General features: G+C 50.1%; 10 protein-coding genes and 2 non-coding genes across 29 annotated transcripts; 5 read left to right on the top strand and 7 right to left on the bottom strand.

Annotated features, from left to right (window-relative positions):
- Positions 1 to 14,837: 14,837 nt before the first annotated feature.
- Positions 14,838 to 19,609, bottom strand: RMI2 (RecQ mediated genome instability 2). The gene is made up of 2 exons (XM_036824258.1): positions 19,292 to 19,609; positions 14,838 to 16,082 (listed from the first exon to the last, which is right to left on the bottom strand). The coding sequence occupies exons 1-2, from the start codon at positions 19,590 to 19,592 to the stop codon at positions 15,934 to 15,936; spliced, it is 450 nt and encodes a 149-aa protein (XP_036680153.1). The 5' UTR covers positions 19,593 to 19,609; the 3' UTR covers positions 14,838 to 15,933.
- Positions 19,610 to 69,927: 50,318 nt separating this feature from the next.
- Positions 69,928 to 70,218, top strand: PRM3 (protamine 3). The gene has a single exon (XM_036826769.1). It carries the CDS (start codon positions 69,928 to 69,930, stop codon positions 70,216 to 70,218), a length of 291 nt encoding a protein of 96 aa, XP_036682664.1.
- A 12,777-nt stretch (positions 70,219 to 82,995) lies between these two features.
- Positions 82,996 to 84,791, top strand: SOCS1 (suppressor of cytokine signaling 1). The gene is made up of 2 exons (XM_036826004.1): positions 82,996 to 83,118; positions 83,695 to 84,791. The coding sequence occupies exon 2, from the start codon at positions 83,745 to 83,747 to the stop codon at positions 84,390 to 84,392; it is 648 nt and encodes a 215-aa protein (XP_036681899.1). The 5' UTR covers positions 82,996 to 83,118; positions 83,695 to 83,744; the 3' UTR covers positions 84,393 to 84,791.
- Positions 84,792 to 127,583: 42,792 nt separating this feature from the next.
- On the bottom strand, positions 127,584 to 340,831 carry CLEC16A (C-type lectin domain containing 16A). 10 transcript variants are annotated; one of them, XM_036825132.1, is made up of 26 exons: positions 340,585 to 340,831; positions 328,511 to 328,639; positions 324,178 to 324,311; positions 314,701 to 314,849; positions 311,826 to 311,931; positions 310,448 to 310,453; positions 309,941 to 310,064; positions 307,088 to 307,262; positions 305,220 to 305,273; positions 302,002 to 302,115; positions 286,059 to 286,290; positions 271,220 to 271,349; positions 267,275 to 267,375; positions 254,089 to 254,211; positions 250,350 to 250,459; positions 249,526 to 249,570; positions 246,841 to 246,891; positions 243,633 to 243,761; positions 235,215 to 235,335; positions 187,404 to 187,555; positions 185,081 to 185,285; positions 183,208 to 183,372; positions 144,798 to 144,959; positions 138,293 to 138,412; positions 137,830 to 137,892; positions 134,431 to 134,562 (listed from the first exon to the last, which is right to left on the bottom strand). In XM_036825132.1, the coding sequence occupies exons 1-25, from the start codon at positions 340,662 to 340,664 to the stop codon at positions 137,870 to 137,872; spliced, it is 2,940 nt and encodes a 979-aa protein (XP_036681027.1). In that variant the 5' UTR covers positions 340,665 to 340,831; the 3' UTR covers positions 134,431 to 134,562; positions 137,830 to 137,869. The 10 variants fall into 10 exon arrangements, 9 of the variants coding, with proteins under 9 accessions (XP_036681019.1, XP_036681020.1, XP_036681022.1 ...); XR_005016419.1 differs by having other exon boundaries at positions 134,502 to 134,562; positions 138,293 to 138,416; positions 340,585 to 340,830; XM_036825127.1 differs by lacking the exon at positions 137,830 to 137,892 and having other exon boundaries at positions 130,851 to 134,562; positions 340,585 to 340,830.
- A 2,048-nt stretch (positions 340,832 to 342,879) lies between these two features.
- Positions 342,880 to 359,146, top strand: DEXI (Dexi homolog). Of its 2 annotated transcripts, XR_005016415.1 has the most exons (3): positions 343,683 to 343,825; positions 355,361 to 355,913; positions 358,021 to 359,146. XR_005016415.1 is itself a non-coding variant. In XM_036825087.1 (2 exons), the coding sequence occupies exon 1, from the start codon at positions 343,392 to 343,394 to the stop codon at positions 343,677 to 343,679; it is 288 nt and encodes a 95-aa protein (XP_036680982.1). In that variant the 5' UTR covers positions 342,880 to 343,391; the 3' UTR covers positions 343,680 to 343,825; positions 355,361 to 356,006. The 2 variants fall into 2 exon arrangements, 1 of the variants encoding a protein (XP_036680982.1); XM_036825087.1 differs by lacking the exon at positions 358,021 to 359,146 and having other exon boundaries at positions 342,880 to 343,825; positions 355,361 to 356,006.
- A 104-nt stretch (positions 359,147 to 359,250) lies between these two features.
- LOC118880893 (MHC class II transactivator-like) lies at positions 359,251 to 400,882 on the bottom strand. The gene is made up of 20 exons (XM_036825086.1): positions 400,688 to 400,882; positions 382,703 to 382,849; positions 382,368 to 382,463; positions 379,912 to 379,974; positions 379,652 to 379,732; positions 377,321 to 377,365; positions 376,086 to 376,226; positions 375,543 to 375,686; positions 374,220 to 374,384; positions 373,598 to 373,666; positions 370,939 to 372,589; positions 369,880 to 370,038; positions 369,126 to 369,197; positions 366,222 to 366,302; positions 365,557 to 365,649; positions 364,214 to 364,300; positions 361,717 to 361,800; positions 361,456 to 361,539; positions 360,521 to 360,627; positions 359,251 to 359,959 (listed from the first exon to the last, which is right to left on the bottom strand). The coding sequence occupies exons 1-19, from the start codon at positions 400,737 to 400,739 to the stop codon at positions 360,552 to 360,554; spliced, it is 3,390 nt and encodes a 1,129-aa protein (XP_036680981.1). The 5' UTR covers positions 400,740 to 400,882; the 3' UTR covers positions 359,251 to 359,959; positions 360,521 to 360,551.
- On the bottom strand, positions 386,002 to 386,074 carry TRNAG-UCC. The gene has a single exon. It is a non-coding gene; the product is annotated as a tRNA-Gly (tRNA).
- A 7,450-nt stretch (positions 400,883 to 408,332) lies between the features above and the next one.
- On the bottom strand, positions 408,333 to 409,995 carry LOC118881642 (MHC class II transactivator-like). The gene is made up of 2 exons (XM_036826768.1): positions 409,713 to 409,995; positions 408,333 to 408,406 (listed from the first exon to the last, which is right to left on the bottom strand). Exons 1-2 carry the CDS (start codon positions 409,993 to 409,995, stop codon positions 408,333 to 408,335), a joined length of 357 nt encoding a protein of 118 aa, XP_036682663.1.
- Positions 409,996 to 420,121: 10,126 nt separating this feature from the next.
- Positions 420,122 to 420,193, bottom strand: TRNAV-UAC. Its single transcript has one exon. It is a non-coding gene; the product is annotated as a tRNA-Val (tRNA).
- Positions 420,194 to 449,614: 29,421 nt separating this feature from the next.
- TVP23A (trans-golgi network vesicle protein 23 homolog A) lies at positions 449,615 to 481,994 on the top strand. 4 transcript variants are annotated; one of them, XR_005016593.1, is made up of 9 exons: positions 449,615 to 449,768; positions 450,006 to 450,085; positions 477,291 to 477,435; positions 478,524 to 478,613; positions 478,847 to 478,975; positions 479,997 to 480,125; positions 481,174 to 481,233; positions 481,534 to 481,591; positions 481,907 to 481,979. XR_005016593.1 is itself a non-coding variant. In XM_036826912.1 (8 exons), the coding sequence occupies exons 1-7, from the start codon at positions 449,760 to 449,762 to the stop codon at positions 481,231 to 481,233; spliced, it is 642 nt and encodes a 213-aa protein (XP_036682807.1). In that variant the 5' UTR covers positions 449,615 to 449,759; the 3' UTR covers positions 481,907 to 481,986. The 4 variants fall into 4 exon arrangements, 3 of the variants coding, with proteins under 3 accessions (XP_036682807.1, XP_036682806.1, XP_036682808.1); XM_036826912.1 differs by lacking the exon at positions 481,534 to 481,591 and having other exon boundaries at positions 481,907 to 481,986; XM_036826911.1 differs by lacking the exon at positions 481,907 to 481,979 and having other exon boundaries at positions 481,534 to 481,875.
- NUBP1 (nucleotide binding protein 1) lies at positions 475,291 to 500,594 on the bottom strand. Of its 5 annotated transcripts, none has more exons than XM_036826908.1 (11): positions 500,544 to 500,594; positions 500,361 to 500,465; positions 498,552 to 498,685; positions 492,558 to 492,626; positions 490,311 to 490,343; positions 489,297 to 489,387; positions 488,488 to 488,642; positions 486,581 to 486,691; positions 486,230 to 486,332; positions 483,053 to 483,136; positions 475,295 to 475,712 (listed from the first exon to the last, which is right to left on the bottom strand). In XM_036826908.1, exons 1-11 carry the CDS (start codon positions 500,560 to 500,562, stop codon positions 475,669 to 475,671), a joined length of 948 nt encoding a protein of 315 aa, XP_036682803.1. In that variant the 5' UTR covers positions 500,563 to 500,594; the 3' UTR covers positions 475,295 to 475,668. The 5 variants fall into 5 exon arrangements, with proteins under 5 accessions (XP_036682805.1, XP_036682803.1, XP_036682801.1 ...); XM_036826906.1 differs by lacking the exon at positions 475,295 to 475,712 and adding an exon at positions 482,033 to 482,316; XM_036826907.1 differs by lacking the exon at positions 475,295 to 475,712 and adding an exon at positions 482,043 to 482,316 and having other exon boundaries at positions 486,230 to 486,329.
- Positions 500,595 to 521,298: 20,704 nt separating this feature from the next.
- Positions 521,299 to 559,795, top strand: TEKT5 (tektin 5). Its single transcript, XM_036826962.1, has 7 exons — positions 521,299 to 521,952; positions 524,786 to 524,869; positions 525,840 to 525,910; positions 531,690 to 531,833; positions 535,671 to 535,893; positions 555,214 to 555,368; positions 559,378 to 559,795. The coding sequence occupies exons 1-7, from the start codon at positions 521,377 to 521,379 to the stop codon at positions 559,592 to 559,594; spliced, it is 1,470 nt and encodes a 489-aa protein (XP_036682857.1). The 5' UTR covers positions 521,299 to 521,376; the 3' UTR covers positions 559,595 to 559,795.
- Positions 559,796 to 565,097: the final 5,302 nt, after the last annotated feature.

Genomic DNA, 565,097 nt, shown 5'->3' with positions numbered 1-565,097 from the left:
GTAATAAAAGACAGATTAACAACAGAAAAATGAATAGAAGTTTATTAATATGCCTACCTCATGTAAACATGGGAGATACTCAGGGGAAAAATGAGTTAACACCCAAGGTGACCTAAGCCACCAGCTTAAATGCTATCCTCAGTTAAAGACAAAAGAAAGATGTGGAGAAGTCAGTTGTGGGGAGGTTACCAGGAAAAGCATAGTTAACAAGGGTAAGAGAGGGAGGCACCCTTACAAATAGAGATTTCCTTTAAAAATGTAAATTTCCCTTACAAACGGGTAACTTCTGCTCTGTTTTTAAAGCTTCTCATGTATCTGCTATTTCTCAAAATAATCAGCTCAAAATAATCCTATGTCAAAGAAACATATTTTGGGGTGGCATATTCTGTTACCCTTCAGTACTTTTGGATGGAACGGTTAAAAACTGAGAAATGGGTTTTTTTAATGAGGAATACCAAATACTATACTATCTGTTCCCTAACTTCCAAGTAAATGTTTCTGTTTCCTACGAGCCAGGCACAGCTCTGAGATTCCTGCAGTTTCATTAGGTGTTAGGAGTCCCTTTTTCCAAAAACTAGAAACAATCAACTGCCCATTGACTGATGAATAGATAAATAAAATATGGTCTCTCCATGCAATGGAATATAATTCAATCATAAAAAGGAATGAAGCACTGACACATGCTATAACATTGATGGGCCATGAAAACATTATGCTAAGTGAAAGAAGTGTGAAAATTAAAACAGAAACCTCATTTAAAATGGAGTCAGGAGGCCTGAAGGGGGAGTTCTCATGCCCCACTACTGGATGTCAATTCCAGACCCCAATAGGAAGAGATGTACCTTGCATCTCCACAGTACTACTTTACTACCCCAGCAGGAGGAAGGAAGATTTTCTCCTCACCCAGCAACTGCCCAGCCAATGAGAGACTGTCACAATTCAGCGAGTGAAAAGCCACTACACTTCAAACTCCCAGTTTCCTCCGATGGACTCTTTGTTTATAACAGCCCCCCCCAACTCTCCTTTCTCCTCTATACAAGAACCTGCCTCTCTTTTGTTCTCTATACTTGCCTGTGGTTCGCCATGGATTGCATGTCCTGAATTGCAATTCTTTGCTGTTCCCTAATAAACCTATTTTACTGGTAAAATAATTGGCTGTTTTATTGTTTTAGGTCAACAGAAGCCAGACACAAAATGCCACATGTTATATGATTCCGTATACAGGATATGTCCAGAACAGATAAACCCAAAGGGACAGAAAGTAGATTCATGGTTGTCAGGGCATGAGGGGGATGGGAGGACTGTGGGGAGATGATGGGTATAGAGTTTCTTTCAGGGGTGATGGAAATGTTCTGGAATTAGTGGTGATGGTCGCACAACCTTATGAATACACTAAAAACCACTGAACTGTACACTTTAAAGGGGTGAATTGTATATTAGGTGAATTATACCTCGATTCTTTAAGAAAGACTAGTAGGAGAAGGAAAGTGCTGCAAATGGTATATTGGTTTCATAATAAAACAAGGGATTTTCAAAAAAAAAAAAAAAAAAGGAAGGAAGGAAGGAAAAGAAAGAAAAGAAAAAGAAATCTTTCAGTTTCTGCAGACTTCTTTCGTCCCCCCATCCACCCACCCAGAGAATCTTTTGTGTGCTCCCACCCAATCAGATAAAAGGCCTTTGTTTGCCTTTGAATTTGGAGCCCAGCAGGTAAAATAGAAATGGGCCCCAAGTAAAGAGAGAGGAGTCCCGCAGCCCCCCTTAGATCTGAGTCTCCCATACTCCATGACTCACTTTACCCAGTAACAGCCTTCCCTTCCTGTTTACCATCTGCAAGAAAGAATAAAATGGTACTCGTTTTTCCTTTTTCGCCAATAATTTACATATGCCAAACTTTGCAAACAATGGTTTCCTTAGCAACCTCTGACCCAGTCTCTTCAGATACAAATTGCTCTCCAGGTGAACTGTCCTTTTCCAGCCAATCTAAGTTTATTTTGAAATCTCACTTAAGACTGAAAAGTTGAGGTTTTCACAAAGGTTGGCCATGGGCAAAGCATTAGCAGGAATGCCCAGGGCTGAGGGCCAAAGGCCAAGGAAACAAGGAGTAAGTGCTTTTACCATGTTTTAGTTTATCCTTCCATGCCCATGGTTAGTAAGGTCTGGCAGTGATGGATTTGCTTTCGAAGTTCATCAATTTGGTCTGTTTTCTCCAGTAGCAGTAAAAAAAAAAAAAAAAAAGATGCATAATCCAAAATCACAGATAGGACAAATTAGGAAAAAAAAAGTGGTTTTGGAAAATGTTGACTTGGGGAGTGACAATTGTAACACATCATTGTCTGGTTTTACTTTGAACCCTGTGACAGATGATCAGACCAGGTGTCCACGCTCAGGGACCTTCTGTTCTAGAGAAAAGACGCTGCCTGGAACCCTGCCCCCTCTTTGTCACTGCATGTCACACTCAGCCCACCTCTCAGCTCTGCTCATCTCACCAGCCTTCCCCAACCAACAGTCTAGAAAAGAGGCGTGTCCACTCACCCAAAGGGTAGGGTGACCAAATTCACCCGAGTACTGTGGACCAGCTGCCTGTCTTGTGCTCTCTCTAGACCAGGGCTGGCTTCACAGGTGAGCAAAGTATACAACCAGGGCCCTGTGCTCAGAAGGACGCCCACACTTTCCTACATGCTCTGTGTCACCATCTTGAATCTTAATTTTTTTTTTTTTTTGGCTGCACCGTGCGGCATGCAGGATCCTAGTTCCCCAACCAGGGATTGAACCCATGCCCTCTGCAGTGGAAGTGTGGAGTCTTAACCACTGGACCGCCAGGGAAGTCCCTTGAATCTTAATTTTTGAATGAGGGGCCCTGCATTTTCATTTTATACTGGGCCCACCAAATTACGTAGCAGGTCCTGCTTCAGAGCTGTTTAACGCAGGTCCTCAGGTGACTGGAACAGGTCACACTGTCCATAAAACAAGGGGCTGGCCAGCCACGGGACCCCTCCCAACAGGGAGACCCATCCCTGGCTCTAGAATCACTGTCTCAGAGCCACTTCCTAATGGAGCCTTAAACAGCTTGGTAACCGACCCCGAGACTATTTTCAGATTGGCAGCCCACCGCTGCAAGAGCAGGTCTGTTTCATGTAGCTGTGGCATTAATAGTAACAAGAGGGGCCAGTGCCAAAGGACTAGGACCTGTTGTACGTGTTCTGTGCTAAAAATTCCTGGGAGGCACAGGACCAAGTCTGTCCTTACGGTGTTACTCTAAGTGGCATGTCCTGAGCGCAACAAGACCTGACCATCCTCTTCATCTGTGTTGGAGCACCTCCCAGGGGTGTACAAAGGCGGTTTGCAGGATGGCTGGCAGCACCCAGCGGTTGGCCAGCTGTGCCTCAGTGGCCCCGGTGGATCAAACCCACAACCCAGCCCAGTCACCCTGGGCTCCAAGCCGTTCCCAGCTGCGTGCCGGGATCTGAAAGGCCCTTCCTTTCCCGAGAAGCCTCTTCTGGAAGGAAGTGAAGACAAAGAGAGGAAACCGCAAACCCTTGTAACTCTAATAGCAGCGTCACCTTTTGGTCCACGGCCCCCTCCTAGAGACACGCTAGGCGGGGGTGGGGTGGAGGGATGGGGGAGGAGGGCGCTGCATGTGCTGCATTTCATCCTGAAACCACCCTGGGGAGGGGAGGGTGTCATTCTCCCATCTTATAAGCAACGCCATAGTGGCTGTGAGAGATGAAGCCCAGGCACTGGGAGAGGCCAGCAAAGCCGGGACAGGGACATGCTGGGTCTCTCTGACCTGGGGGCCTGAGGTGGGCCATTTGTTTCTACAGCACCTGGACCAGAGGAGCGGTGGTGTCAGCCAGGGCTGAGTTTCACTCTGCTGACGGAGGCTCCCCTCTTAAGGACACTGGTGGGACAGGGCCCAGCCAGACCATCTGTCCCTGGGAACATTCTCTTACAGAGAAACCCAGCACGGAAGCGACCGTGGGACCATCAACTTCTGCATCTCTGAAAAGAACTTCGTAAAAGAATGGAAGGAGCCAAGCACTGCGCTTACAATCGAAGGCTCAGGGGCTTCTCAGCTCAGAGAGGACTGTTGGCAGTTTCCTTTTCCTGTCTGGGTCCCAAATTCTGCCTCCAGATTTCTCAGTTCCAAAGGCTAACTTTAAAGCCAGAATGAACCCCTACTCTCTCCTATGCCTGACACCTATCCCTTGGCCCTCGCCAGGAAGGCTGGTGACCCACCAGGTCTTTGCTCCCCTAGACCACGCTGGCAGTAGCTGCAGGACTCTCAGACGCAGGCATGAGCTCTCTGCCCCCTTTATCACCGTAATGACCACCCTGGGAGCCTATTAGCCCCCCTTAAACCTTCTGGGAACACTTAAGGCCTGAGCACTGCAAAAAGGATTAAGGCAACCGAGAAGAGGCATGTTTTTCCAATTAGTTATAAACCACCCATGTTGGAACTTTTGCAAAACTGGCCACTTGCTTACGCATTATCCAAGATTCCTCATTCTTTCTCTCTGCATTAATAAGTTCACAAGGTTTTCAAGCAGACTTGGTACTAAAGGCCCATAACCATGGACTAAACATGGAATAAACCATGGCAAAATGCCTACACCAGAATCCCAATGCCAAAAGTCCCATCTTCCGTGAGCCGTGCAACGAGGGAGGAGATGGAAATTAACCTCTACCTACAAAGCGTTCCCCACTCGGGCTATTAACACAGTCCAATGCGTGCAATTACCTTTATTTTGGATTTGGATATACATTTTACTATGCACATACGTTTTTAAAAAGATTTTCCCTGCTGACATTTCTACCCCCTGTCAAGTCTGGTCCAGCCTGCCAAGAAGGGGAGACCAAGGTCCCAAGCCATGAGCTCATTCTCCTTAAAGAGCCGTGTAAGAAAGGCAGCGAATGTGGGGAAAGCAGGGGAAACGCCATTCTCACGTCTACAAAGACAAAGTAGGTCTCACAATGGACAGGGCAGCTCTGGCAGCAGAAAGAGAACAGCAGGAATGCCAGAGCATCAGTGCCAGATACAGGCCACCTGGTGAGCTAACAAGGTCATTCTGATTCCCATTTTGCAGATGAGGAAACAGGCTCGAAGAGGCTGTGTGTCCCAGGCCACACACACTTTGAGTGGTGGTGGAGCTGGGCTCTGAAACCATGTTGTCTGTCTCTAGAACCTGCTTGACCCCTTACGCTGTTGCATCCAGCGGGTCCTTGTGATGGACAGAATTCTAAGATGCCCCCTCCCAAGAGTCCCACCCTTGGTGTGTACACATCTTCTCCCCAGTCATTCAATCCAACACTAATCTAGCTGTGGCTGTGAAGGGAATTTAGAGATGTAATGAAAGTCCCAAATCAGCTGACCTTGAGACAGATGGGCCTGACCTTATCGTATGAGCCCCTTAAACTGGGGCCGAGAGGACAAATGAAATCAGATTGGAAGCACGAGAAGAATGTGACACTGTTTGGGGCTTGAAGATGGAGAGGGATACATGGCAAGGAATGAGGATGGCCCAGAAGCTAAGAGCAGTCCCCAACTTACAGCCAGCAAGGGAAGGGGACCTCAGTCCTGCAAATGCAACAGTGCCGCATCAGAGAAGCTGCTGAGTTTGGGCCGATTTGTTAGGAGGCACTACAGTCCCTGACCAATGGTCTGGAGCACCAGTCCCGGCTGTCACACCTTCCAAAGGCTCTGCGTGCTCAATGCCTCTCCAGGCCTCCGAGGCCTCACGCTGCCCCTTCAGGCTCCCACAGGCCCTTAGAGCACCATTCTTTTCTGCAGGAACCAGGTAAGTGCAGTGAGAAGAGGACTGCTCTTGGAATTAGAAAATTCTGAGCAAGTCTTGAGCCTCTCAGGGCCTCACCTGCTTAAACTGCTGACCTCAGGGTGAGCCAGACAGCTCTACACCTGTGCCGCCCAAGACTACCTATAGCCATTAGCCACAAATGGCTGTTTAAATTCAAATTCATGAAAATTAACTAGAATTAAAAATTCAGGGGCTTCCCTGGTGGCACAGTGGTTGAGAGTCTGCCTGCCAATGCAGGGGACACGGGTTCAAGCCCTGGTCTGGGAAGATCCCACATGCCACGGAGCAACTAGGCCCGTGAGCCACAACTACTGAGCCTGCGCGTCTGGAGCCTGTGCTCCGCAACAAGGGAGGCCGCGATAGTGAGAGGCCCGCGCACCACGATGAAGAGTGGCCCCCGCTTGCCGCAACTAGAGAAAGCCCTAGCACATAAACAAAGACCCAACATAGCAATCACTCAATCAATCAATCAATAAATCTTTAAAAAAAAAATTCAGTTTGGTGAGTTGGCTTGCCAGATAAAATACAGGCCTCCCAGTTAAATTTGAATTTCAGATAAATAGATCATTTTTTAGTATAACCAAGTCCCAAATATTGCATGGGACATACTTATACTAAAAGAAGTTTTCGTTTCTCAAATTCAAATTTAATTGGGCAGCCTTATATTTTTTTTACGAATTCATTTTTCAGAACAGTTTTAGATCTACAGAAAAATCATGACAACAGCAGAGTTCCCATGTACCTCACACCCAGTACCCATTACTACTGTCTTACATTCGTATGGTACATTTGTTGCAATTAATGGACCAATGTTAATATGTTATTATTAATGAAAGTGCATACTCTATTCAGATCTTAGTTTTTTCCTAGTGTCCTTTTTCTGTTCCACGATCCCATGTTACTTTGAGTCATCACGCCTCCTTAGGCGCCCCCAGATTTAAACAGCCACATGTGGCAGTGCTCAGTGTGGGTCCAGAGCAGTCCAGCTTGCCCTGGCCATGACAGTTTCTCAAGCTTTCCTTATTTTGATGACCTTGACAGTTCTGCAGAATGTTTTGTAGAATGTCCCTCAACTGGGATTTGTCTGATGTTTTTCTCACGAGTAGACCGGGGGGTATGGGTTTGGGGGAGGAAGATCACAGAGGTTAAGTGCTGTTCTCATCACATCAGACCGAGGGCACATGCCTTCTTCCTTTCCTTTTTTTTTTGGCCACGCAGCACAGCAGGCGGGATCTTAGTTCCTCAACCAGGGATTGAACCCATGCCTCTTGCAGTGGAAGTGCGGAGTCCTAACCACTGGAGCACCAGGGAATTCCCAAAGGGCACGTGCTTTCAACATGACTTACCACAGCTGATGTTGACCTTGATCACCTGGTTGAGGTGTGTTTGTCAGGTTTCCTCCACTGTGTTTACCCTTATCCTCCCCCGCTCCCCCGACGGTGTCCTCTCTGGAATGGTGTTACCACACACCACCCGTGCTTAAGGAGTGGGAGGAATCCTGTATTTTTATTTACTAAATTTGTCCACCCTATCAGTGGTACCCGCCACATGCAAGTGCTCAGTGGCTACCTGAGGCCAGTGGCTACCATAGTGGACAGCATAAGTCAAAGCACACGGGCTGTCCAAACATGGGTTGTTCACGTACCAGCCCCCACTACCGTTCCCTTAACATTTTCCTGTAAATGGGGTCACTTTAAAAAAAAGGAGGGCTTCCCTGGTGGCGCAGTGGTTGAGAGTCTGCCTGCCAATGCAGGGGACACGGGTTCGAGCCCTGGTCTGGGAAGATCCCACATGCCGCGGAGCGACTAGGCCCGTGAGCCACAATTGCTGAGCCTGCGCAGCTGGAGCCTGTGCTCCTCAACAAGAGAGGCCGCGACAGTGAGAGGCCCGCGCACCGCGATGAAGAGTGGCCCCCGCTCGCCACAACTAGAGAAAGCCCTCGCACAGAAACGAAGACCCAACACAGCCAAAAATAAATAAATAAATAAATAAAATTAAAGAAAAAAAAAAAAAGGAAACCGAATATCACTACCTTACGACATCATTAGCGGCAGCCCAGCACCGAGGATGCCCCAGGACGTCCAAGAGTGCCTGTAGGTGGTCCGGCCCAGTTCCTTCCTGTTGGCTTTTTCCATCCTCTGTTTCTCCTCCTCCTCAGGGAAGCTGGGGGGTGAGTGGCCCCCTTGGTCCTGGTCCTATGGGCTCCTGAGTTCTTCATTTGTCCTTCCTCTGGTCAAAGCCCATTTCCTCTGGACACAGGATCCCCAACCGAGGAGGCAAAGGGCTCAGCAGCCAACCAGTGCAGGGGCGGCTCTGACTTCCGCCAGGTGCCTCCAAGCCAAGAAGCTGTAGATCTGCAGCTGCTACACCTGGTTGATTATAAGACTTGCCTGGAGAGCTTTCTAATGCTTATATTTTCCTGAGCCCCACCCATGTGGATTCAAATTAAAGATGTGGGCAGACCAGTATTCCTAGCAGCACTATTTACAATACAGTAGCCAAGACATGGAACCAACCTAAATGTTCATACACAGATGAATGGAGAAAGAAGATGTGGTGTATATATATACAATGGAAAAACACTCAACCATAAAAAGGAATGAAAGGACTTCCCTGGTGGCGCAGTGGTTAAGAATCCTCCTGCCAATGCAGGGGACGTGGGTTCGAGCCCTGGTCCGGGAAGATCCCACATGCTGCGGAGCAACTAAGCCTGTGAGCCACAATTACTGAGCCTGGCTCTAGAGCCCACGAGCCACAACTACTGAAGCCCTCGCGCCTAGAGCCCGTGCTCCACAACAAGAGAAGCCACTGCAATGAGAAGCCCACGCACTGCAACGAAGAGTAGGCCCCGCTCGCCGCAACTAGAGAAAGCCTGCGTGCAGCAACAAAGACCCAACGCAGCCAAAAATAAATAAAAATTTTAAAAAAAAGAATGAAATAATTCCATTTGCAGCAACATGGATGGACCTAGAGATTATCATACTAAATGAAGTAAGTCAGAAAGAGAAAGACAAATACCATATGATATCACTTATATGCGGAATCTAAAATATGACACAAATGAACTTATCCACAAAACGGAAATAGACTCACAGGCGTAGAGGATAAACTTGTGGTTACCAAGGGGAGGGCGGGGTGGGGGAGGGATGGATTGGGAGTTTGGGATTAGCAGGTGCAAACTATTATATATAGGCTGGATAAACAACAAGGTCCTACTGTATAGCACAGGGAACTATATTCAATATCCTGTGATAAACCTAACGGAAAAGAATATGAAAAAGAATACATACGTATAACTGCAGAAATTAACACGACATTGTAAATCAACTATACTTCAATTAAATAGATAAATAAAGATGTGGGTAGAGAAGAGGTTAAAAGCAGCCCAATGGGGCTGATAATCAGCCACATTAGACAGCCCTGAGGCTGCCGTGCAGGAGGCCCAGGCTGGGCGGTTCTCTGGGAAAGTCTGCAACCACAGGCAGCGCAGTTGTACCCTGAAGACCCCAGGGCAGGGCCTGAGTCTGACTGACGTTTTAAAACAGGCCCTACCTGTTTGATGAGAAGTTCTGGTTCTGCTCTTTCCTCAGCGGACACAGAATTAGGTGCTAACAGACCCTCCGGAGAAACTCCTCTCCTCGTCCTTCTTGCCCAGGTGGAAGGGAAGCTCACGTAGTATTTTGTTATTTTCAGGTGCTAGAGCCTCATTGCTTCTTCTTTCTCCTTCTTTATCTTTCTTGCCCATAACACATCTCTGGTCCCCTTGGATCAGGGACAGAGCTAGACTGCATCCCCTCTGGGTTGCCACCCATTGTATTTGGGGAGATTAACTTGTTTCTTGGGATCCACAGGTTCACAGATGGAGAGGAACTGCTCTCAGGCTGAATTACGTCCAGACCCTCCCCCCACCAGACATAGATAATTTAGATAATGAGATTTGGCTGAGATGTGGGACTGAGCTGTGCTGTAAATGGGATGAGATCGTCGGGGACCTTGGGACCAGGTGAATGTATTTTGCATTTGGGATGGACGTGCATCTTTGGGGGGCAGAGGCCAGGCTGGGTAGGCTGAATGCCCTGCCCCAAAGGTGTCCATGTCCTAATCCCCGGAACCTGTAAATACGTTACCTTTCACAGCAAGGGGGACTTTGTAGATGTGATTGGAGATGGGGAGATTGCCCTGGTGAGCCTAATCTAATCACAGGAGTCCTTAAAAGTAGGGAAATTTCTTGGGCGGTAAGAAGGAGAGATGAGGCGGAGTGGGAGGGCAGAGAGACAACCACATGTCTTTTGTTCATGTGACTTTTCATGTCACCGAGCCTGGAACTTCTCAGGAAGTGCTTGGTGACAGAAAGACCAGTGAAGTGAACAATTTTTGAGCACTTGCTAAGACTGGATTCTATAACAGCCATGTAGACAAGTTACTTCACCTCTCTGACCCCAAATCATCCCTTTTCTACAGATGACAGAAGTAAGGCTCAGAGAGGTGAAGTGACTCACCCAAGGTCACCCAGTTAATGAACAGCAGGGCTGAGATTCAAAAGTGGGACCATCGGAACCCATCTGGTTGCCAAACTCTACCCACCCCATTAGGGCTTGGCGATAATGGGTGAAACTCCCGGGGTGGACAGCCTCGAAACTTCTCGTGGCCCCATTTGTTCCTTTGCTTCCTTCTGTGGCTTTTCATTCTGGTCACTGGCTGTCAGCCCGTTTCTGATGGAACGGGGCAGCTCTGCCCGGGACAGACCAGCAGAGGGTGCTAGCACCCAAGAGTAAAGACCTAACGTTTCCAGAGGGTCTGAGGAGTTTCTCAGAATGAAGGCCCTGGCCGCTTCCCGCATGGCGAGGGACACCAACTGGCCTGAGACCCATCTCTGCCATAGCCTGCTGGCCAGATGTCCTTGGGCAAAGGGCTCCACTTCCTTGGTGGCAGTTTTCCCAGAGGAGAGGGAAAGCACCTCCCAGGGGCACTGACACAGAATGAAGTAACACAGGGGAAAGCTCCTAGCCCAGTCTCTGGCTTGAAACCCTTGGTTGAATTTGCATTCTTTATCAAGAGATGTTCCATGATTCTCATAGGACTATAATTTCAGATTCTGCCCAAACCACATGAATCTTTTATTTTGACTCAGCTGTCTCTCTCCTTTTCCTTTTATGTTTTTTACCAAGTCTTCCCTATTTGTACTTCAGAGGGCTCTCAAACATTCTGGCATGCGCCCTCAGGCCAATTATAAACTACCAAAGAAGCTTGATTCAAAAGGCCCTCTTAGACGGCCTGTCAGGGGGCTCCTTGCATTTGGAAACTCTGGAGTGCTGAGTGTAAATTCAAGAACATGGTGCCTTTCCATGTGTGTTTCCTCTGCCTTCCTACCTAAAAACCAGCCATTCACGGAACATTTACTGACTGCCGTGTGTGCTATGCATGTACGGGGACAGATAAGTAAGATACGGTCACATCACCAGAGGCCCCTCCGACAGGGACAGAGATACTAACAGACATTTCAGAACAATTTATGTGCCTGTCTACGAACCGCACTGGGAAGGGGCATCTAATCCAGTTCCCATGACCCTACCAGGTACCGTCCACTTCACAGACTGACCTCCAAGCCCAAGGTCAGATAGGCAAGGGTAGGACCAGGACTGCTCAGGTGTGGCTAAGCCTCTCTCTCCCTCATCCTCAGCAGGCAGGGGCCCCTGAAAGTCATCCTTTGCACAGGCTCCACGATGTCTGCTAAATGTAGGTCACCATGGCCGAGGATGTGTGTTTTCCCCTCATCCTGACACACAGGCGGCTGCTCAGTGAATCTGGACCATGGCCTGAGGTTTAGTAACACCAGCCTAGCCCATTTGGTGGCCCAACAGATTTCGGGGCTGCGCAGTCGCAGCTGGATCCCTGGGGTTTGAAGATGATTCTGTCCGCGGTGTGTTCTCCAGGTTCCTTGCCTCCTCACCGTTAAATCACACTCAACAGGCCAGGAGACAAAACACTCGACTTTTTCATGTGGTCATCGCTTCTCCTTCCTGCTTCACCTGATGCATAAGAATTTTGCGGTAAAACTTCAGCTTTACAAGAATATGCAACAGAAAGAATTAGGGAACTCAGTGATCCAAAACTAGCTAAATGAGGTTTTTTGTTTTTTTTTTTCTTATAATGTAAAGCAGTTCCAAGAAAAGTGAAGTCACAGCCCAGGGTGCTTATTTTCAGTTCTTAGAAAAGAGCCAATTTCAAAAGGGAAGCTTTGCAGCCGGAGCACACAGCCTGCCCTTGTCTGGCGAGGGGAGCTTGCTGATAAACCAGCTTTGATTTGGCATCAGAAAACTAAAACCCCCGCCCGAGATGCATTTTCATTTGCGACGTCAAGGAGGAAACGCTAGCCGAAACAGTGAGAGTTCTTAATATTCAGGGAAACCGCGGCAGCTCAGCTAACAGCTAACATGCTGAGATGGCACACCGCCAGCTCGGGGCCACCGGGAGCCGTCGGCAGTCTGTGCGGACTGTCGGAAAAACATGGGCCACCCTCGCTTTCCCACCTCCCACACTCCTGAGGTTGTTCACTGACCAGGCGACGGTATCGGCCCAGTCAGCGATCTTCGATCAGGCATTTGTTACCAGAAGTTAGGAGAGGACGAAGTGGGCAGGATATGGTTCTTAGCAGCCCGGGTCAGTCTTCTAGCAGAAGAGCAGGCATCACATAAGGGAACCTCAGGAGGGTCGACTTCGGTTTTAAGGTCTTCGAGAGGCTACCACACACCCAGCTCAGGGGCTACTATTGGGAAACCCATACTAGTTTTGGAATAAAGTGTTGACCTGAGAATCCTATAATAGAGACGCCATGGACTACATCAAAATTAAATGTCAATGTAATCAAAAGCAACTGGTCAACTGTCCCAGCCAGAAGGAGCCTAAGGAGACAAGATGACTCCATGTCATAGGGTGTCCTGGATGGGATCCTGGAACAGAAAAAGGACATTAGGAAAAACACTAAGGGAATCTGAATAAAGGATAGAGTTTGGTTAATAACATCTCAGTGCTGGTTCACTAATTGTAACCAATGTGTCATATTCATGTAAGATGTTAATAATAAGGGAAACAGGGTGCAGGTGTATGGGAACTCTTTGTATTGTCTTTGCAATTTTTCTGTGGATCTAAAGCTATTCTAAAAGTATATAGGGAATTCCCTGGCAGTCCAGTGGTTAGGACTCCACACTTTCACTGCCGAGGGCCTAGGTTCAATCCCTGGTCGGGGAACTAAGATCCCGCAAGCCGTGTGGCGTGGCCAAAAACAAGAAAAAAATAATAATAATAAAAATAAATAAAAATATATAAATTTTTTAAGCGGCAACTGATGGATGTGAGTAGGAACTTACTGCTCTTCCCAGCAACAATCATTTGGGGCCTACCGTGTGCCAGACACATATAAAAGTGATTTACACACACCTTCACAACAGTGCTGTGAGCTCGGTATAATCTACATTTTATAAGGAAACTAAAGCACAGAGAAGGTAGGTAACTTGCTCACAGTCACACAGCAAGTTTAACGACAAATGAAGGGCTTGGGGGCTTCCCTGGTGGCGCAGTGGTTAAGAATCTGCCTGCCAATGCAGGGGACATGGGTTCGAGCCCTGGTCGGGAAGATCCCACATGCTGCGGAGCAACTAAGCCCGTGCACCACAACTACTGAGCCTGTGCTCTAGAGCCCACGAGCCACAACTACTGAGCCTGTGTGCCACAATTACTGAGCCCGTGCGCCTAGAGCCCGTGCTCCGCAACAAGAAGCCACTGCAATGAGAAGTCTGTGCACTGCAATGAAGGGTAGCCCCCGCTCGCTGCAACTAGAGAAAGCTCACATGCAGCAACAAAGAACCAATGCAGCCAAAAATAAATTTATTATAAAAACAAACAAAAAAACAGTGCGCACTTTCCAATTTCCCCACCTTTAAAAGAAAATGCTAGAGTTTAAAATTATAGCACATCCAAAACACTGACAACATCAAATGCTGGTGAGGCTGTAGAACAAGAACTCCATACACTGCTGATGGGAAAGCAAAATGGTGCAGCCGCGTTGGAAGACAGTGCTACAGATTGAATATGTCCCCTCCAAAGTGCTATAGACTGAATATGTATTCTCCCTAACCCAAATTCACATGTTGAAACCTAGCCCCCAGTGTAATGGTATAGAGGTGGGGCCTTTGGGAGGTGAACGGGATCAGTGCCCTTACAGGAGACCCCAGGGAGCAACCTTGCCCCCTGCTACCATGTGAGGACACAGTGAGAGGACAGCCACCTGTGAAACAGGAAGCAGCACCTTGAACCACCTTGACTTTGGCCTCCAGAACTTTGAAAAGTAAATTTCTGATGTTTCTAAGCCCCAAGTCTATGGTGTTTTGTGATAGCAGTCTGAGACAGACAGTCTGGCAGTTTCTTACAAGGCTAGACATAGGCTGACCATGTAACCAACAATCGTGCTCCCAGGCATTTACCCTGGTATGTTGAAAACCTATGTCCACACAAAATCTGCACACGAATGTTTACAACAGTCCTATTAATAACTGCCAAAAACTGGAATCAAGCAGATGTCCTTCAATAAGTGAATGGATAAACAAACTATGGTACGTCCATCCAGTGGAGGATTAGGATAAAAAGAAATGAGCTATCAAGTTACGAAACTACATGGAGGAACCTTAAATGCATATTGCTAACTGAAAGAAGCTGGTCTGAAAAGGCTATAGACTGTGTGATTCCAACTACATAACATTCTGGAAAAGGCAAACTTTGGAGACAGTAGAAAAAATCAGTGGTTGCCAGCGGTTACGGCTGAGGGAAGGATGATTAGGTGGAGCACAGAGGACTTTTAGGGCAACAAAACTATTCTGTATGATACTGTAATAGTGGATACATGATATTATGCCTATTGTACATCACAAAGCATGACCCCTAAGTCAACAATGGACTTTACTTAATAATAACGTATCAATGCTGGCTTATTGATTTTAACTAAGGTACCACACCAGTGCAAGATGTTAATAACAGGGGAAACTGAGGGAGGGCATGTAAAGGTCATCTCTGTAGGTTCTGCTCTTCTTTTTTTTTTTCCTAGAAATCTAAGCCGCCTAAAAAATAAAATCTATTTAAAAAAATACGGCATAGAAAACAATTTACTAGTGGTAGAGATACATAATCCAGCAAAACTCCATAGCAATGAGGAACATAACCTGACCCCCTTGATATTTACAGTCTAAGGCAAAGCGAAGGCTGTGTAAGAAGTGAAGAGCAGCCACCCAACACTGAACGCAATCACAGCAAAAGGACATTCCCTACCAGAAACAACGTAAAGACTCCAGGAGGCTGTCCCCTCGCGGTGTCTCACCCAAAGTTGCGAGGCAGAAGTTTAGTTCATGCCTGGAAGTTGTTCTTAGTCTTGATTTTTAGTTTCAACAAGGAATTCTGAAAGTGTTTCAACAGCCCTAAGTGAAGGAAGAAGGGCAGACATCGTCGTCCACATCTGCAGGGAATGGACCTTACACATTTAGGGCTGAGTGGTGTCTGAAGCAGAAAGAGGGCTGTGTCTGAGAGGCCCCAGTGCCTGCAGTTAGAAAATGCCGTTTGACTTGCAAACTGGATACGGAAGCTGTTGATGGAGAAGACTGCGGAGCCATGAGGTCATTCCTTTTTTATGCAGCCTCTTTTCCTGCCCATAACCACACACTTTACTCTCTGCGGACAATGAGTGAGGTTCAAATTCTGCCTCGTAAAGTAGGGTTGCAGTGGTAATGGAAAAAGTATCATCACTTGTAAAACTTGGAAAATGCAACATGAGATTTCTGTGTGCTTTAGAGAGAGAGAATTAACACACATAAAGAAAAAAAAAAAAAGGAGAGAAAAAGAGAAAGAACAAAACATCTGCTTTTCATCAGCAAACAGTCAAAGCAAGGGGCAGCAGGGGCTGAGTTCACTGGAGTGTCCCAACATTTAGAAATCCTACATCCAGACTCCTCGGAGCAAAGCTCTCTGATAAACTTTTGAGAAATACATATTGAGTGATGTCCATGAAATCCATACGGTATAAGAACCTAAGTTGTTTCTGAATTTCGGTTGTTTTTATCGACAGTTCCAACATCCTCTAAGGAATATTCCTGTGTAAATCTTCCACTTCCAGCTCCCACATGCTTTCATGGAGGGGATTATCAGAAAGGTCTGTCATCTTCACAGCCTGCAGGCATGGCTCAGGCTTGCAGGCCTGAACCACTCCCATCACCATCACATACTTTCCTAGAAGAGAAAAGCCCAGTGGTAAAGTTCACATTGATAGAGAAGATAAAACAAAACAGACACCTTAAGTCCTTGAGAGGGCTTAAATTTATCAGCGAGGCAAACTGGAGACCAAAAAAAAAGCAGAGAGTAGATACCAAAGTGCCAAGGCAGCTAGTGGTCAAAATACGTATATTACCAGCAAATTCCACATTTAACCTGGAGAATGACATTTGTTTCTTCTTTGGTTTCTGGTTTTAAAATGCTAAAACAGGGACTCCCCTGGTGGCGCAGTGGATAGGACTCCGCCTTCCAATGCAGGGAACCCAGGTTCAATCCCTGGTCAGGGAACTAGATCCCACATGCATACCACAACTAAGAGTTCACGTGCCCCAACTAAGGAGCCGGTGAGCCGCAACTAAGACCCCACACAACCAAATAAATAAAGAAATAAATATTTTTAAAAATAAAATAAAATGCTAAAACAAAATCACAGCACAGTGCATAAAGCTATCACGCCCAAGGAGTGGAAGAGTCGCTCACATCAGAGGATGAGTTGTAATTAGACAGACTGCTCGAAGGCGGGGCCTGAAAACCCGAGCTTTTCTCTTCTCCCTGTTCCTTGCTCCATGCCAGAGTCTGTGACTGGTCTCTGTGCCCAGGACTGGTCCCCCTTCTGCAAAGACAACCCCTGACAGCCCCAAAGCAAATCCAATTTTCCCTTCATGTTGCCAAAAGAGCTGGGCAGGTGGTAGCACCCCCGCATGCCACCGTTATTCCAACTGCCTGGGACCAATCCCTGCCACCAGCTGGGCATACGCAAGCAAATCAACAAGAGGTCAGGCTGCCATCACAATGATCTAATGACATATTAACCACGACTCTATTCCCATTCCCTTGGGGAAGTGGCTCTCCTTGAAAGCAAAAATGGCCAGTCTTAACCACACAAAACTCAACTGTGTAAAAAACCCCAAACACAGCAGGAAGAGCAGGCACGTTGCCAGCCCCCACTGCGTGCCCCTGCGAGGCCGCTTCAATCACACTGCTTCCAGCATCAGGACTGGGTTTGTACTCGGGCCTGGGGCTCTGACTGAAGGAAGCCAGGCAAGCTGACACCTTACCCTCTGGTCTTCAGCTCCTGGCACGACGTACTTAGGTTTCCCTGAACCCATCCCTACATTCTACCTGAGCAAGTAACGTGGGGTTCCTCAGCAACGGAGGCTCGTTCTAAAAATACACTTGCCATACCCTCTGAATGGGCCTAAAAAGCTGGTGGAGATGGAGCCCTCAGAAAATGACTGAAGACCCTGGAAAGGAAGAACAAGCCCACAGAGTCCCAACAGGCGAGGTAAACACGGAATCCACATACTCAAAACCTACATACACCAAGGCGTATAACAACTATACGGGTGAACTCAAAGGCCTGAGCTCTTTCCTCCCAAGAACAGACCACCTGGTTACTAGTCTGGTTCATTCTACCCACACCCTCTCCCCCAGCCAGAGTCTCTCTCCACTGTCTCTCCTTCTCCCTCCCCACCACGCCCCTCCCTTCTATCAGGCCTTCACCCCGACCATACAGGCCTGGATCAGTTGTCCCTCTTCTGCGCCCACGGCACCCTGTGCTTAAGCTCAAGCCTATGACATCACTTTGTATTTCAGTGGCCTGCTTACTCTTCAGGCTCCCTACCTGAAGCCCGTGTCAGACTTGTCGATCAAGCCCTGGTATTAATTAGCAAGAGGAAATGGTATGGCCCAGGCACACGGGCCAGTAGGTAAGTCAGATGGGTTCACCAATGCACAATGCCCACTCAGGTACCTACTGGTGCCAACCTTATGCCAGGGCTGGGGCCAGACATGGGAGACAGCCCCAGCTTGCCTTCAAAGAGCATTGCCTGGGGACCAGCACACCAAACAGCTCGTGCTACATGCTACGCCAAGGGTGGCAAACTTTTTCTGTAAAGGGCCAGATACTAAATATTTCAGGCTTTGAGGCCATAGCGTCTCTGTCGCAACTATTCAGATCTGTATCTGTAATGGGAAAACAGCCCTAGACAATACCTAAATGACGGTGCTCCAATAAAACTTTCCTTATGGACACGGATATTTGAATTTCATATATTGATACTTTTCCCATGTCATGAAATCTTCTTCTGTTTTTTTTTTAACCATTTGAAAACATAAAAAACATTTTTAGCTCATGGGGCATGCAAAAAGAGGTGGCAGCCTGTAGTTTGCCGATCTTGAGCTAGACTAACATTGCAATGGAGGGCAGACAGAGAGGGAGGCTGAAGGATGGAGCCAGGGTGGAGTGAGAAGAAGCGTGCAGGAGCACGGCCTAGTAAAAAAACAATGGTCACTATGACCTAGGAGCTGTGTTAAGGACATTTTTTAAATGTATTGAATCCACACAACAGGCAGGAATTATTGGTCCCTTTGGTAAGAGGTCCAGAAAGGTTAAGAAAAGTGCTCCTGGGAGCTCAGCCAGAAAGGGCCAGGGCCAGAAAAGTTCAACCTAAGGCTGAGAATAGTTGTCAGAAAGACACAGAGCCCGCCATGCTGTAGTCTGGCCCAGTGGTTCTCAAAGTGTGGCCTCCAGGCCACCAGCACCAGCAGCACCTGGGAGCTGGTTAGAAATGCAAATTCTCAGCCCCGCCCAGACCAACAGACTCAAACTCTGGGGGTGGTGCCCAGCCGTCAGTTTTAACAAGCCCTCAGGGTGAGTCTGATGCATGCTCAAATTTGCGCACCACTGGTTTAAAAGGAAACAGTGGTGAACTACAGCCTAAGACAGTCCCTCGAAGGAGGGGTACACCAGGGCTCCCCATTCCTGGGAACTGGGGAGAGCTTCCCAAAGGAAGGTACATTTGAGTAGAGTCGTTAGGGATGAACCAAGTTCCCCACTATGATATTTTCCAAAACTTGATAGGGAGAAAAAAAAAATCACCCGTGGGGAAGGGACTCTGTTAACAAACACAGATGCTGGGGGTCCCTCCCCCGGAGACTCCAGCTGGGAGGGCTGGTGGAGCCCTCGGAAACTGTATTTTTTGAATGGGCTGCAGATGATGCTTATCATCAGAACTGCTTGGGTGGCGCTTGGCTGGGGAGGGGAGGGAAGAAAGGGTATCGAGGCGGGGGACCAGCACCGCAAACACCGGGAGGTGGGACGGCCAGGCCCCGCCCTCGAGCGGTACAAACCCAGGGTCAGCCGCGGGGTCGAATCCGGCCGTTACCTGGGACGAGGCAGGGCCGCCCGCGCGGCACCCGCTCCAGGCCGCAAACCGAGAAGGCCCCGCTCGGGTCCCGCAGCCGCGCCTCGCCGCCGCCCGCCGCCAGCACCGTGCCCTGCATCCACACGGCCGTCAGCTCCAGCGGCCCGCGGCCCGCCGCCGCCCGCGACAGCCGCCACTCGCCCGGGCCGCCCTCCGCGTCGCGCCGCAGCTGCTCCGCCAGAACCTTGAACGGCGGCGACCGCGGCAGCCTCACGGAAGTGGGGCACCCGCCGGGGAACGAGGCCGTGGGCGCCGCCGCCATTCTGCCCCGCCGCCGCTTTCCCGCCAACCTTGATGAGCCGCGAGACCCGGTCCGCAGCCACCAATCAGGGGCGCGCTGGCGGAGCCGGCCAGTGGTCGGCGTCGGGAGGCGGGGCCGCCGGACCCAGCGGCCCCACTCCCACCCCAGGAGTGCGCAGGCGTACGTAAAGTAAATAACCAACCCGCAAGCTAGGAACGGATGAATTAAAAGAGAAAAAATAAACGAAGGAGGGAGGTACAGAACTCCCTGTTTCCAGGCACCTCAAAATTTGGCGTGCACGCAAATCATCTGGAGAATGTGAGTATTCATCTTTACATCGCCTTGCCTAGTACGGTTCTCTGAGGCTAACAAATAACGTGCAAATTCTGAAATGGATTGTAGCAACGGTGAGCCTATGTTTATTGGGAGTTATCAAGAATCGAGTCGAGAGATAAGGTTGGAAAGAGGGACAGGGACAGCTAGTAAAATTGCCCTTTTATTACTATTTTTATTTATTATATTTTAATAACAAAATAATTTAAAAGTTAATAAGATATATTACTATATTTTTCACAAAAGGAATGAACGTTCATTGTAGAAAATTTAGAAAAGGAAATCTAGAATAAGAAAAGAATTGTAAAAATCACTCAGAGATATCTACCCACTGTTGGTGTATTAGCATTCAGGTTTTAAAATACATACATGTGTATATATATTTTTATACACAAATATTGTTTTGTATATTACTTTCACTTAATAATAAACATCTTTCCATATCAACAAATATCCCTCTGCTTCCTCTTGAATGACTGCGTTAAGATTCTGTTTGTCTCATCACCTACCTAACCAATATCCTAGAGGTGGACATTAGGCTATTTCCAGTTTTTCACTTTGTAAGTCGCTACTGTGAACCTATCTAGAGCTAAATCTTTGTGCATGTTTCAGATAAATTTCTAGAAATGGAATTGCTCCCTAAAAATTGCATGTCCCCCATCAGTCAAATCCACAAATCCTAAACCAAGCAATCCTGTAAGTCAAGACCAGTTGTCAGAAGACTTTGTCCTCCTGGGGCCTCCCGCAATACCAGGCTTACAGAGGGTATTCACCAAGAGCTCGATTTTTATAAAGCGGCTAAGAAATACTGAGCCAGGTTCTGACCTAAGAGCTTTGCAGGGAGTATCCCATGTACCTACACCCTGTAAGTACTGTTCTACAAAGGGGGAAACGGAGGCTCACAGAAGCTAGGTGGCTTGCCCACAGCCTCTCTGGCAGTAGCCTCCGTGGGATCCTGGCCTCTATACCTCAACCCTAAGTTGTAGAGTAACCAGGCTCCTAACTTGAGAAGGAAGCAGAGATTTTAACCAAGAGAGAATCCCACCCGCTTCAAGCCTGGTGAGTCCCCACTGGCCTTCCCCAAGGCACCTGAAGGCCAGAAAAGTGATGGGGAAGGGAGTTGAAGTAAAGGCCTGGGAATTTCCCACCATTCTCTTGGCCTTCAAATTTGTGTGTGTGTGTGCACGGACACACACACACACACACACACACACCCCTCAAGCTCCATGCGTGTTGCTGGCAGAGTGATCTTTCCACAACACAAGTCTGAACATATCAGTGCCCAGTGCCCAGTTTATAACCTCCTATGGTGTCATCCCTCCACCTGGAATATGAGCATCCCTCCAGGCAGAGCAAAATGTACAAGGAGGGCCCAGAAAGGAGAGAGAGCAGGAAGCATTGAGCAAACTGCCAGGATTTCAGAACGGCTGGGACACAGAGTGCAAACAGAGGAGTGGGGATATAGGAGGCTGTACCTACATAACCTCACTTCTTACCCCCATTTTACAGATGATGAAACTGAGGTTCAGGCTAATGACAAGGCTGAGGCCACACGGCTAGCGAGGGGTGGAGCCAGGACTCAACCCAAGTCCATCTGACCCCAAACTTCATGCTCCTTGAACCACACCTGCCATCTCACTGTCCACACTATCGCCCATCTCCCCATCAAAGATGTCTCAGTACCTTTGCTCATGCTGTTCTCTGCGCAACATGCCTTCCCCCAGTCTCTCCCAGCTAACTCAGTCACCACGTGCCTGCCACCACCAAGACCACTTCTCTTCAGGGAGCCATTCTTGAGCCCACAACTGGAGTCAACCCCTCCCTTCCAGACCAGGCTGCTGACACCCCTAATCCAGGGTTTCTCGGCCTCAGCCCCACTGCCGTTTGGGGCTGGGTAATCCTGTGTTGAGGGGGCGTCCTGTGTGCCTTGTGGGATGTCGGGCAGCATCCCTGACCTCCACCCACTAGATGCCAGTAGTACTCTCCTCAAGGTGGCAATCAAAAGTGGCTTCAGACATGGCCAATGTCCCCTGGAGGGTGCAATCACCGCCTGCTGAGAGCCACTGCACGCATCTACAGACTCACTGCATTCTGTCTTGAACCGTAAATACTTGAGTCTGAGTCCATCTCACCAGCAGATCAGGGGTCCAAACTCTGATGCCAACAGCGGCCAGGCAGGTAACGCTGGTGGAGCAGTGACACGCTGGCCTTCGCAGGCCCCAATGAAGGGGCCAATCACACTCAGCTAATGGTTGCCACGTGAGAATGTGGGTCCAGTGTTGCCAGATCTGATTTTTAAAGACATTTTAATGTATAACCTCCACATTTTAAAAAAGTGTTGGCAGTGTACTAAATTCTAAAACAAACAAAGGCTTTGTGTCCCTGAAAGCACCCTGTGGGTAACCCTGGCCCACGGGCAGCCAGTCTGCAAGAGTGGTCCCTAGAATTCGAGCTTTTGTCCCGGCACCTGAGCAGCTTGTGTGTTCACTGATGGGAAGCCTCCTGGTACCTTCTGTGAAATATCCAGGGGGTTGAGTATTTCACCAGCTCTAAGAGTTGCAAAATTGGTGTCTTAAATTATTGTCATGAGCAGACAACTGGGGTCTGTCAACAGACGCTGGGTGAGCCTTCCCTCCGTGAAGGACTATCTCCCTCCCCACGTGCCACACCCAGGCCTGAAGCAACACTTGTGCAGGGCCTTCCTGGGCCCCAGCTTCCCAGTGAGATCAAAGACTCCTGCAAGGGGGTTTCCTGCCACCTGAGGACAAAGGTAAGGCAAGGGGAATTTTGGGCCTTGGCCTCACACTCAACCTACACATTCACCAGTTCCTGGGCAGATCAGGCCAAAAACGCTTCTGATTGCCAGGAACAAAACCAAACCCTAGTGCCCAAGGAAAAGAGTTTGTTCTGGAAGATTATCCACGCATTAACATCTACAAAATGGCAAAACTGTCATTAGCCAAGCGCTTACTGTGTACTAAACACCATGCCAGGTGCCTCATGTGCAGAGTCTGTGACTCCTCAGAACAACCTTAAAATGTAAGTGCTTTTCTTTTCTTTTTTTTTTTTAACTTTTTATTTTATATTGGAATATAGTTGATTAACAATGTTATAGTTTCAGGTGTACAGCAAAGTGATTCAGTTATACATGTATCCTTTTTTTTTTTTTACATCTTTATTGGAGTATAATTGCTTTACAATGGTGTGTTAGTTTGTGCTGTATAACAAAGTGAATCAGCTATACATATACATATATCCCCATATCTCCTCCCTCTTGTGTCTCCCTCCCACCCTCCCTATCCCACCCCTCTAGGTGGTCACAAAGCACCGAGCTGATCTCCCTGTGCTATGCAGCAGCTTCCCACTAGCCGTCCCATGTATCTATTCTTTTTCAAATTCTTTCCCCATTTAGGTTGTTACATAATATTGAGCAGAGTTCCCTGTGCTGTACAGTAGGTCCTTGTTGGTTATCCATTTTATTTTATTTTATTATTTATTTATTTTATTTATTTATTTTGGCTGCGTTGGGTCTTCGTTGCCGTAAGCAGGCTTTCTCTAGTTGCGGTGAGCGGGGGCTACTCTTCGTTGCAGTGCATGGGCTTCTCATTGCGGTGGCTTCTCTTGTTGCAGAACACAGGCTCTAGGTGTGTGGGCTTCAGTAGTTGCAGCACACGGGCTCAGTAATTGCGGCACGCGGGCCCTAGAGTGTGCGGCCTTCAGTTGTTGCGGCGCACGGGCTCTAGGGCTCACAGGCTTCAATAGTTGTGGCTCACGGGCTTAAATATAGCAGTGTGTACATGTCAATCCCAAACTCCCTAACTATCCCTTCCCCCCACCCTTCCCCCCCCAGATAATCATAAGTTCGTTCTCTAAGTCGGTGAGTCTGTTTCTGTTTTGTAAGTTCATTTGTACCATTTCTTTTTAGATTCTGCTTATGAGCGATATCATACAATATTTCCCTTACTCTCTCTGACTTACTTCACTCAGTATGACAATCTCTAGGTCTGCCCATGTTGCTACAAATGGCATTATTTCATTCTTTTTAATGGCTGAGTGATATTCCATTGTATATATGTGCCACATCTTCTTTACTAAGTGCTTTTCTTAAGCCCATTTTATAGATGGGGAAACTGAGGCTTGGACAGGTGATGTGACCTGCCCAAAACCACACAGCTGGTAAGAGGTAGGGCCAGGGATTCCAATCCTCATCTGGAACAAAGCGTCCCTCTCCCATGTCTTTCAATAATCAGGACTCCAGATAAGGTGGGGTCTTACCCACTATCCTGGGTCATCACCAGGGTGAATTCCCTGGGGAAATTTTTTTAAGTATAGGTTCTATCAAAAAGACATATCTTGGGGACTTCCCTGGTGGTCCAGTGGTAAAGAATCTGCCTTCCAATACAGGGGATGCAGGTTCAATCCCTGGTCGGGGAACTAAGATTCCCATATGCTGTGGGGCAACTAAGCCTGCGTGCCACAACTACTGAGCTTGGGTGCCTCAACTAGAGAGCCCGCATGCCGCAAACTACAGAGCTCATGCGCCCTGGAGCCCACATGCTGCAACTAAGACCTGACTCAGGCAAAAAATAAAGAAAGAAAATGAAAAAAAATAAAGATATATCTTGAACTTTAGTTAACAAAATACACGGGGATAAGTGGGTGTATAGATGTCTGCAACTTGCTCTGAAGGTCAGCAAAATGTAAGATAGATTGAGGGGTGGACAGAGGGGAGGACAGGAGACTAGATACATGATATGGCGAGTAAATTTCATTGTAGAATCTAAGTGGTGGATGCAATGGGGGTCCACTGCACAATTCTTTCAATAATACAGTGATGGGGGATAATTCTAGGTTCCAGGGCCTCACCACAGCCTTCCTACATCAGAATCTCGGGGAGTGAGAACCTAGAATGATTCTGAGGCCCAGCCAACACCCAGCCCCCACCCAGTGACCAGCATGCTTCCTATTCCTTCATCACAGAATATCACCAGACGGTCTCAGGACCGTCTCTGGTCGCTTCTTGGTCTCTGGCACCCCTTTTTCATGACTCCACGCCAGAGCATGAGGTCCTCCTTTCCACAGGCCCCAGCCATAGAAGCCGCAGTGCAGGCTAGCTCTGGGCTGGGCTCAGAGGAGATCAGGAGGAAGAGGTGGAGTTTCATGCCTTAGTGCATGATGGCCGGTACTCCTGGGCCCTGCGAAGCAATGGTGATGTCTGCTCTCCACTGCACACTCAAGGTGGCCAGCCGCTTTCCAGCTTCCTGGAGGAGCCCCGAAGCACAACCCACATTTTGAAAGTAAGAACCATCCTTCCAGGCTAATAATAAAAGCAACTGCTTCTGCCACGACCACTACAGGCCAGGCACGGTGCCAGCTGCTATATCTAAATCAGCTCATTTCATCCACAAACCCCTGCCGGGGACCTACCTCCACCCCAACTTTACAGAGGAGGAAACTGAGGCTCAAGAAGGCACTAAGCCTAAAGCAATCAAACCCATGTGGTACTGACAGGAGAGACATAGATCAAAGGAATGGAATTGAGGGTCCAGACATAAACTCATATACCTAGGACCAGCTGCTTTTTGACAAGGGTCGACCAGATCATTCAGTGAGGAAAAAAGTCTGTTCAGTAAATGTGCTGGAACAACATGCAAAAGATGGAAGTTAGACCCCTACCTCATACCATACACAACATGGATCAAAGACCTACATATAAGAGCTAAAACTATAAGACTCTTAGAAGAAAACATAGGGATAGATTTTCATGACCTTGGATATGGTGATAGATTCTTGGAAATGGTACCAAAAGCACAAGCAACAAAAGAAAAAAAACAAACTGGACTTCATCAAAATTAAAAATGTTTGCACATCAAAGTACATTATAAAGACACATCAAAGGACATTATAAAGAAAGAAAAGACAATCTACAGAATGGGAGAAAATATTTACAAATCGTATATCTGATGAAAGTCCAGTATCCAGAATATATTCAAGAACACGTGCAACTCAGTAACAAAAAGACAACTCGATTTAAAAATGGGCAAAGGACTTGAATTTTCTCCAAAGAAGATATACAAATGGCCAATAGGCACACGAATAGATGCTCAATGTCATTAGTCATCAGAGAAATGTAAAAAAAGCACTAAGCTAGAATTTGAGCCTGGATCTGTCTGACTCCAGAGCCCTAAGCTTCCTGGGTCTGCTCTCTTACCGCCCCCCAACATGAGCCCACACCCTCTGAGGGCCTCTACGGGCCAGCCCAGGGAGCTGAAGCAGAGTCAGATCACCTGGCCACGGCGGCAGTGGGTGGGGCTGGCAATGGTGGGGCTGGGAGATGAGTTGGTCTTGGTGAAGTCTGAAAACCTGATTGCCAACATCCCTCAAACAAACAGTCCTGGTCTGTCTGGAGTTGCTGCTGGACCCCAAAACAATGTCTGGGACATAGTAGTTGTTCAATACATATTTGTTGAATGAATGAATGCTGGTCCAGCTGGAACAGCCCCACAGGGGTGTCCTACCTGGGGAAAGAGGGCTGGGCCTTTGTACTCCACATAGGCCCGTCATTGGAGTGGTATGTATGACTTTGGGTCATTTCCAGAGAGGGACTCAGGTGGGTGCCATCAGCCAGCCACCAACTTTCTCAGTAGCCGAGGAGTGAGCGCCTCAGTCCAGAAGGTGGATCCAGGCACACACCACAGTCACCACTGCAACGGGCAATTTGTCCTCTCCCTCCTGGCTGCTCAGTTCAGCTCAGCTACATTCAGTTCCCACTGACATGCATTCATTCATTCACCAGGCATATAACGCATTTACTATATAGCAGGCACTGTGCTGACCTCTGGAGTTATAAAGACCTACAAGGCAGACCCAGCCCCTGCCCCAAAGGAGCAACATTCAAGTTGAGGGACAGACACAGGAACAGACACCACAAGGTCACCTCTCTGCCTTCATCTCCTCTCTCTTTCTCTCCGTTTCCTCCACTCCAACCCCACTTGCCTCCCTGCTGTGCCTCAAATACGCCAGGCACCCTCCTGCCTCAGGACCTTTGCACATACTGAGTCTTTGAAATCCACAGTGTATTGACACTGACAGCCCATCTCAACTCACATTAGCCACAGTTCAAGTGCTCAGTCATCTCATGTGGCTAGTGGCTGCTGTGCTAGACAGTGCAGCTCTGAGTAGTAGAAGGCAGGGCGGTCTCAGCTGCTGGCCACAGGGCCCTGGGCATGACTTGACCCACGTTTTCCTTGACTTTTCAATAAATCACAGACCACTGAGAAGCAGATCTGCTCTGTCTCTGGCAGATCCATCAATGCCCTGAAGTCTATTTGCAACCCTGCCATGTTCCTGTCATTAATTCCTTCATTAAGAAAGTTAGCTTTTATTGACACTTACTGTGTGCCTGGCACTGTTACGAGCCTTTGCATACTTAACTCATTTAAGCCTCTTGATGACTGTATTTGGTAGACACAATCATTATGCCCATTTTATAGATAAAGATATTGAGGTTCACCTCCTACATTGTTGGTGGGAATGTAAATTGGTGCGGCCACTATGGAAAACAATATGGAGGTTCCTCAAAAAACTAAAAACAGAGTTGTCATATGATCCAGCAATCCCACTCCTGGGCATATATCTGAACGAAACTATAATTCAAAAAGATACATGCACCCCTATGTTCAATGCAGTACTATTTACAATAGCCAAGACATGGAAGCAACCTAAATGTCCATCAACAGATGAATGGATAAAGAAGATGTTGTATATATATATGTGTGTGTGTGTGTGTATATATATGTGTGTGTGTATATATATGTATATGTGTGTGTGTGTGTATATATATATATATATAATATATATATATAATGGAATATTACTCAGCCATAAAAAATGAAATAATGCCATTTGTAGCAACAATGGATGGACCTACAGATTACCATACTAAGTGAAGTAAGAAAAAGACAAATACCATATGATATCATTTATATGTGGAATCTTAAAAAATGACACAAATGAACTTACCTCAGAAACAGAAACAGACTCATAGACATAGAGAACAGACTTGTGGTTGCCAAGGGGCAGGGGGGAGGGGTGGATTAGGAGTTGGGGACTAGCAGATGCAAACTATGATATAGGGAATGGATCAACAGCCAGGTCCTGCTGTACAGCACAGGGAACTATATGCAATATCCTGTGATAGACCGAATAGAAAAGAATATTAAAAAGAATATATATATATATATATATATAAAAAACTGAATCACTTTGCTGTACACCAGAAACTAGCACACATTGTGAATTTACTACACTTCAGAAAAATAAATTAGGGGCTTCCCTGGTGGCGCAGTGGTTAAGAATCTGCCTGCCAATGCAGGGGACATGGGTTCGAGTCCTGGTCCAGGAAGATCCCACTTGCCGCGGACCAACTAAGCCCGTGCGCCACAACTACTGAGCCTGCACTCTAGAGCCCGCGTGTCACAACTACTGAAGCCAGCGTGCCTAGAGCCCGTGCTCCGCAACAAGAGAAGCCACCGCAATGAGAAGCCCATGCACCGCAACGAAGAGTAGCCCCCGCTCACCGCAACTAGAGAAAGCCTGCTTACGGCAACGAAGACCCAACGCAGCCAAAAATAAATAAATAAATAAATATATTTTTAATTTTTTATTTTTTTAATAAATTTATTTATTTATTTATTTATTTATGGCTGTGTTGGGTCTTCGTTTCTGTGCGAGGGCTTTCTCTAGTTGCGGCGAGCGCGGGCCACTCTTCATCGCGGTGCGCGGGCCTTTCACTGTCGCGGCCTCTCTTGTTGCAGAGCACAGGCTCCAGACGCGCAGGCTCAGTAGTTGTGGCTCACGGGCCCAGTTGCTCCGCGGCATGTGGGATCTTCCCAGACCAGGGCTCGAACCCATGTCCCCTGCATTGGCAGGCAGATTCTCAACCACTGCGCCACCAGGGAAGCCCAATAAATATATTTTTTAAAAAAAATTTAAAAAAAAATAAATTGAGCTTCAGCGAGGTCAAGACGCATGCTCAAGTCACACAGTTCTATAAGAGGAAGCGCTATATGTGAAAACCTGGAAGGCTGGCTGCAGAGCCTGTGCTCACACCTGTTACACTGCTCTCACTCACTCATTCACTCATTTATCAAACACTGGGCCCTGGAATCAAGGTGGGGTTACACTGGGCTGGCACATCAGGAGCCCTGGGGCCAGGTCCTTCTCTGCCGCAGGCTGGCTGGGTGGCCTTGGGCAAGACTCCATCCCTCTCTGAGTTTCAGTTTCCCCTTCTGTGGATTTAAGGAGCTACGTCATCCTAACTCACAGCTCTCCTGCAGATAGGACCTCTGTCTGCAGCCAGACTTGAAAATGAATTCCCCAGGAATTCAACATCTGGCCCTAGAAGGGAAATCTTCTGGTCCCAAGGAAATCCTCACATCTCAGCTCTCATGCCAACATTGGCTGGTAACCCCCCCACTGAAGGTGAAAAGTTGGCCAAAAACATGGATGACCACACACCCCCAAAAGAGCTAGAACATTTACTCTATGCCTTATGTACGTCATTGCATTTCATCCTCACAATAACCTGATGAGGCAGCAGTGTTATTACGCCCATTTTACAGATGTTAGAGACTGAGGCCCCGTGTGGTTTAACTTACCCAGGGTCAAACGTAGAAGAATCACACACACTCACCTTACAACCCAGCGTTCCCACTCCTGAGATTCTAGCCTAGAGAAATGAAAACTTAGGTTCGCACAAAAACACGGATGTTTATGGCAGTCTATTCATGATTGCCCCAAACTGTAGACAACCGAGATGTCATTCAACAGGTGAATGGGGAAGCAAGCTGCAGTACATCCACACCACAAAACACCACTCAGCCATAACCAGGAATGGACAACTAAGACACACAGCAACTTGGACGAATTCAAATCCATTGCACTGGGCAAAGGAAGCCAGACTTAAAAGTTCACATACTGTAGGATTCCATTTATACGACGTTCTTGAATGGCTAAAACTATAGGGACAGAAAACAGATGAGTGGTTGCCAGGGGCTGGGGGAGGTGGAGGGGGCTGACTAGAAAGGGGCATGAGGGGGGAGCTTTCGGGGTGCTAGAATGATTTTGTGTGCTGGCTGTGGTGGTAGTTACATCACACAGTGTCTACCTGTGTTAAAATTCAAAGAACTGTACACACACACATACACACCCAAAGCAGAATCCTAGCCCCAGGATGGGCAACTCCATGAAATTGACAGCAGGTTGCCTGTTGTCACTGGCTGTGGCCCAGCTGGAAAACACCATTTCTTCTTCAAGGGACTCAGCGTAGGAGACCCAGGAAAGTCCGGCATTATGCAAATTAATGCTTAAAAGTACTGAAGGAGTGGGGAGAGTGATTGCTAATGGGTACAGTGTCTCATTTTGGGCTGCTGAAAATGTTTTGGAACTAGATAAAGGTGGTGGTTGTACACCATTGTGAATGTGCTAAATACCATTGAATTGTTCACTTTAAAATGGTTAATTTTATGCTATGCGAATTTCATCTTTATTTTTTAAGAAGTTTCAAACAAGAAAAAAGTATCTAGGGATAACTGTGCCCTAAATCTACCCCAAGGAAGCCAGGCCTCAGAGAGGAGAAGTAATTTACCCAAGGCCACACAGCCAGTAGGAGGCTGACCCTGAGTCAGTCTGCCTCCAAAGCTTGAGTCCTTTCCCTGGGCAGATGTGATAGAATGGGTTAAATATTACCCCCAAAAGGGAGTGGTTATTACCTAGAAGCTCTAGCCGACCTTTTCTCCTTTGTCAAGGACAACCTCTGATCAGTATACGTGTGGCTTCAAAGAACATATTTTTCAAACCAAAACCAGGGACACAAAGCCTAGTCCAGGTTTCCTTCCTCCCTGAATGGTGTGACCTGATTTACATGAAAAGTCTCCCAGGGCTGTAAACAAGAAACCTGGGCCAATATATTGTACTGTAAGGAACCCCTTTCCCAAAAGGATCACAATTCTGTGAAAGTAGAACTATTCTAGAAAATCAAGGCTGAGCACCACTGTGCACATTTGCACAGAAAAAAAACCTTCTGAGCAAGACAGGGAATGGGAATGCCTTATTCTGTGGGGTAGGAAGGGAAAGTAGGGGACATGTGATGTTAAAATGGCCCTCCAGGGGCAGCAGGTGCCTTTTTCTGCTGGGTTTCAGGCAGTCTTAGGCTGGGAGGCAAAGGGGTGGACATGACTGCCCGCAGAAGCCTCAAAGCAGTTTCTCCAAACCGGAATGCCCCAAGTGCCAGAAAGAGTTGTTTCCCAACTGTCTTGAGACTGAGGTTTTCGAGGAGGGGTATGATCCTCATTACAGGGTCACTGAGGCAGACAGCAGAGTCAAACCTCAGCCTTGCAAAACAGCAACACTCTTGAGTGAACCCAGCTGGGAACAAAGGAAGTATGAGTCAACCCCAAAAGTTTCTTTTAAAAAGGCTGTATTAGGGTGCCACAGCCGCTGGGCTGGGAGACAGAGTTTGCATGAGCCTGGGGCTGGGGCTCTGGGGGCCAAGCCCTCAGCCATCCTCAGGGACCTGTGGGCAGAGAGCCAGCTGCAGAGAGCTGGCTGGACTGGGCAGTGCCAGTCCAGGAGCTCGCAGGACAGCCCTTCCTTCCAGGGAGCCCTTGGACGAGGGGAGAACTCCGGCTGTGCGCAAGCATTACCTCTGAGCCACACCTCCCTGTCAGGGAGCTCTGATGAGGCCCCACTTTACAGACAGAAAGACTGAGTCTGATCTCTTTACTCATTTCTCCACTTCAGGTATGCACCTGGGACTTCCCTGGCGGTCCGGTGGTTAAGACTCTGAGCTTCCACTGCAGGGGGCATGGGTTCGATTCCTGGTCAGGGAACTAAGATCCCACATGCCGCCAGCCGCAGCCAAACAAAGACAAACGAACAAATAAAAAACAAGTATTCACCAAATGCCTGCTATATGCCAGGCAGAGGGATGCAGGAGTAAACAAAACAGACGAGGACTCCGAGTTTATGAAATTTATAGCTTCGCGAAGGGTGAGGAGATAGAGGCCGTGTATGTGTATGGGTGATGTGTACGCAGGGGCCTGATCAGGCACAGACTCACATTTTGTTCTAAATGCAACAGGGATTCTCTGGAGGGTTGAGAGAGAGAGGGAAAAAGAGGTGTGCTCTGATTGCCATTGTTCGCAGATGCTGTCGGGGCAGAGGCGCAGGGAGATCAGCCAGGAGGCCTGCAGGAACTGGAGATGCCGAGGCTTGGGCAGGAGGTACGAGGAGATGAGGGGAAGTGGCTGGTTTCAGCCCAACCCCTGGTGGCCCGATAAGGGGTGACAAAGAGAGGAGTCAAGGATGATGGCCTGGTTTGGAGCTTCAGCAACTGGGTGACTGAGACAAGGACGATATGAGCAAGTCACCCAGCCAGGAACTGACTCTGCCCTTCCCCCTGTGACCCCCATCACCCGCTCCCCCCCCACACCCCGAAAAGCCTAGAGTGCTCACAGCGGCATTCAAGGACCGCTGTGCGCCGACCTTCTGGCTTCTCCATCCTCATCCCCACCTCACGCTGCCCCACAAGGCGCTCTTCCCACTCTCTCCCCCGACACGCCACGCTCACGCTCGGTCCCACCCCCTCACCTTTGCTTTCTCCCTTCCTCCAGCCGCTGCCTCCTGCCTGAGGGCTCTCCCTCCTCCTGGGACTGAGTGGAAGCCCCACCCCCTTCTACGGAGGCCTCTGAAGGGCTATCTGGGGCAGCAGCTCTAAAGCCAGTCCCTACTCGATTAGAATTCCCGCTTCACCACCTCCCAGCAGGGGATCCTGAGCAAGTTCCTAAATGGGGTTCAGTTTCTTCATCTGCGAAATGGGTTGAAGATAAAAGTACCCACCACATGTGGGTAGGTGCAGGATTAACAAAGGACCACTCACTCATCCGGCCACTCCAACATAACGCCGGTTAGCCAGTGTTTTATTTCCAGGTGGGACAGAAGTGGCGGGGGAAGCAGCTGCTCTTTGATACGTCCGTGCTCAGGCCTCTGTGCTCACTCAGGGCAGCACGTATGGGTGTATGAAGAGGCTGGCGCCCACGAGGACTGTCCCGTTCGTGGCTGAGTCTCCAAGGTCTCACCGATGGATGCATGAATGACTGCATGTTCCCCTGCACGGAGGACTTACTACCCCTCTTTTACAGGAGGGGAAACTGAAGCCCAGGGCCATATGGCTGGATGTGCTGAGAGTGGATTTCTTCACCAGTCATTCACTCTGGCCAGTTGGACCCGGGTGACCCCTGAGAAGGGGTCCCAAGATGCACCCACATTTCCTGAGGCAGCTGTGCCCTGGCCAGCCTAGGTAATGTGTGACTTTCCTCGGGCTCTTACAGTTGGCTTCATGCCACAGATGCCACAGCCGGCGAGCCTGCAGCTGGCAGTGGGGACAGATGTCCTGCCCTCATTTACATCCCCTCCACCCACTGCAGCCAGAGGAGTGAGAATAGGAAGCCACAGATCAGACCAAGCCGAGGTCTTGGTGCTCACCGCCGCTGCTGTACGATGTCTGCTGGAAACCAGACCAAGAGGTTTACAGGAATTGGGGCCTCTGAGCAGCACTGAATGCGAAAGCAAAACTCTCTCTCACACACACACACACACAGGCACATACATGTGTATGCACATGCACATGTGCACACACACCCCTCATACAGGTACATGCAGAGACGGTCATAGGCAGGCAAGTGCAAGGCACACACACTCCTGTCCCTACAAACCACCACCCATCCAAGTGGTCAGCTCTCACCAGCCCCACCCACCAGGAAGCCCCCTCCAGCAATCATTGCTGCTCAGAAGTGGGGGAGACCTGGGCTGGGGTCCTGGCTCTCTCTCTCTGCTGGCTTGGTGCCTTCCACAAAGGATTTACCCTCTCTGGACCTCAGTCTCCCTGGTTACTAAAGTTGAGATAATTATAATCATAACAAGAACCCTTGTCCTTGAGAGGGGTTGCATGGCCAGCCAAGCAGGCAGTAGGTGCTCAGTAAAAGCTCATTAAAGGAACAAGAACGACATTTGTGGCAGACGAGGGCTGGCCATGTTTACAAGAGGAGCCCTGTGAATGCTCCCAGTGACTGCAGGAGGCCAGAGGGCTCTCATCTCACAGAAGAGGAAACTGAGGCCCTGAGGGTCGTGGTGTCTTGTCCAAGTCACCAAGGTCAGCAGCGGAGCCCAATCTACTGACCCCAGCCTCGCCTGTCTGCATGGGAGACAGGTCTAGGCACAAACCCACCGGGGCCCACCCAGTGCTGTCCCAGGGGAGGCTCCCCGGCCCGCCACACTCCCCACAGGTCCTGAAGGGGTCCCTGGGCAGCTGGCGTCAGGGGCCAGTGAGCAGGGGACCTGGCAGCTGCACGGTGGAAGCTGAGGTGAGGATAGAGAGGCCCAGAGAGGGAAGGGGACTTGCCCAGGGTTACCCAGCATATCAGTTTCCTAGGGCTGCTGTAACGAATGAACTTGATGGCTTAAAACAATAGAAATTTATTCGCTCACAGTTCTGGAGGCCAGAAGTCTCAAATCAAGGTGGCTGCATGATTCCAGTCTCTGCCTCCATCTTCTTATGGCCCCCGCCCACCCCATTCCCCGCTCCCCACCCCCATGTCTGTGTGTCTCAAACCTCCCTCTGCCTTTCTCTTATAGGGACACCTGGTGATGGATTTAGGGCCCACCCTACATCCAGGAGGGTCTCATCTCCAGGTCCTTAATTACATTTGCAAAGACCTTCCCCGCTCCCCAAATAAGTTCATATTCACAGGTTCTGGGGTTTAGGACACAGACCTATCTCTTTGGGGGACACTGTTTAACCCACTACACCCAGTAAGCCAGGGTTAGTACCAGGCAGAGCCCTCCCCACAGCCCAGCCCTGATCTGGGCTATGGTTACCAAGACCACAGGTGGGACAAGGGACAGATTCTGGAGCCTTCGAGCCTGGCTTGGAATCCTGACCTTACCTCTTACTTGCTGTGAGACCTCAGGCAAGTAACTTACCCTCTCTGTCCCTCCGTTTCTTCACCTGTAAAATGAGGATAAGCTAGTCCATTATCCTTCTCGTAATGGAAATTAAGTGAGTTGATAAACATAAAACCTCAGAGCAGTGCCTGCCTGGAACCTAGAGAGCTCTCAATAAATGTTTGATAACTAAATACATAAAACCGTGTCTGGCACACTGTGAATGCTCAGTAAATGCTAACTTTCATCTGAGGGCGCCTGGTAAAAAGGATTCCCTACCAATCATCTCCTGGTTCCCCTCCTTACTCCCCTGCCCCCTGGAGAGAGACAGAGAGGGTCACAATAGTCCTATTTGTCAGATGGGACCACTGAGCCCTGGTGGTAGGGGGGCAGCCCAAATCTGGCATCCTGGCCCCACTGAGGGTACCACGTGCTGGCTCCCAGACTAGGTCTGACCCCTGACAACATCTTCAAAACAAAAGGAGAAAAGCAGAACAAGTTAGCAGGTGTTTCCTAGAGCTAAAGCTAACCACAGGGACAGTACGACAAAGACTAGTGGTTCCCAGAGGGTGATCCCCGGGCCAGCGTCACCTGGGGACTTGTTAGGAATGCACGTTCTCACTGATGCCTGAAGTTGGGGACCACTGGCCTAGGGGTGCAAAGCACAGGTGGAGAGCTGGCCCCCGTGGGCTAGAGTCATGTATCTGCCACCTAAGAGCTCTGTGACCTCAGGCACATCCCTTCATGTCCCGCAGCATCCACTTCCCAGATGGAAACGACGTGTCTGGCTCCTGGGGCTGCACCTCAGTGAGTTCAGACCTGGCGCCGTGCAAGCGCTGATCACTGTAATTATTCCCTAGGACTAGCTTGCATTTGTGTATGCTATTTGTGTACACTAGCCTCCTTGTGTGCGTGCGTGTGTGCACGTGTGTGTGTGTATGCACATATGCACAGTGAACATTTTTCCTTTCAGGAAGGGATGAAAATGGTAGATATTAGTTGGTTTCTTGAAAACTCCATACTTCGTACATTTTTTTAAAAATTAATTAATTTATTTATTTTTGGCTGCGTTGGGTCTTCGTTGCTGCGCACGGGCTTTCTCTAGTTGCAGTGAGCAGGGGCTACTCTTCGTTGCGGTGCACGGCCTTCTTATTGCAGTGGCTTCTCTTGTTGCAGAGCACGGGCTCTAGGTGCATGGGCTTCAGTAGTTGTGGCATGTGGGCTCAGTAGTTGTGGCTCAAGGGTTTAGTTGCTCCGCGGCATGTGGGATCTTCCTGGACCAGGGCTCGAACCCGTGTCCCCTGCATTGGCAGGTGGATTCTTAACCACTGTGCCACCAGGGAAGTCTTAGAATTTTAATATTAAAATATTTGCACATTTCATTCTCACAAACGTCCCCACGAGGTCGCTTTTAACAGGCAAGAAAATCAGGGCACAGAGAAGTTAGGTAGCGGCCCACGGTCATACAGCAGGTCAGCGTGGAGCGATTCTGACCTCACACACCGGTTCCAGAGCCCACACTCGGCACCCCTCAGCTCCGTGGCCCTGGGGGACCAGAGACTCAGTGGGGAAATGAAGGAATAGAGAGAGGCAGTGGGGTCTGGAGGAGCCGGGCAGGACACAGCGAGAGCGGCCAAGGGTAGGGGTAGGTGGGCTGGGCAGAAAGCCCTGGGGGTCTCCGGCAGCAAGGGGTGGGGGTGGACAGCGGGAGAGTGGGCCCCGCTGCAGAATCACCCCTGCCTGGGCCTCACTGAGCAAAGCAGGGCTTGTCTGGGCCCTTCCGGAAGGCAGTTATCAGCCGCCTTGAGCCGTGCACTCCCCTCACAGCAGTAATCCCACTTCTTGGAAACCCTCCTAAGGAAATTCTCCCCTTCCTCCTCCTGGGGCTAAGCTACTAAGAGGGTGGCTTTGTCTCTCAGCCCGGGGACCACACACATTTCCTGAGAAAGGCGAGGCTGCTGGGTGTAAGGCGCTCCCCTCCCCCCAGCACCTGGTGGGAAGGGTGGATGGGAAGGGTAATGCGGTGGGGTATGGAAGGCGGAGGGCTGAGGGGCCCTGTGGGTGGCCAAGGCCAGGCCGGGGTTCCTTAACCTTTCTGAGTTCCTCTTGAGACCATTTTTGGGCTGAATTTTTTTCTGAATGCTATTTAATGCAGTTTAATTCCCTGTCCATGTGGCACCCAAAATCGATCGTGTGTGTGTGCGTGTGTGTGTGTGTGTGTGTGTGTGTGGTTTTTTTCATCGAGGTATATACAACCTACATACAGCAAAGTGTACAGCTTTGTGAATTTTTACACCTACGTACACATTTGTAAACCGAGACCCAGATCAAGATTTGAGCCCTGGCTACTCCAAGCGTGGTCCTTAGACCAGCGGCATCCACCTCTCCAGGGAGCTCTTGGAAGTGCAGAACTGCAGGCCCCACCAGCATCTCGTGGGTCAGAGTCTGCTTCCACTGAACAAGACCCCAGGGGATCAATCAGGTCCTGGGTCTGGAAGCAGGCTCAGCCGTGCCTGGACCTCACTCTCCCACCAGGCCTTACTCTCTCATGACTGCTCAGAGAGCCTTTCCAACTGAGGGAAGGGAGTCACACAGCAGGTGACTAACGGGTCCAGGGCACCAGGTGCCCCGACCAGTCCTCTCGCCCTGGACATTGCTACTTTGCGTCTCTACTTACCCATCTGCAAATAGGCATAAAGAGCTCTTCCCAACCACCTCCCACAGCCGTGGGAACCCTTGTAACACTGGGGGCTTGTGCCCCACCGGGCACTTTCTCAGGCATGTCTGTGCACCGCCTCACTTAAGCCAACAAGCTTAGAAGGCAGGAACTATTATTAATATCAACACCATATCGATACAAATATATCATCTCAATAACGGGCCATTTTACAGGGCAGAAAACCAAGGCTTGTGGAGGTTAGACAACTTTCCCGAGATCACTACAAAGCAGTGCAGCCAAGATTTGAACCCATTCTGTCTGAATCCAGAGCCCTAACTGATTTTAACCTGAGTCTCTCACACAGTGAGCAACATGGGATGTCCCTCCAGCAAGCTAGTTTAAGAAAGAAAGCTTCGGGCTTCCCTGGTGGCGCAGTGGTTGAGAATCTGCCTGCCGATGCAGGGGATGCGGGTTCGAGCCCTGGTCTGGGAGGATCCCACATGCTGCGGAGCGGCTAGGCCCGTGAGCCACAACTGCTGAGCCTGCGCGTCTGGAGCCTGTGCTCCGCAACAAGAGAGGCCGCGATAGTGAGAGGCCTGCGCACGGCGATGAAGAGTGGCCCCCGCTTGCCACAACTGGAGAAAGCCCTCGCACAGAAACGAAGACCCAACACAGCCAAGAATGAATAAATAAATAAATAAATAATAATTTAAAAAAAAAAAAAAAAAAAGAAAGAAAGCTTCTTTCTTCTCTTTCTTCCTTTGGGAAAAAACAAAAACAAACCGAAAAACCCAGCCACAAGAATAATGCATGCACATGATGTAAACAAAAATTCAAAGCATCCAAAGGCTTTGCAGGAGATGTAAACAAAAATTCAAAGCATCCAAAGGCTTTGCAGGAGAAAGTCGGCTTCCCTCCCACGCCATCCCCCGCCTCCCATTGCCCTCCCTGGAGGCAATCCCTGTGATCAGTTTCTTGTACCCCTTTTCAAAGATGCTCTGCGTGGACAGTACATGGAAATACATACTGTGTTTTCTCACTTATATTGTACAAATGGGGGCATACTCTATATCCAGACCTGCTCCTTGCTTTTACTGCCTTGCACTTCGTCTTCCTATCAGCCCATAAAACCTGGGTTATGGTATGGCTGTGCTGTAATTCACCTCGCTGCCTCCAGATTGCCCGGCACACGGGTCGTCTCCAGTCTTTTATGACCACAGCATTGCTGTGGCCAGGCCCCTTGCACTCCCATTCTTTCGAGCTCCAATGAGCATTTCTGTAAGATGTCAGCCAGAGGTGGAACGCCCAGCCCTGGGTGTGTGTGGTTTCAGGTTTGGCAGATACAAGGGGCATTTCTTATCTGCCAGCCTTGGACCGGGCTCAAGATGCCTGGAGCCTCTGGTGCCCAGATCCTGGGTGGGGGCTTATGGGAGGGGCCCAGGGTAGGGAAGGTCAGTGCTTTCCAAGAAACCAAAAATGGAACCAGGGAAAGGTGTTAGCAGCTCCTTGGGAGAGAGGGACCTGGCTATGCAGCTACTTCTCCAGAGATAAGGGTCTGGAGCTTCCCTTTCCCTGAACGTCTTGGGGGACAGCCCTGCCACACACCCACCCCACTCACATCCTTCGAGGCCTCTCAGACCTGAGCTTTGCCTTGGACCAGGGCCTGGAAGGCAGCAGAAGATTTTCTGTGTGTTCACTTCATCGACAGTCATACGGCAGCGACGCGCCAGGCTGCGTTGGTGCTAACCTCCCTGGGCCAGGCAGAGCCCCTCTTTTATTTCTTTTTTAATTTTTTTAATTTTTTTAAAATTTTTATTTATTATTTATTTATTATGTTTATTTTTGGCTGTGTTGGGTCTTCGTTTCTGTGTGAGGGCTTTCTCCAGTTGCGGCGAGTGGGGGCCACTCTTCATCACGGTGCGCGGGCCTCTCACTATCGCGGCCTCTCTTGTTGCGGAGCAGAGGCTCCAGACGCTCAGGCTCAGTAGTTGTGAGCCCCTCTTTTAGTTTCACAGCTATTTGTTGGGTGCTAGCTAGGCGCCAGTGTTTATTTCAAGTTCCAGTGACTGTGTAGACATTAGTTCACTTAATCCTTGAAAATATACCGTGAGGTAGGTATGGTTATTATGCCCATTTTGCAGATGAGAAAACAGAGGCCTGACAGGGTAAGAACCACATCGAGGTGACACAGCTAGTGAGGAGCAGAGCCCATGTCCTCACCATTAAGCTGCGGGAAGTGGCTCTCACGGGTGGGTGAGCTCTAGCAGCCCCTGGGGGGCTTGTTAAAACATGTTGTGCTGCCCCCACTCCCCCAAGTTCCTGACTCCGTAGGTATGAGTTGGTCATCAAGGCCCTCAGACCAGGGATTCCTCACGAAAGGTCTCATGTGCACCCACCCCCACCCCACGGCCTCTGGCCTGGGCTTCACCAGTGACCCCAACCCCAAATAAGGAGCCACTCAGGACACACCCACCAGAAGGTGCAAAATGAAAAAGAGACCGGGCGTGGTGAGGGAGGGCGGAGCCACTGCTTGCTGCTGGGGTGAAGTTGGTACAACACTGCAGACATCTGTTTGGCAGCATTGACTGAGGCTGGACGCAACCCCGCAATCCCACCTCTGAGTCTTCGCGAGACTCAGAGAAATGCAGCTGCGTGTTCACCAAAAGACAGACGAGAGTGCTCGGATCGGCGCTATTCATAACAGCCCAGTTGGGGACGTAGAACTTATCGATAATAGAGCAGATAAATAAACTGTGGTCTATTCATACAACAGAATATTATACAGCGATGAGGATGAACTAATGTAACCACACACATCAACAGAGTGAGGAACACAGACCTAGCGTTCAGACAAAGAAGCCAGACACAAAAGAGGACGCGCTGCAGGCCTGCATTTACGAGGAACAGGGGAGGGACTCTGGTGACAGAGTCTGATGGCCAGGGACCTGTTGGGGGAGGGGCATCAGCTGTGCAGGGTGGGTGGGAGCTGCCGGGAGCTGCCCGTCCTCTGTCTCAGTCTGGTGGCCACCACACGAACGTGCACACGGGCGTGCGCACATGTAACATTCCATCAAAGTTCTGGGAACTCTGCTATTTACGTTTTCCCACAATAATTTATTTTACAATACAATAAAATTTATTTTAATTGTAGTAAAATACACATAAAACTTACCACCTTAACCATTTTTAAGCGTCCAGTAGTGGTAAGTAGGTTCATATTGTTGATAGCCAATCTCCGGATCTCCTTCCCCCTCACGAAACGGAAACTCTACACCTAGGAAGCAACCACGCCCCATCTCTCCACTCCCTCCGGCCCCTGGCAACCACCATTGCACTGTGTCTCTGTGTTATAACTACTCTAGGGGCACATACAAGTGGAATCATACAATAGCTGTCCTTTTGTGACTGGCTTCTTTCACTGAGCATAGTGGCCGTAAGGTTCATCCATGCTGTAAGATGTCAGAATTTCCTTCCTTTTTAAAGCTGAGTAATATTCCATTGTATGGATACACCACATTTTGTTTATCCATTCCCCCGTGATGGACACTTGGGTTGTTTCCACCTTTTGGCCATTGTGAACAATGCTGCTATGAACGTGTGTGCAAATGCACAATTTTGTTTTACCATTTCACACCCACAAATGACGAGGCATGGAGGCTGGCAGGACAGAGGTTCTAAGGCAGAGTTCTGGAGTCAGACTGGGTTGGAGACCCAGCCCAGGCACTGTCAAACTGTGTGACCTTGGGTCAGACACTTTCCCTCTCTGAGCTTCCATCCTTATGTCCTCATCTGTACGGGGTGAATAATGGAGAGCACTGAGCATATCAGCTACTGTTACTATTCTCACCATCATCACCCCCCCCAACACACACACACACAGCCTCTGCACTCAGCTCCCAGACCCCAGAAAGGGTTTTGATCTCCCTAGATCAGTCATTCTCACAGAGTGGGTCAGGGGCCAGGAGAACCCCCCGAGGAGTGCCAAAACAATTGAAAATCCAAAGGCTGCCTTCTTTTCCTGAAGGCCAGGACCTACCTGTTTTTCAGTAGGGGCGGGGGCCGTGGAGATGTGGAGGGAGGCTTCTTACTAGGAACGGAGTGAGTTATGGAGGGTCATTAAAAATGGGACAGTTTTAACTTTACTTTATTGCCCTCCAATCCTTTGTTACCACCAAGCTGATTTCTCTTCAGTTACAAGCTGCTCATGGTTGTGTCCTGTGTCCCCAGGGCCCAGGGGTCCTCGAGCCCCTGAGATCTCGGCATCGTGCAGTTTCTGGGCAGAGGGTCCTAGCGCTCGGCAGCTGGGCCCCCTCACGCACACAGCTGTCTTAAACCAGAGGGTTTAGTCCTCGCATGTGGAGGTGTATTAAGATCCACATTCCCAGCCCCATCTCTCTACAGCATGGGATGCGGGGCTAGTGTGGACCCCCAGAACCTGCATTTTAATAAAACTGCAGGAGAGGCCACAGTCCACGCTTGGAACTACCCGGCGCCCACCTCGTCCTGGCCTCCTCTGCCTCTGGGGGCCCGTGGGTACCAGGCCCTCTATGCTCACCTGCCCCAGCAGTATGGTTCTGGGCCAGGGCGAGAAGATTTTCTCTTCTAGAAAGTTTTAAAATAACAGCTCTATTGAGATACAACCCACAAACCATACACTTCACCCATTTAAAGTGGTTTTTAGTGCATTCACAGAGTTGTGCAACCATCACCACAATCAATTCCAGAACGTTCTCATCATCCCAAAAAGACACCCTGTACCCATTCACGGTCCCTCCCCATGTCCCCTCCCGCCAGCCCTAGGCAACCACTAGTCTGCTTTCTGCCTCTACGGATTCATATTTAAACATTTCCTATAAATGGAATCACACAAAATGTGGTCTTTTGTGTCTGGCTTCCTTCAAATAGCATGTTCTCAAGGTTGATCTGCGGTGTAGCATGTGTCAGCACTTCATTATTTTTTTTTTACATCTTTTTTTTTTTTTTTCCAAAATGTGTAATTTTTAAGTGACTTAACAACTTTGCTCTTTTTTGTTTGTTTTTAATTTTTATTTATTTATTTATTTATGGCTGTGTTGGGTCTTCGTTTCTGTGCGAGGGCTTTCTCTAGTTGTGGCAAGCGGGGGCCCCTCTTCATCGCGGTGCGCGGGCCTCTCACTATCGCAGCCTCTCTTGTTGCGGAGCACAGGCTCCAGATGCGCAGGCTCAGTAATTGTGGCTCACGGGCCCAGCTGCTCTGCGGCATGTGGGATCTTCCCAGACCAGGGCTCGAACCCATGTCCCCTGCATTGGCAGGCAGACTCTCAACCACTGTGCCACCAGGGAAGCCCTTTTTTTTTACATCTTTATTGGCGTATAATTGCTTTACAATGTTGTGTCAGACTTCACTCATTTTTGATGTTATTTTATTTATTTTTTATACAGCAGGTTCTTATTAGTTATCCATTTTATACATATTAGTGTATAGATGTCAATCGCAATCTCCCAATTCATCCCACCCCCTACCCCCCGCCACATCCAGATCTAGAGTCTGTCATACAGAGTGAAGGAAGTCAGAAAGAGAAAAACAAATATCGTATATTAACGCATATATGTGGAACCTAGAAACATGGTACTGATGAACTGGTTTGCAGGGCAGAAATAGAGGCACAGATAAAGAGATTTCATTCATTTTTATCGCCAAATGATATTCTGTCATACACCCAGGAGCTTTTTTTTTTTTTTTTGATTGATTGATGACTGATTTTTTTTGGGGGGGTCTTCTTTGCTGTGTGCGGGCTTTCTTTAGTTGCAGCGAGCGGGGGCTACACTTTGTTGTGGTGCGTGGGCTTCTTATTGCTGTGGCTTCTTGTTGCGGAGCTCGGGCTCTAGGTGTGCAGGCTTCAGTAGTTGCAGCACGTGGGCTCAGTAGTTGTGGCTCATGGGCTCTAGAGCACAGGCTCAGTAGTTGTGGCGCATGGGCTTAGTTGCTCCGCGGCATGTGGGATCTTCCCGGACCAGGGATGGAACCTGTGTCCCCTGCATTGGCAGGCGGATTCTTAACCACTGTGCCACCAGGGAAGTCCCCACCCAGGAGCTTTTAAAACATACTGATGTGGCCGCCCCACCCCAGACTGATACAATTAGTTGGAGGGGAGGGGACAGGACAGGATTTGTAAAGCTCCCTGGACAGACCAGGAGAATCCCTGCTGTCACTCCTTCAAAACTCCAAACCGTAAAAAAAAAAAGATAAAATCTTGCCACCTGTGATGAGGTGGATGGACCTTGAGGGTATTATGCTAAGTGAAATAAGTCAGACAGAGAGAGACAAATACCGCATGATTTCACTCATATGTGGAATAGAAAAAACAACAACAACAGAAACGCACACACAAAATAAATGAACAAATCAAACAAGAACAAACAATTCAATTCAGAGAACAGAGTGGTGGTTACCAGGGGGGTGGGCGGGGGAGCGAAATGGGTAAAGAGGATCAACTGGGATGGATAGAAACTAAATGTTTGGTGTTGAGCACACTATAGTGTATCCAAATTAGAAATATAATGTTGTACACATGAAACATATGTTATAAACCAATGTTACCACAATAAAAAACAAATTAAAAAAAAAAGTTTCCAGGGCAGGTCTTATGAGCACCGTTTCACAGACTAGGAAATCGGGGCTCAGAGAGGGGATTGTGTCACCAGCCCAGGGTCCTGCAGACAGAACTGCTGAAGTGGATCTGACTTCCTCCCTCCACTTGTTCAACATTAATGAGGTGCCAGCTGTATGCCTGGCACCATGAGATTCAAATGATCCAATGACTGAGACATTCCTTCATGTTATTTAGTTATTTAGCCTGGCCTCTGTTTAACCATGAGTAGAATGAATGGAATGAGGATGGGAAGGCAGAGCGACTGCAAGGGCAGGTGACGGGTTCATCAGTGTTTTAAATCAAGTGGTGCTTCTCAGTCCTTGGGGAGTGCCCACCCCATGGAGAATCTGATGGACACAATGGGAAATGCTTTTATGGTGACCACATTTTTGCCTATAATTATAGGGGATTCTCCATCCTTTGAAGCCCACCGGTAAGAACGTGACCATACACTGAACACATTCGTCTCTGAGCATCTGTGATTCGCCAGGCGCTGGGGCTGCAGCCATGAGCTGGCCACGTCCTTGCTCTCAAGGGGACTGAGATCTGGCACAGGGCGGCAAACAAATAAGGAGGCGGGAGCGTCCAGGTGTGTGGACGACAGAGAATGAGAGCAGGCTGGGGAAGGCTCCCTGTGCCTGGGAGGGCAGGGCAGACCTGTGACATTCTGCTGAGATCTGATGACAAGAAGGGCATGCCAGGCAGAGGGAACAGCCCAGCAAAGGCCCTGAGGTGGGAACAGGATTGGAATTCCGGGAACTGAAAGGGGGCCATACGTAATGGGTAAGAAGGTGGGTAGGGGCCAGGGTTAGAGAGGTGCACAGGGCAGGGGGAGAGGTCCCAGCTATTCAGTGGACAAATGTCTGTGTCTGGCTCTTTTCTAGGCAAGAGGACGGGGCAGTGAACAGGCCAGACTTGGCCGAGTCCTCTTGGAGCTGGGGGTGGACAGAGCCAGCGCTTTTACAAAACACATCTCAACAGCCGGGAGGGTGAGGGCCGGGGCACGGTGTCTAGGCAGGCAGGAGCAGAGGCCTGAGGCTGGGCAAACAAAGGCCCATTTGCAGGCAAAGTGTCACAGGAGCGACTTGCACAGACCTGAAGCTGGAATAGTGGTTGTTTCCCAAGCGGAGAATGAGACTAAAGGTGGTTTCAACAAAGTCCCGAGTGAAGGGGTCCCAGCTGCAGTCAAACCCACTGGCGTTTGCTAAGAGTTCTAAACTGGGCAAAACCGGAGCGCCCAAATGTTTTCTCTGAGCCGGAACATTTTATATATGGAAATAAATGTAGACATTCTTTTGAGCACCCACAATGTGCCTGGCACTGGGCTGTAGGCTGATATAACTACTATTCATATCCTGGTTGTTATTTTCAGACACTTCCTGAGTCCTTTGAGCATTTACCTGCATCTCCCATGGAGTGGGTTGAACAGTGCCTCTAAAAAGATATGTCCCTGTCCTAACCCCCAAAACCTGTGAAGATGACCTTATTTGGAAATAGGTTCTTTGCAGATGTAATTAAAATAAGGCTCTCAAGTTTGGGATTGACTGCTGTATTCAAAAAGGATAACCAACAAGGACCTACTATATAGCACAGGGAACTCTGCTCAATGTTATGTGGCAGCCTGGATGGGAGGGGAGTTTGGGGGAGAATGGATACATGTATATGTATGGCTGAGTCCCTTCGCTGTGCACTTGAAACTATCACAACATTGTTAATTGGCTATACTCCAATATAAAATAAACAGTTTTAAAAAAAACATAAAATAAGGCTCTCAAGATGAGCTAATCCTGGACCAGGGTGAGCCCTAACTCCAGAGACAAGAAGGCCATGTGAAGATGCAGGCAGAGCTTGGAGTGACATATCTACAATCCGAGGAACACCAAAGCTTTCTGGTGGCCTCCAGAAGCGGGGAAAGAGGCCCGGGGATTCTCCCCCAGAGCCTCCAGGAGAAACCAGCCCTGCGGACACCTTGGTTTCAGACTTCTGGCCTCCAGAACTGTGGGAGAAGACATTTCTGTAGTTTGAAGCCACCCAGTCTGTGGTCACTTGTTACAGCAGCCCGAGGAAACTAACACAACATATATAATTTATTACGGGGTTCACATACACAGGGGTTTGTGCTGATCTTTTACATTGATATAGGAACGGAGGCCAAAAACTTTGGGGGAGGGCTTCCCTGGTGGCGCAGTGGTTGAGAATCTGCCTGCCAATGCAGGGGACACGGGTTTGAACCCTGGTCTGGGAAGATCCCACATGCCGCGGAGCAACTAGGCCCGTGAGCCACAACTACTGAACCTGCGCGTCTGGAGCTTGTGCTCCGCAACAAGAGAGGCCGCGACAGTGAGAGGCGCACCGTGATGAAGAGTGGCCCCCGCTCGCCGCAACTAGAGAAAGCCCTCGCACAGAAACGAAGACCCAACACAGCCAAAAATAAATAAATAAATAAATAAATAAATAAAAATTAAAAAAAAAAAAACTTTGGGGGACCCCCTCGCTTAGCCTGCCTGATTTCGAATCTCCCCCTCACTCTGTAACCTTGGACAAGTTCTTGGGTTTCTCTGGCTTCAGTTGCCTCATCTGTCCGAAGAGATTAACCAATGGGTTAAATGAAATTCTGATATGAGGCTCAGGCAGTGTGGACATGTAGTGGATCTCCATCACCAGCTGCTGGGAGTTCTGTTGTCAGGGCTGCTGCCTTAGAGTCAGTGGTGGCTTCCGCTTCGGCAAGCCCTGTCTGGCCCCACGATCCCCCTCCCTTCAGGAAAGGGGCAGAAGGAGTAGGTTTCGGGGTGATGGGGTAAAGCCTCCAGGTGGGATTCCGCAGAGGGAACATTGTTCCCTGGAAAATTCTGGGCCAGGTTTTCAGTCCAGCAATGGAGGCCTCCCAAGAAGAGGTCAGGGGGGTGATTTATGATCTGAGAAAGCCCAAGCAGGGTGACCTCTCTGCTGGGCTCAGAAGGCACAGTCCCTGTGGCCAGGATACTTCTGGGGGCCCACTGAAATGTTCTCAGTGCTTTTAACATAGGAGGGAAAAACAGATGTGGTAATAATGAATATGTAATAATGACTCCAGCCTAGATTATAGTCACTTCATACAATGTGGTCATAAAATACAGCTTTATTTTTCCTTTTTTATGCAGGAGGTATTCATGGAAGCATCCCTGGACAAATGACCCCGGAGAGGGATGGAAGCTGAGGGACAAGAGGGCTTGGCCGGCCCAAGTAAGAAGTTTCAGAACCCAGACCAGCAAGGGAGCAGAGAGGCCTGATCTGGAAAGCGGTGCCGGCCATGCCCACACTCCCTGCCCTACTGGTCATCAGGCCACCATTGCGGGAGGGCCGCTGCTCCTGGAACAGCAAACCAAGTGCTCGCTGACCAGGTGCTGTGCCCAGGCTACATGGGGAAAATAATATTTAATCCTTCCCATGACCCTGTGCGGGAGGACTGTTACTCCCATTGGGCAGATGGAGAAACTGAGGCCAAGAGAGTCCCTGCACATACCGCAGGCCCTTAATAAATGTCTGCTGAGTGTGAACTGGATGCACAGAAGGTCCTGCGCCCAAACTAGCACCACTGGTAAGGGTAGAGCTGGGATTTGAACCCAAGCATCCCTGCTCCAGACCCTCAGCTATAACCACCACCTTCTACTGCCTTCCGGTGCACATGCCAGCCCTGCTCTGGTGGTATTTCTAATCCTGTAAGGTTGATCTTACCAGCCCTGTTTCCAGGTGAGGAAACAGAGGCTCAGAGGGCCGAACACGCCTGTCCAATTTCCACTTGACTCCGTAAGTGGCTTCCTTCCCCTCCCTCTGCAGTGTCCTTTGGTCCAAAAGCCGGGGAGGGGCAAGTGGCAGTCCCCATTCAGGCGGCAGAGCGTTGGTGTTTACCTGGCGCCCTACCCGACCGGAGCAGGCTGACCCTTGCCCATTATCCCAGCAGGAAAACAAGGGAGGGGCTCCTGCCAGCCCTGGGGACAGGGGCAGGGCTGGCTGCTGCCCACCCCTGTTGTCCTGATAGCCAAAGGGCCACCATCTGAATTTCAGGGGCAGGTCTCCCCGGGCTGCGGGGCAAGAGAGAAGGGTCTGGGCAGGGGAGGCTCCCCCAGGGGAATGAAAAGAACCTCAGCCCCGAGTTCCCCCAGTTGGCTCTCTCCTTGTGGATAAGTCAGTTCATCCCTCTGATCCACCTGTAAAATGGGGCCTTCCAAGAGGGGCTTCAGGGATGAGAGAGCCAGTGCGGGCCAGCCTCGGCTTCCTCATCTTTAAACTGGGGATAAGGACACCGACCCCGAGGGCTTCTCCTGGAGCGCAGACGTGGGAGGTGCCCAGCACAGCTGCCCTCATCGGATGATGCGTGTAGGCTCCTGCATTTTTTTTTTAAAATTAATTAATTAATTAATTAATTTTTGGCTGCGTTGGGTCTTCGTTGCTGCGAGCAGGCTTTTTCTAGTTGTGGCGAGCGGGGGCTACTCTTCTTTGTGGTGCGCAGGCTTCTCATTGCGGTGGCTTCTCTTGTTGCGGAGCACAGGCTCTAGGCACACGGGCTCAGAAGTTGTGGCAAGCGGGATCAGTAGTTGTGGCTCGCGGGCTCCGTAGTTGTGGCTCGCGGGCTCCAGAGCGCAGGCTCGGTAGTTGTGGCGCATGGGCTTAGTTGCTCCACGGCATGTGGGATCTTCCCGGACCAGGGCTCGAACCCATGTCCCCTGCATTGGCAGGCGGATTCTTAACCACTGACCCACCAGGGAAGCCCAGACTCCTGCGTTTTAACAGATGTCCTTGAGGTTCTGGCCCAAAGGATCTGGGGACAGCTATAAATAGTTCTCAAAGCACCTTTTTCTCTGGTCTTATTAGCTTTTCGTTGTTGTTGTTTTTTAAACCACAAAACTACCACCATATGTGCTGGATCATGTCACCCAGGACAAGGCACCTGTGCTGAAGGGCCCATCATCTCCCTTCCTTTAATCCAACCTTCGGGGAAAAACAGGGGTAACAGTTTGGTGTTATACAAATTTCACACTTTTCTCTCTTCTTAGACAAACATATTTGGATATAATTTGGGTTCCCTTCTTCTAGGTTTTTTTTTTTTTGGCCACGCTTGTGGGATTTTAGTTCCCCTTCCAGGAATCAAACCCGGGACCTCAGCAGCGATCACACGGAGTCCTAACTGCTGGACCGCCAAGGAATTCCCTAGTTTTTTTTTAAATTGAGGTATAGTTGATGCACCGTATTATATAAGTTACAGATATACAACATAGTGATTCACAATTTTTAAAAGTTATACTCCATTTATAGTTGTTATAGATTATTGGCTATATTCCCCGTGTTGTACAGCATGTCCTTGTAGCTTATTTATACATAATAGTTTGTACCTCTTACTCCCCTACCCCGATGTTGCCCCTCCCCCCTTTCCTCTCCCCACTGGTAACCACTAGTTTGCTATCTACATCTGTGAGTCTGCTTCTTTTTTGTCGTATTCACTAGTTTGTTGTATTTTTTAGATTGTACATGTAAGTGATATCATGGAGTATTTGTCTTTCTCTGTCTGACTTATTTCACTTAGCATAATGCCCTCCAAGTCCGTCCTTGTTGCTGTAAACGGAAAAATTTCATTCTTTTTTATGGCTGATATTTTAAAAAATTTATTTAAAAAAACAGGGGCTCATAACCGTTCATGTTTTCTGCATTCTTCTTTTGACAGCCCCTAGTGTCGACACACAGAGCACAGAGCAGGGGGCTTTGGGGAAACGGAGGCCCGCCTGGAGGGAGTCCCAGCGGAGGCACTGCAGCCTCGGAGGCGAGGCGATCTGGGGACCAGGCGGCCCAGCAGGGGTACCTGGGCTCCCTGCAGTCCTCCCCGGGGAGCTGCTCACGTGCCGCCTCCCCTGCCCCGGGGGGGTGAGGGCCCACGACCAGCTGCACAGCCCGGCCAACCGCAGACCAGGCGGGAAAGTGAAAATAAACGCTGGCTGGCATCCGAGTTTCTGTTTCCTGTCACACAAATGCCTTATCGTCCCCTGGGCCATGTGTGCAGTGGGGTCACCTGGGCTGCTTTTGATTTTCTTAAGGAATAACATTTACATAACGTGTGTATGAACTATATCAAAAAAATTGTCGGTGCCCAGCTCGACAGTTTTATATATTCGCCACTCAAATCAAAATCAAGGTCATTCCCAGCCTCCCAGCGGGTTTCTTTATACCCTTTCCCACCCACCCCCCAGCAGAGGTAACCACTGCTCTGCCTTCTAGAAATATCAGTTAGCTGTGCCTGTTTCTGAACTGTGTACAAAGCAAGCAGTCACACGGTATGAGTCTTTCTTTTCTGGTTTCTTTCACCCAGCGCGACATGGGTGAGGGTCATGTGTGATGTCGCATGATGGGCAGTCTGCTCCGTTTCATTGCTGAGACGCGTCCTACTGCACGGATATACCTCAGTTTGTTTATCCAATCTCCTGTTGATGGATATTTGGGATGTTTCCAGTCTGGGGCTGTCAGGAACAAAGTTGCTGTGGACGTTCGTGTACAAGACTTTGCGTGGACACGGGCTTTCTCTCCTCTTGGGTACATACCTAGGAAAGGGGCTGCTGGGTCACAAGGCAGGCGTATGTTTAACTTTATAAGAGCCGCCGAATGGTCTTCCCTGCTGGCTGCTCAGAGCTGTTTCTAGACCTCAGAGGCCCCGCTCCGCATCACAGCAAACCTGCAAAATGACCCATGACCCACATTAAACATCTTTTCTTTTTTTTTTGGAGTAAAAATAGTTTTTTTCGGGGGCTTTTCTAATTTTGCTTTTTTAAATAATTTGGCCTGAGTAACTCATTTGCTCGGTTGGGTCTGCTGGAGTTTCTCAGCAATCACGTTTGGGCAGTCTGACAAGGGAGATAACCGAACACCCAAATTGTTTTTCATTTAGCGTTAAGGTTTTTATGAATAATACATTTAGAACCCACGGATGTCCTTCCCTTTCTCATCGGGTTTGTGAACTCCTTTGCACCCCTCAAAACCCCACTCAAAGGTCCACACCTCCATGAAGGCTTCTGGTTATAGGCAATGGCAGCCTCTCCTCCCCCACCCCACCCCAAGTGCAAAGCCTGATGTGTGACCCCGATGGCACACTCCCTTGGAGGACAGCACTGGGCACTATGACAGTTAGTGCACCGAGGGGCGTGTATCTGGAGTCCAGGGAGTGCCTCACGCCTTCCTGGATGCCTGGCACATGTTTGTTGATCTGATTTTTCCAGAATTCTCTGTATGTCAGGTGCCCTTACCCAGAACTGCAGGGTCCGGTGGCAGAGGAGCTCGTACCACCTTGAACATGTATGTAAAATACTAAGTGCTGGCTGGGCAAAGACCATGTTTTCTTCCGATTCCCTGAGAAGCCGTCTGTGACCCCCAAAGGATTGAGGGGGAGAATCTTTGATGGCCCTGGAAGGAGTGTTCCCTGGGAGAGGGCACTGGTGACTTGTAACCATGGGGAACGAAGGAAGGGACAGAGAGGGTTCATTCAATGAGCATTTAGAACACACCATCGCCCCTGCACTGGGCCCTGGGGATGTGGCAGGAACAAGACAGACAAGGTCTAGGGGTAGACAGTGAGCAAAGAAAGATGACTTTAGATGTGAAAGATGTGACAAAGAGGAGGAGGAGGAGGAACGTCAGACAGGGAGGTCAGGGAGGGCCCCTCTGAAGAGCCGAAGACCTGTATGACAAGAAGCAGCCAGCCAGGCAAAGCCACGTGCCGGAGTGTCCCAGACTGGGGGACAGCCAGGGCAACGGTCCTAAGGCTGGAACACCCTGCTGTGTTGGAAGGCTAGCCAGGTGGCCCTCGGGATCCCGGGTGTCTGCAGCACGCAGAGCGGCGGAGGTGAAGATGGGTGTGTGCAGGGGAGGGGAGTGGGTTTGTCTCAGGCCAGCTCTGGGGGCCCACGGGACTTGGGGCTGCGGGGATTCCAGGCATGGTGACAGCCTGGTGCCTCTAAGTACAATCAGGACGACCCAAGTACACCTTTGGGTGGGTGGCAGATTAGACAAGGGACAAGTGACTTGTCCAAGGTCCCTTGGCGCCCTGTGCCATGCTCCCTCACTGCACCCCAGCCTGCTGGTCCTCTAGCACGTCCTGACTCCCCAAACTCTCTCCCTCCTCAGGGCTGTTCCACTGCCCCGAACACCCTTCCCTGCGCTCCTCCCAGCCAACGCCTACCTGCCCTGTCGGGTCTCAGCTTAAAGACCATTTATCAGAGACGCCACCCAGACTGCACCCCCAACTTAAACTAGGTCCTCCCTTCAATCTCCCTCTTACAAGCTTGACCTTTTCCTTTGTGGCGTTTAACACAACTGGCAATTTACTTTATGTGTGTATTTGTGTAAGTCTTTGTTTAGCGAGGGTCTCCCCACCTGAGAGGCCCTGGGAGGCTCATGGTCTCTGCCATCTCGCCCCACAGCACAGTGCTGGCCCACGCTTACTACAGGAGGGAAAGGGCTGGATTCTAAGTCCAGCCCCCTCCGAGCCTCTTCCCCCTCTCCAGCTTCCTCTACACAGGGGACCCGAGTCCCCTTCCCCAACCTCTCCCACGTCCCCAAGATGTAAAAGCCCAGGTTATCCCCGATCCCTCTAATTACAATGCCGCCCTGGGAGCCCACCCACCCCAGGGCCTGCAGGGATGACAAAGCCTCCCCCCAGCCCCAGCCGGCCAGAGGAGCAGGTCCCTTGGCCAGACAGGAGAGGGACCCACCAAGGGAGCCAAACCCCTGGCCCTCTAGCACTGCCCCTTCCCCGACTCCTCATGGAACACATCTGCACTTGTGGGGTTTTCCCCAGGTTTGCTTATTACTAAATTAATTTTAAAAGGAATACACCAAATGCAACATGGAATTCTGATTTAGATCCTCGAACAGAAAGAGGACATTAGTGGAAAAACTTGAAATCTGAATAAAGGTGGTAGCATCTTAATAGTGATGTACCAATGCTGTGTTTCTAGTTTTCATTAATGTAATGTGACAATGTAAGATGTGAACAATGGGGGAAACCGGGTGAGATGGTTTATGGGAACTCTCTGTACTAACCTCGCAAGTTTTCTGTAAATCTACAATTATTCAAACAGAAGAGGTTTGGTTTCAAAAAATAAATTAAAGGAAAAAAAAAAGAAGAGCAAGCCACCCATCAGATTGGTAAAAAAAAGGTAAAACCAGACAATGCCAAACGTCCGTGAGGACTTGGACAAAGAACAGGAGTGTGTGTGTGTGTGTGTGTGTGTGTGTGTGTATGTGTGTGTGTGTGAAGTGAGACAAGCACCCTGCAAAGCCAGGTAGCACCTGGGGTCAAGTTCAAAACGGGTCTCTCCTGCAGCCCCACAGTCTTCTACTGCAGGGGCTCTCAGAGTGTGGTACTCAGACCAGCAGTATCAGCATCACCTGGAAACTTACTAGAAATGCAGGCCCTCTAGAGATGATCATACCAAGTGAAGTGAGTCAGAAAGAGAAAGACTAATACCATATGATGTCACTTATATGTGGAATCTAAAATATGACACAAATGAACCTATCTACGAAACAGAAACAGACTCACACACATAGAGAACAGACTTGTGGCTGCTAAGGGGGAGGGGTGGGGGAGGGAAGGATTGGGAGTTGGGGATTAGCAGATGCAAACTATTATATATAGGATGGATAAACAACAAGGTCCTACTATATGGCACAGGGAACTATATTCAATATCCTGTAATAAACCATAATGGAAAAGAATATGAAAAAGAACACATATATATGTACAACTGAATCACTTTGCTGTACAGCAGAAATTAACACAACACTGTAAATCAACTATACTATAATAAAATAAGTTAAAAAAAAAAAAAAGAAAGCAATGCACGTCCGCAGGCTCCACCCCAGACAAACTGAAAAAATGGAAAACAAAACCCAAAACAAGTCAAACCCCTGGGCTGGGTGGCAGCAATGGGTGTTTTCACAAGCCCTCCAGGTGACTCTGACGCGTGCAGAAATTTGAGAACTACTAGTCTACCAATGTATTCTAGAGTAATCCTTGAGCATGGTCACAGAGAGAACTGGAATCAGCCTAAGTGTCCATCACGAGGAAATGAAGACATTAGGGAAAAGGCGGAGTGCAACAGTGCAAATGAGGCTCAGCCCCACTGATCTCTCCCTTGCGTGTCCACAGGGGTGAGTCTCACACACAAAACCCCACAAACAAAGCAAGTCACAAGATACATGCAAAGGTTTCAGCGCCCAAAAGTGTTCTGATTGGGAACATACATGTATGGATATAAAGATGGGCCCAGGAATGATAAACACCAATATTCTGGGAGAGAGAGGGAAAGGGAATGAGGTGGGGAAGGAAGGAGTGGAAGGGGGGATTCAGATCGGCCTAAAGCGTTTTAAGGTTTAAGCCAGGGACTGGGGAGAAGAGACTTTGCAGGCCTGAGAAGCTTCGCTAACATAATCTTAATGAGTACATGCTCTTTAAAAATGATTCATCGAGACACACACAAAGTTAAAAGTGAGGGCCCCTCATTTCAACCCCACAGCTACTCTGAATATTTGGTGAATACACCTGCAAAATTGGGTCTCTGCATTCTTTAAAAAATAATGGGGGCTTTCCTGCTGGCGCAGTTGAGAATCTGCCTGCCATTGCAGGGGACATGGGTTCGAGTCCTGGTCCAGGAAGATCCCACATGCCGCGGAGCAACTAAGCCCGTGTGCCACAACTACTGAGCCTGCGCTCTAGAAACCGTGAGCCACAAATACTGAGGCCTGCGCGCCTAGAGCCCATGCTCCACAACAAAAGAAGCCACCGCCATGGGAGGCCCGCGCAACGCAACGGGGAGTAGCCCCCACTCGCCGCAACTGGAGAAGGCCCGTGCACAGCAACGAAGACTCAAAGCAGCCAAAAATAAAATTAATAAAAAAAAAAAGAATGTAGTATGCTGGAAAAGACAAAACTATGGAGACAGTAAAGAGATCAGTGGTTGCCGGGGTAGGGGAGAGGAGGAAGGGATGAACAGTTGGAACACAGAGAATTTTTAGGCCCGTGAAACTGTTCTGTACGATACCATCACTGGAGACACATGTCATTATACATTTGTCAAAACCCTAATATAAGCCATAAACTTTAGCTAATAATAATGTATCAATATTGGTTCATCAGTTATAACAAATGCACCACAGCAAAGCAAGCTGTTAATAATAACGGGGAAAGTGGGGAGGGGGCTGCCGGGAGGGGTTGGAGAGGGGGTATATGAGAACTCCCTGTACTTGCCGCTCAATTATCTGTAAACCTAAAACCGCTCTTAAAAAAAAAAAGCAATTCATTTAAAGAAATAAATTTACCCCCAAAATGAATGTTTTCTTTGATGATGGATGTTTGAATGTTTTGTAAAATGCAAAGCAGCTCTCAGTAACACGTGGACCTCACCCTCCAGGTGAGTATTCTCAGAGCAGGTAGCCTTGCAAGGGACCTGCTGTAAGTTTCTGGCCAGCCTCTGGTGAGGGGCACTGAGATTGGCTCCAACGCTGGCCAGCAGGGCTGCAACGAACTGTGACCTAGTCTCTGCTCACGGCTCATCACCGTGGGCCGCACTTTCCAACGCAGGAGCCTCGAGCCCTGCGTGGCAGATGAACACCTGAAACGTGGCTTGTCTGAACTGAGAAGTGCCGTGAGGGGGGAACCTACCCAGACTTCCCGGACTTGGCACAAAGAGAAGGTAAAGCATGTCATCATTTCTAAATTGACGGCAGCCGTCCCTCCTCCTGCCAGCACTGACACAGCCGCCCTTTCCCTCCGCCCCGGCATCCCTTCTCCACGTGGCTCCCAGGACTCCGTACACTCTCCCAACTCCCTCAGACCCGGCTGCTCCTCAGCTCCCCAGCTTCCTAACACTGGGGGGCCCCAGGCCTAGTGCTTGGGACTGTCTGCGTCTCCATCTCCACTCACCCCCTTGGTGCTCGTAGTGGGCCCCCAGAGATGTCCCCATCCTAATCCCCGAACCCGTGAACATGTTACCTTACATGGCAAAAGGATTTTGCAAGTATGATTAAATTAAGCATCTTGAGATGGGGCGATTAGCCTGGATTGTCCAGGTGAGACTAATGCAATCACAAGCAACTAGAAAAGGGAAAGAAGGAGGGAGGAGAAGAGGCAGAATCGGAGATGTCTGAAGATGGAGGGAAGAAAACACCGTGAGCCAAAGAACATGGGCGGCCAGAGGCTGAGAGAGGCAAGGGAATGGATTCTCCCCTGGAGCCTCCAGAAAGGACTGCAGCCCTGTGGACACCTTGATTTTAGCCCCATAAGACCAACTTTGGAATTCTGACTTGCAGAACAGTAAGGTAATAAATTTGTGTTGCTTTACGCTGCAAGTTTGTAGTATCAATACTATGTCACAGCAGCAACAGGAAACCGAGACAGTGATATGATCCAGTCTCATAATTTAAATGCAGACAATGCCCAAATGTATCACCTCCAGCGCCGACGTCAGGCTCAGATACTGAACTGCCCACTCAGCACCGCCTCTTAGATGTCTGAATTCTGGACCTTTTCCCACAAGCCGTCTCTGCTCCCAGCCTCCTACATCTCAGCTGATGGCAACTCCATCCTTGCAGGTGCTCATGCCAAAAGCCTCAGCTTTGGAGACTCCTTGACTCTTCTTTCTCTCTTGCTCCCCTCATTCAGGCTGCTAGTAAGCCCTGCTGGCTCCATCTACAAAACTGAGCCAGAATCTGACCACTCCTCGCCAGGCCCGCCACTAACACCCTGGTCTGAGCCACGATTGCCTCTCCTCTGCAGGATGGACACAGCCTCCGAACTGGACCCTCTGCCTCCACCCCTGTCCCCCACGTCCTTCCCAACACAGCAGCAGGGGGGCCCTTGAGTCAGAGAATGTCATACCTGGGGTCCCCATCTCCTTCAGAGTAAAGGCCAAATCCTTAGCATGGCCGACAAAGCCATTCATACTGTGCTACTCCCCCCCACCTCTATGACCTCGTCTCCCCCAACCCCTCGCCTCTGCTGCGGCCACACCGGCCTCCTTACTGTTCCTTGAACACAGCAGATACATTCCCACCCAGGAGCCTTTGCACTGGCTGTTCCCTCCGCCTGAGTACACTTCCCAGATATCCACGTCACCGACTCCCTCACTGCCTTCAGGATTTGCTCAAATGTCACCTTATCAACAAGGCCCAGGACTTCCCTGGTGGCGCAGTGGTTAAGAATCCACCTGCCAACACAGGGCACATGGGTTTGAGCCCTGGTCCGGGAAGATCCCATGTGCCACAGAGCAACTAAGCCCGTGCGCCACAACTACCGAGCCTGCACTCTAGAGCCTGTGGGCCACAACTACTGAGCCTGTATGCCACAACTATTGAGCCCGCGTGCCTAGAGCCCATGCTCCGCAACAAGAGAAGCCACCGCAATGAGAAGCCCACGCACCGCAGCGAAGAGTAGCTCGCCGCAGCTAGAGAAAGCCTGTGTGCAGCAACGAAGACCCAACGCAGCCAAAAATCAATATAAATAAATAAATAAATTTATATTAAAAAAAAAGTAATAAAAAACAAGGCCTGCCCTGATCACCCTGAATTGCCACTCATCCCAACCACCCGCAGCAAGCCCAGCCATCCTCATCCTGCTCTACTTTCTCTGTTTTCCTTTCAACATACTATATGATTATTTATCATACTGACTGCTCTGTTGCCTGCACTAGAATATAAACTCCATGAGGGCAGGGATCTTTGTTTTGTTTACTGTGCTTAGAACAGTGCTCAGCACAAAAGGCATTCAGCTGAATAAATTTATAAAAGGAAAGGTATCGGGGTAAAGGTGAACAATTCTAAAACCACTATACCTGCATACTGGAGTTGAACATAAGAAAATGGACGGTGGATGGTAGGAGCCAGGTCTCCCACTGTTGGGGTAAGAAGTTAACAGCTAAGCAAGGGGAGGAGGCTGGAGGCTGGAATGATCCATGTGGTGGTGGATTAGAGTTAGAGACATCAGGATGGACTTACGTTTAAAAGTGATACAGATGGCTACACATACAAGTATTTATAGATCTGTATACGTACACAGGTTAGTATATACATTACATTCCCCAGAGAGCCTCGAAGAAACAACACCCCATAGCAACGAGCACACCTAGCATCCAGACGTTGGTTTCTAACACCATTCTCCAATAAGAGGAACTAGGGCTCCTTGGAGAAATGGTTGATTCTAGGTTTAAAGCAGGAAATACACAAGATGGGCCTGGGGTATCTAACAGGGCCAGAAAGTAAGGAGGTACTCAAAAACTCACAATGACGGGCCATGTCAAAGGGACACAGGGGCCAACGGAAGAGCTCCTAAAGGCCAAAGTGGGAACAATTTGAGCAATACAAAAAAGTAGTATTGGATTATAACCCACAGTGTGAAATATCCATGAGTCTATACTGATGTAAATATATGACTGAAGAAATAAATGAGGGAGCACAGGCAGATTTCCAGTGCAGAAGAATTTCAAATAATTTATGTATATACTCTGCCCTCAAGGAGGTGGGGCATAACTTCCCAGCCCTTACATGTGGGATGCACAGTGACGCACCTCCAAATACTGTATTCAGTAAAGTAGAGAAACCTGACACACAGTGCCTCAGTCAGGTGATCAAGGTCAACTTCAACCGTTGTCTGTCAGCTCAAGAGCATGTGCCCTTGTTAGGAGGTGAGGAGGATGACCCTTTCCCTCTGTGGTCTTCCTCCTCCAAACACATAATCGCCAGTCGAATCATGAGAAAACATCAGACAAATCCTAATGGACATGCTGCAAAATACCTGACTAGCGCTCCTCAAAACTGTCACAATCGTCAAAGACAAGTCAGAGAAACCAGCACAGTCCAGAGGAACTGAAGGAGACCCGATGATTAAATGGGATCCTGGAACAGAAAAAGGATATTAAGGAAAAACTAAGGGAATCTGAATAAGGCATAGACTTCAGTTAATAATAATGTATCAAAATCGGTTTATTAATTGTGACAAACACACTATCCCTAATAAGATGTTAATAATAAGGAAAATTGGATGTGATACCCTGAACTAGATCCTGGAACAAAAATGGGCGTTAGTGGAAAAACTGGTGAAATCCAAATAGAGTCTGGAGTTGGTTAATAGTAACGTTCCGGCGTTGGTTTCTTAGTTGTGACAAATGTGCCATGGTGATATAAGATGTTAACAATGGGGGAAACTGGGTGAGAAGTAAATGGGAACTCTCTGTAACTAACTTTTCAACTTTTCCCAAAAGAAAAGGGTATTAAAGGAAAAAAAAATAACCTGTATTAAAGGAAAAAAAATAACCTGACAACTAAACGGGATCACGGCACATGGCAGTTGCTCAGGTAACAAGGTAACGTGTATTATGAGATTCCATTATTTTTTTTCACATGATGGAAATAACTTATCCAGTATTCAGCAATGCGATGGCCCTTAGACAGGTAAAAAATTCCAAACAATAAAAAAGTGAATAAAGTAGAAAGTGAAACCTTCCATGATTCCACTCCCCACTGCTAAGTCAATATATTATATTCTGGACTTTTCCCTAAGCTTATGTAAACACTTATTTAACAGTTTGATAACACTGTGGACTTCCTTTCGTATCAGGGCACATCACTTTACTGTTCCTTTTTTGTTTTTTAATTTTTATTTTATATTGGAGTAGAGTTGGGTAACAATGTCGTGTTAGTTTCAGGTGTACAGCAAAGTGGTTCAGTTATACATATACATGTATCTATTCTTGTTCAAATTCTTTTCCCATTTAGGTTATTACAGAATATTGAGCAGAGTTTCCTGTGCTATACAGTAGGTCCTTGTTGATTGTCTATTTTAAATATAGCAGTGTGTACATGTCAATCCCAGACTCCCAATCTATCCCACCCCCCTTCCCCTTGGTAACCATAAATTTGTTCTCTAAGTCTGTGCATCTGTTTCTGTTTTTTAAATAAATTCATTTGTAGCTTTTTTTTTTTCAGATTCCACATATAAGTGATATCACATGATATTTGATATTTGTCTTTCTCTGCCTGACTTACTTCACTTAGTATGATAATCTCCAGGTCCATCCATGTTGCTGCAAATGGCATTATTTCATATATACAATGGAATATTACTCGGCCATTAAAAAGAATGAAATATAGTGTTCTCCTGAACAGCTGCAATATGGATTTAACAATGGACCATTTCCTTAAGGTCAATAGTAAGGTATTGCCAATTTTCTTCCCACAAACAGTGCTCTAGTGGGCACCCTCCTATACACACCTTCATGCCCACATGTGGGAAGTCCTGAAGGACAGACCCTTGGCTGCAGAATGGTGGGCGCAGCGGTACATTTAAAACATTGTCTTCCTACTGCTGATCGTCCTCTCGTTACCCTGAGAATGAACTGCCTGGCTCTGTCCTTCTCAAAGGCAGAGGGGAGCACGTGGCCCTTACCCCCCCCTTCATCTCTTTGGTGACATCTCCCCTTGATCCAGGCAGCCGCAGGTGGCCATTGTGACTTCATGGATGTGGCTGGGCGGGGGGGGACACAGGACACACCATGTGATTGACCAACTGGGACCTCAGAGGACAGAATCGGACGTCCTTCTGAGATTCAGGTTGTGTTTGAGATGACAGGAGTCTTGGGGATTTCTCAGCAGAGCTAGGGCAGCGGGCAGGGAGAGGGTGTGTGACATTTCAAAAGTCGTAATCTTGGGCTTCCCTGGTGGCGCAGTGGTTGAGAATCTGCCTGCCAATGCAGGGGACACAGGTTCGAGGCCTGGTCTGGGAGGATCCCACATGCCACGGAGCAACTGGGCCCGTGAGCCACAGCTGCTGAGCCTGCGCGTCTGGAGCCTGTGCCCCGCAACAAGAGAGGCCGTGACAGTGAAAGGCCAGCGCACCGCGATGAAGAGTGGCCCTCGCTTGCCACAACTGGAGAAAGACCTCGCATAGAAACGAAGACCGAACACAGCAAAAAAAAAAATAATAATAATAATAATAAAGTAAATAAATAAATAAATAAGTCAGGAGCTCTTTAAAAAAAAAAAAAAGTCGTAATCTGAAACCATGATTTTATATTTGGAAAATGACAATAAAAGAACTTTACCACACAAAGCATCCATTTATTTGTTCAGTTCTTCAACAAATATTTGGATTTCTTTTATGTACTGATTACTCAGTGCTAGGATGGTTTCCGTGAACAAAATTAAGTTCCTGATCACACAGAACTTATATTCTCCTTGGAGACAAATAATAAACGCAATAAGTATGAGTTAGAAGCAAGTGCTGCATTATTTAGGGTAACAGGCGGCTGCTAGAACCCAAAATCCCAACATTTCTGGTGGCCCCCGCAGTCCTCCGACTCCAGAGCAGGCCAAACATCCCATCCCAGAACTCCGAGGGCTTCCTCTTTCCAGGACGCCTCACCTATTTCTGTGATGATTTGACTCATACCCGTCTCCTCCACTAAACCGTAAGGCCGAGAACTGCTTCCTCCTCTGCAGCCACAGGGGCCTCCTTTCAGTTCCAAACTTTTTCCTGTCCCCCTGCCGAGTCCTCAAACCAATGGGCTACTCCCGCCAGCCAAGTCTCAGCTCACACGTCCCTTCCGCCGAGCAGAGTCCCTGAGTGACCACGTGGAACAGAGCCACTCGCTCCCTCCCCACCTGGGAGACCCACACGGACAGATGTTGGCACGGCTGGCTCCTTCTTCTCACTCAGCTCTCAGCTCAAATGTTGCCTCCTCAAGAAGGCCTGTCCTCGGCATCCTAAAGTAAACCTCCAGTCAGCTGCTGTCATATCAACTGATTCTACGCACACTTGTAATAAAATTCAAAGCCTTTTGTTCATTTGTTTGTTCACTTGAATAATGCCGTCTGTCCCAACTAGAATGTAAGCTTCTTGGGGGCAAGAACTCTGACCTCTCTTGCTCACGCTGTAATCCCACCGCCTAGAAGAGTGCCTGGCACAGAGTAGATGCTCAATAAAAACCTGAGTGAGGGAGGGATCTGGCCTGGATGTCTCAAATTCCTCATCAGCAAAACAGGGTAAATTCCCATCTCTGTCATCTCATGGGGTTCCTCCGGGATCATGCAGGTTATCTTCAGAAAGTACTAAGTGTTACAAGATCGGGGGTGATAATTTTAAGTCAGTCTAGACATGAGTCAATAATTGAGAATTTACTGCTGACCTCCTATGTGCCAAGTGCAACACGATTGTAACTTACTGGACTTCAGCTTCAAATTCGTGGTTTTCCCACCTTGTTGTGGGTTGCAGGGTGGGGTCCTGGAAGTTTCTGGCTGCATCCCCTCTGGGTACTAACTATCCACTGGCCCCGTTCTCCTTCCTAAGAACCACAACTTTATCCTCAGGGGCAGGGTGCTCTCACGGTAAGGCAAGTGATCAGAAGAAGTTGCTGTCTGGGAAAGCTCTTTATAGAGTTATAACTCCTTTGTCCCCCGCCCCCTTTCTTCTTCTTCATTTATTCCTGCACAGTGGATATAGCTGAATTTCCAGCAGGGTTGAGGTTAGCCCTTAACGTGCCTTTGTTCAAATTAGGAAAGACTTCCACTGTGAGCAGTCTAATTAGAAGAAGACAGCTCCCATGGGCAGAAGCATGCTTATGGGTGCTGGGTCTGGCCTGCACCATTCAATCCCCTGGCTGAGAGCTTTGAGCAGTATACGAACTGCGAACTGCACAAACAACCGTCCATGGCAGCCCTGATTTTGGACTCCGAGGCAACCTTGAGGATGGAAAGTACTTGCCTAGGGCAGAGGCGAAAGATAAAAGAAGTCTGGGCCCTTGTTAAGGGTGGAGTCCTTATACCAGCCCTGGAAGGCCTTCCTCCTGACTTTTTTCCCTTTTGTTTTGTTTTTTTTTTTTAATTATCTCAATAATTTATTTTGAAATAACTTCGAATTAGAGAAAAGTTGCAGGAACCATACAAAGAACTTCCCTTCATCCAGACTGTCAACTGTTAACATTCTGTTCCATTTACTCCACTCCCCCTCCCTTCCTCCCTCCCTCCCTCCCTCTCCCTCTTTCTCTATGTAGATACGCACCCCTTGTTACTGTTCTTTTTCTGAATCACCTGAGAGCAGTTGGCAAACACGATACCCATTATCCCCAAATACTCCAGCGTGTAGATCCCCCAAACAAGACACTCTAATGACCATCCAAATCACCTCTGACTTCTTCAATGAAACAAAACTTCTACGCCAAAGTCACTTATTTTGGTTTCCTGTTATAATTAATGAAATCTAATTCTAACTGCTGCCCTCTTTATCCCTCAAGTTCATGGGGATGTGGGAAAGGTTAGTCGAAGCTGAGAGTGGTCTGGCCCTGTCTTGACCCCCTCCGCCACAGTCTCTGCTCCTCCCCCTGGGCCTCCTTTTGATTCCTTACACCTTTCAAGCACCTTTCAGCCTCAGAACTTTTTTTTTTTCAATTGAGGTAAAATTCACATCATGTTAAAATCCAGCATTCTAAAGTGAAAATTCAGTGGCATTGAGTACAATCACAACGTTGGGTAACCATCGCTACTCTCTGGGTCCCAAGCATGTTCATCACCCCAAAAGGAGACCCTGCCCCGCTGAGCAGCCGTTCCCATGCCAGCCACTTCTAGGCAACCACCCACCCATCTCTGTGTCTCTGGCTCTCCCTCTCTGGACATTTCACGTGAGTGGAATCACACACACGTGCTGCCTCTGAGCTTCGCAACAGCTGTTCCCTCTTCCCAGATGCTTTTCCTACCTCCCATTCTGACTCATCCTCCTTAGGAGGCTTTCCTAGGGCCTCTCCTGAGGTCAAGCCCCCCTCAACATGCATTCTCATAAAAACCTGAAGTTCCTCTCCTCGGCACTTTTCACAATTATAATTACTCTGTGTGGTCATTTCATTCACGTTTCCTGTAGTTAGACTGTAAGGTTTATTAGGCAGGAACACGTCTGCCTTGTTTATCACTGCGTGCCAGGGCCTCGGCAGAATCTGGCATATAGCAGGTGTTCAGTGATGTGAAGGAGCGAGTGAGTGTCCTTACAGGGAGGTCACCTCGTCTCCCCTCTGCTGATGACCTGGAGGCCCACACGCATCACGGCCCCGCCCTCCTTCAGCGAGGGCCTCCCACATGCCCATATATGGACATGATGCAGGCCGGCCCTGGCCCTGGTCTGTGAGGTCCAGGCCTCTGTGACCTCACAATGACCAGGGCCCTCCCCGCGCCTATAAGAGGCCCGGGGGCCAGCCCCTGGCTCACAGCCCACAACGTTCCACCTGCTCACAGGTTGGCTGGCTCAACCAAGGCGGTATCCCCTGCTCTGAGCATCCAGGCCGAATCCATCCATCACCATGGCCAGAAACACATGTTGCCGCAGCCCGAGCCGGAGCAGACGCCGCCGCCCGAGACAAAGATGTCGCAGCCAGAGGAGGCGGTGCTGCCGGAGGCGCAGGAGAGGTGAGGGGGTCCGCTCCGTGGGCGGGGGCCGGGGAGCTGGGGTGGAGCTGGGGGTTCAGCCCGTGCTGAAGTCTGCTCTCGCCCCCTCGCTCTCCGCAGTGTGCTGCCGCCGCTACACCACGGTAAGGTGTGCAAGACAGTAAGCGCCCAGTAGCAAGACCACCCCGCTCCTGCCTGAACCACTACCAGCCTTCAAGACCCTCTTGCCACATCTCGAACATGCCACCGTTCCGATGAAATGAACAGGAGCCTGCCAGCGAACAATGCCGCCTGTCAATAAACGTTGAAGGAAAAACGCCACTCTTGTCTCTTTGCTTTGATGGACTCAGCGGCGAGGAGGGCTTGGGGACACTGGGAAGAGGGGACGCGAGGGATGGTTGTCGCGCGGGATCTTGTTTCAAACTCTTGACTACTCCCAAGTCACAACCCAAATCTGCCTCCCCAGCCACCCCTTTACAGGCCCCACGGCCGTGCTGGTTTCTGAACGCACGCTCCCCAGCTCTGTGCTCAGTGGCTTTCTGCTGGCAGCCTGAAATGGGCCACAAACTGGCAAATGCTACCAATCAAAGACTGGCTTGCCACCCCTACCCCCCCACCCCCGAGAGCCAGTAAACATCTCCCAGCTCGAGCTCGAGTCACCAGCCATCACTACATCCCACCAATTCCCCAAGGTGCCAGATGCCGAAATTCCCATTTTTTAAAAAGATGCCTCCGTTTGGGTGCAGTGAGAGTAACTTGTCCAGACAGTGGTTGAGCTAAGCTTTCATTTAATCCTCGGGTACAATATCATCCCTGGCTGAGGAAACAAGGTAACTTGGTCCACTAACCATAGGATACACTGAGATATGTGAAGGTGGTTCACAAAACACTTCCGTCCCCCGGCCTCAAAGGGAACTGTCAGATCTTTTAACACAAGAGCCTGGGTCACGATCTCATTGCAGAGCAAAGCCCAGGGCATTTCATCAGTGACCAGAACCCTGACCCAGTTGCCTTGACAGGGCCACAGAAACGTCGCGGCCATGACTTCCATTCATAGGGCACCGTGGAGCACAGGTACTGGGCATTCGCCACTTCCAGGCCTCACACCCAACCTGCAAGGCAGGTATTGACGGCCTTGTCTTTGCAGGTGAGGCCACTGAGCTGGGAGATGAACTCGTTTCCACGACCCAGCTACCAGATTGGTTCCATAGCCAGTCAGAAGATGCTGGCAGGATGGCTGAACATGGATCCCCGGGCAGGCTTTTACAAATAGATCAAGCTCCAGCCATGGAGGTCTGGGGGTAAGGCCTGGGCATTCGTATTTTGAGCAAGTGCCCTGGGGGAGCCTGAGGGCACTAATATAAGAGGCCTCTGTATTAGTTTCCTATCATCATTGTAATAAATTACCACAAACATCATAGCTTAAAACACAAATTTATTATCTCACATGGGCCTTATGGCACTAAAAGCAAGGCGCGAGCAGGTTCTGAAGGCTCTCGGGAAGCATCACCTTTCTCCTTGTCTTCCAGCTCCTAGAGGCCTCCGGCTTTCCTGGGCTCAGGGCACCCCCCTCCGCTGTCAAAGCCAGTGGCGTAGCATCTTCAAATCTCTTCCTGTGACCCTCCTGTCTCCCTCTCCCATCTTTTTTTTTTTTTTTTTAAGGGGTTAATTTTTTTAAATTAATTAATTAATTAATTTTTAGCTGTGTTGGGTCTTCGTTTCTGTGCGAGGGCTTTCTCTCGTTGCGGCGAGTGGGGGCCACTCTTCATCGCGGTGCGTGGGCCTTTCACTGTCGCGGCCTCTCTTGTTGTGGGGCACAAGCTCCAGACGCGCAGGCTCAGTAGTCAGTAGTTGTGGCGCACGGGCTTAGTTGCTCCGCGGCATGTGGGATCCTCCCAGACCAGGGCTCGAACCCGTGTCCCCTGCATTGGCAGGCAGATTCTCAACCACCGCACCACCAGGGAAGCCCCCTCTCCCGTCTTATAAGGACCCACGTGATTACACTCAACCCACACTGAATCTTCCATCTCCTTAAGTCACTCACATCCAGAAAGTCCCTTCTGCATGTCAGGTGACAGTCACAGGTTCAGGGCTTAGGGCACGGACATCTTTGGGAGGAGGCATTAATGTGTCTACCACATCCTCCCTGCAGTTGCTATGACTCCGATTCTGGATTTTAATGGGTCACCAAAGTACAGTGAGAGGGGACTTCCCTGGTGGTGCAGTGGTTGGGAATCTGCCTGCCAATGCAGGGGACACGGGTTCGATCCCTGGTCCGGGAAGATCCCACATGCCGGAGCAACTAAGCTCGTGGGCCACAGCTACTGAGCCTACATGCCACAACTACTGAAGCCCGTGCACCTAGAGCCCGTGCTCCGCAACAAGAGAGGCCATCACAATGAGAAGCCTGCACACTGCAATGAAGAGTAGCCCCCGCTCGGCGCAACTAGAGAAAGCCCGCGCACAGCAATGAAGACCCAACGCAGCCAAAAATAAATAAATTTCAAAAATATAAAAATAAATAAAATAAAATATTAAAAAAAAAAAAAAGTACAGTGAGAGGTGCAGGAGGAGGCCAGAGGTGGAGGGAAGACGACACATTTGGAGGAGGGAAGAGTGTCCCCGGGGCGGGGGAGGGGGCGGAGGGCCAAGGGCATGGAGTCTGAAGCCTAGCCTTGCCTCTTATTTGCAGGGACCATGAGCAAGTCACTTAACCTCTTCGTGCCTCAGTTAATGAGTAAATGTACGGAATTTCCGGCATAGAGTAAGCACAAGATAACTCTGTGGACAGATAAGCCCCACCCCGACCCCCTGAGAGACCCCGGCACAGCTGCAAAGGCACAGCTGCAAAGGCGGTGAGGAAGCTTCCGGAAGGACTACGTGTGGATTCGCACCAGTTGGAGGGGGTGGGGAATGAGGGCTTGGATTTGGACAAGAAGGCTGGCGCTCTTCTTGTGAGAGTCCCCCCGTTACGAGGCACAGGGACACGTTTTACGGGCGGGGTGAGGGGTGGCTGCCACGCTCTGTGCTGCTTTCACAGAAGGGGCCAAGGTGGGGGGACTTACACACAGCGGGGCTCCTTATACACAAGGCCCCAGAGAGCTGCCGACAGACCCGACCAACACCGTTAACAGTAAGAGCAGGAGGGCAGGCCTCAGCCTCCTCCCCCCACCCCCAAGGCCAGCTGCAGCCTCAGCGCCAGCCCCAGCCGCCCCGCACGATGGTCCGATGCCGCCTGAGGAGTCCCAGTCCGCAGCAGGGCTCCGGGCAGCAGGGCGAAAGCGAGCGCCTGCACCAGGTGCAGGAGCTGAGGCCGGAGGATGTCCTGATCTACGCGGGAGGACCCACAGAGGCCCTATCGTGACAGACAGGAGCCACAGGCGGGCGGCTTGTGCAGTGCTGGGACCCCACCCTGTCTGAAAGCCCCCCAAGCCCATCCCCACCCAGATTCCCCAGATGGTCCCGTAACTAGAACTTTTTCCAAAAGGCTGCAGAAGGATCGGGAGGAGGAGAAGATGCATAAGGCAGCTCCAAGCCTCCCTGGGCCCACCAGAAAGAGTCACCTGCCAGGAAGCACCTCGCGAGACTACAGCAAGGTCCCCCTCGGATGCCCAAGCCCTGAGTTTGCAAGGAGCCCACAAGATCTTGAGTAAAATGAGCAAAAGTCATCTGCCAAATAAAGCTTGAGATAAGAAACTTGCTGGCCTGTCAGGGTCTCCCTTATGCAAAGGGCACAAACAAGGCTTCTATTCACCACGGGGTCAGGGGAGGAGGAGGGGGCCAGGGCAGGGGGCTCATCCCTGAGTACTGGGCTGGTGTGTTACCCTGTGACACTGGGCGTGTCCTCTCACCCGGAGCCATCATGGTGCCCAAGGCCACACTACTCCCCCTTTGACCTTTCCATTTCCTTGTCAACTCCCAGCCCATGTGAAGAACCTGAAGGGGTGTTGGACAGCTGGGGAAAGTGTGACTTGTGACGAGATGGGAAGCAGGTCTAGCATGCTCCAGCAAGAACAAGGCCAGCGTGGGGGGAACGAAAGGCAAAGGGCAGAACCTGGGTGAGGCCTTGTGGGCCGCTAGGATTCTGAGATGGGACCCTCATTATCACAACAGGGCCATGGAGGCTCCCGGGCAGAGTCCATTCCTGCCTCTACCTAGCTTCTGGGGGCTCCTCGTAATCCTTGGCGTTCCTCTGCTGTGGCCGCATCCCCAGTCTCTGCTTCCTGTGTGAAATCTCTCTGCCTCCCTCTTAGAGGGACGCTTGTGGTTGCACTCCGCATCTACCCAGATAATCCAGGATCACTTCCCTATCATCTCCCCGTCTCACTCGAGGCTGGGGAAGTTGGCAGTCAGAGTGGAGGGGTGCGGGGAGGGGTGCAGAGGGTCACTGGCCTTCCAGGGACACTGGCAATGTCTGGCTTCTTGACCTGCATACTTAAAACTTGTGCACTATACTTCTATAAAACTAAAGAAAACCCTACTCACTCTCTCCTGTTTTCCAAAATCACCCTTTAAAGGCAGCGGCTCGTAAGCTTTTGGGGTCACCAGCCTCTAGCTACACATGCCCATCCAGCACAGTTTCAGCCCGGGACGGGGTTACGTCTCCTTGGTCATTTCTGAGCACTAGGAATCTGTTTTCTGACATATAATACAGACATTGTCCCAGATTCTCAGTGGCTGTGGTAGGCTGAGAGGAAAGAAACTAATGTACCCCGTGAGGGAGGTATGATTATTACATTTTACAAAGGGAGAGCAGGCTCAGAGAGGCTGAGTGACCAGCCCAGAGTCCCACAGCTAGTCAGGGGAGGAGCCAGGACTCAGGGTCGGGCCTGGTCCCCTCTAGTCCAGCCTCGTGGTCACTAAGGCCTCCGAGGGGATTTCATCACATACTGTCAACAGCTCTCTTGGGCTGGATACTTCCGGGATGTGGGGGGAGTCTGCGTGCTCTCCTGCTTCTGGAAATTCTATCCCCAACCCTCAGCCCAGCTAAAAAGGGGACTTTTGCCAGGGCAATCAACGCCAGATAGAGGAGGCAACACGGCAGGGAGAGGCTGCACGGGCGTGGGCCTGGCACTTTGCCTCGGTCCTGCCCCGTATGTGGCAGGGGCTCAGTGGGACAGCTGGTGGCCTAGGTTTGAGTCGGGTGTCGGCTCAGACTCAGGTATCCCAGGGTGGGAGGCTCTGGGGGGCCCCTTTGTGATGTCAGCGCTCTGCTTACCACCCTCGACGGCCCCTCCATACCCCACCAGTGGCCTTTCCTCCCAGTCCAGAGAGGCAGCCAAAGTGGGCGATGGGTTCCCACTGTGCCAAGCTCGGCACAGGCCACGGCCGGGGCCACGAATCCTCCATGAAGAAGCTCGTGGCCTGCGTGAGTCAGGATAACTTCTCCTTGTCGTCCGAGGGTGAGGAGGAGGAGGAGGAGGGAGAGGCAGAGGGAGAGGAAGAGGAGCTCCCGGTGCAGGGCAAGCTGCTGCTGATGGAGCCTGAGTGGCAGGAGGAAGGCGCCAAAGACGACTCTGTGGCCCAGAAGAGGTGCCGGTCGCTCTTCCAGAGAGAAGAACTTTCAGAAAAGAGTAAATAAAGAGTCTCCAAGGAATCCTCCTCCTCCTGTCTGCTCTCCCCCCACCGCCACCCCCCGACCCCGTGACCGTGGCACCGCGCGCGTGTGTGCGTGTGTGTGTGTGTGTGTGTGTGCGCGTGTGTGTAGGGAGGCTAAAGAACAGGAGTCACTGACCCCTGTCCTTAACTCCAGCCAAAAGCCCTCACAAGGTCCACTCCCCGTGACTTCTCAGCTGCCGTCCCATGCTGCAGGGGGTGGAGAATGTGGTAGCCTGGGCTAGAAAGTCACCGCAGCCAGTCCCGTCTCCGGGGAAGATTCCTCTCCGAGTCTGAGCAGGTGCAGGCTGAGAGCACCCGATGGCACAGTATCATCTCCCTCTGCAAACCCCCATTTTGCTGCTCTAACCATAAACGGTCTTAACGAGCATGGACTTGGGAGCTCAGCAGACCTGCTTCCAATTCCTTCGCGCTCGCTGTGTGACACTGAACAAGTCGCTGTCTGTCTCTGAACCTCAGCCTGCCCTCCCTGCCTAAGGGTGACATTAATAGCTACCCACAGGTCAGCGGGTCGGGAGAATTGACTGAAACACTGGGTGGGACCAGGCCTGGCACGCAGTGAGTGTTTCACCTAGACGGGCACTGCTGTTGGAGCCACAGTGGTTCCATCTGACTCGCGGGCCCCGGTTTTGGGGGCTGAGCAGGTTGGAGGGGTCTGAGTCCTTCTCAACCACTGATTCTTCTGCCATCCCTACACTCAAGGTGACCATCTGTACCCTCATGAGAGGCTCACTTCTGCCTTGTTCAAGGGTTCCAGCTGTGGGTGGCAGAGCCAATGCCCTCATTAGAGCAATGGGCAAAGGAAGCCCAGAGAAGGAGCCAGACACAGACCTAAGACCCAGACCCTGGGTCCACTCACTCCGGCCTTCTTCAAGAAGCATCACAATGTGTCTGCTGCCCCTCCTGTCCCTGGCTCCCTTAACCTTTTTCTTTCCAATAGAAATAACAAATGTGACCTCCACCCTCTTCCCTCAATAGCCCCCAAGCACCCGCCATCGGAGCCCGAGAAGGATCCTGATCAGGGCTGCTGGGAGGGGTGGGGAGGCAGTATTTCCAGGGACGTCTCTATTTCTTTGGGGGCTGGGTGAGGGGTAAGGAGAGGCCTTGGGCTACTCACAGAGGAGGCCACCACTGAGGCCTGCAGATGGCACAGGGCACCTGAGGCTTGAAGAAGGTGACCACCCACCCCCGTCCTGACCAAGCAAGTCGGTCAGCAGCTTTGTCCTTTTGCCCAAGGCCTACAGATCCACCCGCCCATTCATCTGCCCAGCAAACATTTGTTGGGCCCCTACTGTATGCCAGGCACTGTGCCAGTCATACAGTATGGGCCCTGGGATCAATAAACACAGTCTCTGTTCCACTACACACTCGAGGCTGGGGAAATTGGCAGTCAGAGTGGAGGGGTGCGGGGAGTGGTGGAGAGGGTCCAGAGACCCAGACACAGTCTTCACCGTGGGGCCCCCAACCAGCCCTACTGAGACCACACCAGGCAGGGCCGTTAGAACAGAGCCGCACGTGCCTCCTTAATCCCCTCGGAGGCCTTAGTGACCACGAGGCTGGACTAGAGGGGACCAGGCCCGACTCTGAGTCCTGGCTCCACCCCTGACTAGCTGTGGGACTCTGGGCTGGTCACTCAGCCTCTCTGAGCCTGCTCTCCCTTTGTAAAATGTAATAATCGTACCTACCTCACGGGGTACATTAGTTTCTCAGGGCTGCTGTAACAAATGATCACAAACCTGGTGGCTTAAAACAAAAGAATTGTATCCTTTCACTTCTAGAGGCCAGAAGTCTGAAATCAAGGAGTTCTCTGGGCCACAGTCCCCCGGAGGCCCCAAGGGAGAATCCTCCCTCCCTTGTCGAGCTCACGGTGGCTTGTGGCTGCACAACTCTAATCTTGGCCTCTGACTTCCCATGGTCTCTTCTCCCTGAACCTTCTCTTCTGTCTCTTAAAAGGAACCTTGCCATTAGATTTAGGGCCCACCTGGATAATCCAGGATGCTCTAAATATCCTTACTTACATCTGCAAAGAGGCTTTTTCCAAATATGGTCACACTGACAGGTTTCAGGGGTTAGGATGTGGACACATCTTTTGGAGGGGCCACCGTTCAGCCCACTATGAAGGGTCACTAAAGCCGCCTAGAAGGAGTGGGGCCCGGACGGAGCCCAGCCGTGTAGGAAGTGCTCTGTAAACGAGGGTGGTTTTCACCGTGAGTGCTGTGACATGTTTATTAAGAAATAAACTACAATAAGAGCAGATGATAGCAAAGTTGTGCACGAGCTACAGAGAGGGGTAAGTAGACATGGGCTGGGGGCCTGCCAGTGGGAGGGGAGATGGAGATGGAGATGGAGGGAGTTTCCTGAGGGGAGGGGCAGTCTGAGAGTGGCCAAGAGCGAAGACCAAGGGCTTTGGCCAAGGCGTGTGGAGGGGTGGGTGGCTGTGGAGAGAACACCCGAGACTAGGGAGCTCCCACCGGGCCCCGTGTGCACACACAGGTGGGCTTTCTTCCACAGGAGGTCTGAGCAGGGATGCAGGGCCCTCATTAGCAGGGAAGGGAGCTGAGTCGGCAGGCAGGAATCGAGGGAGGAAAACAGTTTTCAAGGGCCTCCTGTGGCTTGACAGGCATCTCAGGCTCACAAGAATACCAGGAAGGAAGGGATGACATTCCTTTGTCAGATAAGGAAATCGGGCCTTGAAAACCAAAAGGAACTACCCGAGATTGGACATCAGAACAAATTGGGCTTTGAACCTGACTCTGAATCTCCTGGCTTTAAATCTTGCTGGGAAGGTGGGCTTGCCAGGCAGGCCCCAGGACCACCGTCAGTCCATGTGGTTATTCTTGTCATCTACCCAGTAAGTCATCCAGTCATTCACCCATCCAGTTCATTCATGGATGTATGATAAATGGATGGGATAAATGGATGGCTTTGCAAGTCAAAAGGACCTTAATGATTGTCTCAGTTCTATCCATGCCCCATATTCAAATACACATGAGCATCCAAAACCCAAAGGAGACGGTTAAGTGACTTTAGGAAGCACTCAGCTATTAAAGGCCCCCTTTCCCATTCCTATCCCTTAGGATGAAAGCACAACTAAGATGGCACCCCATGGCTTTGTTTCTGTGTCAGTTTCACCCAGATGAGAAACGCCATCATGCGTGGAATGCTAGAAGGAAGAAGTCAAACTTTTTGCAGGAACATGTTACTACAGTGATTTCTATGCAACACTGATTAAAGCTTGTACACTGGATGACTTATCCTTGAGTCGACATTTTGATTTCATTAAACGTGTCACGTGTTTGGGGGCCTGGTTTAGAAGCACAAAGCAGGGAAGAGGCTGGGCAGGGAGGAGGGACATGCCTTGTGATGGGATCTCATGAAAGTATAAGGAACAAATCCTCACACAGGGGCACAAATGAATGGGAGGTGGAGACATCAAGAAGACTTTGGAGTAGATGGGCAACACTCTGCTTGGGCAGAGCCCTCCTTTGTCCTATATGCTCCCATGTTCGTGCACACAGATGCACATACACACACTCACACACGGGATGCCCACGGGCCCACACACTGTTCATGTGACCCACATGCAGTAGGCAGCCCAGGACCGTGGCAGGAGAGAGGCAGGAGGAGGGGTTAGGTATGTGCGTTCTGCAGTCCAGAGCATCCTGAGTTTGAATCCTGGCTCATTCTGTTTCCCTCCTGCGTGGCCTTGGGCTGGTGATCAACCTCTGAGCCTCACTTGTTTCAACAAACTTTACTAAGGCACCAAGTGTTTTCAGGGGCTGGGCTAGGTTCTGGGAAAACAGAGGACACACAAGGCCCTGTCCACAGAAAGAACACAAACGTGTAAGCACAAGATTTGCTGGTCACAATAAGCAGTATCAAAGGAGCAAGGTCTGGATGTAACGCAGAGCAACTCTGGTGCAGCAGGGGTGGGGACAGAGGTCAAGGAAGGCCCAGTGGAGGAGACCTGGGCCTGGAGGGCCCAGGAGGAGGGGAGCACATTCCAGGCCAAGGGAACAGCATGTGCAAAGCCCCAAGGAAGGAAAGAGCTTGAGGTGTTCCAAAGACTGGCGTGGCTGGCACAGATGTGCAGGTGGCCGCCAGGGGGTGGCAGCACCAGGTGGGGGCCAGGCCACGCAGGATTTGCAGGGCCGTGGGGAGCTTGGACATTTTATTTGGTGTGATAAGTCACGGGAGGGTCTTAATCAGGCGAGAGACAGGGTCTAGTGTCTTTGCTGGGTGGAGACTGAATGGTAGGGGACAGAAGGGACAAGGGGAAGAGCTGTGGGAGGTCATGGCCAGGAGGGAGGGAGCAGGGCCTGGACCAAGGGCGGCACAGGAGGCCTTCCTCTTGGAGGGCAGGTCTGAGATCCGAGATTCATGCTTCCTTCCCCCCAAACCTCCTGGTTCCCTGTTTAAAAACAAAAGGCCACAAAATGTCATGATAGTCATTGACACCTCAGTGCTAAAGAGTTTGGGAAGTGCTTCTAGAGAGCAGTTTTAAGGGAGGAGGTGGAGACAGAGGGTCAGAGGATAAGGTCAGGGACTTTGAGCCCCACTCACCAAAGGACTTCCCTATTCCCTGGACAGTGTCCTTTCATGATACAATCACTGAAGGCAGGAGCTTACTGTAGAGACATCAACTCTGCAATAGAGGAAGTGAGCTGGGAAGCAGACAGACTGGGTCACGTGTGTGGTTTATGGCCCCATCTTAACCCCACATTTCCCTGAAACCAACACTCAGAAAAAAGTGGTACTAATACACAGACATCCAGTCACATATACAAAGAAATTGCCATTCAAACCCACTCAGATGCAGAGCCCGAGGTTCACGTGCAGACTCCCAGATACACACACCCCCATACACACACGCAGGCTCTCACCTGTCTCCCCTCCCACACACCGAAACACACACAAGCAAGCACATGCGGGCACACAGCTACCCTCCCGCAGTCAGACACACGATGACAAGAGCACAAAAATCAAACCACAGATTCATTCTTTCACTTGCTTGGTTTGGGGTGGGGCGGTAGTAGTTTGGGGGCAGGCCTGCTGAAAACCCAAATTCAGGAAACAGAGAGAAACAGATGCTAAATTCAGCCACCTAGAGGTCCTGCACATTCCCCCCCCACCACCCCGTGTTGGGATGTTGGGGTGAAGTGAGGTCTGAGAAATAGACACAGCCCCGCCTGTGGTGGGACTGCTCGCTCAGCTGCCCGGGCACCATTAAGCGGACCCAACAGTCCTGGGGGTGGCGGGAGGAGCAGCCAGGGAAGAGGGTACAGAGCCTGCGTTGAGATGCCCATTTGAGGTATGATTCAGGAGGAAAAAGACCTCAAACTCTGTAGATTCAGCTCCCCTATTCCCTCGCTGGGTGACCCTGGGGCTGTCTCTTAACCTCTCTGAGCCTTATTTTGCACCTCAGGCTTTGTCAAGAGGTCCAAGGCGCCATACTGTTCTTGATCGCTGCATCCCCTCTACTTAGCACATATTAGGAGCTCAGCAAAATATTTGCTGAATAAATGAAAGAATGTGCAGGCATTAAAGCAACAGTGAGGGGCTTCCCTCGTGGCGCAGTGGTTAAGAATCCGCCTGCCAGTGCAGGCGACATGGGTTCGAGCCCTGGTCCGGGAAGATCCCACATGCCGTGGAGCAACTAAGCCCTGGCACCACAACTACTGAGCCCGCGTGTCACAACTACTGAAGCCCATGTGCCTAGAGCCTGTGCTCCACAACAAGAGAAGCCACTGCAATGAGAAGCCCACGCACCACAACAAAGAGTAGCCCCCGCTCGCCACAACTAGAGAAAGCCCGCACGCAGTAACGAAGACCCAACGCAGCCAAAAATAAACAAATAAATAAATTTATTTAAAAAAAAAAAAAAAAAGCAACAGTGAGATGCCACTTTTGAACCCAGTGAATGGGCAAAACCAGAAAAGTTTTGATAATAACAAGTACTGGGAGAACCCAGCGAAGCAGATACAGTTGAATGCAGTTGCCAAGGGGTCAAATGTGCACGCACATGTTGGCAGGCGAACGGGGCAGTGTCTATGAACATTTACAGTGTGCAAAGCATTTCTCTCATGTGTGCCAGGGCCACATGGCTTGCAAGAGCAAAAAACTGCAAACAACCCACAGGATGGCTAAATGAACACGCAGGTTCACTGAGGACTATCGTGTAGGTTTTAAAAGAATGGGGTTGATCTCTATGCTATCTACTCAGATTGCCAGGATATGCTATCAGGTGAAAAGGGCTAGATGGAGAAAGATATACCATTGATGGAGGGGAAAAATTCTACACAAAGCAACACTGTACTTCTATGGGGGAAAATGCAGGTATGTAAGTGCTTAGAAAAAGATCTGGAAGGACATAGACTAAGCTGGTGCCTGGGGATATGTCTGGGGAGGGGAAATACTTTATTTTCTACTAGGAAATGAAAATCAGGGAGAAAAGGCATGAGCATCAGTGAAGTATCTAATAAGCGCTCAGCAAAGCTCTGTTGACTCTGAAAAGAGATAGCACAGGAATGCTGAATGTAAACTCTGCATCTGCAAACTGGTCCAGGCGAGGTGACCCAGAAGGCTCTCCTCAGTGGGACTCACCACCCCAGGGCAGGGAGAGGCCAAGGCTAGCCACCCACTGCCTTCCCCCAGCCAAGCCTCTGCCTATAAACCATCAGGGTGGCACCAGGGCCTCTCCTGCTTCCTTGAGCCTCGTCTCCTGCCACCTGCCACTCGGGTCCTCTAATTTTGGCCTCCAGGCCCTTGCTGACACCCTGCTCTGCCAGGAGTCCTCTCCCTTCTCCTCCCTGGGCTGAGTCTCACTCGCTCTTTAAAATTCGGGTCAAGGGTCGCCTCCTCCCAGAGGCTGCTCATCCCTGCCGGCTTGGCCAGGGGCCTCCCTCTTCTCCAGCCAGCAGGCACCGGGCTTCCCACGCGCCGGCGCGGGCCACCATCAAGTCTCCTGCTGGTCAGTGTGCCCTGAAGCAACAGGCCTTAAGCGAAAGAACTGGGGCGCGATCAGCCCCTCCAACGGTGTGGCGGCCGCAGAGCTGAGGAGCCCTCCTGCCCCCGCCCCCAGTGTCCCCAGCCTGTGACGGTCAGCCCTCGTGTCTAGTTGCCCAGCTTCTGCAAATTCTTGTTTCCCCTCTGTGTCAACTGCCAAAGGTAACCACCATTGTTCTTGTCATCAGCTGCTGACACCTACTTTGCCACTTATGGGATGGGGTAGGGTGGGAACCAGATCGGCCTATTAGAATAATGCCCCAAAATAGGCTCCGAGCAAGATCCTGGGAGATTTACTGATGAAAAGGCACTGGGCCTGCCAGGCTTGGGCTTTCTGACAGCTCTATCGGCCACTGCATTAAGGGAACTTGCCTGAAGCCACAGGGAGGGTGGGAGGGAGGGTGGTGGTGGGGTGGGGAGCTGGGACCAGGACCTGGTGTGCCACAACCAGGGCTCTCAGAAATCCTCTTTCCCACCCCTCCTTTTTCTGAGTTATTAACACAGTACCAGCAACTGCTTTCTGAAAGCCGGTTAATACTGGATACTTCACATAATCTCTGACCTAATCTCTCCTTTTTCACCTGTTACACGGGGATAATAGGCCTGCTGGAATGTTCCCACCAAGTCTTCCCAGGACCTTGGAAGACCAGCCACCAGCTCAGGCCATCACTCCTCCTCTGCCGGACGAGAGCCTTCTCCTTGGGCTCGAGCGTCCCCTCCCCTCCACGGAAACACACCACCTTTCCTGCCGTCGGGACCAGCCGGGACTAGGTTCTACCCCATGTAATGCAGCAACCTCTCTGCACAGAGGCCAAGCCCCAGGTCTCTCCAAAACACTTTCACCAAGTTCCATCAGCTCCCCTTTTCTCATCTGGTAAATGGCGACATAATTTCCACCTCACAGAACCATGGGGGAGAGTAAATAAGACAACATACCAAGACACTGCCACCTGGCCCACAGCAGGCTCAGCAAATGGTGACTCCTCTTCCAGGGAGGGAGGGGTGACCCCAGAACTCAGGTCTTGGACTCCTCAAGCAGTGTTCTCTACCACAAAGCATGAATGTCCTGGCTTTCCCTTAGGACTGTCTTTGTACCAATTTTGGGGGCTAGTGTGGTAACATCCAGGGAGGGGGAGGTCAGGGACAGTTGTGAGGTGTGTCCCAAGGCCCCCACTGTAGGTCTCTGTGGCTAATACCCCAGCTGTCCAGAATTTCAGCAGCCAGAGGGTTTTTTCCACACCCAATCCTGTAGTGTCTCCTGGGCCTGAAGGAATGTCTCCTGCAGTCAGGGTGAAATCCAAACCCCTCCCACGTTCCAACAAAGCCCTGCCCCATCAACTGGACCCCTGTCAACCTCTATAACTCACCCCTGCACTCACCCTCTGGCTCTCTACACCAACTACACGTCTCCTTTCTGACCCTCAATTATGCCAATCACTCCCACCACAGGGCCTTTGCACTGGCTGTTCTCACTACCTGGAATCCTCATCACCCCACTTTTAGAAAGGCCTCAACTCCAGCCTCCAAGAGGCTTTCCCTGACTGCCTTATCTCACGCCTGCCCCCACTCCACAAACACCTTGTTGTTCCCTTTTTCCCTCTTTATTTTCCCATAGCACTTACCATGATCTGAAATACTCATGTGAATTCACTGTCTCCCCTATGTCTGCTTGAAGACCCTTGAGTTCCCAGTGCCTGGCAGACAGTAGGCACTCAATAAATACCTACTGAATAAATACTGAAAGAGTGAAATAAATGTCATTACCCCTACCTTGCAGATGAGGAAATCGAGCCACAGAGAAGCTAAGAAGCTGGTCCCAGGCCATGTGTTCATTAAGTGACAGACTGAAACCAGAATCCATGCTCTAAGCCAGCAGTCCCCACCCTTTTTGGCACCAGGGACCGGGTTCATGGAAGACAATTTTTCCACAGACGGGGGTGGGGGTGGTGATGGAGCAGGCAGTAATGCGAGCGATGGGGGGGATGGATCAGGCAGTAATGCGAGCAATGGGGAGCCGCAGATGAAGCGACGAAGCTTCGAAGCTTCGCTCGCTTGCCCGCCGCCCACCTCCTGCTGTGCAGCCCGGTTCGTAACAGGCCGTCCATGGCCTGGGGGTTGGGGACCCCTGCTCTAAGCCCCACAGCTCGAGGCTCCCCAGAGGCACAGACTCCCATGGGAATCATGGCTGTAAAGAAAGGCTGATGAGCGCCGGGGCAGAGGACAGTTTCAAGATTACGCGACCTGACCAGGGGCTGCTTTTCCCAGCAGGACTTTGCCAAAGCTAGAAAGAGAAACTGAAAAACTGAGCTCCGAGGGCCAAGATCTTGACTCCCCCCAGCTGCTGGCTAAGCCCCTCACTTCTGGGGCAGCCAGGGCTGCTGAGGGTGGGGGTGGGGGGAGGAGAACCAGCCAACAGGTCTGGCTGTGACCCAGCAAGCTGTGGACATAGGGCTGACCCAACTGCCCTGTTGACAAGAAGTCACTTGTGCTAAGCACTTTCTCTGTACCTGGCCCTTTGCTTTGGGCTTTGCTTCCATGCTGCTCTGTGAGGCACAAAACCTCCAAAGCTCATTTTGCAGCTGGGGCAAATGAGGCCCAGAGAGGGCAAGTTGCTTGCCTATGGTCTCCACAGCTGTGGAGTCTGAGCTCCTCAGGGCTCCCACGTGGCCTAGCTTCCTGCGACTCTACTGCCGGTCCTCCAGGGAGAACAGCCCAGGACACAAATGCTTGTCAATCAGTGTATTTCTTTTTCCCTTTTGTATCTGGATTCGGTTTCGTTTTGAACTCAGGACTTCAGAAAATGAAACCAAAGCTGTAGTAACTGTCACTACTGGTGGTGAGGAGAGCCCATGTGTGCTTGGCAACTTGTGCCTGCCTCACTATGGCTTGCACAACCAGGATCTGCTCAGGGTAGAGGATGAGGCCCACTGTACAGGCAAGGAAACCAAGACTCAGAACGGCCCAAAGCCACAAAGTGGGAGACAGAGGCTTGGCTGGCAAGACCCGGGGCCTCCACAAGCTTATAAAGAGGAAAGTCGGCAGAACGGTCCTCACTTCTCCCCAGGCAGGCTCAGGTTGCAAATGAATCTGATTTCTTTGGCATCTACTGTTTTTCCAGAAGACAGACCGGGATTCGAGATCACCAGGAATCTGGTTAGGGTGTGGGGGTGGGGGGAGAAGGTGGAGAGGGAGTTTACAGCACAGTAGACAAGCGCTAAAGCTTTGGGGTCTGACACCCTGGGTATGAAGCTCCGCCCTGCCCCTTCTGAGTTGTGTGCCCCTGGGCAAGTGACTCCCCCCCCCTCAGTTTCCCTATCTGTAAAATGGGCAGATTGGATTGTTGTGTCAATCCAATGGTCTAAGGACTGTAAAGCATTTATCACCCAGTCAGTTTAGGCCAATACACCACAGGTATCAGTAAATGAAATGGAGGGGGCTCCAGGGGGATGGGTGGGCATGTGGCAGCAAGTAGGGGGCCGAGAGGAGGAGGCCCCGGTGCCCGGGAAAAAGAGGTTGCTCTCCCAAGTGGCCATCCGGTCTATCAATGGGGGGTGGGGGGGCATATGGGCCATCAGCTATTTATAAATCTCCCTCTGCCCAGAGGCCTGCCGAGGAGACATGCTGGCAGGAAGACAAGTCATGCAGGAGCCAGCCCAGCCTGGCTGCCTTCTCTGAGCCTGGACCACCCGCCTCCAGCTCAAGTGAGAAGGAGGTGCTATGCCTCCCCACTGCCAGCACCCAGGGGCCTGGTTTACCTCCTACTCCACCCATGCCTTCTATGGCCTGCTTTCCTTGGGCCAGAACTTCTGAAATGAAGCCACGTGTCTGCAGGCTCCATTTTGCTGTCACAGCCACTGACAGCCGCTGATAAACAATAGCAGCAACAGCAAACACCTACTGAACGCTTATTATACACCAGGGACTGGTCTAAGCATTTGACCCATAATCACTCATTTAATCCCCACGCTAGGAGGGAGATATTATTACCTCCTTCATAGATGAAGAAACCAGGCAAGGGAGTTAACTGCATGTTCAAGGTCACAAGGACAGAGAGTTGCAAAATTGGAGTTGGAAACCAGATAGATTGGGTCCAAAGTCCAATACTTTATATTGTCACCTACCACAGGGCAGCCCCCCGCGGGTGCTCCAGAATGACCACAGCACCTGACCACTGACACATGCATGGCTCTGCATCTTCTCACTCCCTTGCACACAAGTGCATGAGCACTCTCTCTCTCTCTAACACACACACACACACACACACACACCCCAAGACAACCACATCAATGACCAACACCAGCTGTTGCCAACACGAATTAACGCAGACAATGGGGTCCTAAGCAAGGCTGGTTCTGGGCCACCCCTTTGAAACACGGGGGTCCTGGGATCTACCTAGGGCCAGGGAAGGAAATCGCCAGGAAGGCGGGCAGGAGGACCTGGCTCCAGCCAGGGCTCCGAGCAGAGGAGCTAGCTGGGCTGCAGCCTGAGAGCTGCCGGTAGAGGGCAGTGTGTGCCAGCGTGAGGCCAGTCCCTGCCAAGCCTGGCGTCTTCCCCGGGACCCCTCCCAGACTGTGAGACAGGCTACCCACCAGCCCCCAAGCTCATTTGTTCTTTCTTTCATTCAAAAATACATGTACCAGCCAGGCACCTACTCCGTGCCTTTCCACGACAGAGAGCATCACACACAAATGTACAAATCGTAGCTGGTACCCCATCATTCCAAGGCGGAGGTGTGAGTGTGGGGAGGGGGCAGATGGGAGCAGTGCGGGGGAATCTGTAAAGTAGAAGTCCGGGGGAGAGGAGGCGCTGGCCAGGAAAACTCAAAGTAGGTTTTTGGAATTATCACATCTGAAAATGAACTATCTTTTCACTGGGCTCCCAAGTGCATTTAGGGGTGTCCAGATGCGCCTTCCTCTCCCCAAAATAAAAGCGAGGAGGGCGTGCCTCGTTTGGAGCTCCCCCTCTGCCAACCACTGGGCCTCAGTTTCTCCAGCTGTCGTGCAATAGGGAGGGCTGGCCAAGGCCGCCGGTACCTTGCCGGTCCTCAACCGGTTTCCGAGGAACTGGGCTCGCAGCCGAGGCACCCCTCCCGCACCGCCAAAGGGTTCCTCCGAAGCCTGTGGTCAGGCCGCCGCTTCCTGGGAAGCCCACGCCAAGAGCAGGGACAGCGACAGGCAGGGAAGGGCGCGGAGGCGGCCATCCAGAGGCTCCGAGACTACGCGGCAGGGCAGTGGAGGGAGCAGGCCCGAGGGGTCCGAGGTTGGACCCCAGGGTCGGGTGGAGGTGTCTGGCTCCGGAGTAGAGGACACAGCTCTACCAGAGATGGGTGCTGAGACACCTGGAGGGGAAGAGGGGTGTGTCACGGTTAGTCCAGAGTACCCTAAAGGGCTTGCCTGCACAAATCTGCGACCGAAGGTACGTGGGGGCAAAGTAGGGCCGCCAGTTCCGAAGGGGGCGTCTGAGAAGTGCCCAGGAGGTTGAGAGGTGGTGCTAGAGACCTTGACGGGGTGGGGGGGCGTCCTAGGACAGATGCGAGGCTAGGTCAGGGCGGGGGGCTTCCCCGGGTAGGGCTCCCTGATTCGTGGAAAAGGTCGAGCCGGCCTGGCCTCCGCGGCGCGCAGAAAAAGAAACCGAAAGTGGCGCGGAAGGGCGGGCCTGTAAGGGGGTGGGGTCTGTAGGGGGAGGAGCCTTCGACCGACCACGCCCCCAAGCCAGTTTAAAAGACTGGTGCAGGGGCGGGCGCGCAGCAGACAGAGCTGCGGCCGTGGCAGCTGCACGGCTCCTGGCCCTGGAGCATGCGCGAGAGCAGCCCCGGAGACCCTAGCCGCCCCGCTTGCGGCGCCCCGCGCCCCGCCGCCAGGTGAGCGGGGCACTGGGCTAGGAAGCGGGAGGGAGAGGGGAGGAAAGCACAGGACAGCCGGGTGTCTGGGCGGCCTCGGGGGCTGCGTGGTGGGGTCGCGGCCGCCACGCTCCTGGCCCCCTCTGGCCCCACCCTGGCGGACCCCGCGCGTGGGGTTCCCGCAGCGCAGCTTTTCTCCTGCCTTTCCCCAATTCGCCCGGACAAGGCGCCAATTCCCGGCCTGGCCAGGAGGCGGCGGTCGCGGGGCGGTGAGCCGAGGGCCGGTTGGCCGGAATCGGGGCAGGCTTCTCCCCGGCACCTCTCCACGCCCCCTTCTTGTACCCAAACTCGGAGCGACTCGGGGGCTGCACTCCGCTCCACCGAGCTCCCACCCGCCTTGAAGTGCTCCGCGAGCGGGGAAGCCCATTTTCTAGATGAGCCCACTGAGGCTCAAAGGGCCGCGCGGACTTGGTCTTGAGCCCTCGGCCCTTTAGGAGCGGCTCACCCCAGGGCCCCACCCCTCCCAAGTTGCCTCGCGGGCCCTCACCTGCCCAGCCCCACCCAGACTCCCTGCTCACAGCCTGTCTCCCTCATCAGCGCACCCCCGGACGCTATGGCCCACCCCTCCGGCCGGCCCCGCGTGTAGGATGGTAGCACACAACCAGGTGGCAGCCGACAATGCAATCTCCACGGCAGCAGAGCCCCGACGGCGGCCAGAGCCTTCCTCCTCCTCCTCCTCTTCTTCCTCCTCCTCGCCCGCTGCCCCGGCGCGCCCGCGGCCCTGCCCGGCTGCCCCGGCTCCGACCCCGGGCGACACGCACTTCCGCACGTTCCGCTCGCACGCCGAGTACCGGCGCATCACCCGGGCCAGCGCGCTCCTGGACGCCTGCGGCTTCTACTGGGGACCCCTGAGCGTGCACGGGGCGCACGAGCGGCTGCGCGCCGAGCCCGTGGGCACCTTTTTGGTGCGCGACAGCCGCCAGCGGAACTGCTTTTTCGCCCTCAGCGTGAAGATGGCCTCGGGCCCCACGAGCATCCGCGTGCACTTCCAGGCCGGCCGCTTCCACCTGGACGGCAGCCGCGAGAGCTTCGACTGCCTCTTCGAGCTGCTGGAGCACTACGTGGCGGCGCCGCCCCGCATGCTGGGGGCCCCGCTGCGCCAGCGCCGTGTGCGGCCGCTTCAGGAGCTGTGCCGCCAGCGCATTGTGGCCACCGTGGGCCGCGAGAACCTGGCGCGCATCCCCCTCAACCCCGTCCTCCGGGACTACTTGAGCTCCTTCCCCTTCCAGATCTGACCGGCCGCGCACGCAGCATTAACTGGGGCGCCTTATTATTTTCTATTATTATTATTTCCCTGGAACCACGTGGGTGCCCTCCCCGCCTGGGTTGGAGGGAGAGGGTGTAGGGGGCGAGGCGCCTTCTGCCCTGGGTTGGAGACAAGGCCGCAGACCCCTCCCCACCTCTTGTGGGGGTGCCCCCTCCCGGTGCTCCCTCTGGGTCCCCCTGGTTGTCGTAGCAGCTTAACTTAATTGTATCTGGGGCCAGGACCTGAACTCGTACCTCCTACCTCTTCATGTTTACATATACCCAGTATCTTTGCACAAACCAGGGGTTGGGGGAGGGTCTCTGGCTTTATTTTTCTGCTGTGCAGAATCCTATTTTATATTTTTTACCACCAGTTTAGGTAATAAACTTTATTATGAAAGTTTTTTTTTTTTTAAGAAAAAAGGTTTCTAGAGCGTGTGCTTTGGGCAAAGGTTCTCCATGGTTCTGAGTGGGTCCAGGTTCCTAAGACTGACCCGTGTGGCCGAAGAGGGTGTATGGCCCGTGTTCTGTGGCTGGGAACCCTGCATGGCTCCACCCTCAGCTCTCAGGGGTAGACGAACCGTTGGTCTAGTTTTGGTATTGTGTGTAAAATGGCAGCTCATGTTTGAGCACTTAATGTGTGCCAGGCCCTGTTCTGTGCTTTACATGCTTAAATTTACTTAATCTATAAAGACAACCCTATGAAGCAAGGCTCTTATCCCCATTTTACAGAAGAGAAAACTGAGGCGGGGTAAATTTGCCTGTGGCCATTCTTATGTCAGAGAAGATACTGGGGCCTTTTTTGGCTGTCCTCCCAGAAATCTGTTTGAATGGATGACAGAGAGGAAACTTCTTTCATTCTATAACCACAACTTTTTCCAGGAAGAGGGTGGGGGTGGGGGCTTGTTGAGTTTTTGGAAGGAGGCGTGGCACATTCTGAAACTCAGCATATAGGAAGGCATATTTTATATGGGATGGGGATACAGGGTTGGGTCTGAACTTCCTTCTTCCCGCCCTGTTCTGTCTTGTGTACTTTTTGGTGAACACACAACTTGGAGCCAGAAAGATGCTCTGTGGTCTGTGGTGTCAGAAGGGCCCTGTTGGCAGCTTTGGGCAATTCCCTTTACCTCTCGGGGCCTCAGCGACTACCTCTAAAATGGGCTTGCTGGAAGAGGTGCTTTGCTGTAACCCTCAGCAGTAGGCAGTGATGCAAAGGGGACGGAGGCGGTGATGTTTTCTGGAGCTTGGGCCGGCCAGCATCACCAGAGAGTGCCCAGGAAACGGGTTTTATGGCTACGCCTTGTATCTGTGGCCAGTCTGCTGGCCACTCACGGCTGTGTTGCTGCACCCAGTGAATCGAGTCATTTTCAGGTTTAGGGTTAAACGGCTTTACAGACACATTTTTAGAGGTCAGAATGGCCCTCTGCAGCCTTGGACATGCTTATAATGGAGTGTCGGAGTGTCCTAATATTTAATAATACCTTTCAGACTTGAAAGTGCAGCATAAAATTAACTTCATAGTTGGAGAGCTGGAGCGGCCCAGGCTTGTCTTAGGGATTAAATAGGTTCCAGACCTCAAGGTTAAGAATGACCAGGAGAGATTTTGTATCTCAGAGAGCTTTGGCAATTTCATCCTTTAATGAAGTGGGGTGGGAGGAAAGGAGGTGATGTCTGTGTGCCTCCAAGGAATCACTGCTTTTTCTTCTTTGAACCATCTCCCTGACCTTTGTTCTCTACTGTGTGGACCAACTCCTGTCCTTGTTCTGACTTTCCTGTCTCCTACCCAGCTTGGGCAGTGCCGAGAGAAACCCAAGAAAGCAGTGCTTGCGCGTACGGCAAACACTTATGAGCGCTTACTGTATGCTGGGCCCTGTGCTACCTTGTTTAAGCCGCACAACCAGCCTGTGAGTTAGCAACCTCTCCCCCATTTTACAGATGGGAAAACTGAGGCTCAGAGAGGCAAAGTAGGGCATACAGCAAGTGGTGGAGCCAGATTTTCAAACTTAGTACTGCTTCAGAGGCTGGGTACCACTAGGCAACACAGCCTCCCACAAGGGCCTAATGGTTGCAATAATAATAACAGTAGCAGCTGCTAACATTTATATATAGCGTCACTGGGCAGGTACCATTCCGAGCACCTAGTTACCTATGTTAAGCATTCAACCTTCACCCGAGCCTTAGGATTTAGGTACTATTAACATGCCCATTTTGCAGATGAGGAAACAGGTCCTCATCTAAAGAGGGACGAATCGCAGTTAGTTTACAATATTTCCAGGGTTTTTTCCTCCTTTCAAAAAAAGCTTAAATATCACATCTTCATTATACAAACTCATACACAAACCCATTCCCCTTAGCAAAACAGCTAAGACTAAAGCTCCTCTAATCACACTTCCCAGAGCTGGCCCCTTCTCTTTGTGAGTCATTTTTAAAAAAGCTATACCGGACTTCCCTGGTGGTGCAGTGGTTAAGAATCTGCCTGCCAATGCAGGGGACATGGGTTCAAGCCCTGGTCCAGGAAGACTCCACATGCCACAGAGCAACTAAGCCCATGCACCACAACTACTGAGCCTGCACTCTAGAGCCCGCAAGCCACAACTACTGAGCCTGCATGCCACAACTACTGAAGCCCGTGCGCCTAGAGCCCATGCTCCCCAACAAGAGAAGCCACCACAATAAGAAGCCCGCGCACTGCAACGAAGAGTAGCCCCCGCTCGCTGCAACTAGAGAAAGCCCGCGTGCAGCAACGAAGACCCAATGCAGCCAAAAAAAAAAAAAAAGCTATATTAACACACATACTGTGACCTAAAGTGAACTAGAAGCCCCCCAGGAGCTGCACTCCAGGCCCTGAGTGACAGATCTCCGGCATACACCAGTGCAGACACACTGCAGAGCAGGAGGGCGGGGAGGGGGGCAGCGCAGGCTGTGTGGCTTCCCCGTGGTGCAGGTTCTCTCAAACCTCAGCTTCATGATTCAGCAGTGCTGACGTCAATTTACAAGAATAAAAAGTGAGAGGAGGGTTGGTGTGTGTGTGGAACTGGGCTGGGGGCCCAGGAGCGGCTGAGCTGGGCAGTGGAGGGCAAACAGGATGGAAAAGGGGCAGCTCTTTAGAACGGTGGGGACTGCGTGCGGGTGTGGGAACAACCTCTGACCTGCATCAAAGCCATTCCAGAGCTGGGGACGCTGCTCCCCATTTTAGAGATGAGGAAACGGGGGCTCAGAGAAGTATAGTCACTTACTCAGGGTCACACAGCTCAACAGTGATAACCAAGACTTGCACCAGGTCCACCCCACTCTCAAGGCAATTGGTTTCCTCAAGAGTGGAGGAGGCAAGAGGGAGGAACCCTGTGAAGATGCATATTCCCAGGCCTCACCTCAGCCTGCCTGATCCTCCCAACTTTATGAGTGGAACTGTTACTGTCCCCCAGTCAGGAAGTGGAGAGCTGAGCCTCTTCCTGAGGTGATGCACATAAGGCATTTAGCCCAGAGCCTGGCAGTATGTCTCTGAATGATGTGGTATCCAATAAATGATAATGAGGTTCATATAACAAAGATTCACTGAGCACCAGCTATGTTCCAGGCATTACTCTAAGCCCAAAGGATACAGGAATGGACAAAATTGAGGGAGTCCAGTCCCTGCTCTCGTGGAGTTCACATTCAGGGCCTCAGACAGTAACTAAATATGAAACTAAAGGCACGAGAACAAACCAAGGAGTGACAGTACTCAGATGGAAACTCGACAAGGTGGTTGGACAGTGGGTGGGGCTATTTTAGAAAGAAGGTCAGGAAGGCTCCTCTAAGGTGACACTGAAATTGTGCCTGGAATGACAGGTCAGCGCCAGCCTGGGAGGCAGGCATTCTGGGCAGAGGGAACAGCAAGTGCAAAGGCCGTCAGCTGGGAGCAAGTTCAGCCCGTTCCAGTCGCTGGCTGAGCTGGAGGGGAGATGATGGAGTGAAGGCCAGCGGCAGGACATGAGGTGGAATGGGCGGACAGTGGGCGGAGCCACTAGTGAGGACTGTGTATGTGAAGTGTGATGGGGAGCCTGGGCATGACCTGATCTCATCTGTGCTGGGACCAGGTCCTCTGACTCCTAGGTAGAGGTGCACCAAGGCAGGGGGGCTTGGGGAGAAGGTCTTAGGCTTCTTGCCTTGTTATGTGTGTATTTGGGGATTGGGGTGGGGGGTGTCATTCTTGGTCAGACCCCTCAACACCTCAGCTTAAGCCAATCAGGCCACAAAGAGGCAGGGACAGCCACAGGACCTACCTGGTCCAATGCTGAGACCAAGTATGGGCCAGGCCTGGTGTGGCCAGCCCTGGGGCTGGCATCAGTCAGAAACCCCATTTATTATCAGACCCCAAGCCTAGGTCTGAACAAAGCCCCAGGGCATAGACCCCCAGACTCCAGTGAGGGGCTTCTTGGAGCAGTGCTCACCTATGCAGGGCGGAGCTGGCCTCAACTTTGGGGAAGGACACACAGGACCTGAAAGGAGGTGGATTGGGCCTGACACAGGGTGGGTGCGGCCACCTGGAGGCTTGCTTTGCATCCCCCTCACCTGGTGTCTACTCCCATCATCCAGAGACTCCCCAGGGCGAGGCTTCTAGGGAATAACATGGGCCTGGCCTGATTCTAGGGGGTCTCAAGGTCCCTTACAGAGAGGAGTGCAGTCTTCAATAAAGCAAATTCACAGCGGGACAACAGTGCCCAAGGTGGGCGCTCAACTGCCCCTCCCACCTGGTCCTGGCCCTCAGACAGCCCACAGGGGAAACAGGTTCCACGATCTACACGGGTTGTTTGGCCCCAGTACAACCGCCTACCCTCCCTCCCACCCGCCCCAAAACCACACACTCCATGTGAGGTCGGGCATCTCCAAGCCCCATCTCCAGTGGCTCCCCGCCGCGCTCAGAAGGCCCACCTCCCACGAGGACCCATGAGGCGGCAGGGTATCCCTGCCCGCGCGTCTGGCCTCAGCACTCACCTCACTCCCTCCGGCCACCGGGCCTTTGCACATGCTGTTCCCGCGCCTCCAGCAGTTTCAAGGTGAAGGGCTCATACAGGTACAAGTGCCGTAGCCCAAGGGCTCCGCACGGGTCCGGAGCTCCCAGGCCGCCACGTGCCGCGTGCTGATGACGTCACCACGCCGCCCTCCCCTGCTGCTGCCCCGGATCCCACCGGACGCGAACTCGTTATCTGTCGGCGGCGGGCCTCGGCAATGCTCGGCTCTGTTCGGCCGCGCTCGGCTCCCCAAGGCCTCTCCGAGCCGCCGCGGGATACCTGGCCCCTCTGGCCTCCGCGTGGTCCTAACGCCGCCCTGTGCGTTCTGCCCACTTGGAAGACCCCACGCCCCCCAACCCCCACCCCGCCACCCGCCCAGAGAGGACGGTCGGGTCAAGGGCGTAATAGCGGGCCCTCCCCGCCCCCTCTAGTCTTAAGAAACCAAAAAGCGCTTCCACCGCATCCCAGTCCGCACGGAACCCTGCTGCCCCAACTCACACAGCCCTTAGATCCCGAACCCCATTTTCCTCACCTGGAAATGAGATTAGTCACTGTACCCACCCGATGGACGAAATTAAGTAAGAGGGTGCCTGTAAGGTGCTTAACACGTGATAGGTATCCAATAATTGGGACTGGCCTCTCTGCTTCTTGATTGTTGCATTGCTGCTATTTTAAAATAATGCCCATTACTGAGCACCTAATGGGTGCTCATACTTCACCTAGGTTGCATCATAGGAGATGGGCTCAGAAAGGTGAAGGAATTGCCCCCCTAATGCGTAAATGGCAAAGCCAGAGTTCGACTCCAGGCGCTTGATGCCCAAGGTCATCATCTTACCCACTACAGTGCTCAAGCGTTCATGCGTTAATGTGCTTCTGACACTTAGGACCACCCTGGAAGTTGTTCAGAGCCATAGAACCAGCTGGGGCTCAGAGCACCTCACTCGCCTGCCCTTTTCCCCCAGCACAGGCTGGGAAGCCAGGCGAGACAGTGGGCTGGTAACTTACCTGCAAGGCTGCATCAGAATTCAGCCTAGGAGAATGGCCAGGGCTGCTTGATCAGAAGGGACCCTGGGGGAGTGGCTCTGGGGCAGCCCTGGTAGCTGGTGGGGGGGGGGGCATGAATGCAAATGAGGACGGGCAAGGACAGAGCCGGGAAGGTGATGTTCAGGGCTGGCCCCACCTGGGGACCTGCAGGGGCCTGTGTGATGACATACTCCCTTCCGTACCTCTCACACCTGGTGCAGCGGGAGGGGTATCCAGAGGCAGGAATGGAGAGGAGGGGGCAAGGCCTGGGTAAGTCCACCTTGGAGGGCCCCTCCCCACCAACATTTCACTGTGGGAGACAGCACAGAGGGGCAGAAAGAGCTGGGACCCAGGCCCTGGGTTTGAGTCCTGACTGTTAACAGTGTGACTGTAGTGGTGGCCTTATCTATAAAACAAGAATTAGACTCAATTAGACCCACTCTGCCTCTCTGCCTTGCTTGAGAAGGGTCATGAGGATCAAATGATTTACTATAAGTGGAAATAAAATGGATCACCACCGAAATATAGGAACTGTAATAATTATTACTATCTTGCATCACACGGGCTGCACAGATGTATTTGAATCAGCACAGCCATGAAGCCAGACAGACCTGGTTTCACTCCCAACTTGCCATTTGCTACGAACAGCAGTGGCTACCAGCTCATCCATGTCAAATGCTCACTAGACAGTAGGCATTGGTCTATGTATTGATAATTCATGCATTGTATCTCATTTAACCCTCACAAGAACCATATGAAACAGGTACTATTATGGTTATTATACTCATTTTGCTGATGAGGAAACTGAGGCACAGAGAGGTTAAATAAAGTGCCCAGGGTCACACAGCAGCTAGGTGGCAGAACCTAGAGGGTTCCAACACAGGCAGCCCAATTTTACAGCCATTCCCTCATTTTAAGCTTTAAACTGAGGTTTCCAAACCGTCAGATGCTGGAGATACACTTTTATGATTTTTGCCAGTTCTATTCAAGTTCCAGCTGTGATGTTATTCAATTATATTCTCCAAATCAAGTTACTTGGTTTCCTTAAGTAAGTTTTATTCAAAGGGAAACATAGAATTACTATACATGGAAAGCCAGAATCACCTGCCACAAAGAGGTAACCCTTAAAAAAATGCAGTGAAATTCAAACAATGTTAGTAAGTTCCAGCTAGAGATTGGTGTCTTGCTCTGCTCTGAGAGAAGGTCTGCTTTGTGTTTGGTTGAGAGGGAGGGAGGCAGGGAGAGAGAGAGAGACAGGGAGGCACGTGTCAAGTGTCAGAAAGGTGTTTAACACATAGTAGCAGCCATATGAGACTGTCTCCTTGTCTTAAGGGGAAAATATGAAATCTCTGTTTCACGGCAGCTCAATCCTTTATCAAAATGTCCCTGGGTCCCACCAAAAACCATCATCCAGGGACCCTTCAGGGCACCCATCCCATACCTGGAAACACTGCCCAACGTGGCTGCCAGCTGTGTGTCGTGGGCACTGACTCTGAGCCTCAGTTTCCTCACCTGTGAAATGGGGTAAGCATCTGGATCTCACAGGGTACGGGGGATTAAAAGGAAGTAATTTTAAGCACACAGTATGTATTCAATAAGAGACATGATGTTGGCAGGGCAGGGTGGGCCCTATATCGGGGGCCCTGCCCCCCCCAACCCCGTCTCCAGCTTGGGACACTGAAAATGAAAGCCCAGTGTGGCCAGCCTGGGGCTCTTCTGTGCTGTTTATCTGATCTTTTGCCAAGTCCCCTCTGTACTAACCTGGTGACAGGAAGGGCCACCGTTTCTGGAAGGTGGGTCAAAGTGAAACTACCTCAGGTCCAGGCAGGAGGGGTCCTGGCGGGCTCCCCCAGCCAAGTGGGCAGGGCGTGGGAGTGGGGCAAGGAATGCAGGCTTGAGCCTTAAAGTGGCCTCCCCTTCACTGGATTGGAGATGGGGAAACTGAGGACCAGAGATGTGGGCTCAGGCCCCTTTGCAGGCACTAGAGGCAGTTGGGTGTGATCATCTAAATTACCAATTTGATCACCTCACACCCCTGGTCACATACACCCCTTCACTCCCACTGCAAATGAGTATTGCTGTTGGCTCCCTTTTATCTAGCCCTTTCTAAAGAGGTACCATTATTGTCTCATTTCACAGACAAGGCAACCTAGCCCAGGAGAGGTTGAGTTCCTTGTCTATGATGTCACAGCTGATAAAAGTAGTAGAAGCAGTATTTGAACCAAGCTAGATGACCCCAGAGCATTCTAGCGGCTCCCAACTGCTAGATACTAAAATATGACCACTTTCCCATGGGATCTGAGGGCCTTCACTGCCTGGTCCCACCGTACATGTCTAGTCCCTCACCGTTCCCTTCACATTCCTCATCTGCTTGCATCATCCCCAATTTCTCATCATTCCTTTGGCCTTTTGAGCAACCCAGGGAAAGTCTTTAATGTTTCTCATGCTTGCTCGTCACTTGGCAAACTCCTACTCAACTTTCAAAGCCCAGCTCAGCCATCTCCTCCCCCAGGAAAAAAAGGGCAAGTGAGTCAGAGAAAGAGATGGAGACAGGCAGAGAGAGGGAGCAAGAGGCAGAGATGGGGAGGTGGGGAGTGGGGAGAGGAGAGGAGGGGAGAGAAGAGGAAAGATAAGAAGGGAAAATAGGAAGGAAAGAGAAAATAGAGAGAGGGCCTAGGAATGAGAGAAAGGACTTGTGGATGGATGGGTGAGTAAATGAATGAGTGCATGAATGAATAATAAGTGAATGAGTGGGTGAAGGAATAAATAATCCAAATCATGTACAAAATAAAGGGCAAGTGAATAAAGAGGAAGCATTGGCGGCCGGGCCGGGTGGCAGGCTGTTACCCCCAGCGGCCCCTGCTCCTACCCTCATGGCTGTGGATGGGGCCGGGCAGGACCTCTCTGGGCTCCAGGCCTGGTCCATGTCCTGAAGTGGTGGCTGTGTCCTTGACATTTGACAAAGCCTTGCCTGCAACACCCTCCCCTCCCAACCAAGAACCTTGGGCACCTACTCCGCTCCAGCCCCAGAAAACTGAAAGTAAAAGCCATCCTGAGCTTTGCCCAGCCTTCGTGTCCCTCAGTGGTTTCTTAGAAATCAGCTGCCTGGGCTACCAGCTGCAGCCTGGACTTCCTCCCTCACCCAAGGGCCCCCTCCCCTGGTGGGTGCCATGCTCCCAGAAGAGATGGGACCAAAGGCCTGTGCTGGAGTTGGGGGGACCACTCCAGAAAGCTTGGGAGTCATGCATTCATCCCACAAATGTTTATTCATGCTTCATGTGTGCCGGGTACAAGGGAACAGATGAATCTGAGCCATTCAGAGAGTTAGGAGAAAAAGGACTTACATAGGGTCTCCGTATCACCTGATCCAGGCTCCAGATGGCTGGAGGGTTGGTGGGGGGGCACCAAGAAAAGAATAGCTAATTAGCTTAAGACTCATGGGGAGGAGGGGGGGAGATGCGGAGTCAGGTGAGGCTCCAATTCACCTGGGCAGCCAAGGTGGGGAAGGGCATCTCAGGCAGAGGGAACAGCATATGCAAAGTGACCTATGTTATCTCCCATAATCCGTATAACTGCCACTGAAGTAGGCATGTTTCTCTGGCTTTTGCAGGCGAAGAAACTAAGGCTCAGAGAAGTGTGGTGATTTATTTGCCCAAGACCTCACGTCTAGAGTGGAGATCCGAACGCAGCCCATGTGCCTAGCCTCTCTTAACTGAGTCCCAAGTAGTATCCCAGATCCTTACCATGGCTGTCTCACTGGAGCATGCCCTCTGCCCCAGGCCCTGGACTCCTGCGCACCTCACTTAAATCCTCAGCACCACTCTGTAGAGAGACATGGTTAGGAGAAAAAATAAGGCTCAGAGAGGTAAAGTGACTTGCCTAGGTCACACAGCCTGCTGGGGCAGAGCAGGGATTCACATCCAGGTTTGTGGAATTCCAAAGTGCCCCCTCCTTCCTCTACATGAGGCATCTGGGCCCTCACAGAACACAGACCTGACCTGACAGTCTCTTTCCCCACATTGGGAAGAGGTGGAGGGGGAAGCAAGTACAAAGGCTCAGTGGCTGGAGAGCAGCATCCACACAGGGTGTGTTGTGAGCTAGAGCTTTGCTCTCAGCGAACTGCCCCACATCATTCTGTAAGGTCCTGAAGGGGCTGTCGGTCACAGTGCTCTGGCCACAGGTGGATGTGGACCAGACTCGGCCAGAGTTCCCCATGCCCCAGTTCAGGGAAGGCACGTGACCTAAGCTTGACCAGTCAGAGACGCTCCTGGGACTTTTTTGCTGGAACAGGAACTCGTTCCTCTAAACTGAGGCCTGCTGGCAGCCATTGTGCCCACTGGGTCAAAAGAGTGGAAGAGAAGGAGCACAAGACAGAGCCTTGATGCATTGTGGGAGCCCCTACATCCAGCCATGCCTGAAATCCACCTCTGGACTTACCTGTTACACACGTTTCCTTTTTTGCTTATGTTTGTCTGAGTTATGTTTCTGCCATTTGCAACCCAAAGGTAATCAGAGTTTGAAGAGCAGCAAGGGGTCAGGTTTGGCTAGAACGAAGGGTAAGCAGGTGAAATGGAGCCACTCATCCTAAGAAGAGGCCAAACAACTCTCCGACTGAAAGAAGCGAGACTAGTTTTGCCAGGAGCTGGGGCCCACAATGCTCCCCTCTCTCGCTGATATCTGCCCTCAAAGAAAGCTGGAATGCAGACATTTTCACACCTCCTGATTCATGGTTGCTCTTAATAACTTCTATTTGTGCTGGAAAAAAAAATTCCACATTAAAAAAATTTTCCTTCCCTTTTTTTAAAAAACAGACTTTATTTTTAGAACAGTTTTAGATTCACATCAAAATTGAGTGGAAAGCACAGAGTTTCCATATCCTTACTGTCCCCCCCCGGCCTCCCCCCACCACTATCAACATCCCGCATCAGTTCACATTATGTTTTTTTTGTTTTATAAATTTATTTATTTTATTTATTTATTTTTCGCTGCGTTGGGTCTTCGTTGCTGTGTGCGGGCTTTCTCTAGTTGCGGCAAGCGGGGGCTACTCTTCGTTGCAGTGTGTGGGCTTCTCATTGCGGCGGCTTCTCTTGTTGCGGAGCACGGGCTCTAGGCACACGGGCTTCAGTAGTTGTGGCACGCGGGCTCAGTATTTGTGGCTTGTGGGCTCTAGAGCGCAGGCTCAGTAGTTGTGGCGCACGGGCTTAGTTGCTCCGCAGCATGTGGGATCTTCCCGAACCAGGGCTCGAACGCCGTGTCCCCTGCGTTGGCAGGTGGATTCTTAACCACTGCGCCACCAGGGAAGCCCCCACATTATGTTTGAATCTCCACATTTATTTTAAATTTGTAAAAGCATCTACCAATAATGTTAGTATGAAATACATTCTATATTTTCTTGATTTCCACAGATACATATATTTTTTCTTTTTTTTAAAAAAAAGACACCATTCTTTATGACTCATATGGTAACCCACTTTTTCCACTGAGCATTTCGTGAGCAGCCTTCCAGGTCATTGGTTGAGAAGGTAAGGATGTTGGTACCCGTTTCATCAGTAAGGAAGCCGAGGTCCAGCGGGAGCCGGGAAGGGACACATGTTGACCTTGTGAGGCACATTTCATTGGACGCTCTCAACTGTCCACTGAGGTTTTGTTTCTTCTTCAGGGATGGAAAAACTGCTGTGCAGAGAGGGAAAGTCACTCTTGTTGGAGGGAGGGGAGTCCCCAAATCCCTGCGCGGGGGGAGGGGGAGGGGCTGCTGGTCAACAGGGCTACACCAGCAGGGGCTCTAGGCGCCCTGTCCTGAGGGGAGGGAGGCTGGTCCTCTGAGGAGCCCTCTGATGTGTCCCTGAGGGACAGCCTTGCTTCATGCCTGCCTCAGCCATGCTGCTACTAAACTTTCCAGGATGCGTCCGGTGCAGAAAAGATTTGTGCCTCTGGCTAATTCTCATACTCAGGCTGGTACTGAGTACCTGTCGCACACCGGACACCGCTGGGGGCGCCATGCACATGGTCTCAGTTAGTCCTTCTTACCACCCTGCAGGGTAGGACTGTTAGCATCCCCATTTCTCAGATGAGGAGACTGAGGCCCAGAGAAGTGAAATGACTTGCCAAAGGCCACACAGCTAATATGTGGTAAAACCAAAATTGGACCTCAGTGAGGTCTGAATCCAGACAGAAGCATCAACATCCTGGTCGGGTCTCTGACTTTGTAAATTGTTAACCACACACAGACACACACACACACACACACACACACACACACGTGCACACGCACCCCAACTGGCCAAGAGGTCTTGAGTGGTGTGCTACAGAGCTCTGGCCGCAGCTACATCCTTCCTTCCATCTTCCCAGTTTCCTTCATGAGAATCCAGACAACCTGCTTATTGCAAAGACCGTGAACCCCCTGGGCAACAGAGTCAGGATCCCAAACGAGCCCTGCATTAAGACATTGAGTGGACACCAGGGTGACATTTAAGACATTGATATAAAGTCCTACCCTGGGATTAGAAAAAGCAATCACCCCAATACTGGTTGACTTCTGTCCCTAATACCACGGTTGAATGTAAGCTCAAGACGACCTGTGAGCCAGCTGCAGTGTGCACAAGTTGGCAGTAGGACCTTCCCAGCAAGGGTGCTTGGGATGACAAGTGACACGTAGTGACAGTGACAGTGTTGGCTTAGGCACCTGTGTACACAAATGTTGAGCCCTCACCTCATGCCTGCACAGGGCACATGCTCAGGAATCAGGGGTGACATCGAGCGTCGGTGACAATGAAGAATGCTTACACCCCTCCTGGGCACATGCTGCATGATCAATAAACATGGATTTGACAAGGAGAGGATTGGGGAGAGAATGGGTAACATTTAGCGTCAGGAATATCATTGGTGTTATGTCATTAGATAGGAGATATCAAGTATTACCATATGACATAAGGGCTATTCTTGATTTAGCACTAATTACATACAGGCATGGTGCTAAGCACTTCACACTATCTCGTTTAATTCTTGAAACAGTCTTGCGGTGGATCCTGTTAAGCTGAATCACATGAAATTGCTGCTTTTGTAGGTCAAAAACGCAAGAGTATTGGCAATACGGTTCAACCTCACAGCATCTTCATTTCTACAGATTGAGTGAACCCCACTGGCAGGGCCCGAGGTGCCTGCCTGCTCGGAGGACTCTGGTTTTGTCCTTGGTTCCTCCTCTTCACCCCCGCTCTCATTCTGGCGACGCGTGCCCCCACCCCCCGCCCTGTTGCGGCCAGGTCTATATTTACAGCCTGGGTTTCTGTGAAGTGGGGACTCGAGGAAGTGACTTATTCCAGAGTCATCACAGCCACCCAGAGATAATGACATCCAAGAACCTTCAGTTTCTGACTGTCCCCCTCTCCCCCGCCAGTATGGGACTTCCCCCCCGCCCCCTCTGGATTTCCAAGGCTCAAACCAGCCAGACAGAAACAGAAATTGTATGTCTGCCTACCAAGTGTCCCCAGTCTGGTGGGCAGATGAAATGGAGCAGAATATCTGTGTCCATTTTCCTACCAGTAACACCGAGGAAAATCTGTGCCCAACCTGGTTGTCAACTGCCCCCGTTAGGGGCAGAGAGGAGAGAGGGTGGGTTTCTGGACATCCGGGGCCCCAACCTGGTCCAGCTGAGCCCAAGCACCCCAGAGGCCATTGGAAGGACCTTCTGGACCAGCCCTGCCCCGCCACTCCTGGGGCTGGTGCTGACCTGACAGCCAAACCGTAGGGGTGCTGGGCCCGGAGGGGTGGAGTATTTCCAGGTAGTCAGACTGAGATAGAGAGTGGCAGCTGTGGGGGCAGCGGAGGAGGAAGGGAACAGCCTGGTCCCCTCCGTGCACAGCCCGCCCGCCAGGCACAGCCGGTCTTCGGGGAAGTCGCGGAGTCGGAGTTCCAGGAAGCGATAATGCTTGTTGAAACCTCTTTCTTGTGGCCTGGTCTCGTCACATGGCTTGGTGGGGACCAACGTCAAGCAGGGCCACAGGTCTGGGCCAGCTCGCACCCTGGCAGCTGCTGCCACCCTGTGCTCTTCCCCAGAGGCTGAAGGGGAGGAGGGGTTGGGCAGGAAGGCAGGCATGCGTGGCTCCCACCTCCACACGCCTGTCCCAGGCTGAAAGCAAATGACCCCTGGGCCAAAGGGTTTCGTGAAAGCGTGTAGTAGGTGCTGAGGAGATAGAAATTCTTTTTTCCTTTCCCGTGAAGCCAGGGAACGTGTTTTTCTTCATTCCAGAGCAGGGCTCTCCACCTCGGCGCTACTGACTTTTCTGTTGTGGGGATGGTCCTTTGTATTGTAGGTGTTTAGCAGCATCTCTGGCCTCTACCCACTAGACACCGGTAGTACCCACACCCACTCCACAGTGGTGACAATAAAAATGTCTCCAGACATAGCCAACTGTTCCCAGCCAACAGATATTCTGCTCCATCTGTTTTTGAGGGACAAAACCCTGATCCAGATTCAGCGCCTGGCACATAGTAGCTGCTCGGAAATTAGTAGGTCCTCATCCCTGATGGCAGAGCATGTCTGGTTCATTTTTTTAAAAAATATTTATTTATTTATTTGGTTGCACTTGGTCTTAGTTGTGGCAGGTGGACTCCTTAGTTGCAGCTTGCAGGCTCCTTAATTGTGGCTCGCTGGCTCCTTAGGTGCGGCACATGGGCTCCTTAGTTGTGGCGTGTGAACTCTTAGTTGCAGCATTCATGTGGGATCTAGTTCCCTGACCAGGGATCGAACCCGGGCCCCCTAAATTGGGAGCACAGAGTCTTAACCACTGCGCCACCAGGGAAGTCCCTGGTTCATTTTTATACCCCAACACCTGGCATCATGGAGGTGCAAAGGGATAATTTGGGAGGCTGTTAGCCCTCCAATCTCTATCAGCCACTAATAAACATACCATCTAAATAAAAACTGTGCTGAAGGCCTTGAACTTGAGGACAGGAGGCTGAATTGAGGGTGGGGTCAGGCCTGACACGAGAGGTAAAGGGAAAGGCCATGTGCCAGTCAGCGAGACGCCCTTTTTCCCCATCCCCCTGTATGGTCCCTGGAAGCTGGCAGCCCTGCTTTCCCCCAGGCAGGAGACTGGGGGATGCTTTTTGGAGAAACTGACATGCCTAGGAGAGGACACTTCAGATGCTGACTCTGGGATTCTACTGTGACAGCCGGATCCTGCCCAGTCGCCTGGATAAGACTCACCTGTCCACATGCCCTGCCCACAGGCAGGGAGCTTCTGATGATCTGTTTTCAGTTTCCTGCTCTTCAATATGAACTCATAGCCGAGGATCACTGGACACTGGAGGCAGGCTTGTACAATGAAAGACAGAGATCAAAATCAGCCGAAGAGAAGAACTCCTGGAAAACAGGGCCAATGCAGGGAGGAGGAAAAATCAAGACAACAAAAGCCCCCATAGGAATAAGAGATGTTGCATCTATAAAACAAGAACAAGAGGCTGCGTAAAGGAACATTCAGTGACCAAGAAAGAACTAGAGAGGTGAGAACAGAAAGAAAAACTTCAGTATTAGCATTGCAAGAGGAGATTGGAAAATCTCCCAGAAAGACAAAGAGATTGAAAATACGACATAAAAGATAAAGAAATGAGGGTATCATCCTACAAGATACAATATCTGACTCATAAGTGTTAAAGAGAGAACAGAGAAAATGGAGGGAAAAAATTTTCTAAAACTGAAGGACTTGAGCTTCCACATTGGAGAAGCTTATCAATAACTGCATTAGTTTTCTATATCCATGTACAAATCACCCCAGCTCTTGGCGCTATGGTAGGAAAAATTCTAAGATAGTCCCCATCGTTTCCCGCCACCCTGTCTAATCCCCAGGACGTGTATATAATGGATTTTGCCCCTGTGATTAGGTTATAGCATAAGGTTGGTTTTACAAAAGCCCTTCAAAATCGGAGCATTTTCTCTGGCTGGTGCCAGAAGAGGAAGTCAGAGATTTGAAGCACAGGAAAGATGTGATGCAGTGTTGCTGGAGTGGAGGAGGAGGGGCCATGTGTGGATGAAATGTGGGTCACCTCTAGAGTTAAGAGCAGCCCTTGGCTGATACTCAGCAAGGAAACGGGGACCTCAGACCTACAACCACAGGAACTGAATTTTGCCAAAAATCAAGAATGAGCTTGGAAGCAAATTTTTTCCCTGGAGCCTCCAGATGGGAACTGGAACCCCAGCTGACCCCTTGATTTTGGCCCCGTAAGACCCTGAGCAGCAAACTGCACCATGCTGTGCCAAACTTCTGACCTGAGAAAACTGTGAGATAATAAATTTGTGGTTTTTGAAGCCACTAAGTTTGCGATAATTTGTTATACAGAAAAGAAAGAAAGAGAGAGGGAGAGAGAGAGAAAGAAAGAAAGAAAGAACGAAAGAAAGAGAGAGAGAGAGAGGGAGGGAGGGAGGAAGGAAGGAAGGAAGGAAGGGAAGGAAGGAAGGAAGGAAGGGAGGAAAGGAAGGGGGGAAGGGAGGAAGGAAGGAGGAAGGAAGGAAGGAAGGAAAGGAAGGAAGGAAGGAAGGAAGGAAGGAAGGAAGGAAGGAAGGAAGGAAAGGAAGGAAGGGAAGGAAGGAAGGAAGGAAGGAAAGGAAGGAAGGAACGAACGAACGAAGAAAGAAAAGCAAAAAAGGGAAAACCCATAGACCTGCTTAAAGGAACAGATATTTATCTCACACTGCACTGTTTCTGTGGGTCAGGAATCAGGGAGAGATTCAGCTGGATGGTTGTGGCACAGGGTCTCCCATGAGGTTGCAGTCAAGGTGTCAGCTGGGGCTGGAGGACCCGCTTCAATGGGGGCTCACTCACACAGCTGTAGGCAGGAGGCCTCAGTTCCTCACTGCAAAGGCCTCGCTGTGGGGCTGCTTGAGTGCCCTCACAACATGGAAGCTGGCTTCCCCCAGAGCAAGTGAGCCAAGAGGGGGTAACATAGAAGCCACATGCATTTTATGACCTGGCTTTGGGAGTCACATTATTATCATCATTGTCATCAACCCAGATCTATTGCTTCCTAGCCAAGTGACCCAGGGAAGGTTCCTTAACCACTTTGAGCCTCAGTTTCCCCATCTGTGAAATGGGGAGATACTCTCCACCAGAAGGATAAGAACAGAGCTGAGATGAAATAAAAATAATACCCCTTGAAGGACCCTGCATGCAGCTGTTGGGTCTGAGGAATCTTATTTTGTCTCCATCTCCCACTCTTCTATCCAAGTCCAAATAATCCCTGGGATCTTAGGCCCAAGCAAGAGGGGCTGAGACCCAGGGCTCAGGGAAGGTTTGGGGCCTGAATTGATCACGGAACAGTCCCCACTCTGAGCCCTGAGCTGTGAGGGACACTGTCCTCTCTAGAGCTGGTCCAGCCCCTTGGGGCTTCCTCCTGTCATCTGTTTGCTGCTCAGAAATGTCTTTGTCCACTTGGGTGGCCCCTGGTGACTCCTGATTCTGCTCCAAGCCTCCATGGCTCTGCCTGTCACATGCCACCATTAGAGGACACACAAGATTTTGCACAGGTGCCAACAGGAACGGCACTGTTGGAGTCCCGCCCTGTATCAGGCTCCATCTGACAGATTCAAGAGCAGAGACAGGAATGAGGATGAGAGTGACCGGAGATAGGTACTGGGAGTGAATCCAGTCCTGAAGTTCAAGGCCTGGGTTCTGCCAGCTCCAAGTTAGAGCCCTGCCACGGCTCCTTCTGTTGTATGACCAGAGCACGTTTTCTTCCCTGAGCTCACGTATCCCAGCTAGAAAATCAGAGTAACACTGGCATTTACCTCTTAGGGCATGCATTTGTTCATTCACTCAACAAATATGTATTGAGCACCTACTATGTGCCAGGCATTCTCCCTGGTTCTGGGTTCTCAGCAGTGACAAAAACAGACCAAGTTCCCTGCCCTCCAGGACTTTACAGTCTAGCAGGTGGAGAGACAGACCATAACCATGAAGCACACTAAGGAGTATGTGAGAGGGAGATAAGTGCCCTGGAGTAAAATAAAGCAGGTGGGGGCTAGGAGATGCCAGGGATGGGTTGCTAGTCTATTTGGATGGTCAGGGAAGCCTCTCTGAGAAGCAGAAAACTAAAAGAGGTAAGTCAGCTACCCATTTGGATGTGGAAAGAGCATTCTAGGCAGAAGCAAGAGCAGATGCAAAGGCCCTGAGGCAGCATGTTCAAGGAAAGGGGTAAGTGTAGCTGGTACAGCGTGAGTGAGGGGGTGAAGAGTAGATGAGGTCAGAGAGGTGGGGGGTGGTATCTGATCAGGTAGGGACTTGTGGATTCTTGAAAGGGTTTTGGTTTTTACTCAGAGTGAGATGGGAGCATAGAAGGGTTCTGAGCCCAGGAGCTGCTAGGAGGATTCAATGAGCCATGTATGTAAAGCACTCAGTAGTGTGCCTGGCACATAGTAGGCGCTCCATAATTGCTGGTTGTTATTATTACTGTTGTTATTATTGTTTAGGTACTAGGAAGCAAACTGGAAACTATAAAAAGCTATAAGGATGCAAATCTTCATTGCCCGACAGAACTTCTAAGATGTTTTCAAATGCTATCATTAAGCATTAACCATGCAAAAGGTAGGTTTCATTTCATTTTCTGGAAGAGCAACCTAAGGCTCAGAGAGGTTAGGAGACTTGCCTGACTGCACAGTGAAAAATGGCAGAGCCCAACTCACCAGAACCCAGGTCTTCTGAATCCAGCTGATGCCCACTGGTTCGGCCGTTGCGGCTGAGGGTCCTTGGTGCAGTGGGCAGGTGGTGGTCCCTGTGCAAAACACAAGGCAGAAGCTTGGGGGCTGCATTTGGGACTGTCCAGCATCATCAAAGGGAAAAGCCTAGAGCCTCCAGCTCTGACCTGGCCCATCAGGCAGAGCAAGTTCCCAGAGACCAAAAGAGTCCCCAGGGCATCATTGAGGATGCCTTTGGTCCAAGTAACAGGAAGCCTGATGTAAAGTGGCTTAAAGAAGCTGGAAATGTAATATGTTGTTCAGCAGGAAGTCCAGAGGTAGGGTAGGTTTCTGGACTGGTGGATTCAGAAGCCCCACCAGGCCTCCGCAGAGCCAGGTTCTTTCATTTCTCTGCTCTGGCATCTCGGCCTTGGTTTCACCTGAGGCTGGTCCTTGGATGGCAGATGCAAATACAGGCGTCCCATCCAGAAGGAAAATAGAAGCCATCTCTCTCCAGGACTCCCCCTTAGGAGCAAGGAAACCTTTCCCAGAAAACCCCAGCAGGCTTTCCTCCTGTTTCATTGCCCAGAATTGGGTTACCTGCCCATTGTTGAAGCGATCACTGACCAGGGACTAGAACTTCCTTAACTGATATGGAATGAGTGTTGGAGAGTGGGTCAAACTGAGCTTTTAAAATAAAGCCCCAGTCTTCCCTCCCTCCCTGTATCCATGCCCTTGACAATATGACTTTGCTGCTCCTCTCATTAAGAAATCTATGTCGGGACTTCCCTGGTGGCGCAGTGGTTGAGAATCCGCCTGCCAATGCAGGGGACACGGTTCGAGCCCTGGTCCGGGAGGATCCCACATGCCGCGGAGCAACTAAGCCCGTGCGCCACAACTACTGAGCCTGTGCTCTAGAGCCTGCGTGCTGCAACTACTGAGCCCACATGTCACAACTACTGAAGCCCACGAGCCTAGAGCCTGTTCTCCACAACAAGAGAAGCCACCGCAATGAGAAGCCCGCACACCACAACGAAGAGTAGCCCCCGCTCACCGCAACCAGAGAAAGCCTGCACGCAGCAACGAAGACCCAACGCAGCCAAAAATAAATTAATTAATTAATTAAAAAAAAAAAAAAAAAGAAGTCTATGTCTCTATCCTAGAACCTGGGCTGCTTTAGCCAACAGACAGTGATGAAGGTGATGAAAGTATGTCCTGCTTCCTAGCCTGGGCCTCAAGATGCCTTTTGGCTTCTACTTGTTCTCTTGGGATTCTGCATCCACCATGAGAACAAGCCCAGGCTGGTCTGCTGGATGATGAGAGGCCACACAGAGCAGAGAAGAACCATCCTAGCTGAGTCCACTCAAGACCAGCTAGCCCCAGCTGACCCACCAGCTGACTATGGATGCAAGAGTGTACCAGCCAAGATCAGCCGAGCCCTGCCCAGACCAGAAGAACCACCCAGCCAACCCACAGACTATGAGCAATAGTAAATGCTGATCATTTTAAACCACTCATTCTGGGGGGGTGGTGGTTATGCAGCAATAGATAACTGATACAGGGAACTGACCACCTTATGCAGTTAACTACTCACTGGAGGCTAGTCCTTTCAGAGGCGCAGGAAATGTCATTCATTGATTGACTACATCTTCCTGCCCACTCTGAGGCAGGCAACTCAAAGACTGATAAGGCCTGGCCCCTGCCTCAGGAAGTCCCCAGTCTGGATGGGAAATGAATTTGTCAGCTGAAGCTTATAGACCTCCCATAGTTCCCCACTGCCTGGGGAGCAGGATCTGACAGGCTGTGTGACCTGTTCCTGCAGGCCAGCCTCATTCCTGACCCCCTACCCACCCCCCCACCTCGCCTGTCCCCAAGCCCCACACCCTCTGCCCCTGGACCTTTGCACACACTGATTTCTCCCTCTGGACTGCTCTGGCCCACCTTCTATGATCTATGAACACTACTCTCCTTTGTGACTCAGCTCAGGTGTCCCATCTTCCAGGAGCCTTCCCAGAACCACTTCCCACCCAAGTCAAGAGTCCCCTTGGGGCTCCCACAGTCCCCTGGGCTCCCTCTAGCTCTGCCTTCATCACTCTGCGTTGTGACTCTTTGTCCTTCAGTCCAGCTGCCTCACTTCACAGATATGGAAACTGAGGTCCAGAAAGGAGAAGTGGCTCGCCCAAGGCAGAGCCAAGCGAAGCCCCACCCAGGGCTGTCTCGGCTGCCCCACCTGCAGTTTTGCTGCTTTCCTTTCCTCAAGTCCCGTGGGGGGCGGGACATGGCAGTCAGGGGGCTGGGGGGACTACCTGCGCTCCTGCCATGCGCCAGGTCCTGTGCTAGGGTGGGATTCCTGGGAAGGTCTCCTGGCAGCCTCCATCCTCCCAACGGCCCTGCGAGGTAGGCGTGGCATAAGCAGCGTCCCCCTCTCCAGGTGGGGACAGGAGGCTCAGAGGGAAGAGGCTTGCCAAGGTCACACGGCCGGGAAGGGACAGGGCAGGGACTCGAACCCAGACCTCACCACACTCCGCATCTGGCCTCCTCTCGGGCTTTCAGGCTGAGCTGAGGCCACTCATGGTGGGAGGGGGTTATGGAGAGAAGGCTGGGGCGGGCAGGGGGGAGCACGGGATGTCGGGGAACCACCGAGGCAGGAAGAGGCAGAGCAGAAAGTGAAAGGGGCTAGAGGCCGAGAATAGTTGCGGGTGACAGAAGCAGGGGACTACAGATGCTGCCAGAAAGAGAAACCAGGCTGCGCCCCAGGGAGGGGGTGGCGCCCACTCCCCAGCCCCGACCTGGCTGGCGGGCCTGGGTGGATGCCCCAAAAGGTGGGAGAGGAATTGGGGGTGAAGGGGCTGTCTGGGGGAGGAGAGGATTTCATAGCTGGCTTTACGCAGACCTCCACCTATTTCAATGAGCTTGGAGGTTGTGGGGACCAATAAAACCCATCAAGACAAAACAGCCTGTGAACCGCCAGCCTTTGCTGCAAAGAGAAACCAGTTTATCAGTGTCTCCACCATCGACTACCACTGTCTCCAGCGGCAGTTCAGTGCAGTGGTTAAGCACCTGGGTTCAATCCTAGCTCTGCCACTGGCTGGCTATGTGACCTTGGGCAAGTCACTTCACCTCTCTGGGCCTCTGCTGACATTGCCTACTTCGTGGGGGTGTCCTGAGGATTAATTGACTGCGTATGTGTAAAGCACACGGAACAGGTCAGAGAAAGTGCTCAACAAACATCTCAGCTTGTATTCTCCACCATCTACATCTATAGTTAACAACACACACACACACACACACACACACACACACACACAGTCCCTCCAGAATGTAAATGGTGCAATAGCAGGGATTTGGTTTTGTTCACCACTGTGTCTCCAGTGCCTGGAGCAGTGCCTGGCATACAGCAGGTGCTCAAAAAATGTGTGTGGAAAGAAGGAGGGAGGGAGGTATTTCCAGGGGTGGGGCTTCCATCCTGTTTCTCTGTATTTTATCTTTTATCATGTCCCCATGCACCACTTGGATTGAAAAAAAATATTTTCAGGGAGATCCAAGAGGAGAGGTGGCTTGCAAGCTGTGATGGCTTTCAGCTCAAGATGGATCCCTCCCTGCTGGGAGCCCCAGAGACTAGCCTCTCCAGGGCCCGGCAGGGGTGGCAGCCGTGGGGCCAGCAGGCAGTGAGAGAGGCAACAGGAAACTCATCAGGACAGGCTGTTCCCAGCCTACCGAGAACCGCAGGCGAGAGGACCCGCTGTTCAGGGCTGAGATCTGCACGTCCCCCCTGCCACCCCCCACTCCCCCCTGCCCCAGGGGAAGTGTCACCAGTGTCCAGGGTGGGGACCTCTGCCCTGGCCTGGGGTTCTTGTGGCTCCTCTGATCTCTACGAGGAACTCGGGGCAGCTTGCTTTCCAGGAACCCTTCCTGCAACAATGGGTGATGGCTCACAGCCAAGGTCTGGGAGGCTGTGTGACCCCGGACGAATCGCTCACCTCTCTGGGCCTTCGCTTCCTCACCTGCCAAATGGAGAAAGTAGGGCACCACATTCAGGAGCATGGTGAGGATCAAGAGTGAAGTTCAATTGTTTTGCTTTACCATCAGTTAAATTACTTCATCAAAAATTGTAATAAATACACATAACATAAAAGTCATCATTTTAAAGTGTGCAGTTTAGTGGCATTTAGTACATTCCCAAAGCTATACACCCATCACCTCCATTTAGTTCCAGAACATTTTCATCAGCCCCAAATAAAACCCCGTACCCATTAGCATTCATTCAACACACCCCCCTGCTTCCAGCCCCTGGCAACCACTAACCTACTTTCCTCCTCTGTGGATTTGCCTATTCTGGACGTTTCATACGAAAAGAATCATACAGTATGTGGCCTTTTGTGTCTGGCTTCTTTCACCTAGCATGATGATTCCCAGGTTCATCCATGTTGTAGCAGGTATCCGTACTTCTTTCCTATAATTCCTAGAATCCATCGATTATTTTTTAAAAATGATTTTCAAAAGTGTTTATTGGGGTAAAACACACAATCATAGTGTGTGCTCATACAAAGTGTCCAACTTGATATATTTTGACATAGGTGGATGCCTGTGGAACTACCACCTGACTTAAGATACAGGACATTTCTGGTCCCCAAGAAGGTTCCCTCAGACCACCCTGACCCTCCTCCCCGCAGAGGTAGTCACTGGTTCTGGTTTCTGTCACCGTTGATGAATTTTGCCTTCAGATAAGTGGAATTATACGGTGTGTGAGGTTTTACATCGGTCTTCTTTCACTCAACACTGTGTCCGTGACCTCCATCCACGCTGTTACGTTAGGTGGGAGTTTGTTCTTTTTCTTCACCAAGCAGTATTCCGTCCGATGACTGCATCACACTGTTTATCCATTGTCCTGCTGGGGGATACGTGGGTTGTCTCCAGGGACGTTCCCTGAGCGACGCTGCTGCTGTGAACATCTGTGCATCTGCCTGTGGGGGAGGGCCCCTGGGGTCTCGGGGTTAACCCCCAGGAGTGGGATTGCTAGGGCCCGGGGGCTGTGCAGGTTGCCAGTTTTCTGGGGGGGGTGGTTAGTGACTTCCATTCCCCCCCCGACAGTGGGCCTGAGAGTGCCTGGGGGTCTGCATCCCCTGCAGCACTCGGTGTGGTCAGCCTTGCTGATTTTAGTCCTTTGGTTAGGGGCTGTCATCACTCCTTTAGATTCAATACATACAATGATGAGAGAAAATGACAGGATAAAATTCTGCACGTACACTGAAGCAAACAGACAACTGTTTCCAGAGTGAGATTTGAAACCGAGGCGTTGGCAATAACAGCAGTTAACGCCTTCCATGGTTCCCACACCCGGGCCCCGGGCCCAGCACTTTCTAAGCAGCAACCCCTGGAATCCTCGCAACCAACCTATGAGGCCCGGGTATTATCCCCATCTCACTGATGTGCAAACTGAAGCACAGGAGGGGTTATGTGGGCCACCGAGGTTACACAGTCAGCAAGAGGCAGCTTAGTCTCAAGTCGAAGAACCCCAGTCCCCAGGCCCCCCGACTCTGCCCTGAGACTAGGGCATGGCACGTGTGGTTTGGGGGTGTCTCAAAGAGCTCCTCTGGAGCTTGACTTCAGAAGGATGGAGTGCCCGACCCTCACCTCACAGCCCCACTCACACCCTCCACACGGCCCCACACGCCACACACACTCACACACACACACCCTGGCACAAGTACATTCACACCCACCCATACACCACACACATACACATCTGACACACCACACACACTCACACACACCCTGGCACAAGTACATTCACACCCACCCACACACCACACACATACACATCTGACACTGCACACTCCACACACTCACAAAAGACACACACACTATGCACTCTTACACAAATACCACACCACACACGCTCACACACTCTTACACACACACACACGAATACCCTCACACACACCACACACCCTGACACACATATTCACGTACCATCACACATGTCACATACCCATACACACCACATATACCCTCACGTGCACACACACACACACACACACACACACACAGGCTTTAGAGAGCCGAGCCTTGTCTGGGACATCTGCATACAAAAGGCGGGTGGCAGGTGACAGGACATTGCTGCAAAGCCAAGCCGACCCCCCTTCCCAGACCCTCCTGTCCTCAAATCTGACCTGGGTCCTCTGGGAACAATCCGCTGGGGCAGCACAGGCAACTTCCTGACAGCCCCCCAGGCCTGCAGGGCTCACTGACCCCAGGCCAGGCTCTGGGCCAGGAGATTTCCCTGGGTTGTTTCTCTTGACCCTCACGTGAGTCTGTGAGGTGGGATGTTATCCCCCTTTTCAGAGGAGGAAGCCAAGGCCCAGAGCAGGAAGTCACCTGGGCGGCTGTCTCCTGCCCGGGGTGGCATTTAGAGACAGGTGTCAGGCATTGGCCTGCTTGCTCTCGGAGCCTTTCCTGCTCACCTCTGTGTGGCGAGAACTGACACTCCCAGGCTGCCTTGGCCCTGGTTTCAGCTGGGTTCCGCCAGCAGGAGACTGGAGGGTGGAGGAGGGGAGAAGCAGGGGGTGGGGATCTCCCTCTGCATCAGGTGGCATCTTTGGCAGCAGCGGGGACTTCTCTGTGGCACCAGCTCCCGTGGGAAAGTCCTTCCCCTGAGCAGTTCCACAGCCATTCCTCCGCCCACGGGGGGCCCGGCTCCTGGGCTCTGGAAAACCGTCTCCCCGCCTCCCTCCCCATCTTGCGAGTGCTCAGGGCGCCATCCTGTTGGTGCTCATCATACCCTGATCTACCCCATCATTCAGGTCACCATTTTCCTTTACTAGAAACACCCGGTGTGGTTTCTGTTTTCCTGACATATGTCAGGGCGGGGATTTAAAGCCAGAACACCTGACTCCTGAGGCGGCCGGTTTCACCATCAGGCAGCACTGCTTCTTAGTGGAGCCTTCCTTGGAAGTGGGCCTCCTGTGTAAGCTGCTCTCACCTCCCTGTGGTCTGAGCTGAGCTGCAATACCACCCACCACCAGTAGGGGAGAAATCACCCAGGGATGGGGACTCCCACCTACTCCCCAGCAGAGTGCTTAGACAGAATCCCCCGTTTAGAGAGCTTTCCTCCCACTAAAGGAAGTAATATCTTCATTTGTTTGTTAATCAAAGGGGTTACTAAGTGCTAGAAAGAACCTCTGACCCGTCAAGATTCTCAATGAACAGAATTCCTGGCAATAATAGAGAGCTTACACAGTCTTCCCTGACTAAACCACATTGGCAGAGAGAGTAAACACACAATTTCCATGGGGTTATTGCCAAAAATAGCTCCCAGAGGTCCCAGGCCTGGAACTTCTAATCTAACCCAGTGTGTTCTTCAGGTCTAGAAATTCCATATGGTTAAGACGGCAAGTTTGGTACAGTGACTTGCTTCTCTCCTTCAGCAGACAGCCCTGTGACCACATAAGAGGGTGGGTCTGGAGTCAGAAAGACCCAGGTTAGCATCTCAGCTCTTTGAGTCATCTGCTGTGAGGTTTTAGGCAAGTTGCCAAACCTCTCTGAGCTTCAGTCTCCCAATTTGTAAAATGAGGATGATAATACCTGCCCTGAAGGATTGTTAGGAAGATGAAATGAGCTAAGGTGTGTGTTAAGTGCTTGGCACAAATAAAAAATGCCCATACAGCTTCCCTGGTGGCGCAGTGGTTGAGAGTCTGCCTGCCAGTGCAGGGGACACGGGTTCGAGCCCTGGTCTGGGAAGATCCCACATGCCGCGGAGCGACTAGGCCCGTGAGCCACAGCTACCGAGCCTGCGCGTCTGGAGCCTGTGCTCCGCAACAAGAGAGGCCGCCACAGTGAGGCCCGCGCACTGCGATGAAGAGCGGCCCCCGCTCACCGCAACTGGAGAAAGCCCACGCACAGAAACAAAGACCCAACACAGCCAAAAATAAATAAATAAATAAATTAAAAAAAAAAAAAGATTCATTTTAATAACACTTAAAACAAAAATGCCCATACCCTTTATTCCAATTTTCCATGGTCTATTTCTGCTCCATGAAGTCTAAGGCTTCAGCTGGGGGCACTCAATGTCTGGAGGCTTCTTGTTCACTCTCATGAGTGGTATCTTTGCTAGTATGACTCAAAGGCCGGGTATCACCGGGACTGTTGATTCATGTGCCAATATGTGGCCTCTTCATGTATCTTGGGCCTCCTTACAGCTTGGCAGCCTCACACGGTGGTTCAGGGCTCCAAGAGCAAGTGTTCCAGCAAACAAGGTGGGAACTGCATGGCCTTTTATGACCCAGCCTTGGATGTCCCATAGCATCGCTTCTGCAATGCTCTCTTGGTTCAGTTCATCACAGCCCACTCTGATTTAGGGGAGGAGCTATGGACCCCATCTCTCGATCCAAGAAATATCAAAAATTTTATGACTACATTTTCAAAGCACCACACCCTTTGACTTAGCCATTCCATCCCTGAGTATTAATCCTCCAGATATACTGGAAATAATTCCTGTACAAAGACAGTCATTGCAGCCCTGACTGTAACAGCAAAAAATCAGGAACAACCGCAACAGAGACCTCAGTACAGGACTGGGTAAATATTGGGTTGGCCAAAAAGCTCGTTCGGGAAAACCCGAATAAATAAATAAATAAATCACGGGGCAATAAATCATGGGACACCCACGTGCAATACCATGCATTTAAAAAGATGAAGTCACTCTATGTGTATTGATATGGAACTATTCTGAAGACCACTGCTCGGTGAAAAAAAGGAAGGTGCACGACAATATGTGTGGTAGGCAGCCTCCAGGTGAACCACAATAATTCTTGCCTCCTACTATTCATGCCCTTGTGTGGTCCTCTCCCACATTAACCAGGGCTGACCTGTGTAATTAATAGGGTATGGCAGAAATGTGTGTCTTTCGAGCCTAGGTCATAAAAGAGAATGCAGCTTCCACCTTGTCCCCTTTGGACCACTCGCCCTGGGGGAAGCCAGCTGCCATGTTGTGAGGACACTCAAGTATCCATATGGTGGGAACTGAGGCCTCCTGCCAACAGCCACATGACTGATCCATCTTGGAAGTAGGTCCTTCAGTCCTCGTCGAGCCCTCATATAATTGCAGCCGCAGCCGACAACTTGACTGCAACCTCATGTGAGACTCTGAGCCAGAACTTCCCAGCTGAGTTGCTCCCAAATTCCTGACCCTCAGAAACTGTGAGGTAATAAAGATTTATTGATATTTTAAGCTGCTAAATACGGGAGTAACTTGTTATGCAGCAATAGATAACTAATACAGTATGTACAGTATACGAGGATTGGGGTGAATGCATTAACTATCTCACCAATGAAACTTAAGGAACTTGCATCAGAGAGGGTGGCTGAGGGACAGAGGGGTGGCGATGGGAACCTTTTGGTCCATTTGGCATTTTGAACCATCTTTTCAAAAAGATCACCTGAATGGCAAATAAGTAAATAAAAACGTAGGCAGCCCTCAGAGAGTAGCAGCTATGATTATTCATTCCATGGATATTTCTCAAGCTGCCAGAAGCCCCCCTTGAGCATGCGTGGCTGAATCTACAACATGGGTTTATGAAGAATACAAAGGCCGGGGATTGAGAGTCACACAGGAGTCCCACCATGTACTAGCTGTGTGCCTTGGGGTAGGTTGCTTAACCTCTCTGAGCTTCAGTTTCCTTATCTTAAAAATGGGGATCATCAGTACAATGACAGGGGCCTAATGTTCAGCCAAAGACCAGGCATGGGGCAAACACTTAATAGATTTGGTTGTTATTGATAATAAGCTTCCAGGATCCTGACCTGGGCCAGGAGACTGGAGAACCCACTGAGTCCCTTGCCCCCAGCTCTGGAGGCAGGCTAGGGTAGGTGGCCTACAGGGGACAGCCAAGCCAGCCTTCCAGGGTAGACCAGAGGGAGAGAGAGACCCCACTCCAGGATCACCTGCCCACCCAGCCCCCCATCCTCCCTGTGCATGTTCTGGCCTTCCCCCAGGACTCACAGCTGGGAGGGGCAGGGCAGAGGCCCACCAATCACAAGGCATCACTTGGAGGAGTGGGAGGGTCTAGGGGTGCAGGGAGGGGCTGAGGGGTCCTGAGGTCAGGGTGCCCTGGGCTTCAGTCCACCCAGAGCTGGGCTCTCTCCCTGTCCTGTGCTGGGAAGGGCATTTGGATGTCTGGTACCCACATGCCACATGACTCTACAGGGTGCCGGCGCAGGGGGCGGGGAAGGGCCCTGGGGAATTCCTACGTGGGAAACCGGAGCATCAGCTTGGTCGAGCAGAAAGGTGTCAGGAAGCTGGCTGAGGCTGTGTGTCACTGTGTGAGCCCGGTGAGTCCCGAGGCACAGCCACCCCACCTGCTGATGGGTACGTCCTCTGGGCCCAGTGGCGTCTGTGGGCTGCCTGGGATCAAGGCAGAGATGGGAGGAGGGGTCCGCATATCCGTCCTGATCTGAGGATGACAGGGAGGCTGAGTCCCTTTGGGGCAAGAGCCTGGGAGGCACTGCCTGCCCTGGCCCCGGGGAGGGGGAGGGCGGGGGCCCGACTGGGTTGCTTTGTTCATGACTCACGCTTTCTGGGACCAGCCCTGTCCCCTGGGAGGCACTTTCCAGGAAGGCTCCCTTTGGCCCCCTCTGCCCTGTGCAGATGTCCGGGGCTCATCTGTGCCCACCCATCCAGGCCAGGAAAAGGCTCGTCAGCCCTCCGCTGGGAGGGGAGCCTCACTGGGTTGGGGCACCTTTCTTCTGGATGGTGAACTGCCCAGTGCACTTCTGGCAACGTGACCAATACAGCAACTTGTCCACAAGGAAACCTGCACCCCTGCCCTGCCTCCAGACCAGTGTGCCCTGTCTCGGGACGGCCGCCCTCGTAGCCTGGACTCGACGTCTCCCCTCCTCTCAGCCCCCATATCTGATCAGCGACTGTCCTCAGTGTGGGTTCCCTGGAAGCAGACCCGAGGTGAGGGTCCAGCTGTGTTCCCAGGAAAGACATGGGTGGGGGGAAGCTCGGCAAGGGGGCGGACCCCACGGGGGCCTCATGTTGGAGCAGTGAGGGTCACCCCACGGGGGACCTGATCAGGCCAGCGAGGTGGAGATTTTTTACCTCCACGTCCCGTGACTGTTCGGGGCAAACCCCTTGTGGGAGTGGATGCCCAGGCTGTTCGGCTCTCTTGGGTGCAGGCAAAGCTGGTGCTGGCAGTGAATGGTGGTCTGACAGAAGGGCAGGTGCTGAGTGCTGCCGAGCAAGTTCCTTGAGAGGAGGCAGGAGGCGGTGAAGGGCTGGGGGATGTGGACGGGGCACCCACAGCGTCTGCGGCTGCTGCTGAATGCTCCTGATTTGACTCCTGTTTCTGGAAAATGTTTGCTTCTCTTCATCCCCACAGCTACCTTCATGTCTCGTGGGGATGCCCAGGGGCCTCCTGATGGGAGTCCCGGCCTCCCTCCGGCCCTGCTGTCCACACAGAGCTGGTGGATAACCCCCTCCTCTCAGGTGGTCCCCAGCCCTCGGAGGTTGCAAACTCAGCTGCCTCTAGGTGCAGGGAAGTGACATAAATGAATGAACCAAGAGTGGCCTGTACCAGCTCACCGCCCTCCCCAGATACCCCGTTTGATGGAGACCAAGGATGAGAAATGCACCTCATGTCTAAGAAGACGATAAAACAAGTGCCATGATAGATCGGGGGGTGGAGACATGGGGAGCAGAGGGCCCAGGCTGCCCAACGGGGGAGCCCCTGCTTGACTTCAACTAACCGGTCCCACAGGGCCGAGGGACCAGCATGTGTGAAGGAGGCAGGGGGGTCACAAGGATTGAGAGATGCAGACAGGGAAGGCAGGTGGGGTAGGAGCATGGAGAGGGGTGGGCGGGGAGCCCCACGCAGGGGTCCTCCACCTGGCCTTGCAGGCCCAGGCCTGGACCTCGTCCTGACAGCAGGCAAAGCAGGATGGCAAGTGGAACAGTGGAAGAGTGGGGTCCAGGAGACCAGGCTGTTGCCACGAGCAGTCCAGGTGAGAGAGGGGGTGCCTGGACCAGAGTGGTGGCCACAGGGATGGAGAGGGGTGGACACACATGGCCAGGAGGCCTTGCTGAAGGGCTGGGTGTGGGATGGGGAATAGCCACCGCTAAATCTCGGGTAGGAGGCTTAGAGCCAAGACCGCCCATCCCAGAATGCCCTTCCCATCGCTTCCAGGAACCCCCAGGGTGCTCAGGCAAGGAGGACTCCTGGTGGATCTGAGAGGCGTTCCAGAGTCCCAGAGCTCCCTGGGGTGGGTGGGAGGGAGTCAGGCTTGGTCCAGTCTGAGGTCAGGCATGTCCCACACAGGTTCTGCGGTGCAGCAGGTGGGGAAGAGGAAGAGGTAAAAGGTCCAGAAAGCCCTTCAATATCCATGAAGGAATGGAGTCCGTAACAGCTCCCAGTGTCCACATCCAGGCCCTACCCTGGGTTTGCTCATTCCCCTGCAAGGTGGTGCAAGCTGGGGAGGGGGTCCCCCATTGTTCAGGTAAGGCTCAGAGAAAGGGGGGGCATGCCCAAGACCACCCCTGGTCTAGCTTCCCCCGAGCAGCAGAGTGAGTTTTCTAAAACACAGATCTGATCAGCACACCTCCAGTTAAAGCAGTCATTTGGTCCCCACTGCCTGCAAGCTAGCGTCCACGCTTCCTCTTGTCCTGGCATTCGGGGCTGTCTTGGATCTGATCCCTGACATCTCCTACCTCATCCTCCACCTTGAACCCCACATTCCAAACCCAGATGAGCCGTCACCCCTAACACTCCCTATATGTCCCTGAAGCCTGACCTTGACGCTGGTCAGCTGTTCCTGCACGCGAATGCACTTCCTGTCCTTTCAGAAACACTGACTCCTCCTTCAAGTTGACTCCAGTGGTGCCCTGTCCCCCCAGGGGCCTCCACGGTTCTTAGTGACAAACAACAGAATCCCACGGTGGCTCATTTAAACAGAAGAAGAACATACTGAACAGATATTGGGGTGCTCACCGAATGCCTAGGAGGGCAGGCAGCCCACATGAAGAAGGCAGCAGAAGGTAAGAGACAAGACCCCAACTCCAATGCTGCCACAGAGCCAGCCTGGCGATGCCCACATTCCTTCACAGCTGCCCCAGGAACTCCATGTTGCCCAGGCTCCCTCCAGAAAGACTTTCCAGATCCTTCCTTCGCATGGCCAGCTCTTAGTGCTAACTCCAGAGCAGGTGCCTCTGATTGGCTGAGCCCAGGTCACATGGTTGCAGCAAGGGATGATGGGAAAGTGGGTGTGGCTTATTTGTGCTCCTCCGATGGGAGGCGGCTCTGTCCTGCCCCAAGGCCCATGGTACGCAGGACAGCGAGATTCCTAATGTGGGAAGGGGGATCAGAGGGTGGAGGGCTCTAAGGTGACCAAAGTTTCAGTGTCTTCCCGACCCCCAGCATTCTGGCAAAGGCACAGTGCAATATCCTGTCACTCCTTCCTTGACACCTCCCTCCACCTCCCCCCACGTCCAATCCTTCATCAGACCTGTAGGCTGTCTCCCTGCCTTCTCTATGCCAGCTCCTCAAGGAGCCCCCAGGTCAGGGGAGGAGACGGGAGCTAAAGGGGCCATGACAGCCCAGCGTGACACATGCGGTGATGGAGGGACATGCAGTGTCGGGGGAGCCCAGAGGAGGCAACTGTTCCTGCTGGGGGTATCTGGGAAGGCTACCTGGAGGTGGCAATGCTGTCTTAAAGGATGTATAGGAGTTAGAGAAGCAATGGTGGAGGAAATGCCATCCCAGGAAGAGACGACAGATTGAGCAAAGCTACGGAGGCTCAAGAGGGACCTCGGAGGAGTTCTGGCAGCCCCCGGGGTATGCATGAGGCAGGGGTGCTGAGAGATGAGGCCACACAGAGTGGAGGGGCCTGATGATGGGCCATCTGTGGGGCCCGGCTTTGAACGAGGACTTGATGCCAGGGTGGAGGAGTGAAATGGTCAGATGTGAGCTTGAGAAGGACCCCTTAGACAGCCTGACTGGTGCGGGGTCGGGGGGCAGCCAGGGGTATGGCGAGAATCCTGGCTAGCCAGGTTTGGGCTGGCCCGCTAGGCTGGTGAGGCAGCAGAAACCAGAAGACGGATTCAGAGGCCCAGTAGGCTTCTGGTGGCAACCAGAGGTTTGCCACGGTGCTGGGAGGTGTCCAGGTGAGTGGGAGGGGAAGAGACCTGGGCAAGTTCCTGGACCACCCTGGGGTCCTCAGTTTCCTCATTTGTAAATAGAGGGGATTGGCTGTGGCCGTCTCTGGGACAGGGACCAACAGCCAATGAGGCCACCTCTGCTTCCTGCTCTCCTCCTTCCCACGAGCGGAGGACGCAGTGATGAGATGTGGAAGCTGCCACCCGGCTCTCCAGGAAGGCTGGGCCAGGTGGGCTGGCCACGTGATTAATCCGCCCAGGTCTGAGCTGAAGACGTTTTCCCAGCAGGGCAGCAGCCCAGCACACAGCTCCGGCTCCTGCATTAAGAGCTGCACCAGGAGAGAAAGGGATCTTAGCCATTTACACCCTCCCCCTCCCGGGGGGGGGGCCCCACTGGGGCCAGGTTTCTCGGGACAATCGATGCCATCATTCCGGGAAGCCTGCTCCAGGAGAGGCCCTGATTACCCCCCATTTGCATAGCCACAGTAACAGGAAACAGGACTCACATTGCCTCATCAGCAGGGGCTGGGCCCCGGCAAAGCCAGCTCAGGGCTCAGCTGGGATGACCTGGCCTGGGCTGCCCACCCCAGCTCCCCGCTCCCCAGACAGCTGGCAGAAGCCCCAGCTGAGTGCCCTGTCCAGCAGTCAGACAAGCGGCCAGACACGTGGCCAGATAGGCACACCTGGATGTCAGACATACAGACTCCAAGCAGGCCAGCTGTGCCATCAGCAGTGACAGCTGGGTGCTCCTCTGGGGTCAAAGTGCACCATGCTATTGCTGAGCCACTCTGTTTCCCAGAAGTGACGGGTAGACTTTCTTCCAGCAGGAAGTATGCCTGCCTGCTTCCTGACCCCCTCCGCATCCCTTCCCAATTCCCCCAGCTCCTTTCCCGAAAGCAAACTGGGCTTTGAGCTGGAAGCCGATTTCTCAGATGCCCCTCAGCAGGCGCTGGGCGGGGCTCAGTGACTCCAGGTGCTGAGCCAGACTCAGAAGCCAGGAGTTCAGGGACCATGCCGGGGCTTATCCTCATCGGAGCCAGGTAGCCTTGGAGCCCTGGATGGCCCCCACCCCGGGGCCTTAATCTCCCCATCTGTACAATGGGGATATACATGCCTACCTCTCATGGTTGGCAAAGAGGAGAACTGAGGGAGGGCACCACAGACACGTGAGTTACTGCAAGTCTAGAGCTCACATCTGCCCTAGGCTGCTATGCTTTGGGCCTCTTTACGGCAGCTATTGAACAAGAAACCAGATTCTAACATTTTCTGAAGATGTAGCATGGCGAAGGAAGGTTAACCCCCTCTGAGACACCCTGCAGACACAGCCCGACCCAGGTTTGGATCCTGGCTCTGCCACTTGCTGGCTGTGTGACCCAGGGAGAGTTACTTAGTTTCCTTGAGGCTCAGCTTCTGCATCTATAAAATGGGAATAAACAGTGGTACCCGCCCCTTAGGATGGTGGTGAGAACTGCATGAGATGAGGCATGAAAAGGGCCTGGTGGGAGGAGAAGTGCAATTCCAGGTGGCCATGAGCCCACCAAGCTCCACTCTGTAGAAGCCCCCATGGGAGGGGCTGAGATTACAAAAATGAACCCTACATGGCTGCGTCCATGGCTCTCAGAGAGGTCAGGGTTGAGGGGAGGGGGCTGGAAGCACCAAGTCTCATGAGGAATCCAGAGAAGGGCTAAGTGGGGATATCCAGGGAGGCTTCCTGGAGGAGGGGATAGCTGAGCTGGCCTCAAAGACTGACGGGTTTGACAATGAGGATGGAGGAAGGGATAGCCCAGGCAGAGGAGTCAGCCCGGGCACCAATGTGCCTCCCCCAAGCCCCTCCCACCCCACCCACAGGGCCCCTGAGCCTCCCCACCTGGACACTGCCACTCTCTCCCTTGCTCTGGGGTCCTCAGATGCCCATTAAAGGGGATGTCCCCTTTCCCAAGACATGGGAGCTCTTGTCACAGATGAGGCAGAACAGCTTGGTGGCACCATGCCTGGTGGGCTGGGCCCCATCCTTCCCTGTGGGACCCCTCTCTCCCTCTTTAAGGGTCACTACTGCCAGCATTGTAACATACAACTGTTTTCTGCTTGTTTTTCTATGCAAACACTTTCTAAATGAACGAAAACAGAGTTGTAGTTTTCAAACTCTTGCAACTTGCTTTCTCCTTTAATGAAAGACCACGGGCATTTTCTCAGAGGAAACAAATTTTCCAAATCATCGTTTTAATGTGGAGAGTCCATGGTATGGACAGACTGTAATGAACTTAACCAGGTCTGTAATTTCAGCAAACATTTCTGGAGGCAGCTGAGATGTGGGGGCCAAAAGAACAAGGGCCCAGAATCCTTTGGTTCTGTGTTTTGATCCTGGCTCCACCTCCCAGAGCTGTGCGACTCTGGACAAGTTACTCAGCCTCTCTGGTTGTTCTTGGCTTCTTGGAAGATGGGGAAAGAGCAGCCTCTGCTCATGCCTTATGGTGGGACTTCTGGAGACCCTGTGTAGGGGGTACTTAATTAAGCACAGTGCCCTGTAGCCACAGGATGCCCCATCCACGGGGTAAGGGGTGTTGGTGTTGGTGGTGGTGGTGGTGGTACCTGAGCCGGGCCTGAGTTCACAATCTGGAGGGTGAAGGGTTCCCTTGTGACCACATTTCGAAGCAGAAGGAGAAACTGCTTCAGGGCTGCTTCCTCCCCTCCCCACCCCCTTTCACAGAAAGCATCTGCATCTCTTCGAGGTTGGCCAGACGCCAATTCCCAGAACCATCTGGGGCTGGTTGGCCCACAGGCCAATTACCTGGATGCCCCTCTGCCCAGAGGGTCACCGAGTTCTAGAAAGGCCTCCCCACCGTCCCTGCCCACAGAGGAAACCGGACTCAAGTCTGCCTGAAGCACCATCATCACCAACCCCTTCCTTTGGGTTGGCATTCCCCTCTGCCTTGGTCCCCTTTTCTTAGGCAAATTAATGCCCCAGGGAGGCTCCTAGACTGCTTCAGTGAGGGTCACCCCTGGGGTTGGGGACAGCGGGATGGAGGCACAAGCACCCCAACTCCCCAAGGGGCCCCAGAGGAAGGGCCAGAAAGCCCCAGCCTAAGACTCCAACTGCTCAAATCCCCAGCACCAAATTCCCCTGCGGGGATCGCCAGGGGGAGCCTCCCATCCCCTGAGTCAACACCCAGGCCTCCTTATTCCTGCCCCTCCTCCCCAAGCGCTCCCGAGGGTCTCCCCCCTCCCATCCCCCTCTCCAGGCTGCTAGGCCACCCTGACCCTCAGTTTTCTGCAAAATGGGGCTATCGAGACCACTAGATGAAGGACACCCGGGACTGTCGTTTCTACGGCTGAAAATCAGTGGCCCGTCGGCTGTGTCGTGGGGCTCCATCATTTCCACCCCTCCCCCCCCGCCCCCCCCACCCCACCCCCACCCCCCCGGTAGGTAAGAGAACTGGATGAAGAAATGAGCGGCAGCCCTTGGCCCCGTGCCTGGCCCCATAAACCTTTCATTGCCATTACTATTATTTCCTGCAGTGGGCAGGGCTGCCTGAGAGGTGTGACCTCAGCTCCCAGCGGCTCATCCCAGAGCAGAGCCCGGCAGGCAGACCACGCGGTCCCACCCCAGGGACCTCCAAGCTCCGCAGCCATGGGAGGGGGTCCCCTACTCCAGGGAGGGGCCAGCCCCTGACTTGCTGGGACACTCTTTGCTGAGTCTGGATTTTCACCCCTCCCCACCCCACAAAAGCCCTGATTCAGTGTCTGTCTGGCCTGGGGTTGGGGGCGTGGGGGTCAGTTGAGTTGCAGGCCTGGAGGCCTGGCCTGCAGGAAAGGTGACTCGGGGGATTCCCGCTAAGGCCCCTGGCATGCTACCACAGGGGAGTGATTAACTGGGGTGTCACGGGTGTGCGCCCTGCGCCGTGGGGAGCCATCATCCGACCTCTGGCCAGGCTCTGACTCAGGGCGGGCATCTCCTCCCCTCCCCGGGGCTAAGATCCCCTCTCGGCAGGCAAGTACCAAACTTTTCATTCATTGATTCATTTCTCTCATCTGCCCATTCATTGCATCAGATCGATCAGGGTGGCTCATTTGGGTGACTCATCTTCATTCATTAGTAATAAGCCCAGCCATCCTTCTGCGGGCCTGGCCTCCTGGCAGCTGCCTGGCCAAGTGCGTTATCTTTTACAATCCTCCCAGGGCCCCGGAGGAGGGCTGTTATTACCCCCATTACACAGAGGGGAAAACTGAGGCACATGAAAACTCAGCACCATTGTGTGGAGTCAGATTTGAATCCAGGCCTGCCACCATCTCTAGGAAAAAATGTCACTGTCCCTCTCAAGCCGTGCCTCCGCCACTGGGTTGGGGACCCCTCCTCTGTTCTCCTGTACCAGCCCCAGGGCACCCCACACAGCTCGAGTCGTCTGCCTCGCTCTGGGACTGTGAGGGCAGGGACCTGGTTGACCCGTTGGGTTTCTGCTCCGATCACGGGCATCTTCACACTCAGCTCTTGGAGATTCACAAGCTCCCGCATCCTGCATTCAGCCCCTGCGGGAGGCCCACACCTGCCTCCAGTTCTCTGAGGACTTCTAGAGGCTTCAGTGCCTGTGGTCTCCCCACTGCACCTGGGCTCTCTCTGTCCTCACTTCGTGTACCCAGGGGAGACACTCAGCCCCTCCCGCACCCCGGAATTCCTCAACACGAACCCCAGGCTCCCACGAGGCGCTGGTGAGAAGCGTGGTTTCCCAGGTTTGGGAGTGTAGACAGGCAGGGGGTTTGGGGCAGGGGATGGCAGAGCTGCTGACTGCTTGGCGGGTAAAGACCGCCCAGGTGAGGCTCCTCCAGCCAGGTGGGATTCCTCTGGTGGTTTCTAAGGTTCACTGTGAGTTCATCTTCAGCGGGAGGATCTCGAGCCTGCGTGTGCCTGTGCGGGCGGGCGTCCCACCTGCCTCAAGATGGGACGCTTCCCCAGAGGCCTGTTGAGGCTGCTCTGGCTGCCGCTGCAGGGGGCTTGCCAGCGGGAGACAGGTTTTCATAGGATGCTTTGGTTTGAGACTGTAGTGACCCAGGGCAGCATCAGTCTGGAGCCCAGACCCACCTGCCCCACACCCACCCTCCCAGTCTCAGACTTTGAAATTCTCACCAGATGCTTCAGTCCCCTTGTCTTCGGCTGCATCCCTGGGTGGGTGGGCAGAGTGCAGCCCCCTTTCTTGGAGGGGCGGCCTCACAGGGTCCTGCGTCATGCTGGTTCTCCATCCCTGGCCCCCTCCAGGCTCCGTTCCAAGGTCCCGTCTGCCGGCCCCAGGTGGGCAGGAAGTTCCAGCGTCCACCTTAGGTCATGTCCAGCCTACCTTGAATTCCCTCTTTATTGCTGGCCCCTGGGATTTGCTTTTCTTTCTTCTCAGCCTATCAATATGTATTTTAAAATTTGTTCTATTTATTACATTTTATCCCCCTGAAAACTCCACCGGGGATTCCCATGGGCTCATGATGAAGTCCAGACTCCTTGAAGCAGCCCCGCCAGCCTACACATGATTTCATTTAATTTGCACAATCCCAGGAAGAAAGTATTACTGTCTCCGTGAATCAGATGAGAAAACCGAGGCACAGGGAGGGGAGAAAGAGGCCTGCCTGGTGCAGGGGTGGAGGGGGAAGGGGACCTCGGAGTCGGAGCCTCCTGCTTTTCCCACCTCCTGGGTGCCAACAGGAGGGCGGATTCACAGGAACCCTGCCCGAGGCACCCTGACTGCTCCCTCCCTCCCCTGGAAGGGGACGCGTGACAGGGCCCGCCTGGCAACGGGCACCGGTGCCAGCAGGTAAACGCTGGGTGAGGCCCTTCCTTCTAGGAACAGGCTGCCTGAAGGTTTCCTTCAAAGGTGTCCTGCCCATCATGACCATCCCCACGGTGAGCCATTCTGTGCCGGGGCCGTACGGGCAGAGGGCACTGGCCATCCTCGTTTTGCTGGTGACCATTCGCTCGGTCAGGGGGTGAGAGCCTAGGCTGAAGCTGGACGTGTGGCCGAGTGAGACCTCACCCTGGCTGCATTCAGCCACTTGTTTCTCGACAGATCCAGGCCGAGACCTGAGCTAGGCGGACACACAAACCCTCGAGCCTCTAGCTGGATTCCGGAATTCTTAGGACCTGGGCGCGTGGGAACTTCTGGAGTTTCTGCAGCCCCTTCACAGGTTGAGGGCACCGGGGTGGGCACAGTCTCAGGCCCTCCCTCAGCTTGTGTGTGTGTCGCAGCCACGTCAACCTAGACACCACCCACATTCAGCTGTGCCCCCTCCATCCTCTCGGGGTTTACACAGCCCCACACCCATCCTCCTGGGCTGAGCCAGAGCTGGTCTCCCTTTTTTCACCTGGTAACAACAAATCTGATCTCTGTTTCTATGAGTTCATTTGTTTGTTTAGATTCCACATATAAATGGGATAGGCCGGTATTTGTCTTTCTCTGACTTATTTTATTTAGCATAATGCTCTCAAGGTCCATCCATGCTGTCTCATGTTGTGGCAGGATTTCCTTCTTTTTTTGTGGCTGAATAACATTCTATTGTGAACATATACACATCTTCTTTATCCATTCATCCACTGACAAGACACTTAGGCTGTTTCCGTGTCTTGACTATTGTGACGAATGCTGCAAGGGACCGCGGGCGTGCAGAAATCCCTTTGACACAGCACTTTCATTTCCTTTGGATATATACCCAGGAGTGGAACTGCTGGATCGTATGGTAGTCCTAGTTTTAATTTTTTTTGAGGAACCTCCATACTGTTCTCCACAGTGGCTGCACAAATTTACATTCCCACCAACAGTGCACAAGGGTTCCCTTTTCTCCACACCCTCTCCAGCATTTGTTATCTTTTTGATGACGGCCATTCTAACAGGTGTGAGGTGATATCTCACTATGGTTAACAAATTTATTTTAAAAGCTAATTTTAATCAAAAAGGACATTTCACAATATCACCACAAGAGAAACACCAGTCCAACTTGCCATAAGTAGCGGGTAACTGTAAACAAGTACAATGAAAATAAAACAATTCTGGCTCCAGAGGTTGCCTGTTGAAGATTGGGGGCGGCAGGAGCGGGGGTTCTTTCTTTTGCAAAAAGGGGAAATCAGGAAATGTTCAAAAGGCTGTTAAAGATAGACAAGCACCCAATGGAGGTTTTCTCTTTGCCTCCACCTGAAGGACCAGAAGGGAATAAGAAAAGGGGAATCACTTTCTCTCCTGGGATCTGAGGTTATTTGAGACCCCCAAGGCATCTCTCTTACTTGGGGGGACCCAGTGGGGACATCAAGAGCCACTTGGGGGAACTTGAGGGTATGGGGTGTGGTTTTAGAGGGTCCCTGGAGGCTGCGGTGGAGGGGGGTATGCTCTGTGGTTGGTAACACTGTCCCTAGCCTCCCAGGCTGCCCCCCTCTCTCCAGCCCCCCCTGGGTGCAGTGTGGGGAGGGGACCTGGGTTCGAATCCTGCACTTACTACCTGAGTGAGTCTGCCTCTCCCCACCTCAGCTGCCCCCTCTGGGAAGCAGGGCCGATCCTCCCTGACCCAGGGAAAGGGAAAGCCCTGTAGGAGAGGCAGGGCATCAGTGCAGACGTGGGCAAGGTACAGTGACCCCAGCAAGGGCAGGGCCTGCGTGCAAAGCCTGCCAACAGGGCCCAGGCCATGACTGGGGCTTCCCCACTGGGCTGGGGTCAAGGTCAGGGCACTCAAGCAGGCCTATCAGCATGGAAATCAATCCCAGCTCTGTCCCCCAGGTCTGTGACTTTGGGCAAGTCTTGTAATCTGTCTGTGCCTCAGTTTGGAAAATGGGGAGATCATGGTACCCACCTCACAAGGTTATTGAGAGGATTAAATGAGATGGAGTGTAACAATATGCTTAGCACAGGGCCTGATACAGAGGCGACGCTTTGCAAAGGCCAGTGAAGACGGTAACGAGGATGAGGATTTTGACGACGAAGAAGATGAGGATGAAGAAGATGATGATGAAGATTATAATGAAGACAGTGATGAAGAGGATGCTGAGGATGAGGATGAAGGTGATGATAGTGATGATGATGAAGACAAAGAAGATGATGAAGATGATGAGGATGAAGGTGAGGATGAAGATGAAGAAGGTGAGGATGAGGAGAAAGAAGAAGATAATAAAGGTGATGAGAATGAAGAAGATGATGCTGAGGATGAGGATAAAGATGACGAGGATGATGATACATGTTTGTGGAGTTAACGCAGGGCAGGGAAATGTGGGTTCAACCTTCAGAACATGCTTCCACACGTGTTTCTCACGTTTACCTTCTCACAATTTAGAAGCATCCAAGGTGGATCTGTGAGCCTGGAGGGTCTCAGACCCTTGGCTGGACCCTGTGGTGGGCTGTTCATGGGGCTGCCTCCCCAGAGGCTGGGCGCTCCCTAAGGGCAGAGGTGGTTCCTTGCAGCTCCCTGCCCAGCCTGGGACAATCCTGCCCAGAGGCATCTTCCGGCAGCCACTCCCTGGAGTCAGAAGCCAGGGTAACCAGTTCATTCACCATCCACGGCACCTCAAGGAGAAAGGGTCATTGTGTGGGTGCCGCTGGGGGCCACCCACTCGCCACCCCTCCTCTCGGAAAACTGCAGATTTGCCCACTGGTACTTTGGGAAGAAGGTGTCTGAACTTCCATCTTCCAGGAGGGGAAACTGAGGCTCAGAGATGGGAAGTTGCTTGCTCTTGGTCACAAAGAAAGTTGGTTGTGGAGTCAGGGGTGGAGCCTGGGTCTGTCTGGTCCCAAGGTCTATGGGTGTGTGTATGCACGTGCACGTGTGTGTACCTGTGCACATTTACACGTGAGCGTGTGTACACGTAGCCCTAGGGGCAAAGCTACAGGGCCTCGTCAGATTGGTGAGCTGGATTTTTGGCAACTGCCTCCATTCTTACCCTGATCCAGAATTTTCTCCAAACAGCAGTCTGGGTGACCCTGTTAAAACCTAGGTCATGACATCGTCCTCCTCTCCTCACAGTCCTCCCAGGGCTCCCCATCTCCCTCAGAGAAAAGTCCAAGGGCCCCCAGTGGCCTCCCAGGACCCCCAGTCCATCCCATTACCCCTACTCATCTCAGGTCTCACCCTCCTTGAGTCCTCCCCAGCCACATCAGCGCTCACAGTTCCTCCAATGTGCCCCAGGGCCTTTGCACTGGCTGTTCCCTCTGGCTGGGATACTCTAACCCCAGATGTCTGTCCCTTCCTCACTTCCTTCCATCTTTGTTCACATGTCCTTTCTCAGCACAACCTTCCCTGATCTCCTAGATTAAGTTGCAGCAGCCCCTTTCTTCTTCTCACCAGCTGGCCTGAGACCCCTACCTCACCTCTATTTGTATCTTCTCATGCACTCAGTACTTTCTAGTCACTACGGAATTTCTGTACTTATTTTATTGCTGGCCTCCCCCTCCTGGGAGGTCTGCTCCAGAGGCACGGAGTTCTGTCTGACTTGTCCACTGCTGCCTCCCCAGTGCCTGGTACACAGTAGGTGCTCAACCAATGTTTGTTGAATAAATGTTCAAACGATGGGGAAAGTGAAACCTTTCCTCCTTGCCCACCGGGGCCTCCCAGAGAGGGGCCAGAGGAAGGTGGGGCTTTGAGTCACCTCTTCTCAGTAACAGATGCCACCAAGGCCAGGCAGAGGGTGCAGTTTCCAAGGTATTTGGCAGTGGCTGCCCCAAAAGGGCTGTTCCTGTCCAGGTGGATTGGCAGGAAAGCCAAGTCAATAAAGTGCAGGAGATAAGCAGGTTCAAGAGAAGATGCGGAGACAGGGCAGGATCCGAGCAGTTCCTGTGAATTCGCTGGAGTTGGCGAGGGGCCTGCTTGGCCCAGCCCCTCGCACGTGGGGGGGCGGTTCCTGGCTTTGCTCTCTGAGAGGCGAGAAATGTGACTGGAAGCCTAACAGACTCCGGCTCGAGGCTCCACCACTCCTGAGCTGGGTGACCTTGGGTCTCGGGTTCCTCATTTGTAAAATGGGGATAATAATTGTGCCGGTCGGGTAGGGTTGCTGAGGTACATGAGATCAGGCATGTACCTCGCTTAGCTGTGCTTGGCCTGAAGGAAGTGTCCGTTAAGCAGGAGTTGTTGCTATTCGAGCCCCTGCAATACCACTTAGCAGCTGTGCAACCTTGGGTAAATCACTTGGCCTCTCTGGGCTGGGTCTCAGTTCCTCCTCTGTAAAAGAGCATAATGCTGACCTCATAGGCTGTTCGGAAGCTTCTTGGCATCTTATAGCGGCTAAAAATGTGGTGGCTAGTTGGGGCCAGGAAGCTGGGTGGGTGGAGGACTCATCTGCCTGATGCCTGGGAATATCAGACCAAAGTCAACCACAGCTGGGATGGACTCGGGGCAAGTGGAGGGAGGCGAGCGACTGGCCTCGGAAAGTGGAGGATGGAGAGGAGAAATCCCAGGAGGCTTTGCAGAGGAGGTGAGCTTTGCGCTGGGCTGTAAGAATGGGGAGGATTTAAAAATTGGCAACACTCAGGCAGAGGAAGCTGTGGTGAAATGGCACATGGCTGGTGGGAGTGTTGATGGGCCGACCTTTTCTGAAAGCCACTTGGCAGTTTACAGCCAGAGCCTTAAAGTGATTTATGTTTCTATGACCTATGCTCGGAACCTCTTCTAGGGATTGATAATATAAAACACGGACAAAGGTTTATGTGTAAAGGTGTTCATTGCAGGGTAATTTAAAATAATGAAAGTGGAAGCAACTTTAAGGTCCACCCCTGGGCAACAGCTAACCCGAGGGACACATCCCCCCACATTTTATACTCTTTGGAAATGGAGCTTCCAGTAACACGGGAAATGCTGATGCCAGGGGGCTAAGTGTCAGAAGCAGGACATGAAATCACACCCACTGTATTATGTCAATTGCTAAAATGTATAGAAAAAAGACTGAAAGGAAATCTGCCAGCGTGCCGACAGGGGCTGTCCCTTCATGGCGGGATTGTGGAAAATACTATTTTTCTATGCTTTGCCAAATTGTCACCAGGGTCCTGCAATCCTTTGGCAATCAGTGGAAGCAACAGAGTAAAAGAGAAGCAAACACATCAAAGAAGAAAGGAGTGGAGAGAGGAGGTGACAGCTGGCTGTTTGGGGGACACTGAGCTCTCTCCCTTGTGGCCAGTCCAGCAAACCTGTCGGTCTTACCTCCTAAATATGTCTCGGGCCACCCACTTCCCTAGTGACCCCTCTGCACTGCGATGGGCCTCTCCTGACCATCCTTCACCTGCAGGCCCAGCGATCTCTTGCAACACGCATCAGATTACATCACTTTTTGGCTTTAAAACCCCCACTGCATCCACTGCTCTCAGCATCGAGGCTAAAGCTCCTCGAACAGCTTCAGGGGCCTCGAGTGGCCGCCCAGGCAGGTGCCTTGGGCCGAGGCTGACGTCCGGATGCCCTCCTGCCTTTCTTTCCATCTTATTCACCATCATCTATGTATGCAGAGCCCAGCTTGGCACAGAAGCCGCTGCAAATCAGGGGCCTCGGCATGGATACGCAGATTGAATGAACTAGGGAGGTGGTTTCAGGTGGCCGTGACATTCAGGTGTTGAGCCTGGTGTGTCCAGGTGGGCACCTGCTACTCTGCTGGGGGGAAACCAGGCTGGGTCGGATGGCTGTGGCCCAGGAGGAGGACTGGCGGGGCCAGAGGAGGCTGAGCTGGGGGGTGTGGAGCGGAGGTTCTGGCGGGGGGTTTGTGGGGAGGCCTTGCACGGCCCCATCTGCACTCTAGTAAGTTCCCAGGAAGCCCCGCCTGTTCCTGGTTTCGTGATTCAAGCCTATCTTCCTTTGGAGAAAAGCACTTCAGATGTTGAGGGTTTTTTTCCCACTGCCCTCAAGGGCCGTGAGGAGGCAGGACAGCAGGGGGAGGGGTTACCAGCCGGCTGGGAAGTGGTCATCCTGTGGGGGACGCAAGGTCACTCGCAGGCAGGACGCCGCCCGCCCGCCCTCACCTGCCTTTCCACTTTCTAGGTACCGTCAGAGGAGGCTCGGCCAGGCCTGCCGGGCACCTCCCCCAGGGCAGAGTCCCAGGGAAACACTGGGCCACTTCCAGTTGGAGGGCACACGTGGCCTGGGGGCTCCTCAGCCTGCCTTACAGACAAAGAACCGGAGACTAGGAGAGGCAGTGACTGGCCCAAGGCCACTGAACAGGCCACAGGCCATTCGCAGGAAGGGGGTGGTGGAAGCTGCCACTGAGGGTCTCACACCAAGAGCCCAGGGCCCCCAGGCCGCCTGCCCTGAGTCGAGCACTAAGCCTGCGCGGCTCTCCCCATCCGAGCCGCCCACGGGGCAGCCTGTCCCCATCCCTGCTTTGCAGACAGGAAACCCAAGCACGCGGGGGTGACCTGGCTCCAGACTGCCTCCTGAAGAGAGGCCGGCGTTTCCCTAAGAGCCGGGAGGCCCTCCGTGCCGCGCTGTGCAAGGGTCTCCCACCGGACACCGTCTCGGCTCTCACTGACCAGGTCTGGGGCGGCACGTGGTTCGAGACGGTGGACAAGTGTTCCAGATGATTCCGACAGCCATTCACGTCCCAGAACTGCTGCTTGCCTCCTTCCTGTAAACAGCCTGGGATGCCTGGCCCGGCAGCCGGGGGCAGCACAAAGCGCGGGCCGGGCTGCACTCCAGGGCCCCGTGGGAAGGTTGCAGAGCCCTGCTGGGCCTCCGTTTCCTCACCTGTGGGAAGGCAGGGCTGTGCTGCAGGAGAGCGCATGCTCGGCTCCTTGCTCCCGCTCCCCTGACCTGTCACCACCCCCTCCCCGCACCAACCCCAGGCCTGGCCCTCAGCTGACCCAGGGAGGCTCTCAGGCGCTCTGGAGGGAGCCCTGGGGAGGGAGGGAGCCGAACCCCCAACAGCTGCCGTCCCTGGTTCTACCCGTCCTGAGGCCGGTCTTCCACCTTCTCCCTGGGCATCCTTCCAGCGAGTGCCTTTTTCTAGATCAAAGTCGTCATGACACGAGTGTCCGTGTGCCTGCGAGGCTGCAGGCCGGTCCCGGCCCGGCGCCGGTCACCCAGCAGGCCCCCCCGTGCAGAGCGGGGTCCAACCTCAGCCGCAGGCCCCATGGGCAGACTTCGGAGGAACCTACCGGGGCTGAAGCTGGGCCCGGTGGGGAAGGGAGCCCTGCTGGCGGCCAGTGCGAGGCTGGACACGGAGCAGCGGCCCACACCTTCCACCGACATCACCGCAACCCTCGGCACGAGTGGGGTGCCCCATTCATGTCTTGCACTCAACTCGGGTTTTACCTCAAGGCCCAGAAGGTCCGGCTGTTTCTGGGCCAGGCTTGAGCTGGAGAGTCAGAGGTTTCTGGAAGAACCCGTGATCCCATCTCCAGGGATTTCCAGAGCTCATGCTGGTGCACGTCTGTGTGCTCGGGAAAGCTGCCGCCCCCGCACGACTTCACCCCACTGTCCTCGGCGGGGAGCCTGTCTCGCTTCCCCTGGCGCGGCAGCGACATCGCCTGGGCTCCCCGCGCCCTGGTGCGCTGGCCGTGCTCGGCCTGCGAGACAGGGCTGTGAGGAGCCCGCTCTCCGGGCGTGGAACCCGAGGCTCGATGGAGCCCGCCAGCTGAGGGCCGGAGACGCGGACCAGGCTCACAGCACCTGCCTGGGGCTGGGGCCCTCTCTGAAGGGAGCACCTGGGGCGCTCTCCCAGCCCCGGGCAGGAGCTACGCCACCTCCCTTTAGGAAGTGGGGATGCCGGGGTGGGGGCAGGGAGGGCCCAGCTGCGGCCCCTCGCCAAGCAGCTGCGGACGGCCGAGAACCTTCCCCTCGCCTGGCCGTGGCCTTCCCGCCACAGAGCCACGGAGCAGCAGCCACGTTCTTGGTAACTTTTTCTCTTTATTGCCAAGTTCAGATTTACAAGGAAGTTCCAGTTTTCATCTCCACCCTTGTGTTCAGCACCCATGAAACATGAGTCATGCTGGCGAGAGCAGGTACTTCCCTGGAACGGTCCCGTAGCCCAGAAGCATGAGGTTTCCCAGCCCTGCTCCTCCTTGGGACAAGAATTATTTCCATATTTTCAACTCAGAGGAACTACAGGAACCCTTACAGTTTATGTCCAATGTCATCATGACTACATTAAATATTTCTTATTTATTGCGTCTAGAAAAGAAGATGAGAATTGGTTCACCCTGTGCCTTTTTGAACAGTGCATCTTGAGACCTTAGAGAAATCTGGTGTATGCCTGTAAACAGGTGCGTTTCCTCGCTTACCCCCGGGTCGCAGTGCAGGTGCTTGGGTGGGAGCTGCCCTATGCAGAGAGCAGCAAGCAGGGCAGGCTTGATGGGGGAAGGGCAGCACAGAGGGCCTGCTGGTGGCAGGAGGACAATCCCTCCCACCCGCCCCCTGGGGTGGGGGGGCACGTACCTGTCTGACTTTGAGAGGCGCCCTCACTGGCTCAAGTTCCTAAACTGGAAAGGACACGTGCTTCTCCCCAGCAACTTTCAAAGCTGACGTTTGGGGGTTCACGTGGCCAGCCCTGCCCCTGACTTGGCAAACCCAGTGGGCCCGACGTGGACTTGGGGAGGGTCTCTGCAGGGACATGGAGATGGCGGGCTGGATGGGCCTGCTGAGGCCGATCCCAGAGATCCGAGTCTGGTACTCGCGTGTCACAGGCCATGGCCCCTGCCCCGGGCTCGCCAAGGATTCCTGGCTCTACCTCTCGGCCCCAGAGTCCCAGCACCTGCTGTCTGGATGGGCCCCTCTGGAAGTGCCCCCACTGTTAGATTTTCTGGGGGCTCCTGAAGACACAGCTGTGCCACTGCTGCCAAGACGGTGGAGACCTGGCTGCCAGCCGGCTGTGGGCTGCCCACCACCAACCCCTCGAGCCCACCTGGGGAGAGGCCTGCCCTTGGGCCAGACGTGGGGCGGAAGCTTGGCCTGATCGCACCTGCTCTTCAAGAGCCCAGGGAGGCTGGGCTGCGTTCAGCTCGCCTGCCGGGGCGGTACTGCGGCGGGTTGTCCTGGACATGCTGTCCCCCCGCCGAGACTTTCCTCCCGCAGAGCGTGAAGCCCCCTGGAGCCGCTGGATCTCAGACAGCAGGCTGGTGGTCCCAGGGCAGGGTCCACGTGCCTCGGCTTGTTCCTCACGATAATGCCCCCGGCTGGGAGGTCACTGGCCTTCTCTCGTTTCTACTGCTCCAGAATCATTTCAAAACCGGCAGCGAGCGGCTCTGGGGCTAGCCTGCCCCTGTATCCTGGCAGAAGAACCAGTGGGGCCCCTGTCCCTGACAACATGGACTTTCTCCCTCTTTCCGTTCCCCCTGCCTGTCCTTTCCAGGGGGCTCTCCTGAAGGTCATGGCTTGTCCCTCCTTGCCAGGGCCCCTGGAATTTCTGCCTAAATGGCTGCCTTTCTGAGCTGGGTCTTTCCCCTGTTGGTGCTGGCTGGGCTCACCTGCCCGGAGGGCTTCTTAAGGCTGGAGAGATCTGTCCCGCAGGCGCCGCTCCCCTTCCTCAGGGGACCAGTGTGTTTCCTTCAGGAGGCTGAAGTCTGGCCCGGGCAGGCCCTGCCTGACAGCAGATTGTGGGAGTTACTGGGGACCGGGTCCTCTAAGAGGTAAACGTGTGGAGCGTTTCCTGAAGCCACCTGATAACCCGGACCGGCCGACACTGACACCACGGGTGCTGGCACTCCTGTGGGACACGTGGAGGCAAGTTTTGGAAGGTCTGAGCATCAACCAGAGAGGTGAGGGTCGCTTGGCCTTGCCTGGCTGAGTAGAAAGAACATCTTGGGAGCTTTATCGGATAGAGCGGAGACCTGGCCTGCACACACTCAACCCAAATGGAGAAGGAACTGGGGGTTTCCATTTTAAAAACGAGCTTGCATCTTTACAGCAGCAGCTGAGAGGAAGAGGGACAAACCCAGAGCTCCTAGGATGGCCCTGTGAGCTCGGACGTCACGTCCTTGCAGCTGGGCAGGGGCTGGCTCTCGGGATGTCCCTGCATGCGGGCACCCACACCACTTAGCAGCAGGCAACGGACTCGGAGGACGGTCTCCATGGCCTTCTTCCCATTACGGCCACGGGGGCTGGAGTGTCTGCAGTCCCAAATCGTTCTTTCTTAGACAAATAGAGAGATGGCGACGACCGAAGGTGATGCCGGAAAACCGTCCTGTTTGGTTTCAGTCCGGAGAGACGAGGGATGGTCCTGAGCGGGGAGCTGACCGCACTATCCCCGTTTCATGGAAAGATCTTCTGGGTAACGCAAGGCCCCTGGGCTGCCACGGCAGAGAAACTTTCAGCCCTCCCAGCTCTGTGTGTACCTGAGAATATGAGTCTCTCCCTTATTTTTGCTTAAAAAATACTCTAAACTTTCCAGGAAGGGACTTTTATCATTCCACAGGCTTGCAGAGTTAGTGAGTAATAAAGAAATGAGAATCCCTTAAGACAATGGAGAAAGCCAGACTGAGAACTCTAAACCCAAAACGCTGGGAAGTTCAAGGCAAAATGAAAATGAAATCTCAACAGTAATATTACACTTCCAACATGACATCAAACCTTAGGGTGGAGGATATTTTTGAACTTTTTAAATAGATGTTTTTCATCTGCTGCCAGAAGCAGGAATAAATATCCAAAGGAGATGTTTACCGAAGTTTGCTTTTCTACAAATTTCTACACAAAGTGACCACGTCCGCTTCTTCTGTGCTCACTGGGGACGGTGGCAGAGGACTTTCGAGACTGGGGAGGGGCTGGCTGATGAAGGGAGTGTTGTCGGTGGGTCCTGCTGCCCTGGGGCCGTGGGCTCTGACACCAGCCCAACCTCCTCTGCCTCAGTCATCTGGGTTCGCTGGGGGTGTCGCCACTGGTCCCAGCCTGCTCTCAAAGAGGTGTGAAGTAAAAGGGGAATTCAAACGGAGCAAAGGACTGCAAGGATGGTTCGAGGTGGTTACTGGGGCCGAGGAAAACTTCGGATGCTCCCGAGGTGTCTGTCGTGTCAGCTGCTCCGGGTCCCTGCCAGCGGGGCCGCACGCACGAAGGGAGGTCAACTCAGTGCTCGGCGGGGCCCGCTGGCTCTGGCTGTGCAGCCCCCTCGCCCGGGGTCCCTGTGCCCACCACGGCTGGTGTGGGTGGCGGGGGGATGCCGGTGAGGGTGCGGAGGCTATGGGGGTCGACGGGCGGGACGAGGGTCAGTGACTCCGCGCTCAGCGTGTCGGCAGTGTCCTCGCAGAGCAGGGAGATGGTGGGCTGCTGGGCGGGGATGAGGCTGGGGCACAGGCTGACTGTCTCCACATCTGCGCTCCTCGCCAGGCTCTTGCTGGGCCTGGCCTCTGCTTCTGTTTCACTGACGATCACCAACTGGTCGGGAAGGTTAGGCTGAGGCTGTCCCATAGTCATGGGGTCATCTGGGCAGGGGGTGGGGGCGGAGAAAAAGCAAAGGTATGCTCAGCTCTGAGATGCTCTGCTCACGCTGGCACCCTCTGTTCCCGTCCTGAACGAAGGCCCAGGGAGGTCTGGCTGGGAGATGATGTGCTGGGGGAATAGCTTGTCTCCACTTCCTCCTTCTGGGGACACAGAAGCTGGCAAATCCAGCCCTACCTAGGCCTGGGGGATATCTGTCAGGGCCCAAGGTTACTCTGACTTGTGATGCAAGGGACACATTAGGGGCTTGTGCAGAATCAACGAGTGGGTTCCAGAAGCCCAGTTCCTGGTGCCAGGAAACAGCCCAGACAGGCTCTGTGTGTGAACCACCTGCCTGATGATAAATATGCGTTTAGGGAGAGAACAGGCTTGGGTGTGCTTATCACCTCAGGCCATTCCCAGAGCCTATATTTGGTAACATTTCCCCAAGAGGGAACTCACTGCAGTATTAAAAAAAAAAAAAAAAAAAAAAAAAAAAAAGGAATTCTATACAATTTTTCAGCTTTGCAAAGCTAAAACAAAACCTTGGACTGTGGTTTTTGTCCCCTGCTCCTCCTCTAAGTGCTGAGTTAGCACCCAGAAAGGGGCTGTGATCGCTCAGGCCATTCTTATCCCGAGGGTCTCCCCCAGGGGCCACAGAGAGAAGCCATGTCACGAGGCAGGAGCGGCCCGATGCAGTTATTTTAGGAGCGGCAATTTCTTTTTTTGGTGCTTTTCAAAATCCGTGATTAGATTACAGACAAGTGGCCTATTTGCTTTCCAAAGACGAGCTGGCCTGGACAGAGATACCAGCTGCCACTGGGGTTCCTCGTGGGAAACATCTTCCAGGACTTCATGCGCCAGTGATTTGAAAACATGGGTACGAAGGCCGTGGGCATCTCGCTTGGAAAGCAAATCTCCTCTGTTACAGATCTGGGGGCCAACAAGGCGCTGAGGACGCTGTGTGTGTGGACAATGAATCTGAAAGCACTCTGGGCCCTGGGATGATGGCAGATGTTTTTTGGTTCAATGTGATTCCACTTAAGTTAGTTGTATTTTTTTTTTTTTTTTTAAAGTTAAGCCAAAACAAAACAGAACCGCAAATTGAACACAGAGCAAAAGAATGGAAAAACCAAGAGCAAAATAAAACCAAAGGGCATACAGAATGGGATGAAGGAGAGGAAGAGGATCCCCAGCGTGGAGAGGAAGCTCAAGCAACAGATCAAGTCTCCCAAAGGACACGTCGCAGCTTCCCACAGGACTCCCGGGCACGGTGAGCTCGGAAAGGCCCCAGGTCACTTCTTCACAAGGCCTTTTCTCTTCTATCTGTTCTTTCTTTCTTTTTTTTTTTTTTTTAAAAAAGAGAAATAAGGCCCAGAGAAAACCACTGCATGGGGCTTTGGGTCTGTCCTCGCTCTGAGAGGGTGGCAGTGGGACACGGGTGAGCACCAGTGGAAAAAATGATTTGAGGTGTGATCTCAGCCCACAAATGCTGAGTAAACACCCCACACACTTTCTGGTTTCTCTGAATTTCAATGAATTTGCTCCACTCAGGATGCCTTGTGGTGACGGGCTGGTTTCAAGGCCTGGGCTCAGGTTGTGACCCATCGCAATCTGAACATGGGGCTCTGAGCACAGGCTCACCTTGCTACAAACAAGCGTGTCCAGGAACTTACGTACATAAGGACCCACGTGTCAGCTTAGCTGCTGCCGAGGCAGTTTAGAAATGACTGATTCTCCAAGGGCACTTTTGTGCCATCTGGAGACAGAGCTTCAGAGCATTTCTTTCACATTTTCTCCAGACTTCTCCATGAGAATTCCCTCTTTGCTCGGGTCTGCATTTGCATGCAGATACTCAAAAGGGCCGACAAATCTCTTTCCCTGATCCCTAACAGGGTTTCTGGTGATAAGAATGATCAAGTGTGTGGGAAAGTTGCTATCAAATATATTAGAAAACAAATAAACCAGCGAACGATGCCACACACACAAAACTGGTTCCTTCTTTAGGAAAAGAACCGACAACTTTATTAAAAGGGTTGGTTTTTCCCCTGAAAAATAGACTCTTCCTATTTTTTTTTTAAATAGGAAAAATAACCTCCTCTTACCCATCACCTACAACACTGTTCTTTCTACCTATCTATCTATCTACCTACCTACCTATTTAAAAATTTTTTTAAATTTTTGGCTGTGTTGGGTCTTCATTGCTGCGCTTGGGCTTTTTCTCTAGCTGTGGCGAGCGGAGCTACTCTTCGTTGCGATGCACGGGTTTCTCATTACGGTGTCTTCTCTTGTTGCGGAGCACGGGCTCTAGGCATGCAGGCTTCAGTAGTTGTGGCTCACGGGCTCCAGAGCGCAGGCTCAGTAGTTGTGGCACGCAGGCTCAGTAGTTGTGGCTCATGGGCTCCAGAGCACAGGCTCAGTAGCTGTGGCACACGGGCTTAGCTGCTCCGCGGCATGTGGGATCTTCCCGGACCAGGGCTCGAACCCATGTCCCCTGCATTGGCAGGCGGATTCTTAACCACTGCGCCACCAGGGAAGCCCCCTACCTACCTATTTTTAAACCAAGAACTGCTTCCTGAATGTTAGCTACAAATTTATGCATTCAAGAGGCGGAAAAAAACCAAGAACTCTGCCAAGTTTTCACGGGGGGAAATAGCGAGGACACAGTTTATGGTCAGTTTATGGTCAACCCGCAACGGTCACCGCTGACCCTCTGGCCTCGCTCACCTGATGGTGTTTCCGAGCTCTGAGGGCACAGGTTGGGGCCTGACCCAGGAAACGAGTGGAGGCTGGAGCGGGAAAGCCCGACGTCCAGGTCCCCGTGAGGGATGCTCGGCCTCCCCATGGTGCTGCCTCAAGTTGACACCAGGGCAGTGGGTCCCGAGTCCCTGGCCGGCACCCTCGGAAGCTGATCTGTGGCTCTAGGGCAGGGGCTCAGCTGACCCCTGGTGAGTGAGTGACAGTTTCCAATAAAAATGAGGATTGGATGTACTCGGGCGGGGGGAGGTGGGACTGAGAGACATGGGGAAGAAAAGGACAGTGCAGCACAGCAAGTTGGAGGGCAAAGCTCAGAGGAAGCAGCTTTTAAACGCAAGAGAAGGCAAAGGCTCCTGCCTGGCAAGTGCAGCTGCCCAGCGGGAGGGCACAGGTGGGAAACCCTACGAGAAGCATCGTGGGAGGGTGGCAGTGACCACGGCCCACCCGCGGCCACTATTTGGAGCTCTAAATGCAAGAAGGGGAGACGATGGAGTCACATCCGCCAGCGCGCTTACAAGTGAAATGACTTGGCCTCTGGCTGGAACGTGATGGAATCTACCACTTAGCTTCGAGCAAGGCTGGGGGATAAAGGGAAAAGGAAAAGAAAAAAAGCAACTAGTTGACTTCTTTGTGGCTTTTTGCAAATTCTACTGCCCAACCCTTGTGGCCTAAACTGGGGGGGCCCTGCGGGGATGGGGCTGGAGAACCCCCCTAGCTCAGGGCCTGCACCGAGCCTGGTGCGGAGGACAGAGTTTCCAGGCTGCCCGGGGCTGCCTCGGAGGAGCTGACATGGGGTGAAGGGCTGCGGGTTCGGTCCTCAGGCGGGATGAGGCCAGAAAGGGACTGGAGCTGAGGAAATGGCTCGGGTCGGTGGCCCGGGCTCCCCGTGCCCTCGCCTGGCATCCCGGGAGCCTGCTGGTGTGGAAATGCAGCGTGCAGGGGCGTCGCGGGCCGAGGAGGCTACCGGAGGAGACCTGCCTGCAGTGACCGTGCCAGAGGTGCCGTGACAGCTGCCGATCGAAGCACTAAACCCAGTGGCCGCCGTGACTGTCGGCCTCCGACAGGCTGAACACTCGCCGGCGTCCTTTCCTGCCACTCCTGACTAGAGGGAAACACAGCGACAGATCATAGAAAGCCTTTAACAACGGGACGGAGAAGGTGACACGGAGAGGGGACACAGAGCAGCGACGGACGCGAAGCATCGACGAGAGCGTGAGGCGGGGGGCCTGAGCCAGCGGGTGCTGGTGACGCTGCCCCCATGCAGGTAGGACACCCCCATCCCACCCCCCACGATGAGGCGGTGTTGGGACAGCTAAGAACCAAATCATCCGCTTGTGGGAATAAAGACGGGTAAAGACGGCGGAGGTCAGTCCTGTGGGGAAGGAAATTCTCGGGGTCATCGGCGACACTTGGTCTCGGTGAGCACCCTCGGGGGCGGAGGAACAGAACTGTCTGTCGGTGAAGATGAAAACCCTGCATCCCTGGGCCAGTCTGAGGAGGGAAGGGTGTGTGGTTGGGGGATCGGAGCCAAAGCAGTTAGGGAAACAAGTAGATTTCTGACCCCAACCGAGGAGGCCGAGGGCTCTCAGTGGCAGCCACCGAAGCCACCAGCGCGGCTCTGGGAGAGACTCCCGTGACCCCCTCCCTAGTCACCCCCTCCCCAGCCACGAGGTGACACTCTCCCGGCCACACTCTGGTGATCCGCACCTTTGAAACCAAGACTGAACCACAGCGGCAAGATCTGAGGGCAGATGCCAAGCAGCTGCAACAAAAATGTTAGGAGCATCTCCCTGGGGAGGAACTGCCACCTCTGAGACACAATCGGGATTATGGCAGAGCTTAAGACGAGTGCCACGGAGCACAACAAGGCGAATGGACTGAACTGTAGGCTGAAAAATGGTTAAAATGGCACATTTGATGTTACGTGTATTTCACCGCGATAAAAAAAATTAACATCATGGATAAAACTGGGGAGAAAAGAGAACACGTTTGACTTGGGGTTTTGTCCTTAAAAGTCCCACCTGACCACGGTGCCCGGGTTCAGTAACACGCAGGTCGGCCCTGGGCTGTCTGGCGCTCAGGTGGCCCAAATGGGATGGTGCTCTGGGGTGAAGGTCGTACTTTCAGACAATCGTCTCAGGGAGCAGGTGAGGATGGGGGAGGGAGGGCCCGTGTCAGGCTCCCAGCACAGGGCCACCAGGAACCAAGCTCTTCCTTCTTTCTATAAACCCTTAGGGGAGAGTCAGAGTGGCCCCAGCTCAGAACTCCCTGGGTCTGAGAATGGATGCTGGAAAGAGCAGCCTGGCCTTCAGTCTGACTTCATTTTTTAACAAATGATTTTCTGTCATCCTCCTCAAAGTGGCTCACCCAGAACACCTGTGAAACGCAACAGATTGGAGATTGGAGGCAGAGTGGCTGTTTGAGGAACCTGGTGTAGGTCGCAGAGCTCTTAGCTGAGGAGACGGCTTTCTTACTAGAATTCCAGGCTGTGTGTGCATGTGTGTGCATGTGTGTGTGTGCATGTGTGTGTGTGCGTGCGTGTGTGTGCGCGCGTGCGTACAGGCATAACCCAGAAGATGTTTCTAAAGTATTCCTACTGATCCTACATCTGGTTCTAAAATTGGGTCTATTTTCTCTTTCCCGCCATATGTTTTCTGCAATTTCAGCTTCTCAAAACCATAAAATGTTTAAGGAAAGAAAAAAAATGCCGATTCCAACCCCGTAATTTTCTCCCTGGGGAACAAGCCGAGGCCCACGAGGCTGGCTATGCCGCATGAGCCCGCCAGAGGTTCCTGGACTTCTCCACAGCGTGGGGCGCCCAGCTCTCCCCGGAAAGACTAGAGGATTTCAGGGCACTGTCTTTAAAGGACAGTGGGAACAGGTGGGCTCACGCATCAGGTGCTAAAACCAGACGGTAAACCCTGCTGGGCACAGCTTTAACAGGTAAATCGTCGACAATGAAAATAAAATCCCCTTGCCCCCAACTCTTTCTGGTTGGTTCCTTTGGTTACCACAGAATTCAGTTTTGACCTTTCTGTCAGTCTGGGGTGTCTCTTGGCCCCGATTTGAGGGCCTGTACTTGCTGAGAAGCCACTCACAAGGGTCTACCATGAGCCTTTGGTGTGTGAAGGAGACTCAGAAGCAGCGCAGAGGGTGTCTGTGGGCGACTGGCAAAGTGGTGACGCCTCTAGGCGGGGTCCCTCCCCCCTTCTGGTGATGGTCCCTCTGCCTGCGCTGGGTCTGCAGCCGCCGCTTGGGCCTCGGCCCTGATGGGCATAGGGGCTGTTTCTCAAACACAGACCGCCCCCTGGGTCTGTACGTGGAAGAGTGGAATTGATAGGTAGATCCCAGAAAGATAGGGAAAAGGAATCAACTCATCACCAGGCAGTTTCCGGGCTGGGCCTTGGTGGATTGTGTGACACCCAAAGGCCACCTTCTTCAGGGAGCCCTGGCCCAGTCACCCCCTCATCCTCGGGTTTTCAGCTCCAGTGACACCTCCTCTGGGAGTCTCTGGCCCCGCCCGCAGCCTCCAGCTCACAGCTTATAAACTGGACACTTATCTGTGCGGTCCTCTGATAGACTCGGCCTCGCCTGCCAGCCTGTACCTTCCATGCTTTGCTACCCTCTGTGCCCAGGACATGTGCATAGTAGCGGGTGGTGTGGGGTACCAAGGCCGAGGTAGTAAGAGGCAGAGAGAAGAGCCTCTTAGGTGGGGTGTCGGGGCTGGCAGGTGGAGGGCCACGCTCAGAGGGACCCCTCTGAGATCAGGCCTGGTGTCCACAAGGCCCGAGGCGCTCAGACTGGAGGCCTCATGGGAAGCTGAGGAAATCCGTATTAGGGATAAGCGTGGGCCTCTTTCAACCCCAGGCAGGGAACGCTAAGGTCCCCTGGGCTGGACAGAGGGCGGAGGCGGAAAACACAACCGAGCGTCACAACAGTTTCACACCCTTATCTGGGGGTGAACCCATCTGGGCTGGCAGACGCGGCCGTCTGGGGTCCATTTTGCTGCTGATTTGGGGACCACTGGGCTTCCCCCCCCCCGGAGCTGCATAGCCCTGCTTTCGCTGGCTGGGGCTGCACAGCGACCTGGGCCTCTGTGAATGGGCTGAGGCTCTTCATCTGGCTCTAGAGCAACCGTCGCGTAGGGAGGAGAGATGCGCGCCCTTCATAGGCGGCCCCCAACCGCGATCGGAACCCAAGGCCCAGGTCTCAGGGACGCCCCATGGAGGCACCTGGGACAGACTTAGGAACCGAAGCAATGCTCCGCTGGGCTGTCTCAGGAGGCGGAGCAGGGCTCTGGGTTGCCAAGGCTGGGTCCCTATCTGGGCCCCCCTGCTACCAGCTGCAGCAGCATGGCCAAGCTGTGTGACCTCTCCGAGCCCCCGTGTTTTCAACAGTACAGTGTGAGGTGGAGGGTGGCAGGACGCAACAAGGGGGTGTCTGTAACGTATTTGTGAGCACCGTGCCTGACACGTGGGTTTTGGGAGCAGTGCCTACCGGGATGCCCCGTGGCAGGTACACACCCAGAGGGCTGGGCAGGGGGGGCCCAGGCCACATCAACGGCTGAGAGCGCGAGGGTTGCCCCTGGCTTTTACGGATGTCCCTGCGCGATTCCAGGTTTCGACTCCATGGAGCAGAGACACGGAAAACTAGGCCTGTCTCGTGCCCTGGTAGATGGTATCTCTCAGGTGCTTTCCTGACCAAACCCTGACGTGCAAAGTGTGGCTTCAAGAGCAAAGAAGCCCCTGGAGTTTGCTAATTCCGGCTGCAAAGGGCCTGGTGGCTGCTCTCCACTCTAAGAACTTCCTGGACTCCGGGAAGCTCTGCAAACACAGGGTCAGGAATGCTTCTGATTCTGCACTGTGTCCTCCAAAACCACTTTGAGGACAAGTGGCTCCGTGGCTGGGCTACAGCTGTTTGCCATCCAGGCTGGGTGGGCTGTGGAGGAGAGGCCCTGGCCCATCCTGCGGCCCGGCTGGCCCTCCGAGGATGCTGCCTCTGGCAGATGGTGGCCAGGCCCTGCGGTGGAAAGTCTGGTGGCTTCCAAATCAGAAGCCTGAACACTGGGCCACCACCCTGGGCTGACGTCAACCAGGGAACAGGCAGAAGGGCACCCGTCCCAACAAGAACCTGCCTCCCTTCGTCCATCCAGCATGGCTCGGTAGGACGCCAGGCAGATGCTGGAACCATCTGGGGAGACCTGCCCTACAGGGAACATGGAAACCCCACGTGCTGTTCTCTGGATGCACCCAGTGGCTGAAGGCCAGCCTGCAAGTTTGGCATTGAGAGGAAGTGACTGGTGGTCCTCCTGAGATCGGCCGCCCCAGCCCGCGGGCACCGATGCTCTCTCCTTCCAGGGGTCAACAGCTGGCTCCTCAGTGGAGAGTGAAGCACCAGCCGCCCAACAGGATGGCCCTGCATCAGGAGGTGAGTTATTTCAGTGTCTACGGAGATTTGGACAGGCAGGCTGGGCCCCAGGCTTTTACTGTCAGGCAGCATAAAAAATGGGGCCTTGCACGCTTGCAGGCCTTGCAGGCCTGCCAGGGACACACCGATCGGGAGCAGACACCCGGGGGCCTGACCATCACTTATCGACCTGACAACCAGGCTAACAGCCCCTGCATTTCTGAGTTGAGAAGACATGTCGTTGGCACTGAGCAGGGGATGGTGGGGGTAGGGATGGGAGGGGCTGAGGGAGGCCAAGAACAAAGAAACTAGCACAAGGTGCAAGGTGGGCAAGGTGCAGAGCCCCAGGGGCCACACTCAGGTGGGCAGCTGCACACCCAGGCATGATTTTGATCATGTGGGTCTTTGCTGGCTTCAGTTTTAGGCAAAGAAGTGTATGGCTCATTGGTTCGCTTAGCTGTTGGCTGCGCCTCCTTAAAAGTGAAAAAAGGCATACACAGCGGCACCAGGAAGAGACCTTTCACCCAAAATGCAATTGTAAGTACGTGTGTGTGTTTGGGTCCACACAACAGAGACACAGAACTCTGTGCACATGCAGGCAGGACGCGGGTACAAACGTGCGCACATAAACACACAACCCTGCACTCTGGCCCCCAGAGCCAGCATGAGACCAGGCTTCGGGGGGAGGCAGAGTGCTGATCTTGGCTTCTGAGAAAAGCTCTGTCTGAATTTCCCAGCTACGAGCCTGGGAACGGCAGCAGCAACTGCTTGGATACACAGCCAACCTTAAGTCGGGCTCAGAAATAGCTCAGACAGGGCAGTCATCTTCCCCGGGCTGGGGCAGGGAGGGAAGCAGGTGTCGAGTGGACGGGGGTCCACGGGAGGTGGCTTGAGGGTCACCTTGCTGCCGGGGCCTCATGAATGTCAGTCGGAGATGGAGGTAATGGATGCTTGTGGGAGGAGGAGGGAGGGGCTGCAGGCAAGAGGTGCCCTGGGCCACAGTCATGGAGACCAGGCGGGGTTAACCCTTTGCTGAGAAAAGCGGAAGCTGAAAACTCTGGAGAGAGGTGCGGGAGCCCAAGGGGATCTCTGTCTCTGGTGCCGAGCGGACGGTGGCCAGGGGCCCCCGATTTCCCGGTGCCCTGGCGCACCACTTTTGTCAAGACCCATCGATCCATCACTTAACAGGAGTTTGCACAGGCGTCCCTGAAATATGATGGGTGAGGGCTCTGGATGGGACCCTGCAGGAACAGCAAAGGACACTGAGGGTCCCCAGATGGGGGCGCATACCAGAATTATGGGGGGGGTCTCTCAAATCAGAGATGTCCGGGGCCCTCCAGACCCACGCGTCACCCACCGGAGTGCAAAGCGTCATGCACTCTCAAGGCCCTGCTCCTCTGGCTGCATTTTGGGGCCGTGTTGCTCAGGAAATAAGCCGGCATCTTCACTCCCGGGATCTCAGGCACTGCGGCGAGGTGCTCACGTGCGAGGGGCTCACGGCAGCTCAGAGCACAGGGGGACCACGCACACGTCTCACTCCAGGCTCCCTGCTCATGGGGTCTCTCCGTGCCACATCTACACTTGTGACAGTTACAGGAGGGCAAGATGTGACTCTACCCCACCCCGACAGACTCTCAAAAGGGCAGCAAGATGCACCCCCTCGTCACAGACAACTGGACTGCACCAAACATTTAAAGAAGAAACTGGTGTGTTATGGAGGAGAAAAAAAAAATTAGCAGAGACACGATTCTTTCGCCAGAGTTCAAACAATCACGTCTGGGAGACCCCTCCTCGTGACACCTAAGACTCTGGAGGTGATAATGGGGTGAATTTAGGCTCAGCTACCTGCCGCCGCGGAGGCCTTCCAGTGGACCAGCCTGCAAAGGGAGTGATTCCTCCCCTGCGGGGAGCCGAGCCAGCCGCCCGCCGCCAACAGCACGTCCCAGCGGATGCGGAACCCCGGGTGGCAGTGTCCCCAGACACGGCGGTGAGGAGCAGCCGGGGGTCAGGGCTCTCGGGTGGAGGGGTCGCAGGGTTCCCTCCAGTCCCCCCACTGCGCCGTGTCCGTGGCCAGTACCTGCGGGGCTCTGGGCGGCCGAGGGGGTGGACGACGAGCTGGCGCCTCCCGAGTCGCAGTGGCTGGTGCTCCCGCTGCCGCTGGGGCTCCCGCTGGCGGACGGCGACGGCGAGGACAGGGAGGACGAGCTCTGCTGGTTTATGCCCTGGGCCACGGCGAAGCCTGCAAGACAAGGCGGGACGTGACCCAGCGGAGGGACAGGTGGCCTGGCGCGAGGGGTGCCACCTCCCCGGGCACTGCGTGTGCGGCCCCCCGGGGCAAGCGCCCACCGCCAAGGCTGGGCCGGGGGCCTCCGCGTGAGGGTGGCGCTAAGCGACACAGAGCCGGCCCCTTCAGAGTCTGGGTCTGCTCCCCGTTATCAGCTGAGCTCGCCGGGCCTGGGACTGACCTGGACACGCTGCGAAGCTGTTTCGAGGGAAAGGGTGCAGCCGCCATAGAGCCGGGGTGCGGGGGCTTGGGGCGGGGCTGAGCCGTGAATCAGTGCTGATGCTGGCTCTGCACCGCGCCGGCTGCGCCCTTGAAGGGGACACACAGCCTCGGGGCTCAGAGGCGTCCTGGTGAAGGTCACAGAGGGACTCGGGGCATCCTCACGGCCGAACCTCGGGACCTTTGCTCACACACCCGAGTTCTTCCAGGGGCTCTTAACGCCGCACTGGGCGGGAGGGGAGACCCTGAAGACGCTCCCTGCCAGAGAATCTGCTCTGCCCTGGCGGGTCTGGTGGCGAGCTTGGTGGGAGGAAGGAAAGCTCTGGTGAAAAGCTAGCAATCACAGAGATTCACTTGGGCCTCAGAGCAACTCCAGGTTTGGAGACGGGGACCGCACATTTCTGGGGCCTGCGGCCTTCCCAGCCCGGGAAGAGCCCGGGGGAGTGGAGGAGCCCCACATGTTGGAGACCTGCAGACCTGGGGAAACCCTGCTTCACCGGCAGAAGCACTAGGCCGCGTGCCCAGTGTCGTTTCCCAGCTGCTGGTGGGCCGTGTGTCACCGGCCTCTCCCCAGCCCGCTGCAGCGGGGGTACAAGGGGAGAGCAAGGTGGGTGCAAGCAGGCCCATCCAGCCGGCTCGGCGCTTGGCGCGCGGTGGGAGCAGGCTGTCCTCTATGACGGGGGGAGGCCCTTCTGACCGAGCCGCCCCGGAGCCCCTCCTCCGGTAGGCATGTGCCTTCCCAGACCGTGACTCCTGCCCTTGGTACGGCCTGCTTTTCTAAAGGGCCGCGGCTTCTGATTTCATCCATGAAACACGGGGAAGCTCCCAAGGAACAACTCCCCGTCGGCGCTCCCAGGAGCCCGTGCACACTGTGCTGGTTCCCCAAGAGCTCTGTGCTCCGCGCCCCACCCCGTGTCTGCACCAAGTCAGGGCAGGGATGGGGGCAAGTCCTCCTCCCACCTGAGAGTGGGGGCCCCAACCCTCCTGGACGGTCACCTCAAGCCTCGCCACCCCGAGCACACTCACCCCGGCCCCAAACCTCATGCTCTCCGCCTGCGCCGCCTGAACCTCACTCGGCCCAGAGCCCACTGACACTTCTTCCAGCAGGTTCTCCAGGCCTGACCACGCCTTTCTCAGAACTCAGGGAGGCAGCGGGGTGTCGAGCAGGGGTTGGAGAACTATGGCCCTCTGACTGTTAAATAAAGTTTTACTGGAACACAACCATGCCCTTTGCTTACATTCTGCCTGTGGCTGCTTTCAAGCTACAATGGCAGCACTGAGCCAGTGCAAGAGAGGCTGCACGGCCCACAAAGCCTGAAATATTTCACTCCCTGGCCCTCGACGGAAACGGTGTGCACAGCCTGGAAGAGGATGGGGGCACTGGCTCTGGCACCAGGAAAGCCTGGGCTCCATCCTGATCTGCTCGCTTACCAGCGGCGGGGTCCTGGGCAAGTCTCCCCACTTCCCTGAGCCTCCTTCCCTCCACCCACTGGTGGGCAGGCCTCGGGGCGGGCATGCAAGGGGACCCGATGCTCCGTCCCCACCTCAGGACTTAGGGGAACCCACACCCAGCCACCGTGGAGAAGCTCTTTTGTACTAATGTTTGTGTTAAGATTATTTTTGTCTAAGGATCAAAAGCTGGGTCTATTTATACCCCCAGCCAGGCCGTCCCGGGTTTCGGGCGATGTGACTGCATGCAGATGCGAGGTCTGGAGGGAGCACGGTGGGTAAATTCCCCGCACCCACCTACGGCGGAGAACAGCAGGATTACCGTGCTGGAGTTCTCAGGAAAAGGCATCATGTGATATACTGTGTGTGTGGTGGCAGGGCCTTAGATTAAGCACGGCAAACATCAAGGCGAATCCAAACACCAATCAGGAAGATTCCCAGGGGGCGGGCAGCCACAGCCCCACAGAACCAGCTTAATAGCTGCTTACTTCTTAATCACTTGAAGTGGTAAACCCCCAAGTTTACAAGCTGTTTACTTGCCTTGAAAATGAATCACTCCTTAACAAATCAAAATGTCAGGATAGCTTTCCCTGAGCTGCTTATTTATCACAACCGTGAACAGAGGGGCCGGAGAGTGTGGTAAGAGAGTTGAGACTAAGCCGACCCTGTTACACTCCCGACAAACGCCCCAGCCAGAACGAAGGAATGACGTGGCAGTCACCAAGGTGGTCACCCACCCCTTCTCTTAAGACACACATCTTGGGACTTCCCTGGTGGCGCAGTGGTTAAGAATCCTCCTGCCAATGCAAGGGACATGGGTTCGATCCCTGGTCCAGGAAGACCCCACATGCCACGGAGCAACTAAGCCCGTGCGCCACAACTACTGAGCCCACGCTCTAGAGCCTGTGAGCCACAACTACTGAGCCCGTGTGCCACAACTACTGAGCCCGTGTGCCTAGAGCCTGTGCTCCGAAACAAAGAGAAGCCACTGCAACGAGAAGCCTGCGCACCGCAACGAAGAGTAGCCCCTGCTCGCTGCAACTAGAGAAAGCCCACACGCAGCAACGAAGACCCAACGCAGGCAAAAAAAAAAAAAAAAAAAAAAAAGACACACATCTTCTCTCTCACAAACTTTAACGCCCTGGTTTATTACTGTAAGACATGTGGGGTGGAGTGCATGGGGTAGCAGACGAGATGCTGAGACTGAGGTCAGGATACTCAAGTTCCTTCATTTGGAGAACGGATTAGGGTCAAGCCATAGGTTGACAAAAAATATGGTGCACCTTCTGTAGGTGCTAAGAGTTAGAGAGAAAAAAAAAAAAAATCACCAACCACTGATAGCACCCATTTGCGGGTCTAGCTGAGCAGAGGCAACTGAATGCATCTTTCCCTTGTCTGCTGCTACTAAAAATCCACCTCCCTTCTTTCCATGGCATGGGGACTCAGAAAGGCTCAGCGAAGTTTTTTGTTTGTTTGTTTTTTAGCTCAGTGCCCAGACTCCCCTTGCAATTTCATGGGGCTCCTCCCCAAATCGAGGTGGCAACACTTTGAGAGCCGGTTTGACATGTCAGGGGTAAGGAGGGCTCTGCAGAGAACTCAAGACAAGCACCTGGCCCCCTGCTCTTCTCCCGGGGAGGCAGTTCTCGATGAACTAGCTTTGGCGGGGGTGCCGAGGGGTTTTCTGGGAGCGAGTCAAACACACACGGGCTGCCAAGTACTTGCAAACGCACAGATGCGCCAGAGATCATGGGACAAGGGCACAGGCAAACAGGTCTCCCTGAGAGCTCCTCCAGCAGATGAAATTCTTGGCCGTCCCCGAGTATGTCTCAAGAACAGCCTGTGAGATGCACATCAAAGGCCGTATGGGTTTTCACACCAGCCGGCTGATTCCACATCTAGAACCTGACTGATGCTGCGGAAGGCGCCGTGGGTGGGTCCACGGATGTTCAAAGCACTGGTGTGTGTGGCAGGGAGCTGGAGGCACTCGGAACATCCACCAATCAGGGAAAAGCCAAATCGAGTCTCCTACGCCGGGGTGACCAAATCCTCGGCTGCTGTTAGACATGCTGGCGTAAAAGCAGATGAAGTGCCGAGGGAAACACTCAAGACATAGTAAATAAAAAAAGGTTAGAAAGAGCACGTCCCACCTGCTCCCACTGTTGTGAAAAAATAAAAGGTAAAAAAAAAAAAAAAAAATCTAGGCTCTGCCTCCCTCCTTGTGCGGGGAGCAGAGCAAACAGACTGGAGGGATTGAAGCAGAAGTCACGGGAGAACCAGGTGGTTTGCTATGGTGAGTTTCAGTTTAATTTTTTCATGCTTGTCTGAATTTTCCAAGACTCCTACCACAAATAGTATCTTGAACCAGAAAAAGAATGGAGGATGAAGGAAGGCACACGAGCCGTCTGGGAGCTGGGCAGGTTGAAGCTGCTGGGTCCCTAATACAGCCCTGGGATCTGTTCTGGCCTCCAAAGCTCTCTCCCCTGGACCCACTAAGAACCTCCCCACAGCTGAGGCCAGATGCCAAGCTCCACAGCAGGCAGGCCAACGGTGAAATGCATCCCTCGCTTTCCAGGAGCCCTGGGCTTCACAGGATCAGGCTGGGGTCTTCCTGCTGCCCTCTGGCCCCATTCTGACAGTTATTTTGGGAAGGTGAACTCTTGAGTAACTCTCTGGCGTTTGTCAAGTACAAAAATACCACAAGAAGGTCAGCCTTCTATTTTAGGTCCACTGCTAGAGGGAGCAGTGGGCTGGGAAGTCAGAGCCCCAAGTTCGAATTCAAGCTCTGCCCAACCGGGCTCGTGACCTTGGACAAGCCCCCTCTCCTCCACGAGTCTTCGCGTCTTTATGCGAAACACAGTACAGTGAGTGAGGGTCTCCTGGCTTAAATGGCCAGTAGTTTTCTTTTCACCTATATATCTGAATTTGACTTGAACCCCACAGCCTTTTTGGGACGTAGGCAAAGGAGAAGACGCTGAAAAGTGCACCCCAAATATTCATCAGGCACACCGTTGTCTTTGGGTGGAAAGCCCACGAGGCTTTCCCCAGGAGAACCAGGATGCCACGGCAGGCAGCGCCCAGGGCCGGCCAGCCGCAGCCCAGAGGCTCGCAGATGTGTCTGGCTTTGCTCACATCATGTTTGTGCTTGTCTGCTTGTTTTAGGCACCGCCATTCACACACTGGAAGACTGTATACACAAGTCTGGATTTCTGGCTTCTTTAAGAAAGATCTGGCATCGCTGGGCCCCATTCGCGTGTGGCAGCACCTGGAGGGCGGGGGTGAGCCGGTTCCTTCCCCTCCCCAACTTGACGCGCCTGGTGGTCGTCGGCGTTTCAGTTATTCATCTCTTGCTCTTTATCCTTGGATTCTTGGTCAGATCCACAGGACTCAGGGACGTTCCAACCCCCAGCAACGTTTTGTCAGCTCCCTCCTCAAACCCTACCCTCACCCCGCCCCAATCAGTGGGGGTGAGGGGAGGGCCGGTGGAGACGGGGCCGCCTGCCTCTAGCAGCTCAGGCAGGTCTCATCTCAGACTGTGTGACAAGAACCACTTGCTCTTGGCCTCAGCTGGGCTGTTCCCTTGGTCTGGAATTCCCTCTTGCCTCTTTCCTGTCTTCACAGATCCCTTCCTTATCTTTTAAGGCTCACACAGCTCAGGGCCAGCTTGGGCAAGAGTTTCTGCAGCCAGTGGGGTTAACGGTTCTTTCCCCTGTGCTCCCATAGCCTGCCCTGTCCAGCCTTGGGGCCCCGTCAGCCCACGTAAGGCATACACCCAAGTAGGGCATAAGAAACTTGACTGCAAAGATGCTTTGCTATTTTGTGTGCCACAACTACTGAGCCCGTGTGCCTAGAGCCTGTGCTCCGAAACAAAGAGAAGCCACCGCAACGAGAAGCCTGCGCACCGCAACGAAGAGTGGCCCTGTCAAAACAACTGTCATTATTTTAACAGCTAGCACCTGGAATCCTTTGGGGTTCAGAGCGTTTTAGACAGTGTTTCTGATATTGTGAGCTGTCTCCCAATACCCATTCTCCCCTTCATCTGCAATTACAGAATCTGACAGTTAGGCACGACCCTGTGGCTAAGCTGTGGCCAATGAGATAGAAGTGAAAGTGACGTGTTTGATTTCTAGGAAGGCTTCTTAAAAGGAAGGAGTTATGCTTTCCTCCATTCTGCTTCCTGAAACATCAATGTGATGGCTGGAACTCCAGCAGCTGTCATGGCCCACGAGGATGAATCACATATTAGGGACAGCAGAGCACTGAGCAGGAAGGATCTTGGGTCCCTGATGCCTCTGTGGAGCCCCTGACTACCTTCATACAGGCTTCCTCTCACTGAGAGGGAAATAAAACTCTTTGGGGTTTTTCTCTATTATGTAGTTGAACTTAATCTTAACTGACAATTGGCAAAAAGCTTTTTTAAGGCAGGGATGTGAGCTGAGCTCTGTAGGGACAGGGACTAGCCGGTCCCCAGAGCTTCCAGTGTAGGGAAAGCTGCCCTGCACTTCCTGGGGGCAATCCGGGAGAGGTGGAGTGAGGAGAAAGAGGAGAAGGGGTAATTGAGATAGGGGCGGTGACCCCCACGACCCCCCAAATCTTTAGGAAATGCTCCTTCAACTCTTTCCTTGTGTGGTACAAGTGGACTTTTTTTGGTGGACTCAGTGAAGGAACTGTGTTTCCATCTGGGTTCACACCAGGCCACAAGAGACTACACGTGAAGGCCAAGACCTGGAAACAGCCGGGACCACGAGAGAGTAAAGGGTGGGAAGGCTTGCACGTGTGCAGGCAAGAGAACTGGGGGTCTGAGCCAAAGGTTTTCTAAACCTCCGAGGAGCAGGGAGGCCCCAGCTGACCTCTGCGGTCTGTCCAGAGCTTGCGCTGCTTTGCACACTATAACTGTATGTAACAGATATTGGTTACGTGACTGAAGTGCAACTATTTCAGGTTAAAAACTGGAAAATGTGAAAACTACCTGAGCAGGTAGGGGATTCCACAGGGACCTTTTAGAGAGCTGAAGGGGAAGGAACCCCACTGGCTTAGACTCCATCTTGGGGACCGTGACCACTGAACGTCACCCCACAGCCTCGCCCCTACAGACGCTCCTACAGATCTCCCGCTTCCAGGAAGGATTTGAGGCGACTGACATTTTAAAACCCAAACCCAAATGCCATGGCTATTAAATAATGAAAATACTAAACGCTGAAAGCCACGAAAACACAAACTAAACGGTGAGAGTCCAACAATAAAGGTGGGTGGAAAGTGAAAAGTTGTACCAGAACGACTTCCAGGGAGGGGAAGCTGAGGTCACCACTTGGCGCTCGCTTCCCGGGAGCCAAGACCTCAAGGAACGCTGTCCCAAGTGACCTAGCTCTTGTGACATCCCAGCTCATGTGCAAGATTCCTGTCCCATTACACCCTCCTGGGCAAGGTCCCTGAAGGCAGCTTCTCGGAAGATCCAGCTGCCTGGCTGGAGGTGGGGCCTCGTTCTGGAAAGATAACAGCACATCACAGCACTTTGCAAACTTTTTTTCTCGACAGTGAAATTCTAGTTTACATGCGAGATGAAAACAGAACTGCCCTGGCTGCATGGTGCCTGATCAAGGGTGGGCTTCCCTTCCCCTGTCTTTTCTAGAACCTCTGCAGAGGCTACCTTTGAAAATCACAGACATGTCGGGGGGAACCTCAAAGCCTCGAGCCTACAGGCTGCAAACTCGAGCACCAAGTTTGGACGGGTAACACTGGTGAAAGAGGAGAGGCCAGGGGTGAAAGGCAGACAGTCCCCCCACTCGCCATCTGTTTCCCCTTGTTGGATTGCGACATGGGCACTGAGAAACCGTTCTCTTCTATCAGGAAAATCAACACGATACATGGGACATTCAGCCTGTGTCAGGGAGGTGACAGGGACTGGTGGAGACTGGAGAAAACTGGAAACCGCAGCTCCGCAGTCTCTCCTGACTGCTGCTACCTGAGAACGTGGCCATGGCTCCCTGTTCTTCAAGAGAAGCTGGATATCTGGATTTTGGTGGAAAACCTCCTGATCTTTTAAATGGCCGACAACTCGCTTCACCTCCCTTTTTAAAAAAAGAAGCAGGTAGCCCCAGGCAAGTCAAACCAAGCACGTCTCCTGTCCACGTGGGCCTCTGCTCCAGGCTGAGACCAGGGTCATCACAGCCGAGGCCACCCTGCCCAGCTCCTGACGTGTGTGCCTTCTGAGTCTGAAGGACATGACCCCAAGCCATTTAAGGCTCACATGGATGTGCTTCAAAGAGTCCACTTTTCCTCTTTTAGGGAAAAGATCTAAGATTTGGAGGGGAGGGCTGTCCACCCTGACAAAACCCGGGCCCTGCATTTCGACAGTCTCGGCTGGAATGAGGACCGTGGGGCGGGGGGGTGCCCCGGGTTGGCCTTTCATTAGCAAATTCGTCCCGTGGCTGTGGTTCAGGTTGTGAGGATGCAGTGTTCACATTTTTCTCACCACTCCTCAATGCTGGGAAACAGTAAAAAAATCAATCGGCCCCGTGACCTCGCGCACAAAGCCGAAGACGGCAAGCACAGCCGGGGTCTTATTTCTCCCCTCGCTGGCTCCTTCCTCGGCTCTGCCCTTTCACCTCCCAGCACAGCCTGCCTGGGCCCTGGGGCCAGAGAGGAGGTGCTGGGCTGGGACTGAGTGTGGGACTCAGCCTGAAGCCCACAGGGTCCACAGGCGACACAGAGCTTTCTCGTCCACGTTTCTGACTCGAGAGGCTGGCTCTGGAGCCCATCCCCCCCGGCAAGATGACAGCCGTGCCCAGCGATGGGGGCTGGGAGCCACGGAGTCGGGGGCCACACCAGAAAAGCCAAAGTACCCGCAACTGTTCAAAGAACATGGGGGGCGCGGAAGCAGGGTTCAGCGTCAAGCCCGACAGCGGCGCACCCACTGGGCCAGGCGAGGCCAGGTGCTCACGCAGGCCTCCTCTAAGGAATTCGCACAAAAATAAAGGAATTCACCAACATGGGTCAGGGTTCAGAATGGCAGAGACCCTGCAGCCTGGCAGGACCCTGGGGACCCCCTGCAGTCCCCTCACTCCCTGCTAGGACCCCGAAGCTTCAGTGAAGGCAGAAAACTCGGGTGTCTGCACAGGGACCCTCCTCCATCTCCCCGCAGTGGGTCACACGATTTACCGTTTCAGGACTGTGGGCACAAGACTCTGGGCTTTAGGGGCAACACACGGTCCCCACGTTGGTGACCCTCCATGACTTCTGGCCGTCTCTGTGTGTATTTCCCATCTGGCCCAGGGGGCTGACCTGGGAAGAGGGCGTTTCTACTGCCTCCCTCGGCTGAGCCTCCATCACTGACTGGCTGCACCTCAAAATGCTTAAAGACTTTTATTTCCGGTTGCTTTGTAGGGGACGACATGTCCAGTATATAAAAATAGCTGGGAACTTGCAGAATCTTTTAGCCTACAGCTGTTTATCCACGGATAAACCCTCTTGGATTTTAAGGACTATACCTGAAAACCTGCAGGAATGCTCTTTCGGTATCTTGTCTTCTGTGTGCCATCTCTGTCCCAACTCTGCCCCTCAAAGTGTTTTCGCCCTCGGGTGAAGCCTGCCCGGGAGGGCTGCCACCCACGGGAGAGATCTGAGGTCTAAGTGTCTAAGATCCAAGGTCTAAGTGGCCCTCTGGCTGCCGGGGGGCCGTCAGGGCCATGTGAACGTCGGCACCTCATGTGCTGGTGTCCCTGCGCTGCCTCGGACACGGGGGGCTGGCTGGCAATGTGGGGGCCACGGCTGGACTTGACCTCTGAGAATCTCGTAAAGAGTAGCATAAGCTGAAGGTTGCCAGGACTTGGGCTTTATCCCCAAGGACCAGGCCCCTGCCTTGCCCAGCCCCTGCCCTCCTCCGATGGCATTACCGTCTGTACAACAGTAAGCAGAGAGCCCCGCCAACAGTCTCTCCGCTGAGGCATTAGAAAGCCCACCAGTGACCATCTTGGCTGCCTCTTTACGGAGGCAGGAAACAGGGCTGAAAGAGCATTGAGAGAGAGGCGGGTTAGACAGCGATCAGGGGGCGCTTCCAGATGCAGGGCAGGGGTCACCGACCCCGGACTCCTCTGGCCCCAGGAGGAGGCCTGAACCTGGAACCACTGGCCAGGGCTGGGGTGGGTCAGCTACAGCCCTGCTTGCAAAGGACAACCTCCTGGCGTTCTCACTGGCCCAGGGACCACTGATTCTTTCCAGCAAGCCTCTCATCCCATCAGCCCTGCTCTGTGCTCTCAGGCCAGAAGGGGGTGAGGCCAGGGGGCACATGTTGCATCCTGACATGTGCGCCCTGCCTCATGTGTTCTACAAGGTGCCATGTGCAAGGGGGCCAGGGGACTAGTTTTGATCTTCTGCCTGCGCAGTCCACACATACTTAACACACTCCCAAAGCATCCTGCACACCCGTGGTCCTGGTTCTGTGTGTGTGTCTGCAGGACCGGGGCTCTGCAGAGTGGGGTGGCTCATGCCTGCAGCGGGGCCACATCATGGTCTCCGACCGTGTGCCTTAACAGATTGGGGTTAGGCCAGACGGACAGACGATGACGTTCGATGACACATCATCTGCAGTGAGACCTGGAGACGCCATCTAGAACTCCATGGGACAGATAGGATCAGGCGGTGTGAGGAGCCACACAGAGACCGTGACGGCTATCAGCCCCGAACAAGCTGCACAAGCCACAACTGAGGTCACCGAGTGGACGGGACTGTCACCTTCTTTCCTGGCAGAGCTGTGGGACACAGGCCACCAGGCAGTGGACACACAGCTCTGTCATCTACATGGGAGGAGCCTTGAGAGCAGATACTTGGTTCTGGGCCTGGAGTTCCCACTCCGCGCACAGGGTACGGGCACGAAGAGAGCGCCGGGAGTCCGGCCACCCCGCGTGGGCACGTGGCCACGAGGGAACCACTTACCCCACAAGCCTGTGGCTCTCACACGTAAAGCGGGGGTGACAACGGCCCACCTCACAGGGCCCACGAGGACGAAACAAGTTGCTCTGGTCTAAGCGTTCAGTCAGTGTGAGCTGTTCTGACGACTTGGCTGGCATTTATGGTAGGTACCTGGGGTTTGGGCCCAATGAGGCAATAACTGGGGAGTTTCATTTCTATGAGGGTCTCTACCCCTGGGGTATGTGACAGAAGAAACAGCTCAGCTCGCTAGAGCAAACAACACAACACAGAGCAGAATCGTTCCTCGTGGTAGCTGTTAGGAATGAAGGTTTTAGGAGTTCACAGAGACAGGGCTTTTCTTTCTTTCTTTCTTTCTTTCTTTCCTTCCTTTCTTTTCTTTCCTTCTTTTCTTTCTTTTATTTTTGGCTGCGTTGGGTCTTCATTGCTGCGCACAGGCTTTCTCTAAGTTGGGGCGAGCGGGGGCTACTCTTCATTGCGGTGCGCGGGCTTCTCACTGCAGTGGCTTCTCTTGTTGCGGAGCACGGGCTCTAGGCGCGCGGGCTTCAGTAGTTGTGGCTCACGGGCTCTAGAGCTCAGGCTCAGTAGTTGTGGCGCACGGGCTTAGTTGCTCTGCAGCATGTGGGATCTTCCCGGGCCGGGGCTCGAACCCATGTCCCCTGCATTGGCAGGCGGATTCTCAACCACTGCGCCACCAGGGACGTCCCGAGACAGGACTTTTCTAAAGGAGCTTTGAATATCTGAGTTTATGGGATTTATATGAAAATGGTATATGAAAAATGGGGTTCTTGTTACTTTCACCTAGATTCTTAAAATCTCATCTGTTATGTTTGGGTTCAAGACACACAAGACTGTGTTCTGTTTGTTAGTATTTCTTCACTGGAGAGTTGAGTGCGTTGTGGAACCGTATGAAATTGCCCCTATTTCAACCAACATGACCAAAAAAATCAGAAATTTCCTATGGTTCAACCTAATATGAATTCGTCCCTCTTAAAGACCTCCACTGGAGCGATTCCCGGAGGAAGGGGAGGGGAACACAGTCGGCTGGGTACTGTGTAGTCAAACAAGTGGCTTTCCCTAGCTCTCCCTTCTCAGTTGCCATTACAGGTGTGTGTGTGTGTGTGTGTGTGTGTGTGTGTCTGTGCTCACATGTGTGTGGCCCTTTCTCCAGCTCAGATTCATCTTTTCATTTCCAAAAGGCAGCGGCTTTAACAAAATGTTCGGCAATGATGTTGGGACTTAAGGAGAGGTGTGTGTCTTCTTGATGGAAGATGCCTGAAAAGGGGGCTTACAGGGGCTTGGAGAGGCTTCTCAGGTGGGCTCCGGTTTTCCCTTTGTGCTTCCCCTTTGTGCTTCCTTGCAAATGCTAAGCTAATGCGTTCGTTACAATCATCCTGGCTGTTCTTCATTTGTAGTTTTGACTTATTTTTTTTAGTATTATTAATATTTCATCATAAAAGTATTGATTTCCTTTAACCAAGAGACTTTAAAGTTTGCTGCATCCTTAAGCATGATTTTATTATGTCTTGGGGCCAAATGTTTTTTGCCTCCCCCCAAAGGAATGCTTTTCCTTTTATGTAATGTGTGTCAAGCAGAAAAAAGGAATTGATTCACAGAATTCTGCATCATAGGCAACTTTTAAGGAACGTATCCAGAAGGGGGTACTTGGACAGACATCTCCTCCTAAACATGACCACAGTGTCTCACTGTTAAGCCAGAAATAAGAACCAAAGCACAAAATTTACGTTAAAATACAAGACAGCTCCAAGAGAAGCTAGTATGGGAAAATGAAAGACAACTCGAGACATGACCCCAAAGCTTAAAAACTCCTTTCGAGCACCTGAAGAGTCATAAAACCCTCAGTCTCCACACTGTCATCTCTCTTCCCGCCCTTCAGAAAGCCAGCAGAAAACAGGCAGAAATACTGCCGGTTTGGGGTTGCCTAGAAAAGGCTCCGTCTCCCTCTCTCTCTAAATCACCAGCATCAGATGCCAGTTGTAGAGTTAGGGAAAGGATGCTCGGCTTTACAGACCCGTCCAGGAAGTGCGCAGAGGGCAGTGACTGGCAAACCAAACGAGGCGCTCCGCAATGTTTAAATATTGAGCATCCTTTCTCCTTCTTCCACATTTATTATTAACTTGGACCCACGTCACCGTGTACATTGACTTCATTTCTTCTCAAGAATCTGAGACACAGTGGACAATGAGTGGGGGGTGGAGCTGAGATTTGGGTTTCTTTCTTTCACATCCTCTCTGGATATCCTTTACGGTCAGCCCCACGTCTTTAGAGCCACGAATTCCTGGAAACGTCTCAGCCTCTCAGTGACCCCTGGCGCCCGAATGCAGATGACTAGTGCCCCAAATATTGACAGACTGGACTCTCTTCCCCTTCCAAACAAGGGAGCAGGGTCAGAGTGAGGCTGCATGAAAGATGCTGTTACCACCGGGCGAGCGAGCTCGCGGAAACGTCATTCAGACAGGTGCTCTATCGCTTGGGACGAACCGCGGTTCCCTCGGCTTGGCCCAGGTAGAAGCGATGCCTGCGATGCCACGTGAATGTCAGAGGTGTCCAGTTTAAAAAAAACAAAGCCTGTCTACAGCCACCAGAAGTCCTTTGCTCAGTGATGGGACAACCGGGACGGGGGCTGGCGGTGGCCCTGCTCTGACACACGAGGCACATCGGATGTCAGCAGCCTGGCCAGCGGCAAAGCAAACTCGGAGCCTGGGCCGTGCGTCACTCCTTGCGAGGATGAACATTTGGGATTGGAAACAGAAACCTCAAATCTTGCCAGAAAGCAAAGCAGCACCTTTTCTTGGGAACGAGCAAGGGGGTTTGGGGGTGGACCATCCATCATGCCCCTGCAGAAACCAGCCGCCTTCCTGTCAAAAGAAGATCCTCTGGATCTGCCAGTAGGAATAAGCCGGCTACAAGTGTTCCTTTTTCCTGGGCTTTTATCTGTTCAAGAGAAATTGTCTCAAATGACCAGCCTGCAGCTTCCACTTTCTTTTAAAAGACAGTACTACATTTGAGATCGATGTTTTCCCCTGAAACGCCGGCTAAATTTATCCTTCCCTGCATCCTGCTCTCTGGTCTCTGCACTCAGCTGGCCCTCGCCTTGCTGAGTGAAGCGTCTGTCTTCGGACTCCCAGTCCTCGCTGGTGCTACTCAAGCACCCGGCCCTGTCCTGCTGTTCATCACGCATACAACCCCCCTGCCCCCAATTTCCTCCAAGAGTCCTCTGCTGCCTCATTCCCTCAAGTCCCTGTGTATTAAACTCCAACTATCCGAGGCCTTCACCCGGCTCCAGCTCTCAAAAATCTACCCGGAAAAGCCTTCAGGTTGGCTGGCTTCGAACGGCTCAAGAGCACCCCCTCCCCGGCCAGCCCCGCACCCCAAAGTGGCTGACTGCTTGTTATCTGATTGCTGTTAGAGGGAGTGAGGTGATGTAGAACGCCGAGGGCCTTACGGACTGAACTGACCCGAGAACTTACTTCTCTCTCCTGGTCTCTCTTGGCAAGCTGCCCTGTGAGTGAAATTTCACTGACTGATTTCATGCCTGATGCCCAGAGAGCCCAGTATTTCTGAAATCTTTATTTGTATACGTGGCTGCAAGAGAATGTGCCCTAAACAGACATTTGGAGCTATGGTTTCCATTTTGCTGTTAACCTGTGGACTCTCTTTTTGGCAGTAATAAGAAATAAAATAAAATAAAATCCTTGCTAGAAAGGATGCACGGGCCCATGCTGGCAGCATGTGCACACATGCTGTGGAGAGGATTTTGCCTTGAAGCGCTGAGCAGGCTGGCAGCTCTGGAGAGCCCGGGGGATGAACATACGGGGTCCAGGTGTGGCCAGATGGGCATCCCCCTCTCTGCTTTCTGGAGAGCAACCTGGCAAGGGGCTATCAAGAGTCTTAAACATGGGCATTCTCACTGATCCTAAGGAATGCTTTCTAAAGAAATCACTGGAAACCCGGACAAAGATTTCTGTGTAAGGAGGTTCATCACAGGGTGGTTCATGACGCAATAGAAACAACCTAAGTAGCCAATATACGGGGCCTGGCTAAGTAAATATTTGCTAAACTCCAGACTGCTCAGGTGGAATTATGTCTCCTCCAAATTCTTATGTTGATGTCCTAACCCCAAATACCTCAGAATGTGACTTTATTTGGAAAGAAGGTCATTCCACAGATGTAATTAGTTGAGATTAGGGTGGGCCCTAATCCAATGTGAGTGGTGTTCTACTAAAATGGGACATTTGGACACAGGCACGTGCAGGGAGAACACCACGTGAAGGTGAAAGCAGAGATCGGGCTGATGTGTGTACCAGCCAAGGAACAACAAGATCGCCAGCAAACCACCAGAAGCCAGAAGAGAGGCCCGATTCCTCCTCATCGCCATCAAAAGGAACCAACCCTGCTGATACTTTGATCTCAGACTTCCACCCTTCAGAGCTGTGAGACAATACATTTCTGTTGTTTTAAGCCACCCAGTTTGTGGTACTGTGTTATAGCAGCTGTAAGAAATGAATACTCAGAGCCAGACTATATGTAGCCATGAAAAGTGAAGTATTAGGAAGAGATACTTGACAGCACAGGGAAATGCTTCTGGCATGATAGCAATGTTGTTAAAAACAAAACCCCTACACAACAAGGAGTTACTGTAGAGCACAGGGAACTACATTCAATCTCTCATAATAACCTATCATGGAAAAGAATCTGAAGCTGTATGCCTGAAACTAACACAATATTATAAATTAACTATAGTTAAATTTAAAAAAAGGAACCCTCTGTTGTATAGGGAATAGCAGGTGTGTGGGGATAGGGAGAAGGGAAAAACAAACAAACAAAACAAAAAACACCCCATGACCCAGCAGCTCTGATCTTAGGCTGCACATGCGTCCAAGGATGCCCACAGCAACACTGTCCGAGGTGGCGAAAACCAGGAAACACCTAAAATGCCCAGCCAAAGGAATACGTGGATCCACACTATGGAATATTACACAACCCTGAAAAGGAATGCGTGAAATCTATACACATTGACACAGAAAGATCTGTGATTCACGGTGGTGTCTGAAAAGCAAGCTGCAGAAGGGTATGCAGAACGATGATTCTGTTTAGGTTAAAAAAAAAAAAAAGCATCCCAAATCATAAGACAACCACAGATCCATAAGCCCTTATCCTAAACCTTTGAGGCTGGATACGTTCTAGACTTTAGACCCTCAGTTGGGTCTTAGGCAGCTAAAAACCAAACCTATTAAATTTCTGCAGGGAAAAACCAAGTCTATTCACAATAAATGGTATCTGCAAGTCTCCCTCTTTTTTTTTTTTAATATTTATTTATTTTTCAGCTGCTTCGGGTCTTAGTTGCGGCACGGGGGATCTTTCATTGCGGCACTCGGGCTTCTCTCTAGCCGTGGTTCGCAGGCTTAGTTGCCCCACAGCATGTGGGATCTTAGTTCCCTAACCAGGGATCGAACCGGCGTCCCCTGAATTGCAAGACTGAGTCTTAACTACTGGACTACCAGGGAAGTCCCTGCAAGTCTTATAAATAGCCTATAAATAGTTCAGGGCAGGTTTTGCCACCAAGTGAGTTATAAAAACTCTATTGGTGCTTAGTGCTGTGTGGATTTCAGAACTGCCGAGAAGGGCTGAGGCCCTGCGCTGCCCACTGGCTATGGGTGCACATATGGATGCAACTGCACAGAAAAGGTTCTGGAAGGAGATGAGCCAAACCGTGGATGTCCGGGGAGTGGGGGGAATGGGGAGGAGTAGTCAAAGGGGACTTAGGTCCCGTTTGTAACATTTTATTTTATTTTTTAAATAAAGAGTCAACTCATGCATTTCTTGGGTAACTAAAAATTAGGGAAAAAAGAGAAAGAGAAGAAAAAACAGAGAAAACACAGATAAGAAGTAAACTGAAATATTAGTGATGGTTTTTTCTGGGGTGGAGGGACCATGGTGATTTCTTCTTCTTGTAGCCTTACAGTTTCCATTGACAATTTTCTACATGCATGCGTTAATGCCACAAATGCATACAAGGGGCCTGCAGCAACAGCGGACACATGACTGGTTCCATCCATTCCTGTCATTGCCAGCTCATCCCCAGGGCCCTGGTGACCTTACGGGGCTGAGTCCCACTCTCCCTGACTCACTGCCACCACCACCCCCTTTTGCTCGTGCTCCGCTTGGCCGCCACACCTCCAACGCCATGAAATATGGCCCCTTCCCGGGGCACTGCTCACACACTTGCCACTTTGATTCATCAGCTCTCTTACTCTCTCTGTCCTTTATTTTTCTTTGGCCTTTGACTGCTTTTTGGGAGTTTATCATATTGAACTTTTATCCCTTTCCAGGAAACCCTATTCTTTTTTTCTTCCCTTTCACAATTAATAAATAATCGTAAGAGCACTTCTTTGGACAGAAGCACATCCTGCCTCCTAAACAGAACTGCTGGAGCGTCTCTTTTGGGGCCCCTCCGGGCCTGTGAAGGGCACATCACCTGTCACTAGAAGGAGAGCATTTTGGTCCATCACTGCCATGCGTGGGGGGCGGGTGCCAACAGTGTTTTCAGTACCTGAGCTGCGCTCCATCCTACAAGACCGCTGTGCTTTCACAGCTATCCTCAGAGAAGGGACGGGAGGATGGAGTACCGGGCTGGGCGGTCTAAGTGCCAGGGTATGGACAGGGAAACAGAGGTAAGGCATCCGAGTGCGAGTGCGGGCTTTGGAAACAGACATGTTCAAGTCCCAGCCCTGGGATGCTGACCTCCTGTGGAGCCTTGAGCCTTGGATTCCCTGAGTACAATATGGAGGAAAATAATCCCTACCTCATGCATTGCTGTGAGGATTAAATGAGAAGAATACATACAACCATGCTTGGCATAGGGGCTGATTATATAATAACTGCTCAGTTAACAGGAGCTGGCATTATTAAGTCACAGCACTAGGCATGGCTCTGAGCCAGGGCTCCAGACCCCCTCGCCAGTTTCAACCACACAAAAAAGAGGAGCACAACTAGCCCTAAGCATCTCCAAGAAATAACGTGGGACACTTAGGATCAAATTTTAGAAGTCACTGGAGTGAGCTGGAAAGAGTGGCTGACATGTCATCTACCAACACCAGGAAGTGACCTGCAGCGACCAGCAGGTAGCATTCACCTGTTTTCTGTCTCGGATCCACAACGCAAATGAACCCGTGCTACTTCAGAGGTTTTCAACAAATGCTTGCAGCAGTGATTCTAATACCTACTTTCTTTCCCAGAAGTCATGATTCTGAGGTCAGACCACAATCAACAGAGATTTCTGGAAAGGTATGAAATGCAAACTTATCTCATAATTTACAGGAAAGGGAACAGGAGTCTATTTTACCAGCAAGAACAGAGTCATTTCTTCAAAGTCAAAAAGAAATGGAAAAAAGGCAAATTTTAGGGAAGAGGAAGGGTGCCAGGTGAGACTGGATTGCATGAAGGTTTCCAAATTATTCCAGAATGTTTTGTGGGTTCCAATTTCTTTTTTCACAGTTGGATTGCTTTAAGGAAAATGTTGCATAAATCGGACTGTTTTATAATTAAATGGGACACAAATGAGATAATCTGGTCGTCAGAAAAAGATGACAGCTTTGTGACAGTCCTACTAGTTTAGAACTGGTTTTAAAAATACAACACCTTTATTGAGGTATAACTCACATAACTGTATAATCTATACATTTAAAGGTATAATCCAATGGTTTTTAGTCCATTCAGAGTTATGCAGCCATCACTACAATCAATTTTAGAACATTTTCATCCCCTGTGTAACTAGCTGTGAATTAACTTGGGGGTTACAAACACATGTATCCCTGACTATGCTGAATGAGCCCATCATCTGGCCTTTTCAAGAAACTCCCACTCCAGATTCTGCCATCTGTTCTGTGAGTAGTATAAAACATTTCATTCTTCACGTCAGGCCCGGCGCCAAGAACTATCCCTTCCAACAGAATTCATCAGAAAAATGTCCTAGGTCCAGTTTCTCCTTCCTCTTCACTAACGAGGGGAGAAGAGCTGGGCTGTTGCTGGGGGCCTGGGGCTAAACACCTTCCTGGGAAGCAGGACCGAGGTCTTGGGCCCCACTTATGTGGCCAGGGTGGAAACTGATCACAAAGGGGAATTGTGTGTCCAGCCAAACTGGCGGCAGGTGTCACATGGACAGTGATGTTTTTATTCCTTGAGGATCTGGGCAGTCTGTGCGCCCAGGCATCAGTGGCTCTCCCATCTGTGTGGGCTCCTGTCTGGGGTGCATTCCTGCCCTCAGGAACCCTGTCCAGGTCAGATCTCTCTGTTGCACACTGTCCCAGCTCTTGGCCGGTCCCTTCAGGGCCCCAATCACGGTCAGCATTTCTGGACTATCTATGACATCCACAGGGCCTGGGAGCTCCAAAGGGACAGATCTGTTTTGCTCACCCCCGAGTCCACAGCGAACAATGTCTAGCATGTAAAGGTGTACTGAAGACTTGTTGGCTCCATCCATCCATCCATCCATCCATCCATCCATCGATCCACTGATCCACGCATCCATCCATCCATCCATCCATCCATCCATCCATCCATCGATCCATTGATCCACGCATCCATCCATCCATCCATCCATCCATCCATCGATCCACTGATCCACGCATCCATCCATCCATCCATCCATCCATCCATCCATCCATGTATCCATCCATCCACCCAATGCTTTCTAAGCAACACCTATATGCCTCTCGGTACATCTCTAGGAGCTGAGCATTTAGCAGTAAACAGAACAGTGTCTGCCGTCTTGGAGCTTACAGTTCAATAATGGGATGGGACGGGATTGTGGGGGGGGGGGGTGGGCAGACAATGAAGAAACAGAAACTGTTGGGAGGGAATGAGTGCGACGAAGAGAGTTAAGCCGGGCAGGGGGCGTCTGGAGGGCTGGGAGTGGGGCACAGGATGGTCAGGGAAGACCCCTCGGAGATAGCGAGGTCTGAGGAATGAGACAGAGGACAGAGCTGGGCAGGTACCTGGGACGACAGTGTTCTAAGCAGAGGCCAACCCAGTGCAGGTGCTGCAAGGCAGAGGCATGTTACACAGTGGAGGCTCAGCTGAGGCCCCTGTGGCTGCCGTGGAATGGCCAGGGGACAGTGGGAAGAGGCAAGGTCAGTCTTAGGAGCAGCAGAGGGAGCAGACTGTGTGGGACCTCGGGAGCCACTGTGAGGAATTTGGCTTTCGTCCTGAGTAAAATGGGAGACAGTGACGGATTTAAGCAGAAGACACACATGACCTGACTTACACCTGAAAAGGATCTCTCTAGCTACGGTGCTGAGAATACCAAATTGGCCATGGAGAGAAGCAGCACGACGGATTTTGAAGGCCAAGGTCAGGAGGCAGCAAACAACCTCGGGAAGGCCAAATCCCCAAATCAGGCAATGGGCCTGGTTTTTATAAGTGAAGTGTGGCTGGAATGAGGCCCCGCCTGCTCATTTGCATATTGTCCTGCGAGGCTCCACCTGCAGCCTCGTTCTGACAGACATCACACGCCCCTTTAGGAAAAGTCAGTGAACCCCTGGCCTAGGATATGGGGTGCAGTGGTGAGAGGGGACTGGATTGGGGCTGCACTTCCCAGACAGCGCTTGGGGCTGGGTGAGCTCTGGCCCTGGAATGGACAAGTGGTTTGGTCTCCAGCTGCTCTACGTGAAGACGTGTTTTCGGCTGCATCTTCCTTCCAGCTAAGTGTGGGTCATGGGATCCCGTGGGCAGCCCAGCCTGGGGCCGGCCCCTGGGGACGGCTATTTGTGGTCATCTAGTGGGCGGCCTTTAGCCCCCCTGCTTGAAGCCCATCAGTGCTTCCCTGGGCCCTCTGATGAAGTCCAGGACGGTCGACAGGCACAGGGGGTCATGCCTGCGTGGGCTAATCTCCTGCCGCCTCCTGCCTGCATGGCTCAGGCTGCTTGCAGGACGCACATGCACACCATGGTTTTCACAGCCTGGGTACTGCCGCCTGCCCGGGACGCCCCACATTTAACCTAGCCCATCCGTCAAGACCTCCCTCAGGAGCCCTCCTTGCCCTCCAGTTCTGGGAGGGCCGGCGCCCCTGTCCTGGGCTCCCACACCATCATGCATGACCAGACTATGTAGCAAGAGTGGGTAAGGTGTCGTCTTCCTCAGGACACTGTGAACTCCCTGAGGGCAGGGTCTGTCTAGAACCTTCCACTCCCCAGTCTTGGCAGAGCGTGGCGCAGGGCAGTGCTCATAAGGTTTCCCGAAAGTGGGACAAGTTTGAAGAACTGTCCTCTCCTGAAACTGGGCCCAGGGTATTGAATACATCCTGCTCCTATACCAGACCCCCTGGTTCCCCCAAACTCGCTAAGCGGCAGCTGCTCTGATGGAGGAGAGCTCCTGACTGAGCACCCCGCAGCCTGCCAAGCTGTCAATCCATCTCTAGGCGACCACCGAGGCTGCTGGTCCATGGAGAAGGGACCTCGGTCATGCTGGGCCCCGTGTCGTGCAAGCCCATGGTAGGTGCTCGGTGAACATTTGAGGGTTAAAGGAATGACAATCAGGACACAGAATTTGACCCCAGTGGTCACCCAGAACCCTCTTGTAAAGCCACCTAAGAGGAATTCGTCTCTGATCGTGTTCTCAAGACTGGGTGGACATTTGAACGAGCCAGGGCGAGTCACCAAACACAGTGACCCTCGTCTCACTGTTTTACCTGGGCTGCACTGGGCATGGACACTGGGGCTTCTCAAATGCTCTCCAAGGCGATTCTAGAAACACGTAGCCAGGGTGGAGGGCACAGGGGTAGACTGGCTTGGGCCAGGGCCTCAGGCGGGAGAAGATCTTGCCTGGGCTGGGACTCCACGCTTCCACAAGGGCTATGCCTCTGCCCCGGGCACCGTGGGGGCAGTGCCTGTGTGCCTCTCCAGCTGAGCGTAGGGGTTCTAGTCGACTGACTTCCTGATCACCTAGCTGGCCACCCCACGGAAGCTGCGGAGGTACAGGATCGTGGAAGGACAAGCCCACGTGCCTGGAGGACCAAGGAGCTGACCCGAAGGCTGTGCTGAGCTCAGGAGGCCCCATGACCCCGGTGGCGGTGGGAGAATGAGGCCACTCTCTAGCCTGAGGCTGGGGGGATGCCCTGGGAAGCTGGACAGTGCGCTCGGCCCCCTCGGCTTCTCGGGCACGGCACCGCTGTCCCTCGTTTGGATGCGGTTCCTGACGGAGATTCAGGGACGTGCTTACTCTAAGATGGATGAAGTGAGGTGGAGAGTCAATCAACTGAGTGGTCTGCTGAGAAAGTGCCACATGCTGGGGACAGGAGACACTTTCAAGGCACAGTTTTGAGCTTCCGGCTGTTTGCAGATTTGAGGTCAATAACTTAGAAGGAATTCTCCTCCAGTGGGCTTGTTAGTTATGGGGCTCTGAGCCTTCTGGCAGGCCCCTGAGCCATGTCAGTAATAACAAAGGATAGGGAAGAAGAGTAAAAACAAGAACATAGAGAGGCAGGCTATGAGCTGGAGTCAGAGTCAGGCAGAGGTAGGATGGACACCTGTGCGGCTGACTCGCTGTGCAAATCCAGGTAAGTTACTTACCCACCCTGAGCCTCAGAAAACCTCAAATGCAAAATGAACACGTGCCTACCTCTCCCCAGGAGGTTCTGAAGGTGAGATAATGAATCCGTGAACATGCGTGGAACAGACCTTGAAGCACAGAAGGTGGACCGTTGATGGGGAGCCAGGGGAGCCTGCCCCCCTCACTCTGTGGCTCAGTCCCTTCCTGACTCGGGGCCCCCGCACATGCTGTTCCTGCCTGGAACACCCTCTTAGCTCCCCATCCAGTATGTCCAATGAAACCTTCCACTGTCCACATGCACCACCTACTCAGGGAAGGCTTCCCCGATCTCCATTAGAGAAGGCCAGGTTCCCCACTATCAACCAGTTATTTACTGGTAGGATTCTATGAATGACGCCTACTATTCTTATAAGATTGCAAGTTCCATGTGGCAGGGCCATACATGTCTTGTTTGCTCATGGCTGTCACCTCAAACCCAAGCACAGCACCTGGCACACAGTGGGTGCTCGATAAATGTTTGTAGAACAAAGGAATGAATGAAAAGGTGAATTCCACTGCTTTCCCCAAAACCCACCCATCTTTGTGGCTTCACGAAGGCAAAGAGCTAAAGAAGTCCCCAGACTCACATTGCTGCAGGGCTTGACTATATTCTGCCAGCCCCAGAACTTTCCAGAAGGTTTCTAAATGTATCCTTGACCAGCAGACCTTAAATTTCTGCTGCAGAGGCTTCTGCGCTTGGCTGGTGCACCAGCATTTTCCATTGCAGGTCAGCACCTTATTATATACCTTTTAAAGAGTTCTGGCTGAGAGCCAGCCCGGGCTACAAAAAGTAGGAGAAAAAGCTGTTGATACATCACACCTATTGGGCAAATGTCAGTTGGCTTGAGGAGACCCAGACAACCACTTAGTGCTGCCAGCCAAGCACAAGCATCTCAGGCCTGATTTATCAGCAAGCTCTGACAGGTGTGCTCAGAAAACCCTTCTTGGCCCAGTAGTGAAAACTGGAGCTCAGGAACCACGTGTGAGGGGACATCACGTGTGAGTTGAGACCATGGTGTCTCAGCTTCCAACTGTGACTCTTGCAGGGTGAGGCCAAGAATTTCTTCAGGTCCCCAAGCCCTGAGCAGGATCCCTGGACACTGGACTGAGCAGACTGTGGGGTGAGGTGGCCTTGGAGTGACCGACACCACCATGTAGTCACCGTGTGACTTAACCTCGGGGCCTCAGCCGCCTCACCTGTTAGGTGGGGGTGGTACAGGGCCTTCCCCTGCAGGCTGCCATGACCCCTGAGTGTGGAGACACCTAGCCTGAGGCTAGCAACGTGGCGAGCCTCAAGAAACCCTCTTCAGTGCTGCCCGAGCCACTGAGACATTTCAACCTCGGAACGGCTCAGGGGGGCAGAGGTCCAAGCACATTACTGCTTCTTGGAGGTGTCAGCTGGCTGGTCACCTCGCCTCTCCGGCCTCAGTTTCTCCATCTCCCCCTCCTCGTAGTGTTACTGAGATCACGAGTGGGAAATGCTCTGCCAACCCTGAGTTGCTACGTGACATGCGGGGAGAACCCCAGCCTCAGGAGCAGGTCTGTCACAACCTGGCAAGCTGTACCCAAACCCATCACCGACCATGCTAGCTAAGGGTGTACCCCTGCCCGCCTGGCTCCAGGTTCCTGGGTGGACCCCAACGGCCCCCGCACCGCTGTCTCCAATCCACTCCCCACCCAGCAGCCACGCAAGCGCAGACAGACACCAATCAGGCGCAGCCCTCCCCGGAGCGCTCAGTATGAAATCCACACGCCCTCCCCAGGCCGGCCCCGTCCCACCTCGGCCACCTGCTCCCCTACCCACGCACCTTACTTCCTGCGTTCCAGCGCATGGGTCCTGTAGGCAACACCCCTGTGGTGAGACTGCCCCCATGATCCCTAGTACAACGGTCACCCCATTTCTATGTGTGCTCCCCACGTGGCCGTCGGCCGCAGGAGGTGCTGGAAGAGTGCATGCCGCCTACGGGGGCTCCTTCTTTGGTGGCTCTATCAGGGCAGCTGCCCAGAGGTGCCCTTGCCTGGCAGAGCCTGAGGGCACTGGGGAGATTACATGCAAGCTCCCTGTGGAGCGGCCTGGAGGAGCTGGGCCAGCTGCCCTGCGAGGGGAGGGGGGCGGGCTGCTTGAGCCCTCTGGCTCCCCCCCGCCCCTCAACAAGCAGTTGTTGAGATACTGGGACAGCGTGAGGCACCCACAGGGCTGAGCTGCCCCAGCGAGGCAGGTCCTATCATCAGCCCCATTTGACAGAAGAGGAGACTGAGGCTCAGGGGCCTTACGGAACTTCCTGACATCACACAGCTGTTGATGGGCAGGTACCGAGTTAAACCCAGATGGGCCGACTCCAGGACGTGTGCCCCTGACTTCCTTGTGGCAAGGGCTCCCTGGCAGGGACGTGGCAGGTTTGAACAGCATGGTGGCACACACTGGTGCCCAAATGCTGGTATCCTTTAAGTGGCTTGAGGCCAGCAGCTTCCTGTGGGTGTCCCAGCTGTCATGGAGGGCCCCTCGGCTGACCCAGTGGGGCCAGGAGTCAGTACAGGGTGGTTTCTGCATTTGCTGTCTGCTCAGGGTGGAGTGAAGAGATCAGAGAGGGGACGATGAGCGGGCCGCAGCCTCCCCCAGGCCCGGGCACTATTACAGGGCACTAGGATGCTGCTCTGAGCGGGTGGACATCTCCCTTGGGCATCGGGCAGGAAATCTGGCACACACACACAAAGCGTTTATCCAAAACACCCGAGGTTTTATAAATGTCAACTATTTCAGAACATTCTCCAGTTTACTAAGAGTGGGGGGGCGGGGGGCGGTTTAGGGGAGGCTCATTCCATCACATTGACAGGGACCTGCTGGATTCAAGAAGCTGGAGGGTGCATGGGACCCAGCACCTGAGGCCCAACCGTAGCTGATGAAGTCAACACACTCAGAAAGCCACAACAAAGGGCAGCTTTACCCCAGAAGCACCACACAGGCTTCAAGTCAACTTAGCAGGAAAGGAAAGAACACCGAGCACGAGATAATCTCTTTCTCAGGAAGCAGGCAGACGCATTATAAAGAGCAGGCGTCGGAAACCAGGCTCAGTCTCTCTGGGACACGGGGCAAGGGACTCTGCTTTTGACTTCTGCTTGCCCATCTGCAAAAGTGGGATTAGTCACAGGACAGTTTTCACATATTTACCTCCTGATTTTCTGTAAAGCAACTGGCCTAGTGCCTAGCACATAGCTGGCATTCAATAAAAGGGACTTTTATCCTGGGGCCTTAAAAAAAACCTGTGACGCTAGAAGTACGTACCACATACACCACGCACCTGAATTTTTATAAACTCACAAATATTTTGGGGGGAGTCACTGCAAAGCGCAGTCTGAGCTTAGTATTTCCCACAGTTAAAGTGTCTACTCTCAAATCATGTTGTAAGGATGCAGCTTTCAAGGACCTGAGTTCACAGCAGGCAGAGACAGGGACAGAGTAAAACAATTCATCAGCCCCAATTTGATGGGCTTTGGAATGTTTTTGTGATTACTCTGGGGCTTAAAGGAAGTAGGCTGGTTAAGTGTGAAAGATGTCACAAAACAGCCATTCCCATTATGCTGGGATAATATTGACTTCTGGCCCTTTGGGGATTTGAGATGTTAAAAAAAAAAAAATACTCTGTGTGTGTGTTTTCGGAGAAAAGCGCACTTATACAAAATGCCATGGCTGGACAGCCACAAATAAAGGAAGCTGTATTTCAGTCATGGGATGCTGGCTACAGACAGAGAAGTATCCCAGGGAGCTGGACCCTCAGCAGGGGTGCCAGGAGGTAGGGGCAGACCCCCCTGGTGGCTCTGTCCTGCCACCACACTCTGTCTGCGACAACAAGCCATGGGTGCGCTGGCCCTTGGAGACCCCTGCCAGCCCCTGGGAACTTTTCCAATCATCACAGCTCCTGAAGGCCTTCTGGACAGAAAAACATCCACAAGTAATGAGGATTTTCCTGGGTCAGAAGCTGGGCCATCAAAATGCCCTTGTTAAATACACAGAGAACATTCCGAGAGAAACTGAGGCTCCTTGATATTTTGCCTGAAACTAGCCCTGTGGCCCTCCACCCACCCACTTCACTGGTCACCAAATCCTGTTAGTTCCACGGCCTACATATTTCTGGACTCGCTTCATGTTTCTTACCCCAGGGAAATCCTTGTGCAAGGGGCCAGGGAGGCGCTCCTATTTGCTAAAGACAAAAAATTGGCCACAACCTGAACATCCATCAATGGGAGACTGGCTAAATAAACAACAGTTTGCCCACATGACAGACTGCTCTGCAGCAGTCAAAAATGAATGAGGGCACTCTTATGAACTCACATAAAACAAATGCAAGACATACTGCTGAGTGAAAATAGCATTCATTTAGGTTAAAAAAAAAAAAAAAAGACAATATAATACTATAGTACAAGTATAGTATGTAAATGCCCTGAAAAGGTATCGAAGGATATATACCAAGCTGAGGAAGAGGGTACCTCTGTGGAGACTTGTTCTCATCCATAAGATGGGCACAGCCTCAAACTGCACCGGTGGTGAGCACCAAGGGAGGGTGCTTCGCTCCTTTCTGGCACCCCCGTCTCCCCTGCCCTTCCAACTCCAGTCAATCAAAACCCAAGCCTCCCGACTCATCACTCCTCTTCCTTAGTCCCTTCCCTGTTGCTTCCAGGATAAACGTACAACCCTTCAGCAGGGCCAGAAGCCCTTCACCATCTGACCCCGCCTAGCTTTCCAGGCTGTGTCTAATCACATCTCACGGCCGTGACATCAAATGTTACCTGCTCCCTCAAGCCTTCGCACGTGTTATCCCCACCATGCCAGCCTCTCTGCTCTGCACGACCTGTTTATAAGTCCTTCTCCCTGATCTGGTCCTCTTTGTATGTAGCTCTGCACAGCATTTATTTACTTCACGAGAGACCTCAGAAAGATCCTCCCTTTCCTGACCCTAGTTAGAGTATGCATCATGTAACTTCCTTGGAATTTTTAAAGTCCTTAAAAAAAAAAATGCCAGTTCTTCCCTCACCTGCCCCCCGCCCCCAATTCCTTCTCTCCTGGTGGTCTCCTACCCTGGCCCCTAGGAGCTGCCATGCTTTGAGGGGGCCGTCTAGGGCACAGAGGAGAGGACATGTGGAAGACCCAATGACTTAGGCCTCTGTGAACCTGTGAGTGCTATAATTGTGTCCCGTCCCCACCTTCCGTTCTGGCTCTTCTCCCGCTTTGCAGGTCCTCGTGAATTAACAACTCTCCTTCCAGCCGTCTGTACACTAAGCAATGCCGCTTACTTGGCATCTCATCCTCTCAGATCTCAAGGTGGGCACTATGACTGATTCTTGGGAAGTGGTAAAGTGGTTCTCAAACCCTGTTCCAGGGGGAACCCTGGGGTTCCTTGAGCAAGTCGGGAGATATTTTAAGACAAAAAAAAAAAGCTCAAATCAAATCAAAGGGGTCTTTTTCCAATTCAGAGATAAAATTAAGGGCTAGAATTTTCTCAGTTTCTGAGTTTTATCCCACAGACGAGCCTTCGATCCTTAGCATTTGTAATCACTTGTCTGCTAATGATAACTTGCAGTTAATAAAACAAATGACTCAGCAGCAAAAAAGAAACATCAATAGGAAAAGGCTTGGAAAGTTTCTTCAAATAACTTTATGGACTGTCCCTTTAGACGCAGGGACTTGCATCCACAGAATACAGTCACGTTCTCTGCTGGTTTCTGTGCTCCTGGAACGGGAGACAGCGATAGTTCCCAGGGTTCCTGAAGCACACCTGATCCTCAGGTGTTCTGCCACCGGATAATCTTCAGGACTGAAGACACAGGGGTTCGTGGAGTGGGAAGCCGACGGGCCAGGTGCTCCCTTTCTCTGAGCTCCGGTTTCCTGGTCAGCACACTGAGGAAAGGCGCCAGCCCCCCAGGGCTGTTGCGAGGCTCAGTGGGAACTGCCCGGCTCAGGCAGGCGTGGAGTCAATGATGGCAGCCAGTGTCAGGGGTGCACGGGTATGTATGTGCTGGGCCCGGGGCTGCAGGGGACATGTCTCTGTTCGTCTCTGGCCCTGGCTCTGCCTCTAGAGCTGTGGGACCTCAGGCAAATCATGTGACCAGAATTCTCATGGCCCTTCTGCAGGGGAAAGGAAATTCTGCCCTGGTGTTTTATCAGCACCTGATAAAAGCCTTTCTGAAATGAGCAAATCTGTACAACTGCGGGGTGTTTTGTTTTTTTTTTGTTATTTACAGCAGGAGGGGCCCCTGGATTATTAAGTTTGTGCAAACTGATTTAACGTGTAGAAAGGGAACTTATCATTTGGGGTCCCAAGGGTCAGCCTTGACTAATAACAACGACCATAAAAAATACTGAGATAATCTTTACTGCACGCTGCGCAAGGGGAGGCAATTGTTCCAGGCACTTATGTGAATTAACTCATTTTATGCTCACGGGAGCTTAATGAGCTAGGTGACATTTCCATCCTCACTTTTATTTCCTTTTTAATTGTGGTAAAATACACATAACATAAAATGTACCACCTTAACTATTATTTTTTTTTTTTTTCACCTTAACTATTATTTAGCGCACAGTTCAGTCGTGTTAAGTACATTCACACTGCTAAGAATCATCCCCATTTTTTATATGAATAAACAGGCCCAGAGGGGTGACTGACTGGCCCAAGGCCACGTAACGAGGATGAGGTGGAGCCAGGACTTGAACCTGACTGTCTGCTCCACGGCTGTGCTAAGCCACCTCCTTCGCTGACTCTCACCTGGGCAAGCACTGCTGCTGAGAAAAGAAACCCCACAAAGGATGAACCGAAAGAACGACGGGGCAGGACACCGGACAGTCTATCCTTTCTATCTTTTCTTGGTACTTTTCCATCTTTCCAATTGTTCTGCAATTAACGTACTTCACTTACACTAAGAAGTCCGGAGTCGAGAAGTGACAGGAGCTGCGTTCTGGGGGCGGGGACAGGCATGCACACGAGTAGCTGTGCCGCTTGCTCTGGAACACACCTGCCTGTCCTGTGCTGCCAGCGAGGCTGCCCCGTGTGGGCCTGCCCGAGCCCACAGAACAATCCAAGGTGTAGCCAAGGTCAAATGGCAGCATGAAGCTGGGGTTTTGGTCTCTTCCCACACCCCACTGCCCGGGCTCCCAAGCTTTTCTCTGCCGGCAACCCACTCCCTGATGCACCGTCATTGCCAGAAGGCTCCAGGGCACTCAGCTGCTTCAGCGTCGGAGGTGGGTAATGACCTCGACAAGTGAAGCAACACTCAATTCTTCGGAACTCTTTTCTCCTCCCAGCCACCGCGTCCCCGTAAAAGCCTGTCTGGAGCACGATGGCTGGCTCTGCCTACTGAGCGCTCATTTCACAAGAGGGCTCCTCAGACAAGTGCTGGTGTGTCTACTGGGAAAGTGTCTTTGGGGGGGGTGCACGTTTCAGGGGGAAACACTGGGGGCCCTGGTTTGGGAACGTGGTTCCTGCCAAGGCCTGCGTGCTCCCAGCCTGACAGTATCCTCAGGCTCTCTCTTCACGGCGGCCCTGGGGACTCCGAGACGCAGCCTGGCAAGCAGGAACCCCACGGACTCAGCTCAGCCGCTTGAAGGCTGATCTCTTAGACACAACTGCCAGACAGCTTTGAAAGAAGCACAAATCCTGCTACTTTTGCTCAGGCAGGATTCTGAAATCTCGTTTCTGCTTTTTGTTCGTGAAAGACCAGGAACAAATTTGTACGAGGATGGCCTGCGAGTGACCCTGACCCCTAGCCTGGTTCGGAAGCGGCGGCTCTGGGAGAAGAGTGTCTTTCTGCATCACAGCTTTGCAGGTTTGTCCCTGATCCAGTGGAGGCGGGCTTGGAGCGGGAGGACTCGGGAGCAGGTGTGTCACACAGAAGACAGGGATGCAGAGCGCTCTGCCTGGGCCAGGGCCACCCAAGAGTCCCCTCTCTCCTCAGGTTCTGTCCTACCAACCTCTCACGTGGCAGAGCCGTCAGGTGGAGCTGCTCAGCCATCACCAAGCCAGCCTTGAAGCAAATGGTCTTCAGAGGCAGGAAGTGGAGGTAGGGATCTCGGCCACCCGTGGGAGCTCTGTGGGCTTGGTCTGAGCCTCAGTTTCCTACCTGTACAGCAGAGCAAGTGATACTCGCTTCCAGAGCTGTGCGGAGGATAGAATTAATGTATACAAAGTGCCCGGCACAGTTAATTCTTCCAGTCAAACTGTACCCCACACTTCCAGAAATAGATGACTTTTCTGTCCGAAACATGCTGAGGGTTGGAGCCAGCAATGTGGTTTTGCCCGATACCACTGAGGCCGCGGGTGGGGAGAAGTCACTTCGGGAGCATCAAAACTGAGTCAGGAATGAAAGGGACTGGAGGTGGTGGCAGTGGGGGCTCAGGGTGTGACCTGGGCAGGCCTGCGTTCAAAGCCTTGCTGCGGACGGGTATCGGGTGTGTGTGACCTTGGGTGGGTGGCTTCCTCGTATGTAGAAGAGGAAAATGGTAAAACCTTCCTTCTGAGGCAGATCAAATAAGAACCCTGCATAAAGTGCTTAGCAGCTCTATATATTTTGCTTTAAATAAAAAAAACAAAGGCCTCGGGGGTCAGATTCAAGTTTCTGTAACTCACCAACCCAGTGGCCCCAGGCTCTGACCAGGGAGCTGGGGGCTGGGAGGGGTTAACATGGGGCTAGGGAGACTGGAGGGAGGTGGGGGGGAGGGCGCTCCTTCCCATGTGACTCCAGAAAGGGTATTTCTTCCCCTTGGGCGAGCTGGTAGGAGAGAGCTGGCTCCAGTTTTATAATCGGAAACAAGAAAAATAACAGGCCTAAAAAATTAGTTTCTGGAGAACACTGCCATGAGATGACATTAGCACCTAGTATGTTCTCCCCAGGGGAGAAGTCAGAACTGAGGTCTATGAATTAAACATCGATTTTTTTTCTCCCTGTCTTTTTTTTTTTTTTTTCCCCCCCGGATGTCAGTCGAGGCTTTGTGGTCAGCTGGGCTGGCTCCCCGTGCACTGTAATCTTGCATTCTTTCTCAGTTACTCAGCTGCCAAAGGCTGGCTCTGGAACCGCACTGCCTTTCCACAGAACTATTTAGTGTTCTGGGTCAGTGACTGATAAGGCCGCTTTGTTTGCCTTTGACAAAGATCACACCTATGGAAAGCACAGCACTGGCCCTCGTGCTCAGTGATTCCGATGTTTGCCCAGAGACAGATGGCGCCCTGAATCCAGTGGGATAAGAAGTGAGGGAAGCTCACTCTCCCTCTGGCACCCCGAGCCCCAACCGACTGGGGCCGGAGCCAGACCCAGGTGCGAGCGAGGCAAGTCACAGTCTGCTGGGAACAATTCACCTGTCCGAGCCTCCGGCTACCAATCCACGTCCCCACCCGCCTTCGACAGTCACTGAGCACCTGCTCGCTCATTAAGTGTCAGCCATCGAGGGCAGGACGAACAGGGCCCCAGAACCTTCTATCCTAGCACAGGGCAGTGAGGCAGACGAGAAGACAAGTGGGCAACTTCAGTGAAAGGTGAGGGCTCTGAAGACTGTGGGAAAGCAGCTCCTCAAAAAGTTAAATTCCTATTCAACCCAGCAATTCCACTCCTAGGTAGATGGCCCGAAAGGCCGAACGTTGGTGTTCAGACAAAAACTCAGACACACACGCTCGTAGCGGCACTATTCACATTGGCTAAAAGGTGGAGACAACCCCCATGGCCACCAACAGGTGCAAGAATGGATAAATCAAAGGAGGTCTAGCCACACAATGGGCTGTTATTCGGCCATGAAAAGGGATGAAGCTCTGACATATGCCACAATGCGGATGAACCTCCAAAACATCATGCTAAGTTAAAGAAGGCAGAAACAAAAGGTCACACATTGTAGGGTTTGTATGAAATATCCAGAAGAGATAAATCCAGAGACAGAGTGGATGAGTGAGTGCCAGAAGCCTGGGGGGAGAGGGGATGGGGGAGTGACGGCTTAGCGGGTACAGGGTTGATTGGGGCTGAGGAAAATGTTTTGGAACTAGTAGAGGGGATGGTGGCACAAGACTGTTAAGGTACTAAATGCCACTGAGTTGTATACTGTCAAATGGTTAATTTTACGCTCTATGAATTCCACCTCAATTGAAAAACTAAAACCCAGCTGCTGCACAGAGGGGGACTGGGGTGGGTGGGGCCCCTGGGGAGGCCTCCGAAGAGGAATGTGAGCGGAGCCCTGAACGCTGAGAAGGCACCAGCCTCACAGAGGGTTTCAGGTTCCAGCCAGAGGGCAGCGCGAGGACAGAGGTCCTGAATAGGACGCGCCTGGCCCTCGCGAGGTGCAGACAGAAAGCCAATGGGGCTGAAATGCTGGGTTGTTTTATTATCTGCAAAGAGAGCCCAGGACAGAGAAGAGAGAGGAGCTGATTGTGGAAAGGGGGCAGGGGCCAGACTGCAACAGGACTATCCTGAACAGGGTAGAGCGCAGTGAAAGAGGCAGACCGTCCCTTCCCTGGAGCTAAAAGGCTGGTGGGGGCAGCTGATTGTCCTCAGCTGGGGAAGGGTCACTTTTTTTAAACATGTCGCTGAGCCCCCGTCAGTGAGGGCCGGTGGGTGTCAACCTGCTTGGCTGTCCCACTCCGATCCCCATAACATGCTGGGTTCTAGAGCCCTTCTGTTTGGGTAAGAATTAGGAAGGGCCTGGGTAGGACCCGAGCCAGAGGACGGTGGTGTTCTGTCACCAGCCCTCCCACCCCCAGGTGAACGCCTGTGAGCAGCCTCTGGGCCAGAAGGAGCCCAGAAGGGGTCAGGGAGGCCAGAGCCCCGGCCCGTGGACTGGAGCCCACTGCCCCCTGATGCCCAGGGTTAATTCCGGGAACAGCCTCTGCTCTGGGGTCTGCTGGTCCATGGGTGTTCATGGGAAGACTGCACTGTGGGCTAGTTTTCAACACCCCGCCCTGCCTTGGCAGATTCTGGCAATCAGCTGTCAACGTGGGTCAGTGGAACGGATCCTCGAGGGCACCAACCATGGAGCACCGCACCTCAAAGCCGGACTCTAGACCCGGCCACGCCTGCCCGCCAGACACGCCGGTCACTGCTGACCCTTCCCTCCCCAGCCATGCGCACACTGGCCTCTGCCCTCGTGGAGCTGAACATTCCATGGGGGCGAGAGCCATAAACATAAAACCGGCCAATAAACAGAATTTGTGGTTTCTTTCCAAGCCAAATGGAAGAAGAAAAATATACCAAAGTGGCTAGTCGCCTATTAGTCCTGATTTATATTCTACTTTAATATCTCTTCCAAGGAAATGAAAGGTATATTTTCATCAAATATAATCATGTATAGCTTGGAAAGGGGGAGACAAATGGCTCTGTGACAATTACCTGGACCTGCAGATAAAACTGGAAGATGTGTCACAGTAGAGCTGCCTCTTCCCGCAGTCTCCCGGAGGCAGGTGGCCAGCACTGTTTCTTCCCCTGTGAACTGTTCCCAGGCAAGAGCAAGGATCCCACCCGGCCTGGGATGTTGCAACAGTGTGGCCTATGGCAAGGGACAGAGAGCAATACCCGGATGGCGGCTATGGGTGCCACAGCATCGGAGGCCAACCTGGGTCAGGCTTCCGATGACCCCTCCAGCAAACTCTGAGTAAGGTGAGCGCGGTGAAACTGAAGTGCAACCAACCCAAGTCTTATCACCCGGGTGCCCGGGACGCACATCTCACTCACTTTGGTGACAGGAGTTAAGCCGAGGAATGCTGCTGAAGATCTGGGGGCCACCGTTCCCTCGTGTTCCCTTGTCAAAGTGCCGCAGCCTAAACCACCCAACGTCTGGGGCCCCTGCGGGAATTGCTCGTCTCCCTGGTGTCCGCACAGGGAGAAGGCATCTTGCAGGATCTGCTCTGAGGCTGTGCGGAGAATAAGAACAAAGCCTCACTCCTTACTCAGTGAAGACTGAATGAAGGTACCGTGCTAGGGGCTGCGGTACAGCGGTGAAGGGGACACTCCAGGTCCCCGTGGAAGTGACCCTCTCCATGGGGGAGGAAGGTACACAAATACGTCTGCCAGGTACGGAGCCCCAGGGCCATGGAGAACATAAACCAGGCTAACGTGATGCGGGGGGCTGGGGGTGGGGATGGGGATCAGGAAAGGCCTCTCTGAGCAGGTGGCGTGCAGACTGAAGCCTGAGTGATTGGCAGGAAGTAGCCACACACAGATCTAGGGAAGAACATTCAATGCAAAGGCCCTGGGGCAGGAGAGGGCACAGTGAGTTAGGGTAGTGGTTCTCAAAGCATGGTCTGGGGAACCCTGGGGGGCCTCCCAGGGTCAGAACTTTCATAAAAATAATGTCGGCATTTTCCTTTTACACTCATTCTCCCAGGAGTACACAGAGGAGTCTTCCAGAGCCCACGCTCTCACAACAGGTTGAAAGCAGAAGCAGATACGAGAATTCAGCTGTCTTCTATTAAGCCAGATATTAAAGAGACTTGAAAAAATATAAAATATTAACTTTTTTTGTTTTGGAAAACACTTATTGTTCATAAAGAACTATGTTATTGGGCTTCCCTGGTGGCGCAGTGGTTGAGAATCTGCCTGCCAATGCAGGGGACACAGGTTCGAGCCCTGGTCTGGGAAGATCCCACATGCCACGGAGCAACTGGGCCCGTGAGCCACAACTACTGAGCCTGCGCGTCTGGAGCCTGTGCTCCGCAACAAGAGAGGCCGCGATAATGAGAGGCCCGCGCACCGTGAGGAAGACTGGCCCCCGCTTGCCGCAGCTAGAGAAAGCCCTCGCACAGAAACAAAGACCCAACACAGCCAGAAATAAATAAATAACTAAACCCAAAGTTAAAAAAAAAAAAAGAACTATGTTATTTATGTTTGCATAGGATGGGTTATTATTATTTTTTAAATGAGTAAGTAAATATTTAAAGTATTTCTCAGTTTTAATTTCTAATACCTGAAATATCAATAAACATAATCCATACACACTGAAGCTCTGTGAATTCCTCAATACCTTTCAAAGAGTATGAAGGGTCCTGGGACTTCCCTGGCGGTCCAGTGGTTAGGACTCCGAGCTTCCATTGCAGGGGGCGTGGGTTCGATCCCTGGTGGGGGAATTAAGATCCCACATGCCATGCGGCCAAAAAAAAAAAGAAGAAGAAGGAATCCTGAGGCCAAAACCTTGAGAAGCGCTGACTTGGAGGAGCAGCAGCGGTGGTACAGCCGGGGCAGGGGACAGCATGAAGGCGGGGGGCTGCGCCTGAGAGGCCGGCTGGGGCCCATCCCACAACGATCACACAAGGTCAGAACGAGAGATCTGGATTTTGTTTCGGGCGCAACGGGAAGCTTACTGGAGGGCTACAGGCAGGGGCATGATGTGATCTGACTTATGTTCTAGAAAGATGCCTCTGGCTGCACGGAAGGGAGGGAACAAGGCTGGAAGCCAGGGAATGCCGCTGATGCCGCTGCCACGATCTAGGAAGAGATGCTGGTGGCGGGGGAAGATGGCGGGGTGTGTTCTGGAGGCAGAGCAGCCCCGTGGGTGTGGGAGAGCAAAGGGAAAACGAAGGATGACCTCAAGATGCTGGGCATCTGTGGGGCCAAATCTGAGCTAGCAGGTGGCGAGAAGCGGGGCGGGGGGGATGTTCCCTTCCCTCTCTCGAGTCATGCTAAGGCTCGCTCTTCAGGTCACATCTCTGGCCCAGGCGAGGACAGGGGGGCAGCGAGGCCTCTTCACCCAAGGCCCCAGAGCAGCCGCCCTCGGGGGCACAGCTGAGAGAATGTCCCCACCGCCAGGGGCTGTCGGGGGAGAGACACTGCCAAGGGGTGGATGGCTGCGTTCAGGCGCCGCCTTTGACTTCCACAGTCCCAACTGGCCCAGCTTCATGTATCCCGACCCTGGGACCAGCAAGAAGACATTGAGCATTCCAGCTGTGCCCCCCCCCGCCCCCCCCCCCCCCACGGTGAGGCAGCAGGCCCGGGCCACTCTCGGCAGGGCGACACCCCCAGCACTGGATAACCTCACTCTTCCCCTGGAGCCCAGGCGGGATGGGAGAAGTAAGTAATTGCAAAGCCTTCTGCAAACGGAGGGGTGGCTATGCAGAGGCCGAAGAACGTGACATCCGGCTCTGTTTATTAATTTACACTTGCCTTGTTCCAAAGATGGGGGAGCGGAAACAAGGACCAAGCTTTTCTCCTTAACCCATTAGTTCCTGAGCTCAGAGAAGCCCTGATGACCCTAAAAAACTGATTTCTTAAGTAATAAAATCTTAAATGTCAATTATATTTCAATTTAAAAAATTACGAAGCGGTGCTTATACAAATGTTATAATAAAATTACAACTGTGTGTTAAACAAAAAAAAAAAGGAAGAAAGAAATGATTTCTTACCAGGCCAGTGTGTATTTAGTTAACCTAGACTCATGGTCATCATTTATATTTACTTAGCAACCATCTCTACAGGGCAGAAAGCAATCTGGAGAATTTTTAACAAAGAAGCCTCCAGACCCCCGAGCAGGCAGAATCATCTCATATTTCATGGCTGAAAACAGAGGCAGGGCTACAATCAGTCTTGTAGCCTAAGACTAGATTTAAGAATGAAAGCAGTTGCAGGCAGTGGGTGGCAGCGTGAACTGGCGCACTTCTTCCAGAGTGCATGTTGGGACTACATATATTAAGATGAAAAAACCTCCCCTTTGACTCGGCAGATCCACTGCTGGGAATTTATCCCATAGACATGTGAGATTTGCACACTTACACAAAGATACCCCGAGGAGGTTCACTTTGACAATGGAAGAGCAAGACACTGGAAACGACTCAAATGTCCATCAGTACAAAATGTTATAAAAGACTTTTTTGTTCCGTCCATATGATAAAATACCACACAACAGTGAATGAGCGTTAGGTCGATTTACATGCGCTTACACGTAACACTGACTTGTCAGTAAGTGAAAACAGCAAGATGTAGAATCACACATATGGTATAACCCCGGGTGTAAAAACAGACAAGCAAAACATTTCTGGAAGGAAATGCAAGAAACTGTTAACCATGGTCACTTCTGGGGCCAAGTAGTCTTATTTTTCATTTTATCATGTCCTGTTTGGGTTTAAAGAAATCATATGCTTATAGTATATACCTATATTTCTGAAATGAATTAATCAAATCAAAGAATGAAATCAGAGTGAATCATGGGGTGGAGGGGAAACAGGGATCCTGGTTTGGGTCAGGTTCTTTTCACTGGATTTTGTTCTTAAATGGCTAACTGCTTTTGAAAACATTTTGCCACATTTGCAATTGAGGTTCGAAGCCCTAACTGCGGAGGAGTGAAGTTGCAGGGGACAGCTTGGCCAGTTTTCTTTAGTTTTGTAACCAAGGGCAAGGTTCTCTTTCGAGCGGTTGGGACGCATATGGATTTACTTAAAGCAGATGTGTCAGAACAGGAACGGGGAGCCTGCCGGCCCTTCTGGAGAACCAGTACTTTCAGCTTCACCAGGCGACCTTGAACTTTCTAGTCATGCTTCTCTTTTGGAGAGGCGGGGAGGAAAGTTAGAGATGCGCTTCGGGGAAAGTGGGAAGAGAGGCTCCCGAAAGAAGAGAGTGGCAGCCGCCCCGGGGGCAGCGGGACCTTCTTCTGAAGTCTCACTTCTTCAGGGGCTTAAACAGGAACTGCACGCACTAGCTCTTTCTAGTCATCCTACATGGAGGAAATGACTCTCCCACAACCTCGTTACTAATAATCTAAAGTATTTCCAAGAAACTTCCAAGAAATTTTCAGTTTTAATTCTGAGAAGTTCTTCCACACCCTCAAACAAATCTCTGGAAAACCAAACCCTGGCAGCAGAACACCAAAGAGAAAGCCAAGATTTCTTTCTGGGGCTTGTGTTTAATCTTGTGCTGCACTTTGATAAGTTCTAAGAAACTGGGTTTCTGAGATGGGAAGGAAAGCCTACACAGGCTCCAGACAGAGAAGGTCCTGGAACCACCACTCTCCCGCTCCCCGTAGGGGACAGGAGGTGGCACAGGGTGGGGGCCGGCTTACCTGGCACCTTGTCCACTGACGCGAACACAGAGCGCTGTACCGTGGGGTCGCTGCTGCCCCGGCGGCACTGGTCGTAGAAGCGGAAAGGCAGGTGCTGGGTGGAGGACGAGCTGAGACCAAACCCCAGGACTTCAGTTGTCGGCTGGATCGGGAGGTCCAGGAGGGCTGCGTTCAAACAAACCCGTGGTTCAAGCTCAGCACGTGCGTGGGATGGGAGTGTAGGCGACGAGACTTTGGGTGGCGCGACTGTAGCAGGTGTGGCCACAGCCCTGCCAGGCACATCCCTCGGACAATGCCAAGCAGACAGCCGGCAGCCTCGAGCTGGGGAGACCAGCGTGACACCAAGGGTCCCGCCTAAGGCTCATAACACAAGCAGTGCCTAGAGAGTGGTTCAGAGATGAATGCCAGGCCCATCTTCACCTCGGATTCTTGGCTTCCATACACAAAAGACCCTACCAAGGCTTAGCCTTGGGTACAGTTTCAGACCCCAAAGCAAACGGGGCCAATTCTGCTGTGAAAGTTCACAAATCTATGCGTGTGGGGAAGAGTGTGTGAGCGAGAACTTACACGCACGTGTGCCTGTGTACTTATGAGTGTGTGTGTCTCTGTTGCTGTCCTCTCTTCCAGGCAGAAATCTCACGATACAGCAATTTGGAGGGGCTTTTTAAAATCAATTTGAGAAATACCCAAGGCGTTAGTTCTAACAGCCACTTTATGGCATAATTCTCAATTTTCAAATGAAATATTTAGCCGTCATGCCAGCTGTGAGAAATTGCTTTACATTAAAAAAAAAAAAAAACCCTCTGGAAATAAATCTTAAGAGAAAGGACTGAATGATTTAAGTCACTTTGCACATTACAAAATGCTTCTGTAATGATTTTGGAGGCCAAGTTTCAGCTAAGTGAGAAATAAGATGAGGACTATATGGGACGCAGGCCTGCGCAAATCAACGGGGCACGTGCAGGAAATGACTGAGTTCGCAATATCCAGAAACCCTGCCCTCCAAGTGTTCATTTTTAGGTGACCCCTCGAGAACGCTCCCCTTCTCCCCCAGAGGACTGGAAAGCCTCCCAGTGACCACACCAGAACGACCACTGGTGCTTGAGCTGAAAGGCACTGGTTTCTTGTGAAAGGCTGTTCGTGATTTTAGGAGTTGACAGAACGCCTTTTCCCCGAGGAGGACGCTGTGCCTTCCACCCTGATGAAGGGAATGCCCTCATTTCAGTGCCTTCACTTCTAAGAACGCTGGGGCCTTCCTGACACTGGGCGGTGTAGGGCCGCCTCACAGATTCACCACAGTCCCTGTGCAGTGTGAAACGACACTTCCGAATCCAGTGCTGGGTCACGGGCCCCTCACCAGGCAGGGCTGCCTCTCATGAGAGCTGGGAACGGAGAGGAGGAAGGGATGGGCTTTAGTGTAGGAAGTTCTGCGTTTGGGTTCTGCCAACTAACTGCCTGCGTGGCTGTGGGCAAGTCACTGAGCCTCAGTTTACTCTTCTGTAAGATGGGCAGAATAGGCCCTACTCATCTCAAGGGTTGTTTTAAGGGTCAGAGGTGGCAGAGGAACGTCGAAGCGCTTTGCAGAGATACGCTAGAGAACGTCCGTGTGCAGGAGGGAGAACCGTCGTCCCCCACTGACGGCTGCCTCTTGCTTGGGAGGGAGGGCTTGCCTCTTCCAAGCAGCCCTAGATTTGTAGAAATCAAACACTCAGGGTTCTCCATTCTCTCACCAAAACACAACTCATTCCTGAACCGTACGTTTCCTCTTCTAGAGGAGTCACAAGGTTCTTAAGGTCAATGTGAGAGCCATGTTGATGGCCTGCGGCAGCTGCTGCCCCGCTGCCGAGAGGACACCTGCCGGGGCTGCACTCACCAGCTATTCTCTGCATCTTCATGCGTCTCGCCTGGATGCGGCCCTTGGCCAGGCGCTGCTTGGCGATGATGCAGCGGATGTGGTCCGAGAAGACGAAGGTGGCCTGCAGGATGGGGAAGGGCTTGGAATGGGGGCTGGATGCAGGCTTGTGGATGGTGATATTCAGGGCGCGGCTGTCGTCCTCCACGCCGGTCACCTGCATGTCCTGTGGGGGGAGGAGGCCAAAGAAAGGGTGTCTGTTAGGTTCAGGGGGAAGGTAGCTGCTCGGAAGCTCTGGATTCACGTCTCATCTAGAATGAGGTCCCCCAGATTGAACTTTGCTTTTGCTCTGGAGGAGACCATCAGCCCCCCAAGTCTGAGAGAGTCAAGGATGGGCACAAACCAGGCCAGGCCTGGCGGGAAGCGACGGGGTGGGAAGCACAGAGAGCTCAAGTGGCTGATGCTGGCTGTGGTGGCCGGTTCCGTCCCCGCGAGGACTTGAGGCAGCTAGTAAACACACGGGACACCAGCCTCTTCATGGGGCCTCAGGGAGCCCAACAAACTCCCAACAATTCTTGCTTCGGAGAACTAGAGATAACAAACGCAAGTTCCTAGCCCTTTCCGGTGTGATCTCCTCCAGCGTAACAATTCCTTCCTTGCTTCTCTTAAGAAGGGGGCATCCTTAGCTCCCATTTGTATGTCTCTGACAAATTCCTGGTCCCTAAAGGAAATAGCTAACTCCGAGAAAGGAATAGGGGAGGACCACTTAGCAGACGTTTGAAGAAAGTTACACTTGAAAGGTAGAGGAGAACTCACGTACAGCAAGTATCCTCAGGACAAATCCAATCTAAAACCTCAGATTGGATTCTGTGCAAAGAATTTGCTTCCCACTAAGTGAGGTCTGAGATAAAAGCAGGAGACAGGAGACAGACATGAAAGTCAGAAAGGTGGGGAAAATGTTGAAAAGGCTCATGAAGCAAGACGGATACTGTTCACGGGCATTCAATCTGGCACAAAATGTTGCAGTGGGGATTAGATGAGATATTATGCTTTTAAGACAGAGAGAGAGGCTGGCCCGTAATAACGGCCTGACGAATAAGAGCTACTGGAAGACAACCAAAAGAAAAGGTTTATGTGGCTTTCATTGTCTGAGGGACGACATGTGTTAATCCTTTGAGGGAGAAAAACACTTTCCTGACACTAAATTCTAAAGGAAATTGATCATAAACCTAGATAAATAAGAAGCACTAAGTCACCTAATGGACAGTCTCGTACGTGGAAGTCTTTTTCTAAATGAGAGGTTCTTCAGATAGCTGCTTCTCACATCACCTTCTGTAAAAGACCTTTTTTAAATGGAAAGATCTTGAAAAAGAGAAGGCTGGGAAATGGTTGCAACAGCACCCTCAAACACGTGGGTGGTCCTCCTGGGGAGTGGGTTGCCCTGGAGAGGTGGATGTGGGTCGCCTTGCCAGCAAACAGGACTGCCCAGCAAGGAAACGGACTCAGCGCAGGGCAAGTCAGGGCCCAGGGGTCTGGCGGGGGTGATGGTGGGGGAGGGCGTGCGCTGGAGGCTGTTTTCAACTCATCTGGTTCCACGGTTCGTTCGACCAACTAGCTGGCATTAGTCACCCATCATTTAGACAAACATTAAGAAAACCCACGCTCCAGCTTGACGTTTGGCAGTTTAGAGCCCAGGCCTGCTGGAGAGGTGGAGGACACAGGAACGTCCATAAATCAGCAGTGGCAACAATCATTCTAGAGAGGAAATAGGCACAGCCCAACTTCTTGGTGTCTGCCCTAGGGAAACGCTGGCCCAAGTGCACAAGGAAGTCAGGACAATTCTGTTCACGGCAGCACCGTCTGTAAAGGTGAAAAGCTGGAAGCAGCCACAGGGTGCTGGCTAACTCTGCCTTGGTGTGTGGTCAGGCAGCAGTTAAAAGAACACCAGTAAGTCTGCAGAGACTAACACAGTCAGTTCTCCAAAACTTTCGCTGAGTGAAAAAAGCAAAGTTTACAATACATTCAAGGTGACAGTATAAAAAATACACACACACACACCCCCCCCCTTCCAACTATATGTTGTACAATTTTTAAAAACAGTACATGTAGTTACAGTCATACACGTATTCGGCAAAGCACCGTATCTGATAATGGACGAGAGGAGTCAGAATTGGGTTTTGGTCAAAGGGGACCTGGCTCTTATCTGTGAGGTATTCTAACTTTTGTCAATGATAATCTGTTCACGTGGCCCTTACGTCATTAGAACTTGACCGTAAAGATGACACTTTTGTGGGTGTTTGTACAGCCAACCGAGAACAGCTTCCGGAGCTCTCGGCCATCGTACCTGCAGAAGGCCTGCGAACTTGACCACTCCCCAGCCCAGCCTGGACACGTCAGGCTCCACCAAGCTCATCTGGTAAATGTCGACAGCCAGGAACCGCTGGAGCATGCTGCCGTCCTTGGTGATCACCGTGCACGCGATCAGGTCGCTGTTGTCTGTGGTAGAGGGGGACAGAGCAGAGTGAGGCGCGGTCTGCTGCCCAGCTTGACAGACACGCTCCAGCTGACTTGTGTTCTGCCGGGCAGTGCAGCTTGGCCCCGGACCCTGGGCTAGAAGTCACACACACCTGGGTCTGAGTCCTTCCTCCAAGTCATGCTGGGCAACTTACTGTACCTCTCTGGGCTTCAGATTCCTCAGCTGAAAAATGGGGATCATGCCCCTCCCACTCAAAGCACTGTTTGTGAGGACCAACTCAGATAAAGTACATAAAGCATCAGTACAATGTTAGCTGTGGATTAGGCACTGCACCTGTAGCTAAAAAAATACCCAACAAATCCAGAATCCCAGTAACATTTCAGTGCTTCCCTGCAGGCGTTGGTGGTTTACACCTGTGATGGTGTTCACCTAGATTAAGTGAAGACAGGAAAGGAAGAGCCCCTCGCTCGGTTATAGAATCACCAAGACCTCAGTTTGGTGTCCGACAACTTAGAGCCGAGCTCTACACTAGATGATGCGCGATCTGGGGCAAGGCACTCGGCCTCTCTAAACCACGGTTTCCCATCTGTAAAATGGGAATAATGTCCCCTATCTTGAGATGTCTGATGCCTTAAAATGAGAACAGGTAGGTAAAGCATTTAGCAGGGGGTCCTCAGCTTATGCTTGGTCCCTTCTCTCAGCTGGAAGTTACTCCCAGATTTGAGGTCTAATTTACTGCCTGTCCTTGATGGCTCTGAAATTACCAGAGTAACGCAGGACCATTAAATCTACAGGCTGCTTTGAGTTCCCTCCAGTGAAACCCTCTGTAACATGTTTTAAAAGAAACAGCTGAACCAGGAAACAACCTAAATGCCCCCAAATAGGGGAACCACTTGAGTATGATTTTTTTCCCATCATATGGAAAATTATATACCCATTTAAAAATTATGTTTAACCAAACTGTGAACTGTGGTTACCAATGGGGAGGGAAGTGAGAACTGGGGTGGGCGGGAGAGTGTGTGTGTGTGTGTATGTGTGTGTGTGGTATCAACAGGAGAACTTTAATTTTTGCCCTCTATACCACTGTATTTCTCGAAATTATTTTAAAATGAGAAAGTATTCAACATGTACTTTTGAAATACATATTAAAGACCCAAGTAAAAAATCCTATTTACAAATAATTGCAATGGCATTGGAAAAGACATTACAATTTTAAATGAACAAGGTGATAAAAACTTTATAACTATGATGTTGATATGTTAAAAAAAAAAGTATCCCTACAAAGAAATACAAGCACAGATAAATATACTGAAACATTAAAAGAGAGTCCTGATTAGAAGGATGGTGGGTGGGTTTTTTTTTTTTTTTCGTAAACAGCTTTATTGAGGGATGATTTATATACCATAAAATTCTCCCATTTTAAGTGTACAGTTTGAGTTTTAGTAAATTTACAGCTGTGCACTGTGACACTCCAGTTGTAGAAACTTTCATCACCCCAATACGTTCTGTGACCTAATATTTGGCTTCATTTTATTGGTGGCGGGTTGGGGGGAAAGGTAACACAGATAGTAACAATTCTGGCCCCAAGCACATGTGATAAAGTTGGGCTCAAGGGCTTCCCTGGTGGCGCAGTGGTTAAGAATCCACCTGCCAATGCAGGGGACACGGGTTTGAGCCCTGGTCCGGGAAGATCCCACATGCCGCAGAGCAACTGAGCCCGTGCGCCACAGCTACTGAGCCTGTGCTCTGGAGCCCATGAGCCACAACTACTGAGCCTGCGTGCCGCAACTCCTGAAGCCCGTGCGCGTGGAGCCCGTGCTCGGCAACAAGAGAAGCCACTGCAATGAGAAGTCCGCGCACTGCAATGAAGAGCAGCCACTGTTCGCCGCAACCAGAAAAAGCCCGCATGCGGAAACAAAGGCCCAACGCAGCCAAAAATAAATAAATAAAATAATAAATTTATAAACAAACAAACAAAACAACAACAAAAAACCCTTGGGCTCAGGTATTTTGCCAAGGTTTTGCCACACCCCCCTCTCCATTTTTACTTTTCATTTAGATCTAAGGGATGATAAGTACATTTCTCCTCTGCCATCTTCTTTTCCCCTCCCTCCTCCTCCCCCCTCTCCCCCTCTCCCACACTACCTCAGTTTAACCCTCTGAGAGCATAATCCATCCGAGATCCTGGCTTCATGGGATGCCTTCCGGTCCATCCTCTCAGCTTTGAAAGACCTTGTGTTTCTGTCTTTTCTCCCCAGCATATGACCACCCGGCACAGCCAGATACCCCATGGCAAACACCAGCACCAGAGAGGCTCAACTGTCTGGATTGCACATTCTCTTACTGAGGGCAAGAAACTTCCTCCCTTTCCCAAGGGTCCAGCCAAGTATTTAAGAAGAGTTCTAAAAATGACTGTATCCAGAATTTCTAGTTCCACGTGGAAGACACTAGTCTTCTGTATTATCAGAAATGGAAGCCCTCACACTCTTTCTTACAAACATTTTCTTTGTGGTAGGCAGACTTTATTTTCTTTACTCAATACTTAAAACATGTTCCCCAATTAGAATCTTTTACTTTTTGAAAAGAGAAAACTAAACTAATAAAGGATGCCTTTTCTTTCCTTTTTTCCTTTCTCTTTCTCTCCCCCTTCCCTTCCCCCCTCAACAGGACAACCTGGCTCTTCTTTCCCCACATTCACAGAAGAGGTTCATCTGCGCGTGAGAGCCGGGAAAGCGGGCACAGCCAGGGCGTTGGTGTCAGCGGGGTCTGTCGGCAGGCAACCCCCTTACAAAGCCCAGGGGCCTTAGGGGCTTCAGGGGGAAAAAAAGACCTATCACCTCTGCCACAAAGAACAAAAAAGGAAGGACAAAACCCCAAAGTGGAACAACTTTCAGAAATGCAATTGAGACATCAAAGCCCTGTGAGAGATTTCATAAGAAAACTAAAAGGCAACCGTCACCAGTGAGACAGGATGGCTCCGAGAGGGAGGGAGCCCCTGGCTTTTCAGAAGCTGTGGGGGCAGTTAAGGAGAAATGAAGCGGCTTCCGTGGACTAAACAGAAGGGCATATGGGCATCCTGCAGAGAGATCAAGGGAGTCTGGCTGGGGTGACATCTGCGGGCCCCTGGGGCGGCATCTCAGGTAACGCCTTCACCACCTCGGCTCTCAACTCGGCTGCTCCACACGCTGGCTGTGAGCATTCCCGTCGGAGGAGGACCCAGGAGAGAGAGCTGCGGAACGGGGCCCAGCTCTGCCCCCGGTCCAAGTCCTTCACCTGCTGCCTGCGCGCAGGCCCCTGTGGATTTCACCCTGAGCCGGGGGGAGGCGTGCTGGGTACCCAGGTACCGGGAGGGAGGGAGGGATGCAGGCTTGTGGGGAGGACTCAGAAGCGGGCGGCTATGTCGGGGGGTGTGGCGGCCTCTCAGGACTGGCCTGAGGTCGGGGGAGGCCAGTGCAGGTGACGGGCCACCCCTACACTGGCGCTGCTCAAATCTCTTGGCCCACCTGGGTCTCCTGCGTCCTTCCCCCACCAACTTCACTTCAAAGGGGGTGGGGCCGAGGGCTTTAGTTTTTAAATTGACGGAAATTTATCAGACTATCCATATGACCTTAGGGAAGGATTTCTCTAAAAAAGAAATGAGGATCCATACATATGAATAAATAAGTGTAAGGCTGATAAACTGACTACCTCAAAATTAAAATTTACCTCATGGATAACAAACGAGCTCATAAACAGACTAGGGGAAATATTTGCAAAATACCTTTAAAAGGCAAAAGATGAATAAAGGAGAAAATATGAAGAACTCCGTAGGCCATTCACAGACAAGAGAATGAACACACACACAGGTGCCCCCCTCGTGCTAAGTCAGGAGACAAATGAGAACAGGATCCCACCCGACTGGCAAAAATAAAAATGTCTGATAACATCAGGTACTGGGGAGGCCACAGAAAAACTGACATTCTCAAATGCTGCTTGTAGAATTAATTAACGTAGCCATTTTGAAGGGCAAATCAGCATTATTTATTAAAACTGAAAGTTTCACACTCTATGACCCGGCAATTGGTATGTTCCCAGGAAGACATACGCGTGGGCCGAGAGACAGGAACAAGGACGCTGACAGCGGGATTTGGGTCTGTAATGACCCAGATGTCCAGTGAGAAGGGAGAGCTTTTTAAAAAAATGTATGTTTATTTGGTGTAAAAACATATGGCAATAACAAGGAAGGAATGAGATCTCTAGATGTTTCAACAAGGTTTAGTCTCAAGAACGTACTGCGGGGTGGAAAAAGTTGCAGCACGACACACGCAGTATGACACAATTCGTATAAAATCAAACCACACAAAACGACACTGTATATTTTCTATGGACTCAAGTATGTGTGTGTAAAAGAAAAATTTAAGAAAACGTCTGGCAGGGTGCAGAGTGATTACCTCTCTGGAGGGGAGGAGGTGGGACTGCGGGTGAGGGGTCAAGGTCGTTTTAATTTATATGCAGTGTTCTGATTTTTCCAAGAGGTATGTTGTTTGTGTACTTAAATAAAAGGAAAAGTGACTCTCCTACGCAAAGGGCCTCAGGTCCTTCTGGGGCCCAGCCAGGGTTGGGAAGCAGCACCAGGCCCAGCTGTCGGCTGGCCGGCTCTCCCTGATCCCGAAGTGCAGTGACCATCATTGAGATCAGGGCAATGGCAAGAAACCGGCAGCGCCTCTTGGTACACAGGTGTGCACGTTTCCAAACTGGCCAGATGTGTGAGCTGGAGAGCTCTGGCGTCCAGTTCAACAAACGTGTGGGTGTTAGATCCTGTATTAGGGAACCAGACCGTGAAGAATGAGGCTTGGCACTGCCGCAAGGGGCTTGGGGACCGGCAGGGATGCTGGGGCTCTGGACCACAAACCATAATGGAGACCAAGTCTCCATGTGGGGAGGGACCGGGCCCTAGGGGCAGAGCAGGTGGGATGACAGACGTCTCCACTGCACTCCAGGACCAGAAGGAACCTCCCTCCAGGTAGAGGTGATGTGTTCCTCCTACCCTTAGGCACTGCCTTTCTTTCGGTTCATTTATTTGAAGGGGGGAAAGATTTGTCACTTTATTCTATTTGAAGACATTAAGCTTATCAATCTCTTTGAATAGATAACACATTCGCATGTTCCTATTTTAAAAGGTGTGGAATTTTTTCTTTGCTTCTGGGCAGGGGGCTCTGTTTGGTCTTAGAATTTAGATATAACTGAATTGTAGACAGCAAAACAAAACAAAACGAAAACAAAAAAACAAAACTGATGTTGTGTCGTGTTTTTGTTTTTAAGAGATCGAAACGGGTCAATTTTCAAAAAAAAAAAAAGATGTGGAATTTTTTAGAGTGGATGGTAAATCTCCCCAGTCCTCTTCTGCAGAGGCAACCACTACTGATGTCTTGTCGTCTGTCCACTCTGCATTTCCAAGTGTACATGTAGCTGTACCCCCCACCCCCTGCCTTGTCTTTCACAGATGCCACATACACCCTTTGCTTTTACCACTGAAGCCCGCGTCTTGGTGATACATCAGCACCCAGGGACGCGCCTCACTATTTTTCATAGCTGCATTCTCTCCCACTGCAGTCGTGACTCTAAATGATTTCACAGCTCCCCAGCTGATGGCCATTCAGGTTGTTTATAAACTTTTGCTACAGCAGACAAAGGAACCTCCTTATTCATATGCTCACGTGAGAGTAAATCTAGAGCAGCAAAGTAGAACTTGTCCTTAATTTTTCTCTTGAAAGCACTCATGTTTTACTAAAATAAATTTATTTTAAAAGTTAACTTCCTATCATTACCATGAATGGAAAACCAGAATTACTTAACAATAAATAAGGTGACCATGAAAATAGATTGAAAAGATCTTTTTATTAAATTATAGCGTAAAGCCTGCTCTTTTGATAAAAAGGGAGTCCCAGGAGTTAGAGAAGTTCTAAGACAAACTAGTACCAGTCTGAGACCTTCTCCTTGATGTAACAGAAAGGACCCGAGGGGCACTGAAACGTATTTTCTTGTGGACTATACTTTCTAAAGTTGGCCACAGCAATAGCTCCCCCGCTATGTGCTCTTCTTACAGTGTGACCTTGACCCTCCTCCCACCAGGTGGTAGTGTCTGTGTCCCTTCTCCTTGAACCTGGGTGGGCCTCTGTGATTGCCTAGACCAACAGAGTACAGTGGAGGCAATCCTGTATGATTTCTAAGCAAGGTCATGAAAATGCTCCTGGAACCTATCTGCCATGCTGTGAGGAAGCCCAAGCAGCCATGGAGACACTGACTGAGAGACACCAAGGCCCTGGGCCCACAGCCCCCAGCTGATCCTCTAGTCCCCAGCTGGTACCACGTGGAGCAGAGATGAGCTATTCCCACCGAGCCCTGGGCAAATTATAGATCTGTGAGCAAACTGAATGACTGTAGTTGTTTTAAGCCACTGAATTTTACGGTGGTTTGTTACTCAGCAATAGAGAATTGCAACTGTGATTTACTGTAATTTAGTACTGTATCCAGGCACACTTAAAATTCTAAAATTCTTCCAGCACCACCAAGGGGCTGCACACCACACCATGGAGGGCCAGCCTGGAGAAACAGCCCAGGGCTGATTTGGGTGCATGAAAGGTCCTGCAGTGTTTAGCAGAATGAAGGGAAAGGAGTGCAGCCATTTTCCAACAGAAGTTTAAGATGCTGGGAGAGAGGAGGAGAAGAGGAAAAAGCTTGAAAGAGCCACCGTGCCATGAAGTGCAGAACCAGGGCAACTTGTCTGGGTAAGAACGGCTTGGGTTTTGGAGCTGTAGAGACCAGGGTTTAAATCCCAGCTCTGCCACTAAAAGCTGTGTGGCCCTGGACAAGCCACCTCCCTCTCTGCATCTCAGGTTACTTATAACCCTGGCAGGACCATCAAGGGATCTGAGAGAGGCGTGGGGCCGCACCCAGCACAGCACTGGTTGTTGCCTGGAAGTGCCCTGACTGTTTTTGGAGCCCTGACTCACTGGTCAGAACCCTTCTGCCTGAGGTAAAGTCACGCTTGCTGGATGCAGGCCCTAGACTAAGGCTCTTCAGAGGGAGAAAATAAATCATGGCTTTTGGCTGTTTCTCAGAACTCCTGGGGGGTGATGGGCCCAGCCACCCAGGCACTCTCCACCACACCTACCCACCTTAGCCCGCCGCTGCTCCCTAATGCCTGCCAGCCTCCAAGGGTCCCGTTTACTCCTTCCTCCCTGGTTGGGGCCTGCTCCCTATCTGGACAGAAGCCCCAGGAAGGCATGGCCTGACCTGTCTCACTCACTGCTGTACCCACAGGAGCAGGGCTGGGCAGTGGCAGACGATGAAGAAGTATTTGTCACTGGATGCAGAGATGCTAACATCTTCTGGTCCTCCCCTACTGAAGGCAAAGGACTTTTCAACGGCTGTCCTCTTAGCCCTCCGGGCTGAAGCCTTCTTCCTCCAACAGCTCCCTCTGACAGGCCATAGCTCATTACTGAGCAATAAATGGGGCTGATTGACTTTTGCTGTATTTAAATGATCCCTTCATAATAAAATATGGATGCCAATACCGTAATTTAATTCTTGGCTTGGTGGCTCCAAATACATTTAGAATCGAGGTCTTCATCCTTACAGCGGGATTTCTAGGCCAGCTGAATTCCAGGGCTTTGAAATCCAATACCCTGGGCTTTAGGGCCAATTCTTGGAACACCAAGACAGCTGGAGTTTAGATTACCAACTCTGTAAACACTACCAAGTCTTTCAGGTGCCTTCTGTTAATCAGAGGTCAGGAAGGGCTGGGAACAAGGTACAGATTCCTTGAGAAAGGCAGGCTTACCCTGGGATTCTAAGATAACAGGCCCACAGGGACCTTTCACAGCTAATAGGAGACCAGGATTTCCTTTGTGAGCAGAGAAGCATGAGTCCTTCTGCAAGGAATGTGTGGTCCTGGCCTCTCTCTGGATCCAAGAGCAGACTGGGTTTCTCTTCCAGACCTGCAGGTGTGCCAGGGATTAGTGAGGAAGAAACCGCAGGGGACCGTGGGCCCTCGCAGGGCGAGCTAAGACAAGGAGATGGCTGACTTCCCTGGGAGCTGGTGGCCGCGTCTGGTGGGGATGCTGGGCCATTCGGGCCTGTGGTTCTCAAAAACCACGTGTTGAAAGACTGTCAGGGCTGAGTCTTTGGACAGGGGCCCCCTCCCCTGCCCCCATCAGTTCTGTGCTGACACCACAACCGGTGCTTCTGTGGGCCAGGTGCTGAGCTCCAACTTGACAAGTTCCTGGGATCCTATGAGGGGGCTTCACTGATTCCCAAGGACACAAACTGCAGGATGTCAAGTAACATCCCCAACGGCACATGACTGACACAATATGATGAGCTATGAAGCCAGACTGAACATGCGGCCTTCACAGCATCGTGAACAAGCTGACTGTGACGTGGGGTTTTAGTCTTCAGGATGGGGCCAGACAGAGGAGTGACCCCCGTTTCCCTCAGAGAAGGGGGCACTCCTGATCCCGGCTAGATCTTAAGGGGGAAGGATGCTGGTTGGGTCCAGCAGGGGGACAGTCAAATGACCAGAGCTCTCTGCAGGCAGGTCCCAGGGGTCTGATCTCATGGTGGCTGATGGCGTGAACCTGCTGTGTGCTCCTGGGCAAGGTCCCCCTTCACCAGGCACTTGGCAGCCCCTTCTAGTGGCAGCCCTGGGACCTCCTCTTTCTGGCATGCTGGGTACCTGCCGCCCTGGGGCTCCATTCAGGTGCAGGGATACAGTGGGAGCAGGATGGGCCGAGCCCCTGCCCTCATGAGGCCTTCAGACTAGTGGGCAGACGGCAGCCCTTTGAGACAGAGAAGGTACTCTGTGGCACTGAATACAGCTTTGACAGCCACTCCAGGGAAAACCAGCCTGGCGTGGCTCTCTGATCACAGGATGCAGCTGAGGGGAGAGGCCTTAACTGACCAGTAATGCAGGGCTGGGAAGCAGCTGATGAATCATCGGGCCCCATTTGGCTCTCTCGGGGGGGTCTGGGAGGAGAGGGAGGCACAGGCGGTACAAGGCAGTCAATCAGAAGCCCGCTGGGAAACTGCAATCCATCTCCCAAATGTCACCACTCCATCAACGTCTGCTACAAAACTGAAAACGATAGCCGTTCTGGGGCATGAGAAAGTCACATGCATTTCCTTGGGAGCTACTCTGAGTGCCAAGTAAAGGAGTCTTGTGCTGATTCAAATGTAACCCAGCAGAGCTGGGTGACAGGCAACCGGGCCCTGGTGATTCTACAGACCCAGCAAAGGAGAATGGTCCTGTACGGGTGACACCCAGACCTTCTGGAGCCTGGTGAACACCAAGGGGAGACTCCATACATGGCCCATCACATTCCGAAATCAAAACGAGAAAGAGATGTGACGGTTCCCACTGAGGGTGTGAACCAGCACACTCAACTAGGTTGGCTGCTTCTCCTGACAGTCAAATCAATCCTTTGAAGAAAATTAAGTAACCGTTTCTCCATCAACCCAGCAACAGCTTATGGGTTATTTGCTGCAAGTAGCAATCAATTACTTTGTCTTCTTTGAAGCTCCCTAAAGCCTTCCTTCCCAGCACGGCACGGGGCAGCTGTAAAGTGTGATATTTCCTGGATGGAGAGCAGGTCTTGGCAATTTCTACTGCCAGGCATATGAGTCTGGTCCCTCCAAGAATAAAGGGGGAAAGGTACTGGTGTTCCTCGGGTTTGCAAGGGGGTGTAGCAATTAGGGATGCAGGTCTTAGGATACGTGCTGAAACCCAACCACCCAGGGAAACTGTGACCTAGTGCTCGGCTCCAATATTTCATCCATGATCACCAGGCTATCCCCAAACCCACACTGATGACCTGGCCTTCGGCGTCCTCGCCACCGGCCCCTCCCCCAGAGCTCCAAGAGACAATTGCCTGAAACACTCCCAAGGCACCTAGCTCTGCTCCCCACCCCATAACTACAGCTCGAAAGGCAGGGATGGCTGCAGGGAACAGTCCCGAGCCAGGCTGCCTGAGGTTGAGATGTGGCCCTGCCACTTTCTAGCTGTGTTGACCCTGAGCTCCTGACTGCTTCGGTTGCCTCATCTGTAGGCCAGGGTAATAAAAGGCCTGTATTGCTCTACTTTACCATATGTATGCTGATGTTTTTAGGGAGAAGGGTACTGATGTCTGCAGTTGACTTTGCAAAAAAGAAAAAAATAACAAGGAAAAAGAAAGAAAAGATGGGCCGATGGCTGGATACAAGAGTAGACATGTGATAAAAGAAGTACAGTCGATCCTTGAACAACAAGGGAGTTAGGGGTGCGGACCTCTTGTGCAGTTGAAAATCCACTTACTGCTCTTTCTGCCTCAAAAACAAAGGAAGTGGGGCTTCCCTGGTGGCGCAGTGGTTAAGAATCTGCCTGCCAATGCAGGGGACACGGGATTGAGCCCTGGTCTGGGAAGATCCCACATGCCGCAGAGCAACTAAGCCCGTGCACCACAACTACTGAGCCTGCGCTCTAGAGCCCGCGAGCCACAACTCCCGAGCCCACGCGCCACAACTACTGAAGCCTGTGCGTCTAGAGCCCGTGCTCTGCAACAAGAGAAGCCACCGCAATGAGAAGCCTGTGCACTGCAACGAAGAGTAGCCCCCGCTCGCTGCAACTAAAGCCCGTGCGCAGCAACAAAGACCCAATGCAGCCAAAGATAAATAAAAATAAATTAAAAACGAAAAAAAAAAAAAACAAAGGAAGTGATAAATGGCACCCAAGGGCAGGAAGCTAGCTGAACACTGGATAGAATCAGGACTTAAACCCTAGTTCTTTTGATTCCACATACTGTGATCTCTAATCCAACACAAACTTTTCGCCACACTTAGTTAATGTAAAGATCTGTAAAATGAAAATAGAGGTACTACTTATTGAAAAAAAATCCATGTATAAGTGGACCCACCGCTGTTCAAGGGTGAACTGTACAGTACATTGTTAGTGGCAGAATGTGGATGATGGGTACAGGGTGTTCCTTATACAATTCCGTCATCTTGGTTGCATGCCTGAAATTTTTTAAAGGAAAATGTTGGGGGAAAAACTGACCACCTAGGGTTGTTGTGAAAGGCGCAGAAGTACACAGCAGCGCGCGTAACACACTCAGGCTGGGCAATTAAAGGTTATTATTAATTCTCGCCGTGAAGATCTATTTGGTTCCTGAGTTTGAATTTAACAGGAAGAGTTGGGGCCTGAGGGGTACCTGTCGTGTTCTTTGTAGCATTTCTTAACCTGGTAGAATCTTAACATCACCCAGTGGATTCCAGGGCCACCGAGGATATTACATCAACGCTCACTTTGTTGATATGGGTGGATAAGTCTGCCATTTGTTCATTCAGCAATTATTCAAGCAGTTACCGTGTGATGGGTTGGTGCCTTGGTGACTGTTAAGTGACCCAGGAGCAAGAACTAGCTGGAGGGAGGGCCTGCTGCCATTTTCAGACAAGGAGCTGAAGGCCTGGGGAGGCCAGCGCCACAGGCTGGGGACAGCGCTGGGCTCGGGCTCAGTTCTACCTGCTTCCTGAGGACGGGTTTTCCATGGCTACTTCCTCACTCTTGCTTGGAAAGCACGTGTCATGTTTAGTAAAATAATGTGACTGATTTTCACAAAGTGGCCAAGAAAACCCATTCCCTGTCTGTCTTCACCATTCCCCTTGGAAAATTTCAAGAGACTCTCTTCTCGGGACAACAAAGGGCAAGGATTTGACTTTTCTTGTTCCACACGTCTGGCCGTGTGTGGGGCAGCTCCCTCTGACTGTTCTGAGCCTACATGAGGATGCGCCACTTGCAAGTGCTTTATTCCTTGTTCCTTCTTTGCACTCTGTTTAACAAAGTTCACAGACAGACAACTTGGTGGAAACGTAATTACCAGAATCTGAATCCAAGTGAGTGGCAATTCCAGGTAGAGCGTGGCATATCCCCTTATCAAGTGACACACAGCCTGCCGCCAGAGGCACAGCGACTTGATCTTTATAACACATTGGCAACCACACTTATCTTGACACTCACTCTCCAGAATGCCGCATTTGCATAGGACATTGCATAATTTCCTCTCAGAAAATGGCCCTGTTTAGCATGAGTAAACAAAGTTACCTAGCTCTGAGGCAGCCGAATGGAATACTTGAGATTTCCAAGAAAAGATTTGAATACCTAAGCTCTTCCCCAGGCATTGCAAGACACACTGAGATAGACAGAATCCACTTTGGGTGGGGCTCCCTCCTTCCTGCTACTCAGAAGCCCAGCAGCCAATGAAGGAGGGTACCCTGGGCTTCAGGAGCCCCAGTGCCCCCCACCCCCAAGATTTCTCTGCTCTGGGCCCCTCCCCAGGATATGAAGGCTCTGCCTTTCCCTTCCTTCTTTTATTCTTCCACCAGTCTCTCTACCTGGCATTTGCCTGGTGGCCACTGGGTGCCAGGCGCTTGGCTACAGGGATGAAGGAGGTCCCTGCTCTGGGTGACCTTTCTGAGCCTCAGTTTCCTTATCTGAAAAATGGATATACCACCTACTTCATAGGGATTCTGTGAGGAGCAGATGAGATGAGGTACAGAAAAGGCCTGTGATTTTTCTCTGCGTGGTCATGTGGGCACATCTCCTTTCTCCCTCTGGACAGAAGGTTCTTGAAGATAGGGCCAAATCTTCTCTTTCCCTCAGATTTCCTCTTTATGATACTTCATCAGAAAAGTACACAGGGTACTCTAGACAGCAGATCTGGCCGGGGGGATTCTCCCTCCTTGGGCAGGGGTGGGAGGAAGGCGGTTCCTTCTGGCAGAGGACATGGGCTAGAGTGTTTCCCCCAAGTGTTAAAACTGCCAGGATTTATACTATTAACATCACTAGAGAAGACATATTTGGGCGTCACACAGGCATCTGTGGGGGATCTGTGCACCCACAGATGCTGGCTGGACTTCAGGGGTCTCTTCTGGTCAATGGCTCTGAGCTTGACCTTCAAGGCCCTTCTTGGGTGTGGAATGTTCTGTCTTGCTAATATCCAACCAGGACCCTGCTCTCTCAAGATAGGACAGTGGTAGAAGGAAATGGCTTTGTAGATAGAACCATTCATATCCTCTTTCCCCTTCACTGTCTCACGCTTTTCATTCCAACATTTCTGAAGCACTTTCCTCCACGCTGGACCCTGTGCTTGGAGAAGGCGTCCACAGAGATGGGCAAGACTCACCCCTCAGGGGCTCCTGTGTTCCACGGGGGAGACCAAACAAGTGACCATTACATTACAACGTGACAAAGGCCGTGGCAGGGAAAGGCCAGGGGCTGCAGAAGGCCAGAAGAAGGCCACCGACACAGCTCGGAGTCAAGGAAGGCTTCCTGCAGGAGGAGAAGTTTTAACTGAATCCTGAAAGCCCAGAAATTGACCAAGCAGGGGAAGAGAGCAGTGCTTCAGGCCAAATCAAGCCATTATCCCTCTCCAGAGGGCTCGCGGGTTCCTCTCTGATACGGTTTTGCATCTGACCTTTCATGGCCTAGCACTAGCCTCCCACTTTTCACCAGTCCCTTGGGGTTTCAAGCTCTTCGCCTGATTTTGGTCAGAATGTCTGGAGGGGCATCCACCCGCATTCCCCGGCCCATCACTTGGGTCCTCCCTCTACATCTGTCCTTTCTCTGGGTCTTAGCCTCCTGGGACAGCACAGTCTGGTGGTGAAGAGCACGGGGAAGGGGCCAGACTGCCTGGTGCGGGTCCTCAGCACGCTGCTGTCCACGCTCTGGACCTAAGGTATCTCATCCATCAAATGGGGTGATAACAGTACTACAGTACTGCTGCTGTGGAGACTCAGTGATACTCGTCAAGTGCTAGAATAGTGCCTGGCACCTAGGAATAATAGAATTAGCATCCTAAACTCAACTCAGCAAGAGCATGAAGGGTTTGGTGAGAAGAGTGAGCTGAGAGCGAGAAGAGGCCTGGGTCTGAATCCCAGCTGGGCACGTACGAGGCTGTGTGGCCTCAGTTAGGGCAAGTGACCTTTCTGGGCGGGCCTCAGTTTCCTTCTCCCTGAAATGAAGAGGTTGGGACTAAACCACACACCTCTTTTCTGATGGGAAAGAACATTTAAATTTCATACCAGGGGACACATTTATGGCCGTTTGGCAGAAATTAGTTCACAGAGCGAATGCTTACCGGCACAGCAGTCTGATTTTTAATTAGCTGGTGGGAATTCAGTATACTTCAAACACTAACAGTAAAATATGGGAGACCTCTGGTGGAGACAAGCCATACCTTTGGGCTTAAACAAAAGCTGTATCCTTCACACACCAAACTGCCTGCTTTCTGTTTTTAATCGCTAGTGCTCAAATTGAGTATCGATAAACGTTTTGGCATTGGAACAACACTTCCAAAGCGTATGATTCAAAGTGATGCAGTTAGGCAGAAACAGAGACACAGATGTAGAGAACAAACGTATGGACTGGACACCAAAGGGGGAAAGCGGGGGGGGGGGGGGTGATGGTGGTGGGATGAATTGGGAGATTGGGATTGACATATATAAACTAATATGTATAAAATAGACAACTAATAAGAACCTGCTGTATAAAAAATAAAGAAAAAAGAAAAAAAATAAAGTGATGCAGTTAATGTGAAACTAAATCTTATCAGCTAACTCTGTATAATCCTAGGCACCCAATCAGATGGCCTTCTTTTAAATTACTAAACTGCATTTCAAACAAGATAAGAATCAAGAATCTCAACTATTTTTCCCCTCTGAGTTTTTTCTTCTTTCGAAAGTAAACTTGAACATGAACCACTCTATTAAATTCATGAAGAGCAAAATAAGGAGCGCTATTCATTCTTCATTCATTCCTTTTACTTTAGTTTTTCAAGGTGGGTGGGTCCTCACAGACTTTTGAAGGATATGTTGCAGTTGGCAGGGGGAAGTGTGTGAGCCGTGGGTCAGAGACAGACGAGAACATGAGGAGTCTGGGAGACTGCTGTCCTTCACGGGGGCTGGAGTACGTGGAACAAGGCAGCAAGGGCTGCTGGAGGGCGGGGCTGCAGGACCTGGGGAACCTGTCAGTAACGGCTGTTTATTAAAGCCATACCAAGGAGTGTAATCAGATGCCCAGAACTGGGAACTCAGGGAAGATTGCCATGGCAACTAAAGGTTTTGCCTGGGGTTATTTGCTGAAACTTAATTCAGGAATTTAACTGGAAGTTTCTAATTAAGACCCAGTCTGGAACTTATAACATACATGAAAAAAGGGCTTACTAAGGATATGAAAAAAAATTAATACGGTTTCCCAATCGGTCCTTTATTCGTCAATTTAGAAAATATTTACTGTGTATCTGCTACAGCCCCAAGTACTAAGGATGCAGGAGTGAAGAAGAATGTCCCAGTCTTCACACAGCTCACAGTCTGGTGGATGCAGACAGACCATAAACAAATACCTTGAATAAACCTAACAGGATAAAGTATGCTCACACAATGGGAAGGCAACACTTACCCTGCTTATAAAGAGACTCTTTCCAAAAGTTAATTTGCAAATCCTGCAAACAGACTATTCAGAAGTTTCACCTGCAAAAAAGGGAACCCCCTAAACTGTCGGTGGGGATGTAAATTGGTACAGCCACTATGGAAAACAGTACGGAGGTGGCTTAAAAAACTAAAAACAGAGTTACCACATGATCCAGCAATCCCACTCCTGGGCATATATCTGGAGGAAACTCTAATTTGAAAAGATACATGCACCCCAATGTTCACAGCAGCACTATTTACAGTAGTCAAGACATGGAAGCAACCTAAGTGTCCATCGACAGATGAATGGATAACGATGTGGTATACACACACACACACACACACACACACGCGCGCCCACATAATGGAATATTACTCAGCCATAAAGAAGAATGAAATAATGCCATTTGCAGCAACATGGATGGACCTAGAGATTATCATACTAAGTGAAATCAGACAGAGAAAGACAAATATCATATGACATCACTTATATGTGGAATCTAAAAAAAACGACACAGATGAACTTATTTGTAAAACAGAGACAGACTCACAGACATAGAAAACAAACTTATGGTTACCGAAGGGGAAGGGGTGGGGAGGGAAAAATTAGGAGTTTGGGATTAGCAGAAACACACTACTACATATAAAATAAACAAGGTCCTACTGTATAGCACAGAGAACTATATTCAATGTCTTATAATAACCCATAAGAGAAAGGAATCTGAAAAATATATATATATGTATAACTGACTCACTTTGCTGTACACTAGAAACTAACCCAACATTGTAAATCAACTATACTCCAATTTAAAAAAAAAGTGCCACTTGCAAATGCATATCTATGCCAATTTCAAAAATTAACAGTTGCAGTTTATTGAGTATTTTAATAAGTGCCTGGCTCTGTGCTTCAAAACAATCCAACAAAGAAGGTACTATTATCTACAGGTTACAGATGAGAAAACTGAGACCTCGCCAGAGTTATCCACTTGCCCGAGGCTGTGCCGCTGTGATTTTCAGTGCGGTCAATTCCCAGGACCCCAGGCAGGAAATACCCAGAGTGAGCCAGACCAAAGTGCCTCCACACACTTGAAACCACTTAAAACCAAACCCCAATCCTGTGAGAAGACTCCGTGGGTCACACTCTACGCTAAGTTGGATGAATCTGGACCAGCTGGGGAAACGACGTTTGACCACCTGTGCTCAGACATGGCTGCTTTTAGAGCAAGAGCCGAGTGGCTCCGTTTTGGCTGGGCTGCGTGAACGTCACTGCCTTTGGCTGCTTTGCTGATTTCTTAGCAGAGGAAATCCACCAACAGGGAGAGAAAAGGAAAGGTTAAGAGAGACAGAGATTTGGGCGGATGGAAGAAGGGAGCAACAGATGGCAAGGAAGCACAGAATCCGGGGAGCTGAGAGCCCCGCACACCCACCTCCTTGCGACAGCACGGCCGGCGCTGAAAACCCCTTGCCTTCCTGAGCCTGATGCACAGAGCACGTCTGCAGAGCTAGGATGCCACGGATTCAAATTTATCAGGCAAAAGGAAGGCAAAGAAAAGGCAGGCGGTGCCTTTTCTGCTCTCTACGTGGGAGCTAGTCAGGCTGTCCACCAGGAGATAACAATAAGGCACGGGCCGAGGAAAAGAGGAGACGGCCAGGCTGCGGAGGTCTGCCTGGACGCTGGGTGGTGGGCGGAGACACCTCCAGCAGCCGTGCCATGCAGCTCTGGCTGGACAAGACTCGCAAGCCCCACCATTTCTGCTTCCTGCCATGTGCTGGGGGCTTACATGCAGGGCAGGCTCTGGGCCTCCACATTCCCAACTGTAAAGAGGGGTGATAACAGCACTTAGCTCCCAGGCACTGGAGACTAAACAAGCAGGGGATCAGTGCCCAGTAACCACTGTTTTTGTGATCATCACGGCCTCACATGCCCTCCAGGCCACAGATGAGGGCACTTGAGGCTCAGCAGGGTGAAAAACACAGAGCCGGGGTTCTGAAAGACCCCAAGACCTGTGCTTTCCCTGTTTCCTGACTTCATCCCCCCAACTGGCCTAACAGGACTCGCTGCGTTGATGGAAATGCCCTTCATCTGTGCTGTCTAGATGGGAGCCACCCGCACGTGTGGCTATTTGAATGAAAACAAAATGAAATTTTTCATTCTCTGTCGTGCCAGCCACATGTGGCTACTGAGTACTTGAAACGTGGCTTGTGTGACTGAGGGACAGAATCTTTAGCCTTACTTAATGTTATTTTCATTAATTGAAATTTAGATAGCCATGCGCGGCTCGAGGCTAGAGGGACCCAAAGAGAAAGCAGGGAGCTGACCATGTACGGCCTGTGGGAAGTGGGCCCTCTTCACTTCTGGCAGGAGCTACGACTGAGAATGACTTCTCAGGAAAGCTTGGTGACACCAGGCAGCGTGACCCAGGGCCTGGGAGCTCCCTGACCTGGAAGGAGTCGGGTGTTCCGGCCACCTGTACTCCTGGCTCCTGGCTCACTCAGTGTGGGAGCCTAGTGCCCATGAGTCACCTCAGGTCCCTGCGGATCCACAGGGGACAGGCCCACACAGTGCTCTGCAGCACTAGGGACACACCGAGGCCAACAGGCTCTGCATCTCCATCTTGCACTGGGCAGGGAGTCCTCATGGGCCTCCTGCTTCTCTGCAGCCAGGCATCCGAGGACAGGCAGGGTCTGGCGTCCACTGCCAGGCTTTCTCGACGTCCTGGCCCCCACGTGGGGCTGGGCACAGTGTAGGGGCAGGAAAGCCTCGTGGAACGAATGGGCTGGAAAGTTACTGCTACGCATCTAACACTTGGAAGGGAAGGTTCAAACACCTGAAAAGGCTGCAACTCAGACACATCACCTTGGGAGTGGGCCAGGGCGTCTCGCAGTGAGGGCCACTGATGGCCGGGGCACCGGTGGTCAGTGCAGAGCTCAGGACTCTGGACTTAGGGGGTGGGGCCCGGGAGGGTCTCCGGACATGTGACTGGAGACCTGTCAGGGCCCAAACAGCTGTACCGGTGGTTACACAGAGGCTCCGCGCTTACGACAGTGAAGAAGCCACAGCCAGGCCGGTTCTCCATACTGAGAAGCCTGGCAATTCTCCCAGGAGGGGACATAGAGCTACCAGGTGGCAATTGAGAACAAGAGGCTGGGAGCTCCTCGGGCCTGCCGTCTGCTCCTGGGAGCCGGGGTCACGCAGACTTACTCTCCAGCACGCAGGCCCACCCGGCCCTTCTGCGGAGCGGGGCTGATCAGGACTGACTTCCGGGGCTCCACCTTCTCCCCAGACCGGTTTTTGTGAGGGGTGGGCACCGAGCGCCCTTCTGTTAGTCACCAGGCTAGAGCCTGCCACAGAGGCCTAATTAAACCTTACAGCAGTGGCACCCAAACTCTGTTGCACGTGTAATCCCTCGGGGATCTTTAAAATCACTCATGCGGCTCCCACCCCTGCACATCTGATTTCACGAGTACAGGGTGTGACCCGGACACTGGGAGTCTCCAGGTGACGCTGCTTTGCAGCAAAGTCCGCAGACCACTGCCTTACAGCATCGCCTTGTCCCCCTGGTCCAGCTGAGGAGACAGACTTGGCCAAGACCACACCCTGACCAACAGTGAACCAGGTCTTGATGAAGAAAGAGGCTTACGATCCTGCTATTAAAACGCAAGGAACTTGCAGCCCATCAATTAATCCAAAACAAAAGAAATCACAAAATCCTTTCCCTCATCTTACTCTAAGACACTGGGGCAAGATGTTTTCAGGCCATTCACAAAACAGATGTTCAGCAGGGCTGGAAAGCTGGTGGGGGTCTCACGCACAGGGGAGGGTATGTTGAAAAAACACCAGTAAATACATGGGGCTGTAATGCTATCCCGGGTCTGATGGATTGCTCACGGCGTCTTCGGGAGTTAATTAGAAGAGCCCTCACCTCAGTCCTGTATGTCAACACTCTTTGCCATTAATGATTCAGGTAAAGAAAGACGTAAAATAATAGGGCAGGGAATGAAGTTAATTGAACTAAGCCTTTTAAAAAATATTTCTGATACATCAAATTCTAATTAAAGATTAACACACACAATGGAAATATTAAAAGGCACTTACAGAGGCCCCCAGAACACAGGGAGAGAGAATGAAATCTGTCAAGGGTGAGGGCACTGATTAAATCGTTCAGATAAAGGAATTGGTAAGTGATGAGAGGCATTTACTTACAGCTGTGATTTAAATCAGGAAAACAACGCTTGGTTACTTACCCGGCTGCCCATACTGGTACAGCCTTCCTGGAGGGAAACTTGGCAATAAGAAAGGAAATCTTCCAACTGAGCTTGAACCTGCAAGCCCACTTCTAGAACTGTATGCTACGGCCTCACAGAGATTCAGCTACAGGGAAGTTCAAACTCGGGAGAGAGAGAGAGAGAGAGAGAGAGAGAGAGAGAGGGAGGGAGGGAGGGAGGGAGGGAGGGGGGAGGGAGAGAGAGAGAGAGAGAGAGAGAGAGAGAGAGGGAGAGGGAGTGTGTGTGTGTGTAGAGGGCTTAAGTAGGGAAGAACTCACGGATAAAAGGAAACTAAATCTTGGCAGACTCTCATGACGGGGTGTTATATAGGCAGTTTTAAAAAATGCTATTAAAGTAGTGTTTCCTAAACCTCAGTCATTTCTTTACCACCGTAGGGATTTTTCCATGGTTGTACCACCATCTGTACCATTTATCTGGTATTTTCCTTAAGTTCTGTCCCTCCCTTTTAACTTTATTTTAAAAGGAAACTTTGTATCATTTACATAAGTGCAAAATTAGCATCATCTGTCAACAGAAGACACAACCATTTAAATGCACAAATATTCATCCATGCACCACCCCAAACCATCTCAGGCACCCCCTCTTGAAAAGCACGCTGAAAAGAGTGGCTGATACGCAGAAAGGCGTGCCGGTGGGGCCTGATGTGAAAAATGAAGGTGACCAAACAGCATGCACAGAAAGACCTTGTTTTTTGTAAAACAAACTCATGGTTATCTTCGGGTTATGGTACGGTTATTAGTGATTTTTAAAATGCTTCTCTGTATTTTCTAAATTTTCCACAATGAACCAATAAGACTTTTATAATAAAAATGTTTATAAAAATTTCAGTGGTCCTGTATTTCTCCTATAGGTCCCCATGTACTTCTTGGGAGGTAGGTCTGGAAGGACACAAGGCCCGACTTATAATCTGTTACCCCTGGGGAAGTCGGAGGGATGGGGCAGGGAGGGAGAGGGGCAGGAGTTACTTAGTTTTGTTTTCTTACGAGGACAGCATATTTGTACAGTATTTATGTAATTAGAAGTTAATGAAAAACATTAACTTCCAAAGCGAAGGCCCCGTTTGGTGGCAATCTTACGCCGCTACCACGCCTTGACCATCCAGAGGCGTGTGGCCAATTGCCCAGCCATGCGGCTGGCTCGCTCCCCGTGAGACGGAGCTGGCTGTGGAGAGAAGCCAGGTGCCAGCAAGGTGAAGATGGGTGGCGGGGAGAGCCCCGGACCCAGAGTGAGAACACACTGTGGCCAGGCTGGGATCAGGGCTCACACAGCCTCCATCCCTCACGGGGGATTTTTCTTACCCTTTCTTGTTCATTCTCCACTCTCCTTTCGGCTACTTGTTCCCCTTCCTGTCTCTCTTCTCTCTGGTTTTTGCTCTTAAAGCACAGCCTAGAAAAGGCAGGCCATGTTCCATAACATTACCGCCCACTTTTTCCTGCTATTTACATCAAAGACCCCAAGCTCACACATTTGAAACTGAATGTCATGTAAAAGATTACCAACTTAAAAAAAAAGATTATCAACTATTCAAAGAAGAAACAAGTCACGGAAAATCTGACTTTCATTCTGGTTCTGCTTGATCACACCTCCCAAGAAGAAAGTAGAAACTTCAAAGGCATCCCGGGTACTGAGGAAGCCCAGCGCTGAGAAAGGTTACTTGCTTTTTCGTGGCTGATCCACTGGGGGACAACTTTTTCCATCCCTGACAAGGAGGGGTATATTTAAAGGTCCACAGCCCTTTTAAAGGGGCCCCCACTTCTTCACAATAAGGATAACTGCATTCATTCTACAGACTTATTGATTTAAATATGATTCAAGTAAAATTCACGCAAAGCTGATTTTTCACATTTGAGTTATGTTATAAACTCCATGGCAGAGGCAATAGGGAAATGAGAGCAGGCATATTTGGGCAGTGGTGAGGGCCCAGGCAGGCATGCAGGGCCCCAAAGGAAAAAAAGGGAAAGATTCTTTCTGAAGAACTCAAATGCAAACAGGACACACGAGGTCAGTTCTCAAGAAGGGAAATGCTGGGTGTGTGCAGTCAGCTGTGATAATCGGGACTGGGGCTGGGGGTTGGGCAGGGGAGGCGGAGCCTGCAGAGGCCTCAAACTTCAGAGGGCAGGTCTCCTGCGGGGCTCAGCTGCCCCCGGCCTGAGCAGCTGTGCCTAGGGGGCCCGTTAAGCCACAAGTGAGCGCCGCCTGCCTCCTCCCACCAACCTCGCACCTGTAGGTGAAGGCTGGCCTTCGTGGAGGGCAGGGGCCTCCAGACCGTTTACTGTAATCACACGTTAGGGCTGGAAACTTCTCCGGCACGGCCTGACTGGGACTGGCGCTCGGAGCTTCTGGGTCAAGCCTATGGAACCCCTGACTCACATCACCTTTCAGTTTCCCTTTGAGCCCCCAGAGGCCACATCTTCTGTCACCAAAAGGTGACACAGCAGCAGGGCCTGTTACAAGGCAGTTCCTTAGGACGCCGGCTGGGAAGGGCCCTGCAGGGCCAGCAAGTACCCCGGAGAAGAGGTTGAGACCTGGGCATCACTTAGAAGATTGGGGTCAGTCCTGCTTCCTAACAGCACCGTTATAAAGGAAGGCAGAGCTAAACCGCCGTGGCCCGGCGTGGCCACAGAGACCTGCCTGATTATCCAAGGGCACTCACCCCACGCCCACCCCCTCCAACAGGGCATGAGGCCAAGGGACCCTCTGTACCCACTGGGCCCTTGGCCCCATCCCCACGGGCCGCCTTGGTTCGTGCCATCATCCTCTCGCTCCAGGTCCAGCAAGAGGCGCCTTCCAGCAGCTGCTGCCTAAGGTCTTGCTGCCTCACCACTGCACGTGACCATGGTGTGGCAGGACCTTGCTGGAGCGCACATCCCAGTGTGTCACACCTGGGCTCCAAGCACAGCTTCTCCTTCCTTGTGAGCGGCCCCCTCGACCCTGCCATGTCCTCCGTGCCCTCTGCTCTCCCCCTCCCCTCCCTGCTCTTCGGTCAGTCCTGTGCACAGCCTGCCCTTCTCTACCCATCTGTGCCCTCTGCCTGGTGGGCTTCCACCCTCCCCTGAAGGCCTGGCTGATGCTTACTTCTTCAAAAATGAGTTTCCTCTGCTCCAAGAGGCAGGTATTTGGTGGCTACCCACTGCCAGGAAGCACAGGGAGAAAGCTGCCCTCCTTCCACCACGGGGAGCAGAGCAGAGACAACCAAGTCTGGGCAAAATCACCCAAGTGTCCGTCAGCGCGTGCTCTACGGCCCTTGCCACCGGGAGCCTGCTGTTTCTTTGGCTGAGCACCACAGGCTGTGTCGGCTGGTCTTTAGGAGACCGCGATGCACTCCAAACACACGTTTTTGAGACGTGGACTTATACTGGCTAAGGGACAGCTGCTTCTTTTCTCCAGAGGCCCCGGCTCCAGGGCCCAGGCTCCGTGTGAGGGATGACAAGAATGAGCCGCTATACTCCGCCTTTCCCTCTCTTTGCTTTGCTGAGCAGGTCTAGATGAGCTCACGTGAGCTAAAGGTCACTTTACGCACTGCTCCCAAAGCTCCACAGGGTTGGAGGGTGTGGGGACTCCGGAGACCGAGAATCCAGGGGTGGGTCCTGAGGGAATGGTCCAGGCGAGGACGGTCCTCGCTGGTCCTGGCTCCTCGCTGCTCCACGCAAAGCTCAGTACCCTGTGGAGGGAGGCTGCCTGCCTCCTGGCCTGTCTCCCACTGGGCTGGGGACAGTCGTGACAATGAGGACAATAATGACAGCAGACATGCACTGAGCATTATATTACGGGCCAGATGCTGGACCAGGCACTTTCTGGTATATTAAGTAATTTAATTCTCACAATAACCCTGTTTTCCAGATGAGGAAGTTGGGGTCCTCAGAGTTAAATGAACTTGTCCAAGGTCATGTAGTTTAATAGACAACAGAGCTGGTGCTCAAACCCTGATACATTCTGACATGGGAGCCCCTACTCTTACCACTGGGCCCAGAACAAGAGAAAGGAAGAAAAAAGAGAGAAAGCAAACCAAAAGTTTTTAGGGTGAGAACTGGAATCAATTATGTTTGAATTTGTATTTGCAAATCCACTTTCAAGGAAACGCTGGGAGTGCCTGTGGGCCAGGGACTGGTTTCAGTGTGTTTTTAAAGAGCTTCCTTCCAACCACATACGCAGGGCTCCTGCATATCAGGCCCAAGTGGACCCTGCAGTGGGCACGGGCTGGCTGGTGGGGAATCATCCTGACCAAGCAAACCCCTGGCAGTTGTGGGTAACATTGCTCAGAGCTGCCCACGGGGGTTCAGAGCACCCTTGTTCAGGACATGCCTTCCCTGCAAAGAGAAGTGGGGTGCTTTAGAAGGGAAAGCTCCGGCCCTGCCTGGGCTGGAGCTTAGTTACCAGAAGCCTAGCAGGTCATCATCTTGCAGCCTCAGTGGTAAATCTCTGGTTCACATTTCTTAGAAGCCTGCTGTGTTTCAGGCACTGTGCTCAGGGCCTTCCTGACAATTCTCCTCATTTTCCAGATGAAGGGAAGCTCAGGCTCCTGTTCAGTGTCTCTGCAAAGTCACCCAGCTGACCAGCGGCAGGGCAGGCTGGAGGGCTGGGGGGTAGGCATTCGGGGAGCACCGCTCCCTCCCTACCTCTCCCTGCCGCTGGGCCAGGGCCCCTCCCTCTGTGGTGCCTGCACCTCCTGACAGCCCTGCAGAGGTGGGTGGGAAGCTCTGAGCCCCGGGGTTGGGGGTGAGGTGGGGGCAGGAGCTGCCCAGGGCACACAGCTCTGCCACCCCAAGCGGCCGGGCCAGAATTCCAGCCTCCGAAGGCCCTACTCTCTCAGACCCCGGAGCACCCCTACAAAGCGGGCCTTCTTCATCGAGTGGCTGACACTGAATAAGCTGAATAATCCAGTGAGCTTTTACTGAAAGCCACATACAACTTCCCTTTCACCCTTCGGAATAAGTGATATCTTTCTCTACGCCGGTTATCAATCTCCTGTGTCTTTTAATAGAAGCAGTTCATGGTGTGAGTCGGGGCAGATATAAACATAGGACGGAAAACTGTTTACTTCAGGACTTTACAGAGAAAGGAGGTTGGTAGCTTTTAAAAGCGACGTCTATGGGAGCCTCCTAAGACACGGGGCTGCCGAATCCTTGCTGGGGGGCCAGGATGGGCAGGTGGCTGGGGAGTTAGTGGAAGAGATGGAGAAATAAAACGGTCTGCTGCGGGGACGCAGAGGCTCCACGGCGCTATTTGAGATGCCCGCAGACATCAGCCTCTGCTCCCTTACCCGTCGTATAAGAATTCCAGTTCGAGTCCCCCATGGTCCCTTTCCTGACCAGCCCCGAAGAATCATTCAGTGAATCCACAAACATGGGAAAAAGATGAAACATTCTGAAGGCTCTTCTTCAAGCCACATGAATGTCGATGGGTCACCCGTGGGACTGATGAAGCTTTAGTCCTATGAGGCAGGTCCCCTTCTGTGGTTCTTCTGAGGAACCAGAATTCATACAGGGGATGTACTATTATATAAGATGGAGGCTTGGCAGAGAATCAAATAACTAAGCAAGCATATTTCTGGTACTATGTTAAAATAAACAACTGCCAAGCAGGGGGTTGGGAACGTCTAAACAGATACTTGAGTGTGAAGGGTGGTGGAGGTTTGAGAGGACACAGCTGCGCGCCCCCTAGTGCACACGGAGGAAGCAGGCTTGCCAAGGGCTGGAAGTCTCTTCTGGCGCCTCTCCGAGGAGAAAAGCGGGGGATGGGAAAAATGGGGCGGAGCACGGGCTTGACTGGTTTGGGTGGCGCCTCAAGGGGCTGGGTGGGCTGAACCCAAGCCGGGAGCTGAGCCCGGGCTCCTCAGAGAGCACCCAGGCTGCCTGGGGTCTGGAAGGCGGAGCTCCTGCAGGCCCCTCTGCCTACTTAACCAGGCTGACGGTGCTTAGCAGATGGCTGTGCTCTTGCCCATCACACTGGCGCAAATGAAGAAGGCTGACAGTGGTCACTGAGGGCAAGGGGTGAGGAAATGGGCCCTCCCTATGCTGTCAGCAAGAGGCCTGATGGGTACAGTGGCTTCCGTGGAGGGCAACTTGATAGAAGCTGTCGTACATGGCGAGATACCTAACTCTACCCCAGCGATTTCACAGCGAAGCAGAGCTGCTCTCCAGGCCCAACCCTCCTGGGTTGCTGGGACAGTGAACAGCGGGGAGCCGGCCAAACGCCCATCAACGGGAGTGGCTGCCCGAGGATGGCACTTCGGGCCCTTCCATTCAATGCATAATGTGCAAACAAGCTCCATCCGTGTGTCCTGACAAAGGAAAGCCCCGCTGTTAACTGCAAAAAGCAAGCTGCAGACCAAGATATGCGAGATCCCATTTGTGTAAAAACTACAGCGATGGTCATGCATTCAACAAGTATTTCTCACGTGCCTACTAAGTGCCAGGCCTGTGCCTGGACCGGGGTGACGGTGATAAACAAGACAGAGTTTGTGCCTACGAGTATGAACTTATGTGCGCCAGTGCAGAGAACAAGGTCTGGGAGGAGACATGCCCAGCCCGAGCTGGGAGTTACTGCTGTAGAGGCTGGAGGGTTAGGGAGCGGCCGCAGGACGTTGGGAGGGGTGAAAGGGTACTTTCACTTTTTACTCTACACACTGTATTATCTGACCTTTTTATTTAAACAATATGAATGTGTTTCTGTATTATTTGGTGACCTTTAAACAGCAAAGAAAAACATGGCATTACTGACTCAATGGCAGGATCCCAACCTGACTGTTCCCAGGATGGGTGCCCACTCTAGGGGTGGGTGAGGGGCAGAGATGGCGTTAAGTATGAGTCCATTTTCCAACCAGAGCTGAGGTTGTGATTCTGCATCATTTCCAGGCCCTTTGGGAAAAAAAGGTTTGCAGAGCACTGACTCCAGCCGCCCATCCATCTCTTTTGGAGATGGTCTTGGCCATGACTGGGGTGACTTGGGCCGTGACTCTCAAGACTGAGGCTGTGCATCAGAGGACAAATCCCCATGACAGCGCTGTGCTTCCTTGGCCTGCCCAGCCGGGGATCACTGCATGCCTTCTATCAGCAGCTCTCTCTCTTTTCTAGGCCCCATCAAGGCCCTTACCCACACCCAGCGAAAGTGGTACACGGAGAACAGCCCATGAACATCAGCCCTCCTGGCTAAGGACAGCCTGACTCTGCCTAGGCCGTGAAGAAGAAAGCAAGGAGTCTTGGGGGCCAGGCAGCCAGGGTCCCCAGGCTGGTTCTGCTGTGTCTTAGTTGTGTAAACTTAGGCCGATCACGTGACCTCTGGGAGCCTCAGTCCTCAAAGATGTAAAATGAAGATGTTACCTCTTCAGAGGTGCAGAAAGATTCCACAAGAATCCCTTCCCCCCTCCGTGAACCCATGTAAGGGGACCACTGAATCCAGGTGTGGCCTCCAACGCCCTGGGGAACTTGGTAACAAAGGCAGATTCCGGACTAGTTTATCAGCATTTTAAATATATATCCCTGGTGACTGTGATACATAATTTGTTTGTATACGTTCCCTGATTCCCTGGAAGAAGTGTTGAGACAGGAATAGAACTTTCTTCCCTGGGGTGAAAAGAAATCTGGGATCGAATCCCCCTGTATTACTCAAGCTCAGCCTTCTAAACCCATGCTCCACCAAGCAAAATCTGTCGCATTTAATATCTATAGGTGGCCGTAAAAAAATAAGAAGTAGTTTGGGTTCATTTCATAAATTAAAAATGACAGTACTGACTATTAAATGTGGCTGTACAACTGCCTTACCACCCCACCGCTGTAAGATGAAAAGCACAGCCAAGCCCAAGGGAGGGGGCACTACTTCCTGGACGCCCTGGGAACCAGACGGGGCTCTGCAGGCAGGTGGGGTCCTGGAGGTGACTAAAAGCACACCTTACGTGCGGACCCCGGGGGGGACGTGAGGTGGCTTTAGAAGGCACACGTGTGAATGGTTACTTTTACTTTAGTCATTCTATATTTATCTTCATGTGTAGTGAGAGAACTATACGCTTATTACTATGGACCCCGAGATTTCTGGTAAAAGTTAGGATTAGCTTAACCTAGCCCACCTGGCCCTGCGAGGGAGTTATTGTGAACAGACGCAAAGAAAAAGATTAAATGAATGATAATACACTTGGTTCTTTTACGTGGCAAACACCTCCGAGGTGGTACTTGAATACTTCCTGCATGGGGAGCACCGGTACCCGGTGCCTCTGCTGAGAGGAGTGGACGTGAACTGAACGGAAGAGACAGGGTAGCACTGATTTAAAAGATGACACCAGGCTCCTGAAAGGCAAGCACTCGGGCCGTGTCCAGGCGCTCAGGCCTTCACGCCGTCTCTGGGGCAGTGGTATAAAGTGACTCGGCAACTGCCACTACCTGAGGGCCACACGTCTCGGCTAAGTCTTTACCAGGGGAAGGAGCTACCCCTGAGTTACTGTCCCAAGCATTTATTACGGCAAAGCACTGTGAAGACGACATGGATTCCCTCACAGAATCCTCATTATACCCCCTAGAAGGGGAAACTGGTTACTATCCCCAGATAGTGGGTGAGATGAAGTCATCTGCCCAGGGCACAGAGGTAGCGAGTGGGGACCTGAGTTGGGGGGACTGGCCCAGCTCGGGCTCCTAACCACGACATCCAGGGCCGCCACCTGTCAGGCCAGGGCATGAGCCCAGGGACCCCCACCTGAGCCTTATCCTTGGCTCTGGTGCTTGTGTGCATACCCCAGAAACCAAAGAAGTTTCTCAGACCAAATCTTCTCCAAAAACAAGCACACCACCAACAACAGCGATAATAGTAACAGTGCACTTCCAGCAAACCGTGGCTCTGTGCTTTACACACGTTATCTTGTTTCATCCTCATGACATCCCAGTTGAGTACCCATGATTTATTATTCTCCCTACATCACAGAGGAGGCAACGGAGGGCTCGAGAGGTGAGGTCACTTCCCACGGCACACAACCACCAACTGGCAGAGCCGGAAGTGGGGCCCTGGCCAGCCAGCTCCCAAACCTCACATCCACAGCCCCTTCCGGCCCTTCCGCCTCCCAGATTTCAGCCTCGCCACCCGTGTCATTATCTCCCTCAGTCCACACACTGCTGAAGCCCTGCAGGGGCAGCCGACCAAGATGGTCAAGTGGTGTCCATGCTCTGCCGGCCTCCCTCTTCTCTGGTGGCAGTGCTGGGGGGACCCAAGGGCAGTTCTGGAGCTTCCTGTGGTGCCGGACGGTCAGCCAGCAAGCGTGATGGTTTAGGGACATGACCATTTGCAAACGAACCCTGCTCCCTGAGTGGGCCTGCCCCATCTCAGCCCGGCCCAGAACTTGCTAACATCCTGAAATCAGTCAAGGCCTTTTTGTTGAGATTTTCCCTTTGCCTTTCAGCTTCGGTCTTTGCTTCTCCCTCAAGGTCAGTCCCTCAGATTTCTTCCTGGCTGAGCAGGGCGGTGGGCCTGTGTGCTCCTGGTCCCCCAACTGCCAGCTGTTGAACTAAGAGGCTGGCAGGGATTAAGCAGAGGATGTGTATTCACCAGCACGGCAGAGACATTCACTGTACCAAGCGGTCACGCCCTCCTATCTCCCCAGCCTCCACTGTCTCTCCACCCTCTGACAGTTTGGTGAGGCCACAGGGGCAGTGAACAGAAAGCTCACCCTTCTGGCTGAAGCAGCTCTCTCGCTTTCCCTGCCCTCCACTGTGAGAAGGGGTGTGCACGCCAGGCGGTGCAGCTGCGGGACGGTGGAGCCCCCGTCACCCCAGCCTCCGAGTGACGTGAGGAGCAGGGCACCCCGCTGACCCACGTGGGAAAAGGAGCATGAGCAGGAAATACATCTCCACCATGCGAGGGAACGGAGGTTCATCGTTCCCGCAGCGCAGCCCGGCCTGACCTGGAGAAAGCGGCACCCGGCACGCGGGGCCACAGACCATGAGATGAAGCCGCTTACGAGTAAGCCGCGAGGTTGGTTTTGGGTCTGACAACCCAAGACCACAGCACGCAGTGACTGCCTGTAACGCACAGGCGCCGTGCTAAATGGTCTTAAAGCATTTCCTCACCAAATCTTCTTTGCAGCCGTATATTATGCTGTTGGGCCTCCTTATCCTTATTTTGCAGATGGAAAAACAGACACTTGTAAAGATGAAGAGGGCGACCGAGGCCTCGTGGTGAGTGACAGAGCTGGGACTTGGCCTGAGCCCGGCTGTGATCGCCAGTCTGCTGCCTCCCAGCAGCTCCCTCCCTGGGGACTCAATCTGAGGTGATCGTTCTCTCTCCTTCCGTAAAATCGCCACACCGTTTGTCTTTTATAAGCCACGGATGTGCTCTCTGACCATCCAACTAAGGCTTGTGGCATGAAAATGGGCCTGTCATGTTCTGCTCTGACAACCAGGCTGAAAGCCCCTTCCCACGATCCCACCAGGGACAAGGATATGGGCTTCTCAGCCCCGTCTGTAAACAAGTCCAGAGCTCGGCCCCAGTTGGGAACAGGTGTCGAAGAGGTGCCTTTCAACCCCTCAGACGACGACGACGAAAGGCTCCCAGGATGAGGGGCTCTGGAGCTGGCTCCCTTCCCCCACCCCTGCAAAGCCATCTGTTTGCTATCGGCAGAAGAACCGCTGATTTATCTGCGGGGTCAGGAGGGGCCTCCCCAAACCAGGGCCCACAACCGCCGTGAGTTATTCCAGCCAATGCGCAGCCATCTGGCCACAGGCCCTTTCTGCCTCTGGAATTGATGGCACAGTATTAATTTTCCTCGAGGTAGTCACCGTCTGGGCCTGGGCTGCTTCTCCCTAAGCAGCGTCCTTCAGCGCAGCTGCACAAGGGCAGGCATTTCAAGGGACTGGGAGGGGCACCAGGTAGAGTGCGCTGTGATTCACTACACATTTGGACGCATCCATTGACCTGCAGAGTTTCAGACTGCCTCCCTCCACAATGGAGATGACTCATACAGCTGGGCACGCTCAGAAGACGAATGCTGGCCCGTCAAATCCAGTCCTCATCTCATTCTAGCTCCCAGTGAGCACAGAGACCAACCCAAAGCGAGGGAGAACGTCAGATGCTGTCAGAACGGAGAGGCCCCCAAGTACGCCCCTGGCCCCTGGAATCACTGTCTGTTTTTTGAAAACAAAGTCAGTGTCCCCATTTGCAGGCTGGATCCTAAGCCACTCTCTTGTTTCCATTCATTCACCTGCGGCAAATCTTCACCAAGGACCCGTTACGCTGTCAGCCCCAGGATTCAACCGTGAACAAAAGAGTCAGGGCTCCTGCCCCAAGCAGCTTGGTGCCCACATGAATCAAATAGCAGCACGAAAATAGAAAATTACATACAGTGGCCAGCGCAGTGAAGAGAGAGATCTGGTGGCCAGATAAGGTTCTGCTGGGAAGTGAGCTGTCAGCAGAGATCTGAAGGATGTCAGGGAGGGAGCTAAGCAAAGGGGCCCTGGTGGCAGGAGAGAGCCTCCCAAGCAGAGGGGCCTGGCCTGTGCGAGGGTCAGAAGCACGGTCAGGGAAACTAAAGAGGGTGACGCAGCCAGGACCCAGGGCGGGTGGTGCAGCTGGAGAGCAGGCTGAGGGCCCGACTGTGCAGGCATGGTGGCCCTGGAGGGCTCAGGCCTTGAACTCTGCTGGTCAACAGCGACAGCAGCAAGGGAGAGCTGAGCTTAGATGTGCTGCTGACAGAGGCCAGGGGCCTGTGTTCCCCGCACTCTCTCCCTGACCAGGCCAAAAGCCCACCACTGGTTTCCATCCTGGTAGGTTATCACAGGCAAAGGCAGCTCAGGGCTGTCCTTCCCTCTCCCGAGGCAAACTCTGTGACAGGTTCCCCTCAGACGGCCTGCCTGGCCCTCCCAGCCGACAGAGCAGCTCGACAGGGAGGGGGAGGTTGGCAGGAGAGGGTCCCCAGGTCAGGAGAGAGGGCTGGGACCCTGGGCCAGGGCCTCGTGTTTATTCTGGTCTCCAAGCTCCACCATCGACCAAAACCAGCACTGGAGAAACTGGAGATGTTATTACCTGTGCTGAGGAGGAATAAGGCTTCAGGGCTGAAAAAGCTGGGTGACACAGGATGGGAGAGGAGGTGGTGGGGTTTGGTGGGTGGGAGCCTGGGCACTGGAGGAGAATGGGCCTGGGGCCAGGTGCTGGCTGGGCCCCTCCAGGCTGTGGGGTGAGGCATCTGCAATAAACCCTCAGACAGAGCCTGGTGTCTGATGAGCTGCCAGTGAGGGGCAGCTCCTACCACCCCTACCTGCTCAGCGGCTTTGGGTCTGCAGGATGTCTCAGAGCCCTTGACCGGGCTCTCCAGGGGTCACAGCCGGGAGGATAGGCCGGAGGACTTGCTGGAGGAGGAGCTGCAACCTCAAACCCCGATGGGGAGCTCCCACTCTCTCCCTGACGAGGCAGGGAAGCCATCCATCTGCAGCTGACTCTCCACCTCCCACAATTTTCTGAGTTAAATACAATTTCACACCCACACACAACCAAACAGCAAAACCAGCATACAGATTCACCAAACATGGATATTTTAAAACTTTAGATCCCGGGTGGGAAGGACCTGCTACCCTGGACCCGGCTGCACGTGAGTCTGGCCTTAGGAAGAGAGTGTGTCTTTCTTTTCAAGAGAAGAGGGAAGGCCGTAGAAAGGGACTGAAGAGGCAGGGCCCCCCTGTCTCTATTCCCAGTGCCCGGCCCGGGCCCAGCTGGCACGTAGCAGGGCCTCAGTAAATGGCTGCGGAGCCAATGCAGAGTCGTCCCTTTGGCCGCCTGGACACACAACTGATTCCCAACTCACCCGTAAACCCATCAGGATTTGAGCCTTGTCCAGTCTCACTTTTAATTCCCAACTTTTCACCCAAATGAGTTCCTGTCCTGGTGTCACCCAGTGTCATTTAGGGCGTGGGGTGGGAGCTGTTGCTTGTTTTCAGGAGAAACGTTGTCTTCCCAGCAGGAGGAAGTGAAAGCTGGACCTGCTTGTAGGGGTGGGGCTGCCTGGGTGGGGACGTGGCACCACCCATGAGCCCAGGTCCCTGGCCCTGAGGGGAGAGTGACTAAATCAGTGGATGTGGATTCCATAAAGCAAGCCACTGTGCTTTCCTGTTACGTACACACAGGTGCTCGAACGCACACACACGTACACCTACACACACACACGTGCACACACGCAGTATCTAAGGTTATGGTAGGTTTTGTGTTGTGTTGTTTTGTTTTTTTAAACAAGAGCTATCAAAATCGAGGGAGGTGTCTGCACAATTTTGCAAAACCTCAATTCTCATACATATACTTAAGGGCTGAATCAGAATGTTTTTCCATCATGGTCAACAATCTTCTCATTTCTTGAGAAAAACAAAACAAAACAAAACAAAAAAACAACAACCCAAAACACATTTATTTTATTTCATTTTTACATCCAGCTACTTTAGTCAAGGACTAACATTCTGCCACAGACCATTTAATGATCAGAACCCTCTAATCCTTTCCCGGAGAAAGGTCCTTCTCAAAACCCAATGGGGGCTTTTGATTAAAATTCCTCCTGGCCAAAATCGGCTGGAGAGAACCCACACCCTTAGCACAGCTGTCCTAGACTAATGGCATGGGGGAAGAAACCATAAGGACCCCTGTGGTTTGAGGACCCGAGGGAGTGGTGCTGTGTGTGTGTGTGGGGGTGGGGGGGTCCAGGACTGGGGGGATCAGATGGCCATGGACGGTGACATTGGAGCCTTTTAGGTCAAAAAGGAGAGCTTTGGAGAGAAGGGAGCCTGAGCTGCCTGGGGGAACACCAACCACAGGAAGAGCCTCAGCAGCAGGAACCCAGAGGAAGGAAAGCCCGGCAGGAAAGGCAGGAAGTGGCTGGGTGCTGGAACCGGGGGAGGCAACCTGGGGAATGTCAGTGGGCAGAGACCAGGGACCACCTGGGGATGGTGGCAGGAAGCAGGGAGGCATGGAGAGAAGAGTTTTAACCTGTACCACCAGAGTGGGGCCCTGCCGGGCATGCCTCAGCCCTACACGGGGCTGAAGGTTCTGGAAGATGTGGTGGGAGGTGGGGTCTGGTCACATGACCCAGGAGCACCCGAGGGGTAGCTGTCCCTAGCCGGTGCATCTGCTGTTGGTTCTCAGGGACTCCTTAACTGCAGGGTGTCACGCAGGGCCTCCGCCCCATCTGCTGCCAGTTTCCACATCCCACCCATGGTAGGCAGCATAATGGCCTCCAAGGATGTCCATACTTGAGTCCCTGGAGCTTGTGAAGGTTTCTTACAAAAGGGATATCACAGATGTGATTAAATTAATGACTCTGAGATGGGGAGATGATCCTGGATTATCTGGGTGAGCCCTGTCTAATCAGAAGAGGTCCTTAAAAGTGGAAGAGGGAGGCAGACAAGGAGGTGAGAGTGATGGGATATCAGAATGGTCCAACCCACCACAGTTGGTTTGAAGATGAAGGACGGGGCCAGGAGCCAAGAATGCAGGCAGCTAGAAGCTGGAAAAGGCAAGGAAATGATTCTGCCCTGGAGCTTCCAGAAAGGAAAGCAGGCCAGTGATTTTAGCCCAGTGAGACTTCTGACCTACAGAACTGTGAGATAATAAATGTATGTGTCGGGCTTCCCTGGTGGCGCAGTGCTTGAGAATCTGCCTGCCAATGCAGGGGACACGGGTTCGAGCCCTGGTCTGGGAGGATCCCACATGCCGCGGAGCGACTAGGCCCGTGAGCCACAATTGCTGAGCCTGCGCGTCTGGAGCCTGTGCTCCGCAACAAGAGGCCGCGATAGTGAGAGGCCCGCGCACCGCGATGAAGAGTGGCCCCCACTTGCCGCAACTAGAGAAAGCCCTCGCACAGAAGCAAAGACCCAACACAGCCATAAATAAATAAATAAATAAATAAATAAAAATTAAATGTATGTGTCATTTTAAGTCATTAAGTTTGTAGAAATTTGTTATAGCAGCCACAGGAAACAAACACATCACTCAACATTCTAGACACACGGTATGACCAGGTTGCCATACCACCTACGTTGTCTTCACTTAGGATACCCCCTGCCTGGAATGTTCTTGCCCAGCTTGTCTGCCTGCTGAACACCCACTCAGAACAACACTTAGCTCAATGGCTGGGGCTCTCAGAAGCAATTCCTGTACCTATTCACCCCCACCCCCAGCCAAGGCCCAACTCCCCGCTGTTCTCCCCACTGCACCCTGCAGTTCCCATCAAAGCACCCATATCCATCTGCTGCTGTAATTCCTGCCAGGACGCCACCAGCTGCCTGCAGGGAGGGCTGTGTCTTATTCTTCTTCCTTCACATTTCTAGCACCCTGGCCGTGCCTACCACTCTGTAAACGATGGACACGCTAGTGGGTAAGTGAATGGATGGAGGGGTTGTAGCCCAGAGCCAAGTGTTCAAGTTCTGCGGTCTGAATCCTGTGTATGTGTCCTGGCTCCCCCACTTCCTGGCAGAGTGTGACCCTGGGCAGGTTATTTTACCTCTCCGTGCTTTGGCTTCCTCGTCCATAAGATGGGGATAATAACGACACCTACTTGGCCAGGTTGTGAGGGTTAAATTAGTTAACCCATGTCAAATACTTACAACAGTGTCTGGCCCAGGGAAATGGACCAATACGTGGCACCTATTATCATTCCTGTGGGATCCAGCAGAGGATGCTGAGCACGAAGGGAAGAGCTAAAGCCAGGGGCCAGGGAGACCTCAGGGAGTGGCATCAGGCTGCATAAATCTAGTCTAGAACCTTCAGGAGACACTGCCTGGCCCTCATGTTTCTACCTCCAGCTTCCTCTGTATGAGTCTGGTGCTGGGGCTCATTGGGCTGAAGGGAGCAAAGGGAAGGGGGCCCAGCGGGGAACAGAGAAAGCGGTAGATTTTCATCAATTTTGCTGCTCTGGAGAACGCAAGCCATCACTGGGAGGGAGGCGCATTTTATCAGGCACCAGTTACAGGCTAAAGGTTAACCGGAGTTATTTAAACGACATGCCTATTTCCTGGCTTTGCACAGCTCTGGAAAACCCCGACTGCACTTAGAAAAACGTAAAGCATATTACAAAATTCAAAGGCCTGGGTATGGGTGATGAAACAGATGAATGCAAAAGATAACCTACATGTGCCAAACCGAAAACCAGGAAGCTGCATGGGGCTTTTCTGCACAAGGATTTGGCAGGGAGAGGAAAGGTCTACTTCACCTTGAACCTGGTATAAAAAAATGGCGGCCCTGAGCAGACCAAGGGAGGAAGGAAGGGAAGATGGGATGAGGACGTTTAGCTCTCAGTTATAAGCAAAACAGTTTAAACAGTGGGGAGACTGGAAAGGCAGGCTCAGTCCACGGGTCCTGAGCCTCCTGGTCTGGCTGTCTGCACCCAAGGCATTTTTACGACTGTGCCTGAAGCAGAGCAGGCTGTTTCCAGGCCTGGCGCTGGTCCAGGACACCTGGAGAGTTAGGAACGGGCTGGGGCTTCAGTGCTGCAGAGACTGCTGGGTCAGCAAGGGTGGTTCTCGCCCAGCCCGCATGCATCGGATGGAGCAGTAGGGCTGGGCTGGGGTGGCGGTCTAGGAGGCCCAGCCGGTCACTAGGCGCTTCGTCTCTCCAACAAGGTGCCCCAGGCTGGAGAGGTGACATGATCTGTCTTCAACTAAGGCAGAAGCACACTGCATGCACGGTTAACTTACACAAACTCAACTGCATTCAGGAAGGGAGTGGGGAGAGAAATCTAAGTTTAGATATCGCGGCTGCTCTGGCTGCCACCCCACTGAAGGAGCACAGCCTGAGGGGCAGGTGAGACTCGGTGCCTCCCTCGAGGGTCTTCAGGCTCTCCTGCCTCTACCCTAGGGGCCCCTCCCAGTGCCCAGCGAGACAGTCCCAGGTAAAGACTTGAGCGCTCACACAAGGAAGCCAACCTCCTCTTCCTCTGGTGCTCAGGACAGGTCAATTTCAGCCCTGGAGTGAAGACCGGCTGCGTTGGCTCACTGAGGGACGTGACTCTCCTATGCTTCACCTTCCCAAGGGATCTGTAAGGGTAACCTGCACGGCACAAGCTTTCCACCTGACAAGTGGACTTCAGAACCTAGAGAGAGATGTGGCCACTGCATCATGCCACAAAGCCAGCCTCCCTGGTGACATCCGGTTGCTTAGGAGGTGGGCAAGGAGAGCTCCGAGAGGGAACTGGAATTCACGAAGATCAGCAAAGCAGAGACCAAGTGTTAAGTTCCAGAAACTTCCTCATTCTGTCTAACACAATGTTTTGCAACACTGGCTATACGATGGAATCCTCTAGGGAGCACTTACAACTAGAGAGGCCAGGGCCCATCCCCAGAACAAGTGAATCAGAACCTTCTGTAGTGGGGTCTGGGCACAGATAGTTTTTGAAACTCCTAAAGTGATTCTGAGGCACATGGCGGGTTCTGATACAGGGAGCCCTGGGCCAGAGACTGCCCGCTCCGTCCCCACCCTGGCCTGCAGAGTTAGGGGCAAGTGAGCCACCCCCAGAGCAGTTCCTCTGATATGCAGCCACAGGCAGGGCAGCATGGCAAATCAATTTTCGCTTCTATTTCCAGGCAGGTCAAAGTGGAAATGACAATTTAAGCATTTCAATGTCCCAAGATCAGTACTCCGTACATTTCTCGAAAGCTCAGCAGAGCAAACTACATTTGACATTCATTGGAAAAATCAGTGCAGACGGCTTGCTGTGCTGGGAAGAGGGTGATCCTCCTCATGGGACTCCTTCAGTCTTTAATCAGGACATTCTCTTAAGGCAGATTCAATGGTCTAGTCTATGTTATTCCAGTTGCTTCCCATGCCTCGACTTCAACACATACTTAGGACTCTAGGTGCCAACCTTCCTACTACTTCTGCCTCATCTGAATGCAACACGTCTCCCTCCTCAGCAAGAGGCGGAGGAAGGTGCTGGTCCCTTTCCCCCCATTCCTGGTCTTTAATGGGGGACCGGGGTGGGCTGGAGGCTGAGGACCGGCTGAAAGCAGAGCAGGGTTGGCAGCAGGACAGGTGCTGGAGACGGTGGCACCGGTGTCCCGGGCCGAGGGAGAGGGCAGGCGCCTGCCCCTGTCACAGACCTTTGGTAAAGGTCACGCTGTCTGTCGCTGCTTCAGTCTCCCCAGAGATTTGTTTTTGGGGTTCTGTGGTTAATCAGAGAGCAGGGCCAGAGGTCAACACTCTGCCCCAAGGCCTGAGCAGTCACTGGATCCCGTGTGGTCCCTGGCGGCAAGGCAGGGCGGTGGAGGTGAGCAGGAACCGGCGGCTTCGGGGTGGGGAGGCCTCGCCGAGCGGGCTGGAGTGAGGGGTCTTGAAACTCAGCGTTAACCCTCAACCCCACTACCCCACGAATTTCTGTTTCCTGTGGCAGCTCACTGCCACTGCCGTGCCATCAGCCAGAAGTAAGGAAGTGATCATGGAGGCTGGCTTCAGTGCCCAGGGCAGGACTCACCTGTGAGCCTTGTGAGTGGAGGAGCACAGGAGGGAGAGAAGGGGGAGGAGGGCGGGGGCCTCGCCACGCAGGCTCTGAAGAGCCCAGGCAGGACTCTGGAGGGCTCTGATGGCCACTTTACGAAGGAGAGGGGAGAACGGGCAGTGGAGGAAGACGCACGCCAGTCACAGGGTGGCTTCCAGAGCTGAGGTCAGGGTGGAGGCGCTGACGCTCTAAGCAGGAGTGAGATTCAGGATCTCTCTGAGGCCTGAACTGGCTGCACCGGCAGAGCCTGGTTGAAGGGATGAGAGGAGGTGGGATCCTCCAAGGCTTTCGGCCCGAGTGACTACAAGGACCAAACTTCCGTCTGCCGACAGGGCAAGGTGGTCAAGCAGAGGGCTACTCTGTCGGCCTCTGCTGGCTGGGCCCCGTAAAGTCGCCAAGCACCGTGCTCACCACGGCAGGCAGCACCTCTCCCGCGAGGTACAGACAGAGATCTGAGGTCAGGGGGACATGGTCATGTCTGACACAGAGTCTGACAGCGCTAAAGCTGGGACCCCACCACTACCTGGACGCCCATCCACTCTCCCGGCTGCCCTGAGATGCGGCCGCAACCACTTCCCAAGGGGGTGACATGCCTCAGAAGATGCTCCTTGAGCAAATCTAAGCCACAGGCCCCCTGTGATCAGAGAAATCAAAACCGTGGCCCCATTTTCAAATGCCTGGGAAGGACTGGGGTTTGGAAAAAAAATACTTAAATTGCAGAATGTCTTCAGCAGAAACGATCATTTTAACAGGCAAAGAAGGAGAAAGCTCAAAACCCGGTCTCTACACTCAAACACCTCACCTCCCCAGTGCACAGGACGGAATCTAGAAATCCTGCTTTGTAGAGGGAAAAAATAATAATTGTTGTCTTTTTCAGAACTGTCTAGGACTACTTTAATACATAACCAACAACAGAGGGCACAGCCATTAGGTGACCTTGTGATTTCAGCAAAACAGGTCTCTCTAATGTAGCTCAATTATGATTGTAAGTTTATAAAACAGGGAAAGATTACAGGAATATACATTAAACCACATCAATGAGTGCTACTGAGGAAAAAAAAAAAGGTCCAGCAGACAGGTACCAATCAAATAATCAATACGTAGGAAACGGCTACATCACCCTGCTTTAAGAGAACCAAATAATGCTGCAATTGGATTTACTTTAAAATTTTCCACTTGAACAAAACTGACAGCTGTATTATAATCACATTTCCAGTCACTTTATAAGATACAAATTTCATTTCTCCATATTTCTACTTCATTTCTGAAAAGGGGCCAGCAACATTATTCATCAAGCACACGGAGAAGCAGCCTAATTCATAGGGGTGGGGTGGGGGGAAACGCTGTTAATTCCATGTTTTCCATTTCCTTAGAGAATTGGTGGTTTAATTCAAACGTGACTTTTTCTGATCAGTCTAGTTCAGGGTTCTAGTTTCAAAGAAGGGTAGGGAAAAAAAGAGCAGCATGTTATCCCTTAGGTAAAATGATTTGGAATAGCTCAACTGTTGAAATTAGGACAATCTACATTTTTAGAAAATACCAACGTGGGTTTAAGATTCTTGGTATATTTCAACGGGGGGAAAAAGCCTGCATTGGGAACCTGACTATTCAAATGTTATGGTAACGATGAACAAACATCATGCTTTCAATTCACAATCCAACTGCCTCAAATTACTCAAGACAACCTTTAGAAATGCCACTTTCATGTTAATGAAAGTGCCTTAAGTATTTATGCATAATTTAAGAGAGTGTTAAAGCTTTAATCAGTTCAATCCAACAAGCCTTCTTTGAGTGCCTACTATGTGCCAGGCCCTGTGCCAGGCACTAGGGATAGAAAAACAAAGTGCTAAGTGCATGTTTGAGGTGTGCCTGGGGAGGGCGGAGGAGGAGGGCTACCCAACCCGGCACTGAGGAGGAGGGAGGCTGGGAGCGGGGCTGGGAGGGCAAGCCTGGCAGAGGGGCCACCTGGGCAAAGGCCCAGCAGAGGGGAATGGCAGGAAGGCTGTGTCTAGGAACCTGCAAGCAGCACCACAGGCAGGTGGGCTCAGATGCAGGGAGACATAAGGCAGAGGTGGAGGGCCAGGGGCTCTGAAATCTACAAGTGGGGAAAGTGATGTGTTAAATCTACAAGTGTGGGCTAGATTTGCCTTTCAGACACAGCAGCAGGGTAGACGGACCAATGTGGAGCAAGGCCATGGGCTGGGATCCCACATGGAAGACACTGGGCACAGAGAGTCTGGGCTGGGAGGGGGCAGAGCTGCAGAGGTGGGATGGCTGCTGTCGCCCTGGCCCTGGGGTTGGAGCAGGGTCAGGAGTGGTTCCAAGTCAGCAGGTGGGGATGTGAAGAGACCCAGCATGGACCGTATTCCCTTTAAAGACAAAACACGGTGGGGGAGTGCAGGCCGAAGAGCCACAAAACCACACTTGCTTGAGGTGGGACTTCAAATGCCACATCCAGACTTGCCTCTCGGGTTTCATGCTAACAACATTAGTCCTCTTCAGCGTCAGCACAAAACAAACCAGTTCTCCGGAGCCCCAGGCCTGAATGCCTGAACTAAGTTGTCCCCGAGGAGCCATCTGGGTCTGAATCAAGCCTCCCCTACAGGTTTCAGTTCTTCTCCAGTTAGCGGGCACCCACCTTCCTGAAAGTCATCTCTCCAAGAAATTTATCTAATTAACAAGCTTGTGTGACCTCCTCCACTTCTCAGTGCATCCCCTGGACGGAAAGAGTCGCGAGGCTTTGCTTTCTCAGAACTCCTAAAGAGCACCGGCTAGTCCAGAAGACTCACTCCGTGCCCAGTGTGCAGTCCAGATGGAGAATGCTAATGACTGTTTGCACTAGGAAAGCCTTTGCACACTGAGGACGCTGCTGAGCATTTTTTGATGGATTCACTCTTTATCAACAGAACAGCTCTGAAGCAGGTGGTATCATCTCCCCGCCTTCACAGATGAGGAAAAGGCTCAGGGAGATTAACTAGTTCGCTCAAGGTCACACAGCTGGGATTCAAACCCAGGTTTTTCTGAATCCACAGCCCCGAATCCTAAACATTACACTGCTTGTTAATTAAATGTTGGATTTTTCAAGGACTTGATTTCTCTCTTTCCACTTCATTAAACTTTTATTTTGAAAAATTTCAAACTTTCAAAAAAGTTTAAAGAACGGTACAATAAACACACATATGCTCTCAACCTAGATTCATCAATGGTTAATATTTAGTGGCATTTGCTTCCTCCCTCACTATACCCACACACTCACGCATTTTTATCTTGTGAATCATTCCAAAGTTGTAAGCAGCATGGCACTTTACCCCTAAACTCTTCAGCCTGTGTTTCCTAAGAACGAGGACATTCTCCCACCGAACCACAGTGCCATCAACACCCCCAAGAAAGGTAATGCTGATCTCGATTACATTATCCAATCGCAATCTATGTGCAAATTTTTCCAATTTCACAAAAAAAGCCCTCTAAAGCTACTTTGTTTTTATTCCTCAATCCAAGATCCAATCTCAGGCGACAGTTGTCATGTCTCTTCCATTTCAGTAATCTAGAACAGTACCCTGGCCCTCTCCATTCTGTTTGCTCTCCCCTGACACTCCCATTTATGAAAAGTTGTCTAAATGTCCCGCATTCTGGGTTTGTCTTTCAGAGTCTTCATTACTTATGCTCTTTTCTCATTTTTGCCAAGATGAGGCACATGACAGTGACCGGGCCATCGGCAAAATAAGGCAACACAGAGGATTTTCCAGAACTGACAGGACCACAAAACTAGCCCTGGCCTTGCAAGAGAAGCAAATCAACGAGCTCACATTTTCACGGACTTACAATCAAACCACATAACTTGCTTAGGGAGCTTCACAATACTCCTGCTGGAAACGACTCTTTAGACATTCAGATGAGTACAGCCAGAGATGTCCACTTTGTCTAAAAGCTCTCGCCTGCAAGGGCGTTAGGACGAAGCACACAGAGTGCTGGAAACTGGGGAAACGGGGAATATATAACATTCACATTCGCATTCATTAACAAGAGGATAATAAAGAGAGGGAGGCTTGGTCCAGAATTCAAACGCAGATGGAGAATTTGGAGTACGATTGCCACATGTGGGCGCCGTGGGCCTTGTACGTGCCCATAGCTGTGCTTGTTCTGGGGCACGAGCGGTCTGCAGGCGGGGGGGGGGGGGGGGGGGGAGGACACAGCCAGAGCAGAGGCCCGTGGTGGGAAGATGCCTGCTGTGTCTGAAGAACAGCAAGGATGCAGAGAGAGCCAGGTGGTATCGGGTAATGCCCAGCCTCATAGGCCCCTGTAAACATCTCTCCTCTGCGTCAGAGTGGGACGGAGGCCACTTGGAGCAAAGGAAGGACATGATCTGACTTAACGTGTTAAGAGGATGACACCGCACACAGTGTGGAGAATAAACCGTAGGGGACCAGGCAGAAGCCAGTGACCGGTTAAGAGGCTGCCGCAACAGCGCAGGTGAGAGACGATGGCAAGCCAGGCGCTGAGGGGTCGAGCTGGGAGAGACGGTCAGATCCCGGATATATTTGGAGGGAAGCACGGCCTAGGTGTGCTGACCGACAGGAAGTTGAGTTTGAGAGAAGGAGGGGAGACAAGCAAGAGCCCCAGGTGTTTGCCCCCAGGATGGAGCGGCCTGCTCCCACGTGGCAGGGGGGAAGGCTGCGTCCCCACGCCTCATTCCCCACTGCCACTGGCCCTGCCACAACCTCCTAACTGGCCTCCCTACGACTGTGCCAGGCGCGCCACATACCCTGCCTCACTGACTCCTCCCAACAGCTCCGATTTACACACGACGAAACTGAAGCGCCAAGAGATTAAGTTATTCGTTGAAGGTCACACGCTGGCAGGCGGCAAGGGGCCGAGCTGGGATTTCTCCCGGCACAGCGTAGCTCCTGAGCCCACACTCATAACCACGAGGTTATGTGGCCCCTCCAGACCCTCGACATGGCTCACAGGCCTCTGCCGGCACCGTCTGACCCAGCACTTCCGGTTCTAGAGGTGCACATTCAGGATGGCTGTGCCCGTGGACACCCTCTGATGGCTTCCCACTGCCCTGGAGCTGAGATCCTGCTCGTCGCAGCCCCTCTCTCCCCTGCTCCTTTCCTGCCAGCCGCGCGGGCCTCCTCCAGGATTCTGGGAGGCCGTACCAAGCTCACTCTCGCCTTCGCCTCCCGCTCCGACATCTCAAACTCCCAGGCCTCATCTCTGCATTTTCTCATGCAATCTTCTGGTCCCTCCTTGCCTGTGCCTCTCCAGAGAGGCTTCCCTCACCTGCCTATGAGGCCTTTTCTCCTAGTTATTCTCTAGCCCTGGACCCTGTTCATCACCTCCACAGAGCCACCTCAGTCAACCTGTGACTGTGCCTTTAGTATTTACTTCCTCACCTGTTTATGGTCCCTTCCCCTGCCCCCAACTGCAAGCAGCACAGAGCAGAGACCAAGTCTGACTTCAGTTCACGATGACATCCTAGATCCCAGCACTGTGCCTGGCATACAGCAGGTGCTCAGTAAGTAGCTGAATTAATGGATGGGTTTCGCTGAATGGATTTAAAAAACCAGAATACAAGATTAGGTGCGTGCCGCACGTGGTATGGTTACAACTATGTAAATGTCAAGTGCCCACATGGATGCTTCCTGAGGATGCCTGGTTGCCTGGCATCTCTTTTGGGTGTTTGGATAATGGGGGAATTTCCCCTACTGTCACTGCCCATGTTATCTGGACGCAGGCAGACAGGCAGGAACCTGGCTTCTCCTCTGCTTGTCCTCAGAGCACTACTGGGCTGTCGGTCGGCAGGCCCGGCGGTGACTGTGCAGGACTGCCCGCCCGCCTGGATGCCTGGATGCGGTACAGCGCCCTTCATCTGGGCCCACGCAGCCAGAGCCATCTTTCTTACCCCCCAAAACGGCGCCATCTTACAAGTGATGAACTGATTTAAATATTTCAGGATGCGCTCCTCAAAATGTTGTCAAAGCAGAAAATGCCAACCCCTCAGCACCCCACAGTGTGAGTTCTATCTCGTTCATTCAGCAGCTGCTGAGGGGACGCCAGCTCTCATTCACCAAGCACCTGCTACGCGCCAAGCTGGGCGCCGCGTGCTTCATGAACGTGATCTCTTTTGATCTTCAACAGCCCTCCTCGCAAGGTCTTTTAGAACCATTTTAAAGGCAAGGCCACTGAGCCTCACGAGCATTAAGACCCTGAGCAAGGTCACAAAGCTGCTTGCTTCCAACTACAGCAGGGGCTGCAAAATCAAATGTCAACGGGGCTAGGTGGGCGGAACACAGGAGAGCGCGGGCCCGTCTGCGGGCTCCACCCAGAGCAGCGGCGGGGCTGGGGAAGCTCACCATCTGCAACAGTGGCAACCAATTCAACCAAGGAGAGAAACCCGAAGTCCTTACCTGTTAGAGAGAAGTATTTATAGACGCAGTAACATGATGTCTTCCCTTTGCTTTAACACACTGGGGGCGGCAGGGAGCAGGGGTGGTTAAAAGAGAAACGATGGAGCCAAGGAAATGAGGCTTAGCACAAGGGCAAAAACTACTGAAGCTGAAGCCTGCATGTACAGAGACTCTACGTTCCCTCTAAAATCTAATCGATTCTACCTAGTCAAGTCTACTCTAGTCTTCCCTCCCCCTTCCCTTCCCCTCCCCCTTCCCTCCTTCCCTCCCTCCCCTTCCCCTCCTTCCTTTATGGCTGCCAGTCCTGACCTCCTCCCCACACCACACTTCTTTCCAGTGAAAACAAAACAGGCCTTCAGCACAGTTCACTTTTTTTCTGAAGGGGTGACGGCCTCTTTGATGCTCTTCTTTGGAAGCCACCTTGACAGAGCTCACCCGCCACACCTGGCCCCCCCCAGCCGGCTGCTGGACATGTGGGATGGCTTCTGAGTGCTCTTATGCTGTGGTTTCTTATCAAAGTGTGACAAGTTTAGTAAATACACTTAAAGTCTCTTCCTGCTGCAGAGCTGGTATTCCTTTAAGCAGACCCTCTCACCTTAGATAAAAGTTGACCAACCTCCAAACACTTCTCCCTGAGTCAGCTTCCTCAAGCTTCAGGGAGACAAAACACGACCTCATAAGAAGCAAGCTCAGCCTCCAACATTCAGCAACTACGAATGCCTTCACCTACATTAGGAGGTTTCCCACCTTTAGTATACACAGGAAGGCACTTTGTGAAGTGCAAAGCATGTTAATTTTTCCCCAATGGAAGGTGAGAAGCTCCAGCATTTAAGAATAAACACCAAAAAGAAAAGTCAACACGTGCGTATCTTACTCTAGTACCACATGCTCATAAAATCCGTAATTCATAGTATTTTCTGGACGGCACCCTCTTTAGCAAAGACATAATTTGCAATCAGGCTGGGTAAAGACAGACAGCCATTACTTTCTTAATGGCCAACTACCCAAAAAGGCTCAGTTAAGTGATCTCAACTAGCAATCTAATCAATTAAAATTGATAAGTGAAATACTTTTAACCTTTGTTTCAGCAGGCCATTCCTAGCGGGAGGAGGGAGGGAATATGAATTCCCAGCATAAAATTTAATTCCATTTCACGGATGCAAACATTCTTGCTGCCTTGATGGAGTGGCCCCCTTTAAAGCACACTGTTTCTCTCTCTTTCCTTGAATCCAATCAGAGAAAGATGGGTTTATGGGTCTCTCCAGCCAATTCCATCAATTTAAACCTTTACAGAAACCCCTGTGACCATTTCTCAAGGGGGAAAAGGGCCAAAGAAGATGGGCATAGAGCACAGAGGGGACGCAGCTTCCTTGTTCTTCCGAGAGAGAAGGAAAAAAGAGCAAAAACCAAGAGGAGGCAAGAATAAGGAGTTGGACATCAGGTAAAACCCATAATAATCATTTACCGAGAACCTTCCATGTGTCAGGCAGCGTGCCCTGCTCTTCATAGGCACCACCGCATTTGATTATTGGGTAATACTCCGGTTTCCTGAGCATATGCGAGGCACTATGCTCGGTCATATTCTATTTCATATTACAGTTCACTCAAGTCTCAAAACAGCCCCGTAATGTAAGGAAGATCATCCTCATTTTACAGGTGAGGAAACAGAAGTTGTGGTGGTTTCAATCATTTGCCCGAGGGAATACAGAGCAGGGCAAGGGTACCTGGCTCAAAAGCCAGCCCTCAGTGGTCTATATCATAATTGCTGGTCACACAATTGAATGAGTTTTGTTAAAACTCATTCAATTGTACACTAAAACCTGGTGAATTTTACTGGATGTAAACTATATTTCATTAACGCTGATTTAAAACAAGGGCCCTCTCATCACCGTACACTACAGAGTGGCCATCTGCTGCTCCTGCCTCTCCAGCTCCCATCTCTTCTTTGTGATTTTCCTTTGAGGGCCCCCTCCTTCCTCACCCCCAGGTGATGGGGTTCAAAAGGAACAGGTCCCACCTCCCAGCACCACAGCTGAGCATGTGACCTTGGCCTAGCCAACTTCTATAAAAGTTATAGGGAAAGAGAAGCTCTGTTTCTGTCAGCGCCGCTTAGCCAGTTCAGCAGATCTTGGTCATCTTGTCACTACTTGGTGAGAGCCCTCTGGAGGATGAAGCCAGAACAAAGGAAAGCAGAGCTGAGAGATGGAGGGTGGCAGCTTCCTGATGACATTGCTTGAGTACCTAGATCTAGCCATGCCTGAAGGCAGACTACTTTTGGTTTTACAGTGGTTATCAGCGAATTCCCCTTTCTTTTTCCTTAGGCTAGTCGAAGTTGGGTTTTCTGTCTCTTATAACCAAAGAGTCCTAAAATATCATAATGTCTTTAAGAAACAAAAAACTATCTTGCCCATCAGTGTGCACGTGCCCCACAGCAAACAGAGGAAAAAGAGAGTTATATGAATATGAGAAGGGTTACGGGAACATGACCAGGCTTTATACCCACCGTCTCCTTTAAATCTCAGCCTCACACCGCAGAGTAGAGCACTGAGGCACTGCGTGGTTAAATAAGAAGCCCAGGGTTGCAGGCTAAGCACATGGTTCTCTGGCTTCCAAAGCCATCATCTTTACCTAAATGCTGGTGATTTGCATTTTTGAAAGTTTCCTTTGTTTTAGCAGCAGAATCCTTTAGAATCCTCATTAAAATCATACAGACAACCTTTAATACACAAAACCAATCAGACTGGTGCTGCTATGACTATACGGAGGGTAGGGATCCTGGAGCTGTGCCCACCCCCGCTTGAGACCCCAATCCCCATGCACAGATCTTTCAGCAAAACCCCCGCACAGCGCCCACTGGTCTCCAGAAAGCAGGGCCCACAGACTGACTTCAAGGTGCCCAGAATCTAGGGCCCTTTCTTCGAGAGTTTCGTGTGACAAGCACACTCTGTTAGCTCACGGTCACGAATCAATCCCAGTACAACATGCAGGTCGCACATGACCCTCCGAGCGACGCGTGAGCCAGCCTGGTGGTGTTCCCCCCGCCGTGACTTGGGGTGACCAACTCACTCAGATCAAGGACGTCATCCGTTTTGATCAGGTCTTCCTCCCGCGTCAGTGGCAGCTGGGTCTCGGGCTGCCCTCGCAGTTGCAGTGACAGGGAACGGAGCATGAAGAACACCCGGATGGCCTGGACCAACAGTTTGGAGAGCAGAGAAGATGGAAACTGAAGTCATTTTGGTGAGATGCTCCATACGGAGAAATCACACAGTGACTCTTGATTTACAACAAACAAAATAAAGCCCCCCTCTCTCAGTCATGGTTCTGGTGCTTTCAGAGCCAAGATAAAAAACAATCCAGGATGCACCCTGTTTTCAATTATCCACAGGTTCAGGTTTGGGCCACTTCACCTCACTGAGCACCTGTCACTCGCCGGGACCTTTCCTCTAGTGTCATGTGACCTTCATGGCACCCCCTGCTCAGCAGGCAGCCCTGCTTCGCAGATGAGGCACTGAGACCCAAGGAGGCCAAGTGACCTGCCCCCGGCTCACATCTACGGAGGGCAAGAACCAGGCCTCTTCCAACTAAACCAGCACGGAATTTGGAAATCCAAACCATGAGTGTTTCAAGGACCCACCTACTGAATGTGGGGGTGAGGGAGACAGAAGGTGAGATGCTGGTGGGGTTCAGCGCCGGCCAGACCAGGCAGCCCTTCACCCGGGAGCCTCGGCCCCTTGGCCTCACAACAGGGGCTGTGCCACTGACAGGGCAGAGGACCTGGCACCTGGCAAGTGTGCAGTGATGTCAGTGCCCCGAGAGCCCCTCAGACTTCCCCAGCCAGCTTTCTGGGGACAGAGGTGGCCCCCATCAGCACAGGGATTCCTGGCCCATCGAGGAGGAGTCCTGGCGGACTCCAGCGTGAGCAGGCATTTCCAGAGAGCAGAAACAAAGCAGAATCCCAGGCCTTGGAAACCAGACAAGATTGTGCAGAAAGCAGCCTTCACCCTGGCGTTAGCCTGCTCTGGAGGTACCCTCCCCTTGAGTCCTAGATTGGGGCTGACTTGCCCACCAACAAGAGGCCAGGAAGGGGAGGGGCAGCCACAGGGGAGGTGGCCTCTGGGCCACTTGCCCTGACTCGTAGCTGGTGGGCCTGCCCGAGGGAAACGGCTCCTGAGTCAGACATACAGGTCTGCGTTGGACTCTCAGCTCCACCACGCTGGGCAAGGCCCCTGACCCCCACGAGCTTCCATTCGCTCCTGCGTGAAATGGGGGCGGAGTCTCTACCGCACGGGGCTGCTGGGAGATTCTGAGATGACCCTGGCGGGGCAGCAGCCAGCACGGGGTCCGTAAAGGGGCAGCCGCCCCTTACTCCCGCCACTCCACATCTGGGCACGGGGAGGCCACGGGGACAAACCACTGTCGCCACTGGTGAGCCACGCGGCCGCTTTTGGGTCCTCTTGTTTCCAAGTTCTGAGGCTGTAGGCCTGGGTCACTGAGACGGGAGGCTGCCCTTTATACGACAAGGTGCCTCCCAAAGCAAGAGACGGGGGGGACAGATGACTGCCTGCAAAGAGCCAGGCTTGCACTGGCTCCCGATGACCCAGACAACCAGGGTGCCCGTGGGCACCTCTGAACCCTAATCCTGCCTTGGCCCAGAACTGGCAGGAGACCTTGGGCCAATTACTTAATTTCCTAATGCAGAAAACTGGAAGAACAGTCCTATCTCCTGGACCTATTCTGAGGTCAGGTATTCCTCTGTCAACCAGAAGCACTAGAGAAAAGATAAGCTTTTATATGATAATGATGGTGGTGGTGGTGGCATTGATCGGATTGTTTTTAACGTTTTAAAGTGCAGTCTTCATAAAGACATCTGTAATAATCAGAAGAAAAAGAGTTGTAGTTTCACTATAAACCCAGCAACACAGGTTTTCTTTATTAAGCACCAATTGCGTGCCAAGCACCATAGGCACCTTATTGCAATGTAAAGATTTTAAGCAGGAAGGAATGGAGCTGAGAGGGGCAGGGCGATCAAGTTCACACTTGAGAGAGGTGAGGTGGGGGCTGAAACCAGGAATGTTTGATACTTGTGTCACTTAGGCATATACACAAGAGAATTCAAACCCAGCCCAAGTGCAGAAAGCCCAAGATGTGGGTGGTCACTTAAAACTATTTGGCTGTTTGAGCTCTCAAGTAAGGAGTCCTGACCTCGGAGATGAGGGGAAATAAAACAGAAAAAGGAAATAAAACAGAAGAAGGGTTTTTCTGTGTCAAAAACCCATTCCTCTCGGAGTTCTGAAGGCAAAGAAATCAAGCAGGACCAAAGCTGGGGGATGAGAAAGGAGAAACGTGTGTGGCTTCCTACAGCCCGATCACTCTGAAAACCAGAAACCTTCCAACATTAAAGGAGCCTGGAATTGGGCTCCTAAGGTAGACCTTTTTGATGAAACATCTGCTTTTGCTCTTCAAGTAACAAAATGGAAGATATTTCCAGGAATACAAAATAATAACAATAATAAAATAATTAAAAATATAAAACAAAATAAATACCCCCAATAATACTTTTCCTGCGTCCTGCCCCAACTCCTAAGAGAAGGAAGAGCATGTGAGAAGCCCACACCCATGAATGTGAGGGCAGGTTCCCACAGGGCCAAGTACTCCACTTGGGCTCCCATGGGCATCTATGGGGTTTGGCAGGCATGGTGACCAGCCCCACAACTCGGAGAATCCACAAAAGAAAGGTGAGATACCCGGATAAGGGTCATCAGATCATCCCACTGCCCTCTAAAACAATAACCGCTCCCTCTGTTTACCCATGGCCTGCCAGGTACAGGTGAGAGTTGTACTGTGTCACCTCGTTCGAGCCTTTTAACAACCCTGCATGGTTCCCATTTTATAGACAGGAAACCAAAGCCTAGAGACGTTAGGCAGCCTGCCCAAGGTGATTCAACTAATAACCAGACTCCAAAGTCTGTGTTCTTCCAACCACATGCCTTTGCCTTCAAAAGACTGAAGGATTAGGGCCCAGGCTCTTATTGAGTGTTTTTCTTGACTTTGCTAAATAAATGTGCAAGTTTAAAAGTATTACTGAAAAGGAAAAAGGCATCCTTATTCTTTGAGGTGTTTTCATAGAACGATACGAAGACTGATTCTGGAAGAAGAGATTAGATTTGGAAAGGCGTGATGGCTGACCAAGCTCAAATATAAAGAAGAGACTTTTCCGGTTTGCTTCCACGCAGCTGGGAGTAAGCCCTGGCAAGGAGAGCCCCATGAGTGGGGTGGGGGATGGCTTCCAAGTCAGACAGAACTTGGTTCATCCTGGGGTCAGGCGAGTCACGTGGATCCCCCGAGCCTGGGCTGGAGCTCTGGAAATGGAGTGCCCACCACCACAATCACAGGGTGGGAGATAGTGGAGGGGACACCTTGAGCCCTGGAGCAACGCTTGGTCCGAGCCCTCTCTTCCGCTGCCCTTGCCGCGTGTGCAAGCTGATGAGTTCAGGCGACAGTCACTCAGGTTAGGAGCCCACTGAGGCCGTGGAAGTCAGTCATTCTTAAAAGAGTGCTGAAGCAGTTTAAAGTGGGCATAGCCCTTTGGGAAAGCAATTTGGCAATATGTAGAGAGTCACACAAAAAAATGTTCATACCCTTTGAACCAGAAATTCCACTTCTGGGAACTTATCCTAAAGAAATAAGCCAAAAGAAAGGAAACACTGTATTTGTGAAGCTGCTCATTACAGTTTAGTTGAAAATAATGTAATACTGGGAGCAACCAAAATGTCCACCAGCAGGAAAATGCCAGAGTAAATTATGGCAAAAGTCACCAGATAAACTTTTTATGCAGCAGTTAAGAAATTAGGCTTATTAAAACTGTATCACAGTATAAAAAACTTCTTGCTCTACAATGGAGAGAGAAAAGCAGCAAGGATGAATGCAAGTCCATGGGCCCATGCCCCACGCAACCATGAAAAGATGTGTTTGCAAACAAAAATGGGAGGAGACACACAAAATGTATTGTTTGTTTAGGGTGATGAAATCACAGGAAATTCTTTCCCCCTACTTTCGAAACTTCATGAGATGTTATTGTATTTTCTTTAATGCATGGTATACATCCAAAGAGTAAAAGCAAAATAGCCTATTTCCTCAATGTCAATAGCGATAAACACAAAAACTGTTTGTGGTTTTACGAGGGAACAGGGACACAGAACGAACGGAGGGACAAATAAAACTTCATGCAAATATCTTTATTTCATAATGGCTTCCATGGTTACTCCATAAAGATGGCTACCAAATGTAAAATAGATAGCTAGTGGGAAGCAGCTGCATAGCACAGGGAGATCAGCTCGGTGCTTTGTGACCACCTAGAGGGGTGGGATAGGGAGGATGGGAGGGAGACGCAAGAGGGAGGAGATATGGGGATATACGTATATGTATAGCTGATTCACTTTGTTATACAGCAAAAACTAACATACCATTGCAAAGCAATTATACTCCAATAAAGATGTTTAAAAAAAAAAAAAAAGATGGCTAGTGGCTTAAATTCAGTTTTGGGTGTTCACCAGAAAGTCCTCTCCCTAACTCTATTTTCTCTAGCATTAAGCTTCAGTAGGTTTAGATCATTAAGGACTGTTTCTTTCCCACTCAAGATGCTAGAATGCTCTACCACTCTTCAGGCACCTCACAGCTGCTCTCTCCCATTTACTCTGGGCAAGACCTGAGAGGCAGGACACATGAGGAACCTGAGGCTCAGGGAGGTTAAGTAACTTGCTCAAGGTCACACAGCTAAAGTTGGGATTGATTGAACCTTGACTGGTCTGTGAGCCTGTGTTCTTTCTTAACTGCTTCTCTCAACTGCCCTTCCATGTGGGGTGGGTCCAGCTCAAGTCCAAGGTTATGCATGCATGTCCTCATCAGATGCCAGTAGTTCCTGTGACCTCATTTCAACATGAATTTCCCTTCTTAGATGGGATGGCTCAGTGGCACTCTTGCTATTTTGGTCTTATTTTGTATTATTTGTTTTCTGTCTATTCTTGCATCTAGCACAGTGCCTAGAAAATGCTTGATAAACATGTCAAATGATAGGATAAATGGTGTAACTTGCAAAAGGCAAGAGGGAAAACATGACTTTATTGCCAGATGTCTCCCCGTGGTCTGCAAGGCTCTGACCCTCCTCTCCTAACCCCTTCCCTCGCTCCGCTCCAGTCACCCCGTTCCTTGGACACGCCTTACTCTTTTGCATCTCGCAGCCTTTGCACTTACTGCTCCCTTTGTCTGGAAAGTGCCTCCTTTACATCTTTGCCTGGCTGGCTCCTTCTCACTCTCTAGGTCTCTGCTCAGATGTCACCTTGGCCGAGCAGCTTCCCCTGATCACTCTGTCCAAAGCAGTGCCCCCTCTTTGCTTCAGAGCCCTCACTGCAGCCTGGTATCACACTTGTTCATAAACTTTGCCTCTCTCCATGCGATGAGAGGCCCCGAGGTGGGGCCGCATGCCCTGCTCACTGCTGCACCCTCAGGAGTCCAGCGGCTCTTTGACAAACGTATGAAGGAATGATTTACCAGTAAGGGTGGTTTGAACTACTTTGACAAGTCCTTAAGGAAAATAAAGGGTGGGATTTCTGAAAAGGGTCAGCCTCCTAAAAGTTAGAAAAGTCTATACTCGGCAGAAGGGAAAAAAAAAAAAAAGGGAAGGAAAACCTTTGAATCCAACAGGACGAGATGGAATGTTCTCTGGATACAAGCAAAGAACATGAAACAAACCACATAAGCCCTCAATTGCTTGCTAAACCATACACTTCCTTTAGCTCAAATTCAAAGCACACTGCTGTGTTCTGATGCTTGAAATGGGCCGAGGAGCTAAGCTTCTGGAGGATTCCAGACAGCTGCCTTGCATCAGGAACTGGACTGGGGCGAGGGGTCAAAATTCCCCTTCAGAAATGGATCCTGGAAGTCACAAAGGGAAGCTTCTCTCAGGTGGATGGCTCTGCTTTGAGGTGGCCAGCCCCCTTTTATCTCATCCTGCCACCTTCTCCCTGGCTCTAAACCCACGGATGCTCGGACTTGGGAGTTGCTTTTATAAACTCACCGGACAGACGAAGGCCAAACAAGCGACCCCAGGGAAGCCCAGACGTCCCAGGGGCTCTGCCTGTGCTTCAGTTAGCAGTTTGGGCCGTGCAGCCCATCTGGGGCAAGGGAGGCGGGCAGCACAGTCCTGGGAACTTGAACTAAGAGAGATGTGAGGGCAAGGGAGGAAGAACCCCAACCTCAGGCACCTACTGGCCTTTGTGTTTCTGCCTTATTGCTGAGTCCTCCTGAGGACCCTGGCAGGGCAGGCACTGCTGCTTTCTGGGTGAGGAGACAGTGGCTCAGAAGGGAGCAGGAACCCCAAAGCCCAAGCAACCTTCCCTCTGCCATACGCCTCACCCCTGAATTTCTCCTGTGGATCAAGATCGTTTGCCCCAAGCCAGCAGGACATGATGCCAGGAACCAGCCAACAAGGCCAAGGTCCTCGCTGGGCTCCAAGGCCTCTGGGAACTGCCTCCTTCAGCTCCTCCCAGCCCCATCACTTCCCACGTAGCCTCCCTCACGGTGGGCTCCAGCCACGGTCCCCTCTTCGTCAGCAGTGCCACGTCATATGAGCTCATAGCCTGTGTGAATGTGCCACGTCTTTCTGGGCCTTTGCCTCCCCCAGCTGCCCAGCCCTTCCCCACAGTCTCGGCTCAAGGACCAGCCCTCTGTGCTGCTCCACCTCCTTCCCCGGGTAGGATGAGGGACCTGACCCCACTTTCCTTTAGAAACGGCCTTGGCCCATGGACTGGCGCTGCCTCTTCCCATCTTGAGGAGTGGGGCTAATAAACACAATGAAGGCGGCAGTGGCAGGCAGGGGGTCAGAATGGCCACACTGCCTGGGTTGAATTCTGGCTCTGCTACTTATTAGCTGGGGGACCTTGAGCAAATCACTTGACCTCTTCGTGCCTCAGTTTATCCCTCTGCAAGATGGGGATAATACTAGCGCCAACCTTCTAGGGTGGCTGTAGAATTACGTGAGGAAATTCATATAAAGAACTGATATGAATGATCTGTTTTATCACACAGGCTATGAGCTCAGATGACTGTTAAGGAAACCTGACGCACTGTGGACCGAAAAGCAGGCAGGATGCAACCCAGAGCAGCAGCTCTCAACGTTCACAACCTTCTGGACCTTCCGGCTCAGGGTCCAAGGAGGACCTGGGGACGGGTCCTCTCTGGCCTGGGGACACAATAGCTTGACTGGGTGTGTTGCCATTACCCTGCTCGGGAGCATCTCCTAGGCCAACCGAAGGTTAAGGGTGAGCATGTCCACTCCATGAAGGAGTGCAGACATGACATGCATTTGTCAGAACCAATCCCCCCCGTAAAAGCCGGTGCCAAGGATGCCCAGTGCAAACACTGCCACTCGCAAACAATCGTGTGCCCGGCCACGGGGCCCATAGCCCTGGCTGGAAGCACAAGGAAGGAAGGCGTCACTGGCCCGGAGGGAGGGTGGGTCCTGCGGTGAGGGCTGTGGGTTTGGTCAGACAGCAGGGAATGTGGATTGACTGCAGACACGGGTCCAACTTCCTCTGTGCCCCACCCCCACCCGGCCAGGCATCTGAGGCAAAATCGCCAGCAGGAAGGCCATGGAATCCTCTTGCTTTAGGCGGATCCAGCAAGTCAATCCCGCCCCTCAAAATCTAAAGGTTAAAACACTTCTGCCACTCTGGTTACACTTGGATTAACTCAGAGGAAGGTGCGGCCTGATAACGGGAGCCGAGTGCAATGAATTCCTCTAATTTATCCACTAACCGCCACATCTCCAGGGAACGATTTTCTAGGAAAAGGTTATGGTGCTTTCTAAGAAAGAAACTGATCTTACCAGGGAGATAAAATACCCCGAACAGCCCTGGGAGATTGCTTCAGAAAAAAAGTGCTGATAACGGAAGCGCACACTGCAGCTGGGTTCTGAGAACTAATCTCTTCACACACCTCTCCTGCAGGCCAGCGAGAATCACAATTGCATTTGCGTGTGCCTCGCCCCCAAGATCCCTCAGATACCTTAACACCACGCCATCTCTGGGGGACCCGGCCTCTCGGGGCTGCTTTCACAGCAGCCTCACCTGCACTATGTCGACTGCTCACCCCCCCCATGCTCCTTCGCAGAAGCCCGGCCCCGCTTCCTCTCTCAGAGCTCTGGGGTTGGGACCGGCTCCGCACCAGCAAAGGCAGCCTGCCTGCCACCGACATCCGACATCCGGCATCCGGGGCCAGATAGGATGGAATTTCAATCTCTGCTTTAACAAAGCGCAGCGCGCCTGGGGAAGTTAGGCCTGGTGGCGCGGTGCGAGGGAGGGGCTCTGGCTCTTCTGAAGGCGTGTTGGAAGGCAGGTCTGGATGTGGTCGGAAACCCTCTGCCCCCCGCCCTGGAGGTGCTCCTGGCGGGCAGCAGCCCAGGAGAGGCTGCGTCCAGCGCCCACTCACCCGCCGGGTCTTCTCCACGTCACCACACGGCAGCCGCTTCACAAAGTCAATGCCCGTCAGCGGCGTGCCCGTTGGCGGCAGCAGGATGGAGGCGTCCATCATGAGATATTCCACATTCATGGGCTTCATCTAGAAGACAGACATCGGAGGGAAGCTCACTGAAGGGAGGAAGGGGCAGGGGCAGGTGACACTGGCCTCTCACCTCCATCTGCACATATTAAAGAGCACATCAACCTCGATTCAGACCGAGTGAAGCCTCGAGGCAGCCAGATGTGAGAGATGTGCCTTGTTGTTTTCGAAGTTGCAGATGTCCCCTCATCTGCAGTGACAGCTCACACACTCTGGAGAAGCTGCCTCCCTGCTGTGAAAAGCTCCTCTTTCTCACCCTCTTGTTCCCCTCCCGAGCAGGGAGAGGGGCCTCAGTAAGGAGGCCAGCCCTTTACGGTGGTCCCTTTAGGGTGGTCTGCCCCGTGTGCGGAAGCCTGACTGCTGCCCGCCTCCTTCGCTGGCACTTCCAATACGACGACAGCAGATGTAGCGACGTGGCTCCCGTTTAAGGGGACCTGACTGCGGGGCAGGCAGAGAACTAGCGGCTTTGCACGTAGGCCCCGTCCAAGCCTCCCAACAACCCCAACAGGGAGGCTGCCGAACTTACAGAGAAAACGGAGGCTCAGGGAAGCCGAGGAATGGATGTGGGCACACTCAGCCGGCTGGTGGCAGCACCATGACACGGACCCAGGCCTGCCCGGCTCCAGACCCACTATGATTTCCACAACACAACCCGCATTCCCCCTTCCTTCCTCGCCTCCCTGGCTTCTAAGCTGGGGTAACAGAACCAAGTCACTTATTAAGCACCTACTACTCGCCAGGCCCCTGCAGGGCTCACCTCCTACTGTGCGGGTGCCGGGGCTGTCCCATACTACAGAGGGGATCGCTGAGCTCGGAGGGAGGGCGCGTGCCCACAGCCACTGGGCCAGCCAGGGCAGAGCTGCCTGCCTCCTTCCACACCGCCTCCAGGAAGTCTTCTCCGATTACCAAGACACATGCTAACATCACCTCCCCTCCTGGAACTTTGTTGCATCAGTACTGACCCCTTAATGTGCACGTGTTGTTGGACACTGACACTTCATTTACCTGGCATCATAAAGGAATGACATTTCACAAAGGTAAATATTCTATAGAATTAATTTTACTCCTTTAAGCATCATAAGCTTTTTCGTGCCTCCTTTTTTTAGAAAGTGGGCTTCAATCATATCACACTTTCTTTTCCCTCCTGTAACATAAAGCTGACTAAACAAGGCAGAGCTGTGGAGAGGGTCCGGCCGTCCAGAGACCTGGTGAACAGGGAGCCCCTTTGCACGCGCTGCCTACCTTCTTTTGGACCCGTGAAGCCTTCCTCCAAAGGCCTGAGGTCCACCGTCGCTATTCCTTTACGCCAGAGTGGGGGTGGCAGAGCCCTGTCGCCCACCCGGGGCGCCTGGGGTACCAGCCTTCCCGCAGGGCCTTCCTGGCCTGCCTTCGGCTCCCTCGTAACTTTCTTCCCTCCACCCCTCCGCTCTCAACCACCTCCCAACAAGCCCCCTCTAGGACTCCTGCCCATTATGCCTCTGCATGAAGCAAGAGGTGACAGGAAAAACAGTGAAGGGTCAGAAGTGAAGGCCTGGCTTTGGCAGCACCCGAGAGCCTGTCCCAACTTCGCTGAGCTTAGTGCTGGTTTCCTTAAGTCTGAGCTAACGACTCAGATACGGGGGCTGGGTATATGTCAGCTGTTACTTCCCTAGAGTGCCAGGCTTTGTGCAAAACATGCAATAAATGTGTCACTGAGACAAACAAACAAAACCCAGGAAGCTCCCTAGGGCAGGAGGGAGGGGAACCGAATATCTGTGTGCTGAACCTCTATAGGAAGCAGCCCTTAGGTATTTCACAACCAGCCTGGAAAGCTGTGTGGTCTGGGCCCCATTTTACAGATGGAAAAATCCAGGCTCAGAAGTAAGCAACCCGCCCAGGGTTCCAGTTAGTAAGTAGCAAAAGCAGAAACTGTGCAGGGGTTTAGGAGCCCAAGCTTTTCTGTGTTGTCAAGTGACACACGAGCCTTACGTTTCCAAACAAGAAGCCAAACTTCTGGAGAATTACATTGTGGAAGGGGACGTCACGGGCATAACATAAGACGGCAGCTGACCACTGACTCCACTCCACTCCAATTCATGGTCCAAAGAGTAGAAGACTGAGACACTCTTTGGGGGGGGGTCGAGGGGATAACGGGGTGTGGCCATCAAAGGTGTGAGGCGCACACGGGCAGCTCACATAGCACCGAGAGGAGGCCTGGTCACTGCTGGGGCATTTCTGGAGGTGAATTATACCAGTTTACACTTTTCCCTTGAAAAGGCTCCGCGAGGCCTCAGACGTGCTGTGAGCGAGGATGTGGTGAGGGCCCAGCCATCCAGAAGCCCAGAGACGAGCCAGGGACCCAGGGAGCTACACAGCACACGCTGTCTTTTTCTTTCTGACATTTTAAACCCTTGGGTTTATTGTAAAGTTCCCGAATCACTTCACTCTTTTGTCCATGAAAAGGGCGATTTATCATCTAGTTACTGAGTGTCAGCTAAGGGGCAGGTGCTTATGGGGACGCAGAGGCAAATGAACAAAACAGAGCAACCTGCAATCTTCTGCAAGACAGGGAAGACCCCGGGCTGGCACTGCAGGCTCAAGGAAAAGCCAGGTGCGGGAACATTCTGGTGGCACAGAGAAGAAGGAGGCAGCACAATATGCAGAGCAAGGCAGGACACTGGGAGGTGACGGCTCTGCTCCTCAATGGCTGGGCACATGTGGGCACCTCCCTCAAGCTCTCTCTTATTTCCTTATCGGCAAAAGCAGGATAATGATAGCAGTGACTCCCATCAGGCTGACGTGGGGATTAAGAGATTTCACATGTATGACATGCTGTACACACCTGACACGGACTAAGTCCTCAATCAAATACTATTCATATCAAAGTGAATCTTTCTGAACCAACTTATGACTCAGCCTAACTTAGGGGGAGTGAATGTCATCTGAAATTTCACTGGTGGGGATCAAAAGGCACTGTTTTCAATGCACTTCCCCACCAGTCTCTGCCATTCCGACGGAAAGCTCCGAATGAGACGAATTCTCCCCTGGTTCGGCAGGACAAGCTTTGCATACCCACAAGCGCGTCTGGCCCCTCACTCACCGTCATGCTCCTGTACTCATCTTCAAACATGTCCAAAAAGATTTCTTCTCCCTAAAAAGAAAGGAAGGAAAGAGAAGATTATGCACATTTTTTTTCCCCATAAACAACAAAGTATTATAAACTCCAGTTCGAGGCTTTTGGGGCCATCTGTTTCTTATTAGCTAGTTCTCGTAAATCACCAGGAAGTGAAATACACACGTGAATAAGAACACACACACCCAAATGAAAGCCCAAATATCAAATTGCACCTCAACACTTTTCTCCTTTTTTTCAAGCATGTGTAGTTAGATTTCTAGTGTCAAGGCAGTTAATTAAAAACAACAAAAATAACTTCATATATACTTAAAATATAAAAAGGGTTAATGTTTCAAGTATTTAACGTCATCTGCTTGCTGAGAATGGTTGGAGAAAATAAGAATCTCGGTTAAGTTGTCATGTTAAAGCTAAGAGGCTCCACACCTCTGAAAGGAAGAGTATGATTAAATATGCTTAACTCTAAAATTATACGGCTTGTTCCATTTGTTTTTGAGGCGCGCCTTTGGGGTTGTGGAGTTCCTGCAGCCCTGATGACTCTGCCCCGGAGGTCCCTCCCAGAACAGGGTGGCGGGGAGGAATTGGCTCTGAGACACAAAGACCAGGGGCCAATCTCAGCCGTACCTCTTGGAGCCTCTCTTTGTTTCACTGCAAGACTGGGATGAGAGCCCACGTCTGTGCAATAGGAAGACAAAATGAGTTGATGCACACGGTCATTATGACCACCCTGGATAGGACCGCAGCGGGGGAGGGCAGGGGAGACTTGGCTGAGCGAGTCAGGGCTGTTAGAGCTGGCCTGTCTCCTAAGCGCCCTCCCCCCCCCCCCCCCCCCCCGGCCACACACACACAGTTGGGGGTGGGAAAAGCAATAGGTCCTCTATATGTTTTTCCAGTGATCAGAACCACAGGTAAACTTGAAAGTTCTTGTGTGGTGTGAGAACCATGCAATAACCACAGAAATAGCAACCCTTGAGAATATCCATAAGCTTGTGAGATACTGTACTTAGGGTGCAAACCTTTTAGGATACAAGAGAGAAAAATCTGGGTTGGGAGAAGGGAGCTGCAATTCAACTGCAGTTCTCCTTTTGTCAGTGAGAAAGAAAAATCCTCTGGGAAGATGCCTACCTATATGTCTTCCTGTTTTTGCAATCCAGAAGCTTTCTGGGGGCCAGGGTGGGGGTGGGGGGGCAGGGGAATAAACTAAGAGCAGTTATACTGGAAAGAGCTTCAAAGATGACTCTGCCGAGGACTCCTATCCTCACTGCAAGGCCAAGTGTGGTTTGGGCCGGTCTAAGGGGAGACTGGGATTTCTGCCCTGGTGCGTGGGGCCCACAGTGGTGCCACCCTTGTCTGGGCACGTCCACCGTGTTGCAGCTGCGTGGCATCATCTGATCCCGGCGAGGTACACTTCCAGATTACATGACCTGGTTTTATCTCAACGAACACTGACAATAATGGGCAGTGGCTTAAAAAGCTTCTTACAAAGAAAAAGATTCCCATGCATATATGTATCTAGTTCACAGCAGTTTAAGGAGAGTACAAACAATGAATAACAGTGCAAGTGAATGAGAAAAGGGCGGGGCCGACGCCTTTCCTCCTCCAGGGAGGATCTCTTCATCAGCCAGAGTACAAGGGCAAACCACCACTCACTGGATCTGGAGAGATATGATGTGGAGGCCAAAAAGTCAGAAACTACTAAGCCGGCTTGACATATGGATTAATCCACTGTTGCTGACAAATGATGAGCCTTGCCTAAGGCTATATTATGCCTTAAGAAAAGAGGTAAACAAAACCATCACAATGCAGTATCTTAAAACGAATCATCTGGAAACTGAAGACAGATCTACAAGTTTTCCAAATACTGAAAGTTACGGTGGTCCTTTACCAGCTCTCACTAAATTCATGATAAATGTTTAGAGCCTGTATGTGCACACAGGCACACTTCATTTTATTGCACTTTGTTTTACTGCTTCACAAATACCGACTTTTTTTTTACAAATTGAAAGTCCATGGCAACCCTGTGTTGTCAGATGATAGTTAGCATGTTTTAGCAATAAAGTATTTTTAATTAAGGTATGTACTTTTTTTTATACACCATGCTATCACACACTTAGCAGACCACAGTACAGTGTAAGCACAACTTTGATTAGCGCTGGGAAACCAAAACGTTTGCGTGACTCTCTTTATTGTGAAATTTGCTCTATTGTGGTGATCTGGAACCAAACCCACAGTATCTCTGAGGTCTGCCTGTACATGTATATAAATATTACACATGCATATAATTCATAAACTCATATGTAATTCAGTAATTTTATATGTATAAACATATGTAATTCATGAACACATAAGTTCATATGTATTATTTAGTCATATGAGTATCTGTATATAATTCATCATTTACATGTAAATTCATCAATAAACAAATTCATATATAATTGATAAATAAACAGTCCCATACTAGGGGTGAGTCCTCAAAAGTTGTACTGATACAAGAGCATGGACAGATAAGTGCAGAGACCACTGCTCCGGAGAGGATGAAATTGAACATTTTTACTCAGGACCCATAGGGTGTAAGAAATAACTGAAGACACTACAGTCTGGTTTATACGACACACACACACACTGCTGTACCCCTGAGTTCTGGCAGTTTACCTTATAGAAATGCCGCACCAGGTGGACACTTTCTTCTCGGGCTCCCTGTTAAAAGAGAGGGAGGGTGTGAGGGGGCAGGTCTCACCGAGGCGAGTGAGTTGGGTAAATCACGAATTCTAAAGTCTGAGTCTATATAAGACATATGCTGGGCTAATAATCTTAATCTATAAAGTGGTTCTTCATAAGGGGGTGGGGGAAAAGGCGCTCAAAATAAAAACGGGCAAAGGACAGACGATTCAATGTGATGACATGGAAAGTTGTTGATACACAGTTACATGAGAGAAACGGGTTCTACAATATGGCCTTGATGACTCTGTTTTTATAAAAAGAAAACTTCACTTGTAAACGTGTGTGTGAGTGTATGTGGTATCTGGAAAGACACACACCGAAGTGTCAACTATCATTACCTTTTACCTCTCTGTAGTTTCTAAACTTTCTAAAATAAACATGGAAAATAAGAGGGAAAACAATGAAAGCTATTTAAAACAATGAATGAACATAGTAGCACGATAAACCATAAATAAATAAATGTGTATCTGTACACATATAAAACTTCCATAATATAAAAAGAAAAAATCCTGGAGACAAATACAGAGCCAAATACAAGAGAACTACTAAAACTCACTATTAAGTGGGCTTCTCGGGCCCATCTCAGTGGAAGGGCAGGTCCATGGGAGCAAGTGGGTAGAGGGGGCGGCAGGGGTCTGGGGCCCAGCTTCCTCCCAGTGGTGCTGAGGACCGGGCTGCGGACCAGATGCAGCAGCTTCCCAAGACCTCCTCCTACCCTCCCCCAGGGCACGGGCGCAGGAGGAAGGGGGCCTCACCTCCAGGCAGGCCAGGTGTACGTCCTTTATGATACAGCCTGTGCTGGTCACTACTTGCTGCTTTAGGAGCAGGCAGCTCAGCTCCAGCGTCGCCAACCGGATCTTGCCATCTGCAGAGCACACCAGGGTCAGCCGCGCGCACCCCGGGCTGCACGCCCTCACAGGCAGTCTCTTGCCTTCCCGACTTGGAGGTCAGCAGGTCAGCTGGCAGGTCCCCCGACATCCAGTGGGGGTACAGAGGGAACCCCCATGTGCCAACCTCCTTCCCAATCAATTACAATTGAATGTTTTCATCAAAACCGCCTATACCAAATGCTACCCAAAGTCCCCTTATGGAGGGAGGGGAGGCAGGAAAAATGGGTAACTACTTATTACTGAAGGCCTAGAAAGTGGCCATCTGCGGTCACTTTGCTTGTCCAGCATTCCTTCCCTTTCTTCAGGGACGAGCACCCCCAGTTTCCCTTGGAGAGCCACCAGCCCTGCTCTCGGTCATGTGATTTGGGTGGAGCTGGTCCTGCTTCCCCTGTCCCAGGGGTGGGCACATCCCCCAGGCTGGTCAGGGCCATCCAGCCCCCTGGTCACAGTGACTGGGTAGGGGGCGAGCAAGGGAGCCAGTCACAGCCAGTCACAGCCAGTAAGGCTCAGTTCCACAACTTGCTGGAACCACCAGGCTCGAGACCCTCTCCTCGTGCTGGGCTGCGGAGAGGACAGGGACAGCGGTGGGGCCCTGATGGCCCGAGCACTACAGTCCGCAGTGGCCACCTCACCAGCGTGCTCTACAAACTGAACCCTGAGTCCTCCCTTCCAACAGGCTGCCCAGCGTCTCTCCTACAGCAAGTCCAGAGCCGGACAGGTGGCGGGAGCTGCAGGCAGGCATCTGGCCAAGGCAGAAGGCCACAGAGCCCAAAGGCAGGCTTGAAAACATTGTTCGAGCCCCGGACTCAGCTGTGCCTCAAGCCAGCGCCCAACAGACGTGAAGTCACACAAGCCAACAGTCTTGTTTGTTTGTTTGTATTGTCTCAGCGAGTCTCAGTTGGGTTTCTGTCAACTGCAACCAAGTTCTGACTAACACAGCCTGCTGTCCTGCTGTGAGCCAGGCATGGTCTGGATGCTTTAGAGACGCTCCCTCAAGGAGTCTCTCTAAAACCCCACTGCAATGGGTGCTCTAAAGGCTGAGGTTTAGAAAAGTGAAGTGGCTTGTCCCAAGTCTCACCCTGGGCTGTGGTGGACTCCAGGTGCCCTGAATGCCAAAACTCACATCTGGCATCGTCCCTAGAAAGCACCCGTGACCGCCTGACTGAAGGGCATCCTGCTCTTAGCAAACTCCCCCTCAGTCTTTAATCTCATTTCTGGGGAGAGGCCTCCACGTGGAAGGAGGGGCCAGGAGAGGGGGTAGTTTCTAGGCCACATCTCCGAGGTCTTGGAAACAACAGGGACCAGGATGGACCACTGGGGAAAAACTCAAGGCAGACACACCGCTGCACACCTCCCTGGCTGGCCTGTAATGGTGTGTGTGTGTGTGTGTGTGTGTGTGTGTGTGTGTGTGTGTGTGTGTGTGTGTGTGTCTGTGTGTGTGTGTGTGTGTGTGTGTGTCTGTGTGTGTGTGTGTGTGTGTGTTAGGGCGGGGGTGGGGGTAGGGCTGCAAACAGGTGAGAAGAGGGAATCTGTTTGCCCAAAAATGAACTGGTTACATACGAGCAAAACCAGGCCTTCCTAAGCATGACACAACCCCAGGGGCCACCCGGGCAGAGGCTGGTTAGTCTCAGCTCGGCCGTCCTCCCGGGCCCAGCCCCACCACCACTTCTGCACCGCGGCCCAGGCCCGGCAGCGCCCACCCGCCCTCCTCCAAGCTCAGGAGTTCTCCGGAGCACAGTCTCACTCCCGCCTGCCCCTCCGCGGAGCCACGCTGTGGGCCAGGTCAGAAACGCCCCTCCTGCTGCCTCCAGGCAAGCGGACGGTGATTTTCCACCAAGACCCTTCTTCTTTTCCAAGTTCCTGCCAAGTTGCTGAGTATTCCTCCTGCTGGCCCATCTCTCCAGGGCAATAGAGGGAGCAGCAAACTCCTGAGGCCTCATCGAAGCTTCCAGATCGTCCCTCTGAGCTGCCCCAACCTCTTCTCTTCAGAAATACACCGTCCTCAGGGGGCCTGCTGATCCTCCCCACCGTGGAGGCTCCTCCCCAACACCCAGGCCATGCTCCACCTTCCCCATCACCGAGGCACGTCCAGCTCACGCAGCTCCTGCCAACCGGTCCTGGGCCACCATCCTCAGGAACGTGCTCCGCCTCCCCCAACTAACCTCCGGTGGAAACTGACTCCACCGAGCGCCCCTCGGTCCTGAGCCACCCACATCTTTCTTGCCACCCAGGACACACTCCTCCTGGCCCTCCCCCTCCCACGCGGGGCCTGGCCCAGGCTCTGGAGCTGGCTCCCCCTCTATGTCACCTCCAGAGATCAGTAGTGGCCCAGAGCTCAGTCCTAGACATGCCTCTCTCCTCTCCTGTGACTTTTTTTTTTTTTTTTTTCCTCCTGTGACTTTAAAAACCATCTGTGAGCCCCACAGTGTTAGTTCTGGCCCTGAACCCACACTGAGGTCTACATTCCATCTCCACATGGAGTCCCAGACTGCCGGGACTTCACAGACCCCCAGCCGTGGCTCCTGGAGGACAGGATCCACGTCTGTCCCCTACTTCCTACACCCTCATCCCTCGCATACAGAGGCTGGCATGCAGGAGGCACTCAATAAACACTTGTTGAGTTTACCGATACCCTTTAGGCCCTGGACCCGGTTCTCCAAGCCCCTGCACTCACTCCGCAGCAGTCACACTGTGCTTCTGGCCACCCCCCCACCCTTGATTCTGAGGTCCTCAGCTGCAATCACAACCCTGGACCGCTGCCCTTCTCCTGAGCCTGACCGGGGCCCGCCCCCTGGACGGCTCCTGGTCACTCAGCTCAGCGGCTCTCTCTCCACCAGGCTGCATCTCCGTCCGGCCCTTTCCTGCGCACTCACTCACGCCCCGATGGCCTCTCTCCCTGCCTTGCAATTAGGGTTGCTCAGCCTCAGCACCATTGACATTTGGGGCCAGATAATCCTTTGCTGTGGGGGCCCGTCCTGTGCACTGTAGGATGTTTAGCAGCGTCCTGGCCTCCACCCACTAGATGCCAGGAGCAACCCCTCCCCAAGTTGTGACAACCAAAAATGTCCCTGGACATTGCCAGATGTCCCCTGGGGACAAAGCTGCCCCCAGTTGAGAACCACTGTGCTAGTTCATTCCACTTGCTCTTTCTAGCCCCTACTGTGGCTGCAGGTCGGTGCTGGCCAAGACCTCAGAACTAGGCTGACACGTGCCAGACACCGGGCACGTCTCGTATTATCAACCTTCCCCCTCACTCACACTCTCAGCCTAGTTCATGCTCAAATGTGGCCTTGGGCCACCCCAAGAGGAGGGTTGCAGACACAGGCAAAACTGACCAAAGCAGGGTTGAGTATGGAAGAAGAAAGAGAGGGTCTGGCACAAACACCATGGGGGAAGGAAAGAGGAGGAGACCCCGAGATGAAGACACAGCTGGACGGGAGGGGTCTGGGTGGCCCAGGACACAGGGGTATGTGGCAGGGGAATGGCTGAGGTCTGCCTGGATTCCCAGCAGGGCCAGATCTAGAAGCCAGGGCTCCTGGTGCCAGCGCGGGGCCTGGTCCCCGTAACTCCACCACCCCTGTGAACCACCCGCACACCCGGGCACCTGGCTGGGCCGCGTTGTTCATGATCCTGATGAGTCTCTCAGCCAGTAGGTGGTTGTAGGTCGTCTTCTCGGCCGCAGTGGGCACCGGCAGCTGGATCCGCTCGAGTTTCTCAGGATCCATGCCTGGAACGGAGAGAAGGGGCCGGCTGTAAGCACAGCTGCCATACCGAGTGCCCTCCATGTCCTGAAAGGCCCCTTCAAGCGGGGCTTCCTCAACCTCGGCCGTACACGGTCCGTCTTCGTGATTCCTGCCATGACCGTGTGCTGCCTGTACTATGACTCACCTCAGAGTTTTCTGTAACTGGACCTTAAGTAAATATATTAAAACATGTATTTTCTTTTCTTTTCTTTTCTTTTTTGGCCATGCCACGCAGCTTGAGGGATCTTAGTTCCCCGACCAGGGACTGAACCCAGGCCCTCGGCAGTGAAAGCGCCGAGTCCTAACCACTGGACCGCCAGGGAATTCCCTAAAACATACATTTTCTAACACTACTTGCAAATGGGAAATCAGCATGGCTGCGATACCAACAGTAACAAAGTTTTTATGTTTCAGCCAAAGACTGTTGACTGGCTACTCACTGTGGCCCGAGGCCTGCTCTGAGTTAGAAAGGGCGATCGGCAGGTACGTGAAAGGTGTTGAGGTCACACTACCCGACTGTGACATGCTCCTGGGCACAGTCAGAGGAGTGGGAAGGGGGTGGGAAAAGGAGAAACTCTGGCACTGCGGGCTTTGCTGCCGTTTCGGGGCTGGTCTGCGCGCCCCCCGAGGCCACCCCTGTGTGAGACCCGTCCCACAATGGGGGAAACGGACCAGACGGAAAGGAACCTACAGTTGTGCCCACCAATTGCATCTCCAGCTCTTAACACCAAACTGGAGAGCTGGGCCCCTGCGTGGGAAGCACAGAGGCGGCAGCCCCGTGCCGGGCTCACAGAAAGGCGCAAATGCGACAAAACTGACAGAGCGGGTCTACGTTTAAGGGGCAGAGGAATCACTTTTCCTCCAGGGAAATCTAACAGCATTTCAAAGACAAAGATGAGACGGGGTGGGGTGGGGGAGGGGGAGGGTGGGGGGCTTGGGAAAGGAGAGAGGGCGCGCTCAGAGTCTAACTGAACCGAGCATCACTTTTCCTAAAGCAGGACCTGGGGGCCAGGGTGACAGGACGACCTGCTGGGGTCACTTCGCCAGCCCAGGTGTGGGACAGGCAGTGCTCCAAATCCCTCTCCTCCCGCCGAGCCCAGCTCTGGAAAACTAGACTTGCAGAAAAGCTCGCAGAAACAAACATTTCACTTGCTCCACGCCTGGGGAGCTGGAAGGATTGTTTGTGCCTGAAGCACGTCTTTTCCAGTTATTCTACAAAAGGGGGGATGGTGGCACTTCTGGGAACTCTTGAAATACGGCCCCTTGAGTACTAGATGATGCTTCATTTAGAACCCTGACAAAATAGCGGAGGATAGCAGTGAGGAGCTGATTGTCTGGATTCTAAGTAACCCCCACACTCACACATTGACGTAATAAACCATAACAATATATCTTGCGCTACTGAATTCCTTCCAACTCCGAACCGGAGGTTAAGTCATGCCAAGGAGATGACACGGGTGGAGGCGGCCCGAGGGCTGGAGGTGAGCAGGTCCCCCTCTCACACCGCACCGATGTGGCTTCATCAAAAAATTTGACTGTGATGAAAATTTGATTTGTGGATTCTGTATCTCGTTTTGATGCTAAATGTCTAGCTCTGAAGCATTCTGGTTTATTAAATGGCAAGAAGGACATCAACTGAATCTTTCTGGCATTTGCTTTTTTCCAGAAATGTCAACACTGTGTGAATCTCTCTCTACCCTTTCGTTCTTGGCCCTCTGGGAACTGTCAGTCAGTGATTCTGGGGAAAACAATGGCTCCCCGGCCTGCCCGGCACATCACCCACTTCCATGACCCCCCATCCGTCATCCCACTTCAAAGAAGACGGTGCGAGGAGCCAGCTTCTGGCTCCCCCGGGAACGCAGCGGCAGTGGCAGGGCCTGGGAGACAGACTCGGACCAGCTCTTGAATTTCCATGGAGAGTTCCCTTTTTTGTCTCTTGCCTATTATTGCCCTGACTCCCTTAGAATTTGTCAAAAATGAGGAAATCTGTGGCAAAATCTTTTCTCAACAGGAAGAAAAACCTGCCAAGGTTATCCTGACCTTCCTCGGCTAGCAGCTCCACCCTCCGTGAAGCGGGGGACCCAGGGGGACTGAAAAACCTCAAGACTTCACAGGACCAGATTCCAATGCAACCTCTTCCTTTAGCGAGGAAATTAAGGCCCAGAGATGTTAAGTCACGTCCCCAAGGTCACAGACCACGTTAGAGGCCCAGTTAGAACTAGGTTGATTCCGGAGATGGACAGGATCCAGACGGGGAGGGGGTGGCACCCCCTGTGTGGTGAGCTGACCACAGCAACAGTTTGAGAGGGGCCTGCCCTCTGGTCTGACAAAAGCTACCGCCAGCCCCGCAGGGCCTCCTCGTGCCCTTGGGCTCGTTCTCTCCCAGGGTTCTTGCTGCACTGTGGCCAGGATGGAAGGGGAAAGAGCCAGGTGCCAGGTGCTGGAGGAATTTTGTTTTGATACTTACCTCTTGGACTCCCAGCCTCCTTACATGTTCAATGGGAATAATTACAGAAACTGCCCGTCCCAGGGTTGCTGTCAGGACGCAGTAAGAAGCAGCACTCGGTCACGTTCAATAGTTACCTGTCGTTACCTTGCACTGATGGGAATTTTTACTTTGAACATGGCTTAATGTAGTTCTATATCAGCTGTGTTATAAGAGGAAAGAAAGAATGAAAGAACAAAAGGACAGAAAGGAAAACAAACTAACCGAAGCTAACATCAAGCTATTTTAGAAGGCCCAGAGAAGGCACGCTGAGCTGCCTGTCGGGGGCGCGGGGGACGTGCAGCTAGGTTGGACTCTGAAGGATGAGATGCTCAGGGACGACCGGGACTTGCCAGGCCAAGGGGCAGAACTCGGGGAGAGCGGGGTCGGGGCTTTGGGTGGAAGTGATGAGGCAGAAGCCAGGGGAGGGACAGACACGGCTTGGATGCCAGGACCCCTGGAGGGCAGCCAGCGGGTGACATGATCTGGTTGTCATGGCCAACTCTAGAGCAGCCCCCATCCCCCTGGCCACTCAAGGTGATCTCCCCGCTTCCAGCACTTTCCCAAAACAGACTCCATGTTGCAATGCATCCTATGTGCAGTAGATTTTACCACCAGCCAAGGGGAGGCAGAGAGCAGGGTCCACTCCACACAACACATGGCAGAACTTTGTAAAGAACCCCTCTGGGCATCTCCGCTCTTTCCCCAAAGTTTCTGCTCAGCCAGGTGGCTCATTCCCTCCCTGTCTCTCTCTTTTTCCCACCATGGCCTCTAAGACATTCTTCTGGGTCCAAACAAAACAGTGGCTGACAGCTGTGAATGAACAAGGTCAGTGTGACAATATGACAATGATATGCATGTGAAAGGGAAACGGCACGTGTGCAGGCGGACGGATGGACAGGCAGACAGACAGATAGACATAGACACACACACACACACACACACACACACACACAGGTTTCCAGTCACTGAGAAGCAGGTTTTGTTGCAAACCCGATCGAGTTCCTTCGCCAGCCATTTCCCTCTGACTGAAATAAACACTGTAGATAATATACTGTCCTATTTGCTTCAACCCCCTAAGTGCCGAGTGACAGACAAATTCCAGAGAAACCCAGATGCACTTCACACGGCCCCGGAAGCCGCGCTCGCATGTCCAGATTCCAGCAGACCACACGCTTCCTCGTTCCCGCCCCACCGGGGTCAGATCCCGCTCTGCCCCCGGTGAGTCAGAATGGGTCTCCCTTGCCATCACTTCCACCCTACAAGCACCGGGCTGCGGACTGGCGGGGGCCAAACTCCCAACTAACTAATTCAAAGAATCCCAAATAGAAGGGAAGGGTGTGGCTCCGTGATGTCAGTAACCAGATCCTAAGCTTCCCCTCTGGGTTCTAGATTCTTCCTCCTTAGTGGAAACCCCCATTCAGGACAAGGGTAGAACAGACCCAGACCAAAGCTACATAAAAAGAAGTAGACAGACAAACCTGCCTAAAGAGACCACAATAGTGCCAGGTAAAAATAATGGTCAAAAAATTTTTTTCTTGGACTTCCCTGGTGGTGCAGTGGTTAAGAATCCTCCTGCCAATGCAGGGGACATGGGTTTGAGCCCTGGTCGGGGAAGATCCCACATGCTGCGGAGCAACTAAGCCCATGTGCCACAACTACTGAGCCTGTGCTCTAGGGCCTGCGAGCCACAACTACTGAGCCCGTGTGCCACAAGTACTGAAGCCCGCACACCTAGAGCCTGTGTTCCACAACAAGAAGCCTGCACACTGCAGGGAAGAGTGGCTCCCGCTCACCGCAACTAGAGAAAGCCTGCACGCAGCAACGAAGACCCAATGCAGCCAAAAATAAATAAACAAACTAAAAAAAAAATTTTTTTTCTTTCTTTCGGTCTCCTTGGCTGGAGTCACACAAGCATTGCCAGCTTTGGAAGACTATAGACCAACTATTTCGAAAGCTAACCAGATGTTGGGCCAATTTCCAATGTACTTCCAGTTCTGATTATGTGTCAGTCGAGATCCAAAATGATATTTTGCCAACTCTCCGCATGGCAAAAGCCTCCCTTTATCCTGTTACCTTTCAACCTTTCCCATACCTCTCGTCCATGTTCCAGTAACTTCTCAGCGAAACACAAAAAGCAAAAAGCCCAAGATTCCTCTTGGGTAAACAATGATAAATGGAGGGGGCAGGGAGCAGAAGGGCTAGTGGGTGGAGCAGGGGAGCCTTTAGGAAGACGAAGCTGCAAAACTCACCTCCCTTCCCCTTCCCCTGGGCCAGGGCCCTGCAGACTCGACAAAGGAGAGAGGGCTGCATCTGCTATTACAGATGTGAACCAGCCTTCACCACGGGGCCAGACGGAATCACAGTGAGAGCCTTCCTCCAACCGGTCAGCCCTTTCCACTGCGCGATATTCATTTCGGTGCAGCATCTAATCTATTATGATTTACTGGAAGGCCTGAGCTAACATTTGGTTTTTATTAACATTGCTTTTATGTTAAAATTGTCTTATGATGGAAAATCTATCAGAAAGAGACCATTTCATTAGGGGCCCTGCTTAGAGGGCACGGGTCTGGAAAAGAGAGGCTGAAGGTTAAGTGCAGCGAACTGCCTGCTGCCTAACCAAAACAGAAACCACCCACCCACCCACTGCCACCAAACGGCCCCCACCAAATGCAGACCTGTGCTCGCAGGCCAGACTGGAGCATACACCAAGCGGCAGCTTCCCTTGGGGGTGCCCCAGGCACCTGGGCCTCAGGGTGCTGAACGTGAGCTCTCCAGCTTCCGCTCCCAACCTGTTTCATAGCCCACACTCGCTGGTTCTGGAAATGGCACCACCAGTCACACAGTGGCAGGAGGCAGGGCCCTGGGCATCACACAGGCTCCTGCCGTGGTGCCCCCTCCCACCCAAATCAAGCAGAAGTCTCCGCCCCCGGCCCCACGCCTCCCCTTGTCTCCCTGTCTTCGTAAATGGCCACACACAGCTGCCCCAGCGTCCCTTTCCCTCACCCCCCACATCCAGTCCATCAGCTCGTCCTGGCTGTAGCTCCAAAATGTATCGTAAAACCTTCCAATTTTTCTCCATCTCCGCGGCCAATGCGCCGTAATTCAGTCTACGTTATCCCTGCCTGGACTACTGCAACAGCTTCCTCACGAGCCTCCCAGCCTTCCCCCTTGCAACTCACTCCCCCACCCCCATTAACCGACTTTCCATCCAGCAGCCAGGGTAATCTTCCAAAAATTTCCATCTGACCATGTCACTCTTCTACTTAAAAATCCTTTAGGTGTTTCCCACTGCACTTGGAATAAAATCTAAGGGCCTTCAAGGCCCTTCACGATCTGGTCCCTGCCCACCTGGTCAGCCTCACCTTGACCTGCTTTCTGCTCCTCAAACCTGTAAGGTCTTTTGCACCTCAGGGTCTTTGCACAGGCTGTTCCCTTTGCCAGGAGCACTCCTGCCTCAGATCTTTGCAGAGCCGACTCTTTCCCATTCTTCAGGCCTCAGCTCTGATGTCTGTTCCTCAGAGAAGCCTTCCCTGACCACCCAAGCTAGTGACCCCTGCACCACCACCCCTGGCTTCCTCCACAATCACAGATCACACCCATCACGCTGCCTTCTCCTCCACCACTGTCGCCTTGCTCCCTCCGCAGCAGCCACACTCGCCACCAGGAAAATCTCTGTTTGGTTCACCGCTGTGTTCTCAATATTAACCACAGTGCCTGGCATCTAAGAAGGGCTTCAGAAATATTTGTCAGAAGGCTGAATGAGTAAATAAATGAAAAGCATTAGCAGGAAGTGGAAGAAGGAATTAAATTCCCTCGAATACAGAGTCCCACTCTTTTAGGAAGAAAGGGAGGTGGGCTCCCCAGCAGGACCTCGGCAGGGTCGTCTCTCTGGCCACACCGTGGACGAAGGAGCGTGGTGTGCCAGCCACCACTTCTCCACTCCCCAGCACACGGCGGGGCTCCTGGAAGGAAGCCCGCTCAGAAAGCCAGCCCCGGGCTTCCCTGGTGGCGCAGTGGTTGAGAGTCTGCCTGCCGGTGCAGGGGACACGGGTTCGAGCCCTGGTCTGGGAGGGTCCCACATGCCGCGGAGCACCTGGGCCCGTGGGCCACAGCTGCTGGGCCTGCGCGTCTGGAGCCTGTGCTCCGCAACAAGAGAGGCTGCGACGGTGGGGGGTCCGCGCGCCGCGATGAGGAGTGGCCCCCGCTCGCTGCAATTGGAGAAAGCCCTCGCACGGAGACGGAGACCCAGCACAGCCATAAATAAATAAATAAATAAATAAATTTATTTAAAAAAAAAAAAAAAAAAGAAAGCCAGCCCCCCGTAAGACGAAGTGTTCACCCACGTGCCCCCTGGCCTTCTGGAGCTGGGCACCCCCACCCCGCCAACAGCACCCTCCCTGCGGAGGCCCCGAGTGCACCGAGCACCGGCTGCCAGGAAGAGAGCAGCGCGGGGGAGCTGCCACTCGGCTGAGAGGCAATGAGTCAGCAAGCTCTGGCTGAGCGCTGACCGGGTGTCGGGCGCCGAGCTGAGTACTGCAGGAGGCCATTGAGAGCGACGCGGTCTCTGCCTTCAGAGGCCCGGCGGTCCAGAGTGGGAGAGACAACGCGCGGAGCAAAAGCATGAAAAAGTGCCACGGGAACTTCATGGAAATTAAAAGCGTCTGCTTTTCCAAAGGTATTGTTAAGAAAATGAAAAGGCCAGCCATAGACGGGGAGGAAATCTTTGCAAAACACATCTGATAAAAGGACTTGTATATAGAATATAAAGAACTCTCAAAACTCAACAATAAGAAAATGGACAATCCATTAAAACACGGGCAAAGGAAATGAGAAGATGGCAGACTAAGCACTTAAAAAGCTGTTCAACGTCATTAGTCATTAGGGAAATGCAAATTAAAATCACAATAGGACACCACTATGTACCCATTAAAATGACTAAAACAAAAAAGGTGGTCGTGCCACCCACTGGTGAGGGTATCAGAACACCAGAACCCTCGTGCACTGGTGGTGGGATGTAAGCGCATGCGTTCGCTTTGGAAAACAGTTTGGCAGTTTCTTAAGAACAAACACACACACACCTATCATATGATTCAGTCATCCCATTCCTCAGCATTTGTCCAAGAAAAATGGAAATACACGTCCATACAAAGACTTATATACAAGTGTTCACGGCAGCTTTGTTCGTAATGGTCAAAAGCTGGAAACAAACCAAACATCCGTTCACAGATGAATGGGTAAACAAATTGTGGTACATTCACACAGGGAATACTACTCAAACATAAGAAGAAAGGAACCACGGATACACACAACAACATGGACGAATCTCAAAATAATTATGCAGATTGAAAGAAGCCATACAAAAAAAAGAGTATTTATCGCACGATTTTATTTACATAAAAGTCTAGAAAGTGCAAACCAAGCTATAGTGACAGGGAGCAGTTCAGAGTTGCCTAGGGAGAGGGGTGGGAGAAGAGAGGGACGGAGGGGAGACAAAGGGCAGGAGAAAACTTTTGGAGTGATGGATACGTACACTGACTTGACTGTGGTGATAGTTTCATGGGTGTATACATGTGTCAAAACTTATCAAATTGTACACTTTAAATATGTGCAGTTCACTGTTTATCAATTATACCTTGATAAAACTTTCTTTTTTAAATACTACAACTTCCAGCCAAGAAAGGCAAACCATCTAAAACAATGGTTACGAGACACTGGACAAGACAACAGGCAGCATAGGTGGGTGATCCTGAGAGAGAAGAAACTAAGGCAGTGTGCCCAGTGATTGCTCCAGGTCTCTGTCTGGAAAGTTTCCAGGCCTCACCACTGACAGAGAAAACCCAAACAAAGCTCACGGTCTCTCTGAGGTGAGAAGGCAGAGTCTGCAGTTCAGAGAGGCCAAGTGGCGGGAACTGATACGAGACAGTAGCAGAGACGGGGGAGCTGCACAGATCGGCGAGGGGGTTCCTTCTTAGGTTCCCGCTAAGTTCTGCCCTGTGCATGCAGGTGAGGAAAGGGAAAGGCCTGCTGGGAGGAGGCAGGTGGAACAACCCCAGGAGCTCACACGGGGCTGAGAAGAGCTCACATTCCCAGCGGCCAGCGTGGAAGGACTACCTAATCATGGCTTATTGAGTAGAGCCCTTGGAAGGGGACGGCCTCTGTACTGGGGCCAAGTGAGCCAGAGACTAAAGGCTGTTCTGGACTAGCACCAACAAAGCTTAAAAGCAAGCGTCTAAGAAGACCTAAACGACTCCTAGTAACTTCACCCTGTCCCAGGACAAAGCCCAAAAGTATTGAAAGGAAGCAAGAATTCAGCATCCAACAACACAAAATTCATAGTAACTGTCAACCAATCAAAAAATATCAGGCATGCCAAAAAAAAAAAAAAAAAAGGGAAAATATAACAAATATAACCTAAAATCAAACCGGAAGAAAAATCAATAATAGAAGCATGGCTAGAAATTACACAGATGATAGAATAGACAAAAAGAAATCAGAAGGGAAATTATAAAATATTTTAAACTGAATAAAAATTAAACCACATATATCAAAATTTACTGCAGGCAGCTAAAGCAGTGCTTAGAGGAAAATGTACAGCATTAAAATCACATTTTATAAAAGAAGAAAAGTTTAAAATTCAATGACTGGTATGGAGAGGGTATGACTGAAAAGGAATAGCATGAAGGAATTTTTTGTTTGATAGAACTACAGCGTAACACCTGATTATAGTAGTGTTCACACAAATCCATAAATATGCTAAAATTAATGGAACTACACACAAAATGAGTCAATTTTATTGTATGTTAACTTTTAAAAGTAAAATAAAATAAACTGAGTAGCATAAAAAAAATCAATGATTTAAGCTTCCATCTTAAGAAACTACAAAAAGAAGAGTAAATTAAAATTGAAGTAAGCATCTAAAGGTAAGAAATAAAGAACAGAAATCAATGAAATATAAAACAGAAAAACAACAGAGAAAAAAATCAATGAAACCAAAAGAAAGTTCTTTGAGAGGACCAACAAAATTAATATAAAATTGATAAATTTCTAGCCAAACTGATCAGGAAAAAAAAAATGAAGACCTCAACTATCGATACCATGAATTAGAAAGGGGGCACCACTATAGATCCTACAGACATTAAGAGGATAATAAAAGAGGAATTCCCTGGTAGTCCAGTGGTTAGGACTCTGTGCTTTCACTGCAGGGTGCATGGGTTCGATCCCTGGTCAGGGAACTTAGATACCACATGCTGCACAGCACGACCGAAAAAAAACGAAAAAAGAAAAAAAAAAAAAAAGGAGGATAATAAAGGAATATAGTAAAAAAAGTTTATGCCAATAAATTCAACAGTTTAGATGAAATGACAAATTCCTTGAAAGACATAAGCTACCAAAACTTGAACAGAAGAAACAGATAAGCTTTAACAGTCCTGTATCTACTATAGAAATTGAGTACTTTGAAACCTTTTCTCAAAGAAAACTCCAGGCCCAGATGGCTTCACTGGTGAATTCTACCAAATAGTAAAGGAAGAAATAATACCAGTTCTACCAAAACTCCTCCAAGAAATTCAGGAGGAGGGAATACTTTCCAATTTATTTCGTAAGGTAAGCATAACTTGAGAGCAAACAAAACAAGAGAATTACAGGGAGACCACAGACTAATAACACTCAGGAACATAGATGCAAAAATCCTTAACAAAGTTTTAGCAAATCAAATCCAGCAAAGTATAAAATGTGCCTGCCACACGAGGCGGTACTAACCCAGAGTGAGTATCACCTGAAGGGATCAGAGAAAACTTCCAGGAGAAGGTGAGTTCTCAGCAGACCCTTGACAGTTGAGCAGAATTTCAATAGGTGGTGATGTTACGGCAGAGAAAATGGCAGGAAAAAACACAGATGGATACAAGAAGGTGGCAGATCAGCCAAGAACAGGTAGACGTGTTGGCTCTGACTGGGGTGGCTGCCAGGCTTCCAAAGAAGCTCCCTTCTCTGGGAGCAGTTCCAGACACCGAGCTGAAACCCCTGGAGCCAGCTCTGTGCTATGTGACCCTGACTCTCACCCACCCAACCCCCAGCCATAACTGACTGTGCCAGAGTTAGACATATCACCAGCCTGGAACAATGAGATCTCTTGCCCAACAGTTTGAAACCTGAACGGAGACAGACTCCCTGCCTGGGATCTGATGGGCTCACAACACGATCTACCTTAAGGGAAGTCCCCAGAGCTGGTCCTGCCCTTCCCTCGGCTTTTCGGCAACTTCTTGGATCCCACGAGCTGCCCCAGGGGCCTTCCTATAAGACTCTCTCTCTTAGTTAAATTAATGTGAGGTGGTTTCTGCGCCTTGCAACCAAAAGAATATTAAAGAGTTCAGTGAGTACCATGACAGCCACTGCAAGTTTATCTCCATGCAAGAGTTCAATCACTGCGTAGTAAAGTTTGACTCCCTGGGCCGGAGCCAAGGGTTTATGACAGGGAAGTTGGTGGAATCAGGTCAAGTTAGAATGGTGGGTGCAATCCAGATACTCAAAATGGCAGGTACAGGAGACTGGAGTTCAAGGGAGAGAAGAAAGCACCAAAGGTTTCTGAACAGGGGAAGGACACGGTCAACACAGTCTTACAGAGAATCACCCGGCAGTGCTGTGGAGGATGGATTATAAAATGGCCGTGTGTTTGACCCCTCGGGGAGGCTGTGATCATGGCCACTGGGATGACGTGTTCAGTATCTCTCTTGCTCTCGTGCCTTTGGTTCTCGCCTCCAGCACCTCACTTAGAGCCAGGCACTGAGTTGTGCTCAGTTAAATTCTGCTGATCAGACAGGCTGAAGAGGGAGAAATGACAACACCTGATGACTAAATGCTGGGCTCAAAGGAGGGAAAGAGCTAAAGGTCGTGGCAGTTTCAACCTTGGCTGGCAATTTCAACTGAACCAGAAATGGAAGGAAGTGTGATGAGGTCAGGGTATATCTTGGGGGGATGAGTGTGGTGTAGACAGACTGTTTCAAAGTGGAGCTCAGTCACCTAGGTAGAAGTCTCCAGCGTGCAAGGGTCAGGAGTTCAGACTGCAGGGCTGGAGTGAGGCGGGCTTGGAAGGTGAGGGTCGGGGGAACGGCAGGCGATCCATGGGTGGGACCAACTCCCATCGGTCAGGCTTGGAGTTCTGTTTACTCCCAGTAACTGAGGGCTCCCGTGTGCCAGTCACCAAGGCAGGAGCTGGAGGGAGTCGCAGAAACCATGGGAGTGAACGAGATTGTGGAGGGAGGATTCGGAGCCTGCTATGCATCTTTTAGAAAAGTCTCGGGCTAGATCTACACCCTTGCGTGTGAGCACAATGACTTATACAGGAGAAGAGCCATCATGGCCAGTCCTGTCTCTAGTGGGAAAAGCCTGGAAATAGACTCAGTGTCATTCAGTAAGGGGATGGCGGAATAAATGATGGCACAGACACAGGATTAAAAAGCACGAGGCAGTTCTATAGGGATGGGAAGTGACATGTTGATACATGACGATGTGAGAAAAACAAGGCACAGAAGAGACAATAAAGAATGAACCTCCATTCATGTTGGGCAGGGGGTGGGGAACCCACATAAATAAAATAATATACACTTGTACTTGGGTTTGCATGGATATCTTTAAAAAGACACACAAGAAACTGTTAACATGAACTGCCTGTGAAGAGAACTGGAGGACAAACTTGAGAGAGGAGGCCTTTTTCACTATATTTCCTTTTGCCACTAATCAACTTATTTATCATGATTAATGATTTAAGAGTAAGTACATACTTTATGTTGAGTGCTTTCTAAATGACTCCAGCCATAGGCTGTCTTAGTAAAACCCACCTCCAACTACCTCCCAATAAGCTTATGAAAAACCTACTAAAACAAAACTTGATGCAAAGTCTCATCTATGCCAAGCCCAGCGCTTGGCAGGGTCCAGAAGGAATATTCTTGATTTCTTCTTCAAAGAGATTCTGATGTGGTGCTTTGAGAACTTGCCCGTGTCAAGCCAGGTGGCACACACACCAGCGACTGTTCTCAGAGAGGAAGTAAATGAATGGATTCTAATCAAATCTGTCAGCTCCGCGGGAGTCTGATCCTGACCACTCGGCCTCAACAAGGGAAGCCAGAGAACCACACCTTTCTTCAGAAAGGAAACCTACGCTTCCACACAATCCACTCAGAGTCTATTTTAGCTCTGAACCCAGAACAGCACATCAACTTTTATAAATAGCAAAACCAAGATTACAATTTGACTGATTTCTGTTCTGATGTTAGGAAAGAGGTAGGAAGCCTAAGTCAGTTGTAAACCAAGGGGTTGAAAGCAAACCACAGTGCGAACAGTCATGCTGGGTTGGACGGTCAACACTTGAAACTCCCCCTCTGCCCGCCCCAGCCCCGTGCCGCCTGAGTAACCGATTCCTGTGGCTTTAGTCTGTAGAAAAGCACCTGAGAAATTCTAACGAGGCTGAAGAGAAGTTCTGTGGGAGTCTGCCAAAAGCAGAAAGGAAATTCTTCAAGGAAAGCAGCTTTCCTTTGCCCTGAAGGCAGACAAGCTGAGCAGCTTACCTTTGTTATGAGACATCGCGTACAGGAGGCAGAGCACGAAGAGCGCGTGGTAATCGTCGTCTGGGCTGTCCAGGGCGTGGTACACCATATCCAGGAAGGGTCTGGAAAAGAGGGGCACGCATGAGCCTCACCTGCACACGGGAAGCAGCTGCCTTAGCCCTTTACAGCCCCACCGCCAGCATGCAGCGCGTCCGCCGTGTGCCCAGTCCAGCACCAGGCCTGGAGGACACAAAGGGGACTGAGAGGCAGGCCCCGCCCGTGCGAAGCTGCCGTCTCCAGGATAAACCGACTAAGGAACGAACCAACTGCTTAATCACTCAGCATCGTTCACCCGCTGTCCCAGACACTGCGGATAAATGATACCAAGTCTCTGGTCTTGCGGCACTTCCATGCCAGTGGGCAGACAGAGAATGGACACGCCACATCATCACTTCAAAGAGTGACAAGAGAATGAAGAAAACGGGGCAATGTGATAGACTCACAATAGCAGACATGGCACCAACAAGTCTGAACAATTTTAGAATGTGGACCCTGGAGCAAGAACTGCCTAGGTTCGACTTCTGATTCTGCCTCTTCTTAGCTGCAAACCCTTGGGTACGTTACCTAAAACTTTCCCCCATCTGCAAGATGGGGATTAAACCCTTCGGGGTTACTGTGAAGATTCAAGTGAAATGACAACAGAGAGGCATTTAACACAGGCCCAGGCACAGGGTGGAAAGTGCTCATACATGAGAGCTGCTGTGGATGTCTATTTTGAGTATTCCAAGGGCACTTCTCCAAGATCTCACTTTGGCAGGTCCTGGCCCAGTGATTTCTTGGGCTGACCTTCCCGGACTGGAAGGGATCGATAGGAAGTCTCTCGCCTGATGCTTTGTGGGTGAGATCTATAGAGTGGCTGCAAATATCACAAACTGCACACCCTGAATGCTGCCCTTCCAGGTGAAGGGCCTGGCCCGGAAAGACTCTTCAACACGAGGATACTAGAATATGCACAGGTCTGGCCTGTAGGCAGGAGGCTCTGATCCCATGACTGTCTGCGGCTGCTCCCGGATGCCAGGTTGAAGCCAAGAGAGCACAGCAACTCAATGAGTGACCAAGGGCACACTTTACCCCTGGAAGGACACAAGCTACTGTCAACACTGCTGACTGGGCGGGGGAGCGGGGCGGGGGGGCGAGATGGTGCAGCAGAGAAACAGGGAGACTATTCACTGCATAACATTTTATACTTTTTTGAATTTTGATACTCCACAAATGTATCACCGATTCAAAATATTATATTGAAAAATGCAGAAGCAGTGAAACGCACTTGTCATAACATTTCAAACAAGCACGTGACACACAGAAATTAAAGGAAGAAACTTTTAAGGAACATTTACGTTCAGGCTCTATTTCTCTGGAGCCCCAGATCTGTCATCACCATTCAAATGCGCGAATAGTCTTGCCATGTGTGGATCTGTTTTTTTCTAAGCCCCTAGCAATAACGCTTCCAAACGTAAGAGCAGGATAAAGTATAAAACACTTTCTTGTAAGCCAGCTGCTTGGAATTTGGACTGTACTGTCATTTGGGAATAATAAGAATAACCAAATGCCCAGTAGCAGAGGGAGGGCTGAGTGGATATACCATCTTTCATGAGACGAAGTATTATGAAGCCATTAGAATTTTGTTTACTAAGAGTACAATAAAGTGAAAAAGATGCTTGGGGTTTGATATTAGAGAAAACCAAGACTAAAAAGTAATATACATGGCTATTGGGGGTATAAGCTATTGGGGGGAAGAAGGGCCGAATTCCCACTATATTGGCATTGAAAACTGACTGGCAGGAAATCACCAAAATGCTAATAACAGCTGCCTTTGAGTTATGGAGAGCTTTTTTTCCTTCTTTATACTTTTCAAGTTTTACATTTTCTGAATGTGTATTACTTTTTAAATTTTAAAAGGATTTTTTTTTTTTAAAAGAAAAGAGAGAATGTTGTGAATGGTTTCTGGTTTCTTAAGCCTATATTTAACCATGAATGCAGATATAGCCCACAGTGTATGGCGAATATAAGGACAGTTCCACTTTGTACTATGCTGTTTCTTTGGACAAGCAGACCAATGTCAAGATCCAATTCATGTCAAGGACAAACTGTCCCCTCCCTCATCCTCAGTGCCCTCCTCCTGGCTCAGTGCAGGAGGTGAGAGGACAGAAGTCCGTGGCTGTGTCTCTGACAGCCAACAACTCAATACCTTTGCAAAGGTATTGGCAACTCTCCACGAGGGCCAGTCTCTCCCTGGCACCTGGTCTCAGAGCACAGCGCAGCTCCTGTCCAGAGTTCCTGGGGGCCACAAATTTGCATGTGGCCCAACTTAAGACACAGGATCAGCTTCCATTATGAACCATGTGGTAGAAGATGCCAAAGTCACCGAAAATTAAGAAACAATCTCAATCAACTCTAAGAAAACCCCTCTCTTCACTAAAATTCAGGAAAAAAAGAAGTCTCAACTCCAACACTCCAACGTAACTTTCTGGTCGGTTGACTTTTTGTTTTTGACACTACATGGGTATTTTTCCTCCTTTAGGAAAGCTACAGTATTACCATACTATGCAAAATACGTGCTGTTTCCATTTATTAGATCCTAAGAAACTGAACACATCATGGCAGTATTCATGGAAAAGCAGCCGCTAATATTCTATTAAGCAGATGCGCCTACATTAGCTTAAGCATCCCCCACGACATGTCATTTTTGGTTTTTCAATGATTCATATTCGAATTAAAGCCGTGCAAGCACCTAAAGGTTGCTTCCCCCTCCCTTTCTGTGTTTAGAATGATTTTCTTAATTTTCAGAGCTTCAGGTGTCACATTTTGTTGTCACAACACAAAGTCAGAAAGGTCCTTGTCAGTACAACTGACAGCCCACATTGTGCTGCAATGATTTTTATTTAACCAAAACTAAAAGTGGCTCCCCTGTGCAACTGATAAAAATTAATCCTGTCTGTTAGATAATTGAAACACGTGTCAAGAAAGAGATAAACAAGACGCGGAGGAAAAAATTAGCCTGCTTCGAGTCTTCACTTTAAGTTGCATTAATAAATAGGATGCGTGTGTGTGTGTGTGTGTGTGTGTGTGTGTGTGTTTCATCCACCCCACCGTGAGAGTTCAGGAAGTGAATGCCTTGCAGGCTGACAGAGAAACCATGTTGCTGTGCATTTATTACCACTAAGATGGGATTAGGAGGTTATCGCAGGCATCTGCGCAGTAGGGCCATCTGATAAGGATGAAGAAGCCCTCCTAACAGTTTGCTGCAACTTCAGGAGCAGCCCTCCACCCAATTCCTTCTGGAAGGGGTGGTGCTACAGCAAGGCTGCAGGCAATGTGGCATCTGGAAGCTTTCAGAGGACATAGTTTGGGCAGCCATCACTGAAATGAACAATCAGGCAAGAAGTTGAAAGTGGACAGCAGCATTAAATCCAGCATTAAATCGTGCAGGCTGAGTCACGAGGTCAGGCCCTACGGACAGTGGTGCACGTGGCGGCAGCAAATGCATGAAATCCAAACGCTTTCCCCAAGGGGATCCTTTCTGGGGACAGCAGAGTATGGCCAGGAGCGGCCAGTACCAGGCCACACCCGTTAGGACGCGGCCCAGCACCAAAGTGCTTGGGGTGGTGGTGCCACGCCTCGGTCACTCATTCCAAGGGGTGGATACCACGGCCTTGAGGGCCAGCTCTGCCCCTGTGGCCTCTCGAGAGGAGCCGTTGTCTCCGGTGGAGAAGAAGGACGGCTTGGCCGGGAGGCAGAAGAGGCCATCAGCGGGGGGCGGGGGCGGGAAGAGGCCTGGCTTATCCTCTGTGGGCACCCGGCCAGGGCACCCCCTTCCACAACATCCCAGAGACCAAGCAGCGGTGCCCGACCCCCAGCCCCCGATGGCTGGCTCGATGGCAGCCCTCCCGCAGCCCCGGCGACTACCTGCTCCACTGGACGCTGTCCAGGCCAGTGGCGGCGCTCTTCTCCTCGTCCGTGGTGTTCTGCTCCTGCACCGAGGTGCTGGGCGCCAGCTCCGGGAGCTTGCTGCGCTCCATGATTACCATCTCTATCTCTGGAAGCAAACACAGACACCAGGATGAGCCCACACGGCCCCGGACAGAGCTTTACAGACACTCCCGTGCTCAAGATGGAGCCTGGCAGACCGCTCCGCACGCGTCCAGCAAACGCTCGACGGCGGTGGTGGAGCCCCTGCAACACGCACGCTGGGGGGAAATAAGACCGAGGCCTGAACCTCTCTCTCCTTTCATCTTGGCAGCGTCGAGAAATGGGGCCCTGATTTTGACAAGAAAGCACAGATTGCAATGATTTATTTCAAGATTTTTTTCTTCAACAGTTATTTATTCTACTTTATTGATACCATGCTTCCTTCCCAGAGGAGTTGAGGAGCGTGGAAGAAATGACGCGTGGTTAATAAAAGATAACCAAATTCGCTGAAAATATTCTGAAACTGTTTACGCTGTAGAAAGGCTCTGACATGACCGAAGCCTTTGTTTTCCCTTCCCACTTACAACTTCCAGAAAGCAGAGAGGGGGAGGGACCTCGTTTTACTTTTCCCAATTAAGTAGGGGCAACTTTTGTAGCACCTGACTTGAGCACCGTGTACATTTTCATTTTGAGAAAAAGGTCTGAACCAACAAAGGAGAACATCCTGAGTTAGAGGTGGACGGTTGTTGTGCCGTGAGGTGTCCTGTTACCAGAGTTCCTTGATGCACAGGTGTGGACCTTCAAATACTTAGTTCTTAGAACCCAGAGTTCTGGTAATGCCCCCCATCTTCGGGAGACATGATGAGGGGAAACAGATGATGAAATGTGAATCTGCATCTCTGTTCAGGAATGACGGGCCGCGGACCTGGGCTCTGCCATGGCCTTGCCATCGTCTTCCCCTGGACTCGTGCAGGAACCCCCCATGTGGCCTCTGCTTCTCATCTCGCCCCCCTAGTTTGTGGTCCACACCGAACCAAGTGATTTTAAGTGGAAATTAGCCCAGGTCCCCTTCTGCCTTCCTATCACACTCAGGACGGAATCCAAATGCCATCCATGGTATCAAGGCCTCGCCACGGCCTGGCCCCCATCCACCTCTGACCTCACCTTGGGGCCCTCCCCGCCCCGCCAGCTGTGCTGAGCTTCCTTCCCACTTGTCTTTGACCGGAGTGAGTTTGTTTCTGCCCCAGGATCTTTACAGGGCTGTTTGCTCTGCCTGGAATGCTCTCACCCCAGTCCTCCCTACCCAGGCACGACTCAATCACATTATTCGGGGCTCAGTTCAAACGTCACCACCTCAGAGACGTCTTCTCAGACACCCTCTCCACTGGTTTTTCCTTTACCTCTTTTAGTTATCATGAACTAAACTCCATACTTCATTCAGACTTCCTTAGTTTCTCCCTAATATCCTTTTTCTATTCTAGGATCCCATCCTGGATATCACGTTATACCCAGCTGTCATATCTCCTTAGGCTCCTCTTGGCTGTGACGGTTTCTCAGAGCTTCCTTCCTTACAGTTTGAGGAGACTGGTCCTCATTTTGTAGAATGCCCCTCAATCTGGGGCATTCTGACTGACGTTTTTCTGATAATTAGACTGGGGTTATGGGTTTCTGGGAGGAAGACCGCAGAGGGGAAGTGCCCCTCTCATCACATCCTACCAAGGGCACAGGCTATTGACATGACTTATGGCTGTGGATGGTCATCTGAATCATTTGGCCAAGCGAATGTTGGTCAAGTTTCTCCACTGGAAAGTGACTTTTCCTCCTCCTTGCATCCCACACCCTTTGAAAGCAAGTCATTAAGCACAGCCCACACTTAAGAATTAAGGAGTTCTGTTCTGTCTCCTTGAGGGAGGAACAGCTACATAAATTACTGGGAATTCTCCTGTATAGATCTGTCCCCTCCCCCCCATCTTGATTTTACTTTATAGTATGTATAACTACAGGTATCCCCACCTTTTCGAAAAGTTTGCTTTAGGCCACTTTGCTTTTACGAAAGACCTACGTTAGTACCTGTTTTTCTAACCGAAAGAAACCCGAAAAGGATTTTCCCTTTTACAAAAATAGGCAAAAAGCAGAAATAGCACTGAGCGTTGGTGTTGCAGCAACCGTTATAGAGGCGGCAGGCACCGCAAGCAGCGGGAGCGGCCCCGCCAAGCTCCTTCCCGTGAACCGCACTCAGCACCTCAGCGTCAAGCTGCCGTAGCTCTGAACTGTGTCTGGGAGCATTGGTGCTCTACCTCCATTTATTTTGCGCATCTGTTACCAAGATGATGTCCTAAGGTAATTGCGTCTTGGCTTTACGCCATCTTGTCCTACGAAAGGTTTCATAGGACCGCTCTACTTTTGGATCCCGGGGGGGAAACCTGCACCTGGATTTTCTGTTTTCTATTTATTGGTTTGCTTGTTTCTTGTCTGCCTTCCCCCACTAGGATGTGGACTTCATGAGAGTAGCTGCCTTATCTGTCTTGTTCTCCACCAGAACTCCAGTGTCTAGTCCAAGGCCTGGCACACGGCAAGTGCTCATTACACATCTCTGGAGTGGAGCAATGGATGACAGGCCACCGGGGGAGGTTTTGGCGGCAGGCAGGGCTGGCAACGCTGCACGGCAGCTGTGGCGTGCAGGGCGCCCCACCCAGCCTGCGATCAGTGTGTGCACAGTGCCTGCACCGGGGAGTGTCGCATCCTCGCCACTTTTCTGGGACTCTGTTAGGCGTGACTGTGCTTGCGGCTATCCTCTGGCTTGAGGACCGCATCCCCACATGCCCACGTGGGCCCGGACCCGGGGGAGGGGGCTTACTCGCACCAGGCCCTTCCCTCCCAATGTGGTCTGGAGTCAGACGCCGCAGATCAGAGTCTCCCACAGGGCCGACCCTCTCACACAGGTGGGGGCTGACACACGATTTTTAAGTGGAATGTGCCTGCATAGTTTTGTATTTATTCTAATGTGCATTAGAAGAAAATTCTAGCTGCACAGAAAACCTGTTCTTTTGTGGATGTTACTGCTTAGGATGAAGCTAAATTTAAGAAAAAACAAGTGAATCAATTCACCAAGAGCTACGGAGTAAACAGCGGTCCACGCAGCCTGCGGCCACGGCAAAGGGTGGGAGGCGCTGCAGACTGCTGTCTGAGAAGCACCATTCTCTCCCGTCCTCGCATCCTCCCCTCCACCAGCCTCCTTCAGGTGCCTCCCAACTACCCCCGTCTTCTCCAAAGTGGGGTGCAGACACACTTCAGTAGGTATGCCAGATGATTCGCTAGGCAGTACCTCTTTTATTTTTAATTATTATCATCTTTTAAAAATCTACTCTGTGTTATGATGTACGTAACATTTGTACATTAATACAGATATGTATAGTTTATAATAAATGTATATCTATTGGGGAGATGCATGTTCAATTACGTATTTATCTGTGTTTACTGCTGGGGCGTGCCATCAAAGACATCTGAGGACTACCAAATGAGATGATGGTGCCAGTCTCCGGCTTCTGCCCTGTGACCTTTGACCTGCTTCCCATACTACTGCGAGGCCCCCTTCCTCGTCGACTGCCTGGCTGACACAGCAGGAACTCAGCTCCAAGGCCTCCCCAAGGTTCCGGGGCCAAGCCCTAGTGCCTCCACCTGCTGTGACATGGTTGTCCCTTTTTGGCTTTTTAATCTCCCTGGACACTCTGAGAATTCTGGAATAGAGGAGAGGTTAAAGATAATCCAGTCTAGTGCTCACCAAACTTTGTTGAGCAGGTGCATATTAAGTCTGAACGACAATCTCCCAGGGCACCACCATGGTAAGAGATGAGAGCAGAGCTGCTCCAGGTACAGAGTGGGTGGGCGGCTTCCCTCACGGCCTCCACAGAGGCCCCTGAAGCTCCTGCCTGGAATTCTGGAGCTTCCCACAAAATGGCCTGAAAACCACTAGTTTGGTCCTGGATACTGAATCTGAAGAAGCAGAAACCCAGCAGTATAATGACTCAACACAGCTAGAAAAGCAGCCGCCGCAGAAGCCAAGCCTGCTCCCCCTCCCACCTCCTAGGTCATGTCCCGGTGCGGAACCAGGCCCACGAGGGACTCTCCATGCACGAGGAGGTTCCCGAACCTCGGCTGTGTCCCCCTGGTTCTCACAGCTGCACCCCTGCTCCCCTCCTCCAGCCGGCACAGCTGTGGGATGGGCTGCCCCGCTTAGTTTTCCAGGTAAAATATACAACGCTTCTTCCAAAGCCAAACAGGTTTTTCCCCTTCTTTTAAACAATTTTATCCACACAACTCTTAAAAGTAGTGATGCTTACCTAGGTCTGCCAGCTCCCTGCAATTGTATGCAAAACGCTATGTGGGCATGAGAGGAGTGGCTAATAGGTTTTTGAGGAGAGGGTCTCGCCAGATTCTCACCGTTCCAGAATGGATTCTACAGCCATCTTCAAAAGTGGCTGCCGAAGAGCATCTGGCCTGTCTTGGTGATTGAGGGTCAAAGGGCACTCCTCTTTATGCCACACCAGGACGGCCGGCATGGTTCTGCACAGCCTTCTGGGCCCCCCACTGCCACATCTCTCTGCTGACACTACGCCCGCCTCAGTGAGGCCTAGCTCCCCTCCCAAGGTGCATTCGTCACGCTGCTGCCACCAGGGAAAGCAGACCAGTGGGCTCACGTGGACACAGATTTCCACTGATGGTCCCTGAGGCCAGGACCTAGGTGCTGATGATGAATTCCCAGGGGGCGCCATCTGAACCTCAGTTATTAGGTTCTTTACCATGAGCTCCCACCCCACCAGGTTTCTGTTTTGGAGTCTGAAGGGACTGCAGCAACACCCTAGCCCAGTTTTGCTCAAACTTCAGTCATTTGCCTGCCTTTACAATTTCTGCCATGTCTGTGTGTTGCTTGTACTATTTGTTATTTACTTAATCATTTTATTTGAACTCCCACTTTTTTTTTTTTTTTTTTTACTTAAATACATTTTCAACGAAAACTTTAAATCACTCCTATATCCTTCAATTGAGCAATCCCACTCGCAGGAATTTATCTGGAAGATACACCTCCAACGATATAAAAATGCACACCTACAAGGGTATTCAGTGCACTGTTATTTGTAATTGCAAAATACTGGAAACTACCTAAATGTCTGAGCATAAAGATTGGTTGAATCAACTATGGTACGCACAGTGCAGCTGGGAAAGGAATGAGGAAGATCGCTGGTGAACTGATACGGAGTGATTTCCGGAGATAGTGCTAAGTGAAGAGAGCCAGGTGCCAAAGAGCATACATTGTGGACTATACCCTGCGTGTAAGAAAGAAGGGAAAATAAGGAAGCATACCTACCTCTGCAGCTTTTTACACAAAGAAACGCAGGAAGGATATTCCAGAGAACAATAAGTTAGCTATCTACAAGAGGGAGGGGAACAGGATGGAAAGAATGTGGGAGGAAGGACACTTCTTTGTACAAACCCTTTCGCAAAAGTTTTGAGTTTGTTAACATTCCAATTATTTTTTAAAAAATTAAATCAATACGAATGGGAAGGGAGAACCCTAAACTAAAACAAACAAACAACAACAAAAAAGACCAAAATATATTTCAAATGAATACCATACCTATCCTGAAGGGGGAAAAGAAAGGAAAGGCAGACAGATCCAAGTAGTTCATGACACAATACTTGACTCTATACCGTCAATTTGTGGACGGGGGATACATGAAGTATTTGGTGGTGGTGGGGAGCGGGAAACTGCAAACAACCCTGAACTCTTTATTTATCAAACAATAAGCAGTTCTGGAACTTTTAAAAGATGTATTATAGGATTGAGCAAATCGTAAATGTTTTGATGTCACTGGGAGCCAGGGCTCTCGCTGTAAAAGAAGAGACATACAAATCTGGAGTGGGGGAAGGCAAGAAAGAACCCTCTGGGAATTGACTGGAATTGGAGGAATCGGTAATGTGTATTTTGTATACATACATGTATATATTTCCTAGCCCTGTGCATTGAAAGGGCCAAAAAGCAAGACACCCCATGTAGTCATGAGCACATCTGGTGCCCAGATCTAACACCATCGCCCATTGAAAGGAACCAGGGTTTTTCAGAGAAAGTAACCCGGAGGAAGAGCACAGTAGGTGGGAAATGAACCTGGAATACCTTGTTATGACAGAAAGTGTCAGGACTGATTGAAAAAAAATGATGGGGGCAGATCACAAAGACATAGGAGCCAGCTTGAAAGGGTTCTCAAGGGCCAAATCTGGGATGATTTGAGTATCAAATTAATTAAACACAGTAATGAAATATAAACCACTAAAAAACTGGAATCCATGAGTCTGTGCCAAGAAGAGATAGATAAATAAATAAATGAATGGGAAGAAGGAAGGAATCTTGCTTACAATGGAATACTGAGTGCTGACACTGGAAAACCAACATTCTACCACCATCCTGGTAAAGACTGGGTCAGCAAGAATCATCAATGAATGCCATATCTAAAGGGGAGTTTTTTTTAACTGAAGTATGGTTGACTTACAATATTGTGTTAGTTTCAGGTGTACAGCAAAGTACGCATACATATATATATTCTTGAACATATATATATATTCTTTTTCAGATTCTTTTTCATTATAGGCTATTACAAGATATTGAATATAGTTCCGCATGCTATACAGTAGGTCCCTATTGTTAATCTATTTTATACAAAGTTGTGTATATCTGTTAATCCCATACTCTTAATTTATCCCTCCCCACCACTTCCCCTTTTGTAACCATAAGTTTGTTTTCTATGTCTGTAAGTCTGTTTTGTAAATAAGTTCATTTGCATTTTTTTAGATTCCATGTATAAGGGATATATGATATTTGTCTTTCTCTGTCTGACTTACTTCACTTAGTACGATAATCTCTAGGTCCATCCGTGTTGCTGCAAGTGGCATTATTTCATTCTTTTTTTATGGCTGAGTAATATTCCATTGTACATATACACCACATCTTTATCCATTCATTTGCTAATGAACACTTAGGTTGCTTCCATGTCTTGGGTATTGTAAATCGTGCTGCTGTGAACATTGGGGTATGTGTATTTCCAATTAGAATTTTTGTTCTTTCTGGATATATGCCCAGGAGTGGGATTGCTGGTTCATATGGTAAAACTATTTTTAGTTTTTAAAGGAATATCCATACTGTTTTCCATAGTGGCTGCACCCAGTTTATTGGGTTGGCCAAAAGGCTCCTTCAGTTTTTAAAGTAAAAATAAAAGACATATTTTTCATTTTCACCAAGAACTTTATTGAACAACATATTTACCATTTTGTTCCCCTACCTTCTGCCATTTTTCAGGCAGCTTCATAATTCCATCTTCCCAAAACTTTTTATCTTTTTGAGCAAAGAACTGTTCCAGGTGCCTTTTACAGTCTCCAGGGAATTGAAAATTTTTCCATGAAGAGAATTTCGTAAAGACCGAAATAAACGGAAATCCGAAGGTGCAATGTCTGGTGAATATTGCAGATGAATTGGAACTTACCAGCCAAGATATAACAGTTTTTGCCTGGTCATCGAAGAAACATGCAGTCTTACATTATCCTGATGGAAGATTATGTGTTTTCTGCTGACTAATTCTCGATGCTTTTGTGCTGCTTTCAGTTGGTCTAAATGGGAGTAGTATTTGTTGGAATTAATTGTTTGGTTTTCTGGAAAAAGGTCATAATAGAGGACTCCCTTCCAATCGCACCATATATACAACATCACCTTCTTTGGATGAAGACCAGCCTTTGGTGTGGTGGGTGGTGGTTCATTTCGCTTGCCCCACGGTCTCTTCCATTCCACATTATTGTACAGCATCCACTTTTCATTGCCTGTCACAATTTGCTTTAAAAATGGAACGCTTTCCTTACGTTTAACTAGAGAATCGCATGAGGAAATACGGTCAAGAAGGTTTTTTTCCGCTTGACTTACGTGGAACCCAAACACAAAAGCGATTAACATAACCAAGCTGGTGCAGATGATTTTCAACGCTTGATTTGGGTATTTTGAGTAGGTCGGCTATCTCCCGTGTGGTATAACGTTGATTGTTCTCAATTCATGTCTCGATTTGATCGCTATCAACTTCAACTGGTCTACCCAACCCTGGAGCATCGTCCAGCAAGAAATCTCCAGCACTAAACTTCACAAACCACTTTTGATATGTTCGATCAGTCACAGCACCTTCTCCATACACTGCACAAATCTTTTTTTGCGTTTCAGTTGTGTTTTTACCTTTCTTGAAATAATAAAGCATAATATGCCGAAAATGTTGCTTTTTTTCTTCCATCTTCAACATTAAAATGTCTACATAAAAATTCACCAATTTCGATAAGTTTTTTTTTTTTAAATGCACACTGATATGACAGCTATCACAATACAATCTAACAAAATTGTTTCAAATGAAGTTAAAGACAACTAAGCACTACTGGAGCCATCTTATGGAAAAAACCAAATGAAATTTTTGGCCAACCCAATACATCCCCGCCAACAGTGCAGGAGGGTTCTAAGGGGGAATTTTAATGAGGCACAGGATATCTGCATTATCTCCAAGTGTTTCCCCATGGATTGCTAATTAGTTGCTAAGAAAAGGGAAAGTAACGATACAGTGCAGAAACTAGGCCATACCTTAACCAGGTGGCCAAAATTAACATCACCTATGAAGGACAGACAGAAGGGCATCATGTGCCTCCAGATGTAAACAGGTGTTCTTTATACTATTTTTGCTTTTTTTTCACCTTTTATAAATTTGAAATTATTTTCAAATAAAATATTTTTAGCAATTGCTACAATCAGCATAAAACCAGTATAAACAGAAAGCAACTGTGAAAACATACACACGATGAATAAACAAAACAGTGCCGAGGCCTGTTGTGCGCATGGAAAGGGGAGATGAGGGAAAGTGAGGGGGTGTCAGACACATACACCCACCACGAGGCTCCCCTGAAGCTGAGCTCTCGGCAAAAATCCTCACACTATGGTCTTCAAGGCCCTCTCCGTCCCACCCAAAGCCATCTCCATGTCCACAGTCGGGGCAACGCTGATCTAGCGGAATCTCTGCAGCTTACGGAAGGGAAACTGAGGCGCAGAGGGATCAGGAGGTGGGCTCTGCCCCTGGCTGCTGCAGGTGCCTCTTCCAGCTCTGCCCGTCAGCTGTGTTGCGTAAACGAGCATCTGTGCGATATCCGCTCCTGTGCCAGGCACCGTGGCCCATGATCGTGAAGGCTCCAGCACCCGAGCCTGCTGGTGGGGGGACCCCTCACACCACTGAGTTTTGAGCCTCTGGGAGTGGAGGGACATGCCTGTGAAGCTGCCAGGCTGGGAGCAAGAACTCAAATGTCCAGCTCCTCTGGCTTCAGTAGGCCCTGCCCGGGCCCTCCTTGGCCTCTATTGTGTCCACAAAAACCTCCAAAAGCAAAAGAGGATCTGCACATCCATATTCACAGCAGCATTATTCACAGTAGCCAAAAGGTGGAAGCAACCCAGGTGTCCACCAATGGATGGAAGGATAAGCAAAACGTAGTATATCCAAAAAATGAAATATCGTTCAGATTTAAAAAGGAAGAAAATCCTGCCACACGTTACAACATGGATGAATCTTGTGGAATGATGCTCGGCGAAATAAGCCAGTCATAAAAAGACAAATACTGTATTGATTCCACTTATATGAGGCACCCGGACTAGTCAAATTCATAGAGCCAGGAAGCAGAGTAGTGGCTGCCAGGGCAGGATGGAGGGAAAATGGGGAGATGTTTTGTGGGTACAGTTACAGTTTGGGATAATGAAGCATTCTGGGGCTGGAAGGTGGTGATGGTTGCACCACGATGCGAATGTGCAGGAGAGGCCTGAGGACTCTCAGGACCCAAGGACGTCAACCTCCGTCCCTTGATATGACAACTCTGGCCCAACCCGTGAGCTTCCCCAGTACTCTGACACACTTGATTTTTTTAAATAACAGCCATAATTCATCAACTTCCCGGGATGATGGGCATTCTAATCTGATTAGTATTTGGTAAATGAAGTGCTTTTCAGGGAAATGACAGGCATGACCTCCCAACAGTCTTTGACTTGCCAAGTTCAAGGATTTTCTCAGTTGTCCTCTGTGGTCAACATTCCAGCAATCACGGCGAGGCCAGACAATAAAAAGAGGGGAAGGGGATGATAAGAAAGCCTTCAAAAGAAGGTTAAGGGAAAGAGGAGAAAGCTGCCCTTGCTGGTTACCTAGGAAATATGGGAAGGACCGCATGCTACTGGCTGGCTTTGGAGCAGAATTGTAAGAGGCCAACAGAGCCTGGCAATGACAGGGTGTGTATGTGCTGAGTGTCTGGGGTACCCCTTCCTTTGCTTTTATTATCGTTTACTGGACAGCACGAGATTGAATGCAGAATGTTTTTTCTGGGAAGTTGCTTTTCAGAGGATTTGTCTAAACTGACCTCCAATCCTTCTCCTTATACTAGCTAAGCCCATTGGAAAAGCTGGTGCTCCCACACCTCTCTACCCCAGTGGCCCACGCCCCACCACAACTCAGCCACCTCGCTATTCGTTACAGAAATGAACAGAGAAACAGGCCCCACAGAAACTCGCCGGGGTGACCAAGCACAGAGTCCCCCCAGCCAAGCTCAAGTCCCCCTTCCAGGCCCCTTCCTCTGCTCTTCATCTTGCCAGGGCTCCTATTCAGTGCTCAGGTGTCACATGCTAAATGCTGAGGCACCGACGTTCTCACTGCTGACGACCTGAGGGCTGGGCATCGTGTAGCCCCCGTATCGGTAAAGAAGCACAGAAAGGGTGATGACTTGCCCAGGGTCACACAGCTGCTCGGGGGCTGAGCCACAGGCATCTGGGCTCACAGCCCCGACCTCCTGATAGCTAGTCCCTGGCTCGCCCCAATCAGAAAACTGCCGGGCCTGGGGTTGGCTCTGGCTTTGCAGAAATGAGGCCAGGTTCCATTTCATTTCAGTAGAAACTTCAAAGGAAAGAAAAAAAAAAAAAAAAAAGCCAAGCTGGGGATCCAAACTCCTAGGCACCCCCAACGCCCAGCTGACTTGGCAGGTTCAAAGTCAGTGCCATTCTCTTCCCTCCACGCCCATGTGGGGATTCAAGAAAGGAGTAAGCTTTGAAGGTCAGGCTGTGAAACTGATGCCTACACTTTTTCCATAAGCAAAAAACCTATTTTTCCATAGGCCAAACGCTATTTTTCAAACAAGAAGTTCAAACGATTCATTCTCTTGTCCCAGGTCCATTAATTAAGTTACTGCTCTAACTGAATCCAAAAAGAGATGACGGTCCTTCCAGACTGAAGAGGAGACTGACGTGGAAGTGCATCTGGATGGACTCGCCTCTGGCCAGAGGGACCAGGGCACCCTGGTCTTCCTTTCAGCACTCAACTTCTGAAAAGTGAGGGGGCCCTGTGATTTCTTTTGGTTTCAGAATGAGCTGCCCATCACTTGGGACCTGAGGCAGAGCACATTTCTTTGCAAATTGGGGGTGAGAGTGGAGGGTCCAGGGGTGCATATTCATTTCACACAACTTCCTTGTCAGGGCTTAAATGTGGAGGAGGTGTGAATTCTGGGTGCTGCCTTTGTAGACAAAAAACAAGTCAATGCCACATACAAATCAGGTCATGGCAGAATTGTGACTTGTGACCACATGTCTTTTGACTCCTGTGCTTTACACCACCTTTTTAAGTAAAGATTTCACCACTGAAATGGGTGAAAATGTCAGGGTATGAAGGGGGGCACTGGCGCCAGCATCTCTTTACTCAAAGAGTCAAGGCTGTCAGCAAGCCCCTAGATCCAGGGACAATGCAAGAAAGCACGCTAGAGAAGAAATAACTTGGAGGAGAAAATAGCCACATGTCCACCTCAAAACAGGAAGGGAATGGAAAAGAAAAGAAAAAAAAATACAGGAAGGGAGAAGACGGCCTGAGGAAAATGGCGGAGTACACAGAAATAGTGTGGCTTTCTAAGGGAACACCGGCTGTCTCTGCTGGCCTGGCACCCACGCCCCCTTCTTCTGATAAACGCACCTCATTTCTTTCTGAGGCAGTCACCTTAGGGTAGACACACAGGGCCTGGCCAGTCAGCACAGAACATCCCTCTACAGGGCGGGCAAGCCAGGCCCGTCAGCAGCAACGAGCATCGGCTCCCAGACTTCAGCTGCAGCCCATGGGAAGGAGCAGCTCCCTTTCCACTCAGTGGCAGGCTGGCAGGATGCGAGCCTCACACTGCCAATGGTCGTCTGTGCACCCGGTCCAGCCCCGCCCAGGCCTCCCAGTCCCATGAACAGTAATTGCCTTTTTTGCTTGAGCTAGTCTGAGTTGAGTATCTAAATCTTGCAACTACAAGAATTCTAACATAGCCTCATTAAAAAAAAAAAAAAAAAGTCATTACATTTCCTACAGTCACAATTTCCAGATGGGGAAAATGAGGTCCAGAGCTTGAGGAGACCATCCAAGGCACACAATAGGTCTAGCTGGCGAGATAGGACCGTAGGTCACATCTCCCATCTCCTAGGCACCTCCCCCATCTACACTGTCCTCTGGCTTGAAACTGAGTGAGAAAATGTGCCTGACACCCTTCCAAGTCACAGCAATTAACAGCTGTGCGGTTTTACCCAAACATAGATACAGTCTAGGGAGAGAACACCTTCAAACAGGAGAATAACTAAGAGATCAAATAAACAATTCAAAAAGCCCCAGAATACAGCTGCTGCTGCCCAGTTAGGTGTCTCTTTGCTGGACAGGCCTGTGAAAGTTGTATTTAATTTACAGTGAGCTGGGTGGGAAGACAAATATGCATTCGAGAAAGCAGGAGGGCACTACAAAGCAGAGGGGTCGTGGAGAGCCTCGCTCCACCAGGCTCTGAAGTCTGCATCAGCCGTCCAAGTAAAGCCTCTGGGGAAATTCCTGGGCCCTGCCTGGCACAACCTGGCTGAGTAACCGCCCAGAAAACAGGGTTTTGGAGGCTGGTGAACATTTCTCCCCATGCCCCCTGCACAGGGCAGGTGGGCCCAGCCTGCAGGGAGTCCTTCCCCCGACCCCAACCTGGGAGCTGGGATGGCAGCCTTGCTGAACCTCTGAAGCCCCTGTGCGCCAGGACTGGGCCGCCTGGCTGAGTCATTTGATTGTGTGTTTGAGGCCAAGCCTGCCCTTGTCCACACCACGGTTAGTCACGGCCCCGGCGTGGTTAGACAGCAGCCCTTAAAAGGACTGGAACAAAAGAGGTAGCATCTTTCCAAAACAAAATTGACGAGAACACAGGGTGCAAAATGGGGTGAAGTCGTCCATTTTCCCCCCCGTATGGCTACAGGACAGCTAAACCTAGGGGTTTAAGCAGACAATTTTCTCCCAAGTTAGAAAAAAAGTCAAAACGATCCAAATAAGCAAACACGTATGGCTTACCTTGTGTCTGCCCCTCACCTCCCCACCAAAGTGACATTTGTTGGCAAAGGTTTCCCAAGCCAAAAAGGAATTCCTAAACCAAGATGCCTAATGCACACTTTGAACAGAAATAAAAGCGTACTAGAGACCTCAGCCTTAAAAAGAGGGCTGGTGGCACTGGGGAGACACTCTGGTTATACTTATCGAAATGTGATCGTGGCATTCGCTGAGAACTGCCAAGAAAATCAGAATGGGGCCAGCAGGGTGGGGATGGGGTGGGGTTTGGCTGCCCAGTTGCAGCAAACTCCCCAAAACAAATGCGTTCTCAGTCACTGATTTACTGAGCTGCTCTGTTTTCCAGCTTCAGAGGCCCTGGATGCCCACAGTCCGGGCTGATGGGCTGGGGAGCTGGCTGCAGAGCAGCCACTGCTAGCCCAGGACCCAGGAGGATGGCTCGCAGGAAATGCTCCCCACACCCCCAGCAGAACACAGCTGGGAGCTGAGGAGAGCCCGTGTCTGTCCCAAGAGGTGTGGTGGGAGCTCCCCTCTGGTGAGCAGAGCCCCTACCCCACTTGATCCCATCACCTCCTCCACCCTGAGTGCCCGGGGCCATGGCCAGAGACCCCATCTGTGTGGCTGTGAGCCCGGCCCATGACACAAGCAGCTGGACAGTTCAAGCTTGCTTCATCCCAGAGCAGACAACGCTCTCCAGATGGAGGAGGTGTTAGCATCTAAACGAGAGGGAGGTGAAAAATAAACCAGAATCATTCCTGACAAGGGCAGAAAAGAGCACAAAACGATTCTGTTTATTGAGCACATAGGCACCAAACACAAGTGTACCTCACTCTAAGCAGATGAGGGCTTGAAAAAAAATCTTAATGTAAGAATCTAGGGGATTATATTTGATCATTTGATGCCAAAAAACCATAATCTTATTAAAAGCACCTAATTTCATTAAACATGGGCCATTTTTCTTCCTGCAGTGCACTGGAAATAATGACTTCTGTCAAAAATCATAATCCCGGGTTATCGGGAGTGATAAGAACAGCAGTAATGATAAAGATGACAATAATAACAGTAGAAACAGTAGCAGGAGATACTTATGACATGTGCCAGGCACTGCTCTGAGCATGTTACATGTATTAACCTGTTTAATTCTCTTAATAACAAAGTAAATACTATTTGTTAGCCTCTTTTGACAGATGGGGAAATGGAGGCACGGGGCTAAAAGGAAAGGGCCTTGCTCCAGGCCACCCATCCGACGAGGGCAGGCCTTGAACCAGATCTGCCCACAGCTGCTTCCCAGTGGCTGGCTGTGTAGAATGAGGTACACCGGTGCCTGGAATGACAGCTGCACCCACTGACACACAAGGGGGACCAGACACAGAGGACAGCCTGGCTGTCAGGTCGGCGTTCACGGGCGCACTCACCTTCACTCTCCCCACTCGTCTTGGTGCCTTTTGAACCACCCTCTGTACCTTTAGCCTTCTCGGCGTCTTCTTGGGCATCCTCGGCAGGCCCTTTCTCCTCATCTTCTTCCTCCCCAACGTTTTTGTAGTTGGGTCTCTTTTGCACCCGCCTCTTGCCCTTGTGCTTGTTCATCTCAAGGGACCGCTCTAGCGTCTCGGTGGGTTTAATGAAGCACCGAATGCTGGGCTTGGCCTGGAAAGTCGAACCAAGGTAACAGACGGATTTGAACGTTGCAATCTCACTGGCTCCTATCAAGCTTCCCGAGAGTTTCTGCCCCAAGAAATTCCTTTCAATACAACAAATTCTACCTCCTCGTTGATTATTATGACTATTATTAACATCATCACTATTAAATAATCTAAACCATAGCACCAGCTACCATTTATTGCCCACAGTCCTAAGTCACTCTGCACTTAACCCACACCAGCTCCCTGCTTCCCAAAGGTCAGAAACACACTTTCAATACTTTTATGGTACTTTCTATGTGCCCAATGCTGTTCTAAGGGCTCTGACTATAGTATCTCACTTAAAGTTTACAAAAACCCCACAAAATAGTACTGTTGTTATGCCCGTGTTATGCTCAGATGACAAAACTGAGGTTCAGAGATGTTACGTGACCGCCCAAGGCCACACAGCCAGGAGGTGGCAAAGCTGGGATTCAAAACCACTTACCATCTGCACAATTTATGTCTTAACCACAGCACACTATTAACTTCTAATTTAAATATATTTATTTTAAAAGGAACTGTATATCACAACAGAAATGGAACACCAGTGTACCTTGCTAATATAACAATAAAAAATAGAAAAGAAAAAGCAAGGTGTATTGGATGTAACCAAATGCTGGCTCTCTTTAGAAGGGGAGCCTGGCAAGTATGAGTGATAAGTTAAAGCTCGTCCCTAAAGGAAGCTTGCCCCCAAGGAAGACGTTTTCCCCTGAAAAGTCGGAAGGCTTCTAAGAGAAATGAAAAAGACCTGTGTGTCACCATGGTTCATATCCTGTATTGTGGAAAACGTGGCTGTATCTCAGTCCTCATAGCAACCATGAGATGTAGGGATTATCAGTCCCATTTTACAGATGAGAAATGAGGCTCAGAAGGGTTAAGTGACTTGCCCAATGTCACACAGCTACTGAGCTGCAGAGTCAGAATTTGAATTGAAGCTTGCCCAATCCCAAAGCCCAATCTCTTTCTAAAATAATAGTGCTTCATCAGGAGCTCAAACTCAGTTCCATGTTTAGTGCTCTTTAAAAAGTATTTACATGCAAATGAACCAGGTCTAGAAAGTAGCAAAGACCACAAAAAAAAAAAAAAAAATTGTCCCTGATTTGTTTGGGGCAGGATTCTGATTGAAGTGTTTTTCTCCAGGGTCTGGATGATATTCAGACATCATTTTGTCATTGAAAAACAGAAAAGTTTTAAAGTAAACTTTTCCATTATCTTGATATGGTCTATCTATCTTATGAATTTACCCCAAACAACCACCAATTGTGTTCTGGGGGCCACTTGCCAATAAGTGGAATGTGCTCCAAGAACACAGATTAATTTCAATAACACTCAAAACAAAACCTAATTGAAAGTTAAATTAGCATCTAAATCCAGACATTAATTTTTATTTACCTACTTTGGATTATTCATCCACAAAAATGACAGATACATTGAGACATGATTCTACTGTCCAAGAAACCCTGATAGTGCATTACAGATGCCAATAACCAAGAGCCCAGAGACGGGAGCGTTCCGGGCGCGCACCACTTGACAGACAGCATCAATCAGAGCCCACTTAGGAGGCTGTGCGATTGAACGCAGCGCCGGATGCCCCCCTCATCCTCTCCTAAAGGACCCAAACCCGCTAAGTTAGGGCCCCAAGATGAAGTGACTGTTTCCTCTGATCACCACTTACTCCCCAGTGAATTTTAGAGCATACCATACTCAAAGCTTTTCAGAAACAGAAAACTGAGACCAAACGCAGAGCAAAACGCCACTCAGTTAGAAGCTGAGAGCAGAAATTCACATGGATAGATGTAGAAACCTCTCCCTGAGCTCTGTATAGACTTCGATGTACAGAACAACCGGCAGCACTAAGGGAAGCGGAGCAGTGCACGAGTTCCAGGGCTGGTCAGAGCGGTGTGAACCCCAGCTGAACCCTACATGAGCGGCGGGGCCTCTCCAAGCTTCTGGCTACTTGTCTAAAACATGGGGCAATTCTGGCTTCCTAGAACTAAAGGAAATCAGGGATAGAAAGTTCCTTCAGAGCCTGGCAATGCACTAAGCAAACAACAGTTACCTTCCTTTTCCTGACTATACTAAAAAAAAAAAAAAAGTCAACTGTGAAAATGAATTCAAAAACTTTCCAAGGGGTCTGCTTTTCTCCATGATCAGGTGTTGGGGAGGGAGGGGGGAAGGATGCTTACCAGGGACATTTCAAACCTTTAAAATGCAACCTACACAGTACATAGCTGGAAATAACCTAAATGCCCACCAACAGGGGAGTGATTAGGTAATTATGGTCTGTCCATAGAGTGGGAATCCACATAGATGTTAAAAAGACTGAGGACTTTTTATATCTAGATAATGCTGATGCGGAAACAGCCTCAGGATAAAAAAGCAAGAACAGGAAACAAAGCAGAGTCCCTTTTGGGTAAAGCTTTATGATGGTATAAACACAACTTTTCCTGGAAAGCTGCATAAGAATATATTAGCATTTCATGTTTGGGAAAAGAAAGAAGGTAGGTGGTACTGTGTGTGCACACCCACAGAAGTGCACTTAAGAGTTTTTCATTTCTATACCTTTCTGTTTGACTTGAAATTTCTAATCATGTATGCATGTTAACTTCTAAAAAAATTCAACAGGGATCATTTGGACACTGGAGTTATAGACTTTATTTTCCCCCCTTTTCTTCTATATTTAAAAAGCCTGACTTTTGTTGTTGTTGTTAATACTAACAACATCAAGACCCCATAGTTATCGTGGAGAAGCTGATACGGTGTGGCTGGGAGATGTGGGCAGGCATTCCTGATCATTTCTGCTGCTTCTCATCAAGAGCCTTCTGGCTGCTAGCCCCCCAGGAATCTCTGTGTTACACTGGACAACCTCAGATGTTCCAGACGAAAAGCCCCCGGGAGAAGGGCCATCTCACACCCCGCTGTGCTCTCCCACTAAACCAGGTACCTGGAGCAGGGCAAGCCTTGACAGGCTGCTGAATGGTGGCCTGTATCATAATACATCCACCGTGATGGAGAGAACAAGAAGAAAAGGGAGGGGGGATGAAGAAAGGAGCCTAACACCTCAGGAGTTGCGCTTAGTAGAAGAGCCAGCACGATGGAATCAACCAGAAGAAATGGGAAAGCTCACTTCAGAGTCAAAAATCAGGAGGCCTTTGGGTTTATCTTCTCATAAAGAAAGCACACCACGCATGCCTCAGAGAAAAGCCTTCTGCAAATAAGGTCTAGGTTTCCCAAAGGCCGCAGGCTCGGGTTTCACCAAGGGCTCACCTCGCAGGGCCCTGGAGCCTGAGCTGCAGGAGGCGTGGAGACTCGGGGCCCTCCTTGCTGACTCCAGAGATCCTGCCAGGTACCCGAGTGGGGGATGCAGGAGGGGAGCCTTGGGGTCTGTGGCTGGGACGTTCAGGCTAGCTTCTGGGGTCAGAGGCAGCTGAAGGCCAGCAACGCCTTCCGCCAGCCTTCATGCCTCCGACCTTTGGTCCTTGCTTCAAAGTTAAATACTCGAAAAGGTGACTCCCCAGGGGTCAGTGATAACTGAGGCCTTTCAGGGGCTGTGGGATCTGAGAACAGGTTCTGCAAGGACAGTGAGAGGGGTCAGGAGGAAGGACGGAAACATGCAAGGCCCGGGCATCTGAGTGGAAACGGAGAGGCAGTATCACCAATGCCACAGACGTCAAACGGAATGTCCTCCACTAGTTCTGGGTGCAGCCCTTTGAAAGACCCTGACGCAGACCGGACCAAGTTGCAATCAATCAATCGAGGATTCCGTTCACAGTTAAAAAACAAAACTATCAACTTAAAACATGTACATAGGGGCTTGCCTGGTGGCGCAGTGGTTGAGAATCTGCCTGCCAATGCAGGGGACACGGGTTCGAGCCCTGGTCTGGGAAGATCCCACATGCCGCGGAGCAGCTGGGCCCGTGAGCCACAATTACTGAGCCTGCGCGTCTGGAGCCTGTGCTCCGCGACAAGAGAGGCCGCGATAGTGAGAGGCCCGCGCACTGCGATGAAGAGTGGTCCCCACTTGCCACAACTAGAGAAAGCCCTCGCACAGAAACGAAGACCCAACACAGCCATAAATAAATAAATTAAATAAATAAATAAACGCCCCCCCCCCAAAAAAAAGTTAAAACATGTACATATACACCATGTTTTCCTGTGTTGATAGATATTTGCATGACAGTACACAGAGCAAGGTCTGGAAGGATACACAAACTGAAAACAGTGGTTCCTTTTGAGAAAGATACTGAGGTTGGGGGAACTTTCACTTTCTACTCTAGTCACTTCTGTATCATTCAGTTGTTTTACCCCAAGAAAGTATTACCAGTGCCATTAAAATGTAAAGAATACCTTTAAAGAATGTACCTAATGCCACTGAATTGTATACTTAAAAATGGTTAATCCATTGTAAACATTACTTGTTATAGGTATTTCACCACAATTTAAAAAAAAACTTTAAAAACGGCACCTCTGAAAGTCAGAGTGGTGATTAGCTGGGGGGAGGGGGGTGGGGTGCTGGTTACAGACTGAGAAGGAGCTGCATGGGATGCCAGAGATGTTTTCTATCTTGACCTGAATTACAGGCTTCCCCCGCAAGCTGAAAGTAGAGCATTCCCATGAAACCTTCTGTAAGCCAGGACAGTGCAAAGCAAGAAGCAATCGCCTTAGGACACATCTTGCTAACAGATATGCAAAATAAATGGCGATAAAGCACAGATGCTCACAGACACAGCACAAAGCTACGGGGCTTGACGCTGAGGTGCTGAGTGCGGTTCCCGGGAAGAAGCTTGGTGAGGCCGCTCTCTGCTGCTTGGCGTGCGCACTGCCTCTGTAACAGCTGCTGCAAAACCAACACTTTCACCTTTTTTCGTAAAAGTGAAAATCCTCTTTAGATTTCTTTCAGTCTTTTGCAAAATGGTCTTTGGTAACAGAGAAGCAGCCTCAAGCAAACTTTTGAAAAGTGGGGGACGCCTGCACACATTAACGTAATCATAGGTACAAAGCCATCAAGCAGTGCAGCGAAGATTACTGCACTTTTATGCACTTTACTCATGTTACCCCTCGATTTTAAAAAATGTTTGCTAGAGGATTTCCAATAAATTCAGATCGTCATTATGCCCTAAATATAAGCCAGGAGCAAATCAGACAACTCGAGAAGCTGGCTTCGCGGCAGCTGCCAGGGGCTGCGCCCCGACTGAACACCAGGCGCTGGGCTAGGAGCTCACAGTCCAGCCAGCAGCCGCCATGCACTGCTGTGCGTCCCACAAAGACACCAGCAGACAGAGGACACTGCGGGCACACAGCAAGGAGTGGGGAACTGTGCCAGGACAGGGGCGGGTGGGTGGGGGAGCTTCGGAAGCCTTTGTGGCGAAGGAAATGACTGGTCTGAGTCTTGAGTGTTAGCAGGTCACCAGAATACACGGGAGGAGAGGAGGATGGTTAGAAGGCCAGCTCAGAGCTCTGGACAGTCACCTTTATTTCTGTCAAGGCCAGGACCACCTGGAGCTGGTACACGTGGTGACAACGGTGGTGCCCTGGGACACAGTGTGCTTGGCCAGCTCCCAGGTAGCAGCAGGGGGTGGTGCTGAGCCAGTCGGGGGGTCTCTCCAGCCAGCTGTTCAAGAAGGAGTTCGTGATGCTCATGGCCTGGGAAAAGACATCTGTGGCCCCTGCCTTGGCACATACAACCTGCTGAGTGGGTTTCCTGGTGCCACTCAATGCTGCAGAGGGGAGTGGGGAAGGCAGCATGGGGACAAGAGGCAGGCCACGCAGGGCAGAATCCTGACTGAGAAGAAAAGGAGGGAGAAAGAGACTGGTGGCTGGAAGGGGCAGGTAAAGGAAAGGACAGGTGACATGGCCCGAACTTCTGTCTGGATTCGTGGGAGCTGCCACAATGGTCAAGCTAAGAGAGCTCACCTTCCAGGCTTTCCCAGGCCTAGCCTGCTCACCTTCTGAGGAAGCAACTAGAATCCTTTTGCTCAAACAGCTCTGCTAAGGGACTTGAGAACTAGGAGACAGGTTTTCCCCTAAGGAAGGAGGCAGGTCATGATGCTAACAAAAAGATGTGCAGCATAAGGGCAGACCTGAGCCCAGATCTCAGACCCGCTTGCTGGCCAAGCGAGCAGCGAACCTGACCAAATGAGCCTCAGTTCCCCCATCTGAAAAACAGGGACAATAGCAGCTCCATCACACACACTGCCATGGGGCTGAAGTAAGATGCTGAACGCAAAACTGCTGGCATGACGCCTGCCACAAAGGGGCACTGTAGAAATATTTATTGACCTTCGAATATTGCCCTCCCGCCCCCGCCCCAGCAAATAGATCACGAGGCTGGAAGAGACGGCAGGGGAGGGCGGCTAACTTTTAAAAACCAATCAAGCTAGCAACTTACCATTCGCTGGCTTTCTGGTTTGCGAGTGGGTTAGACTCACGTCCCCAAAGTGCTCCTGGGCCCCGGCCCCCCTCCCTGACCTCCAGCCTCTGGGCCTGCGGGGTGTACGGCACACAGGCAGGGTGGGATCCACGGGGCGCTGGAGCAGTCGGAGTCCAGCTTGCTGTCCCACGCACCCTGCTTGCTGCTTTCTCCTCTACCAGCCTCGGTTTCCATGTGTATCAAATGGGCCTCACATTGGCACTTCCCCGCAGGGCTCCTGTGAGGTGCCCAGAGGTAGTAACGTGCTTTCTTGTTATTTTTTTCAGGTAATTGTAACAACCATGGCTAATACCCAGTGAGCATGTGCAATGTGCCCAGCGCTGCTCTGGGCACTTGACATATATTGACTCACTTTACCCTGCAAACAACAGAAGCGGGAGGGAGCTGCCAAGGGCGAGGGACTTGCCCTAGGTCACTGCTCATGAGAGGCAGTGGTTTGAACCCGGGAAGTGTAGCTTCAGCGCTCCCCACGTGCTCAACCATTCTGCTGCCCCACTCAAGCGTTCACTCCCTCCCACAAGCACCTGCCGAGCCTCCCCACGTGAGCCCAGTCCCCTGAAGGGTGGATGTAAAGGCCCTGCCATACCCGGGTCACACTGCCCGGAGGAGCAGGTAGCCCTGCTTGGGGACAGTCCACACATCACATCACTCACTGGGTGGCCCTCTGACCTGACAGGCATTATGGACGAGCACAGTGTGTAATTATTTCCCATTTTTGTCTCACATGCACAGAGCTCCAAATGTCACAGGGGTCACGGTGACCCAGGTTTACGCCAACCGTAACCAATGGCACTGCAGCACAAGCTTGGCAACTGGCTTTGCAGGGAAGCAGGGCCGCTAATTGCTGCCAAGCGAGCCTATGCTCGTTCCAGAACGAGGTGATCAGCAAGCAAACATCAGACGGAATAAACTCCTGGGTGATGTATGGGTGCGTGTGCTACATGCCAAACCCTGAGTGACATGGGGCTGCTGAGCCAAAGCCCACACACGTGTCCAGAATGCACAACTGCAGCCACGTCAGCGAGGCGACTGGGCAACACAGCTGAGCTTAATGGCGAAAATAAAACCCATGGCGGGGGAAACACGAAGAGGTAACAGGCCACTTCCATTAACAAGAGGAGCGTGGCTTTCTTCCCCACGATCGGCCAATTATCAGGGAGTGTTGTGGCGGCCAAGGCATAACCCAAAGCAGTGCGCATTTATCTGGAATCGGAGCCCTCTTGGAGCTCAGACGCCTTGCGCTGCACACGGCTGGTGCTCAGAGTCTGTGGGGACCCGCAGGTCACGACAAGATAGTGCTGGGACTTCTCAGAAAGCAGCCTCGGGGTGCTGCTGGGTCGGTAGGAGACCAGCCTCATCCCCTGTCCGTCCCCTTCCCTGGTCATCTTCTCTGTCCCTCTCAACGTCTAGCATTGCCTAGTCTGTCCCTCTGATGCTGCATCTGGCACTCCATCAAGAACTAATGAATGCTTGCAGGATGAATTAATCCCAAGATATTTATGATTGAAGAGACATGTTCAACGCTCATGCAAAATAAAATATCTTGTACTCTGATTAAACAGTGACAAACCAAGCACTTAGTTGGTATTTCTTTAGGAGGAGTATTTAACATCTTGTCCTCTAAAAAAACATAATGAACTATGAAATAGTGGTGACTCTCAGTGACCTGAAATGTTCAGTCCAGAACCCCACATCTCACGCTAACCTGGAGACCATCACTGTGGATGGTGGCAGAAGAGCACGAAGTAGAAACAGCCTGGGGACTTGGGGCTGGACGCGTGCAGTCCCGCACAACTGGGGGACGACAGAAGGACCCCTTAACCCCTGTTAAGTTAGCGCTGGCTTCTGCATGCAGAGAATGTGATGATGACACTGCCTCACCCCGTGGGTTATTAGGGGCCAAAAATGAGATGGTAACGAGGTGAATGAGTGTGCTCCTCGTCTGTAAAGCGAAAACGTCCCCTCCCGCGCTGGCCCAGTACCTTGCCTGCCTTCTGGCCCCTCTTCCGATCCCAGACAGCCAGTTCATAACCATCAAGGTCCCTGGCCCACCATCTTCCGTGCCTTGCCCAGCCCAACCCTCACCACCACCCCACCCTCATCAAGGTGAGCTCCTCATCCTTCGTCCTCAAATCCAGTGGAACCTCACCTCCCTCACTGTCATCTCCCAAAGCTGTTTTCCATGTCTTCCCAGACGCAAACCTTAAATCTGTGTTGACATGCTTGTTTACCGTCTGTTTCCCCACCAGGATGTCAGGTCAGGGACCTCATCTGTCCATCTTGCTTGTCCTGCAGCCCCTGAGGGCAGCACCGCACCAGCCTGGAATGGGTGGGTGGTCCCAAAATACCGTGGCGGGAGGTGGGGGAGGAAGGAGAGCAAGCACGCCAACCAGCCTGGCACGCGGTCAGTGCCTGACAGAGGGGCGCTGCTCCTGCTAGGGACGGACCATCCACAGTCCAAGTTTCACCCAGAACAATACCGATGGCCCAAATAAAGCCCTTTCAGGTTTTTTTTTTTTCTTTGTTCATGAAGCTTTCAAGAATCTGCCCCCGTACCTGGCTAGAGGTTCCCAGTGGGGGTCCCCTGAGGTTATGAGCATCGCAGCAAGTGGTCAGCGGGCAGTCAATCTCAGGCCAGCCAGAACTCAGAACTCACAGGGGCAACCACACTATCCGTCCTCCAGGATGAGAGTTACACCCACCCGCGACACTGACTTGTCCTAGGTTGGGCAGTGAGTGACCGGAGTGGCCCTATTCTTACCCATGTGCGGCCCCCCAGCCTCCTGTCGGGTGAAGCACCCCCCCCAACCCCCGAGCAAAACCCAGTTTCCTGGGTGGAGGACTTTGGCCCTGACCAGGACGGGATTTTCTTGCTCCTTAGAGATATGGTGCTTGCCGTCCCTGTTGAGATTCATTATTTCAAGACAACTGAAGTTGTCTTGCATGCCAAACACTGTGGACCCTGAGGTTAGGATGTTCCCACTTCCCCCAGCGTAAACTCCTGAGTCCTCCGATGGCTTGAAAGGCGCCACCTGCTTCGGACTCTCATTCCCCCCCCAACCCCCGCCTCATCCCCCACCACACTCTGCCTCACCACGCTGCTCTTTGCTGGTCCTGACACACCAGGCACACTCCTGCCTCAGGGCCTCTGCACTGGCTGTTCTTTCTGGCCCAAATGCTCTTCCCCCCAGATTTCTACATGACTTGCTCCCTCACTTCGTTAAAATCTACGCTCTAATGTCACCTTCCCCGTGAGGCCACCCTATGGAGAAGTGCACCCCTCCCAAGCCTCCTAGCACAGCCCCCCTCCCTCCTCTGCTTCACTATAGCTGCTCTTCCAGAGCACGTCTCACATCAGAACATGCTCTGCTGTTCATTAATAGTTTTATGGTTCCTGTCTCTCTTCCCACTACGAGAGACGCTCCCGGAAGTCAGGGGGTCTTTGTTTTGTTCATGGTGTCTCTCTAGTCCTAGAACACTGCCTGGTACACACCCAGTAATTATGTATTGAACAGATGAATAAATAACGCTGACCCAGCTTCAAGGAACTCAAAGTCTAGTTAAAAAACTCAAATGCCCAAAGGGGCCTGGCCGCTGATAAAAACTCACAAAGCCCCAGGGCACAGACAGCAGAAGTGGTGGGTGCCTCCTTTTCCTGTCCCCACCCTCGATTTTCCTGATTTCAGGCGAGACCTGGAAGAAGCCACCAATGGCTCAATGCAGACTAGGGGAGGTCTCCATTCAGCCGGGCAGGCGTGACACTGCCTCGCCCCTCCGAGCCCCCTCTGAGCGGTCTCCAGCCTCGTGGCTGCCCCAGTCCGTTCTGTGTCATGCTGCGGGGCAGACAGAAAAGCCAGCTCAGGCCTGAGTCACAGAACCTTCTGCGTGCCCATCCCCGCATTACCCACTGTGTTTGGCCCTGTCAGCTCCTCCAGGCTGTGGCCAGCCCGAGAATCCCTGGCCCTCCTCTGCTCCCTGGACCAGGACCAGCCCCGCAGCCCCGCAGCCCCGCAGGTCAGTCACCGGTGGCCCTGGCTACAGGCCACGCCTCTGTGAGCCTCCACGCCGCAGGGCTTCCATCAGCTGTGCAGCCCCCCGCTTCCGCACAGGAGGAAGGGAGAGGCGACGGTTCCTATGTGGAATGTGCTGCACCCTGGATTCTCTCTGATTCTGTCAAACCCCCATGGCCTGCGAGCCAAGGCTGCCACACACAGGACTCTGCAGGCAGCGGGGGAGCCTGGGAGCTATAATCCCATTGAGGGATGATGGGCTAGACCACAACAGCCCTGCAAAATGGGAGAGTACACACAAGTTCTAGTTCTTTGTGGGAATGCTTGCAGCTGTGCCAGCTAAGGCCCTTGATTTATACAAGTCTATTTTTTCCCTTTGGTGTTCCCGATCAACCCCCTCCCAGAAGCCAATTACGACTTTCAGGAAGAAGAACGTGTGTGCTCTGGAACCAGCATTGGTTATCCCGGGGGTCACAGGTAAGGTCAGGGGCACCGAAAGATATGGGGGAACTCTAATCCTGGCAGCAGAGGGCTGTCCTGCCTGATGCATTCAATCCTCGGGGGGCTCTGCTGCCGTCTGATTCAAGCCTGGTTTGGAAAGCCAGCCGTGCAGTGGCAACCCGGGGACCCAAGCCAATGATGAACTCTCTGCTTCTGCAAACACACAAGCCAGAGAAGCCAGGCTGCTACTTTCTCAGCTGCCAGCTCCACACACCACGCCCCAGCAGTCTTCTGCCAACAGAGGGTCCAGCTCCCAGGAAGGACAGGTGTCACGTGGAGAACCGGTGGCTAACATTCTGAGTGTGTGCTCACCCTTCTGGATCCCCCAAGAATCACCTGGAGACCATCCCAACTGGCTGAACTGGTGCCTAGAGAGAGACGGCAGATGTTCTCATTTTGGGACAAACAAGCCTATTCTGCCCCAGAATTCTGTCCCCACTCTGAATTCAGAGCCGGCCAACCACGTGAATGCATGCTGGCTGGCTAAGAATTTGCACTTTCCAGAGTAGAATCTGGGGCCAGCTGAGGTGGAGGCCCAGCTGCACACAGGCTCAGCTGCTGGCACTACACGGCAACGTCCACAACTGGTGCCGTCACCGCTGTCGTCATGGTAGTCGTCATGGCCGCTACACTTGACCCTCTGCGCCCTTGTGTCTGGTCACAGGACACCTCCCTTTGGGGCACACTAAGTGTGCCTCTGTGTTAACCATCCCAAGAAGGGAGGTCCCAAGTAGGGGATGCAGGGTTGTTCCAAAGCCTCAGAAACTAAGACCTTTCTGAAGCTAACATCTGCTATTTAGGCCGTGATGTCTGCCAGACTCTGGAATAAGCACGTTAAGCTGCATTTAATCCTCTCCGCAAACCCGCTGTTGTTATTCTAATTGGAGAGGTGGACTAGCCTGCCCCGGACACACCTAGTAAGATGAGGAGCCAGGATTTGAGGTGCCCAGGCAGCCTGGCTGCAGAGTCCACTGCACCAGACAGAATGTGGAACAGCACCAAAAGCAACCCCCTCTGCCACTCCCTCCCCACTCTGCCCCCGAGCAAAGAGAAGGTGGCATGTGAGGGTCAGGCTCTAAGAGTCATGAAGGACATCACAAGAGCCCTTGTGACCCCGCCGCCAGTTCACCCACTGAGTCATTCGTGCCTGCTGTGAGCCCCCGAGCATCTCCGGCCAGTCCCGGGACAGCACAGGCGACGCAGACGTCTCTTAAGACACCGTCCCCTGTCCTCTAGGGGGGCTGGGAAGCCCAGTGAGGGCAGGGGTCGTGTCCTTCCTGGGCACCAGTGCATCTCTACTCAGGGAATGGATGAACGAATGCAAAAACCAAGGAAGCGATTCCACAGAAACCCAGGATGAAAAAAGTCCCTTCAAAAACAAAAAAGTACCTACAGGTAATGATGCATATCCCATAATCTAATCTGTATGTTCATTTTGCAAAAATAATGAGATGTTAGCAGTTTCAGAATGAGTGTTCTCTTACTCTGCTTTCCCCGACAAGAAACACTATCTGCTCTGCATTAAAATTATAGCAAGAATTATCCCTTAGCAGGAACCATATGATTTTAATGCACAGATGAATTTCAATTAGACATTTATCTAACCATGCCGACGTGTTTTCAATTTAACCCTAAATTACAGACTTTTCAAATAACTCTACTCTCCCCTCTGCTTCTTTCTCTTCAATTTTGGTTTGGTTTTGTGAAAGGTCTGCTGGTAAAATGAAGCAATACCAGTAACTTATCTACAAATTACGGGAAGGAGAAAGTAGGTTAAAAAAGACCAAGAAACTTAAAACAAGCATGATCAAACCACATCCGAGTTAGGCAGGAAACAATAGGAGACAGTTCTTGCTCAGAGGGAAGGAAGGTAAATCTTACCGGGACTATTGTCAAACAAGTCATAGATGAGATAAACTCTTCCCAAATTTCAACTGCAGTCGTCAGAATACAACAAACTTCGACTTCACACCCAGGGAAAGGCAATAACCGGAAGTAGAAGGCTGACACTTTCACTTGGGCTGGCAATTCCTTCCACACTCAAAAGAATCTCATTTTCAGTTCAGGCGGCCACCACACGAGCGCCGTGCATCTATCACAGCAGAGGCAGGAACTCATCCCAAGGGGAGGTCATTGGGAAAAAGAACAGATCTCCCAGACAATCCCGCCAATTAGAGGGTTCAACTAAAGTGGGTATCCTAAGCTGAGAGGTCACCAGTAACTTCCTGCAATTTGCTTTTGCTCTAATTGCAAATCCCCCATGTATCAATGTCAATATCCTGCTTGTGACATTGTACGAGCGTTTTGCAAGATGTCACCACTGGGGGAAAACTAGGGAAAGGGTAAGGGATCTCTCTGTATTATTTCCTGCAACTGCACGTCAATGAATTGCAATGAAAAAAACCTGCAAACCCAAGCACCCCAACAGTCTCTGGGTCCACCTCTTGGAACACCAAGTCTAACTTCAGCAGCGAGGGTCTTATATAGGTCTTACAGACATTGTGCAATGAGCCATTAGCAGCTATCTTGGGCTCTGGAAATCATGTGACAAAACAAAGTCCAAAGGAACCCACTCCATTCCGGTCTGTTATTAACATAAATGTAGTATGAGCTAGCAGCAGGCTGGGTGGGGGCGGACTGGGCAAATCTGACGGCAGACACGTGCCTCATCTGACGGGGGCAGCTTCTGAGAAGCTTCCTGCAGGAACATACGCACAGCCGGGACCAGATCTTCCGACTGTTCAAAACCATCCTGAAATCTGGACTTTCATGTGAAACTTCCCAAATGTTAAAGTTGGCGATTCATAAAATTTTCTTTCAAACATTGTGAAGACCAAACCAAACAGCTCTGAGGGCCAGACTGCAGCCTGTCAAGCACTTGATGGGCACTTTAAATCTATCTTCTCCCCATCCTCACCACGGCCCTCCCGAGTGGGACCTACACTTGCTGTTTTCTAAATGGGGTAAAACGACTTGCCCAGGGTGACCCGCTGGCTGGAGGGGTCCTCAGCAGTCCTGCCTGGAGGCCCTGCTGATTCTTCTGACTCAACGTTCCATTACTTGCATTCATTCAGCAAAAGCGAGTTTAAGAAAGTTGCAAAGAAATATCTCCAGCTGCATCAACACTAAGTCAACTCCACATTCTCTAGCCCATGTGTTGTCACAACATGGACCCCTAGGGGAGTCCTTCCTATTCATCACTCGTCACCCCCTTCACTTCCAGGTTAAATCCTCTCACCAAACACTACTCCTTCCTTTTAGAGCACATATAAGACTTGAGATAGTACACTTGTTTGTAAGCTTAATCACAGTCTGTCTCTCCTGCTGGACTGTAAAGCTCCAGCGTGACAGAGGCTATCCAGGTTTTGTATATCCCCCGAGCTAGCATGATGCCTGAGCCAAAGAAGGGGCTTAATAAATACTTCTTGAATGAAGCAAAGAAGGGATAGGCCACACAAGAACCATGACAAGGCCCCATTCAATTCAGCTGAACTAACACCACCACCAATGAGGACAGAAGGTTTCTGGAAACCTTTTCCGAGGCTCTAATGAGCCTTAAAAAGCACAGTGGCCCGGCCAAGACACTGTACACCGGAAAGACCAGACGGGCAGGGGCCTCCTGTAACTGTACTCCAGGCAGTGCTGGCCCTTCGCGCTCCGGGATCACTCTCCACCCGCTCGCTCAGCTATGACCACAGAGTTGGCTGCCCAAGGGTAAGCCCAGCCCCTTCACCTGCGTGCCCACTGCGACCCGGGCTGCAGAGACAGAGCTCTCATGAAACGGCCTTTGTGTAAACGCCTCTCATTTCAGACATGTATGTGGAGCCTATGCTGCAGCAGATCCAATGACAGACAAGACGCCTGCTCAGAGCAGGCAAGACCTTTAACGAGAGGGAGCCAGGAGCAAGGGCCTTCCAGGCAGTGGGTAGGGTTAAGGGCACAGGTGTGGAGGGAAGAAAGCACAGGGCACGCTGGGGAAAAAGCAAGCAGGGCCAGGACTGAGGTAGCCTGGAGCTCAGTGTGTGTGTGAACAGGATGGGAGGAGGGAAGGCAGGCAAGACACAGGGCCAAGCAGGGAAAGCCTCGGGAGGAGTCATCACCCTGGTGATCAGGGTTTCCCTTTAGCAGAGCACAAACATGCACAAACCACAAACATGCTGTTTAGGCCACAGTTGGTGATAATTTAAAACTTGGGAGTATTTGCCTAAAAATGCAGCTTTCCAGTGTCTCTAGAAACATGAGAAAACCTGGCAATACAGCATCCACGTTCCTGCAGAACAACTGCAGGCTGGGGTGAGCAACGGCTGCTCACAAAGGACAGACACCCTCCAATTTGTCACAGTCCCCACTGCTCCCTACTACCCTCTCATGGGGTCTATGTCATTCACAGATGCTCCCTGCCCATCCTCTGCAGATGCTGGTGCCTCGGACAAAGTATTCTCTCATTCGGACCCCATAACAGTGTCTCACAGATACACAACCTGAGGCCCAGAACGGGACAATTCCACGTTCAATAACATACGCTCAGTCACATCCACTCTTAGTACCCGACCCCAGATTCTTCTGGGTATGCATGTCAACACTGATTAGGTTCCCTGAATCCCAGAACAGCTTATGCATCATCAGTGCTGTAATAAGCAGAATGTTGGTTTCTGGTTTTAAAGAAACACACATTAACAAAATGAGCAATGGCTTTTTATCAGGGTCTCGAGACAGTCCCCCACTAATGACTTACACAGCTTCTCTGAACATCCTGTTCGGGCTTAGTGTACGTCTCAGACAGATCGCCGTTCAGAATGACTTCAGCTAATGAGTTCACCAGGGGTGCGTGATGTATAATTAGGAAGACCTGGTGAGGGGAAAAAAAATGGGATGCACATTAAAGTGTGCAGACTTTCAACCTCTTCCTTCCTTGATCTGAAACAACAAGGCTGGGCTACATGAGTCTCAGCAGCAATCCCGGTGATGCAAAGCCCAAAGAATGGGTCACACTGGGGAGAAACCAGTTCTACTCTTCTCCTTCTAGAGTTGGGCCCTCCGTCTTTCAGACCGTTACCTATTTGGCTGGCTGTTCTTTGGCGGAAGGAAGTGCATTAAAGCGAGACTGTCCCTCAGGCCGGCTGCAGCCAAATCTGGCTGAAGTGGAGCAATGTGGGAAGGGAGCGCCAAACCCACACCCTCCTTCCTCTCCACAGGCATTTCAGTGTCAAATCCGATTAGGATTAAGACTAGGAGGCACTGGCCCAGCACTTCGGTTACACAGAAGAAGGGGCTGGTGAGCCCCGTTCCAATCAAGGACTTGGCAGAGGATGTCTATGCGGAGATCCCATCCCTGGAATGAGCTCTGACCCTTGCGGTGGGTTTGAGCGCACCAGAATTCCAGGGCAGCACTGGGAGGTGTGGAAACCATGGGGAGGAAAAGCCGCATAGGCCAGAGACAGACCGAGTCGTGCCAGGAGGCAACATCAGAAGGTGCTGGGCTGTCTGGGATGGCCCGGCCACCCCACCCTGCTGCCCAGCGTTCAGAGGAATGGCTTGAGGAATCAGGGTACCGAAACTGCCTTGCAAAGCTGGCTCAGACACACCTGCTGGTTTCTTTTAAAATGTAAAGGCAACACGGTACCGCAGTGCAGTGTGGGATGTATGGACCATCTGTATATCAGAGGGTGTGTGCGCCCATTTGTAGTTGCTTATATATGCAGGGAACAGGGTCTCGAATCCTCGGCACTACTGTCAGGCGACACATCTCTGTTGTGGGGGGCTGTCCTGTGCACTGGAGGATATCTGGCAGCATCTCTGGCCTCCACCCACTAGATGCCAGCCGCAGCCCCTCCCCCAGGCGTGACAACCAGAAATGTCTTCGGGCACTGCCAGACGTCCCCCAGGGTGGGGCGAAATCGCCACCAGTTGAGAACCCCTGGCAGAGTTCTCCCCATCTCTGGAAGGAACTAAAACACTGGCTGCCTCTGGGGAGCGGGACTGGGTGTGTGGGGGACAGAGGTAAGAGGGAGATTTTTCCCTACATTGGCTAGTACTGTTTGAGTAGGGTGAATATATTGTTCAAAAAAATAAATACAATTCAGATTAAAGGTACAGGCAGAATAGACAAATGTGATACCTACCTTAAAACAACAAAAAAAAGCACACCTGTTTTTAAAACACCAAAGAAACGCTATCATAGACTAGACAGTATGACCAAATGGGTTAGCCTACGTCCAGGGCTGAGGCAGGCATTCAAGCATGGGTGACTATGATGATGACGAAGGAATTCAGTCCACAAACATTCAGTGAGCACCTGCTAAGGCCTGCGTGACAAGGGCCCTTGTGGACACACATGGTGTTCGTTCCCTCCTGGGCTCTGGACGGAGAAAAGCCTGGGGAGGGCTGGTCACTGCAAGGTACGTGGAAGCGTGTGCGGGCCAGACTCGAAAGGCTGGGCCAGCCTGCCCGAGTCACGCTCTCGTCCCCAGTGGTGGTTTAGTTTCAGCTGGACAGCATCCTCGTCACACCAAATTAACGTCGTTAATGTGAATTTTCTTGGTTTAGTAGCGATGCTTGTAAAATAATTTGTAAGGATGTTCTGATGTAGAGTTTAATTAAGGACCGGGATTTATACCCAATTCGAGGTTTTCACACATTCGGGCAACGTGATCATAAAGCTCCATGGAAATGCAGGGGAGCGAGACCCTTTACTCAGGCTGAGGAACGCCAATGACAATGCTTTTTGTGAGAGACTGAAACAAGTAATTAGGTGCCTGAGCTGCTGGTCCTTCAGGAGGAAAGCAGGAGAAAACAGGTTCTCGGAGAAAAAGTGTGGCCTGACCCCCGTGCTCCTCGGGGTGTAGTACCAGCAGCTGAAGGGTCCTGGGGGCGCTTGCCATGGGATTCCTGTGGCTCAGCATCTGGCCTGCTCGGGTCCTGCCAGACTCCCAGAATCCCAAGCAGGAGAAGCTGGCGGATTCGTAATGAGGCGCCGGAAATTGCTGCCAGGAGGGGCTGGGGCTTGCACGGAGCTCCATCGCACAGAGGGGCATTCAGGAGTCGGCGTGCAGCTCTGAGCAAACAGAGCCCCCAGAACAGGACTCCGGGAGCAACGTGAGCCGGCCACATGCGGATCCTGGTTGGCCCGGCCACTGAGAAGAGGCCGGGTCTGCATCTCTCTTCTCAGGCCAACGGGAGACAGACCCGCCTCAAACTCGAAACGGCCCAGGGACCAAGTGAGAAGGACATGCTCTCAGCAAAGCAAATAAATACCTGGGCCACTGCAAAAGTGGGAACAGAGCTCTGGTCAAACGTCTGACTACTTGACAATCTAATGAGATGGCCTGAGAGTCTGGAATGCTTGTAATAAAAATATTTTTAAAGTTATGTAACTGGGTCACCATGGAGTTTTTCCCTTCTTGTAAATATTATATAATTACGAGAAGGAAACACATTTGTTTAAGAGGGGGAGGCAGACAAATTGGCTCAAGACACAAATCTGGGTGCTAAGCCTGCTACAAGACACCTTCCAGAAGGTAATCTGGGAACTAGAACCATGACAAAAGCCTTTAAAAACAGCCTCATTAGTAGAAGTTTGTTAAACCACGGTTGCTGTGTGTGTACACACACTGGGTCCTGCAGTTTGGGGCTTATTTCAATATGGCTGAGAACAGGGGCCACCCAGCCCACATTTCCAGGGTTTTTAGAATACTCCTTGGTTGTTTTGGAAACCTCAGGCCCCACAGTAGAAACCAACTACATATGTGTCAGGTTTGATTTATTTCTCCTTAAATTTCCAAGTACTACCACGAAGAAGATACATAGCACCTCTACTCAGTGCTGTTATTTCATTTCAAGATGGGGGACACAGAGAGAGAAGATGGGGCAATGTGCCCTGGGAAATTTCTGAAAGGCAGCAGCATTCCAAGGACCCCCAATGTGGTGGGGACACAGGTGAACGATCAGACGTACCTGGGACAGAAGGTAGAGAGAAACCGGCAGGCTGATTTTCGGTCGTTCTCCTCCCTGGTGAAGGTTGGGGGAAAGAGACAGAGAAACCTGGGTTACACATGTGAGCAGCCCAAAATCCATGAAGCCAGAAGCCATCTGTCTGAAGGAGCAGCGCCCAGCACCCTGACTTCCTCCAAGACCCTAAGGTTCTTCTTTCCTGGTGGCAAAGTCCACCCTGCAAAATAAGTTCACAACCTAATCCTATCCGATACCATTTGCAAGGCCGCTATTCTTCCACCTGAGAAATCTTTCACCATGAGTCACGGATTAGAGGCTGGACCCGAGAGAAGAACTAGCTCCTTAAATTACCAAGAATGCTAATTTCCCCCAGTTTGGGCACCGAGAGCCTGAAGCCCAGCAGGAGAGGCCCCAGGGGCCTGTTCTCAGGAGAGGGGCAGGGAGAAGTTGGGGCACTCTGGCCTCCGAGAAGCCCCTCATTTGTACTGGGCTTCAACGAGCTCCATCTCCCACCAACCCTGTGAGGATCTTCAGGACCCTCGTTCTGCTCAGGCAGGTTGACTGCCTCATCCAATGTCACAGAATGAGGAAAGGGAAGAGGCAGAGTTTGAACCCACGTCTGAAAACTCCAATTCCCGTGCTTTCTCTCTGCCTCCCAGAGCTGCAGCTGGCAGATCTCGTTAGGGTTGCAATTTTCTTTTATTCCCTTATTTTTTATTTTATTTTTTTAAATTTTTTAATTTTTGGCTGCGTCGGGTCTTTGTTGCTGCACGGGCTTTCCCTAGTTGCGGTGAGCGGGGGCTACTCTTCATTGCGGTGTGTGGGCTTCTCATCGCGGTGGCTTCTCTTGTTGCAGAGCATGGGCTCTAGGCGTGTGGGCTTCAGTAGTTGTGGCACGTGGGCTTAGTAGTTGTGTCTCACGGGCTCTAGAGTACAGGCTCAGTAGTGGGGCACACGGGCTTAGTTGCTCCGCGGCATGTGGGATCTTCCCGGACCAGGGCTCGAACCCGTGTCCCCTGCATTGGCAGGCGGATTCTTAACCACTGTGCCACCAGGGAAGTCCCTTATTCCCTTATTTTTAACAAGAAGCCCCATGTTCCATCTCCAGAAAGCAAGCTAGACCTCCGTGGGACACATCTGCAGAGGCCGAAGCCCCTGCAGAGTAACCAGCTGGCTCTGTCCCGCCTCCTGCCAAGGCCTCTGCCCCTTAACTCTTAGAGGTACCAGCCGAAGGTCTCCCCTCCTGGAAGTGGCATTTCTCACGGGGGCAAAGAGAACCACCAGCTCAGCATCACTTGCGGGGCAGGTTCCCGGTCCACTCCAGACCCACTGAGCCAGCATCCCGGAGAGGAGGGAGAGGGCACCCGAGGATGTGCGCTTGAACAGGCTCCGTCCCCACAAGGGCTTCGAGCCTGTGACTGTGGACAGTCACTGCCCCGGGGTCTTTTCCTAGGTGCGCTCCGTCCCCTCCTGTCCATTCTGTGAGAGTTTTGCGGCTGGCTGGATCTTCTCCAAATCAATTAGCTCTGGCAACTCTCTGAAAAACTTACCAGGGATGAGAACACCTCAAGAGAAGGATGCATAGAAACCAAAAGCCTGAATTTGTAGAGGTTTCCTGTTTCCTTGTGATGTCAGTAATCTTTTCTCATTCATTTACAGTCCACATGCACACACGCAACGCACTCTCATATACTCTGTCTCTCTCTCCCTCTCTTTCCACCCCCTCTCAGGACATAAGAGGAAAGGAAAGGGAAGCCAGCGTGCTTTGAAAAGAATCTCCCTCAGGCTCAAAGCCTTGGTCCCTTGCAAAGCCCCGTCCTATTGGGGTGACTGCTCCTCCCCTCCTACAGACGACCCTCAGCCCGGCCCACCTTGTCCTGGTTCTCCAGCGAGTACACGTAGAGCGGCAGGAAGAGCCTGTTGAGCAGGTGGTCTGTGAGCACGTCGTTGAGGAACTCGCAGTTAATGATCAGGATGTCATTGAGATAGTGCAGGTGGTCCAGATGCTCAGCCACCAGGTCACTCAGCTTCCCCCGGTTCCGGTGCCTGCCGGGAGAAACGCCCATCTCAGCCCGGACGCCAAAGCTCAGAGCCTAGAACCAATGGCCTGAGACTTAGGTCGCAGGTGGCACTTCATTCACAAACAAATATTTGAGCCAGTCTCGAGAGACACCCATCCTGGCCCTAACAGTGGATTACAGAAAGAGAGAACGGACAGGTCCGCTGCATTCGATTTTAGGGGACTCATGGGGTCCCCCCACTTTCTGGGGGCCTCAGTACAACTCACCCCACCATCACCACAACAGCCCAAAACAAAAGGGGTAAACAAAGCAAAACCCAATGAAGCTCTTAGCAAGCCATTTCAAACAAGAGCAGCCACTAGTCCAAGTGGCAAGATCCCTTGGCTCCCAAGATAAGCAGCATTAATGGAACAATAAATCCTCGACAATTAAAATGCTCCAGAGGAGTTCTGAAGAGAGAAGCAGGCCTCAGCAACCACGTCCAACCCACAGGCCCTGTCTGTATGGGGGGCACAGCGCAAGGACGTGACACCCCACCCCAAGCCCCAGGAGGCCCTGCCTTCTTCCAGTGAAGCAACAGGCACTGGGGCCGCCAGGCCCCACGAGTGGATCGGTCTCTGCCAAGGACGAAGCCTTGAAACAGTCGATGGGGCACTTTCACCTCCCCCAAAGCGTTATCTGTTGCAAAGAGCAATCTAGCTACCATAAGACCTTTTGTTTTTATTATGATTATTACTCAAGCAATAGATGGTCATTGTAGAAGACAGACGAAGAAAATAAAAGCAAAAAGAAATCAAAGTCTCCTAGTCCCACCACTAACAGATAATATTACATTATTTCCACGTCTCCCTATAGTCACGTCTAAAAGGCAGGTGCTACATATCTATCCATCTAATCACATATGCTTTTAAAAAAAATAAGGACAGGATCAATTTTGCTTCTTTTACATAATTTTGGATAATTATTCCTCATTATGCTTTAATAAGATGTTTAGTAAATATTTACAGCAAATACACATTGTAAAGCCTAATAGTATAATGAGCACCCATGAATCTACCTCCCACGAGACCTAGAACATTTATACACAATGTTTTGCAACCCCTCCCCTGCACTTAATAAGATACTGTGTTCATTTTCCTTCAGCAGGATCTTTAATGCACTTCACTTTTTAAACCTTTAGTTTAAAAAATATCTAAGTAATACATGCAGATGGATTTAAAAATCGAATAGTACTGATGAGCTGATAATAAAACGCAGCAGCTCCTGGCCCCGCCTCCCCAACCCCTGCCCACTCTCCAGAGGAAGCGGTTTTCAACTCTTTTAGGTGTTTCTGTGGATAGTTCCTCCTGTATTTCTAGAAAATCTACAAGGACCTCTATTTTGCGATTGAGCCATTTTAGATGTTACATAATGACCTCCTTTTATTGTGTTCCCTCCACCCTTCCCCACCCAGCAGTCATCAGCAACTGGTGTTGACATTATAACCATTCGCTGCAGAGCCCCAGGGAGGACCAGGAGTTCACTTCCTTCCTTGTATAACTTTCTGTTCTTTCTGGAGTTGTGTCTCATTATGTCTCATATCCATGACTATCCATATCTATATGGGTCCTTATCCTCCCAAATGCCCCGTCAGATCTGCCATCCACCTCGCCTTGCTTCTTTCCCAATATGGAAGCTGATATTTTCCCCACCCCCCCTCTTTCTCTCTCTCTCTCTCTCTCTCTCTCTCTCTCTCTCTCTCTCGCCCTCTGCCCCCAGGAGACCTCCTTCCTGAGTCCCTTCATCGTCCTGACCCCATCTAGGTGCGCCTCTTACCAGATCTGTGCGAAGCTGTCACCCTGGGGCAGTGGTTCTCAACTGATACAATTTTTCCTTAAGGGAGACGTCTGGCAGCGTCTGGAAGCATTTTTGGTCTTCACAATTGGAAAGGGGAGGCTACTGGCATCCAGGGGGTGGAGGCCAGGGATGCTGCTGAACACCCTACAATGCACAGGACGCCCCACACAAAGAATTGCCTAGTTCAAAAGGTCAATAGTGCAGAGTTTGAGAAATCCTGTTCTGGAACTTCTATTCATCACCAACTTAATTTTTTTTTTTTAACAAATTTACTGAAATATAATTCACATACCAAAAACTTCACCCAAAGTACACAATTTAATGTGTTTTAGTATATTCATTTCCCCCCCACACACCCCTCCTCCAGCCCTAGGAAACTACTAATCTACTGTTTCTATGGATTTGCCTATTCTGGGCATTTCATATAAGTGGAATCATATACTAGGTGGTCCCTTGCATCCTTTCACTGAGCATAATGCTTTCAAGGTTCATCCATGGTATATGTGTCAGTACTTCATTCCTTTTTATCGCCAAATACTATTCCACTGCACGCAAATACCATATTTTGTTTTTCCATTCACCAGTGGCAGATCATCTTCATCTTTTTACCAGCTGCCTAGCACCCCATCTATGGATGTACTGGATTCACTTACCCTATTCCCCTCTGGGAGGTATCTGAGTTGTTTCCAACTTTCTACTGTTATGAAAAGTGGAAAGATGGGCAGAACCTTTCAGAGTATGGAAGTCCATATTCCGCGGACACATAGGTGGGTAAGTTTTGTTCTAGTGCTTATTTTTTCTCTACAGAAATGGAATTCTCCCCTAAGCACTCTGTCTACCTAACAGGCACCCTGGGGGATCACTTACTCCTCATCCGTCTGCACACAGTTATCGAGTTCGATCACATGGCTCCCGATGAACCAGACCAAATTGGAGAAGTAAGGGACAGCAGTTTTATCTCTGATATAGTGCAGCATGGCCTGGTTATCCACTGAGAAAATCCACAAAAGAAGAGGGGAAAAAAAGTCAAGCTACCAAATATAACTTGGGGGATATAAAAAACAACAGCAACAACAAAACCACAATGAAAAAGCCCTCTACTATAATCTGAATCTTTTCTGTCTTTCCTGGAAATACTTAAAAATGGTTACCTTAGGCAGAAAACTATACTCATCAAGGTAGTTTCTTACGTTATTTTTATAATTAATAAAATCAATTAATAAAGGTAGACATTAATAGTGCTTTGGGAAGCCTACTTATCAGCAGTGCATTTAGCTAGACTACAGTGAAAACTACACCATTCTCAAGCAAGTTTCCTGTATTTGCATGTAAGGATAAGTTAAGAAAGCAGAAAACCAGAAGTTATTAACTTACATGACACTGGAATAAGGAACACGGGAATCGTCATTGAAGGAAAGGCAAAAAACAGACCACAGTTAACAGGGTTAGGAACTGGGAGGGTGAGACAGTTGCTCAGAGGGGCAGAGAGCTAGGGCAGGAGGCATCTGGACAGAAAGACACAGGTTAGAAGAGAGCAGAGAGCAGAGAGCCTGAGGCGGCCAGACTGGGGGTCAGACCAGGTCGCAAACTCAGAAGCCCGCAGGCTGGCCAGCAACAACCTGGCGAGCGAAGCCAGCCGGCCCAGTGGGTGAACGGGGGAGCGCAGGCCTTGACCCCAAAGCGGGCAGCTGCTTCTCAGCGTCAGCTCACCACTGCCCTGCAGGACTGTGGGCCCAAGCAGCCACACCTACATTTTCAAGTCAGAAATCCAGACTGTTACCCAAGCTCTCCCAAGTTTGAAATATTGACAACTGTACTTTTTTTTTTCAAAAAATATCTAAGCCAATGAAAACCTGTCTGAGAGCTGGATTTGGCCCTCAGGTCCTCAGTTTGCGACCCCCGGATGGGCCCCTCTGGGCTCTTAGAAGGCTCTCCAATTTAAAGCAACCCTAGAACCAGGCTGGAGTGAGTCCCCGAGGAGCTCCCGCCCCCTCCCAATTAGGAGTCATCTCAATTAATAACATCAAAACTCATGAAGGTCAAAACATTGGTCCCTGAGAAAATGGGGTCCCAGCACCAGGGTGGTGACTACACGGGAAATAACCCCGGTGTTAGGCAGAGTGGCCGTAGCCTTGGAGGTCAATTCCAGGTCGGCAAACTCGTGTCCAGCCAGCCTTTGTGCTAGTGCGGGCGGGGAGCCACGGAAGGGCTTTCTCCTGGAGGCAATGATTTGGGCATTAAGTACTTCTTGGGAGAAAGGAGGAATTTGTTGTTGGGCTTTGTAGCCGGTTGAGAATGCAATACTGCCCCCTGCTGTTTGCGACAAGAAATGCTCTCATACATTATTTAAAGATAACATACCCCCTGGCTATACTGAAGTATATTTTACAGGCCAAAGGCAAGAATTTAACTCTCACGTTTCAAAGACAGCTTTGCCTTACCTAATTATCACATGGCCGCTCCGAGTCCCACATGTGCCTCTTTTAGGACATGCATGACTTCTGTGTATCAGCAACGAGTAGGGCTTTAACATGCAGAACTAAGTGTGCATAGACAAGGTGGTGGCACACAGATTTATGTAAGGGGGTAGCTAACTGTTCAATGATGACAACCTTTCATGAGACAGGCAGCCCCAGCTACAATAAATGAGCTCTCTGTTACCACCAGAGAATTGTTTGTACGGACTCAGGAAAGCCAGCACTAGCGGTCAAGTTAGAAACCCCATGAGGCATGAGCTCATAAGGAACCTTACCTTTGTAGACGTTTAAAGTTATGGTTCTTACAGCAATTCTAACCATACTTTCGGGGTGATTGAAAAATTTGATGGCTTCTGTGTACAGGGCGAAGTCATTAGTGTGCTAAAACACAAGAAGTACCGAAAATGAGTTACAGACCCATAAGACAGGCTGGCCCCTACCCCAGCTTTCTGAATCCTATCAGAGACTTCAGTAAAAGACCAAAAAAAAAAAAAAAAAAGGTACCCACGTGAACCTTAAGCCAGTGGTTCATTCCCAATGGGGAATGTGGGGAGGGTTGGGAAGGTGAGACAGTGGAAGAAACAGAAGCGGGTCTAGGAAATGCCAGGCCTGGGTTCATGATCTTTCCTACCACTTCTTAGCTGTGTGATGTAATATTTCTAAGCCTCCGATTCTTCATCTATAAAATGAGGATAATAATTCCCACTTCATGGTTGCTGGGATTAAATGAGATTATTTCAGGTACAGTGATTACCCTGGCACCTGATACCTAACGAGCACTCGGTAGTAATGCTAGTTGTTATTATTAGATGCCGCTTCTACTAATAAAAGGCAAATGCAAAGTCTGACTACATTCAGAACCTATAATATATATTTCCCTATTTGGAAACACTAAAAGTGTAAACATTATCATGGAAAAGGAGGGTCTTGGGAATCTTCTGCCATTAAAAAGGGGTCATCAGAACAGATCAAAACAGTTCAGAACCAAAGAACTCCACTGATGGAGCCCTAAGGAAAAGGCACACAGGATCCGGGCTACAGCACGCTGTGACGCACTCTGCTGCCCTCTTCTGGCCAGTTTTCCACATGGCTCCGGATCAGACTGGAGGGCACCCCCAGGCAGTGAGGGGCGGGGAAGAGGGAACCCATGACCTTCAGCGAGGTGACACCTGTCTAATGAAGGCAACGCCACTTTGAGCACTAGAAGCAGATGTGCACATCACAGGTGGTAGCTACTGCACTGGTCCACAGAAAAGGAAACTAAGTCCACCTCAAAAATCAGCCTCCTGCCACTCCTCTGGGGATCAGCAGGATACTCTTCCAGAAGCATCACTCGGGCCCCAGAATCCCTACATTCTGCCCTCCCCACCAGGTGCACAGAAGCCCAGCTGCACCCGAGTGGGGGAAGAATGGGGCTCCCTCTCTGGTCTGAACTTTGCAGGTGGGTTTTCTTCTGCCCAGGAGAGCCTCTGGGAGAACGCGAACCGCACCCCTCTGGTCTCTGGGCACATTTAGTGAGCACCAACTGTGGGCCAGGCACTGGGCCGCACAATGCCCATCTTCCAAAGTGCCCCACACCTTGTGACTGGCAGCTAGTACTTCTCCCCTTTGAGGCCAGCTCTTGCCACTACAAATCTAGACAAAGAAAGTCAAGGTGCAGGCTGCTGTCGCCACATCCCATGGAGACAGCTAGATGAATTTTGCCCAAACTCAGAGGAAATGTTTGGGACTATGGTCTGACTTCCAATACAGGCTGTGCAGCACGTGTGACCACTGATCAGAAGACACCTGCCATGCAGACAGCACGTGGCCTCCAAGACGGCCCAATGACCCTCTCCTCCTGAAGTCACAACTTGTGCGTCCTCTCACGCTAAGTCAGGGCTGGCCTGTGCGGCCTAAAGAATACAGTGGAAGTGATGGCATGTGGCTTCCGAGGCCGAGTCCTGAAAGGCATTACCGTTTGCCTTGGTCTCTTAGGATCGTTTGTTCTACGGGAAGCCAGCTGCCGTGCCGTGAGGACACTCAAGCGGACCCTGGAGGAGCCTGTGTAACCAAGGCCTGCCGCCAATGGCCAGCACCGAATGGTCAGCCATGTGAGCAAGCCACCTTGGAAGCAGATCCCCCAACCCTAACCCAGCCTTCAGATGACTGCAGCCTCGTGAGAGACTGAGCCAGAACTGCCCTGCCAGCGCTGCTCCCCAATGTCAGACACACTGTGAGAGAAATGTGACAGAATTCTGACCTGCAAGACAGGAAAGGAAGTCTGCTGGGAGGCTTCTGGGAAAGAAGTTTTTTGGAAAGTTAGAAGGGGGCACAAGAAGGGATGTGATCTCATCAGGCTTTTCGGCAGTGGCATGTAAGTATGTGATGTTTGGAGCTCCTGCGGCCATCCTGAGACCATGAGGGGTTGAGCCTCAAGACAGATGCCAACTGTATGGTCAGCAGAGTAGGAAGATGGAAAAGCTTGGGTCACTGATGAAGTGGTCGAGCCGCAGGATGAGCCAGCCCCAGGACAGCCAGCATCTGTACCTTTTGGAACGTGAGATAAATTGACCTGATTGTTCAAGCTCCTCTTCATTGTGAGAACAACAGCTATTTATTTATTTAAATTGTTAGTGATTCTCTCAAGGAATACCAGGGATTTTAGCTTATAAGGAATGGCAATGGCTACAGTTTTAGGGAGCCAGGTACATACTAGTTGCTTTGAAGACATCAGCTCATTTAATTCAACCCCTGGAAAACCCTCCAAGGTAGAAACTATCATCCCCATTTCTCAGACGAGGAAACTGAGGCTCAGAGGACTGGGACTTCTCTAAGGTCACACAGCAGGGAAGTGGCAAAGCTGGGCCTGACTGGAGTTCCTGTTTTGCCAACAGAGGAACACGACCCCAAGTTAATTTCTGGGCACTTCTCCCTACCAAGAGTATCATGCTCTCAGGTAGTGCAAATTGCATTTTACATTAAAAACGGAAAAGGTAGTTTGTTAAATAAAAAAAAAAATTTAAAGCATGCCAAGGTCAAACAGTGTTGCTATGAAAATGAGGAAACAGTGAATGCATAAGTGCTTTGGAAACAGAGGTCACCCAGACCAAAGGGGCTGCTCTGATTGGCTAGCTTTCCACCCAAATGTGCCCCTCTGCAATTACTTACCTCATTGTAAAAGAAATGGACCGTGTGGTTGTTGAGTTTTAACGAAAGCGTTTTCAGGAACGATATATAATATGCCATAATCTCCTCATCAGAAAAGTCAAACTTATGGACAATGATAGAATTTACATAGTTATTAGAGAGCAAATAATCTAGAGGGAGAAAAAAAAAAAAACACAAAAGAAAACAGGTTAGTTAATTCATGCTGGAGGAAAGGCAAGCAGAGAAAGTCCAGGAACAAGCAGATGACCAAGAGAATGTATCAGTACTTGAACCAGTCAAGCTAATAGGGAGCAGCTTAACCTTTAACCAGCAAAGAAATCAGCCACCATGTGTAGTCACTAGAAAGTTCAAGAGCAATGCCAGAGAAAAGCCGGGTCACCCTGCCTCCCACACCACAGAAAAGAACACTTGAGCATTTCCTTTCGTTGTTGGCAAAGTTCAACAAGAGAGCCGGGGGGTGGGGCAGACGAGCTGGTATTTGGGTATTTTCACAAACCACCCACGGATGAGGGTAAGCTGCACTGTATCTTATAAAAGCTGGCCCCATTTTGCCATCAAAAGTCACACTGTCACCCTCGAATGCCACAGAGGGCTCCACGTGGTTTTTTCCTTCCTATAAGGCAACATGATTTCATAAAGGCCACTTGAGGCTGAACCTCCACTACCTGCCCAGCACCAGGCTGACTGCTTTACATTATCATTCACTGTCATGATGGTGCTGCAGAGTGGGCCTTGTTTTCCTCGTTTTGCAGATGAGTAAAAACTAAGGCTAATTAACCTGCCCGAGGACACAGAGACAGTAAGTCAGAGATGGAATTCAAACTCAGGTCCGATGCCCTGTGTTAATACCACGCACTAATGGGGGCCAAGGATGAAAACTGGATGACGAGGCCCTGTGGGCACTGGAGCCACAGGAGAGCAGCCACCCCTGCTAAGCTCCCAGGGCCCAGCCCCTGCAGAAGTGCAGGCCCAGCATGGTCAGAGCTTCCAACTGTGCAGAGGAAGCTGGAAAACACAGATCATAATGCTGTATCTTGGATGTTGAAATGTCAGCCACTAGATCAACTCGTTCTGAAAGCTGTGCTGGCCAGTGAAAATGGGTCTACAGACCCACTGCGACCCATGGGTCCACTGTCTGCAATCCTGGCCTTGGGCCCTGGCCAGACACGTTATCCTCTGAGTCCTTACCAGCTACCCTGCGAAGCCAGTGCTGCCATGCCCACTGTCTGCCTTTCGGGCTGCCAGCCTGTGGGCTCTGTACCATCCCAGCTGCCTCCCCACAGACGGGGAAAGGCAGGACGTGATCCACACCTGTACCACGGGCAGACGCGGTGAGGCAGGGGGAGCAGGGTGGGGCAGAGCCTTGCTTCTCAAAGTCTGGTCGTGGGACCCGCAGCACAGGAGCTTGTCAGACGTGCGGAGGCTTGGGCCCCAGCCCTGACCTCCCACTCAGATCTCTGGGAGGGCCCAGCACTCCGTGTGTTAAGAAGTCCTGCAGGGCTTCCTGTCACGCTCATATCTCAGAGGCACTGGGTTCAAAGGTAAACTTGGACCCACACTGCCTCTGCCACTTCCTAGCTGGGTGACCTTGGGCAAGACACTTACCTGCCCCACTCCCCAGCTTCCCTGTCTGAAAACAGGAATAATAAGACCTTCCTGGTGGGGCGTTGTGAGGACTAAAGGAGATAATGCGCAAAAACCACTGAGGACAGTGAGGAGCACAGAGGGGGCACCCGATCCCATGAGCTGCCACCCCGCATCTTCTCACGAAAGCTTGGAGATTCCTAACCTCCACCGCCAGTCCTCCGGTCACCGTGACTGTCGTTCTTGGGGGGAACAGAAATAAACCAGTAAGTTTTACTTGGTGCCAAAGAGGTACCTAACTTAGGCCAGTCACAGTATACTGAAAAGGCTAGAATCACCAAACACAACACAAAGAGCCATCCAGGAGCACGGGGCATGAGAGGGGCTGCAGCGTGGTCCTTAGAACACAGTCTCAGAGCAGGCTTTGCAGGCAGGACACCATGTCTGTAGTTTTCAAAATCTCCTAATTATAACAATTCCTGAGGTCAATCTTGGGTCCCACATTAAGAGAGGAGGCAGTAAATCTGAAGTGGGGTCCTAAGAATTTTAATATGTTTAAAAATGAGGTTACACGCACTACACAAAACCTGTGGGATGCAGCAAAAGCAGTCCTAAGAAGGAAGTTCATAGCAATACAGCCCTTCCTCAAAAAACAAGAAAAATCTCAAAAAACAAACAAACAAACAAAAACCAACGTAACCTACCACCTAAAAGAAAAAGAAGAAAAAACAAAACCTAAAGTCAGCAGAAGGAAGGAAATAATAAAGATCAGAGAGGAAATAAATAAAAGAGAGATAAAGAGAACAATAGAAAAAAAATCAATAAAACCAAGAGCTAGTTTTTTGAAAGGATAAACAGAATCAACAAACCTCTGGCTAGGCTCACCAAGAAGAAAAGAGAGAGAACCCAAATAAGCAAAATAAGAAATGAAAGAAGAGAAATAACAACCAATACTGCAGAAAAACAAAAAAACATAAGAGAATACTGTGAAGAGTTATATGCCAACAAAATGGACAACCTAGAAGAAATGGACAAGTTTCTAGAAACATACAGCCCACCAAAACTGAATCAAGAAGAAATAGATAATTTGAACAGACCGATCACTAGAAGTGAAATAAAATCTGTAATTAAACAAACAAACAAAAAAACAAAAAAAACCTCCCTGCAAACAAAGGTCCAGGACCAGACGGCTTCACTGGGGAATTCTACCAAACATAAAAAGAACTTACAGTGATCCTTCTCAAACTCTTCCAAAAGACTGTAGAGAAGGGAACATTCCCAAAGTCATTCTATGATGCCACCATGACCCTGATACCAAAATCAGACAAAGACACTAACAAAAAAGAAAATTACAGGCCAGTGTCTTTGATGAATATAGATGCAAAAATCCTCAACAAACCGAATCCAACAACATATAAAAAAGATCATACAGGGCTTCCCTGGTGGCGCAGTGGTTGAGAATCTGCCTGCTAATGCAGGGGACACGGGTTCGAGCCCTGGTCTGGGAAGATCCCACATGCCGCGGAGCAACTAGGCCCGTGAGCCACAACTACTGAGCCTGCGCGTCTGGAGCCTGTGCTCTGCAACAAGAGAGGCCGCGATAGTGAGAGGCCCGCGCACCGCGATGAAGAGTGGCCCCCGCTTGCCGCAACTAGAGAAAGCCCTAACACAGAAACGAAGACCCAACACAGCCAAAAATAAAAATAAATAATAAATAAATTTAAAAAAAAAAAAAAAAAAAAAAAACCTTTAAAAAAAAAAGATCATACAGGGCTTCCCTGGTGGCACAGTGGTTGAGAATCTGCCTGCTAATGCAGGGGACACGGGTTCGCGCCCTGGTCTGGGAAGATCCCACATGCCACGGAGCAACTAAGCCCGTGTGCCACAACTACTGAGCCTGCGCGTCTGGAGCCTGTGCTCCGCAACAAAAAGAGGCCACAATAGTGAGAGGCCCGCGCACCGCGATGAAGAGTAGCCCCCGCTTGCCGCAACTACAGGAAGCCCTAGCACAGAAACGAAGACCCAACATAGTAATCAATCAATCAATCAATAAATCTTTAAAAAAAAAAAAGATCATACACCATGATCAAGTTGGATTCATCCTAGGGTCACAAGGATGGTTCAACACATGCAAATCAATCACTGCGATATACCACATCAACAAAAGAAAAGACAAAAGCCACGTAATCATCTCAATAGATGCGGAAAAAGCGTTTGATAAAATTCAACATCCATTCATGATAAAAACTCTCACCAAAGTGGGTATAGAGGGAACATATCTCAACATAATTAAAGCCATTTATGACAAACCCACAGCCAACATGATACTCAATGGTGAAAAGCTGAAAGTCTTCCCACTAAATTCTAGAACAAGACAAGGATGCCCACTCTCACCACTTCTATTCAACATAGTATTGGAAGTCTTAGTCACAACAATCAGACAAGAAAAAGAAATAAAAGGCATCCAAATTGGAAAGGAAGAAGTAAAATTGTCATTATATGCAGACGACATGATACTCTCTATAGAAAACCGTGAAGACTCCACACAAAAACTATTAAAACTGATAAACGGACTCAGCAAGGTAGCAGGATACAAGATTAACATACAGAAATCTGTTGCATTTCTTTACACTAAAATATCAGAAGGAGAAAGTTAAAAAAAAAAAAAAGACAATCACTTTTAAAATCATGTCAAAAAAAAATAAAATACCTAGGAATAAACCTGACCAAGGAGATGAAAGACTTATATGCTGAGAACTATAAAACATTGAGAAAGGAAACTGAAGATGCTTTAAAGAAATGGAAAGATATCCCATGCTCTTGGACTGGAAGAATTAGTATTGTTGAAATGGCCATACTACCCAAAGCAATCTATAGATTTAATGTGATCCCTATCAAATTACCCACAACATCTTTCACAGAACTAAAACAAATAATCCTAAAATTTATATGGAACTACAAAAGACCCAGAATTGCCAAAGTAATCCTCAGGGAAAAGAACAAAGCTGGAGGCATAACCCTCCCAGACTTCAGACAATACTACAAAGCTACAGTAATCAAAACAGTGTGGTACTGGCACAAAAACAGACATATGGATCAATGGAACAGAATAGAGATCCCAGAAATAAACTCACACACAACTACAGTCAATTAATCTTCAACAAAGGAGGCAAGAAATACAATGGAGAAAAGACAGTCTCTTCAGCAAGTGGTGTTGAGAAAGCTGGACAGCTGCATGTAAATCAGTGAAGTTAGAAAATATACAAAAATATACAAAATAATATACAAAAATAAACTCAAAATGGCTTAAACACTTAAATATAAGACATGACACCATAAAACTCCTAGAAGAGATCATAGGCAAAACATTCTCTGACATAAATCTGACATAAATCGTACCAGTGTTTTCTTAGGTCAGTCTTTCAAAGCAATAGAAATAAAAGCAAAAATAAACAAATGGGACCTAACCAAACTCATAAGCTTCTGCACAGCACAAGAAACCATAAACAAAATGAAAAGACAACCTATGGAATGGGAGAAAATATTTGCAAACAGTGTGACCAACAAGGGCTTAATTTCCAAAATATACAAACAGCTCACACAGCTCAATATCAAAAAAACAAACAACCGAATCAAAAATTGGGCAGAAGACCTAAATAGACATTTCTCCAAAGAAGACATACAGATGGCCAACAGCCACATGAAAAGATGCTCAACGTTGCTAATTAGAGAAATGCAAATCAAAACTACAATGAGGTATCACCTCACTCCAGTCAGAATGGCAATCATCAAAAAGTCTACAAATAACAAATGCTGGAGAAGGTGTGGAGAAAAGGGAACCCTCCTACACTGTTGGTGGGAATGTATATTGGTGCAGCTACTATGGAGAACAGTATGGAGGTTCTTTAACAAACTAAAAATAGAACTAGCATATGACCCAGAAATTCCACTCCTGGGCAGCATATATCTGGAAAAGATGAAAACTCTAATTCAAAAAGACACATGCACCCCAATGTTCACAGCAGCACTATTTACAAAAGCCAAGACATGGAAGCAACCTAAGTGTCCATCAACAGATGAATGGGTAAAGATGATGTGATATGTATATACACACACACACACACACACACACACACACACACACACACACACACACACAGGAATATTACTCAGCCATAAAAAAGAATGAAATACTGCCATTTGTAGCAACAAGGATGGACCTAGAGATTTTCATACTAAGTGAATTAAGTCACACAGAGAAAGACAAATATCCTATGATATCACTTATATGTGGAATCTAAAAAAATGATACAAATGAACTTATTTACAAAATAGAAACAGACTCACAGACATAGAAAACAAACTTATGGTTACCAAAGGGGAAAGGGGGGTGGGGGGAGGGATAAATTAGGAGCTTGAGATTAACAGATACACACTACTATATATAAAATAAACAACAAAGACCTACTGTATAGCACAGGGAACTATATTTAATATCTTGTAAAAAAAGTGAGGTTACGTATATCACAAATCTAAGTGTATAGCTTGATATATGTGAAAATATACATATATATGAATCTTAAGTACTCGTACCTGTGTGTGTATATATATATATACATATATATACACGCACACATCTCACAAACCTTAGGTGTCCAGCTTGATGAATTTTTGCAAATAAACACACCACCCAGATCAGGCACAGTGCATTTCCAGCTCCCCGAAAGGTCCCTCACACCCCTGCCCCGTCAATACTCTCTTCCCAAAGACAGCCCCTAGCCTAACTTCCAGCACCACTGACTCGCTTTGCCTGATCTTGAACTTCATATACATGGACTCATACAGGACGCTGCCTCTGGCGTCTGGCCTCTTTCACTCATCACCACATCCCAGTTATCCATGTTGCTGCATGTGTGCTAGCAGTGCATTCCTTTTTTTTTCCTTTCTGCTATATAGTATTCTGTTCTTTGAACAGTCCACAATCTACCCACCCAGAATCCACACCTGTAACAACCAGCCAGGTGATGCTGATGCCTCGAGCACTTCTTTTCATTCTGTCTTGCCAGCTGTGGTTGGCTGGGGATGAATGGGCTTGCCGGAGAAGGAATGTTAGCCCCACTGTGACTGGTTAGTGGCTGCCGGGCCACCAGGGGCACAGACGCCTATGCTGGCAGCTTGAGATGTGCAACCTCGGGCTTCTCGGCTGCACTCTTGAGGTGGAAGAGCCACACGCTCCCATCTTTCCCCAGCAGGGACTTTTCCAGGGCCTCCACGACATGACTCTGTGGTCGGTGAGGCCACCATGGGGGTGGCGGAGGTGCCTCTATTAATCGACTGGGATTTTTCTACTACCCCCTCACTGTGTGGCCAGCTTTCTGTGGTATCCTTTTATAATAAATCCAGGAGTCTACAAGTAATCTCAGGCTCTCAGGCCTTCTGTCACTTAGGTCACCAAACCCAACAGGCAACAGGTGCACTCGTGAAATGGCTGCTTGTAATAATGAAAATACGGAAACCACCTAAACGCCCATGGTCACGTTAAGTAAGTTATGGCCCAGCAAGATGCAGCTCTTAAACCAAACAAGGTAGGGATACATGAACGGACAATATGAAAAATCTAAGATACGCTAGTAAGTTGGGAAAAATAAAACAAACAGCAAAATGGTATGTGTCCACTGAACTCTTAGGGTGAGATTCTATAGAACTTTTGCTTCCTACAGTTTTTTAATGTTTGATTTTTGTTGTTGTTGTTGTTTTATAATGAGGACATTTTCTCTCTATAATTAGAAAATAAAAATAAAAGCAAATCTCACCCATCCTTCTCACCCCCATACATCCAAGTTCTGTAAAATGGGAGTAATTTCTGCTGCTTTGGCAGGGCTTATGAAAGCACTCTGATGAATTCCCTGTAAGGCCAGCAGCATCTGCCTGGGTTTTCTTATAGCACAGCACCCTTTTTAGTCCTAGTACAAGAAAGGCCACGTGATCCAGAAAGCCCAGAATTTTCAACCGCCTCTTCAATCCAGTAGCCCTGGGGTTAGCTGGGTTATCAGAGACATAAATCATACCAGTGTTTTCTTAGGTCAGTTTGGGGGAATGCTGGATTTCATGATAAAACCAACTCTAACTGGACACTTCCACCTGCCAGACCCCATACTACACTCTGCACACCCACTGTCACACTCAATCCTCAAACCACTCTAATCACCAGGTACTAGCATTATCTCTACTTCACAGATGCAGAAACTGCAGCTTGGAGAGTTCACTCCCTGGAATACACATGGGGTGTATGTGGCAGAACCAGGCCTCGGATCTGCTTGGGTCTGCATCCATGGCCCGTACCACCGAGCTGGGTCTTCCCCTCTCGGAGTTTTCAGAAACCACACGCAATTGATATCCAGGGTAACAAAAGCTGTTGGGAAACCACTCAGGGAGAGTGAGTCAACTCACATTTGGCAACTCACAGACATGGGGCAGCGTAAGGAGAGTCTCCTGGGACAGCAGCACCATCTAATGGCCATCAGTCAGCAGCTCTTTCCTATCCCTCCCTCCTACCTCCTCAGGAGGAATGCCACCATCTCTACCTCTCTCCAGCCATCAGAAATTTTTTAAACCTGTCGTGGGCACCTAGAGCCTGCCTGTGGCATAGACATTCTATCACTTGTCTTCTCTTCCCTGCTTCCTGCAGGCAGGGCCTGGGGCTTGGTGCAGTCACCTTGAAATAATAAAGCTCGTGATCAAGCCTGGAGGATTAGGAGCTAAACCAGGGTTTCTAACCTTTGGCACTGTTGACATTTTGGGCTAACTAATCCTTTATTGTGGGGGGCTGTCCTGTGTGTTGTGGGATGTTTAACAGCATCCCTGGTCTCTACCCACTAGATGCCAGTAGCGCCCGCCCCCCAGGAACGTCTCCAGACACTGACAAATGTCCACTGGGAGCACAGTCACCCCTAGTTGAGGACCACTGAGCTAGCTCACCTGGGCTGAAACCCCTTCTCAACTCCTACCTTGCTAGAGCTGTCACCTGGGGCCAGTGACTCAAACTCTCTAAGTGTTAAATGAGGGCACTGACAGCACCTGCCTCGCAGGTTGGTTGTTTCAGACGAAGAGCCCGGGGCTCATCGAGGGCCGGGAAGAGGCTCTGAGTCACACCCTCGTCAGTCGGGCAGTGGGACTGAAGCAGGCAGGTCAGGGGCCAAAGCCACGCCCTTGCATGCTCCTTGGCCACGTTCCTCCTCACCTTGCTGCTTCCATGGCTTATTCTGTTGGCCTATTATTCAGCGACCCAAGCTCTTTAATAACAGGTTATAAAGAAGAAATGCAAACACTCCCAGAACGACAGCAGAGGGGAGCCCTCTCTTAGCTCTTCACAGCACCCTACCACGCAGGGGAAAAAAATGACATTAGGGAGTGAACTGTGTGCCCCCAAAATTCATATGCTGAAACCCTAACCCTCACCATGACTGTATTTGGAGATGCAGCCTTTCAGGAGGTAATTAAGGTTAAATGAGGTCATAGGGTGGGGCCCTGATCCGAGAAGACTGGTGTCCTTCTAAGAAAAGGAAGAGACACCGGAACTCTCCCTCTCCCCACGTGCACAGAGGAAAGAACACGTGAGGACACAAAGAGAATGTGGCCATTTACAAACCAGGAAGAGAGGCCTCACCCGAAACCCTGATGGCACCATGATCTTGGACTTCCAGCCTGCAGAACTGTGAGAAAATAAATTTCTGTCGTCTAAGCTGCCCAGCCTGGGGTATTTTGCTATGGCAGCCCAAGCACACCAAGACACACAGTTAAGCACAGACATTCAAACAGCAACATGAACGCCACGGCAAACGACATGCAGCTGACACTCAGAGGTGCGGAGGCAAGTGTCAGGACTGTCCTTACAAAGTGAGGTCTCGTGACTGATATTCTCAAAGAGGATGTTCAAGGTCTGCAACAGCTGAACGCACACGTAGCGGCCTGACTTCTGCCGCAGGATGTTCAAGAAGAAGACGAACATGTTCTTCTCCAGGAAGAAGCTGGGGAGAGAATGGGAAAGCGTCAGTGGTCTGCTTCTACACGTGGAAATGCATGTCGTCCTCCGGTTGCACGCCCAGCACACGCGTGTGCACCCCAACAAAGGCATCCGCAGAGCAGCCAGATCACACCACCCGTGTGGCCTCGGCTTCTGCGATACCCAGCTCCCACGATGCTGTCCTCCACCAAGAAAAATGCGACCTTTCAGACTCTCTTCCCGGAATGTGAGAACAGTGCTGATTCTGGGAAGCAGTGAACTCCTAGATCTCTGACAGAGTGGGAAGGATCTTTCCCAACTAAATGATTACACAGTGACCTACCTACACTTATAAACCCAACAAGCAGCATTTCCATCCAATATTTTATAAGCCTAGTTTTCCTCACTAAGCCTCTTTCCTTTGCTTTCATAGCTTTGAGTGCTCACCAACAACCTGGGAACCAGAGTAATTCCCTACAAAGGGGTGAGATGATGCTGAATATTAAAAGAGTTTGGGTTTCTCAATTAACAAGTCTGTCGTTTCCACATCTAGGGTATGAGAACTGGAAGGAAAGAGAAGGTGCTGATGTGGTCATGGGACCCCAGCTGGTCCCCAAGTCTGCTTTGCCTTTCTTGTCCTGGACGGGACATTTGTCTACATGCAGCCTGGGGGGCACTGACTTTGGGGGCACACATTGGCTCTTTTAGTCTTGAAATGCAGACCCCCTAATGCCTGTCTTTAAAGGAAGAAAATGACGTTTTTAGTTTGGTGTTCTCTGTATTCACGCTAAGACCAGGTAATCTCTCATCTGGGATACTCAGAACAATTCCCGGCAGTCCCGTGGGTCTGCTGGTTGACTCAGTGTTTGGTCTCCCTCTTCCCTCTGCTGTCAAGTGGCAGGAACATGGGCCTGGCACTTGCTCAGTGCTGCAGATCTTCTGTTTGAATCCATGAAAGGGTAAATGAATAAATAAATATGACCTTAAAGAGACCTCTAAATTATTTTCCAACTCTGATTCTGGGAGCCCGTGTGCCTACAAATGCCATCCACGTTGATCCCCAGAATATTTCATTCATTGGACCTATCGTGTCTTCCTTTGCGGCAGGTTGTACAAAGCACTGACTCCCAAGTATCACCCAACAAGCTCAGCGCACCCCAAGACCGACTTGGGAACTTGTTAAAATGCTTGTACCTACACCTTGCCCAGGGGTAGATTCCGTAGGTCTAGTGTGAAATCCAGGAGCCTGGATTTTTAAAACTCCCTAGGGTAGTAAGGGGCTCCTTGGAAAAGTGGCTGGGGCAGATAAAATGCAAGATGAGCCTGGAGCACCTCAGAGTACCAGAAAGTAAGGAAGTGCTCCAAAAACCAAAAGGATGGGGTTGAGTCAAAGGGACACAGGAAGCGTCCTGAAAGAGCTCCTAGTGCCTGAAGCTGGAACAACGCCAGCAAAACAATAAATAACGTAGTATTGGATTATAATCCAGAGGATAAAATAAATATCCATGAGTCCCTATTGATATACATGTGCCTTGCAGATGTTGTGTTTTTCTTACAAATTGAAGGTTTGTGGTGACCTTGTGTTGAGCAAGTCTATTGGCGCCATTTTCCCAACAGCATTATTTTTTAACTGAGGTATGTACATTGTTTCTCAGACACAATGCTATTGGACACTTAACAGACTACAATACAGTGTAAACATAACTTTTATATACATTGGGACACCAAAAAAATTCGTGTAACTCGCTTTATTGCAATATTTGCCTTATGGCGGTGGCCTGGAACCAAACCTGAAAGATCTTCAAGGGATGCATATAAATAAATGATTGAATAGACAAATAAATGAGGAGAAGAGACAAATCTTCCACGAAGAAGAATTTCAAACAGTGTATGTAGATACTCCCCCCTTTAAGAAGGTGGAGCTTAATTCCCACGCCCCCAACGTCCAGGTGGGCTGGACTTAGCGACTCACTTTCGAGACTACTGTAGGGGAGGGGGAAAGAGTAACTTTAAAGTAAAAAAGCCTGGCAGACACCACCTGAGCCAAGTGATCAGGTTAACCTCTTCAGGAATCATGTGGATATCAGGAACGTTGACATTCTGGGATGGGAAGGACACTTCCCCTCTGTGACACTCTTCCCCAAAATTCCCAGGCTAATCAGGAGAGAAACCCAGATTGGGGGACATTCTACAGAACAGCTGGTCAGTACTTCTCAAAACTATCAAGGTCATAAAAAACAAGAGAAGACTAAAAACCTGTCACAGACCACAGGACACTGGGGAGACGTGACAACTAAAATGACTGTGGGTGCCTGGATTGGGATCCTGGAGCAGAAAGAGGATGCTAATGGAAAAACTGGTAAATTCCAAATAAAGTCTGGAGTTGATGTAATGGTGATGTTTTAACAAATGCACTCTAGTCATATAAGATATTAACAGGGAAACGGCGTGAGGGGTAAATGGGAACTTTCTGTACAATCTAAATCTAAAATTATCCCCAAACTTAAAAATGGATTAAAAACAAGTTCTCTTGGGGCCTCTGTGGGGCAGTGATTTAAGAATAACTGGGCCTCTAAGAGCTCGGTGGTTTTTCTAAGATGACAGACGGACTCGTCCATTCTAGTAAAGGTGACGCGGTTTCTAATCTTTAACCCAAGGGTCTTTTCTCATTTCCATAAACAGATACCGAGCAACCAACAAATAGTAAATTCCCCATGGGTCCTGAAAGGCAACTAGTCCCGCTTATGAGCAAGACCTATTTATTACTCGTGTCTTCCCTTGGGGAACCCAGCCAGTGCCACAGGTCTGCATTTTAAACAATTTGCATTTTCCACAAGTAGCTCCGTATTAGCAAACCTCACTGACGAAAATATAGAGCTACCCAGAAAATCAGAACATCTAATAAGAAGCCAGGTTGGAAATGGAACACCTGTATTTGTTTTCAATGGGTTTTTTAAGTGGCCTCAACACTTATCATTGAGATTATTTTATATAAAAATAAAATCTGTGTTTGGTGGTTGTCATAACCCCAATCCTTCTGCACTCAGACGCTGGGACAGGTCTGTTGAGGAAAGTAGTTCACGGGTTACGGCCTTTGCTTTTTAACTGTCCAATAGGGACACCTTTTTTTTTTCTTAATAAATTTATTTAGTTATTTATATTTTATTTTTGGCTGCATTGGGTCTTCATTGCTGCGTGCGGGCTTTCTCTAGTTGCGGGAGCGGGGGCTACTCTTTGTTGTGGTGCATGGGCTACTCAGTGAGGTGGCTACTCTTGTTGCGGAGCGTGGGCTCTAGGTGCGCGGGCTTCAGTAGCTGTGGCACACGGGCTCAGTAGTTGCGGTGCGCGGGCTCCAGAGAGCAGGCTCAGTAGTTGTGGCGCACGGGCTTAGTTGCTCCGTGGCATGTGGCATCTTCCCGGACCAGGGCTCGAACCCGTGTCCCCTGCATTGGCAGGCAGATTCTTAACCACTGCGCCACCAGGAAAGTCCCAATAGGGACACCTTTTAAAATGATCATTTGCTAACATTTCTTGAGTGCCTAACTCTGTATCAGGCACTGGGCAGGGAGCTTGCTCTCTCTCACTTAAAGATGAGCAAACTGAGGTGGGCCTGAGACTCTTCACCTAGGAAGTATGAGAGTGAGGAGAAACCCCTCCATGGGCTCTAGGTGTGAGCCGCTGCTTCTCCACTTACCAGCTGTTTGACCTTGAGCATAAAAAGGGGTGGGGATGAGGATAAGGATGGGGATGGGGATGGGGATGAAGATGGGGATGGTCCTATACCCTCGGGTAGTTGGGAGACTTAGAAGGATTATCTCATCAAGAGCTCAGCACTGTGGCCACCCATCAGTAAACACAATCAATGTTAGCCCTTAGTGTCTCCACCCAGGGAAGGGTCTTATCAGTTCACTTAGAATCTAACTACCCAAGACATTTTCTCCTTCCTTTGGGGGAGATAATCAGACATTACTTGGAAAATTATCCATGATATTTTCAGATTTTTCTAGGGACACTCTTTTCCATAACTTTCCCATTTTCAGCAGGCATTTTTACAGTGTTTCAAGGACATTTTAGAGAGGCAGAGAGAGAGGGAGAGAGAGATATCTGTGCAGAACCAAATTGGCATCAAATCCTGACATCATCAGGAATGACTCATGGTACACATTTAGAAAAATATTCAAAGGAAGAAGAAGAATCAAAAAACAAAAAACAGGAAACCCTTACTCAAATACAGAGCTGTCATTCTGATCCCCCCAGATCAGAATCTCGGTGATGGATCGGATGGTCTCTACCAGCAAGTTCCTGTTCTGTTCTGTGACGGTGGTGTTTTTGGTCAAAACGTGGTACAGATACCTGAGAGAAAGGAAAAAAAAAGAGAACCAAAGGTTACCAGTTGAAACGTAAGCCAAGCTCAGTGACCATTAGCAACATTTTAGGGACAATTTGGCTGTGCTTTTTACAGACACAGTTGTTAGCACAATTCCCATTCAGAGGAGACATAACTCACCACCTGAGAAAAATGGCAGACAATGCTTCAAAGTGTTAAATAACCAGGGACACACCAACCCAAACTGAGGCAAGACTGTCAAGCTTTTGAAGACAGCCATCCTCAAACTCCAGTGTGCGCAAGAGAATGACGTGGAGAGCTGGACAAAGCGGGGCCACAGAGCCCACCAGAGACTCAGATTTAGCGGCACTGAAGGAAGACCAGGCATCGGCCTTTTTCACTCTCCTGCGTGATTCTGACGCTGACGGAGCAAGTGGAGACACACGGCTCAGTGCCAAAAGCCTAAGACCCGCTGCCTGGCTGATGCAGAGATCAGACGTGGAGTCACACAGCAGGGAGGGTGGTCCCAGAGCCAGTGGCTGGGCACAAATCAGGTGCCGTCACGATCACCCTTGGAATGCCCTTAATCCCCCATGAAGCACAGAACTGATGGCTCAGGTGAAGTAGGTGGCTTGCAGTTCAAGGGCACAGCTCTTATTTGCTGTGTACAGAGTAAAGTGAAGTGGGTTTGAGAGGCGATGGCCATGTATTCAGTACTTCCCCCACCTGAATGTGCAGGGCCAGGCGGGCCCGGCCTAGTCCTTGAGGCCCTCTGCCGCTGGTGAGGGCAAAGCCAAAGCATCGCAGAGGCCACTCCCGAGCAGTGCGGGGACTAGCAGCCTGGCGATGCCCCGGGGGCGCCACCTGGCGCGCTTTTAAGAGAGTGTCTCCAGGGCCGGCAGACTGAGGCAACTTCAGCTGTCACGGCTTGGGAAGGAAAAGGGGACAGCAAGAGGGAGCGACTCAGGAAGAGTCACTTCCCGACTTCTTTTCTGGCCACCTTCAGTTTGGGGGTGGGGGACTGGCGAGAGAAAGGCAGGGAAAGACTGGATAGGTCATACCATTGAAGATCTCTAAAAATGGGTAGGATGTAAAGAGGTAGAATCTTGAAAAATGGAACCACAGGAGCCATCTGCTGCTTTAGGGGGTTTTAGTTATTAGTGCTTGTGCTGTTTGCCTAAAGACATACTATAATCAGTTTTTTAAAATCATTTAGTTAATCTAATTAATTAAAACTACATGCAACTTTTAACATGCAATAACTAGCATAGCTCTCCCAAAACAGAACTCTCCAGCACCTGTGCCCAAATCCACCGGCAGGGCCGTGTGTGTGGGGGTGAGGCCAGTGGTCCCCTGTGATTAGGTGACTCCACAGCACTGACCCACCCTGGGATGAATCCAGGGGACCCACTCGTGAATCTATGTCTCCATCTTGCCTCGAGTGCCTCTTCCCCAAAAGGCTCAAAGAGCAGAGTTTTTCAAATTGTGGTTCATGGGCCTCCTGCATCAGAATCACCTGCTTAAGTTGCAGATCCTGGCTTCCGAGTCCGGACTCCCGGAATCTGAGCCCTGGGCGCAGGGCCCCAAATCTGCATTTTGAAGGAGCTCCCACTCACGCCATGGCCGTCAGTGACACTGCCCGTGCAGTGCACAGTGCGCCCCCCACCTGCTGTGACAGGCGTTGTTGGCAACGTGGGGAGAGGCGGATGCTCCCCACTCTGGTGTTTCCTTCTGCGTAGGGGACAACATGCATTAGCACCTCACTGGCACACTCCTGGCCCAGGAGGCAGCAGCCTGGGTAAGTGGGTCTGCTCTGAAGACCCCCCATAGGGACAGGAGAGGTTAAAATCTTGACGATCAGCCCTGACTTCTATTCACTGTGCTTTCTGCCTGGAATACCCCTGCTGCCCTGACCAACCAGCAAACTCTTACTCATATGTCAAAACCCAGCTCAGGCATCTCTTGCTGAAGACTTCTCTCTGGCACCTCTGTACCCATATGCATTTGCTGCGGCACAGACCACCCTGATTGGCAATGATCTGTCTCCTTTACTAGACCTGAGCTCCTCAAGGTCAGGAACATCATCTTATTGATCTTGGTGACCCCAAAAGACTCCAGAATATCTGGAACACAGTAGGTGCTCAGTAAATGCTGAATGGGGGAAGGGTGGGGGACCATCTCCATGAATATAAGGTAGATCAGAGCATACAAGACCAAACATAGTCAAGGAGCCAAATGCCAAATACAGCAAGTAGTGGAACAGAGCGGTAGTGAAGAGTTCAAATATTTGGAGTCCAACAGACAGACCTGGGCTTGATTCCTGGCCCTGTCACTTCCTATGAGTGGCCTTGGACAAGGCACTTACTCTCTCTGGGCCTCAGCTTCTACAACCATCAAGGCCTCCTTGCTGGATTGTTCCAGAGATTTGATGTGATAGCACATAGAAAGAGCTGAGCATGGTGCCTGGCACACAGTAAGCGCTCAACAGATGCAGGGCTAGCTGCTACTACTATTATTATAAGGTGGTCGTTATGAGGGGGGCTGTTATTAAAATCATTATTAAATTATACAAAGAATATTCCAAGAACGTAGGAAGGAGAGATCAGGCTGGATCCAAACAGTCATGAAAAGAGGACTTCACTGCAGGAGTTACGGGAAGGTCCAGAGAAACCAGAGCAGGAAGTGGAACGTTTGGTGTTAGCTGGGTGATGTCAAGCAAATTACTTAATCTCTGTACCTCAGTTATCTCACCTGTAAAATGGGAGCGGCAATAGCACCTAAATACTTTAGTACCTACCCATCATGGTGTCGTTAGGAACAAACAAGTAAAAAGGTAGGTAACTAACCTGGCAGTTCCCATGGATGATACAAGTGCCAGCTATTACTGTTGTTATCATTGCCTTCACTAAATAACCCCTCAAAAAAAATTCTAGTAACTATGAGGAGGCCCTTACAGACAAACCCAGGGGAAGGGCAGGGTGTTAAGTCTTGAAAAGAAGATTCTAGGCACCCCCACGTGCGGTGCATGGCCTACATGCCTGGCCCTGTGTGCGGGCCTTCCTGTGACCCTCATACTCGCAGTAACCTGGGGCCGTGCACATCACTAGCACGGCACAGGCCAGGACAGGAACTGAGGGACGCTCGGCAGCTCATCTGCAGCCAAAGGGCAGAGGCTGGCTCAGAGGGCTCCAGCCAATCCCCCTCCTCGGCAGGGCTTGCTGCGCTCTGCCTTTCTCAGTGGCGCCATCTGCTGGCGCGTGGTGATGCCGCGCCGGGGTTTCACCGCATGACCACGCATGAAGTTGGGTACCTTTTCACATGTTCAGAACCATTTAAATATCTACTTTTGTGAGGTGCCTGTGCTAGTTTTTTGCCCATTTTTCCTAGGTAGCGAACCTTTTTTCTTATTAATTTGATGCAGTTTATGCATTCTGAATACAAATCCTTTACTGGATATACCTATGGCAAACATTTTCTCTGAATGTGGCTTGCCTTTTCACTCTCTTTACAGTGGTCTTTTGATGAGCAAAAGTTCCTAATTTTAATGCGGTCCAGTTTATCAATCTTTCCCTTGGATAGTGTTTTTTGTATCAACCTTAAGACATCCTTACCTACCCCAAGGTCATGAAGAAATGCTGTTTTCTTCTTTTCAAAAGTTACTATTTTACCTTTCACATTTTGACTTAGAGTACATTTGAAACTCATTTTTGTGTATGGTGTAAGATACTGCCCAAAATTCATTTTTTCCATATGGCTATCTAGTTGATTCAGCATCATTTACTGAAAAGGTCCTCATTTCTCCAAAGCACACCGATGTCACCATTGCCATTAATCAGGTGACCACACATGGGACTCTTTCTGGATGCTCTAGTTCCACTGATCTATTTGTTTACCTTTGTGCCAACACCATGCTGTCTGATCACTGCAGCTTTAAAATAAATCTTGTAATGTGATAATGTAAGTCTTCCAACTTCTTTCCTTCTGGTTTTTTTTAAATTATTATTATATTGGCTATTCTTGGCCCTTTGAATTTCCATATAAATTTAAAAATCACCTTCTCAATTTCCACAAAAATACCTGCTAAGATTTCCTTTAAGACTGCCCTAAATCTATAGCTAAATATGGATAGAACTGACATCTTTTGGAGAGTGTAACACGATGACATTTACATTTCCTTCAAGGTTTGCTGGATAGGGGACTTGCACATCTTTTGTGAGATTTATTCCTACGTATTTGATGGGTTTTTTGATGCTGCTGTAAATGGGAGTGTTTTAAACTACTCGTTTTCTAAATGTTTGTTGTTGGTAGATGGAAACACCCGCTAGATCTCAAGCTCTGAATTCCCACCGCACTGGCCCATCTTTTTGCCCTCACGATGCCCTAGCACACTGTTTTTGGTAATCTTTTTGGAAGAGACCCTCAATATATGTTTGCTTAAATGTAGTGGGGGAAAAAAAGAAAGAAAGCTGAATGGATTAAAGATTAATATTTTAATGCTGCGTCTAACTCCAGGGCTTTGGAAGATCAAGTAATTCAACTACCTCAGAGATACTAATATAGTTTAATAACTTTTGGGTTTTAAACGTAACACTCATTTTAGAAAGGTTGGAAACCTCAACAACAACAAAAAAGAGAAATGGCAATTGTCAATCATGCCACTGTGCAGAGATGACCACTGCTGGAGTTGCAATCTATTTCCTCGGGTCTTTTTCTTTGCTATGGATATTACTGGAGTTGAGCTCATGCTGTATGTCCATTACCATGCCCACCTTTTTTCCCACCTCTGGCTAAAATAAAAGCATTTTTGTTATTGGCAACTGTTCTCAAGCATCAGTAGTGACTACGCAGTACACCACTGAAAGGACGGCACAGCAGTTCCTGGGCATTAGATTCCTAATTGTTCAGATGATCAACAAGGTTACAACAGCCATCTCTATGTGCAAGGCTGTGTTCCCTATCTAGATAAGATTCCAAGGACAGTGACAGATTTTTCTCTTACAATGATAATAACTGTTACAACGATAACATTTTCTCTCAAACTCTATGTGTGTACATTTTTACCATCATCATCATAAAAACAGTTGCAGCCTCCTGGGCTTTCCTGGTGGTGCAGTGGTTGGGTGCCCGTCTGCCAATGCAGGGGACACGGGTTCGAGCCCTGGTCTGGGAAGATCCCACATGCCGCGGAGCAACTAAGCCTGTGCGCCACAACTACTAAGCCTGCGCTCTAGAGCCCGCAAGCCTAGAGCCCATGCTCCACAACAAAGAGAGGTCACTGCAATGAGAAGCCCGTGCACCACCGCGAAGAGTGGCCCCCGCTTGTTGCAACTAGAGAACGCCTGCGTGTAGCAATGAAAACCCAATGCAGCCAAAAATAAATAAATAAATTAATTAATTTAAAAATTTTTAAAAATTTATAAAGCAGAAGCTAACACACCATTGTAAGGCAATTATACTTCAATAAAGATGTTTAAAAAAATAAAAATAAATAAAAATAAATAAATAAAAATAAAAACAGTTGCAGTCTCCTATTGCCAGGCCCTGTTCTGAATGCTTCAGATGTGTTCACTCATTAAATCCTTACAACAATCCTGCAGGGCTGATGATCTGGGGAGCTGAGGCTCTGGGAGGCTAGGACCTGCCCAGAGTCCCAACAGAAGGACAGGGCACCCAGGCAGTAATCCCTTGCTTGTAACCATTATAGTATAGAAGATGCAAACAATGAGTTAAACACTTTTATTAGCCAAGCATTTCCATGAAGTTATGAATGCCTAGCACACAAGACAACCAAATAAACAAACTGAAAAGGCATGACAACACTATTCAGATCTCAAGATAAGTGCTTATCACTGACCCTTTTTCCATTTCATTGGAAAAGAGCCAGCATTATCATATCTCCAGAGAAAGTTCTGCAGAATGTAGAACCCCAATTTCAGACTCTTGCACATGAGCAAACTTTACTTTGAGAGACAAGCTTAGGAGTTTGAAACGCCTGGAGACAGAAAAACTGCAGCCTGTTATCAACGTGCAACCAACACATTAGAGGCTCATCACCAAGGACTATGGGCTGTAAACAAATCCCTCCTCCACAGACTCTGCTTTCTCAAGACACTCACTGATTTCACAAGTTAAACCATTACAGTTAATAATAATTATGTCCACTTCAGAGACAGACATACTAAATTCAAATTCATACAAGTTTTATGACTTGTGTCATGCCTCTTAGGATGCTCCCATTGGAAGATACTGAAACATGCGCAAGCTAGAGTGTGAGGAAGGATAGGGCCTAGGGGGGCTGGAAACCCACTCCCCCGAAGCACATCCCCCAGATAACAATGTCTGGGGTGAGGGGACACGGAGCCTGTGTCTGTGTGGCCTCCTCAGCACAGCACCAGGGCAGACAGCTCCCAGAGGGTCCTACTCTGTGTCCTGAAAACCCCCATTTGGTCAGGATCCAGCCCTCTGGCCAGCAGGACAAGGAGAAGCTCCAGGCAGGGTGGAATCGGACTAGAAGACTAGCAGAAGGTGTTAAAGGCGGTGCTTCTCGTGATGAATCACCCCTGAAAGATGTCAAACTGGGCCAGCGGGTGAGGCCGGGACTGAGACGCTGAGATGCCGGGGAGCCGGCAATCACGGCGAGAACGTAGCAGGGCTTTCAACCCTAGAAAAAGTCACAGCTCTGGCACAGGCGCTGTGCCCAAACTGGCAAGAGCAAACTGCTGTTAAGAAAAGTCAGGCCAGAACTCGCCTCTTTCGTTCATCCTATGACGAATTCTTATTGATCTTTTACTGCGTGCTAGGCCCTGTACTGGCATCTGACAACTTCCACGTGAACAAGCCACCCAGGCCTCTGTCCTCACAAAGCTTACGTTCAAATCTGGGAGTAGCAAACAAACATATATTCAAGTAAGACCATTTCTGATAGCGAAAGGTCATGCCTGAGGAGCCCTGGCCAGCTTCCTGGGGATCTAACTCACAGGTGGGATAAAGCTCGATGAGCCCAGAGCACCTACCAGCTGGTCTAACTCTTTGGCGATGAGAAGACCTTATGATAACATGCTGAGTGAGACGGTGGGAGCAAGAACAGGAGAAGCTACAGATGACGGTAAAACTTCTTGTTGGCTTAAGTCACCAGGGCAATTTTTATGAAAGAATTGTTTAGGTTTGTTTTGTTTTGTTTTGTTTTTTGTGGCCATGCCACGCAGCTTGTGGGATCTTAGTTCCCAGACCACAGATTGAACCCGGGCCACCACAGTGAAAGTGCTGAGTCCTAACCACTGGACTGCCAGGGAATTCCCAAGAATTGGTATTTTAAGGATACAGTTAGGCATCTGGAGAGAGCACAGGTGCAGACAGGTGAGGTGTGTGCAACAGTGAGGGAGAGAAGGACCATCAACGTGAAATGGCACAAGAAACACCCCTGGGTTACTGCAGGCACTACCCTCACGTACTATAAGACAGAAGCAGGCCCTGAGGGGACGCTCCTCCAATCCATTCTCCAAACTTCGGCCAGACCACAGCACACGGCTCCCCACTGTTCTCAGTCTAGTGTCCAAATTCCTCAACAGGATTTACAAGGCCCAGTGGGACCTAGGCTCTGTGACCTCTCCCGCCTCATGGCTCTGCTCTCGGGCCCTACACACCCCCTTGCCCTGTGTCTCTCTCCTGCAGGCTTCTCAAACGCTGTTTCCTCTGCCTGCAGTATCCCCCCTTCCAGCCTGCCCCCTACTGCCTGTAACAACCACTCATCCTTTATGTCTCCGTGTAAATGGGTGTCTGCCTACCAAGGATGCTCCTGGCTCCCCAGCTGGGGTTAGAGGGTCTTCATCTGTGCTCCCAAGCTTAGATGGGTGGGAACAGTCTGGAGCGCTCTGATGGCCTGGGGGAACTTTAGACTTGACATGATGGATGCCTCGGACTCACTATGAGTGATACGATGAATATGATACTCTGAGAAAATGAATCTGGCGATACTGTACCCCAAGCTCTAAAACTAATCAGTGCTATCTTAGGCAAAAGTTGAATATACCAAGAGTAGGTGAACGTCTGCCTGCTGGGTATACATTCCTCTTCTCCCTAACTTTCCTACGCTGAACCATCCCTTTCTCTCATTCTCTGTCCACTAGCTTGGAAGGAGCTGATGCCACCCTGACTCCAGGAAAGGGCCACTTAGAGTACCCCATGCCCCCCTGTCACAGTGACTAGCTCAGGGGCGGGCATGAGACCCCAGGCTGGTTCAATGGTGCTCATTTCTGGACTTCTGCTGGCAATATTAAGAAAAGAAGCTCTCTTTTTCTCAGGGGTTGCTAAGCTGATACGATGTAAGCCTGGAGCATGCTGAGAATGACACCAACCCAGAAGAAAGCGGAGACAAGAACTGGAAAGAAGCACATACAGACAGCTTCGTCTGAACACTGAGACTCAGCCGTGGCTTAGCTAGGACAGCCTGTTCAGTGGCAAGAGCCAATCAGTTCCATTTGGGGCTTAAGGCAATTCCAGCTGGGCTTCTGTCACTTAAAACCAAGAATCTTGACCCATACACAAAGGCGATTAGAATTAAGACAACAACACAACCCAACACCAAGAAAGTTCTAGCAGTTTGTGGACTCGCCGTCCCTAGTGAAGGTGATGCTTCAGTAGCAATCAGGCAACTCCAGCAGTCAAGGTTTCTGCTTGTCAATGTCAGAGCCTTGCCACTAGTCTGGGCAATAAACCACCCATGATGTGTAGCAAATGACCTCTTACTATTTCAATCTGCCTCAACTAAATCACTAACTCCATTCAGTAGACAGAGACCACAGTACACAGCTTTCCATTATTTAGCAAAAGTAAAACCCTGTCTTACAGGAAGATTCCTTTCCAGTTTGAAAGCCAGGAATGTTATGAATAATGTGGTTCAAAAAGGGTTTCCAGCTCTCCGTACTATCTTCTCAATTGTTCTGTAAATCTCAAACTGTTCTTAACAGTAAAGTCTATTTAAAAAAAAAAAAAAAAGGAAGAGGGTTCCCAGATGCTTTGTGTGCCCCCCTCCCAAAACTGTCAATTCTAAATTCGTTTAAATATCTTAATCTCTCCTCTCTACCCACACTGCCCTAGGTCAGGGCAACAGTGTATTAGGAACTGTCACTTGTCACTGGTAGAGTGACCAATTAGTACTGGCTGCCCAGGACTTTCCCAGTTTTAGCACTGAAAGTCCCACGTCCTGGGAAACCCCTTAGTCCCAGGCGCCCCGCAACGGTTGGTGGCCCTCTGTATCAGAGGAAGCCCAAGCCCTGTTCTACCTCCAGCCTTGTGTCCCGTAACTACCAGCCCCACCTTGACACTCCACAAACCCCAGGGCTGCCCCCACATCCCGCTGCTGCACATGGCGGCTCCTGCTCGTCCTTGACAACTCTGCTCCGGCTGCCTACCCCAGACAGCTTCCAAGAAGGGTTCCCACCGAGCCCTGAACCTACGGTGGTCCCAGCACTTGTCATACCACAGTCACTGGTTCTATGGCTATCTCCCCCACCACCCAGCGAGCTCCCTCAGGGAATGGGCTGTTCTGTGCCCAAGCATCGGGGTGGGCACTAGCTGTTTATGGCACTCTTTCCCAAGTCGCTTTGGGGTCTTCTAAGCCCCCCTCCAACACACAAATCGCCAGGTTCTTCAGGCTACAGTATGGATTCAGCTGATCCGCCAGATCCAGGGCAGGCAGCTCTGGTTTCCAAAAAGCACCCAACAGCCGTGTGACCTAAACAATGAACCTGGGCAGTTCCCAGGCTACTTCAAAGGAACCTGAGAACCTTTACCATTCCCTGGTTGGGCAGAGGGCGAAGACGGCCATTGGGCAGTGAGACTCAGCCAAGTTGAAAGTCTTCCCAAACTGACTTTTAGGAAATTTTACTCAAAAAGACAGTGTAATGAGTGCAAACACTGAAGTCAAATCCTGGCTTTGACACTTTTCAGCTGCTGTCACCTTGGACAAGTGACTGAACCTCTTTGGACCTTAATTTCCAGTCTAAAAAATGGAAACAATAATATTTCTGACAACTCCTAAGACTTGTGAGGACTAAAGGAAATAACACACAGGAATTCCTTAACAAGCACCTGGCACCGAAAATGCATTCAATAATTACTAAAGTAATTTAAAAGGGCTAGAGTCAGGCAGAGTTAGGTGAGAGCTTGCAGGTACCTGGATGCTGGCAGCAGGCCCAACCTCCTTTAGATATCCCTCCTCCCCTTCTCGGCCTCATCCACCCACTCTCTAAATTCCTGAAATCTCTAAGCCTCTCCCTTTCCCGTCCAGCTGCCCTCCCTACACAGCCCCATGCTTGCCCTAGGCCTCTCTCCTCCCCATGTCCTCTCTCATCAACACCTCCCAAAACCATTCCTTATTACATAATGATCCCCCCTGCCGCCCACTCTTTGAGACCCACAAACATTTATTAAACACCTGCTCCATGCTAGAAAGGACACAGCTGAGAATTACAGCACCCCTACCCCCAGCCAAATGAGAAGCCCCCATCTAACTTCCCTCCCACCAACACTTTCCAGGGGCCCCTGTCTTCCTGCTACTGTTCCCTGCCCGCCCTCTCCATCCTTCTTTTCCATTAGTAATCCTGGGAGCTCCTTCTGGAAATCAGCCAATTTCTTACCACCAAAGGTTTGCCTACTCCCCCACTCTGTCCCCCCACCCCCCAACACTATATTTTCCTCCCTGAAGTCATTCCCTCTTCAAAGGTCTCTATTTTCCTTCACCTCCACACCCCCTCCTGCAAAAAAATCCTAGGCTCTGCCTGCATGCTCTGCACCTCTCCCCGATTCATTAATTTTTTTCATTCTTTAAGTATCTATTGAGCTCCTACTGTGTGCGAGGCTCAGAGCTAGATGCTGGGAATACAGCTTTGAGCAAAACAAGCCGTCTCTGCCCTCCTGGAAGTACCAGTTTAGTAGCAAACAGAAAAGCGGTAAAAAAACAAAACAAAACAGGATAATTGCAGATAGTGGAGATTAATCAAATGAATGAAATCAAGAGAAAGATCTAACAGAAAGGAATTGAGGTAGGGGAGGCACTTTAGGTAGGGTGGTCTGGTAAGGCCTTGCCCAGCTGATAAACAGTTACCATTATTGGCCACCAACTGTATAACAGACACTGGATCGATCTCTTTCCACGCACAATATTACTGAATCCTTGCACAATGTTCACCATCCCCATTTGCAGACGAGGAATCAGAGGCTCAGAGAGGTGAAACAATTTGTCCAAGGTCACACAGCCATTAAATGGTGGAATCAGGATTTGAATGCCAGTCTGACTGCAAAGCCACTCTGTGTACTCCTGCTTCCCAGGACCACCTTTGCCACCTGCCTCCCTCGGAGCTCTACTTCTGACGCTTTAGACTCCCCTAAGAAACTAGTTTGTTTTTAAATTATTGTCCTTTATTGAGCACTTGTAGAAGCTTCCAGCTTTACATACATTCTCTGACCCTACCCTCAAAACAAACGTAGAAAGCAGGTGCTCTCACTATATCCATTTTACAACTGAGGAAACTGAGGCCTAAATTCATACGCTTAAGTTCAACCCCACATCTGTCTGACTCCAGGATCCAGACCTCTGACCCGTAAGCTGTCCAGCCTAAGAAGTACCACCCCGGGGAAGCTTGGTGCCCATCGTCCGGCCCCAGCAAGAACGAAGTCTGCATCCGTAAACGGAAATCTCATCCCCTTACTTTACAGATGGGGATACTGAGACTCTGAGAAGCGGAGCGACTTGCCCAAGGTCACACAGAGAGGAACTACGGGGTCAGGGTTCGAACCCAGGCGCCCTAAGTCCAGAGCCCTAGCGCTTAACCACCGCACAGCCTTTCCCGAGCGCCTCTCTCGGCCCTCCGCCTCCGCTCTCACACTTCCCAGCGCCCCCGGCCAGGGACTATGCGCCTCCATCCCCAAGTCCAGCCCCGCGGCCTCCCCCTTCTGCCCCCAATACACTCACTTGAGGTGGTCCAAGGAGTGGATATTGCGGGAAGACTTGCCATGGCCCCCGCCCACCCAGCTCCGCGAGCGGCCAAACATGTCGGCGGCCCCGGCCAGTCGCTTGCCTCACGGTCTCATGCCCAAGCGGCCGAGCGGCCGGGCGCCCGCGGCGGCGGCACAAGCGGAGAAGGCAGCGGCGGAGGTGCTGGAGAGACGGCCAACCACCTTCCCCCCGGCCCACAGTCCAGCACTGACATTCAGCCGGAACCGGCCCTTCGACCGCCGCGCTTTACGGCGCCGTCAAGAGGAACGCTGGGAAATGCAGTTCTCCCGCGAGGCCCCCGCTGACAAGACTCTGCGAAGGAACTACAAGGCCCGGTGTGCATCACGAAACTTCAGGCCAGCGGCCTTGGAAAAGAGGCGGAGCGAGAAGAGGACAGTCCGCAGTATCTTAGGGATAGGCGGGAATGGGAAACCTATGGGCGGAGCCCTGAGAAATGAATCCGTGAAGATTGGGGAATAAAAGTTACCACAATATTAACAATTACTACCTTTATGATAAGAATAAGAATAGCTGTTGCTTGGCGTATGCCGCGTGCCACTGTCCTAAGCGCTTTACATATATTGTTATTTAATTCTCACAACATCCCTGTGAGGTGAGTACTACTATTATCCCCATTTTACCCAGGAGGAAACTGAATCACAGAGGGATTGACTTGCCCAAGGTCATACAGTTAATAAGCGGCAGACCCAAGGTTCAAACCCAGGCACCCTTATTTTTATGCCCCAACAAACGAAACTTCACAAAACCGGTAACGTCCTGGTTTGTCCTCACAGCCTTTTTCTTTTTCTACTTCAATTAAAAAATAAATATTGAAAGTCCTTCAAGCAACAATGTACCAAAACTGAAAGTCCTGTACTTTCAGAGGATTTCTCTGGTCTTTGCCGAAAATCCATGCCATTTCCAAAACAACCATACTTTTAAAAATAAGGAAACACCCAGCTTCCTACACCAGCCAAGAAGATGTATCTAAATTTCTCTCCTGGATCGGGAGTGGGAAGCTCCATGGAGGCGGTACTGCCCTGTTCACCATTCATTCATCCATTCATTCATTTCTACATCTCGCAGTTATCTAAGGTCTACTGTGTCCCATTAACTGTGCCCAGGACAGAATTGGGCTAAGGGTCAATATTCTCCCCAGTGCCTAGCACAAGGTTTGGCATATAATAAGTGTTCAACAAATATTGTCAGAGTGAATAAATGAATGAATGAAGATTTGTTTCACCTTCAGCAGTTGGAGGGTTAATGGTTTGCTGTGTAATTCACCTAAAGGGGCAAGAGACAGTCATGGAGAAAAAAGCGCCGGTTCTGGCCTCCAAACACACACAGGCCCAGCAGCTTCCAGAGTCCTCCTGTTTCTCTGGGCCTCAGTTTCCTCACTGCAAAAATAAGTAACATACACTTCCCCATCTGGCTCCAATTAAGCAATGCCTGTAGAGCACCCAGCTCAGCGTGGCCTGAGATTTAAAGGTCTGTGGACTGCTTTGGAAGGCACCTTGGGCAAAATCAGTCTCCTGAAGGACGTACAGGGGTTACCCCTGAGGAGGGGAATCAGCGAGTGGAAGAGACTCACTTTTCTGTGTACTTCTTGGTTGTATGAATGTTTAACCACGTGCACTATTATTGTTTTAAAACGTGTTTTACAAAGGAAAAACAAGAAGCAACCCTAGTGCTGCAGGTCTGACCTGTCGGGAGTTTCTTTACTCAGGTGTCACGGAACCCTATTAGGCAGATTTCCAGCTACCAAAACCCCCGGCCCGCCCCGCCGAGGGGGCAGACCTTCCAGCAGCCAGAGTTTGGAGAGATGAATGGGGCACCGATTGATCTTCCCCACCGTGGAAAATTGCCACTTTAGGAAAGGCCAAAATTTTCAAGGTAAAGTCCACCGCCCCTGCCCTCCCCCCCGCCCCCTTTTTCAGCAGGTAAACTGAGTCCCCAAAAGGCGTGACGCCAGTACTCAAGTCCAGCCGGGTGCTGATGAAGCTCGCGGTTACCTTCAGCTTTTGTAGCCTTAGGATGAGTCTAGGTTTGAATTGTGTTCTGACTCTTTCCCCTCCCCCTACTCTGTCGCGAATTCGCAGAGCGAATTGGATTCGAGATCGGCCCTGAATCAGGAACTAGTAAAGCAACTCAGAAGCCAGTGGCTCTAGGGGCGGAGCGAGGCGGTACCCGCCCCCGGACGGCTCGGGCCAGTGAGCTCGGACGTTGGGCAAGCCAATGAGCGAGGGCAGGGGGCGGTGGGCCAATGAGCGCGGGGCTGCTCCGGAGGCGGTGCTCGGAACGCTACCAGGAGGACGACGCGGCGGTCGCAGCAATGGGTGCTGGGCCTTCGGGGGTGAGCAGGGGGCTCGGGGAACGGCCGGGCGCGGCTGAAGAGACCGTCGCCGGGACTGGCCCTTGACGCTGAGCTGCGGTTGGGTCCCCGCAGGCGCTGCGAGGGCCCGTGAGCGGGAGCGGGGAGCATCGGAGGAGCCGGGCCGCTGCCGGCCACTTCAGGGGGGCCCGCCTGACCGCTGGGCGGATCGACAGTGCCGTGTGGGCACCTCTGGGGGTGGGGTGACCCTCCTGGCACGTTTCGGGGACCGGGGCGCCTCCGCAGGGGCCGACGCGCATCCCCGGGGGTGCACCGCCGGGGCCCAGCGCTGCCTCGGCCAGCCCCGGGGCGACCCTGGATGGCTGAGCTGCCCTCTCGCCGGCCGCCCGGGCGCCGCAGCGGCTGAGCTCGCTGGGATCGCCGGGCCGCCGCCGCCCTCGCCGCCCCCTGCATGCCCGGCGCCCGGGTCGCGGCCCACCTGGACGCGCTGGGCCCCTTGGTCCCCTCCGTGCCGCCGCCCCTGCTGCCCTCTATGTTCTACGTGGGCCTGTTCTTCGTCAATGTGCTGATCCTATACTACGCCTTCCTCATGGAGTACATCGTCCTCAACGTGGGCCTCGTATTCCTGCCCGAGGACATGGACCAGGCGCTCGTGGACCTCGGCGTGCTCTCCGACCCCGGCTCGGGCCTCTACGATGCCGACTCGGAGCTCGACGTCTTCGATGGTTACTTGGAGTAGGCCTGGCTGCTGTCCCCCGCTCTCCCCACGACCCGCAACCCTCGGCCCGGACCGGCGCACGAATTATGCCGCCGCTGCTGTTTGAGGGCACCGTCTGGCCAGGGATGGGACCCCCAGGACGAGGCCCTCTTCGGCCTCCGAGGCCTGTAAGTGCCCTCTGCGCAGGATGAGGGCGGGTTGGGGCGCTGGCGAGGAAGAGGGAGGCATCCCAAGCCGGACACCCCCCCCCCCAGGCTTCTGATTTCTCCATCCACCTCTTCCAGGTCTGTTTGGATGCCAGGAATGGCTGGACTCTTCTTAGGACCTTAGTTAGGGCAGGAAAGCTTCCCCTTAGCGAAGGTGACAGCTGTTGAAGAAGGGAAGGGAGACAGGACCTAAGTCGCTTCTTGGTTAGCTGTAGTACCAACTGTCAAAGCCTTTGCACCCAGATCCATTTGAGACAGGCCTGTCAACTCCTCCCCCCATCCTTAACCTGTCTTGATGGTGACCTTGGCTTTTGGGGGATTCTCATTAGTCCTGGAAGGATAAAGACTTGCAGTGTTAAAAGAGGTAGGAAGCCAGGCACTGATCACCTTTGTCCTGTGGCCCCTTGGGGACTGGGTGGGGACTGAGAGCAAGGGCTCCAGGCTGATGCCGTGAGAGGAGAAACCCCCTTCAGCAGAGAACCCTGTACTTCCTTTGGCCTTGGCTTGGCTGCCGTTTTGGAGTCAGATTTCAGGGTGCCGCAGCTCAAATCTTCAGGGGCTGCCAGTTTCGCAGGCTGCTTTCACAGACCAGGCCAGCGTGGGGGGGGGGGTTGGTGCTGGGGTGGCTTTGCCTGCAGTGTTTGCAAGGCAAACTCAAGGGGCTCTTGGGCCAGCGGAAGAAGGGACCACAGGATCATTGCACTGAGGTGTTAAAGTCCTGCCTCTGAGCTGCCACCAGGAAGCTGTATCCAGCCCCATCTTGTGTATTTCTGGGAGGGAAATGAAGATCCAGAAAGGAAGAAGATTTGGCCAAAGTCACAGCAAGGAAGAGAGGCAGCTGGACTAGATGAGAGAGGGCCTGGTGAGGGTTCATAGGACAGCAAGGAATTCCTCGGCTCAACCCCTCAGCTGGACGGTGCTAGGCACAGGTCCTGAGTGGCAGTGGCGGGGGGATACTGAGGTGGTGGGCAAGGGCTCCTTTTACTTTTTTTTTTTGGCCGCTCGGCATGTGGGATGTGGGATCTTAGCTCCCTGACCAGGGATCGAACCCGTGCCCCCTGCAGTGGAAGCATGGAGTCTTAACCACTGGACCACCAGGGAAGTCACAAGGGCTCCTTTTGGAAAATGGACACTAATGTCACTCACCCCAAGCATGCTACGTTTACCCCCCTCTCCTTGCCTATCTTAGCCAAGATGACCATAGTCAGAGGGTGATGCAAGGTGGGCAGGACCCACTAGCAGTGTCAACCTGAGGGGCTGACAGTGAGATTTCTTTGAAGAAAGCTTCATTTGAGCTCAGGGAGACCTTAGCCAGGGCCAAGTGCCAGGTGGAGCATGTGTCAGCTGCTCTGCATACCTAACCCGTTGGCCTGCCTGCTTGCCATCCATCCATCAATTTGTTCTTTTATTAAACAGATATTTACTGAGTACCTAATGTGCTTGGTGGGTGAACACAGTGAACAAGACAGACTCAGCGCCAGCCCTCCTGGCACTTCGTGAGAAAGATAAGCAGGTTCCCAAACAAGGCAGTGAGATTTTTTGAGAGCTCCGAAGGCATGTAAGAAGGCATGGCATCCTCTATTGTGTTCATTACTACTTCGGCACTTAGAACAGCGCCTGGCATCTAGTAGGTGCTCAGTAAATGCCTGGGTAAGTGAAACAGAAGACTGGAGATGGGCTGCTTCAGACAGGGGCTTCAGAGAAGGCCTCTCTGAGGAAATGACACCTTTGAGCTGAGCCCTAAATTGATGGAAGGAGCCACATGTAAAGACGTGGAGAAAAGCTATCCAGGCAGAGGGACCCGCTAATGCCAAGTACGTGGAGGGGGAGGGGCAGGGGAGAGAGTTGGTTCTTCCAGCAACTAAAAGGAGGCCAGTGTGACAGGAGAGCAGCCCCAGGAGAAGTCAGTGGGGTGGGCAAGGCCAGATCATGCAGGACCTGGGAGGCCCGGCCACGAGCGATGAGAGGCCATCAGAAGGTTTTAGGCAGGGGATGACACAATTCCAGTCCACATTTTGCAAAGAGGACTGGCGGTTGTGGGCAAGATGAGCCGTAGGGGCAAGTGCGGAAATAGGGAAGCCAGTTAGGAGCTGGTTAGTTGCTCAGGCCAGAGATGATGCAGGCTTGGATGAGGCAAAGTTAGTGAAGGTGGAGAAACACACAGAGACCAAGAACACCTTTTGGAGGTAGAACCTATGGGATCTGTTCAGAACCTGTACTGGGTATTGAGCATATACCACACCTGGTTCTAGGCCCTTTGCGTATTCACTCATTGGGTCATTCAACAAACGTTAGCCCTGCTCTTCTGCCAGGCCCTGGGGATTCTAAGATGAATCCCTGCCCCCAAGCCAAGCTCTTGACTTTCAGTCAGTGTAACTTGGTGAAGAAAGTCTTATTTTATCTCTTCACCACATCAACAGAAACACTTCCCCTTCCAAATGAAAACATTGGCATACTCTGAAGCAAAAACTGAAGCCCAAATGCTTTGGCATACTTTGCAGCAAACTCTGTTTGAGCAGAAACACCAGGAAGTGTGTCTCAGGGACAACCTTGCAAAGCTCTCAAAGTGACAGGGCCTGACTCTGGCAGGTGGGGAGGCCTGGGGCTGTGGGAAATACTCGTCCCTGGAGAAATAGTGGGAACCACGCACAGCATTGGCTCGCTCAGCCCCAGATCCAAGCCACCAGATTCGGGTCGGGGAGGGGTGGCTAGCAGCAGGAAAAGCCTGTGGGAAAGATTAAAGATGATCTGACTGCACCTCCTCTCCCGGCCCCTTTGCATAAGCAGAGGAACACTGGTAGTCAAATCTCGCTCCTTCTCGCTCTTTCTCACGTAGACACAATCTGATGTTACACACAGGCCGATCCAGGAAACACTGACTAAGGGCGTGGGCACGCCAGGCACTGGGGACTGGGGTGATCTCAAGATGAAAGCTGCACTCATTTCACTCCCTCTCTTTCTCTTTTCTCTTTTTTCCACACAATTCAGTTCCTCAAACCATTGTTGAGCGCCTATTTAAGGAGGCAGTATTAGGGTCATGATGAGGAACAAAGTCCCTAGATTCAGATGACTTAGGTTCAGATCCCAATCCTTGTTGTGACCTTGGGCATGCTACGTATCTCCCCATGTGTCAGATTCCTCTTCTATAAAGCGGGGATAATGAAAATCTACCTCGTTCTGAGGATTGAATGAGATAGATGTAAAGCTCTTAGACCGTCCCGTGTATGTAAGTGATATATTAAAATTAACCACTATTATTATTAACAGTCAGACATAATGGAAAGTGTGTACACTGAGTCCCTTGTGAATGTATAAACCTGCACATACACTCATGCATGAATATTTATGTGCCACAATGAGCAAAAGAGGACTAGCTGCCTGAGTGCTGGGTGGGTCCCGGTCTGGACGACCAGGACAGACTTCCCACTCTGCCTTGCTGGCCTGGGACGCTCAAGAGACCTTTCCCACTGCCCTGTGGTCTCTAAAGGCCACCAGGCCTGGAGCCCAGGAAAGCTGCGGCTCTGTGGTCTTCCTAGAGTGTTCATCGTTGCCCAGGAGCAGGGAGTGGGGATCAGGGAATCCCACCTTCTCGGGAGAAGGGACCGCTGGGGCTGGCCCAGGAACTGGGGAGGGTCCTCACTTCCCAGTGGTTCCGGTGTGGAGGCAGCTCAGCTGGATTGATTTGTCCTGGTTCCTGATGAAAGCAGCTGCTGCCTGCCAGCCCTCTCTTGCCACGGAGGGAGGGCTTTGGGAGAGGAGCCTCTCTGTGCTGGAAATGGAGAGACTGGAAAGCGTTGCTGCCACAGTCAGCGTGGCCTGGTGGAGGCCAGATTTGGAGCTAAGGGTAACCAGACTAGTCTACTTACTACAGGGTTTCCCTGGCGTCAGGGTCCCGACTGGGTGCTACAGCTGCTCCTTCCTGATCTGCCTGCCCTGGTCCCTTGGTGCCAATCTGTGGCCTGTGCCATCAGCCGAACACCCAGGTTCGGCATATGGCTTCCCTGCTCAGAAACCCAAACCTCCCTTGGGGACAGTGGAGCTCCGGGGGGGGTGGGGTCAGGGGAGCCAGGTGGGAGGCTGTGGCTGTCGTCCAGGTGAGAGACATGGTGGTAACGAGGGGAGGCATGTGCACCCCCAGGCCCAGCTGACTCTCCACCTCTGTCCTGACGTGAGGCTCCCTTGGAAGTGTGCTGGGTGCCCTTTTAGAAAGGAGGAGACCCCAATCTGTGTCTCAAGACAACTGAGATGCCAGGGCTCCTGCTCCCTTGTGCCTGAGTTATGCAAACTGGAGATTTCATCCAAGGCAAACGCTCACAGCCCTTGCATCTGTTTTATTGAACGAAGAAATGAAGGGCTCCTATCAACTTGACCGTTTGTATTCCTGGTTTATCTGCTGTTGTCCGCCCCGGGACTCCTGAAAGCATAGTTTGCTTTTGGGAAACCAAGATCACAATAAAAGGGACAGGCATCCTCATCCCCATCTCTCAAATAAAGGAACTGAGGCTCAGAAAGGGGCAGTGAGGGGCCAGGGGTACAAAGCGAGTGAGACAGCTGAGCCTTCTGACCCAGTGCTGAGGGAGGGTGCAGGGGGCCTCCAGAGAGGGACTCCCAACCTCCATCCTTGGAATACCACTCACCTGGCTCTGCCAGGCCTGCCTCATATGTACTCTCACTCCTTTTTCTGAGGTTTTTTTTTTTAAACTTTATTTTGAGATAATTTCATAATTACACAAAAGTTGCAAAGAATTCCCTTATACACTTCGCAAAAAATGCACCAATTGCGTCAATTCACATTTGCCACATTTGCTCATGTATGCAAAATGCTCACTCTGTGCGTACATGTATATATATTTTTCTGAACCATTTTTGAAAATGGATTGCAGACATTATGTTCCTTTTCTCCTAAATATTTCAGTGTGTATTTCCTTAGAACAAGGACATTCACTTACATAATCACAATACAACTGTCAAAATCAGCAAATGTAACGTTGATACAATCGTATGACCAATCTAAGCTATGACTATTCAGATTGCATCAATTGTCCCAATAGTGTCCTTTCACATTAAAAAGGGGTGGGCGGGGGCGGGGGGGAGTTGAGGTCCAGGATCCAACCCCAGATCACGCTTTGTATCACTTGTCACGTCTCTTGTGCCATCTTCAGTCTGAACAGTCCCTCAGTCTGAGTGTATCTTTCATGACGTTGACATTTTTGAAGAGTACAAGTCTGGTGTTTTTTAATTTTTTTTGTTTATTTTTTGGGTGCGCTGCGTGGCATGTGGGATCTTAGTTCCCCGACCAGGGATCGAACCTGTGCCCTCTGCAGTGGAAGCACAAAGTCTTAACCACTGGACTGCCAGGGAAGTCCAAGAGTATAAGTCTGATATTTTGTAGATTTTCTCTCAGTTTGGGTTTGTCTGATGTTTACTCTTGAGATTAGATTCAGATGGTGCATTTTTGGCAGGAATACCACAGAGAAGTGAGTGTGTGTCCTTCTGAGTGCATCGTACTGGGGGACACGTGATGTCTGTCAGCCTCATTACTGGTGATGTTAATGCTGACCACTTGGCTAAGGTCTTGTCTGCCAGCTCTCTCCACTGCAAAGTTAACTGTTCTTCCCTTTATAGTTTAAGTACACTCGTTTTAGTGCTTCCTTTTTTAAAAATCTACTTTTTGTGTGTGAATTTATTTTTAAAAGAATGTTTATGTCACTGAAAAGAGAAAACCAGCATCACTTGGCATGGGTAAAAATACTAAGTGCCAAAGTCATTAACTTCTGGCCAAATACTGAAGCCAGCTAAAGGCGCAGGGCCCCTGGTTCTTTCTTAAAAAGTCAGGTTAGCAACTGTCACGTGATAAACTCCGGCACCAAAGTGAAACTTTCTTGTCCAAGTAATCATAAAGATTGGCTAAGAACCAAAAAGCCAATCACTAGCTCACTGGGTGTGTCTCAGTGTTATCTCAGGCCATCTCCATGTACCCCCTAAGACTGGTGCTTCGAGGCTTTGAAGTCAGACGGACTTGAGTTTAAATCCCAGCTCCACCAACACCTTGGACAAGTGACTTCACCTCCCCAAGCCTCAGTTTCCTTCTCTGTAAAATGGGGAGGATAGTAGTTAGTACCTGCTGAAGGGCTCGTGCACATTAGATGAGATGCTGATGGTCGCATAGTCGGTTCTTAATGATGCCATCAGTGTTGGTGGTGTGTCAGACCCAGAGGGGGCTTGGCCCGGGGAAGCCTTCCCCTTTCTCAGGCCCCCTTCCTCTGTGTGAGGGCCAATTACCAAGGAGGGTGTGTCTGTGTGGGCAGCCTTCGAAGGAGCCCGAGGGCCGTGATAACTGGTGCCTGGGGGCCCAGGTGATGCTGGTGCCCTCATAGCTGTCAGACCCTGCCCCAAGCCTGGGGGTGTCTGGGAGCTGGTTCCAGTTTCAGTCACCCCCAAAGGGGCAGGCTCCACTCCTGGGAGTCCTTCCTGACAGGGGACTTAGCTTCCCCTGAGCGTCACCCCATGAAGCAGGCAGCACAGCGCTCATTAGCTCCATTAGACAGGGCGGAAAACTGAGGCTAGGGGAGGTTCAGGGACTTGCCCTAGATACCAAGCTGTGAGGTGGGCGAGTGGGGCCTCCTGGCCACACTCCCAGTGCTTCCCTGCGTGAGGTCCTCAGACGTCCTCAGGTCACAGGCTTCCCCGGGAGGCAGTGAATACGCCAAAGCCTAGTGTGACCCACCTGTCGGTGTCCTGCCCCCTCTTGGGCACTTGCTACCTTTCCCTTTTGAGCAGAGAAACCAGGCCCAGGCTCCCTTTTTTGCAGGCCAGGGGTATCTGGCTAGAGTTAGTGGTTTCATTTTCATCATTTGTTTTTAGTGTTGCTTTCTGTTTATGATAAATGATACTATTTTTTATTCATGATAGTGACATAAAGATTTCCTTTTAAAATTTTGGAGTTTGAGGGAAAAAGTGCCTTGACTTAAAATACTAAATAAATAGGAGTCCAGGTGGTTCTTGGCTGTGACAGGACTCACGAAGGTGTTGGGCAGATGCTGCCCTTCAGGAGGCCTCACTGAGCATGGGGCGCAGGCCAGCTGGAGACACGTACTGGACCAAGAACCTTCACAGAACCCACGGCTGCAGAGCGTCAACAGCTGACATATAATCCGGAAACTCTGGAGAAACCGGCCAGGACGCTGGCTTCCATCAGGAACCTGGACCCAGGCAGACAGGCAGCATCTCCTTTCCCACCCCTTCAGGCCACCCGCTCGTCAGCCGGTCAAGGCAGAGGCCTTCCTGTTGCGTGGCCCGGCGCTGAGACGGCAGTGGAGACAGTGGGCAGATCATATCTGGGTGACATCTGTCTTTAGCCACTTTAATTGGCTGGTTGGTACGTTGAGAAAGAGGAATAGCAGTGGGCGTCCAGCAGGCAAGGTCTTTGGAGGAGGAAAGGGCTGCCCCTTTCAGAAGGCCCCCTGCACTGAGGAGACCCCCCGCCCCCGCCCTGTGTGTTCTCTAGCTGGGACCAGGTGGGGACGCGGAGGGGAGGGGCCGTGTGTGCCGGGTATTGCAGGCATTCCACCAACACAATTTCATGTAATCCTCGTAACAGACAGCCAGATGAGGTGGGCATTTTTTCAGATGGGGACACAGCCCCAGAGAGATGAGGTGACTTGCCTGAGGTCACACAGCTAGGAAGGGGCAGAGCCAGAATGACTCGAGATGGGCCAGTTCCAGACCTTGCCCTGGCTACCCCATAGGAGCAGGACAGTGGGACGGCCCAACTGCAAAAAGAATCCTCTTCCAGCAGGTCCAGAGCGTCATCCCACCAGCACCTTTAAGACACAAGGTCATTTTCTCCCTTAAGCCAAATCAAACTAGGCAGCATCTCCACAGAGGTATCCAGCTGAGACATTGCTTCTTAAAATGGATCAAGTGCCCAACTGTCATTCGGATGACAGACCAGTCAGCCAGCCACTCCTTCGGTCCAGCTCTGGGGAGTGGCCTGGAATGAAAGGTTACAGTTTCAGAAAGAAAGAAAAAACAGCCAAAGCCAATAGCTGGTGAGTCATGCTCTAAGGATGTTAGGAGGTTGGAGAACCCACTGCCTGGACTCTTAAGCAGCAGCCTCAGGATGCTTCTCAGCCCGGGGCTTCTGATGCCCAAGGAAAGAGATGAACTAGATGCTGAGAGGAACTGAGATAGACGTTGCTCAGACCACGGAGGTTCAAACCCTGGCTCTGCCATTTATGAGCTGCGTGACATTGCTCAGTCACAAGCGTAACCTCTCTGAGCCCCATCTGAAATTCAGGGATGATGGTCCTCCTCGGCCCCGCCTCCTAGGGTTGTTTTGAGGAATAAATGAGCTAAGCCATGAGTTAAAGCAGATAGTACAAGGTAAGCGCAGGTGCTTGATAAATGTCAGCTGGTTTGCTATGAGACCAGACCTGCAAGTCAAAGGAACAAAGGGATTGACCTTTAACAGCCATGGTGTGTGGCACAGAGGAGAGGACCCAGGACATCCTCCAGCCACAGATACAGAGGCCTGGGGCCACATCTCCGTCCTCAGTGTGCTGTGTGGCTTAGGGCAGGTCACCGCCCTCTCTGGGCCCCCTCATTCTCTGTGGAGTGACCAGCTCAGATCAGGGTCTCCCAAACCTCACATGACACCATCAGCAGTTTTTGCTCTATCTGCTCGTTGCCTGAACTGTTATTTATGCAGTTATTGTCTTTAAACCGGAGGCTTTTTTTAAAGTGAAGTTAATGATGTGGAAAAAGAGGAACTTTATAGTATTACTATCAGAAATGGAAAACTGGCATCATTCGCCATAAATAGAAGGTGACCCTACAGATAAACAATGAGAACAAGAGGGCGTTAGTGAATTCCAGCTGGAGCCGGCACCTGCAAGGCTCTGCACCTGTTCCGATCGGAGGTTAGCACGTGTGACAGAGTCGCGCCAGCCAGACTTACGCTTGCCTGGGACTCAACGCCGTTTGCTATCACGAGCATTGGGAGGGGAGTGAGTCCCTGTTCCAAGGGGTGGTCCCATGTTCTCTAACAGCCCTTCCGCCCAAGTCTGAGATGGGCTCAAGTACCATCCCCTGCCTTGGAGAGTGCGCAGTGAGCCCTGGTAATGCTGTATCGGAATAAACAGTTCTGCTCCAGTTTCCTGGATGCCAGGGCTCTCGGGAGCACCACTGCTGACCCCAGCAGGGAACCCCAGAGTCTCCTTGGAGGAGGGAGGTCAGCAAAAGGTGGGCTCCTAGCAGGACAGGAGGGGAACCCACGAACACCTTTCTGGAGGGCCGAGCTCTCCGATGCTCTGGTTTAGCCCCGGCTTCCCCTCCTGCCTACCAGGTCCAGTGGGGAGACCGGATGGGGCCCAAGGATGAGAGGACTTGCATGTGTCATCAGTGGGAGGCGAGGAAGGTCTCTGAGTAGTGGAAGGGCATGTTCCTAGCTGACCCTAGGAGATGAATCTGGCAGAGGACACAAGAAATTTGGCCCCTGCTCACCTCTCCAGCCATGTCTCCCCCATGACCAGCCTTCAACACCTTACTCTCCACCGCAAACCAAACTACAGGAGGTTCCACGACCTGGTCACCAGCCCTCCCTCTACCTGGTGTGTCCTTCGTGCACAGCCTTCCCCAGACCCTGGGCTCCATCCATCTCCTGTGCTTCTTCCCGGCGTCAGTGTGTTAACTTGGGCTAAAATTGCTCACTAGATTGTGTGTCAAAGGCAGAGGCTGCACTCATCTCAGGGTCCCCAGCACTCAGCTCAGGACATGGCACACAGGAGGTATGAGATTATGTAGTGTTTAAGATCTCCAGTAGGACAAAGCCCTGGAGAGCTGAGCATCCTTAGACAAGTTTCTTAACCTCTCTGAACCTTAGTGTCTTCATCTGTAAAATGGAATCATTATAGTACCTAACTCCTGGGGTGTTAGGAGGGTTGAACGAAATGGCCTTTGTAATGCTCCATCTCAGGGATGCTCTCCGGGGAGCAGACCCTGGGACCCTGGGACCAGGATTCAAGTGCAAATTGTTTACTTGGGAGGTGATCCCAGGAACTACTGGTGGGGAGGGGGGCAGTGAGACAGGAAAGGGATGTGTCATCTAGCAGGTTACCACCGCAGCCCTGGGCTCAGTCCTGCTCGGGACCTCTGGGAACCAGTGTAGATGGAGAATATGCCTGAGTCATCCCAGCTGCTGGGTGAGAGAGCTGGGGTATTGATCCACCAGCTTTCTGGCCATCACTGGTTGGAAGGCAGCTATGGGGAGCTCTGCCTGCACTTGCAGCCTGGGGCCCAAGCAGACTCTAGAGGTGGAGAGGCCTCAGGCAAGGAGGGGTGTCCCTGCAGGCGGAAGCTGCCAGGTCAGTCTGCCTCGGGAGGGTGAGTGGAGGAAATGGGGTGAGGCACCCATGCTCTGCCTGGGGCTTGTGGCACACAGTAAAAGCTCAGTAAAAGCTGACTGATTGTTTGCATCGCTGTCACTAGTCCACTGCCAGCCCTGCTTGTCACAGTTATGCAGCCTTAGACAGGTCACTTGGCTTCCCTGAACCTCTGTTTCTTAGGCTATAAAATGGGGAGATTCATGGTTCTCAGTGGAAGCAGTTCTGCCCCGTTGGGTGGCCCCTGGAAACGGGGTGAGGGGGCATTTTTTGTTGTCACAGGGACTGGGAATGCTACTGCCACGTAGCAGTCAGCGACCAGGAATGCTGCTAAACCTCCTGCAGTGCCCAGAACGGGGTCACCCCCGCCCCCACCTCATCAGAGAATTGTCCTGCCCCAAATAGCAGCAGCACCTGATGAACAATAATACATGTTGTGTTTAATGTATAAGTTTTATCTGATGCTCGATGACATTTGCGGAAGTAGTCTGAGCTGGCAGAGGTGAGGCTCAGAACTGGGGTGGGACTTGTGGGGGCTGTAGGGAGGGTGGGCGTGGGAATACGAGATGCTGCAAACATATTAGCACCCGGCTGGACCTAGAGAGAGAAAGGGGCAGTAAGTGAGGACCTGCAGGGAGCCAGGCACTGGGGATGATGCCGTGTCCTGGGAGAACGAGCCAAGTGGGGCTGCTGAGTAGCTTGGCTGTGGCCACAGCCTTCCTGCAGGCTGCGAAGCATTTTCCGGGCAAGGTGGGAGCTGCCGCCAAGCCCTGCCAACTCCCCAGAGCTGACTCAGCTGCCCTAGAGCTCAAGTAAGCCAGCAGACCCCGGGTGACCCTGGAGCAGGCTGCCCTCCTTCCTCAGGTCCCAGGATCCCCCTCCTGGGGCTTATCTCCCAAGATATTGACAGTCCTTCCTCTCCCAGGTGAAATTGCACCGCTTCTCCTGCCTAGGGTACTTAGAAATCAGACACATTCATAAAAAAATTTTAATAAAAAATTATAGGACAACACCCCCAGCCTGAGGTTTCTGGTGGTTCCCCAAATTCGAGCCTCCAATTGGGTGGTGGGGCGGTGCTTCTGTGCTGGTAACACCCCTTTGTCCCTCTTGTTAGGCCTGCTCCCCTCAAAAGCCCTGTGCCAACAGAGAGGGGCCCGTCCAGACCCAGGATGGTGGGACAGAGAGATTGAGACTGGGTGCCGAGGTCCAGAAGGCACGTGCCCCTGCCCAAAGGGTAAGGCAGGGGTGCCCGGAGACCTTGCCCGCCTGCAGCGTCGCGCAAACGGCCTCGCCTTGGCTTCCGAGCTTTCGCCGTTGCAATGGATGTTTACAGGAACCCAGCCAGAGTCTGCCTCCCTGCTCTTCACCCCTGACTGCATCTGCTTCTCCCACTTAACCTTCGGAGCGGACACTTCACACACAAAAGCGACTCCCAGCTCTGTTTGATGCCAGTGGAGCTCTAAGCCCAAAGGGGTTTGGCCCGAGGCCGGGCTTAGATGCAGCAACTGTTTCAGAGAGTGACTCAGAAGGAAAAGAAGAACACCTGGGGGGCCGAGGGTGGGGTTTTGACTCATTCATTTCAAATTGTTTGCTCTCCATCAAGTTGCCAGAACTGATACATTGCAACGGGGACAGCGTTCCTCCAGCCAGAAATATTTTTCGAAAATGTGAGTGGTATGAATACCTGACTTCGATAAACCTGTAAAAGCAATACTTAGGGGGCTAACTTCTTTCAATTAAAAAAATGTATGCAACTCCAACCCCTGGGGCCCTGCGGAGGTGGGGGGGTGTTTGTTTTGTTCTTTTCCTTTGAGATTCCAGAAAGGAGTCCTGACGCAGAACCTCATGGTTGACAAAGGGCAGAAGGGTCAGGGCCTCCCCAGTTGGAGATCCAGTGGGGTTTGGAGAGTCTGTCCAAGCTGCGTTGGTGTCGGAGTCCCAACCCGGCCCCCTCCCAGCTTCCACGAGCCTGACAAGCCAGGCCCCACCTTGGTTGTGGTGGGAAAGGCCTGGTGGCCAAGCTGAAAATCAGGCCTGAACCCCAGAGCAGTGGGAGGTGGGGCTCCCCCGTGCTGGGCACATGGTAGACCTCCCCTAAAGATGAGGGGAGTGGGCGGGTGAGGGAAGGAGCAAACGAACGACTGAAGTTGGGTCCACGTGCAGCAATTCTCCCCAGTTTGCAGAACAGCTGATGCTTTTCAAAGTACCTTCATGTATATACTGTGTTGAACAAGGAATGGGTGGTCAGCTCCATTCTACAGGTGAGGAGACCAAGGTGTGGGAGAGGAAAGGTCCGGCAGAACTCAAGAGAAGGCAGTTACATACCACCTGTCTTCATGTGATTCTAAGAAGGGTTGCTAAGAAATGTGAATGGAAGACACTCAAGAAAAAGGGGAGTGGGAGAAGGGAGACATTTCTTTGGGAGAGAGGCCTGAGGGGAAAGGCAAGGGTTTAAAAGGTTCATGGCCCTGAAGTCCACTGAACATGGAATCATGCCATCAATGGACAGTGTGACTCCGGACGTCATCTGCCTTGATTCCTCTGGGCATCACTTCTCCCACCCAGCAAATGGGGAGCAATTCCAGCGCCCGGTGCCTATGCCTGCAGAGTGACCCTCCAGAGAAGTCAGAAGTGGAGTTTGTATCTTGACTCCCTCTTTTATAGGAGTGTGACCTTAGGCAAGTCACATCTGTGAAATGGGGACTGTCATTTACCCACCTCATGAATTTGTGTTAATGACAAAGGTGCCCCTCTGGGCAGACACTGCTCCACACCAGGACTCACAGCTTGGCAAGCAGAGCCCAGACTGGATTGCAGCCCCCATTTGCTCCCTTGTCCAGGCGCCTCGTGCAGTGCACAGACTGCCCAACCGCACTCGACAGCCCTGCCCAGGGAGTTTTTTTAATTTACTAAAATGCAAGATTTAACAGAGCAGGGACCTTGAGCATTTTATTGAGTACACCACGGTGTCACTATATATTTGTGGCATGAATACAGCAAATAAAGAAAGCAAAGTTGTGGTGAGGATTACTTGTTCATTCCACAAACATTTATTGAGCCCTTACTATGTGCAGGCACCTTGCTGGGTGCAGAGGGTGCCTCTGCACAGCAGTGAACAAACAGACAGGTTACCTGCCCTCTTGGAGCTCACATCCTAGGACAAGAGCAGACAAATAAGTGTGAAAAAGATAAACTAGTGACGGGATAGGCCGGGGGAAGGGTATCCGCGTTTACTACCGTCCTGAGGAGCTGTCCTTTAAACTGAGTCCTGCAGGCCGTGTGAAGAGCTGGGAGAACATCCCAGGCAGAGGTGAGAATGAAACACACGCATGTGTGTAACAATGACAGCCCACACGCAGGGAACTGGATGCCAGGCTCTTGTTCTCAGCATATTTGCTCATCGAATCTCTACGTAACCCCGTGAAGAAGGTACTGTGATTATGCCCATTTTACGCATGAGGAGACTGAGGCACAGAGAAGTAATTTGCACAAGTGAGTGGTGAGCTGGACACTGAGCCCAAGCAGTCTAGCTCTAGAGTCTGAGATGCTTGACCCTACACCGTGGTCCCTCTTGATAAGGGGGGTGGGGGGACTCAGCATGGTGCCTGGCACAAAGTAATAATACTTGCTAATATTTATTGAGCACTTACTGTGTCCCTTGTGCTGTGATAGCACTTTACATGTATCAACTCATTTAATAAGTGGTAGCTATCATTTAAAGTCTTTACTATGAGTAATTATAGCCTCTGACCTCATTTTATCACCTCTGAACAGACCAAAAGCAGTGGGGACAGTTGTGCCCACCCCGCCTGGCTGAAGGGTGCAGTAGATGCCTGGATCAGAAGGAGACTGTCTTCCTGTGGCTGCACAAGTGGGAGTTCCGGGGACTCTACAAGGTCCACAAATGCAGGCACACCCTGAGGGGTGATGGCCCAGCTACAAGGCCTGATGCCCTGAGCCACTGGACCAAGGCGGAAGGCACTACCTTTCTGCGAGGATTGCCAGCGGGGCAGCGGGGTCAGAATTCCTCTGACCCTCCCGACCCCCAACACCCACTTACTGGGAAGAGGAGGAGAGTTTGAGGAACCAGGCATCAGGGCTGGCGCACTGGGGCACAGGCAGCTCCCACAGCCACCAGCAGAGGGCCAGGTCGTCCCAGATCAGGGCTTCTGACCGAGCCAGCCGTGCCCCAGTGAAAAACAACAGCAGCTGACCTGGCAGCTCTCTGTGTAGACAGCAAAGCTGCCAAGTCCCTTCCAGGCTTGCCGTGGCCAGGGCTGGATTCCAGCTCAGCTAAGAAACGACTCCCGGGGTAGAGCAGAGGATCAGAGACAGAGGAAAACACTCTGCAAGGCTCACGGTGCTTCAGCCTTGCTGACCCCCAAATAACGAATTTTCCAATGAATGGTAGGAAGCCATAGAGAAAATCCTTTCCCGAAAGACAGGACTTGAGCCAAAGTGGACTCTGCTGTGTGTGTTGGGCTGAGGGGGCTGGGGAGGGCAAGAGAGCGCGGGCCCCCGTCAACTGGCCATAGAATATGGCAGAAGTGATGCTGTGTGACAGCTTCTAAGGCTGGGTTACAGAAAGGGCAGGGCTGTTCGCCATGGCCTCGGTCTCCTCTGCCCCCACAACCTCTCTTCCTCTTGGGGTGATCACCCTTCAACGCAGCCACCATGCTGTGAGGAAGCCCAAACTAGCCCACAGGGAGCGTCCCCCCCTGCCACTTCCTTAGAGGAACCAAGCCCCCAGCCACTGGGCAGCATCGGGTGCCAGACATACGCGTGACTGAGCCTCCAGACAACCCCAGCTGACACTGAGTGGGGCAGAGACAAGCCGTCCCCGCCAAGCCCTGCCCGAAGGACAGGTGTGTGAGCAGAATAAATGTGTGTGCTGTTTTCAGCCACTGCGTTTTGGGGTGGTTTGGGATGCCTTAGCTAGCCGGAAGAGTGGGCATCCAAAATGGTCACCACGGTATAAACTCAAACACAGGACCTGCCCGTGGGATTAAATGAGCCATTTAACATGTAGTGAAAAAAGACACAGGAAATGAAGGCAAAAAGGCAGATGTGGCTCCAGTCCATCGCCCCGCCCCCCCCTCTGTTAGTGTACCATCAGCTCTTCTCCTGCTAAGGTCCAGTGTGTCTGGCCAGGCCTAGATTTGGCCTCGGCAAACAAAGTTAGTGCAAACCAGTGAGTCCCAGAGACAGAAGGCAGCTGCCGTAGAATCCCAGCCGGTCATGGTTTGGGAAATCAGCAGGCAGGGGATGGTCGCTGGTATGCTCAGAGAGTGCCCTTTAGGAGAGCAGCGTGGAGCAGTGCTTTCTCCCCGGGCCGGCAGGGACCTGGGCAGGTGGGGGTGTGGCCGCTTCGTCCCTCTCTCCGGCTTGGCCACAGCTGTCTGCAGTGTCCTGCAGGGAATGCCTCAGGGCTCTTGGGTACACAGCAGCTGCCACCAGGCACCAGCCCATCTGCCAGGGCTGCAGTGGCTGAGCAGGGCTGACATCAACCTGCTCCCCGAAGGAGCCGAGGGCCGGGCCTGGGTCAGGTCACAGAGCAGGCCATAGGTCCTTTCCGCAGCTGGGCGGGGGCCGACTCTGAGCCGCCAGGGCTGGGCACCAGGACGCCGAGGCTCACGGGAAACAGCCCAAGAAGAGCTGTGTCCACAAATAACCAGGTCAGGGTCCAGCACGGTCAGTGTCCTTGGAGAACAGGCTGTGAGAGGTCAGGATGGGTGGAGATCAGGCAGCTTTAGGACAGGGCAGTTCAACACATGGATAAAGTGTGGTCGAGATTGGGGATGGGAGGGATGGTAGGAATGGAGGAGGGGGATGTCCCAGGTCGCGGGAGCATGGAAGTGAGGGGACAGTCATCCGCACAGAGAGAGGCAGGAAACTGGTAGAGCAAATTCCTATGAAAACAATGCCGGGCATCGGGGCAGCCGACAGGTTGAAACAGCAGCCGGGATGGCTGGGGCGTCCTCGAAGGCAGACCTTCCCAATGCTGAGGGCTGTGGGACGTGCACGGCTGACCCACCTGTCCTTCCCCGGGTCCCACGCCTGCCCACAGGGAGGATCCTCAGAGCCCAAGTCCTCAAAGCCTTTAGAAGACACCCCACCGAGCCCAGCACAGGGGGATACGGGGTGGGCCCAGATGGCACATGGTCCAGGAGTTGTCACCCAGCTCCCACCTGCTGCCCCACCCATCTTTTATGGATTCTGACTTCACAGGACACTGTTCCCAGGGACCCCCGTGGTTCTCCCCTTCCAAGCTCACCTCAGTTACCTTGTCCCAGGCACAGCCTGGATCATCTCAGGATGATCCTTGAGTCCAGCTGCTGCAGGTGTTCCTGGACGCCAAAAGGGATGGTGGGCGTCCACATCCTGTGATGGGGGCATGGCACACAGAGGTTAGAGGAGAGGGGGTGGCCCCAACGCAAGCTGCCCCCAAATCCCTCCTCCCACCTAACCTAGTGTGGGGTCATGGGGACACCAGAGGCCTAGGAGCCCCAAGACCCCTTTTTAAAAACTGATTCTGCCGCTGACTTGCTGTGTGATCTCAAAAAGGTTAGTTAACCTATCTGTGCCTTATTCTCCTCATCTGCAAAATGGGTATTACAAGAGCCACATTACCCCTCCTAGAAGATATGAGTGATTATGTAGACGAAAGTGCTTTGAAAGACAATAAAGTACAGTACTGGACAGTAGACATCATAGTGATATAATAATAAATAAGTTTCAACCATATGAAATTGCCAGGTGGTGTAGGTCAAAAATGGTTGAATATAAGCAATTTCATATCGTTCAGCCTAGTATATAGAACATTTTTGTGTACCAGATACTCTTCTGAGTATATTGACAAATATTTATATTGATATAAATATTTAAATAGGGGGTAAATATTATTGTCACTCCCATTTTACAGACGAAGAAACTGAGGCCAGGGACTTCCCTGGCGGTCCAGTGGTTAGGACTTGGTGCTCTCACTGTTGAGGGCCCAGGTTCAATCCCTGGTCCAGGAACTAATATCCCGCAAGCCATGCAGTGTTGCCAAAAGAAAAAAAAAAAAAAAAAAGAAGAAACTGAGTCCAGAGGGTTGATGTGTCTGCTTGCCCAAGGTTGAACGCTGGTGAGGGGCAGAGCGGGATTTGAGCTCAGGGCTCACAAGGTGAACCACACACTGACTCTCCCTCCACCACTGGTGAGACTTACGCCAGCTTCTCCACGTGAGGGCACTTTCTCAGGCTGGCAGTGAGCTGCTGGGCCCCGGCAGCTGTGAACTTGTTGTACTGGACACTGGGAAGAGAAACCCATTGTGGATCCTGGCCCTGGGGACCAACAAGCCCCAGACCAAGGTCATCACCACGCTCTCAAAAACCAGACCTCAGCCCAGCCCTTCCCATGATGCCAGCAGGAGACCCTGGTCCTCCCAAGTCCCGGCCCCACCCCGACTGCCCAGGCTCCCACACTCACTCCAGCACCCGGAGGGACACCATGTCTGGAAGCACGTGTGCCAGGCTCTCGGCTCCCACGTCGCAGATGCAGTTATTGTACAAGCTGCCGGAGACAGAGGTCAGGGCAGGGGCCATGGGTGCTGGGGGGTCAGGGCCCAGGGGGAGCCACACCTAGCCGGGATTACTGCCCCATTTAACAGAGGGGAAAACTGAGGCCCAGGGAGTTGAGGCTGCTTCTCTGTGGTCACTCAGTGAGTCTAGGGAAGCAGCAGGACTAAGTGGAGGTAGCTTCCCATCTGAGACAGCTCAAGTTCAAATCCCAGCTCTGTGGCTTGCTGCCTGTCTGATCTTTGGTGAGTTACTCAGCTCCCCTGTGATTCAGTTTGCTCCTCCATAAAATGGGCATGATAGAGTAATTGTGGGGAGGAGTAAATGAGTTAACGTTGGTAAAACACCCAGAACAGGGCCCGACATGTGGAATGAACTATATGTTAACTATGGTTATTATACCTCCCAAGGGGGTTTGTGAGGGTTATACAAGTTACTGTGGGGGGGTGGGGCAGCATCGGGGATAGCAGGAGAGAGAGAAACCCAGAGTCACTGGGCAGGCTCGGGTTTCTATATTATATTCAGTCACCATCAGCAGTGTCAGAAATAGCACGACAGGTGTCGCTGGTGCCAACTTAAGCTGTACCTTCCTTAACGAGCGTCCTTTTAACAAGCCAGGTGCAGCCACGGTTCTAATTTCAAGGCCGTGACTTTGCCTTGACTCAGCCTCAGAGCAACACTGCAGGGCTGCATGTAAAAGCAGCAAGTCTACACTGCAGCAAAGTGGATTCAAGCTAAACTCCAGGAGCCCCTGATGTCATGGGTCGGCCGCTACCAGGGAAGGAACCAGGTAGGGGTTTTACAATCCCTTCCTGGGATGGATCTTAGAACAAGGAGGCCCTTCCTCACCCACAGGAAGAGGATTCTTCCCATATTTCATTGATGCCAAGATGTACATGTTCACATTTGAAAATCATTGCGATCATTAACAATGGATGTCATTTAATTAGCAGCGTTTTGTCCTCTTAATGGTGTCTTACAAACGGATGGCATCTTACAGTCCATAAAATATGAGGTTTCTTTTTTTTTTGGCCATGCTGCGCAGCTTGCAGGATCTCAGTTCCCCGACCAGGGACTGAACCCAGGCCACAGCAGTGAAAGCCCGGAATCCTAACCCCTAGGCCACCAGGGAACTCCCAATATGAGGTTTCTTAAAGTGTCAGTCAGATCACATATCACCCCCACATGCCCCACCTGCTTCTCCATTCACAATGGAAAAGCCCCCAACCACTCTCCTGGCCTGCAAGGGTCTCCCTGCATGATCTGGCCTTCCCTGACCTCTCCCACCTTATCTCCCACCCTCTGTCCCTCATTCCCTATAGCCAGCCACAGAGGCCCCCCTTCTGGCCCTCAAAGACCCAACCTCTTTCCCACCTCAGGGGTTTTGCCTCTACTGTTTCCTCTCCCTGGAATGCTTTTCCCTGAGAACATCCCACAGAAGGGGGAGGGTCACCTCCTCAGGGGTCTCCTGACCTCCCTGGTGAATTCAGTACTCCCTATTGTACCCTCTGGGGCCTTTGTTAGTTTCCTCATTCCCAGCATGAATCAGCGTTTTAAACATTTTGTTTATGCACGTGCTTATTTATTATGCAAGGAACTTGAGAGCAAGACCCACCTTGGTTTTGTTCATAGCTGTATCTCTAGTTTCTAGCACAGGTTCTGGCCCATGGTTGATATTAGAGAATATTAGATACCCTCACAACTCTAGGGCATGCCAATCACATAGACTACAAACTGCACAGTGCACAACCTATGCAGCTGCACTCAGGGACTCTGGCTGGAAGGATAATGGGCTGAAAGGACCCATTAGTCCCAGGGAACCACAAGGCACCAGGCTGGAAGTAAGCAAAAGCAAGAATGTGCTATTCCAAGGCCCACCAGAAGGTGACAGTGTAGGCACGGACTGCTGTGTGCGTGACAAGAGCCAGCCAAGGCTACCTGTGCATAGTCAGTATTCTAGAAACCACCCCGGACTCCAGAAAAGGCCCAGTCCTGCCATGCCCTGGGGAAAGAGGACCAAGATTTATTAAGCACCAGAGCCAGGCATTGCACCAAGCGCTTTCCATAGGCTATTGGGATGGTACCCATTTTCCAGATGAGGAAACAGAGGCTTGTGATGAGTAAGTGACTTGCCCAGAGTTTGCCAGATGCCCTTCCCCAGGGGCTGCTAATCTTGTTCAGGGCGGTGGCATCACCCAACTCCAGGTGTGTGTGCTCATGTTGGATTTTAGGTCGGCGCCCCCCACTCCCTACCCCCACCAAGTTGTGCAACACTGATGTGGTAGAACAGCCTGTAGTGATTGCTTTCAGGGTCCCAGTGTTCGACCTTACAGCTGGCACCAAGGGGGTTCTCTGCCCGCCCTCCAGCCCACCAGCTCAGCACCTGACCAATAGAGGGCCCCACTCACCTCAGCCTGAGGAGCGACGCAGCCAGCAAGGGCAGGGCCTCGGCCAGCTTGCAGGCACCCAAGTCAGTGATGTTGTTCTGGGACAAACTGCAGGAGTACAACAAGGGGAGGGCTCAGGGCCAAACCTGAATGCTTCTCCCCATCCGTGTCCATCACCCCAGGCTCCGGCAGGGCTGGGAACCCCTGCATCCTCACAGGGCAGCCCAGGGCAGCAAGCACAAGACATTCTACCTGGATGAGAGTCGTGGGTGCTGAACTGTGTGAGGGCGCTATGGGTAGACTTGGGCTAAATCAGTAAAACGATGCAGTCACGTCCTGAGGCTGAGTGGGATGATGGGGGTGAGGATGCAGATGAGACAGAGATCGCGCTCCCCCCACACTTGTTTTATGATTTTATAGCAGCCATTCTTTTCCCTTTGGACCATTTTTCAGCACTGTCGTTACATAAGGGTTTACGTTATTTGTTTAATGACGTGAACTCCACGAGGTGAGGGGTCGAGTCTGTTTTGTTCATTACTCTATCCCTGTGCCTACAGCCGTGCCAAGCACATAGTAGGTGCTCAGAAAATGTTTAAGTGGGGTTAAAAAAGGAAGGAAGGAAAGGTAGGAGAGAGAAGGAAATAGAGGGAGGGAGGAAGGATGTAAGGAAGGACGAAGGGAGAGAAATCTAGCTTACTCACACTGTTTCCTTGAACACTATAAATTACTTAATAAGTCTCAGTGTCCTACCATCAAGGAAATCCCTAAGTGAATTCTGGTGAGTTCTGTGGCTGCCCTGATCGTGGTTGTGGAGTAGAGTGTGGGTAGATTTTGAGGATCCCTCTAGGTTCAGTAAAAAATCATGTTGACCCTCCTGCATCATATCCATCTACTATTTCCCAAACCCAGAACAGTTTTTTTTTTAATAGAAATTCACTATTTTGATAACAATGTTTTACTGATAAATCCTAATCTATCTCTCCTCTCTCACCTCCCCAGTCTTTCTCTCACTAAACATTGCTCACATTCATTACTGTACACTTCATAATCATGGATGCTTGTTTGCTTGTTTACTGCGTCTCCTCCCTAGAAGATCCCTGAGGTCAGGGGCTTTGCTTTGTTTAAAGCTGGGTCTCCAGGGCCTTGAATGGTGTCTGCACATAGTAAGTGCTTCTTACGTATTTGTTGATTAAATGAATAAATGATTGGTTGAATGGCTGGTTAAAGAAATGATTGAATGAATGAATGAATGAATGGGTGGATGATTAAACAAATGCACGATTGAATGGATGAGTGAATGAAAGAATAAAAAAGCTGGACTTTGGGGACAAATGCAGCAGGAAGGGCAGGCCCAGTGCACTCACTTGAGCGTCTCCAGGGCCTTCAGCTGAGGGAAGGTGGCCGAGAGCTGGGCGACACCCTCGTCCCCGATCTTGTTCTCGCTCAGCGAGTCCAGGCTGCAGATGGAATCAGATGGGGGGCCATCAGCCAGCACCCTGGAGGCCACCCGACCCTCCCCCACCCTCCGACCCAGCAGCGGCCTCCTCCCATGCTCCCACCCCTGAACACACCATGGCCAGAAGCAGCTGCAGGTCCGAGCATTTGAGAGCAAATCTTCATCACCCGGGACTGCCAGGCCAACAAGTGGACGAGGCGCTAACTACCTGTGGACCTGAGTCACTGTTTTCCTTCCTGGCGGCCCCATGAGCTGGGGCAACTTCCTTAACCTCGAGAGACCTCAGTTGTACAATGGGATCATGTTCCCCGACCCTGCCTCCCCATGGGATTGCTGGGAGCAGCACATGAGAGGAAAAGAGTTTCGAAGATCACGAAAGGATTCAACCTATTTTTATTGTTGGGTATTTCCTTCTGCCATCGCTTCCCTGCAGTGGGGGCATCTGGTCACTCACACCAGCCACACTGAGGAAGCAGCAGGACGCAGAGAGAGAGAGAAAGGGACAAACAGGGCCAGGGTTTGGGGTCGTCAAAGCCCGAGGTCTCCAGGAGGGATTCCGGGGTCTATACTCACTCCAGATGCTGAAGGGAAGAAAAGGCCTCAAGGATCTTCACCAGTTTGGGAAAAGCCTGAGGGCCCAAGATGGGGCCCAGCCTAGGAGGCAAAGAGCAGAGTTAAGACCCTGAAGCAGTCATGGCCCCTCTACTGGACCCCACAGAAGGCAGGCCCATCTGAGGCCTTACCTCCCCCAGCTCCACCTGGTGGGACCCCAATCCCTTCTGCTTCAGGCACATTTCATAAAGCCCACTCAAGAGGCCAGCTGGGCTCCCAGCTGGGGGCTCCCCATCTTTCATCTCTGAGTGGGGAGCCAGTTCTTACTCCTGCCAACATCCACATGCACCCTTCTCCCACCCTGGCCTGGGGAAGTGGTTCCCAAATGCTGGCCTGAGGACCACCACCAGTGATGAGAAAGATGGTTTACTTATTTGCCATTGCTTTTTAATAACAAATAGAACCATTTCTTGAGCACTTTTTATGTGCCAGGAACACACTGGGCCCATCACTCATATCAGACCTCATTTAATCCTCACAATGACTCTGAGCTAAGAGCACTTCTTATCCCCATTTTACAGATGGGGAAACTGAGGCACAGAGAGGTTAACTAACTCATACAAGGTCACACAGCCTGGATGGACATTTAGACCAGATTTCAAGAGAATGAGAAAAATAAAGACAACAGAGGGCTATTTTGTTTTTTTTGTTTTTCTTTTCTTTATTATTATTATTTTTTTTAATTTTTGGCCACGCCACGCAGCATGTGAGATCTTAGTTCCCCGACCAGGGATCGAACCCACGGCCCCTGCCTTGGAAGTATGGAGTCTTAACCACTGGACCGCCAGGGAAGTCCCTGTTTTTAAAATATGGTTAAGTGTACTCAGTGTAAAGAACAGTCTCTTATTCTGAAATTATATCCTTTGAACTTTTTTGACATTAAAATGTTCATTTTTAATAAAATTATGGTGTCAGCAGCGGTTATTTCACTTGTTTAAATGAACATACTTGATACAAATTAAAAGATGGTAACTGCACATAGTCACTGAAATTCACTCTGAAATATTCTCAGTCTTTGAAACCCCAAAGTCTGGGAACTACTAGCCTCAATGAAAGGTCACAAGATGGGAATCCGTAATCTGATTTGAATCTGGGCTCTACCACTTAGCTTCTGTGGGGCTTTTTGGGCAAATCCCTTCGCCTCTGAGTCTCAATCTTCTCAAATTTAGCCCCAATCTTAGGAGGTTTTTGGAAAGATTAAGGAATTCATTTATCAAATATTGATTGCTTGCCTACTGTGTGCCAGGCCCATCAAGCCTGTCACGCAGACAGCCATGAACAAAACAGACAAAAATCATTGCCCTCGTGGAGCTGACATTCCAGGGGGCAAGACAGATAATCAAAGAAATCGGTAAACTCTCTGGTGTGGGAGATAATTGATACACAGAAAAGCATAGTGTGAGCGGGGCAGAACTGTACTTTTAAATACAGGAGTCAGAAAAGGCCTCTCTCACTGAAAACTAGAAGAAAGTGAGGGTGTGGGCCATGCTGATACCTGGGGAAAAGTGTCCTGGGTGGAAGGCACAGCCAGTGCAAAGGCCCAGGGGTCGGACCATGCCTAGTGAGGTTGAAAACCGTCAAGAGGACCCACGTGGCTGGAAAGAGTGCAGGAGGTGAGGGTGAAGAGGTAAATGGGGGTTGAATCAGGGAAGAATCGTCTACCAGCAGAGCCCCTGCAGGGTTCTGAGCGGCTGAGGGGCCTAATCTATATGCACATGAGATCTACAGGGTGCCCGGCATGGTGGCTGCCAGTCTCACGCCCAGAATAGTCCTTTCCTTCCTTCCTTCTTTCCTCAGAACTTTCTCAGGGCTTCTGGCCTGCAGGTGGCTACTCTCCGGGTTCTGGGCTGTTCTACCCCACGGCTGCTGTTCCCCAGAGCACAGTTCCGACCTTGAACTAGGGGCTTTTTAAGCTAAAAATAATTCAAAGCCAGAAGGGGCCCTTGGTGATTGTTTTCATACAGTTCCTCTTTTCAGCAATATTTTTCACCTCTGCACAAATTTGGCCTCTTGTCTCTGTTCAGAAGAAGAAACGCCTGGCTTTTTCTGGGGCACGGGGGGGAGCTGTGATCAGGAAGAGCAGACAGCTTGTGGGTGACCAGCTGGGGACCTTGGACAAGTTACTTAACCTCACTAGGCCTCAGTTTCCTCATCTGTTAAATGGGGAAGATAATGACTATCTCCCAGAGGGGCTCTTGAAATTAATAAGATTATGGCACTGAGTATACTGTAGTTGTTTAATAATTCCTTCTTAATAGTTGGATGATTTTAGATCCCTAACAAGGACCTACCACGAATTTAACTTTTTCGTTTGTTGGAGCAACAGCCAGGCTGACCTGACGTTTGTGACTTTGGACAAACAATTTACACTCTCAAGGCCTCAGTGTCTGCTTCTGTACAATGGGGAGATAATATCTCCACCCAGCATGGTTCATTCCTATTTCTTTGTCAAGCTTCAATGCTTCAGTCTCCTCCTCCAGGAAGTCACCTTGACCTCCCCTAAGTCTTCACGCTCACAGCCCTTGAGTTTCTGGCCACTAATCACAGCAGGTGGTAATTATCTGTTTACACTGGACGGCAAGCTCATTGAGAACAGTGGCCTTGGTCATATGAGTAGGTCTGTTGAATGAGTGGATGCGAATGAGCATGTTCACCAGCAAATGGGCAAGTTAGCTTCACCCCCGAGAGCCTCCAGGACTAGCCCAGACCGGCCATGCCCCAGCTGCTGGAAGCTGGTTTCCAGAGTGGTGGGGCGAGAGGGTAAGAATGATTCTGAGGACCCATCTCCATTCTGGTGGCACAAGCCCAGCTAATGCCTGAGGAGGAACCTCGTGGGGACCCGAGACAATTTACCCCTTTGCTTACGCAAACTCCAGCTTCTTTAAGTCTCGGACGGCAGGGAGTTCCCCAGGCGTGTCTTCAGAGGAACTTCTTGTCCTGGAGAGAACAGGCAATGTTAGGGAAGAGCTGGTTCCTCACCTGTCATGGAGCCCCCTCCTAGGGGGGATGCCTGCCCCAGTGCCCAAAATTCCCCAGAAGGACTGCCTTCCTTGGGCTACTGTTGTCCCCTTGTTAAAAAGAAAAATCTCAGGACAGGATATTATTAAGGCATTACTGTGTGTTTCATGGAAAAGAGCCTCAGAGGAGGCATTACCCACACCCATCCCAGACAGCGCATAGTAGGTGCTCAAACAATGTATGATGAAGGAGTGACGGAAAGACAGTTGCTCTGTGGTCACGTTTCCTCTGCCCTCTGAACCTTAGACCTCTGCCATCTAGAAAATGGGAACGATACTGGTCCTGGCTGCCTTGAAAGGTGGCCATAGGTGTCATTTGTGTTACTAGATGCAGAAGGCAGCTTATGAACTCTTAGCAGTAGAGAATATCTCCTTGGCTTTAGCTGAGAAAGAATTGGGTACATGATGGCAAGTTCTGAAGTGGACAGAGTGATAAATCTTGGGGGCTCTGCCTGGGTGGTGACTGCAGTGAGAGATTTTGGATGGTCATTGGCTGGCGGGGAGCAGGGGAGGTACCCCCAAAAGAGGAAGAAGTGCTAATAGCAAACTTAATATTAGGTCCTGCATGGTGTGGACCAACTCCCATGCCCTTTCCCTCTCACCTCTGGATCTGCACGAGGTTGCCCAGGTCTTCCACATCCTTCATGGATTCAGCCTTGAAAGGCTCAATGGTGAACTTCTCCTTCACTGCTCGGAGTAGCTTGGCCTCCCCATGCTGCTGTAGGGACTCCCACAGCTCCACTGTGTCACTCAAGGCAGCCCTGTGGAGGAAGGGCCTCAGACCCAGTCATGGTGACCGGGCTAGACCATAATGCGGGGGGTGGGGGGGGTGGCGGCTCCATGAAGGGACCTCTTACCTATTCAGATACTTTCCTTCCTCAACTTAACCCCTACTTCCTCTAGAAAGTTTTCCATGACCACTCAAGCCCTCATCAATTCCTCCTTTTTCTCAACTCTCCCAGTGGTTTTATTTCCCTTTTTGCTTTGGCTACCAGGAAGCTCAGTGCTAAATTCTCAGTTGAACCACTACAATGGTGTAGACCTTACAGCTTAAAGTATGCTTAGGGGGAAGGTGGGAGAGATTCTCTGGAGATTAGGCTTAAATGATCAAACAGATCCCTGAAGGATTTAGATTCCTTAATTTACAGTAAGGAACTTTGACTTCATCCTGAGGGAGGTGGGGTGCCTCTGAAAGATTGTAAGGAAGGATGGAATATGATCAGATGCAATTTCTAGGGAGATGTGCGCCGATGGTTGAATATAAAGTGGAGTGGAAGAGGAGAATGGAAGCAGGGAGGTCAGGGGAGGCTATGGCTTTAATCTAACCATGAAACAACAGTGGCTTGATCAGGGGATGGAGAAAAGAAAACGAATTCAAACCCAGGCCAGTCTTAGATTCTAGACGTGGCCCAGTGCCTGGCATAAGGCCAGCCTTCAAATACTGGTTGAAAGAATGATGCTGGCTGTGTGACCTTGGGCAAGCTACTGTACCCCTCTGAGCCTTGGCTTCCTCATCTTAAAAAAGGATAGAATCACTTCTGCCCCCATCTGGCTGCCGTTCATACTAAATGAGACCCCACAGAGTCAGCACTGGGCACAGCACCAAGACTGCTGTAGGTGCCCAAGGCAAAGAAGCCCACTCTCCTGCCCCCGGACCCCACCTGAAATGGGTGACACAGCTGAGTCCCACGAGGCTCCCCAGTCCAGAGGGGTCAACGCCAGTGCTGCGGAGGTCCAGGGAGAAGTCTCGGCCCGCCGCCTCCAAGGCGCTGCCCAGCACGTGGGTGTCGGGAGGTGTGAGCCGGGTGCCCAGGAACGAGAGGTGGGCCGGGAGCCCCTGCAGCACATGCTGCCAAAGCCCAGCATCCAGCGCCTCGTGGGCGCAGTGCAGCAGCTCCAGCAGCCGGCCCGCCTTCAGCGTCCCAGGCTGCAGCCGCTTCAGGTACCTGGTGAGGACCTTCTGCTTCCTGTCTGCTGAGGTGGAGGCCGCCAGCCCTGCCAGGGCTCCCAGGCAGCGGGCACGAGGCTGGAAGACCAGCCCGACCAGAAAGCGCGGCACGCCCTCCAGCCAGTTGTCATAGGGCCTCTTCTTCCTCGGGGTCAATGCCAAATACTGCGGCAGCTCCTTGTCCTTGATTTCGCTGCTCAGAGCCAGCCACACGGCCCCCAGGAAGCATTGCAGGAGGAAGCTGGAGAAGGCCAGCTCGGTCTCCGGGGCCCCCGGCGTGGGCTGCACCAAGCCTTGGGCCACAGCCCAGGCCCTCACCTCGGCCGATGGGAACTGGCCCTCCTGCAGGCTGCTCTGGTGACCGCGGCCCAGCTCCCAGGCCAGCCTGGCCAGTCCCACCAGGGCCCCTGGGGGGCTGTCACGGGCTCCTGGGCCTAGTAAGCCAACATAGAGGCCCGTGAGCGTGGAAGGCAGCTGGGCCTCATCACCTAGCTCCAGGAGGGCCTCCGAGAGCTGGCACACGGCCCGGCACACAGTGGGGCTATGGCTGTGACTCAGGAGAAATGGCTGGGACTGGAGGAGCGCCAGGGCTCTCTTTTGGTGCTCGGTGGCCCCCGAACACTCAAAGTAGCGCATCACGTAGGTCTCGGCCTGCTGGGCGGAGAAGCCGGCCACTTCGAACAGAGCGTCGGCCTTGCTCAGGCTCTGGGCCAGGCGGCCCCGGGGCCGGGCTGTAAGCAGCAGGGTGCAGCCGCGCAGCAGCTTGCGCTGGAAGAGGCTCACCAGCAGCCCCCGGAGGGAGCGGAATTCTGCTGACATGGGTCCGCCCGCGCTGTGCAGGAAGCCGTCTTGGGCTTCGAGCTCCTCGAAGGCATCCAGGATGAGCAGAATGCGGTCGGGCCTCCTCAAGATGTAACTGAAGACCTCGTCGTCCCCTGACAGTGGCTGTGAACCCAGGGAGAAGAGCAGATCCTGCAGGCGGTAGGTGTCCCCCGGACGGTCCAAACAGTGGCAGGGGATGCAGAAGATAAAGTCGTACTGCGGCAGCTGGCCGCAGGCCCAGGCCCAGCTCACGGCCTGGACCCAGTGACTCTTCCCCTGTCCTGCTTTGCCCAGCACGGCGATCACCTGCGTCTCACGTGGCCGCCGGTGGTTGCTGGAGGCCCGCAGCACCTCGCCCAGACCTCCTCGGGCCGGCTGCCGCTCTGCCCAGTCCAGGGTGGTCAGCTCTCTGTCCTGGCTTTTGCCGCCGCTCCTCTCCAGCCTTACCCTCACCAGGTCCACCTCCACCAGGATGCCTTCCGGGCCTGCGGGCTTAGCCTGGTACTTGTTCCGTAGCGAGCAGTAGAATTGTTCCACGCTCTCTGCACAGGTCAAAGGGTGTGGGGTGGGGGAGAGGAGGATGCTAGTGGCAGGACTGGCCACTGTGAGGGCAGCAGAGTGGCCAGCCCGGCCACCATCACTAGCTTGTTCATCCATTCATCAAAGTCTTCCCCGACTGCCTTCTTGATTAGCTGCCTCCCTCAATTACCCAGACACTCATTCATTCATTCCTACACCCATTCATTCACTCATCTTCTCACTTGATTATCTGTCCACTCTTTCATTTACTCACTGACCTTCTTCTTTTGTTCACTCACCATAGGGAAGTCATGGGGGGGTGGGTGGTGGTAAGAGTTAAGATAGTGGAATCCAGGTTTCTGGTTCAAGTTCCAGCTCCACCACTTATTACTGTTATCTTGAGCATGTGATATACCCCACTAGGCCTCGGTTTCCTCATCTGTAAAATGGGGATCATACTGGGGTTGTTTATGACTTTGTTTGTTTGTTTGTTTTGGCCGCACCGGGAGGCATGCGGGATCTTAGTTCCCTGACCAGCGATTAAACCCGCGCCCCTGCAATGGAAGCGCAGAGTCTTAACCACCGGACCACCAGGGAAGTCCCTGTTTACAACTTTAATGATTGACTACATCTCATGTGCCTGGAAGTGTACCTGGAACAGAGTCAGACTCAGTCGTCTGGCCGTTCTCTCAGCTGCCCTTTCATTCCCACCTTCCATCCCTCCCACACCCATCACCCACTCCTGCCTTCATCCACTCTCTCAATCACCCACCCTTCCCTGTTTCATTCTCTCAGCCTCACAAACAAGATGTCAACACCTAGCATGGGCTTACGAGGGGCAGGTCCTCAGTAAAGGTTGCTCTAAGTGTAGGTATAACTGGCAGAATGAATGCTGAGACGGCGGGATCAAATGAGCACGTGAATGAATGAATGAATGAATGAGCCAACAAGTGAGGGACTGAATAAGTGTTGGGTGAATGAGTGACAGGAAGCCTCCAGCACCCGGGCAGAGGGACCCTGCCACCACTCACCAGGCCACTTGGGAAGCTTGCTGGAGGCCTTGTGAGCTGCTGGGCATTGGGTGGGGGACATCTCATCCACTGGAGAGGAAGAAGCCAGCGTCAGAGTTAGGGTGAGGGGCGCCCCAGGGACCTCCCTCCCTCTGGGGCATCAGTCCTCTGAGTATCGCAAGGTCAGAGCTGACATGGGCTGAGTCTCCGCAAGATGGAGGTTACCAGGTGGTGACCCGAGGCTGTATCCTGCTCAAAGATGTCTTTTTTTGGCCAGCTGTACTTTAAAAATTTTCACCAGTGTTTTAAAAATCACAATATCTATGTTAAAAATCAAGATCTCCAGATTCTGCTGACAATTCAGAAGATCTGGCTGCATTGAGCCTATTTTCCTGCCATGTAACAAGATGGTGAAGGCCGGTGGCCCTGTTTAGGTTTGGCATGGATTTTCCAATTGTTCCCCTCACCAACCCTCCCATGTATCCCCCTTCCCTGGAGACCCTCCCTGCCCTGTTTTACACAAACACAACTTGCCTGTGTCTGCAGGCAGCTCTGTTCGTGGATCTCATTGTCTGAGGCAATCCCTTCCCCCAGGGCCTCAGTTCTGCTTCCTGTAACTCTCACAGGACCTGCTGATTCTTACCTGTTAGGTTTGCACGGGAGGTCAGGGCTGGTTCAGGCATACTGGGGAGGTCAGCTGCCGATGGGGCAAAGGGGCTGGTGGAGCCGGGCCGGTCTGGGGACTTCGGGAGGCTGTGGACAGCTGGGTTGCTGGAGGGGGGTGTTTGGCTGGCCTGGGGCACCTCACCTACATAGGGAGAGAAAGGAGTATAGAAACAACAAGGAGCCCACTTGGGTCACCCCCTCCCCAAATCAGGCTGTGGGGCTGGGAGTCTGGGGAAAGGCGAGGGGAACTTCCAGAGGAAGACATTTCAGGCCGAAGTTGAGGAAAGAGCTCTGGAGTTACAACTAGGCTCCTAGAGCCTTGGTTTTCCCATCTGTGAAATGGACATAGTCAGCTCATAGGGAGCTTAGGGCAAGTGCTACTATGGCACTTTTCCCACTGTGTGGTCAGTACTCATTTTCCTGGATGCCCAGAACACTCTCTTGCTCCTGGGGCACCAATGCATTATACAAAAACTGGCATGCAACCTTCAAAAGATGCTCTTGAATTGAGTGGAAGTATCCCCTTAGCCTCATTCTCTCTCCCATCCCTGAGAGCCCAACATGCCTTCCCTTGGACAATTCACAACCTTTCAATGTGGCAGGTCAGCAGGGACCATTTTACTGACCTGGAAACAAGGCAATTCAGAGAAAGCTGTGCAAGGATGCATACCAAACTGTTCACAACGGTATACTAAAAGAGTGAGGGAGAGACTCAGTAACTCTTGTATCTCTTATTGCTTGGCTTGTTAATGAGCATGCATTGATGTTGTGCTTTTTTTTTAGATTTTTTTTTTTTTGATGTGGACCATTTTTAAAGTCTTTATTGAATTTGTTACAATATTGCTTCTGTTTTTATGTTTTGGTTTTTTGGCCATGAGGCATGTGGGATATTAGCTCTGCGACCAGGGATCAAACCCACACCCCCTGCACTGGAAGGCAAAGTCTTAACCACTGGACGGCCAGGGAAGTCCCGATGCTGTGATTTTAAAATATAATAAAGTTTAATTTTTTTTGAAAAAAAAGGAGAAACTAAGGCTTACTCGGGGGAAGTGACCCAAAAAATACCACTTAGCCACTTGGTGTGTCACTCACCCAGACCACGTTGGGGAGCTCTGCTCCTCTGCTTTGATTTTTGGGAAACGGGGACAGAGATGGGTGTTCTGGGGAAGGAGGATCATGAGAAGGTGCTAGGCTAAAACTGCCAAATGTCTGGGGCAGGGGTGGGGTGGAGGGGGGATGGGATCAGGGGGTAGTCAGGTCACAGGCAGAGGGGGTGGGGAGCCCGGCCTCGCATACGCACCTTGGTAGATGAGTATACTGGAGACCCCTGTCCCAGCCCCTGAGATTTGCCAGAGCCCCTGGGGCAGAGTGGAGAGAGTGGGGATGATCTGGATGGGTCCAGCAGGGAGACTCAGGCAGCTCAACAAGGAACTGGAAGGGGGCGCTGCAAGAGACAAAGGCGTTGAGGTGGGATTCTCCATTAACATCTTAATTAACAGCTGACTCCCTTCTAAAGGGCTCCAGTCTTCCAGAGAGCCTCAGCTGTGTCTGCTTGCCTCTGGTGGTGTTGCTGGCACAGAGACGGTGCTCAGTTCCCAGCTGATGAAAGCACAGGGCTGGCGGGTGAATGCCCTAATTGGCGGGGATTCCCTGCTGTGTCTCCTAGGAATGTGTTTCCTTCCAGGGCATGTTCTCTGGCACAGGTTGGGTTGATGGGGACACTGAGGCTGGCACTGGCTGGGACAGAAGTGGGGGACACTAGCAGGGGGAGGAATTCCTGTCCCTGGTGGCTCCTGCCTCCGGGGAGTGGGGAAGCCCACCCTCTCCAAGCCCCCTAACATACCAGTGTCTTTCCGCCGGGTCTGGCTGGATGCTGGCTCCTTGTTGAACAGAGCAGGTGGTGACGGGCAGGGCTGAGCCGAAGAATCGCTCACTAGCCCCACCAGGAAAGCACCAGTCACCACGGGCATGGCTAGGGGCTCAGCTGTGAGGAAGGGCCAATGTTAGAGGCTGGGTGAGATCTGGGTGGGTGCCTGCAGGGGCCTTCCCAGGGTAGGGAGTGCTCCGGGAGCAGATCTCTGCTGGCAGTGGAAGGAAACTCCTGTCTTCTTCTCCGCCCTGGGTGAAGCTGGTTTCATCAGCAACTGCTCTGTGCCAGGCAGCCCTCTACCCCCAGCCTCCTCTTTGTGACTGGGCCCTGAGAGCTTCCTGCCATGGAGAGCTAGGGGTGGGACAGACCTATGAATAGGCTGTTAGCCCAGGCCCCTACCAGCTTCTACAACCAGTCACTGAGCCCCCGGCCCCCGAAGAGGCCCCAAGCACTGCCCATCAGACTGGGGCAGGAGTTTATCTCCTCCATTTAATTGGGAGCCCTAGGAGGGTGGAGACTTGCCTCCCCCATCAGATTGGGAGCTCCCTGAAGACAGAGACTATTTCTCCATCATCCTGGGGTCTTCATGGGCAGGGTCCCTGTCTTCTCCATCAGATTAGAACTTTCTGAGGGCAGGGACCAGGCTTCCTCCACTGGACTATCAGGCTTTCATTCCTCAGTCTGTTCCCCACAGCGGGGCTGGTTGCCCAACCTTTGCAATAACAACTGAGTGGGAGGGGAGCGGAGAGGAAGGGAGGGGAGGATGGTGGGGGGATGATGAGTATGGGGGAAGAGGCTCACTGAGGCATGGGGGCTCTACGGAGGGCGGGAGGGCACTGGGTAACCAGCTGATCCGAGGTGACTCTACACTCTGAAAGGAGACGTGTGGCCTGGAGGGGCAGTGGAACTAGGTGGTGGTGGTAGGGTGGGGTCTCAGCTCTGACTCAGAGTTAAGAGGAGGGAGGTGTTAGGGGAGAGGCTTTGTAGGAGGAGCTGAATCTCCCAGCAGTCCCTGAACTTCAGAGCATGGGCTATGGAATCATGATCTTGGTCTGAATCCCAACTCCACCTCTCACTTGCTGTGTGATCTCGGACAAGTGGCTTCACCTCTCTGAGACCCGGCTTTCAAATGCCAGTTTACATGCGGGCCTGAGGAGGCCCTGGCTTTCCTGCCCATCAATCTCCCAGGACCCACCCGCCCTGCTCACCTAGCTTCCTGTGCTTCAGATCCACAGGCAGCTCCTCTGGGAAGGCTGCAGAGAGAACACTATGGTCAACAGCCCCAGGGAAGGGGTATTCCACGCCAGGAGGGGCTTGTGGACCCCAGCAGGCCCTATAGCATTGCCTTAAATGGCTGGGAAGTGGCCTTGGGGGTTCCTTTCCCTCCCCAGTCCCCAACAATTTCTGCCCGTACTCATTTGCTTGAGCCCAAACCCCATCTTGAAGCACCCAGGACGGTGAGGCACTGGGAGAGGCAGAGCCACAGAGGGGACACAAGATGAGTTTGAGTTTAAAAAAATAATACTAAAAATTAAAAAAACCCTGCGTTTGGTCCCTTCCTAGCTGTGTGTCTCTGCAACACAGCCTCTCTGAGCCTTTGATCTCTCATCTGTGAAATGGGGGCAGTGATTCCCACTTCGCAGGAATGCATTGGAAATCAGTTGAGTATCAAGCACGTAACACACTGAGAAAACCCCTATGTGTCCCTTAGCAAGAGGCTGATGAACCAAATTATGGTTGATTATGTGAAATACCGCACAGCCCTAAAAATAACAAGGATGCTGAAGGACATATGGGGCAGTACTGGTGTCTGCAATTTACCTTGAAATATTCCAAAAATAAAATCGCTGGATGGGTGGATGAATAGAGGGATGGCTAGAGATGCGTTAAGACCACTATAGCCAAACACTGAAGGTAGAATGTAAGTGATGGGTATATGGTTGTTTGTAGTACAACTCTTTCATCTTTGCTGTATGTTGAAATTTTTCATAACAAAATATTAGGGAAAATGTTTATGAAACAAAAAGAAAGAAAGAAAGAAAGAAGGAAGGGAAGGAGGGAGGAAGGGAAGGAGGAAGAAGAATAAAAGAGAAAGAGAGAGGAAGAGAAAGGAAGAAAGAAAGAAAGAAGGAAAGGAAGGAAGGAAGAAAATAGAAAGAAAGGGAAATTCCTGGAGGCAGGACCATGTGTTTTCCATTAGTGCTAAGAAAATAACCTCCCAGACATGTTAAATGAAGAAAGAGTGTAGGTAAAATGTGGTCATTTGTGTGAAAAAAAATTTTTTTTAAGAGCTGGCTTTTAGACGAATAGAATATTCCTAACAAGACCAAAAGGGCACTGGCAACATAGGTTGTCTTCAGGGAGGGAAAATGAGGGACTGGGGGAAAAGGATGGGAGGGAGATTTTTTTTCACTGAATATTTTTTACACATTTTGAATTTTTATGCCATGCACCTGTTTACCTGTTCAAATTAAATAACTAGGTACAGGGCTTACACACGGTCTGGCACATAGTAAGCTCTTGATTAACTGTTAGGCCCATTTTATGGAAATTTTCATTCAGTGGATATTTATTGAGGTGCTCCTGCATGCCAGCCATGTGCCAGGTGCTGGGGATGTAGTAATAAGAAAGACAAGGTCCCTGTCCTCACAGTGGGGGAACTAAGCAAAAGGCAATAAATAAGTCCAAATTGTGACAAGTGCTACAGTGAAGGAGAGACACAAACAAGGTGAAAATAAGTGACGTAATTTATATGGAAAAAGTTGGTCAAGGAAAGCCTTCAGGAGGAGGTGACATGCTGGCCAAGACCTAACCGATTCCCAAGCCCACCATGGGAAGGGGGAGGACATTCCAGATAGAGAGAACAGCAAGTGCAAAGGCCCTGAGGTTGAAAAGGATACATGGGTTACAGGAATGGAAAGAAGCCAGTATGGCTGGAGCATGGTGGCTCATAGCGAGTTAGGAGAGGTGGGAAGGGCCAGATCAAACAGCCCTTGTGGTATGTATTTTGTAGCCATTGGAGGGTTAGCAGGGCAGCAAGATGATCTGATTTGCATTTAAAAGTCCACATTGGCTGCCGGGTAGGGACAGATTAAGGAGGCAGGGAGACTAACCAGGAGACTCAGAGAGATGTAGGTACTTGCCCAGGTTCACATAGACTATAAACAGCAGATCCAGGATGCAAACCCAGATCTCGCTGGGAAAAAAAACTGTGCTTGAAGAGACCTCCCTTAAATACAGAGGTGACAACTAAGGATGAAAGAGAAGCCAGAGCCCAGAGGTCCTTTTGGAAATGGCAATCAAAACAGCCAGAGGTAGAGACCCATCAGGAGAGGGGCCATTTGATCCTGGGCCGTCTGCTTCCTCCCTGGGTCACCAGGGAGCAGTGGTGAGGGAAGAGGTGGGTGGGACACCCAAGCCTGGCAGAGCAGACAGAACTTAACGAGGGAAGCAACTGGGAGCCCTGTAACAGGTTTTAGAGCCAAGGCATGGCCGGGAGTCAAGCAAGGCTAGGCCGGATAAGCGAGGGGCTCACTCACGTCTTTTCTGACTTTTCTGTCCTGCTTCCTCCAGCACCTCCACACTCTCGCTGATCATTTCTTCCAGTCCTATGTGCTCGACTTCGGGGAAAAACCAAAGACACCAACACACACAGTCAGTGGACATCTAAGGTGAGCTCCCATTGTCCCTATGTTGGGGATGATCTGACCATCCATGAAAGGGTGGTCATCGGGTATTACAGAACTCTCCAAGGAACAAGGAAGGAAATGCAGACTGAGCCAAGACCCCCGCAACTTACTGAAAATGTCTTTGCTCAGGCCCTCCAGCTGGGAGTCCTGGAAGACATACTGGTCCAGTTCCGCTGCCCAGACAAGAAGAAGTGCAGTCAATCAACTAGTTCTCACCGAATGCTTATTGTATGCCTGGCCTTGGGCTGGGCATCGGGGAACTGTGACCCTCCAGACCTAGCACACACTGGGGCTCAATTAATGTTTGCTGAATGAATGATCAAATTAATGAAGGAACACTGAAACTTCATGGGCTCTTAATCTAACTGAAGGGATGATATGTATGCATACAAATTTATCTATTGCTATAAAGTAGTGCAACACAGCTTAGTAGAGTTGTCTTGGGTTTGAGTTTAAATTCCAGTTCTACTCCCCAATTGCCCTACTAGCTGTACAATCTTGGGTCAGTTACTTAACCTCTCTGGGCCCCCATTTCCTCATCTGGGTAATGAGAATAAATAACACCTACAACCCAGGGATGGATGGTGAGGGTTAGAGGCTCTGCATTTAAAGCAATCAACACAGTAGCCAGTACACAGTAGACACTCAATCAATGGTGGTTAATTATACGAAGTGGAACATGGCTTGGAGGCAACGGGAAGACAGTTATCATGGCAAGAGGAGAGAGTGTATAGTGGGATGGGGCAATCAGGGAGGGCTTCCCAGAGGAAGGGGTCCTGAAGCCAGACCTTGTAAGATGGCGTGGGTAGAGTCTGAGAGGTGAAAAGTGTAGGGCTTTCCGGGTAGTGGGGACAGAGTGAGGAGAGGTGTTTGGGAAACTCTTAGAAATAGGTGTCTTCAGTAAAAGTTTCATGTTGGGGAAAGTTAGGACTGGATTTTATAGGCCATGGGGAGCCATAAAAGGCTTCTGAGTGAGGAATGGAGTGAGGGCATAAATGGTGATAATGATGATGATGATGATGATAAATATAATGATGATGGTGTTGGTGGTAGAGGTGGGGTGGTACCTAACACTTATTGAATGCTTACTCTTTGCAAATTCCTGCTCTGAACACTTTATGCACAGAAACTTATTCAATCCTCACGGTCATCCCATGAGGCAGGTGTGATTATTATTCCCATTTTATACGTATGGAAGCCAATGTAATACTTCGGGGTGCCTCAGATGACTGCATGCCCAGGACCAGAGACTTGAGGAACAGACTTGGGTGAAGCTGCCTCCTCCACTTGCTCCCACTTCCTGTGTAGATGCCCCTTTTTCCCTAAGGGGAAAAAGCCCCCAAATCCTAAGTGATTTGGGAAAAAGCCCAACTCATTCATTACTGCCTCCATTTGTGAGGAAATGTGAATACTCTCAGCCCTAAACATTTCTGCTTCTCCCAGGTAAATTCCCAGGAAGGAAAGGAAGCAGGCAGGTTCTCAGTTCTGTCATCTTTGAGACACATACAGTCACTGCTCCTCCCCATCTGCTGCCCTTGTATGATGCTGGATTAACTATGTGTTGGGGAAAGTCTAGCCATCTTCATGCCAGACCTCCTAAGTGATGCGATTCTTGGGATGCCAGGAAAAGGGCCACTGAGAACATCTGTGCAGGTTGTTCACTGTACAGGGTGCCCAGCCAAAAGGGCAAATGGGGGCAGGAATCCAGCCTGCACTTTGATAGCCAAGCTGTTACATCTTAATGGGGGCTGCACCCTCTAGAAGAAGGGGCATCTTTTTCTAATTCAACAAAGCCTCTGTATGAGACAGTGGTGAACCTGGTAAGGAGGGATCCTTCACCCCCCACAAAAAACAACAGAAGCACCTCTCCCCAGAGAGTCCCAAAGAGTTCTGCCCTTGTCTGAAAACTGTAGGTCTTTTTAAAGCTGCAAACCAGCCTCTCAGCTTGAGCCTTACTAAACCGCCCCACTCTAGATACTTTCCTTCTTGTGGTGAAAAATAAGGACTTTGTATTTCAGACCTGCCCATTACTATCTCTAATGCAGCCTTGGGTAGATTCTTTATCTCTCTAAACCTCAATTTCCTCATCTGTAAAATGAAGATACTAACAGTATCTACTGCCTTTGTTTTTGTAAGGATTCAATGTGATAACACATGCACAGTGATTTGCAGGCTACAAGTGCCCCCCCAAAGGTAGTTATTACAAATACTAGAGTAGTTTAGCTTAGGAGCTGAGGAGAAAGGGAGGGAGGGGCGTATGATATGGGCTTTGTGGGAAGGAAAGAAGAGCAACAAATAGAAAAAAGTATAGAAATGGAGGCAGAAGGTGGAGAAGTGAGATTTGTTTGCCTGGTGTTCATTAGTGAAGGGGTCTATTTCCCTACCTTTCTCCATCTCCCTTCTTTCCCCGATTCTCTGTCCTTTTAGCCCTTGCTCCCCATCCCCCCTTGCCCTGATTTCTGAGGGAGGACCTGGAGGCTCCTGGTGAATGGGTGAGATTAACAAAACAGATAAAAGAATCTTTTCCTTCAATTGTCCTTTTTCTAGGTTCATAATGCTTCCTCACCGATATTGGCATAAGCTTCCCTGGTCTCTTCATCACCTTCCATATCACACAACAGCCTGCTGAACTGTTCGCAGTTGATGGTGTCCGTGTCAGGTTCTGGGAGGAAAAGCCACTTGGATGAAGCAGGAAAGTTCTGGGAAGAGGACTGGTGGGGAAGGAGGGAGAGGCAGGGCGGGCTGGGAGATGTTCCTGTTAGGAGCCAGCATGGCAGGGAGTTGGAGCTGTCTGTGGTGCTGACCGGAATTCCACAGCCAGGACTCCACCTGGCTGCCATCTCTACTGCAGGCAGAGGGGTGGGGAGGGACTTGGAAGGGGCCAGAGGGAGGAGAGCCCACCTGAGCAGAGCTCTATCTCTTCTTCTCCAGCCAGGTCCATCCGGTCATAGAGGTGGTAGAGCTGCAAAGGGTCAGCATTGCTGTTGAGAAGCTCCAGGTACCCGCCCTCTAGAGGTCCCAACTCCATGGTTGTGTGCTGTCCACTGCCTGGAAGGGAGACACACTCAGTTAGCTCATGGGGTGTTGGAAAGATGCAGGGAATTAACACCTACCACAGTCTCCAGTGGGGTCACTTGGTGAAGGCCAGTGTTGGCAGGAGCCAAAGAAAGTGAGCAAAGGTTCTCACTCGGCACCTCTTATGTGCTCAGGGCAGTGGGGAGAAGAAGCCCTATGTCCTTCCTCCACGGAACCTACAGTCACACTGGGAAGATGCCCATGATACAGAAAAGGGAACTGGAGAAGTGTAGATTCAAGACCTCTCATACCTGGGAGCCAGGAGACCTAAGTTCTGCTGCTGGCACTACCATGAATGATAACAGCTAAGATGTACAGAGCACCTACTATGTGCCAGACACATGGTCTAGCACATTTAATCCTCACATCAACAGCCATATGAGGTAGGTACTATTACTAACCTCATTTTACACATGAGTAAACTGAGGCTCGTAGAGGTGAAGTGACCTACATAAGGTAACCCAAGTCCAACCAAGATTTAGTTCGGGGCAGTCTGATTCATGGACCTGCATTTAAGTGTTATGCTCTCCTGCCTTGGATGACCTCAAGCAAGTCTGTGTGCTCCTCTCCATGCTTCAGTTTCCTAATCTGTAAATTGAAAGAGTTGGGGCATATTTCCTCTAATATCTTTCATTATTAATTGTTGGAGGACATATCAGATACCTTAGGTTCTACTTCATTTAATTTTCAAAACAACCCTGGCTGTGTCCACACAAAAACTTGTATACAAATGTGCATAAAAGCATACTTCATAATTGCCAAAAAAATGGAAACAATTCAAATAGCCATCAATGGATAAATGGATAAACAAATTGTGGTATATCCATACAGTGGAATAGTACTCAGACATAAAAAGGAATAAAGCACTGATACATGCTTCAACATGGATGAAATTTGAAAACATCCTGATAAGTGAAAGAAGCCAGACACAAAGGCACATTTTGTATGATTCCATTTATATGAAATATACAGAACAGACAAATCTTTGGAGATAGAAAGTAAATTCGTAGTTGGCCACAGTGGAGGGAGAATTGTGGAGGGAAATGGGGAACAATTGCTAGTGGGTATGAGGTTTCTTCTGGGGGAATGATGAAGTGTTCTAAAGTTGGCTGAGGGTTGGTTGCACAACTGTGTGAATATACTAAAAAGGCCATTGAGTGGTACACTTTAAATGGGTGAATTGTCTGACATTAGAATTATATCCCAATAAAGCTGTTAAAACAAAACAAAACACTGGCACTGGGCGGTAGGCATTGTGGTCTCCCTTTTGCAGGTGAGCAACGTGGGGCTCAGAGAGGCAAAGCAGCCCCCTGATGTGCGGCTCTTGCTGGTAGAGCCAGTGTGAAGCTTCATCTGCGTGGCTCCAATGACCCTGCCCTGCTCTCTAGTGCAGGGAGTCTATGATTCCATGGTCAGTTCATTTCCTATTGCTACTGCAACCAAGTACCACAAGCCTAGTAGCTTGAAGCAACTGAGTCTTATTCCCTCACAGTTCTGGAGGCCAGAAGTCTAAAATCAAGGTGCAGGCAGGGCCATGGTCCCTCTGGAGGCTCCAGGGGAGACTCCTTCCTGGCCTCTTCCACCTTTGGGAATTGATGGCATTCCTTGACTTGTGACCTTGTGGCCACATCACTCCATTCTCTGCCTTAGTGGTCACATCACCTCCTAATCTTCTGCCTTTCTCTTAAATGGACATTGATTTAGGGCCCACCCAGATAATCCAGGATATTAGTTCAAGATCCTTAACTTAATTACATCTGCAAAGACCTTTTTTTTCCCAAATAAGGTAGCATTCAAAGTTCCAGGGATTTGATGTGGACATATCTTTGGCGGGGTGGCACCATTCAACCCGCTATAGTTGGGATGCAGATACATGCTGAAAAGAATCAAAAGAAGCTTCTTGGAGAAGAGAGCTGGCCAGAGGGTCCAAGACAGCCTTCTGAGTGCCCAGCCTGGGCCAGAATAAAATGAAACTGAAGCAGGGGAAGGTCGTGAGAAAACACACACGCACAACTTACCACCACCTCCCAGGTGCTTCTCCTTTCACTCATCAACAACTTTCGCTCGCTCTGGAGGGTCTCAACACAGACCCACATATCACGGGGAATGAACTTTCCAGTCCAACGAGAGGCCCTGGCCGGGGTGGACTGTTTATAATGGGTTGGGTGGGGGCTACAGGAACACAGACATAGCAGGCTTGCGTTAAAGGCCCAGCCAACCATGACTGGAGGAAGCAGAACTGAAAGATGGGGCCCCCGCCTCCCATTTCTTGGAGAGGGACCAAGGCTGGGAGGTGGGGGAAGGGTTCCACGTCTCCCAACAAGTTGTCCTGGGAGCCAACGAAGCAATCTACTGTTCTCTCCAGGGTGGTGAGAGAAGACCTCCCTACCCCAAATCTTGCCTGCTGCCTGCCTCCCGTTTTTCAGTCTGTGGTCTTTATTGCGAGCCTACATTGTAGACATCTGCCTCTTTCTCCAGACTGTGACATCTGGTGACAACAGCTAGGGACTAACCCCAGCAATTCCATGACCGAAATGTGTGACTTTAGTCAAGTCACTCAAATTCTCAGTTTTCCCACAAGGTCAGCCAGGGACCTTCAAGCTCAATCTCCTTCATCCTACAGAGGAGAAGATGAGACCCTGAGAGGGGATGTACCTTGCCCGAGGCCCAAGAGTCTGCCGGTGGTGGAGCCTGCACCAGATCCCCTAGCACAAGACTCCCAGTCGATGCTCTTTCCTGCCAATCAGAATATATCCAGTCAAATAAGCACCCCCGTTTATCTAGGCTCAGGAATAGAGACCGGGTTCCATCACAGATGGGCAATGGAGGCAAGTACAGTGGGGAAGAGCCTGAAGAAGTCTAGCTTATTGACAAGCTCAGCTTCAAACATTGGACAGCATCACCAAATGTGATCAAATACCAGGGAAATACACCGACTGCAGAGAAAGAAGGCAACTCCTTTGAGCTTTTGGAGTCAAATTGCCTGACTCTGAAACCACTCCTATCTACCAACTCACCACAACCTGGGAATTTCATTTTTTACATCTCTTGAAGCCTCAGTTTCCTCATCTTTATTTATTTTTATTTTTATTTTTTGGCCACGTGCACGGCTTGCAGGATCTCAGTTCCCTGACCAGGGATCGAACCCAGGCCCCCTGCGGTGGAAGCGCAGAGTCTTAACCACTGGACCACCAGGGAATTCCCTCGGTTTCCTCATCTATAAAATGGGAATAATAATACTTGGTAGCTCATAAGGATTAGGTGAGTTAATTCATGTAGAGCCCTTAGGAAGGTGACCATCACTTAGTAAGTGCTTAATGAATGGAAGCATAGAACAGCATCCAACACACACTTGATGAGCACAACGTGGGTGACGGTCATTATTATTATTATTATTAATTCACCTCTTACCTCTGTGAGATTGATAAAGGGATCCTTTCTCTTCCATTCCTGCGTTACCACATTGTGAAGCCAAGCTTTCTGTTCTTTTGCATAAGGAGACCCCGCAACCTCCATAGGAACAAGCAAGCCCAGGTGCCAGCAGTGCAACCTGGAAAGTCTGCTCTCAGACACCCCCAACATACACCTCAGCACCTTCCTGCATCTCCAAGACAAAGCCTGCATCTTACACACTTCCTCTTGAATAGACAAAGATTTGCAGCTCACAACAGACTTCTGCCTCCAGCCCCCAATCTGAGCTCACAAAGAGCCCTAGGGAGAAGGTATGTGGAGTATTATGCCTATTTGACCAAGGAGGATACTCAGACACCTCGCTGAAATGGCCTGTCCAAGGTCACCTGGTTGGAGAACTTGAGTTTGAATCCTGGCTGGGAGACCTTAGGCAAGTGACTTAACCTCTCTGAGTATCAGCTTTCCCACCACTAGATTGGGATAATGATACTTACCTTGTGGGACCATCAAAAGGCCAAGAAGGGCTCTGCGTGGTGTGCCAGGCACACAGGAGGCCCACGGTCAAAGGAAGTCCATTATATTTATTGGGAGCCTGAGAATCTAGGCTTGCAGTTTAGAGCTCCCCGAAGTGCCATAGCGCCTCCCATTCATGCCAAAATCAACTTGGCCTGGGACCTCCTGGGGTTCCCACAACCATGTTTCCTGTGTCTCTAGATGCTTAGGAAGTGCTTCAAAGCCTCCTAACTGGACTCTTTCCTCCTCCTGCAATTCCAGAGCAGGCTGGCGGCAGAGAGCCCTGACCACCTCACTGCAGAGGAGCGAGTCCCTGTCAGCTGCCCCAGCACAGGCCAGATCCTACAGCCGAGGAGACCTTGAGTGCAAGAACCCTTCCTCTAGCTCACCTACCCCTGGGCTCCAGCATGTGGCAGCCTCTCTCCATCAGTAGGACTGATGGTGCCTAGCTAGAATTCATAGGTGCCCTCTGAGTGCCAGGCACCAAACGGCATGATTTATAGACATTATCCCGTTTAGCTGAACTCACACATTAGCTATTTGTATTTCCATTTCTCAGATGAAGAAACAGGCTCAAAGAGAAGAGTAATGAGCTGGGACCTGAAGCAGCTGCCTGGCACCGAGGCTCAGCTTCTTCCAGGCTCTGGCCCCCTGGCCACCCTGGGGAGGTGCCTGCGCCCGGAGCGAGGAGGCGTGGGTGGCAAGACCAGTCTTCCTTCTGAGGAGCTGTATGGGGTGCAGCAGAGGAGTGGGCTGTGCCTTCCTGGTAAATGGGCAGTATTTTTAGAAGGTTCTCTTTGGACCCGCCCTTCCGCCTGGGCCACCACCTTCCACATCCAACTTGAGAAAAAGTTCCTAATCCTTTTGCCACCAAAAGTCTCTTTTGGGGTTTGTTTCCATCCCCATTTCATACTACACCGCAGGTTTTGAAAGCACATACACACCAAAATCGTTTTTGAAATAAAGGTTCATTCCTCTCTCCCCTGAGGGAAATCAAGTATTACCAGAATGTTCTAGCTCAGACCCTGATATTCAGTTTCTGCAGCTTTCTGTGCTCCATCTCTGCTGGGGAGAGTCTTTTGTGTCTGGGGTTGTGCTGGATGCTCTCTATTTATTATCTTGTTTCAATTGTCACAGTAGTTCTGGGAGATTGGTATTATTGTACACATTGTACAGATGATGGCAATGAGGTTAGGCTCAGTTATCAGCTGCTTTCTTCCCAGAGAGGGGGGTATATCCTCGAAGGTCTGAGGAGGCATTGAGAGGGAGAAGGGGACTCCTTTGCTACCCCCAAGCCTTCAGCACTGCTCTGCACTGTGATGAAAGAGCATGAGAAGAAATACTTCCCTACTTGTTGACTGTGATCTCCTCCTGAGGAAGGAATGGAAAATCTCTGAACCATGTGTCTAGAGACATGGGTTTGAGTTCCAGCTCTGCCTTTGATCTTGAATACCATTCTCTACCCTTCCGAGCCTTAGTTTCACCAACTGGCTGTGGGAGCCCACTCAGATGAGGCATTTGGGGATTCTAGATTCCTCATTGCCTATCGGCTTTCCCCCCTGCCTTTCCCCCAAGGCCCCCTAACACCACTCTGCTCCCCAACTTCATGACAAGCTGCTTCCGCAGGCCACATGGTGGCCAGAAGCCAGGAGCCCAGGGTTACTTATCTACCACAACCAGCCCCCAGTCAGCATCTCTGTGGATCAGACAAGTTCCTCTTTTCTTCTTGCACCCTGTAGCCCTCCAGATAAACTCAACAAGACACCTTGCACTTTTTTTCTCTCCAAACCTGTAAAACAATGATTTACTGAGCATCCCCTGTAAGAAAGTCACTGGGCTCAGTTCTCCGGGGGCCCTAGAGAGGTTTAAAACATAGCCCCTGAGAAGAAGCTTGCAGTGTAGACCCAGATGATATTTTAGAAAAGAGACAAAATGTGATGATAATGGTACAGTGGTTAAGAGTGTGAACTCTGGGTTCAAATTACAGTTCCACACTAACTGTTAGACCTCAGGTAAGTTATTCAGCCTCTCTGAGTTGTGGAATCTATTGCCTTTAGGTGGCATAGTGTCGATCTCAGTAGGTTGCTATGACTTGCCTAAAGTGACATATCCAAGAAGTGCTACTAAGATGTAAGTTCCAAAATGAAAGCAGCAAGGTGTCACTTGCCACCGTACAACTGGCAAAAATTAGAAAGCTGGGCAACGCCAAGGGGTTGTTGGGAGTGGATGTTTGTGGCCACCTGCAGAACAACCTGGCACCACTTAGAATACCTAAGGATGCAGAGATCCTACAACCCAGTGATTCAATTCTTGGGTATATACATATCAAAGAAATGCTCCCACAGGTCCACAAGGACACCCATCAGAAGTTGCTCACTGCTGTGCTATTTGTGGTGACCAGGAGCTGGAGGCCACCTGGGTGTCTATTGCTAGGGGAAGGACAGTACAAAGTAGCTGCTGCGATCTGTAGAGGATGATGCAATAATTAGAAGCAACAGACCAAATGAACATGGAGGTGGATCTTAATAACATAGTACAGGAACTTCCCTGGCAGTCCAGTGGTCAGGACTCTGCCTTCCGGTGCAGGGGGTGTGGATACAATCCCTGGTCGGGGAGCTGGGATCCCACATGCCTCGTGGCCAAAAAACCAAAACATAAAACAGAAGCAATATTGTAACAAATTCAATAAAGATGTTAAAAATACCACATCAAAAAAAAAAATCTTAAAAAAATGAATAACATAGTACAGAGTGAAAAAGTAAGAAGTAGAATGAGCTCTGATAACCCAATTCTAGACGTGCAGAGTGACATACAGGCACATAAAAAAAGCAACACGTATTTAAGAAGAACACATGCAAACAAAAGGATACACCCTGAGTGCATTTGAATGGGTGCCCAGAAAGAAGAAAGAGAAAGGGGGAAAGGGAAATTAATTAAGAGAGATGCCTCATGTGGACCAAAGATCATAGTGTACTGCGAATTGAGATATGAAGTTAACTGAAGATTGAAAGGCTCCTGAAGTTAAAAAGAAACAAAACAAAACAAAACCAAAAAGGATGGAAGCCTCAAGGGGCTTCTGTGTTTCTGTGGCTCACCAAAAAAGGCCTGACACCTGTAGACGCTCAAAAAGGAAGAAAACTGCACTCTTGCCACCCTGTAGACTGTCCAGGGATGGGGGGATTTGGGCCCAGGAGCCCCCAGACCTGGGGGAGGAGATGAGAACGTGCAGGACTTGGAGATGAACAGGGAAAGGTGGGCACCATCTGTAGAGGAGGAAGCCCTAGCACTCCGGTCCCCTTTGCTGGTCCAGTATGGGCAACCCAGGAAAATGAGACAGAGAGGACTTCCGGAAACTGCTGATCTCACTCAAGACTTTCACTTCCTGGAGAGGCTTGTGGAGGTCACAAGAGACAGAGTAGAAACTAAGGTATGTGGCAATGCTGAGGGGCAATGGGGCTGCAAGGCAGCTGGAGGTTCTAGTCACTTCTCCTCCAGGAGGGGAGATTGGAAGGTGCGTGTGTGTGTGTGTGTGTGTGTGTGTGTGTGTGTGTGTGTGTGTGTGTGTGTGTGTGTGCCTCCTATTACATCTTCCAATGTAATAGGAGCCAGCAGACCCGACAAGGAGAGGTCTTGAAATATTGTAATCGGGCGGCTTTGGTGCCTGACTCTGACCTCAGGCTCCTCCTCTGCACCAAAGGGGGGCTTGGCTTGGAGTACGGATTCAAAATGAAGGGTGACTCAGGCCTATAGGCCTAGGTGTTTTGTTTCCCAAGACAATTTGTGTGTGTATACGTGTGTCTTAATTACCATCGCAATGTCTCCATATAGAATATACAATTAATCGTTGCCAAAGACCCCACTACTCCCTATTGCATTCTGCTGGGTCCCATTGGGCACAGTTACGGCCCATTAGGCATTTGGGTTTGCAACCGTTGGCCTGCAGGCCTCCTAAGGTCACGTCTATCTCTGATCTGCTGGAAAGATGATGGCTTGGGATGGATGGGTGATTGGGGCAGGGAAAGGCAGGACTGAATTCTGTCCTGCCCCATGGTGGCATTGGGATGCACATGAGGGTGTCTTCCAACAGAAAGGGTTGGAGGGGAGTGGCCCTGAGTGCCCAAACTGGCCAGTTCCACAAAGGAAGGAGCAGGAAGCATGGGAATTGTGGTATCTGGGGTGCTGGGTGTGTTTCCCCAGCTCTGGCACCAGCTCAGACTGAAAAGGGATTAGGAAATAAGCTGTCTGGGAACCACAGGGCACAAAGTTATTCCCCACTGGACCTAGCCTGCTGCCCCACCTCGCCCTCCTCAGCTCCAGCCCCTCAAGGATCTTGGCTCCCCAGCCTCTCTGGGCTGAGACTAGCCTGTGCCAGGATAAAGGGGTCTCAGAGCAGGAAAGCTGGAAATGGAAGCAAGATTGGCTCCACTCCTGGCCACAGAGCTTCTCAGCAGTTGGAGTGAGGGCAGAGGAAGTGGACTGATTCAGCTATGGACCGCTGAGTTTACAACAGACTGGTGAGACAGGATCCACACAGGGAGTCATGAGACCTGAGATCTGCGCCCTGCTCTGCACCCGACAGGCTATGTGACCCTGGGCAAGCCCCTTTCCCTCTCTGGTCCCCAGTGGCCTCATCTGTTAAATAAGAATGTCATGCTAGAACAGCGGCTTTCAAATGAAATTGTACAAGGAGCCCAAATCCCAGAACAGGTGATAATGGAGCTATTCAATTAAAGGGGATGAGGGTGAGGTTGCGGGGGCGGGGGGGGGGGAAGCAGAACCCACCCCTCCCCAAAAGGGGCTGCACAGAAGACAATAAAAAAGACAACTCCAGATGACAGTTTAGGCCTTGGCCACCAGATGCTCTCTGATTTGACAATTTCAAAAAAATGTAGTAGATTCTGTGGTGTGCTACAGTCCCTTAAGGACCAGCTGCTAGAGGGCAACTGGCTCACAGGTCACAGCTCAACCTCTCTGGGGGGACTTCCCTGGTGGTCCAGTGGTTAAGACTCTGCGCTTGCACTGCAGGGGGCGTGGGTTCGATCCCCGGTGGGGTCACTAAGATTCTGCATGCCGCGCTGTGTGGCCGAAAAAACAAACAAACAAACAAAAACAACTCAGCCTCTCTGGGAATAGCCCAAAGTCACACCCTTTTCCAGTCACTGTACCCACATGCAGTGATTGCTGCCTGCAGGCGTGCAAAGGTCTGGTCTGGGAGTCTCAGTTTGGGATAACCCTGGCCGCCCCAGCTTCAGCCCTCCCCACGGGATCGGCTGAGACCTCTGTCGTGACTGTATCGCAGCCCAACTCCTCCCTCTGCCCAATGCTGCTTCCTCCCTTTCCCCCGGGGCCCTCTCCCCAACCTGGAGACCTCTCCCCAGTAAACGTCCCGTGTGCAAAGCTCCATCTCTGAGTCTGCTTCCTGGGGAACCCCACGTGAGACAAGTTGGTTCTGTTTTTCCTCAGGTAGGGCCTGGAAATCATACAGAAGCCCACAGAAGACCCCACGGAGGCCACCTCTGAGCCCTTGGGCAAGCCACCTATCTTCTCTGGACTCCCTGGAGGACACCCATCTCATCACAACTTGGAAAATCTTGGAACTCAAACAAGACAAGTTCGGCTGCTGCGTGTAGTGCCTGTAAATGGCACAGTTACCGGGGCTGAGGAGCCTGAGGGCCCTGGGGGGAGGGGGAGGGGGGAGGGCGGAGACAGCTGTAAGAGCTGCAGCCAGGGGAGGAGGGGGCCCCAGTGCTTGACCAGACCGCAAGCCTCCCCGACCTCCCTCCGCGGGGCCTTCCCTCTGCAAGCCCCACCCTTCCCAGCTGCGGTCAGTGAGCCGAAAAGGAGTCCAACAAGTTTTTCCTGGAAGAAAACCTGAGCTGGGTGCTGGAGCGGGGAATGAGGAGAATGTGGCTGCAGTTAGCAAAGCCAGGCTCCCAGCTCCAGTGCTAACCCCCAACTTGGCCTAACGTGGCACCTAAGCCTGCGGCAGGCCCTTGGCTCGGTGCTGGAGACTCCGAGGTAAATAAATCACGTGCCAGCCCTGCCTGCCAATATCTGATGACAGTTACCAAGCTTGGCCGTGAATCAAAATTGCCTGAAGTGGGTGCTAAACACACGGCAGCCGGACCTCACCCCCTGAGGTTCTGACCGTAAGTCTGGGGTGGGGTCCAGAAATCTGTATTTTTACATGAGCATCGCCCTTGGGCACCCCCTCCTCCAACACACTCACATACACACACTTGCCTTGCGGTGACTGAGAGCTAAGGTAGGTTTTATTTCCAAGGCAGCCTGAGTTTCCACTTGCCGAGAAGACATTGCCTCTCAGTTTGTATGGCTCTATGGCTTTTCCTTCTTCCAAGGGAACCTTCCAGGCCCTGCATTTCTACGACCTTTCTACTTCTCCCCAGCTGGAAACCCCAAGACTCTGCGCTTAGGTTAGGTTGGTCCCCAATTCCTATATTTTTCCTTCCAAAAGTCCCTCAGCAGCCATCCCCTTGACCTAGTAGCCCCATCCCCCGAGCCTAGATTGTTACAAGAGCTACTAGGTCTTTCCGCTAATCCAGAGTCTTCCAAACTTCAAACATTCGCCTGCCTCCTTTACAGTTTTTTTGGTCATATCTGCATACCACCTGTTGTATAATTTACCTAAGCATTTTCCTTAAATTAACTTGAAAAAAACCCAAACATATTTATTTTAAAAGAAAATTTTCTAGAATTGAAAGCAGGGATGCAAATAAATACTTGTACACAAATGTTTGTAGCAGCACTATTCACGAAAGACAAAAGATGGAAACAACCCAAGTGTCCACTGACAGATGAATGAATAAAGAAAATGTAGTCCATTCACACACTGGAATATTATTCAGCCATAAAAAGGAATGAACACCAGAGCCTCCCATCAAGCCTCTTAGATAGCCTCAACCACCAGAGGGCAGACAGCAGAAGCAAGAAGAACTATAATCCTGCAGCCTGTGGAACAAAAACCACATTCACAGAAAGATAGACAAGATGAAAAGGCAGAGGGCTACATACCAGATGAAGGAACAAGATAAAACCCCAGAAAAACAACTAAATGAAGTGGAGATAGGCAACCTTCCAGAAAAAGAATTCAGAATAATGAGAGTGAAGATGATCCAGGACCTCGGAATAAGAATGGAGGCAAAGATCGAGAAGATGCAAGAAATGTTTAACAAAGACCTAGAAGAATTAAAGAACAAACAAACAGAGATGAACAATACAATAACTGAAATGAAAACTACACTAGAAGGAATCAATAGCAGAATAACTGAGGCAGAAGAACGGATAAGTGACCTGGAAGACAGAATGGTGGAATTCACTGCTGCGGAACAGACTAAAGAAAAAAGAATGAAAAGAAATGAAGACAGCCTAAGAGACCTCTGGGACAACATTAAACGCAACAACGTTCGCATTATAGGGGTCCCAGAAGGAGAAGAGAGAGAGAAAGGACCAGAGAAAATATTTGAAGAGATTATAATCGAAAACTTCCCTAACATGGGAAAGGAAATAGCCACCCAAGTCCAGGAAGTGCAGCGAGTCCCATACAGGATAAACCCAAGGAGAAACACGCCGAGACACATAGTAATCAAAGTGGCAAAAATTAAAGACAAAGAAAAATTATTGAAAGCAGCAAGGGAAAAATGACAAATAACATACAAGGGAACTCCCATAAGGTTAACAGCTGATTTCTCAGCAGAAACGCTACAAGCCAGAAGGGAGTGGCATGATATACTTAAAGTGATGAAAGGGAAGAACCTACAACCAAGATTACTCTACCCGGCAAGGATCTCATTCAGATTCGATGGAGAAATCAAAAGCTTTACAGACAAGCAAAAGCTACGAGAATTCAGCACCACCAAACCAGCTCTACAACAAATGCTAAAGGAACTTCTCTAAGTGGGAAACACAACAGAAGAAAAGGACCTACAAAAACAAACCCAAAACAATTAAGAAAATGGTCATAGGAACATACATATTGATAATCACCTTAAACGTGAATGGACTAAATGCTCCAACCAAAAGACACAGGCTTGCTGAATGGATACAAAGACAAGACCCATATATATGCTGTCTACAAGAGACCCACTTCAGACCTAGGGACACATACAGACTGAAAGTGAGGGGATGGAAAAGATATTCCATGCAAATGGAAATCAAAAGAAAGCTGGAGTAGCTATATTCATATCAGATAAAATAGACTTTAAAATAAAGACTGTTACAAGAGACAAGGAAGGACACTACATAATGATCAAGGGATCAATCCAAGAAGAAGATATAACAATTATAAATATATATGCACCCAACATAGGAGCACCTCAATACATAAGGCAACTGCTAACAGCTATAAAAGAAGAAATCGACAGTAACACAATAACAGTGGGGGACTTTAACACCTCACTTACACCAATGGACAGATCATCCAAAATGAAAATAAATAAGGAAACAGAAGCTTTAAATGACACAATAGACCAGATAGATTTAATTGATATTTATAGGACATTCCATCCAAAAACAGCAGATTACACGTTCTTCTCAAGTGCGCACGGAACATTCTCCAGGATAGATCACATCTTGGGTCACAAATCAAGCCTCAGTAAATTTAAGAAAATCGAAATCATATCAAGCATCTTTTCTGACCACAACGCTATGAGATTAGAAATCAATTACAGGGAAAAAAACATAAAAAACACAAACACATGGAGGCTAAACAAGACGTTACTAAATAACCAAGAGATCACTGAAGAAATCAAAGAGGAAATAAAAAAATACCTAGAGACAAATGACAATGAACACACGATGATCCAAAACCTATGGGATGCAGCAAAAGCAGTTCTAAGAGGGAAGTTTATAGCTATACAAGCCTACCTAAAGAAACAAGAAAAATCTCAAACAATCTAACCTTACACCTAAAGGAACTAGAGAAAGAAGAACAAACAAAACCCAAAGTTAGCAGAAGGAAAGAAATCATAAAGATCAGAGCAGAAACAAATGAAATAGAAACAAAGAAAACAATAGCAAAGATCAATAAAACTAAAAGCTGGTTCTTTGAGAAGATAAACAAAATTGATACGCCATTAGCCAGACTCATCAAGAAAAAGAGGGAGAGGACTCAAATCAATAAAATTAGAAATGAAAATGGAGAAGTTACAACAGACACCGCAGAAATACAAAACATCCTAAGAGACTATTACAAGCAACTCTATGCCAATAAAATGGACAACCTGGAAGAAATGGACAAATTCTTAGAAAGGTATAACCTTCCAAGACTGAACCAGGAAGAAACAGAAAATATGAACAGACCAATCACAAGTAATGAAATTGAAACTGTGATTAAAAATCTTCCAACAAACAAAAGTCCAGGACCAGATGGCTTCACAGGTGAATTCTATCAAACATTTAGAGACGAGCTAACACCCATCCTTCTCAAACTCTTCCAAAAAACTGCAGAGGAAGGAACACTCCCAAACTCATTCTATGAGGCCACCATCACCCTGATACCAAAACCCGACAAAGATACTACAAAAAAAGAAAATTACAGACCAATATCACTGATGAATATAGATGCAAAAATCCTCAACAAAACACTGGCAAACAGAATCCAACAACACATTAAAAAAAAAAAAAAAAAAAAAGGAATGAAGTTCTGACACATGCTACAACATGGTTGAACCTTGAAGATTATGCTAAGTGAAAAAAGCCAGACACAAAAGAACAAATGTTGTATAATTCCACTTATATGAGTCACCTAGAGTGGTCAAACTCATAGAAACAGAAAGTAGAAGGGTGGTTGCCAGGGGCTGGGGGCAAGGGGAGAATGGGGAGTTAGTGCTTAATGGGGACAGAGTTTCAGCTTGGACCATGAAAAAGTTTGCGAGATGGATGGTGGTGATGGTTGCACAACATCGTGAATGTACTTAATGCTATTGAATTGTACACTTAAAAATGATTACCTTGCTAAATTTTAGGTTTAAAAAAGATGAAAACTTTCTATCACTACCTTGCATGAAAAAAAACCCCCAAAACAAAAACTGCAGTCTCACTTGCCATTGAAAGCAAAACAATGTTATCAAATTAATGTCAGCTGCCCTCCCACTTTGTTAAAAAGAAACATTAGTATTAGAGTGCTAACACGCCTACTCACAAAAAAAGGAGGATTAAAAGAGAATCAGAAAAGCACCAATGTCCTCCCTATGAGAACCAGTGTCAACCAAGGCTTCTCTGAGAATTGTCCTTGGACCACGGATCACGTATGTGCCAAAGTCTTTGGAAACACACGGACGTGTGCCCAATGACGACCTCTCAGATCTTTCTATACGATCCCTCTAGAATCTGTAAGGGTTACACCCGGCACATGTGTATTCTTTGGTGGTTTTTGCAAAGTGCTTTTGTGTAGGTCAGGAAATCATCAAGAAAGCCCTCGTGTCTTATCTTATAGATGCCCCTTGGGAGGGGAAGTCAGTTACTCAGGGTGACTGATGCCAAGTGTGAAAGCTAAGTACGTAAGCTTTACCCTCTCCCTCAGGCCACTTCCCTGATTGCCCAAGACTGACCCCAGGCCTTGGAGCAGGGTCCCTGTGTTAATTTTCTGATTTTACTCTCCACAAGGTACTAGATGCCAGGTCCCTGCCATCAGACAGACTTTGCTGTATCAACAAGTCTCCCTCTGACTATCCAGGACCCGCCTTGTATTTGTGGAGGCTCACACCTCCGCCCAGGTAATGGATGGGCTCTCAGGGGACCTGGTTTCAAATCCTGATTCCGCTAATAACTTGGCTCTGTGGACTTTGACAAAACCTCCTAGGAAATCCCCAGAGGTTTTGTAACATGGAGTAGGTACCGGGGTTGGACCTCGGTGCCTTTCAATGTATGTATGACCTCTGGACCTCTGAGATAGGAATCACATACACACACACAACCCACAGCCAGTTAACCTGCCATTGGGAGCACCACCCCAGGCCCAGCCAATGGGATCTGGGGGCGGGGGCTGGGAACCTGCACTCTAAACAGCCTTCTGGGTGATTCCCACGTGTGGGAAGCCTGGGACCCCCTGGCTCAGTCGTCTCTGAGGACCCTTCCACTCCATATTCTGGGATCTTGGAGACCAGGTCCTTGCCTAAGGCAGGCTGGGATTTGGAAAGTGATGATTTGCTGGGGTCTCATCTTCTCCCCTTTCAGCTCCACCAGGCCCTAGAGCAAGAAGCACTAATTTCCTTAACCTTCTGATTGGCTGGGAATGGTATTTCTTTTTTTGGGGGGGGAGTGGCACATAGATGGAAGACTTCCTGCCAAATTTAGGAACTCCTGGCCGCAATTGGAGGTGGGGCACTTATGTCCCCTCCCATGTGTCACCTAGGGTGGAGAGAGATGCTGTGGGACTCAAGGGAGAACTGCGGGTTTTAAGGGTCCCAGACAGAGCTAGACATGGTGGCTCCAATTCTGACATTCTGGGACCCCGGAGAGCCCCACCCCAATCCCTTTCCGGGGACCCTTAGTTTCTCTCCTTAGAGGATGTGGCTCAGGACCCCAACTTGCGGTAGAGATGCCGACGGTCAAACACAGTCCAGGAAAGCCCCTGCCCCCCAAGATGGTAAAAGAGAAGTGAGGATGTCTCCAATCCGACGTTTAAATGTCTCCCCATAGCCCTCCCTGCGCTGGGGACCCCACCAAGAGGGCCGGGTACCCAGCCTCCAGAGTCAGAGCGAGAACGTGATTCAAGAGGGAAACTGAGGCTCAGAGAAGGGCAGCCCCGGTCCTAGGTCCCCCGGTTGAAGAAAAGCTTGTGTCTCCCTCCGCGCGCCCCTCCGCGCTTCTTCAGATTCTAGGACGCGCAGGAAGACTGTCTACCGAGAGTCTGGCCACACCGCGTCCCCGCTCTGCGTGCTCCTTCTGTGCCCCAATCTCTCTGCAGACGCGGGCGCTCCCACCGGCTCTCCCCGCCGCCTCCCCTGGGCCCCGGTGCTCTGGGCAAAGCAGCCCAGCTCCGGGTTCGCCGCTCCCAGTCCCTGCGTGGAATCCATCCAGGGATGCTGGAAACGAGGAGTTTCTAGGGTGTGCACTCTGCGCATTGCCTTCCTCCTCCTCCCAGCCTTGCTGTGTGATCTCAGGCAAGTAGCTACCAGTCTCTGAACCTCTGTTCCCAGCCCCACTACAGGGGCTGCTAAGGGGATTTTGTTTACCTTCCGCTGTTCCCTGGACTCCCGCGCGCTGCCAGTGGCTTCTCCCTCCCGCCAGGTCTGAGGCTGCAGCGAGCAAGAGAACTTGGGGCGAGCAGTCGCCTGGCCACCCCACCTCCACCCACTGTGGCTGCCCTTTTTCTCTTTCACTTTCTCTCTGCACCAAGGGGCTTGGGCCAACCCAAGCTGGGGAGTAAGCAGGCACCCGAGCCGCCCCCTGCTGCGCCCGCCACGTGCTTTCTCAGAAGCGCCTAGGCCACCCCCCACCCCACCCCCCCGCCCCACTCCCTGGAGCGGCTAATCAGCTCCTAAAAATGGCCAGTGCCCAGCTTTGGAGGAGGCAGCCTGCCCGTAGGCATATGATATACAAGCCCTGGTTTGCAGCGAGCTCATCCACACCCCTGTCTGGCCCTCAATTTCCCTCCACCTCAGCCCCACCTTGAAGCTGGCAAACCACCCCTGCAGGGCACAGGGGTTTGCTCGCTGAGCCATTCATTCCTGGGAAGCCGGATGCCCTTGGGAGGAAGAGAAAATTCCTCAAGGAACTTTCCTGGCTGGAAATTCAGCCCTGGCAACCCTGAGTTCCCATCACCACATACCTCCTGGCCGCTTTCCTCCCACCCTTCCTCTTCCAGAGGTCCTGGACCCCTGCTCCATCCACCCTGAGACCTTGGGGAGGTCACCTCCCTTCCCAGGCTTGGATTTCCTCATCTGGTATTGAGGAAGGGGTGGGTCAAGGTGACTTCTGACCTCTCTTTCCCCCTGGAAAACTCCCCCAACAAGCTCTGGCTGCAACCAACAGAGCTGGCAAACTTGTCATCAATCTGCAGGTTCAGAGGAAGTCTCACATTTGAGCAGCGTCTGAGAAGAGGAGTCCTGCAGTCTCAACCACACTAATAACGGGCTCCTATGTGTGTCTTCAGATCCTACAATGCACCAGGCACTGTGCTAGACCCTTTGATTCCTCACCTTTGTCTTGTAATAAGAGTTTCCCCCTATTCCCATTTAACAGCCCAGGAAAACAGACTCAGAGTAGGTTGGGGACTTGTTCAGTGTCACTTCACAGCCAGGCAACAGTGCAGCTGCGATTCAAACCTGCCGTGCTGCCTTCAGAGCTGGTACCAGATGTCTGTGCTATGCTGTCTCTCATCATCTGTCCCCTGTCCCCCATTTTTTCCCCAAAACACCGTTTGGAAACTGGGGAGAGGGCAGCATTGGTCCAGGTGACTGTATTGCCCACCAGCTGGGGCTCAACATCTAGACCAAGGGGCTGACTCTGGCTTTGGTTTCCCTGCTTCCCGGGGATGGGGTGGATCTGGCAGGGGTTCCACCCTTCAAGGGCGCGCCCCTCAGTGTTTACCTGTCAGAGAGAGGATCTTGTGGTTGGCCTAGCCAGGTCGTGAATGCTGAGAGCTAACGACACGCCCACTGAAAGTCAGCTCTTTAGTACCCTTCAGGCTGATAAAGCCCTCTTACATTCCAGGCATCTGGGCAGACCGAATGTCCCTCAGTGGAAGGAAATGGCAAACCACCTCACTTCTTCCAAAAGCCCCAGCAGGACAAAGACCCCTCTCGCCACCCTCACACCCCAGTTCAGAGCAATGTCTCTGATAATTTGGGACGGTGGGACGAGCTGAGACCTCACCCTAAATCAAGAAGCGTTCTCAGCCCCAACGTCCCCCATCCGCCTTTTTACCTTGTGGCTCTGGCAGGTAGGACCCGGCGGGGCGTGTAGCCAGGCAACGCATGGTGTGAGAAACAGAGTGAGGCAGCAGCTCCCGGACTCTGGCAGCCCCTCCTGTTGCCCTCAGCCTGCCCAACGATGCCTTCGGATGCCCAGCTCAGAATCAGGCAGCCTCATCTCTGACCAGTCTCCCTACAGAAGTCTGGAGCCCGCCAAGACTAAGTAAACATGCAAAGGAAGCCAGTAAGGGACCAGCAGAAAATTCTCACCCTACCAGGTGGTCTGAGCTGTCAGATTTTTCTCATCTAGACATGCTCTAATTTGCCCATGCTCCCTTAAACACAGACTTGCGCCTGATGTTAATTTCAGTTCCTTGTTTCGGACCAAATCGGGTGACCGACTTCAGAAGGTTAGGAGTTGTCTATTGGAGGGTCTTCAACACGCTGACATTCTGAAATAACGGCGACCACAGTGGAGCCATGCTGGTGCCAGCTGCCAATATCTGCCATCCTCTGCAGGATGGGGCCGCGGTCAGAGCCCCACAAATGCCTCAAGACAAGCTGAACTAGCTTCCAGCAAACTCCTGAGATTCCACTCCCATCCACCATCCCACCCCCACACCAAATTGCCCTGAATTTCCCTGGAGAACACGAGTGGTCCATTCATCATTTTTATTCTAAGAACATTGGACTAAAACATAAATTACACATAAAAAAGTCTTACCCCCAAATATGGTATCCTTATAGCCGCATGGTTTGGGGGTACTGCGTAGATGTGGCGGAGAGACTGTCAGTCTCACGCAGGGAGAAAGTTAGCGCCTTTTTAACTCTCTGCCCAGGCTGCTGGAAAGCTTGAGAAGAAAGTCTCAGTCTGGGGCTAAGGAGTTTTTAACACCTCTTCTAATGCATGATCAACCCATTTCACAGAGAGCAGCCCCCAGCCTCAAGCCTTCGGTAGACATCAGTGTCTGGCTAGAACGGAATAACATTATTCTGCTCTCCTGTTTCATAGTTACCTTCTATGTGTGGCATTCTTTTTCATTTATGGTGGACATAAACTTTCCTTGGGAAATAAAGGTGAATACAAAATGTGAGTAGTTTGGGAAAAAAAAAAAAACTGTCGAGCCAAGGATAGTGTAGGTGGTGAAAAGAAATCATGAGGGTGGTACCGAAATGAATGACGATTGGGAAACAATGACTTCAGCGCCTCAAGCATTTTTACAGAAAGAACACTGGATTGGGAGTCTGAAGCGCTATGGTCTAGCCCCCGTGGTTATTAGCGGATGGGTGACCTTGGACCCCTCACTTCCTTTGTGTGGGCCTCAGTTTCTCCATGTGTGAAATGGGGATAATGATGCTTATATTTGTATGGTGATTATTTTTGAAGCAGTTGCTGCTGTCAGAAGTCCCAGGGGGGTAAGTGGGCACACAAATAAGAAAGCTGAGAGTCAATTTGAAACAGTCTTGCTTAGTTAGGCTAACAAAATAGACATGATGAATATGAGAAGTCCCAAGAAGTCTCATCTTCCTCTGACCTGATGTGCCCGGGGAGAGGCACACCTGGCCATTCAGTGAGGCCAACTTCCTGTCCTCAGAGGGAGCCAGCTCTGACGGCCATGGCCAAGGCAGCTCTGAATCAGCTTCGTGGCAGGGCCGAGCTTGGAATGAGAGTCCCCTGGGCCTGGGGTGCACCTGCTTGGATGCTCTCATCTCTCACCTGGACCACAGCAGCAGTCTGCTACCTGGTCTCTCCATGTCCTCCTTCACCTGCCCCCGCCCCAGACCCACACTCCACAAGACCTAAATCTGGTCATGCCGGCGTCAACACAGGTTTCTGAGCAGGGTGACCACGTGCTAGCCGGTGTTTTAAATGATGGTAGAGGCCGTAAATCGGCACCAAGAGGGCCTCGTATATGGAGACCAGGGAGGAGCGCCATGGTGCCCTGCCAGGAGCCGATGGGGGTCTGAATTCCAGCAGAGGCAGTGGAGGTGAGGAGAGGGGTTGCTGAGTTGGAGTGACAGGCCCCCAGGACTGAGTGGGCAGGACTAAGAGGGGGCAGAGGGGTTCAGCCAACCCCAGGGTTTCTTCCTATTAAAGCATCCTGCGTGCTTGCTGATGCTCCTCTTCAAAACCCCCCTAGAGGTGGTGACCATTCTCCAGAGCCCAGGATAAAGCCAGTTCCCTTCTGACTGAGGGCCCCTCTCAGTGCTGTGGAGGCAAGCCTTGCCCTGGGCACCCACATTTCTTTGTCTCAAGTCAGGATCCAGCATGACAAAGCTACAGTCAGAAGCATTGTTAAAGTTACCAGTCTGGGGTCCCCTGCCAAGTACCAGGGAGAGGAGATGGGGGAACTTGGTCTTACAGGTAGGATTCCTGAAAGCTTGCCACCCCTTGCTGCAGCTGGGCCCTACCTATGTACTTGTGCTCAAGCAGGGTCCCCCACCCTCCCCCCAACCCCAGGACCACCCTCCTGCCTCCTCCCATCGGGCTGTAGTTTAGCCATCCTTCAAGGCCCAAGTTCCCACCTTCATCACCTGTCCAGCTAACAACAACCTCCTGCCCTACTCATTTTTAGCAAACTTGCTGCCACGGATTTGGCAATACATCGTGAACTTCCTATTTCATGAGTATACCCCCTGCTGCCTCTGATTAGGTCACAAGGTCCTTAATGTCTGTCTTACTGTGTTTGATTTTCTTATTTAAAAGACACAGGACTCCAAGATTGGTTGAGCGAATGGATGGCGTTTGGATTTGAATGATCAAGGCAGATAAGTTCCAAATGGATGGAGAGTCCTCCCTTACTAGGTTTTAAGTGTCTTTTCTTATGTTTGTTTGTGACCCCCCCCCCCTCATTTCTGGCAGGTGCTAAGTAAATGCTTAAGGCAGAGAGAAGAAAGGAGGTGAGAAAGAAAGGAAAAGAGATCGGTGGAGAGGTGGGTGAATAGAAAGAAAAAAACTGGTATGTAGGCAAATTAGGCAGGTAGGAAGGTGTATGAGAATGTAGGCCTGTCCGTGGGCAAAGGTACAAGTGGATTAGTAGGTAGGAAAGCAGGTAAATAAGCTGATACATAAATATACAGGCAGTCAGATAAATGAAAGATTGATAAATTGATAAGTAGATAGAAGTAGATAGTAGATGTAAGTTGTTGAATTGATAAGTAGATATTAGTAGGTGGTTAAGTAGACCAGGTAGTTTGAGGGTAGGCAGGTAGGTGGATGGGCAGGTAGGTGGAGAGACCAATAAATGGTTAAGTAAGAACACAGGTGAGCTGTTCAAGGTAACAACAAAGAACAGAAACAGTCCCTGGTTGAGTCAGGTGCCAGACTTGGAGCCAAGCTGAGTATAGAACAGGCCACTGGTCAGCCTGGGAAAACCCATGTGGACGTGCCAACTTCCGGTGCAGGTGCTTCTACTTCTGCGGCTCCTGGGAGTGAAAGTGAAGTAGGTCTGACTAGCTGGGAAGCTACTCAAGGTGAAAAAATAAGTGGTCCTTGCCAACACATCTCCTTCCAGGAGTCCACGGAGGCTCCCTGATCAGGGATCAGAGCAGGAACAGGTTTTGGGAAAGGAAGGTGTCAGAGGAAGGGAGGGCGTGGCCTCCTTCCCCTCTGAGTCCTGGCTCTGGTGACTCTCATCCTAAGAACCAAATGGGGAAGGAAGCGGGAGGAGGAGCTTAGCAGCCTGGGGTGTGTCCCTCCCTTTCCAATAAATCAGGCAACATCCTAGAAGGAGCCTTTGTTCTGTGGTTCCTAGAACAGAGTCTTCATGGGCAAAAGTACCACATCGTGAAGACATAGAGCGACAAACCAGCAAAGGAAAGCCGAAGAAAACAATAATATATAAAACCATAGCAGGGGCGTCCTACAGCCTCCGAGAAAGCTCACCCCAAAAGCACCGCTGTGCCTCCATTCACAAACCAGAGGTCGGCTGGGTCTGACCTTGCCCCCAGTCATCCTTCTGTGCCCCTTGGGTCTGTGGTTACCCCAAATGCCACCCTCGAGGCTGACGAGTCAGAACGAGCTTTCCTCTTGCCAGAAATGCATGTGCCTTATTTTGGATGATGTCACTGAATTCTCAGAATAGCCACTCTGGATGCTAGTATCACCTCCATTTTACGGATGTGGAAACTGAGGCCCAGAAGGGTCCCAGGAAGGGCTCACTGTCATAGCCTTTGGAATCAGGGAGTCACAGCTGGCATGGAGGCCACAGCCCATGTGCTTAACTAATGTGCCAACTTGAGGGTGGGGGGCACCTTGGCCCATTTCTCAGATGCACACAGCACCAAGCACTCAGCACTGGAGTAGCTGTCTAGATATGACATGAGGCCCCCAATGAGACTGCAGACTCAAACCCCTGGTTTATCTTCCCCCTGTCCAATATTCCTGGAGTTATCTGTCTAATGCCAAGAACCGCCTTGGATAGTTTACCAGCTTCCATCTCATTTAACCCTCACTATAACCCTGGGAGGTTTATATCATCACTCCCATTTTAGAGATGAAGAAACCGAGGGTCAGAGTGGTTCAGGCATGTGGCCAAGGTTACACAGTTTGTAAGCAGCAGCAGAGCATGGCCTCAGAACCAGAGTTGTCCAGCTTCCAGCCTGGTTCTTTTTCCATCACTGCCATCCAATATCTCTCTTCTCTGGCTTCTGATTGTCCTCCAGGTGTTGTCAGCCAGTGTCAGCCAAAGACTGCCTGAGTGTTTGCTTTGATTCCCCAGTCAGGCTGCTGAGTTCTGTCAGGACTCTTGGGACTCCCCCGAGCTTGCCTGGGGGCTGGATGTACATGTGCTGCTCTGTGCAGTAGAGTCAATCCCCAAGGTCACGTCCCCAGAAGTGGGCTTCCTACACAATTGCAACTGAAGCATTATAATATCTAAAGGTGACTTCTGAATCATCAGGCTGGTTTCAGTTTGAAGGTGGTCAGCCTGTTTTGGGTAGACTTACAGTATCCCTTTAGGTTATGCCGAAGAGGCAACCAAGCAGAAAGTGCAGCGAGAGATCCAGTCTCATGAGATCCAATATCTCATAGCCCCCCACTCCCAGGCCATGAGCGAGGCAGATCACTTTACCTCCCTGTGCCTCAGTGTACTTACCTGTAAAGTGAGAGTAATGGGACTACACGAGCCACCCACGCACACACCCACCCACCTTTCACCCATCCACCTAAGCATCTACCCACCTATCCATCACCCATCCACCTATTCACCACCCATCAACCATTCACCTATCCACCGACCCCCCTATCCACTCACCACCCACCCATCCATCCATCCATCCATCCATCTACCATCCCTCAGTCTAATATTTAACAAACACATATCGCACACCTATCCTTTGCCAGGCCCTGCGTTAAGCGTTTGGGATGCATCCGTGATGAAAGCATGGATCCCTGTCCACAGGGAGCTTATTTTACGGTGAGGGAGTCAGACAAGAAACAACAAACATAGGGAATTCCCTGGCAGTCTAGTGGTTAGGACTCCGCAGTCTCACTGCTTAGGGCCCCGGGTTCAATCCCTGGTCGGGGAACTAAGGTCCCACAAGCCTCGTGGTGCAGCCAAAAACAAACAAACAAACAACAAATGTAATACAAAAGTAAAGTATATAGAAGGTGAATGTGTCAATGGGGGAAGGGGGCACTGCTCACAGGGTGAAGGGGGAGTTGCAATTCTAAATGGAATGATCAGGGTAGGCATCCCTGAGTAGGTTACATTTGAGCAAAGATCTGAAGGATTCAAGGATGTTGGCCAAGAGGATATCTGGAGAAAAGAGTGTTCCAGATGGAGGGAATGGCATGTGCAGAGGTCCTGTGACAGAGAGCGTGCCTGGCCTGTCCCAGGGACAGTGAGGGTGCCAGCACGTATGGAGAAGATGAGAAGGCAGGAGTACAGGATGGGCGCAGAGCAGTGATGAAAGCCAGATCGTGAAGGGCCTTGTGGGGATCGTCCAGATTTAGCTTTCCTCTGAGTGACACGGGAAGTCGGTGCAGGGTTTAGAGCAGCGGAGGGTGAAGCTCATGATAGGGTTGTGGAGAGAGTGACAGAAACTTCACACACTGATTTCCTTTTCTGAAACCCTGTTGAAACTAAAGTCGGTGCCCTTTATTTACAAACCCCACAATTCTCTTCCCCAGTTCCCCTTCTCCCCCTCTGAAGGCTGCTTCTTCTCCCTGCCCCAAAGCAGCACACCTGCCCGTACTCCTTACAGTTGAGTCTTTCATGCCTGGGGGGAGCTGGCCTGGAAGAGGGGGAGGTAAGCAACGGGGAAAGGAAGTGATTTATTCTTCCTTGTCTCCCGGCCTCTGAAGCCCACACCGCCCTGAGCCCAGTTCCCTTTCTAGAGTCACGTGGGATCAGAAATAAAAATATTACGTCCCCAGGGAGGAAATGGAGTTTAATAACAGGAACCAGCCCTCGCAGAGAGAGGAGGGCAGGGCAGAGGTGTTGGGTAGCCTGCGGTGTGAAGGAGCCTGCAGTTAGCAGGGGGCGAGTCAAGGAGAGAGGAACGCTTTGACAGCCCCGGAAGTTGGCATCTGCACCCCCATCAAGACCGCATAGGTTGTTTGCGTCGTCTTCCATTTCTTTTCATCAGTGTCTTACAGTTTTCGGAGTATAGGTTTTTGCCTCCTTAGGTAGGTTTATTCCTAGGTATTTTATTCTTTTTGATGCGATGGTAAATGGGATTGTTTCTTTAATTTCTCTTTCTGATCTTTCGTTGTTAGTGTATAGAAATGCAATAGATTTCTGTGTACTAATTTTGTAACCTGCAACTTTACCGAATTCATTGATGAGCTCTGGTGGTTTTCTGGTAGCATCTTTAGGACTGACATGTACACACTGCTATATTTAAAACAGATAACCAACAAGGACCTACTGTATAGCACAGAGATCTCTGCTCAATATTATGTAACAACCTAAATGGGAAAAGAATTTGAAAAAGAATAGATACATGTATATGTATAACTGAACCACTTTGCTGTGCACTTGAAACTAACACAACATTGTTAATCAACTATACTCCAATACAAAATAAAAAGTTAAAAAAAAAAAAAAAAGACCACAGAGGCCGCTTGCACTCCCATTAAGAAGTCAGGGAGGGCTTCCCTGGTGGCGCAGTGGTTGAGAATCTGCCTGCCAATGCAGGGGACATGGGTTCGAGCCCTGGTCTGGGAAGATCCCATATGCCGCGGAGCAACTGGGCCCGTGAGCCACAACTACTGAGCCTGCGTGTCTGGAGCCTGTGCTCCGCAACAGGAGAGGCCGCGATAGTGAGAGGCCCGCGCACCGCAATGAAGAGTGGCCCCCGCTTGCCACAACTGGAGAAAGCCCTCGCACAGAAACAAAGACCCAACACAGCCATAAATAAATAAATAAATTAAAAAAAAAAAAAAAAAAAAGAAGTCAGGGAGGTCGTTCAGCTGGTAAAGATGCCCCAGACCCCCAGGGGTCTGTTAGGAGGGGGAGAGTAAAAGATGTGTCCGAGGAACAGATAGAGACCATCTGAGTGAGTTCAGCCAGGAGGACAGCCAACCCCATGTGAACTTGTATCTTGGCAGAAGAGTTGGAGAAATACCTACACTGCCCTGGTGCCCATGGCAAAATCATCAAGGGGCTTTTTTACCCCTCAAGGTCAGATTGAGGCTAAAAGCTTGTCTGCCTTCAAATCCAGCCTCCACCACTTCCCACCTGGGGACTGGGGTTGGTCACTTCTGGGTAGCCTCTGTTTCTTCTTTCTGCATAAAATACGGTTGGAGATCATCAAAGCGTTTAGGGTGGATATGAGAACTACCTGCTGGCTTAGGCTGTGCCTGGTGCACAGTAAATACTCAATAAATGTGAATCATTGTGATTATCTTGTTTCAAGTTACTCCAGAACCATGAAAGGACCAGGAAGAACTAGAGTTTATGACACCAGCTCATAAAACTGGGAAAGCACAGATTTACGTAGAGGAGACTGAAAGACGTGTGTCTTTAGGAAAACTGTTGTTTGCATTGAAGTGAGACCCTCTTTGGAACTGGGAAGGAAGACCTAAAATGTTTGGGGAGCCAAGAGTGCGAGCAGAAACGGTATGGTATAGGCTTGTTTTCCTGATTTAAGATGCATTAATTGCCATCAGTACTTTTTAAAAATAAGACACTCTCTCCCTCCAGTCTGGTTCCTCGTCTGTCTCTCTCTCTCTTTCCCCCACCATCTCCCTCTTTCTCTTCCTCCTTCCATCTCTCTCTTCTTTCCTCCCATCCTCCCTCCCTTCTTCCCTCCTTCTCTCCATCTCCATTTCTGTCTCTTTCTCTCCTGTCTCTCCCTCCCTTTCTCTCTCTCCCTGTCTTTCAGTTTCTGTCTCTCTCCATGACCCAGATGCACACACACACGTGCACACATACACACACACACACACACAAGTAAATACACATGCAAGCATATGCCCACACATACGTGCACCGGCACATACACGCACGTGCACTCTTGCACGCATGCACACATGCGCGCGCACACACAAACAAGTACATACACATGCAAGCATGTGCCCACACATACGTGCACCTGCACATACACGCAGGTGCACTCTTGCACGCATGCACACACATGCGCACACACACACGGCAATCTCTGCTCCCCAGCACTTTGGCCCTTCCTCTCTGTGGCAACCTGTTTTTCCACACACTGATTGTGCCTGCATCCGTCTTCCCCACTTGCAGGCAATAGCCGATTTGTCCATCTGTGTCCCTCACCAGTGCCTTGCATTGTGCCTAAGGTATCAAGGCGGCTCGGAGAGTGACCCAAGTGGGCATCTGGCTGCGTGGACAGTTTACTCTTAAGTAGAGTGGGAAGCACACTGTTTCTCCAGTGCCCTCAGCATCACAGCCTGAGCTCTCCAAGCACTTGCCGATCCCGCCAGCTCAACCAGAGACCTTGATTCCTGTCCAAGGCTGCCTTTCCAACTTGGGACCCGGATGATCACATTTTCACAGAGTAGAGGGAAAATCCCTGGGCTGCCTACAGCCAGGCGTTGCTCCATGAGAAAAGGGGATGGCACTTACCCCCAGGGTCCTTGTAGCCGGAGTCCCTCTCGGCTGCCGGGGCCTGCAGCCCACTCCAGATCCACCCCAAAGGGGCCAGGTCTGGGTCTCCTTTCTCCATCAGGGTCAAGGAGATCTTCCTGGCCAGAGCCTCACCGTCAGGCTCATGGAGCAGGGCATAGTGGTACTCCCTGGAGAGAAGATCCTCTGCCAGCAGGTTGTCCAGAAGCGCCTGCACTTGGCTCGGCCGATGGCTGGAGAGCAGCATCCGGACCTGACTCAGGATGGTCTGGAAGTGATTCATGGTAGCTCTCGGATGCAGGGCAGCTGCCCGGGACAGCGCCTGAGATCTCTGCTCACCCAGACTGCAGCATCCAAAACGTGAAGTGAGAAACAGGATGAGGGAACCTCTGCAGTTTATTGCAGTTTATTCCTGCTTAGGAGGATTTCCTCATTTGCATGTTAGGCTGGGGTTGCCTGATGAATTAATGGAAGTGCGTTCTGGGGCTGATTTAGACCCCATAGATGTTCGCTGGTACCACTCATGCGCATGTACCAGAGAAGCTCACAGCTTTGTGGACTCCTTTAGATCCAATCCAGTGTTTATTATACTAAGAGGAAGGGGGCTTGCCTCTTTGAGGACCTATAAGGTGATAGGCCTTTTTAGGTGTTGTATCATAACAAGAAGGCATTGGGGCGTAGAGGTTAAGCAGTTGGGTTTGGAGCCAATCTGTCTGTGTTCAAATCCCAGATTACTTGATATTGGGCACGTTACTTAGCCTCTTCTTGCCCCCATTTCTCCATCTGAAAAGCTGTAGGGATAACAATAGTACTTACCTCTTAGAGTTGTAGGGAAGATTAAATAAGATAATGCATGTAGAGTACCTAGCACATTATCTACAACTTGTTAATAGTTCAATACAACTGAGTTCAATAAATATGAGCCATTATTGTTATTGATTAATCATGCAAACAGCTGTGTCACCTTGGGCTCAACCTCACTAAACTTCAGACTCTTCCTCTGAAAAATCTCTCAATAAAAGTAATTCAATCTCATCAAGTTGTCTTGAGGATTAAAAGAGATAATGCCTTTAAAGGGCTTAGTACTGGCCGTAAGAAGCACTTCATGAACATTGACTACATACTAACATTATCCCCAATTTACTAACACACAAAACAGAGGCTTTACATAGGAGCCAGTCTGTTATAGGATTCTACCCTGAAAAACCCAACCCCACCTTTTCTTTAAAATCATAGTTGATTGCTCTTCCAGAAACACACTGTGACCTGGTTTCCTTTCCTGGCCTCAGCTTTACCATCTCTCAAAATGGGACCATTTGCATTGTTCATTTCAATGAGACAAACAGGGATTTCCACTTCCAGTATGGGTGAGAGCTCCTATCTGACTAACTCTACCATAAATGACAACTAAAAACTCTGGTGGGGCAGGGGAGAGGTTATAAAAAATGACTACCTGAAGGCCCTGGGGAGTGACCAGAGCAGGCAGACCCTGGAAGGGAGTCCATATGTGGAAGATAAGAATATCACTGGTGAATTCCCAGCTCATTAGTTTAGCTCAAAGAGGTCTCAATTAGTGCTGTGCAGGGCAACTAAAATTCTGTAAAAAATGAAAAGTTTTACTGCCCTGAATAACCAGAGGACAGAATTTGGGATAACAATCATTGCTGGAAAGTGGGAGTAGAAATTCCAGGAAGGAGAAAGACAGAGAGAAGTTGCTCCAAATTCTGTGTATAAACTGCCCAAGTATCTGGCTGACCTCTGAACCTTGAATTCATGGCTCATTCATGTTCTTGCTCATTCATGCATTCATGGGCAGACTCCAAACAACTAACTAAGGCTAAAGGAGCTGGGCTGAGACTTGAGTTGCAACCTACTATGGGGGTGGGGTGGGGGTAGGAGACTATGCACTTGATTCCAGCCAAGATATGAACCTGCCAAAACAACAACAGCAACAAAATTAACCCTGTTCTGATTATAACATAATCCAGAGTGTTTACAATATATCATTCATGATGGGCAGTGCACATCCAAAATTACCTGACTATATAGAGATAGGAAATAGGGACCCACTCTCAAGAGAAAAGAACAATCAATGGAAATTGACCTCAGATGACCCAGATGTTGAAATTAGCAGGCAAGGATTTTTTTAAAGCAGTGACTCTAACCATGAATGAAAAAGACATAAAGGATGTCAAGGAAAATATGCTCATGAAAATAAAAAGATAGGAACTTTCAGCAGAAAAACAGAAAATATTAAAAATTACCAAATGGAAATTATAAAAGTGAAAATTACAATATATGAAAATTTAAAAGTAATTGAATGGGATTAACAGCAAAATGGCAATGACAAAAGAAACTTTAAGATGCAGCAATAGAAATTACTTGATCTGAAGAACAGAGAGAATAAGATTGAAAAAAATGAGCTTCAAGGATATGTGGGACAATGTCAAAAGGTCCAACTTATACATATTTAGAGTCACAGAAGGAGAAGAGAGAGAATGGGGAGAAAAAAGATGAGAAAAAAGATTTGAAGAGAATGGGGAGAAAAAAGATGAGAAAAAAGATTTGAAGAAATAAACTTCTCAAATTTGGTGAAATGAAAACCATGAAACTCAGCAGGACAAATACAAGGGAATCCACACCTAGACACATCATAATCAAACTGCTGAAAGCCACAGATAAGGAGAAACTCATGAAAGCAGCCAGATCAAAAGAACACATTACATTCAGTAGGGCACGTGAATAATCACCGACTTCTCATTAGAAATCATGGAGGCCAGAAGACAGTGGAACAGTATCCTGGAAAAACTGAGAAGAAAAAAAATGTCAACAGAGATTTCGAAATACAGTGAAAACATCCCTCCAGAATGCAGGAAAAATAGATATTTTCAGATTTAAAAAACTAAAAGAATGTGTTGCAACAGACCTGCACTATAAGAAATGCTAAAATAAGTTCTTTAGGTGGAAGGAAAATGATATCAGTTAGAAACTCAGCTCTACAGGACGGATTGAGGAGCATCAGAAATAGTAATCTCTGGGTAAGTATAAAAGATTGCTTTTTTTCCTCTTAATTTATTAAAAAACATAACTGCTTAAAGCAAAATGTAGGGTACTATCTTGTGATTTTAAATATATGTAGATATAATACATATGAAGTCTATACCATAAAGGATGGTATAGCATACAGGGTGATTATTGGACCCATATGATAGCAAGGTTTCTATATATCAAGTGGTACAATATTACCTCTATGTAGGTTGGGAGAATGGAAGGTGTATATTAAAAGCCCTTGGACAACCACTAAAACATCATGCAAAAAGGTATAGCTAAGCAGCAATTTGAAATTAATACAGAAGTTTAAATGAGATGGATTCAACTCTTGGCTTGAATAAGCAGTCCAACAAGATCATGACATTATAAATTTTATGTATAAAGGCAGAAGGTCGAGAAGTAGAAGATAGAAATTCTAAAGCTTTTCTCACCTAATAAAGTACTTGTACTTTTAAGCAAACAGAGATGTAGATGTAAATATTATCCTCCTGGCAACAAATTATCAATTAAGACAATCAAAATTGCACACTTTTTAGGCATTAAAGTCATAATTCACACGGCAAATCACTAATTTTGAAGGCTGGGTATCTTGTACTTCTTTGTGCAAATAATACTTTTAAGAATAGTTTTACAATCACAAAACAAAGTTTTACATCTTCACACAGGTCTTCCCCCATGACAAAAGAATGAGGTAGATACCTGTGCAAATGTTCTCAGTTTCATCAGAACTAACTTTGTGATGCAGAAAAGTGTCTGCTTTACCGGAGCTAGAGAGGAAGAGGAAATTTTTACCCCTACTTCCCCTTTCTTTCTGAGATTTCTTTCCCCAGCAGTTGGAAGACCACGCAGTTTCTTGGACAAGGTGGTAATGCCCATCAATTATCCCTGAGAGAAAAAGAGGAGATTTGAGAGCTTAAAACTTATTAGTTAGGAAAGAAGGGGGCCAAAAGAGAATTTTAACAGAAGGAATAGATGGCATCTTCAGCCATGGTTGTGGAGAAGATGGCAGGTGGGTCAGCTGCTGAGAGGAATAAGGAAACCGTGTTCTAAATTACCTCACCTCTGAGGCACTTGAGAGAGAGGACCAGGCCTGAGAATCCATTCCCAAGCATCCAACGTGGGGATAAGAACAAGGCCATGAGTCTCCATCAAACATCCCAAGGTGGGGATGAGAACCAGGCCATGAGAATCCAACCCCAAGCATCCAAGGTGGGGATGAGAACCAGGGCATGAGAATCCATCCCCGAGCATCCAAGGTGGGGATGAGAACCAGGGCATGAGAATCCATCCCCGAGCATCCAAGGTGGGGATGAGAACCAGGGCATGAGAATCCATCCCCGAGCATCCAAGGTGGGGATGAGAACCAGGACATGAGAATCCATCCCCGAGCATCCAAGGTGGAGATGATGGATAATGAAACAGCAAACATTGGGTGCACAGAACCAGGGACTAGGGTAGCTTTTCCTAGCCATTTCCAAGGCTACCTTCCTCTTTCCTATCAATCCAGTGCACTACCAGTTCACATGCTTAGTCAGGAAAATCTGAAAGCCAGCTTCTACTTGGTCACTGACTCACTGTGCCACCACAGGCAGTACATTTCCTCTCTCTGGCCCACTATTTCATCACATGTGAAATAGTAGGTCAGATTACATGATTCCTAGAACTTCTTTCAGTTCTGAGATGCTGCCGTTTATAGGGAGGTGTCACCTTGCTGCAGAACCACTGGTCCCAGAGCTCCACGGTATTCCCTTGTGATTAGTCATGAGCGCAGCATTTCCTCTGTCTACAGTGATTCAAATCTCCCTGTAAGACTTTTTTCTTATAATCACATGCAATGTGTGCTATTATTTACCTGATATTTTACTTTAATCTGGATTATTTCTTTAATATATCATAAAAGGAAATTTCATATTCCTATCACAGTTGGAAAGTCATATCACTTGCCCAAGAATAGTGATAAACGGATGGAAAGTAAAATGATGTTTATATTCTTCTGCTTGTTGAAGTTTCTGATCCTGAGGTCCAATGTCTCTTTGTGACAAAGGGTGGTTAGCAAGTGTTACAGAGGGGTTAAAGGTAGACCAGCACCTAGCTGAAACGGTCTGCATCAGAAAAGTAGTAAAAAATTTAAAAGCTACCACTAAGGATGTAGAAAAACAAGAACTCTCCTACTCGGCTGGAGAGCACTTAGAATAGTGTGATCATCTAGGGTAACCCTTTGGCAATACCTAGTGAAATGGGAGAAGTACATACCCAGTATTTCCACTCCTCACCATATAACCCAGGAAAATTCTTAACACATGTGCAAGACACACCAAGCGGCATTATTTGTGATGGCAAAAAATAAGAGATAACAATCAACATAGAATAGAGATGAATGTCTTTTATAAGCATTCTGGAACACATGCGGATTTAATGAATTGCACATAATGGACGCAATCAGAGTGAAGGAATTTAATGGCTGTTAAAAAATGGAGTCAGTCAAATCAATTACACTTTGAGATATAGTGCAAGTTTTAAAGGGTTAATGGTTGCATCTTTACAATTTCATATCCTTCTGTTTCATGATAGTATGGTGTTACACACAAAGGTGAATCCAAAAGCTGCTAAATCCATGAGGGTGTTATATTTCTAAGAAGAGAACCTTAAAACAGGTTACCAAGGGCTCTGAATTCTGATATAGGCATACCAGAATCTTCTCACGAGCTCAGTTGATAGTATAATCTCTATCCCTTTTGTGGCATTGGTCATTCATGATTGCCTACCTGTAATTCCTTCCAGAATCATCACAGGTTATATGTCAAGAAGGCTATCTGACTGTACTTCCATGAAAAATTGATAATTTTAAAGAAAAGTGCTGTTCATCTTTATGTGTATTGAAGGATAATGTCTTTAAATGGTTTCTGTTTGACAATCCCACAGTGGCAAAATGACCACATTAAACTTGCCTCGTGGAAGGCAGCTATTTGGAGTATAGCAAGAGGTTGGAGAGTCTGAGTTCCATTCCCAATTCTGGTTGTATTTTAGGTTTTTAAAGATTATATGATTATTGTTACAAAGTTGGATGCTTTTTATGCTAATAGCAAATTTCTACATATTGTGTCTAAGGCTTAAGAATGTCTATCTCAGAGAGAAAGGCATTATAAAATTTATGAACAGCGACAAATACACTGTGCATATGTATAATTTCATCCTTGAGTGTTTGTGACTTGATTAGGTCTGTCCTGTAGAGTAGAGCGTAGAGTCAATTAGTCCTTATGATGTTCTGTGTGGCTGAAGACTTGGGAGACATGAAAATGATACGTGAAGCAAGGTTTTATGATTATAGAATCAAAGCTATTGGATTTTATTATTAAAAGTTGAAACCTAACGTGTATAAACGAAAACCAATGAAAGAAGGTAGTCATTTCATTGACCCATAAAAAATCACCCTAAGAACCTAGAAACAACCTAAATATGTTTCCAAAGTAGACTGGATAAACAAGTTGCAATATATTGCTACATATACACTAATATGTATAAAATAGATAACTAATAAGAACCTGCTTTATAAAATAAATAAATAAAAATATATATTGCTACAATGGAATCTCACACAGTAGTTAAAATACATGAACCAGGGCTGCATACGTTAACATGCCAAGCTCAACAACATAACAAGTGTAAAACCAATTGCAGTCTGCAAAGTACTGTCTAGGGATGGGGTACATACAAGGGGAGGATGTGCATGAAAATGATCAACTGTCAATTCAGGAGACTGGTTATTTCTAGAATGAAGAGGCGTGGCCATGAGAGGGAGGAAGGGGGACAGCATCACGGAGGGATTCAAGGGGACTTAGATAAAACTTTAATGTTCTATTTCATTAGCAGAATTGCGATTACATACCTATTCCTATTCTTATTCGTTATAACTTCTTGTGTGTCTAAAATATCCAATTAGGCTGAGGCATATGACATTGCTGATATTTGTCTGCTTTAATCTACAAAACAGCCGCATCATATGGTGTGACCAGTATAATGATGATGGCGATGATGACGAAGAATTGAAAGGTAACTCTCTTGCCATGGGATTCACTGTCATTTAAAGCCTATAGGTGAACCCCTCCTCTCCTGTTATCTGGTTACCAGCAGGGTGGTACAGGAGCCACACTTGGGAAACTGATTTAGTGAATGTTGTCATGGTTTTGTCATAAATCGAGACCTGTGGTCTGGCCTTGGGGATGAGAAACTTGTGGTCTGAGACTAGAAGTGGTGAAAGAGAGGGTGCTCTAGGGTCTGCAGAGAGGAGGCAGTGCAGCTGGGTCACAGGCAAGAATGCTCAGGCCCTAGGCTCAGGGCTCAGGTAGTCCTTGAGGTCACCTACGTGCTGAGTGAGAGGCAATTGCCTTCTTACTATTTCCTGCTCCTCTGACTTGGAGATAGATGATGATAATGATGATGTATTAAAATATTCAGATACCATATCTTGAGTGAAAGTAGTGGGGAGCTAGACACTTTCTGTATATGGTCTCATCATCACCAAAGGCGCCGCAAGGTGTGCATAATCATCTCATCTTACAGATGAGGCTCAGAGACGTGAAGTCGCAGAACCCAGCAGGAACCTGAGGAGGAATCCCGGCTGGGGGCTTGCAAAAGGAAGAGAGGTCCTGGCTGCTTCCTCCTGAGATGCCAGGAGAGCAGCTTCCTGCGTCAACAGGTCCTGTAAGCATGGCAGGACTGGGCCCTGTGGCTGCCGTGTGTCTGCCCACAGACCAGGACAATGAGCCACTACGTCGCAGCCTGAGTCACCTTAACCACCACTCACGGATGTGGACGGTTGCTTTTGCTTCTTGGGTTTTCTCCTGGTTTGTGACTGCAGTGGTAGTGGGGAGAGTGGGTGGGGACTGACATGTAGTTTACAGGATGATGTCATGACCTGCCTAGGCTCATGGGGGCCAGAGTTGGAGTCAGGGGACCTGGGCCCAGTGGGGTGCTGGAGTCGGCTTCACCATCTCCCCCTCCACCACCGCCAGTAATCACCACCACCATTTCCTTCTCCAGCATCACTACCCTCATCTCCCTTCCTCTCCTACCTCCATCGTTCCCATCACTACTTCCATGATCACAAGCACCACCATCTCTACCACCTCCATCATCACCACTACCATTGGTACCACCTCTATCATCTCTATCATCTCCACCACTTCTACTACATCTATCATTTTCACCACCACCTCCATCATCTCCCCCTCCATCAGCACCACCATCATCTCCCCCTCTGCCACCTCCATCATTTCCACCACCACCATCGCCTTCCCCATCGTCACCAGTACCATCTGCCCCTCCACTTCCATTACCGCCACCATCATTTCCCTCTCCACCACCTCAATCATCCCCGCCATTACTTCCACGATCACCACCACCTCCACCACCTTCCTCATCTTCTTCCCACCACCTCTATCTTTGCCACCATCCCCACCACCACTTTCACCACTTTTCACCACCATCGTTCATGATCACCATCACCTCCACCAGCTCCAAACCTCCATCATGATAAGCACTGTTCCCACCACAACATTATTACCACCTCTGGCACCATGCATCATCTTCTTCAACTCAGAAATTTGTACATCAGCCTATAAGGTGAGTTTTCTTATTATCACCATTGTACAAGGAAACTTGAAGAAGATTCAAAAGCAGGCCCTTGTGATTCCTCTTGATATTCTTAACAAGGGGGTATTGGGACCATTTGTTAACATGGAATTTGACCCAGTGTGGAAATGCTATCTCTTTCTCTCAGTGGGTCAGTTCTGGGGATGCAAAGAAGATCAAACTGTTTTCTATAAGTTCTCTAGACTTATGAAAGGAATTTGGGTATCACAGGGACCTGAGACTCAGAGACATTGTGTCCTGCTCAAGGTCATATAACCAGTAACTGCCAGGATTTAATCAGAGGGTGTCCGCTGTCAAAGCCTACAGGATCACAAACTTAACCACTGCCTTAGTCATGGAGCTGGGGTGATGTGAGTCCTTCGTAAACTGTCGAGGTTTTGGTAGCCCTGGAGATGTGCCACTTGGCTCTCCTCAAGAGAGAACCTGCCACAGGGTGTGCAGTCAGCTGACAGCTTCCAGCCCTGGATGCCTCGGGACTCTGCCTCTGCTTGTAGGTTCATGCTAGGTGCTTCCCAGGAAGTCTGTGGCCAATGACTGAGCATGACAGTGATACAAGGCCATTTCTGGGCAGTGTGGGGCTCTTCTATGGGCATCCTAAGTACCCAGGCTCCCTGTTGACCTGTCTGAGCCTTCTCAGAGCTGCACCACATCTGAAGCTCTTTCTACATAATCCTCCTCTCTTTTCAAACATATCAGATCTGCTCGCCTAGTCCTGTTCTCTCTCCCCTTTATCTTTTGGAGGCAATATCCCCTAGCAGTCTCTTGAATTCCAACTCTGTCTTGGTGTCTGCTTCCTGGAGGACCTCAAATGACACAAGGGTAGAAGTTTGTACCATCATAGCAGAGGGAATTGTTTTCCATCTTTAAGATATGACTTTAGACACTCATACTCCTTAGCCTGTGGAATGAGTGTGTACTAACGTAACCGTTTCCTGTAGCAAGTATAAAACTAATATAAATCTACTGCGGTGTCATAAAACTGCACTGATGTACATCTGGCCCATGTTAACGGAAAGGAAGCCAGGGAGTGTGTGGGAATGGCTGGCTTTGTTGTTAGTATAGGTGGATTTGAATCCCTATTCTACCAGATACAAGTTTGAAGATGCCCTTTTACTTCTCTGTGCCTTACTGCCTTAATTTCCTCATGTTTGAAATGGTGTTAATCATCCCAGCCGTCCAGGGAGGTTTTGAGGACATAATTCTTTATTTAAGTTATCAGAAAACATGTATACATGTCCTGACACATAGTAGGCATCCAACAAATTATTTCATTTACTGAGTGCCTAACCCAAGCGTGGTACTATATTTACCAGGCATTGGGAATATAGCAGTGAACAAAAAAGACAAAAATTCCTATTCTCATGGAAATTAGTCTTATCGGTTTAAGCTAAATCTGAAATATCTTGAATATCTGAACAGCTGTTGAAACCAAGTAAGATAAGCCTCTCCTTTGAGAAGGGAAAAACTTGAGAGCAGAGCTAGAATTGTTACATCTTCTTGTTGAATTGAACTTGTTATCATTATGCGATGACTCTCTTGACCTCTGATAATGCTTTTACCTTAAAGTCTATTTGTCTTATACTAATATAGTGACATTAACTTTATTTTAATTATATTTATCTGGCATATCTTTTTCCTATATCATTTGACTTTTTATCTTATTTATTTATTTATTTGGCCACACTGCATGGCTTTCGGGATCTTAGTTCCCCAACCAGGGATCGAACCCGGGCCATGGCAGTGTAAGTGCCGAGTCCTAACCACTGGACCGCCAGGGAACTCCTCATTTACTTTTAATCTCTCTAGAGCTCTTAAACTTTAAATATACCTCTTATACATAATATATCCATTCTAAAAATCATTGTCTTTTGACTAGAGAGTTTGATCCATTTACATTTCTACTCATGGTGTTGTACTTCCTTTCCTCTGTGTGGGATTTTTTTACCTGTGAGCTATTCGTTTCTTTAGAAATTTATTGTAGGTGTTGTTTGAGTTCTGTTGTAAAGTTAAGTTCCATTAGTGAGTAGTCAGCTTCACTTCTGCTAACCCCTGGGGACCCTACTTTCAACTTGTGACATCTTTAAATTACATATTTGCTTGAGGGTTTTTTTTTTTAATTTTTTATTTACTACTTACGTAGCATGAATTCAGGTCACAAGCCTGAGTGAAGACCCCCTTGTGACGACAGATTCTCAGGTGAGATTTTTTTTCTCCTACACTCACCCCCATGATTGAGACAGGCAAGTTTTGTAGCTATCTCTTCTGTCTGGCAGGGTATGTTTCTCACACATCCTTATAGAGAGGGCGTAATCCTCTGGGGTTCTGCTCTATTATGGGATCTACTGTTAAATTCTCAGTTGGGGGTTCCCTAGACTGCGTCCTGCCCTTATACCTACTGCATCCTTTAAAGGTGAAGCTCAAATTATCCAGAGTTTGAAAGAAACCCTCAGGAAAGAACTGGTTTTGATGGATGCTCACCACCCAGTATCCCTGACTTTATGTCTCTGGGGACTCTGTGGATTCCTTACCTTTGTGCTAGATCAGCAAAGTGTTTAAAAGATGCATTCAGGGGCTTCCCTAGTGGCACAGTGGTTGAGAGTCTGCCTGCGAATGCAGGGGACACAGGTTCATGCTCTGGTCTGGGAAGATCCCACATGCCACGGAGCAACTAGGCCCATGAGCCACAACTACTGAGCCTGCACGTCTGGAGCCTGTGCTCCCAACAAGAGAGGCCGCGATAGTGAGAGGCCCGCGCACCGCGATGAAGAGTGGCCCCTGCTTGCTGCAACTAGAGAAAGCCCTTGCACAGAAACGAAGACCCAACACAGCCAAAAATAAATAAATAAAATAAATAAATAAAAAATTAAAAAAAAAAAAGATGCATTCAAGTATTTTATGCAGCATTTTAGTTGTTTCAGTGGGTGGAGTATTAGGGTTCTAATCCTCCATAGAGCTAGAATTAGGAGTCTCTCCATTACTTCTAATATAAATGACTTCAGGATGTGTGAAATTTCCTAGAATTTTGTTCTTAGTCCTCTCCCTTCTTGAACAAACTATGTTTTTTTTTGGACTATAAAAGTTTGGCATAATTTCTAGTGGTTGAGATAGCTACCATAGTTTCTCTAGTTCTTTATGGAACTATTTATGACAAACTTGCATTAAATAAAAACATTCCTGACACAAAGATAAAAATTCCTAACTATGATAGGGCATCTCATCTTTCTACGCACGCTCAAAGCCAAACCTACTGACTCTGAACTCAAAATCTGCTCCTCTTTCTTTGTTTCCTGAGTCAGTGAATGACATTCCCTCTCCCCGGGCAGCCAGGTCAAGGACCTGAAGTCCATCTTCCGCCTGAACCACATCCTTCCCCTTCCTGCAATTTGTTCCTGGGTCATTTGATTATATGGCCAATGTATATCTGGAGTTTCTAATCCACGTTCATCTCTACCCAGCCTAAATTATAATCCTTAATATAATCTTCCCCATCATGTCTCATCTAGCCTCCAATGTGGTCCTTATCTAATAGCAGAATATCTGACAGTTAATCTTCCTGAAAATCCTATGAGGTGTGTACTGTTACTATTCCCATTATACAGATGAAGAAGCTGAGGCTTGTAAAGGTTAAGGGAGTGTCCCAGGGCTAGTCAGTGGTGGAGCCTGACTCCACACAGTGGTCTAATCTAGAGCCTATATCGTAGCCACCACTCTCTAAATGTGTTTTCCTGGTCCAGTGGTCAGGACTCTGTGCTTTCACTGCTGAGGACCAGGTTCAATCCCTGGTCGGGGGAACTAAGATCCCACAAGCCCTGCGGCATGGCCAAAAAAAAAAAAATTTGTTTTCCTACCTTCACCCTCACCTCCTCTAATTCACAGCCGCAGCAGCTAGGGGAATCTTTCTAAACTGCAACACTGATCATGTCCTGCTTCAGCTCAAAACCCTCTGCTCAAAACCCTTTATCCCCACTGCCTTGGGATAAAGCATCAGCTCTTCAATGAGGTCTCATGTGCACAGCCTCTGTGCTTTCATCTCCTATTATGAAAAACACCCCTTACCCCATCCCAGTCTACTGCAGCTACATCGTGACCCACTCACAGTATCTGAAGGGAAGCCATGCTTTTCCATCCTCCTGTGACTTCAACTCACACTATTCTCTTACTGTATACATTTTCTCCTCTTCTTCACTTGGTGAACTCCTACACATTCTTCAATACCCAGCCCAAATGTTACTTAGGGGAAGACTCTCCTGACCCCCTCCAGGAAGAACTAGTCATTGTGTCCTTTGCCCTTTAATACCTTGTCAGGAAATTCTTGATCTTTGAGGATCATTTGTACCAAAAAGAGTAAAGTAAAAGCAAATTCAGTTAGAATGGAACTAAAATTTCATAGTAAATGTCAAGAGGAAAAAAAAGATTTGATTGAGACTCTACTTTTAAAAGTGAAACTAAATGAAACTAAAATTTACAGGCATTATTCTATCTTTAGCTAACAAAATTACAATTGCAATTCTGCACTAATTCTTAGACTAAACAGATGATGAAGCCAGGGCCGATATTTCTTTTTCTCTTTGACACATCTTCCTGACAAAAATTTGTTTGAAAGTTATGATATGACATCCTTTTCTGCAAGTTTCACACCATGATCATACAGAGAATCATGCTTGTAAAAATATTATAAGATGCTATCAGTTTCCCAGAGGCCTTTCTTAGTCTTTTCATAATGAAATTGTTCTCTTTTAAGCACCTGTCCTGTCTTCTTCTCCTCATTTTCCTCTTCTTTAGTTGTGCCTTGGTCTAAGAATCACATAGGCTGGATGCTCATTTGTCAATATCTTTGGGGGTGTTTGAATGGTTCTCCAATATCACGTACATCAACTTCAGGAAATTCTGTAACTTTGCAAGAATGACAATTTTATTTTGCAAATGGTGGCAAACATTCAGACAAACTGACCAACACCCAAGAAAGAGGGTGATGGACAGAGCCAGATGCTGCATTCAGTAGGGAGGGTTCGACAGGTCTGTAGTCTGGTTAATTCTATTGGGCCAATGTCAGTTTCCTGGGTCTGCTAATGCACTGTAGTTATGTGAGATGTTGCCATTGGGGGAAGCTGGGTGAGAGACACACCACACTGCTTGATACTATTTTTGCAACAGCTTATGAGTCTATAATTATTTCACAGTAAAAAGTTACAAATATAAAAACAATTCACAGCCAATAGGAGCCTAAGGAAATATGGAGACTAAATGCATGAGAACTAAACTTATAAATTAAACTTATAAAGGACCAGACACGTCATTAAAGTTTTCTTGTGATGATTGCTTTTGTTTTCCTAGGCATCCAGGTGGGGAGTAGGGGTTTTCACTAAATACTTGGGTTTTCACTAACTCCTTTCATGAAATTATAATTATTTACTTAACTACCTACCTTCTCCCATTGGACTGTGTACTCCTTAAAGGCAGAGAATGGGCCTCATTCATCTTTCTATTTCCAGGGTCCATCATAAGGTCTGCCATAGATAAAGCCTTTGATAAAAACTTAATGAGTGAATAAATGAATGAAGACGTGAACAAAGGCACTAGAAGATTGGGTTTCTAATATGGTCCTGGCATAGCTAAGCCCTGGGAAGGGCAGCCGATTTCTTCTAGAGGTGGTTTGGTTGGAGTTTTGGATGTAACCATAATTGCCACGGGTGATGGGAAGCCTGCCTGTATGATTTACTCCACTTGCTCTTAGCATATGCAAGCAGATGGTGTTTGCCCACATACCTCTCCTGGCCCCCCATAATCAGTGAGGAGGGCTTGGGGAATTTCAGAAGTGGTATGTTCAGGAAAGCCCAGTTTGGGTGAAGCCACCTTCACTGCCCCCTGGAAAGTGCCCCGTAGCTAAGAATCAACTCTTCCCCACACAGCTCAGCCTCAGGCTCAGTAAGGGGGGTTAGGAAGTTGGTTTTGCCTCCTGGGAAATAACAGCTCCATCTGCAAAGTGGGGGATCAATTCCTACACTGGCTTTGCCTCCTTTCTTTTCCCTGAAACTGATAAAAAATAAATCCTGCTAGCCATACTTGTCCTTGTCTTTTCTAACGTCCTACTACACATACTGCTATGCAGCTAGGTCTTCAAATATTTCGTTTAATGTATTTTGGACATCATTCTATATCCATGCATGTAAATCTCTTTCCTTCTTTTTGGCAGTATGATAATATTGTATGGAATGGATATATCATTGTTTACCTAGCCAATTCCTCTTAAGAATGGGCATTGATGTTACTTTGGGTTTTTTTTTTACAGACAACCCTGCAATGATCACACACCTCTAAATGCCTAGAGGTTACTGGCTAGTGCCAATCTGTCCTCCCAAAGGTTGCGGCTGTGTTCACACTCTCAGCTACAGCGTAGAACCATTAAGCCAAGCCTTTGGAAAGAAAAAGGAAATCCTGTTATATATGATGACGACACTTCCCGTACCAGAGAAGAATGAACCTCACTTTACCAGGAGCTCTCTTGGCTATTTTTGTTCTACTTTCAGTCTCCTAACAACCTTGAGGGGACAATGGGACTGGCGACTGGCATTGCTATTATAATCATTATTTACTTTACAAATGTTTAGTACAAAGCCCAGGTCGGTTGCCAAGCAGCGGGTGGGGCAGGGAGATAACAATGGCCAGGAAGAGAGGTAGGTCCTCTGAGGTGTCTCTCTCTACTGCACAGGTCCTCCAGCCCCAGCCCCACTTCTCAACTCCTTTTATTTTTTATTTTTTCCCCAACTTTATTATATCATTGACATACAACATTGTGTAAATTTAAGGGGTACAGCGTGTTGATTTGATACACTTGTATATTGCCACACGATTACCACCGCCCTGTTAGTTAACACCTCCATCATGTCACATAATTAACACTTCTTTTTGTGGTGAGAACATTTAACATCTACTCTCTGGCAACTTTCAAGTGCAAAGTGCAGTACTGTTATCTGTATTCACGGTGCTGTGCATTCCTTCCCCAGAGCTTATTCATCTTATGACTGGAACCAGCATCTCCCCGCTTCCCCTGCCCCCAGCCCCTGGTAACCACCACTCTCCTCTGTTTCTTTGAGTTCGGCTTTTTAAGATTCCACATACAGGTGAGGTCATACAGTACTTGTCTTTCTCTGTTTGACTTATATCACTTAGCATTAACGTCGTCAAGGATCATCCATGTTGCTACAAACGGTGGGATTTCATTCTTTCTCATAGTTGAATAATATTCCACTGTATATGTGTACCACATCTTCTTTACCCACTCACCTGCTGACACACACTTAGCTTGCTTCCATGTCTTGGCTATTGTGAATGGTGCTGCAATGTACATGGGAGTGCAGGATCTTGAAGAAATCCTGACTTCATTTCCTTAGGATAAATTCCCAGAAGTGGGATTGCTGGATGGCATGATAGCTCTGTTTGTAAGTTTCTGAGGAATGTACATACTGTTTTCCATAGTGTCTGCACCAATTTACATTCCCACCAACAGTGCACAAGTGTGCTCTTTTCTCTACATCCTCGCCGACATGTTATCTTTTGTGTTTTTATGAAAGCCATTCGAGCAGGGGTGAGGTGATATCTCTCTCAGCTCCCTTTAAAGCCAAACTCCTTGAAAGCACTATCTATATTCCTCGTCTTGAATTCTTCTCCTCCCATTCTCTCTCTCTTTGTTTCCATTTATTTAAAAATTTCGTTTCCTTCCAGTTTTATTGAGATGTACTTGACATACAGCACTGTGTAAGTTTAAGGTGTACAGCATAATGATTTGACTTAAATACCTCATGAAACGGTTACCACAAGTTTAGTGAGCATCAACATTTCATATAGATACAAAATTAAAGAAATAGGAAAACAACTTTTTTCCTTGTGATGAGAACTCTTAGGATTTACCCTTTTAACAACCTTCACTTATAGCAAGCAGCAGTGTTAATTATACTTATCATGTTGTACGTTACATCCCTAGTACCTATTTATCTTTTTTTTTAATTGAAGTATAGTTGATTTACAATATTGTGTTAGTTTCAGGTGTACAGCAAAGTGATTTGGTTATACATATATATCTATATTCTTTTTTTCTATTCTTTTCCATTAGAGTTTATTACAAGGCATTGAATACAGTTCCCTGTGCTATATAGTAATCCCTTGTTGTTTGTACTTATTTATCGTGTAACTGGAAGTTTGTACCTTTTGACTGCCCTCATCCAATCCTCCCAACCTCCCGCCAACCAGGCTTTCTCTCCTGCCATCCACCGAAATTGCTCTTGTCAAGGTTACTGTTGCCTCCATGCTGTTAAAACCAACATGTAACTTGAACAACCTGTAGTGCATGGCACAGGCCATCACTCTCTTTCTGCAATACTTTCCCCACTTGGGGTTGCTTCTCCTCCTATATCTTGTCTTGGTTGCCCCCCGCCCCTCAAAGTTAGAGAACTCCAAGGCTCTGCCCTCAGACCTCTTCTCTTCTTTAGCCACACTCACCGTCTGAGTGATCACATCCAGCCCCATGGTTTTAAGTGCCACCCATACGCTCTTGACTCCAATATTTATGTCACCCTCCCAGACCTCTGCCACGAACTCCAGGCCTCCATGTCCATCTGTCTGTGCCTCATCTGTCTGTGCTCTATCCGGATGTCCAGCAGACATCTCCAATGTAACACACTCACACAGGAACAGATGCTCAAGAACATCAGTCATCAGGGAAATGCAAACCAAAACCACTCCACACTCACTGGGATGGCGAAAAAGATGAACAATAGTAAGTGTGGGCAAAACTGTGGAGAAACTGGAACCCTCATACATTGTTGGGAATTTGAAATGGTGCAGCCACTTTGGAAAACAGTTTGGCAATTCCTCAGAAAGTTACACAGGGTTATCATGTGACCCAGCAATTCCACTCTTAGGCATGTATCCAAGAGAAGTAAAAACATGTCCACACAAAAACTTGTACACGAATACTCATAGCAGCATTATTCGAAATAGCCCCAAAGTAGAGACAACCCAAACATCCATCAGTGGAGGAGCGGATAAACAAAATGTGATATATCCACACAATGGAATATTTTTCATTCACAGAAAATGAAGTCAGTACATCGTCAGTATTCATGCTGCAACTTGGATGAACCTTCAAGACATCATGGTGAGCGAGAGAAACCAAACACAAGAGGTTGTAAAGTATATGATTCCATTTGTATGAAATGTCCAGGATTGGCAAATCCATAGAGACAGAAAGCAGATAAGTGGTTGCCAGGGGCTGGAGGAGAAGGAATGGGGCGTGACTACTAGTGGGGTTTCTTTTGGGGGTGATGAAAATTTTCTCGAGTTAGATGGTGATGATGGTTGCACAACTTTGTGAATATGCTAATCACTGCATTTTATATTATGTCAATTTAGAAAAGAAGTTAAAGTCCCTTTCAGATGAAAAAAATGTAACAAACTCACAATTTCCTTCTTCACACCTACCCAGCCACCACCTTCTTTATCTCTGTTGAGGATGATGCCATCCTTCTGGTTCCTCACACCCTCCAACCAAACCACCAATGAAGCCTATTGGCTTTACCTTTGGAATTACTACCCTGAACTGGACCACTTCTTATCACTTCCACTGCCACCATCCACGTCTGAGCCACTAGCCTGTCACCTACTTTTCCCAGTAGCCACTCAGTATATTCTCCACCCAGCAGCTAGATGCTCTTCTACAAAAGCAGTTCACTCCTCTGCTTGCCCGAAGCTCTGAGGGCTCCCATCTTGCTCAGAGGAAAATCCGGCCCCTCCCTGTGCCTGTAAGACCCTGACATTCCAACCCCCCTCTACCTCTCTGACCTCACCTCCTCCCAGCCTCCCCCTGCCCATTCCAGCTCTGTTGACCTCCCTGCTGTTCCTCAAGTATGGCGCACCTGATCCAGCCCAGGGCCTTTGCACTTGCTGCTCTCTTTGCCTAGAATGTTCTTCCTCTCAGTTATCCACATGGCTCTCTCCTTCCCTACCCTCTTTCTCTGCTTTATTTTTCTCCATAGCATGTGTCTCTCACCTGAACGGGACAGTGAGGTTTTCTGTCTTGTCCACGTTGAATCCCCAGGGCCTGGCACCTGCTGGGTGCTCAGTAAATGCTTGTAGAATGCATGAAGGAATGAAGTGCACACAGGGCGCGCTCAGGGGCGCCCCCAAAAGAATGGGGACCAGGAAGCCGCAAGTATGTTTCTGGGCTTACAAGAGTTGGACACCTATTCTTTCATATAATCCTCATAACAGCCCTGAGAGATAGGCAACTATTTAACCTCTTTTCAGATAAGAAAACTGAAGTTTAGAGCTAAGTGTTAGTCAGAGTACCCAGTACAGAGCAAGCCTTCAATTAATACTAACACAGTTGTGGTTATAACACAATTATAATTTCCTCCCATTTACCTTTTTAACCCCACTCAGTTCGTCTCAGCCTTCTCGCCAGTACCCTACAATCAGAGACGATCTGCTTTCCCACCGGTGCACAGAGCTTGCTAATTCCCCCCTCCCTGCCTTTGCCCCTTCAATCCACCCACCTGGAATTCCCTCACCCGTCTCTCTATTTGTCAATAGCCCTAATCTTCTTCAAGACCTGACCACATCTGATTCCTCCGGGAAGACTTCTCAGTTTTACCCACCCACTACTCACCACTTCTATATTCTCCTCACCTCCACTCCCTGTCCCCTTGCAATCGCTGACAACACTGTAGCTTTGTTTGAAGCTTGACATCTTATAAGCATTTTCACAGATCGACTAGCCCACATTTGAGAGCCTGGTAAACCTCTCCCAAGCTGTGTGACTCTGGGCAAGTTAATTGACTTCTCTGAGCTTCATCCGTGAAATGGAAGTAGAAATTAGTCCCTACCCCTTGGAGCTGTCATGGGGCTGAAATGAGGAATGGTGAATGAAACACCTGAGCCCGGCACAGAGTAAGGGGCCAGTGCAGATTAGTATTGATTATTATGATCTCAAAATGGCTCCGAAAGGTAGATACTTTGATCTCCATTTTACAGAAGAGGAGCCCAAGGAGCACAAGGGTGGACAATTTGTGTAGCTCACAGTAATGAACTGAAACCCAGCTTCTTGCCTTTCTGCTCTACTTCACCACATCTTTTTAGGGACTCCGTTTCTGATATTTCACTGGCGTGCGTCTCATTCTGATTTTGAGTTTACCCCAACTGTGATGACAAAGCCCATGCTTCCCAGGCCTTCGTGACTTTTGAAAGCACACTCATCTAGGTTTTCACACTTGAGTCACCTGGCAACCCAGCAAGGTGGGTGAGGCTCATCCTCATTCTGAGGACAGGAAAACTGACGCTCAGAGAGGCAAAGCCGCTTGCTTGTGATCTCACAGCAAAAGAGTAAAACAGTCATCATTAGAACTAGCTCAGCACGCACCCTTCACAAAACACATACCTTCTCATTTCTCCTCTCCCCTACCACCAAAAGGTTCTGCATTCATCAGGCACTCAATTAGTGTTTCTCTGAAGCTGCCACATCCAGGGTGGGTGTTAAGAAACGTGCGTGATGACCAGCTACAGGGACACTGAGAAGGCGGGTGAGGGTGAGGTGCTGCCTTAGACTCACTCAACCCGAAATTCCTCGTCCCCAAGCCAGCCCTGGCTGGGTTCCTCCAGGCAGCATCGAGGAAGGAGGGTGGTAATTCTAAGTATCCAACATATTTTGGGAGAAAGTGTTTCAAAAACAAGTTTTGTTTTGTTTTCATGGAACTTCCTCCCAAGATGGAGAAACCACAGGGGTGAGTTCTCCTTTCCAAATAAATGCATGAATCTGCTTCTCCAAATCTGGACAGTGCAGGGAACAAAGATCACCCCAATTCCAGCAAAGTCTGGGTTTCTCGCATCTAGGAAGAAAGGCCCACCGTTCTTCAGTCAACAAATGTGCTGCAGCAAAGCCTGCAAACAGGCAGGGGGTGAAAGCGATTGGCATGCAAAATGAATTTTTTTTTTAATGTGAGAGGGAATCTTCTCATGGAGAATGTTGTGTGCTGAATTGGGCCCCCTCCCCAAATTCATATATTGAAGTCTTGACCCTCAGTACCTCAGAATGTGACTACATTTGGAGATGGGGTCTTTAAAGAGGTAATTAGGTTAACATGAGGTCATTGGGGTGGGGCCCTAATCCAATGTGATTGGGATCCCTATAAGAATGTACAGAGTGAAGACACAGGGAGAAGGCAGCCATCTACAAGCCGAGGAGAGAGGACTCAGGAGAAACTAATCCTGCTGACACCTTGATCTCAGACTTCTAACCCTGGAATTGTGAGAAAATCATTTTTTTGTTATTTAAGCCACCCAGTCTATACTACTTTGTTATGGCAGCTGTAGCAAACTAATACAGGGACAATGTCCTTCTTAGTTAGACACAATCTCCGCCACTCCCTAATGCCTGACACCCACCTGCTTTACTCATTTACGTTGCCTCTTTTCTCCTGGTGGTGTCTGAGTTATACCTACTAAAAGGCTACTTGTGGAAAGTAAAAAAAAAGTAGCTACTTTTTTTCCCCCAATTTTTTTATTGTGGTAAAATACACACAACATAAAACCTACCACCTTTACCATTTTTAAGTATACTGTTCAGTGGTATTAAATACATTCATAATCTTGTGCTACCATCACCACCATCCATCTCAGAACTCTTTTCACCTTGTAAACCTAAAACTCTACACACATTAAACAATAACCCCCCATCCCCCACTTACCCCCAGCCCCTGGCAACCACCATTCTACTTTCCATCTCTATGAATTTGACTCTTCTAAGTACTTTACATAAGTGGAGTCATACAGTATTTGTCTCTTTGTGTCTGGCTTATTTCACTTAGCATAATGTCCTCAAGGTTCATCCATATTGTAACAAGGGTCTGAATTTCCTTCCTCTTTAAGACTGAATAATATTCTGTTGTAGGCATGTATCACATTTTGCTCATTTACTCATTCGTTGATGGACACAGGTTGCTTCCATGTTTTAGCTACTGTGAATAATGCTGCTGTGAATATGGGTGTACAAATGTGTCTTTGAGACCTTACTTTCAGTTCTTTTGGGTGTGTAACCAGAAGTGGAATTGCTGGATCATGTGGTAGCTCTATTTTTAATTTTTTGAGGAACTGCCATACTGTTTTCCACAGTGGCTGTACCATTTTACATTCCCATCAACAATGCATAAGGGTTTTAATTTCTCCACATCATCAGCAACAGTTTTTTTTTTAAATAGCAGCCATCCAGTGGGTGTGAGTTGATATCTCATTGTAGTCTTGATTTGCACTTCCTTAATGGTTAGTAATGTTGAGTTCCTTTTCATGTGTTAATTGGCCATTTGCATATACTCTTTGGAGAAATGGCTAAGTTCTTTGCCCATTTTGGATTGGGTTGTTGAGTTTTAGGAATTTTCAATATAATCTCGATATTAATCCCTTATCAGATACATGATTTGCAAATAATCTGGATATTAATTCCTTATCAGATACACGATTTGCAAATATTTTTCCATTCTGTGGGTTGCTTCTTACTCTGTTGACAGTGCCTTTTGATGCACAATTTAAACTTTTTTCATGAAGTTCATTTTGTCTATTTTTTGGTTGTTGTTGCCTGTGCCTTTGTGTCATATCCAAGAAATCATTGCCAAATGCAGGGTTGTGAAGCTTTTGCCCTATGTTTTCTTCCGAGAGTTAAAACTTGTTTCAGGTCTTTGACACATTTTGAGTTAATTTTTATATATGGTGTTAGGTAAGGGTCCAACTTCATTCTTTGGCACGTGGATATTCACTTTTTCCAGCACCATTTGTTGAAAAGACTGTCTTTTCCCCATTGAATGATCTTGGCACCCTTGTCAAAATCATTTGACCATATATATGAGGGTTTATTTCTAGGTGCTTTATTCTTTTCTATTGATCTATATATCTGTCTTTATGCTGGTATCACACTTTTGATTTCTGTAGCTTTGTAGGAAGTTTTGGAGTCAAGAAGTGTGAGTCCTCCAGCTCTGTTCTTTTTCAAGATTGTCTTGGCTATTTGGGATCCCTTGAGATTCCATATGAATTTTAGTATGGATTTTTCTATTTCTACAAAAAAGGCCATTGGGATTTTGATAGGGATTGCATTGACTCTGTAGATTGATTTGGGTAATATTGACAGCTTAACAATATTAAGTCTTCCAGTCTATGAACATGGGTTGTATTTCCATTTATTTACGCTCTGATTTCTTTCAGCAATGTTTTGAAGTTTTAATTGTACGCGTCGTTCACCTCCCTGGTCAAATTAATTCCTAAGTATTTTATTCATTTTGATGCTATTGTATTCTTAATTTCCTTTTTGGATCATTCATTGTTAGTATATGGAAATGCAACTGACTTCTGTGTATTGGTTTCGTAACCTGCTACTTTGCTGAATTCATTTATTAATTCTAACAAATTTTTTGGTGTGGACTCTTTAGGGTCTTCTACACATCAGATCATATCATCCATGAACAGGGATAATTTTACTTCTTCCTTCTCCAACCAGGGATGGAACCTGCGTCCCTTGCATTGGAAGGTGAATTCTTGGGACTTCCCTGGTGGTGCAGCGGTTAAGAATCACTGATTTGAGTTCAGTGGGTCTGGGGTGGGGCCTGAGGTTCTGCATTTCCATCAAGCTCCCAGGTGATGCTGAGGAGGGCATTGGAGACCATTCCTAAGAGCTGGGGCCTAAAGCGGGTCACTGGGATCTCCTTGACTGCTGGAGAGATGTTTCTAAATCCTTTCTCTGCCCTTTGCAATGTAAATCTACCACCCAAAACCATTTTCTCCAGGACCTGGGTATCTTCTCCTTCTCTTTGAAAAGCAAACATTCAGGTACAGAGGGATCCTCCCTCGGCCCCCCTCCCCAGGTTAGAGCAACGCCTTCTCTGTTCGTCAGAGTAAGAAGAGTTAGGCACGCTTCAAGAAGGAGGCAGGTTGCCTCACCACTGCTCACATTTTTTTCTTTTTTTTCTTTTTCATTGCCAAATGCTGCTTTTATCTGTTTGCACTGAAGAGTACAGTTTCTTTTTTTTTTTTTTTTAATTTAATTAATTAATTAATTTATTTTGGCTGTGCTGGGTCTTTGTTGCAGCGCACGGTCTTCTCTAATTGTGGTGCGTGGGCTTAGTTGCAGTATATGGGATCTAGTTCCCTGACCAGGAGTCGAACCCTGGCCCCTTGCATTAGGAGCACAGAGTCTTAACCACTGGACCTCCAGAGTATAGTTTCCGAGCCAAAAAGTGTACACGCTCTGCTCCTCACAAAACACACTTTCTCTCCTAGTCCCTATGGGAGGATAAGGACCTCACTTCACTCTGCACCACCGCCTCCTGTCGTAAAGGTAGCAGAAGTTTTTTTCCCTCCAGACAAAAGTCAGTTAACAAAGCCAGGTGACATGATCCCATGGACAAACCCCCTTCCCACCCTGCAGTGCCCTTCCCTCAGCAGACCCAGCCTTTAAGAGTCTCCAGCCTCTTATTTCAGGGAAGTTGAGTCCCATTCACACTGGTCCCCCTTCCTTATTACAAGAGCATCACTGAATAAAACCCGTCCTCGCCGCTTTTACTCGTGTCCAGGTTTGTTGATCTTTGACGGAGGCAGCTCAGTCTCCCCTACATTCTGACCTCCTGTCGGGGGCCCCCATTGGCCAGTGGAAGCTGGCGGGCTCGGGAGCTTGCCTGTTCATGTGTTGCTTAAGGGTCAGAGCCCTGTGCAGAGAGCAAGCGTGGCGGGTGATGAAGGCAGGAGGGTCCATCCAGAGGGCAACAGAAGGGCACACTCTGCGACCTCTGTGGTCCTCTCATTGCAGCCTAACAGTAGTCGTGTCATGGCTTTACTTCAGCACAGGCCCTGCCGCCACCCCCGTTCCCCGGGAGACTGTGCTCCGGGTACCAGATCCCCCTCCCAACCGCTGTGTGTCTCGGCCAGGCTAAGACGTCTGGGCTCTCCGGAGGACTTCTGATGTCAAACAGATGAAGATGCTCATCCATGCCCTCAGGCCACATGAGTTATGACTTTGAAGTTACTGTGTCTGGCCTGAGCTCTAATCTCAGACAAGAGAAGTCGCAGCTCAGACCAACCCCAGCTTTCGGTTTCAGGCTGAGTGTCGGAGCTCAAGGCCAAGCCAAGATCAAGAAAATGTCTCAAGAAAAATGTCTCTTGGTTGTATAACTTCGGGAAAGCCCCTAAAACTCCCAGCAGGCTGTCACTGGGGAGGCACGGGGGCTGCATGAAGAAGGCCCATAGGCCCCATTGCCAGCCTCCCTGACTCCAGATTTGGGAGTGTGTTTCCCTCCTGGCATGTTCCCAGCCTGAGGTCACCCAGCCTCCTGGGCCTTCCTGCCTCCTCTTGCGAGACATGGAAACAGAAAAAAGGGTTCCTGAGAGGTGAGGCAATCTGCTTCCTTCTTGAAGCTTGCCAAGCTCTTCCCACTCTGATGAACAGAGAAGGCATTGCTCTGACCTGGTGGGAGGGGGAAGGATTCCTCTGTGCCTGGAGGGTTGAGGGTCCCCCATGCTGGAAGGGGACACGGAGTCCTGGTTATGAACATGGTCTGCCAACCCTCCGCAGGGTGGAGAATATTTTAAATCCAGAAAGGAACATGAACTTGTGCTATTACAGGACAAAACAATGGTTCCCCTTGGGGAGGGGACTGGGAGGGGACTGGGAGAGGACCGGAGGGCTGGAAACATCCTGCTCCTTGATTCTTGGGAGCTGGTGACACGGGACTGCTCAGTTTGTGAAAACACATTAAGTTGTACATTTATGATTTTGCACTGGTCTGTATATATGTTATGTTCTGCTTCCGTTAAATTTTTTTTTTTAATTCAATAAAGCTTTGGAGAACAGTCTTGCAGTTCCTCAAAAGATATATAGACCTAGCAATCTCACTCCTAGGTATACGCACAAAAGAATTGAAAAAAAATCTATCCATACAAAGATTTATGCAGGAATGTTCATAGCAGCTTATTCAGAATAGCCAAAAAGTGAAAACAACCCAAATGTCCATCCAGGGATAAATGGATAAATCAAGTGTGACCTACCCATACAATGGAATATTATTCAGCCTTAAACAGGAGTGAAGTACTGACACATGCTACAACATGGAGGAACCTTGAAAATATCATACTGAGTGAAAGAAGCCAGACACAAAGGACCGCATATTGTATGATTCCATTTACATGAAATGTCCAAATAGGCAAATCCATAGAGACAGTAGAATAGATTACTGGGTGCCTAGGGCTGGGGAGGATGAAGGTTTGGGGAAATAGTGTATTAGATGTACAAGGTATCTTGGACCAATGAAAATGTCCTAAACTTGACTGTAGTGATGGTTAGACATCTAGTTCATATACTAAAAGCTATTGAATTGTATACTTTAAATGAATATATTGTATAGTATGGGAATTACATCTCAATAAAGCTGGTCTGACCATTCAGTGGGGCATCAGCATTAGAAAGGGCACCAGACCGTCAGAATGAGCACTAGCCAGGCACACCTGCAGGGCTACACTGGTGCCTACCAGGTGACCCCAGCCACTGGGCAAACGGGGGGGGGGGGGTCTGTTGGTTTCTCAGGCCCAGGAAGACTGAGATCACAAACTGGGGCTGAATATCTTGAATGCAGGAAATGGAAACAAAATGGGGCCCAGCCAGTACACTCCTCAGAAAGGGATCCTGAGAAAAGGATGTGGGTGGAAATCGTTCATTTGGGAAGGAATCCCAGGAAGGAAGGGAAGTCCCACCTCATGGCGAGGGAGCTGGGGCGTTGATCCTCCATCGCAGGGCTGCTCCTGGGGCAGGAGGAAGTCAGGAATGGCCTGGTTGTTCCCAGCTGACACGATTATCAATCTCTTACAAGCCTTTATTCATGCAACCTCTGTTGACTGAGCACCTACTATGTGCCAGGCCCTAGTAGGGAACACTGAGGAGGAAACAAACCAAGCCTGACCCCAAAAGACTCTCACAATGAGTCTGCAGTGCCCACAAACCACATGGGAAAATCCTTCTGTTAGAATCCTTAACAGAAAATTCTTCTGTTAGAATCGTGCCTGCCTGGGGGGTGGGGGGCTGGCTATCCGTCATCAGCACCTGAGTCCCAGGTCCCTGCCCCACCCCCCTACTGTCCAGCTGCGGCCCTGTCCCTCTTTTCTGACGTCCACGTGGCTAGAGCAGGCACCCATGGGCCTCTGCTCTAGATAGTAGGGATTCCTTCCTCTAAAAGCGGCTAGGATGGGGTGTGGCTGGCTGGGTGGAATATCGTTCACAAGGCTTGAGGAACATTTATACCAACTCGTCCTGATTGGCTGGGATGGCTGTGGCTTTAGCACTGCAAGTTCTACATCCCTGGAACTCCCTCAGTCCAGGCAAACTGGGTTGGTGGGTCCCTCTAGAACTCTGACCCTAGCTTGTTCCCCACTCCCACCCCTACACCCCATCTAAACCAGTGCTTCCCAGCCCCGGCTGCCCATTGGCATCACCTGGAGAATTTAAAAAAAAATACTGCTGCCTGGGTCCCACCTTGGACCAGTTCATTCAGAATCTCAGGAATGGGGCTGGGCCGGGGCTTGTGAAAAAATCTCTAGGGGATTCTAATGTGCCACCAGGTTGAGAGCTCCAGGCCTAGAGAGAATGAGGCCAAGGTTAGTTAGGGATGGATATTTGTCTTCTAGATCAGGTGGGAGCTGAGGAGTGGACAAGGACCGCTAGACAGGGGTCCATTGGCTCATTCATTCATTAATCAGTTCTGTACAGAGGACGTATCATGGGTCAGGTGCAGTCCTGGGGCTGAGATACAGGGAGGGGCAAAGAGGACAGTTAGGACCTGCTTTCATTCTAGAGAGGGACACAGACAGAAAACAGGTCACCTGCATACTTTCTGATGAAGATGTTCAACTGAGTGATGTGTTGAGTGAACTGGGGTCTGTTGAATGAACTGGGGTGCAGAGCTACTTAGATATTGCCTTATTTTCCTGGAGCTGCCATAACAGATTACCACCAACTGGGTGGCTTAAAACAGCAGGAATGTGTTCTCACAGTTCTGGAGGCCAGAAGTCTGAGATCAAGGTGTTTGCAGAATTGGTTCCCTCTGGAGGGTCTAGGGGAGAATCTGTCCCGTGCCTCTCTCCTGACTTCTGGGGGCCGCCGGCCTTCCTTGTCTTGTGGGGGCGTCATTCCATTCTCTGCCTCTGACTGCACATGGCATTTTCCTCTGTGTCTGTGTCATCACATAGCCTTCTTCTTCTCTCTGTGTGTCCTCTCCTCTTCTTTTTTTTTTTTTTTTTTTTTTAAATTTATTTATTTATTTATGGCTGTGTTGGGTCTTCGTTTCTGTGCGAGGGCTTTCTCTAGCTGCGGCAAGTGGGGACCACTCTTCATCGCGGTGCGCGGGCCTCTCACTATCGCGACCTCTCTTGTTGCGGAGCACAGGCTCCAGACGCGCAGGCTCAGTAATTGTGGCTCACGGGCCCAGTTGCTCCGCGGCACGTGGGATCTTCCCAGACCAGGGCTCGAACCCGTGTCCCCTGCATTGGCAGGCAGATTCTCAACCACTGCGCCACCAGGGAAGCCCTCCTCTTCTTATAAGGACACCAGTTCCTGGATTTAGGGCCCACCTGGGTAATCCAGGACGACCTTATTTCTAGATCCTTAATTACATTTGCAAATACGCCTTTTCCAAATAAGATCACATTCTCAGGTTCTAAGGGTTCGGATGTGGACGTATCTTTTCTGGGGGCTACAAGTCAACCTCCTACAGGTACGGTGGGCAGGGAAGGCCTCTGAGGATGTGTCTTGGTGTGAATCATTCCAGAAGCCGACCGCAAGGCCAGGTTGTAGGGGGTGGCAGGAAGCACTTCTGGGAAGCAGGGAAGAGACGCCTTGAGCATCAGGTACCTGGGGCTCTGTTCCGCTGGGGACCTCCAGGATGCCGCTCTGAACCGGAGCCTCAGAGCTACCCGCCCACCCAGGGGGCAAGGGCACTGGGGCATTTAGACACCAACTCCTGAAAGTCATTGGTGCGGGGAGCCCCTGAGGGTTTACCACCCCACCGCTGGGCCTGGCGACTTCTGGAGGACAGAGAAAGCCTACAGGAAAGAATGGAAGGTGTTTTCAAGCGTGGGAATCACGAGATGCCGGTGAGTCACCAACTGTGGCTGTTCCAGGAAGTGACATTTGAGGAACCACCTGTAGGGTGTGACAGAGTTAGTCTGTGACAAGCATGTCAGGACATGTGGTGGGCATGCTAGGCACCGGAGAAGCAAGAGAAACCCCCCTGAGGCAGGGGCAAGCTCCCTGTGCTCTGAGAACAGCCAGGATGGCGGTGTGGCTGCCGTCGCCCTGGGATGGGAGGTGGCAGGAGCTGGGTGGGGACCTCCTGGGTGCGTCACGCACAGCCCGGAGCTGAGATCTGATTCATGCGGACAATGGGAAGCCTTCGGAGAGTCTGAAGCAGGAGTCCAACAAGATCCAGTTACTGTGTGGCAACAGTCTCACCTTGAGTGAAGTCCAGAGGGTGGGCTGCAGGAAGGGGGGTAAGAAGAGCAAAGCGGAGAAACTGAGTTATGCAGGGCCCGGCTCTGTCTCACCTGGCGGCGTGGCCCCAGGCCAACACCTTCCCTTTCCTGGGCGTGAGCTTCCCATCAGAAAAGTGAGGGCGACAAGCTGGGTCTCGTCTGCTTCAGAGGGATGTTTGGTGACTCCACTGAGGTCCCGGGAGCATTCGTACCCTGAGCACAGCTGGGTGAGGGCCTCCTGCCTGTGCTGGAAGCAGAAGGAGGGGTCTTGACACATCCCCTCAGGCAGGAGTGGCCATGCCTGGACCAGTCAAGTTCAGGGTGGGTCCTTTCTCAAGGTCTCTGCTGGGTGGCTGGGTTTTTCCAAAAGCGAACTGAGTTAACGTTATGAATTAAGAATGCTGTGTCCTGGAGGCACAAAGACCAAGTGAGTCTGAGAAATGAAGACTTAGTCTTCGAGGTAACCTGGCCACGTCCAGTCAACCCTGGGGTTGGCTGGTCACCTCGTTCAGGGCTCTGGAAGGCAGGAGCTAAGGCTGATTATTCTCTGGAACTGGCAACATGGCGCTTACTCAATGTTCACATCTGAATGTGGAGAGTGTTGAACTGAATTCTGAGAAAGCTGTGTAACTGTAGACGCTTGGGTTTCCCCGGATGGAGTCCAAATGTTGTTGGTCGTGTTTTAGTTAATGCCCCAAATCTCAATATGCCTGACCCCTCCTGCCTAGCAGGAGGTCCAGTCTTGCCCATGGTTCTCTTCCCCAAATATATCCAAGAACCCCAAGGGTGGCTACAGGTATCTGGTAATGCTGGATGCCCATTTATCAAGGATTTACCATGCGCCAGGCACCGTGCTAAGCACTTTACGTGAGGAAGGACTGTCATTCCCATTTTACAGTCAAGAAGATGGGACCCCAGAGACATTAACTCACCTTGGGGAAGATGCTATAGATATCCATTGAAAGCTGTCTTCTCCATCCTCTATAAAAGTAGGATTGTAGTCAAGCACATAACTGGACCACATTTCCCAGCCTCCCTTGCATTTAGGTGTGGTCATGTGACCAAGTTCACTCCAGTGTCATCTCTGCCTCTTCTGGGTCCTTTAAGAGAGCGAATCTACCTCCCTCCCCCATGTCCTCTTTTCTCCTTCCACTTTCTGGGTATGGAAGACAACAAGGTCCTAGGGCATAGCAGCCATGGGATAGAAAGAGCCTGGATTCTTCCAAGTGGAGAACTGCCCTGCCAGCCTGAGCAACCACTCAGGGCCATTAAGTGAGCAGGAGACCAATTTCTATTATGTTAAGGCTCGGAAAATGTAAGGTCTATTTGTTAGAGCAGCCTAGCTCGGGCTAAGTTGTGGCAGAGCTGGGATTGGAACCAGATTGTCAGGCTCCAGGGGTGTCAGCTCTGACTTGCACTGGTGTATGGCCATGAGCTTTGTTCCACAAGCACTGATGCCACTGGCACGTCCAGCTTCAGTTCGTTCTCCCACATCTGCTGGCCTCGACCACCCTCAGCTGCTAGTGGGTTTAGAGTCAGGGGTACAGAGGGTGGGGTCCAGGCCAGTTCACCGCTGCCACCATGAATCCATGGAGCTGGACAGGGCACAGATATCCCTGCTGGTGCTGCTGGCCAAGCTGGGACTTCTAGCTCAAACCTTGATGTTCTCGCAGGTCAAGGCTGCCATACGCCACCAGGGTACCAGATCCCCCCTGGGCACGATGTCTGTGCGCATCTCCCAGACAGCACTGCTGCCTCCTTCTTTGCGTTATGCTCCCAGCAGGTGATCCACAGCAAACTGCCTGGACCCCCCAGGCACACGGCACACAAGCACTTCAGTGCCCAGGTGGCTGGAGTGGGGGCAAATCTTGTCACCTTTTCACGTGCGCCTGGAGCACCACTCCTCTCTGACCCCTGCCTGCAGTGCTGAGTAAAATTCACCACCCTAGGACCCCCGTTTCCTCACTGTTATCCTCATTTCTGGCACCCCTTCCTGCCTACAGATGCTGCATTTCATGAGCTGTGGTTTCAGAGCTGGGGGTCCCATCTCTCCCAGGGCTCCTCAGCCCCTCTGTAGGTGAGGCTGGCAGGTATGAGGGCTCTGCACACCTCCACCTGCCGACAATCCTTAAGTGCCAGTGGGGTCAGGGTACCCATGGATTGGGGGTTGGTGCATGTGGTCCACACCTGCCCCAGCAGCTCCGGTCCAGCTAAATGTGGACTGTATGTAGATATAGGAAGGCATGGAGGTGCCAACCTACCCCAGGCAGGTGGGTGGCAGATGTGGGCTGAAGGTTCTGCTTTCAGTGCATCCAACAGATGGTGGGCACGGCAGGTGCCCATGTCCCTCAGATCCCCTTCCCACCCTCATGCCCACCAGCCTCCTTCGAGTTTTTACTCCCAGCAGCACCGCCTGCTCCCCTTTGCTGGAGGACAGCCCTCATGCTGCTGGAACCTGCCTTGCCTGTGTGTGCCCGGAGTCGGAAGTGCCTGGGAATACCTGTCCCTGCTGGGGGCAGCCCTGAACCGATAGCTGATGCATGGGGGAGTATAAATACTTCCACTCCCTCCCCCAAGTGGAGATTGTGAGTGAGCCACAGTTACCTTCTATTATGGGCTGCATTGTTTCCCCCCCTCCCCAAATTCATATGTTAAAGTCCTAACCCCCAGTACCTCAGAATGTGACCTTATTTGGAAATAAAGTCATGGCCAATGTAAATATTTAAGATGAGGTCATACTGGGGTAGGGTGGGCCTTCAATCCAGCATGACTGGTATCCCTATAAAAAAGGGATGGGCAGAGACCCGCTGCCTGGCACATTCCTCAGGGTCATTCATCTCTTCATTCACTTACTCACCAGACACTGGTCGAATGTCCACAGTGTGCCCGGCACTGTGCTAGGTGGACAGAAGGGGCGCCTGCTCTTATGGAGATAATATTCTAGTGGGGAGATGGGGAGGAGAAAGTTTGCTTAACTAATAAGAAAACAAGATAATTAAACATCATGGAAAGTGTTAGAAACAGGACAAAACATGTCTAGATCCCAGACCCTAGAAAAAGATTGGCTGGAACATGAGCTGGGGCTCAGGGAAGGCCTCCTGGAGAGAGAGCTCATATTTTCAGTCCTAAGAAAATCTGGAGGGGTAGGGCACTCCTGGCAGGGGAAACAGCAGGTGCAAAGGCCCTGCGGCAGGAAGGGGGATGGGGTTGCTGGAAATCTTAGAGTCTGGCCAGTGTTGTTACCATGATGAGTGGTGGAGGGTAAGGTGGGAAAAATCAATAGGTCCCCACCAAGCAGGGCCCACTGGGGACATCTTCTCTAGTGGGGAAGGACCCAAACTGGACCTCCAGCTGCTGGGGGAGAGACCAGCCTTATGATCTTCCCTGGGCCTGTGGGAGAGACCTGCCAAGCTCTCACTGCTGCAAGAGGAGGCCAGAGCTCAAGATGAGTAACAACTTCCACCCACTCTCCCTGAAATAGCCCTGCCATGAACCTGACATTTCTGCCCTTGTCCCAGCCCTTGAGCGATAAGAGGCCTTCTCTTGCCTGTTTGCCAACTCCTCCACAGCCTGGCGAGATATCAGATGACTTGGGAGGCCAGGTCGGACACATCAAAGCTTGGCTGTCCCTTTTGGCCCCTGGTCTGGAATTCCCCTTCTCGGGGGAGTGGCCAGCTGGCCTTTTTTTTTTTAGAGAAAAACTTCCTTCCGAGGGACCCTTAGAACCCCTATCAGAATCACTACTTCATCCTGATGGTATCTTCACTACGCTTGCTGGAGGGTGTCTTTGATCTGTCACTCCACGCAGGGTCAGGGATCCCTGAGTTGGGGGGCGGAGTGGAGTCCCTCCTCAGCCCCATCCCTGAGGAAGGTGGCTTCCCTGGGGAGGGGGTGTTTTCACAGTCTATGCACTTCACAAATGACGCAGGTGACTGGCCTTCATCGGTGGAAATGTGCGTCTACATCCACACACACGCACGCCTGTGTGCACACACGCCTGTGTGGAGGGGCCTGTGAGTGTGGGGTTGGCACTGTCCACAGACACGTGTCTACACATACAGCTGCGTGCTCCTGAGTCTAGATATTAGTGTGCATCTGCGTCTTTGTGTGGGCCTGTGTTTGCACTGGGGTCAGAGCGTGTGGCTTCGCTAGGCCAGCTCCCCACACCCCGCCCCCCAGGGAGGGGCAGACCAGAGCAAGGAGCAAGCTTCCGGCACACAGAGGCAGCATCACAGGGCTTCAGGGAAGGAGGCCTCAGCAAAAATGGGTGGCCAGCGGGGGCCACATGAGGGGATGCAGATTGGCAGCTGCGGGAAGGATGGTGACCGTCCAGCTCCTCTGTGCCAGGCACTCAACCCGGATCAATCTGTCAATCCTCACACCACCCTACCAGGGAGGGACCCATATCATGAGGGCACTGCCACTGGGGAAACAGAGTCACACAGCGGATAAGTAACTTGCAGACCATGCCGGGCTCTAAGCCATGCAGACTCTCTGCTCTTCATCCTGACGGTCGAGGGCGGCTGGCACAGAGGGGTAAGTAGTGAGTAGGGGTAGGGTGTGTGTGATCAGACCTGGGCCTGGGAAAGGCCCTGAGCTGCCCCTGATCCCCCATCAGGCAGGGGGGAAGCAACAGCCCCCAGGCCTGTCATTCCCGGGCCAGCAGCCGCTTCTCACCCTCAGCCTGGCATTCTCGCTGGTGCCTAAGGTCTGCCTGCCTGGCACCTGGCAGTGGTCCTGCATTCCCCCCAAGTCGGGTTGCCAGATCTAGCGAGTAAAAATAAGGGAGCCCGGTGAAAGTGAACTTGACGTAAACCACTTTTTAGTATAAGTATGTCCCATGCACTATTTGGGAGATAGTTATACTAAAACATTATCAGTCGTTCATCTCAACTTTGTCCTCTATTGCATCTGGCAAACCTATGACTCCAGGCCAGGGTGCATCCAGGCCCACAAGGCTGCCCAGCTGCCCCTGTGCCCCTCACCTTCCTGCTTCCCTGCAGAAGCTGCGCTCACTTCACAGGGCTCCTCCCCCCTGAACTGGGCCCTGTCCTTCTCCACGCTGGCAGCCACAGCAGGTGTCCAGGAAGGCAGAACAGATGGCCGAGGGGGGAAAGTGGGTCCCTCCTGTGGGCTGCCCGTGGAGCACCCATCCACCTTCCCAAGGGCAGGTGGTGCACAGGGTGAGCCCTCGATTTCTATCCAGATGGACCTCAGCTGTGCCTGGGCCTCTATTTCCCCATCTGTGAGATGGGCAGAGAGTCGCTGCCCTGCACACTCCTGGGTCCTTCACTTACCTGCTCATCCGTCTCCTCTGTGCTCAAATCTAGACACAGGGCCCTACCCTCACGGAGCTAAATTCTAGTTCAGAGAGAATACGAATGACCAAACACAGCAAGCAAAAGGAAAGAGTTAGGAGGGACATGAAAGGTCTCTCAAGAACTCAAAACAGAGAGAGCAAAGGCGTAGAGATAGTGGTTGGGTGGGAGAGTAGGCGGGAGGTCAGGAAGAGTGGCTTGGAGCCTCTATGTTATCAGCCCTGTGAAAAATCAGTGTGTGTGCTGGGAAGCATTGATGCAGAAGAAACAGCACATGCGAAGGCCCCGAGGAAGGAAAGACCCATGTGGCTGTTCTGATGACTGGTGGGATCTGGCCGGCGTACAGTAGCAGAGTGTCTCTGAGCCAGCTGGCAGAGGGTAGCTGGTTCGGCCCTGCAAAGCCTTATGAGCCAGGGTGGGAGTTTGGGGTCTACCTGATGGGAGGGGGAAGGTGGAAGCCTCTCAGCTGAGGATGGAGACCCAGGTTTCCTGCTCCCACCTCTGCACAGGGCAGGATACAGCTCTGGCAGCAGACGTGGGAGGGGTGGAGTGCCCTGTGAAAATCTGTGCTAAGTGGAAAGATAAGAAGACCTAGGAAAAGTCCTGTTCGTTGGGGAAGTCCTGGTCTCTCCGACAATATTCCTGTAGCAGTTTGCAGGCAAGGCCTAGCCCTTGCTATTTACCTGGCACCCAGCCCCTACCTTGCAGCGGTATTTCTTTGTCAAGTCAGCTGCCATAGGGGTGGGCTGGGGTGGAGTGCCCTATTTAACAGGCTGAGAATGTGGGGTTCCCCTCCCCAGGGAGGCAATAGAACACAGACTGTGGGAAGATGCAGAAGACAAACGGTCTGGGTCCTTCACAGACACATTGCAAGAGAAGAGCTAGGGAGAGGAACCTTCTGGTTTTGCGAGATTTATCTGTGCGTTAATCACTTGCAGGGTGTGGCCCTGGTTGGTATGTGACTGACACAAACCCTGGGATATAAAAATATTTATGAAACACTTGGGAAATGAACCCTGACAAGATCTCTAACACTAGGGTTATTATTCATTGTGTTAGGCATGGTGATGAGATTGCAACTTTTAAAAATGGACACATAATTCAAATACCATAGAATTCACCCTTTTAAAGTGTAACACGTGGTGATTTTTAGGATATTCCCAAAGCTGTGCAATCGTCACCACTATCTAATTCCAGAACACTTTCATCACCCGCAAAAGAAATTGAGTACTAATTAGCAGTCACCCCCTAACCCCTGGCAACCATTCATATACTTTCTGTCTCTATGGATTTGCCAATTCTGGACATTTCGTATAAATGGAATCAGGCAATGGGTGCATACAGCTTCTTTCACTGAGCATGTTTGCAAGATTCATCCAGGTGTAGCAGGTATGGGCACTTCATTCCTTCTTATTGTGGAGATTATTCATTGTATGGATAGGGTACATTTTGTTTATCCCTTCATCAGCTGACAGGCATTTGGGCTGTTTCTATCTTTGGGCTACTATGAATTATGTTGCTATGAACATTCCTGTACAAGGTTTTTTGTGAACATGTTTTCAGTTCTCTTGGGGACGTACCTAGGAGTGGAATTGCTACAGCTTTGTTTTTTTCAAGAGTCCATTCTTAGAGCTACGTACCAAAATATTACAGTGAAATGATAAGATGCTGGGGTTTGCTTCAAAATCATACAGAAGAAGGAAAGAGGGAATGGATCAATGCAAAAAGATGGGCTGTATGAGTTGGGAATTTTGAATCAGGACAAGTGCATGAGGGTTTATTATGCTATTTACTTTATATTTGTTTCAATTTGGGCATAAAAATTCTTTTTAATATCGAGGCTCAGTCCAGAGTGGCTTCCCTGTCCTCCTTTTGAATTCCCAGTCAATCACTCTCTAGAATAGAAATGTAATGCGAGCCACACACATCATAGTAAATGTGCTGGTAGCCACATTTAAAAAAGTAAAAACAAGGCAAGTTGATTTTAATTGTACTTTAACCCAATAGAGCCAAAACAGGATCATTGTAACACGTGAGCCATTTTAAAATTATGAGAAGATATTTTACATCCTTTTTTCCTGCTAAGTCTTCAAACCTCAGTGTGTATTTTATGCTGACAGAACACCGCCATCGGTCTCGCCCCCTTTCAACGGCTCCATAGTAACTCCTGGCTCCCAGATGGGACAGGGCAGCTTTGTTTGGGGCGCTTAATGCACTTTTCAAAAAGTTCTTGTGACTTTTTTTTTTTATCCATCTACAACTGGGATGTCGGCCCAAAGAGGGCAAGCACCATATGTGTCTCACCAAGTGCTGTGTCCCTGTGTCTAGACCAGCATATCAAGCACAGAGCAGGTGAGGGCTGAGTGAGTGAAGGACCCGGGAGTGTTCAGGGAAGTGAATCTCTACCCATTTCACAGATGGGGAATCAGAGGCCCAGGCACAGCTGAGGTCCATCTGGGTAGAAATCCAGGGCTCACCACGTGCACTGCCTCCCCCTGGCAAGGTGGATGGGGATCCCAAGGGCAGCCCCTACACACCCTCCCCCTAATTACTACTTCATCAGTGCTAGCTGCCCTTGTGCTGCAGGATAAAGAGCAGAAAGTCTGCGTGCAGAGAGCCAGCATGGTCCAGCCAGGCTGACTCCTCCCGCCTCCCCCAGCCATGCTCCGGGCTCCCACGTTCAGCCTTGTTAGTCCAATCCAAGTCTCTGCCTTCTGGTTCAGGGCTCCTGGGGTCCTGTCTGGGGGAGAGAGCCATGCACAGTCCTCTATTCCAGCTGTCATTAGTGCCGGGTACACGCAGATGCGAAATGGCCAACAGAGCTGAATGTGCAGCTCCTGTGCCCCCATGAAGGTGGTTGTCCCTCGGCAGAAGGAATGACTGTGGCCTGAGGCTCAGGTCCTGTGTGCTGCCCAGCCCACAGGGGCTCCTTGGACTTCGAGCCCCTCTGCTGATGACCACAGCCAGTGTCACCAGGGCCACTGTTTCTGAGCCCCTACTCTGAGGCAAGCTTTTCACATGTGTTTTCGCTAGTCCTTGCATCATCCTTGCCAGGTGAGGGGAGGTGCAGTCCCATTTTACAGGTGTGGAGACGAGACCAGAGAGGTGAAGCCCCCTGCCCAAGGCCACCCAGCCAGGAAATGGTGGACCCACATGCGCAGCTGGGGCTGCCTGACTCCGGAGTTGACCTCCAAGGGCCGTCTAGAGGCCAGTGGCTGCCTGAGCCTGGAGACCCTGCCCTTGGGTTGTTCTGGCTTCAGGGCTGGAAGCCACACCGCAGGGATCAGAGATGGGGCTGCTTCTCAAAGCTCTGTTCCCCAAGCCCCTCCTGGGCCAAGACGAGCAGAGGTGACTTGAGGCAGGTTTCAGGGGCCAGGTTCAGTGGCACCAGTGTGAGGGGAGAAGGTCAGTGTTTCCTGGAAGTCTCTGAACCCAAGGATTCCCCAGGGCCCTTATTAAAAGCAGATGCCCAAGCGTGGCCCTGGAGCTTCAGAAGGCCCAGAGTGGGGTCCTGGAATCTGCATTTAACCAGCAGCCCCAGGTGAAACCACTGCAGCTGGTTTCAAAGCCAATGATGAATTCCCTGCAGAGTCCTCGGGTTCTCTGCCCACTCTCAAATTCCACAGGCTGACCCCACAGAGGGTCAGCCAGGTGTATGGGGGAGGGAGGGCGCTTTCCCCTGGAGGCCCCGCTTTGGGCCCCAACATCTGCACCCTCAGCCTGTGCCCCCCCCGAGGACAGCTCAGGAGCATGTGACCTCCACATGGTGGGAGCTGAGGCTCTTCTGAAGGTACCCCCAACCCCATGACTGAGAATGACAGTTTGTCTTCCAGTTTGCCCCCCCAAGGGGGCTTCCAAGGGGGCTTTCCTACCTCCTCTCCCCCTTGGGGACTCTCTAAGCCCCAACTTGACAGATACCAACAGTTGGTGATTCTCAGAGAGGAAAAGCCCCTAAATGTTCTGTAACGGCTTCTCACCTCCACCTGCCCTCTGCTGTGGCCCTTTCTCACCCCTCCCCTATTACCCCTCGAGGGCAGCTGGGGCCCAGAGGGGGAGGGGAGCTTAGGGCACCCCAGTCTCTCAGTGTGACACTCTTTTGTGCCTGGAGCCGACTTTGAGCTGGAAGAGCCAATAGGCTTTTCTAGAAAGCCGGGCTTTGGTGGTTTAGATCCTTACGATTCAAAGGGTGGTCCAGAGGCCTGCATCAGCATCCCCTGAGCACTTGTCAGAGCTGCAGCCTCTCAGGCTCCTCGCAGGTCCCCGGACTCCTGAAGGTGGCATTCCCAGGAGAAAATACCTTCCCTCCACAGTACCTGGCAGGCCCTTCATGGGTTCAGGTTAGGGCATTGAGTGGGGTGCCTGACCAGGGCTCAGAGTTTAGGTACATTCTTGCAGCTCTGCTCCCTACCCCTCCTCCAGGGCACACCCCAGGCGGCCACCCCGGTGGGGACCAGCAGTGGGTTAATTGTGTCAGGAGCTTGTGGACCACTAGTCCTTTTCTGGGTCACCAGGGATGGGGGGCAGGTACCTGTTGTCCGTGGCAGGAGGGCAAAGGGCAGGACTAGGGGCCTTGGCATCTAGACTCTAGGCCCTCTGTCCCTGGGTAACTGGCCAGGAGGAGGAGAGGGCAGAAAGGAGAGGAGTGACCTTGTCCCGGGCCAGGAAAAAGTTTCAGGTGGCAAGCCTTCTTTCCTGGGAAGGCCTTTACATCCAGAAACACTACTATTACTGCTAATAAAAATTATTTTGTGCACAATATGTGTCTGGCACCACGATGCATGCAGATGTCAACTGTGGGCAGCAGTGGTACCCAAGCCGTGGCTGCAGCAGATTCGCCCGTTAAAAGGCAGAATCCCGGGATCCACTCCAGGCCTTATGAATCTGAAGGGTTGGGCCTGGGAAACTGCTTTTAATAATGGCCCTAGGGAATTCTCGGGATCCGAGAGTTTTGGGGAACACTGACCTTCTCCAAACCCTGAAAGAGGCTGCCCAACACTGACATTCATTCATTCACCCTCTCACTCGCTCATTCGACACCTACGGACCATCCACCTCATTCACGGACCCACCCGCTCTATTCCTCCCTGGATCACTGGCCTCGGTTCCCATGTCCTCCTCTGAGCCCGTATCGTCCCCTCCCTGCCGCCGCTCTGTCTTCGCCCTCCATCCTTCCACTGGGCGCCAGCTCTTTCTTTCCTAGGCGCTGTCCCCAGCGAGCCGGGGGCCGAGGGACCCTCCCAAGCCCCGCCCCCGCCCCCGCCCCCGCCCGGGCAGCCGAGCCCACCTCCCCCGCCCGCGACTGCGCTCTGGGCCCCGCGCGCCCCGCCCCCACCGGAGACCTGAGCGGAGGCTGCACCGGGGGCCTCAGGTTTCGACCCCACCGCGCCTCTAGCCGCAGCTGCCCGCCGGGCATCCCAGCCCTTCCGCAGCGAGAGGTGGAGCCGGAGGCTGGGTTGTGGGCTCCAGGTGGGCTCTGGGAGGGATGAAGCAGGTAGGGCCGCGGGGATCTGGGGATGGGAGGGTGGTGGCGAGGACGCCAGGAGCCTGCGGGAGCGCTGGGAGAAGCGGGGAGGAGGAGGAGGGATGCGGGAGCCGGGGCTTGGGCCTGCTCTGGACCCCAAATGGGCCGAAGGCGGAGAAGGGGAGGGGTCCCGCCAGCAGAGAGGGTTGGGGCCAAAGGGCCTGTGCACCGCGTAAGGGTTTTTCACCCACCTTTGGTGTCCCCCAGGCCCTGGTGGACGATACTGAGGATGTGTCCCTGGATTTTGGCAACGAAGAGGAGCTGGCGTTTCGGAAAGCCAAGATCAGGTATGCTGGGACTGGGCATTGGGCAAGCATCCCACAGAGCTGCAAATTCATTCATTCACATTCATTCATTCAGAATGTATTGAGCACCTGGTGTGTGCCAGGCATGGGGCAAGGGACACACCCTGGACAGATCAGACAAGGTTCTGCCCTCCTGGAGCCTGCAGTCTTGCGGGGGAGGGGACGAACATTGAACAGGCAAACAAAGATATTAACAAGATAATTAGTGTGAGAAGAGTTGGGAAGAAAATCAACCCGATGATGAAAGAGAAAGTAATTGGGGGAGGCCAGTTGCCTTAATGCAGTCAGGGAGGGCCTCTCTGAGGAGGTGATGTTTCGGCTGAGACCTGAATGATGAGAGGCAGCCAGCCATGCATGGGAGACTGCAGGAAGCCTTCCATGTAGAAGGAACAGCAGGTTCAAGGGCCCCAGGCTGTGTTTGGAAGGTCAGAGAAAAGCCACTGTGTCTGGAGGGTAGTGGGGGAGAAGACAGGGGTTGGCAGGAGGCTGGAGAGGTGGACAAGGGCTTGAATTTTTATTCTTATCCCTGCTTCAGCTCCAGCCAGCCAGACGTAGTGTTGGCTTAAAACAACAGAGATTTATTATCTCACAGTTCTGGAGGCTAGAAGTCCAAAATCAGTTTCACTGGGCTGAGACCAAAGTGTCTGCAGGACAACACTCCTTCTGGAGGTTCTAGGGGAAAATCTGTTCTTTGCCTTTTCCAGCTTCTGGTGGCCTCTGCCCTTCAAGGGCAGCAGTGTAGCATCTTCCAGTCTTTCTCTGTTCCATTTCACATCGCCTTTTCCTCTGTGTGAAATCTCCCTCTGCCTTCCTCTTACAGGGTTACTTGTGATTGCATTTACAGCCCACCTGGATAATCCAGGGTAATCTCCCCATTTGAAGAGCCTTAATTTAATCACACCTGCAAAGCCCTTTTTGCAGTATGTGGTAGCATTCACAGCTTTCAGGGATTAGGACCCTGGATTGAGGGGCAATTATTGAGCTTATCATAATGGCCAATGATTGTTTTTAAGAAAAGACACAATAAGACAACTGGAATCCTGGGGAATCTTCTAGAACATCTAAATGCATTATATGTTCAGTCTTTATTGAGCTCCTTCTGTATGCCCACCTGGGCTGGTGGCTGGGGATATACAGTATACAGGACACACCCCCTGCCTCTGTGGAGTCGCCTGGTCTAGAGCAGGGATGGTCACCCTCGACACTGCTGACATTTGGGGCCAGATACCTCTGTGCTGCAGGGGCTGTCCTGTGCATTGCAGGATATTTAGCAGTAAAGCCATGGCCTTTACTGACCAGATGCCCAGTAGCATCCCACGAGTAGTGTCTGCAGACACTGCCAAATGTTCCCTGGGAGGCAGACTCGCCCCGGGTTGAAAACTGTCGGTGTGGGGATGTAGGGTGTAAGCATGCCCATGGCTGTTATGATTCAGTGTTTTAAGTGCTGTGATTGGCAGAAGCTTGGGCACTTATGCTGGTCAGGGGAGGAAGTGACAGCTAAGCTGAGACCTGAAGGATAGGTAGGAGTTAACGAAGCGGGGGTGGGGGGACACATGCAAAGGCTTAGAGGTGAGGTCATGAGTTTAGGGAGCTGAGACTGCTTTAGTGGAGAGTAGTCTGAGCAGAGGCTGGGGCCACACCGGGAAGGGCTTACAGGGGAAGTTCTGGAGCTGCACTGTCCACTAGAACATATGGGAATGTACTACACCTGTGCTGTTTGGTGTGGTGGCCACCAGCCACTCTGGCTGGTGAACACTTGATATGTGGCTAGTGTGACTGAGGGACACACGTTTGGATATTTAATTTTAATAGCCACATGTGGCTACCATATTGGACAGTGCAATTCTAGAGTTGGAATTTGCACAATGCAGTGACATGATCAGAATTACATAATAGACAGTGGATTGTAAGAGAAGAAGGAATCGCGAAGCAGAAGCTGGGAGCTTGGGCCAGGGCGCAGGCAGGGGTGATGGAGGGAAGTGGAGGGGCCCAGAGGCACAGAAGAGGCAGAATCAGCCAGCCTCGGTGATGATCAAGATGTGGGTGTGGATGGGAATAGTCAAGGGTGATGCCCAGGCCTCTGGCCTAGTGACCCAGGTGAAGGAGCACTTCTGGGGGAAAGACGTTGAGCCCAGAGTCATCTTTGTTGGGTTGTGGTAGAATGTTCTAATGGCCAGGTGTGATGGACAGCAGGGAAGAGAGGCTGGGAGCTCTGGGGGCGTCATCTGGGCTGCATGCAGAGATCTGGGAGGCAGCAGCTCATGGCTGTGTGTGTGTTTGAGAACTAACCATCCCAGAATCCTCTGTGCCTAATGCAGATTTCTGGTACAGGCCTCAACCTACGTAACCAGATTCATAGGGGATGGGCATCTCTAGTTGATTCTGATGCTCAAGAAGAATATAGAGATGGCTCTAAATCCTGAGCATAAATGAAGTCACCCAGATAGCAGGATGGAAAGGAGGTTCTTAACTGGGGTCTGTATATGGGCTTCACAGGGTTCAGGAACCCTGTGTAAACTATTATCTAAGTTTCACATGTGTGCTGCTTTAGGAAAAGGACTCAAACTTTAATTACATTGTCAAATGGGTCCATGATCCAAACAAGAATCACTAGTATCAGGTGAGAATTGTTATTTGTCAATTCCATGTTGAAATGGATTCCAGGTTGACTTTGAAGGGAGGTGAAGTGATGGAAGGGGCCCTATAACAGGAGTCTGGGATTTCAGGGCCACTTCTTCCTTTACCACTTGCTGACTTTGTGATTTTGGACAGTGTTCACCTTGCCTTGTTGAGCCTTGACCCATCTGTAAAATGGGGGTACTTGTACCATCCTGACCTCACCACGTGGTGGCTATACAATTTGTTCAGTACGTATTTACCCAGCATCTGTGTACAGGTGCTAGCTAAGCCCTGGGGACAGACACCTGGTCCCTTCCCTTCCTGTCCCTGGTTCCAGGTCAGTGAAGTGCAGTGTGGTGGGGAGAGCACCTTGCAGAATCAGTGAAGGATGTGACTCCACAGCAGGTAGAGGAAATGTTAGGTATGCTGCATGTGTTTTTCCAGTGCGCTACTTTTTTTTCTTTTTTACCTTTTCTTATTGTGGAAAAAAACTCCCCACGACATAAAATTTATCATCTTAACCCTTTTTTTAAGTGTTCAGTAGTGTTAAATATATTCATGTTGTTGTAAAACAGATCTCCAGAACTTTTTCATCTTGCAAATCTGAACCTCTGTCCCCATGAAACACCACCTCTCTATCCCCCCTCCCCTCAGCCCCTGGCAACCATCATTCTTCTTTCTGTCTCTCTAAACTTGACAACTTTAGATACTTCATGTAAATGGAATCATAGAGAATATGTCTTTTTGTGACTGGCTTTTTTCACTTAACATAATGTTCTCAAGGTTCATCATGTTGTATCACGTATCAGAATTTTCTTCCTTTTAAAGACTGAAAAATATTCCATTGTGTGTATAGACCACACTTTGTTCATCGATTCGTCTGTTAATGGACACTTGGGTTGCTTCCACGTTTTAGCCCTTGCGAATAGTACTGAAATGAACATAGATATGCAATTATCTCTTCAAGACCCTGCTTTCAATTCTTCATGTATACCCAGAAGTGGAACTGTTGAGTCATATGATAATTCTAGTTTTAATTTTTTTTTTCCTTTTTTTTTTCCTTTTTGGCTGCACCACACGGCATGTGGGATCCTAGTTCCCTGACCAGGGATTGAACCCACACCCCCTGCAGTGGGAGCGCAGAGTCTTTGACCACCAGGGAAGTCCCTAGTTTTAATTTTTTGAGGAACTTTCATGCTATTTTCCATAACAATTGAACCATTTTACAATCCCAAAAGCAATGCACAGGGTTCCAATTTCTCTACATCCTCACCAACAATTGTTACTTTCTGTTTTTTCAGAGTATCCATCTTGATGGATGTGAGGTGGTATCTCATTGTGGATTTGATTGCATTTCCCGAGTGATTAGTGATGTTGAGCATCTCTTCATGTGCATGTTTGCCATTTGTGTATCATCTTAGGAGAAATGTCTATCCAAAGTCCTTTGCCTAGTTTTTAATCAGGTTATTGGATTTTTTGTTGTTGTTCAGTTGTAGGAGTTCTTTATATATTCTGGATATTAAGCCCTTATGAAATGTATGATTTGCAAGTATTTTCTCCCATTTCATGGGTTGCCTTTCCACTCTGTTGATGGTGTCCTCTGATGCACAAAAGTTTTTAAATTTTATATAGTTCCATTTATCTATTTTTACTTTTGTTGTCTCTGCTTTTGGTGTCATATTGTATGTGTGAGTGTATGTTTTTACTGAAATATAATTCACATGTCATAAATTCACACTTTAAAATATACAATTCAGTGTGGTTTTTAGTCTATTCACAAGGTTGTGCAATCATCATCACTATATAGTTCCAGAATTCTTTTTTTTAAAATTTTTTATTTATTTATTTATTTTTAGCTGTGTTGGGTCTTCGTTTCTGTGCGAGAGCTTTCTCTAGTTGTGGCAAGTGGGGGGACCACTCTTCATTGCGGTGCGCGGGCCTTTCAGTGTCGCGGCCTCTCTTGTTGTGGAGCACGGGCTCCAGACGCGCAGGCTCAGCAGCTGTGGCTCACGGGCCTAGTTGCTCCGCGGCATGTGGGATCTTCCCAGCCCAGGGCTCAAACCCGTGTCCCCTGCATTGGCAGGCAGATTCTCAACCACTGCACCACCAGGGAAGCCCAAGTTCCAGAATTTTTGATCACCCCAGATGGAAGCCCTGTACCCATTAAGCTGTCATTTCCCATTTCTCCCCTCCCCCAGCCCCTGGAAACCACTAATCTACTTTCTGTCCCTTTGAATTGGCCTATTCTGGACATTTCATGTAAATGGGATCATACAGTATGTGGCCTTGTATCTGGCTTTTTTCACTGAGCAAAATGTTTGCAAGGCTCACCCACGTGTTGGCGTGAACTTCATTACTTTTTACTGCTGAATAATATTTCATTGTATGGATAGAGTACATTTTTCTTATCCTTCGTAAGTTGATGGGCATTTGAGTTGTTTCTGCTTTTTGGTTCCTGTGAATAACGCTGCTGTGAACATCCATGTACAAGTTTATGTATGAACATATGTTTTCAGTTCTCTTGGGCATCAACCTAGAAGCAAAACTGCTTGGCCAAATGGTAACTCTGTGTTTTAGCCATGCTGTGTTACAGACCAACTTTTAGTGAGTACTCTGGGCTTCCAGCTGCCTTGGGGAGCAGGAGAAGCCTGGACTTGAGGTCAGACAGACCCAGCTTTGGATCTTGGTTCCGCCATTCCCCAGCCAACTAACTGCGGCTGTGGGTTAGATTGGCAGACAGCCTCTCCAGACAGACAGGCTTTCATATACACCTGTTTACTTGGCTCTCGAGAAGGATACGAGGCAGAGACACAGCGTCTTCATCTCATCGGGGGACTCAGCTGCTTCTGCTCTGTCGCTACGGGGGCTCTGCTGGGCTAGCAGCGACAAGAGCCAAACACTGTGGGTCACCTTGAGGCATAACAGCTTCAGTTCTGTTTCCTGCCAACCTTTTCTAGGATTCTGTTCACCGAGGTCCAAGGCCTGCTTGCCAGCTCACAGATCCTCCAGCCCAGAGGCAGTTCCACGCCACGAGCAGGCACATAGGACACTGCCATGGGAGACCCAGATCATTCCCAGGCAGGCGGTCCTGATGTTAACCCTTCACTCACAGTGACCTTGAACAAATCAGGGCACCTCCGGATCCCCCATTTTCTCATCTGTAAAATGTGAATGATGTTAGCTCCATCATAGGGTTGTGTAAAGAGGACTCAGTTGGGTGACGAATGTATGCAACAAATCCAGCGGGACCCCTGACACCTTGTATGTCCTTCATAAATGGTACTTGCTATCATAAGTGTACTTCAGTGTCTTGACTCTGTGGGCAGGGCTGGGGCAGAGGCATGTCCTCAGTTGCAACAGGACATCACACTGGGGTTGTCCCTGGAGCTGGAGACTGTCCCTCATGTGGAAAGATTGGTTTATGCTTTCAAGGCACTGTCTTCACAAAATTCATTTGGACCCAAAAGTCGTGGTTTCCAATGGATTCCCACCCAAAGTAGGATGATGTCCTCTTGCCCCAGGCAGAGTTATTGGATCTGATTTTGGTCTCAGTTGTCAGGGCTGGTTTATTGGCAGGGTTTGGTCAGTGTTCTGTGGTTGGTCCTCATTCAGCACAGTGGGCATTAAATTGAGGGGAATCTCACTCTTTGGTGTCAGGTGCCACTGGGAGTCACATGTTAGTGGGGCCAGGACCCAAGGCAGAAATCACATAAAATCAAAACTGCCCCTGCAAATCCCCATCTAGCCTGTCGAGTAGAATAACATTTTGTCTTTCAGGAAGTCTCCTACCGTCCATTCATCTTCCCATGTTGGATACCAAAGCTGTTCCTCAAAACGAGCTGCAGATGAAATTGTTGGCTGCTTTTTAGGGGAAGTTAGATTGAATGAAAAACAATAGCAAACACTTACTTACCTAGCACTTACTATACGCAGGCACTGTTCTCAGTATTTTACTCATAAAATTCATTTAAGCTGTATTACAAACCTATGAAGTCGATACTATGATTTTTATCAATTTCAAGATGAAAGAAATTGAGGGAAAGAGTTGAGGGATTGGCCCGACGTCACACAGCTGTGAAATTGTGGGGTGGGGATTTGAACCCTTAGATCCGGCTCTGGAGTTGCATCTCAGGTTATGCTGTGCTTAGGGGCACAGATGCTCACGCAGGGAGGGACGCTCGGGGACAGGCTCTGCCCTGGGAACGGCATTCTCAGGCCTTCCATCTTGTGCTTCCTCTGGGGAGTACTTTATATTTTCCTTGTGTACGTGAGAATGTGGAATTGCCCACTCTTTAGATCAGGCTTTCTGAACCCTCGGCACTGTGATACTTGGCGCTGGGTAATTCTTTGTGGAGGCTGTCCTGTGTATTGTAGGACTTTAGCGGCATCCCTGGACTTCACCTACTAGATTGCCAGTAACACTGCCTTCTACAGTCGTGACAACCAAAGAAGACTCCAGACATTGCCAAGTGAAGTCCCCTAGGGGCAAAATTGCCCCTGGTTGAGAACCCTGATTTAGATTATTCTCTTGCTCTCTCTGGGGTCTGGATTTGGAGAAATTAAATTTGCACTTGAGGGAACTCAGAGGTCTGAGACCTCTGTGTTTGACATTGACCCAAGAGAAGCTGCTGGGGTGGGGGCCAAGGAAGGAGGGGGGCAGGTGATGGTACAGATGCACCTTGGTGGCCGTCCATTATTCCCAGAAATCAACACAGGCACACCTCTAATTGCTACACACACACACACACACGCATTGTGCTACAACACACAGATAAGAATAATTTTGGTTTTACTTTGTTGTTAGGAAGTCTGATTGCCTTGATAAGTCTGATTGCCTCTGGACCCCTCGCCCAGACCCCTGTCCCCGGTGACTTTGGGCAACAAGTCACGCTGCCCCTCTTCCCACTCTAAAATCTATTTTTAAAATATAGAAATAATGACACATAAGCAGGTCTCACCAATGGCTGATGGTTTAAATTTAAGGAAGGTTCATGATTACCAAGGAAAATAACCCGCAGAATCAAGGAACTAGACAGATTTCAGTTCTCTTTGATTAGGGCGAGGGATTACATGTTTTGAAATTAACCCCTTACATCTCCAGCTGCTTTACTTCCCCTTATTTATATTTCTTGTTAACATGAAATTGATTGCATAAGCAGTGCCAACAATAAATTCACCAAAGGGAGATTTCTTCTAAACTATGACCCACACAATTGGGGAAGGCATTTGGGACCAGAAGAAGACTTTGGTCAGAAGTTGGTTCCTTGATGTTCAGTATTGGAGAACAGCTGGGCCGTGTGGACCTGGAGTGTTTAACTCACTCACTCATTTATTCCAGGGTTGACGCTATTGACATTTGGGGCTGGACATCCTTTGCTGTGGGGGCCCGTCCTGTGCACTGTAGGATGTTTAGCTGCATCCCTGGCCTCCACCCACTAGATGTCAGTAGCAACCCCTCCCCAAGTTGTGACAACCAAAAATGTTTCCAGACATTGCTGGTGGGGGACCCCGAATCACTTCCATTTGAGAAGCACTGATTTATTCTTTCACTCATTCATTTATGCATTAAGTCAACAGAACCTTTCAAGGACCTTTGCGTGCCAAACACTGTTCTAAGGGCCACAGGGAAAACCAGACAGGCCTGGTCCTTGCCTTCATGGAGCTGACTCTCTCCTGTCATGGAGAGACAGTGAACACATAAGCAAATATCTAAACAAAGTGACATCGGAGAGTGGTAAGTGCCATGAAAAAGGGGGCCAGGGCTGGGGGCCCCTTTAGGTTCTAGGGGGGTCAGAGGAGGCCTGAGGAGATGCATTATTCGGTCTGAGACCCAAATATGAAGGAGGAGCCAGGCATGGGAAGATGCACAGGAAGAGACTTCTGGCAGAGGAAACAGCAAGTGCAAAGGCCCTGAGGTGGGAGTATATTCTAGGGATTGTTGGAACCGGGCTAGGGTGTAGAAAGTGGGATAGTAGGAGGAGGAGACCTTTGGAGATTTGTTAGGGAAAGGATGTGGGGACTTTGAAAATTCTGATGGGAATTTGGAATTTTGTCTGCTTTGATGGGCAGTCTTTGGAGAGGTTTGAGCAGGGGAGAGGTATGATCTGATTGACACTTGAGAAAACTGCCCGCGACTGCCAGGTGGCCTGTAGGGGAAGAACAGCAGCAGGGAGATCTGTTACGGGCTGGTGGAGGGGTCGGTGGAAGATGCTGGTGGCCCGGACTGGCTGCACTCCAGGGACACACGTGGGAACTTGGCTCAAACTGGTCTTTGTCCAAATTCTGCCAGCTGCTGGGACTTCTGAGATCGGACGGAGATGGTTGAAGGCAGTGGGTTCCAAATGCAGGTTGTGGGATGTGCATTCCCAGGAGATCTCAACTTCATCAGCATCCCTCAGGAACTCAGCAAACAAGGGGCCAAAACTTCAGGGTCTCCATTCCTGAAGATTTGACTCAGTAGGTGTTGAGATGGGTGTGAAAGGCTCCTGCAGCGTGATTCTGCTCTGCTCCGAGTGACTTGGCATATTTTTCTAGGTTGTCTATTTCTGGATTAAGTAGGGAGTGTGTGTGTGTGTGTGTGTGTGTGTGTGTGTGTGTGTTCACCTTCATTGGAGTGGGGTTTGGTGTTGATACAAGGCTCAGCTATATATTCTGGCAAGTGATGCCGATGACGTTTCCTCAGTAAAGACCAGCTCAATAAATTCGTGTTGGAATCCAAGGAGAAAGGCCTGGGGCTGGCCCTACTCCAGCCCTAAGGAAATTCTCTTCACACAGGGGCTCAGCCTTGGGTGTTCCACGGCCGGTGACTCACTCCTCACTCATTACAGGAGTAATGAGGCTTCCAGAATGACTCAGAAGCAGCCAGAGATCGTGTTAATGGATCCTTATGTTTTTCTGGCATTACAGTACAGATGTATCTCCCCCCCGGATCGTGAAATACTTTAGAATAGAAAGTGCAAAGGGACAGTCAGCCGCCTGACTCCAAGCCTCAGACATACTCTCTTGGGCCAGGGAGGTATTTTAAATGAATGTGAATTTATATTTAAAAATTGGAACAGATCACATTAGCAATGTGACTTGCTCAGAGTAGATGAGCCACAGAGACAGAAGGCAGATTGGTGGTTGCCAGGGGCTGTGGAGAGGAAAAAATGGGGAGAAACTGCCCAATTGGTATGGGGTTTTACTTTGGAATGATGGAAATGTTTGGGAACAACAGTGTGAAGTACTAAATGCCACTGAATTCTTCACTTTAAAATGGTTAATTTTATGCGATGTGAATTTCACCTCGATACATTTTTTGCTGTATTATTTTTAAATACTACATTTAAATATTTAACATATTAAATTAAAATATTTAAATATTTTTAAGTACTTTTAAAAATACTTTAGACCTTATCTTTTTGGAACAGTTTTAAGTTCACAGCAAAATTAAGGGGAATGTATAGAGATTTCTCATATACCCCCCTGCCCCGCTCCCACAAATAGCCTCCCTCATTATCAACATCCCCTGCCAGAGGAAAAATTTGCTACAATTGATGAACCTATATTGACACGTCATCATCACCCAAAGTCCATAGTTTACATTAGGGTTCACTCTTGGTGTTGTACCTTCTATAGGTTTGGACAAACATAATGACATGTATCCACCATCACAGTATCATACAGAATAGTTTCACTGCCCCCCGAAAACCTGTTCACTCCCTCCCTCCACCCTAATCCCTGATCTTTTTACTGCCGCCATAGTTTTGCCTTTTCTAGAATGGCATATAGTTGGAATCATACAGTATGCAGCTTTTACAGGGTGGCTTCTTCCACTTAGTAATATGCAATTAAATCTTTTTTTTTTTTTTTTTTTAATTTTACTCTGGATTGCTGACTTCTTGTGAATGGCTGTTAGATTTGGAAGGGTGGACCTGTCCCTTCAGGGTGAGCCCCAGCTCTCACCCAACGAGCTGACTTATTTCCTACCCCAGCTCAGCCCTCTAAGTACCTGATTTTGCAGCACCCCCATCGCCACCCCTCAAGGACAATGGGGAAGAAACATTACTCCAACAATAGCATTTCTACTACACTTTCCAGAGGTGCAAGAAGCTTTGAGTTGGATTTCTAATGCTGTAGTTTTCTCCGCAAACCTCTTGAAGCTGATTGAGGGTCCTGTTTGCGGTAGCCTGGCCTCGGGGGTCAGGCTGTACATGGCCATCCTAGCCCACTTACCCTGAGCCCCCGTGTTCCATATATAAGGCTCATCCCCTGGCCTTATATATGCTTAACTCTCTGCTGCCCAAATTTGTCCTTTAGATCTTAAAATATTTTTTGTGTGTGTCCAAATCCCTATTATCTTTTTAAAAAATTAAAAAAAAATTTTTATTGAAGTATAGTTGGTTTACAACATTGTGTTAGTTTCAGGTGTACAGCAAAGTGATTCAGTTATACTATATATATGTGTGTGTGTGTATATATGTGTGTGTGTATATATATATGTATATTCTTTTTCAGATTTTTTTCCCTTATAGGTTATTACAAAATACTGAGTATAGTTCCCTGTGCTATACAGTAGATTCTTATTAGTTATCTATTTTATATATAGTAGTGTGTATATGTTAATCCCAAACTCCTAATTTAACCCTGATCTTAAAATATTTTTTAAAAATTCATTTATTCTTAATTGAGATATAATAATTCATATACCATAGCATTCACCCCTTTAAAGGCTACAACTCAGTGGCCTTTAGTATATTCCAAAGGTTGTGCAACCATCATTACTGTCTAATTCCAGAACGTTTTCATCACCTGCAAAAGAAACCCCATGTCCTTTAGATCTTCATCCTCATCTCTAAGAACCATCCCCTACTCTGAGCTAGGTGCCCCTCCTCTCAGCCCCAAGTGTCCCCGTGTCTACCCCAGCCTGGTGGCCAGCTGTTGTGTCCACCTCTTGGGTTTGCTAAAATGTCACTAAATAGCCAAGAGCCTTATGGATACCCTGCCCTCATAACTAAAGGATTAGCACCTGGAATAGCAGGGGCAGCTGGGGGCACCCTGTACCACTGTCCATTCTGACTGGATAGTGGCCATGCCATGTTGAATATTTTGATCATGACTCTGCTTACCCCATTAATGACACCTTTCAGACTGAGTTGAAATTGCCCATTGGCACATACATACGATGGACTATTACTCAGCCATAAAAAGAAACGAAATTGAGTTATTTGTAGTGAGGTAGATGGACCTAGAGTCTGTCGTACAGAGTGAAGTAAGTCAGAAAGAGAAAAACAAATACCGTATGCTAACACATATATATGGAATCTAAAAAAAAAAAAAAGGTTCTGATGAACCTAGGGGCAGGACAGGAATAAAGACACAGACGTAGAGAATGGACTTGAGGACACGGGGAGGGGGAAGGGTAAGCTGGGAAGAAGTGAGAGAGTGGCATGGACATATATACACACTACCAAATGTAAAATAGATAGCTAGTGGGAAGCAGCCGCATAGCACAGGGAGATCAGCTCGGTGCTTTGTGTCCCCCTAGAGGGCTGGGATAGGGAGGGTGGGAGGGAGGGAGACGCAAGAGGGAAGAGATATGGGGATATATGTATATGTATAGCTGATTCACTTTGTGATACAGCAGAAACTAACACACCATTGTAAAGCAATTATGCTCCAATAAGATGTTGAAAAAAAAAAAAAAGAAATTGCCCATTTCCTTCTTTGCTTCCCTCCCCTGCATGCCCCCCACCCCAGTGATGTCCATGAGGGCAGGACTTGGTGCATTTGGTTCACTGTACTTCGCTTGGATCTGGCATGGTGCTTGGTAAATAATAGGTGTTCAGTAAATGTGGTGCCATTGCTCTAGGCCCAATCTCTCAAAACTGCCTTATTTCTTAAGCAATTTTGAAAATCAATTTAAAGCATCTATAATTAAGTTGACTATGAACTTAATTTTATGTTGTTGGACAATTTAAACTGCAATTTCCATTTTAGTCATCATTTTGAATATCGAATTATCCTGCAAACGATAAATACACATGCACGGCAATTACAAAACTTACTGCTTTCAGGGTGATGGGGAATTTTTTTTTTAATATTATTATTATTTTTCTTTTTTTAATTTTTAATTTTATTTTATTTATTTATTTATGGCTGTGTTGGGTCTTCGTTTCTGTGCGAGAGCTTTCTCTAGTTGCGGCAAGCGGGGGCCACTCTTCATCGCAGTGTGCGGGCCTCTCACTATCGCAGCCTCTCTTGTTGCGGAGCACAGGCTCCAGACGCGCAGGCTCAGTAATTGTGGCTCACAGGCCTATTTGCTCCGCGGCATGTGGGATCTTCCCAGACCAGGGCTCGAACCCGTGTCCCCTGCATTGGCAGGCAGATTCTCACCCACTGCGCCACCAGGGAAGCCCGTGATGGGGAATTTTAGTGGTTGATGAGACCCCAGATGAAAGAATTGTAAAATATAACAACAAAATATGTTAAATTGGAAAATAATGTTTGGAAGCAATGTCCTTAAAAGGACTTTAAAAACTTTTTACTTTGAAATAATTTCAAACTTACAGGAAAGTAGCAAGAATAGTACAAAGAACTGAGACGTGTCCTTTACCTTGATCCAGCTATTGTTAACACTTTGCCGTGTGTGTTTATTTTATGAAGTGTTTAAGAGTAAAATGCACGTATAATGCTCCCTTCCTCCTGAATCCTTCAATGTGTATTCTACGAACAGGATTTCTCTTACATAAACATAGGACAATGATTCAAAATGAGACACTTACCTAATCTTCAGTCCATATGCCCATGTCTTTTATTGTAACTTTTTTTTTTCCCAGTTCAAGATCCAATTGGGATCACCCATTGCATTTAGTTATTCTTTTTTTTTTCTTGGCCACACTGCGTGGCATGTGGTATCTTAGTTCCCCGACCAGGGATTGAACCCACGCCCACTGCGGTGGAAGCGTGGTGTCTTAACCACTGGACTGCCAGAGAAGTCCCTGCAGTTAGTTATTCTTGAACTTTTCTCAGCCTTTTTCTGTCTTTTCGTGACATGGACAGTTTTGAGGAGTAAAGGTCAGCTATTTTGAGGAATGTACCTGAACTTGGGTCTGTCTCATATTACTCATGATTAGATCCAGGTCATGATTTTTGGCAGAAATGCTGCAGAAATGATGTTGTGTTCTAAAAGGCCTTTTTTTCAAGCTCTGTCGCTACTAAAGGTGGCCGAGATGTGGCACTTTTTTTGCCCTCCACCACCTCTTACCTGCATTTTGCTGCTCAGAGAACCCAGGCTCCTTAGACAGGAGCCAATTCCAAATCTTGAGGCAGAAACCAGTCAGACTGCATCTGGAACATCCTTTTGTTGCCAGCAAACACAGATATTTTTTATATTTTTTAAAGTGTCACAGGCTGTTCTAAAGAAGAAAAACTAGTTTAATGAGGCTCCCACAGTGTTTGCTAAATGAATTAATATGATTTTATTCAATTCTCTCATTAAATAACCTGTAAGGCTCTTTGTTTCTAAGATGCTATCATTTTTAAAAATTTATTTTATTGACATATAGTTGATTTACAATGTTGTGTTAATTTCTGCTGTGTAGCAAAGTGATTCAGTTATACATGTATGTGTATATATATACACATTCTTTTTCATATTCTTTTCCATTATAGTTTATCACAGGATAATATTGAATATAGTTCCCTGTGCTATACAGTAGGACCTTATTGTTTATCTATTCTGTGTATAATAGTTTGCATAAGATGCTATCATTTGAAGGTACACTGGTTCAGTTATAGCTCTTGGGGGTGGGGAATAAATACCATATTAATATTTGCATCCTTTAGCGGATGCATCCTGATTCCAGACACATTAAAATGGTCAAAAAAGGGACTTCCCTGGTAGTCCAGTGGTAAAGAATCCACCTTCCAATGCAGGGGACACGGGTTTGATCCCTGGTCAGGGAACCAAGATCCCACATGCTGCTGGGCAGCTAAGCCCGTATGCCACAACTATTGAGCTCACACACCTCAACGAGAGAGCACGTGTGCTGCAAACTACAGAGCCCACGCGCCACAACTACAGAGCCCACGTGCCCTGGAGCCCGGCGCCTCAACGAAGATCTCATGTGCTGCAACTAAGAACCGACGCAGCCAAAAAAATAAGGAAAATAAATAAATAAATATTTTAAAAAATTTTTAAATGGTCAAAAATAAAAATGCAGGGAAAGACAGGATTCTGTTTTGCAGATGAGGAAACCGATGCTCCCAAGAGCCAGATTACAGACCCAACCTCACTTAAGGGTCAGTATTTGATGACTTCAGATCCTGCCCACTTTTGAACAGAATCTAGTAGCTAAAGCGCATTAAGTAGGTGAATTCTACTCTCTGCTTCCAGTGCAAAAAAAAAAAAAAAAGCATCTCACTCAGAGTGAGGGTGAAGACAAACAGGAATGCAGGTTTCTTACCTCCTTCAACCTCCCCGAGGTACCACCTGCTCTAAGTGCCTTCCTGCTGGCTGACTTCTGCTCTGACCTTCTGGAAAAATCAGTCCTTGGCCTCTCTGCTTTTTTCTCGCCCTCAGTTAATAACTCCGAGTCTCCTGTTTAAAAGAGGTGAGTGTAACTTCAGCTGCCCTCATGATCTCCCCCCACCACCAGCTGTCTTCAAGTAAGACTGCAACCCTTCATTTTACCACCCGGATTCTTGGAGGAATCTGACTCTCCTTGCCCTTTCTGCCCTTTGAAACCACCTGACAAAACATAATGTGGATTATACAGAGTTTAAACTCTTCAACATTAGAGCCTGTATGCGTTAGCTACTGCTGTATAACAAGTTACGCCAAACTTAGCAGCTTCAGACAACAAACATTTATGATCTCACACTGTGCCTGAAGCTCAGGAAACTGGGGGCAGCTTAGCTGGGTGGTTCTGTCTCAGGGTCTCATGAGGCTGCTGTCATATTAAGGCTTGACTGGGGCAGGAGGAGCTGCTTCCAAGAGAGCTCCCTCATGTGGCTGTTGGCTGGAGGCCTCAGTTTCTTAGACATATGGACCTCTCTGTAGGGCTGCTCCCAACGTGGCAGCTGGTTTCCCCCAGGGAAAGCAAGGGAGAGAGCAAAAGAGAGTGACCAAGACAGAAGCCACAGTGTCTTTTATGACCTAATATCAGGTATGATATACAATTACTTCTAATGTGTCCTATCAGTCATGCAGACCAGCCTCAGTGATTCATTGTTGGAGGGGACTGTACAAGGGTATAAATACCAGGAGGTTGGGATCATGGGGGCCAATTCAGAGGCTGGCTACTTACAGATCTCAGCCCAAAAAAGGAACAAATGCATGTGTGTCTACAGAGTACCCACTGTACTCCAGGCCCTGTTATTAGGTAGATGTGATTATCCCCATTTTACAGGTGAGGAAACTGAACCAGAAAGGTTGAGTCACAGGTCTAAGGTCACACAGTAAGTGACAGAACTGGAATTTGAAAGGCAGTAGTCCGCTTCCTTAAAAAAAAAAAAATTATTAAAGAGTTCCAAATGTATACCAAATAGAATAATATAAATGAGCCCCATGTGGCCATCACACAGCTTCAGAAATGATCAACTCCTGAACAATCTTCTTTCATTTATACCCTGCCTCTCCCCCTCCCCCCCGATTATTTTGAAACAAACCCCAGACATTACATCACTTCAAACATAAATATTGTGATGTTATCTCTAAAAGACAAGAATTTGTTTTTAAAAGCGAAACCACAATAGCATTTTCTCACTTTAAAAATGGTTAACAATTCCCATGATATTTCAATCAAGAAATATCCAGGGTCCAAATTCCCTTGATCGTCTCGTAACTTTATTATTTGTTGGAACCACAATTGAATATCTTCCACATTTTGCATTTGGTGGCTGGATTTCTTAGGTCCCTTTTCATCTGTAGATTTCCCAGTCCTCTCCTTGCTCTCTCTCATTTTTTTCCCCCTTTGCAATTGATTTGTTGTTCTGTAGAGCTTCTCACAGTCTGGAAAATTGCTGATTGCAACCCTGATGTGTCCTTTAATCTTTGCCTTTGTTCCCTATGTTTCCTGAGCTTGATGAGATTCAGGTGTGATATTTTGGGGCACAGCTGACTTCAAAGGAGGGGGTGAGTTCTTCCATCAGGGGCTCCCAATGCCTGGTTGTCCTCAGCCACTGCTCTTGAATGCATTAGGGGCTGCAGCATGGTGGCATTCTAACGCTATCATTCTGTCTCCGTTTGTAAGCCGAAGGAATCCAGAACGAGAAACTCCCCCTCTTCAAATATTTAGTCATTGCAAGATACACTTTACAGAGAAAAGACATAATAAACGTTTGATGCTTGCTCTTCATTTTTCCGTTTTCTAGTGATGAGTTTTTTCCCCAGCATCCCTCATAAGTGACCACTGAGGGTTTTGATTAAGTATCACATGACTCACGGATTACAGCATTCTTATTGCTGCTCAAGTTGTTCCATCTTTGGCCAGTGGGAGGCTCTACCCGTTGGCCTCTGAGTCTTTTGACCTGGCTCTCATGGTCTTTGACAGCTTCCTTGCAACCTGGGATGTTCCGATAATGCCAGCCTCATCAGGCTGGGATGGCCTGGAATTGCCATTTCTCCAAGGAGCCCTGGCTCCTTTGGAGAATGGAGTTTAGAAGCCACAGTCTGGGTTCGTCTCCTGTGCCAGCTCTCTGGCTCTGTGGCTAGGAAGTGCATCAAGCAGGGCTGATAGCATCTCTTAGTGGACGTATTTTGGGGATTCACTGTTGTCACCAAGCACGTGTCCCTTTCATTTGATCTGCAGTCCATCGGGGCAGCCGACAGTGGGGCAGCTATGAAACTCTGGGCTGAGATTGAGTGTGGCTGATTCTGCCACTCAGAGCAGCTGCTCGCCCATAGGGCGCCTCCGTGCAAATCAGAAAGGATGGCCCTTCCACGGGCAGATAGTTCCCTCCAGGGAACTGCAACTGCCTGCAACTGGAGAGCAGAGCATGCACCTGATTCCAGCAGCGCATCACCTGGGCAATTGCTTCTTTGCTCTGACCCTGGGGCAGTTCACTTCACCTCCCTGAGCTCCCGACTCCTCATCTGCAAAATGGCTCTCTGTCCCTTTCCAACCTCGCTTATTTTCTTTGGGCTCATTTGTCCCCAGGCGGGTGTTATGGGTTGACTTATATCCTCCCCAAAAGAGATAATATGGACGTCCTAACCTGCAGTACCTCAAAACGTGACTTCATTTGGAAATAGGGTTTTTGCAGATGTAATTAGTTAAGATGAGGTCATCCTGGAGTAGGGTGGGCCCCTAGTCCTATATGACTGGTGTCCTTACAAAAAGATGGCCATGTGAAGACAAACACGTGGAGAAGGCCATGTGACAACGCAGGCAGAGGTTGGAGTGATGCAGCTACAAGCCAAGGAAGGCCAAGGGTGCCAGCTGTCATCAGAAGGTAGGAGAGAGTCCTGGGATAGATTATCCCCCAGAAGGAACCAACCCTGCAGACAGAGATTTTGGTGTTTGTTTCGTTTTGCTTTGTTTTTTTGAGCACAGTGAAAAGGCAGGTTTTAAGACAACGTGATTTTGGTGTTTTAAGTTGCCCAGTTTGCTGTGCTTTGTTACAGCAGCCCTGGGAAATGGATACAGCCGTGACTGCTTTCCCCTGTTCCCTGCTACTCCGAGGGTGGTCCATGGACCCACAGCCTCAGGATCATCTAGGTGCTCATTAAAATGCACTCTCAGGCCCCATCCCAGACCTCCTGAATCAGAGTCTGCATTTAACAAGAGAGCCAGGTGGTTTGTATGTGGGGAAGCACTGCATTATATAATAGGAGGGTGGCGGAATGATTAGCCCCCAGGGCAAATGCACAATTATTTCTGTTCATAGTTGGTATTGAACTCTCACTGCCCACCAGGCAGTATCCCAAGCCCTTTATGTACATTATGATTCTCATGTAATCTTCCTGGCAGCTCCGTGCAGTTGGTACTTCCCGATGTGTGCACTGCACTACTCCAGGGAACATGATTCACACCGACTATGATTGAATGACGCCCCCTGGTGTTGTGCAACTCAGCAGCCCTGACTCTTATTATCCCGTTTTATAGATGAGGAAACTGGGACACACAGCAAGGTTAAGTCACTTGCTCAAGGTCACACAGGTCCTCAGTGGTGGAGCTGGGATTTGAATCTGCTAATTTGTCTCTGAACTTGTACCCGGGACCCTCTACTCACAGCCCAACCCCTCTCTCTAAAGGAGAGCCAGTGAAGGCAGCGTCTTTTCTCCCGCCATTTCTTCTCTCTTTTAAATTGTAAAATACACATAGCGTCAAAGTGACGTTTTTAACCATTTTATTTTATTTATTTATTTTTTGGCTGCGTTGCGCGGCTTGTGGGATCTTAGTTCCCCGACCACGGATCGAACCTGGGCCCTTGGCAGTGAAAGCACTGAGTCCTAAACACTGGACTGCTGGGAAGTCCCTTAACCATTTTAAAGTGAACGATTCAATGGCATTTAGGACATTCACAATGTTATGCAACCATCATCACTATTCCATTCCAGAATATTTTTATCACCCCAAAAGGAAACCCCATAGCTATTAAGCAGTCACTCCCTGTTCCCCCAAGCCCCCGGCAACCACTATTCTGCTTTCTGTCTCTGTGAACTGGCCTATTCTGGATATTTTAAGAATGGAATCCTACAATATGGGACCTTTTATGTCTGGCTTCTTTCACTTAGTATGTTTTCAAGGTTCCTCCATGTTGTCGCACGCATCAGTACTCCAATAATTTTTTTCATGCTTTTTTTTTAGCTGTGGTTAAATATGCATAGCAAAAAAAATCTACCATTTTAACCATTTTCAACTCAGTGGCAGTAAGTCCATTGACGCTGTTGTGTCACCGTCACCACCATCCATCTCTAGAACCCCTTCGTCACCCTGAACTGAGAGCTTGTGTCCATGGAGCAATCACTCCCCATTTCCTCCTCCCACCAGCCTCCAGTAGCCTCTATTCTGCTTTCTGTCTGTATGATTTTGCCTTTTCTGGGTAGCTTAGGTAAGTGGAATCATACAGTATCTGTGCTGTTGTATCTGGCTTCTTTCCCCGAGCCTACGGTTTTCAAGGTGCGCCCACATTGTAGCAGGTATCAGTGCTTCATTCCTTTTTATGGTTGAGTGACATCCCATTGCTTGGACAGGCCACGTTTTGCTCATCTGCTTGTCCGCTGATGGACGTCTGGGTGGTTTCCACCTTTCGGTGATGGTGAATGTTGCTGCCGTGGACACGTGTGTACACGTTTTTGTTTGAAGGCTTGTTTTCAGCTCTTTTGTTTTCCCATTTCTTTTGAAAACTCTGGGTCTTTAAGGAATTTGGTCCGTGGTTCCAGCAGCAGCAGCAGGGGGCAGTGCGCAGTAGCTGGGGTGGAGGTAGGGGAATTGGCCTGGGTGCCCCCAGGGGAGAGGTGAGGGTCCTTGCACAGGGCCCATCCAGGGCCGAGCGGCCAGGGGCCCGCTGGCATTTTGCTGCCACGCATACCCAGCCAATAAAGTTGGGATGTCTCTCTAAAAAGAAATAAAGAACAGAAGCTAGAGGGAAGACTTAGTGACCAGAGGGAAGTCTGTTCTTTTATTCGCTTCCACACTCAAACCTCTATTGTGCTGACCTTTGAATCAAAGCTCTGAGGACTTAGCAATCAGCATCTGCTCAGACATCCAACAGCCTTAAACCTGCCCGTCCCGGGCCCAGATGTCGGGGGAGGAGGAGGATGTGCTGTCGTTTGAAGCAAGAAGTTGGAGCCTGAAGGCTGACGGAGCTAATGTTGCATCTGGAGCATTCTAGAGAAGAACAGTCCAGCCCCCACGGCGCACGCCCTGGGTTAGCCAGGCCCACACGGTTTCTGAAGGCTCATAGGGTCCTCTGCTTTATTTAGTTGTGGTTTCCTTCCTTCCTGCTTTGTTCCCCGAACTGAGTTTACCTTGAAAATGGAACAAAGGAGGGCTGCTGGATGGCAGCGGGCACACAGATCAGCTGGGGTCTTGTTAAAATGGAGATTCAGGCTCAGGGGGCCTGGGCTGGGGCTGCTGACCCTGCGCTTCTAACGAGCTCCAGGGCACGTGGGGAGCAGGTGGACGGGCCTTGGGCTGGGCAGATGTGGTCTCAGCTGCCTCTGTGTCACACCTCGGGGTCCCCTTCCTCCCACGTCTTCCTGGTGGTACGCAGAAGAGCCACCTAACTCTAAGTGGGTGTCGGGGCTGAAGAAATAAATAGCAGCATCCTACTTCTTTTCAACAACAGGGAAAAACATCTAACGGAAGACATCCAAAAAGATCATCGCCTGCCGAGGCTTTTTCTCACTTTCTCCTGTTCTCAAAAATCTCGATCATGAAGGAGTCAAGCAATAAATAGAGTGATATTAACCACAGCGACCTGAGGCCCCCCCCACCCTGGTCTGGCATCGTAGGTATTTTTCATCCCAGAAGCCTTGGACATCTGAGGTTAAATGTTACTCTCCCATTTTACAGATGAGTAAACTGAGGCTCTGAGTGGTTTAGTGCCCTGTCCAGGACCATGTATGCAGCAAGGATGGAGCATGAATGTGGGTCAGGGCTCTCTGGCTTTCACTGTACCCCTGTCCAGGTAGGGGCCAGAGTGGGCATTTTTACTCCGCAGAGAGTGGTGGCCCTTTTTTTTGCATAGGGACTGGTAAGCCCAGACGAAAGGACTTGCTTTCTGGAATTTTCGCACACATCCAACTGTAATGGCCAATTACTCAACTGGGGATTTTTAGGTCTGAATATTTTTTTTATTTGGACCACGGATGGCCCCCAGAATATCAATGGGCTTGTTTTTTTCTGAAACGCATCTTGCCTCAATGCAAAGTTGAGGCTGCCTCTGATCATTTCTTTGTTTTTCTATTTTTTAATTCAGATTTACATAAAAGTACAGAGACCAGTGACACTGGTATTCCCTTTGCCCTGCTCAGTCATGATCAGCACGTGGCCAGCCTATTTCATCTTCACCCCCATGCACTCCCCACCCCCGAATTATCTTGAAGCAAATTCTAGACATCATCCCAGATGCTATTTTCGTAGCAAAGTGAAGCAAGGAGAAAAGATACCATCTTTCCTCAGACCTTTGCCGCAGTGAAAAGCAGAAGGCTTTGCAGAGTGTCTGAAAGAGAATTTAAAATAGGACGTCTGATGAGGAATTCAGTTTTCAAAGTATTTGAAACCAATAAAGGGCAACTTTTTTTTTTTTAAGATTTATTGATTAATTGATTGATTGATTGATTGATTGCTATGTTGGGTCTTCGTTTCTGTGCTAGGGCTTTCTCTAGTTGCGGCAAGCGGGGCCCACTCTTCATCGCGGCGCGCGGGCCTCTCACTATCGCGGCCTCTCTTGTTGCGGAGCACAGGCTCCAGACGCGCAGGCTCAGTAGTTGTGGCTCACGGGCCTAGTTGCTCCGCGGCATGTGGGATCTTCCCAGACCAGGGCTCGAACCCGTGTCCCCTGCATTGGCAGGCAGATTCTCAACCACTGCGCCACCAGGGAAGCCCAAGGGCAACTTTTAAAGAGACTGTTCGATCACTGCTGAATTGAGGATTAAATCAACCTTCCCCCACCCGGCCCCAAATCAAACGTGCTTTAGAAGTTTGTGGGAAGGGGGATGCGTATGGTGCCTGTGGGATGCAGTCCTCCCCACGCCCACCACCGACTTTACTCTGTCTAGACAGAGCACCGCCCCCAACCTGTGTCCATTTTTTAGAGCGGTTTTAGGTTTACAGAAAAACTGAGCAAAAAGTACAGAGAATTCCCATAAGCCCCTCCCCACCACAAAGTTCCCCCTATTATTAACATCTTGCATTAGTGTCATCCATTTGTTATGATGAACCAGTACATTATTATTAACTAAAGTCCATAGTTTCCATCAGGTCCACTCTTGGTATTGTACCTTCCACAGGCTTTGACAAATGTATAATGACATGTATCCACCATTACAGTATCATACAGACTAGTTTCACTGCCCTAAACATCCCCTGGGCTCCACTATTCATCCTCCCTCTCCTCTAACTCCTGGCAACCACTGACCTTTTTACTATCTCTATAGCTAAGTCTTTTCCAAAATGTCATAGAGTTAGAATCATGCAGTATGTAGTCTTTTCAGCCCGGCTTCTTTTACTGTGTAATATGCATTAAGGTTCCTCCATGTCTTTTCATGGCTTGGGAGCTCATTACTTTTTCGTGCTGAATAATATTCCATTGTGTGGATGTACTGTGATGTATCCATTCACCTACTGAAGGACATCTTAGTTGGTTCCGATCTGGGGCAATTATGACTAAAGGTGCTAGGAACATCTGTGTGCTGGTTTTTGTGTGGACGTAAGTTTTCAACTCATTTGGGTAAATAGGAGTGCAGTTGCTGGGCTGTAGCTCATGTAGAAATTTTAGGGTGACTTGCAGAGATTTTTCTTTGGTCAATGGCTTCAATCAGAATTTTTATTGAGGTGTAGCATACATACAGTAAAGTGCACTAATCCTAAATGTACAGTTGGATGAATTTTTATACACATGCCCACACAGGTCAAGATGCGGAGCATCTCCAGTATTGGAAGCCCCCTTGTGCGCCTTCCCAGTTGCTGGCCCTCTACCATCCCCAGAGATAACACTGCTCTGACCTCTAGCACAATCCATTGTTTCTGCCAGTTGGGCAGCTCCCACCCTGCAGCTTTGGAAAGGGGATTTTTTGGGGGTGCGGGTGGGGAGAAGAGGCCGTTGGTGACAGTTTGCTTCATTTTGGTTTGTTTTGAATGGAGCCTAATTTTATCACCAAATTCTTCTTGCCCATCCAGAGCAGGGATTGGCACAAGTTCTGGGTAAATATTTTCAACTTTGCCAGCGATTGAGTGAGCGTGGCTGCGTTCTAATAAAACTTTATTTACAGAAACAGGAAGTGGGCAAGATTTGGCCCTTGGGCTGGAGTTTGTGAATCCAGGGTAGAACAGTGCTTTTCCTTTGCAAAGTTCATGTCCAGGCCCCACTCCAAATCTGAATCCGCATGTCCCGGGACCAGGGCAGCGTTGCGTGCATTTTAAGGCCTCCTCGGGTAACTTTCAAGCACATTCCATGAGAACCTACTGGGTTTCCCTCCAAGGGGGCGGGGGGAACAAGGCATGTCCTGGGCCCAGAACTGTGAAAGTGGATTTAAATTTAGACAAAAGCCCAGCTAGACCCTCCCCACCTTGACTTAGGTAATCTCATTTCTCCTTTCACCATCAGTCATTCTCTCCTCCTCCTCTTGAGATAAGAGGCTTCTGCCTGGCGGGTGGAGGGAGCGTGATGGATACTGACCAGAAAATACTCCCATTGAGGATAAGGAAGTTTCCTTGGTGAAAGTGGAGGGGCTGGGGGAATATGGGGAGATCAGGAGTCTTGGGGGATCCCTGCACAGATGAAAAGTCAGCCCCTGGGGAGTGAGAGAGAAAAAGTTGTGGTCAGAGGGGGAATTTTACAGTTTGGCTCCTTGGAACAGTTTTGAGTGACAGTGAGATTGTCAGCTGTTCACAATGACTGAGTGTGGTGTGTGTTTCAGGCACTATATACCTGCTACCTTCACTTGATCTTTTTAATCGAATACCCTCGGCAGTGGCTCCTGTGGGCATTCCCATTTTACAGAAGTGGAGACTGAGGCGGTGAGAGGTTCCGTAGCTCAGGGACAGCCGAGGAGCTACTCAGAGGTTGGAGCCAGGATTTGGACCCTGGCAGTCAGGCGCCTCTGTACTGTTTGTCTCTCAAGGGGGTGACCAGGTGGGTGCCTGGGAGGGGGGAGTTGGAAGCCGGTGGCATTGAGAGGTGGAGGCGACTGTTGGCGCGTGTGTGCTCCGTGGCTGCGGAGGTGGCAGGAGAGAAGGCTGGGGGGATGGAGGACCCCATGTCAGGGAAGGGTGGGCAGGCTCAAGCCATGGCCTTCAAAACTCTCCAAACTAGAAAGCTGATCTGAGACCACACTCATGTTAGCGGCGGGGGTGGGGCACAGACTGGGCAAACTGCAGAGGTGGACAGAGTGAGGGTTTGGAGGGTTGCCCAGAGAACAACCCGTGTAAAACAGGATAAAAACAATGTTTGGAAGTATAATGGGCATCTTTTTCTACTTGCTTTGGATAATTATAACAACAGCAACAACAACAATAATACCTTCCATTCAAGTTAAGGAAACAGTCAACCAGGACTCAACTAAATAAACAGAACCTTCCAACAAGTGGAATTTTTCCTGCATTTTATTTCAGGAAACCACAGTCAAAAACAGAAAAACAGTGGGTGGGCAGGGGATTTATTTGAATGCATAACTTCCAGGTTTCACCCTGGACCAGTGCACACCTGGGTCTCTTGTAAACCTTTTAAGCCTGTATTGTTCTACAACAGAGGTCCCCAACCCCCAGGCCACAGACCGGTACCAGTCCGTGGCCTGTTAGGAACCAGGCCACACAGCAGCAGGTGAGCGAGTGAAGCTTCATCTGCCGCTCGCGCCCCATCGCTCGCATTATCGCCCGAACCATTCCCCCACCCAGCACACCCCACCCCCGCCTCGTCCACGGAAAAATTGTCTTCCATGAAATCTGTCCCTGGTGCCAAAAAGGTTGGGAACCGCTGTTCTACAAAAAGGACAGATGTCCCCAGTGAGCCTGAAGGGACTGGATTATAAGGTTCAACACGACAAATATTTGCCGAGAATCTTAATGCCAGGTGCTCTTGGGGATATAAAATTATTGAAAACATGGTCTCTGCCCTCGAAGGATGTTCAGTTATTGGAAGAGGACTCATTTATCTTGGAGTGAAGGGGGCAAAATTGTACTAAGACAATTAGTTGAAAGATCCTCAATAAGGTTTAAGGCGAAAAGGGTATAAGAGACTCCCAAGGGTCTTATCTTCTGGAACATTCCAGGTTTGGAAGTGCTACGTGATCATGTCTAATTCTTAAAGGCCAGGTACGGTTGCCAGGAGAGCTCAGCATCTGAAAGACACAGGTGAGAACATTCTGGAGGACAGCTGGGGTTCGGGCACAGCCCCTTCTTCCTTTGGAATGTGAGGAGTAAATGCAGATGTCATTACACATCCTGCCTCTGAATCTTAGCTGATGCTCCCTTGGGCGTCAGAAGCCCACGGTTCTATAGGAGCCTCCCGGGTGCTTACCCTGACCACCTTCCTTCTCGGAAGGTCAAGCAGGCTTGTCCCCCACAGGCCTGCTGGCTACCGCTGCTCCGCCCGATGTGGCAAGCTGGCGGCTCACAGGCCAGTGTGCAACACAGCCTGTGGCATTTTGTTAACATAACGAGTGGCCTTTGTGTAAAAATCTCATTTCCCATGAAAAGTCTGGGTTTCTGGCTTCCCGTGAAGATATCGGATCTGGCAGTACCAGGTGAGGTTTGCTGAGTAGAGTCGCCTGCCCTCCCCGCCCAGCAATGAATTGCCACCCGTCATGGGGCTCGCAGGGTTGCTTTTTTTTTTTTTTAAAGATAGTTTCTTTTTAATTGTATAGAAGTTTTTAAAAAAAAATTTTTATTAGAGTATAGTTGATTTACAGTGTTGTGTTAATTACTGCTGTACAGCAGAGTGACTCAGTTATACATATATATACATTCTTTATTTTTAATGATGATTTTTAAAAATTCTTATTTTATTTTTATTTTTTGGCTGCATCGGGTCTTAGTTGCGGCGCTCGGGCTCCTCGTTGTGGTGCGCGGGCTTCTCTCTAGTTGAGGCGCGAGGGCTCAGTAGTTGGGCACACGGGCTTAGTTGCCCCGTGGCATGTGGGATCTTAGTTCCCCAACCAGGGATGGAACCAGTGTCCTCTGCATTGGAAGGCAGATTCTTAACCACTGGACCACCAGGGAAGTCCCTATATACATTCTCTTTCATATTGTTTTCCATTATGGTCTATCACAGGATATTGAATACAGTTCCCTGTGCTGTACAGCAGGACCTTGTTGTTGATCCATCCTGTATATAATAGTTTGCACCTGCTAGTCCCCAACTCCCAGTCCCTCCCTCCCCCACCCCCTCCTCCTTGCGCACGGCTGGGCTGCTTTCTGGCTCCAGCGCTGAAATGCAGCTCCTCACAAGCGGCTGGGAGCTGGCGCCGACCTGTGCACGTCGTGCTCGCTTCCCTCCATCAGGAGCACGAGGCCCCCGCTGATGTGAGGCTTCTGCACCCGTGGGCTGCACGTGGCCGCGCTGTTCAGTTACTGGCGGAATAACCCAACATTTCCCTTTGGGGAATTGGTCACTGTCGCTGCTAGGTGGGAAGGTGGTGATCACTGTCACCGACACAGTTCACTTCAAAGGTGACCCATTTTCAAAGAGGGCAAGTGATATTTGGAGTCACATTAGGGGAAAGTACTGGATTCTTCAAGAGGGTGGGGAAAAAATGCTGGTGTGATGAGGACTGTTTCGAGCCTTCTAGGTTAGAGCTGCAGCCTGAATGAGTTTGGGTTTAAATGCACGGGGAACACGTGGGATGTGGAAACCACAGAGTGAGTTCAGCCACTGCCCTTTGGGCCCTGGAGTGAGGGGGCTCTGGGTTCTTTCCTAGGCACCCGGTGGCCACGTTTTTCCACCTGTTTTTCCGAGTAAGTGCCATCATCACCTACGTGGGCTGTGACTGGTTCAGCAGAAGCTTCGTGGGCTGTTTTGTCACCGTGCTTCTCCTCCTGTCCTTCGACTTCTGGTCTGTGAAGGTAAGGCCCCCTCACCTGTGGCAGCCTCGCTCCTGAAACACGTGGCTGCGTTTCCAGATGCTCACAGTTGTGATTGTATGTGGCTGATCTGGGCTCAGAGGCACTTTGCTTTAAACTGCTGATGTGCACTTAAGAATACTGAGCCGAATACTGTCACTTAAAATTAGAGAAAAAATACATTGCTTAGTTGAATAAATGGCTTCTGTCATGCTTGCAAACATATAGTATATGAGGGTGACAACTCCATAGGGCTCTGGATTTTTTGTAAATTTTACATATGACACAATATTATAAATAATATATTTTAAAATTCTATATAATATGAATATATATGTGTGTGTGTGTGTGTCTGGGGAGTCCTTTTATTTCATGAATGAAACTTTGTTTTTAAAATTTTTATTGGAGTATAGTTGATTTACAATGTTGTGTTACTTTCTGCTGTATAGCAAAGTGAGTCAGTTATACATATACATATATCCACTCTTTTTTAGATTCTTTTCCCATATAGGTCATTACAGAATATTGAGTAGAGTTCCTTGTGCTATACAGTAGGTCCTTATTAATTATCTATTTTATATATAGTAGTGTGTATATGTCAATCCCAATCTCCCAATTTATCCCTCCCTCCCCTTCCCCACTGGTAACCATAAGATTGTTTTCTACATCTGTGACTCTATTTCTGTTTCATTAATAAGTTCATTTGTACCACATTTTTAGATTCCACATATAAGCAATATCATATGATATTTGTCCTTCTCTTTCTGACTTACTTCACTCAGTATGACAATCTCTAGGTCCATCCATGTTGCTGCAAATGGCATTATTTCATTCTTTTTTATGGCTGAGTAATATTCCATTTTATATATGTACATCTTCTTTGTCCATTCTTCTGTCGATGGACATTTAGGTTGCTTTTTAAGGTAAGCTTAGTTAAGAATTAGAGGCCTCAAAACTGATTTTGAGAAAGCCCCACAGTTCAGTTCCCCTCTCCTCCTTCTCACGGTGCAAGTTTGGCATGAATTGGTGACTTTTATTCATCAATGAATGACCCGTGGCCTGCTTGGAGACATTCTGTCCATTTTCCTCAGAATGTAACCGGACGACTCATGGTGGGCCTTCGCTGGTGGAACCAGATCGACGAAGATGGGAAAAGCCACTGGATTTTTGAAGCCAGAAAGGTACTCTCCAATACGTGTCAAGCTAGAACTGGGAAAACGGCCGTGGAAAGTTCCCATGGGTTCCTTTTGAGCTTTGTGGGATCTGATCCCCGCCGTACACAAAGCCCACTGCTGCTGGCGCTCCGTTCAGAGTCACATGTGGCAGAAGCACGTGTGACATGAACAAAAATCATAGCACACTCCTTTGCAACCATTTTTGCTAGTATTGAAATCGAATCACTTTCCCGCCACAGGTCTCTCCAAATACCGTGGCTGCCACAGAGGCGGAAGCTCGGGTCTTCTGGCTCGGCCTCATCATCTGCCCCATGATTTGGATCGTGTTCTTTTTTAGCTCCTTATTTTCCTTGAAGCTCAAGTGGCTGGTAAGGCAACATTTGCTGAAACATCTGTATAGAACCGGTGGTTGCAGGAGTGGGTTTTTGCTATTGATCGACCGATCAATCGAAACAACTTTGAAGATAGAATTCACATACCAGGCAGTGCACCCGTTAGTGTGTACAATTCAGGGGTTTCTAGTCTATTCACAGGGTTGTGCAACCATCACCACAGTCAGTTTTAGGGTATTTTCATCACCCCAGAAGGAAACCTTGAGCCCTTCAGCCATCACCCTCCCCATACACCTGTCCCCCCAGCCCCTGCCACGCACTGATTTCTCTGTTTCTACAGATTTGGCTATTCTGGACATTTTCTGTAAAAGAATCATATAATATGTGGTCTTGTGTGACTGAGCCCTTTCACTTAACATTGTTTTCAGGGTTCATCCCTGTTGTAGCAGGTGTCAGTACTGCTTTCTTTCTTATGGATGAATACTATTCCATGGTATTAGACCACATTTTGTTTATCCATTTATCCATCAGTGAGATAATCAATGGTCATTTGTTTCCAGCTTTTGGCTCTGAATAACGCTGCTGAGAGAGGAGCTTTTAGAAAAAGTGGATGACATCCTACCTTGGATAGGGAACCCTTCCTCAGTAGGAATAAGCTAGCCTTGGGGTTCTGCAGTTTTCTTTCAGAGTTATCATGTTGCATGGCCATGATCTGATTCATTCAGTGAGGAAACAAAATATCTATGGACAGTCTGAGCAACGGCATAAAGAAGTGTGGGTTCTGGAGTCTGGGTCCCGGCTCAGCCTCACTCCAGCTCTGCGACCTCAGGCAACTTTAGCTTCCCTGGGCTTCCATGTCCTCCCTATAAAATGGGATGATAACGGCCCCAACCTCTCGGGTTCCTGGTGATTAAAAGGTGTCCATGAGTATTTGTAAGCACTCCATAGAGGTTGGCTATTACTAGCAGGTGTGGGCCAGAGCCAGTCCTACTTGCTTTGGGAGGAACATTTCAGTACATGCTCTTAGGAGAATTACATTTGCTTTATCTGAGCGCAGGCCCTCGTGATAGCTGGGATTTCTCTCCAAGCCGCTAACCTGTATGGCTACGTCCTTTGTAAGATGGGAGGCGAGAGTGACATCAGCAAAGTCACAGCCAGTTTTCTGTCCCAGACGGTGTTCCAGACGGTGAGTTACTGAAGTCTGATTCCTGGACCCCTGATCTCCAAACACTTAAAAGTCAAGGAGGCCTGTTGGCAACGGCAGGTTTTGATGTTTTCCATATCAGCCAGGCTGCCACGGTTAGTTGTTTTTTTGTGTGTGTGGTTAAAACATACCCAACAAAATTTACCCTTTTAACCATTTTTAAGTGTACAGTTCAGGGCTTCCCTGGTGGTGCAGTGGTTAAGAATCCTCCTGCCAATGCAGGGGACACGGGTTCGAGCCCTGGTCCAGGAAGATCCCACATGCCGCGGGGCAACTAAGCCCGTGCGTCACAACTACTGAGCCTGCACTCTAGAGCCCGCGTGCCACAACTACTGAAGCACGCGTGCCTAGAGCCCGTGCTCCGCAACAAGAGAAGCCACCGCAATAAGAAGCCTGCTTGTCGCAATGAAGAGTAGCCCCTGCTCGCCGCAACTAGAGAAAACCCGCGCGCAGCAACGAAGACCCAACACAGCCAAAAAAAAAAAAAAAAAAAAAAAGATGGCAGAGTCCTTTAAAAATAAGTGTACAGTTCAGTGTACCCACATCATCATGTCACCACAACTCTGATCTTCACAAACCGAAACTCTGTACCCACTAAATGTTTAACTCCCCATTCCCCACCCTGCCCCCCACCAGCAAGCTCCTGGCAACCACCTACTTCCTGTCCCCATGCATCTGACGAATCTAGGGACCTCACGTAAGTGGAATCATACAGCACTTGTCTTTTTGTGACCGCCATTGTCGGTTTTGAGTGATTTCTTTAAACGACAGAATTAAGAACCATAACGTATTTTTTTCTTTAAACCTAGCCTTAGTTCTAGGAGAGAAATAGATCTTCTAAATTTGACCAGGCTCTTCCTGAAATGGTCTGAACCATCTTAAATGTGAACAGTGCAGCTTCACACCAAGACCTTGAGCAAGCAGCCCTACGGGCTTTCAGTTCACTGTGGGTTTGCTCTGGCCTTGAATCAGCAGGATCAGGCCACACACATGTGAGACAAAAAGCCAGGGCAGCCTCTTCCCCTTGCAGGCCTGTCCAAGAGACTTCCAGAAGCCTGGCCTTGAGGGGCTGGAGATTCACAAGTATTAGGTAAGAGGTGGGATCGAGGTGGCGGCCTGGACGGTGCGGGGCCGGGGGCTCCCGTGGAAGCGCAGCTCCCCTGGGCTCAGCTGGGCCTGTGGTCTGGGTGGGCCCTTTAGAGGGGTCCCACCTTCCTCACCTTGAACAGGTGCAGATTTGACCCTATGCAGGCAAGCGGGGCGGGCGACGAGAGAAGGGGAGGGAAGGAACAAGGGGACTTGCCCCCCTTCCACTTCCACGCCTGGAGGAAGATGGGAACTGGGAATTCACTCTTCCCTCAGCTGTGCTCAGGTCCTGTGTGTCTTTCAGAGTGAGCGTCTCATGGCAACGAGGATCTTCTTGGAGTTTGCATCTCTCTCCTTTTTATGTAATGTTAAAAAACCCTGTAAATTGTCTGACACTGGAAATTGCTGGATATAGTGAACACACATTCCTATACAGGGTGTCGACACTGACCCCCAAATCTGTTCTCCTGTGGGTGATCCGAGGGTTTTTTGACTATGCCCAGCCGTGTGGTGTGCACTGACCTCAGGACAAGCCCCAGCAGGAGGGTCTATCAATCACTGCTGTAATTTTTTCTCCGCCTGAGGAACAGCGTTTGCACTATGCTGTCTGAAACTGTGACTGAATATCTGCAGCGAAGCCACACATTCACCCCTTTATCCCTTTGGTTCTTTTTCAGGCTTATTTTCCGAGGCAGCGAAGGCTCAAGTGAGAGGTTCTGTAATGGAACAGCTTCCGACAGAGAAGAAAATTCCATGACCCACAAGCCGCTGGTTTTTTACATGAAGCAGGCCTTGGGGCAGAGGTTTGAGGAGATGTTTTTATTTTTCAAACGGCACATCTGTAAAGAATGCCCTTTACATATGTTCTAAAGAAAAGTGTACAAGTGTTAGATGATTAAAGTGTCTCTGAAAAAGGGACTTCACACCATGCCTGGGGCTGGTCCCTCTCTGCCTGTGACCCCTGCTCTGTCACCCAGCTGGTCAGGTGTGATGGGACGTGCCGCCTGTGTCCCTAACGTCCTCCTGTTTCAGGAGCCGACGAGGTTCTCCCCTTTTGGCTGACGCAGACTACAGGACTCCTGGATTCCTAGAAAACAGACGGCAGGCGAGGAAGCAGTGGCGGCTCTTGGTGGCCCTGCCCTGTGCTGGCGAGGCCGTGTCTAGATGGGGTGGAGTCCCCAGGTGTTTTAATTCTCCCAATAGTCCCATTTCGGCTGATGCCCTGAATCTCTGAAAGTGAGCCCAATACTGCCCACTGCCCATCTGTGGTTATAACCACGGCTGGAGGCCTCACGCCGGCCCATTCTACAGATCAAGAATCCCGGAAATGACGTGATTTACCCTCAACACCATTTCACTAGGTCAAAAGAACTCAGCCACAAGCCGGGAGCCTAAAGCTTTAACTACTGACGACACCTCTGCCTTAAATTCAACGCCTCTGACAGCTACCTGTTGACTGAATCAGGCCTGCACATGGGTTTGGTTTGGCTCACTGTGCTTTTTTTTTCTTCTTAATTTCTTTTTACAGCTTTATTGAGGTGTATTTCCTATACCATAAACTTCACCGTGTTTTTTAAACTATGACTTAGTTCACAACACTGATGTACCGGAAGATTTTTCAAGACTCCTGGCTTCCTGGGCTGACGGGGTCATCCCAGACCTCACTACCCCAGTGTCCCCACTGAAGCTGTGTGGCCACTTATGGCTGCAGTGACCATTTATGATCCTGAATGGGACCTTCTCACACCCAGCCCACTCTGCTCACTTATGTCACTTCCTGGCCCCGTGCCATCTGGAGTCTCAAGATTCACTTAAACACTTACTCTGAATTATACTTCTGTAGGCTAAAGTGGCTGGTGAATCCGGTGCTTCAGCAAAAAAAGACTCTCCTTTGTCGCAACTCTTACCTTAAAGAAACAAAAGAAAGAAAATCCATGAAGAAAGCACAGCGGTGATGTGAACCTGGGGCTCCTTCTGTGCCCGTGACACTGAAGATCGAGCCCACCTCACTTGTAATGAAGATCAAAGCTGAGACAGAATGTCGGGGTCTCGAGGACCTCGCCTTCCCCGCCTCCATCCAGCAGGGACCCTGGCTAGCGTTTCCTCGCAGCTCTGACCCGTGCCTGGCCGATGGTGTTTAGTGTGTGTGCCTGCGAGTCATCTGGGTCATGTGCAGCAAATGCAGGTTCCGGGGCCCCCATTATGATCAGATACAGCAGCTCCTAGGCAGGCCCAGGAACCTGCATTTAAAAGACCAATTCGTTCTTTCAGTAAAAAGATAATAAAGGCACACAGTAAGAGTATGGAATACAAAAGGTTATACCACGAAGAATGAGTTCAAAGGAGGCTACCAGTGTTTCAAGTATCCTTCTAGAAATATATGTATATAAACGTGGCATATATATACATATACACACTCATGTGTTTTAAAAAAATGCTTGGGAGTGTATGACACACATATTCTGCCCATTGCTTTCTCCATGTGTACTTTATCTTGAAGGTCACTCCAGGTTGGCATCAGTCCACCTGCTCTGTGTACTGCAGCGCCTCCTCGGGACACACAGGTGGTCTCGCATCCAGGTGAGCACGGGGCGGGACCTTGGGCAGGCGGCGTGCTCCCCTCCCGTCTGGTCCTGGGTAGACCCCACTGCCAGCTCCTCTGCCCCCGCCCCCCCTGCTGGAGAAGCAGGGTCAGTGGTTCCACGACCCACAGCCGCTCCCCAGCCTCCTGGGGGGATCCTGGCCAGGCCAACCGTGGAGCAGTCGTCGCCTCAGCTCCCCAGCACGTTGCCCGGTGGGACAGGGACACCCGAGACGGGGGGCAGAGTGGGCCCCCACGTGGCCCGGGCACCGTGAACTGTGGCGGAAGCAGCTAGGGTAGCCTCCGAGTTCACGGCCGCTGGACCGGGTCTGGGAAGTCATAGGTCCCACAACAGGCTCGTGGGGCCACTTCCTTCTGATTCTCACCCCACGTCCTCTCACTCCTCGTCCTCCCTTCCCCAGAGGACCCGCCTGTCCCCTTACAGATGCGCTCTGGTCGGTTCCCCATCTCCACAAACCTCCCCCTCTCCTGCCTGTCGCCTGCAGGCAGCACCCCTTGGGCACTGCCCTGTCCAAGGCTCCCCTCGTGGCCCTCCTTCCATCCGCGCAGCCCCCGGCAGTGGCTCCATCACCGTCGCCACCTCGCAGGTGCAGCCTGAGGCCCAGCGCCTGGCAAGGACCCGCCGGAGCCCGCAGCCAGCGCTGGGGCAGTGCGGATCCAGGCCAGGGCGCCCGGCCCCAGAGGTGCTTCCGCGTGACCCTCAGGCGTGCGGGGCTGGGGAGGCCGAGCATCACGGCGCCAGAGCCCGGCCGCTCCTCTGCCGCACGTTCCCACAGGGGCTGAGCGCGTCCTTCACGGCCTCGTCTGTTCCTGGTAACGCGGCTGTTCCCTCACTGGACAATAGCGGCTCCGGAAGGTCACAGTGACCTCACTTGGCCCTGCCCGCCTCGCCGCAGCACGTCACGGCATTAACCGCCTGTCCTTCCCGGCGCTGGCCCAGCTCTCTGCAGCTACAACCGGAGGTGAGGTCTGGGGACATGTACCTTGTCACACAGGACCGTGCCCACACCGGGCCCCCTCCTGTGAGCTGCCCTGAGCGCAGCCGGGAGCGGGTGGCGGTGACTGCTCAGGCTGCCACGGCTCACCTGCCCCCACGGGGTCACGTGGGCCGCCCGCCTCCGGAGGCCTTTGAGGGGAGGCACCTGCTCCTACGGCCCAGAGGGAAGCCCCCGTCAACGCGAAGACAGTTTACAGCGCTGGGGAAGGCTGGAAAAGCAGCCAAGTCCTCTGTTTCTCGGGGAAACCACATGCCAGGAGCGCTGCTGGGCGTGGAAACGGGCGAGGTGCGGTCTCAGGAGCTGCCCTCGGGTCCCCGGGCTTCTCTGGGGCTCTTCCCGTCCACCTCCTCAGGGCAGGCCTCCAAGCTGCGCTCTCGGCCCCGCCTCTCTGCACCTCCCACCCGGTCGCGGGCGCGTCCCCGTCCAGCCCTGACCCCTCTCCCGGCCCGCTGACAAAGCCAAGGCCTCGGCCGCCTCCACACAGCACCAGGAGGGAGCCGCCGGTGCCTGGATGGCGCCTCCTGCGCTCGCCGGTTCCGGGGGCTGTCCCCGTCTCCCCGTGGCTCACACTGGGCAGCACGGACGTCCGTGACACCTCTCAAATCCTGGCACTTCCCCTCTGTGTGTCCCCCTCTCCCTGGCAACGCCCAGGCCCCAGTCCAGCCCTAACCACCTCCCGGTTCTCCTGCCAGCGCAGCCGCCGTGGCCTCGGCCTCTAAGCGCACACGGCGCCCACCCTCCCAAGGCTCTCACTTCCGAACAACTGGGGCCCGAGCCCCGTCAGTCTGTCGGCTTCCCTCAGGCCCGGGCACCCCTGCGTAACCTAACTGTCCCACTTCCTCGTGGTGGGGGGTCACACCTGACTTCAGCAAGGTCAGCTCCTGCTACTGTGGGGAAGCAAATCTGGCGGCGGCTGTCCTCGCCGCCCCACCCAGCGAGCCGACGCCCCGGAGTGAGTGTGGGGTGGAGGTGGGCTCCCCGGAGGACTCTGGTTGGTACCCAGAGAGGAGCGCGACCCCTGGAGGCAGGCCAGCGACTCCCCCTCGCGCTCGCCGAGAGAAGCCGGGCGCAAGGAGGGCTGCGCCGCGCTTCCCTGTGGACGGGACATGCGGGGCACCTTCCTCGGGAGTTTTCAAGGCTAATTCTGTACCTGACTTTCAGTCAGAACCTAATTCCTGGGTAAGAGAAGACTCGAAGGCACGCCCCTGGCCGCCTCCCCAGGTTACGCTGGCCTGGCCCCTCCCCTCAGTGACTTTCTTTCCTCCCGCCCCCTGCTCTCTTCTCCTCTTCCAGGCCCCTCCCGCCCCCCCAAAGTTCCCCTGCTCCCTCGGCCACAGGCCGCCACGGGTCTCACTGCTCCTCTCAGCTGGAGGGCGTGCAGGCTCCGGGGACTCACCCACCTATGCGTGGATCCAGAGGCACTTTGCCGAGAAGCGGGACCTTCAGGTCCCGGCACATGACCTCCGCACCCCCAGTCGTCGGCAGGAATATCTGAGACTCCTTCTGGGAGGCAAATTAAAGGGGGAGGAATCCTGATTTCGTTTCAGAATCATACGAATGGACCACATTTTAAAGCAACTTTAAAAAATGGCTATTTTGAATGTGAAAAGAATTTTCATTAAATCAGCAACGGAGGGTTTTAACTGATTCCACTTCCCGAAACGATGGGGAAAACAGAAACGGTTTCCCAGAGATCCACCCCTACGACTTCCTCAGGCAGGAGGACGGGACCTGGTTGGACGTGCTCTCACCTGGCACTTGGGGCAGGTGAAGCCGCTCATGTTCTCCACCACCCCGATGATGGGCAGCTTCACCTTGTGGCAGAAGTTGATCTCTTTCCGGACGTCCTGGAGCGACACCTCCTGCCAAGGTTCAAGAAGTCCAGTTATGTCAAAGTCAAAGCATAAAAAGAGAACATCCGCGTGGTGGAGGGATGGCTGCAGGGCCGTGGCATCACCACCGTGAAGCGTTAGAGACTGTGCCCCGTGTTCCGTATTTGTTTCATGCCGACCACGTGTGAGCCCTGTTCCAGGTGCTACTTACTTCCCACAAAGCTCAAAGGATAAACCTGAACAGGCAAATGTCCAATGTACAACGAATCTACAGGAAAGTGACCCTTTAACCCACCTCCGTGTTCCACTTTCCCGTCAGTGTACTAGGCTGAGCCCGAGTGGGCACAGCTTTCCAGGTCAGGGGCAGCCTGTGGGCTCGTCTGGCTGCCTAGTTTCATAAATAAAGTTCTTCTGGAACAAAGCCCGGCCCACTCTTCTGCACAGTATCTCGGGCCGCTTTCGCCCCACAGTGGTACAGCTAAAGGGCCGTGACAGAGACCGTGTGACCTGAAAAGCCTGCAACAGTTACTCTCCAGTCCTTCACAGAAAAAGTACACCAACCTCTGATCCTGGGTATCGTGAACCCAAACAACTTTATGCACAAAAAGAAAATAAGGACTATTACCAGGTTTGGATCCCTTCAGATTCACTTCTGGACTCTGAATGTGTATCTTACAGCGTGAGGACTGTGGATAATCCGGGCTTAGTACCCACCCCAGTCCCCCATTTAATTTTACTGCAGACACGTGTCCAAGGGTCATGGCTGTCAAATACGGCTACTCCTTAACATCTGTGGCTTTAACGGTCACAGGCCTCCAAAGGGTCCTGGCTTTGAGTCCTCTATTCTCCTGAGGCCCACGTTTGGCCCTCGAGCCCTTTGAGGCTGGGGTACAGACAGAAGGGCATTTAGCTAGAAAGTAAACTGGCTGTTACTAAGCGTCTCACCTCAGTGCAGCCGTGGTTCTCTCCCTGGTATCCTCTACAAGCCCTGCTTTGTCAAAAATGACCCCCAGAAACTAACACACCACTGTAAAGCAATTATACTCCAATAAAGATGTTAAAATAAATAAATTAATTAATTTTTAAAAAATGCAGTTCTCACAAAAAAAAAAAAAAAGAAAAATGACCCCTAAAGAAAGGCAGCTGCTGGATGTGCAGGGCTCCGAGAAAGTGGGCGTCCCCAGCCTGAAGCCACGTTTTCTAGAGAAGTTACATACAGAGGTGCACAAACACGGGGCGTCCCCCCCAGGCTTCCTGGAGAAGGGCCGGCATCTGCTCGGTCCACTCCCCTCCTCCTGAACCCAAGCGGACTCTCTTTCCTTCACAGTAAATATGGTATCGGAGAGGCCATCCTTGTGTCAACTCGATTGTTGCTGTTGCTTTAGACTTGACTTTTAGTGCGGTTTTAGCTTCATAGAAAGCACAGAGTTCCCATGTGCCCCTGCCCCACGTGGAAAGCCCCGCCCACCGTCAGCACCCGCATCAGAGCGGACGTCCCCACGCCACTGTTCTCATGGGTCATTTCTTTGGGACCTACTCTTGAGAGCACTGCTGGTCTAAGGGTGGGCCCCAGCCTCTCTTTAAAAATTCAGTAGGAAACATCCCTAACGACAAATTCGTCTTCTCTCCAGCGCCATCCTCGGGCCAGGCGCCCCTCACCCAGGCCCACCCCCGCCCCCGCCACCTAATGCCTCCCTGTCCGCGGACAATAGCTGGACCGAAGGTCAATGTAAGGCTTCTGCGGATCCCAGTCAGGGTGTGCTGCAGAGCCCAGGGTCTCGGGCTGTCGGAGAAAGAGGCCCTCCGGGTGGGGGGCCCTGGCTCACCTGCGGCGTGGTGATGATCACCGCCCCATCGATGTGCGCTGCGGCCAGGTACTGCACGGCCGACAGGTGTTCATCCGACGTCCCGGGCGGGGTGTCCACGATGAGGTAGTCCACCTCGCCCCAGTCGACGTCTCGGAGGAACTGCTTGATCATGCCTGCAAGGAGGAGCCACGGGGATGCCTCCTCGCTCCCGTCCTTCTGACTCTCTTTACAGAGCACAGCTCGTGACCTTTACGTACGGATCACCTCTGCTCTCAATCAGTGGTGTTTGGCAACGTCTGGGGACACGTCTGCTTGTCAATGACTAGGGTGGGAGTTCTACTCGCCTCTGGCGCACAGACGCCAGGGTACTGCTAACCCCCTGTGATGCGAAGGACAGCCCACCCTCCCCAAACAAGGAATTATCTGGCTCAGAACGCCAAAAGCACCGAGGCTGAGGAACCTTGCCCAGATGGGCACTTTCCCATCATTACCTGCAGCCTCAGTGCCTAGTCAACCTGCTACTGATTTGACCTCACATACTTCTCTCTTTGACACAAATAAGAACACAGACCACCTTAGGAATAATTTCAGGGTTAGGTAGATTTTCAGGAGAGAAAAACCCCCAATAGATTTTTAAAATTATAACATTTCGTTAAATAAAATTGGTATTTCTATTGGCTCTCTTCAACCAGTGAAGAGGCAACCAGATGCATAAAAAGAATACTCTATGAAGCCCAGCAGGATGAGCCTGAGGCCATCCTGACAGAACGGGATGCAATTCTGCCCTTGGAAGGACGTGATAAGAGACAGAAAGCAGAGTGGCAAACCATTTTTCTTTGGTCCCCTCCAGATAACGGCATCATCGGGGCTGCTGAGCAAGAAACCCACGGACATCACCCCCAAGTTGTCTTCCAGGAACTAGAAAGGATGATGCAAGAAACATTTTACTTAAAACCACAGTGCAAGGCACTTCCCTATGTCTTGTGTCTGAGCTCTGGCTGAAAAAACTGGGGGGACAAAATTACTATGTGATCTGTGAGTATATTCACTCTTTGAATCCTTAAATCTTTTCTTTTCTTTTTTTCGAAAAAAATCATTAAAAAAAAAGGTTACTTGGGGCTTCCCTGGTGGCGCAGTGGTTGAGAATCTGCCTGCCAATGCAGGGGACACGGGTTCGAGCCCTGGTCTGGGAAGATCCCACATGCCGCGGAGCAACTAAGCCCGTGTGCCACAACTACTGAGCCTGTGCATCTGGAGCCTGTGCTCCGCAACAAGAGAGGCCGCGATAGTGAGAGGCCTGCGCACCGCGATGAAGAGTGGCCCCCGCTTGCCGCAACTAGAGAAAGCCCTTGCACAGAAACGAAGACCCAACACAGCCAAAAATAAATAAATAAATAAATAAATAAATAAATAAATAAATTAATTAATTAATTAAAGTTTACCATATTGGGGGGATTGAAAGAGTCACCATACGGCCCTATGCAGCAATGACAGCGAACTCAGCTGAAATAAACAAACCTCGTCTCCTTTACTATCTTAACCTGGGTTGGCAAACTATGGCCCCACTTCTGGTTTTGCATAAAGTGTTATTGGAAAACGGCCACGGTCATTCATTTGCTTATCACTACTTTCCAGCTATGACGGTGGCAACTGTATGGCCCACAAACTAGAAATATTTACTCTCTGAGCCTTTACAGAAAAAGTGTGCCAATCCCAGGTTGGAACTGGATTCCCTGTGCCTAGGAAAGTGCCTCAATAAATATCTGTTGACGATAAACAGTTACAACCCTTTATGTACACATATGACAAGAGACCCTGAAGAAAAGGGGGTTAGCACTCACCACTGGAGACCAGCCCGAGCCACTCTGGTGAACCTGCAGGAACAGAAGCCCATACTTATTTGTGAGAAATTATACACCCTGGTCACGCTTCTCTTGCAGACAAAGTTTACGCAGTAAGAAGGCAGTTTTATAAATTACAATTCATTGTCTTAAATGCTACCACTAAATTCTTAATAGGGAGTGAACAGAGCGGGGTCAGAGGCTGGGTTATGGATGATAGAATTCATTTGCTCTTTCCCTCCCAGGTTGGGTTATTTGGAAACTGCTTAGATATCTGGTCAGGGGACCGATGTTACTGGAGTCCAAATATAATTTGGGATATTTTAAAAGTGTGACAGAAATCAGTTGGGGGTTGCTGAGAAGATGCAGGTAACTGTGGAGCAGCGAGGCGGTCTCTGTACAAGTCCAGGAGTGGAGGGATGACCTTTGGTGAAACAGTAGACACAGAACCCTCCCCTCAGTGGCGTGAACTTCGGGGCTGAGCTGCTGCCCCCAGGGGACAACGATGGGGAAGCGGTGTCGTGTCGGCGGGAAGCTCGGGCTACTTCAAGACCCAGACCCTTTCCTCGCAGTAGGTGTTCACTAACTGCCAGGGCTCAAGTCCGCATCGACGCTTTCCTGTGAAACGGGAACTTACGCAACGTCCAACCACACATCAACCTTAGATTTACGCTTCAAGTAACGTTGGACCCAAAACAGAAAGCCCATTTTTCCTGATGAATTCTTACTTTTTTAAACAGTCTTTTGAGATATAATTCACATACCACACAACTCACCCATTTAAAGCGTACAATTAAATGGCTTCAGGATACTCACAGAATTGTACCTCCATCACCACAATCAACGTTAGAACACTTTCGTTACTCTTAGAAGATACCCTGCACCCCTTAAGTGTCACCCCCGACCCCCACACTTTCCCCCAGTCCTAGCTGACCACGGATCTACTGTGTCTACAGATGTGCCTGCTGCCGACATTTCACAGAACTGCAATCAGATAACATGGGGTCCTTTGTCACCGGCTTTGAAGTCATACTTAAAAAAAAAAACCCATTGATTCCTATTAATACTAATTCTCTAAGTCACTGGTTTTGAAAGAGGGGTAAACATGATGATCCAATAGCACAGGAGGAGAAAATAGTAGAACTGCTGTTTTACCTCACCATTTAAAATTTTCAATTTTTGTAACTACTTGTGTCCTGGCCCAGTGAGTAGTACATGCATGTGACTGACGGTAATGGACCCCCGTGCTGGGGGGCATGTGCTCCAGAGCTTGCTGCTTACCGGTACGTGGTCAGAGCTGTGATTCCTGCTGCTTCCCAGCACGGCAGAAGCAAGTCCCAAGCCCTGAGCAGAGTCCCCAGGGACTGGCTCCATCTGCCTCTGGCTACTCTCTGCCGCCCCGTCACTCTGCCCCATCCCCGTGGGCCACTTTGCAGAGGACACGAGGACACCCCTGCATCCGGGCTCCTGCATGTGCTCCCCATCCCAGCGCACCCTTCTCTGGGTTCTCTGAGCAGGGCGCCCTTGACCACCCCCTCCCGAAGAGCAGCTCCCCTGGCCGCCCTGCCCTGCCATGTCTGTCCCCTTACCCTGCTTAGTGTCCTATTATCACCTGCCCCTCCCACAAAGGTGGGGTCTTTATCTGCCTTGTTCGCCTCTGAACCCCAGCACCCGGCGCTTCAGTAAAGAATGTACCGATCCCAACAGCCCAGGAAAAGCCTAGTCCTCCAGCCCGGCTTCAATGCACCCCCCAGGGGAACCCTTTCTTGGATGGCTCTGTGCCACCTAGAAGGGAGGGGGCAGCACCTGCTGCCCCACCCCCGCCCCCGCCCGCATTCTTCGCTGGCCTCGCAGTCTCACTTCCCCTCTGGTGACCACAGGAGCAGAGATATTCCCTTGCTTCCAGAGTACAGAACCCTAGCCAGCCCTGGTCTAGCTTTCCCAGCCAGGGCTAAGTTTCTGTGTCTGACTTCTGCATTTGACGTATTGTTTCCCTTCCCCTCTAAGAAGGCATCGAAACTAACAATTCTCAGAAGGTTTGGATGAACTTAAATATAATCCACACCGCCCCCAAACTCACGGCTGTTGTTAAAAGCAGACAGGCTGTCTAGTGAACATTTACCTGATCTTGTCACGTCCAGGTAAAAATGCATGGGCTCCGCTGACCCCCTGGCTTAGGGTTAGCAGCTTGGCGCTATAGTTTACCGTAAGAAAATACTTCCCTGCGTTTTGTCTTGTCACTATTACCTGTTCTCCTTCCAATCCCATGATCTTGGGAATTGACGGCCCGCATATATCAATGTCTAGAAGAGCCACCTGGGGAAAAGAGGAGACGTGATGTAAGCCGATGTACAATCCTCCAGATGTGCACAATCGGGAGGGGACGGGCTTCCAGGAAAAGGAGGGAGGGGAGAAGGTGAAGAAAAACTGGGTTGAACTTGGACCGAGCGGAATCTCACGAGGGAGAGTTACAACATTTATCTTCCGGCCCACAGAGACACAGACGAAACTCCTAACAAGAATGTGCAAAGTACACCAACACCCCCGTGCTCCGCCCACGCCCCTGCCGCACCCCAGCCACCCTCAGTGTGGCCTATTTTCAGGCTGAGCTTATGGTCCAGGGCATCAGGCCGCTTGAAGATTCAGGCCCAGCCACTGTTTTCATGGCCCTTACCATGTATTGGGGGTGTGTGTGTGTGTGCGCGCCTGTCTGTGTGTTAGGGGTCATTATCTCTGCTTTACAGAAGAGGAAACAGAGATTCAGAGAGGCCCACAGACTTGTTCAACGAGCAAGAAGCACAGCTGGGACATGAACTGAGGTCTCTGGACTCCAACGCCAGGGCTCTTCCCACCACCCCGGGGGCCTGGCGACGAGGGCCAGAGTGGACCCTCTAGCTGAGCTCTGACCAAGCCCCGTTTTCCTGTGATGCTGAAGGTTAATGATGGCTTAGGCTCAATTTCTAAAAAAGAAAGTGAAAATAAGGAAATCTACAGAAGTTCTTTGCTAGTGATACGTGCAGCCTTGGATGACTCCTTCTACCCCAAACGCCCTGCTTTCCCCATCTGATTCGTGAAAAGGTCTGAGACAGCCCTCAGAAACCTTCTAAAGAGCAGGGCCGTGTTCATCTTGAAAGCTCTCACATCTTAGATCCAAAGTAGAGCACCTCTGGGTAACTTTGTAACTTGCCCCGAATTCGTTTCTTGCTTTCCTCTTCAATCCTCTTGACAACCTCCTACGATTCTCACATGACTTCACACCAGGTCAGGAGCGCGGTTCGTTCATACACTGGATAGTCGCTTGCCTCACGCGCCCTCTGCTGGACCTCAAGAAGAACGCAACAGAACAACGCTCACCCTGAAGACCCATCAGGGTGAAGACCTCATCCTGAAGACCTGACTTCCTTGGCCTTCTTGATGCTTCACGCTGATGTGTGGTTAATGATCCAGACGTTTTACATCAGAGCCTCACGACTTGGGAAATTATACCATCGCTACGACCCTAACGGAGACTTTCGTCAATAATCTCGAGTTTCTAGCCACTTGGTCTAGAAAATCTCGCTCTCTTTTGGGAACAGTTTAATCAGTTTCCTTTTGAGGCATTACACCCCCTCTTCCCCACAACCAAGTGGGTATCCTGAGTGAAATGATACAAGGAAGAGATCACATGCACTCCCTCTGCGGCGGTACCCGGAAAGGCTGTGGCACTTTCCTGCTAGCCAGCTCTCCAGTGGCGCGTCCTGCCCACTTCAGACATCCTGCTGACCCTGCCGCTACCCCCATAGCCCTCCAATTAATCCCCATTCTGCCCCAGTTACACCAGAGAACTCCAGCTGGAAGAAACACGCCTGCATTAATCCTCACAGGGTCTGTGGAAGGTGCTAGAAGGCTGATGGGAAGAGGAGGCTTTGCCACAGCTCTCCCAGCTAGGAAGTGGTGGAGTGGGCGCTGCAGGGCTGTCAGGATCCACAGCGTTCCCTACCCAGCGCCCCACACTTCCACTTAAGAAGAGGTCACGGGAAGCAGGCTCAGTCCTAACTCCTGGCACTCTGAGGCCGTGTCGCCTCGCACAAGCTGCTTCTCCTCCCCGATCTGTCTGAGCTTCTGATCTGCGAAACCAGTGTTTCGGGAGATCATTAGGCTCCTTCCAGCCCTCGAGTCTACAAGCTGCCGAGAGGGCCTCAGACACTATAGCCTGGGCCTTTTAATGACACAGTTTGCCTTTCAGATCACAAGGCAGGAGGATGAGCTGGTGACTGACGGGAGCTGCTGACTCTTGCGGTGGAAAGAAGGCACGTGATACTTGGATGTCTCACGGCTCAGGTCTGCACCACAGAGGCTCCTCCTCCTCCCTTCACCCCAACCTGCACATTCCCCGGCCCACCTGTGATTAGTCAGGGGCTACCCCGCGATTCAAGGCCCTCTGCAAACCATCAGACACCTGCCTGCCCAAGTGCTATCATGGAACAGCCTTGCTCGCAGTCAGTAATGAGCTGCCACCAGGCGGCAGGCAGAAAAGGACAGGGCGGTCCTCACCATCCTGCTGAATTTAGGGCAGGGAGGGGTGTGAGCTACTTGACTTTAGTCAACAAGACACTCGGTGTGTACTCTGTGCCCACGCCGGGCACCCTTTGGAGACACTGATGTTTTCTGCCACCAGTAGGTCTGCCTGAGGGGAGACAGACTTTCTTAAGTGCTGACTTTTTTTTTTTAAGCACCACTGCAAGAAAAAAATCCAGCTCATCTAGCCATGTTTCCACACAGCTGGTGAGCTTCCCTTCAGTCTACTGCAAAGTTTCAACGTGTGCGCAGTGCGACTTCAGAACGTAACAACACGGAAGCGTGATTCTATGTAAACAGCTGTCTATTCACAAGTGGTTCCTTGTAGCTGGCCTGGTTAACGCACATTTCCAGACAGTTGTTTAAGAAGATGCCTGACAGCTTCTGAAAGCAGAGATTATTCTGGGCAACATGGATCATCACAGAAAACAGATTTCTTGGCTGGCCAACTGGTCAATACAAACTTGACCCTCAGACAGCAAGAGACTGTTGACTAACAGAAATACAGATGGGCGAGTATATTTGAACCTGCTTGGCACTTGACTCTGGGTGGGCTACAAACTCATTATCACCAAAGCAGAAATAGTCTTCTCCCCTCCATATTCTATCAGGGACATTTATTGAGCACTTCCTATGCATCAGGCATCGTGTTAAGCATTTTACAGTTACGTGCATCATCTCACTCGGTCCTGAGTCCCATTTTACAGATGAGAAAACTAAGGCAGAGATAGTCTGATAACCTGCCCAAGGCCACAGCAGTGGTATCGGCGGCACTGGGATGTGATCGTGGGCAGACCGACTCCAGAGCCTGTGTTCTTGGCCACCCCACTAGACTGCACCCACCTCCTGCCCCAAACGCTCAGCTAGACTTCTGACCCTCTTCTCCAAGAGTTGGAGGCCCTGCTGCTCCGTTTGTTCCTGCCGTTGGTTCCAGCACTGCCCCGGTTGTGTCCTCGTGGCCCCTCATGGAGACAAGAGCAACACCTCCCGCTGGTTTACCGTCACCCTCTGACGACACTCGATCACACACTCGGCTGCTGCTATAGCAACCCTCAAACCATGCCTCTTTCCCGCTGGAACATCCTCCCAGGGCGTTAAAGCCTCCCAGGTCTGGCTCAGGCTGAGCCTCACCCTCGGCCCCTCTGCTGCAGCAGCAGCAGCCCTGCCTGCCCAGCCTGTCTGCCCCGGCGGTCCCAGCTCTGCGCCTCTGCCTCCACCTCCTCCCGCCACATCCCATCAGCCGCCATCAGAGTCCAAGGCCGCCTTCTCCCACGAGCCTGCCCAGCTGTCCCCTGCCAGTCACTTCTCCCTTTCCCCAGATGCCTAGAGCACATCTTGGGTGACAGATACCAGATTCCAGAGAAGCCCACGTCAGTCATGTAGGCCAACAAAAGCAGATCCACACATCATAAAATGATCCGAAGAGAAATGAGTTATAAGCAGGATTCAGAGCCCTAGTGAGAGAAACACCAAGCTTTACAGGTCCCCTAGTCCAGCCTCTGCACTGTCCCAAGAAGGCCACGGCCTTCCCAAGGTTTCAATCCTCCCCCAAAGAAGTTCTTCCCCAGCCAGCACTAGTGCTTCTGGAGCTACAAACCAAACCAGGGGCCGGCGAACTACAACGCAGGGGCCAAACCCAGAATGCCACCTGTTTCTGTACAGCCCATAGCTAAGAATGGCTATTATGTTTTTAGAGTTGGGGGGGAAAAAAAATCAGAAGTATACATTTATTTCACGACATCGTGAAAATTATGAAATTCAAATTATACGAAATTCGAAGTTTTATTAGAACACAGCCACACTCATTTGTTCACAGGTTGTCTACGGCTGCTTTCATGTTCAAGGGCAGAAGTGAATAGCTGCTACAGAAACTGTATAGCCTACAAAGCCTAAAATATTTACCATCTGGCTCTTTATATAAAAAGTCTGCTGACCCCTGAAGTAAACTCAACTTTCTTAACCCAATGATTTAAAAAAATATATTCCTGGAGCCTTCAGTGAGGTATCTGAGAGGCCACTGTTTATCTGTGTGTGTGTGTGTGCGTGTGTGTGCGTGCGTGTATGTGCGCGCGTGTGTGTGTGCGCGCGCATGCGCTCGAGCATACTGAGGGCAGGTCGGAATGGTGGGCTTGATCCCCCTGCCCACGGTAGCTACCTTTACTGGGTTTTTCTGTGGAGGAAATAAAGCCTTTATTTTATTAAGAACTTAGGGTGCTATTTCATACTGGAATAGAATGGTTTATCTCACACAAGTAGAAAGTATGAAATTTATCCAGTTATTAGAGTTTAAAAAAAATAACTGGCAATATGTGGCAGTTTTGAAATGTCAATATTAAACATACCTTTACACTCCCCACTAGCACTATCTTTAAAAAAAAAAAAAAGCCAAACAGAAGTGAAAGGTCATTTGCCAGTTATAAAAGAAATGTGAACTGAAAGTTAGTTAGCCCTTGTTTATATAAAAATAAATTTCAACATTCAAAATGCACAAAGACAAAACTAATTTTCAAAAATATATCAGTGTATGGAAAGAAGGCACGCACCAAGACCAAGGAAAGAACTGGAATGGTTGGGAATGGCTTTCAACATGAACACAATAAAATTGTTTCCATGTTACACGGAACTCCTCTGCAGGCCCCAAACAGCGCTCTGACGGAAAAACAGCAGAGTTGGTGACCCACACAGAGTGTGTAGTGGGCTCTCTCACCCAGTGCACACACAGCACCAACACACAAGTCCTCACCACAGCTCTTGTTTCAGGGCTCAACGTGTTGGGCAGTGGTGTCTAAGAGACACCGATGCTTCTCTAGCAGTTCTGGCATGTATATATATTTTTTTTTCAATTAGAATTTTGAACATAATTTCATTTTGGCAAAACCAAATGGTGGAACGTGTTCTGTGTTAAAAAAATAAAAATAAATAACCCCGCAGCATTCATGGTTTCATTAGGTATAAAATTGTAATCAAAGTGAATATTGGGATCGTTTCCTAAGATCAGTGCAAAACCATCATGAGTCCCAATGAATATTTTTTAAATCACAGGTACTGCAAATTTCCATTTGATCTTTTTGGTAAAAGTAACTTTTTTCTTCCTCACCCTACCACACCTTTTATTAAAGCTGAAATCCTGAGAGCAGTACTGGGGAATTTGAGTTTTCAAGCTCCTCTGTGTACGTGGGTGTAAGTGAATGGCCTAGTGTAGGGGTTGGCAAGCGTTTTCTTCAAGGGCCAAACGGAAAGTATTTTAGGCTTTGTGGGCAAAATCAAGGATTCAGAAGTACTAATGTAACACTGTAAAAGCAACCATTTATAAATGTAAAAAACATTCATAGCTCACAGGCCATAAAAAGACAGGAGATGGGCTGGATTTGACCACAGGCTATCGTTGGTAGACCCCTGACCTAGAAAAAGGCAGAAGGGGTTCATAAAGAGAAAGAAGCCTGAACTTAACATAATAAATAATCAGCAAGCCGAGAGAAATGTACACCTGCTAGCCATGTTCATGGCTAGAGAATCCAATGAAATATTCATTTCATTGCTCGACTGCCTTGCATTTCCTCGTTCTCTCTGCAGGGATCTAGATTCCAAAGAGGCCAGATAAACTGACATTAACGAATCAGCTCCCTACGAGCCGTCATGAGCCCTCAGACATGAGCCTCTCCCAGTTTTTCCTTAAGGTCCCACCTGTGTGTTTTCATCTTCTGCTAGGCCGTGGGCCAGGTGGGCACTGAATGTGCTTTTCCCAACGCCGCCTTTCCCAGACAACACCAAGATCTTGTGTTTCACGGTCTTCATTTTTTCTTTGATTTCCTCTATGGCTGCAAAGAAAGCAATTCAGATGACCAAGCCCCTGACTCAATCTTTTTTTATTTTTTTTAAAATTTTTATTGGAGTATAGTTGATTTACAATGTTGTGTTAGTTTCAGGTGTACAGCAAAGTGAATCAGTTATACATATACCCACTCTTTTTTAGATTATTTTCCCACATAGGCCATAACAGAGTATTGAGTCGAGTTCTCTGTGCTATACAGTGGGTCCTTATTAGTCATCTATTTTATATATAGTAGTGTGTATATGTCAATCCCAATCTCCCAATTTATCCCTCCCCCTCTTTTCCCCCATGGTAACCATAAGTTTGTTTTCTCTATTTCTCATTTGTGACTCTATTTCTGTTTTGTAAATAAGTTCATTTGTACCTTTTTTTTAGATTCTACATAGAAGCGATATCATATGATATTTGTCCCTCTCTGAATGTCACTCTTCCAATGGGCTGGAGGAAGCTAAGTCCTTGGGCTATTTCAAGGGATCGTGAGTGAAACAGCACCTCAGCAATGGTAGTAATAAGTGCTACTAAAAAACCCCAAACCAAAACCAAACAAAAAAAACCCCAAGGCTACGAGTACATCTGACATTTCCTTATTTATCGGTTTACTTGTTTGTCTCCCCTACTAGAATATAAAGTCCATGAAGGGGGGAACTCTGAAGTGTTCACACTATATTCCCAGTTCCAGAACAGAGCTTTCAATACAGCAATGATTCCCAATCTGCGGGCAAACCCCACCAGGGCACATCTGGCAATGTCTCGGGACATTTTTGGTTGTCACAGGAAGGAGTGTTGCTGACATGTAGTGGGTAGAGGTCAGGGATGCTGCTAAATGTTCAGGGCAGAGAAACAGGGCAGACATCCCCACCACAAAGAATTATCCAACCCTGAGGGTCAGTAGTGCCAAGAGTGAGAAACTGACAAACTGCAGGCACTTAGTTACCTGTCACTGATAACTATCACTATTACACATTTACTATGCTTTCAATATTTCATCCTAGTTCAAATCCCTAAAACAACACTGTAACTATTTTTCCCCCATTTTTGATGAGGAAACGGAGACTCAGAGAGGTTAAGGCTTTTTAATCACCTCATCTGTCTCATTCATAGCTGTATCCCCAGCACAGAGCACTGTGCCTGCAAGTGATCAATACATACTTCTGTTGAATTAATGGGAGAATCGCTCCTCAAAAGGAAGGAAATTTTGTCCAAAGAAAACAGCTGGCGGAGCTAGGATTTAAGCCTAAGCTCCCTGACTTCAAAGTTTATACCCTATTCCCTCTGGTGCCCGCCTCCTCCCAACCACTTCCAGTTACTGTCACTCAAACCGCTGGTCCCACCCCTCACCTCCCACGACTTTCTCCCATGCCCCGCCCCTCCTGAGACCCCTTTTGACTCCACGCCAGTCACGGGTTCAGGCTCCGCCCCCAACCCGCCAATTTTCTCCTCTCCTAGCCTTTTAAAAGCCCTGCCCCTCTGGGCCCCGCTCCTGTCACTCATCCCTCAAGCCCCGCCCCTTATCCTGAAGACGACAGGACGACCCGCCTCCTCTGGGCCCCTGCCCCTCCTCCTTAAGGCCCCTATCCCAACACCATCCACACCCCGCCCACGTCCCGCCTCTTCCAGGACAGCGCTTCTCACTTCCCGTTGAAGCCTTGCCCCTTCCTCACCCGGGTCCGGAGCGGCAGCAGCTCCAGAAGCGCAGAGCCCCTGGTTGGGGCACCCCTGACATGAGGCCCCTCGACCTGCTTGGGCGCTGCTGACCCCGGGACAGTCTGCGCGGAGACAAGATCACAGTTAGAGTGGCTCCTGTCCTTTCAGGCCCGCCCCCCACGCCCCCTCCGCGCGCTCACCGTGAGGCACCTCCTCCATCCCGCTGCCTTGGACGCGTACGCGGTCACCGGAAACCGCCGTTACGTATTTCCGCCTCGTGGCGCCCAATCTGACCCTCCAGCTGCGCGAAATCGTGTCTCCGAAAGAGGGCTGTGCGCACGCGCGAACCTTGTGGTGGGAGTTTCAGGCTGTTCTCTTTCTGTTCCTTTTAAAACTGAGTTGCAGATATCTATCATAAATACTTCAGCATGTATCTCCTAGGATCAAAGACTTTGTCCTACATGACTTCAATACCATTTTCATATCCGAGATTTAACATTAATGCAAAACTGTTAGCTAATATTCACTTTATATTCAGATTAAGGAAGAGCTCCCTGCTCCCCCAACCCCCCTTGATTAGATTCAAGGTTTTTTAAAATTAATTAATTAATTTTATTTTGGGCTCCTTTGGGTCTTCGTTGCTGTGCACGGGCTTTCTTTAGTTGCGGTGAGCGGGGTCTACTCTTCGTTGCGGTGCGCGGGCTTCTCATTGCAGTGGCTTCTCTTGTTGCAGAGCCTGGGCTCTAGGTGCGCGGGCTTCAGTAGTTGTGGCACATGGGCTTAGTTGCTCCGTGCCTAAACCCTGGTCCGGAAAGATCTGCCCTGGTCCGGGAAGATGTGGGATCTTCCCGGACCAGGGCTCGAACCTGTGTCCCCTGCAGTGGCAGGCAGATTCTTAACCACTGCACCACCAGGGAAGTCCCCAGGTTAAAGTTATTAGCAGAATGCACTTACCGTTGTCACAGCAGGAAGCACATAATGCCAGTTGGTTCCATTATTGTTGATGTGAGAGCTTGATCACTTGATAAAGATGGTGTGTGTCCTGTTTCTCTAGGGAATGGCACCATTTTCCATTTGTAATTAATACAGACTCTCTGGGGAGACACATTGAGATCATATGAATATCCTGTTCTCGATCAGCCTTCACTCAGTGGTTTTAACATCCTTCTTGCCTGGATCAGTTACATAAGTGTTCGCAAAATTGCGCTTTTTCCCAGTCCTTTATCCTTATCTCAATTAATTAATTGGCATTCCTCAGTAAATAAGTTTCCCTCCCGCCCTTTTTTTGAGAATCACTATGGACTCATGGGTTTTTTAAAAATTCTGTATTTAATAATAAATTATCATTATTCTTTCTGATCAATTTTTCCCCAAAATGTGGCCATTGAAGGCTCGTCAAGCTTCTGTGTCTTGGACATTAATCAAACCCCTTTGAGCACTTTCTTGCTTTCTGACAATAGGATGTTCCAGGCTCTCCTCCTATTTTCTTTGCTACAGCTATATCTCCAAGGACCCCTGGTTGCTTTTCCTGGAGAATTGTCTTTAGAAACCATCCAAGATGTGGACGCTATTTGCTCATTGCTACTGGAGTATCATTGCTTATAGGTTTGGGACAAATTTTAATGAGCGAACAAACTTTCCCCAGCCTCAGGCACTAAGGATATAGAAACTCATTAAAAATAATGTATTAGTTGCCTATCCCTGCCACCAATTATAGCTAGCATTTGTGGAATGCTTACTATTCACCAGCTATTACCTGGTGCTTTTATGTGAATTACCTAATTTATGCTCTTCATCAATCCTGTCCTCTAGGTCCTACTATCTCTATTTTTGGATGAGAAAACTGCCTTTCACAATGATTAAACTACTTTCCTAAGGTCACACAGATAATAGCGAGGGAGCCAGACTGATGAAGTTCGGCTGTCTGGCCCCGGAGCCTGAACTCTCATCCATAACATATGGTGCTAGCGATACCAAACTGATCTAGTTCCTGTCTTCCTGGAGCCCAACTTGGTTGGGACAACAGATGCTGAAGCACGTAATTGCGATGTGATAAGTGCTACGACAGAAGAGGATCAGAGTGATAGGGGTCAGGAAAGAATTCCTGAGTAGGAGACACCCAGATTGGGGCAGGGTAGGGTGGAGGCAAGTAGCAGTTTCAAACTGAGCAAACAGCCTGAGCAAAGCCTGGAGGTCAGAGGAGTTCCCTTATGAGGCAGGGAGTATTGTGATTTCTGTTTTGCAGGTCAGAAGACTGGGTCACAGAGAATGACTTGCCCAGGGTCTTAGGGCCAGTAAGTGGCAGAGCTGGGACTCCAACAAAGTCTGGTATAGGGCCTGGGCTTTTAACCACTCTGCTGTACACTGGGAGGCAGGATGCAAATTATGCTCCTTTCGCTGAGGCTCAGAGAGCCTTGTCTAGGGTCTCACAGCCAGCAGGCTCCGCTGAATTCTTCTGAGCACAGGCTCTTTTTCTCCCAGTCACACTGCAGAAGCCTCAGGCCAGCCCACTTCAGGTGTTCCTTCCTGATGTCCCCTAAGACATTTCATGCACGTTCCCCTTAGCTGTTCTCAGCGGCAGGGCCACTTCAGAGCTCTTTTGTCCCTAACTATACAGGGCTCTCCCACTCAGCACTCAGTGGGTCTTTGCTCAGTGGCAGGGAGGAAAAAGTCTACTGTTCTTCAGCCTTCCTCTCTCGACTCGCTCCTCCCCACAAGGCTGTAAGAATGATGGTGAAATCAAACAAAATCAAACAAACCTCTCAACTTTGCTCCAGGTCTCTCTCCTACTCTCCCAGCCAAACTCCTGTCTCACCTGGGATGGAACTTTCCACCTGTTGTATTTGGGAGCAGAAGGGTGGGAGCCAGGTGGCAAAGCAGATTCCCAGGCCCATCCCTGACCTCCTGACTCAGAAACTGGAGGGCTGGGCCAGGGAATCTGTATCTTCACATTCTCACAGGATAGTAATTACATCCACTAAAGTTTGAGAACCACTTCTTACAATGAGCACTCCTCAAGACTGTTCTTGGCCCACTTTTAGTCACACTTTCCACATCCTCCCCACCATGAGCAGCATTATGTCCACGGCATCCTCCGTTATTCCATATGAAACATTCCCCAGTCTCCAGCCCCTATCTCTCCCTAGGTTCAGACACATGTATCTCAGTCGATGCTTATTGGGTTTTACTGCACTGATGTCCTATGAGCATAAAACTCATGTCCACAACTTTCTCCTCAAACCAGTTCCTGCCTCTGGAGTTCTCATCTCAGAGACTGACACCACCACTGCCGAAGAACTCAAGTCATCAATCTGAGCACCAGCCTTGCTTAGTTGTCTCCATCTCCTCTGTATCAGTTATCAATTGCTGTGTAACAAATTACCCTGATACCTAGTAGTTAAGACAACAATGGTTTATTATTTCTCATGACTCCTCTGGTTTTATCCAAGCTCACTCATGTGGCTTCATTCAGGCAGGAGTTGACTAGAAGATCTAAGATTCTCACTTGTGTCTGCCTGCATTTCCCTCCACATGACCTCTCCCCACCATGTGGCCTCTCATCATTCAGTGGTCCAGCCTGAGCACCTTTCCATTGCAGCTGGGCACGGCTGAGAACTGGCACAGGGTCACTCTCTCACATTCTGTTGGTCAGAGTAAGTCACAAGAGCAGCCCAGGTTCAAGGGGTGGGGAAACAGACACCATATCTTGATGGGTGGAGTGGCAGGCGGGTACAGACATGGGGGTAAGCGTTGGTGGCCACTGTTGGAGACATCCGCGGTATCTCCCTTTACAGCCAATCATCAAGTCCTGTAGCTTCCCCAATGGGGACTGTGGGGGCCTGGCTGCACAAGTGGCCTGATTCTTCGCCCCCCTCTTTATCTGTGCTCTTTGCTATCTAGCTTTGCAGTACATTCTGTTCTACCCTTGACTCTGGGCTCAGGCATGTGACTTATTTTGCTAATGAAATGTTAGTAAACGGGATCTAAGAAAAACCTCATAAAAGCCCTTGCCTGTTTTCACTTCCCTCTCCTGCCCCTCTGCCATGGCTGTGAGGATATCTCTGGCCTAGCCTGACCAAGGTAAGACATGGAGATGGGCCGAGCACCCCCTCCCCAGTGATCCCAGCCAAGGCCATCCCAAACCAGTGACCCTGAGACACACAGGACCAAGAGCTGCAGACCCACAGATGACAACAGATGTATGAGTGAGTCCAGCCGAGTCCACAAGAGCCACCCAGCCAACCCAAAGATTCATGAGCTAAATAAACACTGCTTTAAACCACTGTGTTTGGGGTGGCGATATACAAGTCCCAGGCCACAACTTCCATCATCCCTACTGCCTTGGCTCAGGCCTTTGTCCTCCTGGGCCTGCAATAGTTTCTGTGTCAGGCCAGGCTATGCTGCCAGACAAACATCCCCCAGGCTGCACAAGCTCAAGGCAGCAAGGTCTATTTTTTGTTCCTGCTCATATACAGCTTCTCGGCAGAGGCCCCTGCTCACTGTAGCTCAGGGATACAGACAGAGGCGCTGTCATCTTACGTTGCAGCCATCTGAACACAGGGCTTCAAAGGTGGAGAGCGTGAATTGTACGCTGCCGCTTAAATGCGTCCCCCCAGATGTGACACCTATTTGCTCACTTTCCCTGGCGAGATTGAGTCCCATGGTCATACCCAGAGAGGCATAGGGAGTGGGCCCTGGACTGTCCCCTGTAGTTCCTCGCAGGGTTTCTCTGCTCTTGACCTTTCCCCACGCAGATCACACGGTGTTGCTCTGCTGCTCTTAAACCTTCCATGGCTCCCTATGGCCCACGGGCTAACATCCAATCTTTGCATGGTTTTCAGTCGCCTCGGTGACCACCTGACCACTCCAGGCTTATTTCTTTCTTTTCTTTTTTTTTAAAACATCTTTATTGGAGTATAATTGCTTTACAATGGTGTGCTAGTTTCTGCTGTATAACAAAGTAAATCAGCTATACATAAACATATATCCCCATCCAGGCTCATTTCTTGCCCTGGGCCAGTGTGAAGGCTGGGCCCTAACCACTGAACAGCTGGCACGTCCCCTGGGACCCCAGCCCATTACTCTGTTGCTCACAGAGGTCCTTCTGCCAGGAATGTCCCCGCTGCCCGCCCCTCCCCCAGCTCTTGCCTGTCCGGCCATTACCAGTCCCCCGTGGGAGACCCCTGAGCACGATCTTCTCACAGATGCTGTTCCTGGCCTGTGGAAGCAACTGGTTCTCCTTTCTCGAGTACAGCGTGTTCCAAAAGTCTGAGCCCAGTTTTCTCCTTTAGGAACTTTTGAAGTATGAACAAACTTACAAAAACTGGCATTTGAAAGTTTACATTTCCTTTACACTTATTTCACTTCCTGAGTTTGAAACAATAGGCTTAAAATTTTTTATTTCAGTCCCTCTGATGGTAGATGGCCATGATGACTAAAACAACAAAATGAAAATTTAGGGAGTTCCCTGGTGGCCGAGTAGTTAGGATTCTGGTCTCTCACTGCCGGGGCCTGGGTTCAATCCCTGTTCGGGGAACTGAGATCCTGCAAGCTGTGTGGCACGGCCAAAAAGAAACAACAAAATTAAAGTTGAAAAACGTGTTGCTGTAGATTCAAATAGCTAAATTTTTTAATGATTTGAAAAATAAGTTTGTAAAAACTAGAGACAGTGAAAAGATTAGTGATTGCCAGGATTTGGGGGAGGGGTTAGGAGTGGGAGGGATGAAAAGCACAGGGGACTTCAGGGCAGTAAAACTATTCTGTGGGATACTGTAATGGTGGTCACAGGACATTACGTTATGCATTTATCAAATCTCATAGAAGGTACAACATTAAGAGTGAACCCTAACTTAAACTATGGACTTTAGTTAATAATAATGTATCAATATTGGTTCACCAATGACAACAAATATACCACACCAATGCAAGATGTTAATAATAATGGGGGCAACGGGGTGGGGGGAATATATCAGAACTCTCTGAACTTTCTGAAAGTTTTTTTTCTGTACGCCTAAAACTGCTCTAGAAACAAAATTTGTTTATACTTCTGAAATTATTAGAGCTTAAATCTGCACTGAGACTGATGGGACACTGGATATATTCTTTTGACAGCAGGGTTTCTCAGCCTGGCTACACATTATAATCACCTGGGGTATTTTATGGGCCGGTTCTCCTCCTCCACATCAATTAAATCAGAAACTTGTGCATGGGGCCTGGGCCTATAAAGAGGTTCTGAACCCAGTTTCCAATGTGGGTGGGAGGTGTGTGTGTGGGGTTCCCCATGCCAACGAAAAATGCCCTGGACACCAGATGGGTGTCCTACAATTCAACAATTTTGATGCTATTGGAGTTAGCATCAGATTCCACAGGTTAAGGCCTCAATCTTACAAGACTGCCCTCCTCCCCAAGATGCCAGTTGCAAGCCCAGGTTGTTACCTGTGCTTCTGACTGACTGACTGACTATAAATCAGAGGTACCCATGACCTCCTCCTGCTTTGGATTCAATTAATTTGCTAGAGTAGCTCACAGAAATCAGAGAAACATTTTACTTACTGGACACCGGTTTATCCTAAAAGATTATAACTCAGGAACAGCCAGATGGAAGAGATGCACAGGGCAAGGCATGAGGAAAGGGCTCAGAGAGTCCAAGCCCTCTCCAGCCGCACCTCTCTCCCCAAATCTCCAAGTTTTCACTGAAACCTGTCCTTTTAATGGAGGCTTCATTACCCCGTCACGACTGAGTAAGTCATCAGCGATTGGTTCAGCCCCAAGCTGGGGAGGTGGGACTGAAAGTTCCAACCCTCCTATGGCTAGGTTGGTTCCCCTGGCAACCAGCCCCCATCCTTAAGTGAGGTTCATTAACATAACAAGAGACACCTTTATTGCTCTCCGCCCTTAGGAAATTCCAAGGATTTTAGGAGCTCTGTGCCAGACATGGGAAAAAAGACCAAATATATGTTTCTTATTATAAATCATAATATCACCGCATGTTTAAAAAACTCCTCAGGGTTTCTAGCGATGGCACTACAGACTTCCATGGTTGGGATGTGTGAGATGGGTGAGGGCAGATGACACAGGGGTTTACAGCTCGTGTTCTGAAGTCAGATGACATGTGTTTAAATCCTGACTCTAATGAGCTGAATAACACTGGGCACGTCCCTTCTGGTCTCCAGCCTCAGCTTGCTCATCTGTAAAATGGTGATAATAAGAGCAATTTCCACACCTGGAATTCCCTGGCGGTCCAGTGGTTAGGACACAGCACTTTCAATGCCGTGGACCAGGTTCGATCCCTGGTCAGGGAACTAAGAGCCCACAAGTCGCGAGGCACGGCCAAAAAAAAAAAAAAAAAAGAGCAATTGCCCAATGATGTTGCTGTGGGGATAAAATAATTTCATTCATGCAAAGCACCAAGCACAGAGCAAAGGTCCAATACACAGTTGTGTTTAAGTAAACTTGGGGTTGTAGGTGAGAGTTGCAGAGGTGAGATCCTGTACCCTTGTTTACAGATGGGGGAACTGAGGCCTAGACAGAGAAAATTGTCCCTAATCACATAGCAGGTTAGTGAATGAAACAAGACTAGCACCTGGGTCAAACAGGTTAAGAATTTAGATGGTGATCTAGCAGGACTGGAGCATCTTAAACACACTGCAGGTGGTGGAAACGCTACCCTGTGAAATGCATGCAGTTCCACATTGTACCACCAGGTGGCGCTCCTACCCCATCTAGGACCAAAGTCAGGACGTGGGAAAAATTTTAAGTTCTGGAATAGAGAATTTCCTACCTCTTCCCTGGGATCCAGCAAAAATATCTAACGAAGATATTAGATATCAGATATCAGTTATATATCAAGCGCCTGCAGTGTATACAGGCACTTGATATATAACTGAGTCGAATACACTGCGGGCGCTTGATATATAACTGAGTCGAAAAATAAGGTTCAGATCCATTATATATGGAGAAGTTGACTCGTTTGCTGGTTAGGAACGTGGATTTTTGAATGCCAGCCGTCTGCGTTCAAATTCCAGCCTCCCATTTACCAGCTTTCAAATCTTTTCTTCATGCCTTAGTTTCCTCCCCTGTAAAATGGCAACGATAATATTAACTCCCTCAGAGGATTATTGTTGGAAGGATTAGATAAGTTAATATGAGTAAAACAAGTTTTTAAAAAATTCCTCACACATTTGTGCAGTATATAGGTGTTAGCAATTGTTAATTTCTTAAACAAACAGCTTTATTGATGGATAACTGATAAACAGACTGCACATATTTAAAGCGTACAGTTGATAAGTTTTGACTTATATATACTGTACCTGTGAAACCATCACCGCAATCAAGATAGTGAACACACAGATCATCTCCCAAACTTTCCTCATGACCTTTGCAAACCTGCCCCTGATCCCCGCCGGCAGTCACTGCCCTGTTTCCTGCCTCCATAAATGAGTATGGATTTTCTAGAATTTTTTATCAGTGGAATCATACGGTGTGTGCTCCTTTTCATCTGGCTTCTTTCAGCATGTTTATTTCAGGTTCATCCATGTTGTTGAGTGTGTGAAGTTCATTTCTTCTGGCTTCGGTGAAGTATTTCATTGTATGAGTACACCACAGCTTGTTAATCCATTTACCTGTAGATGGACATTTGGATTGCTTCCAGCCTGCGGGTGTTACAAATAAAGCTGCTGCGAGCATTGTTGTACAAGACTTCATAATAACACACACTGTCATTTCTCTGGAGTTAACACCTAGGAGTGGGATGGTAGGAAACTGCTGAAGTGTTCTCCAGAGTGGCTGTCCATCCCCACCTGCAGCGTCTGAGCGTTTTAGTTGCCCCATATTCTTGCCAACAGCGAGTGTAACCCGTCTTTTGGGTTTTTGGCATTCTAATAGGTGTATAGTGGTATCTTATTGTGGTTTTAATTTGCATTTCCCTAGTGAGAAATTATGTTGCCATCTTTTCAGGTGTTCATTTGCCATCAGCATACCTTCTTTGCCAAAGTGTTCAAATTTTAAGCCCGTTTAAAAAATTTTTGGTTGCTTAAGTATTGAGTTTTGAGAATACTGTATATGTTCTGGATACAGGTTCCTTATCAGTTATATGTTTGGCAAATATTTCTCCTAGTCTGTGGCTTGAGATTGAAAATTCTCTTGCGAGTGTCTTTTGAAGAGCCGCTCTTAATTTTGATGAGGTCCAGTTTATCAAGTTTTTTCTTTTATGTATTGTGTTTTAGAAAACATACCCAAGAAATCTGCCTTACACAAGGTCACAAATATTTTCTCCTATGTTTCTTCCTAGAATTTTTATAGTTTTAGACCTTAAATTTAGGTCTATGACTCATTTGGAGTTAATTATTTTTGTATGTAATTTTTGTATATAGTGCAAGGTATGGGTTGAGATATATATAGATTTAGATATAGATATAGATATGGATATATATATATATACACACATATATATCTCCAATTGTTCCAGCATCTCTTTTTGAAAATACTATTTTTTCTCCACACAATTAACTTTGTACCTTTGCTGAAAGTCAACTGAGCATGAATATGTGGATATATTTCTGGGTTATTTATTCAGAATAAGATCTTTGTCTGTCTTTGTGCCAATACCATACTGTAGCTTTATAATAAGTCCTGAAGTCAGAGACCTCAAATCCTCCAACTTTGTTTTTCTTTTCAAAGTTGTTTTGGCTATTTAGGTCCTTTGAATTTCCAATTGAATTTTAGAATCAGTTAATTAATTTCTACCCCAAAAAGTCTGCGGGGATTTTGGTTGGATTTGCATTGAATCTAACCTTCAGTTTGGGAAGAACTGACCTCTTAACAACATTGAGTCTCCTAGTCCACACACATGATTTATCTCTCTATTTAGATCCTTCTAGATTTCTCTCAGCACTATTCTATAGTTCTGTTTCTTGGTCTTTTTTTTTTTTTTCTCTGTTTCATTTTGGGTAGTCTCTGTTGCTCTATCTTCAACTTTACTAATCTTTTCTTCTGCAGTATTTAATCTGCCTTATTATAGACTGAAAGTTTGTGTTACCCCACTCTGCACACCCCAGTTCATATGTTGAAGCCCTAACTCCCAATGTGATGGTATTGGAAGGTGGGCCTTTGGGAGGTGATGAGGTCGTGGAGAGGAGAGGGAGTCCTCATGATGGGATTAGTGTCTTTATAAGAGGAGACAATTAGCTTGCTCTCTCTCCACACAAGGAAAGGCCATGTGGGAACACAGTGAGTGAGAAGGCAGCTGTCTGTAAGCCAACTAGAGAGACCTCACCAGAACCCGACTGTGCTGGCCCCGATCTCAGACTTCCAGCTTCCAGAACAGTGAGACATAAATTTCTGGTACTTAGAGTAATTTGTGTCAGTTTATGGTATTTTGTATGGCAGCCTTGGTCGACTAAAACATACCTTTTATCTCATCTTGTATATTTTTCATCTCAGACATTGTGCTTTTCCTCTCTAGAAGTTCAATTCAGGTATTTTGTTTTGTTTTTTAATATCCTCCAAGTCTCCACTTAATGCGGCCAATTTTTCCTCTGTCTTCTTGAACACACTGATGTAGTTATGATAACTTTTTAAATGTTCTTGTCTACTAATTCTATTATCTGTATCATTTCTGGTTTGGGTTCATTAGATTGATCCACACCCCCCCCACCCCCCATTATGGGTCTTAGTTTCCTACTTCTTTGCAGTTTTTTTAAATGCGATCCAATTTTTTATTGGATGCCAGATATTGTGAATTTTACCTTACTGAGTGCTGAAAATGTTTGTATTTTTACAAATATTCTCGATTTTTTTCTGGGACACCAGAAAACGGACTGAAAACATTTTAATCTTTGGGGTACTGCTTTTAAGCTTTGTTAGGCAGGACCAGAGTGGTAATGAGTCTGGGACTAATTTTGCCCTAATACTTAGGCAAAACCCTCTGGCTATTTGACCTGATGCTGCACAGATGATGAAATCTACTGTGGTTGGTGAGATGGGGAACTTTTCCCAGCCTGGGGGGGCTCTGGGATTGTTCCCTCTGATGCTTTGGGGTGGTTCTTCCCCAGCCCGGGGTCATTTCCTCACAGGTGTGCGCTGATCCTGCTCAGCTGGACACCAAGGGAACCATCTGCAAGTCTACAGAGCTCTCTCTGGGCAGCTCCGTCCTCCTTCGAGCTCTGCCCTTCAGACTCTAGACACATTGGTGTCCCACCTGCCCGGCTCCCTTAACTGGAGACAGTCCCCCTCCCTGCACCATGGCCTGGAAACTCTGCCCAGGCAGTGAGCTGTGGTGGTTGGAGGACTCACCTCATTTGTTTCCCGTCTCACAGGGAGGACTGTCCTTCATGCCTGATGTCCAGTGTCTTGAAAATCATCATTTCATATATTTTGAGTGTTTTTTGAGTAGTTTCAGTTGGGAGGGTACAACTAATCCCTATTACCCAATCTTGGCGTGAAGTAGATGTCCTATTAGGTTATACATGTGAATATATTACATATATAGTATGCTAATTATACTATATATATTGCATATATTACATATATACTAAGAAAAATTACAGTTGACCCTTGAACAACATGGGTTTGAACTGCACGTGTCCACTTATACCTGGATTTTTTTCAATAATAAATACAACATTTCTACACAATCTACAGTTGGTTGAGATGTGGAATGGTGGATAAAGAGGGCCGACTATAAATTATACTCGGATTTTCGACCGTGTTGAGTGTCGGCGCCCCTACCCCCCACGTTGTTCCAGGGTCGACTGTGTATATAGAGCAGTATGGAAGGCTTAATCAAAAAATAAAAGTCTCCCCCTGTGCCTCGGTTCCATTCCTGTCCTTGTCCAAAGGTAATCACTCAGGCACTGGTTCCTGTGTATCCTTCCAGAAGTGTTTGTTTGTATACAATTACCTACATATCTGCTCAAGTGGTACCATAGGGTATATACTCTTCTATACCTTGCTTTTTTCACTTGCATTGATATATCAGAAATCTTTTCATATCGGCAAATACAGGCCTAACTTCTTTTTATGCTGCAGAGTTCTCCATAGAATAGGTGTCGTATATTTTATTTAGCCACCCTGTACTGAGGGCCATTTGGTTAGCCTCACTTTTCCCCTGCTACAATCAATGCAGTAGTGAGCACATATACGTGTGTGTTTTAGCACACACGTATGTGTGTATTCGCAGGTAGATTTCCAGAAAGATTGCTGAGTCGTTGGACACCAGCCAGGGCCAGTGCTCTAAGCACCAAAAAGATATCTTCCGGGGCTTCCCTGGTGGCGCAGTGGTTGAGAATCTGCCTGCCAATTCAGGGGACACGGGTTCGAGCCCTGGTCTGGGAGGATCCCGCGTGCCGCGGAGCAACTGGGCCCGTGAGCCACAATTACTGAGCCTGCGCGTCTGGAGCCTGTGCTCCGCAACAAGAGAGGCCGCGATAGTGAGAGGCCCGCGCACCGCGATGAAGAGTGGTCCCCGCTTGCCGCAACTAGAGAAAGCCCTCGCACAGAAACGAAGACCCAACACAGCCATAAATAAATAAATAAATAATAATAAAAAGTGGTTAAGATTTATTAAAAAAAAAAAGATATCTTCCGAAATTCAAAGTGAAAAAAAAAAAGCTATATTGTAAAATATAACTTTAGTTTTTGAATGATACAAACTGACACGGATGTTGAATTGAAAGCAGCTTCTTCCTGGATTTTTTTCTCTCTTTCCTGTGTGTGACCCTATTTTTCCAGTTTTCTAAGCACTGCTTGGAGTCACCTCCAGTCACAGATTTTGGCTGCGGGGAAGGACAAGTGACAGATTCCTATCTACCTGCAGGGGGCGCCCAAGGAACGCTTGCTGACTTGTTGAGTTGATCGCTGCAGAAAAGTTCTATCACTGGACAGCGCTGCTCCAGCCTTCACCTAAGACAGTCTCTCCAGGCCTTTCTTCTGCAGGCGGATGGATTTCACATTAAATTCACAGACGTGGAGCTGTCCCTTCACAGCCTGTGGAAGTCAGGCAGCCATCTCAATGCCGCAGCTGCAGGCAGAGATGGCAATAAAATAGAGTTAGTGCGATGCTGGGCAGGGGGTCCCCAGTGATCGGGAGGCGGAGCTGGGGTGGAGGATTGCGAACCCCATTCCGGGGGTCAGTCGGGTCTCCTCTCCACCATTTCCCCAGCCTTTCCTAGTCTATTCCCATAGGGATTTCAGAAATTGAATGAGTTTTCCATCAGCCGGAAAGAGATTGAAAGAATCTCTTTTATAAGAGATTGAAAAAAGCATCTTTCAGTGGTGGATGAGGGATCTCTAAGCAGTGGCGTGCGTGGTATATTCAACACCCAGAGTAGACAATTTTTTTTAACACCTTCCTCCTCTATACAATAATATTCCCAGTAATAATTACATTCCTGGTTACTTTCTTAGTTTTGATACAGTTGACAGATACAAAGATTACATTTCAATTTTAAAGATACTGAGTTCAGTAAAAGATTTCATGCATGAATTAAAATGTCCACGTTCCAAACAAAAATATTACAGCTTGCAGGTCACACTCTGTTTCACTGTTTTACATCCTAGACACAAATAAAAACTCCCAGGGTCACATAGAATGACAGAATGGAAGCAGTCCGTATTCTGGTTTCATCTTCCCATCGCGGCTAACCTTGTGTGTGTTGAGTCTACTGTCTGGATGCAGGGGTGCAAAGCACCCCAAGGGCTTGGAGACACTAACTGAGCCCAAAGAGAGAGTCAACGATTCCCAGGCGTTAGGAACTTACTGTCCAACCAAACATGTGTGGGCCAGCCTGTGTGTGTAGTGGCTGACTGTGTAGTTGGGAGTTCCTTGAATTAACTTCTATGGATAATACTTTATTTATCTAAAAACTAAGTAATAAAATGTGCTGATTTACATTCTATTAAAACTCAACAGTAATCAAAACAGAATTACCATAGGACCCAGCAATTCAACTCCTTGGTAACTATTCAAGAAAATTGAAAACTTATGTCCACACAAAAACTTGTACAGAAATGTTCACAGCAATATTATTCATAACAGCCAAAGAGTGGAAACAACCCAAATGTTCATCAACGGATGAATGGCTAAACGAAATGTGGTCTAGACATGTGATTGGGATAGTATTCAGCCATAAAAGGGAACGAAGTACTGACACCTGCTTCACCATGGATGAACCCTAAAAACTCCACTGCCCCATGATTGGAAGGCACTGATCAGGAGTTCTCTAACAGTCACACACAAAGTATTTGAGTATTTTCACTTTCTAAATTTTTAGAAGGTGATTCCTTGAGTCTTTTGGACTGAGTTGTTAGGTTTTACTATTCCTTTTTGCTGAGTTTTGGTTGAACCATGTCCAACTGTTTTGAATTTACCTTTCTCATTTAATGGCATCTGAAATTCTGTCACTTCATCCATCCATCCATCCATCCATCCATCTACCCACCCAGCCATACACCCATCCATCTATCCATCCATTTTTTTATTCATTTAACAAACGCAAATTGTGCACCTACTATATTCCAGGTATTATTCTCAGTGCTGTGGATACAAATACAAGCAAAATCAAATAAGGTCCTTTCTCTCATAGAACTTATTTCAGGGCCCCACTACCCCAGGTGTGGTCTGTGGACCAGCCTCACCTGGGAGCTTGTAGGAAAAGCAGCACCTCCAGCCTTGCCCCCAGCTCTACTCAATCAGAATATGCATTTTAATCCAATCCTCAGGTGATTGGTGGACACATTCACGTGTGAGAGGTGCAGACTGAAAGGACTAGATGGGAACTAGAGTCCAGGTGAGACACACACAGTATTGTTTTCAGAACTTAAAACAAATGCATCATAAATAAACAAGACCTTGGGAAAAGCAATTCTCCGGGCAGAAGAGGCCTTTCCCTCGAGTGGAATCCCAGCTCCGACCCCTCTCCCAGCCTGGAAAAGGCCGGGGATTGTGCCTCCCTCGGACGCTGTGAGAACAAGTAAAGGCAGAACAAGGTACTTAGCACCTAGTGGGTGATCAACAGTTGTTATTGGTGTTACTATTATTATTAGACTACACTTTGCCACATCATTTCATGTAATCCTTTTGCTCACTCCTGGAGGTGGGCATTATTCGAGCCCTCATTTTACGGGGGGGGGCGAACTGAGGCTCAGAGAGGTGCAGATTAGCACCTGTTAGCACAAGTTTGTGTGCCCCATGCACAGTGAGGCCAAACAAACCGAAACGTTGGAGTTTGGAGCAGAGAAAGGTTTATTTCAGGGCCATTCAAGGAGACAGGTGGCTCAGGCCCCAAAAAAAACCCCGAGCTCTCCGAAAATTTTCCGCAAAGAATTTTTAAAAGCCAGATGAGGGAGGGGGTTCGCAAGGTATGTGATCAGCTCGTGCACAATTCTCTGGTTGATGGTGAGCTAGCAGGGTGGTGTCACAGGGGTTAACATTATCAGTCCTTAGGCTCCAGGAGGCCTGAGGGCTGTGTGCTCATGGTCATCAAGTACTGTAGTCAATATCTTTCATTTGGTGGGGGGTTTTCACATCTGTGAAACAACTCAGAAAATGTGCATCAAACTGTTATCTAGGTACTTCAGAGAGGAGCTGAAGCAGAGGATGTGGGGGAAGGCTGTCCCGGGAAGGCCCCCATAGGGTCCTGCTCGGTTACACCCTGACATAGATTCTTCTATCTCTTTATAGCAGAAAAAATGCACATGGGTCATATATATACGATAATATAGATATATTCAAGGAGCCCCGCCTTGCTTAGGAAAATCAAGCCAGAGCCCCAAATGGCTGAAAGGCAGGCGGGTCAGTTTCTCTGGTGACAGTTTCACTTTGTGGATTTTCATCGGGGTTTGTCCTGGAACATCTCCCCACATCATTCAAGCAACTGACCTGGAGCCCAGGTGAGCAGGACCCCAGAGGACCCCAGCCTGCAGCGAGCTGTCCATCCTGGAGATCACCAAGGGATTTTTGGCCGCCCTCTGGGTTTTCCTAAGTCCCCACCCCCTTCCACAGCAGCCCTGTAACCAGTGCCAGGCGGGGGGCTGTGGCATTCATGCCTGGGCTCCCTCACACCTACAGCACCAGGCTCCTAAAACAGGAGTTTCTTTTCTTTTCTTTTTTTTTAAACATCATTGTGTTTTCATTGTCATTTGTTTCTAGGTATTTTTAAATTTCCTCTTTGATTTCTTCAGTGATCTCTTGGTTATTTAGTAGTGTATTGTTTAGCCTCCATGTGTTTGTAAGTTTTACAGTATTTTTCCTGTAATTGATATCTAGTCTTACAGCATTGTGGTTGGAAAAGATACTTGATATGATTTCAATTTTCTTAAATTTACCAAGGCTTGATTTGTGACCCAAGATATGATCTATCTGTTGTTTTTGGATGGAATGTCCTATAAATATCAATTAAGTCCGTCTTAATTTCATTTTGGTTGATCTGTCCATTGGTGAAAGTGGGGTGTTAAAGTCCTCTACTATTATTGTGTTACTGTCGTTTTCCCCTTTTATGGCTGTTAGCATTTGCCTTATGTATTGAGGTGCTCCTATGCTGGGTGCATAAATATTTACAATCGCTGTATTTTTTTCTTGGATTGATCCCTTGATCATTATGTAGTGTCCTTCTTTGTCTCTTGTAATAGTCTTTATTTTAAAGTCTGTTTTGTCTGATATGAGAATTGCTATTCCAGCCTTCTTCTGATTTCCATTTGCATAGAATATCATTTTCCATCCCCTCAGTTTCAGTCTGTATGTGTCCCTAGGTCTGAAGTGGGTCTCTTGTTGACAGCATATATATGGGTCTTGTTTTTGTATCCATTCAGCTAGTCTATGTCTTTTGGCTGGAGCATTTAATCCATTTACATTTAAGGTAATTATCGATATGTATGTTCCTATTACCATTTTCTTAATTGTTTTGGGTTTGTTATTGTAGGTCTTTTCCTTCTCTTGTGTCTTCTGCCTAGAGAAGTTCCTTTAGCATTTGTTGTAGAGCTGGTTTGGTGGTGCTGAATTCTCTTAGCTTTTGCTTGTCTGTAAGGGTTTTTATTTCTCCATTGAATCTGAATGAGATCCTTGATGGGTAGAGTAATCTTGGTTGTAGGTTTTTCCCTTTCATCACTTTAAATATGTCCTGCCACTCCTTTCTGGCTTGCAGAGTTTCTGCTGAAAGATCAGCTGTTAACCTTATGGGGATTCTCTTGTATGTTACTTGTTGCTTTTCCCTTGCTGCTTTTAATATTTTTTCTTTGTATTTAATTTTTGATAGTTTGATTAATTTGTGTCTTGACGTATTTCTCCTTGGACTTATCCTGTATGGGACTCTCTGCGCTTCCTGGACTTGATTGACTATTTCCTTTTCCATATTAGGGAAGTTTTCAACTATAATCTCTTCAAATATTTTCTCAGTCCCTTTCTTTTTCTCTTCTTCTTCTGGGACCCTTATAATTTGAATGTTGGTGCATTTAATGTTATCCCAGAGGTCTCTGAGACTGTCCTCAATTCTTTTCATTCTTTTTTCTTTATTCTGCTCTGCAGTAGTTATTTCCACTATTTTATCTTCTAGGTCACTTATCCATTCTTCTGCCTCAGTTATTCTGCTATTGATTCCTTCTAGAGAGTTTTAAATTTCATTTATTGTGTTGTTCATCATTGTTTGTTTGCTCTTTAGTTCTTCTAGGTCCTTGTTAAACGTTTTTTGTATTTTCTCCATTCTATTTCCAAGATTTTAGATCATCTTTACTAACATTACTCTGAATTCTTTTTCAGGTAGACTGCTTATTTCCTCTTCATTTGTTTGGTCTGGTGGGTTTTTACCTTGCTCCTTCATCTGCTGCGTATTTCTCCGTCTTCTCATTTTGCTTAACTTACTGTGTTTGGGGTCTCCTTTTTGCAGGCTGCAGGTTTGTAGTTCCCGTTGTTTTTGGTGTCTGCCCCGAGTGGGTACGGTTGGTTCAGTGGGTTGTGTAGGCTTCCTGGTAGAGGGGACTGGTGCCTGTGTTCTGGTGGATGAGGCTGGATCTTGTCTTTCTGGTGGGCAGGACCACATCCAGTGGTATGTTTCGGGGTGTCTGTGAACTTATTATGATTTTAGGCAGCCTCTCTGCTAATGGGTGGGGTTGTGTTCCTGTCTTGCTAGTTGTTTGGCATGAGGTGTCCAGCACTGTAACTTGCTGGTCGTTGAGTGGAGCTGGGTCTTAGTGTTGAGACGGAGATCTCTGGGAGAGCCCTCGCCAATTGATATTATGTGGGGCCTGGAGGTCTCTGGTGGTCCAATGTCCTGAACTCGGCTCTACCAATAACAGGAGTTTCTGACTGATGTCCATTGGTGTCTGAATCGGAAGCCATGGCCTCAGAGCCCCACGGTTGGGAAAATCTTCAGGACAATATACATGCATATAAATAATATATATAAAGTATATATCCAGAGGCCCACGGGAGGCGGAAAGCCTTCAAGACAATATATACTCAAGTAAAAAAATGGATGCTCTTCCATCCTGTAACTTCTTCTAGAAGTTACGCTCAGACATGCCCAGAAATATACGTGGAAAGATGCTGATTGCATTTATGCAGAACTACTAAGGGAGAGAGGCCAGGCTTAAAGGACTGTGTTCTACGTGACCTTGTTTGTATGGCATTCTGTGGGGACAGAGGGCCCGCTGGTGGTTGCCGGGTTAGAGGCAGAGGGAAGAGCACAGAGGCCTTCCTGGGTGATGGGGATGATCTCATCCTGGTGGTGGCGGCGGGCCTGTGTGCCTTCATCAGCACGCACAGGACTGCACCAAGAGGGTTAATTCCACTGTGTGAAAATTGTACCTCTGCGAACCTGACTTAAATAAATGCAAGTGGCAAGACATTTATTGCAGCGATGTTTGTACTAACAAAAGACTGGCAACAACTTAAATGCCCAGTCGTAGAGAATGATCAAATAAATAATACACCTCCATATAATGCAGCACTGCACAGCTACTAAATGGAAGAGAGAGATGTTTATGGACCGAAATGAGATGATCTCCAAGAGTTACAGTTATGTGGAAAATGGTGGGTATAGTGTTTACCATTTATGTAAAAAAGATATAGATTGATATAAGCTTGTATGTGCATAGAATGTCTCTAGAAAAATACAAAAACCTGTTCATTGGAGTTATGTCTGGGAAGACGGGAAGTAGCTAGGAGTAATGAGAAAATCTAAATTTTACTTTATACCCTTAGATACCACATTAATATTTTTACTATGAACATTTAGTGCTTAAGAAATACCCTGAGTCTTTCCGGACCATTTCTTGGCTGCTCCAATGTGCAAGCACTTCCTGTGTAGGATGTCCCATCTTCAATGATCCAGCAAGGTGAGCATTGTAGGTACAGAGGGGCCCAGAGCCCACCCTATAAGGTGGGGAGGTCAAGCTTTCTTTATAGGTTTGCTGTGGAAATTAAATAGATGAGTATAGGTAAAGCCTCGGGTATACAGAAGGTGCTTAATACATGTTATTTCTCTCTGCCTTATCCCCCTCATACCCACTCCATTTTGCAGCCCTGGTTTTAGGCAATTGGGGAGAAAATTCACATTAGCCATCTTGCTCCACTAACAAGGACCATTTGAGGGTTAGAGTATTTTCTTTGCCATTTCAAAAAGGGGGAAAGGAGCCCACAAATCAAGCATCCCACTTGTTGAATACCTTGAGACTTTGTTGCCACTCCCACCAGCCAAGGAGGGGAGGAAGTTTCTTGTTGGGTTAAAAATATTGGTATAGAATAGAGGGTTGAACACTTTTTCCGGAATAATGAAACCCTCAGTCTAGACACCTGTTCACCCCTTCAGTACTGTGCCAGGTGCTGGGACTTAACAGTGAAGCCAAATGGACACAGTGGAGCCCCACATAGAGCTCACAATTCCCCCACCCTGCTTCCTTATTATGTTCAGCTTCATTGAAGTATGGTTTATGTACAGTAAATGTCCCCCTTTTAGTGGACAGTTCTATGGGTTTTGACAAATACAGATAGCTGTGTAACCCCTGCAACCATCAAGACACAGAGCAGTGCTGTCGCCATTCCCAAATTTTCTCCTGCTCCTTTGTGGTCAATCTTTCCCCTACCCCCAGCCCTGGCAACCACTGACCTGCCTTCTGGCCATATGGATCTGCCTGAAAGTCATCCAGATGACATCCAGAATGTCATCTAGATGGACTCATACAGGACGTATGAGTCTAGGTGCTTCCATTTAGCTTAATGCATTTGAGATTCATTCCTGCTGTTTCGCGTGCCAAGAGCTCATTCTTCTTTACTGCTGAGTAGTAGCCCATGCTGTGCATGGACCACTTGGGTACCATCCTGGGGACAAAGAGAGAAGGAAAACAACTAACCTTGACCAAATTGGCCCTGAGCTGATTGGGTTTACTGCAGTGGACCACATTAAATTTTCTCCCACAGGCAGAGTTAAGTTTGGAAAGGCAGATTCGATTATTATGAGAAATACATAAATGCCATTTCTTGCACCTCCAACTCTGTAGATTGAAAAACTCATTCATTGTGTTGATTTTTTTGGTCTGTGTGTTTTTTTTTTTTTAATTAATTAATTTATTTATTTATGGCTGTGTTGGGTCTTCGTTTCTGTGCGAGGGCTTTCTCTAGTTGCAGCAAGCGGGGGCCGCTTTTCATCGCGGTGCGCGGGCCTCTCACTATCGCGGCCTCTCTTGTTGCGGAGCACAGGCTCCAGACGCGCAGGCTCAGTAATTGTGGCTCACGGGCCCAGTTGCTCCGCGGCATGTGGGATCTTCCCAGACCAGGGCTCGAACCCGTGTCCCCTGCATTGACAGGCAGGCTCTCAACCACTGCGCCACCAGGGAAGCCCTTGGTCTGTGTTTTGATTGTGATGCTATGGCCCCAGCTGGGGCAAGTGAGCAGGGGTCCCAGTAAGGCCCCACTCCCCCAGGCTTTATGACAACAGTGCCGAGTCATAGAGGTCCTGCCCGTCCCTCAGAGAAGCCCCTTCCCCTTCCTGTGGTGCCTTGGCCCCCTTAGGCACAGTTTTGCCCTAGTGGAGCTGACGGGGGAAGATGGAGTTTCTTGGAACCACTCAGACTGCCAGTTACTGTGGCCCCAAGAAAGCCTGCGGCATCAGCGCGCTGCCCCCGGTTGCGCCGGCCCCGGTGATCCAGGAGTGTTACCAGCCCTATTACCTGCCTGGGTACCGCTACCTGAACTCATGGAGACCCAGCCTCTTCTACAAGGTCTCCAACACCCAGACCTGCCTGGACGAGGGAGCCACGTGCCGCAGCGCCCTGCGGCCGCCCACCATCCTGCCGGCCGTCCGCTCAGCGCTCTTCTGTCGCTACAGCCCCCATGACTGGGACCAGTCCAACCAGCTGCAGATCCGCGCGGCCGAGGCCTCGCGGCTGTGGGCCGGCCGGCTGATGGGCGACTCCATGCGGCTCATGCAGGACAAGGACCAGCTGACGCGCCAGATGCAGGAGGGGACCCGCCGGAACCTGGGCCAGAGGCTGTCGGACATCGGCTTCTGGAAGTCGGAGCTGAGCTATGAGCTGGAGAGGCTTCTGAACGAGAACCACAGCCTGGATGCAGTCAAGAGGCGGCTGGAGTGCATGGCGGAGGAACTGAACTGTCCACTGCAGGTGAGGGTGGCGTGCGGAGGGGGGGCCCGACGGCCACTGGGATACCACCCCTGCAGTGCAGCCCCCCACACTCCCCTTGAGTGAAGGTCAAGGTGACAGGCGCCGTGCAGCTCAGTTTGAGCTGCATTATCATCTATAATCAGCTTTAAGCTAAAAATATATATATATATATATATATATATATATATATATAAAACTTAGTCAATTGACAATAATCCCAGTCCAATCAGGGTTCCTCAGACTGAATGGAATTTCCTTTTCTCCTTGGGGTTACATCGAAATCACAGGGATTTCATAAAGACATCACAAGCGTGTGTGTGCATGTGATGGTCTTTAGAAGATGTGCTTCAAATAACTGCTCTATTTTTCTCTGTAGCCCTCAAGACCTGCTAACATACTGTACAATTTACTTACTGTTTTGCTCCACACACTAGAATATAGGCACCATGAGGGCAGGGATTACTGTCTGCTTTTTCACCAAGGACTGCTATGCAGCTGTGGGGGACCAGTATGTCTATGCTGGTCCTCAGCGAGCAGTGTCTGTGCTGATTGCCTGTCATCTAGACCAATGTTCTGAGTGTCTTCCCATCCTGACACAGTGTGTGGAACACAGCAGGCACTCAAGAAGTATTTGTTGAATAAATGAATAAATATCTGGATGTGGACATCCTCCACACTTTGGTTTCCCAGTCTCCAGCCATATCCTGGAGCAGTTAGGATAGCTTTAGGCTGCATGTAAACAGCTATCTGACTACAGCAGCTCAGCCAAATAGGAGTTTCATTTTCTGTTATGAGAATTCCAGAGGAAAAGAGAGGAGGACCCTGCAGCCTCCACGTGATACCAGAAGGGACCCAGCCTCCTGTCTGCTTGGCCATCCTTAACACGGGGCTTTTGTCCTACTACTTTCAAGGACGTTTCGGATCTCATATTGCAAACTCCCGCTTGCCAGGAGCATTTGGATATTCTCAGTCGAGGCAGGAGGATGGGGTAGGGAAGGGGCAAAATGCCAACTGTGTCTGTCCTTTTTATCAGGGAATATCACTTTTCCAGAAGGTCCGTTATGTGAGTCCATTTTTAGCCCATTTGCCAGAACTCACGTGGGCTCCCTGGGTGCAAAGGAGTCTGGGTAAGTGAGCATTTTTCACTGGGTCCTGGAGTGGACCCTGGGTGAGGAGCTGGCATTATCTGCCTTTGCTGTGGGAGATCATCGTGGCCACACAACATGATGTTCTGCTACTCCCTGGAGTGGGTGCGAATGCAGAAACCCTGCCTGCAAACCTCCTGCAGCCGTGCCTGCTCCGTGGCAGGCGTGGGGGCTTCTGTAGGAGAGGCCCTGCCTCCATGTTTCCCCCGGAGACAAGGCACAGGTTCTGACCACTATGGGATGGGGGTCCCTACTGTTTCCCTATGCCCCCAGGTTCCCCCCCGGAAGGACAGTGGGCAGGGCTGCTGCTCAGAGACCCAAAGCAGAATCTGAAATCTAGTGCTCCTCCCCTCTCCCAGACTCTCTCCTCACTCCCCCAGCCTGTCTGGAAAGCCCAGCTCTGCCCCATCACGTGGCCCCCCTGTGACAGACACATGGGGGCACAGGGACCAGAGGCATCTCACTTCCATCCACTTGTCTCCAACTCCAAGGTTACCACCTCAGTCCAGGTGCCTCTCAGTGGACAATGGTGACGGCCTCCTTCCTGGCCTCCTGACCTCTGGCCCCTCCAACGCATTTTCCAGACAGCAGCCAGAGGGATAGTTTTAAATATTAAACTAGATCTCTGCACCTCCCCGCTAAAACCCCCTCAATGGCTTCCTAATGCATCCTAGTTGACATCTGAGTTCCTTGTCACAGGCCCAATGGCTTCCTGTCTGCTGCTTCTCCTACCCCAGGGCCTTTGCACTGGCTGTTCCCTCTCCTTGGTACATTATTCCCATTCATTTCTGCTGCTTCTCATAATTCAGGTCTCGGTCTGCCATGTCCTTAGAGAAGTCCCCCCGGACCACCCTGCTGGTTATTCCCCACCCACCCACAGCTCGCTATTTTCATCACAGCCCTTATCACAGTCAGAAACGATTGGGTTTCTTTCTATGTTCATTTGTGTGTGTTCTCTCTCTTCTGTTAGAACTCCGTAAGAGCAGGGACCATTTAGTTCACTGCAGTGTCCCCAGTGCCTTGATGGAGTGTGACACAGAGAAGGGGGCAGTGAATTCTTGTGGCATCAAGTGCTCCCCCTCCTTTCTGAGTTCCCAAATACATTTGCGTCCCAACACCAGGTGTCATGCTCCCTTGCCTCCTTCTCACTGCCGCTGCTCCTTGTGACATCACAGGCCAGTGACCCATCACAATTCTTTGACAGTCTGCTGCTGCAGGAGCTCCACTGAGCAGCCACTCCCCTGGCTTCTGTTCTGCTCTGTTCATGTCCCCATGACGGTTGTAAGGTCCATGTGGCAGGGTTGCCTGGGTCTCACTTGGCCTATGTCACTTTCCAAAGCTCTTCCCCCATTTAGAGATCTCCAAAAAAGGGTGTTCATATATATTCACAGGTAATTCTTAGAGACAGTATTCTAAGCGCTTTACATTTGTCAAACTGACTTAACCAGCATGGCCAGCTTGAGATGTGCACCGATTTTGCACCCATCTACCATCTCAGCATCCCACAGCCCTCACTGATGGAGAACGGGAGGCAGAAGCCCACCCAAACGCACAGTGATGGGGCCACATGAAGCATCCAGGTTTCCCAGGAATGAAACAGACCACGGCAAAGGTAGATGTGAGTCAGTTCTGCTCAGGGTCTACATACAGCTGCAGGGAGAATACATGATTCCCCACGCCCCCTACAGGTGGCCCTGGAGTGTCAGTACCAGCGAGAGAAAAGGATCGGGATTGACTTGGTCCATGACAACGTGGAGAAAAATCTTATCCGGGTAAGATGCCCCCTGGGTCTGGCCAGCCCCCTGAGGGAGGAGGGAAGTCCAGCTGGTCAGAGAGGTTTCTGAGCTGCCTCTCAGGAGCAGAAGCCACATGTGTCACCCGATGCAAAATTAGGGCTCAGAAAGCATGGGTGGGGGCCTAGGTTGCAATTTAGAAACAGTGAGAAAGGAGATCATTTGACCCTCAGTCTTTTCCTCTCCAAAATGGGCATCATAATAGTAATACCAATAAATAACAAAAGTAACAGCCAGTGTTTATTGAGCACCTGCTATATGCCACACACTGTATCACTTCATATGCATTATTTAATTCAATGATAAAATATGAATGTATCATATTTTATGATAAATAAAGGGTCTATGAATGAACCCTTGGTGCATAGTAGGTGCTGCATTTTCTTTCACTCTGGAAGTATATAAAAAGAAAGGGGGCTTCCCTGGTGGCGCAGTGGTTGAGAGTCTGCCTGCCAGTGCGGGGGACACGGGTTCGAGCCCTGGTCTGGGAAGATCCCACATGCCACGGAACAACTAGGCCCGTGAGCCACAATTACTGAGCCTGCGCATCTGGAGCCTGTGCTCCGCAACAAGAGAGGCCGCGATAGTGAGAGGCCCACGCACCGCAATGAAGAGTGGCCCCCACTTGCCACAACTAGAGAGAGCCCTCGCACAGAAACGAAGACCCACCCAACACAGTCATAAATAAATAAATAAATACTTTAAAAAAAAAAAAAAAAAAAAAAAAAAAGGACAGTAGGGCAAAGAATATGCAGCTTCCACAGTCAACCCTCAGGTGGCTGGCCCGGGGATCATGCTGGTCGAGTCAGGAAATGGACCCCACCCTGACATTTCACCTTGTGGGATGGAGGTTGGGCAGTGAGAGGTGAGGGGTGGAGCTCTGGCCTGGGAGACAGGAGGCTGTGAGTTTCTAAGGGGCCCACGCTCTTTCTGACATCTTTCATTGCAGGAAGTAGATTTGCTAAAATGTTGCCAAGAACAGATGAGAAAACTAGCTCAAAGGATTGACATCCAGATGAGGTAAGAGCTGCTTTCTCTGCCTTTTCTTGGAGTTTGTTTTGGGTCTCCCAGGTTTCAGGGGTCCCGTGTCTCCAGGTGGTTCTTTTGATCAGTGGTGTACTGGTAAGCTTTTAACAGCCAGCTCTCCAGGAAAAGAAAGAAGTCCTGATCTGTCGCGTTTGTCAGTTTCAGCGATGTAAGTGCTACCACCATGGCTGATCTCAGTCTACCAATATGATGTTACTGACATGCACACGATTGATTTCCATGAGTCAGCACAGCATCGGTGGTTCTTGTTTGCAGTGAGAGCCTTGGCAAAAGAAATTGGCCTCACTGAGGCTCCTCTGAGCCTGTGGCTTCCCCATGCGAGTCCTGAACTTTGGGACATGGCAGAGAGTGGGTGGCACTGGGCATCAACGTGAGAGGCCCGGGCCTCTCCAGAGGGGAGCTGGTGGACACCTTGAGCCACTGTTCCTTTTAGTCTTCAAAGGAATCAGCTTTTTGTTCTTGGAAGATTATGCAACTGGTATCATGACAAGGCAGGAGGCTCCCCCATAATTAAAGGGAGGCTTGAGTTTTACCGGGCTTGGGACCCATAGATGAGCCCTTGGCACCCAGCTCCCCCGGAGGCAGCAGCCTTCCCGCCTGGCCCTTGAGCTGGGCACTTGCCTTTAACTCTTGCAGGCAGGCTGCTCTGCTGGTTACTCCTTCTTGTTTACTCAGATATAGCTAACAAGAGACGGGCTGGCCACCTGGCCAGGGCTGCCCCTTCCCGCTGCGTGGAGGACGTAGGCAGCTTGCATGGGATGCTAAGGGGTGAGGAAGCTTGCAGAGAGGGTCTGGGGGCTTGGTGCCCTGGTTTGTTCTACCCCAGAAACAGCAGTCGCCCCTACCTCACACACACGCACACACACACACACACACACACACACACACACACACAGCAGCCCCTCAACTCCACTGGGGCTGTAAGAATGGGTGGCAGAGGTAGGAGAGAATTATCCTGTAAAAATAAAATAAATAGCATCCAGGACAGTGTTGAAAAGCTGCCTGCAGATCTAAGGGTGTGGTCAGGGGCAGACGAGTCGGGAAAACCCAGGGAGACATCAGAGGTGAAGAAGAGTCGAAATGAGATGCAAATACAGCAGTGACTGAAGTGACAGTTGAATGGATGAAAGCACGGTTGAATTCCATCATTATGTGCCTCTGGCTTGACTTCTGACATTTCGACCTACCACTTGGACTATGTTTGCCTAATATTCGTCTATACATTAATCCACTTAAAAAAACCCTTCGATACTTGTACTTAAACAGGAACGTTTTAACAAAGGGAGTTCTTCGGGCAGGCAAATGCCTTTATTGTATTTTTCTTGCCCTATGTTTACAATCACCTATTTTTTGGCAAAAGAGCATGGTTTTCCATTTGTGGTTGACATGGGGCTGTGACAAAACTTGGTGTTAGAGTGACGGGAGGGCTGAGGTTTGGGAAATGGGACAGTTTGAGCCGGAAGAGTGAACAAAAGCCCAGACTTGAAACTGGGGAGCTGGACCCCGGAAGGGAAATCTTGAAACTGGGGTGGGTGGAGCGCTGCTTGTGCAGGAAAAGTAGAAAGACCAAGGTCTCATCGACTGGGAGACACAGAATGAGAGGCACAGTGAACTCTGATGTCAGAGGGAAAAAGAGACAGAAAGAGAAAGATCCGAAGCTGTAAACAGAGAGAGATGAGCAGAGAGACAGAGGGACAGAGAGGGACACAGACATGCCAGACAGAGAGAGAAATCAAGAGGTGAGAGAGGTGAAGAGATGGAAAGAGACAGACACAGAGAAAGAGGAAAAGAGAGCAGGAGAGGCTGGGAGGAAAGCAGCGGAGGCAGTGTGGGTGGGGAGGGGATGAGAGCGGGTGGGAGGGACTCTCCTCTTTGCCAGGACCAGAGGCCCAGTCACCCTGGAGAGAGGCCCTTTGACCTTGGGCAGCGGCCCCTTTTCAGAGGACACCTGTCATCTTGCAGGGAGGAAGCCGGGGCAGCCTAATTAACCTAGAACTGGCCAGAGCCTCATCAACAGGGCAGAACTCAGTGCGACCTTGCCCTTGGGGAAGCTCTGCCGCTCACCTGCTAGGGTGGCCGCCCCGGCCCCGGGCAGCTGATGGGCTGTTGACTCGAGGTTTTCTAGGTGAGGCTTGAGGCCTGCATCTGCGCAGAGCCGAGTCCTCACCTCACCAGGTGCCCCAGCAAAGCAGAAAAGGCTTTCCTGACTGTGCAGGAGCCAGGTTCAGGATTTTCCTTGTGGGCTGACAGCTGGGCGAGTCTTGACACTGGCCAGGCTCTCCATCTGGGGGAGATGGGGCTGTCGTCTCCCTCCCCGGGCCTCATTAGCCAGGGCCAGGAGGCTGGACCAGCTGCCCCGGGATTCTGAGGCCCCAGGTTCCCCTCTGATGCTCTGGCACGTTTCTCTTCTGCATTCTGGTCTTTCTTCACACTCCACCTCATGAGGCAGGATGGAGCCCCATTTCCCCATGGCTCTGCCAATTCCAAAGGCCATAAGGGCCCCGGGATGGCTCTCCTTGCTCCAACATGACCCTCTGTGCATCCTGATGGGTGCAGACCCAGCATGAGGATTTAATTTCTTTGCTCCTGGCCTGTTTGAAACCTCTCACCAGCTTTCAGTATCCATAGCAGAAAAAGAACGTGGCAGAAAGATAGAGACAGGCAAGGGAGAGGTAGAGAGAGACACACTGAGGCCCCGAGACAGAGAGAAACCAAGCAAGAGGAGGCAGAAGGAGATAAAGATGAGAGAGACAGAGGGACAGAGACAGGGAGAGGAAGGGAGAGAAAGGGAGGGAGAAAATTAGATGCAGGAGGGGAAAGAGAGAGACCGACGTGAGACGTGCACCAGTCACTTTAGTTGCATCTGGACATCAAACTGCTCAAAGTTATTCCCTTCTCCAGTCTCTTTCAATTCCTTTAAGACATCAAGGGAATCTAAAAAAATGGTACAGGACTTCCCTGGTGGCGCAATGGTTAAGAATCCTCCTGCCAATGCAAGGGACATGGGTTCGAGCCCTGGTCCGGGAAGATCCCACATGCCGCAGAGCAACTAAGCCCGTGCGCCACAACTACTGAGCCTGCGTGCCACAACTATGGAAGCCCCTGCACCTACAGCCCATGCTCTGCAACAAGAGAAGCCCCTGCAACGAGAAGCCTGCATACCGCAACGAAAAGTAGCCCCCGCTCGCCGCAACTAGAGAAAGCTCGCGCGTAGCAGTGAAGACCCAATGCAGCCAAAAATAAAATAAATTAAAAAATTAAAAAAATTTTAAAAAAGAAAGTAAGAGAGAAACTAGAGCCTAATAAAAATAAATAAATAAATAAATGGTACAAATGAACTTATTTACAAAACAGAAATAGAGCCACAGATGAAAAACAAACTTATGGTTACCAGGGGGGAAAGGGAGGGAGGGATAAATTGGGAAATTGGGACTGACATATACACACTACTATATATAAACTAGATAACTAGTAAAGACCTACTGTATAGCACAGGGAACTCTGCTCAATACTCTGTAATGACCTGTATGGGAAAAGAATTTAAAAAAGAGTGGATATATCTATATGTTTAACTGATTCACTTTGCTGTATAGCAGAAACTAATACAACATTGTAAATCATCTACACTCGAATAAAAATTTTTAAAAAGTAATAAATTTTTTAAAAAAAGAAAAAAAGAAGACATCAAGGCAAAACTCTCAATCAATGCTTACGCGTCTTTAATTTCTTTTTTTCAACCAAAAAAGAAACAGAAAAAGTTTCAGGCTTAGAACCTGCTGGAGACAACAGATTCTAGCTAGCATTCTGTTAGTGTTTACTTTGCATTTAGGTTTGGAAACAGTTACTGGTTTTCTTTTAAAGACAGTGATGTAGATTTTTCCTTTTGAAATACATTTATTTATTTATTTATTTTTAAACATCTTTATTGGAGTATAATTGCTTTACAATGGTGTGTTAGTTTCTGCTTTATAACAAAGTGAATCAGCTATGCATATGCATATATCCCCATATCTCCTCCCTCTTCCGTCTCCCTCCCACCCTCCCTATCCCACCCCTCTAGGTGGTCACAAAGCACCGAACTGATCTCCCTGTGCTATGCGGCTGCTTCCCACTAGCTAGCTATTTTACATTTGGTAGTGTGTATATGTCCATGCCACTCTCTCACTTCGTCCCAGCTTACCCTTTCCCCTCCCCATGTCCTCAAGTCCATTCTCTACGTCTGTGTCTTTATTCCTGTCTTGTCTCTAGGTTCTTCAGAACCATTTTTTTGTTTAGATTCCATATATATGTGTTAGCATACGGTATTTGTTTTTCTCTTTCTGACTTACTTCACTCTGTACGACAGACTCTAGGTCCATCCACCTCACTACAAATAACTCAATTTTGTTTCTTTTTATGGCTGAGTAATATTCCATTGTATACATGTGCCACATCTTCTTTATCCATTCATCTGTTGATGGACACTTAGGTTGGTTCCATGTCCTGGTTATTGTAAATAGAGCTGCAATGAGCATTGTGGTACATGACTCTTTTTGAATTAGAAATGCATTTATTTATGTATTTTATTTATTTATGATTGAAAAAAGAAAATTAGCAGGTAAATAATAATACAGGTACTTTGGGAATATGACAAGAATCATGAAAGTGGGTCTCCAATGTCTGGAGTCTTGGCAAACAGTGACATTTAAGTCTAAACTTCTCAGCCAAATACCAGCCCTTCAGGCTCAAGTCCTGGCCCTGCCCCATTGTGTTCTCCTCACCTGGCTTAGTCCCAGACTCCACCCACTCCCTGGCTCCGCCCACTCCTTGACCCTGCCAGGCCGTGACTCTGCCCAGTCTCTGGCTCCACCCATTCCCTGATTCTGCCAGCCTTTTGAGCTGCTTATGGGTCCCTAAATACCTGGATGTCTCTAGTTTCTCTGCTTTTGCACATGTGGTATCCTCAGCTTGGAATTCTCATCCCCCCCAACCCAACTTTGTCCATAATATCTACTCCTGTTGTTATGAAAACCCAGCTCAGACACTTTCTGGGGAAGCCTTCCCTGACCACCCCTCACCCAGCGTTAATGGCTTCCTCCTCTGTGTTACTGTGTAGCCTTTCTGAACCTGCACTGTTGCTCTTTTCATTCTTTCTTTATTTTTTACTGTATTTATTTACACAAATCTGTGAGCAACTTGAAGGTAGTGACTGAGGCTTATTCATGTCTTTTCCCTCTGTGCCTGGCATAGCATCAGACACAAGGATTTGTGAACCAATTTAAATTGAAACCTGGCTTTGTCCAAAGTGTGAATTCATATCTACTATATTAGGTCAGCAAACTACAGCTGGAGGGCCAAATCTGGCCCACCACCTGTTTTTGTAAATAAAGTTTTATTGGAACACAGCCACACCATTCATTTACACATTATCTATGCTTGTTTTCCTACGTAGTTGAGTAGTTGCAAGAGAGACCATATGACCCACAAAACCTAAAATATGTACTATTTGACCGTTTACAGTAAATGTTTTCTAAGTGACAACAGGTCTGCTTGGATTGCGGGGAGGGTGGGGTAGTGTAGGGAGGCCCTGGGTGTGTGTGGGGGGGCATCAAGGTGGGAAGAGGGCTGGAAGCCACGGGGGGTGGGCAGAGCACCCTCCTGGGGGTCCAGAGACTTGGCTTCCAGCAGTGGCTCTGCACCGACCTCCCCTGTGACCTTGGGTGAGGGACGCTGGGTGCGTGCACAATTCGGGGACATGTCCTTGCCCCCACAGGGATAACCGGGATGCTCAGCATGCCCTGGAGAGGGACCTCGAGGACAAAAACTCAGCCGAGTTCATCGATGGGAAGTGCCTTAACCTACGGAACACATCAGATTGCATCAGCTTCTTCCACGGCGTGGAGAAAATTGATGGCACGTAAGTACCGGGCTGTCAGTCCTCACCTGGCCGTGCCCGAGGGCAGCAGGGGTTTCGGGGTCTGATCCTGCTAAGGACACGTAAAGGGGCGTCGTGCACCAGTCAAGTGTGAGGCCGTGTGGTTGAGTGGGGATCCTGGGTTGCAAGCTACAGAATCCGATTCTGGCTAACTTAAGATGGAATTTACTGGAAGGCTGTTGGGCAGCCACAGGCTCCAGGGGAAGGCTGGAGGGGAGGTTCTGGCAGCCTGAAGGAACCAGCGAGAGAGAGCTCATCGGCCTTGTTGTTGGAGCACCACTGCCTTTCCACGCTGGCCCCGCTTCACCCAAGGTCCAAATTCCAGCAAGATATTGGCTTGTGAGGGTCCCACAGCTGCTGCTGCTGAGGCACCTGGATTGGCAAGTCCACCAAACAAATTCCAGAACAAAATGGCTGTAGCCAGAAGGAGGAGGAATTCAAGTTTGGCTGGGAGAGCCAACTGATGCCTGCCCATGCTGGCAGTGGCTTAAGAGTGGATTCTGGAGCCCGGCTGTCTGGCTTCCAATCCAGCCTCCACATTAACCCTCGGGACAAAGGACTTAATTTCTCTGGGCCCCGTTTCGTCACCTCTACCACTGGGATAAAAATAGCACCCACCTCCCAGAGTCGCTGTGAGTGTGGAAAGGTGGGCGTGTGAAGTGCTAGGCACAGAGCCTCGTGTCGGGGAATGACGACGGCTAACATTTATTGAGTGCTTGCTGTGTGACCTCATTTTCTCGTCACAACAGCTATGAGGATGGCACCTCCTGTCTGCCTGGCACTGCCATGGGCACGTCCTAGCATCACGGAATTGCGTGCAGAACGAAGGCATGCTTTCCCCATCAGCAGTCTGAGGTCTGGGATAATGAGGGCTGGAGAGAGATGCTCTGGGTACATGCAGAGGGTGGGGTCTATCTTGGTCCCTTTAAAAAAAATCTCTAGCACATAGCATTGTGCTTGGTACATAGTAGGTGTGCAATAAATATTTCTTGAATGAAAGAATGAATGAAAGGGGGAAGGGAGGGAGAAGAGAGAAGGAAAGGGAAGGTCTTCTTGGCCCACACCAGGGTCACTTTCTGGATCGTAGTAAATATGCAGGTGTTGAAAGGACCCTTTGGGGTTTCCTTCAGTGACCGCTCCTGGGGACCCTTCTCCTCCTCCTGACAAGGTTGACTGCCCACGGCGCTGGCGAAGTGAGCAAGACCTCCAGGGGGCCTAGTCCTCTCAGCCACGGCTGCCCACCTGGACAGGGAGTCTGGAAGCTTCCCTTCCCAAACAGATGCCTTTCTGAAAGCCGGGCAGCCAGGCTGGCTGGCAGAGACTCCGATTTCCGTGCCTAGGAGGGGTCTGCAGTTTACAGTCCTCAATCCAGCGACTCCAGCTGGAAAGCCAGAGCTGCCATTTGTGACTAATTGCTCCCCAGATGTGCTAGCTCAGGGCTTTGTATGTGAGGTTTTCTTAAAGCGGGGCCATGGCTGGGCAGGTAACAGGACGTTTGGAGACTGCGTTGCCGTATCTCTGTTCACCGAAGGTCTCATTGCCACGGATTAACCACTGATGATGAGGATGAGGATGAGAGCTGATGCCTTTTACCTGCTGTTTGCTATAGGCTGGGCACTGTGCTGAGTGTTTCCACGGTCTCGTGAATAATAAACATTTATCAAGTGCTTACTATTGTCAGGTGCCACGATAGGGGTTTCACAGTTGGTCAACAACCCTGGGGGTAGGTACCATTTTTAGCCCCATTTTACAGAGGAGACTAAGACTCAGAGAGGTGCAGTGACTGGTCCAAGCTCACACAGCGAGTGGCAGAGCCACAGTCTGAGCCCACGTTGGACACTGGGCCTGTGTTTTACCATAGCGCCTTCCTGCCTCCCCAGCAAAGCCTGCTGGGTCCTATGTTTTTAGAGGACACAGGCTCCAGAAAGCACGTTCTCCCTACTGAGGCACATCACCTGTGAGGAGACAGGCTGCCTTGGCAAATTCCCCCAGGGAGAGTGTGATTAAGCAGGTTATTTTCCCTGGGGAGCTCAGCTGTCTGCTCCAGGGGAGGGCTTAGCGGCTGCTGCCCTTGACACTGACAGTGTCCCATTGAGCAGTGGGAGGTACCCTCAGAGTAAATCTGCAGGTCACTCTCTGCTGTCCTTGGTGCTTCCTCCTTCCTCTATTGAAGGTGAGTAGCTGTGTGACCTTGGAAAAGAAGACACTTCACCTCCCTGAGCCTCAGGTCTTCGTTGGATGAAAGCTCTGGATCAGACTCAGTGCCCTCTCACATCTTTAGAACCCCAAGACCTCTCCAGAGGCTTGATTTTAACTCCTGCAAAAGCCAGACAAAACAACCACATTTTGTATGTTTTTAAAAATATTTCTATTCACTATGCAATCTAAGTGTGCTTTAAAATGTCCTGAAAGAGACTTCTATTTCAGATGATTGAATCTCTTTTTTTCCTACTGCCTGAGAATAAAAATCTGCTTTATTTTAAGAACTGGAGACTTCCCGGCTAGAAAAGACCTTGAAAAGTTATCTAATCTGGTTTATCCGGAGACTGAAGTCAGCTCAGAGAAGCATGTGTCTCTGTTTCTCAAAGGGTTCCCAGAGGAGAAAACTCCTGTCCGATAGTTGATTGCTTATTGCCTGAATTTACATACTCGGCCAGGAAGAACTTTCTGTTCCCTAAACTGAATCCCTTTTGTGTCACTGCCTCCAAGAAGCCTTTCCAGTCTGCCCTTTCCCTAGTTTGCCCTTTCCAATATAGCCTGAGCTCCATTTGCCCTCCCAGATCCATTCTGTAGCTGTCCTGCTGTGAGTCCTATAGAGGAGGCTGCCCTCTACAAACTGCCCCTCCTGGGTCTTCGCCATCTGGTTCCCAGGTGGGTTCAGCCAATAGGAGGGTCACCAACAGGAGATGGAGGAGAAAGACGTTGGGGATTTATTCGACATGGCTCTCTCTCTTGCCTTTCACACCTGGGGTGGTGACAACTTCGTGCATTTGCTAGTCTATGAGCACCTCGGCGCTATCTGAGAATAAATTCCATTTATTTCCTTTTATGGCCCTGACTGACACGTAATGACCCACTCCATTTGTCTCTCTTCCAACATCCTGCGTCTAAATTCTTTCATAGAACATAACACAATGTGTGAACATCTTCTTTATTTATTGTCTATCTCCCCCGCCTCCCTCGGAAATTTATCACTATGAGGACGGGGATGTTGCCGGCTCCATCCCAAGTGCCTAGAACAAGGCTCGGCATGTGGTAGGTGTTCAGAGAACATTTGTTGAAGGAATAAGTGCAAGCAGCGTGGCCACAGGCTCGTCCCTGAATTGAAGGAGCCCTGCAGTCAGCATCATGCCCGATGCCAGCTTCTTGGCCTGTCTCTGTGTTTTTGGTGATGGTGGAGGGAGTGTTAGAGAAAAGAGCTCTTTTGGGGAATCTCTCCTCTCCTACAACTCAGCAAGTGCCCTTTCGGGAAACCAGCTAGTCTGCAGTTGCCTCATCTGTGAATGAGGTGTTTGGATCAGCTCAGTGGCTCTCAACTGGGGGCAATTGTGCCCCCTCCCCCAAGGGACATTTGGTAACGTCTAGAGACATTTTTGATTGTCACAACTGGAGAAGCGTTACTACTGGCATCTAGTGGGTAGAGGCCAGGGATGCTGTTAAACATCCTACAGTGCACAGGACAGCCCCCTCCAGCAGAGAATTATCCTGACCCAAATGTCAGAAGTGCCAAGGTTGGGAACCCCCGGATTCAGCGATCTCCAAGCCTGCCAGAGACCCCCGACTCCTCGCCTGGTAAGTTCGCGCTCTTGCCTCTTGCAGGATCTCCGTGCCCGAGACATGGGCCAAGTTCAGTAACGACAACATCAGGCACTCGCAGAACATGCGGGCCAACTCTGTCCGGCTGCGGGAGGAGGCCCAGAACCTCTTCGACGTGTTGTTGGATCAGATGTGGAAGCAGTTTACCAACACCAATCTGGCCTTCAATGCCCGCATCGCCGAGGTGACAGACGTGAAGAACAAGCTGCAGACGCAGCTGGCTAAGGTAAGCGAGGTGCCTGTGGGGACCACCGTCCATGAGGCCCCCGGCCCTCGCCCTTGGGTCTCAGCAGCTTCTGGTCAAGCTGCCCGCCCCGCTGCTGCTGCTGAAATGGTCCCAGCAACCCACGGTCTATGAGCCTGTCCACCCAAAAGGGGGCAGAGGCTGTGAGCTTCCTTTGGGGGATTCCAGCGTCTTGGGGGTAAATCTTCCTTGCTCACTGGATGGTGGAGCTTGGAGCTTGGCCTGGCTATCACAGCAACACCCAAAGGTGTTGCTGATGGCCCCCAGGTCTCTTTTCTCCATCTGAGCGCATGTGGCCAAGCGTGACCGACGAGGGTGGGTGCCAATATCGGAGCCCCAGGAAACGGGTCTGAGCAGGTCTTATGTGCCCACATCAGCATCTTTGGAAATGTAACCTCTTGACCTTCAAAGGCTTCAAGAGCATCAGGAGGGGTGGGGTGCTTTTTGAATTTGAGGAGCGGGAAGGACAGCCTAATCCTGCCACCAAATCCTGCTGTTCCCACACTGACGTGCCCTTTTCCTGCTCCTGTATTTGAACACGTCATGCTGTTTCCCACCCCTGGGGGAGTCCTCTCTGCATGCAATTTATACTCTCTGCTCAATTTAGAGCACCTACTGGGTGCCAGATGCTGTGCTAGGGACTGGAATGAAAAGAGGAGTCACACAAACAGTCCCCTGGTCCCTGTCCTCAGGGGATTTATGTTCTGGTCGGGGAGCAGTGGTGGCTGCAAAATTTATATGCAGGAAGGACTTAGGGATGACAATCTGGTTGGAAGGGGGTGGGGAGACAGGGGACTAGTCTTGAACCTGAACTTGCAAAACAGTACCCCTTTTTACTGTATATATATTTGGGGAGGTTTAGTGGGCTGCAGGCAGGGTTTAATGGAAGTTACAGGGGCAGTCTAAGCCCACCCACATAGGCCACCCTTTGGCCTGGGGTATGGAGAAACAGAAAAGACACAAGTTTCTCTAAAATAATTGCAAGGTTGTGATAAGTGTTAATGAGAGAGGAAGCAAGGAGATTCGCCAGAGATTCTCCTGGAGTTCTTACACCAGGTAGATCAGACAGGCAGGTGACATTTACATTAAGAGCTGATGGATAAGGAGTTAGGCAGCCAGAGGACGGGGTGGGGCGAGTGTTCCCAAGAGGATGAATGTGGGAGGAGGCTGGAGGAAGGAGCAAGCACAGGGACCTCCTGCGGGTTCTTTCTTTCTTTCTTCCCTCCTTTCTTCCTCCCTTTCTTTCTCTCTCTCTCTCTCTCCCCCTCCCTCCCTTCCTTCCTTCCTTTCCTTCCTTCCATCCTTTCCTCCCTTCCCTTCCCTCCTTCCCTTTCCTTCCTTCCTTCTTTCTTTCTTCCTTTCCTTGAAAAAATCATTCTATTATTGTGATAAAATATACATAACGAAACATTTGCCATTTCTTAGTCCGTTTGCGCTGCTATAACAAAAATACCATAGACTGGGTGACTTATAAACAACGGAAATTTATTTCTCACACTTCTGAGGACTGGGAAGTCCAGGATCGAGGTGCGGGGAGACGTGGTGTCTGGTGAGAACCCGCTTCTTGGTTCATGGATGCTGGCTGTCCTCTCCCTGTGTCCTCACATGGCAGAGAGGTGTGGGAGCTCTCTGAGGTCTCTTTCATAAGGGCACTAATCCCATTGATGAGCTGATGACCTAATCACCTCCCTTAGACCCCCACCTCCTAATACTGTCACAATGGGGGTTGGGTGTCAGTATCTGAATTTGGGGGGACACGGACATTCAGTCCATAGCAACCATTATTAAGTGTAGAGTTCTGTGTTATGTATCTTCACATGTGGCACAAATGTCACCACCATCCATCTCTAGAACAATTTTTCATCTTCCCAAAGTGAAAAGAACCCTGTGTTTAAACTTTGTACCCATTAAACAATGACTCCTCATTCCCCTCTCCCCTGGCAACCACCAGTTCTACTTTCTGTCTCTGAATTGACTAGGTACCTCATATAAGTGGAATCATACAGTATTTGTCCTTTTGTGTCTGGCTTATTTTACTTAGCACAATGTCTTTAAGGTTCATCCGTGTTGTAGATTGCATCAGAATGTCCTTCCTTTGTAAGGCTGAACGATATTCCGTGGATGTATATACCGTGTATCCATTCATTCCTCGATAGACGCTTGGATTGCTTTCGCCTTTTGGCTGTTGTGCAAGTGTTTTCTTTTAATGAGACATTTCCTATAGTGGATCAAATACAGTTCATTGTCAAGTTTTACCACATGAGTCTGAGGCCTGGAGGTGACTTGGGAACTCCTTTGCAAGTTCTTTGGTGGGACTTGGTGGCTGGTTTCTCATCTGTGTAACAAGGAGTAAGAATTCCTACTTGGTGACGATAGTGTAAGGATTAGTGAGTTGATCTCTGTGGAGTGCTTGGCACACAGTAAACACTCAATAAAAGGTAACTGTAAGTATTAATATTATTGATGGAGAGAAAACGGATCTTCTGGGTGGGGTGGGGCGCATACCCTTTTCCCTACCCACATTTCTCCACGGAAGTTTTGAATTATTACTACCAGCTTCATCACTGCTGATCACAGAGTTTTTGCTACCACGTGGATTTTTATTAATAGCCATTATTTAATAACCAGCTGCTTTGCAAATAAGTGAGCACCCATTTGAAATACACCAGACCCCAACATGACACGACTGACGTTTCACTTGTCTTCTGGTTGGTGACCATCTCACATAGTGTTTTTCTAAGATAGTAAAGGAAAGAGTTGATATAATGAAAATAAATATATAGCAACCATTTCACCTTTCAACAGTTTGCTTTAGATGGAGGATTTGAAATGCTCTCTTTAAAATTTCAACTGTTAATTGTTGAGCTTGGCCTGATTCCCCTTGGCAAGAGGCATTTCTGGAAAATTCTAGGCCCCCATCCCTACCTGTGCTGCAAAGCAATTATTGCCCAGGTGGTCATAGGAATCCACTTTGAAAGGCCAGGTCTCCACAGTTCCCCATGCAGACTTTGAATGCCCCAGTGGTTTAGGGCTGCGTAGACAGCCTTGGCTGTCTTGGTCATGTTCACCATGATCCTGGGGTTCTATCCCCAAGGCCATGCCCCAAGCCTTGTAACTTGTCCTGTGTCCTCACACTTTGGGGCCTTGGGGTATCGACCAGTCATATTTTTTTTTTTTTTTTTTCAAATGGTCTCCCAAAGAGAAGACACTTTTTTTTTTTTTTTAAATTTATTTATTTATGGCTGTGTTGGGTCTTCATTTCTGTGCGAGGGCTCTCTCTAGTTGTGGCAAGCGGGGGCCACTCTTCATCGCGGTGCGCGGGCCTCTCACTGTCGCGGCCTCTCTTGTTGCGGAGCACAGGCTCCAGACGCGCAGACTCAGTAATTGTGGCTCACGGGCCCAGTTGCTCTGTGGCATGTGGGATCTTCCCAGACCAGGGCTCGAACCTGTGTCCCCTGCATTGGCAGGCAGATTCTCAACCACTGCGCCACCAGGGAAGCCCTCGACCAGTCATATTGACCACCGCTTAAAGAAGGGCTGGTGACCTCTTTGGGCTGAAGCAGTTGATGGCCACAGAGTGGGTGGTTCCTGAGAACCAGGGGCCCAGTGGGGGGGTGGGAGGTGGGGGACGGACATGTCTCCAGATAAGCATAAGTACCCTGCATCCAATTGCCCAGGCCAAGGTGCCTTTTAGCAGAAGACTCAATGTGGAGGGCAAGATGCAAGGACCTGGGGGGAGGGGGCATGGGGGCAGGGACGCTGCTATAGCACAGCGCTTATTCTACACTTGTGGGAACGAGGCCCCAGCAGGGGAAATGACAGTAGGTGTGTTACACGGACGCAGCGTTAATATCACCGAATCACACAGTGAGAAAGTTATTCCTTCTTCAGTCCTTTTTCAATCCTTGTGATGCTCTCAAAAGGAAAGTCTTGATCGGATACTAGACTGCCTTCCTCACCTCTTTAACCCTGTCTGCTCTCCCTTTTAAACAGAGAGCGCCGGCCTCAGGCTGAGAGCTTTGGGCAGGCAGCTGTATCCAGCCAGAGTTTCAATCACATGGTTTTACTTTCATCTTGTTCGTGCATTTTTATGGTTATTTCCATTATGGCAAATGATGCTGATTTTCCACTGATAATAGTGATATAAAGTTTTATTTTTAAACAAATGCATTTAAGGTTTTTTTTTGGTTTTTTTGTTTTTTAAAAAGCCAATTGACTTGAAAAGATTGTTAATCATGTCACAAGTGGTGTGAGGGGATATGGCCATAATGGTAAGGATGGTAGGTGAAAACGTGACTGTTGGAGAAGAGCAAAGTAGACCTGTGCATCTCAAATATTACTTTGTGTGCAGTAATCACCCATGTTACCTGGAGACTGCATCGAAATGCAGATTCTGATTGAGCAGGTCTGGGGTTGGGCCTGAGCATATGCACGTTGAACAGCCTCAGGAAGTTGCCAATACCACCGGTGGGAGGTAAGGCAGAGTGCAGGTTGTAAAGCGAGTTGGCTTTGACAAAGAAGCTGTCTCCTTCTCTTCTTTCCCTCCTTCTTCCTGCCTCTCTCTTCCAAACTCAAAATACTGGGGGAACCAAATCCTTCAAAAAGGCAAGCCACAGTCATCCAATTCTAATCAGATTTTCTCTAATTGCATTTTGCTTCCAAGCTTCCCAGCCAAGCCCAGCCATTCCTCCCTCGAGGGATCAGACCCGCTCGGCCCATCGCACAGATCTTCCCCCGAATTCGAAGATGCAAACACCCCTCTGGGATTTCTGCCGCCCCTCCCGGGTGCGTGCCCTTGAATCAAAGTCTCATTTTTCCATCTTGGTTATTAATGTGGTCGGGGCAAATGACGTTAGGAGCTGGGGAGGATAAGCCAGAAGCGCGGCCTCGACTGGGTTGTTGGAGAGATGAGTCGGATTTCTCTTCTTCCTCTCAACAGCACACCGCCCCCTGCAAGCTGTAGGCTTTCTTGTAGCAAATAGGAGCCAACTTTCACCCTCCTGCCTCCTCCACCTGGAGCTCCACCCCCATCTCAGCTGGTGGCTCTCACTTCCAGATGCTTCCAGAAGCTTCCAGGGGCTCAATCTCAAATTCTGGAGTCCACTTGGATGTTCCTCTTTCTCTCCCACCTCACATCCCCTCCACCAGCAAATCCTGTTGGTTCTTTCAGAATCTCCTCACTCCCCATTCCCTCCTCTGCTTCTGCCCTGCCCCAGGCCTCCACCATCTCTTGCCTGGACCATTGCTGTGTTCTTAATGGCTCTGTTTGCTTTTGATGTAGCCAACTGTTTAGCTGGCAGCTTGTTGAGAGGGCATTCGATACTTGAATAGGCCGACTAGATTGACAGAGAGAAAAAGTTCAATTGCTTTAGATTTTTCAGAAAACCTTGAGAGTTTAGCTGGAGAATGCAGGTGACAGGCTCTCTCTGCTGGTGTCCCTGGGTCACCATCTTCACCGTGGCCAGGGCTGTCTGCACCACTGCTGTCATGAGAATTTCTCGGCACCCCTCACCTTTGCAGTGGCAGCGCCTCCCGAAATGCATGGTGCTCAGTGAAGTCTAAGGTAATGCAGACGGATTGGTTTTTAAATCAGGGGATAAACACTTGTAGTCCAGGGGTTAAACTTGACCCACATATTATTTGGCCTCTCACATTTGTCTTTTAACAGCTCTATTTTTACTTGACACATAATTAACTGTACGTATTTCAAGTGTAGAATCTGAGAAGCTTTAACACATATATGTCGTGAAGCCACCACCTCAATCAAGGTAGTGAACATATGAAAAGGTTTCCTTATGTCTTTTGTCATCTCTCCCTCCCGCATTTCCAACACAACCGCTGATCTGCTGTCACTGCAGATTAGTTTGCATTTTCTAGAATAATTACATAAAGGGCACCATACCCTAGCCATTCTTTTTTCATTAGTCTTCTTTCACTCAGCGTAGTCGAGATTCCTAGTTCGTTCCTTCTTATTCCTGTGTCTTGTATGTCTTGTATGGATACCATATTGTATGTATACACCCCTGGTATGTATCGTATCCACACACCACCATTTGTTTATCCATTCACTTGTCGATGGACATTAGGGTTGTTTCCAGTTTGGGGCTGTTACCAATAAAGCTACTATGAACATTCACATACATACCTCTCTATGCATTCTCAGGGTTTTTTTTTTTTTTAATATCTTGGTAAAAAATGGAGATTTTATGTAGAAGTTCAGATTTCTAGAATCTCTGGAAAAATGGGTGGCTCTAGCAACTCCGAGCCCACTTTCCTACAGGGGAGCAGCAAACAGGAGTTGAATGGCCACAGCCCCTCGTTGGACAGGGCCCGGGCTCTCCGATTGGCTCAGTCCCCTCCGCCTTCCCTCACGGCCCCCTTTGCACATTTGCATCACCTGCCTGGTCCCAGCAGGCTTGTACCTTGGCACGTTCTGCTCTGTGCATCGGAGGAAATGCAAGAAAGCATCCAGGCCTGGAAAGGATTGTAGAGAACCCAGAGGGGCTCTGAGTTTTCCCCTTGAAAGGTTTTGCTTTTACTCTGAAGTTTCTTTGGGGTTTCGACTTCCAATTGGTCATTAACACCAGCAGAACCTCTCCTGCCCCAGGAGGCAGCGCCAGGGCAGGAAGGCGTGTGTCTGTGGGGTGAGGGCCCGCAGTCGTCATCTGAGGGCCCCAGCGCCTGCCGTCAGCCCCTCTGTTTGTCCAGCGAGGCCTGGAACCCGTGGTGGAGTGGGAAAAGCTTTTGTGCTTTGCAAGCAGCCGGATCCCTTCCAGCACCAGTGCCCGCAGACAAGCTCCTGACGGCTCGTTTCTAAAACCAGCCCAGCCCAGGGGATGTGGAGCCAGCCCGCCTGCCTCTGGTGAGGAGGGGCCGGGCCAGGGCTTAAACACCATTGCATCCTAGTGAGAAAGTTCTCGTTTCAAGTTCCCTCCATCAATCCTTCCACTAGTGTCGAGGAACAAGGCTTGATGTGACGCTAATCTGTCTTTGCCATCTCTCTTTTGTTTGGGAATCCCCCTTTCCGGCCAGGCCTCAAGCCTCAAGCTGGCACTGAACCTTTGAAAGACAACAGAACTTAGAATCAAGGTCTTTCTTTCCATCTTGTCTACTGTGATGGTACTTTCTATCAATGGCAAGAGATACTCATTTTCCATGTGTGGCGATGATATAAAGATGCCATTTCAAATACATTTGTTCAAGGCTGAAAAGGGAGTTGATTTAAAGAAGTAGACTAAATAATTGTTCAGACATGCTTGGGTGTGTGGGTATGTAGAGGGTTTCCAAGGTAACCCTCAGGAAAGGCCTCGGGGCTGTGTTCAGTAGGTCTCTCTGCCTGATGCTCACCTTAGTACCAAGAGGAATCAAAGGCTCCCTGGTGTCATGTGGGCTCAGGTCTCATCACTGTACTTGGGAGCTATGGGCCTGGGGACACCCGGTTGAGGGGTCCACGAGAGCTCAGATACAGGCAGTTCTGAGGGCTGTGAAATGGCGAGATGATGGGGCGGGGGTGCTGGGTCACCGCTGTCTGTCCGCGGTGACACTGTGCCAAATGAGAGAGGAACGGCTGGGATCAGGGAAACAGGGCCAAGGTCCAGAGCTGGGAAGGCAGCCAACAAATGCAGGATGCTGGAGGGACCAGACGGCAGAGGGGGCCAAAAATGAGCGTGGGTCAGCATGGCCCGGGTAGGAGCTGAGGACAGTGCAAATGAGGTAGTTTGGAGCTCACTTTATGAACCACTGATACTCAAGGAAGCTATTACTGCCCTCTGCAGTTGGTGTTAGCCAATCATATGCTTTGGAAGCCCTGGGTGGGGCAATCACCGGGACTGGTTGCTGCTGAGACAAGAAGAATATAAGATGCAAGCCTGGCGGAGGCAGAGGGTTGCCTTGGCACCTCCTGGGTATGGGTGTGTCCCAGCAGTCTCCTAGTTTCTTCCAATTTGTGACTTGTTCACTTTTGGGTCCTCAGCTCCTTGCCTACTCAGGACCTGCTGCCCAGCCTCACCTATACTCCTGGCTTCCACATATGCTTGCCTCATCCTGGTCCAGATTCCTCTTCCATCTTGACACTCTTCTCCCACATGTGAGCCCCATAGTGCAGTGCAGATGGCTGGGTTCAATTCTGGCTCTAGCATTTCCTGGCCATGTAACCAAGATCAGATTGCCCCACCTCTCTGTACCTCAGTTTCTCCCTCTGTCAAATGGGAGCAATAATGGTTGGCAAATATTTGCTCTGAGAATAAGAGCATCCACACTGGACTGGTCACCTTGTAAGTGCTCAATGACTATTAACTATAAAAATGATAAAAAAAAAAAAAAACCAACAACAACAACAACCACCCAAAAAACAAAACTGTGGTCTGATTTATAACCCGCTGATGGGGAGGGACAAACAAAGTGACTGAAAGAATATGGCCTCTGGAATCAAAAGACCAGGGTTGAATTTGGTAAAGTAACTCCTCTGATTCTCGGTTTCCTAATCTCTGAGAGAGGAATAATCCTGCGAGGATTGAAAGAAAAGGTACAGCTAAGCAGTTCTCAACCCTCGCACATTGGAATCACCCCGATCTCTAGGGATTCTGATTTAATTGGTTGGGGTGTGGCCTGGGCATCCAACATTTTAAACTCCCCAGCCAAGATTGAGAACTAAAGGTTCAGAGTTCAGACCAGTGGTTCTCGAGGTGTGGTCCCTGGTCTCAAGCAGCATCAGCATCACCTGGGAACTTGTTAGAAGTGCACGTTCTTGGGCCCCATCCTGGACCTTCTGAATCAGAAACTCTGGGGTCCAGCCATCCGAGTTTTAACCAGTTCTCCGGATGTGCCTCCCAGGTGTAGACGTGCAACAAATGTTTTCTAATCTCCTCCCTCCTCCCTCCCTCCCTGAGAGGTATTTACTAAGCACATCCTGTGTGCTAGACTCTGAATTAGGAGCTGGGGGTACAATGATCCCTGCCCTCAGGGGGGCTTATGTTCTAGTGGGAGAGACCAATTTTAAAAAAAATAAGTAAATACATGATTAATTAAAAATTGTGATAAGCATTAAGAAGAAGAGCCCGGGGGGCCTGAGCTAGTGGATTTCCACGAATTTTCACAGAATCATACAAGTGTCCTCTCTAGCAGGGAGCCCCCACCCCTCAAGGACTTTCCAGAGCCCTCCAGGACTTTCAGGACCCCTGACCCCAGATGGCCTTTGAGCGGCTGATGTTTGTATTGGCCCTGCCTTGTCTGAAGGCAGCTGGCCGCCTCTAGATGGAAACAACTGCGAGCAGGGTTGACTCAACATCTCTCCTCCAGAGCTGTAATCCTCACCAGGGCTGAATTTACTGCCCGGCGGCACTTGCCGATGTCTGGAGACATTTTGTTTGTTACAACTTGCGGGGGGCAGCGTGCTGCTACCAGATAGGTAGTGGGTAGAGCCCAGGGACGCTGCTAAACACCGCAATGCACGAGACAGCCTCCCGCAACAAAGAAGTTGTGGCCCCAAATGTCAGGAGTGCCGAGTTTGACTATTAACTATAAAAATGGTAAAAAAAAAAAAATGCTCTGGCCCTCTCACGCCCTGCATTTCTGGCCAAGTCCCTCTGGAGCCCTCCTCAACTAGTTCTTGCCCCTGGGCTTGGCTGCGCTTGAAAATCTTCCACCGTTTGACCAAAAAAAAGGATTCCAAGCTGCCTTCCTAAGCTGGGGGAGCCGCACTGAGCCAGGCATCTCCTTGGAAACCCCTTGGCTTCATGCAATTTGGAAAACAATAAATTTGCAAGGTTGCACAAAGCATCCAGAAGCCCAAAGCCGGCTGGAACTGCTAAATCTGTTTTTTCCCTCCACATCAAAAATAATTTCCTGGCCCTAGAGAAAGCCTAGAAGCTTTCTCTACTGTCACAAGACAAGATGCAGGCCGATAGTTTTACACGGCCAACAACTCTGCCAAACACATTCCCCCTTTCAAAGGCTTTGGGTGGATTTCTACTCCAGCCAGGAATATCAGCGCCCTTTTCCACTGAGCCGAGGTTGGTTTCGTCCGAGGCAGACCTGGCAAGTGCTTTTCACACCCAATTCAAGACCACAGACCATTTCCAGCTCAGACCCTACCCTTTCCCCACACCGGGGACCCCAACAAGGTCTGAGGGTGGATGATCACGGTCTAGTTTACCATCCGATTACAAGTAGCAGGAGAGAGAAAAAAAATTCGCCATCACCACAAAAGACACATTAACCTTACTCTGTGCAGGCAGAGTTCTAAGTGCTTTTCTAACATTAACTCATCTTCCCTCCTACAACCCCATGAAGAAGGGATTACTATTAGCCCCATTTTACAGATGAGGAAACTGAAGACAAGTATTTTCCTAGAGTCCCCCAGCCCCACCCACTGCAGCAAGTAAATGGCAGAGCCAGGATTTGAATCTAGGTGTTCTGCTCTAGAGTTCATTCTTTAAGTTAATGTGAACATCTCCCCCACTCCCACCACCACAGCCTAACAACAACAACAATAATAATAACCACTAGATCGGTGGCCTTCCAACGGGCAGTTTTATACCCCGAGGACATCTGATAACGTCTACAGACATTTTTGGTTATTACGGCTTGGTAGGGGGTGCTACTGGCATCTAGTGGGTAGAGGCCAGGGATGCAGCTAAACATCCTACAGTGCATGGGACAGCCCCACAGTAGAGAATAACCCAGCCCCAAATGTCAATAGTGCCAAGACTGAGAAGCCTTGGTCTCCTGGCATTAAGGTTTGACTTAAAAAAAAAAAGAAAGGATAAAAGGTAGAAGATAGGTAGATGGATGGATACATGGATGGATGGATGGATGGATGGATGGATAGATGGATGGATGGATGGATGGATAGATGGATGGATAGAAAGTGCTGAGGTCTATAGAGTGCCTGTTAGGTGCCAGCCAGTGTGCTAAACATGGGGTACCTAAATCAATCCTTGCAGTCACCCTCTGAGGTAGATACTGTTTTTATCTCCATTATACAGATGGGGAAACTGAGGCTCTGAGAGGCTTGGCAATTTGCCAAGGCCACGTGCTCAGTCCTGTGGTGCTGGCACTTGAGCACAGGCTGGAGGCTCCTCCTGATTTTAGGGGCTGGCCCCTCCTCCCTTGGTACACTCCAGCCAGTGCTCCCCATTTTGCCATTTGTATACTCCTGTGAACTCGTTCCTTCTGTGTCTCCCCATCCTGCCTTGGTGTGGGCCCTCCTGCCTCTCAGGTCCTCACTGGCCATCTTCTTCCCTCCTCTGTCCCCTCTGTCCACCCTCCAAATGGCAGCCGGAGAGATTTGCCTCAAACTACAAACATGACCATGTCCTTCTGCTTTAAAACTTTAATGTGCCTGTGATCACCTGAGCGTTTTGTCAAAATGCACAGAACCTTCGTAGGTCTGGGGTAGGGCCTGGGCGTCTGCATTTCTGCCAAGCGCTCAGAATCCAGTGATGCTGGTCTACAGACCACACCCTGAGTAGCAAGGAGCTAGAGAAACTGTTCTCTCTGAACGTGGGAAAGCTTGGAGGAGCTGCAGCCTTGTGTGCGATGGGCTGCTTAGCGGGGTCAGGACTTCCTCTGTGAGGGACTACAGCAGGGGCGCCAAACTACCAGCCCCAGGGCCAAATCTGCACCCCGCCCCTGCCTGTTTTTGTAAATAAAGTTTTACTGAAACACAGATCCCCCCATACATTTATGTATTGTCCGGGGCTACTTCTGCACTGCAGTGGCCAAGTTGAGCCGCTGTGACAGAAACCATATGGCTCCTAAAGCCTAAATCTCTACCACCCAGATCTTTACAGAAAGACGTGTCCAGTGTCTACAGCATGTTCAAAAGGCTCCGGAAGGCTGCGTGTTTGGGACTCCCAGCCATCTGAGGGGGGTTGACTTGAAGACTTAAAAACAAAATCACACACACACACACACACACACACACACACACACACACACACACAGCCATACCTGCGGCTGACAGCTCTCAGGCCGGATCTCAGAGGCAGGGGCTCCGGGCACGCGGGGCTGATGGGTGATGGGTTAGAGCATGTACGTGGTCTGGGAGCACTTGCAGTGCCCTAGCCAGTGAGGAAGACAGGCCTCGAGTCCTCATTCACTGGATGAGCCCAGGGCTCTGAGTGGGGTGTGAGCGCCACAGCTGGTTTGCGCTGGGGCTTAGACAGGAACCTAGTGTCCTGACTTCCCGCCCAGGGCTCTTACCTCCAAGAGCCTGCATGGAGGCCGCTGTGGCTGGGAATCTGCCTGGAGCGGAGCGGGTAGGGGTTGTTAAAAGAAAGACCTTTGGTTCCCCAGGCTGGTGGCGGTTGGGGGGATGTGGCCCACCTTCTGCCTTGAGCTGACTACCCTCTGAGCCCCATTCCAGAGGCTGAGAAAGAGGATGGTCCTCCTCGATTGCGCAGGTGACCCCTGCCTTGACCCCTTACGCCCAAAGAAGTGGGTTGATGGAGGTTGACCCTGAGCCCTGGACGGGAGGTCTGAGGGAACTGAAGCTGCAGGCAAAGACAAACTCTGTCAAACGAATCTGAGTTTCTTCAGATTGCCTGACATTAAAAAGAAAAAAAAGGCCAACGATCATAGAGGAAAAATCTCCTAACAGACTGAACATTGCAGGATGGGAGTTGGGGGTAGGGTGGGGAGGCAGGACAGCCCATGGCATATGCCAGCACCGCACTAAGCACTTCATACACGTTATTTCATTTAATCCGCACAGCAACCTGGGTGAGTTGTTATTGTCGTACTGGCTTTACAGACACGAGAACAAGCGCCCTGCACAGTGTCTGGCCCCATAGAAGGGGCTACTGAGTGAAGGGCTCAGTGGATATTGAATGCGTGATTGCATGAGGCACAGAGAGGTTAAGTGACCCATTGAAGGTCACACAGCGGGGAAAAGCACGAGCTGGAATTTGAACCTAGAGCTGTGTGATCACGGAGGGACTCAGTGAGCTGAAGTGACCTGCCCTCCCCGCTCCCCCATGCACGGCATGTGGGAGGCTTAGAACAGTCTCACAGCCTTGACTGGCAGGCAGCCTGAAGCACACGGGGCCCAGAGCTAAGGCCTGGGGAGGGGAGTGAGGTGACCCTTCCACTCCCACCCCCTCCTTCCCAACTGAGTTCCAGCTTCCGGCCAAGGCTGCTGACACTCCTCCCGTGGGGTGACCCCCTGGGACAATCCCACAGCGGCCCGCCCAGCTGCTCCGGTGAGCCAGCCTGCGCCCTGCCCCAGGAGCCGCTTTCCCCCTACTTCCTTGGTTTTGTGGGAGCAGAAAGGCTAACATCCCTGGGGACTCTGGGAGAGGGGGCTTCTGGGGCTCAGGGCAGCCCTTCCCCAGCTTAGGGACTGGGGAGAGAGGAAGAGAGGGAAGGAGGGAAAGAGATCTCCAGCTGGCCAAGGAAAGATGGGAGAAGGGGCAGGATGACTTCCTCATGGCACTTTCCAGGGTGTGTTTGTGGGAGAAACACACACACACAGGTACACGCTTGCTTTGGGAAGAGCAGGACTTGGTACCAATGCTTTTCAAGTTACTGCAAATGAGTGTGAGTGTCACCAGCTTTGTGTGCCTGCAGTGAAGGGGTTTATACACTTGCTAAGAGCTCCTTCTCCCAGGCCTGGCACTAATGGCCTCACCTCTACTCTATGGAGTGGGAATGGCTATGATCCCCGTTTTATTAGAAAGGCTCAGAGAGCCTAGGACACGCCTAAGGTCACCCAGCTTGGATGTGCTGGGGCTGGGATTTGGAGAGACTCAGGCCGTCTAGTGCCAACGTCTGTGCTCTCTTCTTAACCAAACACCCCGTGGTGTGTACTGGTCCATCCAGGGAGGAAGTGTTCATTAAGCACCTACTAATTGGTCTATATACGCAAAGCCCTTAGCAAAATGCCTGGCACACAGTAAACACTATTTTAAGTGTTAGATGATATTGTTGTTGTTGTTATTATTATTATTATTATTACTGTGTCCCAGGCATTGATAGGTTTAGGCACTGGGGATTCAGCAGTGAGTAAAACAAAAATCCCTCCCCACGTGGAGCTTACTCTCTAGTGGGGGTGATAAACAACATTAATGAGTAAAGCTCAGTATGTCAGAAGGTGTAAGGACTATAAAGAAAATAAAGCAGGGTTTGGACAATTGGGAGTGCTGGCCGGTTTGGGGGTTGTAATTTTAGGGTTTTTTTTTGGCCGCGCCACGAGGTTTGTGGGATCTTACTTCCCCAACCAGGGATTAAACCCGGGCCCTTGGGAGTGAAAGCGTGGAGTCCTAACCACTGGACTGCCAGGGAATTCCTGGGGGTTATAATTTTAAAGGAAATGATCAGGGAAGGCCTTCCGAGCATTTTAGCCACAACCGGAAGGGAGTGAAGGGATGAGCCTGACACCCAGGCTGCACCCCAGACCAATGAAATCTGAACCTTTTGCAGGGGGCGGGCATCCACAGTTTTAAAAACTCTCAAGGTAATGCTAATGCGCAAACAAATTTAAGAATTAAGACCCTTTACTATTAGATAGTATTTTGTCCTTAATTGAATTGCTCCCTTAAAAAAAACTTAAAAAGTTATTTTAAAAGGAAACCTTAGATCTGGTAGGATTGTGGGGATTTTCTTCCCTTTTGACCCTGTTGAAGAGAGGTGAGCTTATCATACTCCTTGGTTCCTGGCACATATGTTTGTACAAAGCCCCTCGTTTCTTTACTCCCTTTTATCCCCACTCTTTGTGGTCACTCCCTTTCTCCCATAGATGACTTTCCATAGATGACCATTTTAATGAATGGTCATTAAAGGAGTGAATATGACCTCTTTAACTGAATGAATATGGACCTGTTGATTTAAATGTGTTCTTACAAAATGTGGATGACCGTTGTATGTGCATGGATTTTTAGTTTTCTCAAAAGGGATTGTATAAAATAGCTCATTGTTTCCTGGCTTTCTCACCTTGCATCATTTTAAAGACCTGCCGTTGTTCCCATGTGAGGTTAATGCTCTCCATCTGTTGGCTGCCGAAATCCTCCATCTGTTCCTTTACCGTTTTATAATGTGTCTGTCTCCATGGTCATGGGCACCCAGATGCTGCCAGCTCACTGAACCTTCTTGACATGTGTATTCTTTAGTGGTCCTGGGCTCCTCCAGTATATACCGGGAGTGGACATGCTGGGATGTGTGGGTCACCCTCAGACTTCAGGCTGTTCTCCTAGGGGCTATCATGGAATTTGGGGTCTAGGGACCAGGCTGTCCTGGAGCTCAGAGCTCGGTGTTGGCACTTCAGCTTCCTCCTGAGCATGAAGGTCAAGGCTATTCTGTCTCCAGCCCCTGCCTCTGGTCAGCCCATGTGGTCTCTGCCTCCTGGCCCTTGGGGGTCACACTCCTCAAACTTCTGGAGTGAGTCACTGCCCCCAGGGCTTTTGGAGGTTCACAGGCTGGCAGGACTGGGGTGGGCATCAGGGGCTGCCGCCATGACGGAGTGTGTGTGTGTGTGTGTGTGAGTGTGTGTGTATCTTTTTTCTCCCTTGCAGTGAAGAGGACCCTGACAGTGAGTGACAGAGGCTGGACAGGAGGTTCCGGAGAACCTTTATGTCACAGTATAGACCCACCTGGGCAGATTTGCCTTGGGTGTGAGTCATCAGTGGGTTCTAGAGCAGCCAATTCTGGAAAACCCCTACTGTTCTGGAAAATCCACAGGCAGGCCCGCCCAAGAAATGCCAGTGGGGACAGGGGGTGGTGAAGAAAAACCAAGAGTTGGTTCCAGCCACCCCGCCTCCCCCAGCACCTCCAGAAGCCAGCCCGGAGGAGGAGATGGGGGGCAGGGGGATGCACGGTGGCCCCTGCCCCTTACCACCCTCCTTCCACCATCACCGCCCCCGAGCTCCGGAGCTCCCTCTCAATTCTCTCACCTGCTGTATCTAGGTGCCCAGGGGGGGACACACAGTATGATACAGGGTTTTCCAAATTCAGTCACTCCTGGGCGGCCTTCCCGATTTTACCCCCGTGCCACCTGGGCTGTTGTTTACTTTAAACTTCTGTTTCAATCAAGGCGTTTAAAATGTATATTACTTCTACAGCTGGAAAACCAACAGCACTTGCCAGAAGTAGAGGGTAGCTAGAAAGATACATATAAGGAAGGCAGAGCAGGCTTGTTCAAATGTAACTGGAGCCTGTGGCCGGCAGAAGTCTCTGGATTTCCCAGCTGCTCTTTGTCAATCAAGGGGGATGAGCAAGTGCTGGGAGGCGGTGCTCACGCTCCTGGAAGTGGTCAGCAGGTTTGGAAAATAATTAGTAGGTTTTAGTGCTCCAGGAGCTGCCGTTTGTTGTGTTGCTGTGTCCCTGTCCCTCTGCTGTGCTCACACGAGCGTTCCCGGGACACTGAAATGTATTGGAAGCCTAATGTCCTGCACACCTAAGGCATCCAGTACGTGTTTTTAACAGACAGGAAGGAACTTGAACTTCTGTGATGGTAAAGATGGTTGCAGTTGTACAATAGTAAGGGCTTGTGGGTGCTGAGTAAATGTTGCATACAGGAGCAAAGGAATGGGTGAATAATCCACTGGGATGTAACTCCGTGAAGATGGGTTTTTCTGCCTGTTCTGTGCGCTGCTGTGTCCACTGCCTAGAACAGCGCTTAGCACCCAGTAGGTGCCTAGTCGGCAGTGAAGTCAACAAGCGAATCAATGAATCTGTAAATTAATGAGTGAATGAAGAAATGATTGAGCATGTGAATGAATGTCAACCCCTTTTTTAGACTCAAGAGATAGACCTTTTCATCATTAAAAAGTCTACAAGTAATACATGCTGGAGAGTGTGTGGAGAAAAGGGAACCCTCCTGCACTGTTGGTGGGAATGTAAATTGGTGCAGTCACTGTGGAGAACAGTATGGAGGTTCCTTAAAAAACTAAAAATGGAGTTACCATATGATCCAGCAATCCCACTCCTGGGCATATACCCGGAGAAAACTCTAATTCAAAAAGATACATGCACCCCTATGTTCATAGCAGCACTATTCACAATAGTCAAGACAGGGAAACAACCTAAGTGTCCATCAACAGATGAATGGATAAAGAAGATGTGGTACACATATACAGTGGAATACTACTCAGTCATAAAAAAGAATGAAATAATGCCATTTGCAGCAACATGGATGGACCTAGAGAGTGAAGTAGGCCAGACAGAGAAAGACAAATACCATATGATATCACTTATATGTGGAATCTAAAATATGACACAAATGAACTTATTTACAAAAGAGAAACCGACTCATAGGCATAGAAAACAAACTTATGGTTACCAAAGGGGAAAGGGAGTGGGGGGAGGGATAAATAAGGAGTTTGGGATTAGCAGATACACACTACTATATGTAAAATAGATAAACAACAAGGTCCTATTGTATGCACAGGACACTATATTCAATATCCTGTAATAAACCATAATGGAAAAGAATATACTTAACTAAATCGCTTTGCTGCAGACCTGAAACTAACACAACATTGTAAATCAGCTGTACTTCAATACAATTTTTTTTAAAAACAGAGAGATAGGCCTTTGGTAACATTTCAGGCCCCGAGCTGGGGGCCAGAGGGGCAGGGGAGAAAACAAACAGGAGAAACCAAGGTAGGCGCAGCCACAGGCCACTGGCTTCGGTTCCACCGGCAGCAGCCTTACTGGCGAGAAAAAGAGAAGCATCCTGGGCTGGGCACCACCAGCAGCCCAAACCTCAGTAATGTCCCCCTCACTGAACCCCAGCAGTCGGTACCCCCCAATAGGGCCATCGAGGTAGTAGGTCGGGGGGCTGTTTCCACGCGGGGCAGTGTGGTGCTGAGAAGCATTTCTCCTGTTTAGAAGGCTCAATTTTCTTCCACAGTACGCTGGGGTGGTGCTTTCTGAGCTCTGCATAGCTGCATACCCAAAGGGCAGGTTTCTGAGGGAAATCCGCAGGGCTTCTAAGAGGGGTGTTCCCCCCACTCACTGGAGTGTTTACCTTCCCACGTGTCGGGCACAGAACATTCTCATGGGATAATGTTTAACCAGCGTGTGGCTGGCCTCGCTCCGGTCTGGGTGGCTCACTGAGGACCAGGTGAGGGGTCAGCCTTCCTCCTCGGTGGGCTTTGAAAGAGGCAGTGCAGCCCCCTGCCCTCAGGTAACTCTGCCTCCATCTCACCCCCAGGAGGAAAAGGACATCCTTTTGTTCTCTTGAAGTAGAGAAATGCTCTCCTTGTAGGCTTTTTTTCTTAAGGTAATAGGGAAGCCAGGACTTTAATTCTTTGGAAAAAATCATCTTTTAAGCAATTTTCTTGTTGCCCGTAGAATATGGGCCCAACCCAGCTAAAATAGGCATCCCAGTACCTGTTATGATTTGTGAATATTTCATAGCCCATGGCAAAGAGAAAAACAACATGACTGTAAAGTCCCTGAAGGCGAGACGGGGTCTTTTAGACTTGCAGTGCCCACTCCATTCAGGAGCGCTGGCATACTCACGTGTAAGTACTGCTCCCCGTATTAAAATCTGAGATGGACAGGACCATATAAGATTCAGGGCACACTGTTCCCAAACTTCAGTGTGCATAAGGACCATTGGGGAGCTAGCTAAAAATCTAGACTTCTGGATCCCACTGTGATTCATTCATTCATTCATTCATTCATTCAATGAATATTTATTGAGCTCCTACTATGAGTTGCCAGATTTAGCAAATAAAAATGCAGGATGTCCAGTTAAACTTGAATTTCAAATCAACGACAAATGATTTTTTAGTGTAACTATGTCTCAGGCAGTAGCTGAGACATACGATAAAAAACGCTTTGTTGTGAGTCTGAAATTCACATTTAACTGGGCATCCTGTATTTTATCTGATAGCCCTCACTCTACACCAAGCTCTGTTCCTGGCAATGAGGGATACAGCAATGGACGAGGCAAAGCCCCTGACCTCTGGGAGCTTACATGCTAGTGAGGGAAATAGACAGCAAACGAATAGATTAGCCAAAGGAAGGATGTTGGGGGGCACCATGGCAGGGTACAGCTTCTCGGCTTGTCAGGAACAGAGCACATGTTCTGCTGAGACTGGGCCCTGCCACTGGGCCCTGCTGAGTCTGAGAGGGGTGTTAGCACAGCCCACCCACAAAGAGCCTTCTCGCAGGGGAGGGGCACCATGAAAACTAGAACTGCTCACAGATCTAGGGCATCCAGTGATGAGAGGGAGGAGAACGCATGTTTCACCCACAGTGAGGTGACATCTGTTGAGAACAGTGGGTTCTGGGGGTACTTATGGTTGGCTGAGTTCAAGATCAGGTTCCTTCTGATACCGCAAATGTTCTCTGCAGACGCTGCAGGAGATCTTCCAGACGGAGAACACCATCATGCTGCTGGAAAGGTCCATCATGGCCAAGGAGTGCCCACTGAAGGTGGCGCAGACAAGGCTGGAGTGCCGGACCCGGCGGCCCAGCGTGGAGCTGTGCAGGGACATGCCCCAGTTCAAGTGAGTGGTGGAGGCCGGCGGGGGAGGGGTGGGTCTCTGGAGCTGCCAGGAAGCCTGGGTCTGGAAAACGGACCCTCCACCAATCAGGACGTCCAGGCCCACAACGCCACAGGGCGCTGGGTGGGGGCCTGGGGCTCTGGGGGTGCCCTTGATGGCCCCCCCACCACGGAGACCGCCCCCCTGCACTGCAGCCCTCTCATCTAAGTGAGGATGGTTTCGTAGCTCTGTTCTGCTCCGGGAACCCTCCAGCTGTCCCCTAAAAGCAGCAAGAGGGAGCCGCCCAGCCCAGAGATGTGGCCCTTGCCCTTGCGGGCGTCACCCTCTCTCTCTCCAGGCTCCCATGAAAGCGGCGCCCAGCCCACACCTCAGTCAGCCTCCACCGCCCTTTCTGTGACGTTCTCAGCTGAGAGCCCTCGGAATAGCCTAACCCTGCCTGTCCTGCTTAGCTAAGGAGGGCTGCTTCTGTTGACAAAGGGCCTCCTCACAGGAGAGGGGCAAAACACTCACGCAGCCCCAGAGACAGGATTTGTGAGTCTGGGGGAGGGGTTTGGAATGGGATGGTGACCGGGCAAGGAAGGAAGTGGTCGTTGGACATGGGGGATTAGCTTCCCATGAACATGCTGTGTGACTTGGGGCTGGTCACTTGGCTGCTCTGTTCCCTCCATGCTGGGGGCACTGTCTTCATTCACTCTTGCTGCATAACAAATCCCCCCACAACTCAGTGGCTTGTCTTCCTTCTGAGCTGAGATGTGGAGAAGAGCGCTGGAGAAGTAAGGAGGAGGGAAAGTATTTGGAGAGAAGACGCCAGGTGGTTCCACGCGCTGAGGTTTGCACGGCCTCGGTTACTGCCTGAGATAATCTTGTGGGACACAGCAAAGCCAGCTGTGTCGGGGGTGGGGTGCGAAGCGACGCCTGGCTTCGAGCTTGAAGGCCTGGCTACCGGCTCAGCCCGCTGCTGACCTGGAAGGTCTTCACCCCAGAAGTGGGTGCCGTGTGGCCAGGGTCCTGCCCCGCCTGGGCTGGGTGGGGTCCAGGTCCTGGGTGAGGGGTTGGGGAAGCTCTCCTGACCCCTCCTCCACCTGCCCCTGCGCCTTAGATGCTCAGGTTGGGCTCCAGCAACCCTGGGGCAGAGGCTCTGATCACCCATTTGTCCACCCCAGGGAGGCTTACACACAACCGAGCTTTAAGGGGAGGGACCAGATGTTGTCCCGGGGGACTTCCTGCTCTGGGACGTGCTCCCTGCCTCCCCGTCTACCAACTGTGCCACCAAGGGCTGCAGACAGAGAGCATGGGTGAGGCGTGTTTGGCTCAAGAGTCCTGGGCAGTGTATGTGTATGTGTGTGTGAGCACATGTGTGTGTACTACATGTGTGTATGTGTGCACAACTATATGTACGTGTGTTGGGAACCGAGCGGACAACAGCACTCAAGCTGTCTGCCTTCTGCAGCAGCTGAATTGCCCCGTCCCCGCATTACGTTCTTTGTCCCTCCATCCCCTCCCTTACCACCTCTGGGCCTTTCTCCTCTTCCTCCTGCAGGTGGCCCCTCTTCTCCTGACCCTCTCTGAGCATGCAGGTGCCTTCCATGTCCAGTCCTCCATTCCTCAGAATGAAAGTCCCTTTAGATTTGCATTTAAATTAGTTAAAATGAAATAAAATTTAAAGTTCAGGTCCTAATTCACACAAACTGCATATCAAGTGGTCAGGAGCCACGTGCGGCTGGGGGCACGGAACAGAATATTTCCATCGCTGGACAGCGCGGCTCAAGAGAGCCCCGAGGGAAGAAGGGTCTCCAGGCTGCTTCTGTGGCCTCTCTCTAGCTCAGGCGTGTCGTGGGGATGCTCATCCTTGGGATATCAACCCAAGTCCTCCCAGCAGCGTGTCCTTCAGTCCTGAGCACAGTTTCACTGTCCCTCAGTGGGTCCCAGGGCACAGCCCCCAAACCAACCCACCGTCACAGCTCACCAGGTATACTCCTGTCTTAGGGCTGCTGTGACCAATTACCAAAACTGGGTGGCTTACAGCAACAGAAATTTATTCTCTCAAACTTGCGGAGGCCAAGCATCTGAAATCAAGGTACCAACAGGGTTGGTTCTCTCTGGGGGCTCTGAGAGAGCATCCTTTCCCGGCCCCTCTCCTGGCTTCTGGTGGTGGCTGGCGGTCCTTGGCTTGTAGCTGCATCACTGCATCTGCCTCCGTCTTCACATGGCCTTCGTCCCTGTGTGTCTCTGTGTCTCAAATCTCCCCCTCCTTTCTCTTACAAGACCAGTCATTGGATTTAGGGCCCATCCTAAATCGAGGATGATTTCTTCTCAAGATCCTTAACTCAGTTACATCTACAAAAACCCCTTCTTCCAAAGAGCATCACATTCACAGGTACTGGGGTTCAGACTTGGACATATCTTTTGGGGGACACTCTTCAACCCACTCAATCTGGATATTGAAATAACCTTAATCTCTCTCCCGCCTCCACTCTTATCCCCGTCCAATCTAATCTTTACCCAGCAGCCTGGAGGTTATCCCAAATCTGAATCAGCACATCATTCCCCATTTCAGCGCCCACCGCCCCACCAACGCCTTGCCATCGCACTGAGAACAAAATCCAGACCAATCGATTTTGCATGTGCTCTTCTCTGTAGAGCCACACTGTCCAATTCAGTAGCCATCAGCTGGGGGTGGCTCTTCCATTTACATTTAAATGATTTCAAATGAAAAACGATGAAAAATCCAGCTCCTCAGTTGATCTTGCTGCACTGCAATTACTCATGAGCTCCGCGTGGCTAGTGGCCGCCGGATCCAGCAGTGCAGATATAGAACGTTACCAGCATCGCACGGAGTTCTCTAGATCACCGGCTGTAGAGTGCTTCCCTCTTGATCTTTACACAGCCAGCTCATTCGCATCTTTTTTCTCAGTTCGAACGTTCCCTTCTCAGAAAGGCTTTTCCTGGTGCCTTGGGAAGGGCCCACAGAAGCAGAGCTTCAGGATAGGGGAGCCCTGCTTCAGCCTGATCCCACGGGGAACTCTGGAGCATGAATTACACCACGGAGCTGGTTCCACCCTGAGGCAGGGGATGGCCTTGTGTACCCACCCCCCTTGGTGAGCCGTTGGCTTCCCTGGAGACGTGTGGCCCTAGGAGCCATCAGCAGCCAACACTCCCAGCAGCCGGGGCACAGGTGGGACCTGAGATGGGTGCCAAGAGCAGACATCACACCTGACCATCTTAGCTACATGAGGCGGGCCCTGTTATCTGGGTTTTTAAAAAATTGTGATAAAATACGCACAACATAAAATCACATACCATTAGTGACACCTAGTGCATTTACAATGTGCAGCTAGCTCCAGAACATTTTCATTCATTTGACCCAAAAGGAAGTCCTATCCTCATTAGCAGTCACTCCCTATCCCTCTCCCTTCAGCCCCTGGCAACCCCTAATCTACTACCTCTTTTTATGGATTTGCCTATTCTGGACATTTCATATAAATGGAATCGGACAATATATAAGCTTTGGTGTCGGTATCTTTCACTCAGCATCGTGTCTTCAAGGTCCATCCATGTTGGAGCACGTACCGCTGCCCCATTCCTTTTCATTACATCTCAGTAATATCCTAGTGTGGGGATAGACCATATTTTGTGTATCCATTCATCTGTCGATGGACATTTGGGCTGTGTCTACCTGTTGACTCTTGTTATTAGTGCCCCACGAGTATTTGTGCAAGTATTTGAGTGTCTGTTTTTAGTTCTTGTGGGTACCTACCCAGGAGTGGAATTGCTGGGTCCTTTGGCAAGTCTATGTTTAACTGAGGAACTGCCAGATTGTTTTCCTGAACATCCCATCTACTTCTCCCTTTGCACTCATCGCCCTCAGCAGCTCTGCTGTGTGTTCACCTGTCTGCTTGCTCCACCTCTGTCTTCCCTGCCAGCCGAGCCCTGCCCACCTGGCTCCTGGCACAAGGGAGACCTGTGCTGCGTGGCTGGCTGAACCGTGCCTTCCCCTCTGCTCTCTCCCCAGGCTCGTGAACGAGGTGGTCACCATCGACGACACCCTGCAGACCCTCAAGCTGAGGCTGCGGGAGACGCAGGACACGCTGCAGCTGCTGGTCATGACCAAGTGCCGACTGAAGCACGAGCTGGCCGTGAAGGCCAACACCCTGTGCATTGACAAGGAGAAGTGCATGGGCATGAGGAAGACCTTCCCCAGCACCGCCTGCCTGGGGACCTGCCCCTGAGCCGCCGCTGCCCCTGGTGCCCCTGGTGCCCTGCGCCATGCACGTTCCTTACACAGCACAGAATTTGCAAAGTCAGAAAAACAAAATAAAAGAGTCATTTTCTTCCTTTCCTCCTATCATGGAAAAAATATATATATACATATATATATATATATATATATATATATATATAAAGAGCTTAAATAAATGTGCCATACCAGAGATCCTGGAGCTCGTTCCTTGTTGCAGAACCAGCTTCCTGGCTGATCCCAGGAGGAGACAGACTGTGACCCCTCTCGGTGAAGGAGCATCATAAGGTTGTCAGCCTCCCCAGGAATGGAAGAGGCCACCTTTTCTAAACCTGTTTGTCCATTTAGGAGCACAGTAGAGACCATGGTGTCCAAAGATTGGACATCGGAGCTGAGAGTCCAGAGACCAGCTGTCACTCAGGAGCCGAGTGGCCTTGAACAAGCTCCCAGCCTGAACCTGTTCTATAAAACGAGGTCAGTCTGAGGTGGAAGTGACTGTCAGCCATGTGGGGCCGTGCAAAAAAAAATAGGATTTGGAGTCAAAAGTCCTGGGTTTGAATCCTGGCCTTGCTAGACATTTTTAGAAATTGTAGTGGGAGAAGGGGGCAGCAAAATTCATTCCATGGTGGGGCAGGAGGAAGCAGGTCAGGGTTGAGGGAAAGCTCTGTGAAGAAGGGACATTGCTTCAGAAATTTAAACACCATACGACCCAGCCATTCTACTCCTGGTTATACAACCAAGAGCATTGAAAACAGATAAATACTTGTCCACGAAAGTTCATAGCAGCACTAATCACAATAGTTACAAGGCAGAAACAACCCAAATGTCCATCAGTGGGTTCATAGATAAACAAAATGTGGTCTACCCACACAATAGAATGTTATTCAGCCATTAAAAATGAACAAAGCACTGATACCTGCTACAACCCGGATAAACCCTGAAGACATCATACTCAGTGAAAGAAACCAGACGCAAAAGGCCACATATTGTATGATTCCATTGATATGAAATGCCCAGAATAGGCACCTCCATAGAAATAGCAGATGGACGGTTGCCAGGGAGAGGGGATTGAAGTGACTGCTTAGCGGGTACAGAGTTTTATTTTGGGGTGGCGAGAAAGTTTGGGACTAGGTAGAAGTGGCTGGACAACATTGTCAATGGGCTAAATGCCATAGAAGGGTTCACTTTAGGTGGTTAACTTTATGTTACGTGAAATTCATCTCAAACAACAGAAAAAAGAACTTACTATTAGAGCTGAGTCCTGAATGATAAGGTTGAGGCAGAAGAGGGCAGTATTTCCGGTGAGAGGAATAGCGCGGGTTAAGGCAGGAAGTTTCGCCCTGGATGGAGAAGCCCTTGGAGAGGCTGTGAATCGTCTAGAAGGACTGGATGAGCCCAGATCGTGAAGGACAAATAGCTTTGACTTTTTGCTGAGGTCAGTGTTTCCCAGGCTTCACTATTCACATCGGTGCTTCCCAACCCTTAAAAAGCATGTGCGGATCACCTGGCGATCCTGTTAAAATGCAGATTCTGAGTCAGTAGGTCTCGGGTGGAGCCTGAGATTCTGAACTTCTAACAAGCTCCCTGACGATGCTGATAGTCTAGGGACCAGACTCTGAGCAGCAAATAACACCTCCACAACTTTTGCCATGACCAAGTACAGGCATCCCTTGTTTTATTACACTTTGCTTTATTGTGGTTCGCCGATAATACGTTTTTTATAAATCGAGGGTTTGTGGCCACCCTGCATTGAGCAAGTCTATTGGTGCCATTTTTCCAATAGCATTTGCTCACTTTGTGTCTCTGTGTCACATTGTAGTAATTCTCACAATACTTCAAACTTTTTCATTATTATTATATTTGTTATGGTGACCTGTGATCAGTGATCTTTGACGTTACTACTACGGCTTGCTGAAGGCTCAGATGATGGTTAGCATTTTTTAGCAATAAGGTGTTTTTAAAATAAGGTATATACCTTTTTTTTTGGTTTAAAATTTATTTATTTATTTATTTATTTTTGGCTGTGTTGGGTTTTCGTTTCTGTGTGAGGGCTTTCTCTAGTTGCGGCAAGTGGGGGCCACTCTTCATCGCGGTGCGCGGGCCTCTCACTATCGCGGCCTCTCTTGTTGCGGAGCACAGGCTCCAGACGCGCAGGCTCAGCAGTTGTGGCTCACGGGCCTAGTTGCTCCGCGGCATGTGGGATCTTCCCAGACCAGGGCTTGAACCCGTGTCCGCTGCATTAGCAGGCAGATTCTTAACCACTGCGCCACCAGGGAAGCCCAAGGTATATACTTTTTAAAAGACATAGCACTCACACACTTAATAAACTACAGTATAATGTGAACATAACTTTGATATGCACTGGGAAACCAAAAAAATTCACATGACTCGCTTTATTGCGACATTGGCTTTATTGCAATGGTCTGGAATTGAACCCATGGTATCTCCGAGGTATGTCTATACCATCTTTACTATTATTCACTCAATCTTTTAGATTGTTGCACTTTTAAAAAAAGACAAATTTATTTTAAAAGGCAGATTTATAGCGTGACTGCAAACAGGAAACCTGATTTGCCAGGAGTTGAAAAAAAAAATATTGCTAATGGTGTCTGTTTAGGTAATATTGTCTGCCCAAGGTAATATTGTCTGAAGTCTTCTTTGGTTCAAAAGGGAGATCAGAGAGTCTTAAAGAGGTGTTAAAGGCTACTTAGCATCCAAAGAAACTCTGTGCTTGAGGAAATTTTGCACAGAGGATAGAAGAATCAGTTTTCCTACAAATGAGTGGCAATGCTATTGGGTGACTTGAATGCATTGCACCCAAGGAGTCATGCCGATGGGCAGTAGGGGGCCCATAGGATCTTTAAAGTGGGGATGTGAAAATGACCAGGTTAGTGTTTCAGAAATAATTCCTCATGAGGAGCAGAGGGATGCTGGAGGGAGGTGGGGAGACCAAGCTGTTAGAATTTCAGGCACAGGATGCAGAGGGTCTGGATCAGGACAGGCACGTGAGGAACACTCATGTGGTTGAGGCCCAAATCCTTCGAGTATGGACTGGAAAGGGCAAGTGGGAGACTGGGATGGGGCAGAGATGGCTGGCTTGAGTGGCTGATGCTTGGGGATGCTGTGCCCTTGAGCAGTGGAGCGAGGGGGGTGATGGACAGAGGCAGAGGAAATGTAGACAACTTCCCTTTCATGCGTGGAGTTTGAATCATCGCCTAAGGGATGTCCTGGTGGAACTATCTGAAAGGAGAGTGGAAATGTGAACTGAGAGCTCAAGAGAGAGGCTAGTGAGGCTGTGCCTGGGGATGCAGGAGATATCCGAAGCCTCAGGAATAGATGGACTGGTGCAGGAGATGCTGAAGCATGAAAGAGGTTCACTGGAGGAATGTGATGCTGGGGTGAACAGAGGACCCAGGAGGGAACAGAGAGAGCACAGAGAGAGGCAAACAGCCCAGAAGAAGCAACGTCAAGGGGACTGCAGAAAGAGGTGCAAGAGTGAGGATATTCAGATGAAGAATAAGGAAAGCCCTTTGGAAGCAGACATCCTAAACACACCATGGACCTGGATACCCATGGGTGTACACTTTTGGAAAGCAAATTGGCAATAAGTGTCAAGAGCCTTAAAAATATCCACACCCTTCAACTTATAAATGTCTTCCTTAAGACTCTATCATTAGAAAGCTATCCCAAATGCAGACTCAGATTAAGCACTAAAGAGTTAGTTATCATAGGAAACCTCTGAAAGTTATGTCCAACAGCAGGGAGAGCAGCTAAGTAAAATATAGCACAACCAAGTCATGGAATATTAAGTAGCTACCAAAATGATGCTCGCCAAATGCTTGAGTGCTGAAAGAATATGCTCGTAAGGCTAAAAGTGCAGAGTACATCAGGCATAAAAGAGAACGAAATAATGATGCCATTTGCAGCAACATGGATGGAAGTAGAGATTATCATACTACGTGAAGTAAGTCAGAAAGAGAAAGACAAATACCTTATGATATCACTTATATGTGGAATCTAAAATATGGCACAAATGAATTATCTACAAAACAGAAACTGACTCACATAGAGAAAACAGACCTGTGGTTGTCAAGGGGTAGGGGGATGGAGGAGGGATGGAGTGGGAATTTGGGGTTAGCAGATGCAAACTAGTATATATAGAATGGATAAACAACAAGGTCCTACTGTATATTCCATATCCTGTGATAAACCATAATGGAAAAGACTATTAAAAAGAATGTACATACCTGTATAACTGAATCACTTTGCTGTACAACAGAAATTAGCACCACATTGTAAATCAACTATACTTCAATTAAAAAAAAAAAAGTGCAGAGAACAAAATTGTGCACAGGAAAAATGATTGCATTGAAATACACCGGAATGTTAACAGAGTTGATGGTAAGTAACTGCTGGTTTCTTATTTGTTTATATTATGAATTATCTACAGTGAACCTGTGTTCCTTTTTAATCAGGAGGAAATGCTTTGTTAAATAGACTTTTTATTGTGCAATAGGTTTAGATTCACAGAAAAGTTGCAAAGACAACACGGAGAGTTCCCATGTACCTTTCACCCACCTCCCCCTAATGTTAACATCTTATATAACTGCTTGTTATGGTACATTTGTCAAAACTAAGAAATTAACATTTGTGCATTACTATTAACTAAACTCCAGAATTTGTTTGTTTTTCCGGTTTATCTGTTCTAAGATCCAATCCAGGGTACCACGCTGCACTTAGCGATCAGCCTCCTCTGTCTATGACCATTTCTCCATCTTTCCTTGTTTTTCATGACCTTGACAGTTTTGAGTCTCTGTATTTGTTGGTGTTTGTTAAATGTCCCTGAACTTGGGTTTGTCTGATGTTTTTCTCATGACTAGTCTGGGGTTACAGTTTTGGCAGGGAAGACCAGAGGTGCAGTACCCTTCTCGTCCCTTCCTATGAGGGCATTCATGATGCCAGCATGACATCCCTACTGGTGTAAAACTGATCACGTGGTTAAGGTGGCATCTGCCAGGCTTCTCCTTTGTACAGCTATTGCTCTTCTCTTTCCATACTCCATTCTTTAGAAGTGAGTCATTAGTCCAGCCCACACTCGAGGATGGGGGGATTAAGCTCCACCTCTTAGAAGGGGAGTATTTTGTAATTCTCCTCTAAGAAAAATATGTCTCTTCACCCTTATTTATTCTATCATTTATTTGCGTCAATATTACTCATGGATATATATTTTATACTTTGGATTATAATCCAATATTACATTATTTATTGTGTTACTCAAATTGTTCCAGCTTTGGGCATTGGGAGCTCTTTTGGGTTGGTTCCTGTGTCTCTTTGACACCCCCCATCCTTTTGTTTTTTGAGTACTTCCTTACTTTCTGGCCCTATAAGATGCCAGATAAAATTCAAGCCTCATCTTGAATTTTTTTTCTGCTCCAGCCTTAGAATCAGCCATTTCTCCAAAGAGCCCTGTTTCCTTTCATTGGAGAATGGTATTT

The sequence above is a fragment of the Balaenoptera musculus genome, chromosome 15 (genome assembly GCF_009873245.2).
Source record: "Balaenoptera musculus isolate JJ_BM4_2016_0621 chromosome 15, mBalMus1.pri.v3, whole genome shotgun sequence".
Classification (NCBI taxonomy): domain Eukaryota; kingdom Metazoa; phylum Chordata; class Mammalia; order Artiodactyla; family Balaenopteridae; genus Balaenoptera; species Balaenoptera musculus.
Note: the sequence above shows the minus strand (reverse complement) of the source record. Positions and strands in the feature narration are given on the sequence as shown.

Excerpts from the sequence above, each read along its gene's own strand:
- RMI2 (XM_036824258.1), bottom strand. The coding sequence starts at position 19,592 with ATGGCGGCGGCGCCCACGGCCTCGTTCCCCGGCGGGTGCCCCACTTCC. Across the intron at positions 16,083-19,291 it reads GCGGCCCTGCCTCGTCCCAG|GAAAGTATGTGATGGTGATG; the intron begins GTAACGGCCGGA and ends TTTCTCTTCTAG.
- PRM3 (XM_036826769.1), top strand. The coding sequence starts at position 69,928 with ATGGGTTCCCACTGTGCCAAGCTCGGCACAGGCCACGGCCGGGGCCAC.
- SOCS1 (XM_036826004.1), top strand. The coding sequence starts at position 83,745 with ATGGTAGCACACAACCAGGTGGCAGCCGACAATGCAATCTCCACGGCA.
- CLEC16A (XM_036825124.1), bottom strand. The coding sequence starts at position 340,664 with ATGTTTGGCCGCTCGCGGAGCTGGGTGGGCGGGGGCCATGGCAAGTCT. Across the intron at positions 311,932-314,700 it reads TCCATTTCTTTTACAATGAG|CACACTAATGACTTCGCCCT; the intron begins GTAAGTAATTGC and ends CTTGTGTTTTAG. Across the intron at positions 254,212-267,274 it reads CGCGATGTCTCATAACAAAG|GCATGGATCCTGAGAAACTC; the intron begins GTAAGCTGCTCA and ends TCTCCGTTCCAG.
- DEXI (XM_036825087.1), top strand. The coding sequence starts at position 343,392 with ATGCCCGGCGCCCGGGTCGCGGCCCACCTGGACGCGCTGGGCCCCTTG.
- LOC118880893 (XM_036825086.1), bottom strand. The coding sequence starts at position 400,739 with ATGCGTTGCCTGGCTACACGCCCCGCCGGGTCCTACCTGCCAGAGCCA. Across the intron at positions 379,733-379,911 it reads CCTGAGCAAAGACATTTTCA|TCGAGCACATAGGACTGGAA; the intron begins GTAAGTTGCGGG and ends TTTTCCCCGAAG. Across the intron at positions 361,540-361,716 it reads GTGTCCCTCCGGGTGCTGGA|TGTCCAGTACAACAAGTTCA; the intron begins GTGAGTGTGGGA and ends TTCTCTTCCCAG.
- LOC118881642 (XM_036826768.1), bottom strand. The coding sequence starts at position 409,995 with ATGAATCACTTCCAGACCATCCTGAGTCAGGTCCGGATGCTGCTCTCC. Across the intron at positions 408,407-409,712 it reads CGGCTACAAGGACCCTGGGG|AAAGAAGAAACAGAGGCTAC; the intron begins GTAAGTGCCATC and ends TATTTTATGCAG.
- TVP23A (XM_036826912.1), top strand. Across the intron at positions 450,086-477,290 it reads TTTCGGAAAGCCAAGATCAG|GCACCCGGTGGCCACGTTTT; the intron begins GTATGCTGGGAC and ends GTTCTTTCCTAG. Across the intron at positions 478,614-478,846 it reads GGATTTTTGAAGCCAGAAAG|GTCTCTCCAAATACCGTGGC; the intron begins GTACTCTCCAAT and ends TTCCCGCCACAG.
- NUBP1 (XM_036826906.1), bottom strand. Across the intron at positions 490,344-492,557 it reads TGGGATTGGAAGGAGAACAG|GTTCACCAGAGTGGCTCGGG; the intron begins GTAATAGTGACA and ends CTGTTCCTGCAG. Across the intron at positions 482,317-483,052 it reads CTACAGAAGTATAATTCAGA|GAATCCAGGAGTCCTGTAGT; the intron begins GTAAGTGTTTAA and ends TCTGTTTTCTAG.
- TEKT5 (XM_036826962.1), top strand. The coding sequence starts at position 521,377 with ATGGAGTTTCTTGGAACCACTCAGACTGCCAGTTACTGTGGCCCCAAG. Across the intron at positions 525,911-531,689 it reads AGGATTGACATCCAGATGAG|GGATAACCGGGATGCTCAGC; the intron begins GTAAGAGCTGCT and ends TTGCCCCCACAG. Across the intron at positions 531,834-535,670 it reads GTGGAGAAAATTGATGGCAC|GATCTCCGTGCCCGAGACAT; the intron begins GTAAGTACCGGG and ends TGCCTCTTGCAG.